This window comes from Equus przewalskii, chromosome 15, assembly GCF_037783145.1.
Source record: "Equus przewalskii isolate Varuska chromosome 15, EquPr2, whole genome shotgun sequence".
NCBI classification, from domain to species: domain Eukaryota; kingdom Metazoa; phylum Chordata; class Mammalia; order Perissodactyla; family Equidae; genus Equus; species Equus przewalskii.
In genome coordinates, this window is record NC_091845.1 from 8716582 (window position 1) to 9156952 (window position 440371).

Sequence of the window (440371 nt, forward strand, 5' to 3'; positions counted from 1 at the left end):
TCTCAGGACTGCCACCTTATCACTGAGGTCTCAGTTAAACGGCAATTCCTCAGAGAGCTTCCCTGATCAACCAAGCCAGAGTGGCTGCTTCAACCTCCCTAGTTGCCTATCTGCTATGAAACAGCAACATGGTGAAGACTATGTGAAATTATGGACTGGTTTAGTTCTCACCCTGCTCTATAATGTAAGCTCCATGAGAGCAGAGACTTTATCACCCCACCCCCACCCCCCATTTAATCAGCATAAACCCACAACCAAAAACTGCCTGGTACTGTTTTTGGATGGAAAAGAAAAAGGCCAATATGTAGTTGCTGAATGAATGAGGCCAAGGTCAGAAACTCCAGTCTGGTTCAAGCCAGTCTGCGATGTTTAGTTCCATTGTTCCAGACTGGCCCTAAAACTGGCCTGAATCATAATTAAACACTGGCCTTTACTCAAAAGGGTGAAGGAAGATCAATCTGTATTCCTGGCCCCATTATGGGCAAAATAACTCTACCAAGAGCACATTCTCCTTAACATGGATCCATCTTGCCCTCTTCAGGTAAGGATAGCGTTAGGAAAACCAGGCAAGGCAAGGTCACAGAACTGGACAAAGAAGTTCTCAACTTTATGATTATTATGGTTAAGAATTTTATTATCAAAATTATTACATCTCTTGTGAAAGTTCAAATGTTACAGCAAGGTGTAAACACTCCACTTGAGAAAGAAGTGATACTTCTTCCCTTCCAAGAGTCCCCCCACCCCCCGCCCCCACCCCCCCCAGAGGTCTGGTCTTGACAGCACCCTGCCCACACAGAGTGGCTGGGGTCTCTGCACGTGCCAGGCAGGGTGAGGGCCGCCTGCCCGCTGGCCTCTCCCCTCGGTTAATAGCCAAGGGGAGAATGCAAACCCCAGCCCAATGGAGAGACATTTACATACGTTTTATATAATATACAAAGAAACCAGCATCCCAGGCAACATGATTTCCACTCCCAACGCTCTCCCAGACTGATGGGTTTGTGGGGGAAACAACAAAAAGAAAAGTATTCTGCTGAGGTCTCAGCATTAAAAAAAAAAAAAAAAATCTCCCCTCATTTGAGCAAACACCTGATTTCAATTTTGAAAAAGTGAAATTTTGTAACAGTCACACACAAAGAGAGAAGACTGTGCATATGGATAGTTGTAGGAGACGGTAGAAAGGAAGGGGATGCAAGAGGCTGGAGAAAAGAGGAGAAAACAAATTGGAGGGAAAGGAGGAGGAGACTCACAGTATTATCTTGTCCAAAAGAAAAGAAGTAAGGTCCACTGCAGCACCAGGGATTACACCTGTCATATATCTGCTACCCTACCATGGTTATAACTGAATACAAAATTAGATAAATAAAAACACGCCGGATATTACAGTAAACAAGTGAAAGAAATAAGCTGGCAACCATATGGAATTTAAAAAGATTGTGTACCCCACCTGGGCTGGCTCCAGGGCTCCTCCAGGGGTGTACAACAGGCACAATGCACTGATGGGGAGAAGCCAGTCTGCTCTCATCTCTCATCCAGAACAGTGTTAGGTGTGCGGGTGGCTTTATAACTCTCTCACCTGGGCCACTCCCAAATAAGCATCCCCCAAAGAAACGTGGGACATGCCCACACAATCACAGCCCTGTCGGTGCCACTCCACAAACATCTTTCCACTCTTACCCTGCAGTCACGAGTGCATGCTCCCCAATCATGGAGGCGGTCCTACTCATGGGATCGTCAACTCCTGATTAATTGGGAGTAGAAAAAATAAAATTCAAAGAATTCCCAAACCACTTGGGATCCTTCCTAATCAAAATTATTGCCAACAGCTGATAAGTAGCAATGCAATTGGCCTATCTCATTTATCATTCCACTTTTCTTTGCCTACTTACTTCATAGGTTACTGAGCTGTGAAATAGCTTGGGGAGGGGGAGTGGGATGGTAACAGGTGGGAGCTCAGACAATCTACAAGGGTAATCTGCTCCTGAATAATCACGAGTTGACCTCCAGCTCTTCTTCAGAGAGCCAGGCACCCCTCTGTCAGAGCACATTCCAAGCTTCACTATCCCTGCCTATTTCTTGGTGATTTTAAGACAAAGGTAGGGGGTATTCTTGGTGGACACAACTTGGCCAGATTATCTGCTTTTGGAATGGTTGTCTTAGGGTGAATGTTAACATACCTACCTTTTTTCTTAAGTGCATAAAACCCTAACACTACTCAGATGGCTTGGGGCTTTGAGATTGGCTCTTTTCACTTTTTTTCCTTTGAAAGAAAAAAAAATATTTTTGGGGGGATTTAAAAAGATGTCCTCACTGCACAAGTGACTACAGGCTACAGGCAAGGATGGGAGACGGAGGCTTCGACACAACTCATTGCACTTAGAACCGTTACTAACCGAAACACCATTTGCTTGTCAACAATGTACCCTTAACAGCAGGGAGAAACTTCTTTATAGTCTCTGCTTCAGACAAGATTTACATCTTTCTCCAAGGCCAGAGCCAGTCGCGACCACAAGTCTTGTTTCTTGTCGACCAGACCCAATCCTCTGGCACCTTGTACCCCCTTCCCCAGCAATATGCTCGGCCTAGGTTCCAGAGGCAGCTGGAAGGAAGCAGCTATGGGCTCATTCAGTTCTGTTTGCCCAAATCCAGAAGCCCTAGGAAAGTCCTGTCTGAGTCTTGACTCCCGACCCCTGCAGCGGCTGGAGTCGGTACTGGTGCACACTCCCACTCCCGCGGTGTGGGTAGTGCTGTGAATTGGAAACCGCAGATACCCTGGAGGCCTGGTAGGCAGTTGACTGCCCAGCACTGGGCAGACTGATAGTCCGTAAGTCTGATGGCAATGACGACCTAGAGTTCTGAGGAAAGGAGGTGGAACTCAGAGTTCCTGTGCTGGACTGGGAAACCGAGTCTGAGGTTGGTGAGTCTGAGGGGCCCTGTGGGGTAGGGCTAGCAGCACTAGAAGGGCAGCTCCTCCTTGGAAGACTGCTGCCGGTGCTGTTTCCAGAATGTGGCTGGCTGCTATAATACCCTGGTGTCCCCGTAAATGGGGCCAACGAGTCTGTGGACACAGGGTGGGCGGGGCTGGAATAGGATGTAGAAGAGAGGGAAGATTCTGAAGAACCGTGAGAGGGGGGGTTTCCAGGTCTCAGTGCAGTAGTTCGATAACTGTATCCTGGAGATTGGGTGGGATGTCCTCTAAAGGGGGAGGAACTCTGTTGAAGGAGGCTTTGTGATTCTGTCCGTGGACTATCACACTGCAGGAGCTAGAAAGAGTTAGGAGGAAAAGCAAAACGAGGTGAAAAGGTCCATATTTAAGCCATCCAGGCTTATGAATATTTGAAACACCCTATTTCTTCTTCTTCTTCTTCATCTTCTTAACCATTTGTTCTTTTTAGGATACCAAAGACAGTAAAATGGCTGTCTCTGGTCACTTTATTTTTCTGGCATGATTTATTACCTGAAGGTGAGCAGATGATGACTTATTTCCAAGGCTGCTGAAATTATATGCAAAGACGGCATCTCAACTGCAAAGGATGGCCAGTATCACAAAACATTTGGAACCCAGAACATACTGCTATGCCCAAAGATGAGCAATTTCTTGTCTCACCTGGTAGCTGTATCTGGAAGGGCTGTAAACGGCTGCTCCTTTAGAGAGTGCTGAGCTCAGTGTCTCTGGGCCTTCTCCATCTGCAGGGTCTGAAAGGTAACACAAAATCAACTTGGCTTCTTAGAGTATGAGGGAAATAGCCATTGTTCATTCAAATCATCAATGCCACCACCAACCCATGCTGCTCTTTCTGACAAATTAGCTGAGTGCAGCATGCCACAAGGGCAAAAAGGAGTGGTTAATTATGGACTATGTTTTAAATGCCTGATCTGATTCCCGTCTCCTCCTTTCTCTTCATCCTTCATCAAAGTGGATATCCAGGACTTTGGAGAGATGAGTTACAGAAAAGTAGCCCTTGGGAAAAAAGAGCAGACAGAGAGCAAGAAATGCTAGATCTTAAGAATGCTGGAGCCCAAAAAAGTGGAAGCAAGACTGAGCTGGAACCTCACATAACTGCAAATGAAACTGACTCACCTCAGCCCAGCATTTGGTGTGAACTGTGTGGAGCCTGGCTCACGTGTCCCTGAACCTGGCTGGCAGCAGAAGGCCATAGGCTCACCTGAGTCCTTCTCTGTGATGGTACTTTCCCACGTAGGAGAAGGCTCCCCTTTTTGGGCCACCCTCACACTGCTTCGGAGGACCTTGGGGATGCTCCCTCCCTCTCGAAGTCGTTCTACTGACGTGGGAACCATCCTGTGAAGGCAACAGGGTGCAAATTTATGCCACAGGACTTCAAGGGTCAAGTCTGGAACAAATGAAGCTCTGACAAAGGTTGTACAACATATTCACTTAAAACATCCTCTTAAACATGACCTTCTTCAGGACCAATTTAAAACAAGGTATTTTCTCTGCCTCAAACTATGCCAGGCACAGAAGAATAAATACTTTGAAAGAAAAAGCAATCAAGGAAAAAGCAGATTTAAAGATGTCTACTTCAACTTCCATTTTGAAAAGCTAAATTTTCTCTTCTGTGAAGTCATGTGCCTGGCATGTGTAGTAGTTTAATAAGTGTTTCTTAGAGTAATGAACGTTACTCATTTGAGCTAGGTCTTTTCTTTCCCAGACTTCATTTCTTCAGTTCAAGATCCCTGAACTGTCTCATTTTCTACTTCACTCATCTGATGCTCAGTAGTTGCCACTAGTATTATTTATTTATTTGTATTCTCCCCTAAACCAGACAAATCCTTTCAGAATACGTCTTTTCTCTCTGTATATGCTTGCCATGTGGAATTATATCTGTTGTTAATTTAAGTGGAATTGAACTGTTGACTTACCTTTCACACAAAATGAGAAAACAGAAGAGGCAGTGATAGTGCCCAGCAAATAAAATAGCTTACACATGTCGTCCAAAGTGGTGTTCTGTAGGCTTGGTGGCAATTCTTTGCTTCTGTAAGGCTGGGGGGTTGTGGCTGATACTATTAAATCAGCTGAACAGGAGAGATGGCACTGTTGGCTGGCTTTCTCAGATAAGTGGTCCCAAACGTAGGTAAAACTGGGAACGATTCTAGATGTATACTTCCCTCCTAAATTTAATTACTAAAGCATCAAACACAAACTTACCACCTACTGCTGATATTTTCTTGAGGTCTGCAGTGAGATGAAGATCCTCTGGAATCTGACGGGCTGACCGCCTCCAAATGGGACGTAGAGGAATGGGATGGGGAGAATTTTGTGTGAGGGGAAGATGGGGTCCGGGCTGAGGACCCCTGTACACCATGGGCACCAGTGTCTGACAGTGAGTTACTGCCGCCCTGCCCAGCTCCTGCAGACTTGCTTTTGCTCTGTGCAGAGTCCCCTCCCCCACTGGCAGAATTCTCCTTGGCTTCTTGTTTCCGTTTGCGGTACTCCAGCAGGGAGACCTAGGAGGAAAACAGGAAACAGGACTCTAGCTAGGCATCATTAGGGGATCACTAGCAATGGGGAAAGAAGATGGAACCCTAGTAAACCACTAGCAAGCCATGCAAACAAAGCAGGCACCAACATGGGTGACTCTTTTCAGGTGTTAGAGAGATCTGAGCAAGCACGGCTACATGTTTAAATCAGTGGCAAACTGGCAAGAAGAGAATATACCAAGAGATGACACTTTTGAAGAACGGTATTCACCAGTACACCTCAACCTTTTTTCTGCCTTCAGAAAAACCTGTGAGATAAGTTACCCAATAACAGAAGCATACTATAATTATCTGTAATAATGGAAGCACCTAAAAAGGGAAAGGTGCAAAGCTGGGAGCTTTTGTAGTTTGAAAAGCCCTCCCAGGTGATTCCAACGGCTCCTCCTCCTCCCCTAGAAACTCCTAGAGTTAGATGTTGAAAAAGAGAGAGAGAAATAGAAACAAACAAACAAAAAAGAAAAAGCCAATGCTTAGAGTTCTTAAATGTGCTCAATTTTCCAAGATACACCCAAGGATTTACTACTCTCTGCCTTACACATAGGGAAACTAGTGTAAAAAGAGAAAGGAAATGACTTGTGGTTTATATTTTAGCAACTAGCTCTAGAAAACCTACACTTGGAAACTTCTCTCTGACTCCTTGTCCACCTGCCCCATTCCCTCCGGAATGGCACAGTGAGCCCCTCTCCCTTGCCCTGCTCAGTTTACCTCCTCTTTGCTGTTGCAGCATACTGTGCTTCCCCCAACTGTGGACCTATTACAGTGTTCTGCTTGTTCCTCCACTAAACTGTATGTTCTACAAGGGCAAAGACCAAGTTTATTTGGCTTTTTATTTTTAATATTCAGCACAGAAACTGGCTGATAGCAGGAGGTCCACAATTTTTGTACACAATGAATAAAACCAAAAATCCAAAGATTATTTCCACTTTTGTCCCTGATAGTCAATATTGTTCATGTAACAGTCTTCTAAACCCATTGCTATCTTATTCCAAATTATCTCCCAGTGTTTCTTCCTTCTTCTATCCCCTTAGGGCTCTCATTTTTCTGTCCAAAAGTAAAATATAACAAATAGAGAAAATAAGACAATTTTGTATGCATTTTCTATACACAATCTTGGAAAGGAGTTAATAATAACAAATGGTAATATATTTTGTTGTAATGCAAATATAAAAAGCCGCTAGGCTACATTTTGACAAAAGTACTACAGATACTTTGTAATTATGTGACACTGTCACACACAAGACTTAGCATCTCTAGCTTTGCCCAATAAATGGAAGTTGCTGTGACAACCCAAAATACTCCCATGCATTTCCAAATGTCCCTAGTTGACAACCACACATTTTTGGCTTTGTAATTTAACAGGCATTATTTAAAAGTCAAGTCCCAACTCGTTAGCCAGCTCTCTATGCCTGGCCCTGCTCATCTCTCTCTGTATTCTCCTCCTCTCCCCACCTTTCACCTGATACCACAGCAACATCCAACTGTTTGCAACCACATCGCATCCCTACTGGCCACTCAATGGAGTGTCATTATAGGTACTTGCTCTGCTCCCTCTTCTGTAACATCCTCATCTTCATTTGTGGGCTGACTGATTCCTACTTATTGTCTGAAATCAGCTAAATCAGTGACCTGTCACCTCTCATTCCACCACCCTCAAACTGGCTAAGAGCCTCTTCTGCGTTCTCAAAGCAACCATCCACACATCTGACTAAACCATGTTCCCTTGTTAAGATGTTCTCACCACATCTGAACAGCTCCTTTGGAGCATCCATCACCATTGTAAGTAATTACTTATTAATATAATTATCTGCAAGCTCAGTCTTATTTGCCATAAGCTCCATTAGAGCAGAACCTAGGAGGCAATATAGCATGGTGGCAGTAAGAGGATGCAATCTGGAATCAGACAGACCTGGGTAGTGTCCTGGTTCTTCCATTTACTAGCTGTGTGACCATAGGCAAGTTATTCAACTTGCCTTAGCTTCCCTGCCTGCAAAATGGGAAATCATCCATCTTACAGAATTATTGTGAGGATTAAATGCATAAGAGGAGCTCAACAGTGCCTAGTACACGGGATGTGCTAACTAACATAAGTAACTGGCATACTTTTTCACTGTTCTGTCCTCTGAATTGCCTATCAAGTGTATGGCACATACACAGTAGGCATTTAAATTGGCTGAATATTTACAGCACTCATCAAATTGTATTAAAACAGTCTGCTTTTCACTAGACATGGCAGAGACCATGTCTTACTCATCTGTGTTTTCCTCACACTGAGAACAGTGCTGAACACGTAGCAATAACTCAGTAAATATCTACTGAATTTTTCAGTTAACGTTCTTCAAAAGAGCCTACATAATGTGAAACACTTACCTTTTTCCTTTGTGGTGGGTTCTGGGGGGCAGATGGGACTCCTTCACAAGCCCTTTCACCACCAGGTGACATGGATCCACGAGAGAGGTCTTTCATAAAACCATGTTCATATCTGCTGGGAAACCCTTCTGCAGGGGAACAATATCCCCCATCCAAATGTAAAGGCTTCCTATCCCCTACTAGGGGAGATCCTCGATATAATCCATCTGCTCGAGGCATAGCGTTCAATGGGGAGTAGGCATACATTAAGTTAAACTCTGTCCGAAATGCCTGGTCCGAGTTTCTCACAAGGGTCTGATGTCCATCTCCACTCCTACTTGGAAAGCCAGTTTCAGAGGTGGGCCCAATGGAGGGATGAGGAGCCAGGTCAGAATGACCCGAGTTGACCAGGGAAGGTCTGTCAGCACAGCTGTTAGTGTTGGAGTCAAGGTAGCCTACTTTTGTCAAGTCCAGGTCTTTTCGGTGACAGAGCTGAAAGAATAAAAATCAACAGAGACATGGGGTAGGGGAGAAAGGAAAAAGTCAAAGGGCAGAAAAGAAGGGAGGTAAGAGGGGCAAAGGTGAACAAGGAAAGATAAGAGGGATGGAAGTAGAAGAGAGAAAGCCATTAACATCTGTAAAAGTCCCATGTAGCCACAGTGTCTACAGGCCAGATTACTAAAGAATTCTGGCCTTTCCCAAATTGCTTTAAAGTCTTTCCGGATGAGAATACTGGGAAAGTCAAAATTAGATAACTGGCCAAATGTGATTATTTTGCCTGCTTAGCCTTTCATCAGGTTTGTTGAGTCACTCTACACTACACATTAAGGGACTGGCAGTATAATTAGGGATGTACCTGAGCCCCACGTATGCTACAGAGGTAAGACTGGTGTCTTATGAAAACTGGCTTCTGGTGTCATTCATTTCTAAATCAATACTGATGGAAGGTGGGAGGAGGAAAAAAGGTGAAACAAAGTAGAAAGTAGACGGAAAGTCAAGCATTTAAGTTACTGGTTCAGTAAAGGAGAATGGCATTAGTTAAAAGACATCAATCAACCAGTTCTTCACTCACTTTCACCATTAAGTAGGAGTGTTTCTCATAAAACTTTCTGGCCGCTCAATTCTTCTTTCTTTATCCTCTAACGTATGTCAACATACCACAAAGACCACTAATGCCCATCACTGTAGAGCATCTGAAATGTACCCCCCAAAAATCCATCTACTATTTGGTTATCATTACCTCCTAACACCAAGATGTTTCCACCACTAGGTCAACTATAGCTAACTCTCTAGAAAGAATGGTACCAGAAACCCAGATATCACACCATGTCAACCTCCAAATTATGTTACCTTAGAATCTTTAGCAGCTGAGGAGAACTTTACCTTCTTTACAAGATAGAGTAAAAAATACCCAGAAAACCTCTAGTACACTAGAATACAATCTTTTTCAGTCACACTGGTCTATAAAATCCTACTGATTCAGAATTTGGTCAACTGTTGCTGAGTTTAGCACTAATCTTTTTTGGAGTGGGGAGGGGTTAACAGTTCAGTTAATTTCTGAAATGTTTTGAGAGATTGTAACTTTCTCTTCAAGAGGAAAAAGGCTCCATGTGGATTCATGGAGTTAATCATTACTACATTTGTCCAAATCTTTTAATAGTTAAGAAACTCTACCACTAAAATCTGAATTTAACATCTCCATAGCAGTAGGGTTTCTGAGAAAAGCACTCAATTAATACCCTAAGAGATGCCACTTATATGGCAACCATATCCCAACCACTGCAGAATGGAGGCTTATGTCACAAAAGTCATGGGCTGACTTAGTTTCCTTGTATACCCAGTAAGGAGCTATGAAGAAATGTAAAAGGTGAGAGGCATGACTCTCCCTTCCTAAAGAAGCTGCTCAATCTATCAACCAAAGCCCAAAACATCCAGTTAAACAAGAGCTGTCAGATTAACCCTGGAACAAAGCATAAACCACTGCCTACCATTTCCAATATAAGCTGCTCCTTTATCAGCCCAAGATAATAAATATCAAAAGACAGCTCCTACCAACTTCTAACTTTTCTTATTTAACAAACACACCTTATTCGTTAGACTTTAACACATCTCCTACCATATCTTCAGCCTCCTTTAAACTTGACTTCTAGATTCTATTCTTCTTTAAAAGAACTCTTCAGCCACCCCCTCCCCCAACAACAACAAAACCCCACCACACACACACAGCTACTTCATTTTCCTCCATCTACATTGAGGGTTCTGAGTAATCACAATCACACATTGGACATTCATTCAACCTAAGTGACCGATCGGCCACCCTCCAGCCCATCACCCCATTCACTTGGAGCCCCCAGCCCCCCCCACACACTCAGGAATACACTCATGCACACTCACTCTCAGCCTCCAAGTGTGATTGAGATGGTGTGATAACTACCTCGGGTGACAGGGACTCGGGCCTATTCGCAGGGGAACTCTCAGGGGAGGATATGTTCTAGAGGAGGGAAAAGCATCTTGTTATTCATCTACTCGAAGTCAAGAAGCAAAACAAAACAAACAAAAAATAAAGTAAAAGCAAGCATAGATGGTTAGCCACAACTTTTTTTGAGGGGCAGGTATTTAACTGCAGAATTCCTCTCAATAGACAGAATGACTTGTTAAAATGCTTCCTGGTGTCTTTGAAAGCATTTAAGGATAAATTGGTTATAATGTTTCATGCTATAAGTAAACATCTCAAGCAGATATCAGGAAAGAGTTAGATTGGTGAAATTTGACACTATTATATTTCTTTCTATGTTAGATGAGAGTATTTGTTATTGATGGGCACCCCACCACTTATTCCTCCGTAGGGGAACCTTTTACCTTCACCCCCCACCCCCCTATGAACATCACATTTCCTCATTTTCTTATGTGACGCAGGCCTACCACCATTATCCAGAGAAGCTGCTTAGCATGCTTGGGGGCTGACTCTGCTAGGAAGATGGCCAGTTCCTCCTGAATGACGGTTACAGGAGCTATGACTGACAGAATCTCTAGCTCACAGGCCAGATGGTTCTTGACAGGATCTAATTGGATCTGACCACCCCTACCAATGTGCTCTGATACTAAAGTCCATTAATACTTTTGGGAACAGAGCGAAAAAAAAAAAAAGAAAAATAAGCAGACGTGCACACTTCCAGTCCCTGCGTCCTAAACAGGGTTACACCCTTAGGGCTTTCACCTGAGGCAGCATTCCCTTATTAAACAGGAACTGGGCAGTGAACTCGCTGGGAATATCTGAACAGTAAAGAGTGGAGAGAATGGTAGTTGTAACAAGGATTGAGGGTTGTCAGTGGTAAGCTAAGGGTAGGATTCCTACTCTTGTAGACCCTTGACACATGTGGCCTGCATCGCAGACCTATCCTGTGATAGGGGAATGAGGCTGCTTTAGCAGAGCAGGGTACTGGCTGTTAATTTTATTTGGTGGGGTGGGTAGTGTGTGTGAGGCGGATAGTGCGGTATGGATCTCAAGGTAGGAAAGGAAGGGAAGGGTTATTCTGGTGGAAAGCAGGGGCTAATTAAGCTTCTCCTTCCAATGCAGCCTTCACTTCTTTTTCTTGATGCGCCCTCCTCCTCATAATCTTGTTCTCTTCTACTACATGTCTCAACTCCTTCCCTTAGCATTGGACAGATTTCTCATGAAATGTTTATTTTTCCTTTCAAAAATATTCTTCCCTCAACCAAGCTGATTTTTTTTTTTTGAGGAAGATTAGCTCTGAGCTAACTACTGCCAATCCTCCTCTTACTGCTGAGGAGGACTGGCCCTGAGCTAACATCCGTGCCCATCTTCCTCCACTTTATATGTGGGACGCCCACCACAGCATGGCATGCCAAGCAGTGCCATGTCGGCACCCAGGATCCAAACTGTCAAACCCTGGGCCGCCAAAGCAGAACGCGGGAACTTAACTGCTGCGCTACCGGGCTGGCCCCCAAGCTGATCTTTACTTATGACACCTTTTTGATATTTCTCTGTGTTAGTCTTGGATAGAAATAAGGCTTCCCACACCTCCCTATACTAGAATATAGGAAAGAGTATGGCAATTTGAATGCTGATAAGGATGGTTAGGATGGTGAAGTTTGCTTTTTATTGATGAAAAAGGCTAAATTTCCTTAGTTAAAGGAGATAAAATAGTGGAAACACACACTGGACTTTTTGAAGGGATGGGCTGTTTATTATATTACAATATTTTCTTTCCCTCCTGGTATTCTAATATTATGCTTAGACTATCCATCACTAAAACGATCTTTGATTTTTCAAAAAAATACAAACACCTTACATTTGCATAGTGTTTCATAGTTATCCAAAATGCTACAAGGGATAGGAAATGCACTGAGTGCTAAACACGGCTGTTCCAGAAAGCGACTTACCTTCTAATTTCTGTAATTTCCCGTTAATTATGATAAAACCTGCACTGATAAAGTATGAAACCCTTTTCCTATAATTTACTGCCCTACAGGGAGAACGTCCTCTCATGAAATTTTACTATCAAACTCTAGTTGCTAATTGAAAAGTCAACTGCAATTAGACCAAGTAAAGTTAATAAGGCCCAAATCTGCTTTATTAGCTGGCTAAAAAGAATGCCACAGGGAATTTCCTAAAGAGTAACTTCCCTAGAAATCAAATGTAACCAGGAAAAGGTTTGCTCCAAAGTTAAGTTAACAAGGTCTATTTAGGCACAGAACATGGCTGCTTCTTGCTTTCAAGGTTTCTAGCTACCTCTTTCTGAGTTAGCCACTTAAAAGTCCAGGTATTCTTAACTTCCATGCTCTCATAAAAGCTGAATAGGGAGGATGGCATCGGTTGGAACATTCACCTTTATCAAAGAACACATCTGGAGAAGTGTGAGCTAGGGGCTGAGCTGAATGTGTTTAGTGACAAGAACAAATTTTTCTAAGAAGGAAGAGAAAAATGTCTTCAATTTGATTATAAAGTATTATGCAATAGATGAAGTTTCTTTATACATATGGATTCTATTCAGTAGACCTGCTGTCACCCAAACTTGAATACTAAAGTGATTCAGAATTAACTTTTTGAAACACCTGAGACATACATTTCTAACAATCCAGAGTATGAACATAATAAATTTGTCTCTTATGAATGCATGTTGCTAGCCTCTATTTTTCATTCCTAACGCGTTTTTAACAAGAGAAAGTAACCTGGAGTAGGAAAAAACCCCTTCATTTGCTATAAACCATATTTCAATGGTTTCTAAATCTCCGTTCACTGAGGCCACAACAAGAATAGAAAACAACAGGGAAAGACACTGCACTGATTTAAAAGGTCTAGAAATGAAGACATGATCAATAAGTATAATCTTAGCTCTCAGGCTGGTGTCATTAATGGTTACTAGGCAGCTAGAGGCCTATTTTAACCAAGGTACACAGTAAAGATAAAGATGGAGATCTAGCATGCTTACTACCTCAAGTTATGGAGACTGATGGACTGCATGCAAAAGACAGATGAACATCATCTGTGTAGCACTATTCCTACTTTGGGAAGTATGGGGACTGCCAAGATGAGAGGCTACCAGGTAATAGGTCACAATGACCCTGAGGTTTCCCATTGTCTTGCTGAGACAGGCAAGGAACATGGTAAAGAAACATCTGGAATGATATATTTGAAATGAGGAGGTGCAAATGATGATTTTCATATTCAGCATTCCCAAGAACCAAACCCAAATCACCTCAAACTGCAGAGGAGTATTGCAGCGACTAGCAGTAGTAAGAGACGCAATTGGTGAGAACAGGAGGCTGTATCCGTTCCGACACTCCTCTTCCGGGTGAGACGCGCCAGGTGTGGTCAGCTGGGGGCTCTTTGAGCCTGGATTGGGAGGGGGTGGTGTGACTGGAGAAAGAGGCCGCAGTAACTTGGTGACATTCTGCTCCATCAGATAACGAGATTTCCATTTCTTTAATGGGCTCAACAAGTCTGTGAAATACAAAGCTTGGATGAGAGATTGAAACCACAGCTTAAAGAGAGGCTCTGCAGTAAAGCCATTAATCTCTAGCCCACAATGGCTCTTAACTCCTCTTCATCTCACCCCACTGGTATCTCCTGCAATCAAATCGCAAGCCCAAAGAAACTCTTTAATTGCCACACAATTCTCAAAACTCTCTCCCAGAGAATTGCCAGATGAATCTGACATTTTTAATGACTGATCCCTGGAAGCAAAATATATTTTTTTACACTGTTTCTGAAAATCTCAAATCTGTGTCACTTTGTTAAAATCACCCTCTATTTAACTGCCATGTCACTAGCTCAAGCTTCTGGAATGCTAATGCGCCATACTTATTTTATCTTCTCTTACAGTTTTGCCATTTTTCAGCAGCTCTTCCTATAATGTGTAACGTTCTGCTTTAGTAGGAAAGACACATGATTACCTGACTTGTATCCAGCCCCTACTTTGGAGTGCTTCCAAGTGTGAAATGATTTCTACAAAAACTTTTCCCAACTATTTTCAAAAACTAGGCTGGTATTGTTTTCCTGATCAAAATATCCTACTTTCTATACCTCTTAGGTCCACTTAAAAAGGAAGCTACTACATTATATATTTCAGTGACCTCTCAGGCCAACACACCTACCTCACTTTCACAGAGGAAAAATCTACTTTTATTCCTTTACAGTTAAAAGGGATTTATTTACTTAATATCTACTACATGGAAATCACTGAACCAGGTATGTGGGGAGAAATGGTCATCATATACTCTATTTAAAATGGTTTACAAATTTGTAAGAAAGAGAAAACATATAAAAACATATCTACTATACGTTTAAGAACCTCAATAGAGGTGATTATACTGCTATGTGTTAGTTAAAAAACAATTAGGCTTTTAAGCAATTATTATACACAAGCTACTATACTAGACGCTTCATGTGAATTAATTTGAACAACTCTATAAATTCAGCACTACTATCATCATCATCATCATCGCCCCCATTTTCAAGATGAGGAATTTGACGGGCAGAAAGATAAAGACTATGTAATCTGGCTCCCATCCGCATTCTTAATCACGAGGTTAAATTACACCCCCAAGGCTTGGTGGAAGGAGTGAGCTGATTCCAGGCCTTCAAGCAGTTTTGGGACACTGGGTCATGGACAGAGCCATGCTTCAGGAAGATTACTCCGGCAGCAATGGCTAAGAAAAGACTGGACACTGGGAAACTATTTAGTGTTAATGGAGTAGTTAGCACAGAGTTCTGAGGCAAGGAGCTAGTGTAGCAGACACTGAAATGGAGAGGGAAGAAGAAATGCAAAAAATACTGGAGATGCATATTTTCTTTTCTGATATCTGAGAATTTTTTATTTTCCTAGTTTGGAAGAATATTCGTATTTTCCTTTTGTTCCAGATACTAAGTTTTCTTTCTTATTTTTCTTTTCTCCTTTTGAAAATTGCCTAGGTATAAAAAAAAACAAACAAACATGATTCACGACTTATATTTAGAATACCTTTTATATATTTCAAGTCTTAAACAGTGAATCTTTTAAAAGACCACTATACTGGTAGGTCCAACGCTGTATTTACTAAGAGCAATTATATAAGTGATGAAGTTCACTGCAGAAAAGTTAAAAAGTATGGATGAACTCTCTTACCCACAAATCAACTTACAATTCATTTAAAATATATCTACTAAGTACTTATGATATCATATTCAACAAAACAGACCTAACGCCTGCCCTTACGAAGTTCACAGGTCAGTAGTCATTTGCCTACTTTTTTCTATTAATAGCACTATATTTACAATTTATTTTTTCAAGTTTCATTTTTCTTCTTCTTCTTTTTGCCATACCAAGCTTTCAAATTTTATGTGGTTAAACCCATCCATCTTTTATGGTTCTTCACCTTTACTCAAATAATTCCCAAGATTGTACAAAGAGCCACATATTGAAACACAAACATACCTTGAAATCATACCCACAAACTGACGCACTGCTAATAACCCTGGTGTATTTTCATCTAGAACTCTTTCTTGACACGGCCTTACTGACTCCTGTCTAAATCGCACTGCTTAATAACCTACTATTTTCACTCAGAAATACACGGTAAAAAATCTTTCCATGACAATGAAGAGAAATCTACAATTCAGTTTTAATGGCTGTATACCATTCGTATTACCAAAATTTAACCCCTTTAAGTATAATTTTTTGCTATTATAAATATGTCTCAATGACCAATAATCTTGCTCTTACATATTTCTGCACTTGTTTACTTTTGAGGACAAACTGGTAGATGTAGGATTGTTAAATGAAAGAATACGTCCTTTGGCTCACTAGTTTTGTTTATTCTTGTGCGAACTGTCTGCACATGTCCTTTAGCCTGCATCCTATGGGCATGTTGGTCTAGTTCTTCATCTGTAAAGACTCTTTAAATAACAAGGATGATGACCCTTTGTTGGAAATGCAGCAATTATATTTTCCAAGGTTGCTCACTGCCTTTTAATTTTATTAATAGCCTTTTTTGGCTATTTAATGTTTTATATTTTTATTTAGTCAAATGTATCAATAATTTGATTTTCTGCCTGTGACATCATATTTGTCTCTGCCACCTTACCCCAAGAGTATAAAAAATACTGGCCTATTTTCCTTTTATCTCCATCTTCAATTTTTCAATTTAACTCAAATAGAACATACTTTAGCATAAGGTAGTGATTATCTATCCTCTTCACATGTCAAATTGCTAGCACATTCTTCCAAAATCTTTTATACTTATAGATTATAATTTCTCCATTGATTTGAAATACGTTTATCCAATTAGAGTCTTACATATACTGGGTTTAGTTCTGAATGTTATTTTGTACCCTTGTTGTCCAAACGGAATCAATATTGACATCCATTTTAGTAAAAGTGTTGGGGCAATTCCAGTTATTCTACTCTGGCTCTCCAAAATATTTTGGCTATTGTAGTATACTGGTTCATGACAATGAACTGCAGAAATCATGTGTCAACCATGCTCATACTACCAAAAAAAAGTTAGAATTTTGATTGGAGTTGTATTGAATTCATGAGTAATTTGGGGAATTCTCATTCAGCACCATGGCACAATTGTTCAGCTACTCATGTCTTCATTTATATCCCTCTTCCTAGAGATTTGTCACATTTCTAATTAAGTTTACTCACCATTATTCTCTATTTTTTGTTAGCACTGTGAACTGGACATATTTCTCCTTTTATGTTATCCAAATATTATTAACATATAAGAAAATGTTTATACATTTTTGTTCCAAGCTACCCTATTGATCTCTACCAGTTTTTTAGTTAATTCTCTTGGCTTTTCCAGATAGATAAGCATATTATTTGTACACAATGACAACACATACATCCTCTTTAGTAATACTTTTATCTCAGTTTTCTTTGCTAATCATTTTGGCTAACAATTCTAGACAGTGTTAAAAAATAACAGTACTAGAGGGATAATTTGATAACCCATTTTAAGGTTTAATGTAACTAGTTTTCAACCATGCTTTCAATGAAGCATAACTGGCAACCATTTTCAGATAGATATTAAAAAAAAATTGTAAGTACATTATTTTATTAGATTAAATTAATTAAATATCATTAAATTCAGATTTCTATTACTCCCCCTCTTCCATCTGGCCTGCATAATTCTCAAATATTGGACCACCCTTATATTCCCAGGAGAAATTTTATTTGGTTGTAACATACCATTCTCTTAATATTCTTAGAGATTCAAGATCCAGATCATTGAAATCTAATTTAAAAGTAGTACTATGCTATTTTTTGGGGGGGTTAAGTTCATTTGATAAAACGAATCATGAGTAAAAATTTTAGTGACACTGTGTAGTAGTCCATCAAAAGTTTATGCACATAAAAATAAACCACAAATTCTACTATTCCTTTATCAGCTGAAATCCAGGTTGTTTTTATCCTGTATATTTTTCCAATTATTAATAATTGTACAGCTAATACTTTACAGAAATTTTGGCCCGTGCTTATTTCTGCAGAACAGATACCTAGAACAACTACTACTAGGTTAAGGAGTATGAATATTTTTAAAGCATATTTTTAATGTTACCAAATTGCTACAATGGATATTACACTGCTGTCATTTTTACTGCTAATCCTTTCTCCCAATATATTTGTCCTCTATTAGTTCAGAGACAATACAGACAGAGAAACGTCATTCAAGTTTGACTTTCTAAAAAAAATATTTGAATGTGCACAGAATTTGCTTTGGCAAGGATCTAATTCTTTTCAATCCTCCAAGTAAGCAAAAATTTCAGAATAATTTACCAAATCTTTCATTTATATAAGGCCTGTTTCTGGCTATTCTGTTCTATATATACATCCATTCTCACACCAGTACTATACTAATCAGTATATATAATAGTAATTTAGTAATAATAGTAATTATAGTAATAATAGTCATTTAATTACTAGCTTCCAGCTTCATATTAGAAGTCAGTCATATTTCCAGGGAAAGTACTTCTTCATCATGACTCTTTTTCAATTTTTTCTCAATTATTTTCCTGTTTATTTTTTAAGATAAACTTCAAGATCATTTAACCAAAATCCAAAAACGAACTAGTTTGATGGAAACTATATGAAGCCAGAGGGAGAGAAAGAGAGAGAGGGAGAAAAAGAGATACTGATTATATTTCTTCTTTCCATTAAGGAATACAGAATTTCCCTTCATTTCCTCGACTTTCTCAGTAATGGTTTGCACCGCATGTCCCACTAAGGTTATTCCTAAGCAGTTTCTTAGTTCTGTTAAGTTTGAGAACGAAAAATTTTTCTTCATTCATTTTCTTAGTACATAAAGACTTAATTTCTGCATATGTACTACCTAGAGGTTTTATTAAACTCTTATTAATAAGTTTTTCAGTCGATTATTCAGGCTCTCCTAGGTACATTTCTACATTATTTACAAATAATGAACATTGTGTCCTCCTCTATCTGAATAGTAGTAATACCTTTCATTTCTATACAACTTTAGCTTTTAGGAACTTAGAATCTTTAATGTAGCCTATTACTTGACTAATTTCTACACGTGCTCCATAAATACTTGACAAGTAAGAGTATTTTGTGTAGAAAAATGAAAGTAATAATTCCTATTATGGGTCTGATACTGCACTAAGCATTTTATACACATCATTTAATCTCAAATTAGCTCTACAAACAGATATTACTATTCCCATTTTACAGATGAGGCTCAGAGATGTTTACTAACTTGCTCAACATCTATAGTTAGTAAATAGTAGAGCTGGTTTTGAAATTCAGGTCTGTGGGACTCTCTCTCTTTTTCGTTTTTAATTTCTTCTTCTTCTTTTCTGGTGAGGAAGATTGGCCCTGAGCTAACATCTGTGCCAATCTTCTTCCATTTTGTATATGGGACACCATCACAGCATGGCCTGACGAATGGTATATAGATCTGTGCCTGGGATCTGAACCTGCAAACCCTGAGCCACTGAAGTGGAGTGTGCAAAGTTAACCATTACGCCACCAGGCAGGCCCCATGTCTTTCTTAACATCTCCTTGGTCTTTTTGAAAAAAACAAAACTAAACCAACAAATTAAAATAATTCCTCAGGATTTACACTAACTTCTAGCAATATCCCAAGTCACTCATTTGACTGCTGCTTGGTTTTAATTAAACATTTTCCTTCTGTTTATGTTGTTCCTTAAGGGCAAGGTGTGTCCTCTGCATGTTTCTCACTACTACAGATGAGAGCAGATGTTCAATAAAGGTTGGTGACTAACAGTCCTAATTCCATTCCAACCAGGGCAGGTAGTAAAAGGCACTTTTCCTGAGTCTTTGCGAGTCAGGACATGAACTGCTATACGACCTCCTCTTCCCAACCTCAAATACACACTTAATACACAAATATAAATGTGCAAATGTGTATATACAAGATAGACTTCAGTTAAGTTATATTCTCACTATATTGCAAAAGCTGCCAATTGGGGCTGGCCCTGTGGCCGAGTGGTTAAGTTTGAGCGCTCTGCTTTGGTGGCCCAGGGTTTCACCAGTTAGGATCCTGGGTGCGGACATGGCACCATTCATGAGGCCACGCTGAGGCAGCTTACCGTAACATGCCACAACCAGAAGGACCCACAACTAAAATATACAACTATGTACTGGGGGAGTTTGGGGGGGGATAAAAAAGTTCAAAAAAAAAGAAAAGCTGCCAATAAATTGATAATATTGATAGGAATCTGGTATCGGCATTTCTTTCTATTAATCTGATTTGAGTAAATCTCCCTAATCTTTGCTGAAGGAGAGAACAAAATATTTTAAATACATGGTATCATTTATCTTCCAGATGTTCTACACTGGGATTTTATTATCCTGAGGTTACACATGTAATAACTTATAAGGTATAATCCAATCTAGAGAAAGAAAAATAAACTAAGTAAAAAATTTGAAAGAATACATTTTTAGTACCCTAGATTTTTCCAAATACAAGATTTTACAGAATCTTAATATAAAGCAGATACTACTAGTACAAACCTATTTAATTTAATTTCGTTAATATTTACTCAGCAAGTCACTGAATAGAAACAATGAAGTGGTTTTCAGGAAAACTTGAACTATTATCATGTTAGCTGTAGCCTTACATGACCTTTAGCATCTAATTTATTTTGCTATTTTGTTTTGTTTGCATAATATTCACAAAACTCATTTAGCGATAAACTCATAGAAATCACAGAGAACTTTTCAGTTAATACTGACAGAAGAAACTTTGGTAAGAAGACTGTCCCAAAACAAGTTAAGCTGGTATCACAAGTTCACGCACCAGTGCTTTCAACTGTAATTCAATTAAAAATCCTGTAAGAGTCTGTGAAAACCAATAGGACCAGATGCTTTTCATGACCCTCTAGTTTAAAAACTCACGAGGACTTTAAAATGGATTCAAGGCTACCTCGTCCAAAAAATTTTAAACTGTTTGTGCAAGTCCTTTTGAAAACAACCAATTCATAATAACTTCTCATTTATTTCATTCATCTCCTGCCCCTTCAATCACCCCCACCAACTCAATCACCTACAATTTTGATTCTTTCCTGAATAGTGCCCCACATCTTTCTTGCTTCTTTCCCCTTTTATAAACATGGATATAGATTTCCTAAACTTACTACTTTAAATGTATCTAACCTTTTTATAACCATTTCTGTTGTTATCTGTACACTGTCTAGTTCCTTCTTTGTCGTCCTGGGAAAACTGATCCCTGACTTGAGATCTTTCTCTTCCTCTGTAAAGACAGATGTAAAGTAACTATTTAGAGAACAATGCCATTTCTTTTTTGTACCAGACTTTTTAAGTATTCATACTGAAATTTTTTATGTGGATCTGAAATAATCATTGCTCATGTATTCAGAACGGTTTGAGATACGCACCTGCATTGTCTTTGCAGATACTAGAAGAGTTACTATTCTCATTACTTTGGTATAGGTGCTGAGTTCTAGTCTCTTGGGGTACAGATGATGTTTGAGTCATCCCTTCTTCCAAGGCTTGCTTTATCCAGCGCTATAATGGGAAAAGAATCATGGAATTATCAATAATCATTTAAAACTATTTAGTACACCTATTTTAAATGCATTAACCAGGTCATTACATATCAACTGGTGAGAGATGCAATCCAACACACTCATTCAGTTCCACACTCAAGTGTTTTTTGTTTTGTGTTTCAGCATATTAGAATACTGCCCCATCAATTCCTTCTACTGGGCAAAACTGAGAAATCCTGAATTACACATATTGAGATCTCAGCAAAAAACCAAACCCAATAAAAAATGATTATTCAACTTTTCACACTGCTTAGAATGGGGTAAATGGGAAGAGATAAGGAAGAAATCTTGGCATTTATTTAAGAGAGACTCTGATCATACAGGATCAAACTAGTACATAAAATAAATGCCTAGAAGGAAGATAAAAGATCTCAAGAGTTGTCTGCCCTGTGCTGGGGACATCTAAAGAGGTAATAGAAAAGATTCATAGGAAGACACTGAATGAGAATAAACCGCTCTTCACTACAGGTACCAAAATACTTCCAAAAGGTCTACTCTCAGATGGAACATCCTGAGTTTTCTCTCCCTATCAAGCAGTTTGGTTAAATTAAGCATGGATAAATGCAAATCACCAGAATAAATGACCTGCAGAAATCAAAAAGGGGAGAAAGTCAAAAAGAGCTCTCTAGGCAGTCACATTTTTTTTATATTGGAATCTAAAATGATGAGGAAAAAATTTAGGTCAGAAAGTAAGCCTGCAAAGATTAGGATAAGATTATGCATCATCCTGTGGAAGAGAGAAAATTTCTTACCTGTAATTGTGTTCTCTTAAGATACACAGTTGTAGGATGCTCACCACTCTGTGGCTCTCCTGCCCTGACATGAGACAGATCGAATTTTGATAAACATCAATGTCTGAGTCAGACCCTCCCCCAAGTAGGAAGAGCAAAGGTGACTATAATTTTACACCTTTAGAGAACAAGCATTACAGGTAAGTAAATATTCTCTTCACCAAAGAGAGCAATTCTAGTAGATTTACCCGCTTAGGAACTTAGGAAATAATTATTTCTTGGGAAATAATGCGAGGAAAATTTCACCAGGAAAAATTTTACATCATGTAAATGGCATTGTGGTCTGCCAAATGAAAACAAAAATAAAACCGTAAACATAAGGCGATAAAAGTAAGTATATAAAAAAGAGATCTCAGCAGTCAACTGAATCACATAAACATTTTAGGATATGACCAGGTCTCTAAAAGCCAAAATAAGACCAAGAATGAACTCTCTTACACACAGAATATTGATGTAAAGATGAACTATCAGAACCATAGCTCCTTACAACTTACAAGAGACTTCAGAGGTCACCTTGTCCAAAGCACTCACAGTATAGATGGGGGAAATTAGGGCCAGGAGGACAAAATGAGTGAAAAATCCTTTGTCACAGATACCTTTAGTACCAGTTTTTCTTTTCAGAGCAGATGACAGGACTCATTTGAGGTCACTGCGCTTTCCTCCAAGAGAAGTTAATTTCTTATATTTCCAGTGTCAAGTAGATGCACCCATAAAAGAATTTACATTCTGGATCTGATGACTACAAAAAGGGAAAATAAAACCAGGACAGGGGCATTCTAAGGAGTAAGACACTGCTATGATTAGCTATAAGGTCAAACACAGCAAACATGATCAAACCCATTCCTCCTGGCCCTATCGTATGTCTACATAGTATTTTAGGGCCCATAAAAAAGAATGTGAACATTTGTTTGTATCTAACAAGTTCCAACAAACCCTATGGATAATAAATTAACTTTAGACACTCCCATCCCTCAAGTTCTAGATAGTTATTAAAGTCAAAAGAACATTTCTTCCTTCTCTGAAACTCTGTATTAAAGAGTTTTTTAGGAAGCTCAGAGATGGGAGAGAGAAATGTTTTAAACGGTCCCATTACTACGAGAAAAGTGCAAGGAAGTAATATAGGTTTTGGAGTCTAAAGATCTGGGTTGAAACTTGGCTGCACCTCTTATCAGCTACCTAACTCTGGTCAACTTACTGAACCCTTCTGAGCCAAAGCTTCTGGATCTGTAAATTGAGGCTACTAATCCCAGCTTCACAGGGTTGTCACGAAGGCTAAGCGAGATGATGTGTGTGAAGAAAGCATGTAGTACAATACTAGGCACATGTGGTCAGTGAGAACTTGTTCAAGTGAATTTCAAAGTAACGCAAAGAGACACACAGATGAATAACCCTCCGGTGTATACAATCAAATACCAATGCAAAGCACAGTGTTTCATTTTCAGTCAAGACGGTTTGCTAAGAAGTCTAGGAGACCAAATGCCCCACACATATTACGCCTACAAGGTAAGTTTAGAGAAGACTTACAGAGAACAAGGAGGGACACTCCTGAAAAGAGTGTCAGCCACTTATCACTGCTTCCATTCTAAAACAAGAAGTGAAGTAAGATCCAACGAAAGAGACGTGCTTTGTAAGAACTACGATTCAATTTAATTCAGAAACCCCAAGGACTTCATAAAATGTTCTGTCAAATTAAGAATCTGGGAGCAAATATACATATGCAACTTTACGCTGTCTTTAACTTACGAGGCCTTTACCTCCTTTAATCAGATATGAAACAGTAGGCCTGTTGGGAATACACTCTGTTCTAACTAATCTCATGGAGGACGGATGGCTTTTCTCATCTATCTGGTTAACTTATTCTCCTCCGAGGGATTTTCAGAAATTTATTACAACTTTGTTTAATCACGGAAATCTTTTTAGGTCCTGCACGAGGTGAATACTTCCTAGCCAATCTAAAAAAAACTCTCCGCCATCCCTACCCAGGATAAGTAGAGTCCAATTTCTAGATAAAAGACCCAATTTCATTAATTTTGCTCCGTAAAAAGTCACATTCTTGTTTTGTAATATAATCTTGATATGTTAACAGCAAATATTAAAGCTGTAATTTAAACTTAAACAATTCAGATCTAAACTTAAACAACTTTAAAAGACCCATTTTAGTAAGATAATTTTACTATGATAATTTCGAGTGCATAGCCTGAACACTTCCTCAAGACCGATATGACACATACAGATAAAAGTGTCTGCACAGAACCTGTATAAACAAGACTAAAGATGGTCTGACACGTGGAGAATACAACATGGATATGAGAGAAATGGGATTTCTATCTGTTGCCAGTGGAGATACAAAGATGAGCCACAGACACAAGTCCTAAACCATAACCAACTAAAAAGAGCTCTAAGAAATGGATTTTCTATCAGATTTGAATTTATATTCCTACACGTTTTTTAATTTTCACAGTACTCTGCTAGTTGAAAAAGATGGGAATAAAAAGATTGTAACCCAGCAACAGAATGTTCAAGGTGGCATTTCAAGGGGGTAGATCATACTATTTACAATTCAGATGTCACTATTAATCTGTACTAAATGACGTCTACCCTTCTAAAAGGACCAAAATAGGAGAATCTACTATCTAACTTGATAAAATTCTTTAACAGTTAACCACCTTAGAAGTTCTGTACTATGTCCAGCCAAAGACAGAACAAAAGGAAAAAACTGCTTTCACATAACATATTAAGCCATCTCTTGACTTGCTCCTCCAAACTAAAGACCACATCTCATTCTCTAATTGGGCAATACTACTCTGGAAATGTAGTTAAGATTTTGAGCTGTTACTCTTAATGAGGGGCTGAGCTAAACCTAATAGGAAGATTAGTTTTACATGCCATACCAGGGTTAATACAACTCTCCAATTACAACAGAATAAGGTTAATCATAATGCTCATTAAATGGCAAACAATTTTTTTCCTTCTCAGATAACTTCTAAGATCCAAAATAAGTGACTTGGTATAAGAAAGTATCCCCAAACACTCAATCCTCCTTTATCACTTAGGCAAATTTTTAGTCTTTCTTCCTTTAGAAAGTTGTCATTGCAACAAATTTATGACACCTGGAAGTTATTCACGTTACTGCATGCATTATCTACAAACCCTTTTGGCAAAGATCTCATGGTCAAACTTTTTTGTTTTTCTACTTGGGAATTTCTCCCAAATACACCAGCACGTGACGTAAATACTCAGGTAAGACGTGAGATTCGGAAAAGACTTTCTTCAGTCTATGCTGCTCGTTCAGTGGTAGTGCCCTTCCTCTGTGCACAGATCCCTGCTGCCCTCCTCCCCTCCACAGCCCACACCACTTTGGCTCATCTTTCATGCCCCCCCTCCCCCCAAGAAATTTCTGCTCTTTGGGGAAAGAGAAAAGCTTTAAGTTTGGAGGAGTCAGGGAAGACCTGCCTGGAGTTGGAGACTTCATCACATCAAATAATCTACATGCAGCATCCTCATGTACGTGATGCCAGTGGAGGAGGGCAATGGCAGACACTGAGGAAGGCAGCCTGAATCCAGATCTGAGGATAAGAGAAAAGGATGTTCCAGGGAACAGACTCTACCTCAAAGGAAGACCAAATGAAAGGGTATCCTATACTTCTAGAAACACAAAAATGACATTATAGGTCTGAGGGAGTGATCTATTCCTGAGAGACACCTTTGGAAAATATGCAGAGCTTCTGAGAATTAAGAAAGAGCATTCCAAAAACAACCAACCATCAAACACTACTGCCACTAGATCCAAAAACAGTATGTAACTAGAGAGAGGAGAGAGGGGAGATGGGGGCACAGAAAGAGAGGATTTTATAGTAGGTTCTATATTCACTAGGGAATAAAAAGTCCAACTTGTCATTTGATCAAGGAACGGGAATTATGCCAATTGTAATAGGACGTTTCCCCTACTCTCATTCAAATGATAGTGATTAAATTAATTCAAAACACAATTTGATCATTTTTAACTTATGCAACAGTGTTCTAGATTACCCGGGGCCCAATCTCACACAATAATCACAAATGGACATGTTAACCAATACCACAAGAGCACACACAAAACATCCCTCCTTATCCAGTCATCAAATGCTGTGCGCTCTCAACTCAGTAACCTCAAGGGCTCTCAGAAAAGACAACAGTGAATACTCACAAATTGAGCACCAAAAATGCAGTATACATCCCACCTTAATCCCACTGACTCTTGACACATCAGTATTCGTGGCTGAACAGTGAACTCATTACAAACTCACATGGACAGAGAGTGGCTATCTAGAGAATGTGTTAGATGTGTCACAATTACAGGCATCCTAGATTAAAAAAAAAAACTCACATACACATAGACATACCTTTTTACAGGAGCTGAATGTGCCATCAGGCAGAAGGGGCCTTCGACGCCTCTCAGGGATAAAGGGTGAGCCAAAGCGAATGTAGTGTTTGGGGGTGGTGCAAATTAACGGGGAATGGATAAGACCGGGTAACATGTTCAGGGTTGTCGCCAGTACAGTTGGGTCCGTGGTGATACGTAAAGGGCACTCAACAGGGCATTCGTGCTTCTCCGCTTTGTCATTCAACCATTCTGTAACTAGATACTAAGGTAAAAAAGAGATCATTAGTTGATGCTGCAGATGTAAAAGCCAGAGGCAGCAGTGAAGCTCGTGAAGACAAAGCTCATCTAAAAACTAGGAAAGGAGATATAGCAGATGCAGAGAGTATGACTTGGGCATTCAGAATGCAAGGATACCTTCCTTCACCCTCTCTGTGACCACTAAGGGAGGAATAATTCCAGCCATGAGCAACTTAAGCTCTGCCTAAAACTTATGGGAACAAAAAAAGGTAGTAGGATGGCTTCAGCCCTTTGCATCAAAGCATTTGCCAAAACTTTCAATCTAATAATATTTAGACTATTTGTTTTTTTGTGGGGATTACAGGTCCTCTAACTTTACTAAGACGCAGCCCTTGGCAGACTAGATTTATGAAGATGGATTTGTGTCTTACCTTTTTGGTTTTGGGGTATTTAGATGCAGCACGGTTGACATGGGATCCAGTAACTGATACCACAGTTGGGTCAGACCCTGTTAATTGCCTGTTTTCTCCTGAACTATCTATACTTCCAGCTTCAGTAGGAGTTACTGAGCTGTTATTTCCTCCCTCTTCCAAGGCAGCTTGTGACAACTCTGCCTGCTGTGCAATGGCCTGCTTCTGACGCTTTAGTCTTTGGGCTGAACTGGTCCGGTACCGAGAAATTCGACTCTTCGGTCGGGGCCTAGAAGGCTTTGCTGGAGGTGGTTTGGGGACTGGTTTTTCTGCAGCAACATCCTACAACAACAGCACAGTGAAATGCTTACCAGAAAGTTCTTATGAGCGAACATTCTATTCAGTTTCCTATTCACTTTAAGCATTCTGAATGTTTACTGGTGAAAAAAGTGAGTATTCAGAAACACTATTTCAAACGTAATCCTTACAAAAATTTGTACAATTAAATCAGCTGCAGAGGCTTCAGATGTCTTGGTTAGTTATTTCTTTTTCTAGTATTTATAAAATAGGTCAAAAGTCAGCTGAAGGTAGCCACCTAATTTTAGGGTTCTTAGCAGGAAAGATAATTTCTCCCTTGTTTCTTTCCCAGATCCTGAGGTTTTAGCTTAAGGTTTAGAATTCATGTCTAGGGTAGGGAAGGGAAAAATTATCCCGAGAATCCTTCATATCAAGGAAAGGTCCAGTGCATAATAGTGCTATGCAGAAACGCCAGAAGAGAAACCAAATACTCTTTTTTTCCTGAGGAAGATGTGCCCTGAGCTAACATCCATGCCAATCTTGCTCTATTTTGTACGTGGGTTGCTGCCACAGCATAGCTGACGAGTGGTGTAGGTCTGTGCCTGGGGTCCGAACCTGTGAACCCAGGTTGCCAAAGAGGAGTGTGCCAAACTTAACCATGACACCATGGGGCTGGCCCCACCAAATAATTTTTATGAACTCACCACGAATAGTTTATCTGATGGAAACAGTATGAAGTTCCATTCTAGTGTGAAAGTGTCTAGTCATCAAATTCTGTCTCCCTAAATCCCAGAAATCAGCTGACGAAAATGGCCTTACGTACTGCAATACAAGGCAAAGCTGAAAATGCTGATTTTAATCATTCCAAAAGACAGATAATCACCATTAGCAAAAATAAGGATGTTTAAGCCCTGCAGTCTTATCATCTCTTACCCCTGCTTGGGAAGACCTCCGAGTGTTCACTCCAACACTCTGTGGGGTGCTTGGGATGGCAATGTTTGAAGCAGAGTTGCTAACTTCCGACTCAGGGGTTTCAGTTTTCGTCTCTTCTCCCACAGGAACCTCTGGGGTGGTGGTAGTAATCTCCATGTCACAGGTGCTTTGTTCCAAGGGCTGATCCCGTCGCTTCTTTCTTTTCTCTAAGTTTTCAAAAGCATGCATGATGGCTTCGACCTTCCTATCTTCCCGGGTCTAGAAAGAAATAGCATTAGCATAAGAGGAAGCCTCAACCAGGAGGAGGGGACAGCTTTTCAGAAGTATTATTAATGGAAATGTACAGACATTTACAGAAACTACCAGTAAGATGACATGCGTCTTGGAGAACATGAGATAAAAACTAAAATATTTCATTTTTCACGTTGAAGAGTTGTAAAGGAAGGCAAGGTCAAACCTGAACTTTTCAAAAAAGGTCAGTGATCTTGGAACTTTTTACTACAAAAGAAAAATAGCCATTAAAATCGATTTTTCTCTGTATTTTCAGAGTTCAAAAATAACCAAGCAGATCTACTTGAACTTCTTCTCAGGAACAGAAATAAACATGGTTGGTTTCAGCAAAAGACTAGAATTTTTGAATCCATATGACTGAAATGGTTTTTAAAAAAACATCAAAACTCACAAACTTAGGAAATTCCTAAGTTAGAGCAAGCAGCCCCAACATAGATATTTTGTTTTGACCAGGCAGTTTTTTGGAAACCAGATTGTTAGTAAGAAAGCTCTAAGACCATCATTAGATAACAGTCACTAGGAAAAGAAATTTAAAAACCATAATGAAATCTCTTTTATAGAAAAAGCCCAAATTCTAACTTACAGGTGATAGTACAGTATCTTGTCAAAGAAATGAGCTGACACAAATTCAGAAGAGAAGGGGTACACTTGCTAGAGGGAGCAGGAATCAGCAGGAACAAAAGGATGTTAGAAGGTACTCACCCTCCTACTATGAGCTGGGTTCTCCTGGTCATCTGTAACTTCTTCTTTCCCTTCTTCTGCTTTTTCTTCTGGATTGTCTATTTCCTTTAAGATAGAGGCAATATTCAGCTGTACTCTTAGAACTCTATGAAAAATCAATCTCTATTTCTTTTGGTAGCTTAAAACTCTCTAAAAACTATTGTTAGTGCTTTACAAAGTGTCACTCATGTGGAGCCACATGATAAATACAAATGAAAAGCCCCATTCTCTGGATTGAAAACTGGAAAGTAGCTGAAAGGATATTCTTAACATTGTTAAAAAAAAAAAAAGGAGAGAATGAATGAATGTTCACCACCTTGATATGAACGGCATTAAGTGTTACTGTAGACTCCCTACATAAAACACTATGTGGCAACCTGGGACCCTCTTCATCTGGAGAGGATCCAACACCATGGCAACATCCTCTGACCAGGGGAGATTACCTCATGATCACTGGATACAGTCACTTTCTCAGGGACTTGTTCTGGTTGCTGGTTGTTATCCTCTTCCGGAGCCTCATTCTGCTGCTCCATCTCTAGCTCTTTCCGTCGTGCTTTTCTCCGTCTTGTCTCTGCTCCAATGGTGGGTAGGCTTGGAGGAGGGGGGAGCGGTGGTTCTGCAGCATTGGGATTCCTTTTCTGTATAGGGCAATTCCGGTTCCCCTTGTGACATGCACAGTCCACTTTATAATTACTGCTCCAAAAAAACAACCAAAAGTTTCTGTCTCAGGCCAAGTGAAAATCAGTTATACTATTCATTCATTCTCTTGAAATATTACTATAGTAATTTCCTCTCGTATTATCTTTGACTAAGTTAAATAGAGACATTCGAGTCCTATGAGTATTTTCAATATGCTCTGTTTCTCTACGTAACCCCAACTCTTCCCCTACATACGGTCCGTGGAAATGAAAGAAAGCCTCCCCTAAATTCAATTCTCCCACCATCTTTATGCTTTTTAGTGGGCAGTGAATCGGTGAGAGTCTGCAGTGTCCATTTTTAACTTGTGTCTACTTTCACCACATTCTCACTTTTACCTACTGATTCCCTACTTATTATTAATAGCTTTTCTTCTCGTACTTGTGCCGAACATCAATTTACCACATAACCTTTTTTGCCTAAAAGGATCGAGGGAGAAAAAGTATCCATTTTACAAAACCCATCACGTATTCATCTACGATGTGCCATATCTCTTTCTCTGTATTGTTATATATAGTTAGATAACATGGTTTGAGTGGACGAGGTGAATTTTCAAATTCTCATTCTCTACGGCTCCCAGTACGGGTGCTGTGTACATTGTACATAACAACAGATGCTACTGCAATTTCTAGGAGTGTCTCATACATACCCTCTTTGCTATTCTTGCTACAAAGGCATAAGCTGTAACATCCTTGCCTAGGAGACTGGTGAGCAATATCATACTATGTACCTGTGTCTCTAAAGAAATGCCCTAAGTCTGTCTTTCCCTTCACAATTTCTAGGGAGAAAATGCATTACTCATAAAAAGATCAGGTAAAAAGGGGAAGGAAATGGCAAGGAACAAAAACAGACAATAGAATAGCTTAATATGTAAGACAAGGCCATGCACGTTAGGAAAGGTTTCGAAGGTCTTACCAGTTACTGTACTCATAATCAAATGCTATGGTGACCTCGGCATCCTTGGTGATGGCAGACACAGCATAGATACACAGGTGAATCATCCCATCTGCAATCATGTGTCTCACCTAAATGAACAAGGCTTATGGTTGATGATTTATCATAAAGACCAGGAACACTCCAGAAAAGGGAGAAAACCTTTTACCCGAATAATTTCTCCCCAATTAGAGTTATGGGAGTCTGTTATTTGACTCTATAATTTCATTTGAAACTACTACACAGTAATTGTTCGAAAATTTATGATACTTCTTGAAATAAATGGAGAAACCCTGAGATGTTAGAAATCAGGGTAAGATCACTGCTCTACATCTTAAAGCTGTTTTCAGCTGCAGCAGAGAATTAAAATTCCTTAGCCTGTAAGAAAAGCTCTGCGGATTTTCTTGCTGCGTTTGATGTGGCTGCACTGATTATGCACAGACTAATGAATTCTAGAAATGCCTACAATTTCTCTTACAACACTACTGCCTAAAATCTAAAAAACTGCAACCGCACAGCTTAGTCTGGGCCAAATTACATCTTCTATTATATGGCAATTTCTTTAATATAACCTCATTGACTTCTTATCCAATCTAGCCCTTTCTCTTTAACAAATGCTAACTTGCTTTTTTGCATTTCTGCCTTCTCTAAAGAAAATCCATTCCTTGCCTCCATCCTGTCAGAATAAAAGCATTACTACTTTTGTTTCTCATCTCTTACAATGAAAGATCATAACCATTATCTACAGACCTTAATCTGAGTGAAGTTTTCAGACTGCTTGAACTTCAGTAAACTTGTCCATTGGTAGTTCCATACAAAGAGAAGTTGCTATAGAAATCTTACCTCTGCATTTGGTGTACATGATCTTCTGATGAACCGAGCATCATTACCGAAAGTACGTGCATCCACACACATCTCTACACCATTGAATTTTGAGTAGAAGAGCACAAAGGGGTATGGTCTAGGGATATAATTAAAATTCCTGTAATTCTCAACACACATAAAAAGGCCACCCCATGACTTCAAACATGAAGCATATGCTGACAGAAGAAGCAGCAGTCCTTTGCAATGCCTAAACTTGGAAAACATCACATGCTTGTCTGCTTTTGATTAAAGAACAAGCACAAAGCAAGGAATGCTTGGCTTGGAAAGGAGTCATCGCCACTTTATATATTAAACAATTTGTAGACTTACTTGCACTTCTTCACAAATAGCAGACAGGCATGAGCTTATTTGAGCTATCTTTTCCCCAAGAGTATTCTATCAACCAGGATGGGCTTTACACCCACAGTGTTCAGGCCAGGCCCACCTTAGCCCTCACTGCTCAATGTATGTTATTCTTACTTTTTGAAGAAATGTCCATTGACCTCAAATTGTTGTCGTAACATGACTTTCCCTCGGTACTCTATTATAAGAGTGTCCAAAGCCAAATCTCTTGCAGCCCTTAGGATCTTTCGGTGCTTTTGAACACGAGTGACTCTTCCCAACTGTAGCTGAATAAAACCAGAGTATAAACGTTAGACAATAGCAACAACAGCTTAGTAGACACTTAGAATATTTCCTAATTGAGGAAAAGGCACCAATATTTTTAGGGTTTATTTGTATATATTAATTTAGCTCAATGGTCAGAAAATTTTAAATTTGATAAAAGCTCAGTATTTCTAAGAAACAGGCTCCATCTAGTGAACCTGTCACCCACCCCAAAAGGCAAGAAAAGATCAAAGAAAAATATATGATTAAGATTTTAGTGCCTCTGTGTTGAATGTAAGAATGAGAAAGAATAAGCTTAGCTTTCTATTAATCTTAATAATTTCTACTAAAGCTGTATAAAATTTTCTATCCTAATTTCTCTATTTTTAGTTAATAGAGATAGTTTAAAAATACATGTCAAGACAGTCTCCAGTTACTATCATCTGCTTTGAGTTAAAGATACTCAACAGCTGGCTAATTCATTATTCTAAGGCCTTGTACATTTGAAAGAAATGCTAACTCCAATGTACATCCTCTTCCTGGGTTCTTAAAATTTTAACTACTTATTTAGAGAGTCTTTACCCCTTGGATCCTTACCTGCATTTGGGAACCAATAACCGTATTATTACAGGCCAATTCAGTCTTATTAATAGTGTCTAAAATAGTAGGTTTGCCCACAAATTCCTTGCTAGAATGTAGGTGTTGTTCAAGGGCGTTCTGTACATCTGCACTGTACTGATTAGTGAAAGCTTCTTCATACTGATCAGTCCACAGTCTTATTCGATTTTCCCATCCCTCAGTTGTATTCTCATCTAAATTCTGTGCTTCAGAAGGAGAATTCTGTAGAGAACAAAGGTCAGGTACGTTAGGAGAGTCCATACATAAAAATGGGGGAAAAACAGGCTGAGTTTCCAAAGAAAATTAGTTTTTTGCTTGGCAGTTGGTGTGGCATAAACGAGTAATGGCCTGGGAGTCAGGTGATCTGGCTTCTGTAATGGTTTCATAACCAATGAGCTGTGAGGCCTTGAACAACCTCTTACAAAAGCTGAGCTTCCTCATTTATAAAGTGAGAAATTAACCTGGATTGTAGTTCCATCCCATTACTGTGATTTTATGACCATTTTTAAGTCGTAAAAATAAATTTTGTTCTTATCAGAAGAATCACGGTTCGTAAGAAAATCTTCATAAAAATGAAGGGACATTTCAAAATCTCACATCACTTAAATTACAATCCTTATTGAACATCTGCGTGAGTCTGTCAGCTCAAACTAGTAGTGTTTTAGTACTCTCCGGAGAACGTTTTTATTTCTGTGTAACTGATTTTCATTATACAATGTGTCCATTCTAAAAATACATGTGACCCAAATAAACAAATAAATAACCCATAGTCTTGCCTTCCATAGAAAAAATTATCATTTTGGAGTCTATCTTCCTAACATTCTATTTTCAACAGCTTAAACAGCCACACTCTGAAGAGGTGAGATGGGGGAGGGGGTGGGAAGGTGGAGTGTAGAAAATGCTGAGAGGTACTTTGCTTTTCTTCTCTAGGAAAACCACTGCCCTCAGTGGTGAGGGGACTGAGAAGAGAGTATTAAATCTCAGCATCATTATCCTAAACAGTTTTATATGTGCTTGAGCTAGAGACACAGCTTAAGTCTGACGCATGTTCTCCTCCATGGTGTTCAAGACATAATGTGTCACCAGAAAACAAAACAAACACTGACAGTGATGATGTCATACTAGTGAGGACTAGAAGGGAAAGACATCACAGTACCAAAGCTACTTGCAAATCCATGTCCACACTAAACTTGCAAAAACAGGTGTAAGAAAATTAAATATACTTTCCATAAATAATGTAGAAAACATTTATGCATATTATAACAATTGCTTCCTTTCACTTTTGTGTCACTAGTTTTGACTGACTGTTGTCTATCATCCCTTCCCCAAGGAATAGGGAAATGGAAGGAAAAAGTTAACACCACTGTTTTCCACATTTCTCACTAGAGGTGAAAAGACTGAACAATAAACAAAGGGATCTAAGAAACACCTAAGGCCAAAACACTGAGAACAGAATATTACTTGCGTGAGCTGTCAGTAGGAGCTGAGCAAAAGAAAAGTGCAAAGCCTGAAACTTAAGGGTGCTTATAAGACTGGGGATTAGCAGGGGTCAAACAGTATTCTCAGGTTTAAGTACCCAGTAGTGATCACTAAACTTCTGACTTGTTAGACAAGGTATACTAGAAGCCTTTGGCACAGTATTAGCTGTTGTTCACTAATACAACTCTGTCTACTCTGTTGTCCCATTCTTCTGGGTCCTGGAGATCTCATCTCAGTGGGTTTAGAGCAGCGGTTCTCAACCAGAGGTGATTTTGCCCCTAAGGAGACATTTGGTAACATCTGAAGTCATTTTTAATTATCATACCTGAGTGTGTGTGTTACTGGCCCCTCGTGGGCAGATGCCAGGGATGCTGCTTAACTGCTTACAATGCAAAAGACAGTGCCCCCAAGAACCAAGAATTACTTGGTTCAAAATGTCAACAGGGTTGAGGCTGAGAAACCCTGGTTTTGTGCAGTCTCCAGTAGGAAAGCTCTTGACTTTGGGATTAAAAACCCAAATGGTAAATTCTTCCCATTCTTATGGCTCCCAACGAAATCTTTGGTGGAGTTCTTACTAATAATTAATTCTGAGTCTAAAATTTGTAACTCAAATTAGAATTCTGATACGAGAATCAAAATAAAACTAACCAGTATACTTTCAATGTATAAATTTTAACACACTTTTGGAGTTATCTGTCAATATCTTGCAATTGCAAGAAATATTTGGGGTTTATGTGTAGTTTTCTGGGAGACTCATCAATAGCTTTCAAAAGGCTTTGAATCTCTGGAGGCAAGTTATAACAGTTAGCTGAGAAAATAAAAAGGGCTCATCAACCAGGATCAGGGCTATGACTGCCCCACAAGTCTATTTAAGGTCCTCTCCAAGCAAATGAGACAAAAATAAAGGGACAGTTAAAGCAAATGTAGCCTATTGCAGGCAAGAGATTTAGCAAAGAAATAACTGTGTTCCAAGACATCCCAGGATTCTGATGCTCTGGGGCTCTACGTCCCTTCCCATGTCTTTTACAGAAATGTACAAGTCTGTATAAGCAAGGTGAGACCTTCAAATTTTAGATAAAGTGCCACCTGTGATCTTTGTTAACATCAGTCATATTGGTGCTCCATATATATATATATATATATATATTCCTAATAAAGCTTATTCTCACTAAAAGATTTTAATGTTTATGCCATATAACTGTCAACAGGAAAGATCCTATATTTATATCATTTACACATTTAGGGATATTTATACTTACAGAATTAAACTAGATCTTAATTCTAATTAAATGCTTTGAAGCCATAAGTAATAGTTTGGGAGGTATGTTGTCCTCCTATACATACATAGGTAAAGGAAGATAGTAGACAGGATAATCAAATCTCCTTTGGGCCAACTGTTTTTATCACCCAGTACCTAAAAGCCCTTTTAAACCATTGCATGTAATTTCTCTATTCTCCAACTGCTCTCCAAATTCATGCCTCATAAATTCTTTTATTTGATAACTGAAGAAAAGAAACACACTAGCATCATCAGTCCTATACCAAATAGATATGCCGGGAGAAAACAGTTCAAAAGTGAGTAATTCCAATCAGAGTAATTCCTATCAATAGCACTAATTTCCTACAGATGAAATTTATCCTTCCAACTGGTGGTTAAAGGCCACATGGTGCTAGAGTGGGTGCACAAGAGATCCTGTATAACCAGAAAAATCTCAGTCCTGAGGTTGAGGTCAATCACAATGACAGAACACATCAGCTTCATTTTGTTAGGCAAAATGTCACTTACCCCCCGCCAGAAAAGCAGCTAATGAAAAAACCAATAAATGAAGGCTGATTACAGAAAGGGAAAATATTTCAGAAAATGGTCAAGAAAATCTACTTTGGAGAAAGGCTCTATGAAAACCGAATGGCAACAATTACAAACTAACGAAAAGCAGAGTCCAAGATTCCCAGATCATCAATGTCAGGAAAGAAGCTGACCAAAATGCAAGATCACAATGAAGTAAAACACAGCATCAGGGAAGAATACCCCTTACCTTCATCCGCAAGGACTTCCGGGATCCCTCTCGAAATGCCTATCCCAAAGAGGAAAACAAGTAGAACAAAACAAAACTTGGTACCAATAATGACAGTTATACCTATCTGAGAGTAAAACTAAGGCAACAACTAGTGTTCTTGTCTGTCCCCTTTTTCCTAGGTAACAAAATACAATGGACTTCCCCGCACTATTATCAAGAATAGGGGTAGCTCAAGGCCAGTGAACTTTGAGGCTAATTCCAATACTTTCCATAGTGGAACTAGGTAATTAACAGGGAAGAGCATGCATCACTTAAGTCCTATATGCACCCCTGACACTAAATGAAAAAGTACATAAAAATGTTAAGTAAGGTTGCAGATTTACCCGTTTTGAAATTAAGAAGGAAACAAAGACCAATCCCCTTAACAAGGGGTGGACAAGTCACCTAGGAGCAACAAAGTTGCTGTGATGGGGAAGAAAGAACACAAAACAGAAGAGGTTTCTCCTGGAGACTTTTTAGCTGAGAATACAGGAAAGTGACCACGACACTGACGAAGCCTAGACCATTCAAGAGATGTTTCCTAATTTTTTTCAAACAAGGAAAAAACAATCAACCCAATGACATGAGGTGGGCATGTTACCAGGACAAGAACTTCAGACTACGTTTTGGGACTGAGGAGGCAGGCAGATAATATGAGGACAATGGAAGCCTAGACTGCAGGCTGCAGCATATATGGGCTTGTGCCAGGGGGGCTGGGATTTCATACCTGGGATGGGGGTTGGAGTAGAAGAAACTTTGTGCCAGTTGTGATGGTATGAAGTGGCAGAAGAGAGGTTGGTTTACATATTCATAACACAGATAAGCTGATTTTTGCAAGCAGAGCAAAAGTGGCCCTTTAAACATCTGGATCACAACTTCTCAAAAGAATTTTGGTACATTCTTGGTCCAAAATTTTAGCTATTTCTACTTAAGAGACTTTTATCCTTCATACCTTGATTTTCTTCGTCTTTGGTGCTGCACGACCCTTTTCTGGACTCTTTTTCCGCTTCTTGGGTTTGGTTCTTCTAACAGTTAAGGTGATGCTTGTAGGTGTGTGTTGTGTTGCTGTATACAACACAGTGGAAGGAGAAAGCTCCTCATCCCAGCTTTCTGTTGCACTGCTATCCCCACCTGAAGAAAGGTTGCACCATAGTTCATGTTGTACAAACAGCCTCAAAAGTGCTTTAGAAGCAGCTTATTTCTTTAGATCTACCTCATATCCAATAAGTTACTACATCTATTATTTATCATCTGTAGAACAACATAAATACCTACCTTCCATATGAAAAGAAGATTCTTTCTTTATCAGTGGCATTAAGTATATAAACCTTGTTCTACATTGTACCTATTTCTCCCCTTGAATTCAGTTCCCTAGCTCTGCTTCAATGTCTAACATAGAAGAAGGAATTTTTTTGTGTGCTCATAAGGAATATTTTGATTGCTACAGGGCTAAAATATTGTTCTTGGATACATTTAATTCACAATAAGAAAATTACACAGTGGTCTTGAGAGGACTTCTATGTCTTCTCATGAAAAGAGGTGGGGACCATGGGAACTTAGAAGGAGGGGTTTTGAGACAAACATTTAAATCACAAAATATCGTATGTTAAAATATAGGCCTAACCCATCTTCAGCTCACCTGATATGTTGTCCTGCTTCCGCCGATGAAGTCTAATAACCTTCCCCCTGCTCATTCCCCTAAAGAGGGAAAATAAACTTAAAGTAGTCCTTCCAACAGCATGCAGTACATCATTGCACACATGGGAGAAGTGTCTCTGCATATACTACCCCCTTCCCTCCCACCTACCAAATGTTTCCAGGACATTAAATTTCATATCAAATTCAATAGCTTTAACATCAATCTCTCATTCCTTGTTGTCAGTAATTCTCACCTAGTGCAGAGAATTCGAGCCAAGGAGCACTAAGGAATCATCTACATTAACAAACACAAGAAAGAATACTTTGAGCTTTTCCCTACTAATAAGAAACCCTAATCCCAGCAACCCAGGCTTGAATTTAGATGGAACATGATCTTACCTGCACTTGTCACAGTTGAGAAGGAAGCCATCCTGAGAAAGACCACAAGGACACCAGGTAGGAACAGTCTCTCCTTCAGAGTTCGGGCTGTCTCCACAGCGTTCCTCTACGGGCGACGGCAGGCCATTCAGGTCAGAACGAGGGATGATCGTCTGGACAGGGGGAGAAGCAGGAGGTGTCGGAGGAGGAGGGGCTCCGTAATTATGATCCTGAAAATAAGATTTTTTAAATCAACAGTGTCCAAACACTGGCCCCTCTCTCCCCTAAAGTATGGTACATATGGAAAGAAAGAAGAAAGTAGTACCCTTCGTTTTTTGGCTTCAACCAGGAAAGTGATAAAACAAAATGCCAAGGTCAACTGGGACATAAAAACAAGAACAATGATGCAGGGCTAGACGTCCGCTGGAGGCAGGGAAGTGCAAAAGGGGCAACTTCGTCATGCTGCATATAAACATTTCAAGAAAGTCACAATGTATAAGAATGGATTACACTCCAGGAAGATCACTGCTCTGGAGAGAAACAAATGCATACTCACAGCATAAGGCAGTCCTCGACACCCATGCCTCTGAGTGGTCCCATAATTATGAGTGGAATACACGCTCTTCTCATTAACTGCTGGACTAGCCTCCACAGATTCAGGGCTGCACAAAGGCGAAAAGCAACGCATGATAGCATAACACCTAATCTTTCCTTAAACTAAGACTTAACTTCCCATCCTAACCCCTCCTCTTTCCACAACCACCAGCCACTAGAATAAGAGAAAGAATTCAGTGAAACAATCTGATTAACATAACTAAGCCTATAAATAACAGCAGGAGTGTTATTAAATGTGGATTTGTGTGTAACATGAGGCCAGTACAGGCAGATGTCTCAAAGCAGGCACCTGGGATACAAGGTGTCCCTAATGACAAACACAAACGTACCAGCTGAGCAGGGAGTTTCCCCTAGAGAAGCCACTCTGGGCTGGTTTAGACTCAGAACTATTCTTCTTAATTGGATCTCTTAATACTTCCATGAAACCTCACATGACATTTGCAGTGAGTGAGATGATGAAAGTGCCTTCTGCACTGCCCCAGGGACCAGGCCCTCTTCCATTCACTACCAAGACAGGATACCCTGAAGAAAGTACAGGTAAAAACAATGGCATCTTATATTTATCATACCTCTCATCTTGATGAACCCCCAAACACTTTCAAATATTAGAGTAATAATTTCTCATCCACCAATGACATGCAAGCATATGAAGGACACAGTTACTTAACAGCTGCATGGTAATACCACAGAACTTCAAAATAATCAAAACTGTACTCAGAAGTTATATTAGCCTAATGACAAATAACCGTAGTAGCAGCTACCATTTTGAATTGCCCATTATTTGCTGGTGCTTTATATGTATTGATTCATTTACTCTGAAACTACTAAACATGGTAAATAGCACCCCATTTTTACATATGGGGAAGTTGAGGTGGTGAGATTACGTGACTTTGTGCTAAGGTCACAAACTGACAGAGCCAGGATTTGAAACAACGTCTGATTCCAAGGTGTGTGCTCTTTCCACTATGCCTAACTGATGTGGAAACCAGGATAACATTCTACCTTTAAAGAAAATTATATGCGATCTTAAGGAACCAGGCTTAGTGAGAAGTTTGGTTTAGTATCTTTTTGTACCCTCACTGAGTGGGGAAAAAAAACTGTTCAAGCACAATTTATTAGTATAAAAAATTATAAATGTGTCCAAATTTAGAAATTTAATGTACGTCTTTACTTGATAGTAAAAAGGCATAGGTGGCAAAGGACAAAATTCAAGTTTTTGAGGAAAAAAACCTAACTTTGATTGCTAACTGGTTAGCTTTTGAGGGAATTTTGAAAGATAATTAAGGAATGCAATTGTATGACTCTGCTGAACTGATTAATGGATTATCTATCATTTAAATTAAGCAGAACAGAGATTCACAAATTAGAAACTCCAAGGACATGCATAACTCAGCCTTAGAGATCAATGGGTCTTCTGGGAATCAAATAATGCATACTGTTTGCTTCAAGTAACACACATTTTTCCTGCTTAGAAATGCACACTATACAGTGCTTGGCAGGAATAAAGTGTGCAGTTCAATGTGGTGCAAGGTCAGCTGAGAAGTGAGGGATAAAAGAAAATTCTGAGATATGTATCCAACTCACCCAGTTATATGCTCCAAAACTGTGAGAAGGGATCTTATTAATAACAGCAAAGGTAATTTCTAGGTGAAGAAGAACTTTAGACATAGGAAAGTATTCTCTGTTAGTGAAGTGCATGCATTTTATTACTTAAGAGGGTCTGTAAGATGGGAACTGGGGGGGATACGTCAAGAATGCAGGTCAGTATTCTTGAGAAAAAGATGATCTGAACATGGCTCACTGAGAGGCAATCAGCTCTGAGTAATAGGAAACAGGTGGGGTTTCCTAAATGAAACCAAAGGCAAACAAGCATTAATAAAATGAAGGTAGAATTTAGTTTCTATAATGGACAGTTAAGAGACAGTAATAACTCTATGCAATATTGTTAATTTACTAGATAAGTAAGTATTCCAAAGAGCTGTACATATTTTATGTAAGAGATTTTGTACCATTAAACACATGGGGTGAAACATGATAGCTGTTTATTAGGAATGGATTTATTTTTGGACGGGAAAAAGGAAAGCGGCATGAAATAAAAGATGGCCATGGAGATGGAGCTATGTTGGTTGTATCTTACCCATCTCCAAATTGAGTAAATATGAACATATGCACTTCATGTGCAAGTCTAGGGAATAAAAATAAAATGTATATTGTGGAGGTTAAAAGGCCATCCCACTGCACAAAACTTTCTAGTCAAGCACAGCATTTAATATATTGCTATGCATGCCAAATACTAAAATTTAAACTCATATCTTTTGATGGGGAAACTCTGTAATTTCCATACTGGCTACTGATTAAATGCATAGTTACATGCTGACAGGTAACTACAGGATTTCCTAGGCTATTCCTTGACATATATATCAGCTCTTATCTATATTTTAAAATATGGATTAAAAATTTGGAGTGTTAGGATTGCATCTCTTGTTAGCCAATCATTTTAGGGCAAATGTAATTATGGGCTTTCTTCCCCTATATTTGAACCGCTATGACAGTTGGGCACATACACAGAAGCCATGCTTATAACAGATATACTCCATCAGCTGTGTTCTAAGTACAATATGCAATCTGCTGCTATAATGCTACCTCTTGGAAAATGTTGGAAATTCATTTATGGCAGTACTGTAAATTCAGAAAAATCTTTGCTTCTGTTGTTACATCTAGAGGTTTTCCTACAAATATACAAAAAAATGCATATTGTTGTCACCAGATTTAAAATCCCCTGAGATAAAATCTAGGTCTTTTACTTAGGTGGGGTTGTTGCCCTTCATACCAGGTCTAATCTTAAGGGTGCCCAGAACAGTGGAATATGTATGACAGCAGAATATGCATGGTAAAGTATTAACAAATATCATCGATAATTTAACAGACTGGTACAAAAGCCAACTGCTGAATTCTCCTGCTTTGGAGAAATACTAAATGAATAACTGTGTAATTAGTTATGACCACAGTATCAGAAATCTGTCTGGAGGATAAAAATGTTTCAGGAAACAGAAACACTGCAGTCAGATTTTGAGGCCAGCAGTATTTTTTGTTTCTGCAATTACTTCGGGACTCCCTAGCAACATTTATGGGCAGTCATCTCTGTATTCTCGGAAAAATACCAGTTTTAAGAATAATTGCTTTAGGTCTTTTTCTTATCTACTAATCTCAAACTCATTGATTTAATCTTTTTGTTGAAATTTCTCACAAAAGTTAATGCTGTCTACCTATATAGTTTTCCAGTTACTCCAGATAGGAGGCTAGTGGTTGACTATAAAAATCTATTAACGCTATACAACTATGTCACCTACTAATCCAGGAAGATTTTTAAGTACTTTACTTGGGAAACAGTTGTAAAATTGTAAGTTCCATATTGGCATAACTAAAACTCTTTAGCATGCAAAAAATTTAAAAACAGGAAAAAAAGCCATGTAAGGAACACAATCCACCCTTCTCCCTCCCCCTCCCTCCATCTTTCCTTTTATATATAAGGGAATAAGGCCAAAAACTGCTTTCAATTCTAGACCACCCCAGAATAAAATATACTGCTTTTTAGGGCAGCTTCATTTTAAGGCTTTCTCTTTAAGAAAGTCAATAAACAGTTAAGTTATCCTAGGTGGCTTTGTGAAGAAATGTACATACTCTTTACTAACATTCTCAGTTTTAAGGAAGAAAACCACTATTACTCAGGGATGCAGTTGAACCCAGAGTTCTGGTACAATTGCTTTGCTTTGCTGAAGGGGGAAGAATCCCCAGGGATTGTGAAAATGGCAAGAGAAACAGGGGAATTAGAGCAACACCCACCTCACTCAAGAAGTGGCTGTGGGATCAAGAGTCTGAACTGGACCTGAACATATTCAAAACACCAGGATTTTTCCAGCCCAGACCCTAATCCCTGGTACTGCCTGGAATAGACTTGGCTTCTGGGGGTGTGCTGCCCCCTAGGCCCCTTGGGTCTCTTTCGCTGGACTTTCACATCCTGGTGTAGTGCCACTTCGTCTTGAAAGGTAGGGGGCTTCCACTTCCTTTCTGTAAGCAAGGAAGATTGGGTACAAGGGAGGTAAAAGGACAAGAGGGGGAATCTGTGAGCAGGGGGAATCTTGGACAACTTAAAAGAGAAGGGATACAAAAGGCTAAAATTTTTAAAACTGTGAATAATATATAAAGTTTTATAACGAAGGCCTACCTTCATTGCCATTTGGCATTTAAATTCTTCAAGAATTGAGTCTATTTTAGGGATTGGGCTTTTCGACAAACTCTGAATTTCTAAAGCTGCTCTTAGCTGAAAAGAAAGTTTGGTACCACTGATTTTGAAGGTCCTCTTTCTAGGCAACAATTATTATAAAAAACAAATGACACTGCTTTCTGTTTTCTACCCAAATGTCAGAAGGTCTAAGTAACCTGCCCATATAAAGTTTCAGCCCCTTTACTCTAGAACAATGAGAAGTACATAGGAAGAGGCCTTCAAAGAAAATCAGTTGGAGAGAACTCCTCCTTATCTCCATCCATCAGAATAATAGCTAACTCTACAGAAGCAGGTATTGGCACCTACTTTATTTCGATCTTCTCCACCCATCAAAACTAATGAAAACGTAATCACTACTTTACAAATTTAACTCTATTAATTATTTACTCAGAAAAAATGTCCCCCAAATTCTTTTCCTTCCTCTTCTAAATCTTTTTATGCTCTAGCTTCTATGGGGCAAAGAGAAAGGTCTAATATCATTTATAGCAGGCTAGGCTTGGATTTAGAAAATACTACATATTTATTATTAGATGCCCATAAGAAAGCTGTCTCCACTCAAACTGGTACTGCACCTACTACCTAGAAGTAGCACTTACTCTGATCCAGCAGCCATATCTGAGTAGGATGTATCTGGTGTGGTGACTCCCAGAGGGATTGCAATGCTCATGACGTCCAACACAGCAGAGAGTAGAAATCACCGGGTCCAATTAATGGAGACTGGCCACTCTGAGAGTGGGGGTGAGCTGCAGAGCCTCAACCAACATGTTATGGACATGAGGAATCCTGCCACAGAAAAGGAAAATACCTAGTAATCAGAGAGCTCTTTAAATTTACCCAAAATACTACTGAATATTTTTTGCACAAGGCTTTAAGGGATAAAAATAAAATAAGTACAGCAAGGGATCTACACACTGTCCCATGTTTACTCTGTACTGCATTAACGTTCCACAAAGCAAGGAAGCAAAAGTTATGCTTAGTTTTCATTTAAATTTTTTTTTCTTTTCAGACACAGGGAAAATAACTGTCTACCTAGTTCCTTAATAAGCACATTTCCCTCATTCTACAAATGCTCATCAAACAAAATTTTCTGGCAGCCTAGGACCCAACTAAGTTCTAAAACATAGGATGGTTAATAGAAATATCATAGTTTAACTTAATTTTTTAGCAATTCAAGATCTCCTTTAAACTTTTTTTCTATGCCACAAGTAAATGCAGTTTTACCAGCAGCCAATGTTATTTCTACCAAATTAAATGTGATAAAAATAGATCAATTTGTTTATATTTGATTTGATACAGCTGTTTCTTATTGCCTTCTTTTCCTTTCTTTTAAACCATTTTAACTAAAATTTCGGGAGAAAATGCAATTATTTTTACAACTATATTTGTGAGATAATATCCACTGTTAGGTATGAATACAACATAAACAACAAAGAGTACTGTTTCATGATAAAGATTAGAAAATTTTGTATGGAAAAGGAGTGAGGATACCTTGAATTGGTGACCATAACCAGTGGAATTTGGGAACAGAAAGATTCACAAACTACTGAAGTGTAAAAAAGCAAAAGTAGACTAAGAGATTTAGAGGTATGGTGCAAAAGGAAAACAGTGCACTTTGCATGATTTTATGTTAGTAGTTTTGTATTAATGTTAAAAAACCATTAAAAGGGTCAAACAACAACCATTTTATGTGGGAGGGAAGAAAGTAAATGTAAATGTTACAGATCCATGTTAGTACATATTTTTGCAGAAATACTACAAAAAGAGTCATGAATGATATACTGATTCATGGTAAGACAAATAAGACAATAAAAAAGTAAAATGATTATTTATACTAAAAAAACCAAATGGAATGAAAATTATGATATTGAGTCAATCCAGGGCATTTAATGCAAATTTTAATGGTAGACAATCTGAGATGTTTGAATCTTACTTTGATATATGAAGCAAATTAATGTGGATAAGAAAACCAATTGTCAACAGTGAATTAGGCCAAGATTTTTCAGAATGCATAAAGATAAATTACTCTTTTGTGCTGTTACTTTAGAATGCTGGAACAACTATCAACTGTTATAAGCAGTCCTCCCTGACACGTACACTTTGAAAGAGCTGGATCTCACCAATGGATCTAGGGCTCTCCAAATCTGGGTGTGGCAATATATCTATTCCAACTCAACTGGAGGTGACATACTGCTAGACTTGAGACTGAAATGAAAAGGAAAAAATCTTCCTATCTATTGTTTCTTCATAGCTCATAAAACAGAAGTGACTAATATAAGTGTCTGCCTTTGGGTTCATCTTACACAAACGTTTCCTTTCCCTAACAATACATCCAAACAGAAATTCAGGCAGTACATCCTCCAAGCCTCTGGGAAATTGAAATAAAATCTAAAAATGAGAAAAGACAAAACACTTATCAAGTATGCCCCAAAGAGCATAGTTAAATATTGAAGAGTGCTGGCTACAACTCTTTCTCTAATTTTAGTATCACTGTATAATTCAAATTTGAAAAAAGCCCAGAGGCTGCCTGGGTTTGATGATCAGATCAGTCTGATAATGATCCTACCTCCCCCGACCAATACAGGAATCTGGATCATGTGTTGTATTTTCAGTCAAGGACAAAAAAATTTACTCAACACCATTAAAAATCCTTTGTCATACCTATTACTATTATATGCCCATAAAAAAAAAGTAGGCTACTGGATAAAAGAAAACTTATAAACCTAAGCTGATATTATTTTTCTATAATGTTTAAAAGATATACTAAAAGGAAAAGATGGGAAAACTGCTTCAGAAAATACATCCTGAATGAGTGAATAAACCATTAATACATTCCCTAATGAAATCCCAACGCAGCTAATTTGGACAGTTGACAAGTAACTTTAAGAAACATTAAGTACTTAACTATGAATTTCTCTTTCATGAATTCCTCCAGTTTCCCTTTGTCTAGTTTTACATGATCCTTCCACTGTTCTGATGAAGGCAATCATTATAGGTGAGCTTGGCCATCTTGTTCTAAATAATGCTTTCACAATATTGGGGCTTCTTAATTCACTTAACACTCTGCAACATGTAGCTATTAAAATGTTAACTGAAGAAATTTTAACAGATCATGCTATATGCAATATTTTCTTATTATAATCACTCTAGTTTTATAAACGAAGACAACAGACTCCTAGTTTAGTTTACCAAGCTTAGTAGTTATAGCAGTCATTAATTTATCACAGAGTTTGAAGAGCGTCTAGAGAGAACGGTAAGAATTAACTCTGTCTCTAGGTGGAACAATTTCAAGATATCTTTTACTTGTTAATTTGTCTGTCTCTTCCTATCAGAATATAAACTTTACGAGGCCAGGGATTTTTGTTTTATCCTCTATTGTAATTCCAACGTCCAGAACAATGCCTGCGAGGGTGTTTGAGAAATACTTGCTGAATGAATTATGATCACCATTAACTCAACATGTGATTTTAGCATCCATTAAAATTCAAAAACTAAAACAAATTAAACGAGTTTATTTGGCTCAGTCACCTTTTTATAGATCTCTGAATATGAAGTCCCAAAAAATTAGCTTCCAGTAGCTCTGAAGACCTAGAAAAAGTTGAGACACAAATTAGTATGGAAAGAAATAACACTGATGGACACAGAAGAGAATTCTACAGAAAGAATATTTTACCGAGAATTTTATGCTTCATTTCTCTATACTGCCTTGTTTACCAACCTATGCCCCATCTAGTATTTTATTTTTATCCTTTAACCTTTATATCCTATTTGCCAGTGAAGCCAGAACCTAAATAAAGGGTGGAAAAGGAAATTATCTTTATTTGACTTAAGAAGAGGTAAATACTTTGATGTCACTAGGTAATCCTTCACTTTCCTTCAAACTAGAATTCTCTCCCATTTCCCAAGAAATTCCCTTCTCTCTATCTTTCCTAGGAGGTGCTTCTCTTCTCCAGTGACCTCTTCCTAAACTCAGAAGCTTTTCTTTAATCAAATGTCAAATTTACTCTCCAGTCAGACAAGGACCTATCATCATCTATTTAAGTACAAGTTCACACGACTCCTTTCTTCCCCCGACTCCATCCCACCTATCCTCTTGTCCGACTACAGAAAAAAAGAGTGACAAAAGGGCGTCAATGCTATTTGTGGTCAACTCTATAGCGGAAAAACAGAGCCTTAATTAACTTTCCACTCTCCAAAAAGTAAAAGAAAATAGGTGATCCAGGACTTCTGGGGAGAAAAAAGTCAAATTTAACATTAGCCAGAATGAGGTATTAACACTTGACATGTTAATATATCACTATACGTGAAAAGAGCTGTTCATGGGATTCCAATTACCAAGCAGTAGAGAGGAAATCTATCCTATGTTGATATTTTATGGATTTCTTAATTTATTGAAATTAGGAAATAAACTATTCTTTAGAAACAATTTTAAAAGAGCATACTTGAAATTATAAAAACAAAAGGTATGAAGGTAACAGTAAAAGGAGGACAGAAAAAAATTAAATGAACCAAGGAAGAAAAAGTAGACTCCTTTAGCAACAACAAATAAGACAAGAAACGACAGGAGAAAAAAGAGAAATAAACATGTGAGTGCACAGTAGGGGGAAAATAAATGCGTCAGAATTTCAACTTAACTATTTCCAGAACACTCCATCAGAATCTGCAGTAACGCTAGTAAGTTCTTGGATTCAGATGCAGAACCAGCCTGTCTCCTAGCACTGAGTACTCTTTTTGAGTAGTCACCATTTACATACTGTTTCTAGGGAAAAGGCTGTTAAAGGGAACATGCCAGAAATGTTTTATAAATACCCCTGTCTTTTTTAATTGGGTTCAGAAATGGTCAATAGTCTTTGTATTTGTCATTTTGACAGTCTCTTCTCTATATGACTTGCTGAAAGCACAAGACCCGTGTGATCTGTCTGGTCACTCTCAAAGACAGACAAAACGTGTTTTAAGAACAATTCTAACAGAGATTTCAGAAAAAGAAATTGCATCAGCCAGGTGAGCCGGAAGCAGCTGGGAGACAAGAGTCCAATACACAGCCAATCCAATGAAAGAAATTCAGAACAAGTCTGCTTCAGTAATCCTGTGAAGAGGACTGGCAGGAAGAGGAGTGCCGCTTCAGAAAGAGAACAGGCCTCATATGCTTCAGACAGTCTTTGTACTGAGGCTGTGGACCTTGGCCGTCCTCCCAGAAATGATGCAATCCAGATGAACAAGATCTGCTGCCAGAGAAACAATTGTTAAACAGCCTATGCAGACAGCAACTCAGCCAAGGAGCGATCTCTGATCAACTCTCTCCACAAACCACCAGAAATCCAAATCTCTTCCTCAATTTCGGCCTCTGATAAAACATTTAAGTGAATATATATTTAGATATCTACAAACAAGCCACATTCTCAAAATGTCCCTTTTAAAAAATGCCTTTGGCTTTACAATATCTATCATCCATCATTTAATTGTAAAGAAAACACTAAGCACATTTTTACTTTTATGAATATATTCTCTAATCATATTAACAGCAAGGTATTACACTGAAATTTTACAAATATTTTCCTCACTCTCATAAGAAAACATTTTGCGAGGTAGTGACTTCCCTAAGTCTGAAAATCACTCTGGAATCTAAGGCCCAATTATGAGACTTCAAAGTAAGGACAAATACACACACTCACTAATTCAGGACCAGAAAGGTATTTTTAAAATTATGTCAAATTCAGTATGTTAAAAATAGGCATGTATTAGAAAACAAGAGAAAAATCTCTTCTTGCTTAGGCTGACATTAAAGGTGGGTTGAGTAATATCATCACACTATGCAATGTCCATTTTCCTCAAGGGCAACATTACTTCAACTCTTCTACGAGGGTTAATGATTATTTTCACCCTATTAGCCACAAGTTACTGTTTCAGAATCTAACTTGAGTATCCTCAATTTAAAGGTCTTCTCGAGATTCCTCATCTCCTAGGTCTAGTTTCTTCTTCAGAGCTTCGCCATCAAGGATATTCATACAGTATTGTAATAAAATTATTAGGATTTTCTTCTTACTAAATAAAAGACCCTGAATACACAAACCTCAGTTCTCTAAACTCCAACTAGCAGGAAGCCACATTTCTAGCCAAACTTCTTCCTTTTGAAGGCAATAACCCTTAAACTTGGATTCACTAAAAAGACAAGCATCTAAGATAGATCCCAAAATCAATACATGCAGCCCAATCTACTATCCCTATATCTAAACTATTAAATCATGAACAGATATACAGAATAACTCTGAAGCAATAAAAGATCTTTAATAGCCCAATAAATGAATAAATTTAACTCAGCTAAAGAAAAAAACATTTCAGGAAAATTTTCAATAAGAGTTAAAAGAAAATAGACATTAGCTTTAAGATTCCATTTCTGAACCTACTGATTATTCAAAATTTTGTTATACATGTAAGCTGAATTTATTCTTAAATACTTCTATACTTCAATTTCTTTCTTTTGAATGACTCAAAATAGTAAAAAGGGGAGATGGGGAAAGAATATCAGAAAGTTTTTTTGGTATGATTATTACCCTCAATTTAATTTTCAAATCACAGAACAGTTCAAAATGCAATAAATATACAAATGCACTTTATCTACATGACCAACTTGTTTGAGAAGGATGTGACAGTCGCATTATATGCTCATCTTCCACCTCCAACCCAAACTGAAATAATGAGGAAAAACACTGCCTTTATACTGTAACACATAGCTATTTCCCCTGGGAGAAGAAAAAGTATGTTAGGAAAAAGTACTATATTAGGAGTTAGGAAATTTAAGTTCTAACCTATAACTTAATTAGTTTGGCGATCAAAAAAAAAAATCACTTTTTATAGATGAACCTTAAACTCCTCAAAGTAAAATCTTCATTGGGTTTCTTTCTGCTTCAAATTTCTATGAACCCCGGCACTGGCTTAGGCAATTCACGCAATGTTTCCAAGTCTCAGTTTTCTCATCTGTACAACAGAAAGAATAACACCTGTCCTGCTGACTCATACGTGCAAGTAGACTAGTGTATGTAGCAAACGAGTTTAAATGGCACTCTGGAACTTTTAATTATATGTGAAGAAAAAGGAGCTGCTACTAATAACTCAACTGTGGCTAAAAACTTCTTTCACCTTCTCCAACCATACACGTATTTCAATTTTGCTACAGCAAATAATGTGAAATGAGGATATGTGGGAAACATGAAAAAAACAGCATAGGAGAGATAAGTGATAAGCACTGGAAGAAATAAGTAAGAATTATCAGAAAATAAAGAGATGAACTCTAAGAAGAGAGAAAGTGCACAGAGATCCAGTGAAAAGTCCATGTAATTGGGATAGTATAAGTTATAAATTAGGCTAATAATCTGAAGCAAGTTAATGCAGGCTCTAGAAGTTCAGGGCTGAAGAAAAAGAAGAAAAGAGAAAAACACTGGGGTAAACAATTAAGACAGACTAAAGAAATGTCATGATTTACTAACTTAGAGCCAAGATAAAGTTTTCCTTTCCTCCCGCCTCTTCTCCTGTACACTTGTTTATCTCTTGGCTCCTTTGCCTAAATTTACACTCCCTCAAGGGGCTACTGGTCTTGGCACAATAAACCAATGCCTATAAAAGCACTAAGTTTACTAGAATAGGAGATAATTAAAATCCAGTTTTAAAAAATTCCTATTTTAGTCTATTCTAAGAATTTCTTTTCCCATGAAAAATTTTATTAATGGTAATTACTATAGAGGCCAAGACATACTCAGGTGTACTTCGAAGGGAGGGAGAGTGGTGGTAGATGCCAAAAATAATGAAATTAAATACTACAATCTTAAATTATTTTAAGTTGACATCGAAGAAAAAGAAATATTTATAACTTGTTTAGGAATGATAAAGATGCTAAACTAACCATGGATACACTCTTTCTATCCCTAACAAGAAACAGTTAGAAGACTAAAAATTTCCTAAGTATCACCCTCAAAGAACTTAGATTTAGCTATTTAAAGAGCTATATTCTCAAGACTTTTTATTCTCATGACATTTCTTTAGTCTCTCTTAACTGTTTACCCCAGTGTTTTTCTCTTTTCTTCCTTCTCTTCAGCCCTGAACTTCTAGAGCCTGCATTAACTTGCTTCAGATTGTAAGCCTAATTTATAACTTCCACTATCCCACTTGCATGTCCTACTGTATTTGGAGCCTCAGAGCATGCTTTAGACCGATGTGCCACACTAGACAGGAAAAGAACCTCTCATACCTCTATGTTTGCCTCTTCTCTGACCAGATCTTTTTCATTTTCAAACTCTGAAACGGGAACCACATTTAACTCCTCCAGATGAAGCGGGTTATGACATTTATGAGACATTAGTATCTGTTATACTTCCTATAGTTTAGGCAAAATTTCTCCAGTTGATAAAAAAAATCTGGTTTTAAATTTAGAGTCTAATTCATTATTTTACAGATGAAGAAACAGAGCTACAAAAATATTAACTTGCAAGGAGTCACACACACACACGGTGGAGCTCAGAAGAAAGGAAATTAGAATTTTAATGTATAGCTTCTATTCATTAAAGTAATTACTACTGATTTTTAGATAGCAATATCTGAATTAAAACAAAATTTTTTTTATTAAGCACCAATTATTTATTATTGGTGCTACATTAGACAAACAAATCCAGATTAAAATTCCTGGCTCTCTTGGGATTTATATTATCTAGATTTGCCAGTTTTTTCTTCATTCATTCATTCAGCAAACATAAAGTGAGTAATTACTAAGTATAAAAACTATGTTAAGTGCTATTTTAAAAATCTTCTCTTATCCAAAGTAGGAGAGGGTAGGCAATTTGTGAACTCTTTAGGTTTGCTTATGTGCCAAGTATTGCATTTTCACAACCATGAAGGGAAAAAAAAGTCCTAAAGTGTGCCTCTTCAATTAATGAGTCATTCTGAAGAAAAACACCACCTTCCCTCCCAAAAAAAGAAAACTCCAAACCACTCCATAGTTCACCAGTGACACAGAGGAGTCTCTTAGAGAAAGAGATTCTTTTATAAATCTCTTAAACTGTTTAGATAAAACTTATCACCGACTGGTCTCACGGAAAATTCCATTAAGAATAAAGGACAATGCCAAGCAAGAACCCTCAAAACAAGATGAACAGAATCTGACCATACATGTTCTGTGATTATTTGGCAGACCAGGTAGCTAAGTATAACAGTAAAGGAATTTAAAGCTTAATAATTCTGATATGCACAATAGGGCTCCCCTCCCCAACCAACAACAGTATCTTTATTCTTATTATAAAAGTAACAAATGCTTGTTAAAAATATGCAAACATTACAAAAGCATAAAAAGTAAAAGTGTAACTCTCACACAATTCCACTTCCCAAAGAGACCCCAAAGATACAGGTGCTAACTCTACTGTTCTGTAATCTGCTTTGTTCATTTAGCAATAAATTTTGGACATCTTTTATATGTGTATGTACAAATTTACTTCTTCCTCTTAAATGATGGCACAGTACTCTATCCTATGGATCTACTGTAATTTCAGTCAGTCCTCTGCAGATGGGTGTTTACAGATCGTTGCTAATTTTCCATAATACACACAGTGCTGCACTGAACAGTCACATATATGTGCACACACCTCCTTAAGACACCTTCCTAGAAGGGAAAGAGCTGGAATGGCATGAGCATATTTATTAGCGATGCCAAACCACCCTCCACAGAGTTAAAACCATTTTACACTCCCACAAACAAAGGGGGAAGGCTACATTTTCTCATGAGGCTGAAAACAATTTCAATTCTAACTTTCCTCATAGAATCTTTTCCTTAGAAGACTCTCTACATTCTAAAAGAAAACCCTAAAATGAAAGTTAGCTACAAATTCCCAATAATTCTGTGATACACTTTTAAGACTAATGATTGGATGTGCTATTGTCCTCTAAAATTCTTATATACTAAATAGGTGATCTCAGGTGCCTTTTCACTAAATTTGGGCTGGGATAGTCAAAATAAAACCTAGATAAGCCACTATTTCAGAACCAAAGTATTTTCTTATAGTTGTCCCAGGAGATAACTTTTAATTCTTTTAACAGAATGCACCAAGTTCTATATTTCTTCTTCCAGTAATGAAAAAACAAATTATGCTAGCCATCTGTAATTCAGTTGGCAGCCATAGGGTTCTGACTGAAAAATGTAAGTAATCTAGAAGATTTGAGCTCTTTGGTTTCAAACAGGTTATCAAAACTCTGTTCTGCCTCAGCAGTGTAAAATATGATGCCTTCATTTTTAATTACCCTTGGAAAGAGAAGAAACTCTGAAACCACAAGCGGTTTGTTAATACTGATTTGCTAAAAGATAGAGCCAAAATATTGACTATAATTGTACCTACACTGTAGCTACAAATTCACTTTGTATACTCCATTATGACACCAGATACCCACACGGTCCAAATCTAAGCCCTGAACCGATGAGTAGAAAACTTCTCCTTTTCACTGTGCTGTCACTAGCACCTGACTAAGAGCCTTGACGCAGAGCTGTTCTTCCTCCTTCCTCACAGACTTTTATCTATTATTCAGTAACACTACTCGCCTCCTTATAATTTCAAGGTTGCATAATAGCAATGAACTGGTCTCACTATTTCTGGGTTCTCGACCTTCTAATCTACTTTTCATTCTTTCATGACATGAACCCTTCTAGAGCATAACTCTGATCATTATCATCCCATTATTGGGAATCTACAGAGGCTCCCCAATGCCTATTGGGTTAGTTCTAACTCCTTTGCCTGAATGGAACAAGACCTCCTTTCTTAATTAGCTTCAAAATTTTGTTCACACTACTTATCCTGGCTGATAGGCTATTTTTTGCATCTTAAAAAAAAACTTTATTATGAAAAATTTCAAACAAATACAAAACCAAAGAAAACCCTGTAATCAACTCATGGATCCTACCCAGCTTTAATCAACAATTAACTCCTAGCCAATCTTATTTTATCTGTAACCACTCCACTTCCACAGGATTATTTTACAGCAAATCTCAGAAATATCAGCTAAATATATCACATCTGCCAAGTGGAGTTACCCCCTTGTTTATCATAAAAATGGGTGAGAGGGATCTGCTTATAATGACAGGTGGTGGCGACAGGGAAAGAAAGGTCATCAATCTTTTGCAAAAGTTAAGATGGATAAAGAGCTTAATGTACCAATTGATACATTTGCTGAGTGATATTTAGGTTTTAAATTACACACTTATGGCTACTGAAAATGTCAATTATTTTTTCTTAATAAAAAAATCATTGTAAGCAATTTCTTCTGATGTGAGTTTGTTGATAATAAAATTTCTTGTGTTCTTGGGAAGGCAAATTTCTCCTTACAGCAGAGCTAACTGCAAGTATACATATGACCCACAGCTGTGATACAGATTCCTACATATGCTATATGTCAATAAATGAAATGGATAAAACACAGACGAAACACGCCAAAGCAGGTAAAATGTGACATTCCATAAACCTGCATATTAAAGATAAGGACTGATTACATCACACAAGCAGTGGCTCATTACTGAAGTAGTGACCGGTTATTCTCCTTATTTTTATTTTATTTTGTTTTTTTTGAGGAAGATCAACCCTGAGCTAACTTCTGCCAATCCTCCTCTTTTCACTGAGGAAGACTGGCCCTGAGCTAACATCTGTGCCCATCTTCCTCTGCTTTGTATGTGGGACGCCTGCCACACCACGGCTTGATAAGCAGCGCGTAGGTCTGCACCGGGGGTCCAAACCAGTGAACCCCGGGCCACTGAAGTGGAACGTGCGAACTTAACCACTGTGCCACCGGGCCGGCCCCTGTTCTCCTTATTTTTAGTGAGCAGTTTCTAAGAGTAGTAAAAGAATCTTAGAGTGATGACAAACTTAGGGTAAAAAGGCTCACCTACTCGACTGAGGTGTACTTTCTAGTCAAAAACTAACTCAGTAGTAATGGTGAGTGTCACAGAACAAAAACATTTGGGATGTGTATGGATGATTTCTATTGGAACCACAAGGCACACATATCTTAAGGTCCAGTCAGTGGAAAATAGGCCCAAATCACGGTCAATGCAAATATACACCACTACACATTCTGTTACTAAACTACTCACCATAAGCTATAGTGATAACAGTGAAATTAAACTTAGAATAGTTTGTAACTTAAAAAGTAACAGTAATGAGGATCAACTCAAAGAAACACTGATAGACATTGTTTTGCTTAAGCAAAAAACTAGCTTGTATCTACTCATAGGAGGTTACTGAGTAAAATTAAATTTGTGAATACGTTATTTCCCTAGAAGCCCAAGAGGAGGAACATCTCTGGAACAACGAGCTAGTGGTTTGTTATGAGACCCATGAAATTCAAGAGTTCCCATCATGCAAAACATCAAAAATACTTAACTTCAACTGGCCTGCTGGCATAGTGGTTGGGTTTGTGAGCTTGGATCCCAGGTGCGGACCTACACACCTCTCATGAAGGCACCCTGTGGCAGCATCCCACATTCTCTATGTTGTATCTTAGCTCAGGGCCAGTCTTCCTCAAGCAAAAAAAAAGAGGAAGACTGGCAACAGATGTTACCTCAGGACCAATCTTCCTCACGAATAAATAAATAAATAAATAAACTTATGGATTCTAAAAATCTTCTCTGGAGATGTTAACATGAAAAATGATTTTAAAACCTTGACACAGATGTTCATCTTTGTTCCAGTTTCAGTAAACACTTCAGCTGTATTTGGGCCAAAATTCTCATTCATTAACGAATATTTATAATGAATTAGCTCCAGGACACTGACAAAATAGTACTTTTTAGTTAATGAATACAACTGGCATAGTAAGTTGCTCCAAATTCTCCTGCAAAACATAATCACAACCATGTATCATGCTAAACTTCCGTTATTCTACTGTCTCCTTTAATCATCTCTGTTGGTTTCCCTGTCATATCAGAGTTTGACCCTAAGCAAAGTACAGAATTCTAGCACTGAATAAAATGGAGTAAACATACAAAGTATCTTAGGATTTACTTGCTATTTCCCCTTTTTTGTTAAGATATCTTCTATTTATAAACTTTTCCCCTGAGTAAAATATTTCCAAATGCTTAACATTACTGTTTTTGATTACTGTATTTCCTTTTCCAGTACTTGGTGACCAATATAAAAAACTAAGACATGTTTTTTGTTTTTTTCCCCCAAATCCTGTGCCCCAGATTTTGACAAATCTTTTACAGACCACCACTAATAACTTTAGAATAGTGGTTCCCAATCTTTTTGAACAAAAGGATAGTTTTTTAAAGGTGCAAAAATTTTGGGGAGTGGGAGAAATAAGTGAAGGGGTTCAAAAGTAGAAACTTACAGTTATAAAATAAATAAGTAATGGGGATATAATGGACAGCATAGTGACTATAGTTAATAGTGTACTGCATATTTCAAAGTTGCTAAGAGAGTAGATCTTAAAAGTTCTCATCACATGAAAAAAAACTTTTCTAACTATGGAAGGTGACGGATGTTAACTAGATTTATTGTGGTTATCATTTTGCAATTTATACAAATATTTAATCACGTTGTACACCTGAAACTAATACAATCTTATGTCAATTACACCTCAATTTAAAAAAAATGAGGCCGTTAGGGTGGGCCCTAATGTAATATGACCAGTGTCCTTATAAGAGGAGGAAATCTGGACACAAAAAGAGATCCCAAGGATGTGCATTCACAGAGGGACAACCATATGAAGACACAGCAGGAGGACAGCCATCTGCAAGGCATGGAGAGAGGCTTCAGGAGAAACCAACTCTGCTGGCACCTTGATCTCAGACTTCTAGCCCTAAAAAAAGTGCAAAAATTTTTATCTGTTGATTAAGAAAATACAATAAAAAAAATACTATGAGTTTGGTAACACATTAGATCCTTCGCAACTGAGGTTTCTGGCCCACAAATTAAATTACCAGTGTCCAAAAATAGTAATTATGGAGAACTGATAATACTTCTGCACAAGATCCTTTCATTTTATGTCCATAAGGACCATTACCTAAGACGGGACTAAACAATTTATATCTTGGTAAATATATAAGATGATACTTACTAAGGGTGACAAAAAAGCAAAACAAAGACTATCCCTGCCTAAGAAGGTACCCCACTTTGACCTACTGCGCCAAAGCACCACAAAGTCCTCTGTTAAAGGAACGATGTCTTCACACTCATCCCATCCCTGAATTCTAAAAAAATTACGTGACCTATAGCTCCTGAATGAATTTAGGATTTCTTAAGAATCCACTAAGATTCAAGATTGCGTTTCATGGTTTTTTTTTTTGAAGATTAACCCTGAGCTAACATCTGCTGTCAATCTTCCTCTTTTTTTTTTTTTTTTGCTGAGGAAGACTGGCCCTGAGCTAACATCCATGCCCATCTTCCTCTACTTTATATGTGGGACGCCTGCCACAGCATGGCTTGCCAAGTGGTGCCGTGTCTGCACCCAGGATCCGAACCGGCGAACCCCGGGGCGCTGAAGCGGAATGTGCGCACTTCACCGCTGCACCACTGGACCTGCCTCACATTTCATGGTTGAAAGTCCAACTCTTTCTCCATCTGTATATGAAAGCAAAAAAGAAACCCACTAGGCTCTCCATTTGTCCTATTATCAATAGCTTGTTACTGTTTTTCTAGCAGATTTCAAACTTAACACTTTTTAGCTATTATTTGAACACACTCATATGAATTTCTACCAATCCTGCATTGGTGAACTGTTCAAAGGAGACAATATTTGCCTAATCTTTTCTTTGAGAGGCTTATAATGAATGTTTATTTCACTATCAGCCTATTACGATATAAAAACACTAATTTACAAGCCAAAAAAGTTTTAAACACAAATGTTTGGGAGCTGCTTGTCACCATTCCTTAGTCTACCTAATTAAAAACTCTTTTAGGGAGTCTCATCTGACTTCTAGACCTGTTATTAATGCCTTCCTTTTTTTCATTTCCTTTTCAAAAAGTATTTTCTTTTGGAAAAAATTATTGAGCACAGTTGAGGGTACATGTAAGTCAAGTTGATAAAAGTAAAACTAAGTAGGTTTCAATCTCTAGTAGCAAAATTATTTGAATTTTCAAAAGTAAAAGCTGAATTCACAGATCATTTCTTTATAAGAAAACAAGTATGGGGGTCAGCCCAGCAGCATGGAAGTTGAGTCGCACTCGGCTTCAGCGGCCCAAGGTTCACCAGTTCAGATCCTGGGCACAGACCTAGGCACCACTTATCAAGCCCTGCTTTGGCAGGTGTTCCACATATTAAGAAGTAGAGGAACATGGGCACGGATGTCAGCTCAGGGTCAATCTTCCTCAGCAAAAAGAGAGGAGGATTGGCATCGGATGTTAGCCAAGGGCTAACCTTCCTCAAAAAATAAATAAGAAAACAAGTATGTTCACAGATGAGCTTTGTGGTGATTTGCTGCTTGGTCCAATAGGCCAAAGGGGGCACCTTTTCAGATCAAAGAAGAATCAACTGAGTCTAGCATCACAATCTCTTAGGAACCAAATCTTAGGATACTTGTAGTTTTTAACCTTTCTCAATAGTGATGACAGATTTCTGTGAGAATCTGATAAAGACTATGAACGTTTTCCTCAGAAAAACGCAGAGACAACACTTGAGGTAAAAATTCTAGTCCTCTGCACTATGCCCTTCCCCGAAACTGCAGCCAGTCTAGGGTAAAGGAAGCCGGTAACCGACGGATGGTAAGGCATGGCTGATTGGAAGAGGGCTAGTAACTCTTTTTATATTAAGGAAACCAGAATTTACAATCACCACATTAAGGGCTAACACCCAATAAAAACCAATCCATTTCCTTTCTCCATTCAGATCCAGGAACTCCATCTAATTTCAGACAAAGAATCCTAAAGAAACAACGGTCGAAACTACAGATGGGTAGCAATACCCAAAGTCAGGAGGAGAGTAAAGGGTAGATTCTATTGGTGAAGGTGGGAGGCTCCTTAAATAAGATAGGTAATATGGTACAATGAAAAGATCCTGAAATCATACAGACTCGACTCACCCCATTACTAGTTGTGTGATCACTCTGATTCAGTTTGTTCATTTATAAACCATCGCATAGCACTATTTTGAGAATTAAGTGAGATAACATTCATAAAAGACCCTAGCAATAAACTTGGCACATTGCAGGCACCCACTTCTGGTATATCGGATTATAATATTAGAGAAGTAAATAGAGGTCACAAGGAAGGCAAATAGGAACCACTTTCCTGCTTCCAAGGCAATAGTATGAAGTGGAGGAGAAGAACCTAGTTTGAGTTCTCCTAGTAAGACGCTAAAGTCCACTAACACTAAGATTTGCTAGTAGTCACAGAAGAATCTGCACCCTTAGTCAGATATTCTATTAATTTGCTTTTAAAAATCTTGACTGTTTGACATTGATCTGATATTTGTAAGACACCTTTTCAGAAATTTGACCATCTCATAAAATGAAATCTGTTGTATACTGAACATACTACTAATTTACCCATTTGCTTCTTCAATCTGCCTGTCAGGAATGCTTTCCAGAATCTGCATAGACTTCTTTAAAATATTAAAATTTCCTTTTACTACAAAGTCATTATATCTGTATGTAGCCACTCTACTTTTCTGTTAATTAGAAATATCACATGATAGTCATAAGAGGTACTGGGCTCAGAGGACAAAGTAGCACAAATGGGGAGAGACCAAAACATCTGAGTATGTTTACTAGTCTGCTTTAACAAAATCCACAACAGTCAAGTCAAGTCTATAGAAACTTTTATCTTAAACTTCAAAAACTGTGAAAAATCTCAAAAAAGCATAAAAGCAAAATTTTACAGAAAACTTCATTTACTCATCATTTCAACAATTACCAACTCAGTCAATCTTGTTACATCTATCACTTCTCTTCCATTCTAAAGCAAACACCAGCAACATATCATTTCATCCATAAATATTTCAGTATGTATCTCTAAAAGACAGATTCTTTTAAAAAAGCAAAGTACGTGTGCATTTTAGTTCCTGTTTTGTTTTGAGGGGGAAGGGGAAGACAACTTTAGCCCATCATTTTGTCCTCTCCTAGAACTCCCAATCCTACTTCTAAAATACTGTCAGTCAGTTTGAATACATTTAAGCACTCCTCAATCTCACTCTACTCCCAAGGTATTTAGAAAACACTTCCAAAAAATTGAAGAGGAGGAAACACTTCCAAACTGATTTTATGAGGCCAGCATCACTGATACCAAAGCCAGACAAGAACACTACAAGAAAAGAAAACTACAGGCCATATTTCCCTCTTGAATGGACATGCAAAAATCCTCAACAAAATACCAGCAAAATGAATTCAACAGTACATTAAAAGGATCGTACGCTGTGATCAGGTGGAATTTATTCCTAAAATGCAAGGATGGTTCAGCTATCCAAATCAATAAATGCAAGGCACCACATTAACAAAATGAAGTATAAAAACCATATGATCATCTCAATAGATTCAGAAACAGCATGACAAAATTCAACATTCTTTCATGATAAAAACTCTCAACAAATTAGGTATAGATGGAATGTACCTCAACATAATAAAGGCCATATATGATAAACTCACAGCTAACATTCACACTCAATGGTAAAAAGCTGGAAGCTTTTCCTTTAAGATGAGGAACACGACAAAGATGCCTGCTCCTGCCACTTTTATTCAGAATAGTACTACAAGTCCTAACTACAGCAATTAGGCAAGAAAAAGAAATAAAAGGCATTCAAATCAGAAAAGAAAAAGTAAAATTGTCTGCAGATGACATGATATTTTATCTACAAAACCCTAAAGATTCCACCAAAATACTGTCAGATAAACAAATTCAGTAAAGTTGCAGGATACAAAATCAATATACAAAAATCAGTTGTAATTTATACACTAACAACGACCTACAGGAACGAGAAATTAAGACAACAATCCCATTTACAATACCATCAAAAAGAATAAAACATTTAGGAATAAATTTAACCAGGAAGTGAAAGATCTGTACATTGAAAACTATAAAACACTGATGAAAGAAACTGAAGACACAAATGAAAGAAAAGATACTCTGTGCTCATGGACTGGAAGAGTTAATACTGTTAAAATGTCCATATAACCAAAAGTGATCTACAGATTCAATGCAATCTCTATCAAAATCCCAATGGCATTTTTCACCAATAGAAAAAAAATCCTAAAACTCCTTTTATGGAACCACAAAAGACTCCAAACAGTCAAAACGATCTCATGAAAGAAAAACAAAAGCTAGAGCATCACACTTTCTGATTTCAAACTATATTACAAAGCGATAGTAATCAAAACAGTCGTGGTATTGGCATAAAAACAGACACACAGATCAATACAGCAGACTAGAGAGCCCAGAAATAAATCCAGGCATATATGCTTAATTAATTTTCGACAAAGGCTCCAAGAATATACAATGGGGAAATGACAGTCTCTTCAATAAATGGTGCTGGGAAAACTGAATATCCACACGCAAAAGAATGAAACTGGACCCCTGTCTTATACCATACACAAAAATCAACTCAAACTAGATTAAGCACTTGAATGTAAGACCTGAAATGAGACAATTCCTAGAAGAAAACATAGGGAATAAGGTCCCTGACATTGATTTTGTCAGTGATTTTTAAAATCTGACATGAAAAGGGCAAAAAAAAGCAAAAATAAACAAGTAGGACAATATCAATAAAAGCTTCTGCACAGCAAAGGAAACCATCAAAAAAATGAGAAGGCAACCTACAGAATGGGAGAAAATATTTGCAAACCATTTATCTGGTAAGGGGTTAACATCAAAAATATATAAGGAGGGCTAGCCCAGTGGTGCAGTGGTTGGGTTTACACACTCCACTTCAGTGGCCCAGGGTTTGCAGGTTCGGATCCCGAGGGCAGACCTACACACCACTCATCAAGCCACGCTGTGGTGGTGTGACACATATAAAATATAGAGGAAGATTGGCACAGATGTTAGCGCAGGGCCAATCTTCCTCACACACACACACTATATATATATATATATATATATATATATATATATATATATATATACATGGAACTCATATAACTCAATAGCAAAAATAAATAAATAGGCAAAAGAACTGAATAGACATTTTCCTAAAGACATAAAAATGGCCAACAGATCCTTGAAAAGGCATTCAACATCACAAATTATCAGGGAAATGCAAATCAAAACCACAATAAGATACCACCTCCACACCTGTTAGGATGGCTATTATTAAAAAGACAAGCGATAACAAATCCTGGTGAGGATGGAAAAAAGGGAACCTTTGTGCACTATTGGTGGGAATGTAAACTGGTATGGTCATTATGTAAAACAGTATGGAGGTTCCTCAAGAAATTAAATCACTATCTTGAAAAGGTATCTGTACTCTCACATTCACTGCAGCATTATTCACAATAGCCAAGGTATGGAAACAACCTGAGTGTCTGCCAAAGGATGAATGGATTAAGAAAATACGATTATCTATCTATTTACCTACAATGGAATATTATTCAGCCATAAAAAAGAAGGAAATCCTGCCACTGACAACATGGATGAACCTGGAAGGCATTATGCTAAGTGAAGTAAGCCAGACAGCGAAAGACACTGCATGGTGTCACTTACATGTGGAATCATTAAAAAAGAAAAATCAAACTCAGAAATAGAGAGTAGAAAGGTGGTTGCCAGGGGTTGGCGTGTAGGAGAAATGAGGAGTGGTTGGTAAAAGGATACAAGCTTTTAGCTATAAAGATGAATACGGTCTAAGTATGTAATGTATAACATGGTGACTCTACAGCTGATAATACTATATAGTATAATTGAAATTGGCTAAGAGATTAGAACTTAAGGGTTCTCATCAAAAAAAAGTGTGAATATATGAGGGATGAATATGTTAATTAACTCAATCGCTGGAATCCTTTCACAATGTATATATATATCAAGTCATGTTGTACACTATAAACATATTATAATTTTATTTGCCAATTATATCTCAATAAAGCTAAAAAAAAAATTTTTAAACTCAAACACCAAAACTAATGAGCAATCTGTTGTTCCATAGCTTTATATGAAGGCACTTAAAAAGCAGACGTATTTTAAAATTTTAGAGTTAAAAATTCCTTTAACTCTAGTTAGCATACATGGTGCACTAAAGCCACTTCAAATAAAACCATTTCTAATAACGTCTGAAAAGGACCTTGGATCCTGAAAAGAAGCTTTGTTTCTTTAAAGGTCTCTTCTCTACGAAATTTTTTAATGTGATTATATTTATATGGTAAGCACTGGTACATCTGTAAAGTCAGAAGCCTCAAACAAATTTCAGCTGGACACCAATTATCCCTCTGTTAACAGTTCTTTTCACATAACCAATGGAGTCATGAAAATCAGGTGCTATATTTACAGTATGTAAGTATTACTTATCTTGGGTAAGGTGCAGACAGAGTTTAGAGAATTGATCCAATATTCCTAACAACAACAACTTCCAAAATGAAAGCTAACATTTCCTGGATGCTCATTTTGTACCAGCCACTGTGTCTTCAATCACTTTATATGCATTACACAGACTGTGTAAGGCTCACAACCTTATGAAGAAGATACTATTCCTATTTAGCCAAAGAAGGAAACCTACCAAGTTAAGAAACCTGTCAAAGGCCAAAGCAAGAAAACCGCAAACTAGAATCTGAACCAAGGTCTATCCAACTTCAGAACCCTCACACATTTAATCACTATTCCTTTATCATTTGACATATCCTGATTTAATATTTTTTTGCCTATAATATAAATACATATTAGAATTGACATATATTGCAGAAATATGATATTGTAACTTCTCAGATATTATAACTAGAAAAGACAAAATAGATTCAATATTTAAAAGGCTTAAGATTTTTAAAGATTTAACATTTAATTTAAACTGACAAAATCAAATAATTCAAATTTTAAATAACAAAGTTAAAAAGTAGATGATATCCTTTCTAAGATAATACCTAAATTTCAGGTCTAAGGGTGAACCATTCAAGAAACGTTAATTGATGAGCTTTCTATTACTACAAATAGCACCAGTGTCTCAAGTGGTAATCAGGTTTAAGTATCTGAAATCATGGGAGATAAACGGAAAATGATCTAGCACTTCAAGAGACAACTTATAGTAGAGAAAGGAAGTTTCTTATCTTGCACTGTTTATATTAAGGCAAGAAATTATGGTTCCTAGAAGAACAGAAAAGTCATGCTCCTCTTCCTCAGGCTAAAACTACTTATTAGTTATTGAAAAATTTAGAAGACAGTTTTAGTAAATAAACTAACTTAAATGCTTCTTGTGTTACAACAGAAGTACCATGACAAAATATCACTTTAATTATTCCTGATGAATCTATCAAGTCTTACATGTAGGGACAGGGAGAAAACAGGGTGGAAGAGACTACAAGCTAGATTTCTCTGACTATACATAGATTTGTAAATTTCACTTAGTAACCACATTTTATATAATTATAAAACAAAAAGTAATCCCTGAAAAAACTGAAAGTGAAATGAAACAAACTAACCTCACTGTGTATCAAGCTGGTGGCATAATCACATAGAGAACTATTCCCATTGATTTTAAAACATCGTAATTTGACTGTATATCCTTAGAGGGATATATCCTAAGGGCAAAACCAAACAACCAACTCACTTTCCAGTAATCATATTGTTCTGCCATTCTAAAACTGCTGTGTGTGTACTGTGGGACAAAGCAAAGGGTAAGTACATTGGCGTCAGTGGAAGTAGGGATTTGGGGCATGGGAAAAGATTATGTTTATGTAATTATTATGTAGTACTAAATTGGAAATAACAGTTACCAAATACCAACAACTGATATTTCAAAAAAGAGAGGAAAGAAAAGAAAACATTTTTTAGATCTGTCCATTGAAAAGTTCTAGAAACGAGGACCAACCCTAGAGCAATGAACTCTCCCTAGCACCCACACTATGGTGTCAAAGTCCCATTTCCCACTAAAAGAAACCAGAGTTTTACAGAAATGAATAATTCCAGGTTTGAGGCAGGAAATGTACAAAACGATCCTGAAACATCTTGTCAACTAGAAAGCAAGGAACTAATCAAAAAAACAAGCCAGGAAATGATTGAGAATGAGTAAAAAGATCTTAGAAGCCAAATATGGAACAATCTGAATGTCAAAAATAACTGCAAGGCCAAAAAAAAAAAAAAATAACTGCAAGGGACTGAAGCATACCAAATATATTTAAAACCATAAGTACACAATAATAACACCTCATTGATCACCTTTGGAGGTTTCTAGATTAACAATCCATTATTTTGAAAACTGGTAAGGAAGGGGAAAAGACATAAGCACTGATCTTGCCTTTTATATCCAAATTGTATCTTAGGGTAACCAGATAATAAGTGAGGGGAATATTACAGAAAATAAATGTAGTCATAAACTGTCACTTCAGAACCATAAAGGAAATAATGGGTCTAGGAGTGCTGTTCTCAAAAGCGTGGTTTGAGGGGCCAGCCCAGCAGCGAAGTGATTAAGTTTGCATGCTCCACTTCAGCAGCCAGGGTTCGAGGGTTTGGATCCTGGGCATGGACCTAGCACTACTTGTCAAGCCATGCCATGGTGGCATCCCACATAAAACAGAGGGAGACTGGCACCAATGTTAGCTCAGTGACAATCTTCCTCAAGCAAAAAGAGGACCACTGGCAACAGACGTTAGCTCAGGGCCAACCTCCCTCACCACACACACACAAAAAAAGTGCGGTTTCAGAACTCCTGAAGTTCCCGAGATTCTCTCAGTGGGTATGTGAAGTCTTTCTTTTTTCAACTACGTATCTGTGTGAGGCCAAATGTTCTTAGTTTTCAACCAAAACAACTTAAATTAAATACTGAAGCAGCTATGAGAAAGCAGTTGTCTTCTATTACGTCAGACACTAAAGAGATTTGCAAAAATGTCAAACAATACCACTTTTAGAAAATTTTGGAAATAGTTATTTTTCATAAAAAATCACGTTATTTATGTTAGCAGGATTTGTCACTGTTATTTTAAAATTAGTTAATAAATAATTTTAAGGTTTTCTGTTTTAATTTCTAATCTGGTAAATCTCAATATAAACCACACAAACAAAAGCTCTTTGGGGCCTTCAATTTTTAAGAGTGTAAAGTTTAAGAATGGCTGATCTAGGCAATGAATATCAACAGTTGCTTAACATCACGCAGACATTATGTAACTCATAATGGACATATACACTACGCTTATAAAGTACACTTGCAATCGACCTAATCACTAATTTACATGAAATACGGGCGGAGGGAGGTAATCTAATAGAGTATGTTACCTGACACTATGGAGATGGAAACCTCCAAAATCCAAAGAGTGGGAACTCTACATGAAGATAAATTTCTTTAACAAGTGTATTATATTAAAAAAAGAAAAGGAGACAACCTATAAATTGAAAGACTTTCAAACTTATCAACCAAGTGCAATGTACAGACCTTATCTTGTTCAAATGGAATGGTTTAAATAAAATCCAAAGGGAGTCCTTTTTTCTATTCTATTTTCTTGTACTTGGAATTTTTCATAATAAAAAATTAATCAAATGTATATCCATCCCTGCCCTCACCACCAACTATGAGGAAAAGAAAAAGGCATTTGAAGAACTGCTCACATGGAAATAGGGGTTCGGAGAGGCTAACAGATAAATCCTAGTAGAGAGGAAACCAGAAGAGCTCTATAAAAGAAAACTGGGTTGCTACGTAGTGATGAAAAGCTCCATGATCCCCTATAATTAGGGCGAGCATATAATTTATGGTTCAAACTGGAATATTTTCGGGAGTGAAAGGGGTGCTATTACTAATTATGCGGCAGGCATAAACCAGGACTGGCCCAGGGAAACCAAGACACACGGTCACTCTACCTACAAAAGACTAAATTTTTTTTTATCATTTTCACAAAAGATATTCAACTCAATCCGTTGGGTAACTATTTTCCATAGAAACATGTTCCTAATATAGAGTTCCAAAAGATGTTACACAAAAAAATTACTTTTCCTCTCTCTTGCCTGGCACATAGTTATTCCATAAAGTGGGATACGTCTACTTCTCCTCTTGTTCAGTGTACTCTGCAAACCTACAGCCATTCCTTTTCATGCCAACTGGTTATGATAAACCTACCCAGAGCCTTGATTCTCTAAAAATACCGTCTTCCCATGGACCTCCACACATGTCCTAGTCAGACTTCTACTCAATTTATGAACAGATACCTTATTCCTAGCAACACTTCAAATCTTAATGGCCTAGGTGTTAGGTAAGGAAGAGTGAGGTAAAAATATCTGGGTCAGGTCAACCAGCCTAGGCTCCAAAGAAACAGCCCTGAGGTTGGCATTATTACCTACTTGTTCTAAGTGGTATGGCTACAATAACTTCAGAGCTCCATATAGTTATTTACTTACTTTTGTGAGGAAGATTGGCCCTGAGTTAACATCTGTGCCAATCTTCCTCTACTTTATGTGGGACACTGCCACAGCATGGCTGATGAGTGGTGTGCAGGTCTGCACCCGGGATCTGAACCTGCGAACCCTGGGCCGCCGAAGCAGAGCACATGAACTTACCCACTACGCCACCAGGCCAGCCCCATGGCTCCATATATGATGTTAGCATAATTTTCATTTTTTTGAATTTTTAGTAAGTATCCGATTTTACTATTGCTTATATAATGGGCCACCAATATGGTGACTACCTGTTTAATCTGTGAATATTTTATGCCATTTCATAGGTTTTAAAATACCAAGTAAACTTTTCCAGTAAAAGTAGCCTAAATATGAAAATGTTATAATTTGGTACAACTTGAACCTCATCCTAAAATGTGCATTGACACCATGTGAACTTACCCTTATTTTGTTCTGTTACTAAGCTATGACATTAAAGTTCTAATTGCCATAAATAAAACTGAATTTGTCTAGCAAGAACAAAAGTAATTAAAAAGGGACTTCAAAAATTTGGATTTGCTCCCACTTTTCCTCAGACCTGTTACTTTTTTTTAAAAGTCGTTCCATCTTATATTTTTCAGGCTGTAGGCACAGATATTTAAGTTGCATGGCTATAATAGTTTGCACCGTGGAAATTGAGAAAATAAAAATTTATGCATTCATACAAGAATCTAATGCTACATTCAGCATGCAATCAATCATACTGCCTCAAAAGCCCTTCCTTTGTTCTATTTTAGGTTAAATTCTTTTGTCTTTAGAACCAAAATAAAGTTTAAAAAAAATGTGCCCTCTAGATTCTAACCCAAATGTTATCATAACAAACATTAATTTTTTAAAATAGTGTATCTCACTGCAGCTCTTCCCTTTCTGTCTGGTTTCTCTTATAAAACAAGTCAACTCTCAACAGCCCACATTAATAAAGGACAATATAATATAAATGCAGAGGCAGTCTAACTGCCAACAGGTCCTGCCAGGTTCTTTGTCATAAATAAAATCTTTCTTGGATACCAAGAATACCCAAACAGTTGATTATTAACTGCAGATCACCCTCCTTCACAGAGCTGTGAGAGTACAAATTGTATGTGTTGTGGCATGTACAGAGGCTGGTGGAAGGAAATAGAATTTTTCATCATAGGCCAAAGATCATAACAGGACAGGAATAAAAAACCATGGAGACAGGGAGAAAAGAAAAGAAACAATCTCATACAAAATGACAAACAATGGGTGAAAATAGAAAATGAGATCTGGACCTACATTAAAATTAATGTGTATATAACGTGCATATAAAAAAAATCAACATTATTAAATAAGCTAACATGATATTGGAACATCCCAACCAGATCATAATTTCTAAGAATTATAAAATAATCCTCTTACTATATCCAGCAGGGTACATGCCTTTTTAGATTACTGGGTTTTATTTGAGTCTTTACATTTCAGGAGTGGGGAGGAGAAAATCTTAGCATAAGACAACAATAAAAATGATAAAATTTCTCGTTTGGGGGGGTGGTATGGGAAAAAGGAGGTTTGGAGAACATAAATTATGCATCTTGAAGAAAGAACACTGAAGAATGAAAAATTTACATTCAAACTATTAAATTCACCTCCACTAAGGTAAAGGGGTAAACATATATAAAGGTTTAACTTTTGAACTTTTAGTCATAAATCTGAGTTACACAAGTTAGTAAATCCCAATACAAATTGCAAATATTATCTACAGAAAAGATTCTCCTTTTCTTCAGGCTAATAATATGGTGGCATCTGGTGGTAATAATGATTGTGTGAATAGCCAATGAAAACTAAGTACGCCTAAAAACATTTTTTTATGTAAGGCTAAGAATCTAAATGGTTTATCAAGAAAGAAAGTGGAAGATACTGAAGTTACAAAATCTCTTTCACTACTGAATTTTAAGAATAGGACAAATTAGCTTTGTATTTTGAAGTACACATAAACACACCCACAACTTAACCATAATAGAAATCTTGTTAGTCCAACCAATTTTCCCCCTTTGTCCTAGTTTCTTTTTTGCTGGGGAAAGGCGTTGTGGGATAATAATAGCAGGAAATAAGGTGGAGCAGCTGCACAGGCAAAATGAGGTACAGTGCTGTGTTTCACCTCCATTTCAGTCTACTGCTGGCTAGGTCTTACTGAAAATGAGATTAGCTGTTTCGGGAGCCAAAGCCGTTATCTAAACCTTTGGGATCAAAAGGTGCCCCCAGCCCCCGCCACTCCCCACCTTACTTTTGCCAGAACTCTTAAGGGCCTCTGGCAAGATTCAGGTAACAGGAGCACACGATGAAGAGATTTCTAATTATTTGGGAAGTGGAGTGTGTGTGTGTTCACGAAAGTGCGCAGAGGATGTTTACCCTAGTGCTAGCAATGTGGGTTTTAGTACATGTAGAGTAAACTGTCTGAAATGGAGGCATGGCTGAATGAACTGAATGGCTTCTATTTTAGTCCCACAAACCTATGGAAATAATCCATGTGAATGAATTATAAAGAGAAGAAATGACTACCCTAATTTCTATAGTAATATAAAATACAGCCAACTAAATTTCATGTTAATGTTGTTGTTATTTTACTGATTAAAAAACTTCTAACTAATGGCAATGATAATTAGTCACTTAAATTTCCCTTTTCAGGTAAAAATGTTATATCATTACCGCGAAGATCATTACACATAAAAATATAATGTTAAGTGGGTAAGACACTTATCTTTCTTTTACAGAGGGGAAATAACACAAAACTTGGTCAGGTTTGCTTAATATTACAATGTGCATTAAAGGCAGTTTTTTAGTTATTCTATTAAGTTAAAACATCTCTTCTTTGCTAACAGCCACAAGCTCTGAATCCGTAAGTAAAAATCAGCATTCTAGCTCCCTTTACTGTCTCCTGCAGTTTGGAAAGAAGGACAAACTTTAAGGCTACTTGAATAACATTGCAATACAGGTGGTATCTCAATTTAAGCAAGAGATGTAGTTTCCTTAAACTGAGTTCAAACCAATTATTTCTAAAAATCAAATTCTCTTAAAATATATTAAGCATTTAAAAGAACTTCAACATATACTTCTTTACAAAGGAGAAATCCTTTTGCAATCCAAATAATTGCTATCTAATTTGTTCTGTGAATGGAATTCTTTAATATTTTGTTTTTTTAAAAAACAACTGGCACACATGTACTGTTTGACATTTATTTTAAAAGTAAAAATACTGTTCAGGACACTGATCCTTTTAACGTTTTAATGAAAACTTCCAGAGGGACCCAAACTTTGAAATATCTCACCATGATTTTGCTTAAAGGGCCAGATAACCAACAGATCTCTTCTGACTCTATGATTCATATTAATTCTGATAAACTGGATGCAACCACCCCACCCCATTCATGCTGGGAGCTGAGCATGAATGCATCAAAGAAGATTGCACCTAACCTAAAAGGTGGAGGAGGGAGTAATCTCCAAGGAATATCAGGTTCTCCAGGAAGTAGGGATGAGACTGAAATAATAAGTAGCCTTTCTTCAGTTAGCCTTTTACACGATGGCGACCCAACATACAAATGCTGGAGGGTCCTCTCCATATTACTGATATAAAATTGGAGATAACAATATGCAACTAGTTCACAAAGGGAAATAAATTATTCTGCCTATTCTGGTCTAATCCCAACCCAAATAAAGACAATGTATGTATTGAAATATAAAGATTTTACTCATATAGGATATTCTTTTCCTTTTCTTAATGAGAATTCAGATGTTCTAGACCTTAAGGAAGGTGGAGAGCATGGGATTTATTCTCTTTTAAGCCAAACAAAGCTTTAGTTTTTATTTTTCCTTTGAGAAGGAGGGGATGGGTCCCTACCAGAAATTCAGGGATATACTGAACTTGGGGTTAACAGTATATGGTTGGCACAAATTCAATGCCTGAGTGGGAACTACAAATGATTTCTTTAATTGTATGCCAAACTGAATAATCTCCCAGGGAAAAGAACCTCCTCCTCCTGCCTTTCCTACCTCCTGCCCCTCCCCCACCAACACTGCCTCCCTGCTGTGCAAAGAGCCCTTTGTCCTGCCCCGCACTTATCTAGCTGTTTGGCCATATTGACAGGCCAACTAGAGGCATAATAAGGGAGTCAGTATGACATAAGCAGCTGGCAATTTGAAACAAAAATCTTCCTCTTCTACTCAGACCAAATCGTGCTGTAGAGGTCTCAGGCTCCTCCCATGCTTCCATCTATTTTTCAAACAGAGCAGCAAGGAATTCAGCATTTTCCCTCAATTAGTAGCACATCAAAATCTTGATGCCCTAGATACCAAATTCTCTATAAATTCCTATATCCACTGCTTTTTTGTGATCCTTAACTCTGGGTGTATATACATAACTAACATGTCTGAGGAAATGATTCTTATTACTTCAATTTGCCATCAAAACTCTGAGAATTCTCACACTACAAGGAAGACAGAAGAGCACAGAAGAGAAAACAGACCAAACCAACAGCTATACACATCAGTCAAAACTGGCCAATGTTAGTGTTTTAAAAATACTAAAACATTGTTCCAATAAGCAGAAAATTCCTTTTCCTTGTCTTTATATCAAAGACTCTTAACGTGACCCTTACATCTCTCCCTGAGGTATTCAGCAAACAAAATCAATATGATGGAAAAACTGAGTGAGGCAGGATGGGATTACAAATTCCTTGCTCAGTGAAGGCGTATAAAGTAGACTGAGATTTAGCGTCATTGTTTCTTTATTATATCTCATAGCATAGTTCCCTTCATAAAGTGTTAAAAGTTTAAATATATTTTGTCAGAATAAGAGAATTCTCAAAGTGATGCTTTCTAATAGTCCCTCAAAAGTTACTGGGATCTTTTACTCAATTTAGAATTGAATATACAGGATACTTTTCATAAGCCTGTAATTAACAAAATATGTACTGATAAGCGAAGAAAATTATATTCTCTCTACCTCTCTTACACTTCCCTGAATCTTCACCACAAGAGCAATCAATCACTGGATCAAGCCAAAGATTAAAAAATGCCATTTCACCACATATTTTGGAATTTTTGGCAGTAGGAATGGTACCAATCCCTTACGATCATAGGTACATCACACTTATTTTCTAAGGAGTGCCTCTGAAAGAAATCAAATTACAAATAACCACCAGTTGTATTACCATATATACATGATCTCACATTTTGCAGTCAAAGTACATTTTATTTGTCTTTTAAAAACAATCTCTATCAAGAAGTTTTAGTTTTCAACGCCTGAAACAATTTTTGTAAATAAAATTCACTGCTAGACCAGTTAGTCTCAAATTAAACTAATCATGAGTTGAACCAGAAGTTATAAAGGCTAGAATAAGTTCAGAAAGTATGTAAGTTTCTGGACCAAAAGAGTATCAGAAGATATAAAAATCTGCAAGCATACTGGCTAAATAAATCTTATGAAAAAGGCCTCTATGATCTTTCAGAAAATGATTACATTGAGATCACAACAGGAAATACAAGTGAAAAAGGAATCATTTTACAAGGTAACTTTCATATTATATAATAAACTAACAATATATCTAAACGATGTTAAACAGCCAGAACGAGTGAAACCATACTTATCTGATATGGCACCTTTTACATGTGATAGTAATAAGAATCAGAACGACCTAAAATATTATCCATTAAGGTTCTGCTTTATTAGTCTACTTGTATCATTGAGAGACAACGAAAGTCACATTTGTGAATGACAAAACTCATTTCCATTCTTTTTGATTCTCTGCCACAAATGCCAGAATCATACTACACATTATAGATGATTGTGATATTTAACTACATTTACACAAAACTGAACATATCAAAATTCTGAGAGGGAAAAATATAGGATGCAAGAGTGCTGGCGGGAGTTGGGGGGGCAGACAAAATATGGGCATCTGCTAAGTACTGTATGTAACTGGTGATGTATTTGGGTGGTGACTCTCCTTTAAGTACTTCCATACTCAACAAACTGTTCAGCTTAATCAGACATCTTCCTAATGTGCAGGAGCTGTGGGGGAGGGGAGACCACATAAGGGGCTTCTTCTCAAGACTGTCTTCTCAAGTATCCTGTACACAAGATTTATTTGATTTCTGAATATTCCTTTTGGTCCGTCCTACATTTCAGATGGATCATGGCCAAACATACAGCCTTGTGATCTTAGAAGACTATATTCAACACATACATAATGAATCAATTTTACAGGTCAAACTCCAAGGAAATAATCTGATCTGGAGAAGTCTATTACTAATACAGAAATTAAGAAAATACTTCTCTGAGATTTATATTTAGAAATCATTCTGAAAAGGGCAGTTCTTTTTAGGGTTTAAGATTCCAAATTTAGTAAAATGTTTAGCAAAACATCTACTCAATAAGTTAACTATGGCTTAATGACTGGAAGGAGACAACAAAATATCAAAATTGATTCAATGACTAAAGAGATAGAGGGAAACATGTCAGTTGTAGAAAAAAGAATGGATATTTTTCCCATTCTGGTTCTCAGGAAGATCCTTAAATTCCTATTAGTTTTAAATGGACAGAAAAATTAAAACTCTAACGGAACTTTCAGTCCTATCCAAGCACAAATCACCAGATAAAAGCCAATAATCTGCCAAAAAAACAAAAACAAAAAACCAAACAAAAAAGAAAAAAGCGTCTTTAACATGATCCAGTTTCCAGAAGCTGATATCCATAAATGGGTAGAAGATTATAAATTGCTAATTCCCATCTCCCTACCAATAAAATGTGAATCAGCTCAGCAGTGAAAATTCCCAGGATAGCAAGGTTTCTCCTCGGTCCTGAAGCAGCCATCGCCTAAGTGCAGCTCCCTGCAGCCAACAGCATTAATGGACGCTGCACTGCTGTCCTTCCCTGGAGACAGCAGCCAGCACTACTCAAGCTTCTCACGTAGCAACCAGAGCTCCAGAGCCAGCAGCTGCTGCTGCCTTGTATACTCACCCCTGTGATCCAACCCAAAGGAACAACCTTCTCCTTACCCCACCCCCACTCCTTACACACACTTTTTTTTTTCTGGACCAGTGTTCTATGCCAGAAGGGATGGAATTACGCTTTTAGAAAGAAACAATCCTAAGGTCACCCTTTTAGTTTTAAACTAGGGTGTTTTACTGGAAAAGTCAACATTTACCAAATTCCAAACATCCATTTTAACTAAGCTAGCAATTGAGGAGCGAAAATTAAGCTTGAGTCTTTAAAAGGCCAATTTTCCAAACAATTTCTTTACAGTCAAATTTGAATTTGCAGCTAGAGACAGAGCCTTGTATCATGTCCTATTAAACGACATAATTCATTTTTCTATACATAATGAAAGTCTGAGTAACCCTTAAAGACTCCAATCCTATAATGGGCCAGAATTTTTGGCTACAGAAGAAAACTAATGCTCCTCCTGAGAAAACTGGAAGAAATCCAATAAAACAAAATTTCCTGTGTCCTCCAAGAGGCCCAGAAACCTCTGATTATGTGAATATTCTCTGCCTTAGTCCTAGCTCAGATTCCACACACCTAAAATTACCACCTATAACTTTTCTCTCAGAGTGACCTAAAAACATTTAATGATATAAAATTAACCACCAAGAAATTTTCCCAAATACGGGGTACACAAACATTCTCCTGAAAAGCTCATAACACTTAAATCGGCTGGATACTCTCCAATTAAAAGTATAGCTATGGAACATCTGCCCAACAAAAAAAATGTAAATATGACCTTGGTCACAAATATAGCATTTAAAAGCGACTTATTTAGTCGAGTGACGAAAGAAACTAAAGAACCTGGATTCTTCTAGTACTAGGAACACGAGGAAAACTGGAGAAATGAACTAAAGTAGAGACAAAGCCCAATGGAACCCAGAGCTCTGGGTAAGAAATGAGTTCCTGGTGAACACATTGCACAAGTAACATGAGAAAGCAGAAAATGCAGGTCATACACGCACCCCTGACCCAGACCAGCAGAGCTGGCTGCAGCATCAGTATCCCAGGGAAAGACCAGCTCTTCTTAAGAAGCCAGACAAGCAAAGGAGCGCCATAGAATAAATTAGCATCGAAGGGGCTTTCCCAACAGTTAAACTTTCCCTCTCACGCAATTCACCTACTTAAAAAACCAGGGCTTTTTCGCACCACCATTCACCTCGGATCCCTGGCTTCCACGCAGAGGGAAAGGGAATTCATAAAGGGTACATTTTTCTTCCTTTAAAGACGTTCTCAAACGATCGCTCTCCACGCCCAAGGCAGGGAAAACGACACTGTCTGGCTCCACTCCAAGCTCGAACCCTACAGATCGCAGGGGGCTATCGGAGACACCGGGGCATACGCCACTGAGCGCCCAAGAATGCAAGGTGGGGGCGGCGAAGGTAACGTCTTTAGTGTGGGAAAGGAAGCAATCAGCCGCGATGGGGACCCGAGAACGAGGGGGAAGGCGTCCAGGAACGTTATGGAGGGGAGATGGAGGCCCCCAGAGCCATCGGAGTTGTCACAAGGCCGCGCGAGCGGGGGTGGGGGCGGGGGTGAGGTGAGGGGAAAAAGTATGCCTGTGTATTTCGAGAGGAGGGCAAGGAGAGGCCTACCCTCAAGGAAAAGGTAAACGTGGAGTAGGCAGTTCCCAGGGAAGGAGGTGAAGAGGCGTGGGGGGAGGGGAAGCGTCCTGACCCAGGAAAGACGGGAAAAGCGTCGTGGGGTCGACTGGATCACGGAGGGGACCTCTCCCCCTGGGAAAGTGGGGCGTGGGGGCTGGCGAGGGGGCTGAGAAGGGGCAGCATCCTCCTGCTACGAGCCTGGGGAGGGCCAGGCCCGCGTCCCGAGAGCGAGCGCGGGGAGACGGAGGAGGTGACCCTTCCCTCCCGCGGGGCCGGTCTTAAGGGTAGGGCTCGCTTTTCTGTCGGACCCTTACCTTGTCCCAGGCGCTGCCGGGGCCTGGGCCCGGGCTGCGGCGCACGGCACTCCCGGGAGGCAGCAGGACTCGAGTTAGGCCCAACGCGGCGCCACGGCGTTTCCTGGCCGGGAATGGCCCGTGCCCGTGAGGTGGGGGTGGGGGGCAGAAAGGCGGAGCGAGCCCAAGGCGGGGAGGGGGAAGGGCCAGGGAAGGAGGGGGGCCGGCACTACAGTGTTGGCGGACTGGCGGGACTGGGGCTGCGTGAGTCTCTGAGCGCAGGCGGGCGGCGGCCGCCCCTCCCCCGGCGGCGGCGGCGGCGGCGGCGGCGGTAGCAGCAGCTCACTCAGCCCGCTGCCCGAGCGGAAACGCCACTGACCGCACGGGGATTCCCAGCGCCGGCGCCAGGGGCACCCGGGACACGCCCCCTCCCGCCGCGCCATTGGCCTCTCCGCCCACCGCCCGGCATCCATTGGCCAGCTCGCCGCCAATCAGCGGAAGCTGCCTGGGCCGCCTAAAGAAGAGGCTGTGCTCTGGGGCTCCGGCTCCTCAGAGAGCCTCGGCTAGGTAGGGGAGCGGGACTCTGGTGGGAGGGAGGTCCGGCGGATTGCGGGGGATGGGTGGCTGAGGTGGTCTGACTGGGAGCTGGGCGGGATGCCTTCTCCCGCGGGAAGTCGGGAGTAGAACGATTGTTACGCTGGAAGGGAAAGAGGAGGTCAGAGGCAGACTGGAGTGCGGCCCGCCCTGCGGCAACCGGAGGGGGAGGGAGAAGGGAGCGGAAAAGCCTCGAATCCGGACGGAGCCATTGCTCCCGCAGAGGGAGGAGCGCTTCCGGCTCACCTCTTGTCACTGATTGGCCGCTTCTCCTCCCGCCGTGTGTGAAAACACAAATGGCGTGTTTTGGTTGGAGTAAACCGCCTGTCAGTTACAGCCTCGGGAGTGCGCAGCCGCCTGGGGACTCGCATTGCCCCCTGGGTGGGGTGGGTAGGTAGGTAGGGTGGGGAGATCTGGACGAGCGGGCGCGGTCGGCCTCCCGCGAGGGGGAGGGGAGGGTCAGTGAAAGTGGCTCCCGCGCGGGCGTCCTGCCACCCTCCCCTTCAGGGGAGTAGCTTTCCCCGCCGCCTGCTCGGCTTCGGCATTTGATTGGCTGCTTTAGCCCGGGGAACGGCCCCTTGCTATTGGCTCGGGTCCCAAATGAGCGAAACCACTGCGCGGGTCGGCGGGGGTGGCGGGGAGGCGGTCGTTGGTACGGCCCTCCCCGAGGCCCTGCGCCGCAGTGTCTGGCCCCGCGCCCCTGCGCAACGTGGCAGGAAGCGCGCGCTGGAGGCGGGGGCAGGCTGCGGGGCCGAGGCTTCTGGGTGGCGGCGACCGCAGCTCCGCCCCGGGCGCCCGCCGCCCAAAGGGCGAGACAAGCCCTACCTGCTCCCGTGCCCGTGGGGGTGGGGGAAGGAGCGGGGGTCGGTCCTGCTGGTATGTGGGTGGGAGGTGCATGGTCTCCAAAAATCGGCGCGAGCTGCAATCCTGAGGGAGCTGCAGTGGAGGAGGCGGGGAGAAGGCCGCACCCTTCCCGGCAGGGGGAGGGGAGTGCTGCAATACCTTTATGGGAGTTCTCTGCTGCCTCCTGTCTCCGAAGGACCGCCCTGGGCCTAGAAGAATCCCTCCCTCCCCCGCGATCTCGTCATCGCCTCCATGTCGAGTCGCTCTTTCTCGATCATGGGAGGAATTCTTTTGCCCGGGCTTAACCTGGTGCCTGGGCGTTGTCCTGCAGGGAATTGAGCAGGTGTAAGATTTTGAGGGTGAGCCCAATTTCTCTGTCTTGCCACAGACTTGAGTTTATGTCACAAAGTAATTATAATAAGGGTGGAGGAGGGAAATGGAGTCCAGGCGTTCACCTGGGGCTGATTTTATGCAGTGAGGCTGCGTGTTGTTAGGTTACCTAACATCCTCTTTGTAGCATAAAGGGAGATAGATTAAAGGCATGATCACCTGAGTTTTTTACTGACCCCCCCCCCCCATTTGAGACCCTTGCTACACCAACAAAGTATAGCATCTCAGATTCGATCTTAATCTTAAAATTTTAGGCCCCCTCCCTTACATCCCTAGGTCAGGCATCTTAGCAACTCTCACTCACACTTTGAACCCATTTTCTGTTTGTTGTACTTGCTCATCCAGTCCCCAGACATACCACTGGCTTTCTCCTCTCCTGTTTTTGGTAGCCTGGTGAGTCATGAAACCAGATGGGTTGGTTCCAGCACCAGTTAAGGCTACCTACTTGAGCAGAGGCCTCACTCTTACCCAGCAATACATTTATTCCTCCTTTATGGGTTTTCTTGGATGTTTACCTTGATTTTCATTTTATCCTTTTTCCTCAGCTGGGATTCTATCCTTGACGCTCTTCACAGTCCAGATGATCTTGACTACTGCTTTACTGCGAATTGGATGTGAGGTTCAATAACATCATCCTTTTACCTCCTTTGAATACCTCTCGATCTCTTTATTTCTGTTCTCAACAGTAACTGAGCTCAGTTCTTGTAATGCTAACAGCCTCTAAACTGATATCTCAGCTTCCAGTATCATCTCCTGATCCATCTTACATGTTGCCAGGACAGTTGTCCTAACACGCAAAGCATGAAAATGACTTATGCAACTCCTTTACTGGCTCCTAACTACTTGCCGGATGAATTCCATCATCATGAATGTGATATACAAGGTCCCTCAATGGGCTAACTTCATCTTCTCTTAATTTTTTCATTTGCCACGATTTTCCACAAACACTACCTCTCTACTCAAGTGATACAGAATTGGTTGCTGTTTACCCAAGTCATAGTCATGTTGTCATACCTCTTTGTAGGGTAGTTCCTTCTGGAATGCTACCCTTGATGCTCCTTACTCTTCACACCTGTTTAAGATTCAAATATCATCTCCCTTATGATCTTGCCTTCTGTGGTCTATCGTCCTTTAAGCAAGACTCCCCTATAAAAAAGTTAGCAATGCTTTCTCCTGATCTCATAGCAAGTTGGATCACAGCACTTCTCAGGTCATTGTCATTGCTTGTTTAAATTCTTTTGATTGTTCTGAGCTTCTTGAGGGTACAGGTTCTTGCTGAGTCTTGCATCACTTAAACATCTAGTGTATTCCTTGATGTCTGGCCAACCCTAAATAAAATGGAGTGAGCAACATGTTGATGTCTTTACAAGGTCTTTTAGATTATTGGTTTCTCAAACAGTTCTTTGTATGCGTGCTAGTGCTCTAGATTAGCACTGTCCCATAGAACCTTCCACCACAGTGGAAATGTTCTGTGTCTGTGCTGTCCACTATGGAAGCCACTAACCATATATTACTGTTGAGCACTGGAAATGTGGCTAGTGTGACTAAAGAACTGAATTTTATGTAATTTAAATTTAAATCGCCACTGTAGACAGTTTATATGTGGCTGCAGCCACAAACTTGTGTTGTGGATTGCAGAATACTTAATAGGGACATTGATAATTTTCTCTTCATATTGAGCAGTAAGGAAATAAAAGTTGAATCTCTCTGGCCCATTTAGGGTTTTTTTTCGTGCTTGTTTTATTTTACCTTTTTCTCTACTTCAGCTGTACTTAGCTGAGAGCTAAATCCAACAAACCATTACTAAAGATAAACCTGCCTTGGACAACAATGTGTTGAGAAAGTAAATGTTGGCTAGTTTGAATTTCAAAAAAGGATGCATACTGCATTTTAGGGAAATGGGATTTCATTAAACCTTAATGGTGACAGAAGATTAGTGAGGAATAGGACTATATCTGATGTTACTGAAACTAGCCCTAAATTTCAGTCCTACGAGTTTTCATTTTTGGAAAACTTCATCAGAGGAAGCCCTAATTATCATATCTTAAGTTATAGGGAACCATCACAAAGTAAGTTTCATCCTGATGGAGTATAAATTAATAGATGTTATCTTAACACCAAAATGGTTTTTGATTTATGTGCTAATAGAGCATCTTGTAAATTTCAATTATATTTTTTAAAAATATATTTGACAAAATTTCTCCTTAGAATATGAGATCCTTAGGATAGGGGTCTTCAAACCTCTGTGCACACAGACACTTGGCTTGCTATTTAATGCAGATTGCCAGTTGCACACCCAGAGATTTCTGAACTCAGTTAAGATAGACGGATGGGGGGGCACTAGAATTCTGAATCTTTTTCAAGTCCTTATTTGCTTCTGAAGGTGGCCCAGAAACCACGCTGCAAATACAGCCCTGGGGGTGTAGTATGCCTATTTTTCTGACAAAAATTATTACAACTTCAGAGACACACCTAATACTATATGTCCCCTCTACTTTGGGACTTTTTTCCTCCCCAAAAAACTGAATGAATGGGAAAACATTTTGAAAGGCAAAGAGGAGTAGTAGTTAATAGTTTTGGAAACTTGCAGGTCAGGATTTTTGTTGTTTTTTTTTTTTAAGGGAGGTTAAAATATTCCAAATACTGTTTTTTGAACCAGTAAGTTCTCCTGTCTGTTTTCCCATTCAATGCATTCCTCAAGGATACAGATTTTTGATTCCCCAGTACCTAACAACAGAGCTGGGTACTCAATAAATGCAGATTTATTAAAACCATTTATATGTGAAATTGGTTTTCAAATAATAGCTTAAGTCCACAAAACACAGAAACAAGGCTCCTTTTACGGAGCAACTTTAGGGTCACACTTAACCTGAGTCTCCTGATTTTCTCCTCATAAAGGAAGCTGACGCCTGGTCTCTGAATTCCCCATTTAGCAGTTCCTTGGCTTTCCTGTACGAACGTTGCACTTAACCCTCTTCCTGTGCTTTACTTCCTTGGGATTTATTCATTTTTTTGTTTTTTAAATAAACCGGCTACCTATCTCCTTTTGAAGTAGAGCCATATTATTTCTTTGACTTCTAGGACAAAAATTAAGTATACTGAACACTGGTACTTACATGAGAGTTGAAGTTTTTGTAAGGTTTTTTTTTTTTTTAGATTTGCAAAGTTTGATCTACATAATGTTTCTTCCATATTTTTCAATGCATGGAGGAGGTTTGCTATAATTATGATTTGCAACTGTTAATCCAATATATGATAGGGATCAGGATCACAAGGGTAAGACTAGTTTGACTATTTTAGGCCAAACTTAGTTGTAGAGCACCTTATTAGGTCACATATCCAGGAGTCTGGTACTTTACTCACAATTCTTGATTTTGTTAGTTTACCTAGTGACATACTATTTTATATGAAGACATATTTCTCCAGAAGACTATTTTCTTGTCCATGACTCCCCATTCTTGATGGAGTGGGTGAGAAACTGGATTGTTAAGAACTGTTAGTAGCATGGAATCTGGTTTATTTCATCTAGGCCGGGGTTGAACCTGATGAATTATTTGTGGTATCATGGTGTATACCTTCTTGGTGACTAGAGAGACTACTTCTGCCTTTGATTTTATCTGAAAGTCGTGATTACATTTACTAATCCTGCTTTCCAGCTTTTTTTCCTAGAGTTCACAGTCATCACTGACCTTTAGTTTGTTACCCTTTGTTTTCTGGTTTTCTAGTTTTTTGGGTTTTCTTTTTCTTTTTTTTTTTTTTTTTTAACATGTTTAAGATTGGCTCTTCCTGCTGACAACAGTAACATGTTTTCAGATCATGTTTACAGAATTGGTTATTTTATCAGCTGACTAACCCCACCTCTAGTGTATGGATTCCGGTCAACTCAGTCAACACTCTTCACAGCCTTTCCTCTTTTACTGACCTTTGGTTAAAAATCTCATCCCAGACTTTTGACTGTAATAAATAATGGCAACATATTCTAGTGTGTACTGTAGGAAGAAGCTAATGGAAACATAGTTGAGTTAGAAGAAATGAACTAATAATATTGAGTGCCACTTGTGTGCTGGATAATGTGCCAAACTCTTTGCCAGTGTATGTAGGGTGGTCCTGATACATAAAACCCTATCCTACATTGTAGGAAACTAAAGTTCAGTGAGGCTGAACAACTTTCCTGTGGACACACCAACAAATTAAGGGCCAGGGATTCAAAATCTGGTCTGACTTGCTTAGTCAGTGTTCCTTACCACCTTATGGTACTTTCTCTGATGGAAACAGTCTTTTAGGAAATTTAACCTGGCTGCAGGATACAAAGATGGGTTGTGGGGATGGAGAAATTTGAGGGCAGAGAGACCACTTAGGGGGTTCTTTCACAGTAGTCCAGACATGAAGTGATGAGGTCTGGTAGAGTGGCAATCAAAATGGAAAGGAAGTTAAAGGACTCAACAACTGACCCAGTGTCAGCACTGAGAAGAACAGTCTCAACACGCCACTCCTTAAGCCTTCCTTGAGGCCCTCAACTCACTTGAATGTTGTCATTAGCACTTCTCAAAAAATTGTAATTAAATTAGTAATCATGTAATTGGGTTTTTCCCTACTTTTTCAGGTTGCTCCTTGAGGGTAGGACAGTGCTTGTTTACGGCTGTTATCCCTGTTGCCTAAGCATAGGGAGGTCTTCAAGGTCAAAACTTTTTAATACTAAGATGTTATTTACTTTTTCAAGTCATTCTCACAAGTGCAGAGGCTACATGATGTGTGATGACATCACTGATGTTAATCGAATGGTGCTGTATATTCTTGAATTTTCTAGAATTTCCTAAGGTGGTAGGTTTATGGTATGAATATTTGTGTTTCTAGAAGTTAACTCACTTTTTATCGTTGTGTAATCACAGCAATCCTCAATATTGTGCAGTTGTTATACAATCCTGTAGTTTTCTGTCTGAGCATAAATATAAGTACATTTTGTTGTCTTGTTATGCAATAATGTTTTAAATATTTTCTCAAAAACTTCTAAATTTTTAAATTTAACTACAACTTGTTTTAGAATTTAATAACTTTATTCTAAAATAAACCAAGTATGTTTTTCCTAAGAATGGATCATGGCTTAAAAAAGATTATAAGGCTACTTGTTTCAACCCACAGCTACACCATCTATGTCTAACAATGCTAAAAAGATGAAATTAATCAGAGTTCTCTGACTCATAGGAAGAATCAACTCCAAAGAAACCACAGGAAAAAGCTACTGAAGTATCTTAAAGGATAAGTTACTGTATGAGATTGGCTGGAGAAACATACACAATGTCTGAAAAACTTTACAAAAAGCTATATAGTTGCACTGCCTAATGTCGGCTAGATGAAAAGTTTAAAAATCACAGTACTGCTACTTCTTAACAATACAGTAACTTGTCATGTTAAAGATCTGTGTGCAGACAAGAAGTCTGCGTTAATATCTCATCTGTAGAAGTGTATTTATTAGACCTTACAAATGGATGGATCTGCAAACGTGGTTGGGCTTGTTATTTTGCCTGTATTTGCCTGACATCAGCATCCACTAGTCAGAGACTCTCTTATATGAAAGCTTGGCAACAAACAACATGTCCTGAAATGGTCAGACTGTTGATTCCCTTTTTCACTCATGGTTTATCCTGACATTTTCACTAATGGTGAAAAAGCAAAGGTGGTAAAACTGCCGGCACCTTGGCATGAATCATGGTGATGGCACCAAGCTGTAGTCGTCATTCATTCTTCACTGCCGTGCATTTGCAGTATAAATGGGGAGGAAGCCAGGTTCACTTAAGATGTCCTTGTGAAATCAGTAAAATTATGTTATTAAATCTGGACCCTGAGCACGTAACTTTAACCTGAGGGATGAGATGGAAAGTTTGCATACAGTACTTCTGCTATATGCTAAAATATAATGGTTGTCTCAAGAAAAAGTACTCATGCAATTCCGTTGCAAGCTGAATTAGCTGTTTTCTTGGAACATCATTTTTACATGAAAGAATGACTCAAATTTTGGTTGTCAGAGTTGGCTATTTGGCAGACGTTCTTTCGAATATGAAGGAAGTGAGCCTTTCAAGGAAAACAACTAACAGCAGTTGTTGTCAGTGATAAAATTCAAACTTTGAAGTGAAAATTAGGATTTTGGGAAAAGTTCTGTCTACTATCAGGAGCTTAACATCTGCCCAATACTTGAGGGGTTTTTTTTATGAGATAGGTGGTGATGTGAATATAATTTTCTTAGATGTTATATAATGAACTGGGCCAACATTTGGAAAATTTATGTAACTAAGAGAACCATTATTTTCCAAATGACCAACACATGAAATTCTGAAAATTGTAAGTAAGTAACATCTCAACCAACTGAATGCAGAAGATAACCAAAAGTCCAGCTGCCTTCTATTAAGGCAGACATTTAAGAGAAGTGAATTGCAAAGATGTAAAATAATGCCACTCTTCTCTGTTATATAGTTACTTCCATGAAAATGTTCATGTAATGCATTCGTTACTATTATAATTTTCTTGTTTTAATTTCTAATATGGTAAAATATTGGTAAACAAAGCTATTTGGGGTGCTCAATTTTTAAGAATATGAAGGGGTCCTAAGTCTAAGAAGTTTGAGAAATAGCTGCTCTAGCAGAATGTATATAGTAAACACTCAAATGCCTGTTGAATAACTGGATGGAGTTAAAAATGACTTCCAGGATAGCATCTGGATGACAGAGAATGGGCATGCTAGAACAAGGAGCAGGTTTTAGTGGAGAAAGGTATGTTCATGTTGAGTTTGAGGTGGGACATACAAGGCTAAATATAGAAGGCAGTTGGAAATTTAGAATTTGGGCTCAAGAAAAACAAATATCATTCCCCTTTCCATTGAAAATTTCTTTTATCATGGAATATATCTTCGAATAGCTACAACTTCACAAGTGACAAGCAAACATGTTAACCTTGGGGTAGAAGTACAAGGGTGACAGAGTAGGCCTCTTGTAAACAATGATACATTTTTTTCCTATTATGCACATTTTTAAAATTTGGTACAGGAGAGACCTGTATATGGTGTTTCTCCTGAACTTAAAAAAAAAATGTACCAAGGTACAATAATTAAATTTGATTTTTTTCCTCATACAATTTTCAAACTTTCACCATATTCCCACTGAAATTCCCACATAACATCTCACCTGGCTTTGGGAAATGCTATGCTGAGAATAATGCTATGCCTATCTCACTAATTAATATTAAGCAGTTGTAGGCTTTACTGTACTTTAGATACTTTACAGACCTTTTAAAATACTTCCTTTTTTTTCCAGTCTTCAACTTTTTTAAGATTTTATTTTCCTTCTCCCCAAAGCCCCAGTACATAGTTGTATATTATAGTTGTAGATCTTTCTAGTTGTGGCATGTGGAAGAACACAGCCTCAGCATGGCCTGATGAGTGGTGCCATGTCCACGCTCAGGATCCAAACCTGCGAAACCCCAGGCTGCGGAAATGCAGTGCGCAAACTTAACCAGTCGGCCACAGGGCTGTCCCCTTCAACTTTCTTTTGGTCCTTGCAGTGGAGACCTGAGCCATATCTGACATTGATATGCCAGCACCTACAGTTTCAGCAGTTTCCTGACAGTCTTATGACCATTTTAAAAGAAATGTTTAAACAAATGGATTTTTTTCTTTCTAGCCACTAATATATTGTCAGTATGTGAGAAATAACTATCTTTCATTAAATTTATAAAATCTATCTCAGTGTTTGTTGTTTTTCCCCCCTAAAATTGATTGACTCTCCCAGTAACAGAAGCTCTGGTCCATAACTTCGTCATTTTGTGTTCAGGTTATTAAGACTACCTTCCCCACCTTTTCACATTCTTGTGGTGCAAGAGACCCTCTTCAAAGGTTAAAAAAAACCAAGGTCACACAAGTAGGAAGTAGTAGTGGCATACAAAACTCAATCCCAGCTCTTCTGTATCCTCAGCCCATTTCCTGTTCCTGTCGCCAGATTATAAGACAATGCCAGGGAGGAAGATGGCAAACTATTGCAGACAATGTTCACTACCTATCTGCATCATAAATTTGGCCATGTTTTTACAGTGGTATTTAATAGGACTAAAACGATGATGGATCAAGCACAAATTTGATATACATAAAAACTAAGCCAGTGTACAAAAATATTAATTCATTTGTTAACAAATATTAAGTGTCCACTGGCAGGTACTGTGCCAGGCATTTGGTAAACAATGGTGAAGAGAGACATGGTCCTTGCACTTTCTAGTGCTGTGGACTGCTGATCAACACTCATTTGGAGGTTTAAATGGTTTGGCAGAAGTGAAAGGTGGTTTTATGTTGAGCCCATAATAATGCAACTGTATTCTGATGATGGTCAAAATTCCAGTCTAGGATGTAAAACCCTTATAAATATCTTATTTCTAATTCATTCTCAAGTGAGGGGTAGTATATCAGAGAAACCAGGTTAGGACTTTGGTTGTACTGCTAATGTGAACTCAGAATATTCTTTCAAAGGAAGGAAGTACTCTCTTATTCTAAATGTGACATCAAAAGGTAATACAAGTAGTACTATTCTATTACTAACATGACACTGAAAATTTAAGCTGAATACAGCCAGAAGCTCCAAAATAAGCTGAATATAAAGAATTTCACATAAAACCCGAATTACTCTTTGTCCCAGGGAAGCACCGTTTTCACAAGGACTTTATGTTGAGGTCACGTTTTCCTCTGTCTCAAGGACTTTTCTGCAACTGGAAAAGCAACTAAATATGTATAGTGACCCACAAGGAAATAACAAAAGAACTTACATGAAACTTTTTATTTCAAAGATACATCAGCTCTCTAGTCCTTTTAAGAAACCAATAAACAAAAGTACTTTGACAAGTTTTTGTTTGACTTTGAAAAGCAACACCACCTTGTGTACTGAAAGAAAAATTTCTTTAAATGTGGCTTGTTGGTCCCATACTTCATCAACCAATGCATTTACTGCTATTTATAAATAGAAACATTCTATATTGCTAACAGTAAAGTATCTGTGCAATTATTTTGATAAATCCTAGTCCTCTGAGTTCTGTGTATTGATCTGAGTAACACGTTTAAGGCAGATGGTAAGCTTTCCTCTAGGTCTTGTGAGATTTTATCTTGTCATGGGGCAAACACAAAAATAACGCTTCATTTTTTAAGGTTGATAAAGAGAGCCTGACCAACTAAATAGCAAAGCTGCATAGGCAATGAGATGTGGCCTAAGATGCTCTGACTATGTTCTCTGCCTTTCCAGTAGGCCAGGGTAACTTTCTACCACCTACAATGGAAAATAGGAACTGCTATAAAAGCCCGAAAATAAAATGTTCTAAACCCAAATCCCAGTGTGTTTTAGTAGGCTTTGCATCTTTAAAGCATTTTAAGAAAAGTACGAATTGCCCAGCTACTCCTTCACAACAGCTCCAAAGAAAAGCTCTGCTTTCTCTTAAGACTGAATTCCATTCCATTCATTCCCACCTTTTGCTAACCAGAGTGAAGAGCTTTAGACCAGTTTAAACAGTGCAAACTGCACTTCTGTTAATACTATTTTTCTCTCAAAGCAAGTTCTTCCTGCTGACATTTCCAGTGTGGGGAAGCACAAATGCTATTAATCATCTTCATTCTTTACATTACCAAGGAGTTCTTTCTCCATCTTGCTCTGAAGGATGAACAAAAGCTTGAGGCGTACGTTTCAGAAGATAAACTGCGGCATGAAGACCCCCTATGTTCACCCAGACAGTATGCACCTTCCGCCATACATGTCCCATTCCGGATAATGCCTGTGTACATACAAAAAGCATAAAAGTAACTAGCTGACAATCTGCTTCTAGAGCAACCAGAGGTCTTAGTTGCCAGGAGCAAACACTAGGGGAAGAGAAAACAAATCCCACTTGAACTAATATGCCCAAGTCTACTTTAAAAGATCCTAAGGTTGTCACAGGCTGAGCTTTTAAGTTAACGTACAGCACCTTGGTAAAGCATTTCTTGTCCTGAGTGAGTAGGACAGCTCGGCCTGTCCCTGGTCTACAAACACGGCTCATCTCTCGTAGGCAAGCAGGATAAAGGTTCCAGTTTCTCTTCTTGGAGCCCATCCTATAAAAGGAGGTTTGATGAGTCAAATACTTTGAATAGTTAGGACTATATGAAACAAGTTATTAAAAACTCATTTTCATTGCAATAAGAAAATCCAAAGGTATGAAAAATAGTTGCTTTTTATTTTTTTAAAGAAGGGTAAGTTTATTTCTCGCAGGTGGAGATAAAGAACTTTTTTTTTTTTTTTTGGTGAGGAAGATTGTCCCTGAGCTAACATCTGTGGCAAATCTGTGGCAATCTTCCTCTATGTTGTATGTGGGATGCCACCACAGCATGGCTTGATGAGCAGTGTGTAGGTCTGTGCCTGGGATCCAAACCCATGAACCCCAGGCTGCCAAAGCTGAGTGTGTGAACTTAACCACTTCATCAGCAGGCCGGCCCCAACAGTTGCCTTTTAGAAGCTAGAGGGGCTGGCTAGTGGTGCAGCAGTTAAGTTTGCATGTTCCACTTCTCGGTGTCCTGGGGTTCGCCGGTTTGGATCCCGAGTGCAGACATGGCACCACTTGGCAAAAAGCCATGCTGTGATAGGCGTCCCACATATAAAGTAGAGGAAGATGGGCATGGATGTTAGCTCAGGGCCAGTCTTCCTCAGCAAAAAGAGGAGGATTGGCAGCAGTTAGCTCAGGGCTAATCTTCAAAAAGAGAGAAGCTAGAGCTTTGCCATTATATGTCAATGAAATGAGTGATCAAACTTAGTAAACTGCTTAGAATTTTGAAGTGAATGAATTGGTTACAGAAAAAAATTTTTGACAACTATAATAATTATATAAATTGTCCTCTTAATGAGCATAATAAGCAAGCTCTATAAACCAAACCAGTGATTAGAAGTCATTATCCTGAGAACTAGAACCAAGTTTTCCTCCATCTGTATGAAGTACCATGTAATTCAACAACGGGCTAGGAAGTGGATGAACTCCCTGTGGTGAGGATTAAAATGAAATTAATGCATTCCTGAGTTCTCCAAAGAAAGAAAATGAGTGAATCCATCATATTGTTATAATTCTTAAGTGAAAAACTGCTCTACTAAGTCTGTTAAAAGGAACTGAAGATTTCTGACAAAATAAACTCAAAGAAAACAGAACAGATTTAGAAGACAAGTGGGCACTAGTATAACAAGTGAAGGTAAAACTCATTTTCTAAAAAACCAAGTCCCACCTTTTTCCAAATGGCATGTCTGTTACAATAATGTCCACAGAGCCAGTTCTCAATGGCAGATTGCAGATATCCCACTGGACAGCATCTATGGGCAAGCCCCAGGAGGGTCTGCTGTGGGGACAAAGGAAAGGGGCTTCAGCATATTCTGATGTATGAAATTTAAGAAAATTCTTTCTGAAGAGACTGCTATAAAGTACAAAATGCTACTAATATCAGTGACAACAACTTAAGCAAAATTTTTAAAGGAGAATGTAGGAAGAAAGCACAAGGTCATAAGATAAAACTTTTATAATGACAAATAGCAAATCTATAAGAATGACAAGGAAGTTTTAAAAACGGTTAAGACCGGTTTTCAAAAGATGTCTACATCTGTTTCATCTACAATTTAAGCAAATGGATTAAGAGGAAAACAAGATTGCTACACAAAGACAACTGAGAACAGTGGTGAGGCACTAAATTACAGAAGTGACAATGTAAAACATCAATGAAACAGACACACTGGGGGAAAAAACACTAAAGAGAAAAAAAGATTATGAATTAACATCTGAAGGATAAAGTTTGGTACATCTATGTAGTAATAAGAGGACATCTAAAGAAAAGGATATGTAAAATTAGTAAATATAGAGGTACCTGTTTTAAGATTTAAAAACAAATATATATCATACTATTAAAAAAGGCGAAGAAAGAAAAAGATCAAAAAAACAGACGACAGAAGACAGAATTAATATAATAATAAATATAAATGATTTAAATCTTCCCTATTAAGGCAAAGCTACTGAGTTAAGAAACAAAATGCAACAGGCAATAATGCACAAGCTAAGTAGTAAGGCAAATCAAAGATTATGAGGAGAAATTAAGGGTTATATTGATATTTAATAAAAAATAAAATGCAACAGTCACTATATAATGGAAAAAAAAGATATAAAAAATATGAGTACTACAATCATGAGTAACAATAACTGAAACAAAACAACATAAGCCAAAAATATTAAAAATCGAGGTAAGACTGATATAAATAGTACAAATCACAGACAAAAAGTGAAGGTGCAGAGGGTCTGAAAAATAAGATAAAATATTCAGAAAATAGAAAATAACTTGTTTAAAAATGTTTATCAGGTTTCAAAAAACCCTGGTCATGTAGTAAACCTCAAGAAAATCCCAATAAATATGAAACAAAATATACCATAAAAATCTATTCATTATAATAAAACATAAATTAAAAATAAATTAAAACCGTTCAACTACTCATGTATAAAAAATGATCTAAGCTCTTGCTACTCAGAGTAGGACCACAGACCAGCAGCATCAACACCCAGAAGCTTGCTAGGAAATCAGACTCCCAGGTCCCATCCTAAAACTACTAAATCAGAATCTGTACATTAATAGGATCCGCAGGTGATTCATATGCACATCAAAGTTTGAAAAGCACTAGCCTAAACAACTAGATGAGAGACAATCAAGTATACAACCCAACAATCTAGAAAGTAACCAAAATAGAGAATTATCAAAATGTATAGGATAGGGGGCCGGACTGGTGGCGCAGCAGTTAAGTTTGCACATTCCGCTTCTCGGTGGCCCGGGGTTCGCTGGTTCAGATCCTGGGTGCAGACATGGCACCGCATGGCAAGCCATGCTGTGGTAGGCGTCCCACATATAAAAAGTAGAGGAAGATGGGCACGGATGTTAGCTCAGGGCCAGTCTTCCTCAGAAAAAAGAGGAGGATTGGCAGATGTTAGCTCAGGGCTAATCTTCCTTGAAAAAAAAAAAAGAAAAAATCTATAGGATATATATGGTCAACAGGAGTACTTAGCATGAAAGTCAGCTCTAAGAAAAATCTTATCATTATAAAGAAGACATTTAAGGCTGGGCCTGGCCCTGTAGTGTAATGGTTAAAGTTCTGCACACTCTGTGTCGGTGGCCTGGATTCATGGGTTTGGATCCCGGGCACAGACCTATTCCACTCACCAGCCATGTTGTGGAAGTGTCCCACATACAAAAAAATAGAGGAAGATTGGCAGAGATGTTAGCTCACGGCTAATCTTCCTCAAGCAAAAAAAAAAAAAAAAAAAAAGAGGAGTATTGGCAACGGATGTTAGCTCAGGGTGAATCTTCCTCAAAAAAAAAAGAAAAGATGACACAGCATATAACTTAAGATTTTAGCTAACAAATAAAAACACCTCAATAGGAAATAGGAATAAAAAACAAAAAGCATTGAGCATCAAAGCCATAGAACAAATAGTATATGAAAGAACAAAACAAAGCACTGGCAATTCTAATCAAAAAAGGGAAAAAAAATTAGCAAAGAAAAGAGGATAAACAATATACAGACAAAAATAGTACTAGGCATACCATGTATAAGTAATAAATATAAGTATTTGCATAAAATGAATACATATTTTTCAAAACAATTTCTACATACAAATACAAACCTCACACTAAGAGTTATGGAGGCAGCTGTTTCTAGATACGGTAAGACCAATCATGGGATATAATGACTTCCCAGGCTAAGTTTATTCAGGATGTGGAGCACCTGTAAGACCAAACAAATCTGCTGACCACTACCTATTCCTGCCACTTTCTAAGAAAATGAAGGGCACCAGTGAAACAGTTTTATGATGAGGCCTCTGATGAGAAACTGTAGACCAAGTGACATTTCAACCAATTCTTCCCAAAGACAGCTGAGATTCTGAAAGAATAGTGAAAGGCTGACACAGATGGTACTTTCAAATGTAATTTGGAGTAGCAGGTTAGACTTAAGATACTACAATGACGTACATCTTCAATGAAAATCAAAATTTCCCAGAGGCTAATGGGTTTTCAATGCACGAGTAGGAAAGGGAAATGGTTGAAGGACCTTGGAATGAATATTTTGCTTGGAGAAGAGAGGATGTGGAGGGTGGGTGGACAAGTGCAGGGCGGTAGGATAGCCGTTCAAAGACCCGATGTCAGTCATCATCTGACATAGAGATAAGATTTTTCTTTATGGGCCCAAATGGGACAAAAGCACCAAATCTGTAGGAAGGTACAGGGAGAGACTCAATTCACTAAAAGGTACGACTAGCACTCAAAGCTGTGTAAAGATGCAATCAAAGCCTTGGACTGGAGGCAGTCATGAGAGGTACTGAGGGTCAGGATCTCCCATAGGACACTTAGGCACCATGGGAATGGCTCTGAGGTCTCTTCCAATTCTGAAATTTTTTTAAGTGCCAAATAATAGAAGAAAGGCTAAATAAACTGTAGTATTTCTATACAAAGAATATTAAGCAGTCATTAAAAAATAGACTATATAAAAAGTGTTGGAAAATTTGTGAAATTAAAATGAATCTACATGTTCTTCCACTATGTGGAAAAAAGACATGAATAAGGAAAGAAAAAGGAAGATAGAAATAAAAATAGTTGCATTAGGGTGGGGAAATAATAGCTAAATGGAAAAATATTTTTAAAATATGAATTATTTTCAATAAACTTTTAAAATCTAAATAGAGTCTCACAGTATGTTCACAATGCACTGGGGGTTTTAATTCATAAAGTCAATAAGAAAAGTGATTATCTTATCTAAAGCTACGAGATGCTGTAAAATCTTTTAAATTAAATTTTTACCCTTCTTTAATTTGGCTCTTGGACAATAAAGATGAGATGTTATTTGCAGCTCTATTCACAGCCAACGGATTATTATCACCAGCAATATGATAACAGTTAGACCATTCAGTAGCCCCCTAAAAGACAAGAGTATACATTAAAACACAAGTAGAAAACTGCAAAAAAATGATTAAAGGGAAAATCATTTCAATCTTCAATAAACAAGACAATCCAATGCTTTTCTAAAGTGGCAAAACACTGCATGTTGTCAGTTTTGCTATTCCACTTGCTTGAAATGCCCTCCTGTTCTTTCTCTGCTTGCTGAATTCCTACTCTCTCTCAAAACGCAGCTCAAATATCGTGCCCTCTGTGACATCAACCCCAGCTCCTCAAGCTGTCTCTCATGCACCCCCAAAAGCACTTGGTACATATCTCCACCACTGCACTTGTTCTCTTCGTAATTATTTCTATACCTGTCTGCCTTTCAATGAATCTGGGAAGTCCTTAAGGACAGGTGTGGTATTTTATGCAATTCCGCACCCAGAAGTGTCTGGCACATAGAAGGCATTACAGATCTTAAATACAAACGTGGTTTGAAAAACTTAACCAAATCAAACTGACCAACCTATACCCTTTTGTGATTATGGGACTTTATGTAATCTAATATAATGGAATATTTGAGAATTTCAAAATAAAATGTCATCTCCATTGCATCGGCTTTTGAATGATAACCACCATATCCCTGAAAGCATTTTCTAATTTCATGTCAAAACATGCCAGCAGAACATAAATACCAAGCTGTCAAATATCACTTGTGGAATGAGGTGACATACTACTTGAGGCCTGAACAATGTTCTATGCAGATTAACAGACGGTTTCTGACATGAAAGCAGAGAAAATGCTGCCCTCTGTTTAGGGATGAGGAACACACACCTCTTCTTTGTGAACAGTAATGCCCTCATCCATGAACACAGTGCTTCACAGCTTTGTCTTTTGCCCAGATGCTGGAGGGTGACGTAGAGGGATGTGGAAGAGACCTACAGAGTGTGAGGAAGGCCTCAGAGGTGATTCTGATTCCTCAAAATTTGTGTTTTTCTTCTAAACCTGGCAGAAAACAGTAGGCATTTAGACTACTATGATTTCCTTCTGGGATCTGAACTCCCAGATGACAGATGTCATCTTCTAATTGCAACTTGGATTCTTTTTCCCTTTGTGGGTTGCTTTGGACTTCATCATCTGTCCAGTTTCTGCCCACTCACAGACTCTGGCTGTCTCCATGCACTTTATTCCCATTGGATTTGGGTATACTGTATCTAAGAACTTACTATGTTTCACAAATTTAAGCAATTTTAATGGGAGTGCCCTCTTCCAAATTATTTATAAAAGTATAGATAATATTGATTCAAGGAGACTCTCCTATTAAATATCCTCGACTTAGAAAAATGCCTTTCCATTTCATACTTTGCTTTAGGCAGTTTTTGAGTCCTCTCAATGTCACAGTAATTTTGAAAACTATTTAAGAGCATTTAGTATGTAACCTTGTTAGACTTCCTAAAAAAAATCAAAATAATGTTCAAAGGTTTCCCTTTTTACAACTATATTTACTCCCTTCAAGAACCTAAGTGCATTAAGAAGCATAATCTCACTTTGTAGAGATGAAACGCATTCCTCCAGTTTATGCTTATACCTTCAGTTATCTTTTCTTTCAAGTCTGCCAGCTTGTCTGTTATAAAAAGGGACTCACCAGTTTACAATTCTCAGCCTTCTCTGTAATCCACTGGATAAATATCACTTATAATTTACCTAGTCCTTGGTTTTCGTAGTAAGTGGTTACATCCTTTACAGAGAAGTTCTAGCTTTACTGGTGTAATTCTTTCAAAATTCTTGGGTCCACTGACCCAACCTTGGTGATATCATTAAGTCTAACTTGCCCATTAATTCTAGAACATTCTGGACATATCACTTGCTTATCTAAAAGCTAAAGAAAAGTTATTACCTCTATTGGTATTGCCCCGGTTCCACACATCGGATCAACTATTATATCAGTAGGTTGAGGAGCACAGAGCCTAGAGAAAAGAAAACAGCCTATGTGAAGAGACTTCAACCAACAGCTGAGGCCTCCACAATGATTATTCCTGAAGCTATAAAATCAAGGACCTATTATGCTAGCATGAAGGAACATCAATCAATATTCATTTAAAAAATATATTTGTAACTCCATGTTGACTTTATATCCTAGCACTTAAAAAAAAAAATTCCATAGAACTAAAAGTCTCCTTTGACTATCATCCAAAATTCCATTTCACTCCCAGATGGCATTTAGCTTCTAGATCTTTGAATATGTATGTGTATTATATATTACATATATATATGCCTTTAGACAACATGTTATTTATATATAAACCGGTATTGTTACACTAAAAAAAACCCCTTAAACTATCAAGTAAAATACATATCAATGTAAGTTTAATGGCAATTAGACATTCAGTATTCCTGTCCTTATCAATTTAATTTTAAAGATAATAACCTTCTATAAAATAATTGCTTTCCTTTGAGCATTTAGTATTTTCCAGGCATGGATTTAAGCTTTTTGCATGCATTATCTCATTTAATCTTTTTTTTTTTTGCTGAGGAATATTCGCCCTAAGTTAACATCTGTTGCCAATCTTCCTCTTTTTTTGCTTGAGAAAGATTAGCCCTGAGATAACATCTGTGCCAGTCTTCCTCTATTTTGTACATGGGACATCACTACAGCACGGCTGATGAGTTGTGTAGGCCTGTGCTCGGGATCGGAACCCAGGGACCCAGGCCGCCGAAGTGGAGTGCGCTGAACTTACTCACTAAGCCACGGGGCCAGCCCTTCATTTAATCCTTTAACAATCTTATGAGGTAGGTTACTATTATTATTCTCATTTTACAGATAAGCTGACAAAAAACTTGTCCATGGATACAAAACTAATAGGTGACAGAGTCAGGATTAAGAGGCATTACTGTTAGTGGCTTAAATGTGACCCCCTCTATGAAGTATCCCTTCTCAGACAGGTCACTAGGTTTCTCTTTCCTTCTTTTGTCCTGCTAATCTTTTCATGTTCTATTATGATATTTACCACATGTAAGGTAATTATTTATCTCCCTCACAAGCCAGATTCTTGGGGACTAACGCTGGATACTGTTTGTAATACCCATCCAGCTCTACCTTGCTTTTCCTGCCCCTCAACACAAGGCAGCAGAATCCTCGGCAACCCTCTTGGGAGTACGCAACCCTGGACTCCCAGCCATTGCTGCTGGGTCCCAGAGACACTTGACCAAAACTATGCAAGTGTTCAATCAGATTCTCTCTTCCAAGAACTGAGAATAAAGAGCTAGAAGCCCTAGGTAGTATGAGGCTAGTCATTTGAAATTGGAAATACATAAATTTAGATGAAGAGCAGCCATTTGCACAGATGAGCAGAGACAAGAGCCCATAGGCTCCCAGGAGAAAGAAAAGTAGCTAGCTAGGTTTCTAGTGGTTTCCCAAGATCTGGTTCTAACCTTCTTGAGCCATAGCTTTCAGTTTTCTGTGGATCCCCCAAGATTTCTCAGTATCTTGCCAAAAAATCCCGCTCCCACACAATCATCACTTTTTTAATCTTAAACTAGCTTACTTAGGTTTCTAATAGTTGAATCCAAAATAACTCTATCCCTGGCTCCTACCATAATGCCTGGCAGGAGATACTAAATGTTTGTTAAATGAATTAAGACTAGGAGCTCTTCCTTAATCAAATGAGCCCAGTTTTCTATTACTGTCATTGAATTGATAGGTTGCAATTGTGTCAAACTGTAACTCCGTGGACGAGCAGGGTAGAAGAGGAAGCAAAGATTGGAAAAGAAGGAAATACAGCTAACTACCAGGATATGCCAGGCACTATATATAAAAAGTATTTTGCGTATGTTCTGCATTTACTCCTCACTAATAATCTTTTAAGTCTCACATCAAACCCATTTTGGAGTCTAGAAAACAGAAACTTCGAGAAGACAACTTGTCCTAATGGTGCAAAGAAGTACCTAATAAAAAGGGAAAAGGGAAAAGGAGAAAGAAAGCTAGGTCTTACAGTTGGAAAAGAGGAATATTCCAAGTTGATGCCTGGGTTGCTATGGGTATAAAATTTAAAAATATAAGTAAAAGCTCTCTGTGTTCATTTACACATTATATGTTTTAAAAAATCTTGCTTTCATCTGCTTCATTGCACAGAAATGAAACAAAGCAAAATCTGCTCTATTTCCCAAGATACAATATATCTTTTCTAAACAGACATGTGGCAACCCCATTTAAGAGGCAGATGAGAACTATCATTCCCATTTTAAAATTGAGAAAACCGAGACAGTGATTAAGTGATATTTTCAGGATTACAAGGAATCAACACTGGATACAAGGGAAATAGATCATTAGCTTTTTATCCTATTCTTTATCCACCAATTTTAACACAGTACCTCATAAAAAATTAAAGTGTTGTGAAGGGAAAATTCAAACCAAGGCGTCACTTGAATCTAGACAGAAAACCCATTCTCTTACCGGAGCATGCCATAGGCAACAGTAGATCTAAGAGTGGTGGGTCCAAAATGTGTGATATTTCTTCGGTGGAGACTCTCTTCTGTCAATGCAATGCCTACAACAATTTCATGATCGTGGATATTCAAAAGAACCTACAATAAAACAAGACAGAATAAAATAGTTTTAGGATTGTCTGAACTGTACTTATGACTAAGGTTTATTTGAGGCTTTATTAATTTTTGTAACTTTATTACTGAGGTATACTTTGCATATGTACGGTAAAGTGCACAAATCTTAAGTGTGCAGCACAGTGAATTTTCACATATATATACACTGTGTAACTGCTACCCAGATAAAGACAGATAATATTTCTAGCATACCAGAAGGCTCCCCTTGCCCTCTCCTAGTCAGTACCCTCCCGAAGTAACCATTAATCTACCAACCACCGTAAATTAGTTTTGTCTTTTTTGAACTTCAAATAAATGAAATCATATAGTATATACTACTTTTAAATTTTAAAATCTGTTTTGTTCTTTACTTTTCATTCACTATATTTATAAGTGAGCTATAACCAGATTTCCCCTGCATTTTTATAATATGAACATATTTTGAAGGTTTATGGGTTTTTTAACATACATTTTAAAAAATTTTTTACTTTTTTGGAAAAAATTTCAAACATACAGAAATGCTACAAGAACACTGGCACAATGAACGCCTAAATATACCCTTCACTTAGATCAACCGTTAACACTATGCTGCATTTGCTTTACCACCTATTATTTTCTTACTTAATAATTTTTAAAACTTAATAACATCTGTGAAATAATGTTTTTTTGTCCTAGTTATAGTTTTTCTAACACACAGTTAAATATAAACTATCCAAATGAAAATAAAAGTAAAAATAAAATATGTTCTCGAATCTTCCACCTAAAATGTCCCCATCATGGTCTTAACAGCAGCAGCAGCTGACACATATGTAGAGCTTCTTATGCGGAAGCCACTGTCAACACACCTGACATTCATACCTCATTTCATATTCACACCCTCTAGGTGAGCTAGGTATTATCATCCCCCTTTTACAGATGAGGAAATTGAGGCAAAGATGTCAGCTTACTTGCCCAAAGTCATCTGGCTTCTAAGTTGGGATTTGAACCACGCAGTATGGCTCCAGAATCTGTCCTACGAGCCCTGTTGCTAACTTTTGGACATCATTGTTCTAGTTAGCCTATATATTCACATAACAGCTGTTATGAGAAAAAAAGGATTGGGGAATTGTTCTTGATTTGATATGCAAAAAAAAAAATTACAGAGAGAGTAAGTGACTTGCCCCAGATTTAAGTGTCCCAAAAGCAACAGAAAATGACTTCTCGGTAAAAATGTCAGCTGCGAGGGGCCTTTTAAGCTGTCAGAGATTTAAAGACTAGTTAGTATGGCCCACACGTGAATCATCTGTGTAGCAGAAGATGGAGACCAAGGAGAGTAAGGATGTTAAAAAGAGGTATCTGGGTTTGGGAATCAAGCAGAATTTAAGAAAGAGGAGAGCTGGCTCTAGCATGAGTATTAGCAATGAGGTCCTCATTTTAGGAGGTTGAGGTTTGTTTTAAAAATATACTCCACTTTTTTTTAGTAGCAAAACTCTACAACCAAGACACACAAAAAACAGAAAAGTTGTTTAATTCTGGTTGAATTTTATAATATGAAAGTCCACATAATGTTGTAAAAAGTACCAGACTTTAGAAACTCAAGTCTTAATAGCTCCCATCTATTGAGTCCTCAGTATACCACGTATTGCACTAAATATTTAAAATATATTATCTCATTTCACCTTTGGGACACATTTAAATGGCTCCATTTGAAACAGAGGCTCAGAGAGAGCATCCCGTCCAAAGTGACACAGTTGTGCAGTCAAAATTTTGATCTAGATCTGTCTCCATAGGCCATGCTCTTGAAATCACACACATCCTATTAGCTCTGTGGCCTCAGTTTAACTGTCCCTAAGATTGGTTAGTCTGACAATTCTACAAATCTGTAATTACGGCCTTCTTGAATCATCATAATCAGAGCCTGTACCTACCTCCACATCAAAGTTGGTCATGTCAGCCTTCCACTTAAAGTACTCTTGAACGGCACCCCCAAAATCTCTCGCGGCTTCATTTGAGGAAAAGCAATGCTTCTCTCCTGCCCTGTTGCACGTGACTCTAAACTTCAGCACTTCAGGATTAGTTTCTTCTTTTGAGCTTTCATCAGTCTCATCTTTGCAAGATGCCAAATCGTCACCTACTAATGTTGATACCTCTTCTTTGATGGCTGGATTTTCATAATAGTCTAAGATATGTGAATCTAAGGGATTGCTAGTGAACGCTTTTTTAACATCTCTCTCATCAGTCTTGTCTCCTCGTCCATTATCAATCTTCTCTTTACCTGAATTCTGATTTATCTTTTTGCGCTTTGTTTTTTTTTTCTTGAAACTGGTGTTAATTTTCCATACTTTTAAAGGGTCTGACCATGGGAGCTTCCCAGCCAATTCTTCAAAATCCTTTAAAACTTCTTCCTATAAAGGACAGAGAATGAAATCCATCCATTTCATTCATTTCTCACCACTTCAATTGAACAAATAAACCCCTACTTTGCCTATAGACTACATTAATCATTAAGTTGGGGGTGGCAGGGGTGCACAACAAGAGTAAATAAAATAATGCCTGCAACTAAGGAAATTAAAATCTCATTGAAAATTAAGACATATACAAAGTAAGCCACTAAAGAATAATACACAGCAGAAAATGGTAAATGGGAGGCAGGGCTTTAAGATTAAAATGTGAGCAATAGAAAACTGTTAACAGTGGCTACCTCTAGGGAGGGAAAGTGGGTGGATGAAAGGCACGGCAAGGAGAGCAATTTACCTCTCACTGACTGACTTCCTTGTGAACTTTGTGCTGTGTATACATAGTAACTATTTTTAACAGTAGTATTTTTTACAAGAAAAAAAATAAACCTTAAGCAGTTAAAAATGTTATCTCTCCAATTTCTAAATAGTATGTAGAGTCACCTCTTTAAAAAATAAATCTGATCTCGCCCCTCCATTGCTTAAAGCCCCTCCACACTTTCCACTACATATAAAAAGTCTACCTTCCTTAAAAAGCCCAACATAATCTGACTCCTGCCTACTTCTCTTACATCACTTGAAGATCATTCTCTCCCTCACTTCCCACGTCTGCTTGAAAGGTATTTGCTTCACGTGGTCTCGCCGCACTGCTGGCTCCTGTCTCATTATTTAACAGTAGTGTAAAAGGCACATCTTCCAAGAGACCCACTCTATTTAGAGCAGTCCTCTCAAGTCATTCTCTTCCCAGTTTTTCGTTACAGAGCTTAGCATTATCTAAAGTTACTAGGTTTACATATTGTTCACCATCAAGCCTCCTATCAGAAGGTAAATTCAGGGTGCAAAGGACCTTCCCCGTCTTGACCACTGCTATAAGTGACATGCCTAGAGCAGTGCGTGGGATACAAAAGGTGTTCAATAAACAGCTCCAGGATAATAGGTGATTAAATGTTAAAATGGGTGTTACAGAGCCATGCAGTCCAATTCAGCAGCCACTAGCCACATGTAGCTATTGAAATTGAAATGATCTAAAATAAAACACTCAGTTTTTCTGTCACATTAGCCACACTCCACACACTGATGGCTAGTGGCTACCATGCTGGAAAGTGTAGACACAACATTTCCATCAGAAAGTTCTACTGCAGAGTGCTGGTACAGACAATATATGTTACCGAAAAGCAATGTAGAAGGACATCAGTGCTGACTGATAGAACTGAGACTTGAAATGGGCGAGAGTGAAGACTTTGATGTGATACTGCTTGAAACCTGATGAAATGAAGTCAAATTTCACATTTGGCAAATTCAATCCTATCTACAAATAATTTCCCTATAAAGGGCATCCACAGGACTTGTAGGTTTAACATGGTGGAATAACACTGGTGTAGCCCCTTTCTTTCTCCAGAAACCATTCTAAAAGAAAAAACAACAGAAATAGCAACTCTAAATAGATCTACACAGTATCCAGAAACTTGAACCATAACATAAGAATTCCCAAGTGCAGTGAAGGTCAAACAGAGGTGCAGGAAGACAAAAGGGGGAGAATGCCTATAGATCTCAGACGAAGGGTAGAGCAGTCTGCAAAGAGTAGCAAATAAACTCTTTTCTGGAACAGCAGGAAAGAAGTACATGCTGACAGAGCGAGCTTCCCTGGACCACATTTGTATGAAGAAGCAGGAGAGAGAAAAGAAAGCTGAACAAGGAATCCCAGATGTGCTGTTTGCTGGAAACTGTTGGTGAAACAGAGCTGGGGAGAGATACTCTACGCTGTGAATAACGCTGAAGATGCTGATCTGTTCAGGCTAGGGAGAAGTAATGGTTAAAAGAACTCATTCGGTGGCATGGAAACTATACCTCAATAAAACTATTAAAAAAAAAGAAGGAAGAGGAGAATAACTCATGCACCTACAACCCTTTGTCACAGGATCTTCACAGTGAACCAGAGGGGTTACTTGCTGGCCTAGAACAGTTCCTGGCCTCTCCCACAGGACCTCCTATAAATAGCAGGTCCAAGAGGAACTCCCTTATTCAAAGATCAGCAATTATCAAAAGTTATCAGCACAAGATTTATAGGAACATAAAAAAAGAAAAAGGAAAAACAAATAGCAAACAAAAAACAGTGACCAGAAAGACACTGCCAGAGAGCAGTTGAAAACTGATCAAACGTACTGACATTACATCAAAAAATGTAATGAGGAAATACCTTTGAAAATAAGAGTTCAAAGCAGAGATACAAAAGCAGAAAGAAGATGAGGTGAGCCACCACAAGGAGATGAAACTGGTGCTTGTAGACATCAAAGAAAAAGTGGAATAAAAAGATAAAACCAGGGCCGGCCTGGTGGTGCAGTGGTTAGGTTCACATATTCCACTTTGGCAGCCCCAGGGTTCACCGGTTTGGATGCCAAGTGCAGACCTATGCACTGCTTGTCAAGCCATGCTGTGGCAGGCATCCCACATATAAAGTAGAGAAAGATGGGCACGGATGTTAGCTCGGGGCCAGTCTTCCTCAGCAAAAAATAGGATTGGCGGCAGATGTTAACTCAGGGCTAATCTTCCTCAAAAAAAAAAAGATAAAATCATTGCAGAAATGAAGACCATACTGAAAAAGATACTGCTTCAAACACAGTAAGGGATGTGTAGAAAAGCAAAACAAATACAATGGAAATGAGCAAAAAGTAAAAAAAGGCTTAGAGAGAATATGGTAAAACATGAAAGATAGTGAAGAGATCCTACATATGTATAACTGGTATCTCTGAAGAAGGAACTTAAGATAATGAAACAAAAAATATTTTAAAAAAATAATTCAAGAAAACTTTCCAGAAATGTAAGTGGATGTGAATCTCTCTATGGACTGACATGTCTTGACAAGAAATTATCAACAGTGAGACATATCCTACTGAGTTTGCTAGACTTCAAAGATAAATGTATATATGTATCTGAGCATCAAACAAAAATATCAAGAAAGCAACAAATAAGAGGAAAAAACATATCAGGATGGCCTCAGAATTTTCCATGGCAACATTTAATGCTAGAAGAGAATGAACACTGCCTATAATATTCTTCTAAGGAAGAACAGCATGATTCCAAATTTTATACCTAAACTATTAATCAAATATACAGATGAAAGACAAACATTTCTGAATTCATGCCATTTAAAAGATAAAAACTATGACAAAGGACAGGTAGTGTACCTATAATCTATTTAGCTATAGGACTAAAATAAAAACAAATATAGGGATTATGACTACGAAAGAGAATGTAAATATCACAAACTGGCATGCAGTTGGAGGGGAAAGGTAAGAGATGGGAAGCTATGTAAACATGCTGATATCCTCTTGTCTTATAGCCAGAGGTCAAAGGACAGAAGTTAAAGCTGATAAATAAAAGTATATTTAAAGGCATATGGGTCAACACTAAGAAAAATAACTGGAAGGTGAAAGGGAAGGAGGGAGATGTGAAAAACATGCCAATTTCATCACTGCTCTTATTAGGGATTCAAAAAATACTGTTTGAATACTCAGAGAGGTAGGAGCTCAAAGGCTGGCTCTGCCATTTATTCTGAGTGTTTGTGGGATGGCCATTTAAACTCTGTGAGTTTATTTTCTCATTTTTTAAAGCAGGGATCAACTATCATTTATGTAGAGATAAGACAATATGCATATATGCATACATTTATATATGCACAGACACCTCTAGAAAGTTATAGGAGAAACGGTTACAATCTTTTCCTCCAGGTAAAGGAACTAGGTGCCTTCCAGGTTAACAGGAATGGGAGAGGCTTACTTTTTATGGTATACCCTTCTACACCTTTAGACCATTGCACCATTACTATATTAACCTGTTAAAAGTAAACTGCTTGAATAAAAAAATAAAACTATATAATATGAAATAAAATTCCCCCCAAAAATACTGTGTAAATAGTAGATTAACCTGTTGTTATAAAGATAACAACTGGAGAACAAATACAAACCTTCCAAACCTTATAAAACACATGCGTGTGGAAAAAGTGAAGCAAATACATAACATAATTTCAAAAAAGAAAGCAGAATTGTGTAGCACAAATGTGACAAAACCAAGACCAAACATTTCAGTCATATCAATAAATATCAATGGGATAAACTCTCTTATTAAACAAAAAATGACCCTCAGATTGAATATGTACAAGGATGTATACAGGATATTTGTTGCACCACCACTGTAAAAGCAAAAGAATATTAAAAAAACCTAATATCCTAAAATGGGACTGATTAAATTATGAGGTAATCAAATCTAGCAATGATATTGGCGTGATCTCCAAGATATATGAGAAAAAGCAGGGGCCAGCCCCATGGCTGAGTGGTTAAGTTTGTGTGCTCCGCTGCGGTGGCCCAGGGTTTCGCCAGTTCGGATCCTGGGCTCAGACATGGCACCACTCATCAGGCCATGTTGAGGCAGCGTCCCACATGCCACAACCAGAAGGACGCACAACTAAGATAAACAACTATGTACTGGGGGGATTTGGGGAGATAAAACAGGAAAACAAAAGAAAAAAGAAAAAGCACAACACAGAACAGTATGCATAGCATACTTCCAGTTGTGTAAATACGTGAATAAAACACATATTCATAAAATAGCTGCAGAGGGATAGCCAAGAAATTGGTAACAGTGTTGCCTCCAGGGAAGGAACTGCATGGTATGGGGATATAGGAACACTTACTTGTCACTGTATATACCTTCCCATCTTTATAATTTTGCTCTCAGTACATGTATTAACTAGCTTTTAAAAACCCATATAAGTCACAGAAGTTAGTTTTTTTAAAAAAACAAACCAAACAGGCTAATAAAGTCATATCATCAGAATACTTAAAAACAAGAGAACCCATTAGAATGCTTAAACTAACGGGCTTTTGATAAGACACGGGAAAGTCTAATACTACAGAGAACAAAATCGATGGTCAACAGAATGAAAGCTAGAAGCAAATACTTAAAAACAAGGTTTTACTGAGGCATGTTGTAATTTAAGTCCATAAGGTGACGGGCCTAACAATTTTTCATGGTCACACACAACGGAAGCTGCCCTTGCACAGATCCAAAAATCGACCTCAATCACTGCCGCTCTTCTTTTAAGACTTTTGACAGCAACCTCTTTTGCAGTTACTTACAAGGCAACTCTGAAAAGCTGGCTCATATAGAACCATTCCATAATATCAAATTCACCTCCAATTAGAGATCCAAAATACCCAAAATAATTCAAACTCCAGGATGGCAAAATGCAGGAATTTAAGAAAATATTAATAACGTCCTAGTTAGTTGGAGGCAAGAATTTAAGAGGGAAACATAATTTTTTTAAACACTTGTTAACATTTATTCATGTGTAGAATTGGATATTAAAATTCTGAAATACTTTTCAGTAGCCTCCCGTTATTTACTAGTTTCATAGACATGATTCGGTTGGCAATGACTATGAGAAGTCTGAAGGGTTATAAATACTAGTGTTGAAAGTTACATTTGTAGTTAATAAAAATTTAATCTATTTTCAGTCTGAATTCTTTTAGGTCTGGTTTTACTTTTTCTAGGCTGTGGGTTCATAGCATTTTGACTGGTTTTTACACGTTCTGGCAATCAACCTGTTGCCAATAAATAAAAATTAACGAATTAGGCAGTGTATCTATCACCATTTTAAAAAACAGATTATTGCTAATATAGACAATAAAACTGATAGAAAAAAATTTTCAAGCATTTGACTCTGGAAACCTGACCAAAAAGCCATGTGGAAAAATACTCAAGCCTTACTGAGATCGAATTTCAAGCTTCAGCTTAGACAGCATCTTGATATTTAGGAATCAGATGCTAAATACAAGTTTGAGACAAAGCTGTTGTCCTCACAACTGAAGGAGTATTTAGATATTACTCTGACTTTATGTCCAAAAAGAAAGTTAGAGAAGAAAGCAGGGCAAAAGCAGATGGTGAGAGAAAGTGTTATTTGTAGATGACACAACTGTTACTTGCTCCTTGGTTCACAATCTAAAAGCAATTCTATTTTGCAATACATATATTAGCAAAGCTAATCTAAGGTATATATCTTTCATAAGAAAGTCAAACAATTTGTTTTATTTCTTATAAATTTCGATATTTTTCTATATTGATTTGTATTTATTTTTATTTTGTTATTCTTTCATCTTTTTTAAAAAAAATGAGGTCTAATTGACATCCAGTATTATTTGAGTTTCAGGTGTACAACATAATGATTTGGTATTTGTATGTATTGTGAAATGATCACCACAATAAGCCTAGTTAACATCTGTCACCACACAGTTACAAAATTCTTTTCTTGTGATGAGAATTTTTAAGATCTACTCTCTTAGCAACTTGCAAATATGCAATACGGTATTATTAATTATAGTCACCATGCTGTACATTACATCCCTGTGACTTAAGTATTTCATAACTGTAAATTTGTACCTCTTGACCCCCTCCCACACATTTCACCCACTCCCCACTGCCTGCAATATTGATTTTTAAAAAAAACTTTTGGAATGGACTGTCAACACATCTCTAGATTTTGCTGTAAAAGCCTCCAGTATTCCATATTATAAAAGCACCAGTAATGCTAAGTGATAGAATGCAAAAAGTGGAAATATCGGGGAAAAACAGCTACCATGTTTGGGATAGCTCACCTTTGTTTCTTTGAACTGGTAATCTTTAAACTCCTGAACAACCACAAATAAGTTATCAACTGATCTCAGACAATGAACCTGGGGAGGGAAAAAAATGTTAGAAGCAAACTTTTGAGAAAGCTTTTGAATCACACAAACTATCAACATTTAAATATAAAAATCAGGTACAAAGATTGTAAAGCAGCTAATAGCTATCATTTGTATTTTAAAATTTTCCCATCTCTCTAGTCTCCCATCTTTTTGGTTACCCATCAGCTTCTATTCCCCTAGAGAAAAGGAAGAAGGACAGATGGAAGGATAGAAGCTTCAAGTATTATGTGGGCACCACAGGTTTAGGGGAGAAGGGCAAGAGGAAGACAGTCAAGTGGGGCTTTAGCCTATTTCCGGCATGGCTTTCTGGGGCACGATGCAGACTGCAGTGGTTAAAAGCACAGGGTTTGAGCTCCAGCTCTGTGACTAACAGCTGAGCAACCCTGGGCAAATCACTTATTCCTAAGCCTAATGACAATAATGCCTATCTTCACAAAGCTGCTGAGGTTATTAACCGAAACACTAGATGAAAAACACCTGCTTACCAACTCATCCCACAGATATTTATTAGGTGCCTACTTGATGCCCGACACTAAAAGCCTGGGAGATAAGGCGAAAAAAAGCAGACAACAATCCCTGCCCTCATGGCGCTTACGGGGATGAGAAACAGCTTAGCTTTTATCCTATGGAATGGCAGTTTGCTGACCTTCACTTCTCACCTTCAGATTCCTAATTACTTTTGAGCAAGAATTTCTTTGACACAGATTAAAAGAAAAATCTCTCCTTTTATGCTTCATCACCAAAGTCTAAACTTCAGTTAGACGCTGAAGTAAATAAACTCGAAGATGTGTAGTAGATACTAAGAATTTCTTCATAAGTCACACAGGATTTTTTCCGGTGAATTCATCCTCAGGAAATATTAGGATCTCTTTAAAAATACAGCAAAGCTACTAGTCAAACTTATAGATCAATAGCCAATAGAAAATGCAGTAATACTCTAAATTCACCTGACTGGGGGAGAGCAAAGAAAAGCAAAAAGGATTCCAGAGGGGTCTGTAAACCAGAAAGTAACCATAAAGTGACCTACTAAGGAAACGATTTTAAATATTGCTTCATTCAAACCTGAGCCAGACTTTCCACTGAAATGTCAAAATATATCTTGCCCCGGTCTCTGCTGATTTGGCATGATGACCCCAATTTCTCTGTCACTTCATCTGCAGCTGTTTGCTCAAAGCCAGTAGGTACAGTGGCTCCAATAGTGACTTGGAATTGCTCGGACTCACTTCTGGGGCCACTTTCCATCACTTGTATAGACTCCTGGTTCTCATGAAGGCTCACATCAAGGAGCTGGTTGGTGGCTTCTTGAACGTCAGACATGTTGGCAGTGGTTCCAAGGTTCCTGATACAGTCCCTTTAAAATTAGTACAGAAAAGAAAAAGAAGGAAGGCCCAAACATTACCACCTCATATTTCAACCATAATTAAAAACAGCTGGGGGCTGGCCTGGTGTCGTAGCAGTTGAGTTTGCAGGCTCCACTTTGGACACTGGGGGTTCGCCAATTCAGATCCTGGGTGTGGACCTACACATGGCTCATGAAGCCATGCTGTGGCAGCATCCCACATACAAAATAGAGGAAGACTGGCACAGATGTTAGCTCAGCAACAATCTTCGTCAAGCAAAAGGAGGAAGATTGGCAACAGATGTTAGCTTAGGGCCAATCTTCCTGCCCCCCCCCCCCCATCTGCTTTAGAAGACTGGAAGAACAAAGCAACACAACTGATATAACCATTTTCAGTCAACACATCTGAACCAACATTCACCAAAGACAGAAGGACTGAATAACATGGGCACAGAGTGCAGAAGGTAAAATATGATGTTATTAAACAAGCATTACAGATACTACAGAAAAAAGGAGGCAGACAAGTAAGAGTATTTCCACAGCATGCAATGTTTAGTTCGGAATCATCGATGTTGATGATAGCCACTTCATAACTACAACCCTTAACAACCCCAGAACAGAGGCTGTGAGAGCACATTCAAATACATTTCTGCATCTAGTTCTTTTTTAGCTAGTAATTAAGAACATGGGGCTTTGGAGTCTCAGACAGAAGTGGGTTTGAATTCTTGCCCTCATCGTTCGTAGGATGAATGACCTAAAACAAGTTAATTCTCCTACGCCTCAATTTCCTCATCTGCAAAACGGGATTTAAATAAGACCGCTCTCCCAGAGCTGCTGGAAGACGAGAGAGAACAGCATACTGCCAGGCTCATCATTAAACCTTGCTAACAGGATATCCTCCTCCTTCCTGTGAAACGGATAGTGACTCATGCGTTTAAATCTGATTAACGGAACATCCACTATCTAATGGCTACAAATACCTGAACGCATACTAAAGACCAGGCTCTGGGATCCAGGGATGGGCATAGAGATCTACGAAATATCTGAAACAGTAAACCAAAATTTCTGTATCTGAACATGGCGGGGGGGTTGAGAAGTGAGAGGTGGGGATCAATAGCTCTCACCAGATTTTCAAGGTTTTGGGACCCAAAACAACTCAAGTAGGCACAGAGTACCTATACTTCGTCCTCGTTCTGTGCGCGGGACAGGCAACGGTGTTTAACACTAACGCAAGTCGGTTCTTGCCCTTAAGGAGCTCACAGTCACCGCGAACACGACCTCCATCTTCCAAACAAGGTAGCTAAAGCCCACGATAGGACGCAGCCTGTCCGAGATCAGAGAGCCAATCAGCGGGCACGGTCTCGACTCCCAGCCGCAGGGCCCTCGTCGCAAGAATCCCGAGAGCCGGGCAAGGCCGGGAAGAGGCAACGCGAAGGGCTCCGCCGTGGCACCGGGCTCAACGCAGCCCGCGGCTGGCCCCGGTGGCAGGACGGAGGTCGCCCCTCCCTCCCGAGGTCAGCGGCGCCGCACCCGGCCACTCCCACCCGCCGCCCGCTTACCGGTGGCCAGCGCAGACCCTTCCGGCTGCGGCACCCGCCAGCCCAGCGCGCCCAGGTCACGCCGCCGGAAGCCACCCCGACACCGCCGGAAACGGAAGTCAGGTGGCGCTGGTGCAGCGGCCCCGGACTAGGGGCGGGCGCCGCGCGAGGTCAGGCAGAGAACGTGCGCGGGAAAGCCTTGCGCCGTGGCGCAGAATGTGGAGCGGCGCGCTCTTGCCGCGGGCCGGGATACTCGGCCAGCTGGACCTGGAGCCCCGCGGGCTTCTTCGCCTGTCATCGTAGTAGCTGGCGTTTATAGAGTGCGTAGCCGTGCCAGGCACTGAGTAGGCGCTTCACATGTGTCATTTCATCCGTTCCTACAACTCTTGGAAGTCGCATGGGCCATCCCCGTTTTAAAGCGGGAGAATCTGAGTCTTAAAGAGGTTAAATATCTTGCCCAAAATGTCACGCACAGCGCTTTAGAGGCAGAGCTGAGATTTGAACCTGACTGGTGTGACTCCAGAATTCTTGTTTTTAGTGTCTGAGCCAGTGTTGCTCAAACGGGTCCCAGAGTTATATATTGCCTTTACTGCTTTTGCACCAATTGCACTATTGTTTACTTAATATTTCTCTTTAAATACATGTTTTTAAGTTGTTATTTTAGAAGGAAACTTTTACAATTCAACAAAAAGATAACCCGGTTTTAAAATGCGCAAAGTCTTGAATATTTCTCCAAAGAAGATACACATATGGCCAATAATCACATGAAAAGATGCTCAACTTCGCTGGTGGTTAGGAAAATTTGAAAACTGCAATGAAATAGCTGAGTGGCTAAAGTTTCTAAAGAATGAACAGTTCCAAGTTCCAGTGAAGATGTGGAGCAATGGACGGTTTATACATTGCTGGTGGGAATGCTTTTAAAATGTACAGCCACTTCGGAAAACAGTTTGGCCTTTCCTCAAAAGTTAAACATACAATTACCATATGACCTAGCAATTCTACTCATAGGTATATACCCAAGAGAGTTGAAAACAGGTACTCAAACAAAAACTTGTACATGAATATGCCTAGCAGCATTATTCGTAATAGCCCCAAAGTGGAAACAACCTAAATGTCCATCAGCTGATGACTAAACAACTGTGTTATATCTGTACAATAGAATATCATTCAGTCATAAAAAAGGGATGAAGTCCTGACACATGCTATACAACATGGATGAACCTGGAAAATATGCTAAGTGAAAGAAGCCAGACCCCAAAACCATGTATATGATTCCGTTTGTATGAAATATCCAGAATAGGGACAGAAACTAGAGTAGTGGTTGTTTTGGGCTGGGAGGAATGAGGAGATGGGGGTGATAGCTACAGAGTGTGGGATTTCTTGGTGTGATCAGAATGTTCTGGAATTAGATAGTAGTGATGGGTCCACAACATTGTGAATGTACTAGGAAACACTGAATTGTACACTTTAAAATATTTAAAATGGTGAATTTTATGTTATATGAATTTTTATCTCAAAAGAAACTTTGGTCTCATGGGAAACTTACTGCAGTTTCTTCACATGCAAAATGATACTTCTCTCTTAAGAGTTGTTGCAAGATTCAAATGAGATTAACATGTTGCCAGGCACATAATTGAAATAGATGGTTCCCTTAGAAATAAATAGAATGAAAACCAAACAAGATTATTAAATTCTGGCCAGATACTGTTCCCTACAAAAGGCTCTTAGTAGGTTCTAAATGTAAGGCCCATTCTCTATACTTTAAAGGGATAAATTATCAAGTATTAGTGACAAACTAGCACTAGACCTTCTTGACATAATGAGGGGGATTAAAACATTGAAAAGATTTTCTCCACCTGACTGTGTATTATTTAATGCATACCTTTATACTATCTAAAATCATCTCTATAAATAAGTCTCACACTTGGGGAACATTATTCTAAGACATCTTATCTGCTCGTAGTATCATATTAAGTTCTGTTATTTAACAGAATTTATTGATCATCCATTACATGTCAGACACTCTTTTAGGCACTGAGGATACAGCAGTGAAAAAAAAAGTCCCTAATTCTCTGACCTCCTATTCTAGAGCTTATATTCTAATGGGAAAGACAGAAAATACAGAAGATGTATACATAACGTTCCTGTGATGATAAGTATGATGGATAAAAACTAAGCAAGGTGGGGGGATGGAGAGTGCTGGAGAGATGGAGAGGAATGCCTGTTTTATATCAGATAGTCAGGAAAGGCCTCATTGATAAGGTGACAAAGCACAGTCTGAAGGAAATGAGAGAGCCAACTATTTGGATATCTGGGAGAAGAGCATTCCAGGCAGAGGGCAGGAACATGCTCGACAGGGTCTAGGAAGAGCCAGGATGCCAGTGTGGCTGAGGAGGAGTGAATGAGGGGAAGAGAGAGAAGAGGAGATGGGGTGGGTACATCATATAGGCCAATGTTTTATAAGTTATCACCATGACTTCCTTTTAAAGAAAACGATCACTGTGGCTGCTGTGTGGAGAATGGTAGGGGACAGGGATGGCAGCAGCTACCAGGCTATTTCAGTCGTCCAAGTGAGAGATGATGTTCGCTCAAACTAGCATATTAGGAGTTGGTATGGTGAGAAGTGTCAAATTCTGGTGTGTTCTGAAGGGTGACCTATCATTGCGGATGGATTGGGTGTGGGTTTGAAAAGAAGGTGAAGGACAGGAAGTTTGAGGGCCAGACCTGGCAGATTTGCTGATCTAGAGTGCCGATATTCTGCTGCGGGAGGCCTGCTCAAGAACTTGGGCTAAAGTGCTACAAAGGAAGTGAAAATGGACACATTTGCTCTTTAGAGTTCTAGTTCTGGTTTATTGCAAAGAGTCATAGTATTTTAGTTATATTAGAAAAACCCTGATGATCTGTGAAAATATTGATTAAAGTGGATCCTTGCTCAAAAATGCCATTTTTGGATAAGTAACACATACGTGTGGAAATTGAAGCCTCTCATTTCTTTCTGACTGGCAGTAGTAAATAGTAAACTAAAGTGACCCCTAAGTAAATAAGCAAATGATTGAATTTGATAATTCCTATCAGATACGGTGACACAGTTAGGAATTCAGTGGTCACTGTTCCCATGAACCCAGATATCTATTTTACCCTAAGAGCTGTCTGTCTTTATCTATTCTTAAGGGTAAAACAAAGTCGTGGTTAGAAAGTGGAACAGTACACCCACTCCCCAGCCCTACCCCGTCCTCCGCTCTTCTCTGCAGGCGAGGACTGGTGACCACTTCTGCCTTTACTTCACATGGTGACTTCCTCCCTGTCTCTAAATAACATGCTTAGAGTGCTTTTTCTTGCTTTTTCAGTTTTAGGCATTATCTACAGACTCTGTTGTGGTACTTGAGATTTAACCTAACATCCCTACCATTCTGTTTCCCCCTTTCTTCTCCTCTCATTAAAGTTACAATCCAATATAGTTTGTTTCAAATATAGTTTGAGGGTTTTATCAGCACTCCTGGCCTTTCCTCTACCTCTCCTCCCTTTGTACCTCCCAAACTATTTTGTTAAATGAGAGTTCCACTTGGCAAGTTGGATTCCTGTGGGGATGTTATTGAAAGAAGGATGCCCCTACACCTGCTTCTCACTCAAGAAGCTCTTGAAATTCTATCTCCCCAAGAAAACCTTTCGGGATCTCACTGGGAAATGAGAGATGTATCTACAATCCTATTTAATGAAATGACAGTCCCATGAACTCTTAACCCAGTGGACCTTTGGCCTGTCGGCTGTTAACAACTAGAAAGGAAAACAATCAGCTTTGGCCATGCCCTAAACAAGGTGAGGTTTATTTGCTTTTCTCAGGCCCTTTCAGGCCGAAGGCTATAAAACTGCTTTAGTAATTTAACTCCTGTGAGAGCTTTCCGATGGAATTAGTGACATCACAGTGAATTTTCGAGAGAATGTACATGAAATTTGTTGTTCACCTTCAACTTCAAATGGATAAGTAAGTTGACTTAAAAGCAACTCATTCGTTTTGAAAGGAACTGTGTCTTGGCTGTAATTGAGATTACAAGGGGAAAGAAGATAATGAGCTGGGGAGCGAAACACCCCTGCCACCTAGTGGTTACTCATTCTGAAACACTGCAGTTGTTTCAAAGCGCAGACAACAGCAGAGGAACTGAGTTAGTACAGGAAATATCCAGCCAGTATCCTGAACTGGTGAAATTTCCGTTCCCTCCTCCTGTAATGTTAGAAAGGGATGTTAGTGAGCCTTTTGCATATAATCAAAGACAAAACAAGGTATTAATAGGGTTAGCCTCTGAGAGCTGTTCCCCCTTTGCGTGATGAGAAGAATTAAAAGAGCACCAACAAAGGGAGACTGTTGTAGGTTAACATGGACAGCCGCCACATCTCTAGCATGAAGTGGCAACCCCAGAAGGAACCAGAAAGTGCAGCAAATGAGCAGAGAGGGACCACAGCAGGGCAGGACCATCAAGAGCGGTCACTGCAGCGGCAGCATGGGTCCAGAGGCAAAGCAGAATCAGAAGCAAGGCTAGCAGGGACAGTGATGATCAAGTCATGTAGACACAGGATCGTTGGTTGGCAACAGCCCTGAAGGCCATGGACTGCAGTACTGCTTGATTCATGGTAAACTGAATCAAGACACTCAGGGCACAACAAAAGTGATTGGCATTTGTGGAGCGCATGCTCTATCCAGGCAGTGCTTTACATGCATTTCCTCATAATAGTCCTGTGGGTGAATACTGTTATCAGCCCTGTTCTATGGATGATGAACTTGAAGCTAACTAGCCCAAAGTCACACAGTAATGAAAGTCAGAGCCAAGATTCGAACCAAGGCGTTTGACCCCAGAGTGCGAGCTCTTCACTACTATGCTTTCCTGCTTCCCTCAGGGAGAGGAACCATGGGATGCAAATGCTCTAACTCTATTTCCCTCATATTGAAGGACCGTTGTGAATTGGAACTCTAAGATGGTTAAGATCTGGGCCTAGGTCTGCCACCTACTCATAGGAGGATATTTAACCTTTCAGGAACTACTTTTCCTTAATTATAAAACAGGCATAAAAGGGTGACTATTTCATAAGTTGCTGTGAAGATTCTTTGAGACAATGTGCAGTTTCTGGCAGGTGGCAAATGAGGCACATTACTTACAAAGATGGTTGCCAACAATTCTTCTCATTGTTGTAAGTACCACTACTCCTCCTAACAAGAGGTGGAATCCATTTCCCATCCCCTAGAATCTGGGCTGGGCTTATGATTTGCTTTGACAATCCGGTAATTTGGCAGATGCATCGTTGGCCAGTTCAAAGCCTAGGTTTTAAGAGGCATGGCAGCTCCCGTTTTTCTTTTCTTGGACTATTGTGCCACTGTAAGGAAGCCCAGCCTAGACTCTTATATGGTAGGAGACCACCCGGAGAAAGAGGCACCAAGGAGCCAGTGTCCCAGCTGAACCCACCATCTGAATGCAGCCACATGAGCGAGCCTAACAAGACCAGAACTGACCTGCCAACCCAGGGAGTCATAAAAAAGAATAAATCATTGTTAAACTACTAAGTTTGGGGATGGTTTGTTACGCAGCAAATAGAAAGTCCTTAATAAATGGTATCTACTTGTATTATACTTGGTGCTGGTAAGGAATTCAGCCAAATATCTAGTTCATCTTTTCTTAGGTCATTGATTGTTTTTCCCCTTTCACTGGGAAAGACTGGGAGAAATGAGGGTTATGTGTGCAGATGAACACTGCTTATTACAAATATATCTTGTCTTTTTATAGAAACAGAATATTGCTGGGTATGTACTCAGAAAAACTTCGCTAGCATTTCAAATTGCCATATACATTTGAAATAATATAAAGGCATATTTCTTAAAACAATTCAGACTTTTCACTAAATTGGTTGTGATAGGACCTCCCAAAGCCTTTATGCTGCAGGATTTGAGGCAGGAACAGAGACTTCTCCTTTTAATCTAGCATCTCAGAGCCCCAAGAATGACACATTACTCTAGCTTTTGTCTCCTTTATGTCTCCTTTCTTAAATTCTCTCTTCTTCTGTCCATACATATCCTTTCCCTTCTCACCATGCTTTTCTTACCTCTTTTCCTTATTGATATGATTAAATAAGATGTTCCCTGCTGAAATGTAAGCTCCAAGAAGGACGAGATGTTTCATCTGTTTTGTTCTCTACAGAATATTCTTTGCTTAGAACAGTGCCTGGCACACAGAAGATGTGCAGTGGATGTGTGTTGAGTGAATTAAATAATGCATGTGAAAGCACTTACAACAGTGTCTGGCTTAGAGTAGATGATGCTCAATCAATATAACCCATGACAAGTCAGTACTGTAATAAGTGAGATCACTCACATTTATCTTTTAAAATGTTCTATTACTTTTAGTCTTTCTCCCTTTTCTTTTACAGGCTTTGTCCCTTTCTTCATTTTTTTCTTTTTCTGTCATTGCATCTTCTCTCTTACCCTTATTTGTGGCCTGCCAGGGACCCTCATAGGTGTTATTTCACCTTACCTTGGAGGTTGTGCAGGAAAAAGGTTTTGGAACTTTGTCTTGGTTGAAATATAACTATTTGTGATTCATAGCTGACCTAGAACTGTGCATAAAATTTTGCTATTGAGGTAAGCCCAATTCTAGTGCTGCTGAATATTTTAACCAGAGGCCTAGATGGTGAAAACTAGCAAGCTCATTAAGTTATAGCCTAACAAATACCTGTCCGTGACTGTCTCTGAGCGTGGGGATGTTTCTGGTGCCTGTTGGTGAGAAACCGCACTACTTCTGGCAGAAGAAATGTGAGCAGAATCAAGTAGAACTGATTTAACCAATTTTCTCTTCCCCTTTCTCTCCACAAGGGAATGGAAATGTACTACCACACATTGGACCAGTTCTTTCTCAGGCTGATAACATTACAGAATCCCGTTTGAAATCAAGCTGGACTGGTGGAAATCAGATTCCCATATCCTCTCATAAGCTGTTTGTCGAGGTAAATCCCCTACATTTTAAAAACACGACTTCCCAGGGCTAGATGGGAAAATAAGAGGCTTTGGACCTATCAACAGAACCAATTATACAGATGTCTTCATTTCCTCAAATGGTCACGTATGTGGGAAGATCTCTCTCCTCCTTCCTGCTAGTCTTTCAGATTCAAATCAGGCGTTTCATGAATCTGCAGGCCGGTGGCAGGGTTGCTTGGGCTAAGGACAAAACAGTATTGATGCAGTTCTCAGCACAGCCTTGTTTATGTTTTGATTAAGCTAATAGGAAGCTCCGACCTCTTAGCCCTGCTAATGTTTGATAGAGTCCTGTTATACATTCTTAGAACATATATTCCTGCATATATTCTTCTGTCACATAAGACCAGTGTTTTAAAAACTGAGAGTTGGGAGGAGAAAGGGCGAGTCTGTGAACCTCCTGTCACCTTTCCTCAAAATTGCTTTCAGCCACTCTGTTTTTCTTTCCTTCTTTCAAACTCATGATCATCTTATAGGCAATAATCTACCAACCTTCTTTACTAGTCAACCAACTTAATAAACCAACCTAGACTCAGGGTAGGGAGATTTTGAGGCATTCAGACCATTGATTCTCAAACCTGCTAATTTATTGGCACAAAAGACCCCACAATACACCTAACCCATCCGTTCCATTTCTCGTGTGAAAAGAATTTGATGATAACAAAGAATTAGAGAGGAACAAAATAGGAACTCAAAACGGCAACATCATAATGTTTATGCATCAACAAAATGATCCAAAACAGAAAAACAACAATATTTGACATGTGAAATAACACATACAAGAAGGACTGTATTTGAAACTCAAGACATTATGAAGTCCTTCCACCTTCCCCCCGAACAAGCATTCTTCTTGAAAATTGTAGAAATTCCAACAGTCTACGTTGTCACATGTGCAGCAGAAAATGTGCATCAAGCCTTCAGTGACAGCCAAAATTTTCAGTAATTGGCAGTACTGCACTTTTTTTGGTGAATATAAAATTTTAATCACTCTTAATAATTAACGAAGGAAGCTATGAAGTAGCTTGTCATATGTAAAAATGAAAGTCCCTGGCCTTGCATGGCATTTGCTCTAAGAGTTGAAGAAAGAACTTGCATATTTTGATCTCTTTGTGGTTCAACAGGAAGACGCTAGCGGTCACAGCTATACTTGGAAACGTGCTGGCCTAAATGACTGACTTCTGAGCCTTCTCTGGTCTTGTGTTCTTGAACCTTGTAACTTTCTTCCAAGGCTTTGAGTAACAATCTGATTTCTACATTAAAATGATCACTCTACTGGCGGAAGTATAATAAATGAATAAAACCTTTCTGGGGAGTATTTGGTTAACAGGTTCAAAGTCTTAAAAATATGCATCCTTAGTGACCCGGCAATTCCACTCCTAAAGAAATAATTGTGAATATGAACAAAGATGCATGTACAAAGATGTTTATTATAGCATATTTTAAAATACTTTTTCTATTAGGAAATTGTTCACAGCACTAATTTTAAAATGTAGGGCATATAAAGTATGTATAATATAATCATTTTCATCCAAAGATGTATGTCTATTCATAGAAAATGGCTGGAAGTATATATAATACAATGTTAATAGTGATTATCTTTTTGTACTATTACAGACTTTTCTCAAATGTCTACAATAAACATGTATTACTTCTATAATAAGAAAAGAGATTTAAATATACTTGAAACGAAAAAGATCACTTTGGCAGCAGTGGTTAGAAGAATATGAATAAAGGAGATTGGATGGGAGGTTACTGCAATGGTTTAGGGAAAAGACAATGCAAGAAAGAACCAAGGATATGGCAGTGTGGCTAGAGAAGGAAAAGCTGATTGAAGACATATTCAGTAGTTCTATGAGAATTATAAACACACACCACACATTCAAGTCAATAATAAAACTGATCTTTTAAAAGAGCCAGCATGATTCATCCATATCCTTATTGTACCTTCAAATAATGCATTTAAATAAACTCAGAGCCAACTCTGATGATAAGGCTTTGGTTTTTTAGCTTGTTTAGCTAAGTTAATGGAGGTCCAGCTGACCAAGAAAGAGAATATAAGAGGAGGATCGGATTGTGGAGTGAGAGAACCAGTTCAATTTTGGACACTTGGAGTTTGAGGGGTTTGTGGGAGGTGTACCAAGTTGTGGGACATGAGTCTGAAGCTCAGATCTGGTCAGTAGAGACAGAACTAGAGATCATCAGTATATGAGTGATTCTTAAAACTGGGTGTTGCCTGGAGAGTGTACAGTGAGAAAAGGGCTGAGCAGAAAACCTGAGGAACAGCAGTAATTCAAGACAGGATGAGGAAGTAGGTCACTGAGAATATTGAGGAGTGGTGAGCTGGGCCAGCCCATAATGGGCTAATCCAGGTTCAAAGCCTGGCGAGAATGACCAGTTGGGCAAGTTTAAGGTTGCTTTCATCTAAGCTTACTACCAAATCTGCAAGCAAGCATTGCAACAGACACAGGAAATGAGAATGTAAGTGAGGAGTAGACTGGAGTTTCGTCTGCTCCCCACGGAGTCGTGACCTAAGTTCAGGGTTGGCACAGTCCCTCTCAAGTCTGATCTGCCGCTCACTGCTCTTCATGCTGGGGAAGAGGGCTGGCAGCCCTCAAGGGTTTAGGTGCTACCTCTGAAGGCAATTGCTTGCCATGCCGTAGGCACATCCTCGTGTGTTCTCTCTTCTTCCTGCCTCTGCACCTGCACTAGGCTCGGCCATGGCATACCAAAAGTGGCCAGAGGGGTTCAGAGGGAAAAGCAAGTTAAGGGAGGAGAGAATTTCAAGGGAGGAATTGTCAACAATATCAGATGCCAGAGAGGTCAAGTAATATAAGTGCTGAAAAGTTCCCACTATGTTTGGCAATTTAGAGGCTATTTGCCACCAAACACATAGGGTACCACGAAACTCAGGTTCCCATGAAAGTCATTTTCATTCTCACAAAACTTAATCAAAATATTTATTTTAGCTATGATATTTTGTTATGGCAGCCTGCGCTGACTAAGACATCCACCCTGCCAGACTCCTTCATTCATGGTGATTTTCTCTTAGTGGCGCTATTGTCTCATCTAACATTCTGACCTTTTTTAAGGAACTCCCTGTCCATCATACAGGACTGTAGTATATCACAAGTGTGGGCTGTGTTCAACATCTCCTCCATGGGGCTCTTGTGTCCCACGCACATCACGGAATGTGGCTTGGTACCAGTTTCATCGTCCCCAAACCTTCCCAAAAGGTAAGACTATTGGATGTTGGTCTTCCCAGAGCATATGGTGGACTTCTAGATGACTCAGGTCTATCAGGGTCATCTCTGACTCAGGGAATGCCCAGTTACCCTTAAGTGGCAGAATAAAAGAAACACGTTAAGGGGGGAAATATGAGTCTCTAGTACAGAATTATAATTACTGAGTTTTATAAAGCAAGGTGTATGTCAGAGTCAGCAGTGCTTAGACTCTTCTAGAAGGGATGAGGCAGCTCCAAGTTTGTGTCTGTTACGCCAGCTTCATTTGGGGCCCCAAACTGAAGCATTATAAATATCCATATCTTTTTACATGTGTCATTGTTTATTATTTGGTTTTCCATCTGCCCTGCTCTGAAGCAGGAGGGAGAAGAGAAGACAGAGGGAAATTGTGAGCTCTTTAGAGGAATAGTGCCAGATATTAACTCTATAAACAAGATAGTTTGAACTGGAAAGAATGAGTCAGAGACAAAGGAAGCATGAAAGCAATATCACACTGGGAAAATATCACCTGAAAGCGCTGACTGAATGTTCCTAGCGTATTTGTGATTGACCCTTTAAGTCCGATCAGCACAATTCGGTTCCTGGACTGCTTGTGCCTCACTGCCCTGTTGAGTGCATTTTCATTGTTTCCTTCTATCCAGCCCTTAGATTCATTTATATAATGCAAGCTGATGACCCATGGTGAGACTGTCCTTTCCTCTGATGATAATGATCCTGTCACACCAGGTTGCTGTTTCGTTGGAGCGTGAAGAGAGTTATGCTGATTGATTGAGACTCAGCTGAAGTGAAATAAGGATTTTACTGGAGGGTGCCTTAGTCTTCCCGCAGAATGCCTCAGAGGACACTTAAAATCAGGAGTTATCTGAGTGCCCTGCCTGCTCGGGGTTAGTCTGTACCGGAAATTGCAAACGGGCCGTGCCTGGGTTATATGTATTTTATTTGGTCTACCTAGAATTTGGAATAAGTTGCCAACATTTAACAACAGGGATATTTCACATCCAGGTTTCCTGCTTCTTTTTAAAACTGGAAGATCTGGAACACTGGACCTGCCTCCCCTCCTGAAAACGACAGGCTGATGCTGAGTGGGTCACTGCCCTTTAGTTGGGGCACGAGCTCTCCACATTGCCACAGTCCCCGCTGCTGCACGCATTTCTGTTGGCCACCATAGGCACTTGAGTTTGTGTCCCATGGTCTATAGGAAAGATGTGTAGGGGAGGAAAAACTTTTTTCCTCTACTCTCCAGGGTTCACCGGCTGGACCCATGAATCAAACTGGTAATAGATTAGCAAGAGAAAAAACCAGTTTTAATTACATAGGTACACGTGGGAGTTTCACAAAGAAATGAGACTCAAGCAGGTGGCCAGATGGCTGAGGCTTGTATACTATCTTAGGCTAGACAAAGGAAAAGGGGCTTTGGGCTTCTGCGTGGGGGAGGCAAGTTTTGGGAAGGCGAGGGGGGGAGATACGTGGTAAAGGTGGGTTGTCTTGTTATTCAGTTAAGAGTCTCGCAGGTGATAAAAAAACTTGTCTCTTCCTGGTACAGAGACACCTTTACAAACAGAAATTTCTTTTATAAGTATAAATTTCCTTTACAAAAAGGGAAATTTATATTCATTTTTAGGCAGTTGGGGGAGGCAAAGAGTTTTTTCTGCCGCTGCTGGTTCTCAGTTGCCTTTAGCTCAAAATAATTCACATGCCAAAGAGACATATTTTGGATGACGCATCCTGGTATGCTTCAGAAGGAAACTAGCATTTACAGAGTGACTTCTATCTTGCAATTTGCACATATCGTCTCATTTGATTTTCCTAACAACCCAGTAAGATTTGAACTCCAAAGCTACAGGAACTGTCCTGTGATGGTCCCTGATGGGGGGGTTCAGGACACATTACCCCAAAATATGGCAACTTGGCATATTAAGTATTGTAAGCTGAAGGAGTTTGGGAACATGGCAGAAGCAAGAAGGTCAGTCTGGCCTTCTCTCTGCCCATCTGTCCTGAAACAAGTCATAAAGCCTTCATGGAAGAGGTCGTAAGACCTTCCCTGTGCCTGGAGGGAAGGAGCATCATTATATCTGGAGACAAAAGGATGCTGAGAAGAATCCTAACAAACAGGCCTTGCTAAGTAAGGCCTCATACTCCTACCCTATCCTATTCCTCCACAGCTGTCCAGTCTCCATCAAGCCTGGCATAAACATACCCAGGGCTCACTGTTTCTTTGGGTCTTCATTTCCTTAGGAAGGTTCCTGGGTCACATGAAACTTACGTTAAATAAATTCGTATGCTTTTCTCCTGTTAATCTGCCTTTGTCAGTTCAGTTTTCAGACCCAGCCAGGCACCCGAAGAGGATCGAAGAAAAACCTTTTCCTCTCCTACACCTATTTCTTTTACCACTTGTGGGAGTACCCAGCACTTGGTATAGGCAAAGCTACATGGTAGGAGCTCAAAAGTATTTGTTGAATGAATGAATCTACACATGAATGCGTAAATAAATGAATGAGGTATCTTTATCCGATTTTTGTAGATAAAAAAACCAAGGCCCTGAGCAGATCAGTAACTTGCTCAGAATCATACAGCCAGCAGAGGTTACAACTGGCATTCAAATATGGGACTGTGTGACTTCAGAGGTCTAGTGTGAATGACAAGGAAAAAGTCCATGGGTCATTTTGGGGCCAAGTGCACAGTAGGCACTCTGTAAGTATTTACTGAATTGGTTGACGATGCTCAAACATATTTTCGTAAGTACAGGCAGCCAGAAGATTGTAAGCATGTTTTTTAGCTTATGAAATTTGTTTAAAGCCTCCTGGTATCTGGGTGGCTTGGGCTTTGGGATTTCATAATAATGAGAGGTTCTATAGTAGAGCATATCTTTGGCAAGTGACAAGGAGGGCATAATGTTTCTATCAACAGTTGACTTGTGCTCTATAAATGTGGTGAAATTCCAAACTTAATCCTCCTTGCACATCTAAAGAGCTTCCTCCAGGACTTATTTCCTTAAACTAACTGCTGATGGTGCCTGGTTACTACCCTGGAGCCCGGAGCCATCCTCAGGCATGGATATAATTCAGTGCTCCTTTGTGAGGCTTCTTAGGAGGACCTGAAGCTGGCTTAGGAAGCATGCCCCTCAAAAGGAAGCCCATGGGGCTGGCCCTGTGGCCAAGTGGTTAAGTTCGCGAGCTCCGCTTGGGCTGCCCAGGGTTTTGCTGGGTCACGTCCTGAGCGTAGACGTAGCGCTGCTCATCAAGCCATGCTGTGGCAGTGTCCCACATAGCAGAACTAGAAGGACCCACAACTAGAATATACAACTATGTACTAGGAGGCTTTGTGGAGAAGAAGGAGAAAAGAAAGATTGGCAACAGATGTTAGCTCAGGGCCAATCTTAAAAAAAAAAAGAAAGGAAACCCTTTTCAAAGAGAAGGGGTTGGCCTGGCAGAGGGAAATGGAGATGTGGGTAAGAAGGTACCCTTGTGGCTTAGTTTCCAACTATGCTGGTGGTTCCCAAACTGATCTATGATTTTGATAACTCTCACACAAGTCTCATAATTCTCAAAACCTCTAGATATTTCTTACAGCCCTCTGTCTACCAAGACTCCAAACTCGACATGTTGAAAACTGAACGTATTGTGTTTTTGCCCTTGAACCAGTCTTTCCTTACAATTTTTTCATCAGTGGCTATTTATACTTTCACTTACCAAGCTCTAAACTTTAGAGTTTTCTACAACTCTTTTCTATTCATAATCCATATATGCAAGCACTTTTCCATTAAATGTCTTATTTTGTTTCTCCTCCTCACCTCCATCATTCCCACCTGCGTACATGCCTCTATCACCTCAGACCTTGATTGCTGAAGTCACCTCCTCACTGGTGTCTCTGCTTCCAGGCTCTCCTTCCTTTAATATCTCTGAGCGCTATGCCAAATTTGTCTTACTAATCCTCTTTTCATGTTCTTTTCCAGGTTCCAAATCTATATTATCTTCCCATGGCTTGGAGTAGCTTTTCCCAAAGTGTGTTATGTTAGTATGTTAGTTCCATGAGAAATTAATAGGCGTCAAGTAAAAAACAGGTTCTGTGATCAAACCCTAGGGAAATGCTAGGTTGACAAAGTTATGAGCCATTTCTTTCCTGCGGGAGGATTCGAAGCTTGATAGATATGCCTTAGTATGCAGCATTTTCTAAGAGTGATATTTTCACAGAACCTTTTTCAGTGGAGTATTTCATTGGTCTAGGTCTTCATGAACCACATTTTGGAAACACTGGTCCACAGATTCAAGTCCGTGCTCTCTGTGATGGTTATTTTATGTGTCAACTTGACTGGGCAGTGGGGTGCCCAGATATTTAGTCAAACATTATTTTGGGTGTGTCTGTCAGAGTGTTTTTGGATGAGATTAACACTTAAATTGGTAGACTGAGTAAGCAGATTGCTCTCCCTAATGTGGGTGGGCCTCATTCAATCAGTTGAAGGCCTGAGTAGAACAAAAAGACACATCCGCCTGCGAGTAAGAGAATTTCTCCTGCTTGATGGCCTCAAACTGTGACATCAACTTTTCCCGTCTTCAGACTCAAACTGAAACATCGGCTCTTCCTAGGTCTTGAGCCTGCTGGCCTTTGGACTAGAACTATGCTACCGCTCTCCTGGGTCTCCAGCTTTCCCACTCTGCCTCCAAATCGCGTGAGCCAATTCTTTATAAGATCTCTCTCTCTCTCTTTATATATATATGGGTACAATATATAATATTGTGGATGGATATGGATATAGCCATCCTATTGGTTCTTTTTCTCTGGAGAATCTTGACTAAAATGCTCCCATCTTCTGCAAGACTGTTTAAGGTTAGACTCCTTTCCCACCTGTTTGAGTTAATCTCCTTCCATTTCCCAGCCCATAACTTCTGCCCCAGGTAAGCTGGTCTTCTTATTATTTCTAAACACCCCTTGCAAAAGTCACCTCCAACTTTTGTCCAAACTGTTTCTTGTGCTTAGACTATGACCCTCCCTTTCCCTATGTGTTCACCTTCTACCCATCTCTCTTTCTCTCTCTCCTCCCTCTCTTCCTTTCTTTCTAATATATATATATATTATTTTTTCCAGAAAATAAACTTTCTAGAGACAAGTCCTGAAAGGCATTGAATTGCATTCATTCCTGAGCACTGTGTTCTGTGGGAAGTGACTGGAATGCTAATCTGCTGGAAATTCAAGGAAGGAAGATCTGGAGGAAGTTCCCATTGTAAAGTGGTAGATAAAAAAGTGAGACTCCTCCCCAGAGACATCTATAGTTAGCAGTTTCTTTCACCCTCTTTCAAGGACCAAGTGAAGTCCCATGGTTGCAAATTAGAGTTGTTTGCAGAGCATTTAAAAATACTGAAGGCCAGGCTGCACCTCGGACCATTTAAATCAGAATCTCTGGGGTGGGACCCTGGCATCAGTATTTTGTAAGGTTCTCTGTGTGATTCCAGTGCACAGCAGGGATTGAGAACTAGCGTGAAGTCTTCCTGATGAGAAGGCACACGTTGTCCCAAGGCCCTTTTGGTCTGTATCACACAATCTGGCCTGTTGCAATCTCATCTTATTAAAAGTGGCAGCTGTGGCTTGCCTAGTGGCGCTCAAGGAAGAGAATCTCTGTAGTTCTGCAAGGCAGTCTCTATAGCCCTCCTCACTTTTCTCTTCCTAGGTGCAGAGAGCAGGGATTCTCTAGTGTGCATCAGATTGTTAAGGCGCATACTGCTGGGCCCCACTCTCAGAGTGTCTGAATCAGTAGGCCTGGGCGGGGCCCAAGATTCTGCATTTCTAACAAATGCTCAGGTGATGCTAACACTGTTGATCCATGGACCACGCCTTGAGAACAATTGACCAAGAGGTCCAGGACTAAGGCAGAGAGCCCAGGTGGGCCTGATACTACCCCTTGGTACTGAGGAAAACCTAACAGAATGGACGCAGATGTTAAGTCCAGCTATAAACATTACTTTACATGGAGGTTACCAATTGGTGGTCCAAGCCCCAAATCCTGTCCGTAGATCTGTTTTGTAGAGTCACACAATGTTTTTCTCTAAAAAAAATTAGTTAATATTTAAAAATTAGGGATTTACACCCTCACATGTTTGCACATACACACACAGACTAATCTTTCAATGTTTCAAGAAAGATAGGTTGGCAGCAAGGAACCCAATTTCCTACATGGGAACATGCAACATTAACCAACAAAGAGTGGCTGCCTTGTTATCCCAAATGGGCCCAGCCCCCAGCCAACCTTCCCAAATGAATGTAGCCATATGAGTGAGCCCAGCCAATACCAGCAGAAAAACTACCCAGCGAACCCATAAAATAGTGAAGTTGTTAGTTTAAGATACTAAGTTGTGGGGTGATTTGTTATGCAGCAATAGCTAACTGATACAACAATTGGCAGAGGCTTCCTTCACTCAGTTGTGTTACCTTCCTGGCCCCTGTAGGCAAGTGAGTTCCTAACCTGGGCTTTACCCTGAAGAACACTGAATAGACTTGAAAGCCTTTTACACATGCGTTATCCCAACAGTCTTGCAAGGTCTGCTGGTATTAAATCTCCATCTTGCAGATGAAGAAACTGAGGACTGGCAAGCTAAGGGACATCCCTGGAGCCACACAGTAACAGAGCAGAATGAGAACTCATCACTGTTCACTTCTACTCAGAGCTTTTTCCCCTTCCATCTGGGCAATCAACCGTTAGCCTCTCCAGGCCAATAGACCTGGCTCCTACCAAAGCCAACCTCTGTAAGTTAACAGGGTACGATGCTTCCAATAAGGGGAACCCTCTGTCTAGTCTTTATTTATTGAGAATATTGTCATAAGTTCCTAATATAGTGACCAGTACTTAGAAGGGCCTTACTGAAGGGTAGTTACTCTTAGGATTATCTACTCTGCCTCTATGGCATCCCTTTCCTTCTTCCCCTACTTTCCATTCCCTTGGCTGGATAATTTCACCTCACCTGAGATCTGGTACGTTTCCTGTATCTCTATGATAGCATACCATCACACCGTATAAGATCTTCTTACATGTCTCTCTACTCCCTCAGTCCTTGGGTGATTTTGTTTCAGGGATTATAGATGTCCTTTTTATCTCCAATCTCTAGCACAGGACCTGGCCCAGGGTAGGTGTGAATAAACACTGATCAAAAGGAATTGAGATTCAATTGCACAGTTGCAAGATACATTCAGTCACATTCCCATTTGACTCCTATAGTAATAATCCTGCAAAACAAGTATTATTATTAATATCATCATACCCATTTTAAAAATGAGGAAACAGAAGCTCAGTATCCTGAGCATTTCTTTCCAGTTGGTGATACTCAGGTGATGTTTGCCAGATTTTCCATGAAACACTTGATTGTTATTTGCTTTTCTTTATAACTTTCTCCTTGATGGCGGAGCCTAAGCCTCAGGTAGATCTCTATCCCCAGCATGAGGTGTGGCAGGTGGTAGACACTCAGTAATTGCTGATTTCAAAATACACTTCTATATGCTAGAAACTATGTCCGTTACCAGTCTAGGGAAATGTTTGAAAGCGTAAAGTTGCCCATGATGAAGTCTACTTTCACTCCATCTGAACATGAACCAAATACACTCACTCTTTTATCACAGATCAGATACCTGGAGAGAGAGAGAGACTTGTATCTTTGAGCAAAGAAGGACATGGGAAATTGCAGGGTAACCAGACCCTGTCTGAGAGAGAATTCTTTCTTTGTGCTAACGCCAGAGAAATGCAGAGCTGTCATGTGAGGAGCAGTTACACTCTTTGTGTATCAGGGAAGGCAGAAAAGAGAGGACGAAGGTTCAGGGAAAGGAGGAATTAGAAGGGGCCAAGTGACTGAAATCAACAAAGGGAACGGGCCAAGAAATACGAGAAATGGAGAGGAAGGAAAGACTGAGAGAGTGTTCTGTCGATAGCATTTAAAGAGAGCAAGGAATGCAAAGTGACCTGCTGTGAAGGAGCCACAAGATACAAGCCGTATTCTTTTCCCGGTGAGACTTTCTTCTGAAAAGGATTGTCATCCTCAAACCCCCAAACACCACTGCACTATTTTGTTGATGGTGTTGCTTTTAAAATGTAGACTAGAATTTTATTTTAAAAATTTGGTCAATCTGTGATAACATTCTGGTATTTTGTAAAACTAAAATATGCTAAGTCATCCTGTCAAGAGAGGTTATAAGTCAAGAATCTATGGTATTTTTTTCCTATCATCATGGTTGCTGATTTTAATAGAGAATTACCCGCATGCAAGAAACATTTCCTGGTGCTAACAGTGGGTTCCGTATCATGTTTTGCGCTAATATGATTTTCTGGTCTAGAGACATTTTTGTCTGAATAAAAATGACAGCTTTAGTAACAATTTGTCATATTCTCCTTGCACCAAGTTCCTTTGCTCACGAGTCTGTTATCATTGAAGAAGCATTTAGTTGTAGGTAAATGACCCTTGCCTTCTCTCTTTAATTGAAACTCAGCCTGCCACAGTTAATATGTTTCATGAGTCAATAAATCTTGGAAGGAAAACCTAATGTGCTGTAAAAGCAAAGGAAAAAAAATAAGTGGTTTCAGCACACATTTTCCTGTGCAAACATATCCTTACTTTCATGTAGAAAAAGTTCTTTTGACATTCTTTTTTTGTGTAATCTTCCATACTTTCTTACCACTATCTGTTCAGTTGTACATAGTTCTATTTCGCAAAGAAGAAACCTTTGGTCAATTTGGAAGGGAGTGTGAAATCTATAATCACTTTCTGGGCGTGGAGGGTGGGCTTGATCTACGTATTAGGAAAAGAAGTGTAAGAGAGACTCACCGAAAGGGCTTTTACCACATTGTGTTAATTTAGTCTTTCTTTGTAGCATTGACCCAGCACAGGCACCTCAATGATTTGAGAGAGAAAAATTCAAGTTGTATCAGTTAGTTATTGCTGCATAACAAATCACCCCACAACTTAATGGCTTAAACCAACAATAGTGTATTATTTTTCACTATTTTATGGGTTTGCTGGGTAGCTTTCCTGCTGGCTTTGCCTGGGCTCACTCATACAGCTACATTCATTTGGAAGGTTAGCTAGGGGATGGATTCATATGGGATAGCAGGAATGTCTGGGTCCCTCTCTCCATGTGGTATTTCATTTTAGGCTTCTTCATGCCATGGCAGTTTTGTTACTGAATCAGGTTCATTTTTTCCTGTCACCCAGAAAGCCAAACACCAAGATGATGAGATTGCGGCAGAGAGGGAGTTTAATCACAGGCAGCCACATGAGGAAATGGGAGAATGAGTCTCAAATCTGCCTCCCTGAAAATGGGGACTCAGTGATATTTATGAGGTAGGGGGCAAAGTGGTCTGAAATGTGCAGATAGATGATTGGAGGTGAGGAGAGGTGAGGTAACTGATGACATGCACAAGTGTGGTCAGACGTCATACCTCTCCAGAGGATGCATGTTCACAAAATGGCAGTGTTAGCATGATCTGAGGGTGGAATTTTTAGTCTCTTGACGTCAAAAGGTCATTTGTCAGACATCTGCACCAGCCCAGTTGACAGGTCGGTGGTTTCAATCAGCCTGAAGTGGACAAAGGTTTCTAATTCCTGAAAAACAGTTCAAACACCCATTACCATGATGACCCAGGTGCCAGGGAGATGTTATCCATAGGAACCTAGTGGGAGTCAGACAGCATATTGCCTAAACAGCATGGTTAGCAGTGGGCGGGTGAACAGCTAAAAGCTATAATCAGTAATTGCAAAAAGGAAAAAAACTTTAGTTACTTGCTACTTAATCATCAATGGCTAACTGCTTGCTGGTTTCAGTTTTGGGGTTCCAAGAGGATGAACGTGGAAGCTGCAAGCCCTCTGGGACTAACACAGTATCATTTCTACCATATTCTATCAGTCAATGCAAGTCTCAAGATCAGCTCAGGTTTGAGGAGTGGGGAATCGACCTCTTGCAAGAAGGAGCCCCAAAAGTCTTGTGGCCAAGTTTTCCTGTCTACCACATGGCTGCTTATCTAGGAGAAAATTATTAGGATATTTGAGGCTGGGAAGGGTGGTCATATCTGGGTTTTGAGTCTTAAATAGTTGCCAACTGAGTCAGCTGTCCCCAAAGTGGAGTACCTATGGGAGTAGCTGAGGTGAGCATGTCTGCTTCTGCAGTTGTGTTTCAAAGTCAATTCACACCATACTAGTTGGGCAAATTGCTCAAGTCGCATTTCTTCATCTTTAAAATGGGAACAGTAATTGTGCCTCTCCTAGAAATTGTGCGGATTAAATGGGAGGGATAATGTATGGAAAGTTCTTTGCACGGTTCCTGGCACATGGTAAGTATTCAAATGAATCATCGCTAGTTTTACTTTTTCATTTTCTTATTTAAAATCCTTAGCTATTTTTGTTTGCTTGTTTTACAAGTAATTCACATTCCTTGCAGGAAAATCGGAAAATATAGAAAAGCAAAAAGAGAAAAAATCTTTCAATTTATCCAATATCTTACCACCCAGATTTAACCACTGCCAATCTTTTGGTGAAATTTATCTAGAATCTAGACTTTTTGTCAATGCATAACCACATATGGGTAAGTATGTCTTAGAGAAGGAGATTGAGAGATACAGAGAGAGATTTGTGTATATTTTTAGTTTGATATATATGAAAAATTTTAGAAGGCCAGCCTGGTGGCGTAGCGGTTAAGTTCTCATGCTCCATTTTGGTGGCCTGGGGTTCATCAGTTTGGATCCCAGGCGCGGACCCACTACCGCTTATCAAGCCATGCTGTGGCAGGCGTCCCACATATAAAATAGAGGACGATGGGCACAGATGTTAGCTCAGGGCCAATCTTCCTCAAAAAACAAACAAAACAAAACAGAATAAATTTTAAAAACCACAGAAATACCTATTCCTTTTCATTATTTGTAAACTCCTTATCCTTATCGTATACGGTACTGAGACGGCAGTGTTAAGTGGTACCTGCCTCACAACCTGCCATTTTCGTCTTTCCAGGATCCCAGATTTCAAGGCACCAGCTCACTCCTGTTACCAGATCTGAATTTCCCCAGAGTGAATCTGGGAAACACCAGGCTCCCGAGATGCTCTTGGTCAGATAAGTTAGGGAAATGCTGCATATTCTCTTCCAATCTTTGAGAAGCACAGATGCTCATTTGTGATTAATAAATGTTACATTAAATTAACTAATATGTATTAAATTAAATATGTGATTAAAGCATGTTAAAGTCTCCAAGAAATCCTGTTGTAAGGCACCCTATTTCACTTTAATCCAAAACTTCCCAAACTTAAGCGAACTCTTCCTTTAATTTTACTTTGAAAAATATCATACAGTAAAATTAACTTTTTTTGGTGTACAGTTCTATGAAATTTCACACATTTATAGATTCATGTAACCACCACCACAATCAGGAGACAGAACAGTTTCCTCACACCCCAAAACTCCCTTGTGCTTTCTCTTTCTAGTCATGTCCCCTACTTGCCCAACCCCTGGCAACCACTGACCACCACTGACCTGTTCTCTACCAATATAGTTTTCTTTTTTTTGCATTTCTTTCTATAAGAATGTCACATAAATGGGATAATACACTATGTAGACTTTGAGACTGGCTTCTTTTATTCAGTAATACCTTCGAGACTCATCCATGCTGTTGCATGGCATCAATGGTTGGGTCTTTGTTACTGCTGAGTAGGATTCTATGACATGGATGTACCACAATTTGTTTATCCTATTGAGGAATATTGGAGTTGTTTCCAGTCTTTGTAATTATGAATAGAGCTGCTACAAACATTCATGCACAGGTTCTTGTGTGAACACAAATTTTTCTCTCTCTAAGGTAAATGTCCAGGAAGGGGATTGCCGGGTCAGTTGGTAAGTGTATGTAAATAAATTCTTTTTATTTGTGTAAAACCTATTACGATCCCACAGAACCAATATCTCAGAGAACGTGCTGTTAACCTCCTGCAGAGCTAGTTTTCACAGAATGCACTGGAGGAAAGACAGCTTCAGGAAGGCCTTCAATGCTGTGACTTATTGCTGTTTTTAAAAGTCAAATCAACCTCACATCAATCCCACACATCCAAAGTTTACGTAGGCTCAGCCAGGACTCCCACCACTCTCCCACTGCTTGAGGACCTACTGCCAGACATTTGCATCATGATTTAATTTAATTTAACCCTCACAATGACCCCATGATTTTGCAGATGAGGAAACTGAGGCCCAGAGAAGTTCATCAACTTGCCTAAGTTCCCACAGCTGCTAAGTGGCTGAGATTTGAACCTTTGTGTCTTATTTCTAAGTCGAGTGCTTTTTCTGCCACCCCCTCTACCTGCCTTTTTCTCCCTTTCCCTCTTTGAGTATTTTTTTCTGGGTCTGTAGTCAGATGTCTTAGACCAGGGTTGGCAAATAAAAGACACAAATACTGTCACTTCCCATTTCTGTGCTCATGGCAGATATCACCAGTTTGATTCCATCTTCTCTTTCCTGCTCAGCCCTGGTGCAGCTTTCTGCAGACGACTATTAGTTGATCAGAGTTAGCACTTAAGCTAATAACCATTTGCTATTTTGTTCTTGGACTTTGTGTTAGTTATCTAACACTGTGTAACAAACTATCCAAAACATAGTGGCCTAAAAATAGTAAAATCATTTACAATCTCTCATAATTTCTGTGGATCAAGAATTCAGACGGGGCACAGCAGAAGGGCTGTCCATGCTCCGCCATACCTGGGGGAGCCTTCAGTAGGAAGACTTCAAGGCTGGGACTGAAGTCATCTGAAAGTTTGTTTACTCACTTGTCTAGTGGTTGATTCTGGTTGTTGGCTGAGGGCCTACCTGGGGCTGTTGCCTAACAGCCTCATGGGTCCTCTCCATGTGGCCTGGCATCCTCGAAATGTGGTGCCTTCCTTCTAAAGGCTAGAATCGCGAGAAAGAGACAGCGAGAGAGCCAGTCACAGAGTATCCATTCCACCACGTTCTGTTTCTTAGAAATGAGTCACGAAGTCTGGCCCGTTTTCAAGGGGCAGTAAATTAAACTCCATTTTTTAAAGGGAGGAGCCTCAAATAATTTGTGGACATATTTTAAAACTACCAGATGTTAAGCACATATTGGACATAGATGTGTTTGTGCAATGTTCTTTGTGTGGGCCTCATATAGCACTATGAATAATTAAGTGTTGGAAAGTGTTTTTGTTGGTAATATTTGGAGCTAACACTGCTCAGAGCCTTATAGCCAGCATGCCCAGAGTAAATATTTGCTGGTTGGAGAGAACTACTTTGGAATCCTAACCTCTCTGCCCTTTGTTGGGCCTTAAACACAACTTCCTTTAGTCAGTGAGAGGTAGCCAGACCCAGAGATAAGATCTCTAACAGAAAAAGCTGAGGGGAAATGTGGTTAGGGTTTATTCCTCATGTAATTCCGCAAAACAGTGTTGTGCCTACAGTGCTTCTGCCCATATTTTCATTATTCAGTGCAAATTTTTATGCACAGTGAATTAAATTAGCAAGGATCCTTTCAGAAACTGACAGATAACCAAAAAAGGGAATTTATTGGTTCACTTAACTGAGAAATTCAAAGGGGTGAATTTGTCATGAGTGGATCCAGGGCCTCAAAGAATGTTCTTAGGATACAGTTTCTTCCTTTCTTTTTTTTTTTTTATTGGCACCTGAGCTAACAACTGTTGCCAATCTTCTTTTTTTTTCTTTCTGCTTTTTCTCCCCAAATTCCCCCAGTACATAGTTGCATATTTTAGTTGTGGGTCCTTCTAGTTGTGGCATGTGCGATGCCGCTTCAGCATGGCCCGATGAGTGGTGCCATGTCTGCGCCCAGGATCTGAACTGGTGAAACCCCGGCCTGCCGAAGTGGAACGCGCAAACCCAACCACTTGGCCACAGGGCCAGCCGCGGATGCAGTTCCTTTCTCTTCTGGTCTGCCTCTCTATTGTAGCCCTACCTCCTGTGCTGTTGGCCTTATTCTCAGGCTCACTTTCCCTGGGAGGCAGTCCAGATGGACAGCATCAGCTCCAAGCTTCATTCACTGGCTTACCAAGCCCAGGAGACCAAGTTGTCTGTTTTCCTATAGCTCCAGAAAAGTGCCAAGGTTGATGTTTGTCTTAGTCCATTTGGGCTGCTGTAACAAAACACTACCGACTGGGTAGCTTATAACAACAAAAATTTATTTCTCGTAGTTCCGGAGGCTGAAAAGTCCAAGACCATGGTGCTGGCAGATTTGGTGTGGTGTCTAGTGAGGGCCTGGTTCCTGGTTCACAGATGGCACCTTCCTGCTGTGTCCTCACATGGTGGAAAGGGTGAGGGATCTCTGTGGGGTGTCCTTTATAAGAACACCAAGCATGTCCCCAAGGCCCCGCCTAGCTAATACCAACATCTTTGGGGGTTAAGATTTCAACATATGGTTTGGGAGGGACACAAACATTCAGCCCATAGCAACACTGATTGGCTTACCTTGGATCATGTACTCACCCCTGAGCCATTCACTGTGTCATGGAATCCTGGCTTGGCCAGTAGGCAGTCAGTCCTTCTTGAACCTGTGAACTAAGGTTGGGGGAATTTGTTCCTCAAAAAGATGAGCTGGGCTTTGTTATCAGAAGTGGGCATGCTCGACAAGACAACAGATGTTCCCTGAACACAATGACACGCCTTTGACCCCGAGGACTCTCTAATCTCTGCTCTCCCATTTGTGTCCTGGTTTCCACTTAGCTGCGTCCTCACTCACAATCATGTTCCTACCCAATTTGTCAGCTCTGTTTCCCATGAGAACAACTAACAGGGCAAATGCACCCTTTCGTAGTCTAAGGTCTAGCTCTTGGCTGCTGATGCCTTCAATGACTTCTGTGACTCCCTGCATTCTTGACTCCTGGCCAGTTTAGGGTTTGAGGGGCACAGAGCACTTTGCTTTTGGTCTTAATTTTCTGGAGTCTTAACCTGTTTCTTGTAGTTGGAAAATAACTACTCCTTGACCTGTGGCCTTGACTTTGGGCCTTTTGGCTCCTTAGTCTCTGGTATTTGCAAACCTGTTAACCCCTTACTTCCCTTGCATCCTGTCTCTTGGTTTATTTTATTACTCTGCCTTGTTACCACCCATGTCTTGGCTTAATAATGTCTCTTGGGCCAAATAATTTCCTAACACACATCCACTGATCAGTATCCTGGGCTATGCCTTCTCCACTGACAGGCTTCCCTCTCTCCCTTTCTTCTTTTGGAGGACAAGCTGAGATACAGTGGAATTGGCGTCAGATTCAGAACCAGGAGCACAGAGTTCAAAACGTGGCATATGTGACTTTAGGCAAGGCTTTTTAATCTCTCTGAGCCCCAATTTTCTCATCTGTAAAATGGGAAGAATAATATCTATCTTACAGGATTGCCTTGAAGATGAAACACGAGAATGCAGATATTGCAAGATAATTATAGATAATAATTCTAAAATGCTAACATGTGTGTGTATTTAAAACTAATTTATTTTTTCCCTTCTAAGCATCTTCCATTTATGCAGTTTTCCCCATTAAGCAGCTAGGCCATTCTGTGCTCATCGTCTCAGGGAAGGAAATGTCAGAGCAGAAAAAACAAATAGGAATTTTTCTGGCTTTGGTTTTCAAATCCTAAAGCTCATAGGGGGACATCAAGCACACTGGGCATGGCCAAAATGAGTGAGAGCAAGAGGATTGAAGAGAGAGAGAGATTCTCCCGCAGGCTAGCAAAGATCCCACTGTTCTAGGCACAGGAGGGGAGGTAAGTGTGGGAAGGAGAAGAGACAGAGCGGGTGTGATAAAAGTCGAGATGCAGCAAGTCCCCAAGAGAGATTGGGGCCCTGAGCGCTGCTTTCTGGGCAGAGCCCTGGGGAACAGAACCAACACGGCCAGCAGATTCTGGGGTCCCAGCGTGGCCCAGAAATGGCGCCAGGCTGGAAGGGGTCATGCAGCCTGGGGGTGAGGGACATGTCAGTGATGATCAGTGAAGATTGAAGCCTACGGGCCAGACAAGGTGATGGTGATTTTACTTGACAACCGCATGGACAGAAGACAGCAAGGCAGAATGCACTCCTCGCCACCGCCCCTCGCCATGATTCTCCATAAACACGAGAACCAGAGGCATTCCCTGAAAGTAGAGGAAGACATCAAATTAGCTGTGGTGACATTTTTACCTCTCTGGTCAAATAGGGGTTAAAAGCAAAGTTAAATTATAAAATTGTTATTATTTTGTGTATAACCGTGTGAGAGATTGGGAGCTGTGACCACTACCATAGAAAGCACTTAGTCTGTGTCTGTAGGTAGGCACCAGACTATGTTTACTGAGTCTGAATCCAGATGTTATTGAGCCTCTGAATATATCTAATGTCCTGCTTGAGGTCTGAGGTGTGGTACAGCCACTCCCTACATCAGGGTTCTCAAAAGTCTGGTCCCTGGACCAGCATCATTGGCACCAGTGGACACTTGTAAGAAATGCACATTCTCAGGCCCTACCCCAGAACTACTGAATCAGAAACTCTTCTGGGTCATTCTGATACATGCTGGAGTTTGAGAACCACTGCTCTCCATCTTTTCTGTTTTCTCTTCTTACTTACACCCTCAGTTTCTCAGACTTACTCAGACACAGTCAAGTGACCGTTTGATACTCGACTAGCTTCTGCTTTAAGCCAGTCAGACATTTTAAGCTTCTCATATGAGGACAGGAGAGCTTCTGGTTTCCTCCAGAGTTTTCCTCATGATCATCCCAGTTTCATTTCGCTTCATTGAGGATCCAATTTCTAGAAAGAAAATAGAGAGAGGGGAAGGAGACCCTTTCGTAAATGGGGAGAGGGAACCACAGGCAAACACCGTCGCTCTTAAAGCTTTACCAAATCTCAAAGTGCCGGGGAACTTCAGAGGGAACGAAGTACCAGGAAAGGTCCTAGGGAAATTTACGGCCAAAACAATTCCCCGTTTCTGGGTCAGGAAATGATAGCACACAGATGGAATTTACAATGGGAACGTGAATGGAGTGGCCCCCACGCAGGCAGCTCAGCAAAGGCCCCTTTCACTGGCTCTATTCAAGTGTAGCGAGCGCTCCCCAGGCTCTCCTGGCTGGCCGCTGTTTCTTTTTCCTCGACTGCATTCACTTTTGCACAGAGGACTGCCCTGCTTGCGGTCCACTTGGGACTGGGGTGAGCCTTCGTTTGGCAGGAGAAAGGAAGAAGTACACGGCGGCCTACAAACTTGAATCGCTCTGCCTCCCTGGCCCCTTTCCTCGAATAATAGGCCTTTGTGCTCTGTAACGTAGGGAAGCCCCAGTTTCTCAGGCTTTAAAAAAAACAGACCTGCCTTCAACCTCCTCTCCTGCCTTAAGATGCTTAGCAGGGAGTAGTTAAGGAGCAGAAGAATTATTAAATCAAATGTTCCCTTAATAATTTTAGAAATTGCTAGGATAGCTGATTTCTAAACAAATGTATCTGATCCATTTCTTCAGCTGGACAAAAATATTGGCTCAATTTAAAAATCCAGCATTAAAAAAAATCATATGGGACAAATCACTACATTAAAAAAAAAATGTTTGGCTCTAGCCAGTGACCCACTTTGATGAAATATGTGACAGAGCAAATCTGCATCACCAGAGAGGAATTCCGACAGCTTTTGGAGGCTGTCGAAATGGGTTTTTGATAATAATAAAGTCGTTCATCTCTGTTTTCCCTTCCCTAATTTAATCCCACCTTTTCAAAGGTGTGTGTTAATAGCATTGCATTCTTTTCTTTAAATCCTGAAAGCAAATTATATTGAAAAATCATTGTCATCATTTAGGCCTCCATGTGTTTCAGTGGTTTAAATATATTTGAACATCTTTGATTTTCATTTCATTATAAAAGCTAAGATCTCACCGTTTATTTTTGCATTCTGTAGACCGTGGCAGAAGGTGTAAAACGTTCTTCAATCAAGGACTATTATTTTTCTCTTTCGCTGTGTACCAGAGGCCAGGCGGTGGGACTAAACTTGGAGTAAGAGGTTATTGTCTGCCCCTCCAGCAGCGGTGCCCCTTCCTCCTGGTGCCAGCCCAGATTTGCGTTTTCTCCTCTCTGCTGTGGGATCCCTCTGAGCCTCCACCATCAGCTCCAGGCCAGGAACACATAGTCCCCACCTGGCCAATCAAATCATCATATCCTTTCTTCCACTCCTAGCATGGGAGAAACCACAGTGATTGGTTTAGGGATGGGCCACATGACCCAGCCATAGACAATGAAATGCAGCAGAGACTTTTCTGGGATTGGTGGGAGAGAGGCAGGTGCTTAAGACTGGGAAAAGGTGGGGCTGGAGGCCCATCAACTAGTTTGACACCCTGAGGTGAAAGCCCAAAGTATGGCGGAGGCTGGGGGCCTTTGAGAAGCATGAGGATGAATGAAGCCAACCTGGCTAAAGATAGAGCTACGAGATGGAGAGAAACCCATCTGATGACATCATTTAGCCCTGTTCCTGAGGCCAGACCTACTTCCGGCTACTGTGTTTAGTTGTTGCAGCCAATACATCTCCTTAGTGCTTAAGCCAGTTTGAGTTGGGTTTTCCTTTGATAAAAGTGGTCATGCCAAGGCAGGTCCAGAGTCCAAAGGTGCTGGGAGTTTGCCAAGATGAGGGTCCAGGTGCTGGAAATTAGGTCGGAGTCTGGTCATCAGAACCCGGAGTCAATGCCAGGCCCCCTCCCTGGCCCCTGCCCTGACAAGGGATGCCTCGATGCTGATTTCTGTAGAGGGGTGCTGGAGCGGTCCTTGCCGTCTCAGCTCAGGTCTGTCCTGGCAAGTCAAAGCAGGACCGGACTTGGAGGTAGGGGGTCACAACCCTTCAGCTGTGGGGCGAGGAGCGGCAGGCTGGAGACATCTTGTGAAGGGCTACACTAAGACAGAAGCTTCGCACGGTGTTCCATCTCTTACATTGCATGGACCCTTTTTTCTCTCCTGCTGTGTATGCCCACCAGAGCAGGGAATGTGTCTTTTCTTTGGGTCTGTGTCCCGAACATCTTCCCACTCTCTTGTGGTCTGCCTAACTTCCACAACTGGGTTAGCCATCTCTCCTCAGTATTCCTGTAGGCTCTTTTATGTACTGAGCATCACATTTATTATCCTGTATTTTCATTCATTCATTCATTCAACAACTATTTACTGAGTGCCAAGGGCTGTTCTCGGCACTGGAGGTACAGCAGTGAACAAGACAGACACAAGTCCCTGCCCTGAAGGAGTTATAGTCACATGGGTGGAGAGAGGCAATAAAATAAGTAAATTATAAGCTATATTAAAAGTCGATATGTGGTCAACATTCTTGATCTGGCCTGGAAAAAAACAGGGAAAGAGGATAAGGACTGACAGGGAAAGTGGTGACAATTTTTAATGGTGTGGTGAGGGAAGACTCCATTGAGAAAGTGGCATTTAAGTAGACTTGGAGGAGATGAGTGAACAAGCCATGTGGGTGTCTCAGGAAAATACTTTCCAGGTGAGTGGAACAGCAGTGCAAAGGCCCTGAGGTGGGGGCTTGGTGTATTTGAGGAATAGTAAAGCAGCCAGTGTGGGTGGAGTGGAGTAAGCACCAGGGAGAGGAGTAGCAGTTGAGGTCAGCACAGGGTTACAGGGAAATAGGGATCAGAGGCTATTTCAGTTATTTACTGCTGCATAAGGAACCACTCCAAAACTTATTGGCTTAACACAATTTATTGTTTCTCATGATTCTATGGTTTGACTAGGCAATTATTCTGCTGGTCTCACCTGAGGTCCCTCATGTAGCTGCTAAGGCAGGACACTAGGATGGCTGGGCCTCTCTCCTGACACGGTTTCTCATCATTCACATGTCTTGTCCAGCCTTCTTATGTGGCAACTGGGTCCCAAAAGGGAACATTCCAAGGGGATGAGCCCCGGTGCATAAGCACTTATCTAGCTTCTACTTGTATCACGTTTGCTAATATTCCATTGGCCAAAGCAAGCCACATGGCCGAGCCGAGAGTCGGTATGGGAGGGAACCACATACAAGGAGGTGAATTCCAGGATGTGAGATTCCTAGAGGCTCAGGGGCCCTGGTTTCTAAACCCATTGAAAGAATGGGGCAAGGGTGTACATGACTGTTGGGCTGTGGGGTTGGTCTGGAGTGGTGGAGAGAGGCCAGACCACGAATGCTGGCCACATGCCTGTGATCTGGTTGACTAGCTTTGTGCTTTGGTAGAGCCAAGGGGTCACGTGGGCAGACTGTGGTTCTCCATCATTTCCACCAGCCTCCACTTCCGTTGATACGAACAACTGGCATCATCTCAGTCTAATTTAAGGTACTGTGCAAACACAGTTTCAAGACAAGCCTCCAGGCTGAATCTCCAACTACACTGCTGCCTTTAAGCTGCCCCCAGGTGTCAATTTTGGAGTTACCACTGACCCTGCAAATCGAAGGAAATGAGGTCTAGTGAATCCATCAAGTCAACCAATGCCATTCACCTGAATTTGAAAGGAACTGAGACATAACTACGAGGAACTGGTAATCTCCCAACGTGATGGTTCATTGGTTCAGACAACAGATGTTTGCTGGGCACCTACTCTGTGCTAGGCACATGGTATTGCAGTCACTACAAACATTCTAGAGACGACCCTGAAATCTACTCATTGGGACTCATTTAACAATTGGCTCTCCGTCATAATTGCTTCCTTTGTTAAATGTTCATAAAAAAACATTTTAGACAGACTTCCCTGGACCATGGTCTTCATTTTATCTCCTTGTTGTCCATGGCCTTTGGATCATTTCAGAGCTTTTCTGATTATTTTGTTTTTCAAAGTAAAAATAACTTCATATACTTTTTTCTTGATTTTATAAATGATTGATGCTTGTTTAAAACTATCCAAACAAGGAGCTGAGGGCATACAATGAAGAAAAGAAAAAGTCTTTTCAACAAATGGTGCTGGGAAAACTGGACAGCCAGATGTAAAAGAATGAAAATTGACCATTCTTTCTCACCATTCACCAAAATAAACTCAAAATGGATCAAAGACCTAAAGGCTTCTAGAAACCTAAAGAAACCATAAGACTTCTAGAAGAAAATATAGGCAGCACACTCTTTGACATCAGTATTTAAAGGATCTTTTTGGACACCATGTCTTCTCAGACAAGGGAATCAATAGAAAGAATAAACAAATGGGACTTCATCAGACTAAAGAGCTTCTTCAAGGCAACGGAAAACAGGAGTGAAACAAGAAAACAATCCACTAATTGGGAAAAAATATTTACAAGTTATATATCCAACAAAGGGTTAATCTCCATAATATATAAAGAACTCACACAACTCAACAACAAAAAATCAAACAACATGATCAAAAAATGGGCAGGAGACACAAACAGACATTTCTCCAAAGAAGACATACGGATGATCAATAAACACATGAAAGGATGTTCATCATCACCAATCATCAGGGAAATGTAAATCAAAACTACACTAAGATATCACCTTACACCCATTAGAATGGCAAAAATAACCAAAACAAAAAGTAACAAATGTTGGAGAGGATGTGGAGAAAAAGGATCCCTCATACACTGCTGGTGGGAATGCAAACTGGTGTGCAGCCACTATGGAAAACAGTATGGGGATTTCTCAAAAAATTAAAAATAGAACTACCGTATGACCCAGCCATCCCACTACTGGGTATCTATCCAAAGAATTTGAAGTCAGCAATTCCAAAAGTCTCATGCACCCCTATGTTCATTGCAGCATTATTTACAATAGCCTAGACGTGGAAGCAACCTAAGTGCCCATCAACTGATGATTGGATAAAGAAGATATGGTGTATATATATATATATATATATATATATATATATATATATACACACAATGGAATACTACTCAGCCATGAAAAGGATAAAATCGTCCCATTCACAACAACATGGATGGATCTTGAGGGAATTATGTTAAGTGAAATAAGCCAGATAGAGAAAGACAATCTCTGTATGACTCCACTCACATGTGGAAGTTAAACCTGTGGACAAAGAGAACAGATTAGTGGCTACCGGGGAAAGGGGGGGTGGGCACAAAGGGTGAAGTGGTGCACCTACAACATGACTGACAAACAACAATGTACAACTGAAATTTCACAAGGATGTAAACTATCATAAACTCAATAAAAATTAAAAAAATATATATCCAAACACACAGACAAGTGGAAAGAAGAGTGCAAACTCTCTTGAAATTCCACCATCCAGAGGGCACCCCTGTTAACATTTTAGTGAACGGCCTTCGGATGTCCCTCAGTGCACACACATGCATGATGCAAAACAAGACTGTGCTGTAACCTGACTTTTTAAAATCCCATTTTGTGAACATGCAAATTTGTTCAATCCTACTTTGATGGATATTTAGGTTGTTTCCAATGTTTGCAAGTAGGATGAAGTAATTTTTTGATTCTCTGATTTCAAATCTACCCTTGAGGTTTTCCTGTTCTCTGCTGTGGACGTGTTTCCACTTTGCTGAAGATACCATCTGTGTAGGCTTTTTTTTTTTTTTTTTTTTTCCTGTCTTGGCAGTTTTGATCATTGACATCCATTTTGTTCAGGACCTTTAGGAGGAGATTCTAAATGGTATTGAAGTAATGTATGATAGACGTTTAAAGGCCTCTTTCAATCTTTTCCTTAAGTGTAGCCTACATTTGGTTGGCTAAAACTCCACCTGAATAGCTTTGTGGTGGGTTCCTGGGCTGCCCATCTCCCTCCGCATTGTTGAGTTGAATTGTGAGTAACCATGGTTACCAGGCTTAAAGTACCTGGTACATTACCTCCTTAAAGTGATTTCATACTAGCAGCATTTCCAGCCCCCATGACCCCTGGCTGGCCTGTGTGTTCAGAGGTTAAACCCCCTGCAGAACTTTGGTGCCCTGGCTGGGGGAAGTGGGGCGAGGTGGGCAGTGACAGAAGCTAGCTGGGACTATGTGGGCTTCTGCCCCACTTCTTGGCCCTTCTCGGCCCTGAGACTTAATTCTGGCAGTGCACTGCCATTGTAACACTTGTCACATTGTGCACTAATCCCTTGTGATGTGACTGCCTCCTGCCCTGGACTTTGAGTTTCTCAAATGGAGGGACCTTTCTTATTGGTCTGTGTCACCCACGTATCCTGTGTAGTACCTGCGAAATATTTGCTGAACGAATGAATAAATTAGTGGGGGGTTGAGTGAGTGAAAAAAATGCCAGAAAAAGTCCTGATATTACAGCCAGGCAATGTTTGAGTGCTCAGTGCAAGGAAAGAGGAGGGAGGGGGGCAAGACCAAGGCATGGAGGAACATGGCCTTCAGTGTGTGGGCTTTGGAGTGAGAAAACCGGGCCTCAAATCTGGGCTGGGCTACCTACCAGTTGTGTGACCTTGGGCAAGTCACTCAATTTTTCTGCACTCTAGTCTCCTTACCCATAAAAGGGGGTTAATTCAGGTAACAGATTGATTCAATAAGTATTTATTGAGTGCAGTGTGCTAGGCATTCTTCTAGATGCTGGGGATCAGCAGGGAACACAGAGTCTTCTGTGGCAGCCATGGGGTCACACTGTCTTGAGCAGCTTTGAGAGAGAACCTCGTGGGAGGGGTTTGGCTCATGCTGAGGCCTTGGTGAGGGGACTAGCATGCTGCAGCCTGGGCTCCTCCCTCAGTCCTTCCCTGCCTCACTCTCTCCATAAGTGGCAGACCTGCATCAGGGTCAGAGGCTTTCTTGCCCACTCCTCCTCCTGCCCCCTTAAACCTTCTTAGGTGTTTCTCCCCATAAGTCTCTCACATGTCTATTCTGTCTTAGTGTCAGCTTCCTGGCAGGCCTAAACTGATAGAGCTCTGTTCTCAAGACCCTTACTTAATGGGGATGAAATAGTACGTACCTCTGAAGGCTGTTGTAAGGACTGAACGAGCGAAAGTTTGAGAAGGCCTTAGTGGAAGGCCAGCACCGAGGAGGACATGCAGTGTTGTTGCTATTATTATTATTATCCTCACTGGCTTTATTCCCCAGGCAAGCAGGTAGAGAATAGTACATCTTTCAGGGGTCAGTGTCATTAGTTGGTTCAACCCAGTGGCCTGCACCTGAACCTCTGCATCCTTAGGCGTTTCTTCAGGAACAAGGGGCTAGAAACTGGAAATGGGAAACCCTGGGAAGATGCTTTGTGGCCTTCAGGGAGTGACATGGAGCTTCCAGAAGAATCTTCTGATTCTAGAAAGGTCCAAGTGTGGTGGGGGAGAAGCCTGAATGGCAGGCTTTGAGCTCTGTCCCTCGCTAACATAGCACTGGCCACTCACTGAAACTCGGAGGAAAATGCCAAAGGGCAGTAGAACGTGGCGAACGTGGTTACAAAGGTGTGGAACCAGGCTGCCGGGTTCAAATGCCAGCCCTGCTGCTTACTACCTGCCTCCCAGGGCTGGGAGATTTAAGGTGATACAGACAGAATGCTCAGCACAAAGTCCGTGTCTGACACTGTTAGCCCCCCGGTCTCCCCCACAACACATTCATTCGGTTGTACTGGGGATAGTTAACATTGTTGAACTTCTCTGAGTTGGAGAATTATGGCAGGAGTCTGGGCTAGGGAGCCACTGTCCTGATCTCTGTGGATTACTGGAAAGGAAAAGAAGGTCTGAGGAAAGAGAGGAGGGAGGGCATCTGGGCGTGGAGGAGGACGAGGGGCTTTCACTGGACGAACATTTGTCGAGCAGCCACCATGTGCCAGCCCCTCTGTGGGCTGCTGGGTTTACCAAGGTGATTAGGACACAGGAGCTCAGATGCTAAGGTGGAAGCTGGGGTGGACAAACAGGTCTGGAAACAGTGCGCTGGGTCCCATGACAAGGAGCATGTGACCCTGGGCACAACCACTTGTGACATTTCTCTCTCCCAGACCAAGTGATGCTGCTACGGCTCCTAGATTTTTGCATAGCGTACATGCATCCTGTGGGTACTTACTGGGGTCTCCCTTTCCTGGCAGACAGAGAACTCTGCAAGGATGCGACGCCATGCACCCCGCTCCTGCACACCCCCAGGGCCTACCGCAGGGCTTGGCACACAGCGGGCAGGTATGTGCTGACTGGGTGGGCTTCTGTCTCTCTACTCTAAAGCAAAGATAACATCCATCTCACGGGTGGTTGAGCGGATTCAATGAAGTCATGTTGATCAAATGTAAATCACCTCACAAAGGACATTGTAGACTTTTCTTACTGGTGCATCAGTTATGGACTAACGTAGTGAGCTGTGCAGTCCCTCTGTGCCTTCCTCACATGATTATTTGGAGGATTAAATGAGCTAATATACGTAATATTAAAACAGGGCCTATCATGTAATAAATACTCAAAAGGCGTTAGCTAAATCGACGGGTAGAAAGTTATGCAAGATGAGCAAGTTCTCAAGATCTGCTGCACAAAACAGTGCCTATAGCTAACAAGACTATACTGTACACTTAGAATCTGTTAAAAGAGTAGACCTCATGTTACGTGTTCTTACCACAATTAAAAAAAAAAAAAAACAAAGCAAAACAAAAAAAAAATGTGAAGAAAAAAATAGGAAAAAATAGAGGCGATGTTACAACTTATCAGAGTGCCCAGAACAAATATTATACCACTTCTAAAATTTACCATTCCTGTTGGTTTATAACCCATTACTGTTTCAAAATAAAGTGGTGAGAAAATGTGAAGGGAAAGAAATGTTGGCCATTATAAATATTATCATCGTTGGCTAGTTTTGGGCTGTCATCTTACCAATCAGCATCCTGGGATTCAGAGAGTTGAAGCACCTTGCCAGAGACCGCACAGCTGAATGTGGGCAGAGCAGCCCCCAGGCACCCGATCTCCTGAGTCCCCGCCCAACGCTCTGGGACATTCTTGAGATGGCTCACTAGGTGGCGCTCTTCCCCTGGGATAAGATCTGACCAAGGCCCCAGCCCCAGACCAGCCTTTTCTCGCTCGGAAAACCTAGCATGCTAGAGTTAACAGGTCCTCTGAGCGTGTCTAAGCCCTCGGTTTAGACGGAGAGGAATAAAGCTCTGAGAAAGTATGCCTCTGGGCCCGGAGTCACCCATGGTCACCAGGTGGTGTTGGGGCAGAGTCCCAGTTTGCCCAATTCCAAATCTCATTTGCTTCCTACCTCCATGGGGCATCCCATTCCCGTGTCCCCACAGCCACTTCTGGACGCGCCCTTGCAAAGCTAGGTGCCTCCCTGTTGGGAAGTTGCAAGGCTGTGCTATCTGGGCCTGGAGGAGGTATCTGGGAACAGGGGAGGGGTTTGAGACACGCTGGGGGAGGCCCCCACTCCTCCCACTTCTAACCCTTTTCTAGAGTCACTCAGGGGCAGTGTGTGTTCTGCTAAGGGCAGCGACCTCGGAGCCAAACCGCCTTTGTCCCAACCCTCATCTTCCCCTAACCAGCAGTGTGCCTTGGGCAACTGGAGAATTTCTGTGTCTCATTTTCCCATCTATAAAATGGGAATAATAAAGCACCTATCCCAGGGGTCTTCGTGCGGATAGAGTTAGCATGTGTCGAGCACTTAGAACAGCTGTAAGCATGTGGTAAGAGCTATAAAAGTGTCAGCTCTCAGGGTTATAACTCACCAGCATCCTGCCTGGATATAGGAGTTTATGCGAGAATTTCAATATGATTCATCATACTCCCCACCTATTTGCTCATCGTATAACATCCTTTCATGATAATAACTGCCATCTACTTGCAGTTATGCAAAGCAGAATGCTAAGCCTGTGATTTCATCTCAATGAACACAGAACAACCCTATGATGTGGACACTATTGTTGTTCCCATCTCGGGGTTGAGATGTAGACAAGACTAAGTCGTTTACCCAGGATCACGCAGTCAGTGACGGAACTGGGACTCGCGCTCAGGCCTGTCTGATGCAAAGCTGGGGCTTTTTACCACTGCACTGTTCTATCTCCTCTTGAAGTCAGTTAGGAACAACAACAAAAAGCCCCCAGAGGAGCCCCGGCCATTGGCTCTGCTCATGCACCTCTGCAGGACCTATCTCTGACAGAAGCCGTCCTTCCGTGGGGTGAGGTTTCTTACCACTCTCATCCTGGGAGGAGGAGCAGATTTCATAGACGTCTCCCTGCTTTCCAGCAAAGACACAACGTGCTTTGACCGACAAAGAGGTCCCTCAGACTGGAGGTGTATTAGGCACGCGGCCTTCGAGGGCCACCTTCTCCCACCCTACTTCTCCTGCAGCCTGCGGGCCTCCTACCTGGGCTGGTGGGGAGCCTGTGCCTCAGGCACGTGAGTTCAGTTCCGGGCGGTCCAGGATGTAACACAAGCTCTCAGTGACTCAGGCCAGACTATCAGGGATTTTTCCTCTCTTGGCACGTGAGAGAGTCTGTGCAGCATTGACATCTTCTAGCCAAGAAAGAAACAGCAGGCACCAACCTACAACTGCAAAATCAAAGCATGTCAGTGAGGGCTGGACGGGACCACAGGATGTGGAAAACAGGACCCTGATGCGGGGAGGGTCTTGATCAAGATCACATTGAGCAGGAAGGAAGGTGACCAGATTTAAGCCCTTGCTTGTCCTTAGTACCCTTTCCAGGAGCCTCAGCATCCAGAAGTGCTGAGAAGAGGGCTGAGCTGGAACGAGGGTGGGAGATGCGTCCAGGCCACTGAGCATACGCACATTCAGTCAGTTGGCTGTCTCTTGAGACCATACGTGGTGATCCTCTAAAACCATTTCTCAGCCTCAGTACTACTGGGGCCGGATGACTCCTTGTTGGGGGGGCTGTCCTGTGCATTGTCCAATGTTTAGCAGTGTCTTTGGCCTCTACCCCCTAGATGCCAGTAGCATACTCCCAGTTGTGTGCCACCCAAAAACGTCTTCAGGCATTGCCAAATGTCCCCTGGGGGACAAAGTTGCTCCCCTCCCTGCTCCCTACTCTTGTTGAGAACCAGTACTCTAAAAGCAGTCTCCTTCTCTTCCAGAAACATGTATTAAGAGCTTTATTATTTGTTTTTTAGGAAGATGAGCCCTAAGCTAACACCTGTGCCCATTTTCCTCCACTTTATAGGTGGGACGCCTGCTACAGCATGGCCTGATAAGCGGTGCATAGGTCCACTCCTGGGATCCGAACCAGCGAACCCCAGGCTGCCGAAGCAGAGTGCATGAACTTAACCACTACGCCACTGGGCCGGCCTCAATGTATTACGACCTTTTTATGAGCCACGCTCTGCTGGCACATGAATCGGGTATGGGATCTGTCCTTAAAAGACTCAGGGTCTAGCTGGGGAGACAGACAGGGCCACAAAGCTGGCAAAGTCTGGGAAGCCCCTCCACAGAGACAAGAGCTGGGTGCTCTGAGGAGCACAGGGGCAGACACCGCACCAACGGGGAAGATCTGAGAAGGCTTCGCAGAGGACGTGGCAGTTTTCCAGGCACACAAAGCCGGCGAAGGACATTCCAGGCAGAAGGAATGGAATGTACAAAGGTAAAGAGTTGTGAAGTGTGATGTGTTGAGAACAAAATATTTTAGTATGACTGTTCCCCAGAGTGCACATGGGCAGTGGTTAAGGGGGGAGGCTGGAGAAGGCAGGATAAGATGATGATGACGATGATGATGGTGATGGTGACGGTAGGCAACATCTTGAGCACTTACTCTATGCCAGACACTGTCCAAGTGTCTTACGCATATTGTTTCTTAATCTTCACAACAGTCCTTTGAGGAAGATACTGTTATATCTTTACTTTACAGATGGGAAAAATGATGCACAGAGAGGTTGGGTAACTTGCCAAGTCACACAGTTCGTGAAGGTATGGAAATTTGGTTACGACTCTGTGGGTTGGCTGGGGCTCGGCCAGGTGGTTCCTCTGCGGCTCTGGTTCAGCGTCTCTCATGCAGTAGCAGTGAGATGGTGGCTGGGGCTACAGCTTGGGGCTGGATGTCTGGCACCTGCCTGTTCCTCCATGTGGCTTCTCTCTCTCTGTCGTTCTGGACCTTTCCCCAGGACTGCTCTCTCCAGCAGAGTAGCCTGTTCTTGGTGGCTCAGAAGCTGCCAGACCTCCTTAATACCCGGACTCGGAAGTCTCAGGATGTCATTTCCTCTGTATTGTACTGGTCAAAGTGGTCACAGGCACAGCCCAGATTCACAGGGAGGCGACATGAGGTCCATCTCTCATGGGAGGAGAGTCATGTGCATATGGGGAGGGGTGGAATTGTTTGAGGCCGTCTTTGTATACTAGATATCACAGTCGGATTTTTATTCCAGAATGTTCTGGCAGCATTGTGGAGGTGGATTGAAGAGGCAAGACTGAAGACTTGAAGATGAATTATGAAGTCATAACAGCTTCGATAATTTTGGTTGAGTTGGTCACTCAGTTTCTCTCTTTTGTTACTGTGGAAAGACCAGAGTAATTGTGTTTTAATAATAATAATAACACAATAATCATACCAGCCTACATTTATTGAGCACGTGTTATGTGCCAAGCATTGCGATAAGTACTTTCTACACAATTTAATCTTCACAGTGATCTCAGAAAACTGAGATCAAGTGTATTAGTTTCCTGGAGGCACCGTAACAAAGTGCCGCTGACGGGGCGGCTTGAACAACAGAAATTTATTCCTCACAGTTCTGGAGGCTGGGAGTCCGAGATAAGGTGTCAGCTGAGTTGGTTTCTTCTGAAGCCTCTCCCCTTGGCTTGCAGATGCCTGTCTTCTCCCTGTGTCCTCACGTGGTCTTTCCTCTGTGTGTGTCTGTGTCTGAATCTCCTCTCCTTGTATAGACACTAATCCTATTAGACTAGGGCCTACCCAGATGACCTCACTTTTTACCTTAATCACGTCTTTAAAGACCCTGTTTCCAAATACAGTCACATTCTGAGGTACTGGGGTTAGGATTGCGACATACAAGTTTTGAGGGGACACGGTTCAACCCATAGAATCAAGTAATTAGCATGTACCCGTATAGTTAACAGGTGGGAAGCCAGAACTCGACCTGAGTCTGACTTCAGACTCCTGCTATACCTATTCCTTATACTATTACCCACAATTGTCTTTAGTTCTTACCTTGAGGAGGAAAATCGTAAGGTGGAGGAAGAAACTAAGGCTGCATAGCTTTGCATTTCGGATCTGGCTATCTATCGCTTGAGGAGCAGGAATTGAACTCCAGTTACTTGTTCTGCATCTTTCACCTATAACTCCATCATAGTGATGTTTCTGGAAGGACATTGAAAGGTGGCAGGGGTAGCGTATCTGGATAGACCCATAAACAGGAATGATAATAATGATCACAATACTGTATGAATGTGTGTGCTTCGCCATGCAGAATGCTAAGTGCTTTATACGCATTGTTTAATTCTCACAATAATCCTGTGAGGTAGATACTATATGTTTCCTCTTCTACATACGGGGAAACTGAGGTGAGTGGTGAGTTAACCTGCCCAAATTCACCTTGCCATCAAGAAGCGGCAGAGTCAAGCTGAGCACTCAGGAAGTCTGGATCAGAACCCGTACTCTTAACTATTATGCTTCCACACTGCCTCTGGGAACCCGGTGAAGAACGAATTTATACCATTTCCAGAAACAGAATCCAAGTTAGAGAAGACTCATAAGGCCATCATTTTCCCAAAAGTTTTCAGTTGCAACCATCAAGATATTTATTGATATATATCAGAAGAAAATACTGATACTACTATTTCTTGATTTATCAATTTTAGAAATTGCCTATTGATTTGCTGTTATCTGAGATAAAATTGCCTATCTGTTACTTGCCCTCTACCATTTCCTGCAAACTCCTATAATCAAAGAATAATTTTTTAGATCAATATTTATTAATCATTATGTTTATATAATTATTATCCATTACAAAGCCAAAAAGCATACTGTGATTATATTTCCTTCCTTGTATAACTTTTTGTTTTTCCTGGAGTTGATAATATTTTTTCATTTGTTTTACTTGCATTATTTTCTATGTACCTGTCCTTTTCTTTCCTATTAGAACTTTCATGGCCAATCAGTGGTTTTTCATACCCACTCAAATGAATACACTGCTCCCTCTGGAGCTCTCCTCCTTGAAGCCCTCCTGCTCCAGTATACACAGGTTTTTCTGTAGCCTTTAGTTATTCTGGGAGTTCTCTTTGCTTCTCTTTTAGGTTGGAGCCTATGTTTCCTGGGTTCAGTGTCCTGTTTTACTTTCTCGTTCTGGTGACATGTTTCCTTCTGTTGCTTTCTAAGAAAGAGTACATGGGAGATACATTTTCTGAGTTCTTTCTTATCTGAAAATGTCTTTTTTTCTACCCTTAGTCTGGATTTGCAGTTTGGCTATATAGAATTCAGGTTGCAAATTATTTTCCCTTGAAGGCATTGTTTCATTGTCCTCTTAGCTCCCAGGGTCATTTTTCAGAAACCCAATACCGTTTTAAATCCTATTCCTTTGTATATGACTTATCTGTCTGGACACTTCTAGTCTGTCTCTGTGTCCCCGGTATGCTGAAACTTGTCATTGATCTTTCTTCATTCATGTCCTCATGAATGATGACTCATGTCCTTCAGGTCCAGGAAATTTTTCTTAAGTTATTTCTTGGACAATCTTATCTTCTGTTTTCTTATTTGGACATTTAATTCAATTGATTTCCTAAGTCTTTTATCTTTATATTATCCCTATTAGTTTCCATCATCTTGCCTTTGTATTACTTCCAACCTATTAACTTTTTGTGTTGACTATCATTTTAAATTTTCAAGGGCTTTTTTTATTTTTCATAGTCTCCTGTTTTGTTTTGTTTTGCTTTGTTTTGTAACTGATGGATGGAATATCTTCTCTTAACTCTCTCTCAACTCTCTGGGAATAAAATTGCAGTTTTTATTTGAAGCTTTCGTCCGTTCCTGGCATTATCTATTTCTTCCTAGTTCAGTTTTTTTTTTCCCTTGGTTTTGTCTTGGTTTGCCTTTCGTGATGGAGGCTTTCCTCAACTGTCTGGTGATCCCGAGTCATCACTTCGTATTTTAGAGTACGGCACAAAAGCTGATTGGAAACCCTGTGTGCACAGGCAGCGTTTGTCAAGGGGAGGGCTTCACTCTTGAGTTTTTAGTGGGGATCTTGTTGTTTTCTTAGGGGAAAGCCAAATGCCACTATCTATTGTTTTCTTCCCCTGGGGCAGTTCAGTTTCTTATGAGAAGAATCTTCTTATCTTCTATCCAGGAGCAATACAAATTGCCTGCATTTTGGGAGCAGAGTTGAGGAAGAGGACTGGAGTTCCTACTGCTCAGGACACACACTTGTGGAGTCTCCTCATCTCCAGACTTTACCTCACTTCTGCTGGCTACTGTGCCAGTTATACTGGAACCTAGGGCCTCGCCAGTTCAGATTCCCCAGGGATTAAGACTCCATTTTCCTTCCTGGGTGAGGAGTAACTGCTTGGGTGTGGGGCAGGGGATGTTTTCAGCCTTGATTCTCACCCTGGTCCATCCCCTCATCAGGGCCTGAATCTTTCAGAGCTTTGGTGGGACAAATCAGTTTGCTTCTCATTCCCCGCCCCCGTCCCCCACCTCCACCCTTGTTCTGCTATGATGACTTCCATTCCTCCATGGACTTTCCATCTTTTAAAAATGAATGGAATAAATGTCAATAAGCACATAAAAAGCTGTTTCATATCACTAATCATTAGGGAAATGCAAATCAAAGTCACAACGAGTTATTAACTCACCCCTATTAGGAAGGCTATTATCAAAAAGAAAAAAAAACCCAACAACAATAAGTGTTGAGGTGGATGTGGAAAAATTAGAACCTTTGCACATTTGTTGATGCGAATGTAAAATGCTATGGAAAACAGTCCAATGGTTCCTCGAAAAGTTAAACATAGAATTACCATTTGACCCAGCAATTCCACTTCTGGATATATTCACAAAAGTTTTGAAAGCAGGGACTTGAATAAGTACTTGCACATCAGTGTTCATGGCAGCATTATTCACAATAGCCAAAAGGTGGAAATGACCAAAAATGTCCATTGATGGATGAATGAATAAACCAAGTGTGGAATCTCCATACAACAGAATATTATTCAGCCTCAAAAAGGAATGAAATTCTGTCAATTATACCTCAATAGAGATGGAAATAAAATACAATCTGCTTTAGTAAGGGAAAAAAGAGGAATGAAACTCTGACGTGCTACAACATGGATGAACCTTAAAGATATTATGTTACGTGAAATAAGCCAGACACAACAGGACAAATATTGTATGATTCCACTTATATGAGGTCCCTAGAACAGTCAAATGCGTAGAGGCAGAAAGCAGAATAGTGGTTACCACGGGCTGAGGGGCGGGGAGAACAAGGAGTTATTATTTAATGGGGACAGAGTTTCAGTTTGGGAAGATGAAAAAGTTCTGGAGACGGATAGTGACGATGGTTGCACAACAGTGTGAATGTACTTGATGCCACTGAACTGTACACTCAAAAATGGTTAAAATGGTAAATTTTATGTTATGTGTATTTTACCTCAATAAAAAAAGAACTAAAAACGAATATAAATCACTTGCCTATTGTGGTATCATTTCCTGTTTTCTTTGTCTATGTGAACATATTCCCTTTTAATTCTTTTACTGCCATTTTAGTGGGGTCTCAGGAAAAAGAGGCAATAAATGTGTGTGGTCAGTCCACCATGTATAATTAATTCCTCTCAAGTATTTTTTCAATTCCTCCTCCATGGATGACACTGTGCTAGAAAATATAAATATGATTGGTTTCCATGTCGGAAAAGAAAAAAACAACAGGCAAATGCTCCTTCTAAACTTGTATGCTATCAAATACAGTTTCGGCTCTGAGGTCACTAAGGCAGGGAGAAAATGGATTTGCTGCAATATTTAATACATTTGCTGTCATCTTGGACTATAGCCCTAAGTTGCCGTAGCAACAGACCAGAGCAGGAACTTCGTTAAAGGAGGAGCTCCTCAGCTTTTAACCATGTTATTCAATCAGGCATGAATGATGGAGTAGAGTGTCACATGGCACCCAGAAGATCTTTTACTTTGATAAGCTGTATAATTAGCTAAATCTAATAAGTCTTTGGAACAATCAACAACCTAAAATCAACAATCTAAAACCTCGCTTTTTGCATCTTTTCCGGAGTCATCGGTAGTCAAAAGATTCCTTTGGAATTTCCTTGGTAGGACTATCCAAAGCAATGCTAGCAGTAATACTTGAGCATCCCGTTCATCAGCAAAGGGCAGGAAGGGGCACCAACAGTGGAAATGGTGGATAAGAGCTTACTGTCATCGGCATTTTGAACGTAGATGCCTGGAGTAGCAAGGTTATCAAATAAGGAAATTACTCTGTAATAGTTGAGTTGTAGGTCTTTGTCACAGGTGGGTGGGGAGCTATTTCTTGAAGGCAAGAAGAGAGCCTTCTCAAAGACACACACACATATACACACTTACTTGAAAAAGCTTAGATAGCAATATCAATGCAACATGCAGTGAGTTCATATTGCTAAAGGAATTCAGAATAAAATGTGATCAGGATCAGGCGAGGCGGGCAGGGGGTGGGGGCTAGTGGTAATCACCACCAGGGATGGCCTCCCCGAGGACAAGAGTTTTAAGCAGAGTTTCAGAAAAAGGAAGAGTCACATACTCTTGAGGAAGGCAGGAGTATTTCTGATTCATTACGATCTCACCATCACTCCAAGTCCTCAGTTTGTGTGCTTGTGATTTAATTAGACTCCTTACAAATGTTCCCCGCTCCCCAGCCTTCCAGGAGGCACCAGGCAGAGCAATCCAGTGGAAACACATCCTGGTGAACTTACTCGGGCAAGTAGTTATTCTCAAGTCTCTATATCCACCCTGGAAATCAATTGTTTGGTTGACTCATTTTCCTCCAAAGGGTAACTTTTGAGTTTAACTCTCCTGTTTACAATACTGGTCTATTTTACTGCAAATATGCTTTCATTGTGTTGCTCTCCCCTGGATGCAATTGTGGTATGTCAAATGTAAATGAAACAAATAGTGTTTCTGTTTTTGTTTTTTTGGGCAGCTGCGAATTCTAAAGCCCTGAGCCGGGTACTTACAGTTTACAAGGAAGGGTCGGATGCAGCCCCTTTGTGCTCTAATGGACAACAACAGAAGAAACGACAGGGACTGGCCCCGTGGCTCAGTGGTTAATCTGCGGCCCAGGGTTTCACGGGCCCAGATCCTGTGCACGGACATGGCACCGCTCATTGAGCCATGCTGAGGTGGCGTCCCACATAGCACAACCAGAAGGACCTACAACTAGAATATACAACTATGTACTGGGGGGCTTCCGGGAGAAAGAAAAGGAAAAAAAAAAAAGAAGAAATGACAGGAGACATCAGTGATTAATTACCAAATGAGTGATAGATACCAGGTGGTCTCAACCTGAGCTTCCCAGGCCCGCGAGGGTCTCAGATAGCAGTAATGGGGGGTGGAGGGGGTGCCTGTGAGCTATTTTCAGTACTTCAAAAAGACTAACCAGAAGAGCTCGCATTTACCAGAGATGAGATGCACAGGCTAATTAAACTAAAACATCAGGCTTCTTTGCTCTGGGCTAGGATTATATCAACTCAGTGTAGGAACACCAGTTACCCCATGCTGACTGGAAGCTCTGATTGGCAGTTACCCTCATCTTTGATTAATAAAACATGGGGAAATGAATTATTATTTGATACATCTATTTTGTTTGATAGACAAAGAGTATTTCAAAGCATGGGATTTGTGAAGGGAGAATAAGAACATGTTTGATTTGGGTGAAAAGACTGGGAATCAGTGAGCTGGACAAGAAGTGACTGGTTTTGCAGAAGTTTAATGTGGACAGAGAGGGCAAGGAAGGCTTTGTGGAGGGCAGAGAAGGAGGGACTCACTTAAACAAGGTTGCGGAAGACGTGCCGGATTTATCCGTGCCGTGGTTCCCAGTGGCGGCTGCGCAATCAAGTCAGCACCACCTGGAAACTCTCCAGAGAGACACATTCTTGGGCCTCGCTCGCTGAATCAGAGACTTCGGGGGTGAGGCACAGCCCGACAGGACTTCCAGCTCTTTCCGATGCACGCTACAGTCTGAGAACCACAGATCTATACTGTCACTTCCCCAAGTTTGAGATATTAATGAAACAGGAGATATTTCTAAGAGGGAGCTGTTCAGCCTTAAAACAAAATGGAATCACTGTTGAGAAAGTTATTTCCTTTTTCCAGTCTTTCATGGCTTTTGATATCGCGGAAAAAGACTCAGTTTCATCCTGGTAGGTCTTTAACAAGAAACATTCAAGTCTCTTTTTTAAACAGAGAACAGGCTTCATTCAGTTCACAGCCTTGGCAAGTAACAGATCTAACTTGAGCGTGGTGACTCAGTTCTCCTTCCCTCACGTTTATTTTTACAGTTATCCTGTCTCTTGGCAAGTGACACTAGCATTCCATTTATACGAAGGATAGAAAGTATTCTTTATGAAAACTTTTTTAATATAAAATATGATTTGATTTAAAGAAAAAGGTAAATGATAGTACTGGAGGTATGTGGAAATGGAAAACATAATAAAGGCATTATGTGAATGACTGAAGTTTGTTAAATACGTTTATGACTGTGTCTACGCGTGTGTATGTGCGGGTGTGCACACGTGTGTGGTGTTGATGCTTGAGTGGATGGGTTTGTATTTGTCCTTGCTTGTCAGTTTTTTTGGAGAATAGGTCACAGATATACACCCTATTAAAGCAAGTACAAGTGCAAGGAAAACAGTATTCCAATAGCACAAGGTGTTCCGGGTTACACTCTGTGATCACTTGTGAGGGCAAAACTCAGTACAGCGAAATTCTGCACAGCAAGGGACCGACTGGGTACTTTGTAGTTAGTTGTGCCAGGATTTAAGTGTGGGGTTGCGGAGATGTAATGAGAGCCAGAATAAAGGCTTTGTAATCTCTTGAGGAAAATAAGAACACAGTTCTTGAATAGGTGACAATTAACAACATGTTTCCATCCATACCAGGTTCATAGAGCTGCTTTTTTATCACTTCATGTTGAGTTAGGAAGTACCAAAATTAATTGATTTATGTACAAAGATTGATGTGTCCCAGCATGCTATGGGCAGGGGTACTCAGGGGGAAATTACACTTCATTTGTTTTCCTCACAATATTTGAATGACAGGTGAAGTCTGATTGAAAACAATATAAAGAGCATCCTCTAAGGCAATGCTTCTCTAACTTGTTTGGCCTCAGCCCATGAACCACAATTTTGCAGCTTGGCCCAGCACACACACACACACACACACACACACTTTATAACACCCAAACAAAGGTTTATTGAAATAATACTCATCCTTATAGCAAGAGACACACTCTGTGAGTTTGTACTCTGTTCTATTTCACTGAAAAGTGATTTCCTGATTCTCCAGTGGCCTCATTAGCCACTGCTGTACCTCGCGGGTTCTCAGGGTTCAGTGTGCATCAAGTTGACCAGCGTGCTTGTTGAAATTCAGATGCTGGGTCTTGGGAATCCCCCCTTCCCAGCCGCCCTCCTCGGGGTACTGATTCAGTGGGTCTGGGCTGGGGCTTGGAAATCTGCAGATTTGGAGAAGTGACCCAGATGATTCTGATGCAGGTGGAACTTGGCTACACTTTGAGAAACAGGACTTTAAAGGGAAAGAATAATAGAATCCTAAAATGTTGGTATATGAAAAACCTTATGAATCTTGTGGTCCAAATTTGGAAGCACCTCCCTTATCTATTGGATAAAATTCAAATGTAGAATGACCTTCAAGGCTCTTCATTGGCTGGTCCCTGCTGAGCTTTCAGGTATATCCCCAGCAGCAATCTTGGTGCCCTGTCTCACTCCTGTTCCATGTACCCAAACCACATCTGACCTTTCATCATTCACTCACCACATGCTTTGATGTGGACTTTCACTTCTTGCAATATGGTAGAATAGTTACCTTTCCTGATTCTCCTGCTGGAAAGAACTTAACGTGCTGGATAACATATAAAAGCCTTTTCAAAAATGTCTTCATGATCCAGCAAGGTATTAAGAAATCCTCACAGGCCAAAAACTAAGTAAGAAAGGTAGGCAGCATCCCAGAGCTGGCTTTGCCTCATAGACACTTGCTGACTTGGGTGATTTCTGAGATTTGGTTTTTCTTGGTCTACGTTATAGGGGCAGGAGATGAAACCCAGACCCTGCCCAAGGCTGGGTCTAATAGGACCCCTCCCATAGAGTCAGGACCTCAAATAGCCATAGATCCGTGTAAAGGGGATTTAGTGCAATGGTGATTTAGAATAAACCTGTCACCTGAGGGATAGAAACAATTGCTTGTCTTGAGCGCTGGGCTGGGTGGAAAGTAAAAAAAAGAAAAAAAAATCCCTGAGGATATGTAACACGAGTCAACCCTAATGAATTCACACGACCAAAGTGACACTAGGTTGGCAGTGTCCTCGAGGTGTCTAGGAGAACCAATTGCACACAGTCTTAGAGGAACTTGTCTTCCTCAAGCCTTAAGGAATTCTTCATGATAAAGTTTTAAGAAATTTCAGCCCATGTTCAAAAATTATAAAAGACATAAGGAAGCTAGGCAACATGAATAATGAGCCAGCAGAAACAACAGACAGCAGAATCAGACCCATGAACACAGCAGATAATGGAATTATCAGTTATAGAATATAATAGAAGTATTTTAATATATTGAAAGAAACAAGGAATAAAATTATGAATAAAGAATCAGACCATTGGGGCCGACCCAATGGGGCACTGGTTAAGTGCACACGTTCTGCTTCAGCGGCCCAGGGTTTGCCGGTTTGGATCCTGGGTGCGGACACAGCACCGCTTGGCAAGCCATGCTGTGGCAGGAGCCCCACGTATAAAGTAGAGGAAGATGGGCACGGATGTTAGATCAGGGCCAGTCTTCCTCAGAAAAAAGAGAGGATTGGCAGCAGTTAGCTCAGGGCTAATCTTCCTCAAAAAAAAAAAAAAAAAAGAATCAGACCATAAAATGACAAAGCATATTTTTTAAAAAGAATTTCTGGAAATGAAAAATTATTAATTCAACAATTGGTTAGGCACAGCTGAGGAGAGAATTAGTGACCTAGGGGAGAGTTCTGAAAAAAATATCCAGAATGTAGAACAGAGAGACAAAGAGATGAAAAATATGAAAAAGAGGTTAAGAGATCTGGAAAATAGAACGAAAGAATTGAATACAAATACAATTGGTGTTCCAGAAGAAGAAGAGGCAAAGAATGGTGCAGAGACGATATCTGAATAGATAATGGTTGAGAATTTTTCAATATTGGTGAAAGACACCTGTCCACACATTCAGGAAGCCCAGTAAATCTCAAGTAAGATAAAAAGAAATTCATTCCTACACACATCATAAATCAAACTACAGACACCAAGACAAAGAGAAGATCTTAGAGGAACCAGAGGGAAAGACAGCTTATCTTTCAAGAAGGGCAATTAGCCTGACTGTCGTGCTCTCAACAGCAATAACAGAAACTATTGAAATATCTTAAATGTGCTGAGAGAAAATAACTGTGAACCTAGGATTCTGTATGCAGCAAAAATATTTTTTAACACAGAAGGAAATAAAGACATTTGCAGACAAAAATCAGAATTCACCCCCAGCAGACTCTCCTACCAAGGGAAATTCTAAAGAATATATTTTAGGCAGGAGGAAAGTCTGAGATGCAAGAAGGAATGAAGAGCAAAGAATGTGCTAAATATGTGGATGTATCAAAAAACATCAACTCTGTTAGACAATAACAACGTCTTATAAGGTTAAAAAAAACAAGTAAAAGTAAAGTAGCGATAACAATGGTTCAAAATTTTGCAGAGGAAGTGACTAAAGCGGAAGAATTATAATCCTTATTTTTTGTGGGGAGAGGAGGATTAAGATCAATTTTGACTTTTGACAAGCATCCTTGTTAACATTCCTGAGGTGATCACTAAAAGAATAGAAATAGAACGGTTGCCGTCTTTTCCTTATACAGTCTGGTGCGCTAATGCTGGTAGATTCCTGCGTCTTACTCGGGTCTGTACTTCTGGACAGCGGTAGACAGGTGGAGGACAGCAGGAATGATCTGCTCTCGTGGGGAGAAGTATTTTATCACTGGCATTGTTTGAAATTGCTAGTCCATAGTAACAGCAAAGCATATCAACTTTCAGTGGGTCTTATTATTTGGTTTAAATTCTTCACGCCCCAACTCCAATCCCCTTTTGCTAGATTCTCTTTGATAACTTTTCCCTCTCTAAGCAGTGACTCATGCGGGCTCTGATTATGCAATTTGCCGATGTCTAGCTCTTTGCTTCTTTTTGCTCATTCTTCTTTAGGTCATTTCTTTGATCAACAACATACCTTAGGGCAGTGGTTCTAAAAGTATGGTCCACAGACGCCTAGGGTTCCCCAAGGCCCTGTCAAGGGATCCTCAAGGTCAAAACTATTTTTGGATTAAAATACTAAGACCATCATTTGCCATTTTATTGTGTTGACATTTGCACTAACGGTGCAAAGGTGATGGGAGCTAAAGCTGCTGGCCCCTTAGCAGAAAGCAAGGCACCAAACTTCCCTAGTGTTACTTGCGTTGCATTCCAAAGTAGGTTGATCGTCTCAGGAAAACCACTTGTGCAACTGTCGAGTTGTGAGCTGAACTAGCTGCTTTTTTCACAGAACGCCATTATTACTTGAAAGAATGAGTGACAGCAGACCCTAGGGAAGATCTGTGCTCAAAGGAAAGCTGTGCATAGTCTACAGCACACGCTGACTGTGACTCTCCAGCTATTTTGCAACTCTGTAAGTTGTAGATAACTGATAGCAATGCAAAGTAATTCTCGTCTATAGATGTGCAAATGAACTCCCCCTCGATGAAAAGCCAGTTTTGTGCCATTTGCACATTCATTGCAACATTCTTTTATTTGTTACAAATTTATGCTTCTTTGACTTCTCCTTTGAACTTGTTAAAACATCTGTCTGGTTCCCTCATTATGAGTTAAATAAAATCTTTAACATGTGTTGGTTTTATATCTGTGTGAGAGTTATGGTTTTACCTTTTTTTTTTTCCTATTATCTTTTAACAAAAACTATAGTTACTCCAGCTTGGGCATGTGGCAGAAAATTTCTCAAAAATAGTTGAAACGAGCCTGTCAGGGCAACTCTGACAGTATTTGTTACCAAAGACCAGACTCCAGCTTTCAAGTGAAAATGAGAATATCTGCCATTACGAACCCGACAGCTTCTCGATACTTAAAGGCTTCTCTCCTGAGATTCGTAGTGCTGCAATCTTGTACAGTGAAATGCGGTAACACTGGGAAGACTTGCGTTCAGAGAGCCAATATTTTCAAAATGACCGATGCATGATGTTAAAAAATCATGCATATGCATAGGTAAAAAATCCATTCAAAGTGAATGATAGGCCAAAACATTTTAAGGTAACAGAGTACGAGAAGTTCATTGATATGGTTTCAGATTTTACATGCAACTAATCTTTAAGAGACCACCGCTTGTTGAGTTTCGATATAGTATCAAAGAAGAAAATTCACAATTATCTGAACAGTCTATTAAAGTATTTCTCCCTTTTTCAACTATGTATCTGTGTGAGACTATATTTTCTTCATATACTTCAATCCAAACAACATACCACAATAGAGTGAGTGCAGAAGCAGATATGAGAAGCTGGCTGTCCTCCATTAAGCCAGACTTTAAAGAGAATTGAACAAATGTAAAATAATGCCCCTCTTTTCATTCCACTTTTTTTTTTGTTTTGGAAAATAGTTATATTTCATAAAAATATGTGATTAATGTTAAAATATATTGAGTTTATTATTGTTGTTTTAAAATAAACTAATAAATAGTTTAAAAAACCCAGAGAAACAAAAGCTGTTTGGGAATCCTCAATAATTTTTATGTGTGGAAAAGGATTCTGAGACTAAAATGTCTGAGAGCCATTGCCTTGAAGAAAAAGATTGTCAAATTTGAATTGGTTAAATGGTCAGTTTATGTCAGAAGAAGATGAGGTACGGACAGAAGTGAGCCTGTGGATTAAGAAGGAGCTGGGTTCCCTCTTGCACTGTGTAGGAGTCTTCTGGGGGGCACTTGGTCTAGTTCTGGCTTTGCCATTGGTAATAACAGTATTAATTATTTTGGGGGCACTTATTGTATGCTAAATACACGAAAGACGTGGATTATTTCATTTATTCCTACAACAACCTTAAAAGGCAGGCCCTTTTATTCTTATTATTCTCATAATAATTATTATTCTTAAAGTAAACCCAGATTCAAAGAGGTTGAGTGACTTGCACAGAGTCTAACAGGCAGGATGCAAACCCCCTTCTGTCCTGCTCTACAGACAGTGGCCCTAACCAGGAGTCCATGTCATCTCCTGATTCTGAGTGACAATGGCCAAGTCTCCTAATTTTCCCGGTCTCAGTTACCCCATCTGTAAAACAAACAAGGTTAGACAGAGCCTTACCCACCTGAGGGTTAGGTCCTCAGCTCTGTGCAGAATCTGGCACATTCTCCTCCTTTAAGAGACTCCCAGTCTGGGTGATGTCTGATGTCTGGTCAAGCTGCCTGATTCTGTAATCTTTATAGCCCATATTCTTAGCGCTGTCACTGTGAGTCCTGGGGTTTGGATGGTTTTGTGGTTGGCAGTGAAGAAGTCCAAACAGAGGATGAAGAGGCTGCCAGTTCTTTAGTGTGGAGAGGCAAGATATTAATCCAGTAGCTAATTCATCTTGCCACTGAATCCTTGAGGCCTGAAACCAGAAACCTAAGCATGACACTTCCAGTGCTGGAGGATTTTATCCCCCGCAATTCAGGAATTGCTTTCAGCCAAAATTACCTCTGCTTTCTGAGCACAAGCCAGGCTATTGTGCTGGAAATAATCTGTGTTAGTCTTACTGGAGTGGCTTGTGTTGCCATAGTTACTGTTTGGGTTCTGTGCACCTAAAATTTCGAGTATTTATCAGGCAAAAAGAGTTTGCTGGTTTTTCTGTTTTTCTCTTTAGAAAATCAGATTGGAGAGAAAGCAGATTTTATATCCTATTAGATGTGTGTGCTGGGTGGGTACTGCCCTACCCAGCCTCGTAGAGTAATGTTAACTCTCCAGTGCTGAAAAGCGAGCTTGGCCACGGCCTTGAAAAATGGAGTTATCAGCATCCTGCTGAGGACCCACAATCACTGCCAGATGATGGATGGAAAGGCAGGTTGTCATTGCCGGTGTGCAGCTCAGGAAATTGCATGAGACAGCTGGTTATTTATGACGGAGCAACACAGAACTCCTTGGTCGGTTTCCCAGTTGCTGCCACTCTGTACATGATCACTTGCCACCCAGTGCTGAGGCTGGGTCAGAAGTTTGCATGGAGATGAGAGGGGGAGGTGGACACGAACTGGAGTGGGCAAAGAAAGCAAACTTGGCTGCCTGGCACACGTGAGCAGCTAGAAGTGCAACACACGAAGACTCTGCTTTTGTAGCTGTGATGTCTGTTTGTACTGCCTGTTTGCCTGTCTGGTTTGTAGACTCTGCGTCAGCCCACAGTTGAGCCCAGAAATAGTCCCCTTTGCCTGGTCGCCATGAGCCTGACTGGTCTTTATGTGGCTGTCTCCTAGGATCCCAAAGCTATGCCACATGGCTGGAAGCTGTGTTTACAAGCTTTTCATCCGTCTTCCTTAACTTGTGGTTGCTATGGTTTCCTTGCCTCTTGGGCCTGGCCCTTTTAGGGGGACAAGCTGTGCACTCAACCAAAAGCCAGAGGCACAGCTCTGCCAGCCTTGGCCTTTTGGCCACAGTCCCAACCGTATCTCAACACCTGCCCATTCTGAGCCCTAAACCTCGCCCCTGTGGGCTGACCTTGACTTTCGCCCCAGCACCAGTCCAGCGTGGCATCTGCCACTTTACTGCCCATCCAGGGACCTTCCGCATTTGCCTCGATCAGGGTGTTCATTTTGCTTCTTGTCGGACTAACTTCTCAGTAGCTCAGATTTGACTTTGCAGAGCGCTGTCCTCCTCTGTAATCGTCACACTCGCCTACTTATATCCAGGGGCCGTTCAAACCTGGAGACAACCCCACCAGATGGCCAGCACGTCCTCGATCGTGGACATCTCTTGCTGCCGGCCCAGCATCCTTTCCCCCTTTTCAGATAATAGCTCTTTGTCTTTTGGGGGAAACACTCCCCTGACCCCATTTTCAGCTTGTAGGTTTCCAGTGGGCTCATTCCACCCCTCTTACTCCAGGGCCCAGCCAATCAGAATACTATTATCTTCCAGCTTCAAAAATTGGTCCGGGGTGGACACATGATCCAGGTCAACAAGAATTAATTCCGGAACTTTCACAAGAAAAAAATTTTTTTCTCTGTTGTTGTTTAGGTGGTTGGATATAATCCTGATGTGCTGATGGGGCACGGGCCTACTATTTAAGGAGAATGAAACAATGCAGATGAGAACAGAGTTAAGATGTCAAGAGAGAGCCTGTCACTTGGCAGTGTTGTTTGAAGCCTCAACTGTAGTTCAAATACTTGAGTCAGAATAAACTCCCTTTTGATGCCAATGCTTATTTGAGTTGCGTTTTCTGTCACTTGCACCTGAAAGAGTCTGATACCTCCCCATTCATGAGGACGCTGAGCTCAGAGAAGTGAAAGAACCTACCCGGGACACCCAGCTCCTGGGGTTTGACCCCATTTCTCTTGGCTCCAAAGACCCTCTCTCTTCTACTATCCCACGCTGACTTTGAATAATAACCTTACATTTGTGACGCTTGCCACAATATGTCGAGCATTTTCACATGGCTTACACCGTACACGGGTTTGCTGCTTTCACCGTGTGCTCCCAGCACAGGGCTATTATTGTTATACATGAAGTATTATCATTCCCATTCTCCAGATGAGGGTGTTGAGGGTGTTGAGGGCACGTGCACCTCACTAGCTAATAAGTGTCAAAGTGAGGCTGCTTGTTTTAACTCTGGTTTAATATTCATTCCATTTCCCTCTATTACTTCCTGAAAATGCCCCAAAGAGTAATTGCCCCGCTGGTGGCCTCTTGTCCTTTACTTTTCCCCAAGGAGCCTGACTGCTCCATATGTTGGAGTAGCTGCCTTTGGAGGGGGCCTGATACGATGGAAAGGGTATGGGCTCCGGGGGTCAAACAGACTCAAGTTAGATCTTGTTTCCACCACTTGCTGGCTCTATAACCAGGGGCACATTATTCACTTTATCTGAGCTCTAGTCTCCTCTTCTGTAAAATCTATGAATCAGGGAGAATTATACTTACCTTGAAAGATTTTTATGAGAATTAAATGAAGTCAATGCATGTGAGCAGTAATAATAATAATGAACATGAATTGAGCATTTACTTATTATTTACCATCACTATCTCTATATTCCATATGAGAAAACTGAGGCACAGAGAGGTCAAGTCACTTGCCCAAGGTCACATAGCTTGTGAGTGGTAGAGCAGTATTGAACCCAAATACACTAGTTAAGAGCCCTCAATCACAGAGTAAGTGTTTAAATAACAGGAGACTCTTTGTCCTTCCCAGTCCTATTTTTCTAGAAAGCTCAGCATTCAGTTTTCAGGACAGACTTGAAGCAGTGGAACTAGGGTGAAGAGGGCTGAGCCTGGGTGACACAGATCGGAGTGGAGCTGGAAGCCATACCAGGGAGGTGATGACAATCAAAGCACTTTCATGAACCGGAGCCCAGGAAAACAGGTGGGGCTGGATGCCAATGAAGGGGGGCTCAGCAAGACAGGTGGGCTCAGAAATCAGAGACCCACAGGACCAGAGAAAGCACACTGGGGGCCACCTTAGTGACCCAGAAGGCTCTTTATCTCAGGCCGGAGCTTTGCTGTGGTTTTTGTTAAGCCAGGAAACCATTGAGGAGTGGCTGACCGGGTCCCTGCAGGAGAAGCGGTTAGGATCAGGGGACACTGTGGCTTCTGGCAGGCATCCGTGTCTTGACATTGACTAAGCCTTGATGGTGAACATCTCAATTCATTCATTCAATATCTCTTTGTAACCCAATGGAGAAAAGCCTCACTTTCTTAGCCGTAGATTCTTCTCTCTCTTAGCACCACCCTCCCACCTTTCAGGAGACCCTTGTAGGTGGGTGAACACTTTGATCAATTGCTTGGGGTAGCGGTGAAGATGAACTCTAAGCATTACGCTTGAATAACAATGGACAGATGGTTCTGCTCCATTAACCAACCACCAAACTCTTATTTGGCAAAGTGGGTTGGCACTCTAAGGCTGAGAACTGAATAGCTTTGGGACAATAGAGCATATTTTTTAGGGGCTGAGATAAAGGAAGAGAAAGAGAAGGAGGAAAAATGAAGGGAAAAGGACTTTGAGGGAAAAGAAGAGAAATATTTAAAGAAACTTTTATAAAGTCTTGCCATATTATGTGCAATGTAAACTTTTCTTCTTGCTTCCCTGAGAATTCTTCAGTAAAATAGACATTCATTATTAATGTGTTATGGAGTTTAATCTCTTTTGAGAATGCATTGAAATGCTGAGTCCCAGTTCAAGGTGAGCACGTGATGAGCAAAAACTGCCCACTGAGATCTTTCCATATTTAGACCACATATTTCTGGAGTACCTACTATGTGCCAGGTACAATGCCAGGCACTGAGGTTACAAAGACAACTAGGCATGGTCTTGGCTCTTAAGGAGCGTACAGTCCTTTGTATGCAGAGCGTGTATGGAAACAGATTGCGGTGAAAGACCTTTAATCCGGGAGGCCAAACATCTGAGTTGTTCTAAAAGGATATTAGAAGTAATCACTCACTTAAAGATAGACATACAGACCAATGGAATAACGAGCCCAGAAATAAATCCTCATGTATTTGGTCAAATGATTTTCAGCTAGGGTGTCAATATCATTCAATGGGGAAAAGACAGTCTCTTCAACACATCATTTTGGGAAAACTGGATATTGACATGTAAAAGAATGAAGTTGGACCCTTACCTTACACTATACAATAAAATTACCTCAAAATGGATCCAGGACCTAAATGTAAGAACTAAAGCTATAAAACTCTTAGAAGGAAACATAGGGGAAAAGCATTATGATGTTGAATTGGGCAATGATTTCTTGGATATGACTTCAAAAGCACAGGCAATAAAAGAAAAATAAATAAATTGACTACATCAAAATTAAAAACTTCTGTGCATCAAAGGGCACAATTAACAGTGTGAAAAGCTGACCAACAGAATGGGAGAAAATATTTGCAAATCACATATCTGATAAGGGGATAACACCCAGAATACATAAAGAACTCCCACAACTCAACGACAATAAAAAACAAGCAACCCAATTAAAAAATGGGCAAAGGACTTGAATAGACTTTCTCCAAAGAAGAAAAACAAGTGGCCAATATGCACATGAAAAGAGTTCAACATCACAAATCAGAGAAATGCAAATCAAAACCAAATATTTATAATCATCAGGATGGCTATTATATAAAAAAAGGGAAACAATAAGCGTTAGCGAGAATGTGGAGAAATTCAGAACCCTCGTACACTGTTAGTGGGAATGTAAAATGGTACAGCCACTGTGGAAAACAGTACAGCAGTTCTGTTTTACCATTTGATGAATTGATAAATGAATAGAATTACCATTTGATGTAGCAATTCCACTTCTGGAGTGATACACACAAGAATTGAAAGCAAGGACTTGAACAAATACTTATATGCCAATGCTCATAGCAGCATTATTCACAGTAGCCAAAAGGTGGAAGCAACTCGAGTGTCCACGGATGGATGAATGGTAAAGAAAATGTGGTATATACACACAGTGGAACATTATTTAGGCTTAAAAAAGAATGAAATTCTGACTCATGCTACTACATGGATGAACTTTGAGGACATTATGCTAAGTGAAATGTACTAGTCACAAAACGACAAATATCTTATGATTCTACTTGTATGAGAGACGTAGAGTCTCTGGCAAAATCAGAGACAGAAAGTAGAACGGAACTTACCAGAAGCTGAGGAGTTTAAGGGCAACAAGTCTTCAGTTAGGGATGGTGAAAATGTTCCTGAGATGGACGGTGGTGACGGTTGCACAACAATGTGAATATACTTACCGTCGCTGAACTGTACACTTAAAAATGGTTAAGATGGTAAATCTTATGTGTATTTTACCGCAATTTAAAAATGTTTTAAATTTAAAAAAAATTATCACCCTCTTAAAAATCACACCACTGTAAACACTGAGAACATTTTGTGCTATGAAGAGATGGAATGATCCCATGAATGGCTGGTGGGTAATATGACGGCTGCCCAAATAAGGCAGACTGTAGTGGACAATGGCCATGGCATTGCAATGGACTCGTGGCAACAGAAATTGTGACAGCTTTCAGCCATTTATCTGTCTTGGCAGGTAACAATGACTTTAGTTTGATCATTGTCAAACTAAGCAAATTTTGGCATTAAGACATCCAAACTCCAGAACTGTTGTAATTTCAGAATGGAGCAGGTCTCAGACCTGCTTTGCATTTCCACGCAAATGATCTTCTGTTGTGATAACAACATGAGAGCTGCTGTAAAAGATACAGGTGCAGAGCACCCACTTGTTCACTAATTCTTGAGATATTTCCTATGGACTGAATCTATTCCAGGAGACAGGACAGAGGAGGAAGTTCCTAATTGTTTTCACCCATCCTCTGCCATTCTGTGCTTTCTTCTTTGGGCCTCATGCTTTGGCTGTAGGGTTCATTTTACCTTGTTAGCAAGGCTGATGTAATGGAAATCCAGCCCTACAAAATGACACCTTTTGTTCAGTGGAGAACCCAAGTGTCCTAAGTTAGATTTTTGGAGATTTGTGTACAGGTTTATGGGGCTGCTCTCGCAACGACACCTATGAGAGAGTGAGGGCAGCAGGATTGGTCCCATGGGAAGCTCTGAAGCTAAGACGGTCCTTCAGAGTTTTCCAAATTAAGGCAAGGAGCTGGAGCCACCTACCCCACAGAGGTTGGTGCAGGTGCCTGGGGACAGGGCGTAACCTGGGGTAAGTAGCTTTCCTTGGCTGAGGTCAAGAACTTAGGGGAGTTGTAGCTGGGAGCTCTCAACAGCCAACCCTCCTGGGTGGGTGGGGAGTGAGTGCCTCTGTCCTGCAGGGGATCTGGTTGGAACCGCACACTCAGATGCTACTCCAGTCCTCCGCTTCTGTCCTCAGGAAGTATTGGTACAAGAAGTGGGCCGTTTCCGGGAAAGGTAGCACAAAATACCAGCAGCATGAACAAAATGGGAGCTGAGTTTTTGTTTACTTTCTTTTAATCTGTTGCTCAAACAATATCATAACAGCAAAAACAGAAATAAAATTTTATTGGACTCCCATCTTCCTTCTAAATTACTTGTTTTCACTTGTGCTATTATCTTGTCAATATCCTTATGCATATACCAACTTTATATACTAGTTGTGATTAAAGATGTTATGTATATGTGTGTATATATAGTATTTGTATTATATGTATATAAACAACACAATTTTTCATGTTCACAGTGGTTTTTTAAAATGAGTTAAATTTCACACAGATCTTGAAATACAGTCAGATTAGTTTTGATAAATGTATACACCTTGGTAACTACCCACCCCAGTCAAGGTGAACATTTCCATCACTCTAAAAATTTTCTCAGTGACACTTTCTGGTCAATCCCCACGGCCATAGACAACTCCTGTTCTGATTTATTCTATTTTTTTAATTTTTATTTTTTAAGTTTTATTGAGATGTAATTGACATATGGCACTGTATAATTTTAAGGTATAATGACTTGACTTGCATATATTGTGAAATGATTGCCACAATAAGTTTAGTTAAGATCCGTCATATCATACAGATACAAAAACAAAGTTTTCTTCCTTGTGATGAGTATTCTTAGGATTTACTCTCTTAACAAACTTCAAATATACCACCCAGCAGAGTCGACTATAATCACCATGTTCTACATTACACCCTCAGTACTTATTTATAGTGTAACTGGAATTTTGTATCTTTTGACCACCTTTGTCTAATCCTTGCCCCCTCATAACCACAAATCTGATCTCTTTTTCTGTGAGTTTGGGTTTTTTGTTTGTTTGTTTGTTTTAGATTCCACATATAAGTAAGAACATATGGTATTTCTCTTTCTTTAACTTATTTCACTTAGCATAATGCCCTCAAGCTCCATTCATGTTGTCACAAATGGCAGGACTTCTTTCTTTTTTTATGGCTGAATAATATTCCATTGTATATATATAAAACAACTTTTTTTGTGTTTGAGGAAGATTGTCCCTGAGCTAACATCTGTGCCAATCTTCCACTATTTTGTACGTGGGATACCCCCACGGCATAGCTTGATGAGCAATGTGTGGGTCCATGCCCAGGATCCAAACCCATGAACACTGGGTCGCTGAAGTGGAGTGTGCGGTGAACTCAGCCACTACGCCACGGAGACAGCCCCATACCACAACTTTTTAATCCATTCATCCATCATGGACACTTAGGTTGTTTGCATGTCTTGGCTATTATAAATAATGCTCTTATAAACATTGGGGTGCAGATATCTCTTTTTTTATTTTTAAAATTTTTCCTTCTTCTCCCCAAACCCACCCAGCATATAGTTGTATATTTTAGTGTGGATCCTTCTAGTTGTGGCATGTGGGATGCCACCTGAGCATGGCCTGATGAGCAGCGCCATGTCCGTGCCCTGGATCCGAATTGGCGGAACCCTGGGCCTCTGAAGCAGAGCAAGCGAACTTAACCACTTGGCCACGGGGCCGGCCCCCTAGATATTTCTTCAACATAGTGTTTTCATTTTCTTTGGATAAGTTCCCAGAAGTGGAATTGCTGGTTCATATGGTAGCTCTACTTTTAGTTTTTTGAGGACCTTCCATACTGGTTGCACCAAGGTACATTCCCACCAACAGTGCACAAAGGTTCCCTTTTCTCCACATCATGGCCGGCATTTGTGACCTCTTGACTTCTTAATGATAGCCATTGCAAAAGGTGTGAGGTGACATCTCATGGTTTTGATTTGCATTTCCTTGGTGATTATTGATGTTGAGCACCTTTTAGCCATTTGTATGTCTTTGGAAAAATGTGTATTCAGGTCCTTTGCCTATTTTTTAATTGGATTATTTGTTTTTTTGGTTTTGAGTTGTATAAGTTCTTCATATATTTTGGATATTAACCCCTTGCAAATATTTTCTCCCATTCGGTTAGTTGCCTTTTCATTTTGTTGACGGTTTCCTTTGCCGTGCAGAAGCTTTTTAGTTTGACATAGCCCCACTTGTTTTTTTATTTTGCTGCTTGTTCTTTAGGTGTCATATCCAAAAAAATCATTGCCAAGACTTTGATTTCTATCACCATGGATTAGTTTTATCTGTTTTTGAATTTTACATGAAAGGAATCACAGAGGGCTGACTCTTGGCACACACATATTTAAGAAATCAACTTTCCCCCTTCTTTTATACTACTCAGGTATTTTTCTGATTGTAAAAATATATCCTTTTACTATCATCATTAAAATATACAATAATATTATGTGGTATTAAAAATGATTGTCCTTAGATCCACTTCCTATAGGTAACCACTGAATCTTGGCATATTTTCTTGTAGCAGGGGTTCTCAAAGGTCTGGTCTCCAGACTAAGAACATCAGAGAACTTGTTAGAAATGCAAAATTTCCAGCCTGATCCCAGACCTATTGGATCAGAAACTCGGGTTGGGGCCCAGCAGTGTGCTTAAAGAAGTCCTCCAGGCGTCTCTGATACGTGTGTGTTTGAGAACTATTTCCTTCGAATATTTTTCTTTTCCTTTCCTTTCCTTCCTTTCCTTTCCTTCCTTCCCTTTTCTCTTTATTTCCTAGATGAGATCACGCTATACCCACATTTTTACGTTCTGCCTTTTCATGTAATGATTTATCAGAGGCATTACCACGTCATGGCAGGTAACGAGTTAACTTACTCAGACTAAGAAAAATTGGTGTGGTCTGTAAGTGTAGTAATGAGGCTAAATGTGGTCTGTTTTGGCTTTTGCCTTCTCTTGGGATAACTATTTCCCAAAACCACCACATTTGTGGACGGCATCCTTCACTTGCTCTCATCACCACATGGCATGATGATGCTGGAAATGCGTTTGGGTGGCATGACTCCAGTTGTACTCGGGAAGATTTACAAACAGACCTTGGCTCATATAGGACTGGTGAGTAACAATTGTATCCAGGCAAACTGCACATAGGGCTGACCCGTGGTTCCCAATTAAGAATCAGTCTTAAGAAGTCTAGGTGGGTAGACGTAGACATGCCAAGGGCAGAGGAGACATCTTGAAGGAAAGGTAACTATGTGGCTCTTTTGGGGACTCTGTCTGGGCGCCCAGTTCTGGTTGAACAATAACCCTCCCTCTTGCCTCATGACACAGCACTGCTGAGGAGCACTGTGTCCATTAGTAGACTCCAGACTGGCAGGCCTGACTTTGGTCTGCCTTGGAAAATGTCCAGTGACTCTTCTTATCTTGAGATGATGTTTATTAGGCTGAAAGAAGAGGGCAAGTGAGCTTATCCACGACTGTCCCCAGAGTATAGCCCTCCACATAAGGGCTTTCTAGTCATCTTACAAAAAATAATCTTTTCAGAGAAGGCCTGCGAGGACTCAGATTGGGGACATGACTTGCCCAAGGTCACATAGTTGGTGTGTGCTGGCAATGCTGTGATTCTGGTCTAAACCACCTCACTCCAAATTCTTCCTGCTTTCCACGCTGTGTGCCGCCTCCTGGTGTGCATGGTCCTGTTCTTCTCCCTGGTGCACAGGACAGCAGGAAAAGGGACAGTGCCAGAATGTTGTAGAACAATACACACATGGATTGACACTCCTGCTGAAAAGACAGGAAGAAAACATGAAGGGCAGCGCAACGGAGTGCAAAAATGAGTGTTCTGGGACCAGGGTTGACCTGACGGAGAATCAGAGCTGAGGCAACTAGGGGTTATGTGACTGCATCATTTCTCTATTGCTGAGTAACAAATGACCCCCCAAAACGTGGCATAAAACTCCACACATTTATCATCTCATAGTCTGTGGATCAAGAATCCAGGTTCGGCCTCTCTGGATCCTCCGCTTCAGGATCTCTCGCAAGGCTACAACTGAGGCATCCGCTGGTGCTGAGGTCTCATATGCAGACTCAGCTGGGGAAGGGTCTTGTATTAGTCGCTTAGGCTGCCATAACAAAGCACCACAGACTGAGTGGCTTAAACGACAGATATTTATGTCTTCACAGTTCTGGAGGCTGGAAGTCTGAGGTCATGGTGCCAGCATGGTGTGCTCTGGTGAGACCCTCTTTCTGGCTTGCAGACAACCACTTTCTTGCTGTGTCTTCACATGGTGGAGAGAGTGTGAGCAAGCTCTATTGTGTCTCTTCTTACAAGGGCACTAATCCCATCAGGAGGGCACCCCCTCATGATCTCATTTGAACCTAATCACCTCGCAAAGGCCCCACCTCCAAATACTAGCACTTTGAAGGCTGAGGTTTCCATGGCAGGTCTGCTTCCAAGCTGACTTACGCGGTTGTTGGCAGGATTCAGTTCCTCATGAGTTGTTGGACTGAGGGCCTCAGTTCCTTGCTGCTTGTTGGTCAGAGGTCACCCTCAGTCCCTTCCACATGAGCTTCTCCAACAAGGCAGATGTCTTAACTTCTCTGAATTCTCCCCTTTTTGTACCCTGTGAAATGGGGAGAGTTACAGCTATCTTAGAGTTGTTGTAGGAATTCACTGAGATAATGCAGAAAATGGCCTTGCATAGAGGCTGGCACGTTGTCAAGGCTGATAAATGGCAACTATTATTATTATCATCATAATTTTTAGGGCATCTGATACTACAGAGCCTGGCTATTGTCCAGACAGCATATGGGGATATGCCCCCTGTCACCTGCTACAATACAGAGGTTTCCACAGGTAAAGGGCAATTTCTGAACTACAGAGAAAATACCATTCTTTCCCTGAAGCGTCTCAGACCACGTGACTGGCAGTTCTCAGAGCTGCACCATGGCGTATACAGTGGTCACACTTTTTGTATCCCTCCCTGTCAGGCTCTCAGAGCTGGCCTAGGAGTTTACTTTCACACCCCTGGGAACCAGACCCCTCATAGCATCCCCTGCCTGTGCATGACACGGATTCTCCAGGAAGTTCACGTTGAGCCACCTTTGTGCAGTCCATCTCAGTTTGTCCTGTCTCATAAACCCTTGTCTGTTCTCAGTCTCACATTCGTTACTATCTCAGAGTATCTGTGTCTGCTTTCCCATCGGATTCTGCGGACAGTTAACACGGTGAAGCAGTACTTTCCAGAGACCTTGGGAGCCGTATCTTTCTCCATCATCATTTGGGGCTATTACAGGGGGAACTATAACTTTGTCTAATGTGGATATCCTAACCCTTGCTGTGCAGAAATAATACCAGACTGAACGTCTGTTCTGAATTATCTTTCTGCCTAAATGGAGCCCAGGAGGGACCCTAACTTGCAAAAAATATGTTATTCAGCCCGATGCTGATTTCATTTCCTAAAAGAGATTGGGTCCAAATAAGACTTTAATTGAATTCAGCCTCTTGACCTGACCCCGACTTGGTTTTCCCTCCTAGTGTCTTCCAACGTTAGACAGGGGAGGGGGAGGAATAGACAAATAAAGCGATTCACATGGATTTATAGGCAGAGCCACTTCCACATTCCATAAAGCCCAAATGACTGCATAGGAAACAGCTGCAGTATTTACTGGGGCCTGGTAAGGCCTAATTACCATCCCACCTCCTCACAGGGGGTGTTCGGCTCCAAATGGAGTGCAGTGGAGGGAGTAATTGACTCTGCTGCCCTGGCACCTGGTGTTTCTGCCAAATGCCTGAGGTCACTGCGGCAAAATGCGCCCCCACTCCGCCCCTCCCCCTCCCCGCCGCCCCCGGCCCCCGGCTGGGTGGAGAGAGGCCTCAGGGCCTCTAGTGAGCGGTGAGAGCAGAACCAAGAAGAAGTGGTGGGATTTCGTTGTTTGTTTGTTCCTATCTTGTTCACGCAAGAATTATTTATTGAGCACCTACCAAATGTCAGGTACTGTTGTAGGCCCGGGGGACACAGGGACCAACATGGTCCCTGCCTTCTTAGGGCTTACACTGTCGAGCTGCTCTGTCCAATACAATAACCACTACATTTAAATTTAAATGCATTAAAATGAAATCAAACGAAAAATCCAGTTCTTCAGCCACACTTGCCACATTTCAAGTGCTCAATAGGCCCTCGCAGTGGACAGCACAGGTATAGAACATTTCCACCTTTGCAGAAAGTTCTAGCAGACATGCTGGTCTAGCGCAGGCGGGGTGTGGAGGGTCTGGAAACAGTACTTAAGTCAACAAGCACGTACGTACATAACATAGCTTCTGATGAGGTGATACTATGAAGAAAATGAAACGGGAATGGGCTGAGTTGCCCTTTGAATTGGGTGGTCTGGGGGGGTGGGGGGTGCTTCTCTGAGAAGGTGACACATGGCCAAGATCCTGGAAGCGAGAGGAGTGAACAGCAAGCCCTTGGGGCATTCCAGAAGTATAAGAAAGCCACTATGGCTTGGAGTAGGGAGCTCTGGAGAGCAGTATGAAACGGGGTCAGGAACAGGCAGAGGCCCAATGATGTGGGGCCGTGGGGAAGGTGTGCATTTAACCCGAAGTGGTGGGAAGCCACTGCAGGATTTTTACCAGAGAAGTGTCCCTGTTGGAGACAATTCCTCATTGGAAAGGTGGGGACGAGAATAGTACCCAGTGTTCGCTGTCACTGACACAAGGGCACCGTGGGGCAGTCTTTGTAAAGCACCCAGTTTTCACAGCGTGGCAGTACGTGGCATTATCTTGTCTGACTCACCTTGGCGTCTCTCCTAAATGATGGTAACAGCCTCTCCACTGCTGTCTAGAACCTTGTCTGGCCTATTCTCGTCTGACTCCCACCCCGCTGGAAGGCACCTCCGATGAGGTCAGTTCCCTTCAGGGGCTCCCCACTGAACCCTGGCTAAACTCCAAACGTGTCACTGTGGCTTAGGAAGCTCTTCACGGGCTGGCCACATCTCTCTCCGGCATCCTCTCCGTGCTCTGCCTCCAGCTCAGGCTCCAACGCACTGATCACCGCCTCTCAGCTCATGCCACTCCCTCTGCCCAGAACACTTTCCCTCCCCGTCTTGGACTTGCTATCTCCTGCTCTCTCTTTCGAGGCTCAGTTTAGAAATTTCCACCTCTGAGAAGCTGTCTCTGGCTCTCCAAGTCCAGGTCGAGTGCCCTTACCATGAGATCCCATGGAACCCTGTTTGTCTCCAACCCATTGAATTACACTTGCTTGTTTACCTGTCTCCTCCATCAAGCAAAGAGCTCCACGACAGTTGGGACTACGTCTGCTTCACGTTTGTGTCTAGCTCTTCATATGCTTAGCCCGTACAAAGCGCTGAAGATACATTTGTTGAATGAGTAAGCAAATGAGTTAATAAAAATCTTCTATTCATATCCTTTGGTATAGCTACTTTCTTTCCCTATTTGCTGCTTTTTTCCATTATTATTCCTTTTTGGAATCAACCGTTCTCTGGGCTTCCTAACCCGGGTGTCTTAGCTCAGGCTGCCATAACAAGATACCACAGACTGGGACGCTTAAATGAAGGACATTTATGTTCTCACAGTTCTGGAGGCTGGGAGTCTGAGGTCAGGGTGTCGCCATGGTGGGCTCTGGTGAGGGCCCTCTTCCTGGCTTGCGAAGGGCCACATTCTCGCTGTGTCCTCACATGGCAGACAGACAGACAAAGGGAGTGAGCTCTCTGGTGTCTCTTCTTTTAGGGCACATATCCCATCATGAGGACCCACCCTCATGACCTCATCTAACTCTACTTACCTCTCAAAGATCCCACCACCAAATACCATCACACTAGGGGTTGGGACTTCAACATACGAATGTGGGCGGGGACACAAACATTCAGTCCACAGCACTGAGACATGGCGAGAATCTGACATGGATTCCCCGTTTCTCACCCCGATCTCTAGATCTCTTATGAATCCATTGGCAGTTGATGGCCTGCTTGATGTAGCAGTCAGATGACCTAGGTTTAGAGCACAGCTCCAACATTTGTGAATTATAAGAACTTGATCAAGTCACATTATCTCCTGCTTCTCTCAGTACTGAATACAGAGCACTTAACATAGTCGGGATATACTTGTTAACCGCATACACAGACTCAGTGGGCACTGTAATAATGCCTCATACCTATACGATAAGACCTCTCATTCATTATCTCACTTAAGCCTCCCAAGAACCCTAAGAAGTCATATTATTCCCCACTGCAGAGATGAGGAGGCTGAGACTGGGGGTCTCTAGTTGGTCTCTTTGTCCCCATCCTGGAACATTCTCCCTACGCTCTTGTTTCATCGTCTCCTATTTCACTTCCTCGCGCCCTGTGCGATCTTGAGGACTCGTGACGTGGGCAGGCATCTATTGGTCTGCAGGCTCTGGCCTGAGTCCTTATAGCTTGATGCTGTGGTCTGAATGTTTGTGTCTCCCTAAAATTCACATGCTGGAATCCTAACACCCAACGTGATGGTGTTAGGAGGTGGGGTCTTTGGGAGGTGAGTAGGTCATAAGGGTGGAGCCCTCAGAAATGGGATTAGTGCCCTTATAAAAGAGACCCGAGACAGCTCCCTCGTTCTTCTGCCTTGTGAAGACACAACAAGAAGTTTGTGACCCACCCTCACCCGCCCATGCTGGCACCCGCATCTCGAACTTCCAGCCTCCAGAACTGTGAGAATAAATGTTTGTTGTTTATAAGCCACCCGGTCTGTGGCATTTTGTTACAGCAGCCGAAATGGACTGAGACTCTTGGCCACTCGACAAAGCACCCACGACCACGCATTGCTGTGACTCACCCCATACCTCAGAGTTAAAAAAGCTTAAAAAGCTGTAAGGCCTTTACCGTCAGACTTTCATTAGATCAATATGTCACACCCTTTTCTTCCCCTTTCAAGTTTCGAACCAACGGAGGAGTAGATAAAGGAGACAGACAGGTGGAGATTTTGTATTTATTTAACAAACACATATGTGGCACTTACTAGGTGCCAGCCAGCTACTTGCCCAAGGTCACAAGGTGGCAGAGCCAGGCTTCCAACTAGATCCAGAAAATTTGTGTTATTCTGTTTCTCAAAATGTAAGCTTTAGTCACAAGAAAACTAGATTGGAGGACATGGTTCAGGTGCGTGTCCAAAGTGGCGAGGTAACCCTCGAGCCCTAAATCAGACAGACTGTCCCGGCTAGCTGTGGCCACCACAGCTGTCCTCCACAGGGCAGAGCTAGGCCTCATCCTCCTACTGCCAGGTTAGCTAAGGTCCCTCCAGGTGGAGTAAGTGTTCCCTCGAACCCTAGGGAGGCCATGGAGCAAATGCCTCAGCAGCGTTGGAAGTGAGCAAACTCTGCTGGCAATAGAGTCAAGGCCTCGAGCATTTTAAAGTCCTTCTTTCTGTTCTTCCAGATTAGGATTCTGAGGCCTAGCTGTGAATCACTGTCCCTGTGGCTGCTCAGCCCTTGGATGGACAAGGGGACAGCTGGGCTGCCTAATGGGAAGCCCTCTTCTTGAAAAGCCAGAGGGCTTCTGCTGCATCGCCTGGCAGCTCTCCTCAGGCTTGGGGACGGGCCTGATTGCTCCAAGTTGCCTGGTGCCCAAGGCCTGTGAGCTCCTGTGTGTGTCCTAGTGTGTCTGGGGAGAGTGCAGTGCCTACACGGGTTGCAGAAAGAACACCAGAGGCAGGGTCAGGTGTCCTGGTTTTCTTGGTCGGCTCTCCCATTTATTAGCCATGGAAGGTTGGGGAAGTCATTCAGCCACTGTGTGCCTTCATTTCCTCATCTGTAAAACGGGAATGATATTACCCATCTCAAAGGGCTGTAGGAGGATCAAGATAATGGATGAGAATGGGTTTTAGGAACTTCAAAGCTGGATAATTTGAAGCTGCTCTATCACATTTTCCATGGATCTCTTCTAGAATCCCCCTTCCTTCCTTTCCACATCCTTTCCACAGCAGATACGTGTTCATTTTGCTCATCCAGCATCCTCTCCTCCTTCTTTAGGAATAGCACCCTGATCCTTCTTTGGGACTCTCTCAGGCCATGTGGATTGTTTGGGACTGACCCCACGGCAGGGGCAAGCCCATGACCCAGGCCTAGCTAAGCAGAACATTCCACGCCCCTGGCCTTAGTGGTTGGTTCAGGGATAGCCATCTGCCCCAGCCAGGGCCAGTTGACTACTCCTGGGATTTTTGCTGGAGCTCCTGGGAAAGACTTCGCCTTCCTTGCTGGAGTTGCCAGTCTAGGGGAACGTAAGGCTAGAGTTGTTGGGGGTGCCTTTGCCACCTCTCAGGGAGAGTCTACTACCAGACAGGGAAGCAAAATGGAGAGTTGGGGAAAAACACATAGTGTCCTGTGGATGTTGTTAGAGCACCTGGATCCAGCCATGCCTGAATTATATTCATTATGAAGGAGGTTGGTTAACACTTCATACGTTTTCCCCTTTTTGTGAAGTGTTATTCATATCCTTTACTGAGTTTTTTATGGACTGGTGGTGTTTTTCTCATAGATTTCAAGAAACTTTTTTTTAGCATTTATTTTTTATTGACATGAAATTCATATAATGTAAAATTAACCATTTTAAAGTAAACCATTCAGCGGCATTTAATACATTCGCAGTGTTGTGCAACCATCACCTCTATCTAGTTCCAAAACATTTTCATCACCACCAAAGAGACCCTGTATCTGTTAAGCAGTCCCTCACCCGATCCCCCAGCAACCGTGACTCTGCTTTCTGCCTCTGTGGATTTAGCTATTCTGGATATTTCATATAAATGGGTTCATCTAACACGTGGCCTTCTGTGACAGGCTGCTTTCACTTAGCAGAATGTTTTCAAGCTTCATCCACCTTGTAGCATCATCAGCGCTTCATTCCTTTTTATGGTTGAATGCTATTCCATTGTACGGAAGAACATGTTTTACCTAGCCACTCACCCACTGATGGCATTTAAGTTGCTTCCACCTTTCGGCTATCGTGACTAGTGCTACTGTGAACATCCGTGTACAGTATTTGTCTGAGTTGTTAGAGAAATTGGTATGTTTTTGTATATTAGGGAAATTAGTTCTTGGCCTACGAAGGGTGTTGCAAATACGGCCCTTTTGGCCAGGCAGACTTTTGAAAAAATTCCGTAGTTGAATCTGTCAGGCTTTTGTGGCTTACAGTTTTGTGACACAGTTAGGGAGGCCATCCTTATACTTGAGGTTATAAACTCATTCTCCCATCCAAGCTTCCACTTACGTACTCAATTCCTCATCAGTCAAACAAGGATTAAAAGCATCCCCACTCGCCTCCTCCAGTTATCATTAGGACCAAATAAGAGAAAAGATATGATAGGGCTTTGCAAATTATAAAGCAACATATACACACAAGGCGTGTTGTCGTCATCACTATTAATTGTATCGCGTCCTGGCGCTGACGAGCTGAGTTCTGTCGCTGCTTTCATTTTGCAGAGCAGAGATTAAAGGGCAGAACTGCTCCCTGAGCCAGCCGAGGGTGCATGTAGCAGTGTGGAGAATGTCACGGAAGACATCAACTCTTATTAGTCATGTTACTGGGGCTTCACATTTGGCCAGAAAAATAGAATTGCCTTAAACCAAACACTATTCTGGTCACTGTTTCTTCAAGTAAAGTCTTTCTTTTTTTTGTACCAGGAACGGAAACCAGTTCAGTGGGTTTTGTGTTATTCAGCTGTAATTGTAATTTAAGTCTCATCAATGGCCATTTGTGACATGTTTTCCTTATACTTTTAATCCCAAATTCTCTTTTTTTTAATGACAAGCTTTAGGTTGAATACTGTATTGACTGAAAAAAATGTCAGTACTCGACAGCAATTATTCCTACGATGATGGCTCTGGGATCAGATTGTGTGCTGGTTAAGTTCTTGGGCTCTGATATCCATCACACCTGGGCTGGAATGTGAACCAGTTAGTAGCCAGCTGTGTGACCTTAGGCAAACTGCTTCACTGCTCTGTGCCTCTGTTTCCCCATCTGTAAAACAAGGGTGATTACGGCACGTGACCCATTGGGTTATAGAGAGAAGTTGGTGATAAAATCTATAGAGAGGACTTGGCCCAGTGCATGTATGGAATGAGGGCTTGATAAATACTAGCTATTGGTATAATTCAGAAGTATCTAAAAGAATTCAGGAAATGGGCCTGAGGGAAGTGGAATATACCCTTCTGGGCGTGTTGCTACCCTTGGGGGGTGGCACAGACCAAATCGCATGGTAGAGCCCCTTCCTCTGCCTCCTACAACATTTATTTGGGGAGAGGTCTGGCTTCTGTTGCTACCACATGAAGGGTGCTCATCAGGAACACAGCTGGTCCTCACTCAGCAAGGAAGGAGTGCCACGTGGGGGGAAGTGTCACAGAAGGGTAGCTGGGAGAGCGGGGTGAGCTGTGGGGAGGACCGGAAGGAAGGGGCAAGGGCGTCGTGCCAGAGGGCCTGCCCAAGTCATGCCACCTCTTCCTGGGGACAGAAGATTCCGGATGACGTGGGTGCACTGTGTGTGGCGATGTATCTGCAGAGGGCACAACCCTTTTCTTCTTTTCCCCTTTTTCTTGTTTCCTCTTTGCCTGCCTCTCACCTGGGTATCTGTGGAGCCTCAACTCTTGTCTTAGGCTCAGCGTAGTTGGGCCCTAAAAAACAAATACTATCCGTGGACCTCTGCTCTTTGCCAGGCACTTTATGTCCATGCTCACGGTGGATCCTGTGCAATGAGTGAGAGCACCACCATTTTACAGATGAAGAAACTGAGGCTCAAGGAAGGTGCAGACGCTACCGAAGGCCCCCTGCCCCCCAAGCTGGTAAGCAGCAGAGCCAGAACTGAAATCACCTTCTGCCTTATGCCCAAATCCACCTGCTTCTGCCGTTTGGCACATGGCTTTATACCACACTCCGCTTCGGTTTCATATGACTTTTTGTGACATTTCTGTGGCTCAGTGCCCTACACATGGTTCTCCCAGAAGTATTTGTGGATTTTAAATTTCAGTAATGAGGAGAATAGCTGATATTTACTAGTTCCTGCCTCAAATGGACAACAAGCGGGTTCAGCCACTTGCTCCAGTTCTCAGAGCTAGTCTGTGGCAGGCCCAGGGCGGGAATCCGCTCTGTCACATCCCAAGGTGCACGGTACTAATTCCTGTTTTCCTGTGAGAGTCAAGGCTTGAGGCAGCGATGTTAATCTCTGAGCACATCTTTCTCAGGTAACACGTGTGGCTTTCACTGTTGTAAACTGGTCTGAAGGGGAACCACAGAGGGCTGGAGCATGCCCCGGGGAAGCAGGAGGCGGGGGGCCACAGGAATGGCTGTGGGCCAGGGCATCCACTTATGAATCTGTGACCTCCTGTCTGGGGCACGAAGCTGTACTAAGCCTTCGATTTGCCAGCTGGACTTCTCCCTCTGCTTTCTCCCAGCAGATCCTGGGCATTCCCATCTGTAGGCCGTGGCTCGTGCCGGTTGCAGAATCGGTGTGAGCCTAGGTTTGAATGCTGGGGACCCTGAGTAAGTCACTTCCTCTAATCTGTGAAAGAAGATTGTCAGGTTGTTAGGGGGATGTCAGGGGGTGACAAGAACTGTTACCATTTATGGAGTGCTTACTGTGTCCCAGGCGCCAAGTGCTAAGCTTACCTTTACTTCTTATCGGATCCTCCCGAGAGCTCCCCCATTCCTGGAGCCCCTCACTCTGCAGAATTTCCTTCCCCCAGCACTTGTCATCTACCGCATTATGTAACTCCTCATTTTGTGTATTTTTCCTCTCCCTGTCCCAGGGCTTCTTGCCTTGCACTCCTCCAGGAGGTACCATTCACAATGCCTTCTGAGTTCTGCTCCGGGCTGCTTTTCCTGAGAGTATTAACGTGACCGGTGGCGACGTCCTAGAGCTCTGTGATGTGGACATGCTGGAATCCAGGAGGGCAAGGATTTTTTTTTTTGCCTATTTTGATCATTGCTGTATCCCCATACCCAGAACGGTGCCTGACCTATAGTCAGCTTTTAATGAATATTTGTTGAAAGAATGAAGGAAAAAGCCCCCAAAGAGAGCCCATTTTACTGGCGAGGAAGCTGAGGCTCAGCGAGTTATTGATTTGCTCAAAGCCACACAGGATCCTGAGGCAGCCGGGCGTTTCCAGCACGCCTGCTCTCAGCGGCTTTGCAAAGCTGCATGACTGAAATGCCTGGCATTGTCCCCGCCACCCCGCAGTTGCTCAACAAATATTAATGAGCCTGCCTATGGGTCAGCCCCTCTCCTCTGCCAGACAATCCCCACAGAGTGACAAACTGTCACATAGCCGTTGCTTTGAGAAATTGAATTAAATTGCACGGTGCAAAGAAAAAGTAGACCTTTTGGAGTTTTTGGAAGAAAAATCCCTAACCCGACTGCTAATGGTGGGAGTTTGCAGGGGCCTCTCAGGCCTTCCCAGCCGGATTCTTTTTCCTGCTGCCTTCCCTTTTGTGCCGTTTCTTCCCCTTTTTGCTTGCAGTGAGTTCTGCTCTCCTGTAGGCTACAATGTGTCAGTTGTTATAAAATCCGGGAGGTGGGGCTTAGTGACGAAGGCGGCGGGGGAGCGCTGGCTCAGCCAGCCCTGCAGGGTGAGCAGTCCAGCCCCGGTTCACCAAGCCTTGCAGCCGGAGAACTTCCATCTCGCTCTCCTGGCTTTGATCCTCACTGTACATCAGACCGGAGGCGCCGAGGGGAGGGAGGATGCGAGATGACCGGCCCTTTGGCAACCTGGCCATCATCTCCTTAGCAGAGCCTTCGAAAGCCAGCCGGGGGCTGACAGGACGACCAAGGAGGCGCCCCGCCTCTTGTGGATGTGTGTGTGTGTGTGTGAGCGGGTGTGAGTGAGGGTGTGTGTGTGTATGTGTGTGTGTGCATCACGACTGTGTGTGTGCATGTCTGGATGAGTGCGTGAGTGCACGCGCGAGTGTGTTTGTGTGTGTGTGTGCGTGTGAGTGTGTGAGTGAGTGCTCTTGGTTATTATTTTTTTGGAAGAAAAATCTTGAAAATCTGGGGCAGGTTACCGTGCTCCTAGGGTGGTGGTTCTTCTTTTGCAAGAGGAGCTGACCAGACCAAGCTACTAGAGACATTTTTCCACGAGTAAAGAGAATTTTCCTACCAGACCGAGAGGATTCTTCCCCTGGCTCTGCAGCGAGTGAAAGAGATTAGCTCCTAAACCTGTGAAATCGACCAGAGCCGTGTGATTACCAGGGCTTGAGAGTGGACTCGGAAGAAAAGGAGAAATAAATCAAACCGCCTGTCAGTGCCTTTGGCCACATTGGAAGATGTCATCGCAAACTAAGTTCAAGAAAGACAAAGAGATCATCGCCGAATATGAAGCCCAAATAAAAGGTGAGATGCGGGCTGGGGAGTCACGCCTCCCCTCCCCTTTCCTTTTTCTCTTGCTCTGGCTTTTTTTTCCCCCCCTTTTCCTCCCTGCCATCGTGAAATGTTGTTCTGCATCAATAATCTTATTGTGAGGAGAAACAGCGGCAGCCGCACAAGTCCGGACTGGTTTCAACTGCAGAGAGCGCTGGCGCTGGGAGCATGGAGTACAGAGCGGGCACAGTCACTGCATTGCAGGTGTGTGGGGAGGATCCGGCGCCCGGCTTTAGGAGTGTCGCCCATACTCCATCATCTTGGCCGTGACATGTCACTCTAAGCCCAGTTTGACAGACACTGCCTCCTCCCCTCCTCCCAACGCTAAAAGCCCCTTCATATGATGTGTATATTTTACGACCTGCTTTTTGTTTTTCTTTCTCCTTTTTGGTTTCCGTTGTGGCTTCGCCTCTGCCTCTTTCTCTGGGCTGGGATTCGCATGCGTGTGCACAGGGAAGCAGCATCCCTGGGCTGCGTGTCTTTGTCGGTGTCTCTCACTGGCCTGGGTTGCCATGGATTAACTGTTATGGGGCATATTGATTCGAACTAATGCAGGCATTTAGGCATAAAGAGGGAGCTCGGTGCAGAAAATGTATTCTCTCCCAGTGTGCAGCCCCAGCCACTGTCCATGCACTAGTGTTTAGGGTCATCAGCCTTCATTCAAAGCCAACAGCTCAGTTGCCGGTTGGGCTGGTAGGCGCTGCCTGGCTTCCGTGGTGCCCGGGGAAGCCTGCCGGGAGGAAGAGATGACCTCTGGCTGCTTGTTCCAGCTCTGGAGGCACGGGTGCACACTCCTCTCAGAAGCTGCTCCCTAAATCCTTGCTAAAGGATAAAGCTAAAACCTTGCTCCCTAAAACGCTAGCAAGGTTACATGGGAAACCGGACACAATCGCAGAGACAAACGCAGGCAGAGTCCTCATTTGGGCCAGACAGGGTCTTCTCCCACCCTCACAAGTCCTAGGCTCAGCTTTGGCAAGGAAAACCTGCAGGCACCATCCACCATGTCCACCCCTTCTCCGAGGATGGACCCTAAGGGAAGCCTGGGCCGGCGCCTCTTAGCATCTGTTTTCTCTCTGGTCACGGTTCTCCTTGCTGCGACACAGGGCGTGTTGTGGTCTCTCATAGAAGGAGGAAAGACAAAACACATCTTCCGTGGATGTTGATGCCTGCCCTTGTGGTTGTGGGCGGTGTTGGTTATCTGGGGCTCAGGCAACCTGACGTTGCCACACCTGCTTCTAGGTGCTGCTGCAGCTCGAGACTCGGTGACCCGGGAAGTCGGGGCACCTCTCCCGGAACGGCGGGAGGCCGGGCATCCCCAGCTGCTGCACACGCTTCTGATGCTTGGGGAACTTCGGGAGGGGAGCAGCCGTCGGGGGAGGCCTTTGTTTTTTTCCCAGTCTCGCCAACTGCCTTGTGCCTTTGAGTTCTGGTCCAAGCCGGCATGCTGGTCACCTCTGCGCGGACCCCAGTGAGCACAAACGCTTCTGGTCCCTGCTCACCTCCGTCTTCGCTTTCAGTTCAGTGCAGAAAACAGTGACTTAGGATGTTTCCGCCCTGCTGGAAATTTAGAAACAAGCCCTTTATTGGTCAGAGATTTGAATTCACCCAACTGCTCAATACAGAAAAAAAACCCAGTTTTGGTCTTTGCCTATATACTTTTTAGGGAGTTCATGTTTTGTAAAACTAATTTGGCTATTATTTTTTTTAACTGACATTCCCATGAAAAATTCCCTAATAGAGAAGGGGATGTTGAGTTTTGGACAGTTTGGAGTTTTAAAAGCATCATCTTGGTAGGAAATTGGCTTCTCTCCCTTTTAAAAGTTTGCTACCCCTGGGCCGGGAACTCTGCTTGAGGATCAATTAAGCATTTATTGCTCTAGCTGATTCTTCTACTTTTTACGGTTCACCTTTATTTTAGCAACTAATTAGCAAGTACAAGGTAGTGCATTTCAGTAGGAAATTTGTCCAAATAATCTTGTCTCTTCCAGACTCTAAGTGTCTGCCTTCTGGTTACAAGAGTTTAATCTCTTCCTTGGGAGTTGCCACCCACAGGATTAGGTCAGGATGCCGCTGTGCCCGGAACCGTCTGCAATCTTTTCTGTTAAAATTCTGTTTGTTCATCATCATCATAGTTATTGACGTGTGCACAGGGCTCTACAGTTTGCGTGGCTCACTCCGAGATCTCACAACTCTCGGCCTGCACCATGTAGAGAAAGGGCTCGTAGGAGCTCAGTTTTGGACATGAGAAAACTGAGGCCTGGTGGCATTGAATGACTTGCCCAAGGTCACGAGGCTGGAAACATGAAGGCCCCGTTGTCTTCTAGGCTCAGAATTCCCGATACATTGTTGCCTGAAGGATTGATGTCAGGAGCAGATGGCAGTTGGGGGGGGGTGGGGGCGCCTGGCTGCCTCTTGATGGCGTTCCATTGTTTACCCTCCTACTTTCATCCCTGGCCTTTGTTGCTCACCTCTGAAGAACGTTTGACCAATCACCAAAAATAAAGCCTGGTGCCGAGCGCCTTTCTCCCCGGGTATCATCTGGCCAGTTTAGTGCAAACCCTCCACTGAGTTAGACAGATTTCATCCTCTGTGAATCTTGTGAGTTTTTGATTTTTAAAAAGGATGCTGAGTTCTTTGTTGACTTACTCTCTTTCATCTCTTTTTGAAGAATTTACTGACCTAATAAAGGAGAATGTTTGAAAATGGTTTTTTTCCTATCGTAAAAAATTTTAGACTCATGCCTTCTCTTGCCTCATCAGATCCTTGAATCCCTTTGATTATATACCTGCGACACTGTAGTATATATACCCTGTGCTTGCACATTTCCAGCGATGGGGAACTCACCACCTCCCCGGCCCACATAGTCTATCTTTGGACAGCTCTGGCTGCTGTAAGTGGCTTTTATGTTGGGTTAAATATGTCTTCATCCACCCACTGGTTCTATGGTATCTTCCCCTTGGGACTTTCTCGAACAAGACAGATGCTGCTTCCCCATGACTGCCCATGGCGAGTCTGCAGACCTGATTGTAGCCCCTGTGATCCACATGAACCATAGTCCATATGGTGATGCTCACGTGCTCATAATAAATAGTTCGCTGCTGCTCATCACCTTCACTCTCCTTTGCACCTGCTGCATTCTGGGTTGCAAACTCCAGTGACTTTGGGTGTGTGGCAGATAGAATAAATGAGTGAAGCTGGCCAAGTAAGATGATTTGTGGCAGCTGGCCCACCACCTCAGCGAGGGCAATATAAGAAGGGGTGGTAGTAACTATGGTAGGCCTGAGAGCACATGTCCTGTCCAAATGGGCAGTGACTACTTGGGTTCAATTCGTTGTTACCATTTAGGAATGGAGGCCCAGCCAGATCTTTCCATTTTTCAACAGGTGCCAGAAATCTAGATGAGAGCTGTATACTTTTAAAGAGTTTTTGCCAAATGGACCTCCAAAAGATGGTACTATCAAATGTCTTCTTCAGGAGTGCTATTAAGTTCTAAATGAGATTCTCTACATGTGACCAGAGAAAGAAAACAACTATCACCTCCTTTATGCTGTATGTAATGCTTCTATTAATATAGCCCAAGGGTGGAATTAGCTCTTTTCACTGCCCACTCCCTCACTGCACCCTATATATTATATCTACTATGTTTCTCCAATCTCCTAGGCTAGGAGCATTGTCAGAGAGAAGAAAATGAAGTGAATTTAATATGACTTGTTCTTGGTGACCCCAAACTGGGTTCAAAAAGGACGTTGCTTCCTGCCTGAGGTGCTCACAAGTGTTCCTTTCGAATCTGTTCAAGAACTCTGCCTGAGAGTGACACCGTATTCTCTAGGTGGGAACTGGCAAGCTATAACTTCTTTCCCCTTTTGAAAATCAGAACAACATTTGCCCATCTCCAGCTTTTTGGCACCTATCCTGTTTTTCACAGTTCTCTCAAAGATCACCGATAGTGTTTGGTGATCTTGTTTCCAGGCATTGTCGGTTTCCTGGACTTTAATTCATCTTGCCATCAGCCCTCATGCTCTGTTCTGCATTTATTCAGAGTTCCTATTTCCATTTCAACCTAATAGAAAATTGAAATAGAAATGCAGTGGTTGACTTTTGTGTTTTATTTTTTATTATGTACCTAAGTTCATTTCAGGCTATCTTCCTAATAGCAAAAGTCTAGAATTTGGGGGTGAAAAAGCAGGTACTGAAGATCACAGAGAGGCATGTATTCACTCATTCATTTATGCATCCACTCAGTAAGCACTGAGTATCTGCTTTGTTCTTAGTCTTGTGCTGGGTCTTGTGAGAGATGCAAAGTATCTGAGACAGTCTCGGCTTTCTAAGAGTTTTCTTGGAACGTCGTGATAAAATCAGTGAAGGGGATAAAAAACCAAAACACAAACAACTTCGACTGAGCACCAGAATGAGTTTAGTCTTAAAAGGATTACACTAGAGTGAGTGAGTGGACGACCTCCTTAGGAGCCCTCACTCTGTTCCGCAGGCTTCAGTGGGAAAAGTAGGCTGGGCTGGGAAACAGTGGGGAGTGGTGGGGCCTGTGGCTGATTAGGGAACTGACCTAGAGGAGGCAGCTGCTGCTCAGCTTCAGTCTGTCATTGCCACGCAGGAATGTGAGCCCAGAGTGGTCAGTTCTTTCAGTGTCTCCAGGTCATCTGGATTTTAAAACAAAATCTCTTGATTTTTATTTAAGAATTTTTAAATGTTAATTTTTTTAATTGGGTTATCTTTTTTATTATTGCACTGTAAGAGTTCTTTATATATTCTAGATACAAGTCCCTTATCAGATATATGATTTGCAAATATTTTCTCCCATTCTGTGGGTCGTCTTTTCCCTTTTTTGATGGTGTCCTTTAAAAGCACAAAAATTTTTCATTTTGATGAAGTTCAGATTATCCACTTTTTTTCCTCATGCTTTTGGGGTCAGATCTAATAATCCTTTGCCAAATCCGGGGCAGTGATGAAAGTCTCCTGATTTTTAAATGGTGGCTCAAATATTTAAAAACCACTATGCTGCCTGAACAGACCTGTCAGGAGGACGGTTCCAGCCCGTGGCCCACGAGTTTGCAACTTCTGGCCTGTAAGCGCAACTCCATAAAGGGTCCTGGTGATGGGGCCTCAGCCCGTTTTCCTGTTTCATCTTCGGTCATTTTCTCTGTAATTGGCCTGTGCTCTTATAACCACATCAGACCAGTCCCTTGTCTCTGAATCCTCCCTACCTTTCCCACCTCCCAATCTTTCCCCATTTGTGCCTTTGTTCTGCTTAAAATGTGCTCCCCCCACCATGCGGGCAGCTTTTCTTGGTCTGGCCAACCCCTGATGGGCCGTCAATGCCTGCTTAAATGCTCCCTTCTCCCAGGATGCCTTCCCACCTCTCCTGGGCAGAATTAGTGGTTCCCTCCCATCTATCCCTCTATTCTGGGCCTTACTATCCTTTCTTACAATTCTGTGTTTAGTCCTTCGGCCGTGAACTCTCGAGGCAGAAATGCTTACGCTCATCTTTGTTTCCCACCGCGCTTGACACGTGATGGGTGGAGGGCGTGGCTGATAAGTTACTGACAAGAAGTTTTACTTTTAGAACTTGTAGCTCAAGCAGTTATTTTCTTTGACATTCGTTAGCCTGGGCTGTATAACAAAACACCGTGGACTGGGTGCTTCAACAGCAGACATTGATTGTTTCAAATAATCGTTGGATTATCTCACAGTCCTGGAGGCTGGGAAGTCCAAGATCAAGGTGTCTGCAGATCCGGGGCCTAGTGGGAGCCGAGACCGGGGTCGTGGACGTTGCTTTCTGGCCGCGTCGTCACGTGGTCCTCCCTGGGCGTGTGGAGGGCGCCCTCTCTTCTTCTTCTAAGCACCAATCCCACCGTGAGGGCACCCTTCTCACCGACTCATCGAAACTTGATTACCTCCCGCCCGCCCCCACATATCATCGTACTGGGGCTTAGGGCTTCAGCACAGGAATTGTGGAAGGACATCAACACTCAGCCCACAGCAACACCCATACTTCCTGTTCCATTCAAAGTTGGGATTTTATTGGTAAAAGAAATGTTTTTCATGGTTTGCTGCATTTCCTTTTTGTCCCTGACAGGGAAGCTGTTTATTAGGGCAGAGTTGGTGAAGGCTGATGTGCTGTTTGATGAGGTGACGTTTGTCCCAGTCCTGGTGGATGTGGCTGGGGGAACACTGCACTCCAGCCCCTTCCTGGTTCGGGGAAATCAGTGGATCTGGGGGTCTATATCGGCCATTTCTGGAGTTTTCACCACCAAGGTTTACAGGTTAGGGATAATCTTTCCTTTCCAGAAGCATCTATTATTCATTCACTCATTCCCTCACTCATTCATTCAGTGACTGTTACAAGCCATGCTTAGGCCATACGGCTGTATTTAGCGGTGGGAAGTCATTGATTTTTATTCAGCTCTAGGTCTCAGTCGTATATACAGCATCTTGTTCTATGATCCCAATAATTCTGTGAGGTAGTCGTGTTTATTCCCACTTTATAGATAAAACCTAAAGTTCAGAGAAATAAAGTAAATTGCATCAGTTTGCACAGCGAACAGTGGCGGAGCTCTGGTGTAAACAGGTGTCTTCCTGCCCTCCGGTCGTGCAGGGGGGCAAGATGCGTGCCCAGGCAACAATGCTTCACTGGGGGGCCAGGCTGGGATGGGTCTTAATCTTTGGCTTCACCCTTTCTAACACATCTGTGCGCCTAATTCAGCCTCTCCAAGTCCCCTCTCGATGCCCCCGAGCTGTGCTGATCCCTTCCCTCTCCCCCAGGGAGTCATCTTTGGGAAAGCGCCCACTGGAAACAGCCCAGCAGCCTTGAGGGAGCTGCCAGACCTACCTCCACCAACCTGGAAATGGAGAACCAGAAATCTGAGGTGTCTTCTAGTCCAATTCGCCCACTTCTTTTTTTGGATGTGGAAACTGATGTTCAGAGAAGGGTTCTGGCTCGCAGACACTTCTAGACCAGGTTTCCATGAGGGCGAAGGCTCTAACTGCTTGGTTCATTGCTGTAGCCTCGTGCCTACATCTAGTTGGCGATCAATGAACCTAAGGAGTTGAACTGCTCTGGTGGGGGGTGGGGCACAGCCCGAGGGGTGATGGGTACCTGGGAGGCAGAGCTGAGTGGCACCTTGGAAAATAGGACAAAACAAGGATATAACAGCTTAAGGATTGCAGAGGTCAGGAGGGGATGAGGTTAGGCTGCTCCAGAAACTGGGTTCCTTCCTCGTAGCTGCCAGGAAGGCGACAAGAGTTGACCGCTTAAAGGTGCTGAATTTTGGAACTTCTGGCCTAATACGGGACCCGGAGAGCTGTGTCCTGGGCTCGATTTCCCTTGTAAATGATTCATTCCTGATGGCTTGCTGGTGTTTATGGAATATCTTGGCTGGCCAGGAGGGGATTTTGGCTCTATGCTCTTAATTTGTTTAATCATTTAGCCAATTTATGTCTGGAGTAGTGTTCCCTGAAGTGTATTCCATGAAACTGGATGTAAAGAGGCGTTGGGTGGAAAAATAGTTCTGTGGTCACACGGGTTTTGGGAGTTCTAGCAGAAACTGAGTTAACTAGATTTGTTTCCCTCAGGACTTCTGGGAACCGTGAATGTGTTAAGTGTGAATCGCCCAGAAGGGGCCACGGACCTCCCTCAGACATACTCGATCTTGCAGACCTTTTCATGGAACATCTCACAAGACTCTGTTCCCGAGATTACATTTTGGAAAATGTCAGGCTGCGCAATTTGTGGATTATCCAGATTCCTTCTCTTTTTGCCTTTTGCCCGGTTCCCTAATTTTTATGCTTGTCTCGGAGGGCAGTTTGAAGAAGGGAAGAGATAAAACAAACGCATATCCAGCTCAGCTAAGTGACACCAATGTGGTGTTTTGAGGTCACTTAGAAAATGTGGGTTTGACATTTCCAATTACAGAGCACTCAACTGTTGATTTAAATGGTAATTTGGCGACAGCTCGCCCCTGATCCACTCTGCGTGGCGTGTGCGTGTGTGCCCGCCTGTGTGTGACAGTTGGGGGGGTGCACTCGGCTGCAGGTGGTGTTCAGGGGGCCTTGAATGGACCTTGGTGCTGCCCCTGGGGTTGGACAGTCGATGTCAGGTGACAGTGGCACAGGTGAACACGCAGAAGCCCACAGCCCGTGCCGCCTCAAAGTGGACAGATCTCAGCCACAAATGCAGGTGCACAAGAAATATGCTTTTGTCTGTTTTTCTGTAACTTGATTTCCATTTCACATCTCCATTTTTGCTGGGGGCAGCAGAAATAAGTCCAAGTCAGTTTGGGGTTTTCTCCTGTTTCCGCCAGTGGCGTGTCTCAAGGTCCGGGGCACTGAGGCAGTGCTAAGGGACGCCTGTGTGGTTTACCATCAAGCTGCTTTGGCAGCTACCAAGATACCTCCTTCCTGTGGGGTCTTGGGTAGTTCGTCCCTGCCACTGATCCTTCTTTGTTCCAAATCCCAGGCTCCTTTGCGTGTCCCTGTATTCAGCTCCTTCCACATGATATGCAGCCTCGGGAGGTCCTCCTGGGTCTCGCACAGCATGCAGGGTCAGGAGAGACTCTGGACATTTGTCACAGACCTGTCTCACCGTGCCAGCCCTCACTTTTCCTCCAGGCCCTCCCTAGGGCCCTGCCCGGGGAGGTGCCCCTCTCTTCTCTGTTCTCAGGTTCTGCAAATTTATATGGGGGCTCCCTCATCACCCTCTTTCCCTGGGCTTGTTTGGGGTGAGGAAGGGGGGAGGTTTTTTCCTTATAGATCCATAAAATCTACATACACCTTGCTACCAAATCCTGGAAATCTTTGTCAGTGTGTTGGGGAAAGCAGGTGATGGTGGTGATATCCTGGCTCTTTGTCATCAGACATTCTCTCAAGCTATTGTCCAACAGCCCACATTCTTTCTATTCTCCCCGAGGGGCTGACTCTTTCTTTGTATTCTCCCCGAGGCAATGAACACAGAATGTCCTCCCCGCCTGAATGAGTCCAAGAGGCATAAGGAAGTATGGAAGAAAAACCTTGAATATTTCAAAATATTAATTGCTGTGAATTGCCTTTCTTTGCCATCTCCCCCATCCTGGCCCAGACCACCATCACTTCTTGCTGGGACCATGGCAACAGCCTCTTAACTCAGGGTTTCTCAGCCTCTGCGCTACTGACATTTTGGGCTGGATCATGCATGTTGTGGGGACTGTCCTGTACAAAGGGGGATGTTAAGTGGCGTCCCTGATCTCTACCCGCTCGATGTCAGTAGCATTCACCCCACCAAGTGGTGACAACCAAAAATGTCTCCAGACATTGCCAAATGTCCCCTGGGGGGATGGGCAAAATAGGCCCCAGTTGAAAGCCACTGTCCTAACTGGTCCCCTGCTTCCTCTCTTGTCCTCATAGTCTGTTCTCTCCACAGCAGCCGGCAGCAATCCTTACACGATGTTAATCTAATCATGCCACTCCCGGGTTCCAAACCCTCTGGTAGCATCTCTCTGCATGAGAATTGACTCGGAAGCCCTGCTCTGCCCACCTCGGCCGCCTCACCTCTCCACTCTCCTGGGTCCTTGCATTCTGCAAGCTTCGAGCTTCAGCCCTTTGCATGTAGCTTTTCCTTCTTTCTGGAATCCTCTTCCCCTGGATTGTCACGTGCCTGGCTCCTTCTTGCTCTTCAGCTCTCGGCTTGCATGTCACTTCCTCATCACCCCGTCTTAAGTAGCCCTGGAGCAACTCTGGGCCCAGTTGAGTTGAATTCCCAGCAGGGCCCTTACGGCTCAATGGTCTTTTCTCTTGTTTGTTTATTTCTTCTCTTTACCAGAATCGAAAGGCTGTAAGAACAAGACTTTTGTTTCTCTTGTTCATTTGTGTTTTGTTAGCACCTAGAACAGCGCTTGGTGTATAATAGGTGATCAGAATATTTGTTGAATGAGCGAATGAACGTAGGTGTCCTTGTGATGGACTTTGCACAGAAGCACACATAGATATTCTGCCTCAGGGCGCGTGGGAATGTGCTGGCAACTGTAGTTTAGAGGCACATAGTGAAGCAGATCCAGGCTTTCCCCAAACTCTGGCTGAGAGGTAATTCAGGAAGATGAAGAGTCCAAAGAAGGGACAATTGTATCTATGCAGAGCCGTCCAGCCGATGGCTTAGAGGGAACGAGGCAGAGACATCGGGTGGCCACTTGCAGGGTTACTGCAGGGAATCCAATATCTTCTGTTGATTGAGTCCCTAGTATGTATCTGATATGGGGACACAAAAATGCCGTCCCTGTCTTAGATGGACTCATAGTTTTCTAGGAAAGAGAGTTACAAAAATAGATTGATTATAATACAGTATAGTGAGTCCTGGGACAGTGCTGGAACCGCACACTGTGGAAACTCAGAGTGAAAGTGACAGCTTTGCCAGCGAGAACTGGAGAAGTTCTTATAGAAGAAAGGACTTTTAAGTAGGGTTTTGAAGGATGGGTAGAAGCTGTCCAGGTGGTTAAAAGGCATTTCATGAAGAGAGAACAGCATGTGCAAAGGCATAGGGGTCGTGAAAGGCCCTGAGTACTTGGGAAATGGTGAAAAGTTTGATGTGGCTGAAATCCAGGGGAGGTGGAATGGAGCAGGGCTGGGAGATGAGACTAGAAACGAGAGGAGCGTGACGTTTCTTTCTAACCGTTGGATCCTATGAGTCTTTGGCCTTGGAGATGATGGTTGAGAGTCTTATTTTTTTAATAATTTTTTTTCTGGTTATGGAGGTAATACATGCTCATTATTTTAAAAGTTTTGAAAATATAGAAAAATATGAAAAAGAAAAGCAAAGAATCTAGAAGCCACTAGCTGAGATAACCACTATAAACATTGAATGTGTTACCTTCCAGACCTCATCTCTTTCTCTGTTTTATATCCATATACAACAAAAACTGGGATTTTTAATGGAAAGTAATAAAAATAAAACTGATAGGCAGATCATCATAGGCCTATAGGCTTAGAGCTTGAAACAGAGTATGGCCTAAAAATAGACAGAGTTTGCCAAGCGAGAACATCCATCAGTAAGCATGACCGCCCACGCGTTTGGACGGTACTTGAGGGCAAGGGGTTGGTTTGTTGGAAAACATTCTATTGTGGTGGCTGGCTTGTGTTGGCCGCTCTGTCCCACCCGATTTGCATAAAATTGGGGGGAACGGAGCTCACGCATCAAGAACTTCCCTCAGCCTCACATCTGTCCCAGCTGCTTTCAGCTGAAATCTTCCCCCTTCCTGGTCCCCAGTAGTCTCACTTCCCTGTTGGTACCCAAGCAGCTGTTCTGCCTTTGGCAGGAGGTGGTAAAGGAGAGTCTGTCTGGGGCAGAGCATGCAGCCTCAGCAGCCATTTACCCTCCCTGTTGTACTTTCCTCTGCTCCACCTTCCCTCGCGATGTTCTCTGCCCGCGTCCTGGTCATCAGTGGCACTTTGGGGATTCCTGACTGCTGGTCTGCTCCATGGTGATAACTTGCTGTCTCCTTGCCTCTGATGACCTGGGAGGGTATTTTCAGAATACAGTTTACTCTAGACCAGTAAGTTTTCCAACTCTTTGTCCGACAGAAAGGCCTGGGTTCCTGTAGGGGGGTAGAGTTCTCACCGAGAGATGGGAGCTCAGCGGAAAGGGAGAGCTCCGTAGGGGAGCTTCCATAGCTTAAAAGAGCTTTAAAAGGAATCAGACAGAGAGATGACAGGAGAGGATGCTCAGCAATGAGACACCTTAGCCACTTTCAGGGGCACAAAAGAGTGGGCGTCGCTTCTCAGATTTTACTTGGACTAAAGAATGCAAATGGCCGAGTGACATGGCTGCTCTCCAGCTGTCATCTCAGTGGGGCATTTCCAAGCAGAGTTGGCCAGTATGTTACTTTTCCCTTTGTAGTGTCTTTTTTTATTTTGATCAGTGGCCTCTCCAGACAGTATGTTTTGGATCTCCCAAAGATATATCATCTTGGGGAAACTGAGGCAGAGCAACAGTCACTGCTTGTCTTCTGACACCTGGTAACTGATTACTCCTTGACCTCCCACCCCGGCCATTTGGGCTCCTGACCTTTTGCCTGGTTGTGGTCTTTTGAGTTTATTTCTCCCTTGACCCTCAGCTAATCTAGGGCTCTAGTCTTGGCTTGATCCTCCTGCTCCGGGCCCTACCCTGAGTATCTCTGTCTTCTGGATCTCATACTTGGCATAATATCGCCATTGAAACTCTGTGCCAAAAATGAGGGAGGCCCTACTGCTCTCTGCCAGAATCCAAAATTGTTATGCTATTGGGAATAGTGGGAGAGAAATGCTGAGCATGTGGGGGGCCAGTTCTTTGATTTAGTTTAACAAATATCTGTTGAGTTCCTACTGTGTTCCCTGCCCTCCTAGACTTCATAATTCTGTGAGGAAGACAATTTTAACTTGTAAGTACGAAACTGTTGAGTGGCGTGAAGGAGTGGTACGGAGTTCTTGGGGGAACCTAGAGCAAATGGATCGAAATGGGTGAAAATGTTGCAGGTGATTTCTATATTGATCTGAAAAGCTGCATCATATTGGCCGAGCTTATCTCACCGCCATTAATTCCTGAGCTGTTTCGGAGATAGACAGAACCATCTTTCCATTTAGAGAAGGGTCGGAAGCCATCAAAATATTTAAGGCATCAGAAATATCAGTACTTCTAAGAGAAACACACCACTCCTGGGGTCAAGGAGAAAAATGGTTCCAGAAGAGGAATTTTATAATAGTTACACTCAAGATGGTAAATACAGTTGTGGGATAAGTGCTTTTAAGGTGAAATTAAAGCCGAGGATCCACTGAAGAGGATTGAAATCCATCCTGGTTGGAGAGAGTTGTGCTAAAGTCACAGAAAGTAGGGGAGACAAGAATAGGGATTGTGGAAGGAGGCAGCTGTGATGTGCGGGGGCACCGTGCTTTGGATGGAATCGCACAGACCTGGGTTTCAGTCTTGGCCTATGGCTTATTAGCTGAATGACCTTGGATAAGTCTTTTCTTATCCAAGAAAGATAAGAAAAATAGGGATACTACCTCACCAGTTTCCTTATTTGAAAAATGGAGATAATAATCCCTCACTCGTGTGTGTGTGTCAATTAGTTGAAATAAAACTGCTTGGCACACGGGAGCATTTGCTGAACATTCATTGAATAAACTGATAAGAGGGTCACCAACACTGAGAGTCCTGGACAGTGAACCTGAGCCTACAGGTGAAACGCTTAGTAAGTGTGCCTGGTTGGAAAGGAGAGGAAGATGGGGCAGTACTGGAAACCCATCAGTAGAGGTGGAGTTGCCAGCATGGGCAGCTGGAAAAGGAAGGTTCCAGTAAGTCTTAGACAGGCATGATGCTTGCTTTGCCTACTGCAGTGTTTTTCCCAGTGTGGCTCCTGGCCACCTGCATCAGAATATGGATGGGGGGGGGGGTGGGGAGGAATTGTAACAAGTTCAGATTCTGGGGTCTCACCCCAGACCTAATGAATCAGATCTCTGGGTGGGGGGGACCCGGGAAGCTGTACTTTACAAGTGCCCCAGGTTTCATGAACTTGAAATATTTGGGCCTGGACTGTAGTAAATTTACCAACTTGACTGTGTATCTTTTTTTGAAGGCAAAAGAACATTTAGTAATCATGTAGCTAACTGATGAATGAGAAAAAAACTGAACACCCCCCTCCCCCCACCGTGTGTGTGTATTACAATCCTATTTTTTTTTACATAAAAAAAATGTGCATCCTTATGTTTTTGGGTCTGTATAAAAAGAGTCTGATAATTCTTTTTTATTTTTCAAGGAAGATTAGCCCTGAGCTAACTACTGCCAGTCCTCCTCTTTTTTGCTGAGGAAGCCTGGCCCTGAGCTAACATCCATGCCCATCTTCCTCTACTTTTTATATGTGGGATGCCTACCACAGCATGGTGTGCCAAGCGGTGCCATGTCCGCACCCGGGATCCGAACCGGCGAACCCCGGGCCACTGAGAAGTGGAACGTGTGCACTTAACTGCTGTGCCACCAGGCTGGCCCCTGAGTCTGATAATTCTTATTGGTTGGTAATGATGTTTTCCCTTGGGGACCAGGAATAGGGTGGAGGTCAGGGGTGAAGCAGGAAGATAATGACAGAGAACAATGGAAAGGAGACCTTTTTCCCTTATATTCTTCAATTTTGATTGACTTCTAAAATAATGAGCATGATGACTTTTCTAATTTAAAAACCCAGAAAGTTGACAGTAAGTAAGGAATTTATTGACCAATTTTCCTGTTATGGAGGATGCTCAGACATCAGCTGAACTGCAAGAGGAAAGAAAGAAAGATGCCTGCAAGAGAGATTTACATTATGCTTAACTTCTTGTGGTGTTCATTGTATATTGTAAGAATGATTGCCGAAATGAAACATATTACTTTACTGGATTATTCCCCCATGTAGTGTGGACGGTGTTTTTCCCTGCTCTTTCAAAATTCTAAGAGATGGGTATAGAAGTGGAATAGTCAAGTCCAACCATTTAATATTTTGGATTTAAATCAGGAGCCATGCGGTGCTGTGTCCAGAGTCTGGGATTTAAGACCTGATTTTCCGTCTCTGATCTGTCTTTTGAGCAAGGCTCATCTCTCCGTTCTGCATCCTCGCTTCCTCCTCTGTAAAAGGAGGGCGTTATCTACCTTAAAGGTTAGTTGCTGTGAGGATCAAATGAGGTGGTGTGTGAGAAAGTGAACTCTAGAAGCTGCAGAAATGTTAATTATTTCTATTTTTGCTAAGCTCCTCCCCTAGACATGCTGCTATTACGTGGGGTTGTTTATGTGTCTGTCTCCTGTGAGCTCATTGAGTGCCGGGGCCTTGTTTTATTCGTTCCTGAATTCTTGTGCCCAGTGCCCGCCACACAGGAGGCATTCAAAGCAAGTTCTGGAATAGCTATCAAGGATAGAAAAATACACGCACAGTTAGGTTTAAGCTTATGAAAATATGAAGATGCTCTTTCAGGAAACACTGCCTTCCACTTCTGTTGAAAGGAATTAAAAAACAAAAAATTCATCCAAGTCCACCGCGGAAATGATACTGCTAGGAGAAAGTAAAGAACTTCACTAAGGAAAATTTAATTGCCTGGTTTTCTAATGCGACAGAGCCATGTCTCTGCATCCTCATTACTGTCAAATGCGGGCCGGCTGGTTGCAAGGAGGGCAAGACGAATGAAAAGAGATCGTGAAAAGGCAAATCCTGATACTCCTGGAGAAAAGTCTCCCGAGAAACAGGAATGCCCCCTGGCTCCCCAGTTTCCTTTATTGCTTGTCAGGGCCCTGGAATAAGCCTTTTCCGGGCTCCTCGGACAAAGGCCCTCTTTGGCCTCTACTCCAGACCTGGGCGGGTAAACCACAGAGTCCCTTATTTCCCGGGGAAGTGGGAAAACTTCCAGTGGCTTGACAAAGCTGGAAGGATTATCTGAGGCTCAGCGTGGGGGCTCCCCTACCTTTAAGACCTGGATAATTATCATCTGAATGGGGCGGGGGGAGGCCTGGAGCCAAGTCTAGAAACTAGAAACAGAGCCCTGGTGTAGGGCTGCAGCTGAGAAAGAGAGGGCCAACCTCAGCTTCGGTCCTTTGGATCCTTCTCTGATACTGCGTCGAATCTGCACGTCCTTCTCCCCTCTCCTGCACTACTGTCCTAAGCACAGGTCAGCCTGAGAGCACTGTTGGACGGGTTCATAATTGCCTGAGCAAGTGCCAGTTGTTGCGTGGACCATTGTCGGTCTAAGTGAGGTCTCAAGTAGTCTGCCCAAAGCCTCTGCCCTGTTGAGTGTTTTTTTTCTCTAATTTTTTTTCATTACTTTTTATAAATTGAGTTCATAATAGTTTACATCATTGTGAAATTTCAGTTGTACATTATTTCTTGTCTGTCCCCATATAAGTGCTCCCCTTCACCCCCTGTGCCCATCCCTCACCCTGCTTCCCCTGGTGACCGCCGAACTGTTCTTTGTGCCCGTGTGTTTGTTTATCTTCCACGTATGGGTGAAGTCATACAGTGTTTGTCTTTCTCACTCTGGCTTATTTCGCTTCACATAATACCCTCCAGGTCCATCCATGTTGTTGCAAATGGGATGATTTTGTCTCTTTTTATGGCTGAGTAGTATTCCATTGTATATATATGCCACATCTTCTTTATCCAATCATCGGTGGATGGGCGCTTGGATTGCTTCCATGTCTTGGCTATTGTGAATAGTGCTGCAATGAACATAGGGGTGCATATGTTACTTCGGATTGTTGATTTCAAGCTATTTGGGTAGATACCCAGTATGGGATAGCTGGGTCATAAGGTAGTTCTATTTTTAGTTTTTTGGAGGAATCTCCATACTGTGTTCCACAGTGGCTGCACCAGTTTGCATTCCCACCAGCAGTGTATGAGGGTTCCCTTTTCTCCACACCCTTTCCAACATTTATTATTTTTGTCTTAGTGATTATAGCCATTTTAACAGGTGTATGGTGGTATCTTAGCATAGTTTTGATTTGCATTTCCCTGATGATTAGTGATGTCGAACATCTTTTCATGTGCTTATTGGCCATCTGTCTGTTCAGTATTTTAACTGAGAATTTGGATGAGGACGTGAGCAAGCCCACCCAGTGTGAGAACGGCAGGAAACCAAGGAAGGCCAGCTTAGTAATCAAGAACATGGTTGTTGGTATCAAATTGCCTGAGGTTTGCAGCCCAGCTTTGCTACTTGCTAGCTGTGTGACTTTGGGCAAGTCTTTTCATCTCTTTAAGCCTCAGTTTCCTCATCTGTAAAGTGAAGATACTAATCCCACCTCCATCTAGGGGGTTAAATGAGATACTGCATGTCAGCTCTCGGCACGGTGCCTGGCACATAGTAAGGACTCGACCAGTGTTGCTATTGTTATTAATAATCACAGCGATAAGCGTAACACTGCAGGCTCTGAAGTCCAGCAGATCTGAGCTCACATTCCAGCTGTGCCACCTGTTAGTCAAGGACAAACTGTTCCACCTCTCTGAGGCTCAGCTCTCTGCACCTCTGTCAAACAGGAGCAATCGTACCTACTTCGGGCATTTCTGTAAAGCATTCAGGCCAGAACAGACACGTGGTGGATGCTCCAGAAACAGTGGTTACTGTTAAGAGCAGCAGCCTAGCCTGTGGCAGACAGCACCAGGAAGCAGAGAGAGTGGGATGAAGCACCGACTCTCAAGATGTGAAGTTTCATCGTGTCTTTAAGAGAAAACCATCAGCTCTTCAAGAGAAGCTAATCTGTTTTGGATATTGAGCCCTGAGAGGAATTTCTCCCGTGAATAGAAGGAAATGGGAATGGGCTGATAACAAACTGACCTTTGGTTAGGCTGGCAGACCTCCATCCCTGACCCCAGCCTTGTCCCTTGTCCAGGTGGCTCTTGGTCCCTCCCCAAGAGGTTGCAGAGGGAAATAGATGATGGAGGCCACTGACTGGGAAACGAACACATGTCCCAAAGCTGCATCTCAACACCGCAATGCAGGAGTCTGGTGAGCTGTTCTGCACCTGGAGAGCTCCTCGGCCTGGTGGGCTGGGCACGCAGGCCGTTCCTCCAAGCTCATCCTTGAATCTCGGCTCTGTTGCTCCAGGGTAACCAAAGCTGGTCTGGAGCTCGAACCTCTGACCCTTTCCCTATAAGAACCAGCCTGGACAACTGCCCTGACTTCTCTCCCAGATGCTACCAGGCCTAACCAGCCATAAGAGAGGAGTCAGAAGTTTGGACCCACCCAGACTTGACCTTTGACTTCCTTGGAAGTACAACCTCTGGGAATTTGGGGCCAAAAAGGTACCCTAGAACCTGGCCTGTCCATAATATCATTTCCTTCCAATGGATGGATTTCCATGCCCTTAATTGTGACCTTAATTGTCAGAGGAGTGAATAGAGTTGCCTTTAAGCTCACTAGAGAACAACATCCACCCCCCACACTCCTGTTGACCTTTCTTCTAATGCCCCCAAAAGCTTCACAGCCAAGTGTATGATCAACTTAGGATGTGGCCATGGAGCATCCGTGAGGCTCAGCCTGCGTCCTCAGCGCTGCTCCCCAGTATGCCTGCTGTGCAGCCAGGCGCTGGGTAGTTTAGTCCCCAAGGACTTAAGAACGCCTCCTTGACGTCCTTCTCCTTCTCCAGATGTTTAAAGCAGCTCAAGACTAAATAAAAAAATTCAACTTATTTTTTCCCAGACTAGAGCTGATCACTAAGCAAGAACTGGTCTGCAGGCCAGTGATACTGAGATGCACGACAAAACTGGGCAACCTCATAGGAAAATCTGTATTTCTGATTATTTGAGAACAAGTCAGATGATCTAGCTGCACTGGGCCCCCATTCCCACATGGTAGCCGAGTCTGGCTGAGGAGCAGCCGCCATTGTCACATGATGCGGTCCAGAGTCGCTGCCACTTCTGGGGCCAGGAGTTCTTGGTCCCTGCACCCCTCTTGGTCCCCGCGCCCCTCATCTCACACCCACTGCTTCACTCATTTACCTAAGCTGCCTGGTTTCTATAAGCGGTTGGGTTTGCCACTTCCGGATAAGGCCAAGAAGTTATATTCTATCTTCTGTCTCACATTATGCTCATCAGATAGGGTTGCACAATGAGAATCGCAGGGCAGCATAACAAATGATTCAATGTCTATGATATAAAAATGCCTCTAACTTGCCAGCATCCTTTCAAATTTCACGGTAGAGACTCCCTGTCATTGTTTTAAGCAAATCCTTCTCTACTCCTCAAGGATGAGTTTGAGGTTGGAGTCAAGGGCAAGTTACTCTCCCCCAAGGAGAAGTGCCGTGGTGTTTGACTCTGACCCAGATCGAGTCGGGGGAAGCGTGGGCAGGAGGGCCCTTCAGCTGCTGGAGGCTGTTAAGGACCTGGTGATGTGGTGGACAGTGGCCTTAGTCACCCCCAGAGCAGTCACTACAACACATTTTTAGTAGTTAAAAATCCCTCAATGTAGGTTGATAGTTTAAACACCAAAGCGCAACTCACTCAAAACGGGTCTGCTCAGTGTGGTCCAAAAAGTCAGCATTGGACGCTGAAGTCAGACAGACATAGGACTAAATTCCAGCTTCATCACTTATCAATTGCTTGACCCTGGGCAAGTCATCTCCCCTCTCTATGCCTCAGTTTCCATCTCTTTCAAATGGGCGCCTCTCTGGACTCTTGTGAGGATTAAATGAGATAATCCACTCTCAGTATTTCGCCGAGTGTCTGCAACACTCAGCAAGCGCTCCCCATTATTGTCCTTACCCAGATTTGGAGGGCTTGACTGGATCCAAGAGTGAAACTTAGAACAGCTGCGGCAGAACTGGCAGCTGACAGGCAAACTCAGATCCATTTCTATGTTTTTTGGCCTTTGGAACATTTACAAAAGTGAATTCGTTTCCAAAATTTAAAAATTAAGAAAGTTTTAAAAGAACTCAGGAGAGTTTACATAAAAATCCAGATTTCTGTCTAGGAACACTGGGCCGTCGTTCTTAGAAGCAAAAATTGGCTGCCCCCTTCCAGTGGGGCGCGGGCTCCACTTTGCTCTAGGGCACACCTGGTCGGCTTCACTCATTCTTGTTGCCTGCTTAGCTCCTGTCCGCATTTGCGTTCTTTGATCTGGAGGCATGGATCAACCTTCATTCAATTCTCCATAAATATTATTTCCAGCAACCAGGCTTTGGAGAAGGTAGACAGCAGGTTGTATTTACTGGCACGTGCCCCGGTGCCATTTGTGGCATCAATTAAGTGCAGAGCCCTCAGCTTCGACAATTGGGTCAAGGTCTTCTTAAAAGAATCTGGGAAACTAGCAAAGACTCGTACCTGTGAGCGGATGGCCACCTCAAAGCAACATGTAGGTGGGCTGAAATTTAATAAGGAAAACAGGGTAAAGTCTTGCCCTTCTGTCTAGAAACCCAGCTGGCCGAGTACACACTGGGGAGAGAAGCGCTCGGCAGCAGCGCTGGTGAAAAAGACTCAAGGTTCTCGCCGACAACAAGTTTGCTGGGAGTCACAGGGAGGCAGCTGCCAAAAAGCCTAATCTGATTTCGGGCTGGGTTTAAGGAGTCTGGTGTCCAGAAGACCTTTCTAGCAATTAGAGCTGTCTTGAGGGGTCAGGCGAGCAGCCTCAGGAAGCCTCGATCTCCCCGGTGGTGTTTGAGGCTCCCTGCTGGGCTCCTGGAAAAGAGGGTCAGAGTGGCGATTGAGGCCAGAGTGGCGATTGAGGCATCGGAGGGCCATTTGTCCTAGGTGACATAGAAGGTCTCTGCCAAACCCGCGATTCTGCTTTCTGCAACCTGGTGGAGGATGACAGATTCCATAACAAAAGTGAAAATCTTGCTTTCTGATAGAGGAAAGCAGGACGTGTGGATGAGGCTGATGGCACGCAGCCGTTTTGATCAGACGCTGTCAAAATGGAAATGTAAACTTCCAGTTCTTACCCACTCATTTAGACAACAGATGTCACAGGCCCTACCTCGTCCCTGAACCTCCCCTGACCTGCAACCCCATCCCTGAGCGCCCGCCTCATTTCTCGGAGGTGGAGGGCCTGGTGGAGGAGAAGGGCCTGTTTTGTACATTACTGGTAATTTGTTTAAGCTGAACTTTTATGCAGAGCTTGCAAACTGACGGCACATAGGCCAGATCCAGCCCTCAGATGTGTTTGATTTGGCCTGTACTATGTCTTTGAAAAATGTGAATTAGATGCCAGCATGTAAAACTGAAGAGATTTCACATAAAATCTGGATTTCCATCACCTTTTTAAAAAGCCCGAAAGTCTGGCAGTGCTGGGCCTGCGTTCCCGCGTGGCAGCACCGGCTGGAGCTGAGCGCCCACAGCCCTTCTTCGACAGGGTTTGAGCTCGCTTGGCCGCTGTCCCCATCCCCCTGACCTCACCTGCTTTGCTAGTTTGCTTGACCTCTCAGGCCCCTAGAGGTATTGGAGTTAATGACCCCTGGTGTAGTGGTGGTGGTGTGTTTTTTTAATCATTGAACTTTATTTTCATTATATGAAAGTCACTAATTAATTTCCTCCAAGTTAGAGGGAATACCATGTTTGGGATGGTCTGACTTAAAACATAGTCTTTGTGGCATACCTGGAATTCGCCTTCTAGGAGGCGGGTCGGGGAGGGGGTGCCTCAAACAGAAATAGGCATCTTCAGAGCAGCTGGAACCAAGATAAAATCTGCCTCTCGGGAAGGACTAGCTATAGGTGTCAAGACGATGTGGACCAAGAGCCCAAACAGCACCAAGGTGAGCATCAGGTTGAAATTTTCCGCGTGGGGCTAACTCTGTGTATAGTACGTTTCACTATAAGGAGCAGAAAAGAGTTATTTATTTATTTAAGCACGACCAATACATTAGGTTATGGTTTGTTTTCAAGGCCACATCAAAATGCCTGGCACTGTTGGAGACATCCTTAAGGCGCAGCCCTGGACTCCTTCCGCTCATCTCCCAACGGTGGGACTGGCAGCTGGGGGTCCACAGGGGAGGGTAGGATGTCTTTACAGCTGCACCTAATGCGTACCTGTGGCTCATATACCACCAGAGCCCCCAACTCTTGTGTCTCAGCAAACACTCTAGGCTCTTGTTTTGAACTGTTGGAAGGCTGCCGATGGTTTCCCTTATATTGACCAGAATCATCAACCTTGTACCTTCACCGCGGGCCTGTAGTGGAGCCGTGCGGAACGGTGGCTTCCTCCTGCGCAGCACAGCCCCCCAGGTATTTGCCGATAGTGGTCTCCTCTGTTTTGGGAGCTGGCTGACAATCCTTGCCCTGAGGCGAGGGAATAGAGGGTGGATGGCAGAGAGACCAGATGCTTTTAAGAGGGACAGTGTGGCCCCCAGGCAGGTCCCGAGCTGAGTGCCTTCTGCTTGGAAGCCCGGAAGTTGCACATGAAGCACCACAGCTCTCCAAAAGCTCCTCGTGCCAGTGTCAGAACCTTTGTGTCGGCTGCTGGGGTCGAGGGAGGCCCAGAACTGGATCTTCTTATGAAGCTCTGGCATTTGGTGGTGGAAACTGCAAGAACTTCACCAGAAGCAAGGAATTGTCAGGAGTGGGTAGCTCACTGTCTGATGGCTGCTACCAGTCGAGGGGAGTGAGGCCTGGCTGTAGGCCTGTTGGTTGCCTTTCATACCCCAAGATGGAATTTGCTAGACCCTCACCCTGCTTAAGTCTGTCTCTCTGCTCTGAGGTTCTCAGACTGAAATTGTCCAACCTGGGACTTCAAAACCCTTGGGAACATGCTCCAGCACCACTTCCTTGCCGAGTGAGCCCCTCCCTGCACGAGACCTCAGGCTTATCACTTAGGAAATGCCCTGCTGGCCTGAGTTATTTCTAGTGTAGACAAGGGGTCTTGTCTGGCTTTCCGTGGTGCAGCCATCTGGTGGCCTTTTCGTGTGTTTTCTGTCGCTGCCTCAGTGTATCCTTTTAGCAAATCATCCTTCAAGTGACTTCCGGTTCGCCTTTCCCTAATTCCTTTTTTGAAAGACTTGCCCTTACTTGGGGCCTTTCTTCCACAGATAGAAGTGGTGTTTGTGCATTGTGAATCCCAGGGAGAGGTTGTGTCTTGGGAGTGGCAGGGACTTCCTACGATTTCTTGGCATCTGGAAGATGCTGGAGTCCGTATGCAGGGGAGAAGATGGGCAAGCAGCATCTGAATGCCTGGAGAGGGTGAGGATTGCAGGGTGCTGGGTGGGTGGCCGTTGTTTCCATATGTCCGTCTCCCTTCCCACTTTCTTCCCTTGATTCCGTTCCCCTCACTCCCCGCTACTTATTTTGGAAAAAGAAATGGTGGCATCCATTAGATGGGATGACATCTCAGCGTAACGTCATTGCTGCTTCCTAGTCTGGGATCCCGGCCGTTCCCTACCTGCTTGGCCTTCCCTGTGGCTTCTATGGTTCTGAGTCAGAAATTAAGAGGTCTTGCGTCTGAACAGGTTGTTGTATTAACTGGGCCTGGCTAACACTCAGAGACCAACCCTGATTGGTGCTGTCGGTGTGAGGCGGAAGGGCCGAGGGCAGGGAGCATGTGTGTGAGTGTGAGGAGGGGTCTCTTGCGGAGGGAGGAGTCAGCTGTTTCTTCTGCAGGAGCATCTGTCCCCTTCAGAACCCCATGGCTTGTGAAATGGCTTTGCATGAGGAAGCAATCTGTCTGGAGCCCATTTCACTCCTGCGTAGCGTGGGGAGCTAATCAAAACTTCAAGAGGAGAAGTGCCTGTCTTCCATCTAGAATCAAGATTAATTGATGTTCTTTAAGGGGAAGAAATGAAATCTCTCAGCAGCCCGTCCCATTAAGCTTACAGTTGTGCACTTTTCTCTGAAGGCCAGGTGAGAGCTTCAGAATCAGCAGGTTCTTGGAAACATTTGACTCCTGGAAGCCATTTGTGTCTTTCCTCTTAGTGGCTGGAGGGAAACGGAGAGAAAATGCCTTTAAGTCACGGGGCTGAAGGTATAATTCTCGTTTGCCCATGGTTTGCACGGCCCGCTCACATCCTTGTTGTATTTGATCTTCCTAACGGCCCTGTGATGCAGGGGGAGCCGGGGTTACTATTATCCCTGTTTTATAGATGGGGAACTCCTCTAGCCTTGGAACACTAGTCCCTCAAGATGTCTGCTGTAAAAAGGGCTCTGCATTCACATAAGTGTAGGAAGCATTCTAGCATGTTCCCTCATTAGAAATTCACAGCGCACTTCCATATATTAAAGGCTCTGATAAGTCCTATAGAAGAGACATTATTTAACCCATTGTTTCTTGAACTCATTAACCTAGGTGCTATTTTTTCTTTATAGTACACCTATTGGCATCTTCTAGACATGCAAACTTTTTCTGTAAAGGGCCAGATAGTAAACATTTCAGGCTTTGCGGGCTATATGGTCTCTGCTGCAGCTACTCAACTCTGCCCTTGAATGCAAAGCAGCCACAGACAACAGAGAAATGAATGGGTGCGGCTGTGCTCCAGTACAGCTTTATTTACAAAAAGAGGCTGTGGGCCAAATTTGACTCACAGACTATAGTTTGCTGACCCTTGTTCTAGAAAAGCATCCTGCAGTACATTCTTTGGGAGATGCTGCTTGACCTGTCCAGACAGTCCTGGACAGGGACTGAACTCTTGGGCCCCAGAACAGCTGGCAAAGGTGGCAATGTCTTCTTGAATGTGGCTCAGAGACTGAATGCCTTGTTCAGGGTATATGACTGCTAAATGCTGTCACGGAGATGCCAGCTAGACTCTTGACTATAAATTCTATTTATTTTTCATTGTTCTCTGCTCTTCTGGAGTGACAGACCTGGCAAGGGGGGCAATGCTCCAAGTGCCTACTGTGTGCACTCGAAATGATGTGCACGTAGGTGCATGTGGGCGTTTGTGTGCAAGTTGGTCTGAGTGTGAGCAGGGTATTTGCATTATTAAGCATGAATGTGGCTGACAGATGAGTTATCCAATTACAAGTCTTTGTTTCAATGACCTAATGGGAGATGCTAAAGAGATTCACCAGGGCTATTTGAATTGAGGTCTGTGATGAGAAATCAGGAATGCATTTGATCACTGTGCAAGAATTTACTAAACACCTAACCTGTGCCCTCGCTTTAATTAGAACTTTTGGTTGAAGCAACAGAAATCAGCTGAAGCCGGTAGTAGTGAAAATGGGGTTTATTATAAAGACGCAGGGTGTTCTGTGGAACCCAAGTGGGGAAATGCAGTTGGCCTCAGGATGGCCTAGGACCAGGAACTGGGGTGCTAGGGAGCCCTGATTTGTTCTAGATATCAACTGGTGTACCTTCTCTTGTTTCGGCTTCTCTCTGCACATCTGCCTCGCTCCTCCTTCTCAGCAAGCCGGCTCTTTCTGATGCCTCCACATGACAGGGAGACGGCTGTTGCCACAGCCCCCAAGCTCTCATTTCAGTTGGAGGCGAACATATGGAAAGACTCTCTCTCTCATATGCCTTCTTTTCCTCCTCCTTCGCTTCAGTGTTGCTGAGGAAAGGACTCACATTGGCCCAGCTTAGGTGGTCCCTGACCCAGTGGTGGTGGCCGGTGAGGTGGGGTTAACGACAGAACGATGTCAGCCAGAATCCTACCCCTGTTGGTGGGCGGGCACTTCCCAAAGATGAGGGCCCACTGTAGCCCTGCCCCGGCCAGGCGCCGGGCAGGCACAAAGTGAGGGGGGATATTTCATCCGCTGACATTTATAAACTAGTTGGAAAATAAAACGAATACATCGTAGTGATGAGAATGTCAGATGCGCTAAATTGTTTCCTTCGACAGTGAAAAAAGATATAGGATAAAAAAGTGACTAATTTTGCCACACAGACGTTGAGTGCAGAAGGAGAGAGACAGGAAAGGCTCGTGTGGGCTGGCGTCACCAGGAAGGGCTTTAGACGGCAAAGACAGTTCTCCGAGGGCGGGTGGGAAGCAAACATTCTACCGAGGGAGATGGGCATAGATGAGGACACCAGATTATAGGGGTAAATGTGGTCTGCTCCTTAAGAGGAGGAGGTGACTCTGGAGGGCGGTGGGAAGTACCTTCAGAGAACATTGCTGGAGACACAGCCCGCTGTGGTCTGGTTAACTCTCCCAGGACGGGGCAGGTGGGGCTGGGGCAGGGGGAGCTGGAAGCCAGAACTGCTCCCCCCAGGGGTGGGGACAGGCTGGGGAAAGACCCTCAGCTCCACACGGGCAAGAAGAAGTCCAAGCAGGCAGGTGCAGGTCTACACCACTGGGAGCCTGGGCTTCTGCGGTGGGGGTGCTCCACAGCGCTGGCAAGATAGAGCAAAGAGCTGGGCTGGCCATGGGGTTGGGTAATTCAGGGACAAGACCCAGGCACTGGGGGATAAGGCAGATCCTGTTGCAGGAGGAGTGGGACAAGGCGGGACTTGAGAGAAGGGGCATCGGAGTACAAGACAGAAACCCCGGGAATCTGAACCAGGCCATGAGGCCACAGCAGGATAGCAGCGAGGACGGAGTTTCTTTGTCTGTCTCCCAACTGTGCTCTTCCCTTTCCCTCATTAGGACTTTCCTGTTCTCACTCCTGTTGCTCAGGACCTCACAGCCCATGGTTGGCTAATCACGTGGGGAGGCAGTGATTAATGAGGCTTTAAGGGGTCACCTGTTTTAGTGATGTTTGCATTGGAACAGAAGCCGTAAATGCTGCAAACCTAACGAGTGACAGTGTCTGGGATTCTAGGCAGAGATACCAAGCGCAATGTCAAAGATTCCGTCTGTGCCCCTTTGTGGCGACAGCTCTTGTTGGGGGATAGATGATGGAACAGGATGCCTGCCGTGCAGCAGCGAGGGGACCTTGGCCCTGGACTGGAGCGCTGCTGGAGCAGCAGAGGTGGGGCCATCACATGACGACGGGGCAGCATCTTTAGGGAGGAGAAAGCAGCCAGCATGGCACCCCCTGAGGACCAGTTAGCTTCAGAGGAGGCCCCATCGTGGTGCGCGTTTGCAGCGTCTGGTAGAGGAGAGTGGAAACCATGAGGACTAGGAGTCACAAGATATGGATTTGAATTCTTGGCTCACCACTCTCTCCCTGTGTGAAGTACTCCTTCCCCGGGAGCCGCAGTGCCCTCCTCTGTAAGTGGAGGTCACCCTATCCACCGGGACAGCCTATGTGCTGTCCCCGCCCCGTGTTAGGCGCTGAGTACATAGGTGCTGTATCTGAACCTCGGGTCCTACTTGGAATCGCAGAATTTGCCTGAATGCCCGCCCTGTGCAGGCATTCCCGACAGCCATGCAGCTTCTAATCGGAACTTCTGGTAGCAAGGGGCTGACCACGTCAGAAGTCAGACTATCCCATTGTTGGAAAGGATCACTAGAAAGGTCTTCCTTGAATAGAATTACAAGGCACCTCTGTCATTTGGAACAACCCAGCATAAGTCTAAGCTGGCTGACTCATGATAATGCTGCCGTTCTTTAAAGACTGCTTTCATGTACTCCCAACTTAGGGATGGGGAATAGGTCCAACTGTGACAGACTGGTAGTGTGCTGGAGGGCTGTGTTGAGAAGGATTCCGAGGCTGTGTTCCAGGCACGGTAGGGAAAAGATCCTCTATCTGCCATGGCTCAGGGGTCGGCAGTGGTGGCATATGTACAAGGGTTTGTTTCCTCCGCTAAGCATTCTCGCGCTTAGATTCTTCCGTGATGCTTTAGATGACTTGTTCCCTTACCCTCTGGCCTCTTTTTCTTGCCACATTTCAGCTTATCAACATTTTAAAAAGTCATCTGGCTGCCACATCTTCCACCTAATTCATTTCTAGGGTGGATTTAACCCATCTGCCTGGCCGGGATGAGATCTCTCTTAGAGCACTGTTTTCTGGAAAATCTTCCCAAATTGAGAAGGACCATCTTTATGCCTGTAGGCCACTGATAAACCTTCTAAATTATTAATATCCCTCTTAAAATCTGGAGCCCAAGCCCCGCACTGTCTCCCAGAAGTCCTCGGAATAATACGGAGGCCAGTGAAACTAATAATGCGTCCCTTGATCCCCCTAATGCAGCTTAAAGGCGGCGTTGGCTTTTTCCCTGTGTTCGTAAAGCTGAAGCTCAGAGACTCTGCTCCTGATTCTGAGGGGCTCGGGAGAGGGAGCAGGGAGAAGTCGGGCAGGAGAGAGAAGGGGAGGAAGGGCCGGAGAGCCAGACTCAGTGGGGCAGCATCTCCTTCTGCCCCTGTGGTGCCAGCCGCCTCTGCTCTCCTCCCCTCTCATGTGGGTGATGACCACGGGCACGCGGCTCCTGGTGGGAGGAGCTTCAGCGTAGGCTGAGGGACCGCCTCCCGCCTCCTGCCTCTGTTCTGCCGTCGCAGGGCTCTGTGCTCTGTCGCCCTCCCCTCCCCGCCTCTGTGACTCTCTTGGTGGTTTGGCTTCAACAAGGCTGGAGCCTGCAGGCAGCACAGTGAGGTCTAAAGGCCACAGGTCCCTGTCACAGCCAGGTTGTCCGCCCTAAAGGTCCCTGGACCACTGTCAGTCCTGGAAGTGTCTCCCAGTCTGCAGCAACGCGAAAAAAATAAGGACAATGCAGGGATTTTCCCCATAAAGCGAACTGTATGTAATGAAAGACCCGCCCTTTAGCCTCAATGATGTTCTTCCTTTCCGGAGGGGTGTGTGTCTGAGGAGTGATGCTTTCTTAAACAATTAGGGGAGTTTTTCTCCCTAATACCCTTTGTGATGCTGGCCACCCTTTGGGCGCCCCTCCCATTTTTAGGGGGTGGACTTTACTGGAGTGTGAAATCTGGTCTGAAAACTGCAGCGGTGTCCGAGGGGAGGCCCGTCAGGACTCAGGGTGCCTCCGGGGGGCGTCTGGAGGGCGCAATGTGAGGTCTCAGTGAGGCCGCGGAGGCACAGGATTGGGCCCCGGTGACTTCCATCAGTTTAAATTTCCCACCGCTCGGTTTATTTGAAAGGGGGCATTGTTTGGGATTGCGGATTTGGGAGGCCCCGTGGACCAGGGCCAGCCTTGTCAGTCTTCAGTGTGGCTCTGCAGTGACTTCGCCGCTCGGTGCCTCGGTTTCTTTGTCAAATCAGAACAGCAGTGTCCTTTTCCTCGGGTTGTCGTGAGGATTGTGTGACAGTGCTGCTGGTTGTTGCTGTTATTCTGATACATTTCACCTCGTGTCCATCGCGGCCTCCACTGCTCCGTGGACATTCCGCCTTCGGAGGGGAGGAGGGGACTCAGAGAAGCGATGCGGAGATGACGGGGTCGGAGCGGCCCACGGGCGTGGACTGTGCGGTGCACGGCAGATGTTGGGCAGCCCGGGTCCCTCCCCACTAAATGCTAGTAGCGTTCCCCAGTTTTTGTGACACACCCCCACACGTTTTGCATTCTCTCTGGGGGACCATCCTGCCTCCAGCGGAGAGCCCCTGGCTGAGTGCTTTGGTCTGAGGTAGTGAGCGGAAGCAGTGTGGAAAAGAGGAGTCTTTAGAGAGTGGCCTGGTGGGCTGATACTCCAGCACTGTGCGTATTAGTAGTTGGTGTTCCGGTCTTCCGAGTGTTGAACGGAGAAGGAGCTTGGTGTCACAGAAGGAGCACAGCCCTGGGAGGCACAGGGTCTGCAGTCAGGCTCCAAATTTGCTGCTAACTATAGGGAGACCTTGAGAAAATCTCTTCCCTCCTCTGCGTCTCATCTTCAAATGAAGGGTGTGGAGAAGATGATCTTTTTCAGCTCCGAGCTCCAGGATGGGAAGGGAAAATGACTTAGATTTGAGCGAGACCAAAGGAAGAACTTCCTACGTGTCGTGCTGGGAGGAATGAGGAAGAGGCCTGACTGCTTGCCTTTGTTTGGGCTGGAAAAGCTGACACCCCGTGGGCAGGCCGGGATGGGAAGAGCTGACCGCCTGACGTCGCCTTCGAGACCCTCTCTTTCTGCTTGTTTTGATCGGTTAACTTTGGTTGGTTTTTGAATATGTAGCCTGGGCACCCGGAGCCTCTGAAGGCTGTGGAGAGCTTCCCTCCCAGGCCGGGCTCCCCTTCCCCAAAGGCTGCCTTGGCTTCTCCTCCCGGAGGTGATCCCCTCTTGTGTCCTTGGACCCGGTCCTGAGAAGCGTGTTTCCACTGTGGCTCGGTTGTTACGCCTTTAGTTTTCTGGTCGGAAGGATGAGAAATTTGATCCTCCTGTAGCATGTGGTTCATCTCCAACAATGATTTTTCCCTGTTAGTCACAGTTTCTTGTTGCCACTCTTGGGTAGAGACGGCCGTTTCCGTCTCCCTCCGTGTCCCCACTCCCAAGTTCCCTGTCCTTCATGGAATCAGGGGATCCCATAAGCACAGATCACACGTGAGATATGACATCTGGACGCTTTGCAACTTTATCTGTGCATTTCAGAAGGGGCTCATTTTACATAGTTGTCTATTTTGATGGTTTCCAAAATGGTTTCCTAGCCTTATATTCTCTTTTGTCTTGGAGCTTAACTCAATCCTGCAGGGAACTGCTTTGCTCCTCTTCTGGTGGTGTGAAGTTTCCGCTCAGTAGTGGAAAGCACTCTTGGATGTCAACCGTATACTGAAGGAAAAACTCTGGACTCGGAGGGAGAAAACCTGGGTTTGAGTGCAAAATAAACTTCTTTCTTGCTGTGTGATCTTTGGCAAGCTGCTTGGCTTCTCTGAAGCTCTGTTTGCTCATCTGTAAAATGAAGGTTGTACTACCTTCTCTACAGGGCTGTTTTTAAGCTTAAGTAAGGCAATGAATCTGAGTATACTTTGCAAACTGTTAAGAGCCTTACAATTATAATTATCGTAATTCTTTTAAAAAGTGTTTATTAAGCTTCTATTGTGTGCTAGGTACCAGAGATAGAGCAGGAAATGAGCTTATATTCTGGTGTGTGGGAGCGGGGATGAGAGAAGGTAGGAAGACTGGCAATAAAAAGGTTAACTAATAATCAAGGTAATTTAAGATAATGGTAACCATTACAAAGAAAATTAAACAGAATAATGGAATAGAGGATGAATGGGAGGGAGTTGGAATTCCTGATAAAAGATCAGGAAAGCCTCTCTAAATTGACACCTGAGTGTCCTGTGAAGAGTTGGGGAAGAGAATCCAGGCCTGGGAAGCAGCAAGTGCAGAGGCCCTGGGGCAGGAACAGGAGCTTGGAGAATTAAAAAAAGAAAAAGGGCGAAGAAACTGTAAGAAAGTAGGTACGGCAGAAAAAAAAGTGAGTGAGATAGAGTTGTCACAAGAACTGGTGGGAGAGGTTAGCCAGAACAGGGTCATGGAGGGCCTTGTGGACCATGTTAAGAGCTGTGTGCAACCAGAGATTTTAAGCAGGGAGATGACACGATGAGTTTCACCTTCAGAAAGACCCTTCCTCCTGGAAGGTGGACAGTAGATTGTTGGTAGGCGAGCAGAGGCGGTGAGACCAGTGGAGGCTGTTGGAGTAATCCAGGGAGGAGATGACGGCTGCCACCAGAAAGAGCACACATTCCGTCATCCCTGGGGCATTTGGGCGTGAAGCTCAGGTAACTGTTTTCAGGTGGAAAGCATCGTCTCCTGGAGTAAGAAGAAGGTGCTCTCTTTTCCTTCTGCCTATCTGCTCTGCTGCCCTCAAGGGTGTGGGGGTGCTGAGGAAGTGGCGGTGGTATTTCCTTTCCAGGTGATGCAGGTTTGGGACTACCCGTTCCTATAATTAATAGACAAGTGTTTTTGACTCTGGGAAGATGTTTCCAGGCCTTTGGAAACATCTTCCCATGGACCAACTGGGCGTGTGCCCAGAAGCCTGGCCAGGCGAGTTCTGCGCGATTTGTATGCTCAGTGGGCACAAGGAGCAGTGGTGACGCCCACGCACAGGGCGGTGCAGGTTGTCCCCTAGACAAGGGCACTTGGCTGAGCGGGGGACCTGAAACCAGGCCAAGCTCTGCTCACCCAGCGCTTTGCCCTGGCGAGGGGCGGGCTCAGCTGGGAGCAAGGGCTGGCACCAAGGCACCCCCGGGTTAGCCCAGCCCTGTCCAAACCCTTGGCGTTTCTGCTTCGTAGCCCGGTTTCCGGGGTCCGTCTTCACCTTCTGATTCCAGTCAATCAGCATTTGTTTTAACAGATATTTACTGAGTATCTGTGTGTGCCAGGCACTGGCTTTACATTGATGGACAGACAGACACGCTTCCTGCCCTCACGAAGCTTCCAGTCCAGTGGAGGTCATTCCAGCTTTCTTTCTTCAGGGCACCTGGAGAGCTGTCTTTTGGGGAAGCCTGATGTGATCCCAGCCCCTGTTCTCTGAGACATGTGCTGTTGGCACAGACTTGGAAGCAGCTCTTGGGCTGGGAAGCAACGAACCCCCACCCCCCTGCCCCCTGCATGCACCTCAGTTCAGACTTTCAGGGAGATGGGGCGAGCGTGGCCATGGTCTGTTCTAGCTCAGCTCCTTCATTCGCCTCTGATGAGGAGAAGCAAAAAGAAAGCATCAAAGGGGCACTATGGTTTCCACTGGAAAAGGGTAAGATTTATCCTTGAACCTTAGAGTCTTCATAAAAATTCTATTTAAAATAGATACACTTTTCTGTATGTCTATTACACTTCAATAAGAGGTTAAGAAAACAGTACAGTTTGTTGAGCGGCCAGGGTCTAAGCTTAGAGAAGTCAGGACGGGGGTGGGGGGCGGTTGGGCCTATAGGTCAGGCCTTTTGGGGTCTTTGTGTCTTGACCGCATTCTTTAGCTTAATGAATAATCAGATTATTTTATCAGCCTTTGAGGAATCCATTTTTTTTGCCAGCCCAACTCTCAAGAAATTGCTGTGTAAGCCGTGGTATCCAGAGACTGGCAACTCTGGAGGGGGCGCCTCTCCGGGCCTTCATTCTCCCCGGCTTCAAGGTGGCTGGGAAACAGACTTAGTCATACTCTGTTTGGGGAGTTTGGAATGAGAGAAAGACACAGCTGGGTGGTTTTCAGATTTTTTTTTCCAGGCTGTGGTGGAGCCAGAAGAATGAGAGATTCCATACATCTTGTGACCAGATGTGGCATCCTTAACTGGGACGCAGCAGGATCAACAAAGCACAGTCCATTTTACACAATACCCCTTTATTTACCTATTTATTTTAATATTTACATTGTGTTTTTTAGATTATAAAAGTAATGCTCACTTCCCCCCAATGTTTCATTAAGAAAACGTTTAAACATACAGCAAAAGTACCTAATTTTTACAAATTGGCTATATTAGGAGTGTACATAAAGAAAGTGAAAGGTTGATCCTGCCTCCTAGAGAGGACATCGTTATTACGTGTTTCGTATATTATTATAATTGCTTTAATAATCATATAATAGTATTCATACACTTTTGCTCCTTTTTAAAAAGTTTACCAATTTACGTTGGACATCTTTACACGTGAGGATTTATTACCTATCTCATTCTATCTAAAAAAATAGATTTTTTATTGAGGTATAAATTACATACTATAAAATTCACCTGTTTTCAGTGTACATTGACTTTTTAGTAAATTCTCGGAATTGTGTAACTAACACCACAGTCCAGTTTTAGCGCACTTCCATCACCCCTAAAGGACTCCTTGTGCCCATTTGCCATCATGCCCTCTTCTCATCTCTGTCAGGGGGCACCCACTAGCCTGCTTTCTGCCGCAATACATTTGCCTTCCATGGGCTTGCATATAAAGGGAACCATGAATATGTTTTTTTGTGCCTAGCTTCTTTTAACGTTTTTGAGGTTCATTCACATTGTAGCATGTAACAGAACTTTGTTCCTTTTCATTGCTGACTAATATTCCATTTTAGGATGTATCACAGTTTGTTTACTTACCAGTTAGTGGACATTTGATTTGTTTCCAGTTTGGGGCTATTATGAATAATGCTGCTGTGAACATTTGGGTACAAACCTCTGTGCGGATATATGTTTCATTCTTTTGAGTGCCTATATAGAATTCCATTTTATGCCTATACCATCATGTGTTCAGCCAAGCTCCCCTGGTGGCCATTTACTTGGTTATTTATTTATTTATTTTGGTGAGGAAGATGGGCCCTGAACTAACATCTGTTGCCAATCTTCTTTTTTGCTTGAGGAAGATTGTCGCTGAACTAACATCTGTGCCAATCTTCCTCTATTTTGTATGTGGGATGCTGCCACAGCCTGGCTTGACGAGCAGCACGTAGGTCCACACCCAGGATCCGAACCTGCGAACCCCAGGCTGCTGAAGGGGAGCTTGCGGAGTTAACCACTACGCCACTGGACTGGCACTGGTTTTTTATTTTTTACAGTGTAAATAGTCCTGTATTGGACATCCTCATACATATATCTTTGTGCCTATGAGTGAACTTTTTTGAAGCATTTGAAGGATTTCGAAGGGGAAATTCTGAGTCAACAGATATAAACATTTGAGATTTCAATAGCTAGTGTCACATTATCTTCCAGGAGAAGTTGCCCCAATTTATACCTCCCGCCCCCACAGCGCATGAGAGTGACTTTTCCCATGAACTCGTCAATGTGGGCCAGGAGGAATATTTTCATTTTTTCTAATCTCAGAAGTGACAGTCGTCTCATTGTCCTTTTAACTGGTATTCCTTTCATAACTGAAAGGTTGTCGACCCTTTGTATATCCTTTTCTTAATCTTCTATTCGGTTCTTTATCTTTTCTTAAGGCTTTGAAATAACTCTTTGTGTTTTAGGAAACTGACTCTTTGCTTATAAAACGTACTGCAAATTTTTCATTCCTCAGCTTATCCTTTTTTTTTTTCCTCAAAAAGTCTGTTCATGGTAGGTGTGCTATACAGATGTTTCACGTTTTTAAGTAATCGTATCTGTTAGGGAAAAAGAAGAATCTGTGAACATTTTACAAGCATCACTTAGATATTTACAATATCCCCAGAAGGAGGTGAGGAAGGTAAAATATTGATGGGAGAAGCTGAGGGAGGTTGGACGTGCTTCATCTACCAAACATCTGGATGGTTAAGAGAGTTGTCGTACCCTTTATGGAGTTGTTTTGGTGTCATATAAGCACAGACTTCACTTTATTACTGCAAAACCTGAGAACTAAATCTGGATATTTTTTGCCTCTCAGCCCCTTGCTAGTAATAATTATGACAGCTGACATTAATCAAATGCGTACCATATGCCATTTATTCCCGTTAATCCTTGCAGTCACTCTGTGAATAGGTGGTTATTTCCCCGTGGAAAAAGACAGGGGATCTTCAAGCATCTCGCTCCAAGTCATCCGGCTAGCAGAGGCTGGAGCTGGAATTCAGACTCAGGTTTGCTTGACACCAGAGCCTGTGCTTCCCTAGGCCTCCCGTCGTCCTCCCTTCCTGTAGCATTGAAGGAGTTAACCCAGCTCTGACCAGTTAGGGGATATTTCAAGAGGGCTTTAGAAAGGGACAAAGATCCTCGGGAAGCTGGCACGGTATAGCGAGAAGGCTGCCGTCTTGAGCATGGCGGGCAAGATCTGTGGGTTCTAGTCTCAGCCCCTCAAAACTGTTTCCTTGTAATGACGAGAGAAGGTACACCCTTGCAGTAGAGTCTGGGGAGTGGGGGCAGGAAGAGTGGACGAGTCCCTAAGACCCTTCTGGATTTTCTGTTTGCTACATGGCAGAAGTGAGCTGGCTGTTGGCAGTTAGATCATGGCGCGATGGGGGGAGGTTGGGGTAGTGGGAGAAGAGAGGTGCTTCGAGCCCCAGCTCTGAAGTCAAAGTGGTTTCTAGGTGCGTATTGCTCTGTTGGGGTATTCCGCCCATGGGGGATACTGTAGGCTACACTGGGTAGGGCTGGGGAAATTGAAGGTCCAGAAAGGATCAGGTCAAAATCCCTAAGAATCTTGGGGATCTGGGAGGAGGTGGCCATGCTCTTGCTCATTCATTACTTACTCACGGGCAACTGTGGGAGGGGGGCAGAAGGACGGACCTGTGGTGGGGCCTGCTTCAGGGACTCACCGTCTGGGCAGGGAGATGGGATTTGTTCAGACAGATTATTCGAACCAAGGTAGAGGTGGTGACACGAGAGGTTCGGCTGAAGAGCTGGGAGGCAGGGCAGAAGGAGCACAGCCTTGGCAGTGAGACTGACCTGGCTTGACTTAGGTCCTAAGATAAGGACAACAGCATCATCATTTGGCGAGCACTTCCTGTGTGTGTTGCATGGTGTGGCAGACAAGGAGATCCCGCTTCAGGATTGGAGGATCTATCCTAGGGCCTGGGGGCACTGTGGGATGACAGCCCTCACTGCCAGCCCTCTTTGAGAGCTGCCCTTGCTGCAGAGAGCTGCCTCACCCGGGATCGTGCCCCTTCTCAGCTGTAACGGCCAGGCCCTCCCTGAAACCTGGGACAGCTGCGAAGGGCTCTCTCAGCCCCAGTGTCTCCACTGGGACTGTGATGCGGCCTGGCCTGGCCCTCGCCCAGTCCTGCTTCCTTCTCCTTCCTTCTACAGGTTTTGAAACTGAAGAGCACAGCCTGAAAAGCTTGCTACCTGATGATCTCCATCTCAGTTTGCTTCCCCGGGAGCCGAGTCCCCGACACACAGATGATCTGACTGTGTTCCCATGATCGACCCCTGAGCTGGGGTTACTTGCTCTGGTTTACAGGGGAGGTAACTGAGATTTATGGAGGCTGAATGGCTTGCCCAGCGGCAGACATGGCTGATCTTGGGTTGAAACCGAGTCTGATTGTGCCCAAAACACAACCTTTCTATACTGCTACCCTCTAGGTGTGTGACTTTAAGCAATGGAAACCAGGGATTTGTAAAGTCAGGTTGCTGCAAGGGAACTCAAAGTTCATTTGATTAAAGCTCCCGTTCCTTTATCTTTGGATCTGAGTTTCTCAGATCCATCACTGAAAGTCTCACGTCCCGGGGAGCCCCTTAGTCCCTGGTGAACCGGGGTGGTTCGTGACCCTGTGTGAGGGTTGGCTGAGGCACGCAGTGAATCCATCCATTCAGTCATTCCTTCAACAAATGGTCATGGCATCTACTACGCCATTTTAGGGACCAGCGATACAGCAGTGAACGAAGCAGAGTCGCTGCCCTCTTGGAGTTGCATGGGAGGCAGACAGCCGTGCAACCGACAAATAAGTACATACTGTAACGTCCACATGTAGCACGGTAGGTGCTATGACGGCAAATGAAGAGAATGGGGGGTGGGGGGTCTGGGCTGGGGGTGAGGAAGAGTGTCCTATTTTCAGTCGAGGGGACAAAGAAGCCTTCTGGGATGAGGGGACCTTTGGCTAAAGACCTGAATGAAGGGAGGAACTGGCCACACACATGTCACTGGAAGTGCATTCCAGGGGGGAGAAACAGCATGTGCCAAGACCCTGGGCGTTGGCGGGTTTAAGAAAGATGAAGGAGCACAGTGGGCCAAGGGGGAGATGAGACTGGAGAGGCGTCAAGGGGCCGTAACCCTGCGGGGCCTGGGGGCTGGGAATAAAGAACTTGGGTTTTAGTGCAAGCTGGTTTGGAGAAGGCGAGTGGCACACCAAGTTTATGTTTCAAAGGGGGTTTTGTGACTCGTGCTGAAAATAGATTGTAACAAATGTCATTCCCATTTCCTTCCTAGATTGTTTCTATTTCTATTTGAGGACAATCAGAGAAGTTTTGCTGAGGACGTCACATTTAAGAGCACAGGCTTGGGAACTGGGCTCTCTGAGCTCGAATCCTGGCTCCGCCCGCCACTCAAGGCCGAGGGACCTTGAACTATTTGCTTAACGTGTGTAAGCCTTGGCTTCCTCATCAGTAAAATGGAGATGATAGAGCACCCACCTTATGAAGAGGGATTTTTGTGAGGGTGAAATGTGGTAATGCTCAGAGAGTTTAGCACAGCACTTGCATTTTTTTTTACAGCTGACTTTTTTTATTGGGGTAAAATATAGCATAAAATGTATTATTTTAATATTTTTAAGTGTACAGTTCAGTGGCATTAGGTACATTCACATTACTGTGCCACCATCACCACCACCCATCTCTAGAGCTTTTCTCATCTTGCAAGACTGAAACTGTTCCTATTAAACAATAACTCCCCATTCTCCTCTCCCCCACGCCCTGGCAACCGCCATTCTACTTTCTGTCTCTATGAGTTTCACTACTCTAGGTAGCTCATATAAGTAGAATCATACAGTATTTATCTTTTTGTGACTGGCTAGTTTCACTTAGCATAATGTCCTTGAGGCTCATCCACATTGTAGCACGTGACAGCATTTCCTTCCTTTTTAAGGCTAAATAATATTCCAACGTATGGATAGACCACATTTTGTCTATCCATTCATCCATCAGTGGACATCTGGGTTGCTTCCACCTCTGCTATTGTGAATAACGCACCTGCATTTTGTAAGCACTGGATAGATCTTTGCCATAATTTTTTATCCTGGTTTGTTTAAATGTAGGGAAATGATAAGTGCGTTGGACCAGGAGGCAGGAGATGCAGATTCTAGATTTGCATGAGGCTGACTCATTTTTTCTGTCTGAGCCTCAACTGTCTCATCTATGAGATGGTGATGCTAACACCCACTTCAGGGGGCTTGTTGTAAGATCAAACGAGACAGACTCCGCGAATTTTAGAGCTTCACTGTCCAGTGTGGTAGCCACCAGCCACGTGTGACCGCCGAGCACCTGAAATGTGCTTAGTCTGAACTGTGACATGCTGTAGAGGTAAGATACATACGTATTTTGAAAACGGTACAGAATAAAGAGAATGTGAAATATCTCATTAATACTTTTTATTAATTAATACTTTTAAATAAATTAAATTAAATAATACTTTTATTTATTAATAAAAGTATTTACTAATACTTTTTTCCAACTTACATGTTGAAGTCATATTTTGGATACATTAGGTTCGATAAAAATATATTATTAAAATTAATTTCACCTCTTTTTATTCTTTAACGTAGCTACTAGAAGATTTAAGATGACACATGTGGCTTCCTTCATATTTCGATTAGACAGCTCTGGTCTAGCGTCCACCATACATTTTTGGGTTACCATCGGCAGTTTCCTGGGTGCTCCTTCCAGGGTTGGCTTGGGGTCTGAAGGGAGCTTCTCTCTGCGAGCTCTAGGCGGAGAAATGATTTACATCACTAAGGGGCTGCAGTCTGAATGGTGACCAACGTCTGTGGCCCACAGAAGCCTAAACAAGCCGGGAGAAGCGTGGGCCCCAGCGCTGCTGCAGATGAAGCCCAGCCATGGCCGTGCAGCCTCCCGGCTCCGGCCACAAAGGGCGGCTGCGGCAGCGCCGCTCTGCCGGGGTTTTCAATTCAGCTGCGTGCTCCCTGGCGACAATAGACTTCTTCATTTCAAAGCCGAACTCCTACGGAGGCCTGGGCTGGGAGTGGGGAAGGCCGGCGATTTCCAGCCAAGGCCTCTGTGTATCGCTAATTGTATTATCACAGTTTCTTTAGGGGAAAAATCATGCATTCATTTGGGACTTAAAAAAAAAAAAAGGAGCCTAGGGAGAGTGAAGATTCGTTTGGTACCGTGTTTGGGTGGAGAATTTTTTTTCCCCCAACGAAGCAAAGGAGAAAAGAATTTTTATTTTGCAGCTGGAAGAGAGCTTTTGTACGCACGCCCCTCCCTCTTCCCTCATTTTATCTCCCGACCGACAGGATATTCAGGGAGCTGAGCGGCGAGTGTTCAGCACAGAGGCAGAGATAAGTCCCGAGCTGAAGCAGCGGAAGCACAGGCGCGTCTCGCTCGGGGCCCAGCAGGCGCGCGGGGGCCGCGGGGGCGGAGATGCGCGGGCACGCGGTGGCCCTGGGGGCGGGGCCCGCTCCGCTCTGCTCGCTGCGTCCCAGGCCCGCAGGTCCGGCTAGTGACCTGCCCAGAGCTGAGAGGCCAGGCCTGAGGCTTCCCCTCCTGTGGCATTTCAGGCAGGCCCTCTGCCTTCTCCAGCTTTCCTGAATGTCACAAGGGCCTTACTTCTTTGGATTTTTGTCATATGTGACGTTCTGCCTTGGGGTCTAAATAGTTCCCAAGATGGGTCCCAGATGCTTTGTGGCTTCCTTCATTTATCGTTGGGATGCTGGTCTCCGAAGGAGGGAAATCAGAGATCCCAGAGCGGGCTGGTGGAGGCAAGGCCCTCCTAGAGATGTGGAACTGGGGTAGGTGAGGTCCGCCTGGCCTCTCTGGGATTCGGTGGGGGAGGGGGATGGAAGGGAGATGGTACCGGGTGAGACCTGGCTCCGTCAGAGTGTAAGCCACTTCCCACAGCCTGGTCTTGAGTCTTCACCTGTAGAATGGGAAAACAATTCCAGCTTTGCCTGCCCTGTGAAGTCGTTGTGAGGACCAAATGAGAGCCAAGTATGGAAGCAGTTCGCACAGCGTAAAGGGCTGTGGGAAGGCAGGGTATTGTTATCTTTGCTTTTCCTGCAGCACTAGCTTAATGACTTAATTAGTCAATTAGTTTACACATATTTTTCTGCCCTCACCATGGGCCAGGCCCTGAGCTAGGCATGGAGGATATAAAGGTGAATGAACACATTCCCTGCCCTCGTGAGCTCATGGTCCAACGGAAGGGAATGGCAAAAAGCAGGTGTAATTACAATTCAGGGGGTGAAGAGCTACAGCAGGGGTAAGGTCAGGGGCTGCAGGAACACGGAAGAAAGTGATCTATCAGCTTCGGGGGGTGAGGAGGGCTTCCTGGAGGAAGTGACATTTAAGCTGGGGTCGGAGGGATGAAAACCCGTGGTCAGTTCACAGTAAGTGTTAGTTGAGCGCGTAGGATAATTAAGAATGCTCTTAGCTGCAGGGATAACTGCCCAAGTGTTCATTTATCAATTTATAGATAGGAAACTGACTCAGAGAGGTTAAGTAATTCCCTAAGGTGCCCAGCAAGTATGTGGCAGAGTTAGGACTAGAATCCAGGTTCAGTGCTCAGGGTGGCTCTCCTGAGCTTGGGAGAGTGGGTGATTGTTCAGGTAGAGGGACAAGCTGCAGCTGCGGGCACAAGCTGATGGGGCATAGGATATGGTGCCCTCCAGTTTAATGAGGACAAAATATCTTTATGAGGCTGGGTTCCCTGGAAAACAGACTCTGAGTTGTTGACTCCTGTGCAGTAAGTTTATTAGGGATTGCTCTCAGGACTAACGTCTGTGCAGGAGGGAAGAAAGCAGGAGTGGGGGGCAGAGGGAGATGCTGAACTGCCGTGTGGTCACTTCGGAAGGCTCGGTTGTTCACAGGGCACACTGAAGCTGAGGGCCTTCAGACTTGTCCTGAATTGAGGAGGATGGCTGAACTTTATACCCTCACATCAACCTGTCACTGGAGCTGGTTTCCCCAAAAAAGGGGCTGTGACGTTGGAGAGGCTGAGAGTATGTCTGGAGAGGGGCTCAGCTGAGGGCTACGGGCTGCCAGCCCTGCAGGCAGCTGGGGAGTGGTCCCACAGTCCTGGCGTGGGGAATGGATGCTGGCAGCAGAAACAATAGCGCTCTAGGCTGTGAGGCGCAAAGTCAGAGGCTGCAGGCTCAGTGGAGAATTAGGCTGAATGTCAGCTTGCGGCTTCCCACAGAGTGAGGGAAGGGTTTCCAGGGTGTCCAGAGCTGGGGCAGGAATCTAGGAGGTGGCTCAAGGGTGAGGCAGGCGGGCAGTTTCCATCTGGAAGTCTGAGCACTGTGGGTAAAACCTCTGCTCCAGGCAAGAGTTTATGGGAACGGCCCAGGGCCTTGCTGGAGCAGGGTGGGCAAGGCGGGCTAGTGAAAGCCAGAGCGATGTCTGTCCTGGGGCCTCCCCGATGGGTTTCAGCCCCTTGGAACTAGGGGCTCAGAGAGTGATTAAGGTTTGGCTTCCCAGAAAGCCTAGTGTCTGGATTGGCTGGTGTCTTGGAAGGCAGGTGGTCCAGGTGTGGGGACAGGAGAGGGAGAGGCTAGAAGATGAAGTGGGAGCTGACCGAAATCTCTCTCTTCGTCAGGGAACGGTCTCTGGAGTCCCCAGCCCGACTGCCTCAAGGGTGAGCCAGTTTGGCCGTCACTCCCCCCACACCAGTTTCCATGGATACGTTTCAAGCCTCAGCCTGGTCATCTTCAAAGGCATCAAAGGCAGCACACCCCATCCATGCATAATCTTTTGTTATTGCCCCACAAATAGCTTTTGTTATAGCCCTTCCCCCATCTCCCTCCCACCCATCCTCCGAACCAGAGAAACTGGCTTAGTTGTGGCCCCGTCATCTAGCGAGAGAGGCAGTGCACTTTTTCTGGAATTTTAGAAGACCTGAATTTGAATCCTAGGCTTGTTGTTTGTAAAACACAAATAATAACACCTAGGTCAAAGAGTTGTCAAGATTAAATGAGGTAAGTGTATCTGAAAATGCCTAGCACATTGCCTGGCCCATGGTGGAGCCTCATTAAATGTTAGTTTCTTTCCTCTCTCTCTGTGTTTGTCAGTTGTGCCGCTTAGAAATCACGTTTCTCACAGTCTTTGTAGGGTGTGTCCTTCAGTGTCACATGCACTTGACATTGCATAAGCTCTCCTTGATGTCAGTTTACTTTCCTTGATGGTGAGCACCAAATCCAATGGCTGCAGCCTTGTAGGCTGTCTCTTGACCATTCTCTTTGCTGGCCCCCAAGTTTGGAAGGAATTAGTTATAGGGCTCTGAGGGCAAATGGACAGTGTCTTTCTCTCCCTTCTCAGACCAGGCCTTTGCTGGGCACATGCAGGGGCGCACAGAGGTGGGGCCAGCTCCTTGCCTCCAGAGTCTATTCCAGCAGATGGCTCTGCTGCAGCTCTGCTTAGGAGCTTAATGGACACCAGATGTCTGGGCAGGCAAGCTTTCATTTTCTCCTGGAGCCACTTAATTTGGCTGAACATCTGCCTTGGCTTCCGGGCTGTCCCATCACCTGAGCTTCAACACTGGTTCAATCACCAATGGATGTCAGAGAAGCTCTGTCTCCCCTTTCCTCATTCAGGGCCTTGGGGTATACCAGTTTGATTTGTGAGAGTTAGAGGTGTTGGTCGATAGGGGACAAGAGGGGGGCACAGTTGGCTCATGTCTGGTCTGTTGTCACTGAGCCTTCCTGTTGGAAAACCAATTTCAAGCCAACAAAATGGTGTCTCCCTGATAAGGGAATGTATCCATCCGGACCTGCATTGGCCGGCTGTCAAGCCTGGGTGGGTAGGGGGGAGTCTTTGGAAGTGACTTGAAGGAGGTGCCTACATGCTCACCCCCTCCTGCCCCGTGGCCTCCATTGGTGCATTTCCAGACCATGGACAGCTGAATATCTCAAGGGGCAGTTGTGACCTGATCTGTGCTTGGAAAGTGCCATTTTGTTGTTGGTACCACTGGTTTCTAAACGTTGGCCTGTGTGCCAGTGGCCTGAGGAGTTTAGTGAGGTGCAAACTGCTGGACTCCACCATGGGATTCAGCAAGTCTACGGTGGAGCCCAGGAGTCTGCATTTGAAACGAGCACCCCAGGTAATGCTGACGCAGGTGACTTCAGGCTGCTTGGAGCCAGGTGGCTTGGACCCTGGTCTTTGTGGGATCTGGAATTTCTTCTGCTTTCTGTCCTAGGGATGCTTTTTCTTCTTTGTCTGGGAAACTGCTCATCCAGTAAGATCCAGATCAAAGGCGGCTTCAAGTGTGAGGCTTTTTCTGAACACCCCTTTATCGAGTAGAATGACTTGCTTCTTCCATTTGCTTCCATAGCACTTCGCACGTGCTTTTACAGGACCGCACAACTCACATTTCTTGGGGTTTTATGTACTCTTTGAGGGCAGGGAGCTCATCTTCTTCATTTCTGTTTATCCTAGAATATAGCAGAATAGCATGTCATGGGCACCAATAAATATTTATTGACTAAACAAAAGAATCCTTGTCCAACCCCCTCAATAACATACTCTTAGTGAATATAGGATCTTCATAAAGTGTACTCAAATAAGACAATTTTAGGGGCTGGCTCGGTGGCGCAGTGGTTAAGTGTGCACGTTCCGCTTCTCAGTGGCCCCGGGTTCACCGGTTCGGATCCCGGGTGTGGACATGGCACCACTTGGCACGCCATGCTGTGGTAGGCGTCCCACATATAAAGTAGAGGAAGATGGGCATGGATGTTTGCTCAGGGCCAGGCTTCCTCAGCAAAAAGAGGAGGATCGGCAGTAGTTAGCTCAGGGCTAATCTTCCTCAAAAAAAAAAAAAAAAGGCAATTTTAGTTTTGATAATATAGCTTATTTATCTTAAAATATATGAAAAACCTTTAAAGGACGAATACATTTTCTTTCCATGGCTCATGCTCCTAATCCCCACAGGACACAGTTTACCATCTTCCTGGCTGTAGCTGTTTTTTTTCCCCAAGCACACAAATGACGCCTTGCATATAACTGCCGCATTATCAGTCCCTATTTTAATCAGTTTGTTTTTAAATGCCATTTTTCTGTTTACTAGTCAAACGCCAACTTACATTGCATTTTGTAATTCCTAAGGCCTTTTTGAAGACTTGATTTTTCCTTAAACATCTGTACTTTGGAGTCTAGAGCGGTGCAGTCTCCCACTTCTTCTTTGTCACAGTTCCTCTGTTTAATAGCCCAAATTGGTGTCTGTCTCAGTGGGCGGTTTCCAGTGGACAGGGACCATGTGTTTGCAATTCTTTTTGGACAGGGCTTAGCACATGCAGTCATAATGAGATTTGTCGAGTGCCATATAGATTAGACAGCACTTTCCCATCAGCGATGATGTGAGTCAGGGAATGCTGTTATTTCCCCTCTAGGGCCTCACTAGCTAGTAAGGGACAGCCAAAATTCAAATGCACTTCCACTCCCTCTAAATACCTCTCAGAAATGATCATTGCAGCATTGTTATAATAACAAACAAAAGCACAACCTGTGTCATGTCCAACAGAAGGAGAATAATTAAGTGTTGGATGGTGTCTTAGTCAGCTCAGGCTGCTATGACAAAATCCCACACACTGGGTGACTTAAAAACCAGACTTTTATTTTCACAGTTCTGGAGGCTGAGAAGTCCAGGATGAGGGTGTCAGCATGGTCAAGTCTTGGTGAGACCCTCTTCCTGGCTTGCAGATGGCTGCCTTCTTGCTATATCCTCACATGGCAGAGAGAGAGCCAGAGGTCTGGTCTCTTCCTCTTCTTATAAAGACACAAATCCCATCTTGGGCGCCCCACCCTCATGACCGCATCTAAATCTCATTAACTCCCAAAGGCCCCATCTCCTGATGCCGTCACATTAGAATTAGGGCTTCAAGATATGAATTTGGGGGGACACATGCGTTTAGTCTGGAACAGATGGTCACAACATTTGATGGACTATTACTCAGCCATTGGAATTGAGGCATCTGAAGGTGATGTAGCAACATGTAAAAGTGGTTACTGTCGTGGCAATGATGTAAATGAATAAGGAAGGAAGTATGGGAGAATGAATGCCATTCAGTTGGTGGTTGGGGCGAAATGCAGTGACTTTGTTTTTTTAATTTCAGTCAGTGGTTTTAGAACATCAGAGTTATTGAAAAACAAAAACACAAAACTGAACGTGTTCCTCGTCCCGCCTGTGCCACTACACATTTGCGCTTTATTAATGCCTCTGAGGTGCGGATGAAGTGAGAACAACTTTCAGCTCCCAGAGAGCGAGTGTGTGCATGAGTCACAGGAGTGTGGCCCGATGCAGATGATTAAGCCCGTGGCAAATGCAGAATTAAGTAACTCTGATAACAGAGCCCTGGAGCATCCTTCTTGGAGATTGAACCTTTCAGGCTTTTAGCAGCTGAGAGGTGCTGGGGATGGGAGATAGCTGGCTTAGAAAGGAAGGGAGGCGGGGTGGATATTGGATGGGGACGGGAAGCAAAATGCATCACATTTAGGGTAGTGCTCTTTTCTGAAATTGGCTGTCGCCTGGAGAAGCAGTGGAAAATGTACCATTATCTGGGGAGAGGACAGTGTGTCTGCCTGCTTCCTGTCTTTCGCTTGCTTGCCGTCCTGCAGGCGGGGTTTTAATTTCATGTGCTGGCCCGTTCCTCCAGCCTGTTTGTGTGTGAGTTTTCATTCTCACTTGGTGGCTGATCCCGTCTTACACGTGAACAAGCTTCAGAATGTAAGGGCAGTCCTCTGCCTTGCTGGGAAGTGGAGGGACCAGGCCTCTCTCTGCAGCCCCGTCGCACCTGTTCGTTCAGTACATACATAGTTTGCCCCTTTCCCATGCGGGGCACAATGCTAGGTGCTGGGAGTAGACAGATATGGTCTTTGCCTTCATGGAGCTTACAGTTAAACACTGGTTGTTCAGGACTGGCTACATAATTTGCAGGAACCGGTACAAAATGAAAATGTGGGGCCCTTTATTCAAAAATTATTAAGAATTGCTAGATGGTGCCAGCGAAGCACCAAACCAAGCACTCTTCTGAGTGCTGTGCGCCATGTAGCTGTATGCGTACAGGGTGCACACTCAGGAAGCGGGCCCTGCAGTCGGTCCTCAAGAGCACTTTGTGTAAAGAGAGGGATTTACTCCTTGCTTCCTGCCCCGATCATCCTTGTCACCGTGTGCGGGAATTGAGCAGCCTCCGAAGAAGAACGTGTCTTCTTTGACTCAGTGGGCCTACACAAAGAGACAAGAGAACACAGAGAAAAGGCGAGATAAATAAGTATCGGTTGCTTGACACATGCAGCTCGGCCACACGGACATATGCCGAATGCTCAGCTTCTCTGAAAACACCTGGACATAAGCAAATGTGATGGAAAGCTTTCCCATCCAAAGCTTTGCCCTGTGGAGCAGATAGATAGGCTGTGATCAGTCTGATTATTATAGGCCTGAAAGATAGGCTTTATAGGAAGGGCTGTTCTCTGTGTGGTGACTTGGAGTAGGGAGTTCCCAGTTTCTATCAAGCAACAGACACTTAACTGAAAGTAATAATAGGACTAAGAGCAACCACAATAGGATAGTTTCACATTTCCCAAAATGTCCTCTAGAATATTAATTTTTGAGAGAGAGATTCTACCTAAATGGTAATTTGGCAAATCAGTTTTAGAAATGCTTCATACTCTATTCCCTCTTGGAGATGTACAATTCATATGCAAGTCCCATGGCAGCAAAGACGCCCTTAACACTTTAACACAACGTTATTTGATTATGACACCTCCTTTAAAAAGTAATGACTAGGCGGCCGGCCCCATGGCCCAGTGGTTAAGTTCATGCGCTCTGCTTCGGCGGCCCAGCGTTTCGCCGGTTCAGATCCTGGGCGCGGACATGGCACCACTCGTCAGGCCATGCTGAGGCAGCGTCCCACATGCCACAACTAGAAGGACCCACAACTAAAAATACAACTATGTACTGGGGGGATTTGAGGAGAAAAAGCAGAAAAAAAAGTAATAACTAGCAACTATATCTATCTGTAATCTATATAGCATATATATGTAGTTATATATATAAAACTATAGCATCTATCTATCTATCAATCTATGTGAAAAACAGGGATTCTGAGGACTATGCCTTGGGAAGCATTGGTGATATACTTCTAAACTTTCAAGATGGGTGGTCTGGGTCACAGGATCTGGGTCTGAGACCCACTCGCAACTGTGAACAAGTCACATGACCTCTTTTGGAGACTCTCTCCCCATCTGTAAAATAATGCTACCCACATCACCGATTGCATGGATTGAATGAGACGCTAGATGTGAAGAAACACTTTGTAAACTAAGTTGTCATGCAAAACATTTAGTGGTTATTGACACTATATTGAGATGAACAAGAACCCTGGTCTCTATTTCAGAGTGGGTCACCTGAGGCCTGGAGAGGTTAAGTCCTGAGCCATTTAAGGGCAAGGACAGTCTCCTGATTCACAAATTCTCATCAAGACGTGGTTGAAACCAACTCTGCTTGTAAATTTTAGTTTAGAAAACAGGCTGCCTCTTGGACAGGTACGCCCTGTGGAACAGCTGGAGGCGGACACTGGCATCAAAATGCCAACTTCTCTTTCCTTTCCGGCTTTGACATCTGATGTTAGCAGAGTGATGAATTCAGATGTGACAGATTTCAAGAGGATGTGTGTCGTCTCCAGGCCAGCACCCCAGTTATCTATATGAATCCCTTCTCCACTCTGAAAACCCTCAGTGAGGTTGATTTAAAAGGTGGCTTTTTCTTGTCACGAATGAAAAAGAGCCTGGTAGGTTCTGTGTTATGTATCTTGTAGGAGGAGGACAAAAACTTTGGGAAGCTGTGTTCTAGAAAAGCGCACAATGCTTTTCTTCCTTCTTTAAAGGAGAAGCGGTGCCAAGTGGAGAACATGGAAGCAGGAATTAGAAGCATGGGTTCTAGTCGTGTTTCTGCAACTAACTAGCCGTGTGATCTTTGACAGTTCCCTTACCCTTTCTGGGTGCGAATGAGAGTGTTGGACTAGTTTGCAAAATGCAGGGTTTTTGTGCTTTACCTTTGTGAATTTTCCATACCTGTATCAAATTTTTAAATTATTTTCTGCTTTTTTTTCTTTAAATAGATCCATTCTGTACAAATTATTTTAAAGGGAAACATTCTTTTCTTCTGTAAATGAAGTCAGCATTGTTGCTATGTAGTGGAGGTAACTTTAAAAACGAAAGCAACAAATGGTTAAAATGGTATATTTTATGTCAAGGTATGTTTACCACAATTTAAAAAATTTTTAAAAATCCAAAGCAAAGAAAATATAACTATTAAAATAAATAACATTTACCCTTGTACCACCTCAGATCTTTCATCCGTCAGTGGCACTAGATGATCTGACAGGACCTTCTAGCTCCAAAGTTTTTGGCACATGTGACGTTTCTAGTGCAAACTAGGATGCCATAGAGTCCTTACCAGAGAGCCGCACATCTTGACGGACCAACAGTTTAACTTTCTCCGTCACGTTGTAGCCTTGGAAATGCCCCCTCCTCCAGCTTTCTCAGTCCCTAATAGGTGGCCCCAGGGCCCCTGCCTTGTCCCTGAGAGAACCCTGCCCAGCCTGGTAGACGGGTCCGTCATCTGCATGGTGGTTGGTGTAACCTGGATCAAACCACTCGCTCCGTCTGGAATATCTTCCTGCCTTGCTTTTCCAAACCTAAATCCCCCCACCCTTTGGGTCCCACCTCCCTCGGAGAACCTCCTGGGATCCCTCCAAAGCCACAGCGGTCTTTTCTGTTTTCTCCCTGAGTTTTTCTCTGTGTGAGCATTTTAGGGTGGGTTCCTTAGAAGCAGACTCTGAGGCCGGGACTGGGGTGCATGGGATCTCTTGAAAGAGTGCCTTTCAGGAAAACCTGTAAGGGGTGAGGGGATCAGGATGGGTAAGAGGGGCAGCCGAGGGGGAAGCGATCTCGTGTCACGTCGAGACTTGGCTTGATTCACTGGGGGCTCTGGAACTAATCATACTACAGAGTTGTTCCCTAGATAAGGCAGGGTCAGCCATTTGCACCCCAACGTCAGTCACTGGCCTCAGGCTGTCGGGAATGTGTTGGAACTGGCTCCTAAGGGCTTGTAGGAACCAACTGTCAAATTTTTAGGAATTTTGTGAGCCGTTATTAAAATTAAATTATATAAACTTATAATTAATGAAGACATTAAAAACATGGTAATAAAACATTATAAAATAAACTCATCATAAAGTGAGTTCAAAACTTGTCACTTCCCGATGATTTTGCCGGTTTTCTTTTATCAGCGCTCTGTGGTGGTTTTTGTCTGTTGTGTCTCTGGCGGAAACACCACGTGATGAAGAGCTGCTGTGCGTCTCCTCGCAACTCCGCCGTCAGTGATGTCGTGTTGGAAGCTTGAAATCAGCTATGGTGGGATTTATGTACGGCATGGAAAGTGGCGAACGCTCAAACCGGGGCTCCCCCCCGCACCCCCAGAAAGCCAGCTGTTACGCATTTGCCAGCCCAGCACTGGGTGTAATCTCACGGGCCAGGCAGCTTCCATCAGCTGGGCAGGGGGTGGTGGCAGCTGTCCAGAGGAGGGGGCAGCTGTGGGCCACTAGCAGCCAACACTCACAGCAGCATGGCTTGGGAAGGGGGGTCTGGACAGGGCACCAACAGTGTCCTCTATGCTATGGCAGGTCATTTGATGTTTTATCCATGTCCTAACTTGTGGCATCTTCTCTTTTGTTTTTGTAAGTTTCCATGGCAAGGAAATAACAATGGAATAGAAGTCTGGAGCGCTGGGTTCTGGTGTTACCTTTGCCACTACCTTGCTGTGTGACCTTTGGAGAGCTATTTGACATCTCTGTTTCCTCACCCATGAAAGGAGGGCTCAGATGATTTCTCAGGGGGCTTCCAGGTGTGCACAGCCTCAGGCTGTGGTTTCCATAGCTGCTGCAGCTTGAGGCAGGAGCATCACAGGACCCGCATCTCACTGCATTGCCTACAGGACCCACATTCAAAAGTTTCCTCTCGGATCCCCAGGCTTAGAGAGCCAGCAGTAAAAATAGGTAACATTCACTGAGTACCGCTATATACAAAGCCTTTTAGGCCTTAGCTCATGAAATCCGTCTCTCGACCCTGTGAGGTGGGGTTGTTCTTTCTATTTTACAAATGAGAAAACTGAGGTCAGCCATGTTAAGTAATTTGCCCAGTCGCACAGCTAGTAACCGGCCAATTTGGGATTCTCACCCCAGTCTGCTTGATTCCAGGCCCTGTGCTTTCACCCATTTCCCATTTTCTCTTTTTGGGCAAGCATTTGTCAGAGGCTCTTGCCACATCAGGGTCCCCACTTGGGACCTGGAGACTGGCTGGTTCCTGCTTCCTCTGGGCAGGGTAGAATGCCCATTCCTCTTCTGGGTAGAATGGGTTGTGAGCTTTTGCAGCTCAGGCCTTTGTGACTGTTGAATAAGCAAATGAAAGCGGAAGGCCAGGAGGATGGAGGCCGGCGCACACTTAACGGTCTGTCTGGGCGCGCAGTGATGGGGCGGGAGGAGCGCAGAGGGCTGGCAACGAGCATTTCCCAGTGCTGCCGCCCCAGGGGCGCCGTGGGCTCCGTGCTGCTGATGGGGCTGGCGCAGCCGTCACAACACAGCTTGGAGATGTGGGATCCCCCCAGGGGCTTAGTGACAGGTCGGATCACCTTCACCCAGGAGGCCTGGCCGCCCTTAGTGATGCCTGGTCCCAGGGCCCAGTGTGGAGGGATCAGAGCTCATATGGACTCCTTGCCACCTGGAAACCCATAAAGTACAGCTTAGCCGCAGGCTGAGGGGGCACTTTCTCTGTAGGCCAAAGAGCCTTTATTTCACACTGTTTCATTCACCCCTGCACCCCCACTTCAGTGTAACAGGGGTCTGAGTCTCACCTCCCCAGTGCCTGGTCCAGGATCCCTTCTTGGTGTTTGAAATCTCCTCACATATCCGTTGTTTCCTTAGCCTCTTCCACCCAACCCGGGCGTGTCCTCCACCTGGCTCCCCATTTCAGGGAAGGCGCTAATGCCTTTCTTGTGATTCTGCCAGCAGAGAAATCGAGTTCAGGGAAATCTGCCAAGTACACCTTTTGGTGGTTTTTAAGGAGGAATAATCTGTGAGTGATCACTGAAGGCAAGGGCTGAAGGGATGGATGGCTTCAAGGAGAGAAAAAAGAACGGACGAAGCTACCTGTTTGCCCCTGGATTGTAGAAATGAATATAGCTGAAGAAGCCAGGCTGGGCTTGGGGGTCAGGACACCCCCAAACTTCTCCCCCAGGATTCCCCATCTCAGTGACCAATACCAGCATCCATCCAGTTGCCCAGGCTAGAAACCTGGGCATTATCCTTGATTTTTCTCCCTCACCGCAGAGTCTAATTGGTTACCGTGCCTTGTTGCATCTATTTCGTGAATATCTCTTGAGTTCAGTTCTTCTCCATGGGCACTGCCCACTGCCAAGGGCTCACCTGCTCTTACCTGGACTGGTTTAGCGCTCCCCTCCCTGGTCTTGGTCTTCCTGCTTCCAGCCCTGTCTCCTCCTCCCATCCCTTCACACCTCCAGTCCAAAGTATCTTCTAGAAGTGTACATTTGACCTTGTCATGCCTGCGTCAGGTTAGAACATTTCAGTTCCATAATGACCACCTCCAGGGTGAAGTTCAAACTCCTTAACCTGCCAGGCAAAGCTCTTCTTGCTCTGCTCCTGCTTGGTTCCCTGTGGTGGGGTCCCCAAGACCACCCTCAGGTTCAGTGGTTTGCTAGAAGGACTCATGGAACTCAGAAAAGCAGTTGTATGGATGGTTATGGTTTATTAAAGCAAAAGGATACGGGTTAAAATCAGCAAAGGAGAAGGTGCAGCGGGGTGTCCAGGAGACACCAGGCATAAGCTTCCAGTGACCCTCTCCCAGTGGAGTTGTATGGACCGTGCTTGCTTCTCCCAGCAACGATGTGTGACAACACATACAAAGTATTGCCAACCAGGAAGCTCCTCTGAGCCTCATGTTCAGGGTTTTTATTGGGGGTCACTTGTCGGCATGGGTCACCCATATGACTGACTGTGGCTACTCATCTCTGTCCCCTCCAGAGGTTAAACTGATACAGCATGGACCCGGACCCCAGGCAAACAGGCACAGGCCTTCACCATAAATCGCATTGTGAGCAGAGGCTGTCTGGCGTGGCCCAAAGATGCTATCAGGCAGGATAGTCCAGGAGCTCAGAGGTTATTTTCCAGGAGCTGGTCAAGGACCAGTCTTTTCTTCGCAATGTGCTGGGTTTGCACACCCCAGCCCTGCTGTGCTAACCCTTTGTTGCACACCCTCCAACCTCACGTCCACCACTTTCTCTCATGCACCCTGCACTCCAGCCATATCCTTTAGCCTGCACTCTCATGCCTCTGTGTCTTTGCATGTACTGTTCCTTCTGCCTGGAATTCCCTTCCACCTCCCCTGCCATAGTCTCCCTGCACACTCTCACTCCTGCTCACCTTTCTGGGGAAGCATCTCCTCCCATAAGAAGTCTTCCCTGATGCCCCCAGGCAGCCCGAGCTTCTCCCTCCCTGTGCACCCAAAGCACTCTCTTGTGAATGCCTCCTGTCCTTCACAGGTCATTCCGTGTCTATTTCTCATACAATAGGGAGCATTGTAAGCTCCTTTAGAGTGGGGAACATGTAGTCCATTTAAAACAGTTTACTTTATGTTTTTCCAGTGATAAAAGTAATACTTGCTCATGGTAGAGACATTGGGGCAGCATGTTGCTTCTCCACTGTTTCTCTCCTGTGCTTTCCACGTGACCGCAGGGCCTGGGCCTGGCTCTGCCTCCAGGTTGCTGCTGATGTTGCCTGACTCTCTCTAAGGTTGTGAAGGAGGGTGGCTCGCACCCGGGCTCTCTCCCACCCTCCTTTCCCTTCATCAGAAACATGTGGAACAGGCTGGGAGCTGAGGACACGGAGCTGAGGGAAATGCGGCCCCTGCTCCTAGGAGCTCAGCGTGGGGGAGAAAGAGGACAGCTCGCCGCGCTGTGATGAAGTACCACCAAGGAAAAGCGCTGGCGATGTGGCGGCGGGGGAGTAAGCTTTTTCTTTGCAGGAATTAAAGATGGGATATGGATGGGGTAAGGGAAAATTTCCCCAAAAAGTTGACATTTGGGCTAGGGCTTGAAGGAACTGAGGACTTTGCTCAGGGAGGGGAGGAAAGAGGTTTCTAGGCCAAGGTCAGGGAAGAAAGGGACGACTGGCTGTGCACAGCCTGCGCTGGCTGAGCTCAAAGCTGTGGGATACCCCTTCCCCCAGGGTCCCAGAGCCTCAGATGTGGCACACCACTTAACTTTCCTTTGATCCCAGGCAGGGGTTGTTCCCAGGGGACTGCCCTTGCCGAGCTGCTGGCCCCAAGTTCTGTTTTGGTTGTGAGGCTTCTCTAGTTTTCTTCATCATTTGGCTCTGGATGTGTGTGAAATTGTAATTCAGGCTCAAAATAGCTGTCTGATTAAAATCTAGTGAAACAAAAAAATGGGGGAAATGTGCCCTGAAACAGATGTCGAGCAACCCCAGGTAGCTTAACCGCATGCCAGCTTTAAGCCTATAAATATATCGATGGGCACCTCTTTCTGTTCTGAAACAGCAAGCCCTGGGGATCGCAGCCAGCCGGTGCTATTCCATCATACCACATTTTAGTTTTAAGCAGTCTTTTGAGCAAAATGGGACCTTTGGGCCAAACTGTCATGCTTGAGATCACAGTGAGGCCTGCATACTCCTGCGCAGAGCTCAGTGTCCTGCCTGAGTCCTGCTGACTCACCTGTTCTCATCTCCTGTCTTCTCCATCGCTCCTGCTGTTCCCCACCACTGCAACCAGGACTCGTCTCTCCTTATTCTGCGGAAAAATCACCAGGGCTTCCTGGGGCATTTTTCCAATGTGAGTTGACTTTGTATGTCTTGGTGAAATTATCAGAATATTCCATTGATTATGTGAGGATGTTTTTTTCTCTTTTTTTTAATCCTTTTTTTTTTTTGGAAGGTATGCTTTTTGGTGAGGAGGATTGGCCCTGAGCTAACATCTGTTACCAAACTTCCTCTTCTTTTTTTCTCCCCAGAGCCCCAGTATATAGTTGTATATCCCAGTTATAAGTCCTCCAGTTCTTCTGTGTGGGATGCTGCCACTGCGGGGCCTGATGAGTGGTGTGTAGGTCTGTGCCCAGGATCCAAACCAGCAAACCCTGGGCCGCTGAAGTGGAGCCTGTGAACTTAACCACTTGGCCATGGGGTCAGCCCCTGTGAGGGTGTTTCTAAATCCAGTCCTGTTCTTTTCTGAGGTTTTCCTTCTCTGTGTGATTAAATCCCTTTTTTGCCACTTACTGGTCCTTGGATCTTGGGCAGGTAACTTAACCTTGCTTGTGTCTCAATTTCATCTGTAAAGTGGGGATGATTATAGCACCTTTCTCACTGTCCTGGCAGGATTAAATGAGAATACACGTGAAAAGTGCTGAGTACACTGCTTGGCGCATAGTAAGCACTAATAAATGATTATGTATATCGATTACCCATATCTCCAAATTATACTCTCAGCTCCATCTCCTGTCTTAAACCCTGGAATAATAGGAAAATAGGAAATCCAGGAGACCTGGGTTTGAGTCCTGGTTCTTCACCAGTTTACTCCGTGGCGTTGGGTAAGTCCTCTCTTCCTCTTGGGACTTAATTTGATCCTAGTGAAATGATGAGGGTGGATTAGATCAGGAAGGACAGATATACAGAGGGCGGAGAACTTTCGCATTTTCTCACTCATTTCCTAGCACTTTCAGATGTGATCTCAGAATCTTCTGAATAGAACCCTCCAGGCAGCCATCGTAGACGGATTAGAGGGCACTTGAGTTGAAATCTATTTTCTGTCCCTGGGCCAGAGCTGGATGGTGTTCCGGCTCTGATATAATCTATAATCTTAATAAAGGGGCGTGTGGAGCCCAATTTTCAGGCTCCACAGATAACCCTCTTCCCACATAACTCGGCCCATTAAGTATGGCAATGGAGAAAAACTGACTTCCAGAGGGGACTCATTAGAAACCCTGTAGTGAGGACAGGCAGGGGCTTGCCTTATTGGCTGTAACATTTCCTAAAGCTCTGTTTTCTCTGCGTAATATTCCAGACAGCCCTAGTGAAGGTGTGAACACAGTTTATTTCTACCTTTGAATTTGATTTTTAAGTCAATTTAATAAGTATTTGCATCTGTATGTTCTCTTGTAGGCAGACGTGGACAAGGAATTTAGAACTTTTTAGAGGAGGTAGGATTGAGGCACACAGAGCAGTGAAGAGCAGTACAAGGGTGTATACAGTCAGATGCTAAGTTAAGTACTAAAACAGACATTGTAGATCCGAGATAGGAACACCCAGCATCACTGTGCCCATGGCAGACATAACTAATCAATCATAAGAGCTCAGCTGCTGCCTAACCATCCTTCTCAACGTGGAGTTCCAGACAGCCGTAGGTCAGAGTTGGCGTGTGAAATCAAATCTGTAGGCCATCTTGCATTAATTAAAATATATAAAGGTAGCTGCTATAACAAGTAAACCTCAAAATCTCAGTGGCTTGCACAATAAAAGTTTATTCCAAACTCACTTGAAATTGGTAAGGAAGTTTGCTCCACACAGTCATTCAGGGACCCAGGCTTCTGCCTGGCCTCAGCCTCTCCTCAGGGCCTATGGAATCCTTTCCATTCAGCTGAAAGGGGAAAGAGAGAGTGAAGATCATGCCGAGAATTCTTTATTGGCCAGGGCTGGAAGGGGCATGTACTATACTGTGTTCACCTTTTATTGGCCAGAACTCAGGCACATGACTACACCTGACTGCAAGGACAGCTGGGAAATGTAGTCCAGTCTTGTGCCCAGGAAAAAGGGAAGAAATGCAGATATTGGTGGGCACTCTCAATTTCTGCTACATATCCTGGAATAACAGGAGACTTCCAAACATGGTAGAGTTGTCAGAGAAGGCTTTGAGAAGGGCTCTGAAAGATGTATAGATGTGACTATGTCAAGGGACAGCATTCCAGGTGGGGGCAAAAGCAAGAGGAAAGGTTAGAGTGAGAACATTTGGCCTCAGGCAAAGACCAAAAGGAGACAAGATTGGCTGGAACTAAAGGTTTGTGGGAAGAAATCCTGCATGGCTGGGATTAAGTGATGGTGGGTCCTTGACTGTGATGATATTTTCCCTCTAAATGATGGAAATCTGGACAAGTGTTTTGTTCCCAGCAGAAGCTTCAAAAAAGGAAAAGGCCTTGTTGCAGTCACTGGTCTGATTCTTTCAGCCGCTGTTTTTTCCTTCTGTCATCCTTCAGTGAACCCAATGGCCTATTTAGAAGTACCACTCCTTCTCAAGTTTCCCCAAATGCTTTCTTTAATGGTGTGAATTGAATTCCCAATGACAAGAGAGAGAGAGTGAGTCAGGGGGTCTGGAGCACTAATTCTTAGCCCAACTTTGCATCTTTCCTTATTTACATTTATTATCATGCACTAATTATTCACAGAGAGCCTTGCCCTTTGTGGGTTCGCATTAATTTAGATTGCTTTTGAAAAGCAATCAAGGAGGGAATTAAGTGATCACACATCAAAGGGAAAAAAGACATGGCACCAAAGAGACGGGATGCGCTATGCGCTTTGCTGTAACTGGCTGTCAGGCTGCTGTGAGCTTTCCTCGAGCCCAGGAAGATGGGCAGGTGCGCCTGAGCTCTCCTGGAGCCTCTGTGGCCCTGTCCGTAGCACTTGTGACCAGTGTCGCAGTAGATCAGACGGCAGAGGAGGCACGTGTGGAGATGATCACTGGACTGAGACAAGAAGACTCTTTCCCTCTTGGAACCTCAGTTTCCTCATCTATAAAATGGAAAGGGGGGTTAGGTGATCCTTCATGACCCTCCCACTAGGTCTACGATTCTGTGCCAGAGTCTTTTTTAAGGCTTATAATTAATTGTGGAACATTACAAACGGACACACTAATTACTTGCTCATAATCCATAAAGTTTTCCTTGCTCAGTCATTCCATGGACAATATTAGGAACAGGCTAGTGAACGAATATTTCAGTATCTCTCTCCTGCTTCAGTTATCAGTGCTCTTGATCTGGGCCGTGGGTTTCTCAGCTGTTTGCTGTTTGTTTTATTCAGGGTCTTTAAAACCTGTGTCTGTAAAGTAAAATATATGTACAGAAAAGCACACGTTTGGTAAATGTACAGCTCAATCTTTGCTTTTTATGGTCATTTTTTTGTATCCTCTTTCCCATCCCCCCACCCTCTTCCAGTTTGGGCTGGACACTGAAAGGGACCGGGCCTGCAGTCCCAAATCTGTTGCTTCCTTAGGCCTCTGGCAGGGAGTCGTTGGCTAAATGAGTTTGGGGGCTTGCTGTGGACCTGGTTGGTGTTGCTCTAATCACCATCACGGTTAAGGCAAGGATTTGCAGGTGTCCTGAGGGCGTCACTGATTGGTCTAAGCCGCATCTCAGACAGGCTTGGATGAGGTCCCCAGGGAGCAAACATCCAGTGAAATGAGACAGAGGCTGAGGGTAGGGCTCTGATTGAAGAGGTTGGCAGATGAAAAGGAGACGGGAGGAGGAGAGGAAGGCAGAAGGGAGCACATGCTGTCAAAAGGAACAACAAAGAGAAAGAGGCAGCAGAGACTAGATTCATATAAGCAGGAGGGTGTCAAGTCCCTGCAAGGAAGAGAGGGGATGAGGACCAGGGCTGAGACAGGCTACTGCATTGTGATTAGGAGGTTGGCGGAGACGGGAGATGCTGTGTGAACAGAGGATGGATGGGAGGCACTAAACACAGAGTTTGTGTATGTGCTGGTGTGTCTCCCGCTAATTACCTCCCATCTGCCTTCACTTATGGGCTGACAAGGATTAACTCCTGCCCAGCCCCTTCCTCAGTTCACCCACCGACCGGGCTGCCTGTCTTCCACTTTTTCTCTTGGAGGCACATTGCCTTTTCTAGAGATCGCCATTAAAGCTCTTTTTGCTAAAGAAAAAGTAAGATTCAAGGAGGATTTAGTACCCAATGGCTATGGAAAGCGCTCATTAACCTTGCTCTGGGCTGTCCAGATAACAAGCTGCTCCTCTGTGGAATAACTGATGCCCCCGGTGTTTATTCGAGAGCAGCTTATCGATTGGACTGACTCAAATTGAGTAGATTTCGATAACTGGAAATACATATCTACTTTGGGCAACCGGAGAACATGGCATAATTATTCCTGGGGCCAGATGTAAGTGGTCGGGTTGGGAGAGAGCTGGAGTTGACCTGCTCAAGCTGGTTTCATGCTTTCACCTCCCATTTCACTGAGGTTCTCTGAAGGGCGGGTTCCTTATCTGTAAAATGGGGTAAAAGAGACTTAGCTTGCAGAGTTATATGAGGATTAATTAAGATTTTCTCTTTCCAGTACTTAGTGTCATCCCTGGCATGTATTAGGCATTCGATAAAAGGTGGTGTTAATAATACTACAAGCAAGCAATTATTGAGTGTCGTAGGTGTGCTTATAGGATGAATAATACAGGACTCCTGTTCTTAAGGAGCTGGCAGTGTAGCAATAGAGAGATTCATAATATGCAGGAAATAATCACAAGGCAGTGTGGTAAATATTGTAATAGAGGGGCACTCAGAGTTCTGTGAGAACACAGAGGAGAGAATGAAGGATTCTCTCTGGGAGAGCCAGACAAGGCTTCCCTAGACTGGGAAAAGTCTCAAGTTAAACCTTGAAGGCAGAAGAGCAAAGACATTCCCGGCAGAGGAAACTGCAGGTCCAAAGGCAGTGAGGTTTGAGAAGAGCTGGTGCTTTTTGAGGAAGCAGAGCTAGTGTGGTAGGGCATGAGCCGAGTGGGCTTGGTGATGCCGGGCCTGAGGCTTGAGGGGTGGCGCAGTTGGAGATGCCGAGGCGCCTGGTTTGGTTGGAGAGTGGAGCACTCGCAGTGCTCTGCTTGGCTGAACTCTGTGTGCCTGCCTGCTCCCTGACCCCCCATCTAATCCTCCTGGGAGCCTTTGGGAGAGAGGGATAAAGCTGGGCATCCAGGGCTCATTAGGGTCTGCTTCTGATCCTTTTTTCCCTCTATGGTCGTGCATCAATACTTCTCAACATTTGCCCAGCGACCCTCTTACAAGCGTGGTACCCTTGGTGTGCCCTCCCCTCCTGCAGTCAGCTCAGTTCACAGGTGCGTCCTTTTCCCACTGAGCCTCCCTCTTTGGCGACTCCAGCCATGATCCTCTCTGCCCTCTCTTGGAACGCAGGGTAGCTAGTGAGAGCGGCTGGAATCTGGCCTAGACCAGGCATATGGGGGATAGAGAGGCACCACCTGGTGGAGAGGCATGGCGTGGGGCCCAAGGGCACCCAGCCTGTCAGAGGGAGACTGCAATCCAGGCAGACAAGGGGGTTCGCAGCGTTTCTGAAACCACAGACTCCCCAGTAGGTGGATGGAATACTGCAAAGGGGTGCCTGGGGCCCGGGACCCCTGGGAATCTGGGGCAGGGCCTCAGAGGGGAAGACCCCAGTCTGGAGAGAGAGGATGGTAAGAGCAGGATACACCAGGCAGGTGACTGGAACAGCACCCACAGCAGGGCTTGGGAACAAGGTAGGGCCCTGGATGTCCAGCTGGGATTCACACTGCCGGAGCTACAGGGGCCGCCTGAGCTGCTTCAGACCCTCTGTTTAGAAGGGATTCCCCTGGAGCTGGGGCAGAGGTGCAAAGGTAAGGTTATCCAGGCTGGGCTGGGTAACCTCCCTCTTCTCATCGCTCCTGTAAAGCAACTACCTGCCTCCTTACTGTTTATTTGACTCTTATCCTCCAAATGCCTTTTACATTGTGTCCAAGGCCTTATTGAACTTTTAAGTGACTCTGCCAAACTCCCATCTAGACAGCAAATGCCTGGAGCGCAGGATCTGTGTCTGCATTTCTAATAATAATAATGACATCAACAACAGCACCCAGTCATCGAGCACTTCCCCCAGATGCTGGGAGATTTACATGTATAATTGATCCAACCCTCTTATTAAAACCTCGAGGCAAGCTGATCTCCATTTGACAGATTAAGAAACTGAGGCTCAGAGAACTTAAAACCTGATGTTGAAGGTCGCCCAGCTAGTAACTGTTGCAGTTCATATTCAGGTCAAGTCTGATGCAAAGTGTGTACTTTTAATCCCTGTGCTATGCTGTGAAACCAAATCATTTCAATGTATCGAAACAGGTCTTTGTCAAAGGCCGAGACTGTGCAGTGCTTTGCCAGGCTCCTCTCGCACCTTGGCCTCTGACATCCCCTTGCTCAGTAATCTCTGTGCTTAAATTAATTGATTGATTGAATTAGGGGGGTAGACGGAGGGGTGCACAACCCAGGGGCGCCTGGACTAGTGCTTCCTTGAACCTCTTGGAGAAGGAACCCCTGGGAGTGGATGTAAATGTCTGCAGAGTGTTTTTCAAACATCCCCCCAAAGAGGTCTGCCCAGCAACAAAGAGCCTTTCAGAACACTGCTCCTTGAGGAGGAGCTTACAGCGGTGCGGGGTTGTGCAGGAGTGGCTCCACAAAAGAGGCAAGCGGCAGGACTGGGTTTCATCTCGGGGTGCAGCTGCGAGGGCGGAGGGGCCGGCGGTGGGGGCTGGGAGGTGGACGGGGAGCGTTAAGGCTGATGAGAGCGAGAAGGTCTTTAGGGAACATTATGAGTGGGGGGGTGATAGAAAATTTTGTGTTTCAGTATTAGAACACAGCTATGTGGGTGTGGAAGGACATGCTCAACCAGTTTCCCAGGGAGCTGTGTTTTTAGTTAAGCATAGTTTTAAGTTATAAAAGTAATGCATGCTTGCTGTAAAAATTCAAATATCATAGGATTTTGTAAACCTCTAAAAAAACATTGAAAGCTCTTGCCACCCACCGTAAGTCGTCACTGTTAACATTGTGGAATGTATTCTCCCAGATGTGTGTGCCTGTGTACCACATTTTATACATACGTAACTAAACATCTGTATAATAGATGTGTAACTATGATGGCTAAGTTTTATTGAATGCTTACTATATGCCAGGCTCTATAATAAGTGCAAAGTGTTCTTTCTTTTGATTACCTCATTTAATTCTTACATTTCTATGGAGTTAGATATTGTTATAATCCCCACTCCAAGGACGGGGAAAGTGAGACTGGAAGGTGCAGGGGACGGAGATGAGGCTGCCAGGTGCTCACTCTTTCCTGCTGGCCCTCTACGTGTTGTTTATAACAAAGCAGGATCACTTCAGCTCTTGCTACGTCTTGGCTTCTGCTCTGGGCCGTTTGCTTGGCCCCTTCACCTCCTCCTCTCTCCCAGGTTCCCCGTCACAACCTTTCCCTCTGGGCTCGGTCTGCTCAGTGAATCTGATGAGGACATATGCTAAAGCGTGAGCATTGACCATCACTGGATGAGTTTGGTAGGCAGAATGATGGCCCCCCAAAGATGCCTGCTCCCTAATTCCCTGGGAACCTGTGAATGTTACTTCACATATTGAAGGGACTTTGCAGATGTAATGAAGGTTGAGACCCTTGTATTCGTTTCCCAGAGCTACCGTAACAAAGCGCCAGACACTGGGTGGCTTCAAACAACAGAAATTTATTGTCTCAGTTCTGGAGGTTCCAGGCGTCGGCCGGCCATGCTCTGTCTGCCGGCTCCGGGGCAGAATCCTTCCTGGCCTCTTCTAGCTCCCGGTGTGTGCCGGCAATCCTTGACATTCTTGACTTGTGGATGCATCACTCCAGTCACACGGCCATCTTCCCTCTGTGCATGTCTGACTCTGTGTCCAAATTTCCACTTTTCATAAGTACATCAGATGCGTTGGATCAGGGCCCACCCCAATGACCTCATTCAACTGGCTTACCTCTGTAAGATCCTATTTCCAATTGAAGTCACATTCTGAGATTTTCGGGGCTTAGGACTTAAACATATCTTTTTTTGGGGTGACACAATTCAACCCATAGCAACCTTAAAATATGGAGATTGTCGTGGATTATCTCGTGGGCCCAGTCTAATCACATGAGCCCTTAATAGCTGAGAACTTTCTCTGGCTGGAGGCAGAAGAGAGATGCACCATGGAGGAGTCTGAAGGACAAGACCAAGTATACCAGGCCTGGTTCTGAGAGTAGGGGCCTATCCAGATGCAAAGGTGGGAGAGAGGCCTGGAGGAGAAGGGCGCCCCCCAGCTGACAGCTAGCCAGGAACCGGTGACCTCAGTCCTACAACTACAAGGACGTAGAGTCTCCCACAATGACAATCCAAGAAGTGGATTCTTCTCAGAATCTTCCCATAAGAGCTCAGCCGGCTGAAACCTTGATTTCAGCCTTGCAAGACCCTAAGCAGAAATCCAACTGGGTCAACCAGGATTTATAACCCACAGAACTGGGAGATGATAAATTTGTGCTGTATTGAGTTGCTAAGTTTGTGAAAATTTGTTCTGGTAGCAATAGAAAAAGAGTATAGTTACCTCCCCATTTCACTGGCCCTCAGTGCCTTAAGCCAAAGAAATGGCTAATGCTAGGAATTCCTCTGGGAATTCTGTTTCCTTTCTTGGGTCTTTGAACAATGCCATCCCCCTGTGCAGAACGTGATATTTCCCCGTGCATTTCACATAAAATTTCATTTGCTCCTTTGAGCAGCCCTGTGAGATGCAGGGTTGTTATTCTCCCCATTTACAGAGGAAGAAAACAAAATTTAAAGAACTGAGCGATTTGCTCAAGGCCTTGCAGAACTGGGATCGCAAGCTAGGTTTCCTGCTTCCAAATCACATGCGCTTTTTGCCACAGCCCACAGCTGCCTGCATTTCCAAAACCTTCTGTTGTCTGCACACAATTACAGCCATCCAAAGGGCTGGGCCCCTGGTGAGGTCGTGAGCTTCCTTTTGCTGAGATATGGTCAAGCAGAAGCCAGTGAATGATTTACTTGGGATGTGGAGGGAAGGACCCCTGCCATCCGTGGGAGGATACTGGCAGGTGCCTCCTAATGCCAGTTCAGGACCCGCAGTGGGAAGTGGGATAAGCTTTTGGTCCTGCAGTTTAGACCAGAGAAAGCTCAGTGGGAACTGCGTTGGCCAGGAGGATTCACGGAGGAGGCGAGATCTGAGCCAGGATTTGGAGAATGAGCAGGACTTGGAGAGGATGATGTTTGGGTTTCTGGCGTGATTGCAGGGTGCGTCTTTTGCCCACGCCTTCCGACTCCTGTTGCTTTGGTGAAACTTGCAGGCGGGACCTGGGTCAAGCCTGAAGTGAGTGTACCCCATGGCTTCTGGCCTACCCTGCCCGCCTCACCCCCAGTCCATCGCGGTGGCTGAGGGTACACCATGTGGTTGCCTGCTTCTGCAGCCAAAGGAACAGCGGTGGGAGACCAGAGGGGTGAAGGAAATACAGACGAGAATCACTTCCTGCCAGGCCTCGCTTCCTGTGGCTTCCCCGCGAACTCGCTATAACTCAGGTTAACTCTCTATGTCTTTCTGTGGGTGGGAGCCGAACAGCCTATCTTTTGAGGGTGGCTGCCCTCCTATTAAAGGTTCCTTAGCAGTTTCCGCTTGTCCTTCTGGAGCCTGGGGGTGTCCCCTCCTCAGTCTTGTTCCTGCGTAGTTGAGGTGACTTACAATGCGTCTTCCTCAAGCTGAAGCTCTCATGGGAGCCGGAAAGCCGCTTAGCTCCCTTCCTCTCCCCCATGTGGCCTGGAGTGCTGTTCAGTTCCGGAGCTCTTTGCAACCACACGCTGTGGGGATGCCCCGGAAATTTTGGCCTAGCGGGTTTCAGCCTGGGGAGGCAGCATGGCATCTTCGACAGAACTCAAGTATCTCTTAGACGCCTACTGTGTGCCTGGTTCCATGGACACAGCACTGAACAAGACAGCAGAAGACCGTGTGCAAGCCTTGGTCCCGCCCCTTGCCAGCTGGTCACTTCACCTCTGTGTCACGGCATGTCTTACAAAGGCTGAAGTGGCACTTTAGAGTGTGTTGTAAACTGTAAACTCTCTGGAGGGGATATTGCTCCTTGTTATTCCCTCACCTGATCCTCGCCAGTACCTCGTGGGATGAGTATGGCGGCAGCAGTTATACCCGTGTTACAGATGAGAAGGCAAAGCCTCAGAAAGGCGAGAGGCTGAAGGGCAGGAGCAGGAGCAGACACTAAATGTTCACCGTCTTATTCTATTTCACTGAGAAGCTGTTGCCCCAGGAGTCCCCTGGGGACAGTGTTTAATGACATTTTCAACAATAACGGCATTCATAACTAACGCTCATCAGCTGCTTACTATGAATGTGCTCAGTACTAGGTTCAATCCTTTACGTGCCTGTCATTATCCCCGCTTTCCAGATGAGGAAGTTGAGGCTCAACAAGGATAAGTCATTTTCCCAAGGTCACTTTTCTAGGAAGAGACAGTGAGGATTTAAACTCAGGTGCATCTGACGCCAAAGCCTAAGCTTGTAGCTTCCGTCTATGTGCTTATCCAGTTGGGCACCCCGACCTGGGGTGCCCGAAATAACGAGAAAGTATACAGGGGAGTTGGAAGCGGGCAGGCAGACTGGCAGTCATCACGTCCCTACTCCCCCGAGGTGTGACCCAGGCGGCGGGAAGAGTGGGCCTCAAGAAGGGAGGGCTTCCTGTAGCCTGGAGTCACTGGGAAAGTGCATCTTCAACGACGGGCAGGATCTGAAGCTCAGAAGGGTAGAGGCTGGTGTGAACAGGGGAGCTGGGGGAGGAAGGGAGGCGGGAGGGGGTTCTGGCGGTAGGTGCTGTTGTGGCAGCACTGGGGGTAAGACGGGCTTTAACACCACGAGGGAGCTGACATTCATTCCAGCAGCCATTGCAGCTGTGACCTGTGGGTCAGCCCTGCTGCCCACACCCGGCCACCTGAGGAAATTGGTACCCAGAGACGCTTCTGGGTCTGGGGTGGAACAAAGATTGTGCCCTTTTGGTTGTTCCTCTTTCTGGGGCCTTGAGGTTAGAGAAGAAGAGGGCAGAGCTGCTTCACCCCAGAGCCGAGGAGGGAGAGGGAGAGTGGAGGGGTCCGGGCCAGGGGAGGTGCTGGGCGAGTCGGCGGGGCGACAGGCTGCTGAAGGGCCTTGTGCCAGACCGCTGCAGGAGCACTGCTCTGTGAGTCTGGGGACACAGGTGCGGTGCTCTGTGTGGCTTTGCGAAGTTGGAACATGGGTTCTTCTTTGGGCCTCTGTTTCCCAAGCTGTGACTTGAGAGATGCGTCAGTAAGAAGTACTGGTTGCAAGTGGCAGAAACATCATTCAAACGGGCTGAAAACGGGGATTTATTGATTCTTGTGACTGGCAAGTGCAGGGAGAGTTCTGATTCTGGGGAACGTTCGATCTGGAGGTCCAGATGGTATCATCAGGGTGCTGCTTCTCTCTGTCTTTTGGCTCTCCTCCCCTCTGCGATGCCTTCCGTCACAGGCAGGCTCCCCCTTCCGGATCTCAAGGTGGCTACCAGGTGCTCCAGGCTTACTTTCTCCCAGCCTTGCAACCCACAGGAGAGCATCTGTTAGTAGTTTCTGCAGGAGCCCTGGGGCGGCTGCTCGTTGGTCCTGCTTGGTCATGTGCCCACTTCTGAGTCTATTCTTGTGGCCAGAGATGCCCAGCTCTTAGTGGCCAGACTGGGGTCACATGACCTTCCCTAGAGTTGAGGGTAGAGTTAGTCCCACAGAAACCACGTGGAGTGGGAGTGGGAGTGGGAGGGGACGATCCCTAAAGGAATAGAGGTGCTGATACCAGAAGAAGCGGGCATGAATGTCGGACAGGCAAACCCGCAGATGTCCCCCTCAGCTCCAAGGGCCAATCTGATCATCTCTAAGTGAAGCCACCCACAATAGGACCCTCACGGAGCCCTTTGAGGATGCCATGACAACCATGGGTCCCTCCCTAGAGAGACATACAAGTCAGAGCTTCTCAGCATGGCCTCTGAGGTGCTGCATGGTCTCTCCTGCCTTCCCCAGGCTCCCCAGGCCGCCACACTGGCCTCCTGGCACTTCCTTGTACTCATCGTGCTGCCTCCCTCCAAAGGGCCTTGAACTTGCTCGACCCTTGGACCTAGTTAACGCCTCCTCTGTGTGGATTCTCATTGCACCCTGAACCTCTCCTTGGTTGCTGTTTCAAAGGCAGTTCTAAATGCCTCATGTGGTTCTTTGGCTCGTATCTGTCTCTCCCACCAGAATGGAGGCTCCTTGGAAGGAGGAGCTGGTTTTGCTTCCCTTCATAGCCGCAGCCCCAGCAGTGTGTCTGGCACATCGTTGGAGATGGGTGAATATTTACCCTTAAATAAATACACAATTTTCCTTGAATTTTTTAGTGGCATACACTTCCCTTGAGCCAGTCTCTGAAGCTCAAGTTAAGAACCTCAGAATAAAAAATGGAAAAATGATGACATTGGACAGTCAGCTCAGGTAAGGTGGAGCCATGCAAATGAGGACCCCCCAGTCCAGTTTTCCTGACACTCTGGTTTGCAGTGACTTAAGGTGATGTCTCCTAAATGGAGTCCCATAGATAATTAGTTTGGATAAAATCTGTGGTCACATAAGTTTGTGAAACACTGTCTAATCTAATATATTCTCCTCTGGGAGATTCACAACAAACATTAATAATAGTAATATATTTTTAAAATTATCATTAGTGTAACTACCATTTATTGAGGGCTTGCTCTGTGCTAGGTGCCTTACCAGATCCTTCACATGTATTTTTACATGGCATCTCATCATAGCCTTGTGTAGGAGATGCCATCATCACTCCGTGTTACAGAGCAGAAATGAACGCTTGGAGGGAGTAAGAACCCCAAGCTATCTTCTAGGAAGGGGTAGATTTGGAACTCGAACCCCAGCCATCTGATAAATGTCCAAGCTCCTTAATCACTGAAGACATGAGCAATCGCACGGTGGGAACAGTTTACTTTCATTCAACTCATGTTTGTTGATAATGGAACCCCTTTTTTCTACAAACAACTACAACATCCCAAAGGTTGTACCTAGCTTGGAACGTGCTGGTGAAGTGTTGATTCATGTTGAGCAGGACTAAGACAGGAAGAATGTAGGCCTGGCACAGATTCAATTCCACAAATATTTCCGGAGCACTCCCTGTGCCAGGTGTGGTGCTAGGACCGTGGGCACAAAGCCACATCCTTGTTGCCCAGGGGTGCCCAGTGCCCAGTTTGTCCCAGGAGCAGAGCAGAGTCCTGCTCCTGGACTGCTCCACCTAGAGCCCGCCCATCCCGGGGTCTTCCTCGCAACATTCAGCCACGTCTCCCCTCGGTGGAGTACTGCCCTGAGTCACGGCTACAAATTAGTTCTTAGCAAAATGGCCATTCATTCTGTAAATGTTACTGAGGGCCTTTTGTGCTCCAAGACCTGTGCTAGGGATTGGGGATACAGAAGCAAATAAAATACTGTGTCTTTTCCCAGGACGTCCATTGTCTAGTGGGGGAGACAGAGTGGTGCATAGGAAACCATAATCAAAAGTACAGGATGGACTGTGTAGAGCTGTGTTAGAGGCACAGACCGGTGTGCTGCATGAGTTCTGAATGTCAGCGATCGCTTCCCTTTTTTTTTTAATTAACCAAATTAATTTTGATTTGGGACTTAAGCTCATGCCCAGATGACGCCAGAACATCTGGACGATGGGCAAGCCCAGATGTTTGGCTGACAGCAGTGAGCAGCCGTGTGTCCCAAAGCATCCCAGGGAATTCCTGCCCACCTGTCCCGCAGCACAGGGAGGGGTGTGGGGATGAGGTGCTGGCTCCCTGTGCTCCCCTGGGCCCTGCCGCAGACCACGCCTAGGCAGTGCCCGCATGCACAGCTGGCCATCGCCCACTGCCCCTGCATGCTGTCCCCCAGCCCATGGAAGGACGCCTTTCTGGTGACAAGTGTCGGCTTTTCGTTTCACGGACCTCAAATTCCTCATCTGTCAAACGGGAGTAAAGATTCCTCCTCCCAAGGTGGTTGGGAGATCAAATAAGATGAAATACAGGGAAGAGCAGTACAAGTGTCACATATTGTTAAAGACCTGTCAGGACCCCAAGGAGTCCCTTTGGAGGAGAAGCACAGGATTATGGCCCCCTCAGCCCCCTACTTCGGTCTCGCGTGTGTGGGCAGGTCAGGCGAGGCTGGCATTCTTTCACGGGTCTTGAAGCCTCACGTGACCTCTTGCTTCTGGGTCTTTGCTGGTGTGTTAAATGAAATGATCGACATGAAGATTCAGCGTGGCGTCTGCCCCGATGGAAGAGCTTACCAAATGGGGCTGGTTGTTTTTCCCGCTGCTCTCATTCTGTTCCCTCTGCCAGCAGCATTCTTTTCTCTTTTTCCTACTTCCACCCGGCTTCCTCCCTTGCTCCCTCCTTCTTCCTCCCTCCCTCCTTGCCTCTTCCTCTCCCCCCTCCCTCCCTCTCTCCTTCCTTCCCTCCTCCCTTCCATCCTCACTTCCTCACTTAATAAAAGCTTTTCTTTGTTAATTGTTATTTTAATTGTGGTAAAATATACATAACATGAATTCACCATCTAAACCATTTTCAGTGTACGGTTCAGTGGCGTCAAGTACATTCACATTGTTGTGCAACCATCACCACCATCCATCTACAGAATCATACAGTATTTATCCTTTTGTCATGGGCTTATTTCATTTAGCATGTTTTCCAGGTTCATCCTTGTTGTAGCATGTGTTAGAATGTCCTTCCTTTTTAAGGCTGTATAGCATTCCATTGTATGCATAGACCACGTTTTGTTTACCCATTCTTCCGGCGACGGACACTTGGGTCGTCTCCATCTTTTTGCTGCTGTGGATGTGACCCTGCCCTGTGTGCTGATAGGCCCTTTTTGAGCATCACCATGTACAGGTGCTGTGCTGGGTGCTGGGGCCCTGGTGGGGAATGGGCTCGTCCCTATGCTCGCAGAGCTTATAGCCTCTCAGGGCGACGTCAAAAAGCAAACAAGCCAATAAATGCGTAACATGAGCGTGCAATACGTCCCATGATGGTAAAGAGCAGCGTTCTGGGAGTCCCATGGCGGGCGTGGAGGTGGGCGGCCCGGGGATGAAGAGGTCTCAGGAAGTGGCCTGAAGGAGGAGGAGGTGGGAAGGGGGTGGGTGGAGAGGGTGCAGGCAGAAGGAACAGCATGTGTGAAGCTGCTGAAGTGCGACAGAGTTGGCTAGTTGGAGGAGTTGAAGGAAGTTAGGTCCTTTTATTGTCACTTTGTCGTGCCCTCCTCAAGGGAGCATCCTGCCAACCCCAAGGCCCAGTTTATTGCTTCTCCCCCATGTCTGTCTCCACCCTGGCACTTACTCCAGTCCATTCAAACTGCCCCTTTGTTCAGTCATTTCTCCGCTGGCCCGTGAGCTGCTTGAGTGCAGGAACTATGGTGTCGTTTGGGGGCTATGCTTGCACATCTTGGTAGGTGTCAGCGGCTCTCAAACAGACTCTCCCCTGAAGGAGGTCAGCTGTTTCGTGGCACCGCCCCCAGACCCCCTACACCAGGAGCCCCCCGCCATCTGGGGCCTGCCGGAGCCGGACAGGAGCAAACACGAGGACGCTTGACTCTACACGGAAGCTCTTGCTCTGTGCCTTTGCCCACGACGTGCCGCCCTTTGCACATATCGGTGTGCACTGCTGCTTCAGCCGGCAGAAGCTCTCCTGCTCTGTTGCCTCCTAGGCAGGGAGTGTGAGAAGCATCATGCTCAGGGCTGGGCCAGATGTGGGCAAACCTCCCCAGCAGCGTTTGCCCTGGTCCGCAGATGTCCTGCCTCGCTGCACCAGCTCAGCTGACTCGGCCGGGCCACGGTGCACAGTGCTCCGGGTTGGTGGCTGTGAGCCATGCCCCCACCTCTCCTGTTGGCCTTGGTAGCTTCCCAGCTTCCCCTCACATGACTTCTTTCTCTGTTTACTTCTCTCTCTGGCCTCCCTGCCTGCGGTGACCCCTCCAGTCTAATGCCACCTTGAATCTAATCTGTTGCACTAGACATGGCCCCTGAAGTGGCCCCTCCACGGTGGCCTCATTCCAGAGCACGTGCTGTCTTTGGCTAACCATCCTAGCCTGTGCTCCTCACCCCCAGCCCAGCTCTCTCAACTACTGTGAAGGAGGATCTGTGCGCATGTTCATTTTAAACCTGTGATGGTGGAAACCAAGTGCCCAGGAGGCGACTAGCTCCTGGGGGCAGAAACAGGTTAATCCTGAAGGTGTGGGATGAGCACTCCACTGGCCCGGAGCTTGACTGAAAACAGAGTGAGACAGACACGTGGGGAGGCAGACGTGAGTGGGGATCCGGGCTCTGAGTGCCCTAGAGGGGTGGGGGAGGGTGTTTGTTATGGGTTGAATGGTGTCCCTCCAAAAGATGGCAAAGTCCTGACACCCCAAGAGCTGCGCATGTGGCCTTATTTGGAGGCAAGGTCTTTGCAGATAATCACATTAAGGTCAGGGCATTCAGGTGCGCCCCAGTCCAATAGGACTGGTGTCCTGATCAAAAGGGGAAATTTGGACCCAGACGCACGCTGGGAGGATGTCATGTGATGGTGAGGGCAGAGGTCAGGGTGATGCGAGTGTAAACCAAGGACTGCCAGCCGAGCACCGGAAGCTCTGCGAGATGCATGGAGCGGATTCTCCCTCACGGCGCCCAGAAGGAGCGAACCCTGCTGACATCCCGCTCTCAGACTTGCAGCCTCCAGAACAGAGGCGAGATCTTCCTGCTGCTGGAGCCACCAGTCTGTGACGCTCTGTCACGGCCAGGGAGTGGAAATGGTGTGTGAGTGCTTTCGGAACTTCTCGCCTCTGCTGGGGGCCAGCGTGCCTCAGCTATCAAGTTTCCCCACATCATATTTAGTTGAGCACTCAGGGCCTATTTTGAGGCATTCAGGCAAAGATTTTATTATTAATAATAATAATAGTGAAAAATTTCAATAAGTCCCTAATGAGAATTGTAATAAGATTCTAACAAGGAACTTTTTGGTATCCTTCCAACTGTGGAGAGCTGGGCAGGGGTCAAGAAGACCGATAATCCCACCTATGCTTTTATAGGGCTTCCCAGTTTACAAAAGGCTTTCTTACTGCGTATCCCCTTTGGCTGTGGGCGACCCTGTGAGGCTGGAGCGGGAGCATTCCCATGTTGGGGAGGAGAGCGCTGAGGCTCGTGGACCTGCCACGGTTGTCGGAGCGACAGAGCTGGGATGGAAACGGCGGCTTCTGACTTCAGCCTCATGTTCTTTCCATACCCTCATAGCTGCCCCTGACCTTGGAGCAGATAGCGTGGTTCGAGGGAGACCTCCACCCTCAACTGGTGGCCTGAGGAATAACGCATTCTTTAGATCCTTTTCCAGGAGCAGGGGAGAGGGGACACCAGCCTGCTGGGACCTTTTCAGGTTCTCATAGGGCTCCATGGTGGCCACAGCGGGCCTCCTGGGCTCTTGGGCCCCTGCTAGAGCGATGTCCTGTTGTGAGAGTGGGCCCTGACGGGGTCATTGACAGCAGGACACCACAGGCAGGAGCTGGCTGCCCAGGGATGGGTTGGGCACTTGCAAGATGCTGAGCTGTCATCCCACAGAGGGACTGACCAGAACCAAGTCTCGTTCATGGCCCTGACCCTGGCAAGCTGGAGCGTGAGGACAGTGTGCTATCCTAGGCTACTTTCTAGGACTTCTCAGGACTTTGAAAGTGCTCCTTGCCCAGCAGGAGTCTGAGGCCTGAGTTCAAGCCTCTGCAGACTTGAGCAAGTCTCTCGACCTCGCTGAACCTGCGGGCCCACATCTGCGAACGGCTGGAGGAGCGTGTCCACCTTGCTGGGCAGAGGTGAGAGGAAGGGATGTGGTGGAAGCACTTTATAATGGTTGACCTCAGTACCTCAGTGTTATTCACAGTAATAATAATCGTGACTGTCCCTGAGTCTTTGGGGAAAATGCCATAAAGCCTTCTCCCCATGAGGAGCCATAAGGAACGCTTGGTGGCCCCCTGAGGAGAAGGCCCACTCTGCTCCCTTTGCGTGTCTTTGTTGTGTCAGCGTGTGACTCAAGTTCTTCTGCAGTTTTTGGCCTCTTTAGAAAACTCTCTGGTTTCCATCACCAGAGAGTTTCTTTCCACTCCATCCCCCCCACCCCCTCCCTGCCACCACTGCTCTGAGGTTGTCATGTGAGTGTTTTCCATGTAAAAAGTCTGGAAAACCCATTCAAGCCAAACAGAAAGATAATATTCCTGAGTCTGAAGTTGATGGAGTTCGTCGCACTGCCCTGGCACGGGGCTTCTGCAGGCTTGAAACTCTCCAAGTGTCAGAAGACCGTCGGCTTGTGGACTTGAGGGCTGTGGGACTGAGGGGTTGTTCTTTCTGGAACATTCTTTGATACACCCCACCCACCAGCACTGTTTCAATGGCAGTGATAAAACCTCTGTCCTTTCTGAGCGCTTCCTGCGGGTCTGTCACTGTGTGAGGTGCTGTACGTGTATTAAATCCTTATTTTATCCTCTTAACAAACGCCCGACACACGTCCGCTGACTTAAAGTCCAGGCTCTAAGCAGTTATGTGCTGTTCCTCTGTTCGAAGAAACTCTAGCCCCTTCATCTTGCTGGTGAGCAAACAGGCTCAGGAAGGGGGATGGTGCCTTCCTAGGAGGAGGGACTGGACCCCAGGTGTCCTGACCTCCAGGGCTTTTTCTGCTGCCCCGTCCTCCCCTTCAGAGACCACTGGACTGCTGCTGGGCTTGCCCACTGAGTCCCAGCGGGAACCCCGATTCAGTGATGCTCCAGCAGCTCCCTCCCAGGGCCCAGTGTGACCCTGGAAAATGCCAGCCTGGCAAAAGTGGTATCAGTTAATTCGAGCCCGTGTCTGCTTCAAAAAGCTTTGGCCTAATTGACCCAAAGTACAGCTACTTGGCGTTTCAAGGTCAAGTGTTCAGATTCCCAAGTTTGGGACCCAGAGGGAGTTACTTGCTCGGTTACCATGCACCCGAGCTCAGCAAAAATTCATAATTAGTAGTTAATAGTGCGGGAACTTTTTCGCCTTCTGAGGACTTTCAATGCCGGCGAACGCCTCATTTACTTTGTCACACTATTCTCAAAGCCCTGGGTGTTTTCCCTCCTGATCCTAACCTCTCATTCTCTGCTGGGTGAACTCCTACTCATCCTTCAAGAGCAGCTCCTGACTCAAATCCTGCCATCTGACCCCCAACCCCAGGCATAAATAGATGTAATGTTTCCACAGTCTGCCTCTTCCACTAGACTGTAAACTCCATGAGGGCAGGAACTATGTCTTATACACAGTGATCATAATAGTACTGAAAAAGTGCTTTCTTGCAGGCGGGCTCTGTGCTAAGCACTTTCAGTGCATTATCTCATTTCATCCTGCACAACATTATAAGATAGATACGACTACTATCCTCATTTCCTAGCTGAAGATATAGATGCATAGAGAGCCTCAGAAACTTGCCTGAGGTTACAAAGTAGGTGGCAGAGTCAGGATTGAAGTCAGTGCTGCCGCGTGCAGTTGTGCTGGCTGTGCACTGCACAAGGGCATCTGGGGGAAGGGCCAGTAGAGGCTGAAATCTTGCTCTCACATTGGTGCAGAGCTGTGAATTTTGGGAGGAAGGGGCACACAGGTACCACGGGTCTGGCTCCAGTGTTCAAGCTCTTAACTGCTGCTACATACTGGGAATAGAAATATGCGTATTGGTATTGCCAGTGTGGGGCACAGAGTAGTGGCCCAAACATCGACGACAGGGAGATTGTAAACCAATAGGCTTTTCCTTTTTCTTCCTTCTCTTTTAGCTTACATCTGTGGGAACAGGTCATCACTTAGCAGGTTGCTTGGCTTAAGAAGCACAATTAAGTTGACTTGCCTCCTAGCAGGTACAAAGAAATGGCTGAAAACACAGAAAAAAGTCTGCCTTTGGAGCTCTAAGTGTCACCCAAGTGTCCTTTATTCTAAGTAAATTTATTCGGCCACCTTTGGACCTTTGAAAGTTACTAAGCAGGTGTTAAAAAGCCACAGGTGACCTGAAACGAAGGCTTGGTTTGGAGACCAGAATTCAAGAACTGCACGTTCTGCTCATGCTTGCCATGCTGGGTCCTGTTTGGAGTCACAGTGCGTGAGCCCTGGATCCTCCAGCAGGGCCTCAGCCGGGTCCTGAATGGCCGGCGTTGCTGCTGCCTGCAGTACCTGGTGACGGCAGAGCTGATGGTTGGGCCTCTGTCACAGACAAAACATTAGCTTTAGGGTGAAATGTCCACAGAAATGTCTGGGTTTGTCCAGATCAAAGCAGGAAACTGGAGAGGCCTGGGGGCAGAAGTCTATCTGATGGGCTTTTGTGCTAAGAAGTCAAGCTGTGCATGGTGGTCCTGACTTCTGTCTTTGTCACATCTCCTGTTGTCACAGAGGCTTGCCACTTGCTAGATGCATCCTTGGACAGGTCCCTTAACCTCCCTGGGCTTCTGTTTACTCCCCAGCGGAAGGGGGCGAGGATTGTGGTGGGGAGTCAAGGAGCTGATGTTTATGGAAAAAAGCCCTTTGTGATTGGAGACGGCTGTGCAGATTCTGTAACCACCATTATTTGACGTGGGGCGGTTTCTCTTGCCATTCCCTGGGAGTATTTTGCTCTCAGCTGCATCTGCTGGGTGCGCTTGGAAGTGAGGTTGAGAGAGGCGTAGGGTGGGAAGAAAACAGCAGGGCCTGCAGAGGACTGGAAGACTTTTAGGCTGGGGCTTTTGTTTAGAAGTGGAGGAAATGGCTTTTGCTTTTTCCAGACTGAAGTGGGGGAGTTGGAGGTCTTCAGCAGATGCTATCAAGTCGAGTTTGAGAACTGACTTCTCCTCCTTCCTTACGTTGCAAGCTCGATGCCTGGGGATGTTCCTTAAAATTAGCACCTCCCAAGGATGGAGTCGGCCCAAAGCAGGGACTTGGCAAAGGAATGCAGGTCTCAACGTCTCCTTCTAGGCTGGTCTCTTCGCTGTCTGCCAGCCGCTTCATGCTCACACCCACCTCCACACCCTCACTCTGCCGTTCCCTCCATCCAGCACACCCTTCCCACACCCGTCCAAATCAAACCCCTGCTGCAGAGCTATTCACACCTCCATTCATTGCACAGATACGTGTTGAGAGCCATTACTCGAGACGTGGAACACAGGGGAAAGCTCACAGTTAGGGGAACAGCAGAGGAGGCTAAGTTTTGTTTGGATGTGTCCAGGGTGAGGACCGTCTGGCGGCCATTCTGGAGGCCATCCTGGAGGCAGTAGGCAATTCAGCCCCTGGAACTTAGGAGCAAGGTCAGGGAATGGGCCACGGATGCGGGCGTTGTCAGCACACATGTGAGGTAGAGGCACGTGCGGCATGGGCAAGATGGCTAAAGGAGGACATAGATGTGAGCAGGGAAGAGCAGGAGAAATGACGCCTTGGGAACACCAAGTGTCAGATGGTTAAATCCAGAAGGCAACTAGCAATGGAGACTGAGACGGGGAGTGAAGAGGCAACGGAGAAAACCAGCAACATGAGTAAGGGCCTCTTGTGGTTTGAATTGTGGGAGAGGATGGCAGCCCAGGCGAGGGCCGCAGTGAGGGAGGGCAGGGTGGATCTGAGAAGATCCCAGTGGAGGACCACACGCAGCCCCTGGAGGATGGATGCCCCCTTTCTCCTGCCTGTGGGGATTGCTGCCATAGGTGAGCTGCTGCTGATGGTGCAGGTGCATCAGATCTCTCGAGGCTGCTGGTCCACAAAAAGGCTGGAGAACCCCAGGACTAGAGGTCTCCAGGAGGCTGGCGAACAGGGGCGGTGGGGTGTCAGGTAGTAGCAGGAGTAAAGGAATGAGAAGTTGCAACTAGAAAGAGGGATTTTCCAGTTCAGGGTTTCCGACGTAGCGCGCTTCCCCGGAACTGACGAGATCAGGGTCGGGCGGAGCAGAAGATGGTTAGATCAGTGAGGCCAAGGAAATGAAGTCAGGGGGATAATTGGTCTTCAGCATTGATGTTGAAATGGCCCTAGACAATGACAAGAGTCCATCCCAGTCACGAGGAAGGCTACGTCCTAGCAGCCAACGACACAGCCGCTCTTATAGGCGTGGCTTGGAGATCTATAAATGACGAAGTGTTAGTTAGGGTAGAGACACCCAAAGATGCTATGCTGAAATATGGTGGATGTTGCTTTCTCTCTCATGTAACAGTCCCACTGGCTCCAGCTGTCAGGGAGGCTCTGCTCCCTGAGGTCGTTTGGGGACCTGGGATCCTTTCATATTACGGCTCTGCTGTTTTCTAGGATGTCGCATTCACCTACGTTCTGATGCTGGGTCCCATGGTGTCCGCTCACGTTCCGTTGGAAAGCACTTAGTTACATGATCGTGCTTAGTTGCGAGGGAGGCTGGGGAGTTTCTCCCTGGGGCAGCTGTGAGCCCAGTAAGACTCTATCCCTGTGGACGAAGCGGGGAACAAAATTTGTGGGACCATCTAGCATCTGGCACAGATGGCTTTAAGGATGGGGAGTCATTTATTCAACAGATATTTATTGAGCACCTCTTGTGTGCTAGGTACTGGGGTTATAAAGGTGAAGGAGACAGACACGATGCCTTCATTCGTTCATTCGTTGTTTATTCAACGAGTATTTTGGGATGGGGATATAGTGATAAGTGAAAACAGATACAATGCCGATTCTCTGGAGTTTTCTCCTAATAGGGTTTTCTTCCTCATTAATCAGGTTGTCACATGCGTGGGATAAATAGTTACAACCCGACTTAAGGCTTTGAAGGAGCAGAATTTGGATCTGTGAGAGCGTTTAACAAAGGGATCTGACCCTGACTGAGGGTTCGGGGAAAGAGTGATGATTTGAAAGCTCAGTAGGTATTAACTGGGTAATAGCACATGCAAAGGCCCTGGAGATGGAGAGATGAAAAATGACCCGTGTGGCTGAAGCAGGATGGGGGGGACAGGGAGGAGGGGCATTGGAAAGGTACAGGGCAAGCACATGTGAGGCCTGAAGGTCTGTTAAGGATTTTGGCCTTTATCCTAAGAACCAGGAGAAGCCACAGATGAGTTTTAAGCAAGAGGAGTGACATGATCAGGACCCTGAAAAGGGCTGAGCCCATGAGGCGTGTCTTTGCAGCAAAAGAGACAGAAGATATAGGAGAAGGATCAGAAAGGCTGAGAGAACAGGAGGGACAGAGGGACGCTGTGGGGAGGGTTTGTGGCTCCCAGAGACGATGGAGGCGGGAGCTGAGGAGCAGATGGAAGGACAACGAAGGGGCTCATGACATTCAGGCTTCCATCTGGAACTGGGGTGTGGAGCTGTGTGCTGAGGCCTTCCCTAGGAGGGGCTCCATGCCTGCCTGACTAGCTGGCTGTCATCATGGGCACCTCATCCCAGCACGGCCCCTACTAAATGGCACGACCCTCCTTTCCTGGCAGGAGAAAACCATGGGAGGATGCACCTCTGCTGGGGTCATTTCTCCCTCTGAATGTGGCACCGGTGACTGGCAGGTGATCCAGGTCCTGGGGACTTCTCTGGGTCCACAGGCCTGGCCTTCCTCCCTAGCTGACCCCAGCTTGCCTCTGAATTCCCCAAGGGGAACCACTGGGCTGGCTCAAAACCTGATGGCATGGTGGGACACCGTTCACCAGGAGGCCAGGCCCCTGGGCCCACAACGGGTCAGCGAATGAGGCTGGCCTGGACACCGGATTTGTAGCCACAGAGAACCTCCGTCTGGGTTATTTACCAAGCCTGGAACTTTACCTGTTTTCTTATCTGTAAAAGGAGGGTTTCTATGGGGATCAGAGGGAGGGTCAGCTAACAGCAACGTACAGTATGACTATTGTGGATACTGATGATAATAATGTAGATGATCTGGGGTACGGAGTGGCTGTGACATCCACCCCAAATGCCCATGTCGTGTGGCAAGAAACATGATAGTGTTCAGTTAGTGGCAGGAGAGGCTTAGCAGTTGTCTCCACTAGAGATCTTTTTCAGAATAACTCCGTGTGTGTGAGCGTGTGTAAACTGGCCTGGGTGTCAGGGGATTTGGGGTCCAAGCTCAGCACTAATAGTACTTGCTGGACTATCTTGAGCAATTCCCTTCCCCAATATATAGGGGGATTATGATGTGTAAAGGCATAAGGTTCTGAAAAAGATCGGCCTGGTTTCACATCCTGCTTAGCTGTTTACCAGCTACGTGACTTAGAATAACAGAGAAATAATAATCGCTGCCGGGAATTAAAGGAGATGCCCATCTAAGGTGCGTCACACAGTCCTGGCCCAGTGGGTGCGCATTAAGTGGAAACAGTGGGCCCCAACTTCCTCACTGGCAAAGAGTTGGGCTGAGTATACCCCATGGTGACAATGACAAGGGTTTCCACTGAGAGGGTCAGAGTTTCCTATGAGTGTTTCCCACTGGTGGGATCCCGGGGTCTTTGACTCACCCCAGCTCTGCTTGTGCACAAGCCCCAGTTCCACAGCCTGCCCCGGGCCGGGGTGTGCTGGAGGCCGATGGCCAGGATCCCTGCAGCGTCCAGAAGCCCTTTGCTGGAGTCTGCCTCCGTTTTCCTGTGTCCCCCCGCCCCCCGCCGCCCCTGCCCTCTTTGCTCTGAAGGCAGCAGCCTTCCAGCTGGGCCCGAGCAGCAGAGCGGCTAAACTGAGCCCGCTGACTTCAGTGGTGAGCCACAGGTGAAGGCCAGGGGCAGCGCATTTTCAGAATACCTCTGGTCAAGACCACAAACAGCAAATGTCAGCCCGCAGAGCGGCCCACGCCCTCTGCTTGTTTTTGAGGGAAGATTGGAGAACAATCTTAGTTCCTTCTCGGCTGCTTCCCCAGCTGACCCGCCCTCAAGGAGGCCCCGGGCCCTGCGCCTCGGCCTGGAGCAGTGGCTGGAATTGTTCTCTCTCGCGGGAGTGGGGGCTCTAGGCTGTGGGAGCAGGCCCCCGTGGCCTGTGTTTGGTTTGGCTGCGTCTAATCTGGGTTTGGCTCAGACGGGCCAGCCTCGTTGTGCGGGCTCCATTCCCCTCAGTCTCGGCCAGGGTTGCTGCCTTCAGAAGCCTGGTCAGACAGGCCTGGGGCAGATGGTGCTAATAGTAACGGTGCACGTTTATTGAACGCTTGCTGTGTACCAGGCAGTATTCTAACAACCTTACCTCTTTCAGCCCATTTAATCTTCCTAGTAACCTAAGAAGTGGGTATGACGATCACCCACTTTTTATAGATGAGGAAAGTGAAGCACAGACGAGGTAAGTCACTTTCTTGAAATCACACAGCTAATAAGTGGCAGAGCTGGGATGGAAATTCGGGCCCCCTCCAAAGCCCAACCTTTGACCACTAAAGTCACCGCCTCCAGCATATAGTATCGCCCTTTTTCAGTCATTTACTGTGCCAGGCACTTTTACGTACATTATCTCAATTAATCCTCAACACACTCTATGTGGTGGGTACTGCTATTATCGTTCTTTTTTTACAGAAGAGGAAACTGAGGCTGAGAGAGGTTAATTGACTTGCCTGGGGTTTGCATAGGAAGCAGTGGAATAACGAGTCTGCCTGTGTTGCTAGGTGGTAGAGCACATGCTTCCTAGCCCTGCCCACCTTCGGTGCTTCTCCCAAAGCCAGCTTCCCTCCGTGTGCTCCTGCTGCCAGATCGTCCTGGAGCCCTTGTCCCACGTTGGGAGGGTTGTCCTCACTGTCCTTTATCCCATGGGCTTCATCACAGTGGCCTGCCGGTGCGACAGAGGAGCAGGGACTGCTCAGGATTGGAAACTGTAGGCAGCAAGCCGCCCGGCAGACGTTGCTCCCAGAGCCCCAGATGTTAGGATTGAAGTAGTGCAGGTGTTCCTCAGGGCTAGGGATGCTTTGCGTCACCTCGGCACGAGGGGGAAGGGGCCTCTTAATACCCCATTCCTATTTTTCCTTCATCTATTGCATATACTGAGGTACTTCTTTATTTATTTAATGGTGGCAAAATATACATTCCATAAAATTTGCCACTGTAAGCGTTTTCAAGGGTGCAGCTCAGCGGCATTAAGCACATTCACGTTGTTGTGCAGCCCTCACTACCATCCATCTCTAGAGCTTTTTCATCTTCCCCAACAGAAGCTCTGTACCCGTTAAGCAACAGCTCCCTATTCCCCCTCCCCCAGCCCCTGGCAGCCACCATTCTACTTGCTACCTCTATGAATTTGACAACTCTAGGGACCTCACAGAAGTGGAATCATTCAGTATTTGTCCTTTTGTGTCTGGCTTTTTTCACTGAGTACAGTGTTTTCAAGCTTCATCCATGTTGTGGCATGTGTCAGAACTTCCTAACTTTTTAAGGCTGAATAATATTCCGTTGCATGGATAGGCCACATTTTCTTTATCCATTCATCTGTCCATAGATACTTGGGTTATTTCCACCTCTTGGCTATTGCGAATGACTCTGCTATGATATATTGAGGTTTTGTGAAAAGTTTGCTTGAAAAAAATCCAGCTGCTGAAAGAAGTTTGGAAATCACTGCCCTGATCCCAAGTCAAGGGAGATGGAGACCCAGCAGGTGTGAGGAAGGTGCCTGTGCACAAGGGGCAGAGCTGAAACCACAGCCTTTAGATTGTACATCCAGCACTCGTTATCCCTCCCATTGCTGGTTCTGACATTTATCAAAGGAAGGAAGGAGAATGCAGCTCTGTCCTGGGAGCAACTGCCCTGTGTTTCCCAGAAACGTCCTGGAGCTGCAGAAAGGACTTGACTCAACAAGGATTGAATGCCCAAGGGAGCCAGTCCAACGTGGAGATGGACAGAGAGGGTTTGTATCTCACCTCTGGCCCTCACTGGTGACCTTGGGCAAGTTTTTTCGCTTCTCAGAGCCTAGGGTCGTTATGAAGATCACATGGGACGATGTGTGTCCTGTGCATCTTGGTGCAGCATCTGCACCAGGAAACAGGAGCTGCTGCCACACGAGGCACTGCTGGGGGTGAAGAGATGAACGAGACAGGCTCTGGCCCATGGGAGTTCTTCTCAGTGCATCGTCTCAAGAGGCACATGATGTCGATTGGCCCTTTACCAGTGATATTGACATTTATCAGTAGATTAAGATGGGATCTGCCAGGTTTCTCCATTGCAAAGTTAATTAACAAGTGTTTTGTACTCGTTAATTAGTATTTAATAAGCATTTTGTGAGAACTACTTTGAGACTATGTAAATATTCTATTCCTCGTCAAACTTTCACCCTGTAGGTTTAGCATCATATTTTGCCAAATGATGATTTTATAATTCCGTCATCGCTTCTACATTTATTGTTTGGAATTCTACCACAAAGTAGAGCCGTTGCCTCTCCTTTATTTATTTGTTCGTTTATTCAGTCATTCATTCATTTATATCAACACAGACTCATGAATTTCTGTTTTATTCAGTGGGTTATAATCTGTAACAATCGTTATTTATTTTGATGCTCAAGTTGTTTTTCTCTAAAATTTAGAATAGCTGATAAGCTTGGAGAATAGTACGGAGCCTAGCGTGGTTGTAACACAAAATGATAATAATACTGAGCGTTTTCTAAGTGCCGGGCACTGTTCTAAGTCTCTTTATGAACTCTTTACATATATGAGTTCTTCACATAAGTAGTAGTTAGTTATTGCTGTGAAACAGACCATCCCCAATCACAGCAGTTTAAAACAGCCACCGTTTGTGATCTCACACGGTTTCTGTGGGTCAGGAATCAGGAGCAGCTTAGCTGGGTGGCTCTGGCTCAGGATCCCTCACGAGTTTGCAGGCGAGATCCCACGGCTGCAGTCATCCGAGGACTTACCTGGGGCTAGAGGAGCCACTTTGAAGATACCCGACTCGCAGGGCTGTTGGCAGGAGGCTCAGTGCCTTGCCACACGGACCTCTCCGTAGGGCTGCCTGAGTGTCCTCCCAACATGGCAGCCAGCTTCCAGGGTGAGTGATCCAAGGGGAAGAGGAAGGAGGAAACCACAATGCCTTGTATGACCTAGTCTTGGAAGTCGTACACTATCACTTCTCCCACGTTCTGTTCATTAGCAACTAGTCACTGAGGACATCCTACTCTTACGGGGAGGTGAAGGATGCTTATAGGCCCCTTTTGAAGAGAGGAGGTCAAAAACTTGTGGTTATCCTCTATAAACTCTTTCATCCATACCGTAACCCCATAAGGCAGGCCTTACTCTGGGCAGTTTAGTGTGTTGCCCAAGATCACACAAGTAGCGAGCGGTAAAGCTGGGAATTGAACCCAGGCAGCCTGGCTCCCGGGCCCATGTTCTCAGCCACCAGCTGATCTGACAGCACCTTGAATGCTTTGCTAAGCTGACAATGACGTGGAGAATTCCTGAAGGTATTCAAGGGGAGAGAGACATGAGCCGACCGAGCTGTGGAAGGCAACGTGCAGCAGGTGGAGGGTGATGGGAGAGGCGAGCGTGCACCTGCCTTCTCAGGTAGGGCTTGTGTGCAGACCCCTTTTCTCCCTCTCTAGCCAGGAGGCCTGTCTTCCCACCTGCTGCTTTCCATCTGCTCATTTTGCAGACAGGCAATTAGAGGAAAGCAGTGTAAGTTATAATTTTTAAAAACAGGCAGGATGGTGGTGCTGGCCTCTCTTGCTTGGCAAAGCGTTGGGGGAAGGCTGGTGTGGAGCACTTGTAGTGGGGGTGGTGGGGGGAAAAATGGGACAATGTGAGATGTGGCCTTTACCCTCAGGAGCATATTGTCTGTTTGCAAGACAAGAATATAGACGTGAAGTTGTTTAAGACCCGGGTTACTTGTAATTAACTCTTAAACAGTAGGGCCAAGTGTTGTGTTTTGGTTGCCTTTATATCCCATCACAGGGCATAGCAGGGGGCCCTGCTGTGCTTGTTGATTGTTTGTTAAGTGAATGAAGAACAGATGGATACCGTGATGGTGTCCGACCATGGCATGGGTGGCAGAGACAAGAAGGAGGTCAGTGGGGAGGCCAGGTGAACCGGCCAAGGGAGGCGAAAGTTATGAAGCATCTGGCCCCCAAGGCAGGACTAGGTGGGAGAGTTAGCAGAGCTTCATGGCCAAGGATGCTTCAGCAGGGGTCTACAAAGATTGACGAGCATCAAGAGACGCACTGAGAGCTCAAGGACAGGAAGATACGAGAAGTCAGGAGGGGTCTGCCAGGGGGAATCTTGGGGCAGGCAGGTGTCAGCACCCAGAATCTAGGTGGGCAGGCAGAGAGTTACAGCCCCAGGATCAGAGCACAGAACATGAGCTAGAACTTGGGGCAGACACGTTTTGCCCTTTGGTGCCCTTTGACTTCGTTTGGGCCTGAACGGGTGTCAGAAGGGCTCACTCTCAGGAAAGTGAACAGGAAGGGACGAGTGAATTTGGGCTGCCAAGGGGCTCTGTCAGGGAGCTTGGGAACGGGAGGGGGTTTCCAGGTTCATATGCCTGAATTGTGGTTTATGTAGTGAGGGTGAACCTGCTCTCAGGGGTTTTTAGTGTTGACTTCCTTGGGAGAAACCCAGACCTACCCTGCAAATGAGACCCAGGGAACACGGCGGCCATGGAAGCCCGTCTGCAATACTGTACTCTCCTGCTGTGTGAAGAGATAGAATAGCTTCTAAAATTTCTCTACAGAGAAGGTTTAAGCTTGTGACTTGAGCCCCAGCTTTGCCATTTCCTTCTTGAGGGACCTTAGGCAGGTGATATGGGGTAATTCCTCATCTGAGACGTGGGGATAATTAATACCCACCTCCCAGGGTTGTGAGGAGAGTCAATTCAGTCAGATGTGTGCGTACAATTGTTTGAACAACAAAGTGCGTGTGAACCTAAGGGAATATTACTGTAAAGTAAACTCTACCCAGAGAGGGCTGGAAGGTCTTAATATTGTCAGTGGACCCCTCTTTACACGGGCACCTGAGTGTTCCAGTCACCTTCACAGGGAAGCTACATACATGATATACTGCCTTTCTCTGGCTCATGGAACAAAAACTGAAAATGAACCTGGATAATAAAACCCTCCAATTTTGCTAGAATCCCTCCCCACTCCCAACTCTGTGTAAAGGACCAGCATCTTCTGGGGAGCATCATACAGAGCCCTCCTAGGTTTGAGCAGACGAGAGAGCCAGACAGAATCCCTGGGTGGGCCACGTGGTTTCGCCCTTGCTAGGAAGGGGCTTTGTTCCTGCACAGCCCTGGCGGGTCCAGCCAGGCTCAGTACTTCTTGATAATACCTGAAAGAGTTTTTTTGGTTGGACTTTCATAGAGACCAGAAAGGAATAGGTGAAAATAACAACGGCTGTTATTCATTGACTGGTACAAGAGCAACTTCTGAGTCTGAGTTTCTCCTTGAGGAATCTTCCTTGGAGCCTAAAAATACTCCTCTAGGATTACTTCCTGTGTAACAGGAAGTCGTCCCGTCTCCCTGTAGTAGTTTGTGTTTTAACTGTTTGCTGTCTACATACCTGTGGGTTATAGACGTATAAGTTGTCCTTTGGCCTGGATTTCGTTTTCCTCTTGGGGTTGCCTTACTTTAATTCCTGGTGTCCCCGAGTGAATTCAGGGAAGGCCGACCATGTAACAGCCAAGAATGGGAGCTCCGCGGACGGACTCTACCATTGCTATCTGTGGGTCTGTTGTCCCTTCCCGAAGATAAGGATAACCACAGCCTTTGCCTCACAGGGTTTTTCTGAGACTGAAAGTTGCTAATGTGTGTAAAGTGCCTAGATAGTAGCTAGTGCATAGTGAACACTCAGTAAACGTCGGTTTACCAGTAGCACGTGTGGTATTTATTACCCTCAAGAAAAATATGCCCCCTGGAAATATAAACATCTTGAAAGCTTCAGATAAGTCCATGAATCCATGCTTGGAATAGTAAAGAAAACTAGGGTGCTTCGGTGGTGCAGAGTAGGGTCTTAATACATATTTTTAGTTGGGAATGAAGGGTATAGGGGATGCCCCTTTGAGGTGCTAGGCCATGCCGTGCCTGGCTGCATCCTCTCTGTTGAAATACATGCCCAGGCTTTTCCCTGCTGACCTCCCTTTGGAACTAGTCAAAGCCCCTTGGGAAATATGTTAATAGATCTTGTGGGCCAGTGAAGTTCTTCCCCACTCTATGCTGGAGCCTCAATGCTTTAGTGATAAGACCAAGTGGCAACTTCCCCTAGAAGACATTACGGGGAGGGACATGGATCTCAAAGTGTCCCATGAGAGGCAGGGTTCCAGAGCCAGGCTTATTGCTTGAAATCTGGGGCTGAAGTGTGGTTCCCACTCGCCTGGGGAAGAAGATTGGGAGAAAGCTTCTCTTGATTGCTGCCTAAGGCTATGGCAGATATAAAGCAATGTACCAACAGTCCTTGCAGACACTCTTGGGCAAGTCACCCAGCACTCGGCGGTAAGCCTGCAATGTCCCCTCTATCACCACGGGATTTAAGCCCTGAGATGCCGCTGGGGTCTAATTCTGCACCAGGGACACTGGTGGGCCAGGAAAAGCTAACTGCAAATGCCAGAGAGAGAAAGAGAGAAAAAGAGAGAATGCAACAAACACAAAGCAAGTGTCCCACTCAAGATGAGCCTACAATTCTAAATTCCAAAACATTTGGGAGGAAAACTATCGGTAAGGCAGAAGAAGAAAGAAAGGAATCTAGCCAGCAATATAGCCACAATCAACAATAGGGAGATGAATTCACTTCAGACTACAAGAAATAGGAGCAAAAGCTAATAATGTCGTCCAAATATGTGTGATGAGCATCCTCAAAGGGCTGAAGAAAGGAATAGAATTTATAAAAAAGAATATGAAATAGTGAAATAAAAAGTAAGCAGAAACAAAACAAAAATACAGGATATAAAAAGAACCAAGTAGAAATCAGGAAACACGGAGTATAGTTTTGAATTTCTTAATAAAACCTCAGTAGATGGGATAGCCTCTATACAGGACACAACTGAGAAAGAATTAGTGGATTAGAAGTCAGCGCTGAGGAGTTCACCAGGACCAACCCCAAGGGAGAAATTAAAAATATGAAAGAACAGTTAAGAAACTCAGAGAATAGATCAAAAGGCTCTCATATGTGTCAATGAGAGTTCCAAAAGAAGAGAACAGAAGGAAGGAATGAGAAGCAGTGTTTGATAAAATAGTGGATGCGCATTTTCCCATAACTGAAGAAAGACCTGAGTTCTAGGACTGAAAAACACCATGAGTGACAAATAAAAATAAATTTACATCTAGATATATTGTAGCGCAACTTCAGAACCTCAAGAATACAGACAAACTCTTAAAAGCTTGACAGAGAAAGGATAAATTACCTACAAAGGAACAACAGCTAGCCTGACAACAAACTTCGCGTCAGCGACCGGAGCTGCCAACAGACAATGAAGAAGTATCCGGAAAATGCTGAGGAAGTGTATCTGTCAGCCTAGAAGTCTACGCTCAGCTAAATGAGCACTCAAGAGTGAGGAATATGTAAAGTCACCTTCAAATATGCAAAAGAAAAAACTTTAGTGCATACGGACACTTGCTGAAAGAAATACTGAAGGATGAACTTTATCCAGAAGAAAAGTGAATATGGAGATTAAAAAATGGCACGCAAAAAAGACCTGAGTCTAGAAATTGGTGAAATATGTTGGTTGCAAATTTACATAACCATTGATTGTTAAAAAAAAAAACCCAGCAAAACCAAAACTTTTGTGCAAAAAAAAAAAAAAAAAGCTCAGAAAGGGCAGTTTCTATTCCCTGTCATCTGATTGTTGCCATGTAGGAAGTAAGCCCAGTGTTTCCAGATCTCTGGTTTTTCAAGACAAGTCGCAAAGTTAGAACTCTTATGTGAAATCTCCTGACGTTTGAGGGTTTGCAACAAATTCAGAAGTTTTTAGCACGCCAAGCTCTTCAACACTTCGTAGATTAAAGAAAACTTCGGCCAGCAATTCAGCCTGCACCTGGTGACCTTGCGTTCAGGGAATGCTTAAATGTCCCTTTGGCTCTCTGTTCTCGGTCACACGAGCAGTGAGGTCTTCTCAGAGGAGGTGGTACTCGCCCTGGGAATTGAAGGACGGATGAAATTTAAACAAGTGGAGAGGAGTGGGAAGGGTGCTGGAGACCCTAGGGGTAGGAGCGCACCTGGAGTGGCTCTGCAAGTAATGAAATTGATGGGGGTGGGGTTTGGGAGGAAGAGGCGAGGTTGGTTGAGGCCAGAAATGTTTCACTATTGTCCTGTATCCTTGTGTCCTCCTTCACATCTGGAAGCTGCTCTATTTTGAGTCACGTTGTTTAGTGTCTTACATCATCCCCCAGGGACAGCGGTGGTGACTAAATGAACACTATTGGTGATGAGGGTGAGAATGCCAACGAAAAAGGCAAGAAGGAGAAATCCAGGGACATCTGGGAGAATGTGTACTGTGACGGGATGCTTCCCAAGGAGCTGCGTCACGTGTCAGCCAGTCTTTTAATTAGAAACAGTGATCACGAAAGCATGGCTGCAGTGTGGTAATTCACGTGGATTTCTCAACAGCTTGAGTCTCTGGCTCTGAGTTTTGCTAAATGGCAGTGTCGCAAGGCTCTGAACCAGCTTGGTTTCTTTGAAATAAAACCAGATAAACAAACGGAGGGGACGTGAGTGGGAGTGGTGGAGGGAAGCTGGGTCGGGAGTCAGGAGACTCAGGGTCTAGTCCTGTCCTCACCATCAGCGCCTTCAGAGGCGGCTCTGTCTTCCAGGGCTTTCATTTCCAAAATCAGCATCTCAGGCCATGTCAGTCCCTGAAATTCCCCTTAAAATATAATGTACATGGTTTAGTGTATACAGCACTATACAGTAATATGTGTATATGCATAAGGTGTATAGTAATGTGCTGTGAATAGAGTACATATCCCAAGATAATTTATTATGGAGAAAATTATATTGTGTAAATGATCTTTTCATCACCCTCTTTTTGCCACACGTATGCTTTGATTTTGTATATGTTAAACGCTCATGTATTGCAACTGGATTGTATGACCTTGTGCTTAAAAAAAAAATCAGCCCTTTCGGCCTCAGTAAAATAAAATGATCGGCCTGGGTAATTGATAGGCCCCTGTCCAACTCATGATTGTCGACTCTTTGTTTGACGTTGTAACTGGGTGTCCTTGATGCGGGAGGCAGGGTTGAATGTGGTTAAGGACACAGGTTCTACGTCTGGCAGACTGGGTTTTCCTTTTGACTTTACCCCTGCTTAATTGTGTGACTCTGGGAAAGTGTGCCTCAGTTTTGTTTCTTTTTAAATCTGTAAAATGGGGGTAATAACGTCTGCCTCATAGGGATGCTGTGAGGATTATAAGATCCTTGTAAAATGTTTAGAGCAATGCCTGGCACATAGTATTTGCTCAATAAATATTTCCTATTATTATTACTGCTATTATTTGCAAAAACACTGTGGTAAGTGCTCTTGGGAATACAAAAGAAGGATTGAAATGGATTTTAAAAACTGGTACTGTCAGTCTAATCAAGACTTACTCATGCTGGCCGATGTACAAAGAGTTTATTGTAAGGATATCGCAGGCGATGTTAGGGTTGTCAGGGGTGGGGTTCCTGGGAAACAGGTGCTGAGATGGAGATTAGCAGGCAGGGCATTTATTGGGGAATTCGACCAGGATATAGGCCCACAGAAGCGAGGCCAAGGCAGCCGGATTGGGCAGAGGGAGCAGCTGAGCTCCAATGCAGTCTCAGTGAAGGCCTCAGCTGACTCCATGGGACGTGCTAGAACTCGGAGAGGCCCTTCAGAGTTGTCCCAAGTCGGAGCAAGGGGCCCAGACTGGTCAGTCGTGGATGTGGGCCGCTGCTGGAAGGCAGCGTGACCTGGGGCGAGGCAGTTTTCTGCCACCTCCGTGGAGGGCTGACAGCCCAGGGAAGTCGTCCAGCATTCTCCCAGCAGCTGGGGGAGTGAGGCCTTCCCTCCTGAAGGGGAGTCTGGCAGCTCCTCATGGCGCCCACCGCAACGCCCAGGGACTGAGAGCAACGTTAACCCAGTCCTGCCAGGGATGGAACTGGGAGGTCTGGAGTGAAGGCCACTCTGCTCATCTCTCAGGGGTCGTGTGGATTTTGTCTCTGCTTCTCTCTGCTCCGTTCTCCTGCCTGTCTCTGAACGCTGGCTTCCTTCACCTGCTCACTTTGCACACGGCCCAAGATGGCCACCAGCACAGCACCTGCATGGCTTTAAGGCTCCAATGCCCATCACCACTGACCTCAACCCTTGTGTCTTAGTTCAGATGTTTGAGAGAGAGAGAGAGACTGGCTGGCTCCGAGCAGCCTGTGAGCAAACATCTCTCTCCTCCTCCAGCTTGCATCTCCCGGTCCAGTCACTGGAGGCGGGGGCCTGGATCATGTTGCACGTCCCCTCTCCAGGGGTTGAGGCCAGGCCAGGCACTATAAAACATGTCTATGGGACATTTAACAGGGATTTACTGAGCACCTCTGCTGTGCCAGGCCGTGTTCGAGGGATCAGGGACACTGCACTGAATCCAACAGACCACAGACCTTGCCCTCAAAGAGAGCACATTCTATTCGGAGGAGACTGATGGTGAAGAAATCCTGAGAGCCGGTCACGGCAGAGGTTGGGGATCTAGAGCATGCGATGATGTGGGGAGGCGTGGGGAGCTCCTCTCAGAACCTGGCTCTGTCCTTATTTCCTCTCTTCCTTGCAGCTTCCATAGTCTCCTTCCAGCTTGCCCCCCATTGCTTCCTCTTCCTCATTTCCAGGCCTGACCTGTCTTTTGAGAATGGCGCCGCTTTCCTGACCTTTGCTTTCCCTCGAGCTCCTAGCTGGCACCCCTCAGACAATGCAACCCCACCATGTCTCACAGCAGCCCCCTCAAACCTGCAGCCCCTCTGTCTTTCCTATTACTGTGGATTTCACAGTCATCCTCGCGGACGGAAACCCTGGGATGACCCTCGGCTCTGCTCTCTCCATCCAGCCAGCTGTCAAGTCATTTGGAGTCTGTTTCTCACATCTGTCTCTTCTTCTCCGACTGGTTCTGGCAGAATCTTCTAATTGCTCCTCTTGGCTTCAGTCTCTCTTTTCCAACCCATCTCATCAGTTGGCCAGATTAATATTCCTGAAATGCACCCCTGATGTCACATTGACTTAATATTATCTCCTGGATAAAGTTCAACCTCCTTCTCTTGGCCTCTCAGAGCTTCCTTGATCTGCCTCCAACTTGCCTTTCCAGCTGACCTTCCACTTTTTCCGTGCTGTAGCTTCCAGGCCTCCCTACTCCATGCCTTTGGGTGGTTTCCTTCTCTGTATAGCTCTTTCCCCCGTTCTCCTCAGTCCTTGACTCATCTTTCTTTCTAGAAGCTTGCCTGATTCAGCCAGATAAGGCCCATTTTGCCCTCTCCGAACTCCTCAGACTCTGTCTGAATCTCGCAGCCACCCCTTACCACTTGTTAACTGGATTGCAGGCCATTCCACACACATTTTATCCCCCCTACTCAGTGGCTGAGCCTCCCCTCCCCAAGCCACCCCAGGTAAATACACAATCTAAGTAAAAATAGGGCCTCACTATTCTCAGCCACCTTCGAGACAATTTCCCCAGTGTCTGCTTCCAACAGATTGCCACCTCTAGGATCTGCCTGTAAGAAGGTCTGGAGTTGCCCCACTTCCTTCTAGACTGGAGGTCTTGGAGGACAGGATCGAGGTCCCGTCATCCTTCAGTCCTCCATGGCACAGGGTCTGGTACTTGCAGAATGTGGCCAGTTAGGGAGTACTTGTTGGCTGAACAAATGAATGAATGAATGAATGAGTGCCACAACATACAGCCTCCCCTGGGATGTTCTTTCTCCCTTTTTGCCCTGTGGAGGTGAAGCATGCTTTTGTTTCCCTCTGACTGGCTGCTTTAGAACAGCGCCATCGATTCCAGTGGGAAGTTTTCATTTCCTGTGTGAGAAACAGCAAAGAACCTGCAGCTCTCGGCAGGTAGCCCCCATCCCTTACAGTTGAAATGCAAGAGTGTCTCCTGCTGCCCGCAGGAGGCTGTCCAGGCCCTGCCCGTCTGAGGAGGCACTGGAAATGTTCTGTGGCCTTCGTCTTTGTTTTACCATCTGTGCGTAGAAGAGGCTCCCATTTCCTCTTCTGGGTTGCACTTGGCCTTGAAAATAAATATGGAAAAAGTACCTGGGATGATGCTTGGGTCCCTCTGGTGCTGGCCCCTCTGGACTCCCTTTTCCTTTCCCACCTTCTTACTTCTGTGCTCCAGCCAGCCAGATACATACCTCATCGGGCCTTTGCCAGGCTGTGCCTTCAGCTGGGAACATTATCCCCAAGACCCCTCCTTTGCCCCATAGGCTTCTCTTCAGATTGCTGCTTAGATGTCATTGCTTCCAGGAAGCCCTCCTGACAGCTCCCGGCTCACCCTCATCTGTTGTGTTCACCTGCCCTGTGCCTGCACAGTACCCGGTCCTTGCCGTATCCCTGCCCCAGCGTTCATCTCACTGAATTGTAGTTGCTTGTCAGTCCTCCTCCCTGGTCTGCTGCTCCATGAAGGCAGGGCAGGGTCTGCCGTGCTCACCCTGTATCCCCCGTGCCTAGCACAGTGCTGGACACATAGCAGGTACTCAACAGATACACTGAATGAATGGATGGAGGCATAGGTGGATGGGTACGTGGGTGAATGAATGAAAACAGGTGCTGTGTATCTGCTAGCTGCTGTCATAGAATTGTGCGTGACAAACAACCACACAGCCTCGGTGGCATTTAGTAACGAGTATTTATTGCTCACGTGTCTGGAGTTATCTGGAGGTCAGCTAGGCAGCTCTGTTGATCTTGGCTGGGCTCACTCACATGTCTGAAGTTGGCTGTTTTTGGCTAGGGTGACTAGGGCAACGCATCTCCACTCCATGTGTCTTAGCCTCCCAAGGGCCAGCCCAAGCATGTGCTCCTGGTGATAGTAGGGGTGTAAGAGCGAGTGGAAACACTCAGGGCCTCTGGGGCCCAGGCGGGAACTGGCACACCACATTCTCTTGGCCGAAGCAAGTCATAGGCCAGCCTAGATTCAAGGGGTGGCGAAACACATTTCATCTCTTTAGTGAGAGAGCAACTGTAAAGTCACCTGGCAAAGACAGTGGGTACAAGGCGGGATGGAAGAAGTTTGGGGCCATTAATGCAGTTAACCTGCCACACTGGGCATCAAAAATCCTGGGTCATAGTTCACAACTAACTGGGGCCTTGGGGAGTCATCCATGCTGGATGGGTTCACGAGCTTCAGTTTCTTCACCTGGGAAATGGGAATGACATCTACACTGCCCATCTCACATAATTCCGAGGAATTCAGTCATCCTTTCTCCCACCCACACTCAGAGTGTGGGCAGGATTATGAGCCGCAGACTGCTGTGATGAGGAGCAGGATTGCTCTTCCATAGGCACTCGTCCAACAGGCCTTGGGGTGTGGGGCAGTGGAGAGAGGGCGGTGGGTGGGACCAGGAACCTGCCTGCCGGCCCCACTTCCTGGGCTTCCCACACTTCAGGTGCTCCATGGTGAACTGGAGGCCATGTGGAATCTAATAAATAATGGATCTAAGTGGGTTTTGAAAAGCATCCAGCATTATGTGGTTGTAAGGCATTATTAGACCCGGGACCACCTTTGCCAAAGTAGCTATTTGACAAGCCTGGCTTGACCCCGTGGCTGTTCCTGTCTCCCCAGGGGATGAGACGGTTGGGAGCAAATTGTTCTGTAAAGATGTTTCCACAGCCCGAGACAGTGACAGGCGACACCTACTAGGCGTTCTTTTTCTTCATGAGCACCTGAAGCTCTGCTGCGGAATTGCTGGGGCCTGCGCCCATGTCGTCGGCCTGCCGTCTGCCCAGGGCAGGGAGATGCCGGTGTTGGTGCCGTGTCCTGAGCGTTTTCTTTGTCCAGGTCATCCCCTCGGATGAAAGTCCTGTTTCTGGAGGAGAAGCTGGCATCTCCTCCTCCGTCCCCTGAGTTTACGGCCCTTGGTGATGAGAACGTCTCTGAAATGCTCATGGGAGGCTCACTTGGGCACTTGAGCTAAACTGGAACCGTGGGCATTTCTCCCGCTGGCTTGGGAGGAAAACACCCATCAAAGCAACAGCCCGTGGCTGGCTCTGGCGGTGGTCACAAGGGGGAAGGCAGGGAGGCGGGGCTTGAGGCCTTTCATTCCCGACTCGGAAAGGGGGGTTTTGAAAGATGGACCTTGCAGGGTGGGAGGGAGAGGCCAGAGAAGGGTAATAAATTCACAGGGTCTGGGCGCCCATCTGAGGCCGTGTGGACTCTGGCTTGCACCCTGTCGGCTGTTTTTGTGGCTCCAGCACAGGCTGCATTCCTTTCCAAGGCTCCCCGTCTCTCCCGAGGCCGGCACTCTGGCTGGCTGTGTGGAAACACCTGGCTTTGCGCGCATCCAATTCCCGCAGAGCAAAAGGAAGCGCCCGGACGCTTCTCGCTGACAGCACGTTGTTATTTTTCTCTTCCCTCTCTCATGAATCATTCGGCCTGGAATCTTCCTGAGAAGGGTTCATCTGGCTAATGATTCTTGCCCCAAATCGGGGACTCTGGCACAGTGGAGAGCGATGAGCCAAGGCGGCTGAAGTTCCGGGGGACGAGCCTTACTGGGCTCACACAGTCCTGGGCTCGGGTTCTGGCTGCAGCGCATGCCAGCCGAGTGGCTTCAGGGAGCTCATCAACTGAGCCTCAGTTTCCTCATCCACAAGCTCCTCCAGGTTTGTGGTCAGCATTAAATGAGATCAGCTGTGAAACTGCCTCGCGCAGACGGGTTTTGAATCTGACTGGAGACCCATCAACCCTCGAGCCTCTGGATCCTTCACCCCACTTCTCTGGTGGCTGCTGGGACCCCAGGCTCACGTCCTCTGTGGAAGGGGGAACCTAGGCAGGGGCCTGGCAGCGTCCGACTTCCAGAAAGTCTCTCACCTGTGCCGTGAACAAGTCTGCTTGTGCTGCAGTTGACATCTGCTTCCTGCCAGGCACCCAGGAGCAAAGCATGGCCCTGCTGCCCCTTCTGGGGCTGCCCTTGTGGGGTCACAACTTCTGTTCCAGGACTTGGTCCTGGTGCTCTCCGAGCTGCGTCCCCTCAGGTGCCACTGTGTTCCCGCTGGTCTGTGTTGCCCCAGAGCCAAAGTATTCTAAGCCAAGAACACTGTGGAAGAAGCCTTTCCCTCCAACTCTGTCAAGCTTTGTCACAAAATCTCATGGTGTCTCCCTTTGGGTCTTGAAGTGTGAATTGGAGTTCACCAGGTGAGGGATAAATGCAACACACATTTTCTTTAGAAGCTCCCCCTTCTCCCTGACTGCCTTCCTCTTCATAGGTTTATGAAATCAGTTATGCAAACAGAGGCTGGGGTTGCCTGCCCCACCCCTCCGATCTCAGTTGGAGCTAGGAACTCCGAGTGTTGTAGCAGCAGCAGAAGCACGTCACTGCCTTTGTCACCTCCAGCCACAGGTGGAGCAGGACTCTGAGCTGCACGCTGGAAAGGAAAGGCTACCTGTGACCTCTACTACCAGAAGCTAGGCCTTGTGGCACTGCATCCGCGGACCTCCTGTAGAAGTCTGTAAGCCAGGATTTGTCAGTCAACACGAGAAATGCCTGCTCTATGGAAGGAGTTGAACAAATCTCTCAGCTGAGTCTCCCTTTCCTGACTGAGATATCACAGTGGCCTCCTAACCAGCCCCCTGATCTCCTGCCTCCTCTACTGACAATTCCCCTGTCCCTGTGTGGCCAGTTTCTTCTGTAACATTGACGGTGGCGTATAGTCCAAGCCCCTGAGTGTGGCCTTCAAGGCCGGTCACCATCTGGCTCCAGGGAGCCCTTTCGGCCTGAGCGTCTCCTGCATCCTGCTAAACTTCTGAACCACCAGCCTCCTCGAACCCTCTGCCAGGCCCCGAAGAGGCTGTGCATTCCAGACCTTGGGGCCTTTGCCTGCTCACTCATCCCGGCTCCACGCCAAAGTGTGGAGGAAGCCCCAGCAGCCTTTTCTGCTCTCCCCGACCCTGGTGAACTCCTAGCCACCATTCAGGGCCAGGCTCAGTCACTGCGTGCAGCCTCTCCCATCACTGTGGCTCGTGCCATCTTCACTGCTTCCTTCTGAGTACGCCCACAAGCACTTTTGTGCATCCCTCCCTTCTAGCTCATTGTAATAACGTTGTGATTTTTTGTATACGTCGGTCTCTGCTGAATTCTTCTAGGTCCTGTGTCATCCCCGTAGTTGCATCCTCTGATCCTCATGCAGAGCCTGGCAGATGCTAATAAATCTTCAGTGAATGTGTAAACGAAGGATTGGATATAGCAATAGGAAGTTAGATATGAATCGGGTTCTCTGCATCTTAGGAGGAGACTGGATTTAGAGTATTTGAGTAAAATATAAAGTTCATAGAAGAAGGAGAGAAAGAAAAGCATCTGTGAAATTTCCAGCTCAAGGTAGAAACAAGAGAGTTTTTATCTCCCTTCTGAGCGTTCTGAAAAGACTTGCTGGAGGTGAGGATAAAACTATTAACTTAGAGAAGAAAGAAAGAAAGAATACATGGGCATGAGTACAAATGAATTTTCAGATTTAAACATTTATAATGCCTATGTAACATTTATTGAATTCTCAGGCAGTGTGCCAAGCGCTTTGCATGCATAATCTCATTTAAAGCTCCCAGCAACACCGTGAGGTAGTTATTCAATTTCTCCAAACCAGAGACCTGAAGATAAATTAAGTTAGGATAGGAGGGTGAAGCCGAGGGAAGAAGAGAGAGGCATTTCAGGCAGAAGAATAGTAAGTGCAAAGGCCCTGAGATAGGAAAGCACTTGGTATGTTTAAGCAGCAGAGAGAAGGCCAGAGGGGCTGGAAGATAGTGAGCAAGGGGCAGATGGAACCAGAGGAGGCTGGGGAGGGGTAGAGAGACCACACCATGCAGTCTTTTAGGCCACATGACAGTGGAGAGTGGGGAGGATAAGGACTTGCTGGTGGTGGCATGAATTAGATTTTTACTTTCCAAAGAAGAAATGATTTGAAAATATTAGAAGGGGGCAAAAGTGATGTGGGCGCTGGTTTAGGAGGCTGTTGTGGTTGTCCAGGTCAGAGGGTGGTGGTGGTGGAGACGGAGCGAAGTAGATGAGTTTAGAAATGTTGGGGCGGTAGGATGGATAGGACTTGGTGGTGGATGGGATGGAGGCGTGAGGGTAAGGGAGAGGTAAGGTGATGGCCAATTTCTAGCTCGAGCAAGTAGGGGAACAGAGTGCCATTTCCTCACTTAGGGAATATTCTGGGGTGGGAGGCGGAGTGAGTTTCAGGGTGGGAATGAGGGGCACAGGGGTCTGTGGAACCCCTGGGAGGAAATGCTGGCTTTGATGATCACTGAGGTCGCTAGAATTTCCGAAAGTAGGACTCGGGTCAGCCCGCCACCCTCCCCATCAGGTGCTTGTGGATCTATTAGGTCCGTTTCCTATGGTGGGCGGTGGACTCAGAGCTGTGTAAGGACCATGGTTCTGCCCAGCACTCAACCTCTCAAAGACAGACACGGCAAAGGAATTGGCGTCCCTGGCATTTGTGTCTCTGCTATATTCCTTGTTGACATTTTGTTTCCTACCACATAGTACATTCAGGAGCCAAAAGGCTTGGTTCTGGGAACCGGAATGCAAAATTAGATGGCATTCTATCCATTCATTTTCCCCATCGCCGAGCCACAGCAGCCACCCTCATTCAGGAGGGAGAGTGCAAGCGAGTTGAAGAGAAGGGAACAGGCAGTGCTTCGGAAGTTAGAATGTGTTATTGTTGTGTTCTTGCCAGAGCAGGCTGTGCCGGGCAACTCCCCTCAGCACTAGGGAGAAATTGCTAGAGGCCAGGGGAAGAGGAAGGGAAGGGTTGGGGATGGAGCTCAGCGCCGTGCCATCAGCGCAGGTGGTGGGCACCCTGGCTGGGAGGTGATTCCCCTGGGACTATTGACCCTATAACCTGATTTATGCCCCAACAGGGCACAGAGGTGTGTTGGACTAAGAAACTGCCCACTTGGTTGACATCCAATAAGCTCTTAATCCAATGACCTCACTTCTTGTGGGATTTGAGGCCCAGAGCTTGGTTCATAGTAGGACCATGAAAGCAATCCATTGACCGACTGCCCTAGAGCAGTGAAACTCTTTGCCCAACATCTCACAAAGAATTATGCCCGAGCAGGGAGCAGAAGGAACCCACTACATTGCTGCCAAGCGGCAAGCTAATAAATGTGAGGTATTTTTCCTCTTCGGTAACAGGACTCAAGACATGAAATATGAGCTTGGCAGAGGGTTCCATATTGCATTAAAAGGACAGATAGATTTATATTGGGGTAGTAAGTGCTCGCTTGAGCCCGAGTATGAATGACTGGTTTCCAGCCCGTCCCTTTGAAATCCGCCACAGCACCAGGAGCCCATCCATCCGTAAGGGATCGGCCCCCTTGTCCTCTTTGGTCGATCTTGTGTCCCTGTGACAGTCAGTGGACACACAACCAACATTTTACACTAATTTGCAGGTAATGGATTCTTATAAAGGAGTTATAATCACACCATGAAGAAGAATCATGCCCGTTTGTATAACTTTTTACTGTTTACAGAACTCTTTCGTGTATGTATGTGTTTCCTAATTTGGTTTTACCACAATTCATAGGTAGGTATCATTAATCCCAGTTTCTGGATGAGGTTAATGTCTTGAGGCCGAGCTGGAACTAACCCAGAACTTATTTTTTCAAGTCCATGTTTGTGTATGAAATAGCCTTACCACGCCACAGCACGTACATATGCCACCATTTTCTGTGCTCAGGCTTGTAACCCATTGTTAAGCCATTAGGCCGCTATAGTGATTTTGTATTTTTCTATGAGGCTTTTCCTAAAAGTTTGCTGGGGTCGGCATTTGAGACGGTACTTCTCTAGATTCCTTTTCTGTGTCTTGCTGCACTTCGTCCATCCTCAAAGGCATGGAGGGTCTCCTGAAGGGTTTCTCTTGAAGGTCATTGATTGACGGCAAGAACTGATAGCGGCGATTGTAAGGACTTGGTTGACGTGCAGCAGAAATGAAGCTCCTTCAAATACCCAGGCCCCACGCACTGACCTCCTTGAAAATTTAACTCTGGCCCTGTTGTGGAATGGATAGATTCCCTATGAAAACCTTTGCAGAGTTTACAAAGGTTAAAAAGAGAAGAAAACACACACACACACACACATTCTCACACACACGCACACGAGAAACAATCAGACCCTTCTTGTTTCTCCTTCTCTTCTTTCCAAAAATCAATTGGCAAGAACTTGCAGAGTTGCCAGGATGAGGTAATGGGCAATAACTCACGTGGCTTTCAGGAACATAAATCACTCAGCCTGACGGGGTGCCTTTCCGTCCCATCGCAGGCCTTCATGAGCAGTAGCTACAATGTGCATAAAATCTTTGGGTTTCACTGAGGCCTTGGATTTTCCTGCATATGGCATTCTCATCAGAAGGTCAAGGAGATTCATCCTGCATCCTATTAGTGTCAGGTGAATGCACACATGGCCGGAGGCACCTTCTCAAGGAAGATTAGCAGCTCCTGTCCCGGCCAGTCATTTCATCATGAGTTAATGGGGTCAAGGTGGGGACAGCTGTGGCAGAGCGGGGGCCGCCCTGCTCTGGGTTTGAATCCAGCAGGGCTGGCACTAGCTAAAGTGACATTTGCTGGAAAGGTTTTCTGGAGTCCTAAGTTGGAGGTTTATAGTCGTTTTTGTTTAGCAGATAGAGCATGAACATTAAACAGTGAATTGGAATATATTTGTTCAGATCCGTGCTCTCTACATTGTGCTACACCAGGTCGCTAATTACACTTTTGTTACCTGCCGAACCCCTGGGGATATTTGAGATTGTTAACCCTAAAAGAGATGCTACCCTGCTAGACCCAACAATGGCCTTCCCAGGGCCAACTGATATTGAGTATTTAAAAAAATTTACTGCCCCTCCCCATATTAGAGGTGTAATGCTTATTATGTAGAAGATTTGAAAAATATAGGAAAACGCAATGGTTAGTACAGGAGTTGGCAACCTATGGCCACCAGGCCAAATTTGGCCCATCACTTGTTTTTGTAAATAAAGTTTTATTGAAACACAGCCACGTACATTCATTGCCATACTGTCTATGGCTACTTTTGTGCTACAAAGTAGAACTGAGTAGTTGCAACAGAGATTGTATGGCCTGCAAAGCCTAACATACTTACTATCTAGCCCCTTACGAAAACGTTTGCCAAGCCATGGCTTAGCACGTAGGTGATCAGTAAATATTTACTGAAAAAATGAATCCATCTGTAATCCTACCACCTAGAGATAATGACGATTAGTATTTGGATATATATTCTTCAGTCTTTGCTCTGTGTCTAAATAGCTATAATTACATTTTGGGAGGACTAAACCATACATCCTATTTTTGTAACCCACTTTTGTCGTTTCACTATATATATCATGGACATTTTCCAAGGTTATTACCATTACGCAACATGAGTTTTAAACTGCATAGGAGTTTATTGCATGGTTGTTCCAAGATAGTTAACTGATCCCCTGTTGCTGGATTATGTTATGTTCTGACCAAGTTTCCACTTTTATATCCAATGCTGTGATAAATGTGCCTGCACATACATTTTTTGTATGCCTCTGCTCCCAGAGGGGAATTACTGCATTTCATACTGCTAATTATTTTTTCACCAAGGCATGCTTTATCTTCCCAGTACATGGGGAGTTTCCAGAGGGCAGGGATCCTCCTGTATACACGTTTCCATCTTAGCTTCTCTTGCCCTCTCACACAGACGTGGTAGGCAGTCAGTAACTGCTGTGGGTGTGTGACACAATGCCCTGCTCCTTCTCTCTGCTCGTTCAGATCCTAGAAGTCCAGCCTCAGCTCTGCTCCTTCACGAGCCCTCAGCGGACTCCCCAGCACTCCACAATCCCTTGCTCTTCTGGTCATCTGACTTTCTATATCATTCACTGCTTAGACCATAGTGCGTTATTTTTTAGAGCTTTCAAATTTGTGTAATGTACATTGTATTAGTTTCCTATGGCTGCCGTAACAAGTTACCATGAACCTGGTGACGTAAAACAACACACTAACTCTCTCACACTTCTAGAAGCTGGAAGTCTGAAGTCAGTTTCACCAGGCCAAAATTAAGACATTGGCAGGGCCCCACTTGCTCCTTCCAGAGGCTCTGGGGAGAATCCGTTCCTTGCCTCTTTCAGCTTCTGCTGGCTGCCAGCATTCCCTGGCTTGTGGCCGCATCACTCCAGTCTCTGCCTCTGTGGGCTCATCGCCTCCTCCTCTTCTGTCTGTGCCAATCTCCTTCTTTTTCGCTCATATAAGGACACGTGATTCCATTTACGGTCCCCCTAAATAATCTAGGATAATCTCATCTCAAGATCCTTCACTGAATCACATTTGCATGGTCCTTTTCTGCCATTTAAGGTAAGATTCACAGCTTCCAGGGTTAGGAGCTGAATGTCTTTTGGGGGTCATTATTTAGCTTACCACATACATCGTTTAATTTGACTGCCTAATTTATTCATTTAAAAATGTTCACTTAAAAATATCTGGCACTGTACTAGCTGCCTTTTGTCACAATAGAGCAGAAAGGACTTTATGGAAAGAACTGTAGTCAAAAGAACTGAGCACTGGCCAAGCAGCTGGGAGATCCAGGTTCTGGTACCACGTTGGGGTGAGGCTCTCTGTTCCTCGGTTTCTCCTTTTGTGAATTAAGAAGTTGGACCAATTATTGTTTCCTGAAGTGAGGGATGAGCATCACTGATAGTGTATATATAGGATACTTTTAGGTGGCTCACAGAGACAGAACTAAATAGCATTGACTCATAGAAATAGTTATTTCCTTTTTAATCTTCCTTCCACCCTTCTTAAGGAGAAAAATCACCATTAGGTGCAAGTGTGTTTTCAACCCTTCCTCTAATACTCGCCGAACTCCTGTTGTCAAAAAGAAAGCAGGTCTCAGGCTACAGAATCTAGGTGGAATTTAATAACATTATTTTCTGGTCATTGTATTTATTTTTGCAGTTACTTTCATTAATGGAGAGTGATTCAGGTTTTTCCAGTTGTGGCAGCACTATAAAGTATCCCATGTAAAAAGCGAGGTCAGATGTAAAGATATATATTAAATAAGTATAGGATGGATGGTTTTTAGAGAGGACACATTGTGATAACGGCTCTGATGTTTGGGAAGCACGTAGATGTGTCCAGGCTGGCCCCCAGCTCTCTGACTTCTGAGTGCTGGGAGCAGGGTAGGATTGAAAACATAAAGAGAAGCATCCTCAGTCAGAGGACGCAGCTGGAAATTCAGCATTAATGAGTCCTGATCTCTTCCCATTTAAACGCATCTGATCCTTCAAGGACCATTGAGCAGCAAAGCCCGGAATATTAATCTCGGGCTGAAATTGATCATGGCCCACTTTAACTCCGAGCTGCTGGGAGGAGGTGGAGTGGCCTCATTCTGACCGTACTTTGCATTTCGCTAACATCTGGAAGGCGGGGAGGCCACTTCTGTCTGACTTCTTCCCAGGAGGGAATGGCTATTATTTGGACGCGGCACAGATGCTGTGGCGAAACCCTCTCTCCCACCCACTCTGCTCTCAACTTCTGCTCCAGGGAACTGGGTTAGCAATCCAGGTAGGGGTGCTCCGGGGCTGCGGAGCTGGGTCTCTGCTTTCAGACCGCAGTGGGAAGGGGGACTCTCCTGTCTCACTTCTTTTCAATCAGGAATGTAAATCCAATACTAATTCCCTAGTGTGTTTGGGGCCAAATCATTTCCTCTTCCTTTGAGGAAGATTTTCCTGGTTGATAGCATCATCATCACCATTATTAAATCACTTATTTTTTCCATACACTAGCCCATATACTGTGCTTCTTTTCTGGGGGCAGGGCTGGTGCTGAGAGGCAGAGGGGAAAATGCCACTCATTTCATCCAGCTCTTTGGCAGCATATGTGTTCCCCCACCCCCCAGAAAGCTGGAAGCAGAGAGAATTTGCTTCCAGGAAGCCTCAGGAGTTGATGTGCTTTGATTATCTGTGCTAAGCCTGGCCTTTGCCACTCTGAGTAATTGTGAGATGGCTAAAGATGCCGTGTAAAAACTTGGCTGACTCGGTAGAGTACATATGGTAAGCGCTCACAGAACATCTCTGGCAAGTGGGACAAGATTTGGAGCCAAAAGACTCCTTAATGTTGAAGCGAAATTAGGCAAATCATTTCATCTCTCTGTGCCTCAGTCTTCTCCTCTGCAAAATGGGATAGCAATAGTAGCTACCTCCTCCTGAGGTTGTAGCATAATAGTCACTGCCTTGCTTGAACAAGCAGACCATTTGTGGGAAGGTCTCAGTGCCATAATTGTCTGCTGATATTTCTTCCATTTTGCAGATGGGCGAGCCAAGACCCAGAGAGGTTAACTGACTTGCTGAAGGTCACACAGCTAGCAAGCTTCAAGGCCAGGCTCTAAACTCAGCAAGTTTGATCGCAGACTCAGCTCTTGGCACTGCATCACCTAGTGGCCCATTTATCAGGGCTGAGGCAGTGATAAGATTTGAGAAATAGTCCCATTCTGGCGCTGATTCGATGAAGGATGCGAAGGGGCTTGGTCAAGGTTAATAAAGGACGGACAGACGTCATTGGTGGGTTCCGCGGCCAAATGAAGGAGACAATACAAAGCGCCAGGAGCCGGCGCGCGTCCGCAGAGAGGACGCGCCCAGGGGCTCGCTCCCCGGCGCGGGGGAGGCGGCTCCCGGGGCGCGCAGGGCGGGGCGCGCGGGGACCGGGCCGCGGTTGCCAGGGGAACGGCACGCGGCAGCGGCGTTGGCGCGGGCAGCTGGTACCCAACGCGCAGCGTGGATGCCGGGCGCCTCCGGGGGCCGCGGGGCCCCAAGGACAAGCCGCGTCTTCACCTACTGGAGGCCGGGAGAAAGGGCGGGGATGCGGCGCCCGCGCCGGGCCGCTGGCGCCCTTTGTGCGGGACCCAGAGAAGGAATGAAACGTGGGATCCGAAACTTGCGGGGAGGGCGGAGGGAGTCCAGCCCGGAGAGGCCGGAGGGTGGTGGGGAGTAACACAGCTCTCCCTGCGGGGCTGTGGTCGAGGGCGCGCCGTGGGCCTGGGCACCGCCTCGCTCAGGGCCCGGGGAGCCCCATGCCCACTCTCCCAGGCTCCAGCAGCAGTGCTGGCTCGTTCCTGCCATTTCTTGCTTACCTGCCGTGCACCAGGCACCATGCCAGGCGCTTTGTATGCATACCTCCTCTCTTTTGACAAACTCACGAGGAATGTATTATTAACTCACGTTTTACAAATGAGAAAACAGACTCACAGCCGAAGCGATTTTTACGGAGTGGAGAAAACCAGGTTTGGAGCCTAGGCTGGCTGTCTTCACAGCCGGTGAGTGGGCCCCTTCCCGCTGTGCCCTGCCTCCTCTCGGTGGAGGCTGTTTGCCGAGCGTCTCCTGGGTGCCTGGCACATTGCACGCGTTGTTCCTAGTCTGATCCTTGCAGCAGCCCTGCAGGGTAAGCATAGTTGCCTGCCTTTTACAGATGAGAAAACAGCTCTGAGACAATGACTTGACTGCCCAAGACCTCACAATGCTATCTGGCAGAGACAGTATCCCACGTCGGGACAGCAGCGGGAGTGCAGGCTCTGCTGGGTCTATCTGCTCTGCGGCACTGCCTCTCCTAGGGTTGGAGCAGGACGGCAGTGGACCCCTTCAGGATGCTGGGCCTTGCGCTGGCGGCAGTGGGAGGGAGCCTCCATCATGCTGTTCCGAGGGCCTCAGAGACCCCATTACATTGCTCTTGTTGGAGGGGCTGTGCACGAATTCTGAGTAATACGTGGGTGTCATCCCTGCCTTTCAGGACCTTATTTTCCATTTGAGGAGGTGAAAAATGGCTACAGAAAGCAATAATAATAAATGGTAATCCTAGCTAACTTTTATAAAGCCTCTGATACAGTGCTATCCAACAGAAGCTTCTGCAGTGATGGAAATACTCTGTGCTGTGCGATGTGGTAGCCACTGGCCACACGTGCTTTTGAGCATTTGAAATGTGGCAAGTGCCAGTGAGGAATGAATTTGTTATTTTAGTCAGATTTAAATAGCCCCATCGGGCTAGAGGCCACTGTATTGGTCAGTGCAGAGCTAATACGGATGAAGCACTGTACTGAGAGCTTTCTCGCATTTTCCTTACAATAACAATATGAGGTGGATTATCATCATCCCCATTTACAGAGGAAACTGAGTCCCAGGGAAATGAGGAAATGTGCCCAAGTTCATCCACGGAACACGTGGCAGGGCCAGGATTTGACCCCCTGAGGCAGGTAAAGCCAGAGAACTGCTACATTGTGCTACCAAGCTGATGTTTTCTTCCACCACAGGAGGGCTTGAGGTCAAGGTCAGGATGCACTGGGATGGATAAGATGACAGCCGGGACCAGTGAGAATGGCAGCGATGACAGATGGAGTGTGGGGTAGAGCCAGGAGGTGGAGCGGGACAGGATTCCTGAAAGGGGAGGAGGTTGGGCCCCAGGGCAAGCACGGTGACCTGGAGACCAAGTCATCTGCATTGCTGTCTGCCCCTTACTTTGGATTTGAGCCCTGGCTCTGCCACTCGCTGGGTGTCCCTGGGCAAATCCTGCAAAATAGGAATGATGTCGTACCAGCCTCCCAGGATGAGATGACAAGCAGGCGAGATTGTGCCTGGATGTGACGAGGCACTGTCAGCCGAGCCGTACAGTTCCCTCCCCTGGTAGCTCCTGAAACTTGATCCTGCGGAGGGTATCCCAGCTGCCTCTGTGGGGCAGAGGGGCAAACGCTCAGTGATCTTGATTTTCTTGTAAAGTGGGGCCTCACCATCCCAGGAGGTGTCACAAAATTGACCACGTTCTGAGGACAGGGTCGAAGGAGCAGAATTGGGTGGGGCCTGGGAAGCCACATTTAAAATTGCTCTCAGGGTCTTACTCTGGCCCCCCTCTCTAACCCAGGAGAGCCATCTGCAGGCTGGGGGCAGAGGCCTCTGGGGACCAGTTATTGGCATTCCTAACAGGTCAAACCTGTTAACCAGAGCCGCAGGCTTTGTATCAAGTTTCTGGCTTTGTCTGCCTTTCTTTTTTCTCTTTTTTATTATGGAAAGTTTCAAACTTTACAAAAGGAGAGAGAATAGTATAACGAGCCTCTTCCCCACATCCATCACTACGGCAGAACTTCAACAGTCAGCTCAAGGTCAATCTTGTTTTTACCTGTAACCTTACCACTTCCCATCCCCCCTCCCAAGGTTATTTTGAAGCAAATTCCAGCATGTCTGCTCTTTAAATAGTCCCTTTGTCCTTCTCATAAGTTTCTGGTGGGAATACAAATTGGTTTCAGGGGACAGTAGTTTAGCAATCTCAAAATACTAACGTATTCTTAAAGAAAAAGGCAAAGTGCGGAACACTGAATGATATGCCATAATAAGTATGAAAACAGGGGAAATAATATATTTGAAATATGTTGTTATTTCTGGAAGGATGCACATGAACCTGGTAACTTGGTTCCTTGCCAGAGCGGGTCTAGGAACCTGGTGGGTGGACAGGGGTAGGAGAGAGACTTTTCTCTTTAAATCCTTTCTACTTTGTGGATTTTGTACTAGTTTAAAAGAGTCTTGTACTCCCTATCTAAAAATAGAATCCCTTTTTTTCTGTAAACCAAAAACTGCTCTTAAACATAGTCTGTTAATAAAAAGATATTTATCCAAATGAGTTGAAAACTTATGTTCACACAAAAGCTTGCACAAAATATTCATAAGTGCCAGAAATTGGAGGCAACCAACATGTCCTTCAATAGGTGAATGAATAAAGAAACTGTATTATTCCCGACAATGGAATATTATTCAGCAATAAAAAAAGACATGAGCTATCAAGCCACGAAAAGACACGGGAGAAACTTAGATGCATCTTGCTAAGTAAAAGAAGCCAGTTTAGAAAGCCCACATAATGTGTGATTCCAACTCTATGACATTCTGGAAAAGGCAAAACTATAGAGATAGTAAAAAGATATGTAGTTGCCGGGAGCTGGGGAGAGGAAGGAGGGAAGGATGCCAGGGGATTTTTAGGGCAGTGAAACATACTATAATGATGGCTACATGACATTGTGCATGCGGCAAGAGTGAACCCTAATGTAATCTACAGACTGTAGTTAATAACAATGTATCAGTATTGTCCGTCAATTGTAATAAATGTACCACACCAATGCAAGAGGTTAATAACTGGAAGCTGTGCAGGGGAGGGAGAGAAGTATATGGAAACTCTGTATTTCTGTAGTAAACCTAAATTTGCTTTAAAAATAGTCTATTAATTTTTAAAAAATAGAATTCCTAATTACCTTGGATCTGAAGAATCTCCTCGCTTTCTCTGCTTGTGAGTTTGTGGATGTGAGCGGGCTGGGAGTGTGAGGAAACTGTTCTCCCGCATGGTGCTTGCCTTGGGTATTGCCACGGGTGGTGGCTTTGGTGCAGGCACAGTGGTCTTTAGTGAGACTGTTGCTTGGAGAGTAAGCAGGAGTATTATGGGGGATGGATAGGCAAGCGGTAGATTCTTGGGCTTTGAATATCAGAGGAGTTTGACCTTGATCCTGTAAGCAATGGGGAGCCATGGAGAACTTTATCAGGAGAGTGACACAAGGAGAGCTGTGCTTCAGGAGACCTGGGCAGCAGAATGAGTTCTGCCCCTTCTGGGGCCCTCATGCCTCTTTACGTAAAACCAGGAGGCTGCACTAGGCGATCAGGGAGGTCATCTTCAGCTCTAAGCTTCTGAGATCAAAGCCTTTCCAGACTTTCCAAACGCCTCATCCTTCCTGCCCCATCTCCTTTTAAATTTTTCTGCCACTCAGTGCTGTGCTGTGGCTGGAACCGCCCCCTGGGGGGACTGTCTGCTGAATGAAGTCTGTGCCTTGGGAGCAATTCTGTTTTATTTTCTTTTTTTCTCTCCCTTTGAAATCTTCAAGGAGAAAAACCAAATCTGTGCCGGCTGCAAGGAGGAGCAACTTGGAAGGGAGCTGGAAATAATGAGATGGGTAATCCAATCCCCTCAGGGTTCCAGAGCGGCGGCTGCAGTCTCGCTCCTGCCAGGGCCGCTTCCTGCCAGAGAGACTTGACTCTGAGCCCCCCGAGCTGCTGGAGGGCCCCTGCATGACCAGCCTGGAGGCTCCAGCTGGTTGTGTGAACTGGGGGAGGTTTCTCTGTTCCTTCCAAATCATCTGCTGTCGTCACGATGTGAGTTAGGAGCTTTTCCTCTAAAATAGAGAACGTTGGCTCCTGATTATGCCCTGGGATGGAGGAAGGCAGTGGCTGCAGCATTTCTGATAAATAATATCTCTTTAGACCACTATCTTGTTGCAAAAAGAGTACAAGAGGTTGAGTACAGATGGATTAAAGTTTAAAATAGCACAACCTCTGAGTGAGGTGTCCGGAGGGTCATTGCTCTTGTCTGAGGCATCTGGGCTTGATTCCGGGCTTGATTGCCACATGCCAGCTGTCGTGACCAGAGGCTGCTTACCTCTGGGCCTCCACCCCCTCGTCTACGGGGAAAAGTGGGGGAACACTGGTAGCGCCCACCTTATAGGGGACGCTGTACAGAATATGTGAGATGAGTATCTAAAGAACTCGGCACTGGGCCTGGAGCGAATAATGTGCTCTGGAAGTGCTCACGATTATTATTAAGACTGTTATGGTTCCTAGTAGTGGATGGAATAAAAGCAATTTGAAAAATATTTGGAAAGCATTTTTATAACTCTGGGTTGATATGGCAGGGCTGGCATTTGGGGGTGTGATGGCGTCTCAATCCAATTCAACAAATAGGGCGTGTCACCAGTGTCCCTGTGTGGTGTGGTCCAGTTCACAGAACGGATGTGACCTTGGACAACTTCCTGATCTTGGTTTACACAGAGCTTTGGTTTCTTCATCTTAGTAATAGATGATAATATCCACGTTTTGTGTGTGTATGTGTGGTGTGTGGTCTGTGTGCATGAGTATGTGGTGGGTCAGTGTGTGTAGTGTGGGGGGTATGTGTGTATGAGTATGTGTTTGAGTGTGTGGGGTGTGTGTGATGTGTTTTTCTGTGTGTGTTTGTGTCAGGTGAGACGCCCATTATCACCATAGTTGACATCCTGGGCTAGGAGCCCTTCTAAGGGTAAACAGAAATTTTCTGTATGGATATTGATCTCCTGATGACCTGCATGTGCCAGGAGAATCCGCCCTCAGAGCTTAGATTTCATCTGGGGAGATAAGGCAGATGTGACACGCAGCCTGAGGGCGTCTGAGACGAGCTGTAAGCACCACGGCCGGTCAGAGGGGTGCCCGCGGGCCAAGCAGGCCAGATTTCCTGCAGGAGCCGTGCCTGACGTGGGCTCTAAAGCAGTGGTTTTAGAACTTTTTTGCTTGCCTACCCTCTAAATGAACTTTTTGGGGAAAAAAGTCTCTTTCACCTCACACATTTTAACTTGACATCTGAAATGTTTCATTGTAAGTTTAAGTAGTTACAAAGGATATAATTTCTGCCATAATGTGAATATTGACCTTGTACAATAAAGTTACACTACTCTCTTAAATGTATCAAGTGGAAACTAACATAGCAATTTTTTATTTTGCCTTTTTATTGAAGTTTCATGTACATATATATAGTAGAATGCCCAGATCTTAAGTGTGCAGCTTGGTTCATTTCTACCAGTGTACCTACTGCCCAGATCGAGGTGTGGCATCTCTCCAGCATTCCAGAAGGTGTCTTTGTGCCCCCTCTCAGTCAACACTGCCCCTCGCCCCCCGCAAAGGTGACCATTTCTCTGACCTCCATCACCATAAACTAGTTTTGCACGCTGTCATTTGTTCTGGTTTCTTTCAGTCAACATAAGATCTGTGAGATTCAAGGCTGTCACCACAGGTAGCAGTAGTTCCTCTTTTTCATTGTTGTATAATATTCCATTGAATAAATATCTCACATTTCAAAAAGCTTGTCTACTCTTAAGAGACATTTTGGGTTCTTTCTGATTTTTAGCTATAAAGCTACTAGGAGTATTTTTGTCTATATATTTTGGTGGACATAAACACTCATTTCTTTTGGGTATGTATTCATGAGCACAGTTGCTGAGTGATAGGGTAAATACTGTAACACATTGGTATCCATCGCCATCCACCAAAAATTGCCCGTGCAGTCAGAAATTTTACGTTGCTCCTGTCTTTCCTTCCTCAACACATACTTCCCTTCTACTTCTTTCACAGAATTTTCTCTTAATATATTTTTATGCTTGAAACTTTTTTATTGATTACTCTATCGTACTTCTTTTTACCCCAAATATATATGTAAATTAAAATGGACATTTAAAAAATTTCCTCTCACCGTAAAACTTGAAGTATCTTTCTTTTGGATTGATTTATCATTACAATGATCACATACACAATTCATCAAAATAACATCAATATTGGGTCTGGCCTGGTGGCATAGTGGTTAAGTTTATGCACTCTGCTTCAGGGACCAGTGTTTGCCGGTTCGGATCCTGGGTGCAGACCTACACACCGCTCATCAAGCCATGCTGTGCTAGCATCCCATGTAGAAGAACTAGAAGGACTCACAAGTAGGATATACAACTATGTACTGGGTCTTTGGGGAGAAAAAAAAAATATTGGCAACACATGCTAGCTCAGGGCCAATCTTCCTCACCAAAAAAAAATTAAAAAATAACATCAATATTTTACACATTTGATAAATAATTACTAAACATAATAAGTAAGATAGTGTGGGAAATGCTTCTCATAGTGAGATGGATGGGGGTGTTGATGGCTGTCCTTTTCATACTTTGTAGTGCATAAGGACCATCCAGGGATCTTACTAAAATGCAGATTCTGATTCAGAAGGTGTGGGTTGGGACCTGAGGTTCTGCTGATGCTGTTTGTGTATGGACCACACTTTGAATAGCAACGATTTATGTTCCCAAAGGAAGATTTGCTAACACCAAAATTCTAAATCGTCCGTTTTTTTTGGCACCCAGATATCTTGACACTTTGGGGCACTGCACCATAGTCAGATTCTAGATGAAGAAGTTGGTCTTCCTTCTGCGAAGAGGGAGAAGAAACGTTGAGAAGAGGGAGATGGGAAAGGAGAGCAGTGGTGCCGTCTAGACTGAAGCACATTCTCAGGCAGGGCAGGAAAGAGTGGGGATGGAAACAGGATCTCAGGCTGATTCCCTTATAACTCTTCCTGCCTGTGTAGCCCGGGGAGGGCCTCGTGTACCCCAGGGTAGGGCTGTCCCCTTTCAAGACCGCTTCTCTGAAGGATGCTAAGATGGCGCTGGCCACCGCTGCAGACAGGGGCCCATTTATGCAGGCGGGATTGGACATCTCAAGGACTGGCTGGGATGGTCTGGAGGGTCCACTGCTGGTAAATCCTGAGAAAGTGAGTTCAGGGCCAGGGGCGGATGACCTTGAATCCATGCTAGGGCGTTGGGCTTAATACTCAGGCAGAGGTGGGTCTGGGGTGTTTTGAGTGGAGAGCTGTTGTGAGCAGGGTGCTTTGTGGGGACTCGTCTGTCGAGAAGCTCGTGGGCTGAGAAGGAGTTAATGCATGGGGACAGCAGCAGGGTCAACACTGCCGGCTTGAAGTTGAGGTTGGCTGTGGTCTTTGGAAGTCGCCTGTGATTTATCACCAACTCCCAGCTCTTGAACTTTTGGCCTGGTTGCACAGACCTGGTTTGCTCAGTCAGTATTTCCTGAAGTGTGAGCGACGCTCCCCTAGGGCACCTGAGATGTTTATGCATGGAGCTCAAGGTAACACAAAGTGGAGCACAGACACGGCCTCAAATAAGACTGAAACCCAGGAGCGACCGGTGTCGCTTCTCAGCCCTCTCTCGGCTCTGACTACACCTGGAGACAGTCTTTCTTTAACACCTTGCACGCTCCCATTTTCCTGTTGTTGATAGAGAGCGAGCAGCTGAGGCTTAGGGCCTTGGGTAAGCGACAGTCTCTAGATAGAATTTTACACAATTTTTGTGTGTGTTGAATTAATTTTCTATGTACCAGCATGGTCCTAGTTTCCCCCTTATTGTAGTGACATAAAACTGTTCATTTTAAGTAAGTTCATTTCGGTATGAAAAGTGAGCCAATTTACTAGATCATATGGAAGAAATAATAGTGTTGGTGGCATGTGGATGTGGCAGAAATCATGGTGGTGACATGTAATGATTCAACTTTGGGAAACATTGGGTTAGACCATGTGGCAAAAACTAGCTGGTGCCAGATCGTGCTGCCAACGCCTGGAGAGGCCCTGGGCGGAGGGGGCTGCTGGAATTGCAGGTCGGCCCGGAGGCACTGGGCCAGCTGTGTGGTCCGCTGCTGTCCCCACCCCCAGCCTAACGCCTCGCTCGTTGCCTCTGCCCACAGAGATCCGCACGCAGCTGGCGGAGCAGTTCAAATGCCTGGAGCAGCAATCCGAGTCCCGGCTGCAGCTGCTGCAGGACCTGCAGGAGTTCTTCCGGCGGAAGGCCGAGATCGAGCTCGAGTACTCCCGCAGCCTGGAGAAGCTGGCCGAGCGCTTCTCCTCCAAGATCCGCAGCTCCCGGGAGCACCAGTTCAAGTGAGAAGGGGCCAGGGCTCCGGGCGCTGGGAGGCCGCGCTGGGGTGGGCGGGCGGCGGGCAGCAAAGCAGAAAGGAGGCGAGGACGCGCTGGAGGCAGATGGCCTGCGTGTGAGGCCCTGGGTCTGCAGGGTAACACCTCCCAGGCTCCATCTTCCTGAGTGTAACGGCGGAGAGCAGTCGTTCCTACGCATGAGGAGGCTGTAGGGAATGCTGGAGTCACCCAAGAAAAGCGCTTGTCACAGACAGTAAGCGCTCAATAAATTGTTGCTGCCATTATTATGCCGCCAAGCACCAGACACTGCTAGCCTCCATTTGGGCCAAGGTGACACCCGCCTCCTCTCAGGGCATCCTGGCCCTATCCGGTTCTCTTCTATCTGGGGGTCAGCGAACCCACTTCCGAATTCCTTCAGCACGGTGACCTCAGTGTTTCTTCTCCATAGAGCAGATGCTCAGAGCATTTCTCCTCCTTTCTCCCCTGGAGGACCGGTGCCGAGCTCTTTCCCGGCCTTATTTACTTATTACGAGGCACAAACCCTCCGCGTGCTAGTTTCTCGTATCTCAAGCCCTACGTTTGTGGCGGCTCGGTCCGTTGTGCTAAAATACACATAACATAAAATTTACCATCTTAACCAGTTTTAAGTGTACAGTTCAGTGGCATCAAGCACATTCACACTATTGTGCAACCGTCAGCACCATCCATCTCCAGAACTCTTTTCATCTCCCAAAACTGAAACGCCGGAGCCGTTAAACACTAGCTCCCCAATCCCCCTCCCCCAGCCCTGACACCCCCATTCTACTTGCTGCCTCTGAATTTAAGCACTCTAGGGACCTCATGTAAGTGGAATCATACAGTATTTATTCTTTTGTGACTGGTTTATTTCCCTGAGCATAATGTCCTCAGAGTTCATCCCTATTGTAGCATGGGACAGGATTTCCTTCCTTTTTATGGCTGAATAATATTCCATCGTAGGGATTGACCACATTTTGTTTATCCATTCATCCGTCGATGGACGCTTGGTTTGCTTCCACCTTACTCTCTAATTTTGCATTCTGCTTTGGCCAGGGAGCTCCCTTCCTTTAAACTCCCTTACACCTCTCCTGGTCTGTGCCACAGCACACTCACTTTTGTGCTTTCTTCTCTTGACATTTGGGGGTAAGAAATTGCTTTATTAAAGGGCAAAAATTTATTACCCCTCTGCAAACACCCTGCTTGTTTTTCTGCCCAATCTCATTGATTCAGACTTTCACTGCAGGAGGAGGCTTCGCTTAATCACTTCCTCCCGGGCACTGTCTAGGCTCTTTCTCATACATAATCTCATTTTTCTGATATCTTTTTTGGGGAAAATTGGGATTTTTCAAATGACAAAAGTAAAATGCCCATTGTGTACAATTTATAAAGTACTTAAAAGTAGGAGGGAAAAAAAACCCACTCAGAGTCCTGCCTGCCACCTAGAAGCCACCGGTGCTCACATTTTGGTGCCTTTTCTCGCCTGTCTTGATAACAACAGCAGTGACGATTTACTGAGCACAACTGAGCGCTTCCTTTGTGCCAGGTGGCTGTCATTACCTCATCTTTAAGTCGAGGACAGTGAAGACCTGAGGAATCTGCTCATGCAAACATGTCTGTGGATCAGTCACCGGACAGAGACAGATCTGAGCCTTCACTCTCGTTGTGCCTCCTGGGCCTGAGATAAGGAAGGGCCTGGGTGCAGCCCGAGAGCAGCCCCAGGATGCGGACACTCTCCTAAAGTCGCAGGCGCAGACACATGTGTGGAGGCCCGCGCGACTCAGGCTGAGCTGTCACGCGGGCCATCCGGGGCTGGGAGGTCGGGCTGAGCCTCAGCTCCTGCCGTCTGCTTCCTCTCGGTTTGGAATCAGCTCCTTTCCCATTCTCAGTGTGAACGTGGGGAGACAGGGAAAGGCGGGGCACGGGCTACACAGGTGGCGGTCCCCTGTTCCCTCGCATCGCCTGTAATGAGCTCGGCCAGCCCCTCGGGTTCATTAACCAAGGCTACCAGACGGAACAGGAGCCCCAGCTGGCAGTCGGGCCAAGCTCGCTGCTCCACACACTATGAAAGTCTAATTAGGGTGTTGGCCCAGGCCGGTGCAGATGGCGGGCCCTCTGCACCAAGCTAGTGCATCGGCAGAGCCCCCAACGACCGTTGGAGGCAGGAGCCTCTAGGGGATGCCTGGACTTGCCCTTTGACCCTGGCGCCAACCAGTGCTGACCCCTGGCGGCCTCTTCTTTGGACCTCCATGCACAGGGTCTGTGCTGTGCTCTGGCTCCTTCGTCCGGGCTGTCCGGAGAAGGCTTGTCCTGCTGTCTTACAAATACTTCATTTAAGAGTGTTCGTCTGCCTGGTGGCCTCTCAGGGTCTTGAGGGCAGGGCCCAGGTCTTGTCATTTTCTTCTACTGCAGCGGGCCCAGTGCCAGGCAGAGATGGGTGTTTGAATGAGCAGGGGGAAGGGAGGGAGTGAGGGAGGGAGGGGATTTACTTGGTGCGTAAAGTCTGCTCTGGCTGAGAAATTTGGTTCAGAGAGGGACTTGATTTGCCCAAGACATCACAGCAAATTAGTGGCAGAACTGGGATGGGAACTGTCGTAGTCCCTTTGGGCTGCTGTAACAAAGCCCGGTAGACTGGATGGCTTGTAAACAAACCTGTTGCTCACGGTTCTGGAGGCTGGAAGTCGAGATCAGGGCGCCAGCGTGCTCGGGTTCTATGAGAGCCACTGGCACTTTGCAGTTTGCGGTGTCTCACAGGCGGGGAACAGAGAGGGGAAGCAAGCTCTCTGTGACTCTGATAAGGGCACTCATCCCGTTTGTGAGGGCTCCACCGTGGTGACCTCACCCAATCCTAATGCCCTCCTCCCACCATCACGCTGGGGGGAGGTTCAACATAGGACTTTTCGGGGGACACAAACATTCAGTCCACATCAGGAACTCAAGTCTCTTGACTCTAAGTCCAGTGCTCCTCCTTTTGCTCCATGGGCCATGACGACTCTCTAAGGCCCCAGCTATTGCCTGCCCACCTAGGCAACTGAAAAATTGCCAGCTGGCCAGTAGGTGCTGTGGCCAGGGCTGGACTCACCTGGGCTGAGTTCCATGTGGCCGGCAATTCAAAGAGGCTCAGATGACAGCCCTGAGGGTTTACCTGGGGCAAGTCGAACGTTTAGAGAAGAGTATCATCTTATGTTTCTTTTCTACCATCACATATTTTTATTCTAACACCTTTTTTCAAAGCGCTCTGACATATTTGCTTTTTTTTTTTTTTTTGAGGAAGATTAGTCCTGAGCTAACCACTGCCAATCCTCCTCTTTTTGCTGAGGAAGACTGGCCCTGAGCCAACACCCATGCCTATCTTCCTCTACCCCGCATGTGGGACGCCTACCACAGCATGGCTTTTGCCAAGCGGTGCCATGTCCGCACCTGGGATCCGAACCGGCGAACCTCAGGCTGCAGAGAAGTGGAACGTGCGAACCTAACTGCTGCGCCACAGGGCTGGCCCCTCTCTGCTCTCTTATAATCGTGATGATAACCCAGAGATGCAGAGAGGGAGGCCGTGGTTTTATCTCAAGCCAACTGAGCACAGACAAGCTGCGTGGCTCATTTCACAAAGGACACACAGCGAGCTGTTGAGTGAGAAAACCCAGGGTTCCTGGCTTCCAGCTTGGGCTTCTCTCTCCCAGAAGCCACGTGGGTCATTCATTTATTTGAAATGCGTGTGTTGAGGACCTTATTTTCCTGGACGGTGCGCCGTGCTGAAGACACAGGGATTAATGAGACAGTCCCTGCTCTCAGATACGGTCCCTTCTCTTGAGAGATGAGCACATGGCTTGGGGCTTGCCTGGAGTGGGTGTGGTTGGGGCAGACACCCAACCCTGTGGCCGTGCTCTTCGAACCCCGCCACCTGCTTGCTCCTCAGGCCTGGAAAGCTCCCTTGAGTCTGACCCGGTGCTTCCTCCGTGTGCCCCTGGTGTTCTGTCCTTGTCGATTTGCTTCTTCAGCTGGTGTTTATTGAGTACTGACCAGGGCCAGGCCCCGGTTCACAGTGGTGAATTAGGTCGACTTGGTTCCTGCCGTGGCGGAATTTACCATCTAGTGGAGGAGAGGAATGAAGAATCAAATATGAAAAAACAAGTAAAAGAAAGACAAATTGTCGGAAGTGATTGCTAGGGTGGAAACAAATATAATGCAAAGTGTTCAGGTTCTCTGTTCTACGTAACAGCAACACCCCAGATGTAATGGGTCTCATGCTTTCATGGGTCAAGAATTTGGACAGGGCTCAGCTGGCAGTTTTTCTGCTTTATGTGGCATCAACTGGAATCACTTGGTGCTATTCAGCTGGTGGCAGGGTTGGGCTGGAGGGTCCCAGGTGGCTTCCCCCATGTGCCTGGCGCTTCAGTGGGGATGGCTGGAAGGCTGGGCTCCCCTGGGCTGCCTCCCCCTCCATGAGGTGTCAGGGCCTCTCCACCTGGTGCGTCAGCCAGATGTGGGAGTGCAGACGCAGGAGCTCGGGGCTCAGAGAGAGCTATGGGGAAGCTCAGTCCTCTTCAAGGCCAGGCCTGGAACTGGCATGGCATTCCCCCTCTCAGCGCTAGCTCAGCTGCAAGCGGACAGGAAATGAAGCCCTCCTCTCTTTGGGGAACCGAGAAAGGCTTTGCATCCTCTGTAATCCTCCACACTGAGCTAGAATGGCAGGCAGGGAGGGCTTCCGGAGGAAGTGGCGTTTAAGCTGAGACCTGGGGGATGAGAAGGAGCCGCCCTTCGGGCAGTGGGAGGGGAAGAGAGGCCAGTAGGGCTGGAACTGGTGACTGAGGGCAGAGTGGGAAGCCACTGAGGCATGATAAGTGGGGAGGAGCATGATCTGATTTCTGTTTTTCAAAGAGCACCCTAGTTGGAGGGGACGAGAGACAAGTGGGGTGGGTGGGAACACGGCTCTGCAGGCAGGTGGTGATAATGGCCTGGGTGACGGCAGAGCAGATGATGAGTAGACAGTGGCGAGGAATCTTTCAGAGGCAGGATGGAGGAATCGAGGCTGTCTCCCCTTTCTGACTTGAGATGGGAATGAGGCAAAAGCTGCCACCTTGTGCTGTAATTGCCTGTTTTCTTGCCTGTCCCCCTTTTGACAACTAGTCTATGGGCTCTGAGATGGCAGAGAGAGTGACTCATGACCTGGGGTCCCTAGCCCCTGGTGCCAGGTTTGGCATATGATTGGCACTCACTAAATGTTTGTTGAATGAATGAATGAAGGTCAAGTGGTAATTAGAGTTGCTCTGGGCTGGGGATGGTGGGAGGCAGCGACTGAGGCTGGTTGCCTTAGTAGCTTGGGGAGGCCATTTGGGCGAAGGGTCGCCCTCTCCTGTGCCTGGCACCCGGCACGGTGTTGCTGAGAGGACAGAGTGTGGACTTCACAATGCTCTCCTGACTGGGGAGTTGGCACCACAGGAGGCTTGAGCTCTAGTTTACAAAGTGTGGTCCCAACCAGCAGCATGGGCGTCACCTGGGGACTTGTCAGAAATGCAAAGCCCGGGGCCTCCCCCACGCCTGCTGAGTGAGAAACTCTGGGGTGGGGCCCAGCAATCTGTGTTTTAACAAGCCCTCCAGGGGAATTCTGATGACCTGTCGCCCAGAATGATTTTCTAGATGATAAATTGTTTACAGCTCAATTTCACGCCCCATTGGCCTTCCAGGCCCCTCCTCTTCCCCAGCGTAAAGTCCATGACCCACCGCCCTTTCCCAGCCAGGCTGACCTGAGCGTGGCTTCCTTCTAAGGGCCTGGAGCTGGGAGCCCTTCCTGAGCAGGAGTGTGGGATGGAGGGCTACACACAAGGGGCTTATAACCCGCTTCTTGGGGTAGGTGGACATCCTCCGGACAAGTTGGGTGGTTCCAGTTTTGCAATAAGTAAGCCGGTTGACTTCTTTCTGAAAGCTATTTGACCACAGAATTCTGCCTCCCCCGTATGCTTATTAATATTTTCCTGAACTAGCCCTCATTGGGACCCAGTTTGAAAAGCTCTCTTCTAGGCAAACACCAGATTCCCCTCTGGAATATTAGCCTGGCTTGCAAATCGTGTTCTGTCTGCGAGGTGACAGCCCGCTTCCATTCTGGCTCTGTCAGTTTTTGATATCCCTGACCTTGCAGGGGATATACCTGATAAAAATGCTCTCCCCAGAAGGTTACGTGTTGGTTGCTGCTGTTTGGACAGCTGTGAAAAAAAGCACCAGGGAATTCTATTCTAAAGGTTTAAAATGGGGAAAGTCAGAATGTGGGAGGAGCTGGGAGGTGCTTGGCTGGGTAGTGAGTCCTGGTGAACTGTCTCTGCAAGGAGGTTTGGAGCATCTCAGCCTCACGGAGCAGTTGGGAGGGAGGATTCCGTTGAATAACTGACTGGATTGCCAAGAAAGGGCTTCTTTTTGTGGATAAAGCATCACAGACTTTTTTTTTCACAGATGTAGATTTTCCTAAAAAGATGCTATAATTTAGACTTCGCCTTCCAGGTGAATCCTAAGCAGAGAAGCACTTTTGGAGCGGATACATGAGCCTATCAATGTGCAGAGGATTCAGAAAGAAAAGGTTTGCTCAGAACGAGGAGGGGATAATGGGGAGGTCCTGCGGGGGGCTGCTGTCCCCATGCACAGTGGCTACTGTTACGGTGATGGGTGTCGCACCAGGAGTGGCTTTCCAGTAATGCTTTCTGGAGTTGACATTCTCCCAGTGACCCAGATGACATGGCTCCCAGTGTACCAGCCGGATCCTTGCTGGTCCCCCGGTGCCTGTGCTGTGCGGGTTGTCGGATCTTTCAGACACCCCCGCATCCACCTTACCGCGTGCCTGGCCCTCTGCTGGATACTTTACGTGCATCGTGTTAGTCAGCCTTCATGGTCAACATTGTGACCTTTGAGGCAGCTACTATCTCCATCTTCCTAGTTGTAAACTTCGAGGTTTTGTGCAATTAATCTGTCCAGAGGGACACAGCCAGAGCAGTTAAGCAGCAGAGCTAGCATCCTCATCTTGCTTAACTGGCTCCGCAATGCAAAACTGCGTCTAGCCGCATGGTTTTGGGTATGTTCCCCACCTCTCTGGGCTTGTTTAATGTTTCCTGAGGGTCACTCATCAGTGTAGACCGCACCCTCCTTGTGTGGGCATCAGGGGTTCCCTCCTCACCTGCTGGTCAGCTCCTGCTCATCCACCAGGGCCAGCTCGGGGTTCGCCTCCTCTGTGAAGCCCCTGCTGTTGATCCCAGGCCCACAGTCAGCTGCTCCTCCTCTGACCTTCCACGGTGATCCGTGTCGCTCTCGTGGGGCTCAGGTCAGATTATCAAGGAATGATCCAGTCCGCATGTCTGGTTCTCCCACTTCAGTCTGCCAGCTGCCTGAAGGCAAGGGGCATTTCTAGTCTTTTTCTCTCTGTCTCTGTCTCATTCTCTCCCTGCCTGTCTCTGATACATAATAGGAGCTCTATCAAGGGTTTCTGAGTGAATAACTGAAAAGACAGGATACTACCAAATGCTTTCTTCAGATACATGAAGGACATAGACTTATTTTGTGTGGCTGCAGAAGGAGAGAAGTGAGGGCCAAGGGTAGCATTTCCAGAGAAGCAGACTTCAACTCAACCTTAAGAACCTTCTAGTAGCTAGAGCTGCCCAGCAAGGAAACGGCTGCTTTGGGAGGCGTGAGTTCCCGCTCTGTGGAGGTGGGTATGCATTTTAGGGGCTCATTTCTGTAATGTGATGGATGGTCAGAGCAGGTCAATGTTCCTAAAAATGAGGGAACCGTCACTGATAACCCGTGAACCATGAATATTGAATTTTCTTTCCAGTTCTCTTTCAATCTTTGCAGTTGCCTCGAGGGGACAATCTTGGGGTGGTGCAGTGTGTTGCTAAGGCCTCTCTAATCTCCCTTTTAACACACAGACAGCAGGCCTGGGCATCAGTGTCTGCCGAGGGTTGAATGATACTCATTGCTTTTCCTTGAACTTACTTTTTCAGTTCCCTTCTGTTAGGGCAAGTGATGCTGGTGTTTTAATTTTTTTTTTTTTAACTAAGATCAGGGAAGTCTTCTGCAAATAAATAAATTCCACTCATTTGTGGACGATAAACAAACACAAGAATGAGGAGAACAGATTGGTGGTTATCAGAGGGGAGGAGAGCAAAAGGGGTGAAGGGGCACATAAAGGTGATGGATAAAATCTAGGCTATTGGCGGTGAACTAAAATATAATAATGGTCACCTGAAATGTACACAGTGTGATAAACCAATATGACCTCAATAAAATAATTTAAAAAACAAATTCATTTACGTAAAAAAAGACAGACAAGAGGGAGGGATGAAGTAGGCTGGTCTGCAGGGATGGCAGAGATCCCGAAGCCGACATGGGACCCCCGAGCGCCCCTTCCAGCTCCTCCTGGAAAGTGAGCGTCTTTCATGGCCCCCTCTCCGTCCTGCACCTTCCTGTTTGCTTTGCTGGGAAGGATTTTAAGGCAGAGGCTGAGCCTAGAGAGTGGGCTCCCTGATGGCCACAGCCCCTTTTTCTCCTTCCAGTTCTTCCTTCTGGCCCTTTCCCGGATCCCACGCCAGGTTTCCTGGAATCCTCAGAGACTATAATCAGCGACTTCCAAAGTACCCAAGACATGATTTATTTATGTCTGATATGCTTAATATACGTATATGCATGCATATCATTTAAATTTTACTCTAAAAATGAAAAATAGATGTTGTAATAAAGGAGATTTTAATAAGCAGTAATATGCAGGGTTTATTTTTGACTCGATTCTATTAGGCAAATAGGATAATAATGACCTTCGACGATTATATAGTACTTTACACTTTGCAAGGGCAGCCCCAGTCTTTAGCTGCTTAAATCTTCCCAAGAATACTTGTGGGGCTGGAGGGGGTCAAGGAAGGTGTCATCGTCTCTACCTGACAGGTGAGGGACCTGAAGGCCAGCCAGTGGGAGCCCTGGCTTAGGATCCACAGCCGATTGGTGAAAGAACTGGCCAGTGGAGCCATGGGTCCCTTCCTCTGCCTAGCACTGCACACACCACGTGGTGCACCCATTTTACAGATGGATAAACCAAGGTAAAGGGGCTTGCAGGTAAAGAGAGGATGAGATTGGCCAGGCATTGCCTAATGAGGCAGGGACTTTCGTTCTGGTCCCAAGAACACGTTACAAATGTATTATAAAAGATTATTATAAATAATAATAAAGCAAGGGCCACTGTGAGGTCAGTGTTATCAATGCCATTTTACAGATGAGGCAAAAAAGGTTTAACTGACTTCCCAAGGTCACCCAGCTGGTGAAGGGCAGAACCGGTGCTTGAACCCCTGCCTTTGGCTCCACAGCGCGCCAGCACGCGTGAGCGGAACCTGCTGCAGCCGGCTGACCCCGTGCACAGAGTCCTTCCCCTTAGGAATTACTCTGCCTCTGCGCCGGAATCAGCCAGAGGCAGCTTCTAAGTCAGTGAACTGCCACTGGGTCCCCCTGCCCTGAAGCCTCACGCCCTCCGTCTGCCCCCAGGTGGCTCCAAGGCAAAGCCCCACGTCAAACTCCTCCCTTCACCCAGACAGCTGCTCAGCTTCCCAACTGGCCTTCCTGCCCCGGCGATCACATCACTGGCCCGCTTCAAACCTTCATTCAGCCTTCACCTCTGAGGCCCTTCTGCCACTGCTGCTTCCTCTTCCACTGCCCCTGCCTCACCTCTGCCCTGGCCAGATCACCCCAGCACAACCCAAGTCCTGTCACATTTTCACACTCAGGCTTCCCTCTGCCTGCAGGATGCTGCCATCTTTACTCTTTCCACCTGGCAAACTCTTATGTGTACTTTAAGGCCCAGAGAGAATGTTCCTGTGATTCCCCATCCACCTGAGGTGGGATTAACCATTCCCTCTTTCCCTCCTTCACTGTTCTGGGATCCCGTTCCTCACACAGTATAACATAGTAGACATCTGTTACTCACCCCTGCTCAGCATCTCTCCCTCCTTCTTTTCATAACAATATCTAGAGTTTTTTAGATTGCATTGCATTACCTTGGCCACAGAGCTTTAATTTAATGAGATATAATTCTAGGACTTTCGGTGGAACGACTAGGGAAAAGCTCTCTTCCTACTGGGATGACTAGTGTTACTTTCTGTCTGGAGAAGGCTGGCTTGAGAGTAAAGCCAACACAGAGAGAGAGGAAAGCAGAGCCAAGAGATGGAGAGAGTAAGACCAGATCCTGATGACTTCCTTTGAGCCCCTGGATCCAGCTATGCCTGAGGCCAACCACCTCCTATTCTTTTACATTTTCTGATAAAAGTTTTTGATCCTTTAAAATTTTCCTCCTCCCATTACTACTGTTTTTGCTTAAGCCAAGTCTGAAGTGAGCATTTCTGTCACTTCAGCTAAAGGTATTCTGAACAGTAGCCGTAATAATTCTTGGTTTGTGTTAACTTCATCTACTAGATTGTGAGCCTTCTCAAGGCACATCCAGTCATCTTTTTAATCCTCCATGACTAGCACAGCCTAGCACAGAGCAGATACTCAAAAAAATACTAGAAGAGTGAATGAATGAATGAATCAATGAATGAGTCCGATTCTGCCAAGGGCTATGGTGGGATACAAGGAAATATGAGATCATCCCCACCTTCCGGGGGCTTATTGAATAAGTGGTGAAACAAGCCCCACGTGTGTGAGTGGCAACAGATGAGGTGAGTTAAGCAAGAAGATAAAGGGTGTCATCCGGAAGTAACTACGTGAGAAGATCAAAATGAGCGGTTCCGGCAGAACCATCTGTGGATCTCAGAGAATCCCCGAGGGAAAGGCCGTTGAACGAGACCTTGAAGAGTGGGATTTTGCTGCATGGAATGAAGAGGGGAGGCATTCGAAGTGGGTAAAGACAGAACGTGCAAAGATGCCGAGCCAGGAATGCGAATAACCTAGGAAGGTCTGCCTCCCTTCCCAGAGCTCAGCAGCCTCGCCTCCTGTCACTGACGATGAATACATACAAGGGTAAACGGTGGCCATCCTGTGCGTTTTTTTTTTTTTTTTTGAGGAAGATTAGCCCTGAGCTAACTACTGCCAATCCTCCTCTTTTTGCTGAGGAAGACTGGCCCCGAGCTAACATCCATGCCCATCTTCCTCTACTTTATACATGGGACGCCTGCTACAGCGTGGCTTTTGCCAAGCGATATCATGTCTGCAGCTGGGATCCGAACTGGCGAACCCTGGGCCGCTGGGAATCGGAATGTGCAAACTTAACTGCGCCACCGGGCCAGCCCCTATCCTGTGCTTCTTGTTAGGCTTTTCAAACAAATAAGTTGGGGAATCGGGAAAAAAATCCTTGTCAGGTCATGTACACACATTTGGTTTTGGAAAATACGGTTGCTGTTGTCAAAGAGATCTGAAAGATCTTCTCTGGCCACTCAGTCACTCACCCACCCATTTGGTAGATGAGACTGTAAAGCCTCAGAGAGGTGGAGTGACAAGCCCAAGAACACACAGCTAACTTAGCAGCAGAGTCCAGACCTGAATCATGCTCTCCAACTCCCAGTCCAATGGCCTCAGATTCCCTGAGGGGCAAAAAATAGATAAATGATGAAACCCATCCCTGGTTCAGAGCTTCATCCGCTGCCTGGAGGAGGTTCCTGCGAGCAGAGGGGGCTCAGGGGGAGGGCTGGACTGGCGGCAGGGGGGCAGGCCTTGAACGCCAGCTGAGGAGGTGAGACTTTATCCTCTGTGTCACGGGGCCATTTGCTCCTCTGATGCGTACAGGAAAGATGCCTGAGCGATCATGTGAACTCTCCTCCAGCTCCTGCTCCACTTGGGGTGGCAGCCTATTGTGTGGTGAATTGTGTCCTCCAAAAATTCCTGTGTTGAACTCCTGAACCCCAGTACCCTGGAATTTGACCTTATTTGGAAATAGGGTCTTTGTAGAGGTACTCAAGGAAAAATGACGTCATTAGATTGGGCCCTAAACCCACATGACTGGTGTCCCTATAAAAAGGGGAAATTTGCACACAGACACCCAGGGAAAACACCACGTGAAGGTGAAGGCAGAGATTGGGGTGATGTGTCTACAAGCCAAGGAGCACCAAAGCCCACCAGCAACCCACCAGCAGTGAGGGGAGAGGCATGGAACAGAGTTCCCCTCACAGCCCCCCACGGGCGACCAGCCCTGCTGACACCCTGGTCTCAGACTTGTAGCCTGGGGGACGGAGAGAGCATATTCCCGCCGTTTCAGCCCCCAGCGGTGGCTCTTTGTTGCAGCAGCCCTGGGAAAGGAGGACACAGCCCAGATGCTCACCCTGTCCTTCCAGGCCCCAGCTCACGCTGCCTCTCCAGCCTTGTCTCCACCCCTAGCCCCATCCTCTCTGCTCTCTGGCCATACCCACCTTCTCTGGGTTCTAGAAGGTGCCCATACACACAGAGCCTTCACACTCATGGCCAGGAACACTCTCCCTTATCCTTTTGCCATGTTAAAACCTACCCATCCTCTGGTTCCAGCTCAGTGGCACTTTTCGCCTCTTCAGCCGACTGTGTGCCCAGCGCTGCCTGGCAGCAGGCAAACAGTGGTGAGCAGGACAGACGTAAGGTGGAGAGGTGTCAGAACCAGAAAGGAAATGAACAGGACAGGTCTCAGGCGTGGGAGTGCTGTAATGACGATGAAATAGGGGGAGTGCTGGAGACCGGGAGCTGCGGAGGTCCTCGTGCGTTTCTCCTTCATAGCCCCTCTCACCGAAGCAGTTTCCTATTTACTCGTGTGATTATTTGATTGTCATCTGAGGCCCCACTGGACTGTAAGCTCCGTGAATCAGGGAGCATGACTCATTTTGCTTACCATTGCCTGGCTCCAAAGATATGGCGCTCAGTGAATATTTGCAGAATTAATGATTCATGCTCTGAGCAAGGGCAATGAATTCCAAATCCTGCTTGAGGCAGCTTAGGTAGAAGAGGTTGACCACACCTTTTTTGGCCCTGCAACTAATTGAGGGAGCACTTTTCAGAGGCAGCTTTGCTGGCAGCCATCCAAGCATCCCCAAGACCCAGGAACGTCCTGGAAGGGAGCAGGAAGCCAGAGGCAGGGACTCAGGGCCTTGGGGACGGTGTCAGCCATAGGAGCTTGCCTCCCCCAAGAGGGACCACAATCCCAGAGCAGTGGCTTTGGATCCATCTGCAACGCGGGGCTCTGCAGGCCTGGAAGTGGGTTCTGTTTGCTAAGCGGAATTTTCCGGCGCCAGCCGAGAAGCTGGCTCATTGCTAATTGCATCGTCCTAACTCACCAGCTTGGCACGGGCTCTCTCCTCTAGCCACAGTCTCTTAGAGCCTCGTACCCAGCTCCTTAGCCAAAGAAAGAAAGCTGTGACTCACCAGAAATTTTCCTTGCTATTTCCTGGCCATAAAAAAAAGAAGATATATACATATATATGTGAAAGTTCTCACATTATGCCTTAGCTCAGCAGCTTCCATCTGCTGAGTAGACACTGGGATGCAGGATTGGAAAAGCAGAAAGGCTGCTCACGATGTGCCTCGGAAGAGAGAGTGCGGTCCAGGTTCATTTTGATGTCCTCCCAAAGGGTGGCTGCGGCAGGCCAAAAGGGCTGCTGGCGTGGAGAGCTGGGTCACTTTCAAGAGGGAAGCGCAGAACTGAAGGTCCCTGAAGGCTGGTGTCCACCTGCCATACCTGGCCTGCACGCTTCTTCCTGTGGCCCTGGTGTGATCCATTTGGCCAACGGGATGGTGATCTAGGCGCTGGCCAGAGCCCGAGAGACCCTGCGCCTGCCCCCTCCCCTCCCCCCTCCCGCCCTTGCTTCCTACGCTCCAGCCACACTGGTCTGTATTCTGTTCTGAGCTCCTAGCCCCTCAGTGAGCTTCTGCCCATTCCGTTCCCTCTACCTGGGACCCTCTCCCTGAAGCCCACCACCCTCATGGTCCCCTTCACCTCCAACTCTTCATTTAGAGCCGAGCCAGAAGACTCCTTCCTCAGGGACACTTCAGGGACCCCCGAAATCAGGCCGGGTCCCCTTGTTATGGGCTCTCAGGCACGTGCTCTCCTCCTTGGCCCCGCCTGCAGTTTAACTCCACACACGTCGGCTGGACTCTCTGAGGGCAGTCAGTCTCCCCAGGCGACCGTAGGCTCCATGGAGGCAGGAACTGTGTCTGTTGTGCTCAAAATTGTGTTCCTGGGGTCTGGTCCCTATGAAATAGCCAATAAAAATGTACTGAGTGGATGAGCTGCTGAATGAATGACCCGAGAGCTCATTTCTGGTATTTAATCCCAATGTTAATGATGTGGTTTGAGTAGCCAGGCCACAGGGGTTAGCTGACCTGCATGGGCAGTGTGGACATAGTTAACCCCCACCCCTAGGTCCACGTGTCTTTCTGTTTCACCGTGCTGGGTCCCATCGGAGGCCCTCCATCTTCCTTGTAACGTGGTGAGAGCCTGGTACCATTGAGGCCAAGGCTGCAGACGGCAGCCTTCCACAGAGCGGTCAACTCTGCCCTGCCCCTGGCCGTGGACGGCCCTGTTCACCCCAGCCTTTTGGTCTACAAATAAGCTGCCCCCTACGAGGGGAGCCAGGGCTGGGAGAAGGTGGGGGGAGTGGAACAAGCAGGCTCCTGTGCTGTCCTGACCAAGAGGACGGGTCTGCTGGTGGATGGCAGGCCTGGGACAGCATCTCAAAGAGAAGGACGAGCTAGCACCTGCTCCCCATCCTGGCTGTCTTCCAGGTAGCGGGTGGGAGGAGCCTGGCCCTGCCCCTCCCTCCAGCCTCCTGGGGATCTGTCTCTTCTGCCACCTGGTCACACACATTTGTAGAGTTCCATGTTGTTCCATGGTTTCAAATATCACCCGAGGGCCTGCTGCCCACTTCCGCACTTGTCTCTCTAGCCCATCTGGATGTTCCAGAAGCCCTTTGGACCCGCCATGTTCCAAGAGAACTCATCGCCTTCCCTCCCTGCCCCTCCCCACGACCCCCCCCCCCCCCCCGCCCCCTGGACCTGCTCCTCATCTCAGTGAATGCCACCTCTGCTCTGCCAGGTGCCCAACCCGGAAAACCTGGGAGTCATCCTGGACATCTTTTTCTCCTTCCTACCCCCCAACCCCAGCCTCATCCCATCAATGTCCAAGTCTAGTCGGTTTACCTAAGGATTTCTTGAATCCCTCAACTTCCCTCTTGGCCTCCTCGAGCCCGCACTGTACCCGGAATAAGAGTTTGAAAATGCAGTGTCCCCTTTCACTCCTGCTCTGAGCCTTCCACGGCTCCCCGCCGACCTCAGGACGAAGCTCAAACCTCTGATGGGACTTAAAAGCCCTTGGCTATGTGGCCTCTGCCTAATTCTCCAGCCTCGTTTGTCACTCCCACCCCGACCCCAGAACATCATGCTCGAGCCCCCTCAGCTGTGTTCCACTCCCCAGCCTGCTCTCTCCACCTCCCTCTGGGCCTTTGTTCATCATATTTCTCCACCTTGAAAGCTCTGCCCTATCAAACTCCATTCCAGCCCTTAGTTCTCAGTGTAGAAACTGCTTCCTCCAGGAAGACTACCATGGTCACCTCACCACCAGATCTGGGTCAGGGGACCTTCCTCTGCTCCGCAGGCTCCTTCCAGTCACCACATTTATGAGGCTGAGTCTCATCTTGTTTCCTTGTGTGCCTCTGTCACTCGAGTGGAAGGCTTGTGGGAGCAGGGTCCTGCCTTCCCTGGTCCCCGCTGCATCCACAGCACCTAGCCATGCCTGGCACGTCCACACAGACACAGACGCTGAATGAATGAAAGCCTGAATGAACCAAGCCTTCGTCTTCCCAGCAGCTGCTCACTTGAGCTTGACAAGTCCTTGGTTGCTTTCAGGTGACTTTCTCCTCCTCGCCTCCACTCGCTCTGCCTCCCCCTGTAATTCCATCTGAGGTTGCATTGCCTCCTGCCCAGCTTCTGATAAGGAAAGCGCTGTCCTTTCTGCCTTTCTCTTATCCAATCTCTGGCTGGGTGACCTAATTAATGGTCCCTAAGCCATCCCACCACCTCCGCACCATTTCAAGAACACTTGTCTCTTTCCTTCCCCCTGAAACGTACCTTCTGGCTGTCACTGCCATAAATTTTGCACATTTAATTCCCTGATGCTGTTCAATTCCTGCATCCCAGGCTGAGCTAAGCCTCCGAAGTAATTTAGGGAACAGCTCAATTATCTCATCTCTCTTTTAATCTTTCCATTTCCATCGCCACCGAGGAAGCAGTGAAAAATGAGATAAGCAAAGTATTTCCCCCCCAAACCACCTTCTCCCCTTGTAGTCCTCGTCTTGGTTCAGGCCATCAGCGTCCACCGATCCACCTGGTCGCCTGAGCTCTGAACCTCGGGATCACCGTCCACCCCTCCCTCCTCCTCTCTATTTCCAGGAAGGCTCCCAGATGACCTGCCCTCCTGGTGAGAGTCTCTCAGGCCACACTGCCACCACCCAGGCCCTCCTCGTCTCTCTTCTCCTGGACTGAGGTTCCCTTCTGATTGGTCCTCCTGCCTCTAGCCCCATGCCTGTGCTCACACCTGTCCACGCATCCATTGTCTATTCTCCAGTCTGCCCTCAGTGATCTTTCTAAGACATACATTGGTTAGATCATACCTCTGCTTAGATAACAGCCATAACTCCACTGTCTACAGCAGGCGTTTTTAACCCTGATTTCACATTAGAATCTTCTAGAGAATGTTTAAGAAATACTAATACCAAAGCTCTGCCCCCGAGATTCTGACTTATTTGGTCTTGAATGGGGACTGGAGCTTGGTGTTTTTCAAAGCTTCCCAAGTGATGCTAGTGTGCAACCCAGGTTGAGAACCACATGGCCCAGAGGGTAAAGTCCCAACTCGTTAGCCTGGCATTCAATGCCCACCCCCCAGTCATGCCCTTAACCTGTGTCTCAGCCTCGTGTCCTATGACTCCTCTCTAACACACTCAGAATTCTAGCTCACTGAGCCACTTCTCTATCTTTGTATCCGCACGCAGTTCCCTCTGCCTACAATTTCATCTGTCTCTGCCCCTCTATTTGGAAAACTACCCATTCTTCAAGACCCAGCACAATGTGACCTTTTCTCATGGGTCTCTCTTCCGTAGCATCTTCTGTGTGTCAGGCCCATTGCTGGGCACTGGATGTGGTGACTAAAACAAAAACAGTCCCTGTTCTGGAAGAACTTCCAGTAGGGTGAGTGGGGGAATGGAGACTCCTTAAGGCAGACGTCCTCAAACTCCAGCGTGCGTGGGAGTCACCTGGAGGGCTGGTTAAAACGCAGATGCTGGGCTCACTCCCAGGGCTTCTTATTAAGTGGTCTGGGGTGGCCCTGAGAATTTGCATTTCCAATCAGTTCCCAAGTGATGCTGATGCCGCTGGGCCGGGACCACAATGAAAAGCCCTGCCTTACAGTGTGGTCAGAGGTGTGCCCTCTGGGGAGACGTCATTGAAGCCGAGACCTAGAGGAAGAGAAGGAGGCTGTCGGGAGAAGAGCAGGGCTAACGTGTTCCAGATGGAGGGAGCACTGTGCGTGAAGGCCCTGGGTGGGAAAGAACCTGGCACGGAAGCAAAAGGGCCCATGTGACTGGGACATGGAGAGCAGAGGAGGGCGGCGCCTTCTCCAACTTCTCGAGCAGAACTGATGCTCTGCGTGTGTCTCTGTTACAGTGCTTTATCACCTTCCACTGTAATCTTCTCTTCCGCCTCAGCCGCTCCAAGGCAAGTCTGTGTCATGGTCGCCCAGGGCCCACCTGAGACCGGACACGGAGTAAATGCTGAGGGGTTCCGGCTGGGTGGGTGAATTGTAGGGTTCTGGTTTTTTCCTCCAGGCTGTGAGCAAAGGAGAAAGCGGTCCATGTCTCCTATGGCAGCACATCTCCCTTTTCCAACATATCCATCCTCTATCTAAACCACATGCCCGTCTCCCAGACTCCTGCCACTTAGACAGATTTTTAGCCCATTTGGTGACAGAAAGAAAATTCTTCTAAATCAAGCAGCCCCTCCTCATCTATCCTTCCCAAGCCAAGGGTTGGGGTGGGGTGGGGGTGGGGTGGGGGGAGTTCCGGAGCTCCCCAGGGGCCCTTGGGGCTCACCCTCCAGCCCGTTCACTTGGCTTTGGGAGGATGATGTGGTTGTAGCAAGAGTCAGCAGAATTCCCTTCCTCAAAAACGCTGATAGTGGGAGGCTGAACTTCCGAGGGTGACCATGGCCAGTCCCTGGAGGTGGTCCCCTTGGGGGCAGGGGTGGAGCAAGGCAGGCCTGGAGGGCCTTGGAGCCAGTCACCCTCAGGTGGTGAATGGGCCTCTGCCCCACATCCTGCTTTTCCAACATCATTTTCCCATCCTGGAAAGTGGAGTAAGGGAAGGGTCAGGGTCAGAGGTCAAGAACACAGCCCAGATACCCCATGTGGCCACATGGGATTATTGATTTGATTTTGGTCTCTAATTGCCCTTCCCTTTTCTTCCTAGAGAATAGGGCATGGCACCCTTTATTGAACCTAATAGAGCGGTCTTTGGTAAAGTATAGATGAGAGAGAGAGAGAGAGAGAGAGAGAGACCTCCATTTTGTTTTGGAAATATCCCATTTCCCAAGCTTCGGGAAACAATGGCACAGAGATCTGCGGCTTCTCAGACTTCAGTATGACTCAGCATCCCCCCCCACCCCGCCCCCCCCCAGGGCTTGTTAAAACCCGGATTGCCAGGCCCACCCGCAGAGGTTCTGATTCAGGGTCTGCAGTGAGGTTCAAAAAGCTGCATTCCTAACAAGATCCCAGGTGCTGCTGGTCTGGGGACCAACCACACTGTGGGAACCCCTGTTTAGCATAATGCCCAGCTAGAGGATGCTAAGAATCTATCAATCATTGCAGGACAAAGACTTATTTGTCTTGTATGTACTTTACTCAAAAGCAGCTCTCCTGAGCCTCTCCTCCCCAACAGAGAATCTGAAATCCTCCTGGCCCTCAGCTCCTTCCAGGGCCGAAGGTGAGTGCGTGTCTCCAAGAAGCCAGAGACAGAAGCTGACCTGGAGGAGGACAAAGGGGTTGAGAGCCTGAGGGGACTCGGGGGTGGGGGAGGCAGGGAAGGGGTAGAGAAAGGTCTGTTTTTTTTTCTGTCCATTGCATAGTTCTAGAACTCATACAAGCATTTCAGACACTATTGGTTTAGTATTTCTTAGCCCCGGGGAAGGCAGCTTCTTCCCAGAAGGGAGAGATGCACGCAGCAAACACCACAAGCAATGGGAGAGTGGAATGGGATGCTACTAAGAGTCAAAGACCTGGGTTTTGGCCCCAGCACTGCTCTGTGGTCTTGGAAGGACTGCTTCAGCTCTCGTAGTCTCTATTGCTGCAGCTGTAAACATGTTATAATAAAACTGACCTTAAAGGGGCCCCTTGAAGGTCAAACGAGTCGTGGTGGGTGACAATGTAAAGCACTGTGTGGATGACAGTTCCAGTGAAGCCAACCTGACCCATCTTGGTTTCCACAGGAAGGACCAGTACCTCCTCTCGCCTGTGAACTGTTGGTATCTGGTCCTGCATCAGACCAGGCGGGAGAGCCGAGACCACGCCACCCTCAATGACATCTTCATGAACAATGTCATCGTCCGCCTCTCCCAGATCAGCGAGGATGTCATCAGACTCTTCAAAAAGGTGGGCAAGCAGGCCGCCCCACCTGCCTGGGTCTCTGCCCCAGGCTGGCCATGGCTAATACTGTGCCAGCCAGGATGGGATGGTTTGGGGACATGGCACCAGGAGGGCAGATGTATTGAAGGGTGCAAGGGGCCAAGGGCTGGGTTTGGCACCCCAGACCCTGAGTTAGAGTCCTGGATGTGGCTGGTGGTCTTAGCCACTTCAGCAACCACCACAAAGTAAAACCGTTTCATTGTTAGGTAAGTAGTATACATTAATTGTAGGAAATTTGGAAAAATGGAGATGAGTATACACATAGAAATTAAAGTCACCTGAAATGTTATCACTCAGTGATACTTACTTTGGTGTCCCAGGAATCTTTTTATATGTACATATGCAGATACATTTTCTATGAGTGCTCATATGGATACATTTTCTAGTATACATATACACTGTTCCCAAAAGAGATCAGATTGCATATGTAATTTTACTATCTGCTTACGTCACCTCACAAATTATATAACACTCGACTATAAAATTTTCCCATGTCAATACATCTATTTCCATAACATTTGGAGCGATTATATAGTATTTTGTTATATAGATGTACCCGAATATTTCCCCAATCTCTCATTGTTGAAACTTTAGGCGATTTCCATACTATTACAATAGTGCTGCTCTGAGCTCGTCTGTACATACACCTTTGTCTCATTCACTGCTGTTTTCTTAGGATGAGTTTCTGCAACAGGAATTTGTGGGTCAAAAGTTTGCTCATTTTTAAGGCTTTTTAACAGATGGTCCGGTTGCTTTCAGAAGGTTTTACCCACATAAATATCCAGAAGCGGCTGTGGAGTGACGTTTCCTGCCCCCTGGGGTCTCTGTAGCCCGAGCCCCTTGCACACTGCCTGAAAGAAACTCTGGGTGCTGCGTCAGTGTCTGTAGAACTGAACTCACTTTTGTGAATTACAGCTTCCTCGTCTGTGAAATGGGCATGTACTTAGCCTCCGCGAGCTTCATCCCCTTTATCAAATGGGCTTAAGATCAGCTACCTCCAGGCCCAGTGTGAGGGTTACAGGGAGTGATGCACGGGAAGGAGGGAGGTATTATTGAGAAGTGGTTCAGGGTGTGGTCTCCAGTCCAGAATTCTTAAATTCTTGGGTTCATAATCCTGGTTCCATCACTTATCGTGTCTTTGGGCTTGTTCCTTAAACTGTGCCTCAGTTTCCTCGTTTGTGAATGGGGATAGACGTACCCACAGGGCAGTTGCGAGGATTAAGAGGACTGTGAATCCCAGGGACAGCCCAGAGAACAGCGCCCGGCGCTTAGTCAATGCTCAGGAAAGCTGGCTATTAGTATGCGACTGGAACAGACTATTACTACTAAAATAATCTAGCTCATCTGTTCTTGCCAGGTGCCAATTTTGGGGAGTCGGTGACCTGGGATTGCTAGAAGCACGAGGAAGAGGATGAGCTTATTTGAAATATAATAATCTCTCCATCTCTATATTGGGATTGTCCACTTTGAGGAGGATTCTGTAGGAAACCTGTAGTCGCTGGCTAATCCCCTCTCACCACACATATGCTCTAGTCTCCTCCCAGGGCCGTGTTTATGAAATGTAGTCTAAGTTTAATAGCTGCATAAGCAAACATAATTAGGAAGGTAAATACAGTGCAGTTAAAAAAAAATCACACGGTGCTTTGCAAAGCCAAACTGAAGAGATTCAGGTCACTTGGTCCCATCCTCAGCCCCGGCCCGTTGTTGCTGTCACATCTTTTTTCATGGGTGGGAATGACTCACGGAGAAAGGGTCATCAGGGCCTTTAGGAAATGAAGGGTCTCTTTCCTGAGCTGAGCCCTGGGACAAGTGAGATAAATCTTTTCAGTCCCCATTTAGGCTGAAGGCAGCCTCACTTTTGATGGAGGTTAACAGGGTGGAAAATAATGAAAGAATGTCTACAGCTGAGCTCCTGGCTGTCTTGTTACCCAGCCTGTGCCCGTGGAACAAAGGAAATGACCTGGCCCCTTGGGCAGGAGAGAGGCCGGAAGGGGCCTGGCCGGCTGCTGGAGCGCAGTGCGGCCGCCTTGTGTCGCCTCTGTTACGGATAACCTCGGCCCTGAGGCGACACTGCTTATGTAATGACAGCTCCTCAGAACAGCTGCCGTGGGGCTCGTCTCTGGTCAGACCAGGGATCGTCACTCACCTCATTTTACAGATGAGGAGTAAAGCCGGAGAAGCTGCAAGGAGAACCCAGACTCAGTGGCTTCTGGCCCGTTGTCATCACCAGCAGGAAACTGTGGCTGAGCTTCAGTCTGTCTAGAACTGCCTCTCACTGACTGTGACTCTGGGCAAGGCTCTCTGAGCCTCAGTTTTCTCATCCGGGAAATGGAGATGGTGACAGTGCCTACTTCAGGGGGCCACTTTGAAGAGTAGAGGTAGGCTAAGTGTCCAGCACAGCCCTGGCCTCCAGGAGGTGCTCATGAAATGGGGCTCACTAGCGATCCTGAAGGATGGAGCTCCTCACCCCTACCCCGACCCCCGAATTCCTGAGCTGAGTCTGGCACTCGGCCCGTGTTCCTTCCCCGTCCACCACGTCCCGCTCTGGCAATGCGTCTGCAGGAGGTGGGAGTGGCTTCCAGGCCAGGTGTCCTTCCTGTGCTTGGGCCTGGGGCAGCTGCCCTGCCTGCCAGCTTCTCCCTGATGCAGGATGCTCTTTGACTTAATAACTTACCGTTTCCTGATTCTGCATTTCCCCTTTTGCAGTGGAATCTATTATGACTAGAGGCCCACTTCAAATTCCAGAAACCATTCTAGGATTCATCTGCCAAATGGACTTAAGCTTGCAGGTGGCCCTTGCTTTAAGTGTGAGATGAAGATCCAGCGGAGCTGGATCAGATCTTAGAGGCCACCGTAGTGATCAGGGCTCTTGTGTTCGCTAACAATAGAAACCCAGTTCAGCTGGCTTGAGAGAAGAAACGGAACTCACCAGCACTTTGGAGCCAAGGCTGGGTTCAGGCACGGAGGGCTTCAAGGGCACAGAGGATGTTGTCAGCACTTAGTCTCTAGGCAACGCTGCTCCGGTTTTCTCTGTTTTCCCATTTTTTCTTGGGGTGGGGGGCAGTGAAGGGCTCTTTTGTAGGTGCTCTCTCTCCCTGCGATGACCAGGTGGCCCCTGGCAGTCCAGGTACATCTTACCTGCTTCAAGTCCAGTGGAAAGTGAGAGCTCCCTTTTCCCAGAATAGGGTCTTAGGGCTGTGGCTGGCCCAGCCTGGGTGGCTCGAAGCACTCCCAGAGCTGCACCCACGGCCGGTGAGGAGCTGTGCTCTGGCTGATGGGCCTGGGAAACACGCTCCCCACCGAAGCCAGGAGTACACCGAACCCTGCCTAACACACAGGACGGAGAATGGGTGAAGGGTGGTTCCCTGGGAAAACTGGGGTGCTCTTATGAGAAGAAGGGGGAAATAAAACAATAAGCGTCCACCAGGCCTTCTGTTCCAGTCCCTTTATCATCCTCTCCAGGCGTCGTCCTCCCCCTGCTAGACCTCCCTGGGTAAACGGCATTCATCGCCTCTCAGGAGAGCTCATTCCATCTGGGGACAACCGTGATCAATAGGAAATTCTCCCCAGCGTTGAGATGAAATCTTACAGTATTTCCACTCATGGTCCTGGTCACACACTTGAGGCCCACAGAGATCAAATCCACGTGGAAACCTGTCACCTGCTGGAAGGCAGAAATCATGACCACCCCCCCAGGTCTCTCCCACCTCTGGGTAAACATTCCAGGTTCCTTAAATGTCCCCTGTGATTTGGCTTTGTGTTTTCTGCCCACCTGGGTCACAGCCAGGTCTTCTCTGACCCACAGAAGCTAATCTTCAGAACCATTCAGGACACTCCAGGATGGTCGGACCATCCGAGAGTACAGCAGGGCCATCCAGACACTATTTCTAATAATGAAACCTATGAAGGCGTTTGCCTTTCTCACGGTAGTTTTGTCACACGGTTGACTCGCTCTGACTCTCAGCTCAAATCCCCGGGTATTTTTGTACCAACTGTTTTTTAATCTATCCCATGAATTCTGCACTTGTGTTTCTTTATATTTGCTGTTTCAAAATGTCATTTTATTAGATTCTGGTCTAATGGGATCAGTGTCCTTAAGTCATTTTTCAAGCAGCAATAGGGTAACTTTTCTCAGAGGTCCTAACTCCTCCTCTGTGAGAAGAGTGTGTTTTATAACTTTTCCGTGTCTTCCTCCTCTGAGTTTCCTTCTTTTACGTGTCAATTCTTCGGCCCCGTGTTTGATTCTTCTCTGCTTTCTTAGTGGAGAGGTGGAAAGTGGGGCAGAGGGTTGAGAATGAGTTCACAGTGGAGGAAACCCTTGGGTTGAGTGTTGAAGGATGAATAGGAGTCTGCCAATTGGGGAAAGGAGGTTGGGAGATCAGTGTTGGGTGAAAGGCAAGAGCACAGTGGGGAGAGTTTATCGTGATGGAGGTCAAAGGCAACTCAGAATGAAGGCTGCAGGGGGCCTCCCCCATGGCCCAGTGGTTGGGTTCGCGTGCTCCATGGGTTTCACTGGTTCAGATCCTGGGCATGGACATGGCACCACTCATCAGGCCACGTTGAGGCGGCGTCCCGCATGCCACAACTAGAAGGACCCACAACTAAAAAAATATACAACTATATACCAGGGGGATTTGGGGAGAAAAAAGCAGGGAAAAAAAAGATTGGCAACAGTTGTTAGCTCAGATGCCAATTTAAAAAAAAAAAAAAAGAATGAAGGCTGCAAAATAGCGGTCCACAGCTGAATTTGGTTCTCAAGTATAATCTACTTGGCCCTCACTAGGTTAAGAAAAATTAAACCAATATTTAAAATTGTGAGAGTTCACATAAAGTCAGGATTTTGTTTCTCTTGAAATATCAGAAGCGCTGCCAGTACCAAATCCACGTGGGTTCATACTTGGCGGTAGCGGCCTGGAACCGAGTAGCTGCTGGCCTTTTCTCAGGGCACACTCTCTCCACTGCCCCATGGTCCCTGCTGTTGTCTGGTGAACGACACCTCCTTGGCTCTTTTATTTTGCTTCCCTGGCCCTTTATGCATCTGAGTTTGTGGCCTCATCTTTGAACACTGTCTGCCAGGGGTTCCCAAATTCGAGCATCAGATCCCCGGGGAGGGCTTGTTAACCACGGATTGCCGGGCCCGCTCCACTGCGCATGGAGAGTTTCTGATTCAGTGGGGGGTAGTGAGGGCTCAGGATCTGCACATCTAACAAGTTTGCATGCAGTGCTGATGCTGGTGGTCTGGGAACCACCTGGAGAATGAGTTACCTAGTCCAGTCTCCTTGTTTTCTGGGAGAGGTGACTGAGGCACCCCCTCTGGTAGGCGCAGAGTCTGGCCTCAAATGCACGTTTTCAGCTCCAGGTCCAGTACTGATCCACTGCCCTCTGTGGTGCACCAGCGGGGAGCTTCCCTCTGCCTCCTGCTTGCTGTCCCTGCCCGCCCCTAACCATTTCTGAGACTGGGCATTGAAGCCCATTCCATTTCCAGCCTCAGCTTCCCTAACAATAGCCATCCATTATTCCATGCTCAGATGCCTGCAGAATTTAATTACTTGCCCCGGCCGTGGAGTGAATTTGATTGTTGGAAGCTGCAGTGTTCTGGAGGAAGCAGTAATGAGGAACGACTCTTAGCTGGGAAGAGAGGGCATTTGGGGGGCTTGTGTTTGAAAGCAGCCATTCACTGTGTGGCAATAAGGGCTTGGTCTTCCGTGAGCTTTCTCATTCCCGCCTCGAAGATGTCCGTCGCATTTCATAAATAAATCAGGGCTTTTGTGTACGATAATTGCCTTGCTTTGTAACCAAGATCAAAAGCATCAATGGCCTTGGATTCAAAGCCAAGTTTATTTTTTATTTTTGGGTTGCAGGAGAGAGTGAGGATGTGCATGCTGGAGGGTCCAGCTAGGAGAGAGAGAAAGCAAAGTGGGCAGACAGCCAAGGAATGAGGGGCCTTCAGCCAGTCCCCGCTGTCTCCCAGGGAGATGGAGTCGTGAATGCTCGCTCTGCTGGCAGAGCCTGCTGAGCTGGTCGCCGTCAGGCATTCCCAGCTCATTCAGTAAACATATGTATTAGTGCTATCGCGACAGTAGGTAAACAATAATTATAGATTGCAGACAATAAGCGGATGCTTACTGTGTGCTGGGCTCTGGGCTAAGATTCTATAGACATTTAATTCTTAAAGCCTAAGACGAAGATGCTGTCATCCCCCCACTTTACAGATGAGGAAGCTGATGCTGATAAAGGAGGAGCTGGGGTTTGAATCTAGAAGTTTCTGACTCCAGAGCCCATGCTCAGTGGTACAGGCAGGTGCTAAAGAAGATAGAGAAATGAGTCAGATACAACGCCCTCGGTCAGGGAGCTCACAGTATAGACTGGAAGTGAAGACACACGTGTAGCAGTGAGTCAGACACCGCGGAGAGGGAAGTTCGTTCAGAGGAAGAGGACTTCCAATCCGGGCTGGTGGGGGGTTCGGGGAAGGTTCCGTGTAGGGGAGGCGGCATGCGAAGTGAGCCTTGGAGGGTTAGCATCTATCCCAGCTTGGGTTCCCCAGAAGCCGGCTCTGAGACAGTGATTACCGTGCAGGGGCTTATTAGCGAGCGCTCTTGGGGTCCCCACCTGCCGGACGAAAGGGAGTCAGCGAATGGAGACGTTGGGCTGTGGCGCAGTCACAACTAAGGCCTCAGCTCCCTCCAGGGGGCGCTCCGAAGCTGGGGGCAGGCCCGTCCTTGTTCTCATGAGTCGCTGTGAGGAGGCTGGGCCTTTGTATCTCAAGTTGCCGCCGGGAGGGGGCGTGGCCTCTTTTGGAGAGGGGGTTCCAAAGAGGGCCGACGCCTGAGGGTGTCTGCGGGCGGCGCTGCCCCAGCCGGGCGACTAACTCCCCCATTCCTGAAGGGCATCTGGGGGGGGTGCATCTGTGTCCACAGCAGACAGGCAGAGATTTGGGGAAAGTGAGAGAGAGGATTCCAGACCCAAGCAAAGGCCTGCGGGCAGGAAAGTCTGGGTCCTGCATCGTGAACAGGTGGGCTGCTGTGGCAGTCTCGTGCGGTGGTTGGGGTTAGGGACCTTCTCTGGCTCAATCCCTGGTCTGCCATTTTCCGGCCGCATGATCGCAGCCTAATCCCTAAATCCTCTGAGTTTCTTCTTTTTCAAAATGGAGCTAATAGTAACCTCCTTCATAGGGTTGTTGTAAGGATTAAAAAATGATGGTATAAATGCCTACCTGGTGCACGGTAAGCAATCAATAAATATTAGCTATTATTAGGTGATGATTAGGACTTTGAGAAAGAACATAGTGAGAATTAAGATTGGAGATGAGATGAAGGAATATTTTTATTCAGAGCATACAAGTTAAACCAAGGGTCAGAAATAAGAAAATATACTCAGGAAGCCACTCAGTGATTAGTTCTAACGGTTGGTGGCCTTTCTTCTTTTATTACTACCTCTTACTTCTTTTTCTTGCCTCATTATATTGGTTAGGACCTCCGTCTGGTACGGTGTGGAGGGAAATAGGAGAGAAGTGGCACTCCTGACTTTTAAAAGGCATGCTTCTAACTTTCCACCATTTAAAACAAAAACTCTTAGCAGATTAGGAATAAATAGGAAGTTTCTTACCCTGATAATGAAAATTTACCAAAACCAACAGCAAATATACTTCCTGCTGAAGGGAGTTCAACAAGATAGCTGGTTACAAGATCAACATACAAAAATTAATGATGTTTCCATGTGCTAGCCACATCCAATTAGAAAATGTGATTTTAAAATGCATACGTTAGAAAACAGGATTGATTGAAAATTAATGTCATTAATGCTACAAATTAGCTGCATCCTAGAAGTTTTGATAAATGATGCTTTCATTGTCATTCAGTTATAAATATTTCATAATTTCCATTGCAATTTCTTCTTTGCCCCATGAATTATTTAGAATTATGTTTATTTTAGTGTCAAATAATTTTTTAAAGCTTTCTACTTGCTTTTAATTTCTAACTTTATTGTACTGTAAAAAAAAATAAGGTCCGTAGGTTATAGCTTTTGGTTTTTGTTGGAGCATTTGCCTTATCAGATATCAAGACTTCCTCTAAAGTGATAGTCAGTACAACGAGTGGTACTAGAGCAGTGTAGGTAGACTCGCCAACTGGACAGTACAGAGCCCAGAAACACAGCCCTCCACAAATGGGGACACAGCATATGGCCGTGGTGCATTACAGATCAGGGGGAAAGGATAGACTGTTTAGTGATTGGGACTGATTCCATTGGTTGTTTGTCCTTATTATTTTTAGGAACTGATTTCATACAAACACACACATATATTTTTTCATATGGAAAAAAATAAGACCACCACCTTAGTTCACAAAAATATATTCTAGATGGATTGATTAAAGTGCTAAAAGTAAAAAGCAAAACTTTAAAATTTTTGGAAGAAAATGTAGGAGATTATATTTAAAACTTTGGGGGTAGGAAGAGAAACATAAAAAAGAATGTTCCTTCTGCTTAAAGAAAAGATAAAAAAGCACAAATACCATAAAGGGAAATATTGATAAATCCCATTATATAAAAATTTTAAAAATCTTCCTACAACAACAACAAATAAGTAAAGGGAAAAATACAGACGAGACCAGGAGAAGATATTTGGCATGAATTAATAAAAGGTTAATACCCAGAATATAAAATCAGCTCCTACAAATTAATAAGAAAAGGGCAAACAACCCAATAGAAACAGGCGTAAAAGGTATAAATGAGTAAGTCACAGAAAATGAAATTTAAATGGTTAAAAACATAGCTTTGTAGTATATTTTGAAATCAGGGAGTGTGATACCTCCAGCTTCGTTCTTTTTTCCCAGGATTCCTTTGGCTATTCGGGGTCTTTTGTTGTTCCATGTAAATTTTAGGATTCTGTGTTCTATTTCTGTGAAGAATGTTGTTGGAACTTTGATAGGGATTGCATTGAATCTGTAGATTGCCTTAGGAAATATGGACATTTTAACTATGTTAATTCTTCCAACCCAAGAGCATGGAATATTTTTCCATTTCTTTGTGTCTTCTTCAATTCTTTCAACAATGTTTTATAGTTTTCGGTGTACAGATCTTTCACCTCTTTGGTTAAGTTTATTCCTGGGTATTTTATTCTTTTTGTTGCAATTGTAAATGGGATTGTATTCTTAATTTCTCTTTCTGCTACTTCAGTGTTAGTGTATCGAAATGCAACTGATTTTTGTATATTTACTTTGTATCCTGCAACTTTCCTGTGTTTATTTATTATTTCTAATAGTTTTTTGGTGGATTCTTTAGGGTTTTCTATATATAAAATCATGTCATCTGCAAAAAGTGACACTTTCACTTCTTCCTTTCCAATTTGGATTCCTTTTATTTCTTTCTCTTGCCTGATTGCTCTGGCTAGGACTGCCAAAACTATGTTTAAATAAGAGTGGTGAAAGTGGGCATCCTTGTCTGGTTCCTGTTCTTAGAAGGAGAGCTTTCAGTTTTTCTCCATTGAGTATGGTGTTAGCTGTTGGTTTGTCATATATGGCCTTTATTATGTTAAGGTACTTTCCTTCTATACCCATTTTATTCATAGTTTTTATCTTAAATGGATGCTCTATCTTGTGGAATGCTTTCTCTCCCACTATTGAGGTGATCATGTGATTTTTATTCTTCATTTTGTTAATGTGGTATATCACGTTGATTGATTTGCAGGTGTTGAACCATCCCTGCATCCCTGGGATAAATCCCCCTTGATCATGGTGTAAAAATGTAAGAAAAGATGGTCATACTTACTGGTAATCTGGAGAAGATAAAATAAAATGCGACACGATTTGACACCCATTAGATTGGTGAAAACAATCTTAAGTGCTGGGAAGAACGTGGAGCAGCAGGAGCTCTCATCTCCTCCTAGTACACGTGTAAATTGGTCCAGCCCCTGGAGAACCATTGGGCAGTATCTAGCAACAGTGAAGGAAGAGGTACATACCCATGGCCCAGCAATTCCACTTCTAAGTATAACCTAAAGATACTCTCTAGTGTATCTGCACACACACAAAACCTTGCACTAGGATGTTTACTGCACTAGTGTTTGTAGTAAAGAAACAAAGAGAAATCACCTAAATGTCCATCATGAAGGGAATGGTCAGATAAGCTATGGATAGCTATGTATTGGAATATTGTGCCATCATTAAGATGAAGGGACTAGATCTACACGTATCAATGTGCATAAAACTTGAAAACGCCACGTTGGGTGAAAAAAGCAAGGTACGCTATGATATTTTTGTACGATTTAAAACACAAGTTAATAGTTCAGACTGTTTATATTGTTAGATACCTGTCTGAAATAAAGCTATACAAAGGTGAATTGTGTGAGAATACACACCAGCTTCAGAACAGTAACTGAGGAATGAGGGGGGAAGGAAGAAGACAAAGAACACTTCAGTAGTTCCCATAACATTTTGCTTCCTAAGAATAATTTTGAAGCAAAAATGGCAAAATCTTAATGGTTATCTAATTTGAGTGGCATGTTCATGGGTGTTATTGTTCTCTACTCTTCTGTGTGTTTTAAATATTGAAACACTGAAATTAAGGGGGGGAAAAGGAAAGGCAGGTTGGAGACAGATCAAGGAGGACCTTAGGTGCCAGAATGAGAAGCTGGGCTTTATTTTCTAGAAAGGAAGGAAGGGTTGGATGGATGAGTGGATAGATGGATGGGAAGGTTCATGGGTAGATGGGTGGATGGATGAGTGCGTGGCTGGCTGGCTGGCTGGGTAGATGGATGGATGGGTGGATGAATAGATGGGTAGACAGGTGGTGGATAGGTGGGTAGATACATGAGTACAGATGTTATTGAAATGCCAACACAATCCTCCTTACATCCTGTTGACAAGCAATGCAAATGAAATAGAAGATCAGATTATAAAATGACAGGGAGGTTAAAGAGATGTCTTAGATCAGTGATTCAGCAGTAATAAGTGATCAATAATGTTTTGAATCCAACAAATAAGCCTGACAACATCCATGTTCACCTTGAAGATAATGTAGAGGGAGAAAACAGCTCAAAACTGAGTGGCTTCAGGTTTTCCTAGATGTTGGTTTCTCAGGAAGGCAGCTTTGTCATGCTCCCCAGGACACAGACTCTCACCCCTCCCCCTGCAAACGTTTCTCTCATCTGTGAGTAAGAGATGCACGGGGGAAAAAAAAAAAGTAGGCCAACATCAGAGACGTAGTCAAGAAAGATTACTCCTGAGTATGCTCTGCTTCCGCAGAGACTCAGCCCAGCGTTCCATACCATCTCCTGCCTTGGCCTGGAGGCCGGAGAGAGGGGCCAGGACTGATCACAGATAACAGGAGAGTCTGCAAAATGGCACTGGGCACTGTGTGTTAACTGATATTGATGATGATCAAAAGCAAAGCCTTGTGAATGTCAGCATGCTTTTTATACTAAGGCAGAGGAGTATCCATGTTTTATAATTATTTTGGAATGTTTGGGAAAAATATTCTAAAGGCATGTAGAGTGCTAGCTCTCCCAATGGAGGCAGCAGAGTGGAATGGCTGAGAGAGTCACATGGACCAGCTCTGTGATCTCAGGTAAATTACTCACCTTCCCTGAGCCTCTGTGTCCGAATCTTTAAAGTGGGGTTAATGATGGTGCCTCCCATAAAGGGCTGATATTAGGTTTAAATGAGGTGTTGTCTGTAAAGCACTTATCATTGGGCCTGGCACATGCTAAGAGATCAAGAAACGATAGCTGTTATTGTTGTTATTATCCATAATGATAAGCATTATTAGTAATAACAGTACTAAGCATTATTATTAACAATAATATTTAGTGTTATTAGTAGAGATTCAGAAACTCCTAGGCTGACATATCAGGTCACTTATTCGTAGCCATTCCAAGGTATCTCGTACTTCCTCAGACCTGTTATTTTAAGCATTTCTGAAAATGAAGGCTTTTAGCTCACACAGGGTCCCAGAGAGATGCTGGGAGTAATTACAGGGGAAAGAGGCTGACTCTTATGGCCTCAGCACCTTGCCGGGCTCGTGGGTAGGCATCAGTGGGGCCCACCACTGCCCAGAGCATCTGATGAGTGCTTCCAGAGCCTGTCTGTCTCCTTGCAGCCCAATATCCCAGTCCTGGCAACCGGAGGAAGAGTTCAGGGCTCAATTCTGCATTCCAGCTTCTTGCAAAAACAAGTAGATGACAACATTTGGCATTGCAGCAACAGGAGACGTAAATTAGTTTGGGAAGGGGAGGAAAAGAAGGCAGGTGTCCAGGAGTGGGGAAAGGAAGACAGCGGAGGAGAGGAGAAGAATAACAAGCTTCCGGATGGAAGGTGGGGCCGAGTCCAGGCTGAGGATGATGTTTGGTGGCAAGGGGTGGTGACGTGACACAGCGCCAGCAGCCCAGTTATTGGCAAGCTAGGACATGGCCAGGAGAAACAATGAGCCAGTTAGCTGTCCAAGCTGCTGTGTTCAGGGATAAGCTGACCCTGCAGGACAGACTGGAGAAGCCGCATCCTTCTGAGGCACGCCCTTAAAGCCTTTGCTTTGGAAATAAAAACACAATCGCTTTGGGAGATGGCCAGTTCTTGCGTATATCATATAGTTAAATAGGGAACATCTGTGGGTCCCAAGATTTGCTGTTCGATGAGAAAACAAGCCAGAGTCTATAAAAGCAGTGGGATTTGGAACTAAAAGAGAGAAAGGCTTTTGTTTTTATTTAGTTTAGTTTGTTTGTTTCCTGTTGTTTGCTTGGAACCCCAGAACTAGGAAAAGCATGGAATGTCCCCAAAGGTAGCCCGACATGAGGCCATCTAGCCGAGCAAAGAGTGAGAAAAGAGACAGGCCTTGCTGCGCAGCGCCTGACAACATGGGAGAGAGGCCCGAGGCCCCGCACGGATAATCGAGAGTTGAGGAAACTCTGCCTTATGCCCTGCCTTGAACTGTCCTAAGGATTGTTTAGAATGGCCTCCTCTGGAGAGGTGAAGAGGGAGTCTTATCATTAAAACCCAGCATTTTAAGATGGCATTATTTTCTAGACATTTGGGGCGACTTTAGCATTGGAAATGACCCACCTCTGAGCTAGTCTGGGGGGACAGAGACATGCCGTTTACAAATAGAACTTTTCAAATACCACTCATAAAGTCCTAGGACCTTCGGTAATATTTTTGAGGGTTTTCCCTTGAAAGCGTGGTTAACGCTGCCTTGAAAACTAAATCAATCACCCATGGCAAGATTTTTATGGCAAAGAAATTGATTTTACTCAGGAACTGTTGTGTCAAAAAAATTCTTGCCAGCTGGTCCCTTCTTGTCATGAATGTGTATGTGTTTGCAGAAAAATGAGTCTCTTCTCTGGCTTCCTAATGCTTCTGCATATCAGTTAGCTCATGCCCAGGCATTTATGGAGCTCCTTTTGTATGCACGTCTTCCTGATCAGCACTATGGGAAGCCGCAGTCCCAACCTATATGAAGCTTATGCCCTAATTGGTTGGAAATTGGTCCTTTCCCAGGAGCTCTTTGAAAGCTGGTGCATGGCAGAGGGTTTTCAGAAGCTTGTGTCACTCTGTGGTCACTCTGGTATGATGAGACTGACATAAGCACAGATTATATCAGTATTCTTTCACATAAGTGAACACGAAAATGTACTGAATCCGGTAAACTGGAAACGTCCAGAGATAAGTCTTGTTTAGGCATCACTAGATGCAGGATGCCAGTGCTGCTGTCGAGGCCTAGACTCTCCTTGTGGAGGGTAAGACAGCTGCAGGCAGCCCAAGGCTCCTGACGTCCCAGCTTAGCGACCCTAGAGGACAGAGGACCTGAGAAGATGGTTGTTAAAAAGCTCCCAGGGAAGATTCTTATTGGCTCAGCCTGGAATACGTTTCTATCTCTGACCCAATCACTAGAGCCATGGTGCTGGAGCACTCTAGTCAGGCCAGGTCCCATGACCCATGGCTATGCCAACAGGGGTCAGTCCCACCATATCTCATCTCTTGTTATCGGAAGAAAGAGGGAGGGAGAAGGGAGAGGTGGCTGTCAAGGCTGATTTATTTCTAGCAGGGCAGGTGGGCCAAGAAGGTGCAGTCCAAGGAGAATTAGAGCCTGCAAGTGGGGGCAAGGGCCAGGGATGCGGATCCCTACACAGGTGGTGAGAAAGAGCCAGACAGCAGGCCCTCCTTCATACCTTCCCTGAGGGCTGCACTCATTGCTCTTACAGCGTTGCGATGGCTTCTTTCCATCTGTGTGCCTGTGCTGGAGAGGAAGAACATTTCCTCTGCTCTCTAGGTCCTTCTGGCTGAGCTATGAATTAAATTGACATGAGACAGAATAACAGGAGAAAATTAAACCAAGCCTATACCTATACCTGGGAGAGACCCAGGAAAACTGAGTAACTCGCCAAAATGGCAGAGGTTCTCATCTTAAATACCATCTTCAGCTACAAAGGAGGATGTTGGGGGTGGTTTGGGGCTTCAAAGGGGAGGAAGGCAACTCACATGGAAATGGAAAAGCAAATGTTTGGTAGATAGCACTGTGGCAAGAGTGGGCTTAGCAAGGACCCTCCCAGTCTACTGGATGCCCAGAGTTATCTGTGGTGATGGCCTGTCCTGGGAACAGGCCTTTATTTTAAATTTCTTTTAGGCAGTTAGAGAGAAGGTCAAAGTTTCTTTCAGAGTCTTTTGTTCTTGAGAATACTCAAGGTAAGGCAAAGAGACACATTTTGGAGTGGCCAATTCTGATCCCCCACACCTGTACCTCGTGCTAGACCCTGAGGAGCAGACCATAGAAAGTCATTACAGGTGCCAACTTTGGAGTCAGACCAACTAAAAGCTGAATCCTGTCTCTGCCACTTCCTAGCTGTGCAACCTGGGGTAAGTCGCTCAACCCTTCTGAGCCTCCAGCCCTTATCTGTCAAGTGGGCATTATAATAGTACCTACCTTAAAGGTTTAAATTAGATAATGTAAGGCCGGCCCCGTGGCCGAGTGGTTAAGTTCGCCGGCTCCACTGCAGCGGCCCAGGGTTCGGATCCTGGGCGTGGACATGGCACTGCTCGTCAGGCCACATTGAGGCGGCGTCCCACATCCCACAACTAGAAGGACCTGCAACTAAAATATACAACTGTGTACGGGGGAGTTTGGGGAGATGAAGCAGAAAAAAAAAAAAAAGATTGTCAACCGTTGTTAGCCCAGGTGCCAATCTTTAAAAAAAAAAAAAAAATTAGATAATGTAAGGGAGTGACTTTGGACAGTATTCAGCAAATGGAAAGTGCTCCATAAATGCTAGCCACAGTTGGTAAAGCAGGGACCATGTCTCATTCAGCTTTGTGTTGTTGACAAAAATAATCCATACCCAATCTGTAAATGAAAATTGAGCTGAGTTTATTCTGAGCCAGATCTGAGGACTGGCTTAGCCTGGGGCCTTTCTTCCCTAAGGAAGGAAGGGCACCAAAGAAGTGGGGGTGTACAGAGTGGTTATATACCCTCAAAGAGCGTGTAGCACGTATGATTGAAATGTCCCTTTTACAATAGTCACAAGATTGCTCTGTCAGCACAGAAATTGATGGACATAGAAATTGATGGACATAGAAATTGATGGACATAGCAGGTAGTAGGTCTGCTGTCTCAGTGGACATAGCAGGTCTGTTGTCTCAAGCTGGGTGGTCACAGGGTGGGCGCAGCAATCAATTCCTAGCCTAGGGAGAGATGCTTATCCTTAAGGAAATGCCACTATGGGGGAAGTTGCATCTTTATCTTAAGGCCATTTGTTCTTGTCTGTGGGATATAGGAAATGCATAAAGCAGATATACGATGCATGCACAATGGGCCATGTTAGGCCCCTTTTGAAAAACAAGGTCAGGCCTAACTAGGTTTATGCCAAATGGCTTCCTCATAGACTCCAATATCCTATTGCTTGCCATTTGTTTATCAGTGTCTTTAGTGCCTAGTTGAGGCTGGTATCTAGTAGGTATTCAATAAGTGCTTGTGTAAATTGAATCAAAGCTAGGTGAGGAATTGGCCACAGGGGTACAAAAGGAAGTAGTGCAGGCAGGAGGATGGGTTCAGGAGGTGCTAGGAATCCACGCAGGTAGTGGTGTCGGGGTCCTTGGAGGAGCCAGGAGCTTTGGTCTCAGGAACCAGATTCTTCAGCAGCTCTCAAACACTGGGATACGAGAAGGATGCTTGTTGAAAAAGGTTCCATTCAGCAGGTCTGGGATTGCCGTCCTTGATGAGCGCCAGGGGCTTCAGACAACCACCCCCTAAGTGACCCACTGGTTTCTGGGTCATAAACTCACATGCCTCCATGGGCCAGACAGGTGACGTGGACGGGCGGTGCTGGGCACTGTGGCCAGCCGGAGACCACAAAATCCATCCGAAGGGGCTGCCATATTCTAAGTGAGGGTTCAGTGTTGCCAGATCTTCTGGTTTTTCAAGAGAAGCTGGAAAATCAGGACTTGTAAGGGGAATTTCCTGATTTTTAAATCCTGAGAAATGAGTCAGATTTTCTGCAAACACTGAATGGCCAAATAAAACACGTCTGCAGGCCAGAGAAGCGGCCACTTGGAGCCTTTGTCTAGGGCAGTGGTTCTCACCCGGGGCAATTTCGTCCCCTAGGGAATATTTGGCCAAATCTGGAGATAATTTTTGTTGTCACAACTTGGGGTGGAGCGGGGAATGCTGGCTACTGGCATCTAGTGGTCAGAGGCCAGAGATGCTGCTAACCATCCTATAATGCCCAGGATGGCCCCCCCACCTCAAAGAGTTATCTGGCCCTAAGGGGAGTTATCTGGCCTTAGCTATGGGCAGAAGAAAGAGGCAGGGCCAGAGACACCTGCCACCTGGTTTTACAGACTTACTTGGGTCAGAGAGTCAGGGTTCTGCCCTTTCAATCTGAGCAACCACAGTGGCGGCCATGGCTGAGCCCTCCTTGGCCCAGCGTAATCATTTCCACAGTACCCACACTTGCTGTGCATGAAGCGATGACCTCTGCAGGCATGAAAGTCATGCGAGAAATGCGGACAGTGAGTGCTAATACACTGCCACTTGGGTCCCCAAGGGCTGGGTGTGATAGTCTGCTAGAGATTCTCAGGGTTTTGGCCTCCTGATCCTGGTGGAATGTTTGGTTTGGGTTCCTCATTCAGTAGTTTCTGGAACTGTAGTTGAGAATATTTCCCTTCCCAACCATCCCCAACCATAAAAAAAAAGTAAAATGCCTTGGAGTCCTGTGCAGTTCAGTCATTTTTGCTGAGCACTCACGCTGTGGCCAGCCCCGTGCTTGGTGCTGAGGGGAGGATGAGCAGGGCCTCGGGCAGGTTCCATCTGGTGGCTTCCAGCCCCGCCCCATCCAGTCCACTCTCCACACACCAGCGTCTTCATCTCTCTGAAGCACAGTTCTGATCGTCACTCTCTCCTGCTCAAAAACCTTCAGTGGCTCCCCATTCTGCTCTGAAGGAAGCCTGCGTTCCATCAGCCTCTGTGATCTGGACCAAGCTCCATTTTAAGCTTATCTTCCGCTATCCTTTGCTGAGCTTCTCTCTTTGCAAACCAGACTTTTCTCTGTTTCCAGTCTCCATGCCTTTGCTTGGGGTGTGCCCCTTGCCTAGAATGCTGTCTGGCCATTCATGCAGGTGAGATGGCTCTGGCTCTCCCTCCATCCTCTTCATCACTTCGTCCCATATCACTCCATCTTCCACCCTTTTATACTCTTTCTGCCTTGGGGTTATATGTGTTCTTGACCATCAATGCTGCCAAACTGGGAGATTCTTAAGGGAAAAGTTAGTAAAAAATTCAACTTTGTATTCCCTTTTCTGGGCAACTTCCTGGCCTTGTCTCTGGCATCCAGTGGGTGTCGATTCAGCCTGTCCTACTGTCTCCCAAGCTCATCATCTGTGCCTGGCACGGGGCCAGGTGCTGCCATATGTGTTATCTCTTTTCATCCTCACAGGGACTCCATGACACTCCTGACATCATCCTACTTTTACAGATAAAGAAAGTAAAGCTTAGAGGAACTGTCACTTCATTTATTCATAGAGTCATTCAACAAACGTATTTAACGAGCACCCACTATGTGACAGGCTCTATGGCGTTGCAAGGACGTAAGAGTGGGGAAGCGAGATTTTGCAGATCGGGAAAGCTGGGAAGCAGACTTGAGGTGTCTGAATTTAGCATTCAGCAGAAGGATTAGGGAGCGTTCTTGGGACCCGCACCTTGGGAGGGAAGGGGAGGGAGCAGGGTGGAGTCAAGCCTTACTGGCAGTCTTAGCCAGCCCTGTGGGGAGTTGTAAAGATGGAGGGACCCTTCAGAGCTGTCCGAATTGAGACTGGAAGGGCAGGCCTCTGTGCCCCACACAGACCCGTCTTTGGATGTGGTGTCCGTCTTTGGAAGGGATGTCACCTGTCTTCTGAGGCCATCCCTGAAGGGTGCTCTTGGCTGGGGGCTGTCTGCTGCCAGCCCTGCCAGTGGCTGGGGGATCTGAGCGTCACCACCCCAGAGAAAGCCTCTTTGTGCTCCTGGGGTTTTCATTCAAGTGAGGAACAAAGGATAAATGAATAGACGAGTAAACAAGCAAGATCATTACACTTCCCTTTCCAAGCGCAGAGAAAGACAGAAACAGGTGCTCATTTTGCACATGAGGAAGCTGAGGTACCCAGAAGTTAATAGCTGAAAGCCCCACCTCCAAACCTGGTGTCTGTGCCTCCAAATTCAGCCGTCTCTCCTGTCTAACCAGGCCTGTGCTAGTTGCACAGAGCCTGAAAGTCTAGCTAAAGAGCTGGGTCTTGATCCTGCAGGCATTGGGCAGGGGGGGCTTTGGGGGAACACAATGAAAGACATTTGTAGGAAATTACACTGGCCCCGGCCTGCAGAATCAGAGTCAAAAGTCGGGGACTTTGTTAAGGGGCAGCTTTAGGAGTTTGGGTCCTGCAATGATGACGTGCTTGCTCTGGGACTGGTGGTGGGAAATGGGTCCCTTAGGATGCTTTTGGCTGCAAGTAACAGAAAACTCCAACTCAAAGTGCCTTAACCAACAAAGCCACAGAAGTAGAAGTTCACTGGGAGGCAGGCTCTGGGTTCAGTTCAACCAGTTTCTCAGGAGGTCATGAAGGAGCCAGGTTTCTTGCTCTCCCACCCAAGGCTGCTTCCTCTTCTGGTCCTAAGATGCCTTCTTGTAGCAACTGGGGCTCCGTGCTTTTTTGCCAGCACTTGGTAGCCAAACTAAAACCTTCCCCTCAACCATCTAAGTCCTTCTCTTCTGTCTAGTTAAGTCACATACTCACCTCTGGACCAACAACACATACCAGAATCCACCGTCTCAAGTGGGGATGAAGTCAGCTTCCCTGAAGAACTCAGCTGGGTGGATGCACACAGCGCCAAGTTCACGGCTCCATTCGGAAGCAGGACGGGCGAGAAGGAGGCTGGGGAGGGAATCAGCATTGCCTGCTACAGGGAACCAAGGATGGGGCAGTTTGAAGGCAGGACGCAGTGACAGATTGGATTGAGGAGGGGTTAAAACAAGTGTCAAAAATAACTCCAAGATTTCCAATTGCCATGCCTGGGAAGATGTTAGCCCATTGACCAAACTCAAGGCGATGGGGAAGGTTCTGGAGTTTGCTTTTGGATAATTTGAGTCTGACGTGATGAGGGGACATCCAGACCTTACTGTTCTGCAACAGCTGAGGATACACATCTTTGAGCTTTGGCTCAAGCTCGTGCAGGACAGAGCCCAGGAGAGAGGACCGTGGAGATGGTGACGTGGCTGCGGGTCACCGAGAAGTGGCAGCTGAAGTCAGGAGGGTGTGGGGAGCTGGCTGGGCAGGCCTGTGAAGGCAGGGCTGGTGGGAGTTTTGGAGGCAGGACTTTCCCCAGAAGAGCTGCTTCTAGGAATTTATCTGACAGGGGTCCCTGCCCGTGTGCCCAGTGACTGGGGACAAGGATGTTCACCACATCATTGTTTGAAATGTTAAGAGACTAAATGCCCATCACTATGGAGCTGGTTAATTATGATACTTCTGGTATATGGAACCTCAAAGCAGCTGTTAAAAAGGGGGGATGCAGGGCCAGCCCCGTGGCTGAGTGGTTAAGTTCGCGCTCTCTGCTTTGGCGGCCCAGGGTTTTGCCAGGTCGGATCGCGGGTGCGGATCTGGCACCGCTCATCAAGCCATGCTGAAGTGGTGTCCCATATAGCAGAACTAGGAGGACCTGCAACAACTATGTACTGGGGGCTTTGGGGAGAAGAAGGGGGAAAAAATGGGAGGATGCAAGAGCTACGTGGGCTGCAAAGGAAAAACCTCTCAGATATGTTGTTAGGTGGAAAAAAGCAAGGGGCAAAGGTGTGTATAGAATACTCCCATTTGTGTTAAAAAAGAACACGCACCATCCAGATGTATGCTTGTACATCCATAGACTCTTTCTGGAAGGTATCAGAAGAAATGTAAAATAGCAGTTGCCTCTGGGCCGGGTTCTGGGAGCCTGGGCGACTTACTCTTTACTTTTTCCCTTGCTGGCTGTTCGACTTCCTTTAACGATGTTCCTTTAACCCATCAGAAAAGTTAGATCATCAAAGTAAACACATAAGGAACTGGGGTCCTGGGTGTCAGAGATGTTGGTGAGACTGATGACCGAGAGGAGGCCACAGGAGGGTGTCAGAGACTCTGGAGTCAGCTGTGGGGCAAACATCAGGGGGAGGGGCCGCAGGGGAAACTGAGGCACAGACTCACTGCTCACTCCTGAGAACCAGGGAGGACAGAAGGAGGTGGGGGATAGCTGGTTGGTTCCTCCAGCACCACTGCAGATGCACGGGATGCTACAGAAGGCTCCCCGTGAAGTCTGCACAGAAGGTTCTGCTCAGGCTCTGCTGAGCTTTTGGGTTGGGTCCCCTTTCTTTAGCCGCCAGAGCTGGAGGTAGGTCTACGCAGACCTCTGGAATCGCCCTGGAGCTTTTGCTATCTGTTCAGAGATGGCAGGCCGGGGCTCCCTTCAGACAGTGATTCTTGGCAATTCCAGGCCCCAAAGCTTGGAGAAAGGCTGTGGGCTGAGAAGAAGGAGCTGAGGAAGGCATCATGTCTGGTACTGAGCCTTCCTCAGTTATTGCTGAGTCCGGGGGCTCCTGACCCGCGTGGGGGGCAGGACGAAAGCTGGTCTCTGCCTGTCAGCCGCTGGTCATGCTTGAGGCTGAGGGAGCTGAAAGGGAGGGTGGGATGACTAAGCTCTCAGGGTGCAGACATCAGGGCTCCGATTTTCAATACAGAAACTTCACGTGATGGTCCAGACAAACAGGGAGACTATTTACCAAAATAATAATAATAATAATAACACATAAAGTAATGGAGAATCCTAGACTCTTCAGGCTGGGTGGAACCTGGAGATAATTCGTTCCTTGTTTTCTGAATTGCATCCCTCAATATCCTAAACATGTAAGCCACCTTGTGGGTGAGCTTTGAGGTCAGCGACACTGCACACGACAAGCCGCCTTATAAGTCCATGCCCGTGAGGGTGCAAGAGCTGATGAGAAGTCTTGCAGTGAGAAAGCCTGTCTGCCTTTGTTCAGCCAGCTTTTCCCAAAAGCATTTGGTCACAGAAACCTCTGCCTCTTTTTTAGCGTAGCGCACAGCAGTGACCCCCAGACCATTTTGGGAAGTGATGCGTTAGTTTAAGCTTTTTATTTTATAGATGTGGGAACTAAGGCTCAAGGCATGTGACCAGTCAGCTCGATCTCCTGCCTCGTGCTCCAGGGGCCGCCTGTGAACCTGTACTGCTCACCATGAATTGAGATGCAAGATCATCATTTCTCAAAATGTGGTCTGTGGAACCCCACTCTCATGAGATGTTCATGAGTACTGACCTAGGGACACATACTCTGGTCAGATCAGCTTAGGACCCACAGAATTAAAGCAAGATGAGCAAGTTGATTGGCTGTGGGGCTTCTCAGAGTCTTTACTCTGGTGATGTCTGTGAATCACCCATGTAGGAAGCTGATGTTAGGGTTCCCCAACTTACATGGCCAGGGGGTTCCCTTTGCAAGGAGCCGCTCTCTGTGAGTGCATTTCATAGACATGAGTTGAGGAATTCAAGTCTAGATCCATGAGGTGTATGTTGATTTCTGCACCCCTTCCCCACCCAGAGTATTCCTGCCCTTTCTGTGTTGAAAGGAAATTGGTCATTGCAACTGGCGACCTTCTCCCCCTCTGACATTTGTTCTTCCATATTCCAGAGCAAGGAGATTGGCCTGCAGATGCATGAGGAGCTCCTGAAGGTCACCAATGAGCTCTACACAGTAAGTCCTGCTCAGACTCTGCTGCTGTTTGGGGTCGGGTCTCCTTCCTCAGTGCCCAGGGTCAGACAAAGGCTCGTCAGAGATCTGGGATGACCCTGGGTGTTTTTGCTGTTTTGTGCCTGAGTGACGAGGTCATCATGATTGGACGGAATGACTTGCACTTACTGCTTCCGATTCTGTCCCTCTGGGAGGCGGGGCCTCGGCATGTTTAGTTTGTATAAGTTCATGAGAGATTCAGATGCCTGCCAGCTGTGGGAATGTGTTAGCTACAAAGCAGAAGACACAAAATCGAGGTCGGGTAGGGGGATGGGAGGGTGGAGTCAGGTGGGACAGGCTGAAGTTGACGCCCGTCCTCACTGACTGTGGGACCCTGGACAGGCATGTAGCTCGTCTGGGTCTTAGTATTCTCATCTGCAAGATGGACCACGTTCTGAGGACTATGTGAAGTCATGGGGGTGAGCATGCCTTGTCATCTCTGAGGAGTAATTTCAGAACATTACAATTTGGCTCAGAACTGATCTTGCTACCTATGTGGAGGCGGGATCTAACCGGACTTGGGAAGGGGGTTAGAATCCAAGAAGGCGAGTGAGTGGGGACACAAGCACACCAGGTTACGAGGCAGGAATTCACTGACTGTGCTTCAGGAGCCTTTGGCTTCCTTGGGGGAAAATGTGGGGAGCCCCAGGGAGCCTGGGGGAGCAGAGCTGGGCAGCCCCAGCAGAGAGAGCTCCAGGCCCTTCACCCCTAAGACAGTCAGAGTAGAGTAAAGCCATTATGTTTGAAATAAGTGGGGGTTCCTAATAGTCCTCATTAAAAGGGGGGGTTCTCTGCTAAAATTGTATTTGAAAATCTCTGGTATGACGGGAAAGAAGAGCAGGCTGTGAGACGGCCCCTCTCTTCGGTATTATTATCTTTCCACATTCATGTCCTGTGTGGCCAGCAGACAGTGGACTCCTCAGGGGCCAAGAGCCTTTGCCCAAGAGCCTGGACCTCAGGTCAGAAGCCTGCCTCAGACTCCAGCCAGCTACGGAGCTTTGGGCAAGGTATTCGCCTTTCTGGGCCTCAGTCTCCCAATCAGTAAAATGGGGGTGAGAGTTCCTAGAAGTGAATTGATGAAAGTTGAAACTCACATTTCTATGATTCCAAGTTGAGGAGCAAAACGTGAGTCCTGGACAGTTTTTAGCGGGGCTGTTGCTTCAGGTAAAGGAAGAATTGCTGCTTGAGAACACACGTGACTTTGAGTCAGCTGGGCATTGTGGGGGAGAATCGCCTGGAGGTTTAAAGGCAGAGACCTGGGTTCGAATCCAGTTGTTAAATAGAAATAATACTAGCTACTTGTTGCACACCCTCGTGAGAATGAAAGGAGCTCAGACATGTTAACCATGTTTCGAACAGAGAGAGCAAAAAGGCAGAGTGTATCAGAGGTCTTATATCACTCTCGTCACCTTTTACGCCTCCTTTGCCGAGTGTGTAACGGGCCACAGTGGGGGAGGGGCAGTGATGAATGTGCAAGGCTGGTGACGTGGGGTTTTCCTCCTCAGGATCTGCAGAGGATTTGGCAAGACCAGGCGTTCCCCAATCTAGGTCCTTTTTCTGTTCCTCAGGCACCCCTTTGAATGGATCCCTCTCCTCCATGGAGTTCCAACACCTGGGTCCACCTCCCGGGACCCCTGAGCTGCTCCCACCCAGGTCTCTAACCTTTCCTCTGGGCTCCAGCTGGGATCCTCTTCTGGATGCTCTCAGCTTACCCCAATACCTCCCCCTCGGCTCTTGTCCCCTGCCATTCCCCCTGCCATTCCCCCAGCTACAACCACCTCTTCCTCCTCTGCCTGTCTGGGTCATACTCATTTTTCACACCCAGACCAAACTCCACCACCTCTAGGAAGCCATCACCTATGGGCTTCGAATCACAATGGCAGTTAAAAAAAAAACCTTGTAGTATCTTTATTGTCTACACCCTATCTCCGCAGTTGGCCTGTAAACTCTCTGGAGTCAGAGCCTGCTGAGAAACACTTAAGGCTAAGACTCAGTTTGAACCCAGCTGTGTGGCCTCGGGCAAGTCACTTCACCTCCCAGCTGGGTCAGTGGGGAGGTGATAGAACCATTCTCCGGTGTGGACTGGACAGGGCAGGCCAGGGATCAGGGATCAGGAGGGCGGTGCTGGTGCCCAGCGCAGTGATCCCAATCCAGCAGGTGCTCCACGTGCCTCTGCTCCTGCTGGCCCCAGGCAGGACAGCTGGACGGAAATGCCACCGGCGTCAGAATCCAGGCCGGGCAGGCGGGCTGGCCGCTGCTCGCTGTGCTCAGGGCAGCCTGGCGCCGGCCTCGGAACCGGTGGAGGAGGAAGGGCCAGGCACCTCCCCAGCTCTCTCCTTATGCCGTTAGTGGAGTGAGAGCTTTGGGGTGCCAACAGTGCCCCGCCCCCAGTCATTTGTTGACTGCACACTGAGCCTTCAGTAGTTGCCCAGAAATTCAGTTAAATGCGAGCATTTCTGGCTGGCTGGTGTGGACCTAGCGCTGCAAGAGGCACCGCGGCAGGCTGTGAACATTTCAAGAGTTGGTCTTTGAAGTGTCTTGTACATCCTTGGTGTTCCCGGGGTGCTTGTTGAAGCAGAGGAGGGAGGGAGGGAAGGAGGTGTATATGAATAAATGAAAGAGACTGGTGGTGCCTGGAAGGAGTTTAAAATCTGGGCCAGGAGACAAGAGTAAAGTATATGAACGGACGGTACAGCAGCCCAAGACAGAGCATGGCATGTGCTGGATCCGGGGCCTGGGAGGGAGGGCACCTAGACCGTGCGCCCTGTAGGGGCCGCGCTGTGTTCTCCACAGTGTGCCTGGAGCCTGTGGCAGTGCTGGCACATAGTAGGTGATCAGTACATATGTGTCGAGTGAAGAAATGAGAGGGAGAGTGTGTACGTGTGTGAGAGATTGAGGCTTCAGGAAAGAGATGGCTCCAGACGGGCCATGATCAAGGGTGAGTTTTGACCTTGGTGCCTTTGGATGAGGAGGAATCAGAGAAGCAGAGGAGAAGAAAGGAAGAGAAAGGGAATTCCCAGTAGGAGAGGCAACCTAGGATCCAAGCAGAGCAAACTTACAGATGGACGTGGGTTGGAATTCCTCCTGCACCACCTACCAGCTCGGCCAAGTCAGTTAAGGCCTTTGGACCTCATTTTCTTTATTGTCAAAACAAGGATAATAGTAGCAACTGTGGCTGTTTAGTGAGTGCTTAGAATGGATCTCACACTGTATTAGGACTTTATATGTATTATTTAATTAACACACATTTGCCAGATAAAGAAACTGAGGCACAAAGAAATAAAGCCTTGCTTAAGACCTTTGTATCAGTTATTAATTGCTGCATAACAAACCAAGTCAAAACTCAGTGGCTGAAATTTTATTTGCTCATAATTCTGTGTGCTGGAGATTTGGGCTCAGTTCACCTGGGGCCACTGACATGGCTCCCTGACATGGCTGCAATTTTCTGGCCAATTGAAAAAAAAAAAAAAGAGCCCAAAGTGGGAAAATCCCAATGTGTAAGTAGTTTTCTAGCCTCTGCTTGTGTCACATTTGCCAATATCTCATTGGCCAGAGCAAGTCACAGAGCCAAGGCCAGAGCTGTGGGGTGGAGAAGTAAACGTCACCTCGTGCTGAGAGTTGCTTGCAAAGGGCCATGCCTGCAGCCACGGAAGGAGCTACGTGGCCATCTTTGCAAACAGCCCACTGCAGCCACCCGGCTGCTAAGGGCACTACAGACCCCGAGTCCCAGCTTCATTCCTAGGGATTTATTTCGAGCACGGTTTAGTTACTATGCCTGGTTACATAAGTCTTTATTCTCCTCCTCCTCCCCCAGCCCCAGAGGCATGACCATAGGGACTGAGGAACAAATGACAAAGAGAAAGGATTATCCAGTAAGCCCCACTTTTTTTCTTTTAACATCGATAGAGAAGGCGGTGGTGGTTGTGTTCAGGGCTACTACTAGGCATAGCGATGATGGAGGAAGTGCTGAAGGCCATCCATCACTCACTCTAGGGGAAAGGCTTGTCACTATCTGGGACCAGGGAGGATGCAAGACTTCAGGGCTGGGCATTTTGTTAGTTCATTCATTCATTCAACAAACCTTTTCCCTGCCCATCCTCAACACCTCGAGGTGCCCACTTTTCTAAAACATGCCAGCATGTGTGTGCACGCGCGCGCACACACACACACACACACACCCCCCCACCTCACCTCCTTTTCTCTGAACTCCATCAGCCATATATTAGCCTGGAGGAAAAGAGGGCAGAGGTCGAGAGTGTAGCCAGTGTGCTAATCGTTTCAGAAGAGGCAAAAACAAAACAAAACCCCGCTCTCTTTTCATTGTTCAGCTAAAAATGTGTTCAGATTTTCCATATAGTTCTAGGTCATGAAACGCGTCTGTGGTGTTTTGAACTGACAAACGTGGCAGCATTCCCCGCAGGGCCCCTCCCCTGTGCTCAGTGGCTCTGCTCCAGGCTCTCCCAGGCAGGGCTGCAGGAGGAGCCCCGAGTCTAGGTTGGGGCGATGTGGAGAGGGCCGGAGGAGCGGCCACACGCAGCAGCAGCTGGGGACAGGGGGACACTAATTGGAGTGATGAATGGGCTCTACTTTTCCCTTGTTCAAGCCTTGATCTGATTGTGTGTTGGGCTCAGGCGCAGGAAATCACTCTGGGCCCCCAGGCAAATTTTGCAAAAGTGTCTCCCTCCTAATGACCCCCTCAGGCATGCAGGTGGTGGCGAGAGCCTGAGACTGAGCCCAAAACCTGGGTACTGGTCCCGGCTCCATCCCGGACTTCCTGTCTGTCTCCATTCAGGTGTAACCACCATGGTGTCATCTTGTCATTGGGGCCTCTGTCATTTAGTTAATATTTTTCTTTAAATTGACTCACATTTTTTTTTTTTAATCTCTCTCTATCCTAATTCATAGAGGTTGTGTACTGGAAAGAGCAGAGGTTTTAGAGTCGGATAAGCCTGGGTTCCAAGCCCTGTCACTTGTCAAACACTCTGCCCCTCCCTAGAATGTGGGGATGTTACCAACTCATCTGTCTGGATTGTTCTGAGAAGAGCGAGTGGCAGAGAGTGTAGCCCATGCCTGACAAACATCAGTGCTAAATCACTGCATTTTATCAAAGAATGAAGCATAAATATCTTTCCTATTGAGTTCTGAATCTTTCCTCTCTCTCTCATCCCCCATTGCCACTGGGCCAGCCCGAGCCCAAAGAATGTTTTGTCTGAAAAGGTGCAGCCACCTCCTGAGGGCTCTCCCATCCCCCAGGCTGGCTCTCTGTTATACAAACTCCATGTTCCAGCCAGAGGGACTTTCTTTTTTTAAAAAAATTGCTGAATATTTAAATATAGAAATAGATAATACACTCAGTCAAAAACAATAATTAAACAGTACAGAAAGGTACACAAGGAGAAGGGTGTTTCCTGTGGCCCGACCCTTCCGCCCCCACCACATAACCTCGGTTACTAGTGTCTGGCTTAGCAGTCGCTCCTTGCAGAGGTATTTTCTTTGTCAATCAGCATACATGTCCGGACACATCCCGCCCTCCCCAGCTTAACACAAGTGGGAACAACAGGCCCCACTGGTCTTCAACTTGCTCTGGGGGTTGTATTTTGGAGATGGTTTCATATCACTAATAACTAGAGCCTCCACTCTTATATGGTGCTTACCACGTGCGGGGCACTGGTCTAAATGCTTTACAGGTCTTCACTCATTTCATCCTCACCATAAGCCTTTGAGAAAGGTGGCTGTATTACTACCCCATGTTAGGCACAGAGAGGCCAGGTAGTCAACCCAAGGTCACCCAGCTGGGTAGTGGCAGAGCCTGCTCCAGGTCTACTCCCCAAAGCTACTTATATAAATACACCCAACTATTTATATAAATGTATATAAACTACTTATACACATTTATTTTGGAAGAAAATGATATTTCACATTAGTAAATGAAAAACAACTTGATATAACCAGAAAGTTCCATAAGTTAAATGAAAATAAAAAGTGCTCATTCTTGCTGGTGCCTGCAAAGCATTGCCCAGTGGTGCCCATTGCCACTGGTGCCCAGTAGGGGCATTAGACATGTGAGCACCACATTGGGCATTTCCTCCTGGTATAATCAGAAGGATTCCGAGAGAATTGAAAAGGGTTAATAACATGTCTGTAACACCTAAAAATCATCTTGCTAACACAGGTGGCTCCCATCTCACACTTCGGAAACACTGACCCCTGCAAGTTAGCTGGGCTCTGGGCCTCGATTTCCCCACCTGTGGAATGAAGGCACGAAGCTAGAGGAACTTTGAGGCTCCTCTCAAGCTTTTGTCTCACACCAGTCTGCCCTGTGAGGGAGATGAGGGCATGTCCCAGACTCAGGGCAAGGCAGGCTCTGCCGGATGATCACAGCCTGCTGGCCAGGTTGTGCCCAGTTTCATCCAGGGATGGAAGTGGTCTTAAGAAGAACGGGGAGATGAGGTTTCCCTCCACACAACCTCCTCATCTCGCTCAGCTCTCCTGCCAAGACACTCACTCACTCGCTCAGCACACCTTTCCTGAGCCTCCACCAGGTCCAGGCATGAGACATGGCTACCATGTGACAGGTGTCTGAGTGGGGATATGGACACAGCGTGAGGTGGGGTGGGGCGATGAAGTCTACCTGGGCATCTGGAGGGCAACAGAGAAGAGGTGGCGTCTGATTTGCATCTGAGCAGCAGTGGACTGTCCTGGTGGAATTGGAGGCAGAGGGAACAGCACCCAGGGCAGCAAAGAAGCAGCGAGGAGCAGCCCCTGTCAGCCGGGCAGTGTTATCTGTTTGTGGGTCACACACTGAGGTTGGCCAGTTGGGTCTAGGACTGATACGGGTAGTGGGGAGGCTAGAAGGGAAGGAAGTCTGCCTTTTGGGGTTCATTCAGTAACAAAGGACAGGAATCCGATTCAAACTGGCTTATGTAAAAATGACAGTTTATTAAACCATGTGAGGAGGTAGCTCAGGCATAGCTGGATCCAGCTTCTTTAATTGTCTGTCTCCCTAGGAGCGTGTATATTCTGTGAGGCCAGAGACCCTGTCTTCCAAGTAGTAGCATTTCCAGCAGCTGGTATAGTACCTGGCACATAATAAACTGCTGAATGAATATTTAATGATTGAAGGAGTAGCTGTCCTCCCCCACACCTCCAATAGGCTCCCCAGATCAAGGCGGTGGGACTGTGCCTCCTCCATTTTATCCTATTCCCTCCCTCACTTCCTCCTCTCTCCCTTTCCTTCTTCTTTTTCCTTCCTCCCTTCCTTCCGCCCATCCATCCACCCTTACACTCACCTTTAAGAATCAGTCTCTCTCCGTCTTTTGGTTTTGGTTTTCTCTGTGTTGGCTTCATCATCAGGCCGGCTTCTCCCACGTCGTGACAAGATGGTCCCGCCACTGCAAGCTCACCTTCCATCAGCTCAGCGCCCCCTGGTGGGAAGAGAAGCCGCCCTTCCGAAGGTGTCCGGCAAAGCCCCAGGGCTGTCTTTAATTGGCCGGGGTGGGATCATGAGCTCCAATCGCTGTGGCCAGATTAACATATTGTGTCCTGATTGGCCAGACCTGGGTCTCATGCCCACCCCCCGAGATTGGAGGGCGATGTCAGTTTCTCATGAACCGCATGGTGTGAGAATGGTGGAGGGGAATTTTGGGGATTTCCTCAAAGAAAATCAGGAAGCTGTTCCAGAAGGAGGACTGGATGATCCTAGGCAGAGGAAAACACCAGATGTCCACCGAGGGGGAGTAGCTGCGGCAGGATAAGGCGGCGGCTCCACTGGCTGGTACTCAAACACACGCCTGAGGTTCTTCTACCTGTAAGCTCTTCCTCAAACCTGTTTGGCTCCTGCTCCTGGGCTTGATGCTCACACTGCTCCCTTTGTTTGGAGTACTCTACCCCCACCCCCACCCCATGCCCTGTTCACCCAGCTAACAGCTACTCTTCCTTCAAGGTTCAGTTTAGATGTCACTTACTCCAGGAAGCCTTCCTTTAGCTGTCTGTACTCCCCTCATAATATTTATCACAGCATGTGATAATCACTTGTATATTTGTCTGTATCCCTACTAGAGTGTGTGTCTGTGAGGGCAGAGACTATCTGTCTTCCACACTGTAGTATTTCCTAGTCTAGTACCTCCCACCTAGTGAACGTTCAATAAACATGTAACAATTGAAGGGGTAGCTCTCTCCCTACCCCCAAATATATTCACCAGGTCAAAACAGGAGAACTGTATCTCGCTTATTTTATTCATTCTCTTCCCCTCCCTCCATCCCTTCCATCTGTTTACTAATTCACCCATCCATCCACCCACCCACCCACCCATCCACCCATCTACTCACTCACCCACCCACCCATCCATCCATCCATCCATCCACCCACCCATCCACCCATCCATCCACTCATCTACTCACCCACCCACCCATCCACCCATTCATCCATCTATCCATCCACCCACCCACCCATCCGTCCATCCACCCACCCGTCAATTCATCCATCCAGTGCCTTCATTCATGCAAATATATATTGACACTTGCTGGGTACCAGTCTCTGCTCTAATACAGGGAATATGATCATGATCAAGATCCTGGCCCTCATGGACTTTGCACTCTAGTTGGGATGAGACAGTTTATAAACATGCAAAATGAATAAATAACATAGCGAATTTAAAGTCTACAGAGAACGTAGGCCACACAGGGTGTGGGTGGTCAGACTGAAATTTAGGGACTTCTCCTTCCCTACAGGGATGCTTTTGGCATGCATTGGCCCAAGGTTTGACCCACACACAACTCTCGGATGGTCTAGGGCCAGCCCTGCCCCTGGAGCAGAGGACGTGCATGGGGACTACATTGCTGAGAACCTGTTTTCTAACAGCTGATCCTTATCCTGTCCCAGCGTGTCCCTTTATTGATGCTGTCAACTTCCGGATTTCCTTTGCCTTCTTTTGCATTTAAATGAGGGTCTGACGGGCTGTGCACATAATACTTTCCTGTTTAATGATCTGACAATTTGGGAAGATACAAAAGGCAAAGTGTATACAGCAAAAGGTGGCATGATTTACCAGAAAAGGCAACATCCAGGGCTCCGAAGGCCCAGCCTCCAGTCTCAGCTCTGCCTGGCTTGCTGTGACTTTGGACAATACACTTGCTATTTCTGCGTCAGTTTTCTTCAGTGTCAAGTTAGTATACCAAGATTTCTGGAGGGCTTCTGTGAAACTGAAGTGGCTCCAAGAACAGTGGTCTCAACTTACTTGTCCTACAGGGGCCTTCTCAGCCTGTGCTAGACTTTTTCCAAGGGCCCCTCCCTGATAGGGTCTGGAGGGCTGGCAAATGAACTCTCATGTGGCATTAAGCCCAGTGAGGGGCCCTCCAGAGATCCCAAGTTGAACACTAGGTCTCAATGACTTGGCCTCTGCTCCCTTCCCAGCCCCCACACTGCTGTCAGCCAGTCACTTGACAGTCGCAACTTACTGAGCACTTTTCTCTCTACCTTCTGTCTGGTCTTCACCAGGGGCAAAGCAGGGATGAAATGGTGTCTCCTTCACAGGGTTTTGTGAGAAATAAACGAGTTAATAGATGTAAAGTGCTTAGAACTAGGCCTGGCATGTAGCAGGAGCTCAATCAGTGCTAGCTGCTAGTGGCATTGTTGTTATTGCGATCACACTGCCTCCAGGATGGGGGTAAGGATCAACTGAAATGTCCCTTGGGGATAACAGAAAAGTTTGCAAACTCTGAAGTAATAGATAAGTTTAATTATTACTTAACACATCCTGGACTGGAATACTGAGCAGACTGTTCTAGGCTATTGAGCTAAGGACCTTTCATGCTGAAGCCCACGTTTCAGGTAATTAAATAAAGGAAACATCTAGAGGATTCGGGGTATAGATAGTTAGACTCATTTCAGAGAGGTCCCCAGGTAAACTCTTGTGGCAGCTGCCTGCCATAAGTCACCCTGGGCGATCAAGTTCGCTGTTATTCTTGGGATCAGGGATTGCCAATTGGATCAGATAGAGTTGGGCCCCAGGGTCATCAGGGCTGTGCTCTCCAAGCGTGGGATTTTTGGAACTTGGTTCAGAGACTGTAGTGGGAAATTTGGCTTGTTGGAGAGCAGGAAGAACACGCTGTGGTTCAAGAGGAGTAGAAAACTAGGCAAAGGAAAATGTGAGGCTGAAAACGCCTAGCTGGGATGCTGACCTTGAGTGAGTACCTGGATGGACGCATGGGGGATTGGACAGGAAGATGTAGTTGCAAATGGAAATGCTCTCTCTTCCTCTGCACTACCCAACGGGGACGACAGATTAGTGGTGAGATCAGCAGAACTCAGCAGCTGAAATAGAAAAAATGGATTTAGCAGGAATCATTGAACCCAGAAAGGATGCGGAGTTCAGAGATGAACACCACCAGCAGCATGGTGGAGAAGCAAAGAAACCAGTGGTGTCCATGAATGCAGAGGGATAGGGAAAAGCTTCGAGAATGGGGAAGGTGGCCCTGGAAACAGATTCAGCAGGCATTCCCAACTCTTAGCAGCTGCATTATGTTCCCGGAGCCATGGCAGAAAGAACATGATGGAAAATAGGCAACTGCTTTGGTAGTCTCTAAGCCTGCAGTCATTCTTTTTGGCCACTAGATGTCGAGAATGCGTTATCTGGCGCACGTTCTGGTCCAGTGATTTGTTGGAAGTAAGGTGAGTGGAACTGGCCTAAAGAGTGGACAAAATCAGCAGGAAGGGTGTTTCTAGAGGCTTTAGGGAAACCGCACATGAGCAAAAACGGGTGGAATGCAGAAGAGAGGTCTTTCCACCAACACACGAGGAAAAGTGGATTGCATTCTTTTTCCCATTTGTTGTTTTGAAATTTTAGAATGTTTTCAGGATAAAAGAAGGGAAAAACATAGGATAGAATAAAAATGTTCACATTAGCTAATGTTCTCTAGAGTTTGTAGCATTTTTCTGAAGTCAAGTGAGTATGTTCAAGGTTCTTAAACCCTCCGCCCAAATCAGGGACGATGATGATGATGATGGTGATGCTGATGCTGATGCTGATGCTGATAGTAGCAGCTAATGCCTACATGGCTGTTACTATGTGGCAGGTATTGTTCTCAGTGCTCTACCAAAATTAACTCCTTTAGTCCTCACAACAAACCTAAGGGGTAGGTGCCGTTATTATCCCTGTTTCACAGATGAGGAAGCAGAGGTCAGAGAGGTTACGTGACTTGCCCAAGGTCACACAGCTGGCAAGTGGCGGCTTCAGGATTCAGCCAAGACATTGGGGTCCAGAGTTCACCGTTTTACCTACCTTACTCTACAACAGATGTTGCTCCCATTGACTCCTGGCTTATGGCAAAGGGAAGTTTGTGAGCAACAGATCATGGCTGTGATTTAATGATAAGAGTCATGGAAGAAGTCCTTGTTCTAATAAACTTACTTCACATGAGAATGAATAAGGTTATAATGTTGACCAGTAATTCATTCCAAGTTCCCTGACTTGAAGGGGCTGGTTAGGCAGGAGCACGTCCCAGCCGTGGGTGGAAGCCTCTGCTTCATTGCTGCTGTAATTATGCCAACAACAGGAGAAGAGAACGAACATGTCTCAGGAGCCATGAATTCCGGAAATTCCTTGTGATTCTCAGCATAGAAAGATGATCCTAAATTTGATGTTGCAAAGGAAAAGTGTACTCCTAGTTGGGGACCAGGAGCCAGGGCACTGTTGGTATGGGACTGGCCAGCTTGCTCTAAGGCTGCCAAAAGTATTCACGTCTGCTGAGCAAATGGTAACAAATTAAGGGAACAGTATGATATGATAGAAAAAGTGGTGGATTAAAAGTCAGAGACCAGATTTCTAATTTGGTTAAATACACACTTACCATGATCCTCCCTTCCACTCCTAGGTATTCACCTCAGAGAAATGAAATAATATAGCCACACAAAGAGTTACACGTGAACATTCATAGCGGCTTTATTCATAATAGCCCCAAACCCTAAACAGCCTAGATAACTATCAACATATGAACAGATAAACACATTATGGTGTAGTCATGCAATGTAATATTACCCAGCAATAAAAAAAGAACTTGGGATACGTGCAACAATATGGGAGAATTTCATGAGTGAAAGAGGGCAGACCCAAAAGAGTTTATACTCTATGGTTCCATGTAGATGAAGTTCTAGAACACACAAAACAATCTATAGTGATAGAAAGCTAATCAGTGATTGCCTGAGGTTGGGGTAGGGGCTGGGCATGGACTGCAAAGGAGCAGGAGGGATCTTTTTGGTGTGATGGAAATATTCTATATCTTGATTGGCCACACAGATGTAAAGTCTGGAGACTGTGCTGATAATACTGTATGACCTTGGATGAACCACTTTGCCCTTCTGGGCCTCAGTTTCCCTATTTGTAAAACTTGGCGGTTGGATTAGATGACATCTAGGATTTCTTCTGACTCAAAAACCCCCTTGTGGGGCTGGCTCTGGCCGAGTGGATAAGTTTGCGCGCTCTGCTGCGGCGGCCCAGGGTTCAGATCCTGAGTGCGGACATGGCACCACTCGTCAGGCCACGTTGAGGTGGCATCCCACATCCCACAACTAGAAGGACCTGCAACTAAGATATACAACTGTGTGTGGGGGCGGGGGTTGGGGAGATAAAGCAGGAAAAAAAAAAAAAAAGATTGGCAACAGTTGTTAGCCCAGGTGTCAATCCTTTAAAAAAAACACAACAAACCCCCTTGTTATAAGAATATCCAGCTTTTATTATGGAAGTAGAGTAGCAAAGTGCAATTTGCTTTATAGGAACTCATTTAATAGCCAAGGATGGGTTTATTTCCTTAATATAGACGAATATCTATAGGTTAGAATATAATATTCTGGAATATCTATTAGGTTACCCAATAATACTCCTTTTGGAGACAGAGCCATTTTAGCCCATTTTACTTAAGGAAACAGCTGAGAAAACGATTTGTATGTGAGAAACAAGGATGTTCCCATGGAAGTCCCATGAAGACCTGAGCAGGGTCTTTCCCCGTGACACTGGGGGGAAGGGGAGAAGGACACACAGTCATTGCCGACAGGGTTAGAAAGGGCAGCTGCGGAAGGGCCAAGTTTGCCATATTACCTCTGAGACCCCAAAATGTCCAGGGGGCTGTGGTTGCCCTTTTTAATTACCTCTTTAAATTCCTGGCACATAGTAAGGATTTCATGACGGTGGTGGTGGTGATCGTGGTGAATGATGATGATGATGATGATGATGATGATGATGAAGCTGCTGTGATGATCATGATCATTTCCAGTCCTCAGAGAGCCTGTGCAAGTCAGGAACTGCGGGAGCTCAGAGCGTGTGGGGCGAAGAGGGCAGGGACGGAGCTGGGAGCGCGCGGCCGCCCACGCTGGGCCATCAGGGGCTGCTGATTTCCCACACTGTGTGTCCCCAGGTCATGAAAACCTACCACATGTACCACGCGGAGAGCATCAGTGCGGAAAGCAAGCTGAAGGAGGCCGAGAAGCAGGAGGAGAAGCAGTTCAACAAATCGGGAGACCTCAGCATGAACCTGCTCCGGCACGAGGACCGGCCGCAGCGCCGCAGCTCCGTGAAGAAGATCGAGAAGATGAAGGAGAAGGCGAGTGAAGGGATTTTGGGGGCGGGGCAGGAAGGGGCGGGCCATGCTCTCTGTGACAGCCCCGGCTTCCGCCTCTGCGCTCTGCACCCCCAGGGGTGTGGGGTGACTAAGGCTGCCAGCGTCTGCTCTCTTGGAGGTCAGTGTCCTGGAGGGGCCAGAGCTGGCCATGCCTCTGCCAGCACTAGTTAGGCCTGGCCTCGCACCAGGGTCAACAGGCAGGGAGAGGGGCTCAGCTGACAAGAGAGTGGAACTGTGACGAGACTCACGTGCAGAGAGCACATTCTTGAATGGGCTGGAATCACCAGGCATTAGTGGGGGTGGGGGCTGGCCCTGGAGGTCAATTTGGTGGCTGGGGGTGCTGTTTGGGGCTGTTTGGGACTGACTGTGTCCCAACAGGAAGGAACAGCACTGGGCTACCAGCCAGCACCTGGGAACCCAGAGAAGAGCCCGTTCTGAAATTGCCACTGCCGAGCCGAGGGTGGGCGATTTAGAAGCCCTGTGTCTTGGTGCTGGAAAAGTGCTTCAGTGTAGGGCATCGTGAAAGGGGTGCTGGCTTTGGAGGCAGGCTGGGTTTTGAAAATGTCACATTTATAACCCTTCTCTGAACTTCAGTTTTAAAATCTGACAACAATGGCAAATAAATTTCCTCTCATGTCAGCTCTGATCTATTGGCAGTGGCTGCCCAGAGCTCTGTGTTGAGGATTGTGAGCCCCCTCCAGGCTTTAGTTTAAAACAGTGCTGTGACAGCCACCCCGTGCCTAGTGGTTAAGTTCAGGGCACTCCACTTCGGTAGCCCATGTTCAGTTCCCCGCACAGACCTACACCACTTGTTGGCAGCCATGCTGTGGTGGTGACCCACATACAAAATAGAGGAAGCTTGGCACAGATGTTAGCTTGCCAATCTTCCTCAGCAAAAAAACCCCCAAAACAGTGCTGTGATCCATTAATGATGTCTGCCATGGCCAGGGAGTTAAGAGGGGCAGTGCAGTGCTGCCTTTTTGTTATCCTAGACTAGGTTACTTCAAGGTTCCTTTCTTCTTAAAAGATTGTGATTTTCTTATTGAATTCCATACATTCATTCATTCCATGCAATCAGCAAACATTTCCTGAGTTCTTTCTCTGTGCCAAACATTGCACCAGACATTTATTTGGGCCTCTATGAGTCTAATTCTATGATTCTATGATCCTACAGTTGTGAAAATCATAGGCAGTTGGGTGGGAACAAAATCCAACAGGACCAGGGATATGGTGGAAAAGTAACCAGAGGCAAATAAAATAAAATTTCTGGGTGACTTCTGAAGGCAAAGAAAAATAGGCCTCACAATAACCAGACGGAGACCCAATTTAAAAAATGGGCAAAAGATTTGAACAGAGATTTCTCTAAAGAACGTATATAAATGAGCAATAAGTACATGAAGAGATGCTCAGCATCATTAGTCATTAAGGAAATGCGAATCAAAACCACAGTGAGATACCACTTCACACCCACTAGGATGGCTGAAATAAAAAAGGCAGACAATAACAAGTGTTAGTGAGGATGTGGAGAAATTGGAACCCTCGTATGCTGCTGGGGGGAATGTAAAATGGTTCAGCCACTTTGGAAAACAGTTTGTCGGTCCCTCAAAATGTTAAACATAGACTAAGTCACCACATGACTCAACAGTTCCACTCCTAGCTGTCTACTCAGGAGAAGTGAAAACGTACGTCCATACAAAAATTTGTTCATGAATGTTCATAGCAGCATTATTCATAAAAGCCAAAATGTGGAAACAACCCATATGTCCATCATCTGATGAATAAATGAGTAAAATATGGTATATCCATGCAATTGAATATTATTCAGTCATAAAAAGGAATGGATTCATGCTATAATATGGATGCATTTTGAAAACATTATGTTAAATGAAAGAAGCCAGACACAAAAAGCCACATATTGTAGGATTCTATGGAAAGTGGAGAGTGACTGCCAATGGGTGCAGGGGTTCTTTTTGGGGTGATGAAAATATTCTACTTAGATAATGGTGATAGTTGTGCAACTCTATGAATATTCTAAAAGTGAATAAATACAGATAAGATAACCAGGCAGGGAATTACAGATCCACAGCATCAACGGGTACCGCCGGGGTTGGAGAGCGTGCTGGCTGGGGAGTCTGGAGACTGATTTGCACTTTAGAGTTGTCTGCAAATTAACCATTGGACTCTTAGACAAGCCACTGCTCCTCTTCAGTTCTCATTTCTTCGCCTATAAAATGGATGAATTAAACTAAGATACCTTTACTGTCCTCTCTAGGTATAAAATTTTATGAATCCATGAAGGGCTGAAAATGGTCTCAGGATCATAGTACCCCCCTGGAAGTGGGCCAGGACTATCAAAACTCTCTGTGGGGGTTGGGTACATGGCTGGCACAGGAGGTAACTGCCAGGAGAAGTTTGTTTCTGGAAATTTCCAGAATAAAAGGAGTTTGGAGAAAGGTCATAGGAGATCCCCGAAGAGAACTAAAAGGTTGACAAAGGAGCACCTCTCCTAATTGGCGAGGAGACTGCATCTGGAGTCAGGAGGGTTTAAGAGAGCCTAGGGGATGGAGGAAACCCCTGTTTCTTTAAGGAGCGCTGTCTTTTGCCCAGCAGCGGGACTCATCAGTCTGACAGGCGCAAGGGGACAGCTCTCTAGCCCACTTACTCTTTACCCCATCCCCCCAGGCTGGCCCAGACCAGAAGCAGCTTCCCAGGAGGCAGTCGGGCCCGAGGCAAGCCTGGCGCCCACCCCGCCTCTCCTCCCCACTCCCATCCGGACCGCTGGGAGTCATTTACTGCCTGCCGTGCAGGGACGGCTCTAGGGTGCTGTGGGCCCAGTGGTGAGCAAGGCAGGCCAGGGCCCTGACTTCATGGAGCTTACTGTCTAGTGGGGGACACCAAAAATCAGCAAGTAAACAAAGAGGTAAAAAATATAATTTCAGATTATATGTGCTTATGAAGAAAAATAGAACAACCAAGATGTCCTTCAGTAGGTGAACGGATGGTAAGCTGTGGTTCCTCCAGAGCATGGAATATTGTTCAGCACCAAAGAGAAGTGGGCTGTCAGGCTGTGAAAAGACAGGGAGGAACCATAAACACACATGACTAAGTGAAAGAAGCCGGTCTGAAAAGGCTGCTCTGGAAAAGGCGAGCAGTAAAAAGGAGATGGTGAAAGAGCAGTGTTGCCAGGGGTCAGGTGGGAGGGAGGGATGAGTGGGCGGAGCACAGAGGAAATGACTCTGTCTGGTACCATAAGGATGGATGCATGCCATTACGCATTTGTCTAAACCCATAGAGGGCACAACGCCAAGAGTGAACCCTAGGGTAAACTATGGACCCTGGGTGATTATGTCGTGTCAATGTAGGTTCATCACTTTAACACATATACCGCTCTGGTGGGGGGTGTTGATAACGGGGAGGCTGTGTGTGGGGCAGGAGGTATATGGGAACTCTCTGTACCTTTCTCTCCGTTTTGCTGTGAACCTAAAACTGCTCTGAAAAAAATAAAGACAAACAAATTAAATAAAAATGAAAATAATAGCTAAAAATTGAATAGGGATTAAATAAATGAAAAAAAATAGGGCAGGGCGAGGGGGTAGCAAGTGTGGCACGGGGGAAAGCAGTGGAGATGCTGGGGACACATTTTAGACAAGGTTGCCATCAGAGGCCAATCTGACAATGTGACCTTGGTAAGGACCTGAATGACAAGAAGGAACAAGCCACATAGAGACTCGGAAGGATGGCCTGCCAGGAGGAGGGAATGAGTCTGAAGTCCTAGAGGCAGGAATGAACTTGGCCTCTTAAAGGATAGGCAGAGGTGGCTGGGTGGTGATGGGGAGCATGGAGGTAGAGGGGCTCGAGAGGTGGACGGGAGCCAGGTGGCTTCACAGGCCATCGTCACAGTCTGGGCAGCTGTGGGGGTGTGGAGTAGGGCACTCAGGAGGCCTTATTTACACTCTGCTCTGATAGAGACCAGGACGAGGCTGCTGCATATCGACTAGCGCCCTTGGCTGCACACGTGCAATGGAAGGTGAGCTTTCTGAGTACAGGGTCCACATCTCCCTCGCCTGGCATGTGGAGTGAGGCATCCCGGAGGTGTGCGGGAGAGTGAATCGCAGGCCGTGACCGGAAAAAAAACCCCAAATCCCTCCCGTCAACGGCTCAGCTCTTACACCTACCCTTTTCTTCTTCCAGAGGCAGGCAAAGTATTCTGAGAACAAGCTGAAATGCACGAAAGCCCGGAACGACTACCTGCTGAACCTGGCGGCCACCAACGCAGCCATAAGCAAATACTACATCCACGATGTCTCCGACCTGATTGACGTGAGCATGGGGCCTGCGCCTGAGCTGGCGCAGATCATCTGCTGAAGGAGCGGCTGGCCCTTGTCCTTGGCTGATGTGCCAGGGTGGCATGTCCCTTGAGCCCAGAAGGAGGGGAAGGGCAGTGAGCCCTGGGGACCTGGGAGATGAGTCTCACCTCCTGGTTTCCGCTTCCGTGGGTGGGACTGGGCCTCTGATGGCCCCAGTGTGGTGGGGTCAGGAGGTCATGTGTTCAACGTGCATGTCCCAGGTGTCCTCCTTCACACCAGGCCCTGTGCTGGGTGTGATGGCGCACAGTTCATGCCGTGGGGGACTGCCCAGTGTGGTAAAGACGTTTATATGTATGTTCAGTGCCCTCAGGTCTAGTTTGCCAGACACACACACACACACCTGAAAGAAAATAGTGAATGAGACAGCATTACCCAGATCAGCTTTATGTCAGGGTGTTATTTTGGGAGAAATCAGGCAGTTTAAGGGAAAGGAGAATGGAACACTGACGCCTGGGTACCAACCATGTGGACACACTGGAGGAAAACCAGGCTTGGAGAAGGAACATTGTGAGCAGTGCCATCGGGGAGGACGTCTGTGTGATCTCTTGGAGCTGGAACTGTTTCTCGTGTCTCCCCATCCCATGCAGACAGGGATCTGGCCCAGTCGATGCTCAGTAAAGGTCCCAGACTAGTGGATCCTTTTCCTCTGGCCCTGGTGCGTCCCATCAGGAAGGCAGAGCATCATTGCTGTTCCCATAGCAACAGAGGGGACCCATTATCACCTCCCCAGGGAGAGGGAGCTGCTTGGCCCTGCCCGGGCCATTCCTAGGCCAGCCTCCTCCTCTTTCCTACCTTTCAACTTTCCTTTCCACTCTTTCTAGCCCTTTCATTTTTTCATTTGCCAAATTTTTATTGAGCACCTACTAGCTCAGTCTTGAGGTGCTGCGGTGGACAAGAGCCAGGGAGTCTGCATACCCCTGACCTGTTAACAGGCAATGACAATGTCAAGTGCAGGTGTCACGGTGAGGAGGTGGAGGGAGATGCGGACTCCGGGGGAGGGACATCTCTTGTAAACTCTGAGTGGGGAGAACATCAAGGAGGACGTCCTGGAGGAAGTGACCTCTAAATTGAAACCTGAAGGAAGAGAATTTAGGCAGGAAGAGAAAGGAAGAGTCTTCCAGGCAGAAGGAGTGCGTGTGGGAAAGCCTAGAGATGAGGAGGGACGTGGTGCAGTTGGGGAGCCGAGGGACGCTCTGCTGTTGCCCGAATCCCGGCGTCCAGCTCCCTCTAAGGGCTCTGGCGTGATTTGTGCCGTAGGATTCAAAAGTGCCCAAGGGCCTCCAGGAGGAAAGATTGGACTGTGGAGCGGGAAGTGATCACGAGTCAGAGTGATGGGGCAGGAAATGGCTGTGGTCCCCCGCGATGGCACAGCCCTCCCCTCACCCTCTGTCCTGTGCCTCTCTCCAAGTGCTGTGACCTGGGCTTCCACGCCAGCCTGGCCCGCACCTTTCGGACCTACCTCTCCGCCGAGTACAACCTGGAAACCTCTCGCCACGAGGGGCTGGACGTCATCGAGAATGCAGTGGACAACCTGGATTCCCGAAGCGACAAGCACACCGTCATGGACATGTGCAACCAGGTCTTCTGCCCTCCGCTCAAGTTCGAGTTCCAGCCCCACATGGGGGATGAGGTGGGTGTCTCCCAGGAGCCCGTGCTGAGGCTGCTTCAGCCTCTTCTCCCACGTGCCCCCGGAATGCCGGTGGGAGGGGAGTGTCAGCCCCGTTGCACACGCAGGATGCGTGTCTCAGAGGCCTGGGGTCAAGCGCTTGGTTCATGGGCTTGCCCAGCCGAGGAGTTCACCACTAGTGCGCTGATCTTGTTGCTTAGGCCTCCCACCCGCAGAATTGCAGGCCCTTACCCCCGCTTCAAAGCTCTCCCAGTTGTGTCTAGAAGACGCCCAGGGAGTCCTCCATCTGACCCCAAACAGTCGTCTGACATTCTTCCCTCGATGCCCTCAGATCACGGAGGGCCAAGCCTCCCCACGGCCACTCTGACCAGCTCCCTCGCCAGGGCATGGCCTGTCTCCAGTGCTGCGAGTCCTTGGCAGACCAGCCGGCTGATTTCCTTCAGCACTGTGCGGCTCAGATCCTTGCTATGGTCTGGGGGAAAAATGGCAGAAGGCACTTGTCACTGGCCCCACAGCAGCACACTGCTTATCCAAGTGTCACAAAATCCCTTACGCAAATAACTCCTTGAGCTTTTCCATGTCATTCCTCCCTCTCTCTAGGGCTCAGGCCCTAGTCCCCGGAACCAAAGCGAGGACAGCCAGTAGTCGTCACATCTGCCTCCCCATCTCTGCCATCTGCACCCCCAGGGATATGTGCACAGAACTTTCTCCTAGTGACCCGGTTCCCTCCGCCTAGACATAGCCCACCCCTGCACAGGGGAGCTGGGGGGACTCAGACCAACAGTGTACCAGACCCCACCAACCTCTGGGTCCCCGTGGGAGCTCAGCTGGGCCGTCTGCTGTACCTGGTTGGCAAGGAGGCACCTTAGAAGACGGCATTTGCTGGACCTTCCAGATGGCTCTGACCACTTTCTTCATTTGCAAGAGACAGGCCTTCTTCAGGGCTCCCCACAGTTCCCGCCCCACCCCTTTACCTTTGTGTCCAACCCTTTTGGCCCATCAACTGGACCTGAAGATTCTGGGTTCGTGGTTACCACTGGTAACTGTGAAGTTTGGGTTGCTTAGCTAGTGGTAAACAACTAGTAAATTTCAGAGCCGTTCTGTGCCTTATGATCTCAGCTGAGCGACACCAGGCAACCCAGCCCCAGGTAGGAACAGAGCCCTGGCTGGAACGGGCGTAGGGAGGACAGTCTTCTCTCCGCCTCTCACCTAATCAGCCCTGGGAAGCAGGGCCACGAGAGCACTCGCCTCAGGCCGCCTCTGCAGCATCTTCCTGCTGCGGAGTCGGAGCTCTTGCTGCTTGTTTCCCGTTCATCGTTCTTTTCATTGGCTTCTCTTAGGTGGTTGCTTTCTTACCACAACTTCCTGCCCGGAAACTAACTAGTCTCACTTAATGAGATGATGTGAGATCTCTTAGAAAACCCTCAAGTGCTGTGCAAACGTAGAAGACCACAACTGAGAGGCTACACCTTGCAACGCGAGAGGGTGGCCCCTGGTTCCACCTGGCATTGCCAGGTATAAGCCGTGAGGCCTTGGGCAGCTCACTTAACCTTTCCCAGCCTGCTTCCTCAACTGTTGGTAGGGATGTTAATGAGAGCTCCTGCCCTAGCTGCACACAGGTGACAAGGGCCCTGGGCAACCACAGGTGGTGGCTGTTGTCTCTGCAGGTGTGCCAGGTCAGTGCTCAGCAGCCCGTCCAGACGGAACTGCTCATGCGGTACCACCAGCTGCAGTCCAGACTGGCCACTCTCAAGATAGAGAATGAGGAGGTGAGTGAGCCCTCTGCCTGGGAGGATTTCCTTACAAGGGCCTGGCTTATCCTGGGAAGTTGACGCTTGCCCTGGAACGCATAAGAAATGAGGGCTCATCTGTAAGATGGAATATTACACAACCATGAAAACCACGCACACCGAGAAGCTTTAATGGCGTGGGGGAATGCTCACAAGGCATTAAAGAAAAACAGAGAGGAACTAGAGCTCTGTGTTCAGTATTATCCTAACCAGGGTAAACATGTGCTTGTGTATCTGTGTGTATTCACAGGCATAGAAAAAAGACTGGAAGGAAATACCTGGAAATGTTAATTGTGGTTATATCTGGGTTGTGGGATTTTAGATGGTTTCTGGGTTTTTTCCTTTGTGCTTTTCTTTCTGCAATGAGTTTATGTTATTTTTATCATCAGAAATAATAGTAAGTATTTAAAATTACACAATGAAAGAAACCCAGAGCACACTAAATGTGTCATGGATTCTGAGCTCCAAATATCTTCTGTCTTACCATGGCCAGCACACCTCCCATCAGCTGGTGACACAGGTTACCACTGGGAGGGTTCCAACGGAGATAGCAGCCGTGGTGGTTCCATTCTGACGTGGACTGACGAGGCCAGACACGAAACATCCTCTTCCAATCTGGATGCTTCCATGCAGGGAGGGTGTCCACCAACTGGAGGACACCAGGATGTGGGAGTGGCATTTGAGATCATGAGCAGGTGTATCCTTGAGAAGGGCGGTCATGGCAGGAGATGGAGAGTCATGGACCCTGTCTTCACCTCTCAGGAGGGCTGTCCTGGGCAGAGAGGGCAGCTGTGCTTTGTGTTGCCACAAAGGACAGAGCTGGGATGAACGTGAGGCAGACTGTAGCACAGGATGGGAACGAGTCAAAGCAGGCCCTGGGGAGAGGTTATGTGGAGACAAATTATATAATTGCTTTTCAAACCTGAGAAGAGAGAGGAGATGAACAGAGTGTTTTCTTTCTTTATTTATGCCCTACATCTTCCCCTGAAGTGTTTTAAATTGTTTACATGGAGCAGTATATGGGTAATAATGTTAATGGAATTTAAATTAGAAATCAGGGCCACAGGAAGGAGAATGAAGCAAGTGTCCCTCCGTATAGGCTGCTCAGGGCCATGGGAATGCTTAATGTTGAACCTGAACTTCCTGTCGGGCTATGCTAGAAAGAAGAACTGATTCACTCAACGAGTGTTTATTCCAGTACCATTTATTTAGGTATTTATTAAGCACGCACGGTGCACTAACCACTGTGCTCGCCGCAGACTGATGTGAGTGAACAAGACGACACAGGACCACCTCTCACGGAGTTGATGTTCTGGTGAGAGAAGGCAGAGAATAGTTAAAACACAGCAACAGGTCAACCAATAAGTGAATGAGTATGCAAATATCAGACAGTGATAGGCACTGGGTTGAGAATGGTATGTGGGGGGTGGGGGCTAATGCCCCCAGGAGGTAACATCTGAGTTGAGATCTGAGTGACAAGAAAGCGACTTTGACTGACAATCATTTAACAACGAATGTAGATGAGTTTCTCCTGGGCCATTTTCGGAATGAGCCTCCATCCAAGGATAGGGTCCGCCATTTGGGCACCGTTCAGTGAGGGGTGTTGTGAGGTCAGGCTCTGCATGTGCGGCCTCCCGGGGGTCCCACTTGACCCCAGGAGAGACACTGGTGTCCTGGAGGACTGACTAGACCGCGTGTGTCTCAGCATCTGTCTTCCTCAAGGTTCTCTTTTCTCGGTGAGCCTTTGGATAGGACTCAGGTGGCAAATAGCTGGAGCATTCATTCATGGAGGATGGCCACACACCTTACCCAGACTTTGTCCCTTCCCTTCTCTGGATGAAGCGAACGGAGAGTATTTCTTGTGTTGACCCTCCTCAAGGGACCTGCCTCCCTTTGGGGGAGCTAGCTTGGGGCTATATAACCGGGTAAAGAGAAACAAGCTAGAAACTCGAGTTCCTTCCTCATCACAACATTTTCCAAGGTTCTCTCTGGCGGAAGCAATCCAATAAAAGGACTTTATATTGGGCAACCTGGGTTCTCACCCCAGCCAGCTACTTGGCCTTACTTTGCAAATCAATATAATGGGAATGATCACCTTTGTCCTACCTGCCTCCTAGGGGCTTGGTTTATATGGAAGAAACAAAGTAGTGGCTGGGAAGATGGCTTGGAGGTGTCACAGGCATTCTGCGGCTGAAGGGTTTTTGTTGACATGCTGTGTTTCCCTAGGTTAGAAAAACCCTGGATGCCACCATGCAGACCTTACAGGACATGCTGACCGTGGAGGACTTTGACGTCTCCGACGCCTTCCAACACAGTCGATCCACAGAGTCCGTCAAGTCGGCCGCCTCTGAGACTTACATGAGCAAGATCAACATTGCCAAAAGGAGAGCCAACCAGCAGGAAACAGAAATGTTTTATTTTACAGTAAGTGGCCTCCTGCACCCAGAACCCAGGGTCTGTCTGTGACTTTCGGGGAGCAGCTCAAGCTTGTAGGAACCAGCTAAACCACGTGGGTGAGTTAGACCTACAATTCTTCCAACGTGCTTCTCAAGTTGAGCTGCCTGGCTTGGCTTTGTGAAATGCAGAAAGTGACTTAGCAGTGGGTAGCATCGGCATTCACCCGGGGTTGATGGTTTTGCAGCTCTCCTGCTCTAGAAAAAAGCCAGAGAGAGAGCTGTCTCCAGTAGGGTGAGAGGAACATGGCTCACAGAGCCCGGGCAAGCCCCGGAACGACCCTGAGGCCATGTGTGTGGTTGTCCTGTTGAATTGTCTTAAATTTGGGTGTGGGCTTTGGAAATCGCACCCCGGGTGAGCCCTGCAGGTGGCTGGTGAGTTGCCACCCTTCCGTCAAACCCCAGATCACTTCCATCCCACTCGGCCAGGGGCGGGGAGGAACGAGGATGAGCGTGGGGCTTCAGTTCAACACGTGGTCAGGGAACGGAGAATTTTAGGGTTATAAGGGACCTTCCATCTTCTATCTGATGCTTGATCCCATTCAACCATAGCCCTGCCAAAAATTCTTCTGACTCTGCTGGACGCACCCCAGGATTGAAAGCTTCCTCTCCTCCCGCAAATAGCCCTTTTGTTTGGCTTGACACTGGCTAGCGATCTTAGAGCCTTTTCCCTTATCTGTGTTATCTTCAAAAATCTGCCTCGCTAGGCTTTCCGGTCACTGATCTTGATTCTGTTCTCTGGGGCGACCCAGAGAGACGCTGATTCTACATGACAGTCTTTGCTGTGGTTGCAGGGAGCTGCATTTTCATTTCTCCAGGCTACACGTATCTGATTCTTTCAATCCTGCCTCCTAAGCTTTCATTTTGAGTTGCCTCAGCGTCCTAGGGATTCTCTCCCGAACATGTTCCGTCTGTCGAGGCCTCTTCTAAAGTGAGACCCCCTCAGTGGTCTAACTAGCACAGAAGAGAGCTAAACTTTCACCTCCTTCTACAGTAGGTTGTATGCTCCTTTTCATATGTCCTAAGATCATGCTCATTTTTTTTTAAAGTAAGTTAATATTTGAGCTAAGTTAAATCTATGTTCCCTATGTACTGCCATTAAACCAGGCCACCCTCCTCCTGAAGGATGTATAGGTGATGTCTTAGGTAGTTCTTATTTATCGCCAGTTAGATTTGCTCTTGATAGATTCAGTTCGTGGCTCCAGCCTGTCAAGATCCTAATCCAGTTGTTCAATGTATATGCTGTCTCTTCAGACCTTGTGGCGTCTGCAGATTCACTGAGCATGGCTTCTGTACCTTAAAGCTTGTCAATAAAAAAACTAATGGGTATGGCAGGGCCAAGGCCAAAGACAGAGTTGTTCAAAACATGCCTCTAGACTGATGCTGATCCACGAATCAGCATTTCAGACTGTGGTCATTCAACCAGTCACAGGCCCACCCAGTTCTAACATCCAGCTCCATCCTGTGAGAGGCCTTGTCACATCCTTTCTCGAAAACCAATAGTTGACACATACTGCATTTCCTTCATCAACAGTCTTTGACTTTGTTGTTTTCAAGAAAGAAGACAAAGCTAGCTTAGCAAATCAGCCTATGCCGATTTCTGGGGTTCCCCACTTCTACTGGGGACCTGCTGTCTTTGCAAAGAAAATTTGTGGCTTACAAAGATAAGTGAGGAGTGCACATGAGTATTCATCCACTTTGGCAGCAGAAGCAAAGAAATCTGGGTGGCAGAAGCAGAGAAGGGGTCCAGTCTGCTTGAAAGTAAAAGACAGAATTCACAGGACCGGCCTGGTGGCATAGTGGTTAAGTTTGTGTGATCTGCTTCGGTGGCCTGGGGTTTGTGGGTTTGGATCTTGGGCGTGGACCTACACACCAGTCATCAAGCCATGCTGTGACAGCATCCCACATACAAAATAGAGGAAGATTGGCACAGATGTTAGCTCAGGGACAATCTTCCTCGCCAAAAAAAAAAAAAAAAAAAACCCCATACACACACACACACACACACACACACACACACATTTAAAAAAAAAGACAGAATTCAGCAACATCCATGATTAAGGTTCATAGATGTTATATTTTAATCTTAATATTCAATTTATCAACCTGGTTGGCTAGTACACCTCATGACTTGTGTTGTGACATTATTTTAGGTATTTTTAAGGGCATAATATTCCTTTTACTGTATCCGTACCATTTGATGGCATTCTCCCCTTCATGGGTCTCATGTGACGCCTGGGTGAAGCTTGGAAGAATTGGGCAGGGTCCATGGGCCCCAGAGCCTGGGGTGTACTTCACACTGACCAGTGAACAACCCACCAAGGCGTGAGTTCCGTGTTTCGGATCAGAGCTTCAGCTACTGGGGCAGCGAGGCACGTGGAGAAAATACCTCCTTATTCCTCAGCTCTGCTTGTTGTGATGAGTTCTTAAACATGTGATAAAATCAGGGGGTGTTATTACTGGAAGCATCCAGAGAGAGACTCTAGGTGAGTAGGTATCAAACTGAAGTGTGCATTTGAATCGTGTGGGAAGCTGGTTAGACACATGGGTTCCCAGACTACCACGCTTGCGAGGTGGGCCCCAGAAATGGGAACACTGCTGGCCTCTGCGGTGCCCTCAGATGAAAATAAGGGGTCGGGCTCGCAGTATTGCCGAGCAGGAAGCTGCCTTGTGACCCTCTCCCCGGCTGGGTAGGAGGCCACACCTGGAGAAACACCAAGTCATTTCACCCCGAGGGGGCAGAGAGGCCCTGAAATGTTCAGTCACCTGCCACTCACTGAGTGGCCGCAGCTCCCAGCTTCTGTCTCCTTATGGGGAGCACGGGAGTGACAATGCTTCCCCCATTTGCTGTCCGAGATTGTGGTGAGGACAAAATGCATGTTTGAAAATTGTCGAGTTCTCTACAGATACAAGAGAGAGTGATGCTTAACAACCCAGGGACAAGGTCCTAGGAGCTTAAGGACCATGGCCAAGGAGAGGGGACACCACACCCTCCCACTGGCTCAGCCATTCCAGAGCCCTCCGAGGTGGGGCCAGGGTGAAGGACCCCAGTCTTATCTGTGCACACGTCACTGCTCCACCCCATGGCCCTGCACCCTACACCCTATACCCGTCTTCAACTGGGAGATGCTGATGTTCCAGACGCTCCTTTACAGGTCTTATTGGGGTGTCCTGAGCCTCTGTAGCTCACTTCGTGGCTCCTCTGCACCCCTTTCTGAGCATTCTGGCTGGGGTGATAGAATGGGTTTCTCCTGAGAACGTGGCTGGCAGATTTGGGGCCATCACCCATCCCCGTGCCTTCATTCGCAGGGCTGTTGCAATTGCCATTCCAACTGCTTAGAGCACTCCTTCCCCGGGTGCCCACACGGCCCTTCCTCACCGACTTCAGGCCTTGGCTCAAATGTCAGCTTTGCCACGAGGTCCACCCTGACGCCTAGGCCCCCGTCCCTGCCTTATTTTCATCCGTAGCATTCACCACCATCTGACCAATTGTGTATGTTACTGACTTTTATCGTTAGCTTCTTGTCTCTCTCCCTACTCTGCCACATCCGCCCCACCAGGTCAGGGAGTCAGCTAAATTTCTCAGTGCTGACTATATACCAAGCACAGCTGCAGGCACTGGGGATCCAGCCATGAACTGGGCATGGCTGGCACCTAGGGCCGCTCAAGTCCAGCCAAGGCAGGCCGCGCTCTGGGCTTGTGTTTCGGTGATGCTGGGTGGGTGGCCGGTGAGGGAAGCTGGCACCTGTGCAGAGGTGTGGCTGAGGCCCGGCTGAACTGGGGGAGGTAGCTGCCACCTCTTCTGGATGGCCCCCTCGATGCTCCTCCGAAGTGCATTGTGCTTGTCTGGACCCCTGAACTAGAGGCAGCCTGGGGACCTTGGGAAAGTCGCTTCCCTCTGCCAGCCTCACCTGTCTCTTCTGTAAAAAGAAGAAAATCATATCCCCCAGTGCAGTTCAGGTTATTTTAATCAGACCGTCTCTAGGGGCCTGCACAGCCCATACTCCTTAAGAGCTGGGCCAGATGAAAGACAGACTTGTTCCAAGGCTCCTCTCTGACTGATGGGATAAAGCGCTCTGCGTGCCCCCCGGGGCGGTTCCCATCGTTATTGCTGTCGGCCCTGAAGCCCAGAGAGGAGCTTTGAAAACCAAAGAAGCCCTCCCCTGGGAGCTCCCGCCATCCTCACCCGGCAGAAGCGCCCTTCGCTGCTCCCCTGAGCTTCCTTTGTGTTCCCAAAACCGACCCGAAATGCCTGGAGCGCTCAGAGGACCCGACAGCTGGGCTCGGCAGAGCCGGGGGCCTGAGGGAGAAGCACAGAGGCCCCCCTCTGCCCCATGCCAGGTCCAGGAGGGAGGCGCCGTCTCCTTTTGACCTCCTTGCCCTGGCGGGCCGTTCCAGAGGCAGAGACGGGAGGATTCAGGCCTGCAGTCTGTAATGTCCTTGTGCCTGTGTCTTACAGAAATTTAAAGAATATGTGAACGGCAGTAACCTCATCACTAAGCTGCAGGCCAAGCACGACTTGCTCAAGCAGACCCTGGGTGAAGGTGAGTCGGGTGGCGCAGGCCTGTGACGAGGGGCTGCCTCCCTCGCTGGGTTTTGTTGTGGCCCCTTGAGCTGTTTCAGCTTGAGACATCGGGCACTTGGCAGAACCAGGCCTGGTACCAGAGCTGCCCTCCAGGACGGGGCGGGCTGGTACAGTCTATCGTCTACAGCCCTGGTTCAGATGCTGAGAGGGTCCAGTCTGGCTGCAGAAAATACGGGGCAAACACACATCTTAGTTTAGGTTGTGGGGAGGGTCCAAGGCAAAGTGATAGAAGGGTCCACAATAGGTAGGGGGTGGGAATTCAGGAACACAGGGGTCCACACTGATGCTTCTCAGCAGATCTACTTACCAGGAATACTATCGGAGTGCCTGGCTAGGATTCTAGGTCCAAAAAAGAAAAATCCAGATGTGTAAGGCAGGGTTTGGTCCTTGAGGACCTGGGGGCTAGGCTTAAATCTACCCAAAGACTTCCAGCGATGGTTGGAATAAAATCCCAATTGCTCTTATGACACACAAGGCCTTATGTCATTTGACCTCCGCCTGCTTCCCTGACCTCATACCATTCTCCACTCCCTTACTGTGCTCCAGCCACACTGAGCTACTTTCTGCCCTTCAAAATTCACGGAGCTTATTCCTGCCCCAGGGCCTTTGCATCTGCTGTTCCCTCTGCCTGGAATGCTCTTACCCTAGATCTCTGTATGGATGGCTCCTTATCCTTCAGCTGTCAGCACAGATATCACTTTCTCCACCAGCCTCTCCTTGCCACCCAACCTCATGGAATCACCACCTCTGTTCCAAAACACTTTCTGTTTGGTTTTCTTCCTTTCGCTCATCATCATGTGAAATCATCCTGTTTTATCCAGTTCATTTGCTTATTGTCTTTGGTCATGCTCCCACCCCCAGCAGTATCATATCTTCAACCTGAGTGGGGACTTCCTGGCTTATTTTACCTACCACTTTATCTCCCATGCCTAGTACAGTGCCTGGCTCAGAGTAGGCACTCAGTTAATAGTGACTGAATGAATGTTGAATGGAAAGGTCACCAGGGCGTGAACTCAGCCCCAAGGGCACGGATGGTTTGCAGCAAGTCCTGGTGTGAGGCTCGGCTGTGAGGGGAGGAGCTGAGCTGGGGTTTCTGAAGCTGCTGGACCCTGCTTGGAGTATCATGAGCCCCACATCCAGATACATTCTTCTGTTCTGTTTGGAAAGGGCTGTTGGCTGAAGGATGTGCTCCACTGAAAGGAAAAGGACCCAGGATCCAGGAAATAGGGGCCAACATGAGAGAGATGAAGGGAATTTCTAAGGTGATGATGCCGGTAGATCCCGAGATGACAGATGGAAGCAGGCCTGGGATCACCCAGGAGTTTTTGGGGAAGGAGGAGCTTGACAGGACGAGAGCTGTGCTGGGGGCTGGCGCTCGTTGGCCGGCGAGGGTTTGTCGTCCACAGCACGTCCTTGCCCCTCTCTGGATCACTGTCTTCTCCCTGTGGGTGCACTGTCCAGTGGCTGTGCTCTGGCCACACGAGTCCTCCCTGATACCGTCCTCTCGGCGGCCATCAAGGAGGCTGCTGGGATCTGCAGGTGCTTGGCATTTGTGAGCCCCATGCTTTAGAGGAAACGGTGAGAAATTAAACCATTTCCCAGCCCGAGGCACTTGTAGTGTAGCTGGGAGACAACTCATGAATTCATGAAAAATTAAATAGCGATAACACTGTCACATAGAAATACTGGGTGAATTGCCAGGTGAACAGCACAGACTCGGAGGGCTGTGAATCAGGAGAGGAAGGGATCAGCATGGGCCCAGGAGCGCTGGGAAGGTTTTCAAGCAGGAGGAATAACCAGGGCTTTAAGGCTAATACCGAGGGAACTTTTTCAATCGACTTTATTGACATATACTGTATATATAATAAAGCACACCCATTTTATGTGTAGAATCCCTTTTGACAAACATATACACACGGGTATAACCAGCACCACTCAAATGAAGATACAGAACATCCCCGCCACCCCCACAGTTCCCTTGTGCTCCTTTGCAGTCAGTCCCCCCATCTCTACCCCAAGCAACCACTGATCTGACTTCTGTCACCATAGTTGAGTTTTTTGTGTTCCAGCCGGTGAGAGCTGGGGAACTTTGGGGTTGATGGAAAGGCTCTATGTCCTGATTTGGGGGGTGTTTATACGTAGGTGTATACATTTGTCCAAACTCACTGACTAGGGTGTAAGGGTGGGGAAGAGTGAGTTGCAAGGAGCTTTTTCTTCATTCCCCTCCCTGCCATCCAAATTCTACTCATCCTGACATTTTGGTACTGGGCCAGGTGAGTGGGGCAGGAGTGTGGGTAACAGAGGGAACCAAAACAGCAAGAATGGAGAGAAAAGGAAGAGCCAGAAAGTTCTAAAGAGGAGCTTGCGTGAGTGTATAATGGAGGCAGCTTCCACAGCTAGCATTAAAGAGGAGGATCCATTTTTACGGTCAGGGGAGTGGGGGCTGGGGCTGTTTCTCATGAGCTGTGTCACAGAAAGCGAGTCCCTGTGAGTTGGTGGCTACTTGTATTTTCAAAATCAGATGCCCTGGATTTAGAAAACTAGATGTTCTTTTAAAAAATAAGATCCTGGATGAGAAAGTGCTTCTCTTCAGCTCCCCCATGAGGGCTGTCAGATGCAACCTTTTATTACTGCCCTTGTGTGAATGGCCTTAATGAAATAATACTAATAATTAGTTTTGGTTGGCGTAAGTCCTGACCCATTTGGTCTTCCAAGTTCCTTTAGCCTTCAGCTACACCTTGCTCTGAGATGTGGTTTACCAGTCCTTCTTCTAAGTTTTGAGCTGAACAGCAACAAAAAACTGCAGGAAAATGCAGCTTCAGACATACAAGGGCGGCTAAGAAAGAGTCATCTGGAAGACTCTCCATCGTCCTGCTTTCTAGGAAGCCAGCAGTGGAAAAGCCACGGGCTTCTTTCATAACCAGGATGGGTCTTGTTAGACTAGTCATTTCTGGGAAGGTTTTCTTCTCGTGTCTTTGTTTTACTTTGTTTTTTAATAAACTCGTTGTTTTAGAATAGTTTTAGATTTACAGAAAATTTACAAAGATAGTACAGAGTTCCCACATACTCCACATCCAATTTCCCCTATTTTTAATATCTTCATCTTACATATGTATGGTATATTTGTCACTATTAATGAATATCGATACATGATTATTCGCTAAAGTTAAAAATTACTGAAAAAACTGAAGCTGAGACTAAATCTTCAGTCATTTTTGTATCCCCATGGCATGCTAGGTGTATGTGGATTCTAGCGCATTGGGAGAATTGGTTCTCCTGGGTGATAAAGTTCTTGCCTGTTGGGTAAAGGGGGGCATGAGAAACTTGAGCAAGCCAAAGACAGCTCAGAATCTTGGCTAATTCATTCTTCTGGTGTCAACAGATGGTTCACCTACCTGCACATATGGACCCTTCCAGTCAGTAGAGCTACCCTAAGAGTGGGGCTAGGGTAGTCACACCCGCATCCATGGCCTGTCATGTTGTCTCAGGGCTCTGTTGTATTGAGAGGGACAATCTGGAAATCTTGAAAACAGGTGAGAAATATGGGGCCGGGCAGAATATTTTGACTGGATTCTTTTTTTTTTTTAATGAAATGAAGTATCATGTGCCTCAGTTTCCCTCAAGTACTCTTTTGACAGCATGGCTCAAAGAAACCACAGGTTAGAGGAAGCGTGGAATCTTTTGGGTCACTTTTTCTTAGAAGCAAATTTTTGAACATGACTGACCCCAGACACACAAGTCAGAAAGCTCCCAGGTACCCTGCAAATTGGCATTCCTAGTTAGAAATGTCACTGCCGCATCTTGGGAACAAGAGCTCACAGCCGTATACGCCCTTGGCTGTCGCTATGTCGTTTAATTGGCCAGAGGATTCTCAGTTTATCATCATCTCTCAGTCTTAGCTCTCTGACCTTTTTATTGCTGTGGGTAGTCTGTGAGCTCCGGGGTTTACACCCAGGATACGAGTGGCTTTTCAATTTACTCTGGCCCCTCAAGGATGAATAGTGCATTGTCTGTAAAAGGGATGGGACATAACCTTTTCAGGCCAAGATTTAATAGCCCATTACAGAGCAAAACGTCCACCAGGACCAGACAGTCTGACCTTCTAGAAAATGAGCCACCAACTATAAAATATATTTTTTTTAAATCCAAACAGATCTCAGAAGGTAAAGGGCAGAGCATTTTTTATTTCTGCTGTTTGTTAGAATTTGAGACAATTTATTCCAAAAGATGTGGGTAATGGGCTTCTTGAGGGCTGGAATGTGAGTCTAAAGCTGAAGGAGAATCTATGAGATGCTTTGCCGGAGGCAAGTCTGCTCGGAGTGTGTTCTGACGTTCCACTCCAGGACCTAAACCCTTTCATTCCTACCTCCCGCTTCTTCCCTCCCTGCGCCTGGCTATCCGTTCATCTGTCCATCTGTCTATCTAGAAGCCCAGGTGCTGTGCTGAGCCAGGACTGGGGGTACAGTGTATACAAGAGAGAAAAAGTTCCTGCCCTCATGGGGAAGAGAGACCTCAAACAGTAAACAAACTATCAAGTAAAGAATTAGAACTGTGATAAGTGGCGTGGATGGGAAAGCTGGGCTCAGACAGAGAACAACTGTGCACATAGGGGTGTGAGGGGGGACCTGCTTTAGGCTGGGTGATCAGAGAGGCCTCAGAGGGGAAGTGATGTTTAAGCTGAGACTGAAGGATGAGAAGGCCCCAGCTACGTGAAAAACTGGGGAAGGCTGTCAGGGGCAGAGGGGGTAGCACATGCAAAGGTGAGAGGGATGTGGGAGTTAGCATTAAGGAAGGGCAGTGTGACTAGGCCGTAGTGAGCACATGGAGGAGTGGGCAATTTTGGAACCAGGAGGCGGCGGAGCAGGTCCCCTTTGTAAGTCAGGGTTGCACAGTTGACTGCAGCCCCAACGAAACCATATCTTTTATAGTCAACGCAGGCCATTGGCTTACCCCTGTCACGGGCTGCCACCAGCTCCGACTTGGGGTCTTGGGTCTACATGAAAATTTAACTCAAACTCATGTCTGATAGGATTTTGCCCCAGAGCCCATACACGCAATCAAATTAAGCAGAACAAATTTGTCTGTTTTACCTAAATTTTCTCTTTTCCTGCTTTGGTCTTTGGCTGCAATTCAACAAACTGCAGTCACTTTTGTAACTGCTTGTGGCTTTGGTTAGGAATTATGGAATTGTATGTTGATTCACCCCAAGTTCTATTTTCAGACCTCTGTGACTCTCTTCCTCCCCCCATTTCTCTCCCCAGCCCCATCCAGCATTGTTTTCTGTAGAGAAAATAAATGCTCGGTTCTTTCTTTTAAAGAGTTGCTGCACGTGATACTGGATGAGATTCTGGAGTTGAGAGCTATGCTGTCCACTGTGGTGGCCATGAGCCACATGTGGGTATTGAACACTTGAAACATGGCCAGTCTGATCTGAGATGTGTAAAATGAACACCAGATTTCAGAGTTAGTACAATATGTATATAAATATATATATTTACACATATATAAATATATATCCATATATAATAAATAGATGTATCCATATATAAAAACATCTTAACTTTTTATATTGATACATATTGAAATGCTAATATTTTTGATATTTTAGGTTAAATACATTATTGAAATTAATCTCCACTGTTTCTCTTTACTTTTTGTAATGTGGCTACTAGGAATTGTGGCTTGCATTATACTTCCTATTGGAGAGCACTGGCCTGGAGGCTCTCACGGCACCATAAAAGGAATGAAGTACTGAGTCAGGCTCTATGGATAAACCTCAAGAGCATTATACCAAGTGAAAGCAGCCAAAATGCAAAAGACCACATATCGCATGATTCCATTTTTATGAAATGTCCAGAATCAGCAACTCTATGGAGACAGAGTGGATTAGTGGTTGGATTAGAAGAGGGAGTGACTGTCAATTGGCACAAGGGGTCTTTCTTGTGTGATGGCAATGTTCTAAAGTTGAACTGTGGTGACGGTTGCAGAATTTTGAATATTTACTAAAAATAAACTACAAATGGGTGGATTTTATGCTATGTAAATTATACCTCAATAAAGCTGTTAAAAATAAAAGAGGGCAGTGATTTGAGTCTGGAATTCCAGGGAAAGGTACCATCTGGAGATAAGATTAGGGAGCCCTCAGTAAGCATCTGAGATCACCTAGAGAGAGTGTGTAGAAAGAGAAGAGAAGAAGATCTGGGTAGGCATCCTGGGGGCATGCCAACATTTAGAGGTTAGAGGATGGGGAGATGAGGATCAGACAGCAAGAGAAACTGAGGAATGACCAGTAGGACAGGAAGGATACCTGGAAAATGTGGAATTATGCCAATCAAGAGGAGAAAGCTTTATAAGAAGAAGGGAGTAATTACCCGAGTTGATGATGCTGAGAAGTCAGATAAGAGCAGAGAAGACATTGGGTTCAGCCACACAGAACGGTCTCCGTGGAGTGGTGAGCACAGGGGCCAACTGCCATGGAGTGAGGGGCGAATCAGAGAGGAGGAAGCAACAGTGCTTTTAGACAGCTCCTTCAGGAAATTTCGCTGTAAAGGAGAGCTGAGAAATGAGGATGTAGTTAGAGAAATGGGGTCATGGGGAGATTTAAAAGCTAGGGTATACGTATCCAGAACATGTTGATATGCTGATGAGAATGACCCAGAAGGGAGGAGATTGAAGATATGAGAGACATGGGAGGCACAGGCAGAAACAGAGCCCTCGAGAAGGGCGGAGGAAGTGGGACCAGAGCACATTCAAAGCTCTGGGCTTTGGCAGAAGTAGGATGCTTCCTCCAGAGCACCCTGTGGGGGGAGAGGGGGCGGGAGCAGGTGCAGGTAGGTGGGTGGGTCTCATGGAGACACTCTGAGACCTGTTTTACTGATTTTCTTTTCCAGGGAAGGAAGTGAGAAGGTCTTCAGCCAAGAATAAAGGCATGGGGATAAAAGGCTAGCAGGGTTGAGGAACTAGAAGAAGCTGTCTTATGTCTGGTGCCCCTCAGGGCGGGGCCTATGACAGGTGCTCAGTAAACCTTGGTTGAGGTACAGCAGTGCACGAGTCCTTAAGCTTTGCTCTGCACAGAAGGGATCGCCTGGGGTGCTTGTGCAGATGCAGGTTCCTGGGTTCTTAGCTCAGAGATTCTGATTCAGGAGGACCACGGAAGAGCCAAGGAATCTGCATTTTTAACAAGAGCCCCGGATGATTCTGATGCAAGTGGTCAGCAGGCTGTAGTTTGAGAATCATTGGAAAAAATATATGTGGACAATATAAAATGAAATGTATGGGAGGCCCTGGGGATTTAATAAGACTCAGTTCTTTCCAACAGACCATACCTTAGGCATAATTAGATGTCCCATTTCACATTTTTTTTTTGTTTTTAGAAAAAGATGAATGTTCTCGAGTTAAAACAACAACAACTAAACCTCAACGTATACTTTTCTTTCCAGGGGAGAGAGCAGAATGCGGCACAACCAGGTAAGAGCCGGGGAGCTTGTTTTCTTTCACCTGCTGCCTGGGGTGGGGAGTGGGATGAGGTGGGAGGAGCAGGAGAGGCGGGAAGGTGGGCAGACAGACCTGCTGAGAGCTCCGAGATGCTGGGCTGTTCCTAGAGTGGGACAGCTCTTCACCAACGTCCCTGGGGGGTGGCGTGGCTGTGCTCAGAGGGGAGGCAAATGCAGTGTTCGGGCTGCTCTGCTTTTTCTAGCCTTCGACTGGTGAAGCCACGCCCCCTCAGGCGTGGTGGAGGGGGTGGCTTTCGTGGTCAGCGGGGTATCCCCCTCCCCTTTCCCCGCCCCTTCGCGCTGTCCATCGGGTGGACCTACATACACTGCAGAGTGGCTGCGGGCAACCAGCGGAGGCCAGAGGCTGTGGGGTAGCTGTTGACCTGACTCCCCATCTGTTACATGGCTGCTGAGCAAAACACCCAGCCCCGGCGTGGGGCCAGCCTAGGCTCCCTATTTGCCAAGGCTTTGGATTTGGCTCGTATCGCACACATCTGGGCATACGCATGCGCATCTCAACATTTGTGCCCGCTGCCCGCACCCTGGCTTCAGACCTCACAGGCCCTTGGATGGACTGGTGGCCGACTCCCTTGCTGGGAGAGTAACACACGGGCAACTTCTGCTTTCTTTCCAGCTTCCTCGACATTACCCTTTGCGCTTTCCCCTGAGCAGACCAGAGCCAGTGAACACTTTCCACTCAGCAGCGGATAGCTGATGGGCTTTCTTTCAGCAACTGCACCTTTCCTCCACTTTCAGAGAGTTTAGATCCCTAAGCAGCCCTGTCGCTGCCGGGGTGGTTCCTCGAGCCAGCCGTGTCCCAGTTCCCAGCAGTAGCTATCCCCTGCCCAACGTGAGTTCAGCCAGTGGCCTCTCAGCCTGCACTTTTCTCTGGTGTGGCAGTTGAGAGCTGCCTTTTGGCCCAATGACCCAATGACATCCTTTCCCCACAAATTCTTCCCAGTGGCCCAGAATCCTGGAAAGCTGTCATACTTGGCAGGAGAGAGAAGAACCCTCAACTCTCTCCTGCTCATCTGGAAGGGAGTTGCTGGGAAGCGTCCTGGAAAGCTCTGGGGCTTTCAGTTTGCTGGGCCCAGGATGGGGGAGACTCAGGGCTCTCCAGAAGCTTAGCCTGTGCAGGGGTTCCTCTGGGCCCCAGCAGTCTGGGAACATCCAGGTGATTCATGATGCCAAGCGAGGACCTTCCAGCACATGGGGCAGCAGATGTGCAGGGTCAGTTTCTAAGAACCTTTTAGAAACAAACTCCTTATTTATTTATTTTCTGGCAAGAGGATGGTGTCATAGTCCCAAAACAACAGAAGCCACATTTTACACCAAAGTCTGCAAATAGTAAAACAGATGGGGGACGAATGGAGCCATCCCTCCCTCCCTCCTAGTTCCTAGAACTTATGTGGGGGAAAACGGTTCCAGCAGACTGCAGGAGAGGCCTCTAATCAAACCCTTGGCCACGTCCCAGGTCTTCCTCAGAGAAAAGTTGAGGGTTTTTTGTTTGTTTGTTTTTGTCTTTTTAGAGAAAGCCCTCTGAGATGTTGTCTTTCCACACCCTCTTTGACTTAGGGCCTGGGAAATCCAAGCTAGGTTATAGACCTCCCACTTGGATATGCTGCATTATGCTGCACACGTAGCCATCTGCACTCGGGCCCTTGGCCAAGGTCAAAGGCAACTTTGTCAGTAAACTAAAAGCTTCCCCTTACTTCCAAAAATCATTTTTTTCACTTGTGCAGTGCATCGCCAACTTGGAAGTGGTTTTAAAATAAATCTTAAAGGCCCGGGGTGAGAGGGGTGCTATGGCTTTCTGTATGTTCCGTAGTTTCCTGCCCAAGATTGGTGTCATTCGGATGGTCATTTGAGCAGGTCCCCTTAGCCAAGTTGCTGCTGGCTGTGTATAGACAGACCAATTTTTTGCACATGGGCTGCAACACATTATATTTTTTCTCACACTTAAGAACCTTAGAATAGCCCAGATTCATAATAACCGTGTAATTAGGCCAACCAGATGCAATAATGCACTTGAAAAGTGTGTGGTAAATGGCAAAGCCAGACGCAAACGTAAGGTTTGGTTATGGTTACTCAGACTAAAGACTGGCTTCCCTAACCCAGGTTGACTTGCCCCTGTGGTCTGGATTAGCAGTGAAATCACTTGAGATTTCTTGTCCAAACAGATGCAGCCTGACATGCACCCACACACAGCCTCCGAGAGCCTGACCACCATTGAACTGCCGCCATCTTGGATGTTGACACCCATGTCTGTTGGGTTGTCTAGGGAAAATTTTAATCACCATCCTTTTGGTCACAGAATAATTTTGAGGACAATTCCTGTGTTGCCAATGTATGTTAATTTTCCTATTGGTTCAAAGGCAGAAAGGGGACATTGGTCTCTGGTTTCTCTTTCTTCCTCTCCGTGGCTTTCTCTGTTCCTATTTTCCCTGCCTCTCTCTCTCTCTTTCTTTCCTTTTTGCTCTGCAACTGAGCAGCAGAAGAGATGGAAGGCTTAGGCTGCCCCACTTTCCTTGGCTGAGCTGCCCCCCTGCTCCCCACTTTGTGCCCCACCCAGCACTTCAGTAAGTCGGTCTCGATTTGATGTCCTGCAAAGTTGGGATAGCTACGTTTCCTTGTCAGAGATTCTGGTCAGTGCACAGAGCACCACACAGAGAAAGAAATCCCTCTGTGATTTGAACAGCCCTTTGCCTTGTGGATTGGGCAGGAGACATGGGAAAAAGCATCCTATTTTCCCTTTAGTCCATTTTGTAAACTTAAAGAGAGAAAAATCCTTAGGATTTATTAAGGAAACCCTCCAGCTGGGCACCCTAGATTTTTTGATATTGGGTGTCCAACATCTGCATTAAGAGTCTCCACTCTTGCTGGCCAATTTAATAGATAATTTAATGCTACTGCTGGATGTTCTGAGATAAAGTCAACTTCCCAATTGCATATTCACACTAGAATCTTAAGTAGTCTTCCTACTGAGTAGCTTAATTCTATCCCCAGCCTCAATCACATATTATCTATGTGACCTTGGGCGAGTTTCTTAGTCTCTCATGGGCTCATTTGCCTTACGTTTTAAGTGGGTTTAATAATTCTTGCCTACCTCACAGGGCTGTTGTGAGGGTATCATGCAATGTGAGGTGAGGAAATGACCTGAGAATGTTCAAAAACAGAAACCCAAAACCCTATGAAAACAAGGTGGCGAAGTTGCTATCTTCAAGTTATTCCTGATCCCAAGACTTAAAACCTATGGCCTTGTGTCACATTTTTGGCACTCTCTTTTGGCATTTGGAAATTCAGAAGCAGATCTGTTGTCAGAAATATCACCTCCATCTACCCACATCCTCAAAAAATAGGTAACTTAAGAAAAAAGAAATGACATGGACCTAGCTAACCAAATTGACAGAGATCCAAGATGGGCTTGAAATAATCTTGCCTGTTGTTTCATTTCAAAATTTTGGTCTGTGCTGTTCTTTTGGTTCCCATGTTTGGGTGGCATGATATTTGGATTCAACTGTGTCTTTGCCCATGCATGTCCTGGAGCTAGCCACATTTGCTCAATACGCAAACGCCTAGGAGGAGCTGGTTGAGGAGCTGGTTGCAGTTTCCCAGAGGGCTGGGCTACTGAGGGAGATGGGCTCAACGAGGCCAGTGAGCAGAGGCAGCATGAATCTCATTCACCTTGATTGGCTCCAAAGTCCGGAAGATTTCTTGCCCATTCACGAAAGTCAATCAAGACCTGGGGGACCAGGTCTTTCTTGTCACATGTGGACATTATCTGTGCCAGGCTGGGTTCCCACTTCTTGCTCCCCAAATTGCGAACCAAGCCATTTGAAAACAGACTGCCTCTCTTGGTTAGGGGCCCTCCTCCTAACCTCATAAAGCCATTTTGCCCTGGAAGACTGGCAGCATTGAGTCAGGCCAACTTGGGTGGCGAAAGATGAGCAAATAAGCCAACACAGGTATATGCATGGTGAGCAACTCTGGAAACTGGTCCAGTGTTTGTGGCTGTTTCACTGTTCCTAGTGAACCATGCTATGGTTTCCCCTCCCTGTGGCCAACTGTGGAGCACAGGGAATGGAGATCCTAAAGTAAAGCAAGACACTTTCAACCTGACCCCATAGGTCCTCCACTGGCAAGGGTTAATGGGATGGATGAGTCCTTGGCTGGAAATGAAAAAGTGCCCTACGGCTCCATGACTGGCCCAGTGGTAAAAATTGTGGACTTGGAGCCAAAGAAGCCTGGGTTTGGGGCCTGGCTCTGCCAGTTCCCCTTTCTAGGCCTCAGATTCTTCTTCTGTAAAATGAGGCCATACGTACAGGGTTGAGCTGACCTTGGATGTGGTCATGGATTTGAAAGCGCTTTAACTGAAAGTGTACTTGACTAAAGAACAGGATGTAGTCATTGTCCTGGGTCACCCAGGGACCCCAAAGAAGCTGCAGCCTCCCTCTTGGCGTCAGTTTCTTCATCCCTAAAATAAGAATAATAATTGCCTGGTGCTTAGGTCAATGAAATACAGATTAGTCAAGTGCATTTGAAATGCCAAGAGGCATTAGGAAGATCAGTGTTCTGGTCCATTGGGAGCTGAGACTGGGTGAAGAATTTAAGCCAAAATAATGAAAATTAACCCTTCCAATCATGTTTGAAAGTCTCTTGCTTTCTCAGGCTACAGAGTGTCTCTCTGCCCTGACTCCCCCTCCATCTGGTCAGCTGTGCAGGATGACAGCCTCTGATGGGAGTTTCACTGGTTTCCTGGACATGTGCCATTTCCCCCTATGATTTAGAACGCACTTGAGTTATACGAGAATTGCTCCTGCTTCACATTGCGGGTCCATTAAGATCCCCTTAAACATCCAAAGGCCTTCAGATGGAGCATTGGACGCCAATGTGCTGGGGGCTCAGGGCTTCCACCTACATTTGTGTTCTCCTCCCGTCATGGGTTTGCAGAGCGTCCTTCCCAGTTGTATGTTTACCTTGGTTGCTTTCTTGATTTCTTTTGTTCCGTTTTCCCCTAGGCCCCCCTGTCTTCCCCCTAAACCACAGAAAATGAGGAGACCTAGGCCTCTCTCAGTGTGTAGCCATAAACTATTTAACGGCTGTATGGAAGCGTTCATTAAGGTACTTGCTGGGGAGCCATGGAGTCCGCGAATGCGCCCAATGTAATGGCAGCCTTTCTCCACCTCCTCCCCTGCCAGCAGCCCTGCCTCCACCAACCAGAACTTTCAGTCTGTGCCCTCAGCCAGGCCCTTTGGGGAGCTGGGTCCTCACTGCAGCCTGCTCGTGGCTTCAGTAAGGGCTTCTAATCAGAGCAGCTTTTGTCTCTGACCAGTTGCTCCTGAGTGCCTTGCCGTGATCTCGTTCCCAGGGGAGGGATGTGACCATGAAGAAACCCAGTGAAGGCAGTGGGGTTGAAATGCCAGCCCAGTGGTCTCTGCCAGCCAGGCTTTATTGCTTCAGGAACCAGGGTCCTAACCAGCCCGAGGGACAGTTAGAGAAACTCCCTTCCCTCACTTCACACCCACATCCTCACCTCGCTTCACACCTGCATCTCCCAAGAGGAGGTTGGTTGGAAGCAACACAAAGAAAATCCCTGTGGGCAACAGTATGTTTCTATACAAGTGATTTTTTGGTTGTGGTTGAGAATATACCAGCAAAAGAAACATGTGCGATTTGTATAAGAGAAAACCGTGCCACCCAGTTTTGCTTCTCGTTAAGTGGTCTGGGAGGAGGGAGAAGAGCTGAGGTCGCCCCTTCAGAATTGCAGGTTAACCCTTTCCACCCTAAACTAAAAATTCAAGCGTTTCAGCTAGGTGAGTTTCTCGTTACTTGCTTCTTGGATGCAAAAGGTACAGGATCCAGCCATCCCAGATAGAATGGCCCAAGGCAAATTAAGGTGGTGATGGAGTTGAAAAGGGCAGCATGTCAAGAGAGACTGGAGAAAGGGCAGATGAACTCTTAACGTTATTTAGGGGGAACAGGAGAGAAGACCGCTGCCAGTTATTTGAGAGCCCACCACCATCTTCTGAAGATCCTTGCAGAAAGGAAAGAAGACTAGTGTCACAGGAGAAAAGTCAAGGCTCTTGGGCTTTGCTGACAGTTCAGGAGTAGTGGAGGCTGCCCGTGCTCCAGCCCTCTCTCCTCCATCCTCAGACAGGGTACACACAGGACTTGCAGTAGGGGAGGGTTGGTCTCAGGCCTGGGAGGAGGAGGAAGGACCAGCCTGGGTCCCAGGACTGTCTCTGTCTGTGGGCTGGGTTCTGGGGAGGGGACAGTGGGGAAAAGGGACAGTGGGACAGTACAGTACGAGTTGGGATTGCCCAGGGCCGGGAAGAGCAAGGGCTGCTTTGGGGTACCTCAGAGGAGCGAGGCATAGAGGATCCCAAAAGGAGGAGAGAGAGTGCTTGGAGGTGACTCTGAGGGAGCAGTTTGCAATCCAGTAGGTCATGGAGGATGGGGCTGTGTCAGAGTCTTTCTGCATCCCCCCTCCTCTCTCCTCCAAGCCTTTGTTCTCGGCCACCCTTGCCCTCAAAAGTGCCACCCTCCATGGCTGAGACGGGCCATGTCAGCTGTGCCCCCTGCCCTCTCGGGAGGTCTTCAACACAGAGAGCTGGCAGTGTGAGGCGAGTCAGACAACACTCAGTAGCTTATGCGCAGAAGCAAGTGCTGTGAGAGTGCAGAGCGGGAAAAGCTACGAGCACCGGGGCACAGGAGGCTCTGACGGGGCTTGGAAGGAAGGGTGGGAGTAAGGTGTCCAGGAGTGGGACCGAGGAGCCCCTGAAAGGAGGAACAGAACAAATGAGGCTCAGAGACAGGGACGCCTTCCCTCATTTGCTCAGCTCTTTGGAGATGGGTGACCAGTCAGGACACGTGGAAGGGGCTGACTCATGGGCCAGGATCTGAAAATGAGGCGTTCTGTTTAATGAAGTCTTTTAAGAGAGAGCTCCTGCGTAAAATGTGTGACTCTCCGGGGATCTGACAAACACATCGGAACTTCTTCAACCACGTGAGCGTTTGCCCCTTGGAGGGAGTCGCCTGGGGAAGCCACGTTCTTCTTCTGAATATGTCACCATTGCTGCCCTTGGTCAGTCTCCTCTAGAGCCTGCAGCACGGCCTTTGTCAGTGATGCCAGAACTGCGTGTTAGAAGGGACAGCTTGGCCTCTGGAATGAGAAGCGCCTTTCCCAGCTCAGCCTAGGAGCATCACTGGACGTACAGAAGGGCAAGAGGCGTCTTCTAGAGTGAGGCTGGTCGGCTGGCTCTGCAAAGAGCGCCCGAAGAAGGACACCCCAGAGCACTGAGAGTGGCACATTGTTGGAATAAGGGCACAGCCTCCTCAAGGGACTGTTTGGCTGAAAAATAAAAGGTCTATCTGTTAAATTGCATTTCTTCATAGTCACACTGTGCTTGTACCACGTCCTATCAGTGCAGTTCAACAACCGTTCTGTGCCCCTGTTAGCCAGGCGGTGCGCAGACAGACTTGCACGCAGCGTGGTCTTACTCTCCAGGGTTATTAACTGTCAGAGAATGAAAAGCCAGTCAGTCCTTCCACCTTGGTGATGGAAGTTAATTTTCTCTTGTGATTCCCACGCCATCTGGAAGAAGATTCTGTGTGAACTCAGACTCCCCAGCTTTGAAATGCCAAACCTGTGAAAGGTTTTTCAATCAAATGACATCACTGGGACTCCATGATTATGATGATATAGAGGGACAAGGAGGCACTGCTAAGTTAGGAACGATGGATAAATGTGGTTGGAGTTACGTTCGTAAATTTCTAGGACCCTACCTGAATTGACCCTTTTCAAAATCCTTGATTTTTTTTTTTCTCCTCAGATAGAAGGAAAACTAATTTTTATTATAAATTTTGAAGCCCAGGAGCTCTACCTCTGTGGGGGGCGGGGGGGAGTCCTCACCTTGTTTCTATGAAATGAAAATGATGATCACCGACCGCATGAGTGTGGGACGAGGATCACATGAGCTGGCGTACGCCGTGTTTCTGGAGCGCTGCCTGGCACACAGTGAGCACCGTGGGCGTGTTAGCTGTTATCTTTGCCATTAGCTTTAGGAGATTGCTCATGAGCCCCATCTGACCGTGCTGTTTGCTCAGTTCTGGGATTCAGGTAGGTTTAGCCAACATATGGTATGAGACGTTGGGGACTGGGCAGATGACACCAGCTGCAAGTTACACCTCCCCTAGTTTCTCAGTTCGGCCTCTTCAAGGAGCCTGGATGAGACCTAGCACCCACCCAGAGCCTGACCCACTGCACATGTGGGAAGGAAGAACAGACAGCGCTCCCCTGCAAAGGGGCGGCTTCAGTGGCTTTAGTGACCACAGGGGCTCCAGTTCTTGGGAGCAAGATCCCGAAGATGTCCTGACTCTCTCCTGCCTCCCTCTCCCAGGCCTTCCTCAGCCTTTGGGCTTCCCTGAGGTGTTCTCAGTGCCAGTGCGAGGGTCAGCGGGTAGGAAGGAGAGAAAAGCCAAATGGATACCCAGGAAAAACTCCCGAGCCTGTTTGGTAGGAAAACACTGGAAGTTGTTTGGACTTTAGAATCAGGCGAATCCTTTGGGTCCCATACAGAGGGGCCCTGGTCAACACGATCTTGGTAAAATTAGCTTTTTACTAAGAATGAAGTTTCCTGAGCTGAATTCCAGGGACAGCGTTACAGTAGACATGTGAAGGTCTATGTCCGTCCTTTGTGTGGGCAGCTGGGCTGACTGGAAGGGGTCTTAGGTGGGCTCTTGTCCACTGGTGAATGAACAGCCCCTGTGTTGAGAAGCAGGTCAACATGGAACCCTTTCTTGAACGGGTTCCATAGACAAGGAATCACAGGGGCTCCTTTGCCACCTGGAAGGCTGGCTGGGGGCAGGGCCCAGAAGTCCTGTGAGGCCCAGGGGCGCAGGGGTGGCCGTCCCCCCCGGCAGGATGGCTGCTGGTCTCCCCAGGACCTTGGTGGGCTGCCACTGCATTTGGGCATTCGCGGACGCCGAAGGATCTGCTTACCCTAACTGATCTCACTCCTGCGTAATCTTTTCTTTTTCTCCTGCTCTGCTGCCTGTTTATGTTTTGTTATCAGAGGAAGAAGAAATGCTCGAGCCAGGAACCAGGTATTTACTAGAAAGGTCCGTTAGCCCCCTTCAACCGGATGGAACCTGCCTTGAGTACTCACTTCTGGAACAGGGCCCACGTTGCCTGTCACCAGTGGGTCCATTTTACTGTCGTTTCCCTGACTGTAGTTAATCAAGGAAAGAATTCACAGGTGGGGTGTGGAGGCGCCATGAGACATCCAAATTCATGGGTTTTCCTCTGTCCCTTCACAAGAGCATGTTACATATATCTTCTTGTTTCCTTACCTTCTGAGGAGACTAGTACCTTAATTTGGCCCTTTTTAAAAAAATGTTTTAAAAAGATGTTATGCTCTTTAAGTGGCCTGAAATAAAAGGGAGGTCAACCAATTGTGGAATCCAAAAGTACCCCTTGCTCTCTGTGGCTTGGGCCGGTCTAGAAAGACGTAATTGAAAATGCTTTCGCAGCCCAGATGCATATGTTTAGAACTCCATCTTATTTGGCCTTTGTGACTAAGGTTGGCTACTCAGTGGTCCAGAGCTGACATTAGTTGTTCTAGAACTTTTCCTTGTACCATGTTTACTGTTAAACAAATATCTGTATGGATGTTTAGGTTGTAATATGAACTGGTCTTCTCGTCTCAGAGCTCAGAAGGACCCCCGGGGCAGCCTTGCTTTCCCATCGTGGGTTCTTCTTAGTTCTGGCCTCGGGGGCTGCTGACCTAGGAGGGGGCCTGGAGCCAGGCTTTCAATCCTTGAGCGCTGGGAGAATAGGGTTGGGTTGGGGCAAAGTGGACCGGGAGGCAGAGGACTCCTGAGGAGCAGACTCCAGCCCCCTCCATGCGGTGGGTCCCTCCCCTTCCTAGATGTGCCCCCAAGCCTCCTGAGCCCCGATTCCTCCCCAGCTGAGAGAGAAGACAGAGCATTTCTTTACAAGCATCCTGGCTACGCCTTTTTCTGCACATAACTGAAGACTCTATTTTCACTGTTGGTGGAGCCTTTAGGGTTAGCAGTTCCATGCTTATTCTCCTACTAATCTGATGGTACTAATATTCTGGCTTGAGTTTATAATCTGTGTTTGCAGTGTCTTTTTCCCTGTGGTGGTTGCCAAGCCCAATACAACTCACAATGTTTTTTCTTAAGGATTCAGGACAAGCTATCCCACTCGTAGTTGAGAGCTGCATCCGATACATCAATTTATACGGTAAGCTCGCTCGTGGGGCCGTGTTTTCAGCTCTCTCCAGAACAGGTGCTAGGCTGTTCTTGTAGGAAATGAGATTCTAGTTCACCTTGGAAGACTTCCTGTCACTGCTCTGCTTCTGAGAGGGAAAACGCTCCGTGGAACAGAACCTCCTGAGCACTGTCTTTTGAGCCTTGTGTGTCGGGGCTGGAAGGTGGTGGGGAGAAGACCCAGGGGCTAGGGAAACCGAGGAGTAGGGAGGGCCCAGACAGGAGAACCATTTTAGCTCCTTCCTTGCTCCCACCTAACCCCAGAGCTCTGTGCTTTGGATGTCATTGACTGAATGTCATTGGCCACTCAGTCAGTTAATACTGCTGGATCCTAGTCAACTCCATGAAGGAAATCCAGTGTCTGGGACTTGCTAACCATGGTATCCCCAATGCTTGACTTGTGCTCTGTCTATTCACTTATTCATTCCTCCAAAAATATATTTTCAGAGTGCATAGCGGGTGCTGTTGGGGACAGTGGGAATGCAGGCGTGAACAAGGCGGGTGAGGTGCCAGCCCTAGGTCGCTTACAGTATCAGTTAGAAGGGCAAGGGAATAAACAAGCAGAGAAATAAATAATATAATTTTAGGTAGTCATAATGCCAAGAAATGAATTAGAAGGGGATAGAGAATGGCTGGAGGGGGTAGGGCTGCTTCCGCTAAGGTGGTGAGGAGAGAGCCCTCCAGGGGCTGATGCTTGAGTAGAAGCCAGCCATCCAGTCCAGGTGGAGAGAACGGCCAGTGTCCCCCACTGAGTCCCATTTCAGATGAGGGAGGCCCTTTCATTCCTTCAGTCCTGCAGGTTGCTGTTGTGTCGTTACTCTCATGTCAGGTCCCAGGGTCTCCTCTTTGTTATGGCCTTGTAGAAACACATACAAATATGCGATTGTTTTTCTTTAATAATTTAATCTCCCCAGACTCCTCGATCCCAGGCCAGCATGTACTCTAGACTCGAGCTTTTCTCGAAGGAAGAAGATGTCCGTGTCGGGGGCGGGAATGGTTGAAGGAGTGATATTAATCATTCTTGTTCAAAATCTGTGTGGCTGTGAAACTCAAATGGCATTTGCAAACTCAGGCCAAGCTGTTGGTACCAATGGACCTGGTGAGCTCGGGAGGCGAAGTGTACCAACCAGCTATTTGATTGAGCTGACCTGTGGGTTAAGTTGGAAGTTATTCACTGGTCCAGTGTTGATATAAACTTCTTGTGGCCTTTTCCTTCAAGCCCAGACAAGAGATCACAGACATATGAAGCAAGATGTGTCTGAGTATTTTGGCCAGCTGAAGTTCACTGCGAAGGCTACCGTGGAGCTCCTCCCGGGAGACCTTCACTGGGAAGGACTCCTATAAAGGATGGTGGGAGAGAGAGACAAGTAATGGGGAGAGTCATCCGTGTTCCAAGTAGTCTGATGAACTCAGCACCTCCTGGCCTTTGTTTGTTTGTTTCTTTCAGGACTCCAGCAGCAAGGGATCTTCAGAGTGCCAGGATCTCAGGTCGAAGTCAATGACATCAAAAATTCCTTTGAGAGAGGTAGGTGCAGAGCGACCATCTCAAGCTTGTGGCCCGAGTAAGCCAGGGTGGGTGTGAACGTGTGTCTTAGAGCCAGTGGTGTGCTGGGGCTGGCTTGTATCAAAGTCTCCTTCCCACTTGGCGTCCACAGCTTCACCCTGGTAGCTTGAAATCAGCCAAGGCGGGAGTATTTACGCCACAGAATTTGGCGAACGCTGAGATCTTTTATTTTTCTTCTTCCCCTCCAAAGAGCTAAAATGTTAAACATTTACCAGCATACGTGGGTGACTTTCTCTGGTGGGCTGTACAGTGGTTCCCGGGAAAGAAGGCCTCGTAAAGCACCCCGGAATTATTATATGAGCCTGTAAAGGCTGCTGTGTTTTAGGAAAGTTGGAAGAACACAGATAACACTGAGCGGCTTTTGGAATATCCTAATTCTTAATTTTTTATGCTGTGTTCTTGGCAGAGCTACATACTGGGAGGAAGAGACCTCCCTACCCCTGGTGAGGTTCCCTAGTTCCCGCTTTCATCCCCCGAGGATATAAAAGCGTATTGGAAATGATGTGGCCACCAGACCAGGAGTACATTTGGCTTATTTGATATAGCCTCCCTTGGCCTCAGAATCCCTGATGGGGACAGGCGGCCAGTGACAGTGTCCACGCAAAGTCAGGACTCACTGGGTCGGGAAAAGCCCAGTTCTTACTCCACCTCTGCCTTTCTATCCTCGGTGCTTGTCTCACTACTACAGTAGAGCTGGAAGTCCGTGCGTTTCCATTCAGGGAAACATTTTCAAACATCACACTCCCGGGTTGTTGAACCAAGCCCGGCATTAGGAAGTTCATATCCTCATCCCAGAGGAGGAAGGAAGAGTTCGTCTGTAGCATCCTAAACAGTATCTCTGCCTCCAGCTTAACAGCATTTTGGAAGGATCACATCTCCCTCGTTTATCCTTCTTGACTCTGATCCACTGCCTTTTTCTCTGAGTGGTTCCAGTGTTGTTTGATCTGAGGACCTCAATCCCAAACCATTTCCCCGCAGTCTATCGCATCCCAGTTTACAGAGCACTTTCTTCTACTTAACCCTCCTAACAGCCTTGGGGGTGCGTATGGTTTGTCCCCGTTGCTGTGCTCTGAGCAGCCTCTCCCAGGGGGTTCCAGCTCTGGAATTCTTCCTACTTATTATCAGGCTTCCCCTGGAGGGGCTGCCTCCTGGGCAAACTCACCCCCTCACCCCCACCCCTATTGCATCCTGAGGGCTAGGGTGGAGGAAGTGCTGTCAGCCCCAGGCGGTCACCACCACAGCCCCCAGCTCAGACCTTTGCAGTCCTAGGTGCTCTGGCTTGGAACGAGGGCTAGAGAGCAGGGTTTGGCTGGATGTGACACTCAGTGACCCTCTGAGGTCCAGGGGGAGCTTCAGTTCTGGAGCGCCACTCCAGGATCTTGGGAACTTAGAACCAGGTTGTCCCAGAATTCCCCTGCTGCAAGCTCCTCTTGCATTTATCGATCCACTCAACAGGCATGCGTTGAGCCCCAAACTGCGCTAGCTAATGGACTGGGGCCTGGAAATACAGTATGAACAAGACAGTCCCTGCTAGTCGGGGAGCCAGTTTAGTAAACAGACAGTATGGTCGGTGCCACCATGGAGGAGGCACTGGGGAGCATGGGAGCCCCTAGCCTGGCTTGGATGGAGCAAGGAGGAACAACAAAGCCAGAGAAGGCTTCCTGGAGGAGGAAATGCCTAAGCTGAGGCTTAAAGAGTAAGAGCCAGGGAAAGGGTGGTCCACACCAAGGGAACAGCATGTGCAGAGGCCACAGAGCAAGACGTATCCCCCATCAGCCTCCCTGATGGAAGCACCGTTCATCATTCCCTGAGCTCCTCTTGGCAACCCTGGACAGCCCAATCTAGAGTTTCGTTTCTTCATTTCCCCCAATACCTTAGCACCCCTGCTGCCCTGTGTTCACTGTAAATAAACAGAGCCGTGGTCTGGAACCTTTGCTGGTTCCATCCTCCTGGGCTCATCCCTTTATACAGAATTCCTTGAATCTCATGAGTAAACTCACCACACGGGGCCTCCAGCCTGGTACTCCCCTCCCCCCCTGCATTTGCCTGCTTCCCCATGTCCTAGAAGTCACCTCGCTGTACCAGGCAGCCAGGCCCTATCCCCGCCCAGGCACCACCCCAGCAGTGCTGCATTCTGTCCTTCCTGAATGTGATTTTCGAAGGTCCATGCCTCTGTCACTCGCTTGGGTGCCTTGCAGAGGTGATGTGCAATTTAAAGGAATTCTCCGCTCCTAATAAGCTTTGGACTGTGCTGGGCAGAGCCCCGCTGGGCAGAGATCAGCTGACCCAGATCGCAACCTGCAGGAAACATTTTCTGCTTTTTCTTGGCCTCACGTACGCAGTTGGCTCCTCTGCAGCTCTCCATCCTTCCCAGATGCATCTCATTCGCTCTCTGGCCTTGCCCTTCTGCTCCACCCGAGCCTACAGTGAAGCATGGCTTATTCTAAAAGAATTGCTCCTGGTGTGTCTCTGGTAGGAACATCCTGGCTTCTCTGGGCTGGCTAGTACCCAGATTTCTCACTTCTTCTTTTCTGCTTCTTGACATTCACCAACCAATTAGCCAGCTGACCCTCAGAGTCACCTCCTCCTACCTCTGCTGAAACCAGTAGCTTCCCTCTTGCTGGCTCAGCCGCATCTCTCTCCACATTTCCCCGGGAACCAGGTGGCCCGAGCTGGCGCGGCTCCATATTCCTCTTCTCGCCCACTCCTCACGTCCCACACACTCTAGCTTGTCACTGAACTTTCTCTCTAAACCAGTACATTGTGTGTTTTTCCCTTCTTCCTTTTTTGAAATTTTAAACCCTCTAATCTGTGCAGGCTGCCTATCCTTTGCCACTTGTTCAAAGAGATTTGCGTCTCTTTCTTCTGTCTCTCTCTGGGGCGAATTTCTTGCCTACATTCCTGGCATAAGGCTGTTGAAAGGAGCACAGGTCTCTTTTCCTTAAGCTTCTGAAAAATTACAGCATGTTGGAAATCCGTTCTCGGCTTGTGATTCCTAAACTCCCTTTCTTTTTCTTCTGACATGAGTCAACCAGGGTTTTAGTTGGGATTATTATTATTATCATTATTTTTTTGCTGCCAATAAATCATAAAGTCACCACTAAAGTTTTGAGATGTTGTAATCTTCTGGCAAAATGAAGGAGAAAACATCATGACAAGGCAGGAATTGGCCATGGAGAGAGCTGTGGTGCTGTTGTCTCTCAGGCTGGTTTTCCATCTCTCTGTTTTTCCCCACAAACCAATCCGCTCTCCTCTTTGTACACAAAGATGAGGGAGCTGCCAGTGGTCTCTCCTTATGTGGAGGGTGGCTGGGAAGAGAATCAGTGGCCATTTCACCCTGTGCAGATGTAGATAGGGTTTGGAGGGGCTGGCCTGGTGGCTGAGTGGTTAAAGTTCTGCGCACTCTGCTTTGGCGGCTCGAGTTCATAGGTTCGGATCCCCGGTGTGGACCTACTCTGCTCAGCAGTTGTGCTGTGGAGGCGTCCCACATACAAAGTGGAGGAGGATTGGCAACGGATGTTAGCTCAGGACAAATCATTCTCACAAAAAAAAGAGTGTTTGGGTTTGGAGCTAAAGGTCATGTAGCGTCTGACACCTGCTGGACTCTGGGCCTGGCCCCTCTGGGATCTGTTTCCTGTCCCAGGAAGAGGGTATGACCAGGAGGCGCTGGGAGGAACCTCAGGATGGGTTTGGGTGGACCTGTGGCCACAGAGAACTGCCCTGCAAGAGACACCTCCCACAGCTGCCTGCTGGGCCCCCAGCCAGCAGCAAGGTCCCCTGGAACCTTATGCACACACTGCGCATTCACATTCTGCCCTGGGTGCAGTGATGCCCAGGTGACCTGGCCACGAGGAAGCCGCAGGCAGGCTGTTTGGGAACAACTCCACCTCCCCCGCGACATTTGCTAGCGAAGTGTGAACACAGCTTTCTCTCAGACTTGCCTGGAATTTTAGCTCTAATTATCCTCCTGGAGGAATCCATCATTCACACAAACCATCTTGCTCATCTTGAGCTCTGGAATTCCATTCGTTTTGGGAGCCAAAATTGACTAGCCTTGTGGAGAGCCAAAGGCCTGGGAAGGAGTGTTGGATGGCTCCTTAGTGAATTAAGTGCGTTCTGAGGAAGAGCAAGGACTAATGCGGTGTGTGTGTAAAGTCGACACGTTAATCATGCTTACCGGGGGAGCTAATACATAATATAGAGGGGAAAATCCATGTGCTTCGGCATTGTGAGAGCACAAGAGTAATGCATGGCAGTGACAGGGAACAGCTTAATACAGTGCAGAGTTTTCGAACTCTTGTGGTCCTTCAGGGGGCCTCAAGGGCTGCGACAGGGATAGACAGGGGCTGAGAAGGAGCACTGGGGCCTCTCCCCCAGTTCAATCGAGACAGCTTTGTTCTCTGTGCTGAGCATTCATAGGAACTTTTTTCTCAAGAAAGAAAGAAAAGGTTGGGATTCTGCTAGAAAGGAAGGAGAGAAGGAAAGGAGACGGGTGGCTAGGCATGCATGCAGACAGGCAGGCAGGCAGAATTGAAAACCATGGGTAGAAAAAAAGCGTATCTCCCAGGCATTCTGAGACCTGGGAGCTGCTGGTGTCTGTTCCTGACTGCACGAATGTGGCAAGTTGTTCACTTGCTGGGGCCTCAGCTTTCTTGCGGGCGAGGATGGTGGCGTTGGAACCGGGCCTCCCTCAGTGCCATGCCGCGCTGTTGTGAGGATTTAGAGACATCAGATGTGCAAGTGTGCTTCTCGCTTGAGAAGTGCTATAGTAGTATAGGCATTAATTTTTTATGTTTTCTCTCTTCCTTCCCCCTGAGAAAGTCTTGTTGGGGAAGTGTTTTCATCTCCTCCCTTGGGGACATCTGAGAGGTTGACATATGGAACATCAGTGTCTGGGCTGTCACACATAGTTGTTGAGGCTGGGCACTGCTCAAGGATGCTCAACCAAGAGAGCAGGTGGTAGCTGAACTCTGGCTCATGCTCTGTAAGCCACAAGCCCTGTTCAGGAAGGCAAGGAGGCCTTTCTCTAATATGCACTAAAGCATATTGGGGCTAGCAAAGGCCCTGCCAGTAGCAGTCTTCCTGCGGAGGCGGTGTGAAGAGAGCCAAGAATGAATTTCCAGTTCTGCTCTTCACTGCTTGCCCATCTTAGAGGTGCTCTGGGCTGCTCTGGGAGGAGGAGGAGAACCCCTTATGCAGACATCTCTCCTCGCCTTCAGGGAGGTGTCAGATTGCTCCCTGCTTCCTGTCACCACCCCCGCAGAATCTCCAGGTGGGGCACTAGCTCAGCAGCCCCCCGACTAGGTTGAGAAGCGCTGCTGTCCTCAGATATCATTTTCCCCTCTCCAGCTGGCAAAAATGCAAAAGATTGACAACATCGCGTGGGCAGGGCCGTGGGAGAGAAGCATTCTGCTGTGTTGCTGGTGAGAGTGTAGAAGGATGTGGCCCCCATGGAGGAGAGTTTGCCTGTATCTGATGAAACTGCATGTGTATTTACCCTTTGACCCGGCAATCCCAGGTCAGGACCTTACCGCAGAGACGCTCCTCCACGAATACAAAAGCACACGTGCAGGGTTATTTGTTGTTGCAATATTTGTAATAGCAAAATATTGGAAAGAAGTCAAATGTCAATCTAGAGGAGACTGGGTGACTAAATTATGGTCTATCCATAAAGTAGAGTAGTCATTTAGTCATTTTGATGACTGTGCAGCCATCAAAAAAAAAAAAAATGAGGAAGATCTCCATGAATAGATGTGGAGAGATTTCTAGAATTTATTAAGAGAAGAAACAAGTATATGTAGTATTATAGTATGCCACTTACATCTTGTGTAAGAAATGAGGGAAAATAAAAAATTTGTATATATGTATTTGCTTGTTTTTGCAGAAAGAAACACAGCGGGACAAACCAGAAACTAATGAAAATGGTTAAAGGTGTGGTGTGGAGGGGACAAGGATACGAACGGGGCTTCTCTGAGCGCAACTGTTTATCTGGTTTTGACTTTGAAACCATGTAAATGCTTTATATTTTCAAAACTGCAAATTAAAAAAAAAAAGGATTTCTAAAAAAAAAAAAATCAATCCCTAAAACTGAATATAAATAGAAGCAAATAAGCTCTGTATCAAATTGATAACCACACAGAAAGTCATACTTTTTTTTTTTTGAGGAAGATTAGCCCTGAGCTAACATCTGCCACCAATCTTCCTCTTTTTGCTGAGGAAGACTGGCCCTGAGCTAACATCCATGCCCATCTTCTTCTACTTTATACGTGGGACGCCTACCACAGCATGGGTTGCCAAGTGGTGCCATGTCCACACCTGGGATCTGAACCAGCGAACCCTGGGCCACCAAAGTGGAATGTGCTCACTTAACCGCTGTGCCACCAGGCCAGCCCCAAGTCGTACGTTTTTAACAGCTTTATTGAGCTACGTACCATAAGGCTTGTACCCATTTGTAGTCGCTCCATATGTCCCCTAGCCCCCAGCGCCCAGTCCCAGGCAACCACTAATCTACTCGGTCTTCTGACCGTACATCTTTAGTGGGATACATTCTGAGGAATAAAAACAGAAACAAAAACAAAAGCCCCGCAAAGAAATCCTAAATTTTATGTATCAGGTGTATTGTTAGTGGCAATATTGCTATTAAAATTCTGGAACCACTTTAAGTCTATTATTAGATAAGGCAAGTACATAAATACATTAATTATTAATGTTATTTGGAACCAAAATTTTCACTATAAGAAAAATGCAGTACAAATATAAAATAAATGAAGGTGAAGAAAACCTTGTATCTTAAATATGAATTGGAAATATCAGTATGAACTCATGGAAAACATATTCTCGCTCTATTCCCTAAAAGGGCCTAGACGCTCTTTCCGGCACTCCCGTGGCAATGAGCACACCGAGAACCTAGGTCTTGTTTCTAAGTACCATTTCCCCACGGAAAGCAAACAGAGCTTCTTGGAGAAATGTTGATTCCAGATCTGCGAGAAGGAAAGTACAGGTGACCCAGGGACATCTTTTGTGCCAGAAAGCAAGGAAGTGCTCAGTAGAGGTCACATCAGAAGGACATAAAAAAGAACTCCCTCTGGCAAAACTGGGGACAATCTGAGCATCCCCAAGGATAGAGATGGTAATGGATTATAACACATTGAATAAAAACTTGCAAAAAAAGTCTGTAAAGAAGCCAAAAAATAATAATAGGAGGAGTGAAGGGACATGGGAAAGTTCTTCTTTAGGGAAGAATGAATGCCAGCTGATAAATATGGAAGGGATGACGGAATTAGAAAATCACCATTTTCAACTCCAGGGTAATAATTGATTTAGGCAAAAATCATTGTGGGATGCTAAAAGCATTGAGTGCAACATGTTGCGTGTGATGGCATGTACATAGATCACTTATTTTTTTTCAAAGCTATTTTATATTTTACACTTATTACAAAGGAGAAAATATACCTTTACATGTAGAGATCTGGAGGCCGCCACCTTGGCCCCGTGATCAAACTTAGCATCACCAGTAGCAGGACAGGCTGACATTATGTGCCTCCAGCTGCGATGTGGCATCCACAGCATCACCCATGGGATATTCTTACCAGCAATATTCAACCTGGATCTAACCATGAGGAAACAATCAGACAAACCCAGAATGTGAGGCATTCTACAAGGCAACGGGCCTGGACTCTTCCAAACAGGCAATATGATAAATATAAAAAGCAAACTAACAATAAAAAATGTTGGAGTCTTACGTTCAAAAGACTGAGAAACAGAACAACTGAATGAATTGTGTGAATGTTGATTCGATCTTAGCTTTTGAAAAAATTCTTTGAAAGGCACAGGACAATTGGGAATGTTTGAATGTGGGCTGCACGTGAGATGGTGTTTTCGAAGTGTTGTTATTTTTCTTAGGTGTAATAGTGTTGTTTGCTTATGTAGGAGAATATCCTTATTCTTAGGAGAAATGTTTTGAAGTATTTAGCAGTGACACACTGTGATGTCTACAAAATACTCTCAAATTATTGAGCAATAATGAACATAAGTAGAGAGAAAAGAGAAAGCAGATACGGCAAGGTGAGTGTAAGTTGATGTGTGTAAGTGAAGGGTGATGGGTGTTCATGTTTTATTTTTACAACATTTCTATAGTTTTGAACATTTTCAAGATCAGCTGCGGGGAGAACTCTAAGCTTGCTGTGTTGGGGAGGCTGTCCCGCCGGCCTCTCCTCTAGTTCGGGCTGGGCCAGGTCCTCTCTCCTGCCGTCTGCACGTTCCCTGCCTCCTTACCGAGCTGAATCGTCATCTCCTGTCTCCTCTCAGGTGAAGACCCCCTTGTGGATGACCAAAATGAACGAGATATCAATTCGGTCGCTGGGGTTTTAAAACTGTATTTCCGAGGACTGGAAAACCCACTCTTTCCTAAGGAAAGGTTTCAAGATTTGATATCTACTATTAGTAAGTATTTCCCAGGTGGGATGATCAGTTCCTTGACACATCGCTATTGAAGTTGCACTATGCGCTCGTCACCACACGAGCAGTCTGGCCCTTGTCCTCATAGAACTTAAAGCCTAGTTGTGCGAATAGCAAGATCATTGATAATGGCGGGGCTAATGGGCATGGAAGGAGCTCAGAGGAGAAGCAGAGAGAGACTTGGTTTCACGGATCACAGCTGAGGGAGAGTGATGTGAGGAGAGTCTTCCAGAAGGAGTGGACGCAGGGATCCTGGGAAGAGTTGGGGACACACAGACCAAGAGGAGCAGCAGGAGGGCGTCCTGGCCAGTGCATAGTGCAAGAGGCTGGAAGGGAACAATGGAGCAAGAGAGGGAAGACCGTGAATGCCTGCAAGGATTCCAGAGCTATTGGGTAATAGGGAGCCATGGAAGATTTGGGAGTCAGGTCAGCAACGTGACAAACAAAGGAAGTGGTGAAAATAAGCTGGCTGGGGGCTTCCTCTGACATTGCGAGCCATCGGAGTCCTCCTTGACTGGTGTTTCTGTGGGTAAAGGCAGGAGTCCCGTCTAGGGGGCTGAAGTAAAGGCACCTTGACTGTAAGATGCCCAACTCCAAGGCAACCTTTGGGGGATATTTTTTAAAATAAACTTTGAAGTTTAGAATATTTGAATTTTAGTATTTTGGAATAAACTTGTAAATTTAATTCGCCTTACAGAAAATTCCCCCCACCCAGTTTCACTAGGCATGCTTCTCTCAATGCTCTGAGAGTGGTTGGCAGCCAGGAAGCTGCCCCAGAGGTGGTGAGCACCTGTGGAGGGTTGAACCTCCTGCCTGCCTGGCTGATAGACCCTCCCGCACCCTCCCGCCCTCCACACTGCTCCCTGCTCGGCCTTCCAGATCCACTCCGAGCTCCAAAGCACGTTCCTGGCCACAAAGGCCCAACCCTGTCTGAGCCCCGTGTCACCTGCTCGGCCCATGTTTCCAGAAGCCCCAACAGTCCAGTTGAGCAGGGCCCTGACTGAACAAGGACATTGACCTCTGGTGCAAGTTCACAACATTGCACACCTTGAATCGCACCTTGAATCACAACATGAGAAAGACAGTCCCTTGCTAGTTCCCTCCCAAAGCCTGTGGTTACATCAAGGACTAAACCTCACACGTCAATCTCCCTTCCAGACAGAGAGCCAGGTGTGTATTTAAGGAAAATAAAATTAATAAATAATAGTGGAGGTGGTCCCAGGGCACTGATGACTGAAGTTGAGGACGTGGAGGGACCTGTATGAGGAGCGATGGAATCAATATGTGTGCAAGAGCCTTTAGCTCTATGTGGAGGCTCAGGTGAGGTTTCCTGGAGCCAGACCTTGAGGGTAGGCTGGAGTGTGCCGGGCAGTGATGAGAGATCACCAGTGTGTGCAAAGGCCCCAGGGCAGCAGAGTCCTTTGTGAGAGGGAGATGGTGGATAAGGTGGCGTGGTACAGAGTTTCTCAGTAGGGTACAGCAGTGCCTTGTTGTGTGTCCCACACATTCAGGACATTTAGCCCCTGGGCCCTGGGATCTCAGATGCCCGTAGCATCCTCCAGTCACTGTGACAACCCCAAAGAATGCCTCATATATTGTAAATGCCTCCCAACGTGCTTCATCACTTCATTTGCAAAGCACAGCTCTAAATCATCTTCAGATACTTTGGGAAGGGGCGGTGGCTAGGACATGAGGCAGGCAAGTTTGGTGGGAGCCCCAGCGCGAAGGGCCCTGGATGCAGAGGAGAAAGGGGAGAAGCTGTATTTTAGAAGAACATTCTAAATTCTCCTTGGCGCCCACTTCCCCTCTCCACGAGGCACTTGTCTCTCCTTACCAAGCCTCCCACCCTGACCCAACTGATGAAAGTACCCATGTCTGTCTCTCGAGGATTGACCTGAAAATGGGTCAGAGATGAGACCCCAAGCATCTGCCAGGCTTACAGGCTGATACACAGCTCGAGAGGTGGTTATTTACTCAGCAGTCACTTCCTGAATACCTACTATGTGCCAGGCCTGGGCTGCAGCTGGTGTTTACAAAGGGTTTAATGGAACATGGTCTCTGCTTGTGTTCTTCAGGACTCATAGGTTGCAGGTGACAGCAAGTCAGCTTACACTGGCTTGATCCATAAAAGGCAATGGATTGGCTTACATACCTGAAAAGTTGAGGGCCAGCTTTACCCAGACCTCACCCAGCATCAGCAGGACCCTGCCCCCCACCCCATCTCTGTGCTGGCTTCACTTTCCGGCAGGGTCTTCTTTCCTGGGAGCCCCCAGCTTCTCCAGACTTTCCTCTCCCCAATTTCTAGAGGGCGCTTCTCCTGGGTTTCTCCAGCCCGAAGTCCCAAGGATTGAGTCCAGCTGGTTCTGATTAGGCCATGTACCCCTCCCTGGGTCCACCCCTGCGGCCAGGTGAGGGTCACCCATCAACCCCCAGAAATGAGAGTAGAACTGGCTGCCCTGGACCACATGGGCTGACCTAGGAGGTGGGACCAGCAAATGGCGGCACCTTGGCTCTCTGAGGATGAAAGATGCCCCTTTCTGTTACAGAACTGGAGAACCCAGCTGAGAGGGTGCACCAGATCCAGCAAATCCTCGTCACCCTTCCCCGCGTGGTCATTGTGGTCATGAGATACCTCTTCGCTTTCCTCAACCAGTGAGTTGCCTGGCCAGGGGGGCCCCTCTTTGCCTCGGCCCCGGCCTCCTTTGGGAGGGTGTGTCCTGGGGCGTTTCTAGGTGCAGCTGTTCTCAAAACAGAACATGGAAACCGCTGAGATCTGAGTGGAGCCCCCAGAAGAAAGAAACCCCAGGGGGAGGATTTGCCTTTCCAGGTGACTTGTGCGTCCCTGCTCTCTTGTAGCCTCTCGCAGTATAGTGACGAAAACATGATGGACCCCTACAACCTGGCCATCTGCTTCGGGCCCACCCTCATGCACATCCCTGATGGGCAAGACCCTGTGTCCTGCCAGGCACACGTCAATGAAGTCATCAAAACCATCATCATCCATCATGAAGCCATCTTCCCCAGCCCTCGGGAGCTAGAGGGACCCGTGTATGAAAAATGCATGGCAGGAGGGGAAGAATATTGGTAAGATTCCGCTCCTCTTAATATTATGATTATTGTCATCATTGTTGTTGCTGCTGCTGTTGAACAGGAACAGTTAGAAATCTGTTGATTTTCTTTCTGCTTTATAGTCTGTACTCTCATGCACATTTTCTCATTTGAGCTTTGCAGCAGCCTGATATGAAAGATAGGTGCATCATTCAAGGCTCTCTTGGCTTGAAAGAGAAAGAAATCGAACTCAAAATGCTTAAACCAAGGAGGAATTTACTGGTTTACTTAAATAAAAAGTCTGGGCGCATACCTTCAGGTATTGCTGGATCCAGGAATTCAGCTATTATCATTAGGACATGGTCCTGCAATCCTCAGCTCTACTTTCTTCTGCATTGGCTTCATTCTCAGGCAGCCTCTCCCTTGGTGGTTTCAAGAAGGCATCCAGCAACTCTAGATTTACAGCCCATTCTCTCAGCATCCCCAGGGGAAAAAGAGCTTCTCCTCCAATGTTTCAACACAAGCTCCAAAATTGTCTCCTTGCTGAGGCTTGGGTCTGGTGAACTAATCACCCTGGTTAGGAGATGTAATGCCATCATTGGCCAGGTGAGTCGCAAGCTCATCGCAGGCAGCAGGGGAGTGAATAATCCCCACCTTAACCTCATGAACTGAGAGTGACACTTGTCACCATTGTCCCCTCCCACCTAGGAGTTGTCTTTTCCAGACAAAGTGAGTTCACTTTCCTTGAGAGCTCCACACCAGGACACCAGTTGCTGGTTGGGCACCTCTGCATACCTGGTGCTACACTGAGTCTTGGGAGAAATATTTTAGGACCTTAAGAAGATCAGGGCTGGCACCCTTCCCCAGGCGAAGACCATCAAATGTAGTGAAGATAGGACATATTTTAAAAAAAGTGGTGAAGACAGAAAATTCAGAACGCCAACTGACAGACCCGTCACAGGTCCCCAGTCTGTCTTTATTCCCAGTCCAGGACAGCACGCAGCTCTATATTTAGGTATCACCTGTGTGCTTTCAGCCTGGCGCCCGCCGGGAGTTGGTCTTTTGATTATCCCAGCGTTCCTGGGCTCTTGAATCACTTTCATTCTTGGACGTATTTGGGCAGCCGCTTCAAAGAAGGGGGACGTTCCAGCGCCTTTGTTTCCCTGCAGCTCTTCACTGGACGGCTCATCACAGCTCTCTAACCTCATTTGAGGCACTGGGAGCGGGTCTGTCTCTGTTCTGTAACAGAAACATCAAACAGCCAGCAAGCACGCTTTCTGGACAAAGAGAAGCTTTTCCCACAGTTTTTGCAACATTACTGGTTTTCTTTCTTGCTGCGGTATAGGTGTATAATTAGCGTTCTGGGAAGGGACGTGCAGATCTTAGAGTACTTCTCAAAGAACAGTATACAATAACCACACTTTTCTTAATCCCATTTGTGTCCCATGAGAAAGGAAAATTATTAATTACGTGGTGATTTGGGAGGCATTTTCAAAGCCAAAAATGGGGATTTGGCTGAGGGTCTCATCACAGTGGACAACTTTCATTCGTTCAGCAAATGGTTACTGAGCATCTGTCCTGGGCCAGGCCCAGGGCCAGGGGGCAGGGCCGTAACCCAAGCAGGATTAACCCCCGCGGCAGGGGGCTCTGGTGGAAGAGGAAACAGTTCCAGAAGTGGGGCCCCCTGAGCCACTGGTGGGAAGTCAGAAAAGGCTTCCCGGAGTAAGTAAAGACTTAGCTGAGACCTGCAGGGTGAACTGGAGTCTGCTGGGTGAGGAGTGGGCAAAAGAATGTTCTAGACCTGGAGCATGAAATAGAATGAAAAGTGATTCCATGTGGCCACAGTGACAAGGGAATGGTAAGGGAGGAGCCTCCACAGGCCAGCAGGAGGCAGGTTATGAAAGGTCTTAAACAACCGATCATGCACAGTCTGGACCTTATCCAGGAGGCAACGGAGAATTTGTCGTGATAAAGTCCCTATTCCTTTAAATGGCAATGTAAATGTGACCTCCTCCCAGAAGCCATCCTGACCACCTCTGCAGGTCCCCTCTGCTCATTTGTTCCTACATAACACGTTTCAGCTGGCACCAGTTTTATTTCCTGGCCCATGAAGGCAGGGCCCGGGTCCACCTTACCCATCTGTGCGTCCCTCCTACCTAGCACAGTGCCTGGCGTGTATTAGGACTCAATCAATGGCTCAGTAAAAAAGCTGACTGACTATGTGGATGAATCCCGGCCTCAGGAAGCTTAGAATCTAGTGAGGCGGTAGCAGCTGGTGAAATTCTCCCAGGGCACTAATGCCTAAATTTGACGGGCCTGGATGCAGTCTACCGCCCTGCCCATCCTGGTTGCCGGCCTGCTCGCAGCGCCTGGACCGATCTGGGCTTTGCATGCAGCATCATGGGACAGCCCTGAGGGACCCTGCTGCTTGTGAGCTTCATGCCACCGCGCTGGCGTGTTGTCTCCGCTGTGAGACGCGGAGCCAGGCTAGCTGGATGACTCACGGTACTTCCACAATTCCTTTCTCTTCTGGCTTGTGGTCCTTCCGAGGATAAATGCCAGGGTTTGACACTGCCCTCTGGATCTTACACAACACCAAGGCATCAACAACCTTTACCAAGAAGAGAGCTCAGCAACTTCCAAGGCTGGCGGCAGGTGGGGGAGGTTATTCAGGGAAGCTTCCAGAAAAGGAGGCTGGGAGTGGTTTTCTATTAGCAAGGTTCGTGGGTGGTCAGATGGAAAAGACGGGATGAAGGGGGCCTGTGTCTGATTTGGGTCAAGGCCCAGAGGCAGGCTGGGCTGGCACCTGTGGAGGCTGAGGACAGCGTGAGGGTACAAAGCCCGCCAGCGAGTCCCCTTCCCGTGTTTCCTTGCAGTGACAGCCCACACAGCGAGCCAGGGACCATCGATGAAGTTGACCACGACAATGGCACCGAGCCTCACACCAGTGATGAAGGTGAGTGAGGGGCAGTCCGGGCCCAGGGCACTCCCCCCGGGGGCCTCTCATGCTGACTCAGGCCTGCCCAACCCCTCCAGCTTTGCAAGTCAGCATCGTCCTCCAGAATAGATGGGGACCCAGGAAGACCTCAGGGGCAGGTGCCCTCCAGTTCACCACGTTCCTGCTCGGCCTGCCTCATCCCTTTCTGTGTCCTGCCTGGCCCGAGTGCGAGTCTTAAGTCTTAAGAGACTTTCCTGGGTAGGAAGCATGCTTTGCCCCGCAGGGGGTCTGTTCTGTGCCCACCCTGTGCTGGGACTTGGACCCCGTCGATGGACGAGACATGGGTCATCGACAAGCTCCCAGCCTCGTCCCCGTCACATTGGGAGCAGCTCCCCATGATGCAGAGTCATAATGCCGGATTACAGGTGTGTCCCCATGCAGTGGGCGCCCTGAAGCTAAAGCCAAACAGTGATGACCCAGGGAAGTGTGTGGAGATAGAGGGATGCAGAGGCAGGCCAGCCTGGGCTCTGAGGAACTCACCGGGCCTTCCCCCGCTTCTAGACAAGGAGAAGAGAATCAGGCTGGTCTCTGGGGAGCCCGGACTGTGTGGACAAGCAGTCTGGATGATGTGGGCCTGAGGCCAGAGTGCCCATTAGGCAGAGTAGGCACACTGCCCAGGGCCCACGATGCTTTTAGTGCCCATGAAAATGTTTTAATTTCTTTTAAAATAAGAAGAAAAAAATGAATATGATCGAGCCTGGATTATACTCATCTTTATACCAATGCAGTTGTAAAATCTAACTTTTAACTTTTTTTAAAAAATAGAGGAAGAGACCCATGCAAGCAAAAGTGCCCAGGGCCTGTGAAAGTCCTGTGCAGCCCTGTGTAGATCGAGCAAAGCCCTCCATTCTCCCTGTCATAGTTTTACTGTCTCAAAATCAGTATTTAGCAGTTCTGCCGGCCTTTGTGTTTCTTTGTGGAAAGTCCCAGGCCCCGTCTGGGTATGTATTTCTGGGAGCTGGTGAAAGAGGCAAGACAGACTGGTGGGTTTTCACATTCTAGGAGGCCTGTTTCAGTTGCTAATGACAGAACCCCCAGCTCGAACTGACTTAAGCGTCAAGGGGAATCAGACCAGGAGCTGGATCCAGGAGCCGTTGATTTTGTCAGGCGTTTGTCTGCATCTTCCTGTTCTGCTTCCCTCTGGGCTGGCTTCCTTGTCAAGTAGGCTCTCCCTGTGTGGTGGGCCCTGGCAGTTCCAGGGTTTCGTTATCCTTTTCCCCAAAGTCCCAGTGGGAAACAGCTTCCTTTTCATAATGGTTCCAAGAAGGGTCCTGGGATGGGCTCTCACTGGACAGCCTTGGGGTCACGCCCCCAGGCGTGAGCCAATCACTGTGGCCCGAGAGGAAGCCTATGGGTCAGGCCTGGGTCGCAGGTGCAGAAAAGCAAATCTGGGTATAATGTTCAGCTCTGCCAGAATCCTGAGAGGCTGGAGTCACCCTGAGCTGAGGGAGGTGTCCTGCAGAGCCTGTGTTTGGAGACGGGAGGGCTGCCATCTTCTGTTGTTTGTGGTGGTTGGCTTTTTTCTTTCCTTCTTCTTCCCCTCCCGTGCTCCCTCCCTTTCTATCTCTGTTAACACCCCTTCCCCCTTCATGTTCTCTCCATCTGTTGCTTGTTTTATTTCTGGATCTCTGTGTGTGTGTGGCTCCCCTTGTTCCAGACCCTGCTCTCAGTCTGTCTTCTTCCACTGGGAGAAAATGCTTCTTGTCCAATGAGATAGATTGATTGTTCAGAATTGAGGCCTGTCGGGGCTGCGGGTGAAGGCAGACGTGCCTGCAAGAGGGCAGGTCAGGTGCCCTCTGAGCACCTTGCAGCTCTGCCCGTTGACCTGCGCTCCCACCTTCCTGGGGGCTGGCACTGGGGCTGCTGTCAGTCGCCTGCTGAGTTGCCCCCCCCCGCCCCCGAGCTCCTAGCCCGGTGGGCGGAAGGCTGCTCTGGGCATCAGGACTAGGGGCTGCAGGGAGAGTGGGTCTTGCTGGGTCAGTGAAGAGGCAACACACCAGCAAACAGGACACACCTAACAGGCTTCACCCCACAGCAAGAAGAATCCCCCAGAAACTGCTGCCTCGCCCCTCGCGGAGCGGAGGCTCACGTGTCCCTGGAATGGGCTAAGGCAGAGCTTGCGTCCACTTCCCCAGAGCTCCCTGCTCCTGTTGTTCTTTGTCCGCTGGCTGCTTCCTGAGAATGACAGGGGCAGGAAGAATCATCCTGCAAGGGCACCAGCCGCCCCGGGAGAGCCAGTTTCATGCTGCCTGAAGGTTCTCACTGTATCCTGGGTGTTGGTGGAGGTGCTGAATCAGGGGCAATCTCTGGAGGAAGAATTGCATTTCCTAAATGTTTGCATTCATGCCAACCCCAGCGTAAACAGTCACAGAAATCTTGAGCTGCAGGAACGGTCGAGGGGACACTGGCCTCTGAGCAAATAGACCTGGACTTGAAACACAGAGAGAGACCTTTATGGCTGTGAGATCTGTGGCAAGCCACATAACTGCTGGCCTCAGTTTCCTTATCTGTAAAATGGGAGTGACCACACCAAGAGAATTATGGCCTTGGTTAAAATGAGGTGACACATGAAAGAGCTTAGCACAGTGCCTGGGACAATAAAGTGGAGAGGAAATGTTGACTGACTCTGTATATGGTGTAAATCCTTCTTAATCCTGAGAAACTGAGTCCAGAGATTTTTATTGACCTAACTGGTCACTGGCAGCCTAACCCCCCTGTTTTCTTTACCTACTTTCTTTCTTTCTTTTTTTTTAATATTGTTCATAGAAATGGCTTTGAGAATTTATTACTTGCCTGCTAAATTTTTTTTGTTGTGGTAACATTGGTTTATAACATTATATAAATTTCAGGTATACATCATTGTATTTTGATTTCTGTGTAGATTACATCATGTTCACCACCCAAAGACTAATTACAATCCATCACCACACACATGTGCCTGATCACCTCTTTCATCCTCCTCCCTCCCCCTTGCCTTCTGGTAACCACTGATCCAATCTGTCTCTCTGTGGTTGGTTGTTGTTGTTTTTACTTTCTGTTTATGGATGAGATCATATGGTATTTGACTTTCTCCCTTTGACTTATTTCACTTAGCATAATACCCTCAAGGTCCATCCATGTTGTCACAAGTGGCCGGATTTCATCCTTTCTTATGGCTGAGTGGTATTCCATCGTGTATATAAACCACATCTTCTTTATCCCTTGATATTCGTCCCTTGATGGACACCTAGGTTGCAGTTTATGAATGTCTTTACGTCTGAAGTGTGTCCATTGTATGCAGCATAAATATAGGTCTTGTTTTTTCATCCAGTCGGCCACCCTATGCCTTTTGATTGGAGCAGTTAGTCCATTGACGTTTAAAGTAGCTGTTGATAAGTATGTACTTATTGCCATTCTGTTTTTGTAGTAGTTCTCTGTTCTTCTCCTCTTGCTCTCTTCCCTTGCGGTTTCGTGGCTTTCTTTAGTATTATGTTTGGGTTCCCTTCTCTTAATTTTTTGTGTATTTATTATAGGTTTCTGGTTTGTGATTACCATGAGGTTCATATATTATAACCTACATATATGGCAATCTATATGAAGTTGATGGCCTTTTTAGTTTGACCTCTTGCTAAAAGCTCTATTCTTCTACTCCCCTCCTCCCATGTTTTATGTTTTTGATGTCATATCTAACCTCTTTGTTTGTGTGTGTGTGTGTATCCGTTACCCTCTTATCCTGGAAATAGATAATTTTAGTACTTTTTTTTTGACCTTCGTATTATCTTCATAGGTGGTTGATCTGTTACCTTTACTGTATATTTGCCTTTGCCTTTACCAGTGATTTTATTGCTTTTTTTTTTTGATAATTTTCTTATTCCTATTTGTGGTCTTCTCTTTCCCACTTAAATGAGTACCTTTAGCATTTCTCATAGGGTTGTTTTCTTGGTGATAAACCCCTTTAGTTTTTGCTTGTCTGGGGAACTCTTTCTCTCTTCTTCCATTCTGAATGATAGCCTTGAACGGTAGAGTATTCTTGGCTGTAGGTTTTTTCCTACACTGCAGAGGCCCCCCCCACCCCCAACACTCCATCTGCTCCTTGTGCATTCCCTGTCCCACAGAGGTTGACCCACTTGCCCACCTGCAGAGGTTGCAGGCACCCTGCGTATGCAGGCCCACAAGTTGCCTGAGGGCTTGCTGCTGGGTGGGGCAAGTCCCTGGGGTGGGCTGCCTGCCCTGGCTGAGCTGGATTAAATCAGTGCTCTAGTGGGTGTGGCAGATCCCTGGGCTAACAGGCCAGGGAAAGAACTCCAATGGCATCCTCCAGCATCTGTGTCAGCATGCCCGTACTAGGTCACAGTAATGGCTGCTGCCAATGTCTTAGTCCCTGGAGAGGTCTCACCTCTCATCAGGATGCACCCAGAGCCTATCAGGTGAGACTCTTTTCACCAAAGGACTTTGTACCTTTCTTTCTGGTGATTTTAGGTTGCTTTCTGAAATCGGTGAATTTGTGCATGGGCCCTTTAAGAGCCAGCTTTTTTCCCCTTATGTCTGATAGCTTTTCTGGGTGTATTCCCCATTGTAGTTAATAGCCAGCCAAGCCAGATATTATGACACCCATCTCTGTTGTGCTGAATCCAAAGGCTGCTTATTGTGGTACTGCTCCCTGGCTCAGGTCCCCCACTCCTCCAGGGAATGCTGCCCACTTTAGGATTGCTCCTGACTGGCCAGGAAGCACCATGGCTAGGAGGTGGCTTTTTATTCTCTCCAGAAAGGAATTTCTGCCTCTTCTATTTCAGTCAGGACTGTCTCTTGTTGCAGGGCTTCTTTTTATCCAGTTTTCAGTTCTCTCTCAGGGGTAATTGTTCCAAGAGTAGTTGTAAATTTGTTGTGTCCATGGGAGGAAGTGAGTTCAGAGCCTGCCTATGCTGTCATCTTGACCGAACTCTTTACCCACTTTTTAAAGACATTTCATTTGGGGGATCATCAATATCTTTGTTTCTCTTGAGAACACCCTGTATGAATGGAATCCACAGACTTCAAAGGTCAAATCAGCCATAAAACCATGAGTCTGTGTCCTTGTAACAGATGGGTCATCCCATGAGTGACCACATTGGAGGAAGGAGATGGTTGTTTGGGCACCTACTGCCTTTCCTGTCTCAACAGATTCTGTCCCTAACTGATGCCTGCTGCCCTGTCTTGAGTCAGTTAGCACATTGTGGGTGTAAGTCTGGAAAATCTGCTTGTGCTAGCCCTTTTGCTCTCCAAGATTTATAAAGAAACCTTGGTTAGACTGAGAAACCTTGATTATCAGAAATAAACCTAATGAAAACATTAAGGCAGCTTGTCAATAGCAACTTTATTAATTGGATGCTAGATGAGGAACAAGACTGACAGATAAAGAAATGACTAAAATTAGTTACAGAAACATGTTCATATAGTTATAATATGTCAATTTTCAATTATAATTACACCATCATTCTCTCACTGGTGTTTTCCCCAAATTCTCCAAATTTTCCTTTCTCCTCACCCATCATCTTCATCTAGAAAGCCAGTAAGCAGTTCACTCTTTGGACATATCAGAAGTCCATAAATGGGCATTAGGACGGCCATTGTGGGCAAAATTTTATATCTATTGGAATGTGTGCCTCTGAGAAGAGGTCTATAGTTTTCATCAGATTGTTCTAGACAGCTACTAGAAACCAGGGTAAGATTTTTGTTTATTTGAAGTTCCCAATATTTCTTTAATAAAAAATTTCAAACACACAGAAAAGTTGAAAGAAAGTATACAGTGGAACACCCATCTACCTACCACCTAGTTTCTGCAGTTGTTAACATTTTGTTGTTTTCTTTATCATGTATCTATCTATCCATCTATCAATCCATCTTCTTTTTAACACATTTCAAAGTAAGTTGCCATCATCAGTGTGCATCACCCCCAAACACGTCAGCATACAAATCATTAACGAGGGGACAATGTTGTTTATGGTTCTATTTTTGAAGTAGAATTACGTGCGCTGAAAAACTTACTACAAAGCCACGGTAATCAAACAATGTAGTACTTGCATGAGGACAGACATATAGATCAATGGAATAGAATTGAGAGTCCAGAAATAAACCCACACGTCTATGGTCAACTGATCTTTTACAAGCGGGCCAAGACCATCCAATGGGGAAAGAATATCTTTTCAGTTAATGTTGCTGGTACAACTGAATAGCCACACACAAAGAATGAAGTTGGACCTTTACCTCGCACTATATACAAAAATTAACTCAAAATGGATTAAATGGATTACATAAAACGTAGGACCTAAAACTATTAAACTCTCAGAAGAAAACAGGATAACTCTTCATGAACTTGGATTTGGTAAAGGATTCTTAGATATAACACCAAAAGCATGAACAATAAAAGAAAAAATAGATGACTTGGACTTCATCAAAATTAAAAACTTAGGTGCTTCAAAGGACACCACCAAGAAAATGAAAAGACAACCACAGAATATGTCTGCAAATCATATATCTGATAAAGAACTTATATCTAGAATATGTAAAGAGCTCTTACAACTCAATAATAAAAAGACAAGTAACAAAACTTTAAAATGAGCAAAGGATCTGAAGAAACATTTCTCCGAGGAAGATGTACAAATGACCAAAAAGCACATGAAAAGATGTTTCAATGTGCAAGATCATAGCATCTGTGGATAGACATAGTTTTAGTTCTTCCTTTCCAATCTGGATACTTTTTATTTCTTTTCCTTGCCTAATTGCCGTGGCTAGACCCTCAAATACAATGTTAATTAGAAGTGATGAGAATGGACATCTTTGTCTAGCTCCTGACCTTAGGGGGAGAGCATCCAGTATTTTACCATTAAGTATGATGTTAGCTGTGGGTTTTTCATAGATGCCATGTGTCAGATTGAGAAAGTTCCCTTCTATTCCTAGTTTGCTGAGTGCTTTTATCATGCTGGATTTTGTCAAATGTTTTTTCTTCATCTATTGAGATGATCATGTGGTTTTTGTTATTTTGTTCTATGGATTGATATATTACATTAATTGATTTTTTGGGGGATGTTAAACCAATTTTGCATTCCTTCATACCCTGTCCCAGTCAGTCCTTGCCCCCAAAGCCCAAGAAACCACCACTGATCTGGTTTGTTTTTTCCACCATAGATTAATTTTGCCTGTTCTAGAACTTCATATAAATGGTTGTACAGAATAGAGGCTTCTGGCTCTGTCTTCTTTCACTTGGCATAATGTTTAGAGATTCAACCATGTTGTATGTGTTAGGTGAAGTTTTTATGGTGTTAAAATGGTATTACAGTCAGTAATGTATGCCCAATTCTGCCCAAATCATGGCCACCCCACCCTGTAAGAAATAAAGAACAACAGAAAACGAGAACAGTGGCCACTTTATTGTTAACGAGGCTGTTGCATTCCTTGGATAAATTCCACTTGAGAATGGAGCATAATTCTTTTTATATGTTACTGGATTCAGTTTGCTAGTGTTTTGTTGAGGATTTTTCCATCCATATTCATGAGCTATTGGTCTATAGTTTTCTTTCTTGTGATGACTTTGTCTGACTTTGGTATCAGGGTAATACTGACCTTATAAAATGAGATAAGTGTTTCCTCCTCTTTTATTTTGTGGAAAAGTTTGTGAAGAATTGTTATTAATTCTTCTTGAGGTGTTTGGTGGAATTCAGCAGTGAAGCCATCTGGGTCTAGGCATTTCTTTGTGGGTGTGTAGTTTTTTGATTACTGATTCAGTCTCTTCACTTGTTATAGGTCTATTCAAATTTCCTATTTCCTGTTGAGTTAGTTTGAGAAATTTGTATGTTTGTAGGGATTTGTCCATTTCATCTAGGTTATTCAATTTACTGACATACAGATGCTCATAGTATTGATTTATAATTATTTTTATTTCTGTAAAGTTGATAGTAATGTTCCTTTTTCATTTTTGATTCTATAATTTGAGTCTTCTCTTTTTTTCTTGGTCAATGTAGCTAAAGGCTTGTAAATTTTTTCAATCTTTTCAAAGAATCAGCTTTTGGTTTCATTTATTTTCTCTATCATTTTTCTATTCTCTATTCATTAATTTTTTACTCTAATCTGTATTATTTCCTTCTTTTCTTTGGGTTTAGTTTGCTCTTTTTCCAGTGTCTTACAGTGGAAGTTTAGGTTATTGATTTGAGTTCTTTTTTTAATACAAGCATTTATAGCTATAAATGTCTCTCTAAGCTCTCTTTTCACTGCATCTCATCCATTTTGGTCTATGTGTCTTCATTTTCATTCATCTCAAAGTATTTTCTGATTTCTCTTTTGATTTTTTCTTTGACCATTGGTTATTTAGGAGTGTGTTGTTTAATTTCCTCATATTTGTGAGTTTCCCAAGTTTTTTCCTACTAGTGATTTCTATATAGAGAAATTACTAATGAATATAGAAGTTAAAAGATCGGGAACTAGTAACAACAGCGAGGAGACTTTGGTTCTGGCCTGACTCTGTTGCTGAATAGCAAATCAATAATTTCATTCTACTGTGATCGGAGGACATCCTTTGTATTATTTATATCCTTTTGAATTATTGAGGTTTATTTTATGGCTCAGCATATGGCATGTCCTGGAGAATGTTCCATATGCACTTGAAAAGAATGTCCATTTTCTTTTTGAGTGGAGCGCTCTATGGGTCTGTCAGCAGTTGGTACAGTGTTAAGTGTTGTATTTAATTGTTAATCTTCTGTCTAGCTGTTCTACTCATTTTTGAAAGTGGAGTATTGAGGTCTCCAACTGTTATTTTTGAATTTTCTGTTTCTCCCTTCGTTTCTGTCAGTTTTTGCTTCATGTATTTTGCTGCTCCATTGCTAGATTTGTTATGTTTATTATTGTTATATCTTCCTAATGGATTGAACTTTTTATCGTTATAAAATGTTCCTTTTATTTCTAGTAAAAATATTTTTGTTTTAAAGTCTATGTTGTCTGATATTAGTATAGCCACTCCAGCTTTCCTCTGGCTGTAGTTTGCATAATATATTTTTTCCATCCTTTTACTTTCATCCTATTTGTATTTGAATCTAAAGTGTGTCTCTTATAGACAACATATAGTTGGATCATGTTATTTTATCCACTCTGACAATCTCTGCATCTTAATTGGATTATCTAATCCATTCACATTTAATGTTACTGTTGATATAGTTGGATTTATGTCTGCCATTTTACTTTTTTGTTTTCTATGCATCTCATGTCTTTTTTGTTCCTCCAGTCTTTCTTTACTGCTTTCTTTTGCATTAAGTGAATGTTTTCTAATGTAGCGTTTTAATTTATTTAATGATTTTTTTCCACTACATTTTTGAGTTATATTTTGGTGGTTGCTCTAGAGTTTACTATATACATCTTAACTTCTTAGGATGAGCTTCAAATTTGTACTAGCTTAATTCCAGTGATATATGAAACTATTACTCAATATGGTTCTATTCTCCTTTCTATGTTCTTGTGGTATTATTATACATATTATATCTGCTAATATTATAAACCTGACAGTACATTATTATAATGATTTCTTTACCATCTGTAGTCATTTCCTTAGCCCAATACAGCTTTGTTCTCATCTCCTTTGTGCTGTTATTGGCAAATATATTACATTTCTATATGTCATTGGCCCTACAATATTATATACATATTTTATGCACTTGCTTTCAAAATCAGTTAAGAGAAGAAAAGAGAAAAAATATGCATTTATACTCTTTTTTGATTGCAGAATTACCTTTATTGGGGTTCTTTGTTTTTTCTTGTGGATTCAAAATTACTGTAAGGGGTCACTTGCTTTCAGCCTGAAAAACCTTTCTTTAGTGTTTCTTGTAAGGTAGATTTGCTAGTGACAAATTTTGTGTGTTTTTTTAATCTGAGAATATCCTTAGTTTGCCTCATTTTTGAAAAATAGCTTTGCGAAGTGTAAGATTCTTAGTTGACAATTATTTTCTCTGAGTACTTTGAACATGATATCCCACTGCCTTCTGGCCTCCATTGTTTCTACTGAGAAGTCAGCTGTTAATCTTATTTGGTTCCCTTGTAAGTGATGAATTGTTTTTCTCTTGATACTTCCAAGATTTTCTCCTTGTCTCTTTCAGCATTATTATCATGTGTCTGTTTGTGGATCTTGTTGCATATCCTACATTGAGCTTCCTGGACATGTAGGTCATTGTTTTTCAATAAATTTGGGGAGTTTTCTGAGGAATAGTTTCTGAGGTTCTGACCCCTGGAGGACTCCTCTCAGCTGTCTTATTCCCTGGTTATCTCCTGCAAACTAGCTGGTCTACAGTTTAGGCTGTATCTTTATTAAATCCACGAACCTGCCCCCAGCTGCCTTTTACCACAACCTCCACTCTTCTTGAGAGCACTGTTGGGCTTGAACTTCTCCAAGCTATGTTGCAAATGAAGTCAATTCCTTTCGAAGAGATTGGCAACTGTTTTGCAGCCTCCTTCTCCCCCGAGGCAAAATCTCTGAGGTAGTGCTCTGGAGTTTGGGGTGAAGACAATGGTAAGCTTCTGAGGGACATTCTAGGAGTTGAGTGCTTTGTGGAGGGGCAGGCAGCAGCCTAAAGTCCTCTCAGCTTGCCTCTCCTCCCATGGAAACATCATGTTATGAGCTGGGGCAAGGGAGATCCAGGTCCCAATATTCTTATGGTGCTGTGCTCAGGGTAGAACTTCCATTTCATGAGTGAAGGTTGGGTGGCAGAAGGGAGCCTTCGCCTCTCTACTGCGCTCCCCTGGGACTTAGCCCCAGCAATAGAGAGCTTGGGGAAGGATGAGAAACAGCGATCTCATGCTCCTCTTAGGAAGAAGGCCCTTCAGCTAGAAACGGGGGTGCTGGCCGGGAGAGGATGCCCTGTGTTTTGGGCTGCAGCATTCTGCTGGAGTCTCTGCTGCCCTGAGTTCAGGGGGCTGGTGGAGGAGAGAGCAGATGGGTTCAGATTCCACAGACTCTCACCTTTTTTACTGAATTTTCATGGATTTTCTTGAATAGATGTTTCTTCATTTGCTATTTGCCCTTAGGACCATTTCCAGAAGCTCTCAATGGTTGTTTCTTCGTTTGTTTGCTTATTTTATGTATTTCACAAGTTTCAGTGGGGAATGGGTCAGCAGATCTCCTCACATGGTCATGCTAGGTTGATCTCTCTCCTTTCTTGTCAAACAAAATCTAAATCTTAATACTAGCTGCTGCCGCAGCCCAAGGCAATGAAAGAACCCAAGGTCATGAGTGAGAGGAGGAGAAGAAAGGGATCCTATGACAGGCCCTAGGTTATATGGTTACTTTAGTCGCAGGGAAGATGAGAGAAGAGAGGGCTCATCCATGTTCCCAACCTTTAACATGGTGACCATGGCCTCTAATAAACCAGCCTAATGAGGTTAGTATTCTCTCTTCAGAGACAGTGTGGGGCGGGGTGGGGTTGGGGGACAGTGAGGTGGTATTAAGAGGAATGGAGCCACCTGCTCTTCCATACAGGCAGAGTTCATGACCTCAAAACTCTTCTGTAGTGTGGCATCGTTAGAGAGGGGCATTGAGCTTCCTATCAGGTGATGGGTAGAGAAGGATAATGAGCGTGGGATTTGTAAAATGTCCAGCCTTCAGATTCTGAAATAAAAGCAAACCTCCAACATATCTTTTCATGTCTGTGTCAAGCCCCGGACTGTTGTAACAGCGTCTGAAGTGCTGTTGCCTCCAGCCTCTCCCCTCCAGTCCTTCCCCAGCTCTACAACTGGCCTCAGAAGCCAGGGGAAGACATCTGGGCTTTGTTCCAAGCACAATGGGAAGCCTTCAGAGGGACTTGAACAAGAGAGTTTCATGGTCTGATTTCTGTTAAAAGACCCCTCTAGCTGCCGTGGGGAGAAGTGGCTCTACCAAGCAAGAATGACAGGAGGGGACAGGTAGACGGACAGCAGTGGCCTGGACCAGGGCCGCGGCAGGGGAGGTGATGACTGGTCAGATTCAGGAGACGGTTCCAAGGATTTGCAGATGGATTAGATGTGCGATGCTCAAGGGCAGGGCTTTGGCCTGAGTGAGCGGGCAAACAGATGGGGAAGATAAGGGAATTAAGTAAGCTTGGGAAGGATGTGTGGGCGAGTGATAAGGGGGAGAATCACGTATCCTATTTTAGGTATGATAAACTGAAATAATAGACTTCCTAATAAATGGTGGCTATCATCACTGTTTCTACCACACACACTTATATAATGACCTCTGCAAGCACACGTGCGCTCTCAGCTTGCGGCTCAGCTCTGCTTGTCGTGTTTTCTTCTTTTCTTCCCTTTACATTTTCCACTCCTCCTACTCCCCCACCCCCAACTCCAGACTACCCCCAGTGACTGCTGGAGGCTCTGGAGATGGGACAGGCAGAAGTTAGAAACCTGAGGCACTCTCTCCGTGCTTCCTGCATGAGCAAACCTCTGCTCGGGTCAGCTCCTTTATCAGTGTGGGGAATTGGGCTCAAAGGAAGCCCCCGCCTTGAGACCCCGAGAGCATGCAGCCCTCTGGGTTCCACTCCTGGTCCTGCAGACCCTCTGGCCTTTCTGTCTCTGTAGCCAGGCAGGCAGACAAGTTACCAGGCAGCGCTACACAGAGCTGGTGTGAGATTCAAAGATGCAACAGAGAGAAGGACAGAGAGCTCCGCATGAGAAGGTGACTCTGAGTCAAGATCTGAATTAATTTGACCCATTTAGCTATGCTGTCATTTTGTATCAACCGTGCCAGAATAGCATGTAAAGACATCTGTCTAGGAGCCAGCTGGGGAAAGCTGACTTGACTGCCCGAGGCCCACTCCCGACAGAAGGCTGGCCCAGCCATGAGGGCTGGAAACATCCAAAGGCCACTGCATCTCCCGGGGGCACCAGCACAGTCTTCTTGAGCCGGGTGCTTACAGAGGGAGCCCTAGTGCATGCGCGTGCTGGGGATCAGCGGGGGAGATGAACCAAGGAGTTTCCTGCCTCTGCTCTTTGATCTTCCATGCTGCCCATGCCCTTAGCAGTGCATCAGCTCTGGTAACAACGGCAACGAATTCTCCTAGAGAGCTAACTATGTGCCAGGACTGGTGCAAGCACTTCATGTACAATAACTCATTGAATCCTCATAACAGCCCACAAGGTGGGTACTATTATTATCATCCCCACTGTACAGATGAGGAAACTGAGGTTTAGAAAGGAGAACTAGCCCAGGGTCACCCAGCTAAAAAGCGGTAAAGCCAGATGTTCTGGCCTCAACTCCATGATGGACAGGTGGATGGCTGGATGGACAGATACAAGATAATCCACAAGGAACAGAGCAGAGGGTGAGTCCACGGATGCTCAGCATAGGGAAGGTGTCTGCAGGCCCCAGAGAGCAGGGGTCACTTTTGTTACTCTTTCGTTCTATTAGAATTTTATATATATAATTTTTATAATGTTAAACATCTTTCTGCTTGCTTTAAAATATAAATACATTAATACCTATATACAATCAGATCAGTTTTCTATCTAGTATGGGCACCTTTTAGGGTACAAGCTATAACACAGGGTAAATAAATTGTAGGTGTAATCCCTGCTCCACCAAGTCTCCTCCACAAACATCACAAGCTGTCTGGTCTTGGGCAAACCCCGTTAAATGCTCTGCAGCTTGCATTTCTTGTCTGGAGCTACCCTACAGGCTAGAGGCACGAGTAATTGTAATCATAATCATAAAAGCTGCTATCAACTGAACCCCTAAGGTGTGTCTGTGCCGTGCTGAGCACTTGCATGTGTTCTTTCTTTTGTAATCTATTGAAGTCTAGTATATTTCTTTCTTTTTTTATTGAGATACAGTTGACATATAACGTATTAGTTTCAGGCGTACAACATAATGATTTGATATTTGTACATATTGTGAAGTGATCACCACAATCAGTTTAGTTAACATCTATCACCACACATAGTTACAGTTTTTTTTTCTCGTGATGAGAACTTTTAAGATCTACTTTCTTAGCAACTTCCAAATATGCAATACAGTATTGTTAACTATAGTCACCATGCTGTCTATTACATTCCCAGGACTTATTTATTCTATAAGTGAAAGTTTACACCTTTTGACTCCTTTCACCCATTTTGCCCACCCTCCACCCTCCACCTCTGGCAACCACCCATCTGTTCTATCTATGAGTTCAGTTTGTTTTTGTTTTTTTTAGATTCCACATATCAGTGAGATCATACAGTATTTGTCTTTCTCTGTCTGACTTATTTCACTTAGCTTAATACCCTCAAGGTCCATCCATATTGTAGCAAATGGTATTCCACTGTGTGTGTGTGTGTGTGTGTGTGTGTGTATACTTATAAATATAAATATATATACCACATCTTCTTTATCTGTTCGTCCATGGGTGGACACTTAGGCTGTTTCCCTATCTTGGCTCTTGTAAATAACACTGCAATGAACAGGGAGTGCAGATATCTTTTCAAGCTAGTGTTTTCATTTCCTGTAAAATGAAATAAATAATAATAAATATCCAGAAGCAGAATTGCTGGATCGTATGGTAGTTCTATTTTTAATTTTTTGAGGAACCACCATAACTGTTGTCCATAGTGGCTGCATCAGGTTACATTCCTGCCAGTGGAACACAAGAATTCTCTTTTCTCCACATCCTCTCCAACACTTTTTATTTCTTGTCTTTTTGATAATAGCCATCCTAGCAGGTGTGAGGTGATAGCTCATTGTGGTTTTGATTTGCGTTTCCCTGGTGATGAGTGATGTTGAGCGCCTTTTCATGTGCTGTTGGCCATCTGTATGTCTTCTTTCATGCATTATCTTTTAATCCTCCTAAAGGCAACTGAGGTGAACAGAGGTTATGTAACCTGCCTCAGGTTGTGCAGACACGAGGGGACAGAGCTGGGCAGTACAAGTGCCTCGAGGGCAAGAGCCATGTCCTTATTGCTTAACCCGGTCAGGGCTTGTCCCTGACCAGAGAAGACTCCTGGTTTGATGAGTGTGCAAAGAAATATGCTTGAGCTCTGGCCCCAGTAAGAATTCTCCCTCCCCCAAAATTAAGCCCATGGATGAGTGTGTTAGTCAGCTCAGGCTGCCATAACAGAATCCCACAGACGGGGCGGCCTCCACAACAGACTTTTATTTCCTCACAGTTCTGGAGGCTGGAAGTCCAAGATTAGGGTGCCATCAGGGTTGGTTTCTGTGAGGCCTCTCCTCCTGGCTGGTAGACAGCTGCCTTCTCACTGTGTCCTCACCTAGCCTCTCCTCTGTGTGCATGCAGAGAAAGGAAGAGGGATCTCTGGTGTCTCTTCCTCTTCTTAAAGGGACACCAGCCCTGTCAGATTAGGGCCCCACCCCATGACCTCCTTTAACCTCAGTGACTTCCGGAACACCTCATCTCCAGACAGCATCATTGGGGGTTGGGGCTTCAACACGTGGACTTGAGTGGGGAGACAGAATTCAGTCCATAACGATGAGCTTTGAAGAGTTCTGGGAACCCTAAAATTTGTCTACAACATTTTGCACGATGGGAGTCCCCATACACCATCTGTTTGACCTCCCAAAAGGTAAGAACACTAAAAGTATAAGTGGACAAAGACGGAAAAGGTTCATGGAGAAATGGAAACAGAACTTGTATCAAGGTGTAGAAGAAAAAGAAATTTTTTATAATATTGTTTTAATGTTTTAAAAAGCAGAGAACGAGAGGGACAGTGGAAATGGGGACCTGGTATGTCAGCCCCACTTTACATTGTGAGAAGTTAGATGGCCTGTCTGCAGTCACAGAGTCCTCCAGGAGCCAGTGTGAGCCTAGAACCCCAGCGTCCTGAGCCCCAGCCCACACTATTTCCACCAGGCTTGCCGTCTGTCCTTCTCCTTAGACGTCAGGGCCATCTGGGCAGGACTCCTGGGCTGCCCTTCTGCTGACCTCGTGGATGCTCTTTCCCTTGCTTTCCTTCCAGAAGTGGAGCAGATCGAGGCCATCGCCAAGTTTGACTACGTGGGGCGGTCACCGCGTGAACTGTCCTTCAAGAAGGGGGCCTCACTGCTCCTGTACCACCGTGCCTCGGAGGACTGGTGGGAGGGTCGTCACAATGGTGTGGATGGACTCATCCCTCATCAGTACATAGTCGTACAGGACATGTGAGTGGGAGCCGGGACGTTCTGTGAAGAATGCTGTAATCGATTAGTGATGTCTAGAATGGGCACAGGAAGGGGAATGCTGGGTTGTATGCCAGCAGTTTGCTGTCCCTGATATAGTTGGCCTTCTGTAAGAATGGGTTATATCTTACTTCTCCTTAAATGGTGATCCGCTTAACAAATAAGCAAGCTACTTATCCTTCAGAGTACACAGAGACAGCATTTGACGCCCTTGGCCCACCGTCCTGACCCATCTGACATCCTCCAGAGTGTTCATCACCCATTATGATTCTCAGTGTCCAGGGGGTCTTGCCATATGCCTCCACTCTCCTGGGCCTTCCCTGTAGCCAGTGGCCAGCGCACTGCCCCTTCCACTGCCCACTATTCTCTTCCCCCATGGTGGCTTTCTCAGAGGATGGGCAGAAACAATCATCCTCTCATTTCCAGATAATAGGGTATTATTTAAAAAAAAATAATTTCAGGCATTAAAAAAAAGTCCTGCATCTCAAATACCTAGGCCTACTGGAAGGCCCAGAAAGTGGACCCCCTCCGTTCTCTGAAAGCCTTTGAAGGTTCCTGCACACACATTCCCTTCGGGCTCTGGTCAGGCTTAGACGGCACTGATTTATGGAGGAAGCTGCCACTAGCTAGACCTCAAGGGAAGGGGACCAAAAGCATAAGTTTTGATGGTAGAAGGGATGGTCTGAAGCCAGAGAAAAGTCCAGGGCCAAGCAAACCCCAAGAGGAATGCCACAGTGGAGGGCCGTCAGCAGCCCTCTCATGTCCCCAAGCCTCTGATGCGCCCCAGGGAGAGGGCACTGGGAGGGAGAGAGCAGTGGGAGGAGGTTGGCAGGACCCCCCAACAAGCTGAAGCCACCTCACAATTGTCGCCCCCCCTGGGTGGGGTGGGGAGGTGTGGTGGGGAGGCACCTTCTTCCTCCCTCACTTAGCCCTAAACTGCTTCTCCTGGAGCCACATGGAGACTCTGAGCCCAGTGCTCAGCTTGCAGGCTCCTCCCCCCATTTCTCCATCACACCCTCCAGCATTTAGCTTGTCCTAGCCTGGAGTAGCCTGGGAGAGAAGAGCAACCTAGCCGAGGGGAAAGGAGAAAGTTGGCATCGGGGTGGTGGCACAGAGGAGGGTCTCCTGCTGGAGAAACTGACCAAGGAGTGTGGCAGGGGGCATGCGTGGTCATAAGCATGCACAGAGTGGAAGGTGGCTCCTCCCGAGCTGTGGGGGTAAATTAAGCATACAGTGTGTGTTGATTCAGCCCCTCAGGCAGGTCTCAAGGAGCCCTGCACATCCTGGGTTCTCTGGAGCAAAGCACTCCTAATTCCCATCTCTCCTTCTCCCCAGGGACGATGCCTTCTCGGACAGCCTGAGCCAAAAGGCTGACAGTGAGGCCAGCAGCGGGCCGCTGCTGGATGACAAGGCCTCCTCCAAAAACGACCTCCAGTCCCCCACAGAGCACATCTCAGATTACGGCTTTGGGGGGGTGATGGGCCGGTAGGAAATGCAGATTCATTTTTTCCTGCTAGTGCCATGCCCTTCCTGTCTGGTTAGGGAGAAGTGAGGGGGCAGGAGGGAGAGCGGGAGGCTGTTGTGGCCCTTTGTTCCCACAGGTGTCAGATGGGGCATACCGGGGTAGGCTGGCTGGAACTGGCCCAAGAATGCCAGGTACAAAACCATCCACCTTGGGGTCTGGGGTAGAGAAGGAGAAGGAAGGACATTTATTGGCAAATCAGTGCTTTCTATTTAAAAAAAATAATAATAAATGGGGGAGAGAGAGAGTTACAAATTGGCAAGTATTTTTGCTCCCTCTCTCTGGTTCTTGCACCTCCTCCACTTTCTGTAGAAGACCTAAGCTGTTATATTTAAGAATTTAGAGCTTGCGGACTCCCTGAAGTGCGCTACATAAACAGAAAACTCACACCCACTCACCAGGGCGGGGGAAATTGACACTCCGCTCACCGCCCTATTTGGTGGGAGCACATTTGCCGATTTCTTCACTCCTCCTGTGTGGGCTGGGCTGTGTCACATGACCTTTCTGCCAGGCAAGGAGCTGCGCTCATCATGCTGCATACAGGTATAGTCCAAAGAATGTGGTTATTAAAAAATAATAAAATAAGGAAAAGAGATGAAAAGAAAAGAAAAAAGAAAAGCTGAGTTTCTCACTACTTTCTTACTCAGATTCTCAAAATGTCATATTCTCTGTTTTTTCGGTGGATAGGTCATGGGATCAACCCACACATACGGGTACTTGCAGAGACAGCCAAAGACCTAGCCGTGATGGGAACGTAGACTCATGAAGCTATTTCAGCAGGAGTCCTCATGCCTCTTTTCACCACATTCTCTTCAGTTCAGGGCACGGCCGTAGATGATGGAATAAGGGGGAAAGTAGAAGGTTGGGTTAGGTAGATGACAGTCACAGGTGACTTCTGGGGGCCATGTCTTCTCCTGCTCACCTTCCTCTCCCTCTTGCCTCCCTCCCCTGCCTTCTTCCTGCCCTTTCTTTCTCAGTACCTCTTCCTCTCCAACACCTATGCTTTGGTCCTGTTGGGGTACCCACAGGCAGTGCTTAGCTTGGCGGGGGCACTGGGAACTGAAGTGCTGCTGACCACGTTGAGCTTGGTCCCCTGGTCACAACCGCTCTGCCCCTCTTCCCCACCCCCTTGCCACTTCCAGCCTTCCCTCCCCTCACAGCTGCCTTAGAATCTTTGGTGACCTCCCTAGGACATAGCAAAATCTCCTGTGGGTAGACCCTCTTGTCTGAAAAGTACTTTCACACCCACTGAACCTCACTCAAAGGTGGGCGAGGACTGGTACACCCATTTAACAGGTTAATAAAATGAGTCTGAAAGAGGACACAGGAAAGTCTGTGACAGAGACAGGATGAGGACTCGCCCTCCTGGTTGACACTCTAGTCCCCTTTTCATTCCACCAGAGCTGCCCTGAAGGGTGAAAGGTGACTGAGTGCACGGAAGGCGTGTCCCATGCAATTTTCACTCTTGAATGACTAGTTTCCCAAGATCTAGAAAAGCCTCCTAGAAATAGCCCTATTGCTGGGGAGATTGGGGGTGGGCGGCAACACTGGACTGTGTTGGGTTCCCAGGCGGGCCCTCCTGTGCTTGCAGGGAGTTAGTAGCTTTCTGGTACAGTCAAGCCTCAACGCTTCAGACCGATTAGAAGCCCTTCAGAATCGTGGCAATGTCTAAACCGCTTAAAAACGTGTCATGAACCCAACTAACCATCCCCTAAGCGTTCCCAGGTTGAAAGCCTCCTGGCCTTGACTTAATCCGTAGACAAGATTCACGGTGTAGTTAGCACCGCTGTCTGCGGCTTGGAGGCAGAAAGCTGCGATGCCATCATGTGCCCAGGGGAAAGGGCCCCGTGCCACCGAGCCAGCGCTCGGCCACGGTTCTCCTGGCGGAATTGCCGAGTCTGGCTGAATTGAGGCTTTACTATACCCGCTCCCTAGACTAGAGTGTAGCGTGTGGCCTGGGGGTTGGCTGACCCGTTCTGGGACTTGCCAGGGTTGACCTCTGCCCCATGCCCCCGCCCCCTGGCTCCTTTGCAGAGTGCGGTTACGATCCGATGGAGCGGCCATCCCCAGGCGCCGAAGCGGGGGCGACACGCACAGCCCGCCCCGGGGCCTGGGCCCCAGCATAGACACGCCACCCCGGGCCGCCGCCTGCCCCAGCAGCCCCCACAAAATCCCGCTCACCCGGGGGAGGATCGAGAGCCCGGAGAAGCGGAGGATGGCGACGTTCGGGAGCGCCGGCAGCATCAACTACCCTGACAAGAAGGCGCTCTCCGAGGGGCACTCGATGAGGTCGACGTGCGGCTCCACCAGGCACAGCAGCCTGGGGGACCACAAGTCCCTGGAGGCTGAGGCCCTGGCAGAAGTAAGGGCCAGCGGGAAGGCAGGCTGGGCTAGCCGAGACCCCCCGAGGGGGCTGCGGGCTGGGAGCCACTTGGCCCTTCACGCCAGGCTCAAGGCTAAGCCGGAAGGCAAGATGGGTGGCGAGCTGGCTTCCCGTCCCACTGTTGACCTCCCTTTGAGGAGTGGAAGCTGGAATGGGTGCAGCCGCTGGCTAGGAATCCTGTAAGGACTGAGGACCCCCAGTCTCCAGGGCTGGAGGGGGCATTTCTTCCCTGTGGGGAGGTGGATGATAGGGATGTGGTAATCGCACGTGTCTCCACAAGATGGCACGATTGAGTTACTCATTCATTCATTGATGTGTTCATTCATTCATTGACAAATATTGACGAGCATCTGTTCTGTGACAATCACTGTGCTAAGCACTGAGTACAATGATGACCTAAAATGGACCCAGGCCTGGCCCAGGTGGAACTTACAGTTTAGAGAAGAGAGGGACCAACCAGTAACCCACACAGCTGTGAAACAGCAGTTGGGTTGGGTGTCTTGAAGGAGTGGCACACAGTATTTTGAGAGCCTAAAATGGGGAGATTGCACGTAGGCCGGGAGAGACTCCCTTGGGGAGGAACCGACCTGAGACCCAGAGGACAAACGGGACTAAATAGCGGAAGCCAGAAGGGAAGACTGTTCCAGGATCTTCTAAAGTGCTTAGAGTTCTTTATTTTCCAAATTTTTCAAAATCTGAATGAGAAATCTGTGATTTTTATACTTGCCAAGAAAACCAAACAAATTTCTTTAACAAATTGTTATGAAGCAATTTGTTTCAACTGTTTAATAATTTGCACAACTGGTTTCATGTGTTTTTGACAGTTCTATCATATTTTCAAAAGCTTCCATTTTTTTTCTCTCTGGAATTTGGGGTGGGGCCCATTGTGTACCCCCTCCCTAATGTTATCTCCCGCTTAAGGTAAAAGAGACAACCAGAACCTTCCCGGCTGTGAGGATTCTGTTGTGGGGAGTGGCATTTGAATCCCTGGTCACAAGGGGAAAGGGAAAAGTTGTGAACTTGGGGGCTGCGTTCTAGAGGAGGCCAGGAAAGTTTCCGAGGGAACATCAACACAGGAACAACTCGCCCAGCAATTGGAGCTCCTGTTCACACCCGTAGGATCTGTGTTGGCCCATGTCCTGATGCCCACTCCTGAGGGATCCCTGAAGATCATTGCCTTGGCGTGGGTCCAGCAGCCAAGCCAGGCAACCTGCTGGTCCCTCCATTCTTGAAGGCCACCCTCTTGGGAAGCATCCCCCTAGCATCTGCCATCACCTGGCAGTTCTACCGCGGGCTCTTTTGGGGAGTGCGCTACCTGAGGCCTGGCCTAGAGTCCTTTACATACAGAATCAAATGCAGTCTAGGCCAGTATTTCCAAAAGGAGGTCCCACAGCAGACTAGTTCCATGGGATGTTAATGGGGAAATAAAGAGTTGTGTGGTCAAGAAGTTTTGGAGGGATGCTGGTCTGACAAAGTTGAATGACTTGTCTGCAAGACTTTTTAGAACCTTTAAATACATTGATGTGCATTATAAATCTCCAAGAAAGAGGACAGGGCATGCCCCATCTCCCAGACTTCTTTGACCTTTATTCACAGAGCATTTTGCAAGACCAGCCCAAAGAAAACGCTTGGGAAATGCTGCATGCGTTTTCCATTTGCAAACATCTACATACTCTCTAATTTGATAGTTGCCATTCAAGAGCTCCTTCACTGACAGAGGTGAAATGGGAAAGCATAGTGAACAATATGTAAATAGCTCAGGGGACACTGGACAGCCTCCTGCCTGCTCAGCATCGGTTTTGATGAGCGCTTGACTTTGCAGGCTACCCGGGGAATGGGGGTGCGGAGAATCCCCAGGAGTAGATGCAGTTACCTGAAATTCTTTGGTCTCAAAATGTCCTTTAGGATTTAGATTTGAACCCAGTTAAAGAGGCTGTTTGGGGAAGCTGCAACATTGCCATCCAGAGTGGGAAGATCTAATTTGGGAGGAGGTGAAAAGTGATCACTTTCCCCACGCTGTCCATCCTCCCCCCAGCGCCTCTCTGCAGCTCCGCGCTGGAGGTTACAGCATCGCCTCTCAGACTAATGCAAGGCTCACGCCTAAACTACTCTGCTGATCTTTCTCTGAGCTTTCTGTCTTTCTGGCTCACACTCTGCCAGGGTAGAGTGGTGGTGGTGGCAGGGATGGTGGCGGAGGGGTGATAATCCCATTTTATTTATTAAAATTTTACCTTTCAGCTCATGCTGGAGTGGAGTGGAGAGAGCACTGATGTCAGTAGGGGACTTCATTTCAGCAGAGTGGGGCGTGGAAAGCAGACTTTATCACTGCAGGGTTGGGATATAGCAAAGATGGGGAGAGGACTGCCATCTCTCTCGTCATGCAGAACCCTCCCCCCCTCCTCCCCCCCCCACAGCTAGTCCTTTTGGATAAAGGCACAAAAGGCCTCATCTTAAAGTGGCCAGTGTTATGGGGCAAAGGATAAGATGTCATGGGGAAGCATAAAAGCTAAGATTAGCCTTTGGCTAATTATTAATAGTTTCTTAAAGCAAAAAATAATAGATTGGGACCCTGACTGTGGCCAGATTAGAGCCTGTCGTGGGGGCCCAGGGCAGGCAGGAGGCCACCTGTAGACAGGAGGAGGAGAGAAGGTGAAAGAGGGCTTGGGGGTGGAAAGGGGCCAGCCAGAGCAGCTCTAGGCTCTAACTCCCTCAGTCTGACCAGACTTTCAGTTTTTCCAGATTTGCCTCAGGGCAGAGAAGCAAGTGTGTCTTAATAGTCATCATTGTCACTGAGGTTGTGCACAGCACCTTCCAGCAGTGGTTTTCAGCGGTGTCCCTCGTTGTCCCCTTGGCGGCCAAGCCTGTGGGCTCTGGCCTGGCTCAGCTCCTCTTGCATCTGTTTGATGTGGAGGCATCCCTGTAAAACCCTGTGTGAACTGAGGACTCGGGCTAAAGGGAGTCTGAAGACCACTGTCTGGCAGTTTCCAAAGCTTCCTCATGTCCATTATCTCATTCCATCTTCACAGTAAACGTGTGGGCTTTCAACAGAGGAACAAAGTATGGTGCAGAACGACTGAGACTTGCCCATGTTCACACAGCCAGCAAGGGGCAGAGGAGTCTTTACGTCCCCAAATCCGCGGGCCCTTTGCCAGAGCCAAGGGCTCCTGGGTTCAATGCTGACTTCCAGCTCCAGCGCCCCCTCCTTGGCTTCAGGGGGAATGGAGGCCTTGAGAATCAGCACAGATGGAAGGAGGAGCCCCGGGCTGACAGGCTCTGCTCCGGGAGGTCCTGGGCCTGCCGTAATCTCTCTGACATTCCAAGTGCTCTCATACTGATGAGCTCTTAAATCTTACAACAGCCCTGGGGATTATGTAGGCAGATGTGGATTTTTGTTACTTTTTAAATTTTCTATTTTTTAAAAAAACAGTTTTCTGATTATAATACAGAGAAGAAAGTAACACTCCATTCTGGGGTGAATACTGTGGACATTCCGATATGTAACCTCCAAATACTTTTTCTATGGGCAAGGACTTTTAAAAAAGTAATAATAGGTAAGGGCATGAACTCTGGAGCCAGGCCACCTGGATTGAGACTTAGGCTATGCTACTAACTAGCTGTGTGACCTTGGGCAAGTTACTTAACCAGTCCAAGCTTCCATTTCCTCATGTGTGTAAGGAGCATAATGGTAGTTCTTACCATCTAAGTGTGAGGATTAAGTGAACTATTAGTGGAAAGGGCTTGAATTGGTGCTCAGTAGTAGCTACTATTGCCATCGTTATTGTCATTGTTATTTGTGAGTGCTTACTGTGTGCCAGGTGCCACGCCAGACTCTTCACAGGGACTGTATCATTTAATACACTCACCAACCCCCTAAGGTCAGTAGTATATTTATCTGTAATTTACAAACGATGATTCTGAGGCTCAGAGAGGTGAGGTGACTTGCCCAAGGTCACATAGTGAGGAAGTGGCAAAGCCGGGATTTGAACCCATGTTTGTCTGGCTCCAGAGCCTGCCTTCCTACCCACTAGCCTAACCTGCCCTTATCCAGTCCACTTGATCTGTAGGCAGTGTGCAGGGGACACCTACGTTGATTTTCCCATTTGGTTATAAGTCACCCTGGGGATTTAATCTCCCTCACAGCCATGAGGCTTGTGGGGAAATCTCCCTAAGAAGCCACAAGCTGGCTAGCAGCTGAGAAAGGACTGGACTCCAGGCCTCCAGAATCGGTGCTGACAAGAGCTCTCTGTGTCCCCAGGACATCGAGAAGACCATGAGCACGGCTCTGCATGAGCTGCGGGAACTCGAGAGGCAGAACACAGTCAAGCAGGCGCCAGATGTGGTGCTGGACACACTGGAGCCCCTGAAGAACCCGCCAGGCCCCATCAGCTCGGAGCCCGCCAGCCCCCTGCACACCATTGTCATCCGTGACCCCGACGCCGCCATGCGCCGCAGCAGCAGCTCCTCCACTGAGATGATGACCACCTTCAAGCCAGCCCTATCTGCCCGCCTGGCCGGCGCCCAGCTGCGCCCGCCCCCCATGCGGCCGGTGCGGCCCGTGGTCCAGCATCGGTCCAGCAGCAGCAGCAGCTCGGGCGTGGGCAGCCCAGCTGTGACGCCCACCGAGAAGATGTTCCCCAACAGCTCAGCCGACAAGTCGGGCACCATGTGACCTGCAGGATGGGCGGCACCGCCCTGCCCGCTGTGGCTCGCCATGGCCAAGGGTGGCCTCTGTGACCTCCACGTCCTTCCCAGTGCTCAAGGCCTTGTCAAGCAGAGACCAGAAGGTCAGCCTGGGAGCACGTGTGTGCAGAGCTTAGGCCGGGCACTGGCCGCAGCTCACGTTCAGCCATGTGAATCCCACAGCCCTCGCGAGTGTAAACAGACGCGCAGAGGAGCGCAGGAGCAAGCTAAGCGGCCCAACCAGAGCGTTTCCTAAGATTGTGGCAAGATGTTCAATGGCTTCGCCTGCATATCGTCACTGGAAAATTCTTCTCTCGACATTCTCTCTACGTACATACGTACGTGTATATATATGTGTGTGCATATATACACGTATGTATGTGTGTATGTGTCTGTAGGTGTGTGTATATATATATTTATGCATCTATATACATATACTAGATCTGGACACACATACTAAGTGTATATAGGATCTCCTTTTTCTTTTTCTGAAACTTAGATTTACCTCAGACCCATGCCACCAAACATCTCCCGCTGAGTTATTTGGTGGGATCTGCAGGGACTTTTCTGGGAGAACTCAGAGGCCCACAGTAACTGCGAATGAAGCAATATACCACTAACCTGCAGAAAAACAAAACAGTCTCCCACTGTCTCCAGAAGCCGTGGCCTTCCAGAACAGTCTGCCCTTACAGGAAGGGTGGGGCAGGCGGTACCCCAAGCAGGCTGCCCCTAGAGGTGGGGAACCCTTCACAGAACCCCCCCACCCCCTCCACCCCAGAGACCCTGCCTTTCCACCCGGAGGCCAAGGGCCAACTGTACCCCCAAAGGCACGGGGAGGACGTTGGCGAGAAGACCCCTGGCCACAGCATTCTTGTGTTTGTATGTGGAAAAAGGGGATAGTAACCCCCTAAGCCCCATTGTAGCACAGTATTGTGTGTGGTTGGGAAAAAGGAAAAATCAACACAGTGGTGTGGAACACTTCCGAACCTAGAAACGCTGTAGGAATAAATGTGGTAACTATAGAGGTTTAACTTATACCATTTTCAAAATATTTAAGTTTTTATTTTCCTCTTTCTACTAATTATCCTGTGTCAGATCTGGAACTAAACAGGCAAGGAGGCTTTGGGTCACATCATTTTAATTTAAAATCAGGCCGTGACGCACTTGGCTGGTGCCTCTTGCATGAAGCGCATGGGCCCTAAGTGCCCAGCTCAGACCAGGGGCCCAGGAGGGGCGCCCCTTGGCACTTTCCAACCTAGAGAACACGTCCGTTGAGTTTATGCAAGTGAAATAGCTTCCCTCTCTCCCTTCCCTCCCCTTCCACTCGCCTCCTCCAGAGCATTTAGTGTAATTGAAAATACGGTGATAGAATTGGGGTGCATGATGTTCAAGTATTTTGCCTCTTGGCTGGGAAAAGACCTTCCGGAACCCTTGTTTGATTCCATTTTAATGTTTTGATTCCCACTTCCTCTTTCGATCTCTTCATTTCCCAGAGCTGGGCTGTTTCTGGATAATGGGACACAGGTGGATCAGATTCTAACAGGACCACTTTTACCCGCTCCCCTCGTGCCAAGCCAAAGGCTTCCTTCTTATTGTTCTCCAGCTTCCTCTCTTTCTCTCCCTCGAGGCCTCTGAGTGTGTCTCCATGGCTGTGGTTTGGAGTCAAAAGTTCTGTGTCTGAGTCCCAGCCCCCCACCTTAGGTGCTCTGGGACTGTGGCCATGTCACTCCACCTCATTGAGCCTCAGTGTCCTGCTCCATAAAATGAAGAGAATAAAGATAAAATGTGAGCAAGCTGTGTAAACTGGAAAGCAGTGTGCCAACACTATTGTTCTTTTTATTATCATTAGTAGGGTAAGTCTTTTAGATCAAAAACCATCCAGGACCTTCCTTTTGAAACCTCCTAATAGCAATGGAGAAGTGGGCAGTGGAATTTTCCTACCAGCTTCTAACATCCCTGAAGCACAGCCCTACAGATATATCACCTATTGACGCTTGAAATGCCATCATTCCCATTTCAACCCATTGGATTAAGTTTTGCCCTCTCCTCTGGTCCTCCATAAAAAGGTAAACATACCCCAGAGGGAGGGACTGTTAAGTCACTAGTATCTGGGCGTGTAGGAGTGGTAAGCCATTCTGCCTTGTCTGAAGGACTGGCATTGAGAGCACACAGCGGAAGGAAGGACCAAGAAAGGGCACAGAAAGAGAACGCCAGGGAGAGGCCAATGACAAACTTGACCCTCCTTGTTTTGCCTAGAACGAACCGTTCTCTTTTAGCTCCTGGAAATGAAAGCACCTCGGAAACAGCTAGGAGCCCTCTGCCTTGGAGCCCATAAAGGTATCCCCGTTTTACAGCTTAGGAAAGAAAGCTAGACCTTGGGATATGCTATGACTTGCCCAAGATTTAATAGATAGCTGAGAGTGGGGCTGTGTCAGGCTCGTAAAGTCATTTACTTGCAAGGACACTCTGCTGTCCAGCCAGGTCACAAGACATCTCATTTCTACCCCAGAGATATGCCCAGACCTTAAAAGCAGTAGCCTGCTGCGTAAAATGTGACCTGCTCTGCCATGACTACCAGAGGAAAAGTGACAATCTGAGTTGACAGATCTGTCTCCTGATATGCATAACACCAGTCAGACCGTGTGGATTTTCCTCTCAATTGACTAACTTTGTTTTTTCTTGCTGAAGTGGACCTGCCTTTCACTGAATGACCTCAAGGCAGAGCCTTGGCTGTTTTCTTTAAGCACTTATTTTTCCATTGGGAAACGGCTGGTGAGTTCACATCTAGGGAAGCTCACCCCCCACTCATCCAGCCCCAAATCTGAGCCTTGACGCAGAACCAAATGGAAAAATCCTTTCCTGTGCCCCTCCTCCCACTTCCTCATCTGGCTCTCTGCATGTCACCCTCCACAAGCACCGGGTCCCATCCAGTCTCTGAGCATTGGCATCCTCTTCCTGACTCCTGCCTGTGTTAGTCCACTATATATTGCTGTATTTGCTTAAATGCTGGAAAGTAACTGTTAAAATGTGAAACTGTAATTTTTAAAAAGGCTACAGTTAAATTTTAGCCAATGCCACTCACCAAATCTTTGCACCTAGTAGATAGATCAATGTAAAAAACAAATACCAGAAACCTAACTGTACAGTGAGTGTGGGGGAAATGTAGTAACCTAGTTAGTAGTCCTCAATATAACCAATTGTACAAGGGGCAGTGGTGTTTACCTACTTGTCCATCACCATTACTGAAAGCTGTACTGATCAGTTCGTTGATAACGGGCATTTTTTTTTTTTTTTTTTTTTTTTACTTCACAGAATGAGTTCTTTTCTTAACCTTCAACTTACCCTGAGGTCAAGCCTTTTGTCTTTATGTGTAACCGATGTTCAGTCTATTTTTAGGAATGAACCAGCAAGATGTTCATTTAAAACTGACCAAAGACAATTCATTCCTGGTCTAGTTTCCTGGGCCTCGGGGCCCAGCTGCCGCTAAAGACCTTTCTGGGATAAAATTGAGAACAAGCTGTGCTTCCTACCCCACGCCCCCGTCCCCCTTTATTCCCTGTTCCTCTTAAAGAGCTGCTCTGAGCTGTGGGATTCTATGAAAAATTCTTGCCTTTCCTTGTTTTCAGTGCTAACGATTTCTCACCTTGAAGCGCCTTTTGAACCCCAGACAGAGCGCATAACTGGAGGGAATTGTAAGCTTGGGAAGTAGACTTGGGAGTCTTTTCTCTGAGGTCACCAGGCCAAGGGGCAGGAGAGAAATGGATTCCCAAGGGACGAAAGGTTTCTATTCAACAAAGAAATCTGAGTGGGAAGAGACACAGGGAAATGGAGCCATCCTTTGGCCATGGCTGGAACCAGCAGTTCAGAGATCTGCCTTATAAACACTTCAGAACTGGTTTGTGGTACGCGGAGGGGAGCCAGTGTGGGGAAGGGCCTTTGCGTGGGGCTTCCTTCCCTGGTCGAGGCCCTTGGAGTGCCTTGTTGGGTATCTTTCTTTCTCATTCAGGAGGCATGAATGCGGAGGACTTCCTATGACCTGGTGGTTACCTGGCGCCCAGCGCACGTACACGGCTGGTGGAAAACCACAAGGACTAATGTAATGGTTCTTCCTCTCAGTCTTTCTGTTCTTAACTTTCCACACATCCAGATGGTTCCACACCAGAGCAAATGCCTCATTCTCCCGAGAAAGCCAGAAAGAAGAATGGCTGGCTCCCAACCACGGTGGGGGCCCTGTGGGGCTTGTGGGGACGGGCAGGGAGGAAAAGGCAGGAAGGGGTGAGCCGAGGTGTTGCTTAGCCGATTTTCTGCTGTGCAGAGCTAATGCTGACGTTTCATGTCAACTTCCCCGGTTCTCTGGGGACTCCTCTCTTCTGAGCAGCCATGTAGAGAATTCCCCACGTACCCAGAGCTGCCCAGGGGAGTGGAGAGAAGGACTTTGCTGTCAGGTCGGAGTCCTCCTGGCCTCTCTGAGGTTGATCTGCCAGTGTCCTGCTGTCCCACCCTCTGGGACTGGCCGAATGGCCAGCGCTGCCCCTTGCTGACACCTCCTTTCTGTGTGAACTGTCCCAGGCAAATAACAAAGCTGTTCCTTGAACCAGTACAACCAGAGTGCACTTTGCCTTCCTTAGACGGAAGTAGATTCTGGCTAGAGTTTCCGCTCAGGCTCTAGTCCCCGGCGGTGTGGCTGTTTACACGGTTTGGCATTAGGTTCGGTTCTGATTGCTTCAGAGTGGCTGGTCTCTTTCGTTTCCTTCGGTTTCCTTCCTCCCCAAACTGTGTCAGGAAAAAACAAACTGAAACCACCCTAGGAAATTGCTGGTTGCCTGTCCCCCCGTGATGATCAGTGTTGCCCTCTCCCAGATCCTGTTTCTCCACCCAACGCCCGTCCTCTAGAGTGTCTGACTGGATCCTCTGTCGCGTATTCTGATGGTGCCTGCTGGTTTGACGTGGAGCTATCCTGTGAAATAAAACAGCTTAACTTTTCTCAAACGTGCTCCGGTGGCGTTTTGAAAGTGTGAGGTGGCACCTCGGGGGTGGGGAGGTCCCAGGGCACTCTTCCTCCCCTCCAGCCCACACCGTCTGAGTGCCTCCCCCAGGAACCGTCCCCGAAACGTCCTTTAGCTCAGATCCAACAAGGCGGACGCCAAGGCTCCAAGGAGGACTGCTCCAACCGTGGAGCTAATTGAAGAAGGTAACTGCGGGGTGCCTGCTGGGAAAGCAGGCGCTGGAAATGTCAAAGCAGAGGAAGCGGGGAAGGAGCTGTCGTCTGCAGAGACTGCCTTCAAAAGTCCAAGACACACCACCAGAGGCCACAGCACACTGATCTCCGATGTGAAGGCACGCACAACATCTTAGCATTCACTGTCTACACACATGATACAGCCCCTTGGGGTTTTTTTTTTTTTTACCTATGTTTGTGTGTGTGTGTGTGTGAAGTATTTATTGATCACTTACTTCTGTCCCAGGCACGACTTTAAGCCCTTTACATGCATTTTCTCATCAAATTCTCAAAATAGCCATTGAAGGGAAGTACCCTTCTTAAATACCATTCTGCAGATGAGGAAACTGAGGCTCTGAGAGGGTACGTGGCTCCCCCAAGGTAAAGTTGGGACGTGCAGGAGCCAGAATTTGAGCCCAGTAAAGCTATGCTCTTTACAGGTTGGTTGTACGGGCTGTCTCTGAGCACGCTCATTACACATGGTTGGTGCAGGATCTCATGACTGAGGGAGCTTGCTGCCCGCCGCACCCAAGAGCGACTCCGGGGCCTTTCCTTTCTGATGGACCTCCTGGTAGATCTTCACGCAGGGGCCTCTTTGCAGAAGAGAACCAGGTCTTCCACCAGCCTCCGAGAATCCCTTATTCCCACCATAACCACGCATCACTCAGTGATGGCCTCTTGCTGATTCCAGGCTCCAATGCTGTGAAACCTTCTGAGAGGCTCAATATTGTATGCATTCCGTAATTTGTTTCCTCACTTATAGCAACCGTGCTCACTTGAGGGCCCCACATCAGAAGACTCTCATTCATTCTACAAGCACACAGGAAGTACGTTTGTATGCACCTCGCCCCAAGTTAGCTGCCGGGGAAAGAGACGGATGAGACCCAGTTCCTACCCTCACGCTGCTTACAGTCTCGTTGCACACAATGATCGCTCTAGAATTCTGAAATCAGAATCAACGTTGACTCATTGTGACAACAATTAATAGGACAGTGCCTCTGGCCCACAGAGAGGCACAGAGAAAGGGCACATTTTAGCTGTTTGACTGCTTTGCCAGCCACAAAGCTGTCCACTGCTGAACTGTTCGCTTCTAGGCATATCTGTTTAGGACTCTCTGTTTGCAGGAGACAAGCTATCCAACCCAAACAGCCTTAAGGAAAGAGAATTTATTGGCTCACAGAACTGGAATCTCTAGGCTAGGACTGGCTGCAAACATGGATGATGCGAGAGTGTGAGTGTTGACTCCAGGCTGCAGGTCTCCACTCTCAGGTTGGCCCTCCTCAGCCCTACGTGTGAACTTCATGCTCAGACAGGCTGTCTTATCCCTCGTGATTGCCCGATGGCTGCAGGAGCCCCACCTGCCCGCACCTCCTCAGCTTCAATATCGTACAAGTCCTAGGTTTGACTCACGCTGGCCAGAATTGAGCTGCAGCCCTTCCTGAAGCAGGCCAGAGGGACGGAAGAGACTAGTGGGCCTAAGCAACCCCAGCTTCAAGGGTGGTGTCAACCCCACCCAAACCTTGTATCAGGAAGGAGTAGTTGCCCAAAGGAGAGCCTGGCGCCTGTCCTCATTCTGTAGATCCATGACAAATAAAAAATGGTGCTTGTTTTCAGTCACTAAGTTTTAGAGTGGTTAGTTATGCAGCGATAGCTAGCTGATACCCTAGACAAGTGCTCAGGCAAAGAACACTAAAACTTTGCACTTATCCACTGACTCCAGCTTAACTTAACAGTAATAAAGCTAATTAATATTCATCGAGTGCATGCTGTATATTCTTCCTAAGAACACAGTGCAGAGTGCTTCACATACTTCTCCCCAATGAATCCTTAAACAACCCACAGGGGTGAGTTCTGTTAGCATCCCTGTTTCACGATTGAGGATGCTGATGTCAGGGGGCTGAAGCCTAGGATTCCGTACGTGCTCTGCTTCCAGAGCCCACGCTTGTTCCCTCTGCTACCCTGCCTGCAAGACGAAAGGTAGGAGCCACCTCTGGTTCAGCCCTTTCAGGCCGGCCAGGATTTGGTGGTCCCCAAGAGGCTGGATGTAGGGAGGCCTCGTTGCCCTGACAACCACCTTAAGATTCAAGTCTATTCCAGCCTCTCCTTGGAACCCAAGATAACTCTCTTATTCATCAATTTCTTCTAAATTTTAACATCGAGGAGAGTGACGTTATGGATTCCTTGCATTAGTGCCATATTTATTTTTACTATGGTTAAGAACACTTTCTATTTTCTCATTTTTCTACTCCAACTCTCCAAAGAACATACAGATTTATCTTAGGTGAGGTGTTCATTTTACAGATGGGAAAGCTGGGGAACAGAAAGGACCCAGGACTTGCTCAAAGTCCAGGACCAGACTGAGGGAGAGTAAAGGCCTCTGGATTTCCTGGCCCCTGGCCCAGGATCCTTGGGATCTGGCTACTGTCCCTATACCCACCCAGGCAGACCCCACTCCCAGGCTGCACACTGCCTGGCTGGGTGGTCTTGGTGAGCTCTGAGCATGGGTGCCAGTGCAGAGGCCACGAGTTCAGGCAGACCCAAGGGTGGCTCCCAGCCCTGACTTTTATCAGCTGGTTGACTTGGCAAGTGGCAAACTGCCTCCATTTCCTCAGTAACACGGGGCTAATGAGAGATGCCTTCGCAGGGCGGTTTGAGGTCTGGAAAGGATGAGCTACCTCACATGCCCAGGCCATCCAAGCAGTCTGCAAACGCTGCTATGTTCGTCCTGGTCTCTTCTACTCATCACAGAGCTTCTGTTGCATCTCTCATGCTCTGTGAAAGAAGAGCAGGTGGTCAAATGAGCTTTAAGGAAAAAGCTTGAACTGAGATTCTGCTATTTACTGGCTACCAGATTTGGAGAAAGTCCCTTCCCCAGGCTGGGCCTCAGTTTCCTCATCTATAAAATGAGGGAGCTGGGGATGTTGATCTTGACTATTTCTTCCAGATCTGGCAGCTCACTTGGTGCCTTGACAGAAGGCTGCAGAAACACACACGGGGGATGTCCACTGTTCCCTGCCACATCCATCCTGCCTCTACACGGAGCATCCTGCTGCCCCTGTGGCTTCAGTGGCATGTGTTTGGTATCCTGTCACCCCATCTCCTGGTCCCAGATGAATGGGCCAAGGATGGCAGTTGGCCCAAAGGCAGTTGAGCTAAGGGCAGTTGATGGTAGGTTGGCTAGTAACCTTGCCCTTAGTAAGCTGGGCCAATAAATGGCCATTTTTAGGAAGTTTGCCCTGGAAGTAAGAAAATGACCAGGTCTGTTAGCAGGAGGAGCAGAAGATGCATGGCCATAAGGATGAGAAGGTGGAGGCAAGGAGGTCGCCCTTATGGACCACATGGAGGCTAAGTCATGAGGGAGGAGACCCTGTGAGCACAACGAGAAAGCTGATGGGTAACGTGAGGCAAATGGAGGTGACCACAGCCTTTGAGAGCAAAAACACCCAGTCCCCAAAGAGAATCAGAATAACCGGTCTGGTACCTGCCCCAGTGCCTCTTCCTCTTTGGGAGAGCTTACACTTGACACCCTTAATTTGACGCAAATTGAGTGGGTTTCTATTTTTTGCAATCAAAGGGAAAAAGAGGAAAGAATGGTGATAGCCAACATGTTCCGAGGGCTTGCTATGTCCAGGGCATTCTTCTAAGCCCTTGCACACATAAAAACCAACTCATTAATCCTCTCGACCACCCTACAAAGTAGGTACGATTGGTAGTCCCAGTTTACATATGAGGAAGCTACACAGAGAGGTCAAGTAAGTGGTCACAGGACATGCTGCTAGAAGTCGGAGCTGGGGATCCCACTTAGACAGTCTCACTCTGGAGCCAGGTCTTCGCCGCCCCCTCCCAGGCCTGAGGACCAGACAGGACTTGGGGCAGGATTTAGAACAGAGAACAGCATGTAGCTGTGAGCTTCACCAGTCTGGGCGCGTTTCACTCAAGATACATCACAGGGGGGCACCTTGTGCCTGGCACTGGGGCAGCTGTGATGGGGGTGGGTGCTCTACTGCTGCTCAGACAGCCTCAGAAGGAGCCGGAGAGATTCAAGATCCCCCCAGTTGGTCCTGCTCCGGGCTGCAGCTGAGGACCAGGCCCTGCCTCTGTTGTAAGAAGCCTTCCTAAGAACACCCTGCCAGACCGTATCCCCATCCCACCAGGGAGGCCCAGAAGCAATCATGCTGCAGCCTCAGGGGGTGCAGCTGCAGGGGACCCGTCCCTGGAGTGGCCCTAAGAGCAGCTTCAGCAATGGAGGGTTGTGACAAAGGATGGGGGCACATGAAGAAGAGACCACCAGCAGCAGCTGAAGCGGCGGCTTTCCTTTTGGCAGTGAGGGGAGGTCGTGTTGAAATAAGGGACACTAAGAAGAGGCAGAGAGAGGAGGAGAATGCCCCAAGCCTTTTGAGCCACCTCAGAAAGTTCAGGCTGGAATTCGAGAAGCAAATGATGAAGGAAAGTCTTCTTACAGAAGCAGCTCCAGGCCCCAGGTATGAGGCACATCCGGTCACGCTGGCCTGCGGCCTCCCTCAGCCGCCCCAGAGGGCCTGGAATCAGATCTCCCAACCCCTCGCTGTGGTTCACAGAGGGTCCCTGCCCACCCTGCCCCCTTGTCTCCTCCCCTTCTTGTTGTTATTCACCTAGTCCTCCTCCCCTGAGCCCACCGAGGGCCTCCCGCCTCAGGGTCGTGCCCCCAACCCCCCCCCCCCCCCCCCCCCCGCTCAGTCCTCTGCCTGCCACACTCTCCCAGGCTCCTCTCCTTGCTGCCTCCTTCTCTCCCTTGCAGTGTCTGTTCAAATGTCATCGCCTGAGAGGGGCCTCCTCTGACCCCCTTGTTTAAAGCTGCTCCCACCCCCAGTCACTGTCAGGTTAATGAGTTTTGTTTTTCTCATTGCAATTATCGTCATTGGAACTTATTTTGTTTACTTTTTATGTATCATCTGTCTCCCCCAAATTAGAATGTAAGCTCCAGAAAAATCTGGGTTTTTGTCTATCTTGTCCACATGATCTCCAGAAATTAGTATGGTGCCTAGCACACAGTAAGTGCTCAATAAATATTTACGGATGAAATGAATCCACAACTAGGGGGCAAATGCCATTTCTGAGCGAGGAGGACTTGGTAATTAAACAGAAGCGCCTTTTTGGCTGTCATTCACTCATTTAACAAATCATTCTTAAGCACCTACTGTGTGCCAAGCATCGAGCTGGGTACTGGGGATGCAGCCATGAATAAAGCAGACCGAGATCCCTATGGAACTTACAGTCCAATGCTGGAGATCAGACAATGACAACCACACAACAGGAAACACAAGGGTGGGGGAGGAAGGACAGTGGGTCCTGCTTTAGATGAGGAGTTTGAGACAGTCCCTCTGAGGAGAAGTTTAAACAGGGAACAAAAGCCTAAGAAGGAGCCCACCATGTGGAGGGTGAGGGTGGGACTGGAACAGGCAGGCAAACATCGTGGGCGAATGCTCTGAGGTAAGAGAGAGCTCAGTGCGTGAGAGCAGAGGCCGGTGTGGCTGGAGCTGCAGGGGTAGAGATGTGTGAACAGGCTGGCAAGGAGGAGGGCATCTGAGGCGCCCTTTGAGCCATAGTGGGGATTTTGTTCTAAGAGCACTGAGAAGCCCTGGGAAGGTTTTAAGAGGTGGATTACTTGATCCTATTTATTTCTGTTAAAAACTATCTCTGGCTTCTAGAGCACAACAACTTTTTAACAATGGAGAGCTTGGGTGATAACTGAGGATTTAAGTACTGCCTGGACCCAAAGGCAGGTCATGAACCCTGGGTTATAATAAACCTGCTTCTCCTCACCTGAGGTCTGATGAGAGGAGAAGAGGAGGAAGAGGAATTTATCATCATTATTATTATTATTACTATTGTTTATGAGCCTTGAGCACCCACACCCAATTTTGTTTCTGTACTTTCAACTCTGCTCCCTTTCTCCATCCACATATCCATACATCCCCCATCTTACCTGCCGGGAGCTTATTTGAATTCTTCCTAATATGGAGATGAACGGCCCACACATGGAGCAGACCTACAGACCTGCTTTACAGGCAACTTACAGAGTCCTGTCATCTATGGAACAAGATTTTCCTTCTTCTTATGACAATTCTTTTAAGTGAGCATAGACCAATGCTCATGGGTCTTTGATCCCCTAATAAATAGCTTAGCTCTTTCTGCTTTATGTCATGCTGTTGAGAAATGCTTTGGTTACAAGTGACAAAAATACAACTCAGCCTGGCTTAAATGAAAAGGAGTAATTTTTGCCCCATCTGAATGAAAAATAAAATGGGACTCAGGCAGCACTGGATCCAGGTGTTTCAATTATGTCAATAAGCTTCTATCTCTCCACCTGTCAGCTCTGCTCTCCTTCATGTTGTCTACATTCCCAGGCTGACTCTTCCCGAGTGATGGCAAAGATGGCTCAAAGTTATTCCAGGCTTACATCCTGGCACTTAGCTACACCAGGAGAAAAAAGTGTATCTCTTTCCCAACAGATGAGTTAAGTCCTGGGATTTTCTCTGTTTGGCTTAGCTTGAGTCATGAGCTAACTGTGAACCAATCACCAAATGGAGGGCAGGTCTTACTGTCATTAACCAGGCCTGATCACTTGCCCATTTTTGAGCTATAGGTTGAGGTCAGTCTTGCCTGACCACATGATTGAGAGCAGGGTAAGAGTGGTTCCCCAAAAGGAAGAGATGGGTTCTATTATCAGAAAAATGATGCTGGGCAGGCAAACCCCAGGGAGCCTATCGAGAGCCCCACCGTCCGGGGGAAACACATTCATAGCATGATCTTGGACCTTCTTGCCACCCCTTCCCCAGGTCCACAGACTCCTGTCAACTGCAGGATGACATCCCCTGTCTCTAGGAAACTGCTTTGCCTTTCCCCAGCACCCATCCCCAAAGAGAAGCACAGCCACCCTTGTGGATGCGAATGAGGACTGCAAGGCCAGACCGCCTGGGTTTAAATCCTGGCCCCTCCTCCCCCCCCAACCAGCTGAGAGTTTCCTCACTGCTAAGGTAGGGACAGTAACAGCACCTGCCTTGTAGGCTTATTATGAGAAGCAAGGAAGTGAGTACATGGAAAGCATTTGAGGCCGTGCCTGGCACAGAGAAACCCTCAATAAATGGACCTGCTATAATCATGATTGTGCCTTTGGGAGAGTTCTAATTCCACTGCCCCGGTCCCAAAGCTGCGCTCGTTATTTGCCCCAACAGACCGTGGCGCCTTTGTGTAGCTCAGACAGGCTGACTGCCTGCCTCCATCCCAGAGCTCCAAGTGGGAACATAAAGACTTACGAATATTTTAATCTTTGAGCACTAAATGTGTGCCAGGCACCATTCTAGGCAATTTACAAAGACTATCTCATTCTCTTCTAGCAGAAAAGCTATGAACTATTATTAGCCCCATGAGGTTCAGAGAGGTGAAGTAACTCTCCCAAGATCACACAGTTGATAAGTGGTAAACCTGAATGCAGAAAGAAGAGGTCAACTCACACAACACAAGCGGCAGCCCACTGCAGCTCCCATAATAATGTCTTTGTTTCTGACATGCCCAGACAAGGTTTTCATTCCAGTGATGTCTGCACGGACTCATCAAGACAGAGGCTCCTCCTGACTGCCCCTTTCTGGTCCCCAGATACACAGACAATATTTACACAAGTGGCTGCAGGAGGGCAGTGACAGCCTGCAACTCTTTGTCCCTATAGCTTAGGGCCCTTTAGTGAGTCGGCGCTCACTAAAGACGGGTTAAATGCAAGGATGACATGAAATAAGTGAATACAGAATGAATGGGGTGATTGCTCTTGTGCATTTCTTCCTCAAAGCATGGACCCACATCCAGCCTAATACTCGACTGTCCCCATGTGGCCGTTTGTAAGATGACAGGTGGGATGAGTGCTCACCAATTTTTACTGTGAAAAATTTCAAACTTTGGAATAATACAGAGAATAGTATAATTAACCCATCTAGACTTAACAATTTACGTTTTTCCAAATTTCATTTATCTTTCTAAAATTCCTGATAAATCACCAACATCATGATATCTTACTCTGAAATATATTGGCATACATCTCTAAAAATTACATTTTTCTATATATTGACAATCCCATTATCACAGAATAAAATTGAAAATAATTTCTCAGTATAATGTAGTACATAATTCATATTTAAATTTCATTGATTGTTCCCCAAAATCTTGTAAAGGTTGGTTTGTTCAAATCAGGATCCAAACAAAGATTATGTCTCTTAAGTCTCTTTTATTCTAGAACAGTGGCCTCTGCTCAAGGCCTGCTGAAGAACTTTGGTTCGTTTCCTGGTAGCATGCCCCACAGTCTGGATTTTTCTGGTTGCTTCCTCAAGCTGTCAATTCCCTGGTTGCTGTCCTCCACATATGTCTTATAAACTGGAAGTTGGGTCTTAAATGTTTGATTAGATTCAGTTTCACCATTTTTGGCAAGAATGCCCCCTAGATGATGTACGTTTCATGTGATACCACATCAGGAGGGGCCTACTGTTTGGTGCCACTTTTAGGGATGATAAGATTGGTGGATAGGTTCATGAGTGTTCACCCCCATCCCTCCACTGAAGAGGTGGGTTTTCCCTGTGAACAGCAAGTAAACTGTGGCCTGATGATTTAGAACCTGATAAATATCCAGTTCCCCAAGAACCTCCCACCTAATGGTCTTATTACCCATTGGGGATCATTGCCTGAAACAACATTTCATTAGGAATTGCAAAACAGTGATTTTCTAACTTTATCATCTCTTCTATATTTATCAGCTAGAATTCTCACCCACAAGGGCTAGTACTTCCCTGAAGTATAGTTCATTCTGAAAGGGAAGAAGAAATGCTTAATTCTTAATTCTTCTCTTATTTATCAACTTTCGGAGTGAAAAGCTGCTACAATGACTATCTCCAATGGTAGCAAATGAGGGCTTTCCTTTCTTCTGCTGAGGCTCATTGTTAATTCCTGGATGTTAAAATAGTCAATGCGTTTCAGTCAGCTGCAATCAATATTCTTTCTGATACTTAGATCAGTGGGAGCAACTTCAAGCTGGCTCTTCTGTCCACTAGTTTTTGACAACTTCCTTGTTTTGGGCACAAGAAGATGCTCCGAGCTTGTCCTGCACCTCATCTGCCCCAGACCCCAAATCAGCCGTGTCTCCAAGGAGCCCTGATTCCTCCTCGTAGGCACAGTTTTTGGAGACCACAATCCATGCACTAGTAAGTGGCGGAGCTGAGATGTGAACCCGGGCAGCCTGACTTCAGAGCTGTTGCTCTTAACCTCTATGCCCTCTGGTTAATAATCTGTATTAGTGATGATCACAGCAATAACTATGACTATTACTCCCACTGCCATAGCCAGCCACTCACTATGTGTCAGATGCCCTGTGAGGTGCTTCCCAGCATTTTAAAAACATAATCATTATAACAACCCTCTGGGGTAAGCACTAGTATTCTAATCTTTCAGAAGAGGACATTGAGGCTCTGAAAGGTAAGTGACTGACCCAAGATCACAGGGTAAGTGGAAGAGCATGAAATTGAGGTCTGTGTGACTCTCCATCCTGTTGCCTTAGTCACTATAGACCATATTGGTTGGTGGGAATTCTGTCTTTGGTGATTTGCACCTGTCTCCTTTCAGTGGTTCCTTGCTTCCTCCGTTAGCCCCACGCTCACCCTGTGCCCCAGGACCCCAGAGCCCCAGGACCAGTCATTTGATATCTTTCTAGGCGACACACCCAGTGAGCATCTGTTGGGCCCCTACTGCACGAACAGCTGTGCTAGGGCATGGGTGGTCTAATCGGGGCGACTAAGTCATTCCATATAGTGTGTTTCTGCTATAACATAAGAGGTGCAACCTGCCCTAGCACCCCCAGAGGAACATTCAACTCTCCTGGGGGGATCTTGGAATCCAAACAGCCTTTAAAAACCAAAGACTTGGGGCTTGAATTGGGGAGAGGGTCCAGACACCATGATAGGTGGTGGAGGTTTTCTGGCACAGGGCTCAGCTACACAATCTTCAATTCATTCTAGGTAGATGACTGCCTCTTTGCGAGGAGGAAAGGCTGGAGCCTACAGAGACAGGAAGAGTTACATAAGAGTTGCTCTTCCCAAGAAGGGTTGTCCTGCCCCTGGCACCTATCAAGTCCAGCCCCAG

At 45.5% G+C, this 440371-nt stretch overlaps 3 protein-coding genes and 5 long non-coding RNA genes across 70 annotated transcripts; 4 read left to right on the top strand and 4 right to left on the bottom strand.

Moving 5' to 3' along the window:
- Positions 1-606: 606 nt before the first annotated feature.
- Positions 607-77644, bottom strand: SETD5 (SET domain containing 5). Of its 50 annotated transcripts, none has more exons than XM_070576607.1 (28): positions 77030-77390; positions 47137-47196; positions 44208-44394; positions 43170-43394; positions 41464-41511; positions 39656-39848; positions 39268-39373; positions 38733-38941; positions 38335-38393; positions 37648-37826; positions 36675-36713; positions 33139-33381; positions 32416-32564; positions 31915-32032; positions 31054-31163; positions 29886-30135; positions 29425-29508; positions 28432-28689; positions 27223-27543; positions 26574-26816; positions 21230-21359; positions 13563-13807; positions 10277-10333; positions 7864-8334; positions 5165-5463; positions 4164-4297; positions 3605-3693; positions 607-3260 (listed from the first exon to the last, which is right to left on the bottom strand). In XM_070576607.1, the coding sequence occupies exons 6-28, from the start codon at positions 39745-39747 to the stop codon at positions 2652-2654; spliced, it is 4494 nt and encodes a 1497-aa protein (XP_070432708.1). In that variant the 5' UTR covers positions 39748-39848; positions 41464-41511; positions 43170-43394; positions 44208-44394; positions 47137-47196; positions 77030-77390; the 3' UTR covers positions 607-2651. The 50 variants fall into 50 exon arrangements, 48 of the variants coding, with proteins under 48 accessions (XP_070432708.1, XP_070432734.1, XP_070432714.1 ...); XM_070576633.1 differs by lacking the exon at positions 41464-41511 and adding an exon at positions 38588-38628 and having other exon boundaries at positions 38733-38884; positions 77030-77388; XM_070576613.1 differs by having other exon boundaries at positions 38733-38884; positions 77030-77388.
- Positions 77475-154094, top strand: LOC139076099 (uncharacterized). 3 transcript variants are annotated; one of them, XR_011527369.1, is made up of 8 exons: positions 77475-77575; positions 117278-117408; positions 120526-120669; positions 132488-132522; positions 145580-145667; positions 148643-149059; positions 149324-149382; positions 149838-154094. It is a non-coding gene; the product is annotated as an uncharacterized lncRNA (long non-coding RNA). The 3 variants fall into 3 exon arrangements; XR_011527368.1 differs by lacking the exon at positions 132488-132522; XR_011527370.1 differs by lacking the exons at positions 120526-120669; positions 132488-132522.
- Positions 78680-79487, top strand: LOC139076100 (uncharacterized). Its single transcript, XR_011527371.1, has 2 exons — positions 78680-78804; positions 79381-79487. It is a non-coding gene; the product is annotated as an uncharacterized lncRNA (long non-coding RNA).
- On the bottom strand, positions 87631-110555 carry THUMPD3 (THUMP domain containing 3). 3 transcript variants are annotated; one of them, XM_008532298.2, is made up of 10 exons: positions 110446-110555; positions 108610-108898; positions 107458-107535; positions 100280-100756; positions 98227-98357; positions 95671-95740; positions 93696-93811; positions 90096-90206; positions 88817-88940; positions 87631-88627 (listed from the first exon to the last, which is right to left on the bottom strand). In XM_008532298.2, exons 2-10 carry the CDS (start codon positions 108862-108864, stop codon positions 88478-88480), a joined length of 1512 nt encoding a protein of 503 aa, XP_008530520.2. In that variant the 5' UTR covers positions 108865-108898; positions 110446-110555; the 3' UTR covers positions 87631-88477. The 3 variants fall into 3 exon arrangements, with proteins under 3 accessions (XP_008530520.2, XP_008530523.2, XP_008530521.2); XM_008532301.2 differs by having other exon boundaries at positions 110011-110498; XM_008532299.2 differs by having other exon boundaries at positions 110062-110464.
- A 30067-nt stretch (positions 154095-184161) lies between the features above and the next one.
- Positions 184162-429987, top strand: SRGAP3 (SLIT-ROBO Rho GTPase activating protein 3). Of its 10 annotated transcripts, XM_070576653.1 has the most exons (23): positions 184162-184967; positions 295903-296095; positions 315548-315710; positions 337918-337980; positions 351424-351609; positions 355819-355947; positions 357403-357624; positions 359289-359390; positions 361638-361835; positions 366324-366408; positions 373889-373916; positions 376435-376521; positions 383017-383047; positions 384149-384209; positions 385683-385760; positions 394107-394241; positions 396803-396908; positions 397113-397340; positions 400181-400260; positions 416215-416395; positions 417749-417898; positions 419970-420297; positions 424574-429987. In XM_070576653.1, the coding sequence occupies exons 1-23, from the start codon at positions 184901-184903 to the stop codon at positions 424985-424987; spliced, it is 3315 nt and encodes a 1104-aa protein (XP_070432754.1). In that variant the 5' UTR covers positions 184162-184900; the 3' UTR covers positions 424988-429987. The 10 variants fall into 10 exon arrangements, 9 of the variants coding, with proteins under 9 accessions (XP_070432754.1, XP_070432756.1, XP_070432762.1 ...); XM_070576655.1 differs by lacking the exons at positions 376435-376521; positions 383017-383047 and adding an exon at positions 378961-379063; XM_070576661.1 differs by lacking the exon at positions 419970-420297 and having other exon boundaries at positions 184168-184967.
- Positions 220794-223054, top strand: LOC139076101 (uncharacterized). Its single transcript, XR_011527373.1, has 2 exons — positions 220794-221462; positions 221914-223054. It is a non-coding gene; the product is annotated as an uncharacterized lncRNA (long non-coding RNA).
- LOC139076102 (uncharacterized) lies at positions 299351-303391 on the bottom strand. The gene is made up of 2 exons (XR_011527374.1): positions 303264-303391; positions 299351-300193 (listed from the first exon to the last, which is right to left on the bottom strand). It is a non-coding gene; the product is annotated as an uncharacterized lncRNA (long non-coding RNA).
- Positions 344936-345472, bottom strand: LOC103559117 (uncharacterized). The gene is made up of 2 exons (XR_546902.2): positions 345306-345472; positions 344936-345095 (listed from the first exon to the last, which is right to left on the bottom strand). It is a non-coding gene; the product is annotated as an uncharacterized lncRNA (long non-coding RNA).
- Positions 429988-440371: the final 10384 nt, after the last annotated feature.

Excerpts from the sequence above, each read along its gene's own strand:
- THUMPD3 (XM_008532298.2), bottom strand. The coding sequence starts at position 108,864 with ATGTCTGACGTTCAAGAAGCCACCAACCAGCTCCTTGATGTGAGCCTT. Across the intron at positions 88,941-90,095 it reads GACATGCCATTTGGAAAAAG|GATGGGCTCCAAGAAGAGAA; the intron begins GTGGGACTTGGT and ends CTCCTTTTATAG. Across the intron at positions 88,628-88,816 it reads ACAAGAAATGCTTTACCAAG|GCATTATCCGGAATGGGACA; the intron begins GTGCTGTACGTT and ends GTATGTACACAG.
- SETD5 (XM_070576608.1), bottom strand. The coding sequence starts at position 39,747 with ATGGAAGTATTAAGAGATCCAATTAAGAAGAATAGTTCTGAGTCTAAA. Across the intron at positions 13,808-21,229 it reads TATCTGCAAAGACAATGCAG|ACTTGTTGAGCCCATTAAAG; the intron begins GTGCGTATCTCA and ends TGTATTTCACAG. Across the intron at positions 5,464-7,863 it reads ACCCACCACAAAGGAAAAAG|GTCTCCCTGCTGGAGTACCG; the intron begins GTAAGTGTTTCA and ends TTTTCCTCCTAG.
- SRGAP3 (XM_070576653.1), top strand. The coding sequence starts at position 184,901 with ATGTCATCGCAAACTAAGTTCAAGAAAGACAAAGAGATCATCGCCGAA. Across the intron at positions 351,610-355,818 it reads TCGAGAAGATGAAGGAGAAG|AGGCAGGCAAAGTATTCTGA; the intron begins GCGAGTGAAGGG and ends TTCTTCTTCCAG. Across the intron at positions 383,048-384,148 it reads ATGCTCGAGCCAGGAACCAG|GATTCAGGACAAGCTATCCC; the intron begins GTATTTACTAGA and ends TTTTTTCTTAAG.